The sequence below is a fragment of the Symphalangus syndactylus genome, chromosome 2 (assembly GCF_028878055.3).
Source record: "Symphalangus syndactylus isolate Jambi chromosome 2, NHGRI_mSymSyn1-v2.1_pri, whole genome shotgun sequence".
Lineage (NCBI taxonomy): Eukaryota > Metazoa > Chordata > Mammalia > Primates > Hylobatidae > Symphalangus > Symphalangus syndactylus.
In genome coordinates, this window is record NC_072424.2 from 66,388,864 (window position 1) to 66,965,579 (window position 576,716).

At 38.8% G+C, this 576,716-nt stretch overlaps 6 protein-coding genes, 1 non-coding gene and 2 pseudogenes across 12 annotated transcripts; 6 read left to right on the plus strand and 3 right to left on the minus strand.

Annotated features, from left to right (window-relative positions):
* Nucleotides 1-2,996: 2,996 nt before the first annotated feature.
* RNGTT (RNA guanylyltransferase and 5'-phosphatase) lies at nucleotides 2,997-372,796 on the minus strand. Of its 2 annotated transcripts, XM_055258453.2 has the most exons (16): nucleotides 372,375-372,796; nucleotides 351,955-352,064; nucleotides 340,439-340,542; nucleotides 340,260-340,348; nucleotides 315,849-315,924; nucleotides 314,186-314,426; nucleotides 300,568-300,677; nucleotides 299,249-299,350; nucleotides 260,101-260,236; nucleotides 256,206-256,277; nucleotides 250,842-251,006; nucleotides 202,013-202,081; nucleotides 171,076-171,176; nucleotides 79,723-79,789; nucleotides 6,993-7,116; nucleotides 2,997-5,603 (listed from the first exon to the last, which is right to left on the minus strand). In XM_055258453.2, the coding sequence occupies exons 1-16, from the start codon at nucleotides 372,436-372,438 to the stop codon at nucleotides 5,440-5,442; spliced, it is 1,794 nt and encodes a 597-aa protein (XP_055114428.1). In that variant the 5' UTR covers nucleotides 372,439-372,796; the 3' UTR covers nucleotides 2,997-5,439. The 2 variants fall into 2 exon arrangements, with proteins under 2 accessions (XP_055114428.1, XP_055114439.1); XM_055258464.2 differs by lacking the exon at nucleotides 202,013-202,081 and having other exon boundaries at nucleotides 372,375-372,679.
* A 26-nt stretch (nucleotides 372,797-372,822) lies between these two features.
* Nucleotides 372,823-412,113, plus strand: LOC129470581 (ubiquitin carboxyl-terminal hydrolase 19-like). Its single transcript, XM_063624364.1, has 5 exons — nucleotides 372,823-373,168; nucleotides 389,371-389,501; nucleotides 410,841-410,890; nucleotides 411,078-411,124; nucleotides 412,034-412,113. The coding sequence occupies exons 1-5, from the start codon at nucleotides 373,150-373,152 to the stop codon at nucleotides 412,111-412,113; spliced, it is 327 nt and encodes a 108-aa protein (XP_063480434.1). The 5' UTR covers nucleotides 372,823-373,149.
* On the plus strand, nucleotides 410,350-410,487 carry LOC129470592 (small EDRK-rich factor 2-like; annotated as a pseudogene).
* A 56,383-nt stretch (nucleotides 412,114-468,496) lies between the features above and the next one.
* On the plus strand, nucleotides 468,497-469,246 carry LOC129462894 (AP-4 complex subunit sigma-1-like; annotated as a pseudogene).
* A 3,469-nt stretch (nucleotides 469,247-472,715) lies between these two features.
* On the minus strand, nucleotides 472,716-472,906 carry LOC129478212 (U2 spliceosomal RNA). Its single transcript, XR_008656356.1, has one exon. It is a non-coding gene; the product is annotated as a U2 spliceosomal RNA (small nuclear RNA).
* A 10,825-nt stretch (nucleotides 472,907-483,731) lies between these two features.
* Nucleotides 483,732-488,085, plus strand: PNRC1 (proline rich nuclear receptor coactivator 1). The gene is made up of 2 exons (XM_055258539.2): nucleotides 483,732-484,703; nucleotides 487,008-488,085. Exons 1-2 carry the CDS (start codon nucleotides 484,164-484,166, stop codon nucleotides 487,449-487,451), a joined length of 984 nt encoding a protein of 327 aa, XP_055114514.2. The 5' UTR covers nucleotides 483,732-484,163; the 3' UTR covers nucleotides 487,452-488,085.
* Nucleotides 488,086-499,912: 11,827 nt separating this feature from the next.
* On the minus strand, nucleotides 499,913-521,951 carry SRSF12 (serine and arginine rich splicing factor 12). Of its 5 annotated transcripts, none has more exons than XM_055258616.2 (6): nucleotides 521,716-521,946; nucleotides 510,575-510,921; nucleotides 509,771-509,836; nucleotides 509,310-509,421; nucleotides 509,002-509,143; nucleotides 499,913-502,901 (listed from the first exon to the last, which is right to left on the minus strand). In XM_055258616.2, the coding sequence occupies exons 5-6, from the start codon at nucleotides 509,130-509,132 to the stop codon at nucleotides 502,532-502,534; spliced, it is 501 nt and encodes a 166-aa protein (XP_055114591.1). In that variant the 5' UTR covers nucleotides 509,133-509,143; nucleotides 509,310-509,421; nucleotides 509,771-509,836; nucleotides 510,575-510,921; nucleotides 521,716-521,946; the 3' UTR covers nucleotides 499,913-502,531. The 5 variants fall into 5 exon arrangements, with proteins under 5 accessions (XP_055114591.1, XP_055114600.1, XP_055114540.1 ...); XM_055258625.2 differs by having other exon boundaries at nucleotides 509,310-509,433; XM_055258565.2 differs by lacking the exons at nucleotides 509,771-509,836; nucleotides 510,575-510,921 and adding an exon at nucleotides 511,031-511,152 and having other exon boundaries at nucleotides 509,310-509,417; nucleotides 521,716-521,951.
* Nucleotides 521,952-528,551: 6,600 nt separating this feature from the next.
* Nucleotides 528,552-529,075, plus strand: LOC129470638 (small ribosomal subunit protein uS10-like). The gene has a single exon (XM_055258649.2). The coding sequence runs from the start codon at nucleotides 528,685-528,687 to the stop codon at nucleotides 529,042-529,044; it is 360 nt and encodes a 119-aa protein (XP_055114624.1). The 5' UTR covers nucleotides 528,552-528,684; the 3' UTR covers nucleotides 529,045-529,075.
* A 22,651-nt stretch (nucleotides 529,076-551,726) lies between these two features.
* On the plus strand, nucleotides 551,727-571,087 carry PM20D2 (peptidase M20 domain containing 2). Its single transcript, XM_055258554.2, has 7 exons — nucleotides 551,727-552,330; nucleotides 555,001-555,149; nucleotides 558,774-558,916; nucleotides 560,484-560,638; nucleotides 564,084-564,219; nucleotides 567,848-567,955; nucleotides 568,175-571,087. Exons 1-7 carry the CDS (start codon nucleotides 551,866-551,868, stop codon nucleotides 568,327-568,329), a joined length of 1,311 nt encoding a protein of 436 aa, XP_055114529.2. The 5' UTR covers nucleotides 551,727-551,865; the 3' UTR covers nucleotides 568,330-571,087.
* Nucleotides 571,088-576,716: the final 5,629 nt, after the last annotated feature.

Genomic DNA, 576,716 nt, shown 5'->3' on the forward strand with positions numbered 1-576,716 from the left:
CTAAGGGATCATGGACTGAAATTTGTCTTTAAAAGTAACTGAAAAGTCTCAGCAGTTACCAAAAGATTTCTCTTCTCTTTGGATACCTCAGAAATTAGGTGAGAATGAGTAGGTAGGGAGACGGAGCCTTCTAGTTTAAGATACTGGCAAGTTCAGTGAAACCACTAGAAAAATAAGACATGATTAAAAACACTCTTCCCCTCACACCTCCCTCAGAGGGTATCACAGCAAGGAGACCAGGGCACTTTTGAAAAGATCTTTCCTGATGAGAAGGTTCTGTCAGAAGCACTCATTGTCAGCGCAAAGGGCAAGAACAGAAAAGATACTTCTAATCAGGATGAAATACAAGGTATGTCAGAAATGGACTCTGGGAGAAATTCTTAAACAAAAAATGTTAGCAGTCCTTCTGTTACGGTGAGAAGGCTGGAGTGACAGGAAATTATGTTCATACATGGCTAAACTGAGGAGGACAATTGCGTGAAAGAGCATTAGCACCTCCTGCCCTAATTACTACCAAGTGCCCACTACTGCCAAGCTCTGTGCTATGGGTCTGAGATGACACAGTCCCCGCGCTATGTCTACAGCTCCTTGTCTTGAGAGGACACCAAGGGAGGCTGCCATAACAGTGTGAGATTTAGGAGGCCATCTATAAGAAAAAGCTTCCTTGATCCTGAGATGACAGGAGGTTGGGGTTTCGGGCAGAAGCAGCAGCAGCCTGTGCAAATGTTCCTGGGCTTAGGGGGCACGGAGTTCTGAGAAAAACAGTCACACCTCTGTCCCATAAGGCAGAACAACCCTGGACAGACAGGCTGAGGCCAGGTCACAAAGGGCCTTTTCTGTCATGTGCCAGGCAGCTCTTCATGGGGGATGACAGGAGCAGGTTTGAGTTTTGAAAGATCACTCTGGTGGCAGCCATCTAAAGGAAAAATAGACTGTGCAGCAAGGTCGAAGTTGTGGAAACCGGTGACTTCGTTGGTCTGATTTGTTGTCAAAGCCAAATGCTGATTTTCTGTGTTGTATTTTGCTTTGCTTATTTCTGCACCTCAAGCAAGTGAAGGTTTCATTCTATTCGGGTATGTATATGCATTCGGATAACTGCATTTTTCATCTGTACACCTTATATCACAAGGACAGAATGTAATCAACCCCTAGAATCAACCACCGTGAAATAACTTACTACGGACAGCTCTGGTTATGCAAATGATCTTTAGTTTTGAAACCAAGAGCTGCTGCTACTTTCCACGTCCCCTTCCCACTTAAAGCCCCAACTGAATTCTATCTCTGCAGCAATTCCCAACACCAGTTCATGAAAAAGTTTTCATCAGCTTGGGAGGAAATGTACAAGCAAAGGACAATGGAGTGAATCTTTCATAAAACAAAATTTCTTCTATATAAAGGCCTGTCTCCTGAAATATGTCCTACTTCCTTTTTGTGTGTTAAGAGTTCCTTAGTTTTACTAAATAATGGCAAGATAATTTGTTTTTTTAATGCCCTGACATGGCAAAATATTTGGCAACCCTGGATCCATGCCCTGGTTTTTGGAAATGTGAAATCTGGAGACCAGTGGCCCCTGCTCAGAGTCCGTTCCACTACCTCGCTCCTGATACTGCAGAGTGGTCACCTGACATCAGTCAGGTGAGGGAAGGGGCCATCTGCATTAACCAAGGCTGACAATGACCTGCCAAAGCAGCAGAGTTGACAGCTAACTATGCGACAATCAGGAAAATGTTAGCCCAGTGTGTAATTTAATCACTTATTTCTTCCTAATTACCTCTTTAGAATTTAGCGTCTTAATAAGAACATTAAACTTCCCCTTCATGGCTGCTTAATCACTCACATTTAAGTATTGTTAAATAAACAGTTAAATAAGGCCCTAAAGTGTATTTACTTCTGTGCTCCCAACTTCACCTTATTAGAAAGAAGTGCTTAAAGCCTATTACCCCGTTAGCACCCCAAAAATGTCTTAGTTTGTGACCCTCTGGCATGAAATCAGTCTTCCACAAAGGGACTGTATGTAACTAAGCCTTTGGGAGAGGACTGTGCAAAAATGTAGGTGCTGGAGTAAAAACACGTATGTCTGGATCTCAGCTCACAACTTAGTCTCAGGTCCCTCATCTAAAAGTGGGGTTGGTAACAGTACCTACCTGCATAGAGTAGTTATGTTTAGGACAGTCTTGGTAGTTGGTGAATATTCAGTAATGGTAATGCTGCTATTATGGTGAATATGGGAGATTTTCAAAGTACTGTCTTTAACACAGGAATCATGGTTAGACCTGGAAAGGCTTTTAAATAATCTAGCCCAGTGTGACAGATGGGATTTGCCACTTTATAGATGGAACAAAATGGCAGGGGTGGATGGGGGTGTGTGTGTGGGAGGATCTAGACAGAACAGAGCCAACAGGAGGCAGAGCCTGGACTTGCGGGAGTCTAGTCCAGAGTTTTCTCCACCACATGTGTCCTCCCACTTGGGAGTATTTGCTTCTTAGCTTCCAAGGTTTTTTTTGGCCAGGAAAAACTATATGCAGAGTTCAAAATGGTGGTATTATTTAAACATTTAAAGATGGCAAATTCCATACTATAAAAATGCAATGCAAAAAAAAATTTGGTAGTTCATGACTTCATCATTTCAGAATATTTATTGCTATTGCTGAGTATTCTAAAAAATTTAAATGCATTAAAAATAATGTAACAGAATATCTACTCATACGGTAGACTGCTAAGATTAGATGAAGAGAAATAATATAAACATCATATAAAGATGTGCTTTCTCCCATTCCTCTCCACTTCAAAAATAAAAGGTTCAAACTACACCCCGCTGTGTCAATCAAATTTCTCAGTTTCTCAGAAAGAAAAATAGAGGCTTTCCAACTCTTTATGCTAATCTCTACAAAGCCAGATGGATTACACTGGGTGTGGCTGACAGCAGTAGGATGTGATGCCAGCAATAGAAGGGACACAAGAGTATCACCAGTAAAACAAAGTAGATACAATTATGCTAATTTAAATCAGTAGTTTTATTACAATACGCACTGACACGCAATTGGAAAAGGAATGTCCTGACATTTTCTGAGCATTTCACGGAAAGCAAATGTAACCATCCACGCAGTAGTCATCCACACCTTTTCCTAACAAAAAGCAAAAGCTTTCACGTGATAACTGAAGAAAGCAAAGTGTTCTTATTCTTGTCTAAAAAACTTCAGTCTCAGAAAATAGTTATTGAAGTGAGCTGAGAGGGAGCACATTTCCTTCACAATGTCCAAAATCCTGCCTCTAGATTATCCCCCAGACCTTCTAAATGACTTTTATAATACTGCAGATGGTATTATGTTCAGGGGCTAAATGGGATCTACTTATAAGGCCAACTACTCTATGTCACTATAATTGAAAGGAGAGAATAAATTAAGAAAATTAAGTCCTGCTAAAATGCGCAAAGACATGAAGAAAATATCTGGGTGTATTAAAAGTGAGATGCTCTTTTCACGTAACTCATTTGAAAGGTTACAATTACCATAAACATTTTAACTCCATTAAAGATCATTGGCAAAAGCTTGCTTTCGTATCTGCAAAAGGGCTCTGCCTTTCCACAGGCTCGGAGGAAAGCAGCACACCGTGGAAGAGTCACTCGTCCTGGGGAAGCAGGCATCAGACTATTTGGAGTTGCATAGGCATTTTTTTTAAATCCATTTTGTAGAAGATACTATGGAACCTTGAGAATTTTCCCTCCTTCAATAGTCGTTGTGGCATCAGTTGTTTTAATCCCTTTAGCGCCCAAATGTGCAAAAGCACTCTAGTAAAAAACGTTACAATGGCGTTTTGGGTAAATTCACTATACATTACATGACTTGGGAACAACGAAGAAAAAAGCCCAAGCTTGACTCAACTATTTCATATAGAAAAGCACTGCCGGAGAAAACTTTGTTTAAAAACATTAAAACTCAGGTGAATATAAATACATTTTTGGTTCCTCTGTGCTATGTCCATATAGAAATCCTGTCAGATATTCAGTCTACCAGGTAATTCAGTTGGATTTCGTGTCTGACTGAATCAGTAGAAGAATATACACTTGCATATACTTACACAGATATGCATATACATATACAATTCAGATCATGAAAATTTGTTTTAAATACATTTACTTAAAACATGTACCTCTAAAAATAAATACATTAGCCTCCATTTAGCTAATTCTCAGAGTTCTTTCACAAACCAATTAGAACAGTTTATCAACAATGGCAGACAATCAATTAGCTGCCCTTTAAATCCATTATCTATCAGTAAACATTTTAAAATTCAGATGTATAACAGAAATAACATCCGCAGAATAGAATGTAGATAGAATTCTCGCTTTGAAAATAAATGTCTTGATTTCCTTGATATTTAGTTCCTACAGATGTCTACACTTTGCCTCTGCATTTATCTAGCAGTGGGAGAGCATTTTCTAGTGACAGCATTCTATTCCATGACATTACCTTCTAATCAAAGAAGTTAGCTGGCATTCCCTTTGCTGTTTTGTTCGAAAGAAGTAACACAACATCGTTTGTATTTGATATCACTCCCATAGATCACAGTGAGTTGTGTGTTTTAATGGAATTTACAATGTGCTGATACCACTGAGGTAAAGCAGAAGTAGCCCTGGCATTTAAGAAAAGAAAAGTCTCCCAGGAGAACAACACATAAAGGACCTGGTGGTGTATGTCCAAGTTCCATGAAGTAACTCAAAACCACTGCCAGAATGGACACACTGGATATCTGATATCATAGTCGAAACAATACAAACAGATGAAAATACTCAAAATACTTCCTTTAGAAACAATGCAATTCACAAAAATGGAGCTTTACTTTTTTCTTTTACATTTCCAAAAAACTTGTTAAAATGATATAAACCAGACCAAGTTGTTTAATATAGTACAACTTAACAACCTTGTCATTTGTTTTTGAATACAGGGATCTCAGACATGTAGGAAATCCATGGTAAATGATAGCAAGAATGTTTAATGCCATTGCCTGAATTTTTTAAAAGGAAAATTTGCTACAGTTGTAACACAACTTCTAAAAAATACTGTTTTATGGGTTCACAGTTTCCAGATTGTTAACCTCATAAATTAAATGTGAAGTTACCCATATATAAACAAGGCCTCTTTTTCATTGATTTCCATCTTGTTTAAACCTTTGGATATTTCAATCTTCAGATTCCACAAGGTAAGGCTGAGTTTATCAGATAAATAAAATGTTTAAGTCCATGATGTATTGCAGCACTGAGGAAATGAATGCATCAAGTATTTACAGGCTGGCTACAATACCTTTCTTTTTTAAAAAAAAATTCAAATACGTATCAACATCAAGCCACAGTCGTTTTTCAATTTCTCTGGCTACAAAAATGGGCAACAGCATTTTTTCCTCATTCCTCTTTCTTCTTAACCCTGAAGTCACAGGCAGGTCTTAGGTTAAAGGGCGTGGTCTTTTGGGAGGTGGTGGTGGCATGAGCTCCGTGTCAGGGTCCAGATGATGCTTTCGCTTCTGTCCTTGAGAAGCTGCAGTACATCTGTCAATGAACTCAAACAGCATCTCCTTGGTGACAGGGTTTGAGATGCTATTGCACACAGCTGTGGACAAAGGGAGAGACATAGGTCTCACGTGAGGGTTAATTAAGGCAGCTGACTCATCACAGGCTTATGAGAAAGGTTTTCATCCCAATATACTCAATACTTCCATTTTACCCATTTGAGTGACGTGCTTCACATTGAACTATCTCCTCCCTACCCTACACCCAAAATATGTGCTTGTCTAATGGCTACTCTTTACTGCAGTATTAATTTTAAACCAAAACTTTAAATATTTGGGCTATAAGCATGTCTTCCCCATGGTTTTCTATCCCTCCCAAACCAGTTTTTATGGGATTTTAATCTAACACAATGCATTGCACCATAGTCTGTATTCAACTAAAACTTCTACAGAAAACGTGCACTATAGTCCTTCAATCTTTCTCTCAGAAAGAAGTCTACTCTACGAAACATAAAACATGGCACCAGCTACCATTCCTATTGAATGGGTGGTTTCATTGTAGCTAGCAGACCATATTATCTTCTCTTATCAAAATTTAGTGCCAGTCCTTTTCATTTTATTTACCTATTTGGTCTTGGAAGAAAAGACATTGGCTTAATCATCCTGACTTTTGAAATTAACTCATCTTGTCTGAACATGGATGCTAGTTCCAATGAGAACTCCTAAATGTACAATAGTAACTTTTAAACTGCAAAGCTGAAACTGGCAATTTCAATATTTTCTCATTAGCTTATCATATCATCATTATCCTCCTCATCAACTGCACATTCTAAAAGTAAAGTTTGATTAACCTGTTATCTTGGTTTTTACCTTTTTTCAACTCCACTAAAAATGCAATCCACAGCAACAACTGCTACTGGTAGTGGTATACCTTATAAACTTCAATTAATTTGTGTTGTTCCCCATGAAAGAAACTTACTATTCTGAATTCCCAAAGCATTCATATTGTACCCAAAGAACACTCTGAAGAATAGCATAGCAGATTTTGTCTTTTTAAATGGTTTTCGTTTACTTTGTTCTCCATTGTTTATAAAGCTATTTTAAGAGCTGGAAATTACATTTTCCCCTGCTAATTTTGTCTTTTACCATCTGGCAAACAATGGTTTTTATAGTTCTGAATAGATCTGAAATTATCATGGTTTCTGTTGTTGTTGTTGTTCAATAAATTCAACTTGTATACAGCTCAGTATCCTGCCCTTTAAACTTCTCTTTTGGGTGCATGGGCACAAGACCACCAGTTTAGAGAGGAGAACCTACAAGCCAACTGGAGCCAAACAGAATACAGACTTGACGTATCTTTCCCATCAAACAAGGATGAAGTCCAAATGACTATGCCCCATTAAGCAAAACAACAAAGGCAGCACACTTTGGGTCTAACATCTTAATTTTTTTTTTAAATATAATAAGCACTGGTAAGTTGTCATACTCACCCATGGCAGTGTTGTAGGCATTAGGAAAACTTTTGTCTGTTCTCTGTCTCATGAAGACCCAGCTGTTGTTCTCAAATTTGCATTCTATAATTTTGTTGTCATACTGTTTCAGCTCTTTTGTCACCTGTTTTAAAAGAGAATTGAGGAAAATATTTAAATAACTTGAAAGGCTTTTTGCTTCTACTATGTGACAGGCACATTAGGAAATGATAAAAATACCTCAGTAACTCTTCATGCAGAGCTGTTTGTCATCTGAAGTATCTAATCAAGCTTAAGGTATGGTGTACACTCCCTTGTACACATGCTAACTTATCTGACATTTTATAAATAATTGTGAAAACGGCTGTCAATATATAGCAATTAAAAGAAGCTAGGCAGAAACCAGCTATGCTGGGCCAAATGCAAATATGTTACCATGGGGACCAATGCCTTCAATATTGTCTGTGTCTCTACGGCTTTCAGAAATTGAGTGTACTGCCTAGGTTTCATCAACTTTCAGAAAGGTCTAACCATCTAAATTCCTATGTTAAAATCTAAGAAATGCCCTGTACTAGTTAAATGAAAAAGTTACATATCAATAGTGAATACTAGGATCAAATTCAGGCAATGTATATCCTAAATATTTTGCTTTCCAAGCAGTGACAATTAAACAACAATCTAATCTTCAGGAAACTTACCCTTTCCATCCCCAAACTAGTACAAATTTACAGATGAAGCTATTTGTGACATTAGTTGATGGGTTTTTTGGTGTCTTCACCTCAGATGACTGAATATGGATACTCTATCAAAGCTAACAAGTATCCATGGTAACTCTGAACCTTTTAAAAGATATTTCACTGAGCTGTGAGAATGGTTTTCATAAATAGGAATCTAAGCTTATCTTTGTAGTTTTCAAATCAAATGCCAGTCATGGTAATATTTTAATTCTGTCCTGATCTTTCACGGCTAACAACTTTTCCTCACAATATGGTAGATTGCAATCATTTAACTTCATTAGCATTATCTGAAACATTCTCATTTTTCTACCCACATATTCACTACCACCTAGGAATATGACGAGAAGTAAGTTTTGAAAAGATGCTTTCAATTCGCAGATTAGGCAGTACATGTCTTCATAAAAACTTTCAAACCATACTCCTTTCCCTTTACATTTGATTGTACCATCTGCATTTTCAACAAATCCAACAGGTGCAATACATTCAGTGGTTTTGGAACTAGACATGCCCAAAAAAGTGATATTACAAGTAGCAAACTTGCTAAATTTATCCTCAAATATTCACTATTTTAGTCTCAATTCTCTTGCCTTGCTTTCTAGGGACCCATTCTTTTATTTTGGAAACACTGTGTATATGCAAGTATTGGACAACTCATTCAGTTAGGTAAACACAGTTTTGCTATACCACATGTTGGGTCTAACAGAAATAAGTTTCTAAACCTTTCGGTGTCTATTTCCTAATTTCTAAAATGGGGAACAAGTTCCTAATTTACTGGGTCACTGAAAGAATAATACCTGAAAGTGCCTGGGACATAGCAGACAATCAGTAAAATTGTTAACCAAATATAAAATTAGGCAATGAAACATTGCTTTTTAAAATCTGCGGTAAAAAAACATTAAATTTTCTATCTTAACCATTTTTAAGTGTACAGTTCAGCAGTGCTAAGTGTATTCACATATTTTCCAACAGATGTCTAGAACTTTTCCATCTTGCAACAATGAAATGCTATACTCCCTAAACACTAATTTCCCCCGTTCCCCTCTGCCTAGACCTTGATAACTGACTTTCTACTTTCTGTTTCTATGATTTTGACTACTTTAGATACTTCATATGAGTATTAACAGAATCACACACTATTTGTCCTTTTATGACTGGCTTGTTTCACTTAGCATAATGTCCTTGAGGTTTATTCATGTTGTAGCATGTGACAGAAATTCTTTCTTTTTAAAGGTAGAATAATATTCCACTGTATGTATACACCACATTTTCTTTAGCCATTCATCTGTCAATGGACACGTGGGCTGCTTCTACCTCTTGGCTATTTTGGATAATGTTGCAATGAACGTGGGTGTGAAAATATCTCTTCGAGATACGGTTTTAAATTATTTTGGATATACACCCAGAGGCAGTATCACTGGATCATAATTTTATTTTTAATCTTTTGAGGACCCCTTTTGTTTTCCATAATGGCTGCATCAATTTACATTCTCACTAACAGTATGCAAGGGTTCCAATGTCACATCCTTAACACTTGTTAGTTTTTGTTTTTTTTTTTTTTTAAATTGATGCCCATTGTTTACTGTGCTGTAATTTAAACTTTTTGTTCTTTCATAGTGGCCATCCTGATGGTGTCAGGTGCTATCTCATTGTGGTTTTGATTTGCATTTCCCTAATGACTGAGAATCTTTCCATGTGCTTATTGGTTCTATACTTTCTTCAGTATACAAGAACCTTTGCCCATTTTTTAATTGGGTTGTTTATTGTTGTTGAGATGTAGGAGTTCCTTCTATATTCTGGACATTAATGTCTTATCAGATGTATGATTTGCAATTATTTTCTCCCATTCTGTAGGCTGCCTTTTCACACTGCTGATTGATTCCTTTGATGTACATAAGTTTTTAACTTTGATGTAGTCCTCTTTGTCTATTTTTTATTTTGTTGCCTATGATTTTGGTGTTGCACACAAGATATCGTTGCCTAATCCAGTGTCTTAAAGATTTGTCCTGGCTGGGCACGGTGGCTCACGCCTGTAATCTCAGCACTTTGGGAGGCTGAGATGGGTGGATCATGAGGTCAGGAGATCGAGACCATCTTGGCTAACACAGTGAAACCCCGTCTCTACTAAAAATACAAAAAGATTAGCCGGGCGTGGTGGTGGGTGCCTATAGTCCCAGCTACTCGGGAGGCTGAGGCAGGAGAATGGCGTGAACCTGGGAGGCGGAGCTTGCAGTGAGCTGAGATGGCGTGAACCTGGGAGGCGGAGCTTGCAGTGAGCTGAGATCGCACCACTGCACTCCAGCCTGGGCGACAGAGGGAGACTCTGTCTCAAAAAAAAAAAAAAAAAAAAAAGATTTCTCCTGTGTTATCTTCTACAAGTTTAATAGTTTAAGGTCTTTATGTTTTGGTCTTTATTTTTGTGTTAATTTTTGTATATGGTGTAAGGTAGGGGTTCAACTTCATTCTTTTGCATGTGGATATTGCTTTCCCAACACTATTAGCTGAAGATATTGATTGTCCCTTCCCATCGTGTAGTATTGGTACCCTTGTGGCAAATCATTTGGCCATATATGCAATGATTCATTTCTGGGCTCTCTATTCTGCTCCATTGGTTTGTATCTTTATCTTTATGCCAGTAATTAAGTATGCCATCTAAATTAGATGCTTTGAAGTATGTTTTGAAATCAGGAATTGTGAGGCCTCCAACTTTGTTCTTTCTCAAGATTGTTTTGGCCTTTTGGGGTCTATTGAGATTCTGTATGAATTTTAAGATAGTTTTTTAATTTCTGCAAAAAATACCATTGGGATTTTGATAGGGACAGAATGCATTTTAGTAGTATAGATATTTTAATAATATTAAGTCTTCCAATCCACAAGCACAAATGTCTTTCTATTTATTTGTACCTTCTTTGATTTCTTTCAGCAAGAAACACTGCTTAATTAAAAAAAAACACCTTACAAGTAAATTTACTAAAGGAACCATGATGACATAGGAAGGTTCACTTTGAAAACAGCTGTCAAGAAAATTTTATCATATGCACTTTACAAGAATGGCTTGCTAGTCAACAATGTGTAGTCTGTACTTTTGCTGACTAGCAATTGTGGTCTTTATCATATAGCTTATCATTCTTGTGTTCTCAGTTTCAGAATTGCTATAAATTATGTGTTACTCGGGGTGGAGCCAAGATGGCCGAATAGGAACAGCTCCGGTCTCCAGCTCCCAGCCCCAGCGACACAGAAGACGGATGATTTCTGCATTTCTGCTTGAGGTACCGGTTTCATCTCACTAGGGAGTGCCTAACAGTGGGTGCAGGACAGTCGGTGAAGCGCACTGTGCGCGAGCCGAAGCAGGGCGAGGCATTGCCTCACTCGGGAAGCGCAAGGGGTCAGGGAGTTCCCTTTCCTAGTCAAAGAAAGGGGAAACAGACGGCACCTGGAATATCGGGTCAGTCCCATCCTAATACTGCGCTTTTCCAACGGGCCTGGAAAACGGCAAACTAGGAGATTGTGTCCCGCACCTGGCTCGGAGGGTCCTATGCCCACGGAGTCTTGCTGATTGCTAGCACAGCAGTCTGAGATCAAGCTGCAAGGAGGCAGCGAGGCTGGGGGAGGGGCGCCCGCCATTGCCCAGGCTTGCTTAGGTAAACAAAGCAGCCAGGAAGCTCGAACTGGGTGGAGCCCACCACAGCTCAAGGAGGCCTGCCTGCCTCTGTAGGCTCCACCTCTGGGGGCAGGGCACAGACAAACAAAAACTCAGCAAGAACCTCCACAGACTTAAATGTCCCTGTCTGACTGACAGCTTTGAAGAGAGTAGCCCAGCACGCAGCTGGAGATCTGAGAACGGACAGACTGCCTCCTAAAGTGGGTCCCTCACCCCTGAGCAGCCTAACTGGGAGGCACCCCCCAGTAGGGACAGACTGACACCTCATTCAGCCGGGTACTCCTCTGAGACAAAACTTTCAGAGGAACTATCAGACAGCTGAATTTGTGGTCTCACGAAAATCCGCTGTTCTGCAGCCACCGCTGCTGACACCCAGCCAAACAGGGTCTGGAGTGGACCTCTAGTAAACTCCAACAGACCTGCAGCTGAGGGTCCTGTCTGGTAGAAGGAAAACTAACAAACAGAAAGGACATCCACACCAAAAACCCATCTGTACATCACCATCATCAAAGACAAAAAGTAGATAAAACCACAAAGATGGGGAAAAAACAGAGCACAAAAACTGGAAACTCTAAAAAACAGAGCACCTCTCCTCCTCCAAAGGAACGCAGTTCCTCACCAGCAACGGAACAAAGCTGGATGGAGGATGGCGTTGACGAGTTGAGAGAAGAAGGCTTCAGACGATCAAACTACTCTGAGCTACGGGAGGAAATTCAAAACAATAGCAAAGAAGTTAAAAACTTTGAAAAAAAATTAGAAGAATGGATAACTAGAATAACCAATGGAGAGAAGGGCTTAAAGGAGATGATGGAGCTGAAAGCCAAGTTTCGAGAACTACGCGAAGATTGCAGAAGCCTCAGTAGCAGATGCGATCAACTGGAAGAAAGGGTATCGCTGATGGAAGATGAAATGAATGAAATGAAGAGAGAAGGGAAGTTTAGAGAAAAAAGAATAAAAAGAAATGAACAAAGCCTCCAACAAATTTGGGACTATGTGAAAAGACCAAACCTACGTCTGATTGGTGTACCTGAAAATGATGGGGAGAATGGAACCAAGTTGGAAAACACTCTGCAAGATATTATCCAGGAGAACTTCCCCAATCTAGCAAAGCAGGCCAGCATTCAGATTCAGGAAATACAGAGAACGCCACAAAGATACTCCTCGGGAAGAGCAACTCCAAGACACATAATTGTCAGATTCACCAAAGTTGAAATGAAGGAAAAAATGTTAAGGGCAGCCAGAGAGAAAGGTCGGGTTACCCACAAAGGGAAGCCCATCAGACTAACAGCTGACCTCTCAGCAGAAACTCTACAAGCCAGAAGAGAGTGGGGGCCGATATTCAACATTCTTAAAGAAAAGAATTTTCAACCCAGAATTTCCTATCCCGCCAAACTAAGCTTCATAAGTGAAGGAGAAATAAAATACTTTACAGACAAGCAAACGCTGAGTGATTTTGTCACCACCAGGCCTGCCCTAAAAGAGCTCCTGAAGGAAGCACTAAACATGGAAAGGATCAACCGGTACCAGCCACTGCAAAAACACGCCAAATTGTAAAGACCATCGAGGCTAGGAAGAAACTATAGCAACTAACGAGCAAAATAACCAACTAACATCATAATGACAGGATCAGATTCACACATAACAATATTAACGTTAAATGTAAATGGGCTAAATGCTCCAATCAAAAGACACAGACTGGCAAACTGGATAAGGAGTCAGGACCCGTCAGTGTGCTGTATTCAGGAAACCCATCTCACGTGCAGAGACACACATAGACTCAAAATAAAGGGATGGAGGAAGATCTATCAAGCAGCTGGAAAACAAAAAAAGGCAGGGGTTGCAACCCTAGTCTCTGATAAAATAGACTTTCAACCAACAAAGATCAAAAGAGACAAAGAAGGCCATTACATAATGGTAAAGGGATCAATTCAACAAGAAGAGCTAACTATCCTAAATATATATGCACCCAACACAGGAGCACCCAGATTCATAAAGCAAGTCCTCAGTGACCTACAAAGGGACTTAAACTCCCACACAATAATAATGGGAGATTTTAACACCCCACTGTCAACATTAGACAGATCAACGAGACGGAAAGTTAACAACAATATCCAGGAATTGAACTCAGCTCTACATAAAGTGGACCTAATAGACATCTACAGAACTCTCCACCCAAAGTCAACAGAATATACATTTTTTTCAGCACCACACCACACCTATTCCAAAATTGACCACATAGTTGGAAGTAAAGCTCTCCTCAGCAAATGTAAAAGAACAGAAATCATAACAAACTGTCTCTCAGACCACAGTGCAATCAAACTAGAACTCAGGATTAAGAAACTCACTCAAAACCGCTCAACTACATGGAAACTGAACAACCTGCTCCTGAATGACTATTGGGTACATAATGAAATGAAGGCAGAAATAAAGATGTTCTTTGAAACCAACGAGAACAAAGACACAACATACCAGAATCTCTGGGACACATTCAAAGCAGTGTGTAGAGGGAAATGTATAGCACTAAATGCCCACAAGAGAAAGCAGGAAAGATCCAAAATTGACACCCTAACATCACAATTAAAAGAACTAGAAAAGCAAGAGCAAACACATTCAAAAGCTAGCAGAAGGCTAGAAATAACTAAAATCAGAGCAGAACTGAAGGAAATAGAGACACAAAAAACCCTTCAAAAAATTAATGAATCCAGGAGCTGGTTTTTTGAAAAGATCAACAAAATTGATGGACCGCTAGCAAGACTAATAAAGAAGAAAAGAGAGAAGAATCAAATAGATGCAATAAAAAACGAAAAAGGGGATATCACCACTGATCCCACAGAAATACAATCTACCATCGGAGAATACTACAAACACCTCTATGCAAATAAACTAGAAAATCTAGAAGAAATGGATAAATTCCTCGACAAATACACTCTCCCAAGACTAAACCAGGAAGAAGTTGAATCTCTGAATAGACCAATAACAGGTTCTGAAATTGTGGCAACAATCAATAGCTTACCAACCAAAAAGAGTCCAGGACCTGACGGATTGACAGCTGAATTCTACCAGAGGTACAAGGAGGAACTGGTACCATTCCTTCTGAAACTATTCCAATCGATAGAAAAAGAGGGAATCCTCCCTAACACATTTTACGAAGCCAGCATCGTCCTGATACCAAAGCCTGGCAGAGACATAACCAAAAAAGAGAATTTCAGACCAATATCCTTGATGAACATTGATGCAAAAATCCTCAATAAAATACTGGCAAACTGAATCCAGCAGCACATCAAAAAGCTTATCCACCATAATCAAGTGGGCTTCATCCCTGGGATGCAAGGCTGGTTCAACATACGCAAATCAATAAATGTAATCCAGCATATAAACAGAACCAAAGACAAAAACCACATGATTATCTCAATAGATGCAGAAAAAGCCTTTGACAAAATTCAACAGCCCTTCATGCTAAAAACTCTCAATAAATTAGGTATTGATGGGACATATCTCAAAATAATAAGAGCTATCTACGACAAACCCACAGCCAATATCATACTGAATGGGCAAAAACTGGAAGCATTCCCTTTGAAAACTGGCACAAGACAGGGATGCCCTCTCTCACTGCTCCTATTCAACATAGTGCTGGAAGTTCTGGCCGGAGCAATCAGGCAAGAGAAGGAAATAAAGGGTATTCAATTAGGAAAAGAGGAAGTCAAATTGTCCCTGTTTGCAGATGACATCATTGTATATCTAGAAAACCCCATTGTCGCAGCCCAAAACCTCCTTAAGCTGATTAGCAACTTCAGCAAAGTCTCAGGATACAAAATTAATGTACAAAAATCACAAGCATTCTTGTACACCAATAACAGACAAACAGAGAGCCAAATCATGAGTGAACTCCCATTCACAATTGCTTCAAAGAGAATAAAATACCTAGGAATCCAACTTACAAGGGATGTGAAGGACCTCTTCAAGGAGAACTACAAACCACTACTCAATGAAATAAAAGAGGATACAAACAAATGGAAGAACATTCCATGCTCATGGGTTGGAAGAATCAATATCGTGAAAATGGCCATACTGCCCAAGGTAATTTATAGATTCAATGCCATCCCCATCAAGCTACCAATGACTTTCTTCACAGAATTGGAAAAAACTACTTTAAAGTTCATATGGAACCAAAAAAGAGCCCGCATCGCCAAGTCAATCCTAAGCCAAAAGAACAAAGCTGGAGGCATCACGCTACCTGACTTTAAACTATACTACAAGGCTACAGTAACCAAAACAGCATGGTACTGGTATCACAACAGAGACATAGATCAATGGAACAGAACAGAGCCCTCAGAAATGATGCCGCATATCTACAACTATCTGATCTTTGACAAACCTGACAAAAACAAGAAATGGGAAAAGGATTCCCTATTTAATAAATGGTGCTGGGAAAACTGGCTAGCCATATGTAGAAAGCTGAAACTGGATCCCTTCCTTACACCTTATACAAAAATTAATTCAAGATGGATTAAAGACTTATATGTTAGACCTGAAACCATTAAAATCCTACAAGAAAACCTAGGCAATACCATTCAGGACATAGGCGTGGGCAAGGACTTCATGTCTAAAACACCAAAAGCAATGGCAACAAAAGCCAAAATTGACAAACAGGATCTAATTAAACTAAAGAGCTTCCGCACAGCAAAAGAAACTACCATCAGAGTGAACAGGCAACCTACAGAAAATTTTTGCAATCTACTCATCTGACAAAGGGCTAATATCCAGAATCTACAATGAACTCAAACAAATCTACAAGAAAAAAACAAACAACCCCATCAAAAAGTGGGCAAACGACATGAACAGACACTTCTCAAAAGAAGACATTTATGCAGCCAAAAAACACATGAAGAAATGCTCCTCATCACTGGCCATCAGAGAAATGCAAATCAAGACCACAATGAGATACCATCTCACACCAGTTAGAATGGCCATCATTAAAAAGTCAGGAAACAACAGGTGCTGGAGAGGATGTGGAGAAATTGGAACACTTTTACACTGTTGGTGGGACTGTAAACTAGTTCAACCATTGTGGAAGTCAGTGTGGCGATTCCTCAGGGATCTCGAACTAGAAATACCATTTGACCCAGCCATCCCATTACTGGGTATATACCCAAAGGACTATAAATCATGCTGCTATAAAGACACATGCACACGTATGTTTATTGCAGCACTATTCACAATAGCAAAGAGTTGGAACCAACCCAAATGTCCAACAACAATAGACTGGATTAAGAAAATGTGGCACATATACACCATGGAATACTATGCAGCCATAAAAAATGATGAGTTCGTGTCCTTTGTAGGGACATGGATGAAACTGGACAACATCATTCTCAGTAAACTATCGCAAGGACAAAAAACCAAACACTGCATGTTCTCACTCATAGGTGGGAATTGAACAATGAGAACTCATGGACACAGGAAGGGGAACATCACACTCTGGGGGGACTGTTGTGGGGTGGGGGGAGGGGGGAGGGACAGCATTAGGAGATACACCTAATGCTAAATGACGAGTTAATGGGTGCAGGAAATCAACATGGCACATGGATACATATGTAACAAACCTGCACATTGTGCACATGTACCCTAAAACCCTAAAGTATAAAAAAAAAAAAAAAAATTATGTGTTACTCAATCTGACTATAAAAATTAAGCAGTACTATTAACTATCTGTGTATCTCTTTGGCCACTAAAAATTTGGTAAACAGAGCTTTCCAGAAAATGCACACACTTGCCACTACTAACCTAAACGTATTTCCATATTTAAGAACAATACATCATTCTTCATTGATCCCACCAGTTATAGTCCCAAGATAGACACACCACAAGTTACTCATTTGGTTAGGTGGTAAAATATATTTAACTAATAAAAATAATATCTCCCACATGTATACAAACTAAAAACAGTTTCCACTAATGGTCAGATCAAAAGAATGACCGGTATACAGGAGAGGAGTTTAATTTTAGATCTAATTTGTTACTATGACAATAATCATCCTCAGTCAATTACATATTATTATTTACTAAAACAGGACCCCATCAGGTCTTCTAATCAACTATTATCCTAGTTTGAGTTAACGAGACCTTGAAAGTAAAAAGAATAAAATATTTATAAAACAAGATTTCACATCTGTACCCCAAATTACATTGAATTGATGAGGTTTTACTGTTTCTGAAAAAAACAGAGCAACACATCGTATATTTTATGTTGAAAAAAATTTGTTGCCTGTATCCATCTGATTGCATACCACACTTTTATACTATTTGAATCTATCAATAATCTGGGGTTAAGAAACTATCAGATGAAACTGGATCTAGTACTTCTGAAGATTTCAAATTAGCAGCTCAAAGAAAAGTTTCACTTATTAATTTTGGCATTCATCTGTAACTCTTGGCTGAGCAATTATTCCTGCGGTGTTCTAATGGGATTTTCTGTATCCTCCATTCCCTCTACATCTATTATCTAGAGTTCTTCTGTAAGAAATATTTGTCCCTTCTCCCCTATTTATTCATTTAATTGCTTATCTGTATTGGTATGGACTCATGGATATTTATTTTATTATTTGGTTCTTAATAAAATACTCATCACTTATTTCACTGCTCAAATTGTTCTAGTTTTGGCCACTGAAATCTCTCAGGTTGGCTTCCATGTCTTTTTATCTTGCTTCTACCTTTTCTCCATGGGGCCCCCTACCACAGATTTTTCTTTTTTTTTTCTGAGACAAGGTCTCAGTCTGTCACCCAGGCTATAGTGCAGTGGTGCAATCACAGCTCACTGCAGCCTCAACTTCCTCGGCTCAAGTCATCCTCCTGCCTCAGCCTCCCAAGTAGTTGAGACCACAGTTGTGCACTACCACACCTGGCTAATATTGCAATTTTTTTTGTAGAGATGGGGTATCCCTATGTTGTTCAGGATGGTCTCAAACTCCTGGGCTCAAGCAATCCTCTGGCCCTGGCCTCCCAAAGTGCTGGGATTACATGGGTGAGCCACTGCACCCAGCCTATTGGGGATTTTTTTAAAGAACAGAATTACTCTTCAACAGTCCAGGTTATGCTAAGAAAGTACTGCCACGACTTATTTTGGTCAGAATTAAAAATTATTATTAAGAAGAAGGACAGAAGGAGAAAGAAGGAAAGAAGAACGGGGGTGTGGAATGAATATATGAGACTATAAATAAATTTTTGTACATAGAGTTAAACTAAATTGACCATTTTTTTCTTTTCTGAAGTTATAATTCTACCTTTTGATAATTCAAAATCTACTTCTATGGTGTGACAGAAGGTGGATTTTTTAAACATATTTCAAATAAATGAACTCAAACAAAAATCTTGTTTTCATGTAAATAACTTCGGTTTTTAGTCCTTATGAAGGCAGAGAAAATAAAACCTATACATCAGAAATAAGATGGAATTATAAAAGTTTTCCACGTGGTGTCATAGCAATATGAATAGCTTTAGTCTGAATTATTAGATAAACAGTCTTCTAGAGCTACTACCTTATATCAGGGCCATGACGTATTACTACTTTAAGAAAGTGTGTCCACCTACTAAAAGAAGTAAAATACGTATCACGTTACCTTTTTAAAACACGTTAGACTAGTACTTCAGAAAAAGTTCCTCTGCTGAAATCTATTGGTGTTTGTGCCTCTATAATGAGGAACCACTGTGTAAATGGCACACCTTGCATTTGCTAGGTTAGAAACCCAACAGCAGGAAGTTTCTCCTTCATGAATGGTGGTGTCTTCATGCCCTTCAGTCAGATACGCAACTAATGAAAGCAGTTACTTAGGAAAGAAGCAGCTATAACTCTACCTTATTTACTTATCCCAAGTCATTATAGACAAGTCACAACTAAAGGGTATGAAATTCACACTAAACTACATATTTCTACTATCCAATAAAATCAGTTAGTCATAGTTATCGTTTCATAGAAAATAACTGGACAGATAAACAAAAATATGTTAGTAGTGGTTATTGGTGGATGGTGGAATTAGAAGTGACTTTTATCTTCTTCCCCATGTTTTGCTGTATTTTCCAAACTTTCAACATTATGTATGTTTAACTATCATACTTTTTTTGAAACAAAAAATCCTAAAATAAACTACGTTTCACCAATGATGGTAAATATCAGGTTGGTTTTTAATGTAGAGGTACAAAACATAAGAAATAAATATTTAAATGGAAAACAAAAAGTCTTGGAATAATGCTCTGAGTCCACAGCTCGCAAACTGCAATGAGGCACCCCAGAGAGCTACAGCAAATTCACAAGAGCATTGTGGAATATTTTACATTTTTAGGGAAAGACAGTGACAGGAGTTGGACACCATGAAAATTACTAGTTGAAGCGAGTTCACAGTTTTAATACAGAATTCCTTTAGACGACATTATGTCTTTGTAAAGCTGGGTCTGGGGCAGTTATTTTGATTAAAACCACATATTGTGCAAAACAATCAACGTGGAACAGGATATGTAGTTGTGGTGTCCAATCTGATTCCAAGGTTTGAGAAGTTGTATGCTCTTTAACACATGCTAAGTTGTTTGGACATAAACACTTAGTTGTTTGAATCTATCTGCTTAATAAATGGAATTGTTAGGTATTTCTTTTGGCTTAGAGGTGCTGTGTATGAGGCAACATGAACCAAGCACATTTACTAGCCTCTGGCCTAAGTCCTTTTCATTCATCCTTTCTGATCCTATCTCTAGAACCTACACACAGATTTATGTCTAGCACTTAGTGGAAATCAACCAGAGTATGAAGAACTTTGCTGGAGGTGCAGAAACCAGATCATGGTACAAAATAGAATTCCTGTGAAGTTAATTTCATTAACTCTGATCTAGATCAATAAAATATGTGCTCTTCATTGGTTGTACCAGTTTAGAGTAGAGGAGATCCTCACAAAAGACATTTCCTTAAATTCCAGAATCATGTGCCTCAGCTTATCAACCAGCTTGTACTGTTGATAGCTGGTTAAGTAAAGGAGGCTAGTATTATCTCTAAGCTTTTCTCTGCCTCCCTTTCTCCTTCCTACTCCTTCCCCACCTCCCCAAAAACAAAACAAAAGGTTTTAAGACTTAACTATCCTCCCTTTGACACAAGAATGAATATCATGCATTTGCACTCTATTTCTGAGTGACTAAGATGGCATCTATTCTTATTTCTCGGTGCCTAAGGTGGCATCTATTCCAGCACTACAATCTGTTAAATAAAAAGTATGCGAGGCCATTAGTTTGGACTAAGCTCCTACACTAAGCCCCAACAGACCAGATTAAAAACCAAAATGGAGTCACTTATACTGAAGCCCCACAGCACCAAACTGAAACTTAGCTGTTACCTGACCAGAGAAATCAGAGGGAGATAATAGCCAAAATTCTGAAACAGGCCAGTTTCAGTTGGCATGATAAAAAAGTTCCCTCTGCTTTAATCCTTATCCCAAAAAAGTAACCTGAAATAACCTGATGTTAACCAGTTATTTTTCTGTTGTTGTGTTTCCCTGTTCCCACCTCACAAGGACAGTAACTTTAAATGACCAATCTACTTTTTGTCATTTGTTTCTGCTTTCTTCAGCCTTTTCTGTATATAAAACCAGCCTCCCTTGCTCAGCTCCTCAGAACACTTATTCTATTTTATGGAATACAGTGTTGCCCGATTCTAGAATTGCAAATTAAAGCCAATTAAGATCTTTAAATTTGTTGTAATTTTGTCTTTTGACAAATCAAAATGAAAGTAAATGTTTCAGTTAAACACCAAGTTTATAAAATATACTCAATTATTAAACACCTATATAGGCATATGAGTGTTAGCTGATATACAGAGCTAACCCAAAAGATAGTTTTGATGGATGGCAAATATTTTGTGGATACTCATAGACAAAATTTACAGTAAATATCCATCTAGTTTGTATTTACTATGATGACTATCATTCTTTCATCTACTCCCATGTGGCTTCTACTTTTTCCACTCCAGCAAAACTCTGGCTGGGTTCATCAATGACCTCTGTTGCTAAATCAAATGGACTCATCTTATTTGACCCCTCAGCATTGTCTTACACATTTAAATTCTGCCGTTTAAAAACATTTCTCTTTTCTAGGCTTCCAGGAAACAAAATGTGGTTTTCCTCGTCTATCCTTTGCTATTCCTTCTCAGGCTTCTTTGCTAACTACTTCTCTTTTAAAGTTGACAAGTCCCTAGGGGCTGGTACTGGATTCTTTTCTTTCTCTAGCAATCTTATTTACCTCCATAGTTTTAAATACCATCTATATGTGAATAACTCCCAAATCTTCTTTCTTGCCATAGTTCCTGAGCTCTAGAACCATCATTCCTCCCACCTGACAAATACTGATCAACCATGTGCCCGGTAAGGTGTTGTGGACTGGTGACATAATGGTAAACAAGGTAGACACAGTCTCTGATCTTTGGAATGTAGTCTAGTGTGAAAGGCAGACAACAAACAAGAAAACAACTACAAAATGTTTACAAAATGATAATGCCTATGGAGAAAATATTGTGTAACAGAGACTAATGCAGAGAGAAAAATATCTGGCTTTAGGTGGGTTCTGAGGAGATGATATTTAAGCTAAGACCTATAGGATGATAAGACCCCAGCCTAAAGAAGGAAAGAAAGGAGGGAGGGAAGGCAGTAGAAAGGAAGCAAAAGTAAGTGGGAGTGCCAAGGGGAGGGGAGACACACACACTTAAGACAGTGATTAACAACGTGTCCAAAGGCCTGAGGTAAAAAAAGATCTTATGATCTTCGATGCTGAAGCTACAAAGGCAATGCAATGGAAATAATGTCTCTACAAGCCTTTGAATGGGGTCCCACATAGATCTAACTCATTTCCAAGCTCTTCTTCTTATATCCTATAATTAACTATATCGGTAAATATATATGTTTTTTCAAAACTCAACTTTTCACCTGCTTCCAAATCTGTTTGTTCTCTTGTCTTCTCCAATGCAATAAATGGCAACTCCATCCACCCAATTCCTTGTGACAGAGATCTTGGTGTCCTCCTGATCCCTTGCTCTTCTGTCCCCTAATATTCAATTCATTACTCAGGCCTATTAATTCTACAACCAAAATATAATCTGAGTATATTTGTTTCTTCTCTTACTGTCATCATCATAGTCCAACCTATCAGTGTCTCAGATTCTTGTGACAGCTTCCAAACTGGTCTCTTTTATATTTTCCCAACCTATCAATTCCTTATACTGAAGCCACATTTATTTCTGAAAAATGTTAATCCAATCAAGTCATTCTCTTGCTTAAAAGAAAAACAAATAAAAGACCTACAGGTTGAAAAGGAAGAAACAGGACTGTCTTTATTCACAGACAACGTGATTACTTACATAGAAGGATCTACAAAGAGGCTCCTAGAACCAGTAAGTTTAACAAGGCTACAGAATCCAAGGATGTTAAATACATACATAAACGGATGCAGACTATAAGAATACTAAAACCAATTGAATTTCTATATACCAACAATGAACAGTTGGAAATTTAAAATTTTAAAATATAATTTATAATAACACAACTAAAAAACATGAAATAGGTATAAATCTAAAAATACTATGTCAGGATCTGCATGTTGACAACTACAAAATACTGATCAAAGAAAGAAATCAAAGAGAACCTAAATAAAAAGAGATATACACCATGTTCATGCATTGAAAGACTCAATATTGTTAAGATGTCAGTTCTTCCCAGAGTGATCTATAGATTTAACATAATCACAAGCAAAATCCCCAAAGGATATTTTAACGGATATCAACAACCTGATTTATGTGGAAAGCCAAAGAAACTAGAACAATTTTGAAAAAGAACAAATTTGAAAAAGTGATACTGATATCAAAACTTAGTATAAAGCTATAGTTATCAAGACAGTGTGGTATTATTGGTAAGCAGAGAGACACATAGATCAGCAAAACAGAATAGAAAGCTCATAAATAAATCCACAAATATAAGGTCAATTGATATTTGACCAAGGCACAAAGGCAATGCAATGAAGAAATGACAGTCTTTTCAATAAATAGTACTGGAAAAATTGGATATTCATACATAAAATACGCATCTCAATCTACATCATTCACATTACACAAAAATTAAACTGTAAAGTACACCTAAATAAATATAGAACTGAAAATTATAAAACTTCTAAAAGAAAACATAAAAGAAAATCTTTGTGACCTAGGGTTAGGCAAAATTTCTTAGAAATGACACCAAAAACATGATTTGTAAAATAAAAAACTGATAAACTGCATCAAATTTTAAAACTTATGCTCTCTAAATAGATTGTTAAAAGAATGAAAAGACAATGCATAGATTACAATAAAATATTTGCAAATCACATATCTGACAAAGAATTTGTACCAGAACACATGAAAAAAATCTTAAAACTCAGTAAGAAAAAAAAACTAAATTAAAAAATGGGCAAAAGATTTTAACAGACACTTTACCAAAGAAGCTATATAGATGACAAATAAGCAAATAAAAATACTGTATTTGAGTTCAAAATCATTTTAGTCATTAGCAAAATGCAAATTAAAATCACACTGAGATACTATATATGCCTATTAGAATGTCTAAAATAAAATATGTTGACAATATCAAAGTGTTGACAACAATGCAAGGCAACTGAACTCTCATATATTGCTAGTGGAAATGTAAAATTGTATAACCATGTTGGAAAACAGTTTGGCAGTTTCTTTATAAAGTCAAACATACACTTACCATAAGAGCTGGCAATTTTACTCCTAGATATTTTACCCAAGATAAATGAAAACATTTGTTCACACAGAAACTTGAATAAAAATGTTTACAGTATATTTATTTGTGACTATCCAAAACTGGAAACAACTTAAATGCCCTTCAAATGGTGAATAAACACATTGCAGTATGGCCATGCAATGAAATACTACTCAGGAATAAGAACTATTAGTAAACTATTGGTAAATACAATAATATGGATGAATTTCAAATGCATTGAGCTGAACTGAAGAAGCTTGACTTTAAAAGCTATAGAGTATGTGATCCCATTTACATGACATACTGGAAAACGCAAAACTATATCAACAGAAAGCAGACCAGGATTTAGGAGTGGGGAAAGCAATTTATTACAAAGGGGTTGTCATGTGGGGCTCTTTTTTAATGGTGGTGGTGGGGGGTGGTGATGGAACTATTTTGTCTTGATTCCAGTAGTGGTTCTATGCCTATATGCACTTGTCCAAGCTCATACACCAAAAGGAGTGAATTACCGTATGTAGAAGGTGAATAAAAACAAAAATACAAAAAAACAAGAAATGGGTCAGTTAAAAAAAAAGCAATTCCAATCACGTCATCCTTGTCAGTGGCTTCCCATTACAAAGCACTAAATGACATAGCCCTGCTTATTTTTCTAGCTCTAATAATCTTAGTGCACCCTACATGTTTCATTTACATTATCTATCATTGTAAGTTATTTGTTGATTATTGATTTGTCAATCCAATGGTTAATAATTATGGAATACTAACTAGATGTAGAGTACTGTTCTAAGGGTTCTGCATTATTTATTTAATGCTCACAACAACCCTAGGAAGTAGGTATTAATATCCCCATTTCATAGAGGGAAACAGAGGCATAGAAGAGTTATATAATTTGATCAGGGGTTAATAGATAGTAAATGGTGAAGAAGCATATTGTATCCTCACTAAGTTCTCTAATACAGTATCTAATTTAATCTGTACAAGAGTCCAGTAAGATATCCAGATGTGGAAGCTGAAGCCAGAGAGTTTAAGTAATTTGCATGAGGATACAGAGCTTATTTGTTTTATTAACAAAATTTGAATTCTAGGTCTTCATGAATCAAAAATCTATGTCCTTCTTTTCCCTAAGAATCTAGGCTCTAGGTTGAGAAAATATTAAAGGAGGAAAAGGTAGACTACACTTACGGACAATTTTACTTCTTGAGTATTTAAGTATTTAAAACAGTAATTTATGTAATTATTTCCAAGGATTATATTTCACTTGGGAGAGTCTAAAGGTGGGAGATAAAGTGATATATGACTGATGAGGGCAGAAGGGCATAATACATTGGCTTGAACCAAGCACAGTATCTGCTAAAGTTTCTTTCTCTTTACTTCCCAAATGCACGTCATTCTGACTGCATCATCTCTGCTGTTTGCTATTCTAATTGCAGCACAAACCACAAATCACAGCAAATTGCAGAATTTCTCAATCATTAAGAATTTACAATAGGTTAATTTTTAAATGGGCTGCATTTCACAGCTGCAAAGCTTTTGTCTGATTTCTAGACTAAATGAGAAGCCATTATTGGGTTGAATGACCTTTCTATAGGCATAACTAGCAAAAATAAGAGGTCACATGGACAAAACAAGCAGCTCTGCCAGGTAAGGTGAGGTAGTGGTAATGACTTTAAACAGAGTGCCAAACTCTATGGCATAATATATTGGTTCTCTGTTTAGTACTAATACCAAGCATGATGAGAATTATAAGCAGATCATGGATTCAATACATGCTTGGGATAATAAAATCTATATACAAGCAAGGAAAGCTTTAACATCCACCATTAACAAGAGGAGGAGGCTAAAAATGCAATATGTATGTCCAACACTTTTTTTCTTTATAGTTATACATACAATGACTGGCTTATTTGATGTTGCTCATTTTTTAAGATGTCTGTTACACAACTAATGCAAATATTTCATAAAGTATATATTTCACATTGAATTTAATAAATGGTCTACCTACTTCTGGCAGTAACAAATAACTAAGTTTATTTTAATGATTATTAAATATCCATGTTTAACAAAGTTCACAATGTATTAGACCTAATAATATTTGAACTAGGCAATTCATTAAGATGTCAATGTATAGTTCACATTACTTCAAGGAGTCCTTACATTTACTTTCAAGGACTTGCTAACAATTTGGATCCAATAGTGTTCTCTTTTTTTTTTTTTTCGTTCTTTTAGCAATGTGTGGCTGGTTACATATAACTATCTCCTTTCTCGCCCATTTTAAACTCAACTATTCAACTATGCCTTTCTTACAGGACAGAGAGACCTCAAGAGAACTGTCCTCTGGATAGATCTAATGTGCTTATGTGGGAGTAAACCAAAATGCTTAAAAAATAAATAAAGATTCCCTTCTTATTCAGCCTGTCACTTAGAACACCCACAATAATGTTGAGGTTTTCTCCTTTTAATCTTCTAAACTCTTTCTTCTGCACAGCAAAAGAAACTACCATCAGAGTGAACAGGCAACCTACAGAATGGGAGAAAATTTTTGCAACCTACTCATCTGACAAAGGGCTAACATCCAGAATCTACAATGAACTCAAACAAATTTACAAGAAAAAAACAAACAACCCCATCAAAAAGTGGGCGAAGGACATGAACAGACACTTCTCAAAAGAAGACATTTATGCAGCCAAAAAACACACAAAAAAATGCTCATCATCACTGGCCATCAGAGAAATGCAAATCAAAACCACAGTGAGATATCATCTCACACCAGTTAGAATGGCCATCATTAAAAAGTCAGGAAACAACAGGTGCTGGAGAGGATGTGGAGAAATAGGAACACTTTTACACTGTTGGTGGGACTGTAAACTAGTTCAACCATTGTGGAAGTCAGTGTGGCGATTCCTCAGGGATCTAGAACTAGAAATACCATTTGACCCAGCCATCCCATTACTGGGTATATACCCAAAGGATTATAAATCATGCTGCTATAAAGACACATGCACATGTATGTTTATAGCGGCACTATTCACAATAGCAAAGACTTGGAACCAACCTAAATGTCCAAAAAACAATAGTCTGGATTAAGAAAATGTGGCACATATACACTACGGAATACTATGCAGCCATAAAAAATGATAAGTTCATGTCCTTTGTAGGGACATGGATGAAACTGGAAACCATCATTCTCAGCAAACTATAGCAAGAACAAAAAACCAAACACCTCATGTTCTCACTCATAGGTGGGAATTGAACAATGAGAACACGTGGACACAGGAAGGGGAACATCACACACTGGGGACTGTCGTGGGGTGGGGGGAGGGGGAGGGATAGCATGAGGAGATATACCTAATGCTAAATGACAAGTTAATGGGTGCAGCACACCAACATGGCACATGTATACATATGTAACAAACCTGCACGTTGTGCACATGTACCCTGAAACTTAAAGTATAATAATAATAAAATTAAAAAAAAAATACAATCACTCAATTTGCCTTAGTGGCACTTACAAGAACCGAAGACCACAGACTCACACAGCTTTGAACCATTAGACTAGAAACACAGAACTCTTTAGTGAAAAATGTTCTCGTGGTGATCTGGACTCACCTGAGCAAACAAACTTCTAGGATTCCTTTCTTACAAGTCTGTACCTCAAGTCAATGCAAAGTCTCACTGAGACCTTCTGACCAACTGTAACTTGCAGCTATAACCTGCCTTTGATATGTCCAATTGGGTATTTTACTGTTTGCCATGCACAGATCATTGCAATTTTATATATGCTTTCTCAACAACTATATTTCTTCTACTTTGAGAAAGAAATCTTGAACTTATTGACAAAGGCATTACATAAGTACAGAGTGATAATCACATTGCTCAGAGCCCTAGAGTTTCATTTTGTGTCTCTATGCACTCCTTGAAAAACATTCATGATGGATTTATTTAAATTTTCCTCATCAGCTCCAGGTATAGCGGCTATTTAAAAAGCCACTCAGAAAATGTTGAAAATCTGAAAATGAAAATGATTACAATAAATTATCTGCATCAAGTGTCACATTCCCTAAATATCTTCTCCCCTAACACCCAAAAACACCACAACAACTTCTCTCAGATAATCAAACATTTTAGAGCTGAAAACTCCAAGCAGAAAACTTTAAAATCATCAAATCAAACCCTTTTATTCTGAAATATTCAAGTACTAAAGTACCCTCCCCAATTATCTCTATTAATTGGTGTGTATGTGTGAACATTCACATATTGGGGTGTTATAAAACCAGAGGAAATAGCAAATTCATTACTTTGGTAACTTGTACTCAAAATTAATTTAAGGTTTATAGCCAATATATTTATATTCATCAGAGATATTTACTTTTTAAATTATTGATTGAGATTTTTTCCTTCATAGGGAAAGGAAGGGGAGAGACTAACATTTACTAACTACCTGTGATGTAGCTGAGCACTTTACATACACTGTTATCCTTTTTATAATAATGAGGAAATTAAGAATGAGAATATTTAAATAGTTTCTTCAAGACAGCATTTGGATCTAGAGCTCTACATCGCACTACCTCTTAGTACTAACTGGGAAATTCAACACACTAGAGGAAAAGGAAAATTTTATTATTGTTTACTCCAAATCAAGAAATGACTAACAGTTAAAGAGCTAAGGGAGTTCGGCTGATGGAGCATCCTTTGCAGTCACCATAAACTAAAGGAGAGACATGTGAACTCTCATAGGTCATGCTGAGTTTAATGTAATATAGTCTTCTAAAATAGAAATAAGAAACATAGGCTGCATGTGAAGAAAAAAAATCCCAAAACCATGAGCCTCAAGTGCCATGTGTTGGTCAATACTAGCCTGGAGAAAAGGGGTCTGGAAAGAAGATAGGACAAACAAAGTAGGAGAAATCTCAAAAGTGGGTAGGGAAAAGGTGTGGAGAAGAAGACAAAGAAAGTTCTAAGTGTCCTAAACTGGGTCTGTGAAATGGGGATTAAGTGCATTTCGGTTGAGTAATATACAAAAATTTTACTGATTTATCAGCACTATTTAAATTTTTAGCAGGCTCCAGTGATTAAAACAGTCTTTTCCATTCTGGCAACTGGTTTATCTGCTTTCACTTTCAAAGATGCAGGGGGGAAAAAGATGCAAACATAAAATTCAGCCTGCAGGTAAAATACATGCTATTATCTAAAGATTTCTACATTTAGAAGTAACTGATTGCCTGATCTTTGGGAGATCAGAATTTTCAAATTCACGGTTCTTAAAGATTACATTTGGAACCACATTACATTTCTCATTTTGTTCCCTCCTTCCCTAACCTCCTATATTTCCTTAGGTTTCTGTTCTACTGTTGTTCCAGTGAGGGTAAGGACAATGTGTCCTACTGGGAGTAAAGAAAAAAAACAAAACTACGCAGGCAAAGAAAAAAGTTGTACATTTTTGGACATTCACCACTCAACTGCTCTTAGCAAGTTTTCAGAGGAGCTATTCTAAATTAGGTAGCTGTGGTTACCATTATTTTCTGGAAAGTTGTTTTCTGGGTATATGAAATTAAGTCCGAAGATAATTAAGGTAGGTAGCTTTTCATCTTTTCTCTAGAAAGTAACTAGCACAATCTTGGTGCTTAATGAAATTATATATCAGGTAAATGATACGCTTGCCAGGAATGCTTTCAAGTGGTGAGTATTTTACAGGATATTCTCACACTAGCATGCCTCCTTCTAATCTTGATTAAGTCCGCTCAACTCCCTGACTATAAGAAATCACCATGTGAGTCTTTGAAGAATGCGCCTCCTACCAATGCCATGCTGTGCCTACGCTAACCTTTAAGCAAGTACGCCGGCAACCCTGAGTTCCTGTGGTTTCCACTGTGGTAGACTGTTGGGCCAGTAGCACACTTGCTATATGAGGGTCTGCTACAGTTAAACGACAATGCAGGAAGGATGTTTGTTTTGGGGGGTTATTCAAAATTGGAGAACATTACGGAACGGTGAAAAGTAACAAGCCAAAGACTCATCATTTGCTTTGTCTGCCAGCTGCCAGCTGCCAAAGACGACACAGTGGATCGCCTCCTGGTACTGTTCTATGCCCAGAGGCTCCAAATTAGCACTGTTTTAACTGTCATGCCACCACACTTCAGATGTTATCACTATCATTTCCATTTTTGCTTTTGGAATATTCCAGGGACCACAGTCCTTCAAATCCTACCATCTAATTGGTGCTAAATTTGCATATAGTCATGCTTCCTCCACTCTGGTGTAAAATGGATATTCTAGTCCTCTTCTGTAAGCTCCGTGTTTTAACTATCACACAGCCTGGAGTTTCACTAGTAGATAAATGTTGAGTAGGCCCACTGCAAAGCCTACTGATGGCAGAGCAAATAGCTGAATTTAACCTTAAATTAATCCTGATATATGAGCTCTGAGTTAAACAGGCCAAGCAATAGTTCAGCAAGTCAGCGGGGAGGGGGTGGCAGAATGAACATCTGAGACTTTTTTTTTAAATTTTAATCTGACATGATAAAAGGCAAAGTAACTCATTCTTACTTACATTTCCTTTTGTGAATTTTGTTTTTTAGTAACTTGTTTTTTTGCTTAAATATTTTTTTAGAAATCAAAACCCAACAATGAGAACAATTATGTTAATAATGCCAGGAAATTTGTTTGCTTTGTTAAATTGAGCTTCAAAAGCACTTCAGTTGAACATACATTTGTGATTGCAAGTAATGTCTATTCTTATATCCATTTAAAATGTTTACTTTATTACAGCTTATTATAAATGTGAAGTCTAAAATGTAGCACCATGGCTGCTCAATTTCCAGGCCACAATTTTATGACAATCATATGAAATGTATTCACGTGTCAACAGAACTGCCTAACAATGCCCCAAATGGAGTTGTTAGCAGCTCTGTCTTTCTGATGGCCACACAGTTCTGTGCCTCATAATATTAAGAAACTGCTACAAACGAAAAGTTCTTTGACAATTTTAACTTAGTTTGTAGCATGCACTATGTTGCTACATATGGCTCAGTTTAATTGCTACTATCTCAGAGATCCTACAGGAAAACTGACCTTAAACATATGAATGAGATAAATGGGCTGTTACTTTTTATATGGCTGGATTGTCTTTTTAGGTAGTCTTTACACCAAAGGGGTTGAGACTGCAGAATCCCTCTGGTATTTGATGTTCCCTACTGCATGCAGTGGTGAAAAGGTACCTGGAAGATGCCTTCTATCACCTTGACATCTCACAAAGGATTAAGGGAGCACTTATATGCAGATTCAATAAATGGAAATGAATAAAGGCTCTAGAGGTATCCCTCCCTCCCTGTCATGACTTCCTCGCTTTTCTGACAAGTAGCTCATATGATGGTGGCCAGTGCAGGAGCTGAGATCTTGAGCAACATTTTCTCAACTCTACATTTTTTTTTGAGGCCCTAGGATGCAGGTACCATGCCATATGTTTTTATGCCCCTTATTTCATTCAGAAGATCTGTTTGCCTGCAGTGGACCATATACTTTTGGATGGAGGTTGGGAGAAAAGCATCCGTCAGGAACCAGAATCATGTGATAGTAGGCTATATATATTTTTTGTTTCAAGTTGTTTTTTTTTTAACCTCCTAGAACCACTTCTCTGAGTTAGTAACAGAACTGTACAAATGTCCAATCAACTTTAAGACAACTGATTTTTTACAGCCAACTGCTTCTGAAAGAGTACCAAGTCCACCTAGGCCAACTCTTTATTTATTGAGACAAGGTCTTGCTCTGTCACCCAAGCTAGAGTGCTGTGGGGCGCTCACAGCTCACTGCAGCCTCAACCTCCCAGGTTCAAGTGATATTCCTACCTCAGCCTTGCTAGCAGCTGGAACTACAGGCGTGTGCCACCACACTTGGCTAATTTTTGTATTTTTTGTAGAGACGGGAGTTTCACCATGTTGCCCAGGCTTGTCTCAAACTCCCGGGCTCAAGCAACCCACCTGCCTTAGCCTCCCAAAGTGCTGTGATTACAGACATAAGCCACCATGCTCAGCCCCAACTCTCTTTTTAGATGGAAAACACTAAGGTTCACAGAAAGCCTGTAACTTATCCAAAGCATATGCCTCTTTGGGTGCAGAACTAGAACCAGGGTCCAGAATTGGGGCATCCCAGTCCAGCACACTGACTATGGAGTCATCTACAAGACAACCCTTCATAAACAAAAGGTATAACTTTGCAGGGCAAATGTTTACTTACAGTCATTTAAGTTTGATCCAGTTTATCTAATGCAAGAAAAACAGTTTCTATACCAACCATCTACAGACACACACACACACGTTTCATAAAGCAATTTATTTCTTTTGTGCTATTTGCTCTTCTACTTTATTTCATTAAAACAAAAACAAACAAACCTGATTGAGATCCACTTAATGGATTTCAAAACCAACCATCAAAGTCAGGGGAAAAAAAATCTCACAGAATATCAAACAGAATAATGGATTGATTTCAAGCAACTAGCATGGAAGTTAATTCTAGTCTAATATAATTCTAATCTTGAATTTTATAAACCATAGAGGTAGACAACTCTCAGGACAGGAGTCTTGGTACTCAGAATGCTAAATCAGACCCCGTCTCATGGCTTCTGCCACCTTCCTTTCCCACATATTGTCTCTATTCCCACAATGACTACACTGTAAAGAGGCTGTCTTGGCTGGGCAAGTGCTCTCACCCATCTCTTCTGTAGTCCTTCTGGTATAACATTGCTACCAAAGTATAGTTGATGCTTGGCTTTAATTTAAATTTCAGATGGCATTTTTCTCTAGAGAACTGAGTCTGTTTTGTCAAATTCTGAAATATCACGACATATTATTTCAGGGTATAATCCCTTCCTTTCATTTACATGCACCCCCATTAGATGGTAAGCTCCTTGAGTGAACAAAACAAGGGCAGTCATTTTGTTCACTGCCAGATCCCCCCACTGAATACATAAAAGGTGCTCAATAAGTATGTGTAGAAAAAAAAAGCTTGATGAACATTATACAAAGGAATTATAGAAATGACATCAGATTTTAAAACATTACATGGCTTTCATCCTTGGACCAGGGTCTCTTGCTCTAGGACTCTGTTCTTACTCTTCTCCCTGAATGGCATATGCATCCTCCCCTCTGGATAGCCGGTTCTTTCACCAGGACCACTTTCTCTGGAAAGCCCTTTCTGATTCCACAGGTTCTTTTGCTTCATTGATAAGAATATCTTATTCTTCCCACATCTTGGAAAGATGGTATGTTGAATTCTCTTTATCTCCAACATGACAATAAGCTCAATTGGGATGGAACTTTAATAAAGGGCCTGGCACAGTAAGTGCTCAACTAAAATTTTCTTGTGTTTTTTTTTTTTAACATTTAAAAAATACAGTCTTTTTCCAATTCTGCATATATATATTAATAAAAAGTTACACACTTTGGACTGAAAACCAAATCAAAACAGAATAAGCCCAACCTAATGGCCAAATCATAAGGATAATTAGTAGTTGGATCAACTGCACGTTTTTTTTTTTTTTTTAAGAAGTCCCTTAAAACCATGCTGCCTCATAAAATTAGGACATACAATATCATCTACTGGGGAGAGGGGAGCGGAGGAACAGAGAGAAGAAAGTAAGCAAGCAAACCATCTCACACGTATTTTTATGTCAGATGGGAAACAAACAACCAAAATAGCTAAGGCATCCTATTGCATCATATTCATTACATACCAATAATTTTCTGCTTCCTAAAATATGAAAGATAATGACTCATCCATCCAGCATTTATCAATAGTTTATGATAGAAAAAAAGATAAATGCATCATTCCCTTTTGTATCCAGTGCAGTGGATAATATATACTTTAAACATGCAAATTTTAAATAAGAAATGCATTTATACAACACAACTAATAGGAACTCAAAGGTTTTATAAACATTAACTCTTCACATTCTTATAAGCTAGCTTTACAAGATTCTTATTTTAAACAGAGGACCTAGGATACATGTAAATAAGGATGGATTTAAAGTAAGTTTCTGCCTCCCTGTCTGCCAGTCTAAAATGAGCCTACATTTCCTTCTTAAAATAATTTTCCATGTATTTCCCACAATAAAAATCTTAAGAAATATCTCCATTATAATTTTCCACCAAATCTACAGAGAGAAGGATCAGCAAATTGTCTCATGAAATATGACTTGCCAAATTACTTCAAATTGGCCTCAGTAATAATATTCACTGGGAATGCATAGAGCTAAAAGGCTACAGACAGAGGAAAGACATATGACAAGCCTCTGTGAGTCTGCCCTGAGTGTATAAAGGGTTGGCTTCGAGTCCCTTAAAATTCATCATTTTATTAATGATCCAATAGATGACTTAATGAATAGCCTACTGATAAGATCAAAATTCAAATTCGGAGGTTCTTTTGAACCTTCATTAGAATAAGTAATATAACGAAAGAATCTTAGAAGAGGTATTTTTGCAAAAAATAACTGCAGAAAATAAAATGTAACTTAAAAAATATAAAAGAGGAAGTACTGGTAAATAATATGTAAGTGAAAATGGAAATGTTGTAATCAATGTGGAGAGAAAAATGATAGAAAATCCGAACAAGGTTAAAATGAAGTATTATACATTATTGTTATTATTAATAGTTCTTTCTTTTTTAACAGAGAGAGTTATGTTACTCTAACGGTATACCGAATTTTGGAGGAAAGACTCTTGAGGGATGAAAAAATGTTCCTGACAGAGCTAGTAATTGTGGATGGAGAATTGAGGTTACATTTGAGCAGTGGTTTGCTAGGCTCACTCCTTTTTCCATCCCTTCTATTCACTCAGAAAACTATAAAATGCCTAGATAAAATAACGCGGCAAAAATAAACACAGAAGCAATCATTCCTTTGTACTGCTTTCTGTGTTTGGGCTGGGTGTGTGCTTATGTATGTATGCTTACAAGTATATGTATTATGTATATGATAAACATGTATATGCGATGTTTGTGTGTGTTCACACATATTTGAAAATACAAAATACAGAGATTTTAGAAAACATGTGGCTGATATTTGGTTACACAAACATTCTAAAATTTACACAGAGGAATAAATCAAGCCTTCCAATTGAAGAGTGGATAGGAACAGAAAACTCATCTTTCATCTTTTAACCTTCCAAGTCCTAGAAAGATGAACAAATCCCAGTCCCTCAATGCACATATATACAATTGCCCATACAGTCAAAATATGACAGATTCAGGAACAGAATCTGGCATTCTTGATTATTGTCCTGCAGTCTCTCCTCTATATCACACTGCCCAACACATACTTAATTTCATCATTTGTATGTATGTGATTATTCTTAATTTCCGGATATGTAGATTTACAATCGTGGTTTCTAATATTTACTCTGGTATATGAAAATGCTCATAGATTCACACATTTGTTGAGTACCTTGGAGTTGATGCAGTTCTTCTAGGGAAGCCAGTTTGGTTGTAGTCTCCTGTGAACTTAACTTGTTCTAAATTCTGTGGTATAAGGAAGGCTGTTTTAGAGTAATTCCAATTTATTTTTGCTAATTAATATATCACTCCTATGGTAAACTAGATCAAACTTGTAAAAATGAGCAGATATATGTTACCATGAGATCACAGATAGTGTTTGCTAGTCATGGAGGGTTCTCAGCCTTCTTTTCTTTGGTACAGAAATAGGGGCATGTCCTCCTTTTTAAGAGATATAGGTCATTTATACAACAAGTATTTCTTCAGCTCCTACTACTGTGCAGTCATATACTGATGAATCAACAGAACCTCCCTTACCACCACCTGGGAGTGCATTTATATCAGAAATAAACCAACTACAATTCTTCTACTATTAAGAATATCTCCAGCACCTCCCTGTTGAATGAGCAGGAAGGCCCACCCTTGGAACTTCATTTGAAAGCTCTCTCTGATACATACATTTGTTGAGTACCTTGGATTTGATGCAGTTCCTTTAGGAAAACCAGTTTGGTTATAGCCTCCTGCAGATTTAACTTATTCTGAATTCTGTGGTATAAGGAAGGCTGTTTTAGAGTAATTCCCATTTATTTTTGCTAATATATCACCCCTGTGGTAAACTAGATCAAACCTATAAAAATGAGCAGATATATATTACCAGGAGGTCACAGATAGTGTTTGTATAACTCAGGCAGCTAGTCATGGAAGATTTCAAACTTACTTCCTCTTACTCCAAAGCTTATTCCAAAGCTCTTATCCATATAATCTGAATAGTATTCTCAAAGCAATAATTTTATTTGGCTTTAAATATTTTCACCTTTCTTTTATAATCTTTAAGGTCAAATAATCATTAATGATGGTATTATGGTTTTGGTTTAAGGGGAAAAAAAAACTAGAAAGGATCCTGGACATGATTTAATGAAAAAACACATTATTAATTATAAAAAACAAAAACACAACTTTTTTTTTTAAGACAAAGACAAGAATCCCAAATCTCACACCCAATCCTGAGTTCCTTTCAATATACCACATTGCTTCCCTTTTGCTTCTTCACAGGTAACTATATAGCAGGCAGTTTAAGGACAATTCTATCTAGTATCTTCCTCATCTTGCTATATTACTGAGAAAATTTAGGAAAGAATACTACAAGAGAATATAAAGAACTTGGAAAAAGGTGGAACTAGATTAAAATCTTGAATCAGATGCTTAGGACAATTCTATCTAGTATCTTCCTCATCTTGCTACATTACTGAGAAAATTTAGGAAAGAATACCACAAGAGAATATAAAGAACTTTGAAAAAGGTGAAACTAGATTAAAATCTTGAATCAGATGCTTTTGATAAATGTGCATTGGGCTCCATACTTCACAATCCTTATGTTATTCAATTTTTAAGCAATGTAACCTGAAGCATAGTGCTCAGAATCTGCCAGATGGTGGCTGCTGGGACTGAATGAGTTAACACATACAAACCATATGGTAGACATGGGGGGTCTCAACTCGGTTAGTTTGCTTTCCTGTTATTTCCTGGAGTTATTCTGCACTGAATTTATGTAGAAAAGTATGATAATATATCACATAAACAGAAGAATTTTCTTCCATTCCCTCTCCTTCAACTAAACAACAAGAAAACAGAACTAAACTGAAGAAATAAATGCCATTTGGTTCACTCTTATTCAATATATGCTTTAGAATAAAACTATTAATGGCAGTAAATGAAGAAAAATAATTAACTATTTGGTTTATTTTCATTCTGTTGTTCCAGTTCAGACTGAATTGGAAAAGCTTGGCTTTTCCATGAGGTTACTTATGAACTAAAACCAAAGTAAAACATGGCTTTGAAACAGAACGCTTGGAGCTCAAAATGTCTCAAGTTAGATATCTATGTCACAGATATAACTCCTGAGCAGTGCCCCATGCAACCTACGCTTTCTGGAAATGTATACCAAATTCCAGAGAGCCAGAGTCCCTGAAACAAATATTCAAAGGAACACCCTATGGTTTTAGTTATTTGCTTGCTTGGTTTCTCGTGTCATGTCATAATTTCTCATGTGAAAGAAACACATAAAAAGAAGGTGCATCTGAGAATCCTAATGATCTGGATCCCAAGATGATAAAATAAGGCCCCATCTGCAATGGCCTGTAACTGCTTTAGGGGAGAGGGATGATTGTGGTGAAGAAATACTATTTTTAAAAATGACTTTTATGAGCCTGGTATTGTGCTAGGTGCTTTGTCCACACAACTCCATACAATTCATAAAGTAATTCTAAGAAGTGCATATTGCCATTCCCATTACGAACAAAAAGCCAAGGCATACCCACTGCTACTGAGTTGAATGAGAACCCCACCAGGTTTTTCTAGTTCTAAAGTCTGTCCTAAGGATTAGACTGCTTTTCAATTTGATAACAAATCACCCTTGTGCATTTTAATAGATTCATTAAAAAATTTCCATGAAGATTTTGGACATACACCTGTGTCAAACCAGCCTGCCACCTCTCTCACAATGGAATCTAAGCAAAAAAGCACAAGAGCCAAAACAAACTAAAAAAACTGAAGGGTTCTATTCTTTCAGATAACATATACTTTTTCTCTAATCTGCCAAATTTCTCTATTGGTTAGATAGTATGAGCAATTTTCTCACAGGAAATCTCTTGTATTTATAGCAAGCTAATTACTTTTTAGACGTGATTGTCATATGTATGTGGATGGTTTTAGAATTCAATTCCGTCAAAAGCTGGAAAATTAATTCATGCCTCATCCCATGCAAGCCTCATGTTTTAAGAGATTAAAAGCCACTGCAAAGACCTATTACCATGGCATTTCTGAAGTCTACTCTTAACTAAGAAATCCATTAATTAGCTTTTATGGATGATCTATTATCTCTAAGACAGAAGGTATCTTTGTTGTGATAAGTTCAATGTTCTATCTAATTGTAAGGAAAAGTTAGAAAGAATAGTTTTATGCTTTAAAGTTTAGACCAAAACAAAGCTGGCATCTTAATCATGAATGTAACGCATTAACACATAAAACAAAAGATTCTAGAAAATAAAATATTCATTATTTTTATTTTCTTTTAGTAAATCAGAGCTAGAATATTATCGGCTACAAAAAGTGAGACGTTAACTCTGATCTCTTACCAGTTAAACAGAGGTACTTTACTATCTTTACAGATGTTTTTAATATACACTTTCCTCAAAAACTGCAGTATGTTATTTGCCACACAATAACTGTTTTCTCTCAAGAGGGAAATGTAAGCAACATTTGAAAACTTCAATTTGTTGAAACATGTAACTATCTGCTAAGCCTCATATTTTGTATCAGCCAAACTGAATTATACCACTTTTGGTAATGTTAAACAAAATTTAAAATTATTACCAATTTTGACTCTTACTCTATTTTTTTCAGTTAAATATGGTAATACATTTCAAAAATGATGTCAAAGATGTCACTTTACTACAGCAAATATTAGAACAGACATTTGGTAGAATCAAGAGATGATGCATCCATGAATAACTTTTTTTATTTTAGAGGAGGTAATGTCTATTTCTTCATCTACATTGAGTCCCTCTAAAGCATGTGACACTATTGTAATAAAGGCCTTAAGCAGTTACAAGGCTTTTAAAATAAGTAACCCAAAAGGGTTACTTATTTTACCATTAAATGGTACTGGGTTACTATTAAAAGTTTAATAGGCTTTTAAGACTACTCATCAGCATAGAGAGCACCTACTATTCATATACCTCAGTCTGTGAGACATATACTTCCTCACTTCAACATGAAAAATTTCAGTGGCAAGTGAAGATATACACAGGCAAAATCTCAAAAAGTAAGTAAGAATACAAGAAAAAAGAAGATTTCACACGCAGTTTACAAGCACTTGCCAAGTAAGTGGCACAAATCATACACCACTCCCAAATAAAAAGGAATGCTCCTGCCCAGAAATTGGCTCATACTTCCCTTATAGTTCTTGCCGTATTACTCTCTGCTTTGTAGCTATTTGTATACATATCTCCTGGAAGGACATATTTTTATGATTTTCATTTCTGAATCCCACCACAATACTGAAAAATGCCTAGTACTTTGTAAGTGCTCAATATATGTTTATTTGAAAACTTGAATGAATGATTAATGATGACGATACGGATGATGAAGACAGCAGCCACAGTCAGAGCCAGGTACTGTTCTAAGTACCTTCACATGCATTAAGGAATTTATTCTTTGTTTTCTCTTTTTATCTCTACAAATGAGGAAACTAAGGCATAGAGAGAAAAAAATAGTTTGCCCCCACTCATCTAACTCCTTCACACCCTTCAATTTGTGGCTTAAAAATGACTTCCATCAGGGAGGCCTTCTGTGACACATTAGACAGGGCTAGCTACCCTTGCTCTCCATCTGAAGAGTCCGTTTATTTTCCTTATCATTGTATTAGTCAATCCTGAAGTATTTATTCAATTAGCAGCCCTGTGCTGTAGACAGTAAACTCCATAAAGGCAGGGACCATTTTCAGTCTTATTCACCACTTGAATCCCAGTGCCTATCAAAGTACTTGGCACATAAAGGTGCTTAATGAATGTCAGTTTAATGAGTGAATGATGCATAACATGTGGTAGGTATTAATCAAATGTCACTTATCGAGCAATAAAGGCCAGTGCAGTGGCTCATGCCTGTAATCCCAGCACTTTGGGAGGCCAAGGTGGGAGGATAACTTCAGCTCAGGAGCTTGAGACCAACATAGGCAGCATAGCGAGACCCTGTCTCTACAAAGAAAAAAAAAAAAAAATCCAGGCATGGTGGCATGTGCCTGTAGTCCCAGCTACTCGAGAGGCTAAGGTAGGAAGATCTCTTGAGCCTGGGAGATAGTGCAGTGAACTATGATCACACCACTGCACTCCAGCCTGGGTGACAGAGTGAGACCTTGTCTCAAAAAAGAAAAAAAAAGAGCAACAAAAATAACTGGTGATATTGAAATTGTCAATTTAACTGCCCAGTAGGCAGCTGAAGATTCAAAACTGAGGTTTTAGAAAAGAATGAAGATTGAGGATTAGAGGTGAAGAATTAAGAGTCATCTGCATATTATTATTCCAGTTATAAACGGCCATGACAAAGCTGTGACATTACAGTTCACCTATTTCTGAATATGTATTACATGTATATTCAGGAGAACTTAACACTATATATTTACGTTGTAAGCTCCCAAAATAAAAATTTGGATAAGGTCCCTATTAATGGAAAAACGTAGACGAAACTATTCTTTAAGAGATTCCTCTGCATAGTATAATAAGCTGCTTGGATTATTTTCATACCTAATAATATATTGCTTCTATGAGAGTCCCTAGAATCTGCCATTAGAATGTTTCCAGTTGGATAAAAAGCTCCTAGTTCATATTAATACTGCTGTGTTTTTTAAGATGACCAGCCAGGTGCGGTGGTTAACGCCTGTAATCCCAGCACTTTGGGAGGCCGAGGCGGGTGGATCACGAGGTCAGGAGTCTGAGACCAGAGTGGCCAAGATAGCGAAACTCTGTCTCTACTAAAAATACAAAAATTAGCCAGGCACGGTGGCAGGCGCCTGTAATCCCAGCTACTCAGGAAGCTGAGGCAGGAGAATCACTTGAACCCGTGAGGCGGAGGATACAGTGAGCTGAGATGGCGCCACTGCACTCTAGCTTGGGCGACAGAGCGAGACTCTGTCTAAAAAAATAATAATAATAAATAACCATGGTGAAGCTGAAATATACTGTAAGCATGATTATATACCATAAACACTCAGGTACCACAGATGAGCTCCACGCTGTAGAGACAAGCAAAGGATCTAAATCTGCAGAATGACTTAATAGAGGGATGTGGATTATAAATCACACTACACTATTACTGCTAAGACAAAAGTGAAAATCCCAGTAAAGCACTGACCGACAAAATAGAAAGCACAACTGATTCAGTCATTTGGGTGGTGAGACTTGAATTTACAATGAGTACAAGCTAAGTTGGAAAGAGAAGTATTTTAAGTTTCAAGCCTGTTTTTCATCACTTGGTATGGCTGTGAGTGGCAGTAACAAAGACTCCAGCTGCTGCCACAGTGAAGAAAAGGAGATTTTTGAGTAAAGGCAGCAGATTCATTGAAGAAAAGAAACCACCGTAAATGAAACAACAGTCTTTCTGAGCATAACTGCAGCTGCTTTTTGTCTTCTTGGCTGTATTCACACATACACAGCCAGTAGACAGTAGCATCACATTCAAATATTTACGATCACAGGAGAAGTATATGTATTTAAAAGAAATAAAAAGTAAGTCTGTAGGTCCTTTAAACATACAAACACTGGCACTACTAGTGTGTAATAGTGCCTTAAGGAACACACAGAAGAATTAGCTAACTTGTCATCTGAGAGAGAGAGAGAGAGAAAATAGGAATGTAATGTCAGTGAATCAAAGTACTATATCTTTCTCCAGGAGGGTGCAGAGATACCTTTAGGCTCACAGGTCAAAGCTTATGGATGTATATAATAGGATGCAAGGAACTGCCAGAATTTGACCTTGAGAAATGACAGCTGACAGCAAATCACTAACTATAAAAATACACCAATCATGGGCCACTTTTCAAGGCAGTAACTGACTTAAGGACATTTAACAAATCCTGAGGCCACTGCCTTATTAAAGCACAGGGCAACAGCCTAAGATGATACCCCAAATAAATGTTATATAAATTACAGAACACTTTAAGAAGGTAGGGATACTTCTCATATATCAAAGGGAAAATTTTACATACATGCTTGCTTTAAAAAGCTACAGGGAAAATACTTCATTAAATGATGATGTTGGTTAACTGAAGTAAGTATATACAGTCTGACATTTCTATAGAAGTTCTTCTTTAAAATGCACTCTTGTATGTGCTGGCCCCCGTGAAATACCTGACATTCTCAAATTTAAGTCAGCAATATTTATACAAGAACAGTGTCATAAGAACAAAAAGGGTGGAGTTGGAAAGCCAGAAAAACCTGAGTTCTAATCTCAATTCCATCATTTGAGATTTTATGACCATGGGCAAGTTATTTAACCTCTCTGAGTTTCCACTTTCTCATGTGCAAATAAAAGCAATATTTAATTAATAAGACTGCTATAAATACTAGAAGGTATAATATGTCTTAGGCACATAATATGTGCTCAATAAAAATGATTTCTTTTGCCTATTTACAAAAATACTTTTTCTTCTATACCTAGTACAATTAAAGTCATGTAATTCTGTTTATGCCAGAGCTAAGTTTGAAAAAATTATCTTTGATCTCGACACAAACACCTAACCTTGAAAATAATGTCAAAGATTATTATTTCCAAAAGGCAAGTACAAATGCACCTTGACTTACAATAGTGTTACATCCTGCTTAGCCCACTGTAAGCTGAAAATATCATTAAGTCAAAAATGCATTTAATATACCTAACCTACCTAAAATCACAGCTTAGTATAGTCTACCTTAAGTGTGCTTAAGACACTTAGATTAGCTTACATTTGGGAAAAAAAATCATCTAACATAAACCCTACTTTATACTTCCTGTTGATCAGATCTGAAAAAAAAAGGACACACACGAAAGAGAGCATAAATCCTATTTTATAACGAAGTGTTGAATGTCTCATATAGTTTACTGAATATAGTACTGAAAGGGAAAGAACAATAGTATGGGCACTGAAAGCACGGTTTCTACTGAATGTGTATTACTTTCACACCATCACAAATTGAAAAATCTCCACACAATAATAATGGGATACTTTAACACCCCACTGTCAACACTGGACAGATCAACGAGACAGAAAGTTAACAAGGATATCCAGGAATTGAATTCAGCTATGCACCAAGCAGACCTAATAGACATCTACAGAACTCTCCACCCCAAATCAACAGAATATACATTCTTCTCAGCACCGCACCGCACCTATTCCAAAATTGGCCACATAGTTGGAAGTAAAGCACTCCTCAGCAAATGTAAAATAACACAAATTATAACAAACTGTCTCTCAGACCACAGTGCAATCAAACTAGAACTCAGGATTAAGAAACTCACTCAAAACTGCTCAACTACATGGAAACTGAACAACCTGCTCCTGAATGACTACTGGGTACATAACGAAATGAAGGCAGAAATAAAGATGTTCTTTGAAACCAACGAGAACAAAGACACAACATACCAGAATCTCTGGGACACATTTAAAGCAGTGTGTAGAGGGAAATGTATAGCACTAAATGCCCACAAGAGAAAGCAGGAAAGATCTAAAATTGACACCCTAACATCACAATTAAAAGAACTAGAGAAGCAAGACCAAACACATTCAAAAGCTAGCAGAAGGCAAGAAATAACTAAGATCAGAGCAGAACTGAAGGAAATAGAGATACAAGAAACCCTTCAAAAAATCAATGAATCCAGGAACTGATTTTTTGAAAAGATCAACAAAATTGATAGACCACTTGGAAGACTAATAAAGAAGAAAAGAGAGAAGAATCAAATAGACACAATAAAAAATGATAAAGGGGATATCACCACTGATCCTGCAGAAATACAAACTACCATCAGATAATACTATAAACATCTCTAACGCAAATAAACTAGAAAACCTAGAAGAAATAGATAAATTGCTTGACACATACACCCTCCCAAGACTAAACCAGGAAGAAGTTGATCTCTTAATAGACCAATAACAGGCTCTGAAATTGAGGCAATAATTAATAGCTTACAACCAAAAAAAGTCCAGGACCAGATGGATTCACAGTCGAATTCTACCAGAGGTACAAGGAGGAGCTGGTACCATTCCTTCTGAAACTATTCCAATCAATAGAAAAAGAGGGAATCCTCCCTAACTCATTTTATGAGGCCAGCATCATCCTGATACCAAAGCCTGGCAGAGACACAACAACAAAAAAAAGAGAATTTTAGATCAATATCCCTGATGAACATCGATGCAAAACTCCTCAATAAAATACTGGCAAACCAAATCCAGCAGCACATCAAAAAGCTTATCCACCATGATCACGTGGGCTTCATCCCTGGGATGCAAGGCTGGTTCAACATACGCAAATCAATAAACATAACCCAGCATATAAATAGAACCAAAGACAAAAACCACATGATTATCTCAATAGATGCAGAAAAGGCCTTGACAAAATTCAACAGCCCTTCATGCTAAAAACTCTCAATAAATTAGGTATTGATGGGACGTATCTCAAAATAATAAGAGCTATCTATGACAAACCCATAGCCAATATCATACTGAATGGGCAAAAACTGGAAGCATTCCCTTTGAAAACTGGCACAAGACAGGGATGCCCTCTCTCACCACTCCTATTCAACATAGTGTTGGAAGTTCTGGCCAGGGCAATCAGGCAGGAGAAAAAAATAAAGGGTATTCAATTAGGAAAAGAGGAAGTCAAATCGTCCCTGTTTGCAGATGACTGTATATCTAGAAAACCCCACTGTCTCAGCCCAAAATCTCCTTAAGCTGATAGGCAACTTCAGCAAAGTCTCAAGATACAAAATCAATGTGCAAAAAATCACAAGCATTCTTATACACCAATAACAGACAAACAGAGAGCCAAATCATGAGTGAACTCCCATTCACAATTGCTTCAAAGAGAATAAAATACCTAGGAATCCAACTTACAAGGGACATGAAGGACCTCTTCAAGGAGAACTACAAACCACTGCTCAATGAAATAAAAGAGGATACAAACAAATGGAAGAACACTGCATGCTCATGGATAGGAAGAATCAGTATCATGAAAATGGCCACATTGCCCAAAGTAATTTATAGATTCAATGCCATCCCCATCAAGCTACCAATGACTTTCTTTACAGAATTGGAAAAAAACTACTTTAAAGTTCATATGAAACCAAAAAAGAGCCCACATTGCCAAGACAATCCTAAGTCAAAAGAACAAAGCTGGAGGCATCACTCTACCTGACTTCATACTATACTACAAGGCTACAGTAACCAAAACAGCATGGTACTGGTACCAAAACAGACATATAGACCAATGGAACAGAACAGAGCCCTCAGAAATAATACCACACATCTACAGCCATCTGATCTTTGACAAATCTGACAAGAACAAGAAATGAGGAAAGGATTCCCTATTTAACAAATGGTGCTGGGAAAACTGGCTAGCCATATGTAGAAAGCTGAAACTGGATCCCTTTCTTACACCTTATACAAAAATTAATTCAAGATGGATTAAAGATTTAAATGTTAGACCTAAAACCATAAAAACCCTAGAAGAAAACCTAGGCAATACCATTCAGGACATAGGCATGGGCAAGGACTTCATATCTAAAACACCAAAAGCAATGGCAACAAAAGCCAAAATTGACAAACAGGATCTAATTAAACTAAAGAGCTTCCGCACAGCAAAAGAAACTACCATCAGAGTGAACAGGCAACCTACAGAAAATTTTTGCAATCTACTCATCTGACAAAGGGCTAATATCCAGAATCTACAATGAACTCAAACAAATTTACAAGAAAAAAACAAACAACCCCATCAAAAAGTGGGTGAAGGACATGAACAGACACTTCTCAAAAGAAGACATTTATGCAGCCAAAAAACACATGAAAAAATACTCCTCATCACTGGCCATCAGAGAAATGCAAATCAAAACCACAGTGAGATACCAACTCACACCAGTTAGAATGGCCATCATTAAAAAGTCAGGAAACAACAGGTGCTGGAAAGGATGTGGAGAAATAGGAACACTTTTACACTGTTGGTGGGACTATAAACTAGTTCAACCATTGTGGAAGTCACTGTGGCGATTCCTCAGGGATCTAGAACTAGAAATACCATTTGATCCAGCCATCCCATTACTGGGTATATACCCAAAGGACTATAAATCATGCTGCTATAAAGACACATGCACACGTATGTTTATTGTGGCACTATTCACAATAGCAAAGACTTGGAACCAACCCAAATGTCCATCAAGGATAGACTGGATTAAGAAAATGTGGCACATATACACCATGGAATACTATGCAGCCATAAAAAATGATGAGTTCATGCCCTTTGTAGGGACATGGTTGAAGCTGGAAACCATCATTCTCAGCAAACTATCTTAAGGACAAAAAACCAAACACCGCATGTTCTCACTCATAGGTGGAAACTGAACAATGAGAACACTTGGACACAGGAAGGGGAACATCACACACCAGGGCCTGTTGTGGGGTGGGGGAAGCGGGGAGGGATAGCATTAGGAGATATACCTAATGTAAATGATGAGTTAATGGGTGCAGCACACCAACATGGCACACGTATACATATGTAACTAACCTGCACATTGTGCACATGTACCCTAGAACTTAAGTATAATAAAAAAATATATATAGAAATAAAAATAAATAAATAAATAAATCGTAAGTTGAACCATTGAGTTTGGGGACCATGAGTATTATATACTGAACCAGAAATATTATTATATATTGAATATATATATTATATATTATTTATTGAATATATATTATTATATATTCAGTATTATATATTGAACCAGAAATAAATTCTATTATAGGGCACCTAACACCAGAGTACAGGTTTCTTCTTCCAGATTAACATGGAGACACACTGAAAGAAACGTTTAATGGTAATAGTACAACTACAGAAGCTAGATTTTTAGATTTATATGTTACTTATAGTTTATAAATAATAATTAGTTATTTTTAACACAAACTCTTGATGCCATGTTTTCGAAATTGTGAAGATAACTTTCTGAAGAAGCTGTGAATGTAATAACAAAGGGTAATTATCATCTTCAATGGGGAAAAGGGTGCAATGATCTGATTTCTCTTTCACAATGAAAATATGTACTGAACAAGATGGGTACACTGGCTGATGTCTGTAATGCCGGCACTTTGGGAGGCCAAGACAGGTGACACTTGAAGCCAGGAATTTCAGACCAGCCTGGGCAACATAGGGAGGTCCTGTCTCTACAAAAAATTAGCTGGGCATGGTGGCATGCACCTGTAGTCCCAGCTACTCAGGAGGCTGAGGTAGGAGGATCACTTGAGCCTAGAAGTTTGAGGCTGCAGTGATTGTACCTGCACTCCAGCCTGGGTGATAGAACCAACACCCTGTAAAAAAAAAAAAAAAAAGAAGAAGAAGAAGAAGAAGAAGAAAAGAAGGAAGGGAGGAGGGGAGGGGAGGTGGAGAGGGAACGAAAAATATGCCCTGAACAAACTTAAACAATCAATCTGTTCTATTTTTCCTGAATCAAATTCTCTTATGAAAAGTATGTCTAACAGACTTAGGCTTGATTTTAAACTCTTAAGACACAAAACAACGATGAAAATAACTGAAATAACAACTACGGAAAAGAAGAATCTTCCATGGCTTCAACTGTCAGATTCAAAGATATAATCAGCCACATTAAGAAAGGATCTCTACGTTTGCATTCACTTCCTGTCACAAATAATAGCTCAACTTGAGCAGTAACAGAACATCAGAAACAACAAATAGAAACACTAACTTCAACTATTTTTATATTAGTTCCATTTCTTTCTCTTAGAAACCATTACTTCGAATAATGTGAAGAAGATATAAAAATATTTTACTACCTGACAGGTAGTAAGACTGTAAGACTTAGGAATCCAGGTCCCTTTTGTTATCATCAATGGCAATGACCATTTATTACTAGTTTTTTAAGCTGGGGCCTAAAGAAGCCATCTGAATTATTGGTATGAATTACCAAGAAAATATCAGTACCCCCAGTATTAATTTAGAAATTCTTATGGTAGTCTGTATTGGTGTCAACATATGTAATTTAAAAAAAAATTCTAGCACCAATTTACCTCTTCATATCCTATTATCTCCCTATACAAACCTTTGCACCTACCCAACTACACCTCTTGTACCCCAGGCGAACAAAGCTCCACACTTTGCTTTCTATTTCCCTAAATTATCTGTCCATCCTTTTATCTCTACAGAGGCAGAGAAAGATAAAAACACACATGCATGCATTCACTCACAACCTACCATTCTCCTAATTGGTAGCGCAAAACAGTTCTTGCTTCCTTTGTGAATCCTACCTCAACTGCCCCAGTCCACAGGTTTTCCTCAGCTTTTGACATTTATAACCAATTCTAGGCATCTGACACATCACATCCAACTTTGTGTTATTAATTACCTTTTACAGAGAGATTTCTTTGTAAATCAGCTATGAGTAAGTTGAAGGCAGATAAAATATGTCACTAATCTTTATATGCCCAGTCTCCACCAAAGTGTCTTGTACATATGCAGTAAGTCCTAACTTACCATCAATAGGTTCTTGGAAACTGACACCTTAAGCAAAGCAATGTACAGCAGGTCCTTGAATAACATCATTTTGTTATAACGTGGGCAAGGAAAAAAACTTGGCTTTGTTATATGTCATTTCTCTTAAAGTCACAGTTTCCAAGAACCTATCATTGATGTTAAGTGAGGACTTACTGTATATTTAATGTTTGTATGTTTGTTTTTGACTAGCAGGTAAATTTTGAGACATGAAACAGACAAGAAAATAGTATGTATAGTCACAGAAAGAGGGATTGTAAACACATTTCATGCATTAGACAGAAGTGGGTGTTAGGTAAAATAAGGGTATCATGGGAGGGGAAAACATGATGGAAGGAATTTATGTTTGCTACAGTGGGCAACAGTTCATTTTAATGTAAAAGTGGCCAAAATCAAATTAATGCAGCACAAAAAGGTTCTAAAAGCCATAAATAGGAGAATGAATTTGTGCTAGAGTATCAAGATACCTAAAATAAAGACTATAGAGTGTAAGGTTTTGAGGAGGAAAGTGATGTGGACCTAGCCCAGGGCATTCAGAAGAGGTGGATGTTAACTGTCCTGGCCAACGGTGCTGACTGAAGGAGAGATCAGGCCTCAAGGAGAGTGGACCAAGTAAGGGTATTCCTAGGACTCTAACACGAATGAATAGAATTCAAATGAACAGAATTGTCTTTACTTTTTTTCTCCCAAACTATAATTTTTCATGATTTTACTGATTTATTAAATCATTCAAACCAGTAAAAGCACCTGAAAATCACTGTCAGACTTTGCTTAAGATTTTTACTTATTATGGATAAGAATGACTCCTAAAAGGGTCTGGGAGCCTGCAAGGAATAGCATGGAAGAGTTCATCACTAATAGTAACTTTTCCTCACTAATACAATTTCTACTTTTTCCTTGTGTGGCTATTCCTCTCTGGATATCTCCACTTAGTGACATCTAATGACCTATATTACGTGCATGTTACTTTATTTCATTCATTCTTTTGCTAAACTATAACCACCCTGGGAACCTTTTCTTGATTATTCCCACAGTCACTGTCTTTTACATCACCCAATTAACCATGTGCTATGCAACCAACCTACTCATTCCGAAACTTAAAAACATCTGTTCCTTCTCCCTGCAATTCTGCTATAATTCTTTTTGCAGCTGAAATCAGCCCTGAGTCATCAAAATGCCTCCAAGAAAGACTGATCTTGAAAAACATTAGAATGTTTTAATTCCAGCTATGCTCACACAAGGCATACTCAACTTTGGGCAAAAAAATGAGAAACTGTTTTCACTGAATCTAGCGTGATGGCAAAACCTACTTGAAAAAAAATCTTGCAAATGAGATATTATCTTTATCTTTCTGAGCTAATCAGGGCACTCAAAATGCATAGGTGATTTGTTTACATAAGTGATCTCCTACCAGCTAGTTCTTAAAGAAATAAAATAGACTTCTAGAGACTATTTCAAATTAATAACCATATAATACTGTTACCCAAATCTTGTGGACATGAAGAAGTAATCAACTAAAAGTAAAAGAAAAACAACAAGTAGGGTTGACCCTTCTAAAAAATGACAGGTAGGAGAAATACATGACATAGTAAACTTCCAAATAGGATGCTCTGGGAACAGAAAATACTTCATAATGATATCAGAAAATATTATAATAAGAAGCCCTTTAATATCTCAGAGATTCACAATTATTCCCAATGCAAGAATTCTCAGCTTTTGCTATTAACAACTAAGGAAGATAAACACTCAACATGACTAAATCAGTAGCAGAGGTGAGATTATAACTTTGAGCTCTCTTTATACTCCCATCTCTTTTTATGTTTAAAAAAAAAAAAAAAAAACAAAAAAAACGGCTGGGCGCGGTGGCTCACGCTTGTAATCCCAGCACTTTGGGAGGCCGAGGCAGGCAGATCATGAGGTCAGGAGATCGAGACCGCAGTGAAACCCCATTTCTACTAAAAAATACAAAAAATTAGCCGGGCGTGGTGGCGGGCGCCTGTAGTCCCAGCTACTCGGAGAGGTTGAGGCAGGAGAATGGTGTGAACCCGGGAGGCAGAGCTTGCAGTGAGCCGAGATTGTGCCACTGCACTCCAGCCTGGGCGACAGAGCGAGACTTTGTCTCAAAAAAAAAAAAAAAAAAAAAAAAAAAAAAAAAAACCACAATGATTCTCTATTTTGGTCTTTGTTGTTAAAACCACATCCCTTTGGTCAAGTCACTTAGTCCAGTCAGTGGACTGGGGTAATTTTGGCATACAAGCAGAACTCAGAAAGGGTTCAAGAACTATAATAATATACTATATATGACAATAATGCAATAGTAACTAATTACTTCAAAATAGTATACAGAAAAATAACTCTGCATACAAGGCAATATAATGTAACTATATTGTCCTCTTCCCCATCTGTAAAACTGGAATGTTTAAAGTACCTACACTTTTACAGGTTGTTAGAGAATTAATTAGAATAGTGCCTGTTGGGCATATAGTGCTCAACAACGTTGGCTATTTTTCTATTTGATAAAAGCACTAACTTTAAAAGTTAAAAACATAATTATTCATGTTTTTGGTTTTAAACAAATTATCCTGTTTTTCTTTTTCATATTAAAGTTATAAAATACTGACAAAAAAAGGATGAGATTTCCAAAAATATATCAATATGGTTGTAACATTTCACAATAAGATGTAAAAATTGCTATATATAAAGAATACATTAAATTTAAATATCCTTTTATATTACTCATTTCCCTATGTCTCAGCCTTCTTGCCCCCCCAAATTTTTATTTTAAACAGAATTTCCACTAGATAATTGCTTTTACTGGCAACAACACGTAGAAAGCAAATCTGCTGTAAAATACTACAATCTATGAAGAAGAAATTATGGATCGTCAAACAACCTAAAATGTCATTTTATGTCTGTGCACATAGGCTGTGGATAGATTAATGTATATGTACATGTAAATAAAATGTGTGTTCATTGTTAATATTTTGCAAGTTACCAAACTTAAATCTCAGCAAAAAACTTAAATACCTTATAATTTTTCACTATTATTAACTGAGTCAACTAATCAGAAGCAACATATTATTTCAGCAGATGAATGATCACTTGTGAAGCTATTTCCTGAGTATCGGAAATGCTCTGATCTTGTGACACTGTAAAAAGAATTTAAATATATAGTTAAATATTTAACATATTTTAGTAAAACGGTCATTATCCAAATGGTAACTTAATGCTGACTTCTATTTTCAATGTTACAAATTTACAAATTTCTCCAAATCTTGTACTTCATTGCATTTAGTATAGTTTGCAAATCTTCTGAACTGCAAACTTGTCATTTTATTTATAGGCAATTAATTCTGTAGATAATAAAATTTGAGGACATGGAGAAGACAAATATTTAGTTCACAATTTAGAAAAAAACTATTTTAAGAGATTATTAGATTTACTTGAATACATCTCTTTATTCCTGTTTTAGAAAATTAAAGATCCCTCCAATCCACACACCACAACATTAATGACAAGATGTCACTTACAGCAGCAATCTCAAACTTCTGAAGGTGCTCACATACCAAGTTAATACTTCCTATTACAAATTTGGGGAACGTGTGGATTTCTATGATCTAGACTTGGAGTTTGTTAGTGCTCTTTGGGGTGGAGGTGAAGAGAGAATTATCAGGAAGATGGGTCTTGTTTTGCTTGGGGTTGTTCACAATGTGCATGTTGTCGGAAGAGTCAACCAAAACAAGCACAGGTCTGGAGCTTTCCTAAATGCATGAATTACAGCCACACACCACTTGAAATGGGTCTTTACTGTTGTGCCTGCATTTAGGTAAGGATGGAGGGAGAGTTATTTTGTTTTTTGAGACTTTATTAGGCAAGAGGACAAGAGAACACTCTTTTATGATGGATTAGTATTTGCTGAAGGAATGATTTTTCTCCTTTCTGTAATAAGTAAAATGCATAACTTCTAGACATTTAATATGAATCTAGATCAGAAACTGTGGCATTATTTATCAGACATGACTTCAGCAATAGGCATTTTTACATAATCTTTTATATTTACATGGTTACTAGTGTCTCTGAAATTCAAGTAAGAGAACTACTTCTTTTTAGAAGCAAAATACTGGTTAAAGAAAACAACAGGATAAGAAGTACCATGTTAGTTCCTTTCACCAAAATAGGAGGTCCACTGACTGCACTGTAAATACCTAAGTAGGTAAAGTATTTCATTTCCTTTTTTGGAAAACTTTTCAATGATACAAAAGAAAATTGTTTATTCTTTGTTCAAGCCATGTTTAACAAGAACTCACCTTGATATAGTAGTATAATGTTTTAAAGAACACTAGAATATGCCAAAATATTTCCAACGGTTTTCTACAAAATGTCTAGCTCAAAAGTCATTGAAATTTCCAGCTAAGAAAAATGCTAAATTTCTTAATCAAAAAACAATTTCAGGGCTATATTTAAAGTGTTCTCAGAATAATGTATTCACAAAATCTACATTCCAAATAAAGTTGCTGATATTAATAATAATTTACAATTTTAAATTAGAAAATAAAATTAATTTATATTGCCACAAAGACATACTAAGCCCAAGATGTAATAGAGATTAGAAATTAAAATTTTCAATGCAGTAAATATGTATGTAATTAGAACCAGAGCTTTAAAATAGTTTGATGAACTTCATGGTATATACCTAATGTTAAAAACAACAGAAAACAAAAAACAAAGCCCACTTGGCTTTCCAGTCATTCTTCAATTAAAACGTTAAGAAGTATTTATTAGTGCTTTCATATACCAGCAACTGGGCTAAATGCTGAGGATACAGAAGTGGACAAGAAACAGCTCAGCCCCATAGGGCTTACAGTCTTTTGATAAGTTATCTAAGGACATAAAGATAATACTGAGATTGAAACGTGTGTATTTTAGGACGTATGTGGCATTCTGTTCTGTCAATAATGCTACCAAAAGCACCTGGGTAGAAGAACAACCATTATAGACTATCTTTTAGAACTTTTATCTACAACTACTGTATGACTTGTTAGTAATCACTGCATGATTTTTAACATCCAGAAAGTTACAGTGTAGGGTAGCTCGACACTCAGCAGTGATCCCAAAACGCTCTGTTAGCAACTGTGGAGAATAAGAAGTGGTCAGCGACTTAATAGCTATTGCATGGAAGTAGGGAGAATTTAGTATCCATAAGGTTTTCCTTTAACCTTCGTTTACTTTTTGAATCTATTTTCAACAAAGGGATAAACACTTCATCCTTTATTACTGTAATATGAGATGCTGAAAATTTTCCTCATCATTAAGAGTATTACAGAAAATTTAGCCATTATTTAACGACTATGTCACATAGATCTAGAAGACCTGATTTCATTCCTTTGTCTCAAGTTTTCACCTACCTCCTTTTCTTTCTAATTTCTTCATCTAAGGAAGATCTTACCTTTATTTCTTTCTCTATCCTCAAAAAACATGAAATCACTTGGGAGACACAGTAGATGTGCAAGGCTCCCCTCTGTTCTTGAGAATTAGTACTTTTGAAACAGAAAATAGCTTTACTTGGCTCCATAAAACATTTTAATTCATTTCTCATTCATCTTTTCCTTCCTCCCTCTTCCCAGTAACTATGAGATCTCATCTTTTTCTTCCCCTTCAAAGACATTCTGAGGGTAATCATGAGTTCAGGGACAGGTAAGCCTCCTCCCTATCATCTGTATCACAAAATGTGGCACTTTCCTTCCAGAAGTATATGGCAGCATTAGCTGGACAAGTCCTACCCTGAAGCAGTGTTTGCCAAACTGTGAGTCGTGACCCATTTTCCAACAAAGAAATTAATTTAGTGGGTTAAGACCAGCATCTAAAAACTAAATCAAAAGAAAAAGAAACAAAACAAAATGGCATCACACATATTTTGAAACTTCAGTTCACATTACATGTATATAAATACATGTATGTGTGCATATACTAGAACCTGAAGGAAATATATTTTGTGCAGCCCTGCAGGTTATGAACAAAAGTTTGGAAGTCATTGAACTAGAACATTCAGTTATTCTTCAGATATTTTAGAGGTTTAAAATATGAATGTTAGTTTCTTTTAGTAAAAATAGTGTTGATCTAATAAGCCAGATATTTTCTAAAAGATCATCAGTCAGCAAACAAACCAAATCATTACTAATAGGTTTCCTAGCATATTTCAGTCTTATAATAGAAATATTCCAAATAAATACTTTACTTTTAAATTTAATTTAGGCTAAATATTAAAATTTACTTGCTAATAATCTCAAAAATATTTTTAACATATCAAATAACAATCTGGGCTTGAAATACCTTAAAGGAAAAATATGCTACTTAAAAAAAAATAGAAATGACGTCCAAGTGGATGGTTTGATAGATTTGCAATTTTGACTTCAAAAATGAAGAGATAAGTCTTTCTTTGCATCTACTGCATATGCACACGAATACAAACATCACTCTTACGTTTCCTTGGCTGTAGAGATTTTTCAAAATTCAAGCTCAGAAAGCTTAGAGTATCTGACTGTGACTAATGGCACCCAGTTACTCAGCAGGGACAGAACCAGACTGAGGCAAGGAATAACGTTGCTGTACTGACTGAAAAATAACTGCCTCAAAAAAATAATCCCAAATAATGGTTATAGTCCCTACTTTCCACATATGGTTGCTGCAAAAAATTCCTACTTAAAATATAGAAGACTTTTTTCAAGGCTTTCTGCAGTGTCAAAGTGGAAACTTGGGTCTGACTCAGCCTTACAGCCACTCACAATTCTTGGACTGTCAGAACTGGAAAAGACAACTAATATCAAGAGATGGCCCTATAGCCTTGCATCTCTCCATAACAACCCTTTGGTTGATTAAATGTGATGTTGAGAGGTTTCAATCCTTCTTGGTTTTTATGGATTCTGGCTGGTAAGTGAAGCTTTCATAATGAGAAACCTACAAGAATTAGCATTAAGATTTTTACTAGTATTTTATTGAGGATTTTTGCATCAATGTTCATCAAGGATATTGGTCTGAAATTCTCTTGTTTGGTTATGTCTCTGCCAGGTTTTGGTATCAGGACGATGCTGGCTTCGTAAAATGTGTTAGGGAGGATTCCCTCTTTTTCTATCGATTGGAACAGTTTCAGAAGGAACGGTACCAGTTCCTCCTTGTACCTCTGGTAGAATTCAGCTGTGAATCCATCAGGTCCTGGACTCTTTTTGGTTGGTAAGCTATTGATTATTGCCACAATTTCAGAACCTGTTATTGGTCTATTCAGAGATTCAACTTCTTCCTGGTTTAGTCTTGGGAGGGTGTATTTGTCGAGGAATTTATCCATTTCTTCTAGATTTTCTAGTTTATTTGCATAGAGGTGTTTGTAGTATTCTCTGATGGTAGATTGTATTTCTGTGGGATCGGTGGTGATATCCCCTTTTTCGTTTTTTATTGCATCTATTTGATTCTTCTCTCTTTTCTTCTTTATTAGTCTTGCTAGTGGTCCATCAATTTTGTTGATCTTTTCAAAAAACCAGCTCCTGGATTCATTAATTTTTTGAAGGGTTTTTTGTGTCTCTATTTCCTTCAGTTCTGCTCTGATTTTAGTTATTTCTAGCCTTCTGCTAGCTTTTGAATGTGTTTGCTCTTGCTTTTCTAGTTCTTTTAATTGTTTATTGCGGCACTATTCACAATAGCAAAGAGTTGGAACCAACCCAAATGTCCAACAACGATAGACTGGATTAAGAAAATGTGGCACATATACACCATGGAATACTATGCAGCCATAAAAAATGATGAGTTCATGTCCTTTGTAGGGACATGGATGAAACTGGAAAACATCATTCTCAGTAAACTATCGCAAGGACAAAAAACCAAACACCGCATGTTCTCACTCATAGGTGGGAATTGAACAATGAGAACTCATGGACACAGGAAGGGGAACATCACGCTCCGGGGACTGTTGTGGGGTGGGGGGAGGGGGGAGGGACAGCATTAGGAGATACACCTAATGCTAAATGACGAGTTAATGGGTGCAGGAAATCAACATGGCACATGGATACATATGTAACAAACCTGCACATTGTGCACATGTACCCTAAAACCCTAAAGTATAATAAAAAAAATAAAAATAAAAATAAATAAATAAATAAATAAATAAATAAAAAAGATTTTTACTAGACTTTGACATGCTCTAGAAAACAACACAGAGTAACTGGTGTAAAATGTAAAGTATAAAACTAGAACACATCTACAAAAATAAGATGTGAAAAATAGAATATATACATATATACATTAAGATAAAGGTACTATGAAAAGATATATAGAAATACCCAGTGCCCAATCCTCACATAAAGGACTTCTGAAAAACTTCCCTTTTTAATTTCAAAGACTGCAATATAAAGGTATAATGAACTACATCGCTTACTTAATAAAATCCTAAGTGGCATACATCTCAGTACATTTAGAAATTTAATCTCAATGAAGTCAAAGGAGTTACAGTCTTGGATGAGGATGAAATCTGCTTCATTTATAGTATAAAACTATAGTTGTGGATATGTTAAGCATGTCCTTTCTTACTCCATGTTACCACTCATTATAAAATGATTGGTGTTTTATTTAGCTTATTATATTTTAGGATAAAGCAAGAGGATAATCAAGCATATTTAAAATCAAGTTCAAATAAAAAATCTTCTCTGAAAACTTAATTTTTTATGAATCCAGTATCTCTCTAGTTAATAGAAAACTTGGGAGAACATTTTATTCACTTATTATGGTTCACAATTTGGGGTCCTTGAATGCACTCCAGTGGGGTTCATAAAACCTCTGCAATTATAAGCAAAAGTATGTGTATGTATGTAAACTTCTCTAGGGAGAGGGTTCATGGTTTTCACAGGATTTTGAAAGGGGTCAGTGATCTGGGAGTAGAGTCTCTACCTTGGGTGGAAGTTGAGGACTGAGCTTCTTTGAAAAAGAACCTTCCCCATGACTTACTGAAGATGTTAAGAGATTAAAAAACAAACAAACAAAAAAATTAAGTTGAGGAAGGCCAGGCACAGTGGCTCACATCTGTAATCCCAACACTTTGGGAGGCTGAGGCAAGAGACTTGCTTGAGCCGAGGAGTTCCAGACCAGCCTGGGCAACAATGTGAGACCTCATCTCTATAAAAAATTTAAAAATTAGCTGAACATGGTGGCAACACTCCTGTTGTCCCAGCTACTCGAGACGCTGAGCTGCAGAAAATGGTGGATAGGATAGGAGACAGGACTAACGTGTATCTCCCGCTTGGATGAACAGAACAGTGTGTGAAGACTCACATTGTGAACTTTTGCTCCAAGAACCACCACAGAAACATACCAGGAAAACCAAAAGAAGTCACAAAGCCTTTGAAAGAAGTGCCTTGCTGCTGCAAACTCCATGAGACAGCCAAAAAACTGTGAGTTCCCAAAGTGTGACAGGGAAAAAGTCTGCTTCTGAACATATATCCCCACTGGAAAACCTGAAAATCCAGATCATGGGAGAAGGATTTAACCTCACTTAGAGCTGAAATGGATTTAGAGAGCTGAGGAAAATACTAAAGTAGAAGAAGCAGCAGGAAGAGCCCTGTAGGCACTCCTGGTCTCCAGCTTGAGCCCAGGGAAGCCATTCTTGGCCTTATCTGAGAGAGGTCCTCGGGGAAGGCAGCCAGCAGAATTGGGAAGGAGCCACAGAGTGAAAGAAGCTCCTAGATGAACTCTGTAATAATTTCAAATGAGCACAAGTTTTCCTAAACAGAATCAGGGGGTTGGGAGGCAAATGGAAAATACAGATATGAGCACAGAAACTGCAGCTGACAGTGCAGGCAGGTGGGGAGGGGCAAGGCCTGAGAGCCCTGCTTACTTTCTCAGTGGAGAGACTTGTAGCTTGGATCAAGATCTCAGTCCTGCTTCCCGCTCCATGAATATAAACTTGGTGCTGTCAGTGGGGCACAGTGGGAGGAAGACTGGCATTGCTAGCTGCATGGGAACTGGGTAAAGCCTGTCACTACCAGCTTTCCCCACTTGCCTGGTGACCTGTATGATGCAGCAGAGGCAGCTATAATCCCCCCTGGAACATAAGTCATTGGCCTAAGAACCACCTGCTATGTCCCACAGTGTCTGCATTAAGCCCTTCTCAAGGAGAGTCTGAGCTCAGATCTGCCCAATCCTGCCCCACCTGATGGTTTTTCTCTACCCGCCCTGGTAGGCGAAGACAAAAGACATAAACTCTTGGGACCTCTATGACCCCACGATCACCTGAGAAACCCAAGTACTTATCCTGGCCCATGTAGGGCAAGATTATATTCCTCTCCTACTACCACAGCTGGTATTCTCTTGAAAGTGCCACCTCCTGTCTGGAGGCCAGCCAACTCAAGCCATTACAGCAACTCATAGCAGAACAATCCTGTACCGAGGAAGGAGAAAACAACAGCTAATTCCACCACCTGCAACACCTTGGCCAACCAGAAGTCCAGAGTCTGTCCACGTGACGTCACCACTAGCATAACCACATTCAAGAAAACCAGCACACTAAACAAAACAACAACCAATGATTCCTACAGAGTCCACTTCAGTCTCCTGTCACCTTCACCAGGGCAGGTGCTGGTATCCACAGCTGGAAGATCTGAAGATGGTTCACATCACAGGACTCTTTGTAGGCACTCCCCGACACTAGCCAGGAGCCGGGTAGCCCCACTGGGTGGCTAGACCTAGAAGGGCCAATAGTAATCATTGCAGTCTGGCTCTCAAGAAGCCCAATCCCTAGGGGATGATGGTGTGATGGTTAATACTGAGTGTCAACTTGATTGGATTGAAGGATGCAAAGTATTGTTCCTGGGTGTATCTGTGAGGGTGTTGCCAAAGGACATTAACATTTGAGTCTGTGGAATGGGAAAGGCAGACCTACCCTCAATTTAGGTGGGCACAATCTAATCAGCTGCCAGCACAGCCCGAATAAAAGCAGGCAGAACACGGAAAGACTAGACAGGCTAAGTCTTCTGGCCTCCATGTTTCTCCTGTGCTGGATACTTCCGCCCTCGAACATCAGACTCCCAGATTCTTCAGCTTTTGGACTCTTGGACTTACACCAGTGATTTGCCAGGGGCTTTCGGGCCTTCAGCCACAGACTGAAGGCTGCACTGTCAGCTTCCCTACTTTTGAGGTTTTAGAACTCAGATTGGCTTCCTAGTTCCTCAGCTTGCAGATGGCCTATTGTGGGACTTCATTGTGATCGTGTGAATCAATCCTCCTAATAAACTCCCCTTCATATATACATCTATCCTATGAGTTCTGTCCATCCAGAGAACCCCGACATACAGGGGGAGAGCAACACATCAAGGGATTACTCTGTGGGATAAAGAATCTGAACAGCAGCCCTTGAAGTCCAGATCTATCAACTGAAACAGTCTACTCAAATGAGAAGGAACCAAAAAAGTGATTCTGGTATGATGAAACAAGGTTCTTATAACACCCACAAAAGATCACACTAGCTCCCCAGCAAAGGATCCAAGCCAAGAAGAAATCTGAATTGTCTGATAAAGAATTTAGAAGGTTAATTATTAAGCTACTCAAGGAGGTACCAGAGAAAGGTAAAAATCAACTTAAAGAAATTTTTTAAAAATACAGGATATGGGTGAAAAAGTCTCCACAGAAATAGGTACCACAAAGAAAAGACAATTACAACTTCTGGAAGTAAAAGACACACTTAGAGAAATGCAAAATACACTGGAAAGTTTCAACAATAGACTAGAACAAGTAGAAGAAAGAATTTCAGAGCTTGAAGACAGGCTTTTGAATTAACCCAATCAGACAAAGACAAAGAGAAAAAGAATTAAAAAAAAAAAATGAACAAAGCCTCCAAGAAATTTGGGATTAAGTTAAAACGACCAAACATAAGAATAACTGGTGTTCCTGAGGAAGAAGAGAAATCTAGAAATTTAGAAAACTTATTTGGGGAATAGTCAATAAAAACTTCCCTGGTCTTGCTAGAGATCTAGATATCCAAATACAGTAAGCTCAAAGAACACCGAGAAGTTCATCACAAAAAGATGATTGCCTAGGCACATGGTCATCAGGTTATCTAAAGTCAGATAAAGGAAATAATCTTAACAGCTATGAGACAAAAGCATCAGGTAACCTATAAAGGGAAACCTATCAGATTGACAGCTCATTTCTAGCAGAAACCTTACAAACCAGCAGGCATTGGGGTCCTATCTTTACTCTCCTGAAACAAAATAACTGTCAGGAAAAAAGTTTGTATCCAGCAAAATTAAGCTTCATAGATGAAGGAGACATAGTCTGTTTTAGACAAACAAATGCTAAGATAATTTGCCACTACTAAGCCAGCACTACAAGAAATGCTAAAAAAGTTCTAAATCTTAAAACAAAACCTCGAAATGCACCAAAATAGACCCTCCTTAAAGCATAAATCTCACAGGGCCTATAAAACAACACAATGAAAACAAAACAAAACCCCAAGGTATTCAGGCAACAACTAGCATGATGAATAGAACAGTACCTCACATCTCAGTACCAACATTGAATGTAAATGGCCAAAATGTTCCACTTAAAAGATACAGAATAGCAGAATAGATAAAAATCCACCAACCAAGTATCCTATCTGTTGTCTTCAAGAGACTCAACTAACACATAAGGACTCAAATAAACTCCAGGTAAAGAGGTGAAAAAAGGGCCGGGCGCGGTGGCTCACGCTTGTAATCCCAGCACTTTGGGAGGCCGAGGCGGGCGGATCACGAGGTCAGGAGATCGAGACCACGGTGAAACCCCGTCTCTACTAAAAATACAAAAAAAAATTAGCCGGGCATGGTGGCGGGCGCCTGTAGTCCCAGCTACTCGGAGAGGCTGAGGCAGGAGAATGGCGTGAACCCGGGAGGCGGAGCTTGCAGTGAGCCGAGATTGCGCCACTGCACTCCAGCCTGGGCGACAGAGCGAGACTCCGTCTCAAAAAAAAAAAAAAAAAAAAAGAAGTGAAAAAAGATATTCCATGCAAATGAACACCAAAAGTGAGCAGGAGTAGCTATTCTTATATCAGACAAAACAGACTTTAAAGCAACAATGGTAAAAAAAAAAAAGAAAGAAAGAAAAGGAGGGACATTATACAATGATAAAAGGATTAGTCTCCAACAGGAAAATATCACAATCCTAAATACATGCACCTAGCACTGGAGCTCCCAAATTTACAAAACAATTACTACTAGACCTAAGAAATGAGATAGACGGCAACACCATAATAGTGGGGGACTTCAATACTCCATTGACAGCACTGGACAGGTCATCAAGACAGAAAGTCAACAAAGAAACAATGGACTTAAACTATACCCTAGAACAAATGGACTTAACAGATATTTACACAACATTCTACCCAACAACTGCAGAATATACATTCTTTTCATCAGCACATGTAACATTCTCCAAGACAGATCATATGATAGGTCACAAAACAAGTCTCAATAAATTTAAGATAAATGAAATTATATCAAGTACCTTCCCAGATCACAGTGGAATAAAATTGAAAATTAACTCCAAAAGGAACCCTCAAAACCATACAAATACATAGAAATTAAATTTTCTACTCCTGAATGATCTTTGGGTCAACAATAAAATCAAGATGGAAATTAAAAAGTTCTTTGAATTGAATGATAATAGTGACAAAACCTATCAAAACCTCTGGGATACAGCAAAAGCGGTACTAAGAGGAAAGTTCACAGCATTAAATGCCTACATCAAGAAGTCTGAAAGAGCACAAACAGACAATCTAAACTCATAACCCAAGAAACTAGAGAAACAAGAACAAACCAAACCCAAACCCTGCAGAAAAGAAATAACAAACATCAGAGCAGAACTAAACGAAATTGAAACAAACAAAAAGCAATACAAAAGATAAATAAAATGAAATGCTGGTTCCTTGAAAAGGTTAAAAAAAAATTGACAGACCATTAGTGAGGTTAACCAAAAAAGAAGCGAGAAAGAGAGAAGAATCAAATAAGCTCAAGTAGAAATGAAATGGGAGATACTACAACTGATACCCACAGAAATACAAAAAAATCATTCAACGCTACTATGAATACCTTCAGGCACACAAACTAGAAAACCTAGAGGAGAGGGATGAATTCCTGGAAATATACAACCCTCCTAGATTAAACCAGGAAGAAATGGAAACTCTGAACAGACCAATAACAAGCAGTGAGATTGATACAGTAATAAAAAAAAAATTGCCAACAAAAAAAGTCCAGGACCAGATGGATTCACAGCTAAATTCTATCACACATTCAAAGAAGAGTTGGTACCAATCCTACTGAAACTATTCCAAAAGATAAAGAGGGAATCCTCCCTAAATCATTCCATGAAGCCATTATTGCCCTAATAGTAAAACCAGGGAAGGACATAACAAAAAAGAAAACTATAGACCAATATCTCTGATGAACATAGATGCAAAAAATCCTCAACAAAATACTGTGTAGCTGAATCCAACAGCATATTAAAAAGGTAATACATCACTTTCAAGTGGCTTTCATACCAGAGATGCAGGGTTGGTTTAAAATATGCAAGTTAATAAATGTGATACACCACATAAACAGAATTAAAAACAAAAACTGTATCAATGGATCCAGAAAAAGGATTTGACAAAATCTGGCATTCCTTGTGATTACAACCCTAGGCAAAAGTGGCATAGAGGAAACACACCTTTAAGGAAGGAGACCACCTCTCCCATTGTCTCCTATTTCATGAGAAAGCAAAAAGTTAAAAAAAGAAGAAGTGAGATCAATAGCCAGATGGCTTGCTGCCAAGAACCGTGGCTGGTAGTTAAACATCAACTCCTGACCTAACCGCTTGTGGATTCCAAACATTGTATGAGGAAGATTTGTGAAACTTTCTGTTCTGCTCTGCTAGCCCCCATCACTGATGCATGTAGCTCTCAGTCACGTAGCCCCCACTTGCACAATGTATCATGACCCTTTCACGTGGACCCCTCAGAGTTGTAAGCCCTTAAAAGGGACAGGAATCTTTACTTTGGGGAGCTCAGATCTTGAGATGTGAGTCTACCAATGTTCCCAGCTGATTAAAGCCTCTTCCTTCATAAAACCAGTGTCTGAGAGGTTTTGTCTGCAACCATTCCTGCTACATTTCTTGGTTCCCTGACCTGGAAGCGAGGTGATTAGTGGATGGTTGAGGCAGCCTCTTAGGTGGCTTAGGCCTGCCCTGTGGAGCATCCCTGGGGAGGACTCCGGCAAGCTTAAGCAAAGCGGATCCTGAGAGCACTCTCACGTAGGCAATTGCCCTGGTCGAATGCCTTGCCAGAGCAGTGTGCGGCAGACCCCCATGGAGGATTAACACAGCGGTTGAACACCGGGAAGGAATCAGCGCTTGGAGTCTGGACATCTGGAACACGGTAAGACTGGTCTTGGAACTTGCCCACTCCATCTGAGTGGAAGTGTGGCCTGATCACCCACAGTATGCCTTTCTCGGCACTTTGGTTTTGGTTTTGATTTTGAGTAGATTTGAACTGTTTTGGTTTAGATTTCGGTATTGACTTTTGGATTTGAACTCTTCTGGCTATGATTTCGGCTCTGATTTGGCTCAAACTGCTTGATGAACGAGTAACTCCTTATCCATACTTTGGTTTTAGTGTGAATTGCTTGGTGAGTGAGTGACCTTTTGCCCCTTTTTCCCTTCCCCCTTTGTGATAAGAGTGTTGTTTTGTCTCCTGAGAGAGGAAAATGTGTAAAATACAAAGTAAGCCTACCCTGTTAGGAACTATGTTAAAGAATTTCAAGAAAGGATTCAACGGGGACTATGGAATTGCTATGACACCTGGAAAGCTTAAGGCTTTATGAGATAGACTGGCTGGCATCAGAGGTGAGATGGCCATCAGAGTGAAGCCTAGACAGGTCCCTAGTTTCAAAGGTATGGCACAAAGTAACTGGTAAATCAGGACACCCAGACCAGTTACCATACATAGATACTTGGTTGCAGCTAGTTTTAGACCCCCTACAGTGGCTAAGAGGACAGGCAGCAGCAGTACTAGTAGCAAAGGGACAGATAGCCAAGGAAAAGTCTTGCTCCACCCGCCGAGGGAAGTCAGCTCCTTCGGTTCTGTCCGACCCCACATCAGAGGATGTATGGCAGGAAATGGCACCAATGGTGCCCCTCCTTACCAAGAAGAGAGGCTCCCCACATCGAAGCCCACAGCCCCTAAGCCTCTGCAAGGTGCGCACATCCCAAGCCCACCTAAAATAGACAAAAGAGGATATGAAGCTTGGGAGAAACTCCTCTCTTGGCAGCTTGCTTGCAACCTAAAACCGGGACACAAATGCCCCTAAGACAGCAACTGTATACTGGGGTAAATGAGGAGGGGCATATGGTAGGCGTGCCTTTGTGTACCAACCTTTTACCTCTGTTGATCTCCTCAGTTGGAAAAATAACGCCCCATCCTATACAGAAAAGCCGCAAGCTCTGATTGACTTGCTCCAAACTATTAACCAAACTCATAACCCCACTTGGGCTGATTGCCACCAGTTGCTCATGTACCTCTTTAACACGGATGAGAGGCGGAGAGTGCTCGAGGTAGCAACTAAGTGGCTGGAAGAGCATGTTCCAGCTGATTATCAGAACACCCAAGAGTATGTGAGGATCCAGCTACCAGGAACTGACCCTTAATAGGATCCAAACGAGACAGAGGGTATGCAAAGGCTAATTCGGTATAGGGAAGCACTCTTAGAAGAGTTGAGGAGTCCAAAAGGCCACAAACGTAAACAAGCTCACTGAGGTTATCCAAGGAAAGCAAGAAAGTCCAGTGCAATTTTATGAAAGACTGTGTGAGGCCTATCGCATGTACACTCCCTTTGACCCAGACAGCCCCTGAAAATCAGCGCATGATTAACATGGCCTTAGTTAGTCAAAGCGCAGAGGATATTAGGAGAAAGCAGAAGAAACGGGCTGGGTTTGCAGGTATGAATACGTCGCAATTACTGGAAATAGCCAACCAAGTGTTTGTAAATAGGGATGCAATGAGCCACAGAGAGAGCTGCAAAGAAGGTGAATGCCAAGCCTGGTGAAATGCTGACCTACTACCTGCAGCTATTAGAGGGGTCCCCCTGAAAGGACAAGGGAATGGGGGCTTCGGGAAAAATACCCAGTCTGACCGTCCACGCTTGCAACGTAACCAGTGCGCCTATTGTAAAGAGATAGGACATTGGAAAGATAAGTGCCCTCAGCTGAAATGAAAAGCAAGGTGGTTCAGAGCAAAAGACCCCAGACAAGGATGAAGGAGCCTTGTTCAATCTGGCTGAAGGGTTATTGGACTGAAGGGGACCAGGCTCAAGTGCCCCCAAGGAGCCCATGGTCAGAATGACAGTTGGGGGCAAGGACATTAAGTTTCTGGTCAATACTGGTGCTGAACATTCAGTAGTGACCACCCTGGTCGCCCCCTTGTCCAAGACTATTGATATAATTGGAGCTACAGGAGTTTTGACAAAGCAGGCTTTCTGTTTGCCCCGGACCTGCTTGGTGGCGGGACATGAAGTGATTCACCAGATTCTGTACATCCCTGACTGCCCCTTGCGTTTGTTAGGAAGGGACATGCTTAGCAAGCTGAGAGCTATCTCCTTTACCAAGCAAGGCTCTTTACAACTGAATTTGCCCGGAACAGGAGTTATCATGGCCCTGACAGTTCCCCGAGAGGAAGAGTAGGGACTCTTCCTAACCAAACCAGGCAAAGAGATAGGGCCAGCTCTGGCCCAGCAGTGGCCAAAAATATGGGCAGAAGACAACCCTCCCGGATTGGCAGTCAATCAAGCTCCTGTACTCATAGAAGTTAAGCCAGAGGCCCAGCCAGTCAGGCAAAACCAGTATCCAGTCCCCAGAGAAGCCCTGGAAGGTATCTAGGTTCATCTTAAGCACCTGATGACTTCTGGAATTATAGTGCCTTGTCAGTCTCCATGAACACCCACCTCCTACCTGTTCCCAAGCCAGGGACCAAGGACTACAGGCCAGTAAAGGACTTGCAATTGGTCAATCAAGCCACAGTGACTTTACATCCAACAGTACCTAACCCGTACACATTGTTGGGGTTATTGCCAGCTAAGGACAGCTGGTTCACCTGCCTAGACCTGAAGGATGCCTTCTTTAGCATCCGATTAGCTCTGGAGAGCCAGAAACTGTTTGCCTTTCAGTGGGACGATCTGGGGTCAGGTGTCACCACTCACTACACTTGCACCCGGCTTCCCCAAGGGTTCAAGAACTCCCCCACCATCTTTGGGGAGGCACTGGCTCGAGAACTCCAAAAGTTTCCTGCCAGAGACCTAGGCTGCGTGTTGTTCCAGTATGTCGGCAACCTCCTGCTGGGACACCCCACGGCAGTCGAGTGTGCCAAAGGAACAGACGCCCTGCTCCGGCACCTGGAGGACTGTGGGTATAAGGTGTCCAAGAAGAAAGCTCAGATCTGCAGACAGCAGGTACGCTACCTGGGATTTACTATCTGACAGGGGGAGTGCAGCCTAGGATCAGAAAGAAAGCAGGTCATTTGCAATCTACTGGGGCCTAAGACCAGAAGGCAGCTGAGAGAATTATTAGGAGCTGTGGGGTTCTGCAGGTTATGGATCCCAAATTTTGCAGTATTGGCCAAACCTCTGGTACCAAGTTACAAAGGGGGATGACATGGAACCATTTGAATGGGGGTCCCAACAGCAACAGGCTTTTCATGAGTTAAAAGAAAAACTCATGTCAGCCCCAGCCCTGGGTCCACCTGACCTGACAAAGCCATTTACATTGTATGTGTCAGAAAGAAAAAAAAATAGCAGTCGGAGTTTTAACCCAAGACGTAAGGCCCTGGCTGAGGCCAGTGGCCTACCTCTCTAAACAGCTATACAGAGTTTCTAAAGGTTGGCCCCCATGTTTGAGGGCCTTAGCACCAACTGCCCTGCTAACACAAGAAGTGGATAAACTAACTCTTAGGCATAAAGGCCCCTCATGCAGTGGTGACTTTAATGAATACCAAAGGACATCACTGGCTGACAAATGCCAGACTAACCAAGTACCAAAGCCTGCTCTGTGAAAATCCCCGTATAACCATTGAAGTTTGTAACACTTTGAACCCCGCCACCTTGCTTCTGGTATCAGAGAGCCCAGTTGAACATAACTGTGTAGAGGTGTTGTACTAAGTTTATTCTAGCAGACCCGACCTCCGGGACAAACCTTGGACGTCTGTAGACTGGGAGCTGTATGTGGACGGAAGCAGCTTCATTAAGCCACAGGGAGAGATGTGCGCTGGATATGCAGTGGTAACCTTGGACACTGTTATTGAAGCCAAATCGCTGCCTCAGGGAACTTCAGCCCAGAAGGCTGAACTCATTGCTTTAACTCAGGCCTTAGAGCTAAGTGAAGGTAAGACTGTAAACATTTATACTGACTCTCGGTATGCCTTTTTAACCCTCCAAGTGCATAGGGCATTATACAAAGAAAAAGGCCTACTGAACTCAGGGGGAAAGGACATTTAGTATCAACAAGAAATTTTACAGTTATTAGAAGCAGTATGGAAGCCTCGGAGGGTGGCAGTAATGCATTGTAAAGGACATCAGTGAGTCACCACTTCTGTTGCCTTAGGGAATTCTCGAGCAGACTCTGAAGCTCGCAGAGCAGCATCCGCCCCCTACCAAGCATCAGTCACAGCCCCTCTGCTCTCTCAGGCACCGGATCTAGTGCCTACTTATTCTAAAGAGGAAAGAGACTTTTTCCAGGTAGAAGGGGGGCAAGTGATAAAGGAAGGATGGATCTGGTTACCAGACAGAAGAGTAGCCGTGCCACAGCTACTAGGGGCCGCAGTTGTGCTGGCTATTTATGAGACCACCCATCTAGGCCAAGAGTCACTTGAAAAGTTGTTAGGCTGGTACTTCTACATTTCATGTCTGTCAGCCCTTGCCAAAACAGTAACAGCAATGTGTCACCTGCCAGCAGCACAATGCTAGGCAGGGTCCAACCATGCTGCCCAGCATACAAGCTTATGGAGCAGCCCCCTTTGAAGATCTCCAAGTAGACTTCACTGAGATGCCCAAATGTGGAGGTAACAAGTATCTGCTGGTTCTAGTGTGTACATACTCTGGGTGGGTAGAGGCTTGTCCAACACGAACTGAGAAAGCTTGTGAAGTAACCCGTGTGCTTCTTTGAAATCTCATCCCTAGGTTTGGACTGCCCTTACAGATCGGCTCGGACAACGGGCCGGCATTTGTGGCTGACTTGGTACAGAAGACAGCAAAAGTATTGGGGATCACATGGAAACTGCATGCCACCTACCAACCTTGGAGTTCCAGAAAGGTGGAGTGAATGAATCGGACTATAAAAAATAGCTTAGGGAAACTGTGTCAAGAAACGGGATTAAAGTGGGTACAGGCTCTCCCCACGGTATTGTTTAAAATCAGGTGTACTCCTTCTAAAAGAACAGGATATTCCCCTTATGAGATATTGTATCATAGACCCCCTCCCATATTATGAGGACTTCCAGGCACTCCTCAGGAGCTAGGAGAAATTGAGCTGCAATGACAGCTACAGGCTTTGGGAAAAGTTACACAAACAATTTCAGCCTGGGTAAATGGGAGATGCCCCATTAGCTTATTCTCCCCAGTTTACGCTTTCTCCCCAGGTGATCGAGTGTGGATCAAAGACTGGAACACAGCCCCTTTGTGGCCACGGTGGAAAGGACCCCAGACCGTCATCCTGACCACTCCCACCACCATGAAGGTAGAAGGAATTCCGACATGGATCCACCACACCCACGTGAAACCCACAGCACCTGAGACCTGGGAGGTGAGACCAAGCCCGGACAATCCCTACAAAGTGACTCTGAAAAAGACAACAAGCCCTGCTCCAGTCACACCCGGAAGCTGACTGGTCTATGCACAGCCGAAGCATAAGGAAACTCATCGTGGGACTCATTTTTCTCAAAATTTGGACTTGTTCAATAAGAACTTCAGCTGATTTTCCCCACATGGAGGACTGTGCCCAGTGTATTCATCAGGTTACAGGGGTAGGGCAACAAGTTAAAATAACCTTTCTGTTTTATAGTTATTATGAATGTCTAGGAATTTTGAAAGGGACCTGCTTATATAATGCCACTCAGTATAATGGGTGTAGCCCAGGGAATGACCAACCTGATGTGTGTCACAACCCGTCTGAGCCTCCTATGACCACAGTTTTTGAAATAAGATTAAGAACTGAGGACTGGTGGGGACTCATGAAAGATACAAGTAATAACCAGAACAGAAGAAAAAGGAGTTCCCAAACAAGTCACCTTAAGATTTGATGCCTGTGCAGTCATTAATAGTAACAAGCTAGGGATGGGATGTGGTTCTCTCAGTCGGGAAAAAAAAAAAAAAGCTATATATGGCAGAAAATAAGTACATTTGTCATGAATTAGGACTATATGGTATTATTGAATGTAGTTATTGGTCCTATGTCATTCAGGCCACATGGAAAAGGATGAAAAAGACCCTGTTTGCCTACAAAAAGGAAAAAGTAATTCATCTTGCACCTCCGGTAACTGTAACCCATTAGAATTAATAATTACTAACCCCCAGGATCCCCACTGGAAGACAGGGGAAAATGTAAACCTAGGAACTGATGGAACTGGGCTTGACCCCCAAGTCAACCTTTTAATCCAAGGAAAGATCCACAAGCGCTCCCCCAACCAGTGTTCCAGACCTTTTATGATGAACTAAATGTGCCAATACCAGAACTCCCAGGGAAGACAAAAAATTTGTTCCTGCAGTTAGCAGAAAATATAGCCCATTCCCTCAACGTTACTTCCTGTTATGTATGCAGGGGAACTACTATGGGAGACCAATGGCTTTGGGAGGCCTGAGAATTAGTGCCCATGGATCCAGTTCCTAATATAATTCCAGTCCAGAAGGCCCACACTGGTAACTTTTGGGTCTTAAAAACCTCAATTATTGGGCAATACTGCCTAGCTAGAGAAGGAAGAGACTTCACCATCCCCGTAGGAAGCTCAATTGCCTAGGGCAAAAGCTGTATAACGGCACAACAAGACCAGTCTAAACTATATTGAGAAGAACCCATTTAGTAAGTTTACTAAGTTGCAAACCGTTTGGGCCCATCCAGAGTCTCACTGGGACTGGATGGCTCCAGCTAGACTATACTGGATATGTGGACATAGAGCCTATGCCAAGCTACCTGACCAATGGGCAGGCAGTTGTGTCACTGACACCATTAAGCCATCCTTTTTCCTGCTGCCCATAAAAACAGGTGATGAGCTCCTAGGCTTCCCTGTCTATGCTTCCTGAGAAAACAGAAGCATAGCGATAGGCAATTGGAAAGATGATGAGTGGTCCCGTGAAAGAATCATATAGTACTATGGGCCTGCCACATGGGCACAAGATGGTTCGTGGGGATACCGAACCTCCATTTACATGCTCAACCGGATTATATGGTTACAAGCTGTCTTAAAAATAATCACTAATGAAACTGGCAGAGCTTTGACTGTTCTAGCCTGGCAAGAAACCCAGATGAGAAATGCTATTTATCAAAATAGATTGGCCCTAGACTACTTGCTAGCAGCAGAAGGAGGGGTCTGTGGAAAATTCAACCTGACCAATTGCTGTCTGCATATAGATGACCAAAGGCAAGTACTCGAAAACATCGTCAAAGACATGACAAAGCTAGCACATATGCCTGTACAGGTTTGGCATGGATTTGATCCTGGGTCTGTATTTGGAAAATGGTTCCCAGCATTAGGAGGATTTAAAACTCTTATAATAGGAGTAATAACAGTAATAGGAACCTGCTTGTTGCTCCCCTGCTTGCTGCCTTTGCTCCTTCAAATAATGAGAAGCTTTGTCACTACTTTAATTCACCAAAATAGTTCAGCACAAGTGTACTACATGAATCACTATCGGTCTGTCTCGCAAAAAGACCTAGATAGTGAGGATGAATGTGAAAATTCCCACTAATAAGCGAGATTCTAAAAGGGGGGAATAAGGAAGGAGACCACCTCTCCCACTGTCTCCTATTTTACGAGAAAGCAAAAAGTTAAAAAAAGAAGCAGAAGTGAGATCAATGGCCAGATGGCTAAGTGCCAAGAACCAGGCCTGGTAGTTAAAGATCAACTCCTGACCTAACCGCTTGTGTTATCCATAGATTCCAGACATTGTATGAGGAAGACTTGTGAAACTTTCTGTTCTGTTCTGCTAGCCCCCATCACTGATGCATGTAGCTCTCAGTCACGTAGCCCCCACTTGTACAATGTATCATGACCCTTTCATGTGGACCCCTCAGAGTTGTAAGCTCTTAAAAGGGACAAGAATCTTTACTTTGGGGAGCTCAGATCTTGAGATGCGAGTCTACCAATGCTCCCAGCTGATTAAAGCCTCTTCCTTCATAAAACCGGTGTCTGAGAGGTTTTGTCTGCGACTGTTCCTGCTACACCTTAAGGTACTAAAAGCCACCAATGACAAACCCACAGCCAACATTATACTGAACAGGGAAAAGTTGAAAACATTCCCCCTGAGAACTGGAATAAGACAATGATGCCCACTCTCACCACTTCTATTCATCACAGTAATGGAAGTCCTAGCCAGGGCAATCAGACATGGGAAATAAATAAAGGGCATCCAAATCAGTAAAGAGGAAGTCAAACTGTCACTTTTTGCTGATGATATGATTGTATACCTAGAAAACCCTAAAGACTTATCCAAAAAGCTCCTAGATCTGATAAATGAATTCAGTAAAGTTTCAGGATACAAAATTAATGTACACAAATCAGTAGCACTGCTATACACCAACAGCGACCAAGCTGAGAATCAAATAAAGAAGTCAACCCTTTTAAAACAGCTGCAAATAAAATAAAATACTTAGGAATAAACCTAACAAAGGAGGTGAAAGACCTCTACAAGGAAAACTAAAAAACATCGCTGAAAGAAATCACAGATGACAAAAACAAATGGAAACACATCCCATGATCATAGATGAGTAGAATCAATACTGTGAAAATGACCATACCACCAAAAGCAATCTATAAATTCAATGCAATTCCCATAAAAATACCATCATCATTCTTCACAGAACTAGAAAAACCAATCCTAAAAGTCATATGGAATAAAAAAAAAAGAGCCTGCAAAGCCAAAGCAAGCCTAAGCAAAAAGAACAAATCTGGAGGCATCACATTACCCAAAGGCAAGCTATACTACAAGGATATAGTTGCCAAAACAGCATGGTACTGGTAGAAAAACAGGCAGGTTGACCAATGGAACAGACCAGAGAACCTGTAACAGCCAACTGATATTTGACAAAGCAAATGAAAACAAAGTGGGAAAAAGTGCTGAGATTCACCTATTTCAACAAACGGTGCTGGGATAATTGGCAAGCCACATGTAGAAAAATGAAACTGGATCCTCATCTCTCACCTTATAAAAAAATCAACTCAAGACAGATTAAAGACTTAAATTTAAGACCTGAAACCATAAAAATTCTAAAAAATAACACTGGAAAAACTCTTCTAGACATTGGTTTAGGTAGAGTTCATGACCAGGAACCCAAAAGCAAATGCAACAAAAACAAAAATAAATAGATGGAACTTAATTAAACTAAAAAGTTTCCATACAACAAAAGAAATAACAGAGTTAACAGACAACCCACAGAGTAGGAGAAAATCTGTATATATATATACACACACACACACACACACACACACACACATATATACACATATATATGGGTATATATAGATATAAATGTAATGCTCCATATATATATGTATATGATGAAATACTACTCAGCTATAAAAAGGAACAAAATAATGGCATTTGCAGCAACCTGGATGAAGTTGGAGACCATTACTCTAAGTGAAGTAACTCAGGAATGGAAAACCAAACACTGTATGTTCTCACTCATAAGTAGGAGCTAAGCTATGAGAATGTAAAGCCATAAGAATGATATAATGGACTCTGGGGACTCAGGGGGAAGTGTGGGATGGGGTTGAGGGATAAAAGACTACACATTGGGTACAGTGTACACTGCTCTGGTGATGGGGTCCACCAAAATCTCAGAAATCACCACTAAAGAACTTATCTATGTAAGCAAACACCACCTGTTTCCCAAAACCTATTGAATTAATAATAATTTTTCAAAACAAAGTTGAAATAACTTCCCCTAACCACAATGAAATCTGAAACTAGCATGAAGATGCACCAGTCTAAGACTATGCTGAAGTCCCAAGTTTACACATATTTATGTCTTTATGTAGGGCTTAGATAGAAAACTAAAACTAAAAGATAGTAAATAATGGAAGAGTGTGTGTGTGTTCAGCTACAGGAATAATTGTAACGCTCCATTTTATATATTTAATATTAATAGTACAGATGTACAGATACTTATTGGCATGCTATAGCAAATTTCTGAATTCATTTAACATGTGGCCAAATATCTATTATTTTTTTGTGTTCTTTCTTTTCTCTTTCTGACCTTTATAAAATGGAGCTCGTTTTTAGAAATATAGTTGTAAAATATCTCTAGCAAACACTGCCTCCAACACCAAGCCACCCACACTGAGGAACTTAAGTCCTGTGATGTTAATGAATGAGAATGTCTTTTCCTCCAAGATCAAGTGAATAATTTCGTATCCTGATTTAATTTTAAAAATCAACAACCAATATGTTCTTAAGAAAAGCAAAGCAGTCTCCATTTTTAAAAGGTTATATCTCATATTTATGACATACCATATTATCATTACATTAGCTTAATGGGAAAAAAGTGAACATAACAAATACTGGTATTTCATATTCACAAGTCAGGTACAAGCCAACATAGGGAATGAACCTTACTTTTATAATCTAATGTCAAACATTTGAACTATGATTTTTAAATTGTTATCCAATTAACTTACATTCTAATTAATATGCATGTAATTTGGTGGAGCCATAGGAATTATGAAAGAACTTCAACAATTAATAAGGATAAGAATCTTTTCACAGTGAATGAAAGAAACCTTTCCCACAACAACATCAAAGGAAAAGGACACCCTAAAATCATGAACTTTTTTCTACAGGGCTGATTATCCAGGGATAAAGGATTGACAAAAGATTGACTTTTGTCACTGAGCTTGTTAGAAAATGTGCAGATAAAGAAAATGTTATGTTAATAAATCAGGTGAGTGGTAGGGCAACTACCACTCCGATACACATAACTCTGAGACTGTGCTTTTGAGACACCACGTAACTCACACCACACACACAAAAAATTCTCTCCTTACTGAAATATATCAGATAAGCCTCTCTCTTTTTAGTTACTTCAGCTCTAATAAAGAGAAACAGGATTTTCCAAATCATTGGACAGAAAAATATTGAGCTGTCAGAAATGTTCCTGCTGAAACGTATTAGGATTCCTGGCTATACTGCTGAATTCGGTGAATGGGATAGTGAGGGGGGTTTATGAAGAGAATCTTGCCAATTCCCCTCATGTTATAGGGATACTAAAAATGGAAGACAAAAATGTACTTGAATACTTGTCATTATTTAAGGAACTAGAAAAGTCAGGAGGTTCCATAATTTAAGATCCCAATGATGAACTTTAGAGAATGTTTACATTTAAGTTAAATTAATGGAGTTATTTAAAGAGGTGCTAATGCTAAGGTAACTAAGAAGATTTTTCATTTAAAAATGTTGATATTGTGGTGGCCAGGCATAGTGGCTCACACCTGTAATCCCGGCACTTTTGGAGGCTGAGATGGGTGGATCACTTGAGTCCAAGAGTTTGAGACCAGCCTGGACAACACAGTGAAACCCCATCTCCACAAAAAATTAGCCAGGCATGTAGCATGCACCTGTAGTTCCAGCTACTTGGGAGACTCAGGTGAGAGGATCACCTGAGCCTGAGAGGCCAACGCTGCAGTGAGCTACAGTGAGTTATGATTGTGCCACTGCACTCCAGCCTGGGTAACAGAGTGAGACTGTCTCAAAAAAAGATGTTGATATTATGACTGAACATCTTCAGTATTAAGTATCTTGCATATTCCACTTAACCTTAGTCTACTCTGAAAAATCCTTATTTTACAAAACATAAAAATATGTTATATAAGCAGATGGAAAGGAGTTTTAACTCAAAACTCTCAAATAGATAGAAGAAAAATAACACATGGAGCCAAGAAACAAATGTGAAAAAAAAATCAGAAAACTATGTAACAACAACAAAAAAATCACAAAACAAATGTATTGGCTTCTGGCCAGGTGCGGTGGCTCATGCCTGTAATCCCAGTACTTTGGGAGGCTGAAGTGGGCGGACTGCCTGAGGTCAGGAGTTCAAGACCAGCCTGGCCAACATGGCAAAACCACAGGTCTACTAAAAATACAAAAAATTAGCCAGGCGTGGTGGTGCGAGCCTGTAATCTCAGCTACTCGGGAGGCTGAGGCAGGAGAATCACTTGAACTCGGGAGGCAGAGGTTGCAGTGAGCCGAGATTGTGCCACTGCACTCCAGCCTGGGTGACAGAGTGAGACTCTGTCTCAGAAGAAAAAAAAAAAAAATTATAGGTTTCTCAGAAAACATTAACAGAAAGTTACAAAAACAAAACTGAGTGTCTCAACTCTTCCCTTTTTATAAATTGCCTTGAATGGTAATATTTTTTCATTTCTTATAACAAAGCTTAATGGAATCAGTTAACCAACCCTCAACTAATATTACTATAAAAACAACTTTTGATAAAAGGTTAAATAAGGCATTCCCACTAAGATAAGAAGCAAGACAAGTATGTCTGTTCTTGCCATTTCTATTCAACTCTGTATTGTAGGATTTAGTAAGTGCAATAAAGAAAAAGCAGGCCAGGGGTGGTGGCTCATGCCTGTAATCCTACTACTTTGGGAGGCCAAGGTGGGAGGATTGCTTGAGGCCAGGGGTTCAAGACCAACCTGGCCAACAGAGCAAGATCCTGTCTCTATAAAAAAGAAAATTTAAAAAAAGGAAAAGCAATAAAAGGCATCAAGATCAGAAAGGAGAGCTGTCCTTATTAGTAGAGAACAATCATTTATGTAGATAATCCTATGAAATCTGCATAAAAGCTACCGAACTAATAATCGAGTGTAAGATTGTAGAGTTTAAAGCCAATACATGAAAAGAAAAAAAAAATCAATCAGCTTTTTACAGACTAGCAACTACCATTAAACAATCAGAAATTAAAATCAAATCCTGCCCAAATGTCAGGGTGAGTAAAAAAAAATTTAAAAGAAAACTTTTATAATAGCATAAAAAATACAAAATAGATAAATTTTCTTGAAAAATGTCTAAGACCGATATACAGAAAGCAACGAAATATTGCTGAGAGACCTAAATAACTAGAGAGCGATGTGGCCTTAATGAATTGGAATATTCGATACTGTTAAAATTTCAGTTCTCTGCAAACTGATCTATACATTCAACACAATCCCAATCACAATCTGAACAGGAATTTTTATAGAAACTGACAAGATGATTATAAAAATTCATATGGAAATGAAAGGAACCTAGATTAGCCAAACAACATAGAAAAAGGATTTATAGTACTTGACTTCATGATTTGTTATAAAGCTACAGTAATCAATATAGTGTGGTTATTGGTAGAAGAATAAACACATAGGTCAATGGAATGGAAGAGTCCAGAAATAGATTCACACATATACGGATCAACTGATTTTCAACAAAGCTGTAAGGTCTTTATTCTTCTTGAAAGTGGTTTTGGAACATCTATATATCCACATGTCTGGAAAAAAAATATATTTGAGAGTAACATTCTGGAAAAAAAAAAGATGAAAAAGAAAAAGAACATCAATCCATACTTGATCCTTCCATAAAAATTACCTCAAATGGACAATAAACCTAAATGTAAAACTTAAAAGTATAAAACTTCTAGCAGAATACATAGGAGAAAAATCTTTGTGACTTTGGGTTAGGAAAATATTTCTTAGATACAACAACAAAAGCATGAGCCATGAAAGAAAAATCAACTGAACTTCATCAATACTAGGAACTGCTCTTTGAGGACGCTGTTAAGAGATGAAAAGACAACCTACAGCTGGGAGAAAATAACTGCAAATCACAAATCTGATAAAGGACTTATATCCAGAAGATATAAAAAATGTTCAAAACTCAGTAAGAAAACAAAAAACCCAATTTTAAAATAACAAGATTTGAAGAAATACTTCACTAGACAAGATTTGAACATCCATTTCACTAGATTCAGATGGGGAAAAAGTACATGAAAATAATCTCAGTCATTACGGAAATGTAATACAACTACCACGTGACCCAGCCATTCCCCTCCTAGATATTTACCCAAGAGAAAGAAAAGCGTAAGTCTATGCAAAACTCGTACACAAATGCTCACAGCAGCTTTATTTATAATAAATAATAAGCTATTACTTATAATAAGTAATAGCCCAAAACTAGAAACAACACAAATGCCCATCAGCAGGTGAAAGGATAATCAAACTGTGCTATAGCCATAGAATGGAAACTACTAATGGCAAAAAAACACAATTACTTTTACACCAACCTGATACTTGGCAATAAAAAATAATAAACTAGTGATAAGTGCAATAATGTGGACGAATCTCAAAATAATTATGCTGAGTGAACGAAGGCAAAAAAGAGAGAAAGTGAATATACACTATATGATTTCACTTATATAAAGCTCTAGAAAATGCAAATTAATCTATAATAACAAAAATTAGATTAGTGGTTGCCTGGAGACCAGGAAAAAAAAAAGGAAGGGCAGGAGAAGGAAATTTCAAAGGGGCACAGGGAAACTTTTTGAAGTGATGAATGTTAATTATCTTGATTGCAGTGATGGTTTCACAACTACAAGCATGTCATAATTTATCAAATTGTACAGTTTATCGTTTTTCAATTAGATCTCAATAAAGCTGTTAAAAACATTTTTGTTTTTCAAGGCAGAGTCTCACTCTGTCGCCCAGGCTGGAGTGCAGCGGTGTGATCATGGCTCATTGCAACCTTGACCTCCCAGGTTCAGGCGATCCTCTTGCCTCAGCCTTCCAAGAAGCTGGGACAACTGCCATGCCCAGCGAAATTTTTTTTTTACTATTTTGTAGAGATGAGGTTTCACTATGTTGCCCAGGCTCGTCTCGAACTTCTGGGCTCAAGCAATCTTCCAGCCCTGACCCTCCCACCTAGGCCTCACAAAGCACTGGGAGTGCAGGCATGAGCCACCGTACCTGACTTGTAAACATTTTTTTAATGGCAAAAGGGATGATCTCAAAGATTAATCTCTAAATGTACTCTTCTAAATGAAGCACTGAACTGTTTCGGTCAAAGTCAATTTTACTATGGCAAGAATATTAAAATAATCAATTCCTTTGAAAAGCTGAGAGATTTCTTCAGCAGAAATATGCGAAAGCTAACAAAATTATCACTTCACATTCACTTTTTTTTTTTTGAGACAGGGTCTCACTCTGTCGCCCGGGCTGGAGTACAGTGGTGTGATCACGGCTCACTGCAGCCTCAAACTCCTGGGCTCAAGTGATCTTCCCACCTCAGCCTCCAGAGGAGCTGGGACTATAGGCACATGCCACTGAACTTGGCTAATTACAAAAAAATTTTTTTTTTGTAGAGACAGGGTTCCCAGCATGGTCTCAACCTCCTGGGCTCAAGCGATCCACATGTCTTGGCCTCCCAAAGTGCTGGGACAAAATATTTTTATATGTTGATTATTATTAGCAAGTTTTTGATGGATTCTAGATAAGACAACATCCAGGAAAGGTACACTGAAAATGAACAAACATACCTTGATTTGTGCAAAGGGTCTTTCATAACCTCCAACATACAGAAGGCCAACATTTTGAGGAAGTAACCTACAAAGAAAAAAAAGCATTATTTATAAAATACTCCTTCTTATGAGTAAGGTTGTATAATTATCAAAATTTGAATAATAGATATAATACAGATACACTATAAAATATATTAGATGGATGCTGTGAGAAAAGTAATAACTCTGTAATTATTCTTGTCTTTCACACTATGAGATAGTAACCAGAAAATACATAATTTTATATTTCAGAAAATAATGGAAGCCAAGTGTGGTTGTGTGTGCCTATAGTCCTAGTTACTCGACAGACTGAAGCAGGAGGATTGCTTGACTCCAGGAGTCCAAGGTTGTAGTGTGCTATGACTGCACCTGTGAATAGCCACTCCCTTTAGTATGGGCAATATAACGAGACCCCGTCTCAAATAATAATAATAATCAGTAAAATGTTGAGAATGAAAACTTAAATGTAGAACACTCTAATATATTAGTAATTCTAACAAAATTACAGAGGGCCCTTGAATAACACAAGTTTGAACAGCATGAGTCCACTTATACAGGGATAGTTTTTCAATAAAAGTTACACTGAGTGTGCCTGCCTCTCCTGCCTCCCCTTCCACCTCTTCTGCCTCTGCCACCACCAAGACAGCAAGACTAACCCCTCTTCCTCCTCCTTCTCAGCCTACTCAATGTGAAGATAACAAGGATGAAGACCTGTATGATGATGCACCACCACTATGCACTGTACAGGAGATAATATAAACCTAAATATATCAGTACCAAAATCTAACAGGAAAACCTGACAAATACCTGTAACCTTAACAAAAGGTACCCTCCAATAAGAGGTATAACAGAGAAACTCACCATTGGAAAGCAGTGGAATAAAGGTATTTGCTATGAAGGGATCTGGAAAAGTTTGAATAGATGGGATTTGGGATTAACCTCAAAGCGTGGGTAACACAAAGGGAGAAACTTAAACAATGTCCTGAGAAAAAGATTTGAGATAAAGAGGGTACAAGTATGGACGGAGTAAGGAATAATTTAGTTGGAGATGAGAACTCAAAAGAAGTTTCGAATTAATCATGAAGAATTTCAAATGGCATATATTTTATTTTGTAAGCAATATGGAGTCATATTAAAAGATGTGCTTACTTCTTATAAAACAATAAACATGAAAATAAAAATCAAACCAAATAGAGGTCTAATATAAAAAAAACGGTAATGGTTATGGTCTCTGCATTATCCCTTCCTTCTTACTCCCACAGTTCTAATATGCCCATCACTCTTAAATGCAATGAAACATTGTGAATGAAGAAATACTATCATTATAACTGTGCTTGTGGAGTATGTAGGGAACTGGTAGTGGCACAGGGTATAGGAAGGACATAATTAAATATTCTTTTTTTTTTTTTTTTTTTTTTTGAGACGGAGTCTCGCTCTGTCGCCCAGGCTGGAGTGCAGTGGCGCGATCTCGGCTCACTGCAAGCTCTGCCTCCTGGGTTCACACCATTCTCCTGCCTCAGCCTCCCGAGTAGCTGGGACTACAGGTGCATGCCACCACGCCTGGCTAATTTTTTGTATTTTTTAGTAGAGGCGGGGTTTCACCATGTTAGCCAGGATGGTCTCGATCTCCTGACCTTGTGATCCACCTGCCTCAGCTTCCCAAAGTGCTGGGATTACAGGTGTGAGCCACCGTGCCGGCCCATAATTAAATATTCTTGTGTTTAACCGACCTAAATGTAGATATATCTCATCTTTCTTTTATCACAAATCTTTACATAATGGACATTGTGAATAAATGGATACAACTCCATTCTGAACATGATTACACATAAAGAAGAAAAAAACTGCCCATATTCCTTGCCCAGAGGAACTATGCAACATCACTTCTCAGAGTCTCAACATTAAAAGTTAATGGCCTTTTAACATAATAGAATTCTAATGATCTCTAGGATGGCTATAAATTCTATTGCATGAATCTGAGAATGGAACGCTGTGTGGTATCTAGAGTCAAAACAAAAAAACTAAACAACAACTGCAAACTCAAAACAATCAAAAAGTTCTCGGCATGCCGTATTGATATAATCATAGAAAATTAGAACACAAGATTATTGTAACCATCTCTTTTAAATTCTGTTAGTGATTTCAAAACCCTACTTCAACAATTCCAGGATATACATTTATTTATAATTTAACTTCTCTGAAATTGAAATGTCTGTGATGCTAGGTGGTATAATAATAATAACCAGGTGATTGTTGTGAGGTAGTTGTGTGATTACCCTTCACTGACGTGGTCTACTAAGACCATGAAAGCAGTCTCAAAGCAATTTAGATTCTATGAAATAAGGTAGATATTTAGCTCCTGGGAATATCCCCTGTCCCCTATGTTCTACAAGAGCCTATAGGCCAGGCGTCGTGGCTCACACCTGTAATCCCAGCACTTTGGGAAGCCAAGGAGGGGGGATCACCTGAGGTAGGGAGTTTGAGACCAGCCTGACCAACGTGGAGAAACCCCGTCTCTACTAAAAATACAAAAATTAGCCGGGCATGGTGGCGCATGCTTATAATCCCAACTACTCAGGAGGCTTAGGCAGAAGAATCACTTGAACTCAGGAGGCAGAGGCTGCAGTGAGCCGAGATCACGCCATTGCACTCCAGCCTGGGCAACAAGAGCGAAACTCTATCTCAAAAAAAAAAAAAAAAAAAAAAAAGCCTACGAAGTATTAAACGGTCACTAAGAGAATATTAATAGCTGCTAAATACAATTCTGAATTAAGCCAACTTAGCAAAAAGTTTTTCTTACATTTGGAATGTTAGTGATGACATCATAATTTGAAACATATTGTTGATGGTTACAAACACGACTAAAGGCATTTGTTTAGTAGATTCAAATAGGAAACATAGGAAATGTCCCCTAATCTAAGACATGGAGAATTTCTTAGCCCATCATTTGACAAATAAGAAATTAACCAACAAAACTTTAAATCGCTCCCAAATCATTGCTGGTATCATAAATTGAATGTTAGTTATATATAGCAGTAGTTTAATTTATTTCCTATATAACAAATGTTCACAGAAAGCTTGATAAAATCTCCTTTAGCAGCAGGAACAGCCACTGTTCATACAAATAGATGCTAGAAAAGGGAAAGAATAAAAGCTGCCTGACATTTAAAAATCAATATGCCTCTAAATTACTATGCATATGCATTTCAGGAAGTTTGCCAATATACTATTTAGTGTGTCCCTCCCTCCAATTTGCCTAATAACTACCTTTCCCTAAATAAGAAATTTCCTAAATATATCAGTTGGCACATATATATGTATGTATATTTCACTTTTAAAAAACACTGTTCTTCCTTATTCATATACTTCTTTCTTATTCATTATCCCTTACCATATATTATATTACCACCTTCGTTTGAGTGGATTTTAACATGTGTCATAATTTAACGGCCTGCTATGTATAAGATAATACTTTGAGAACACAAATTCTCACTTTTAAAATGGATTTCTTTAAATATTTTTACCTTTCAAAAATTATTTTAACAAATTGTATACATAATTATTGTCAAGTAATATGTACCATTTCATCATGTACGGTGCTTATATACAATATAACAATCACACATTTTAAATCCCCAGAGTAAAGCATTAATTCAGCACTAATAAACACATTTATATGTATATTTTAAAATAGAAACCCTGACTCACTTGGTACCAGGTCATTGTTTTGCCCTTAAGTTAGGCGAACATTACCATAACCTTTATAAAAATGCTAACAACTCTAAGATATTTGCTTGCAACTAAATACTTCTATACTGTGGCTACCAAAGAGGATGTTTTGGGAAGTAGCAATAAGGAGGTACTGTTGGACAAAAACAATCTATTACAGCTTTAGAAGTTAAGAATAGGCAAGACTAATATCCATTTTGCTTTCAATTTTCCAAACACAAACATTAACCAATATCTATTCTGAAAAGAAAGCCCCAGAATTGTTTCCAGAAAAGTTTCTCATAAAAGAAAGTAAAACTTGTCAGGTAATAGAATAAACATTTAAAAGAACTTCATTCACCCAATACTGATGATACATCAAACACAGAAAAACTGCTTTAAAAGTAAATTGAGTCTGTAATTATTTCAAATTAAAAGTTTAAAAGGAGCAAGGGATTCTTTCTAAAAATAAGCTAAATAACTCAAAATTAACTGTTCTATCTACAAGCCATAACTATAGTACCCGTTATTAGATACATATTTTAAACTGCAACAAAATACCTTGAAACAACTTATAAGCACCTTGAATACTGACTTACATAAAATTCCACTGCTTAGCAACTTATCCAAAGACCAGACTACATCCAATACATCTACTATTAGAAAACAAATAACCAAACAAATAGAAAGCAAATACACTGAATATAGGATCAGTAGTGCCGTCTTGAACTTAAGAAAATGCACATCATTGATAAGATCTACATTACTCTTTGAATCTTCTAGTGGGATGTAAATTTAAAAAGTGTATTCCATAAAGCAAATTTTTTTTTCCTTTTTTAAAATTTCCAACTTATATTTTAAGTTCAGGGGTATGTGTGCAGGATGTGCAAGTTTGTTACATCAGTACACATGTGCCATGATGGTGTGCTGCAAAGATCATCCCATCACCCAGGTATTAAGCCCAGCATCCACTAGCTATTCTTCCTGATCCTCTCCTTCCTCCCACGTAAAGCAAATTTTGAACAAATAAAATAATGCAGATCATAGCCTCAGAACATAACTCAGCTAGAAATCAATAACATATAAGTAACCAGAAAAATCCCCATGTCTGTAAAGACAGAAGTATACTTATAAATAACCCATAGGTCGGAGGTAAAATCATAATTGAAATTATGAAATGTCTTCAACTGAATAGCAAAATAACAATATATCAAAACTTGTAGGTTGCAGTTAAATCCAACTTATAAAGAAATTTACAATCCGAAATATATATATGAAAAAGAAGAAATGCTTTATAGAAATTGATGAGTTAAGTATCCACCTCAAGAAATTAGAAAAATAACAGTAAATGAAATCCAACAAAAATATAAGCAAAGAAGTAACAATTAGCAGAAATTCATGAAATGGAAAACACACTGGAAAGGATCAAAAACACTAAAAACGATTCCTTCTAAGATAATAATTGAATTGATTCTGAATGAGGCTGACAGAGAAAACACACAAATAGTAGTACAAAGAAAAAAGAAAACAGCCTAAATGTAGTAATAAATAATAAGAGGATATTATAAATACTTTTATCCCAACAAGTTTCAAAAGTCAGAATAGAGAAGCTCCTAGAAAAATATAATGCACTAAAACTGACACAAGAAAAAAATAGAAAATCTTAGATGTCTCCCACAAACAATTTTAAATTACTCCACAAAGCAAGCAAAAGGTCTGGCAAATTCACCAGCAAATTCTATCAAAATTAATTCTAATTACATACAAATTTTTCCAGAAAATAGAAAAGAATATTTCCCAATTCATTTTATAAAGTTAGCATAACTTTGACATGGACACAAAATGCAATGTGGATTCAGAGAGAATAAGAAAACAAGCCACAGATTGGGAAAAAAATATTTTCAAACGACATAGTGAAACATAAGTTTCATCCAAAATATAAAACAAACTATTAAAACTTAACAGTAAGAAAATAAACAAGTTTGCTTGGCACAGTTGCTCATGCCTGTAATCCCAGCACTCTGGGAGGACAAGATTGGAGGGTCACTTGAGGCCAAGAGTTCCAGACCAGCCTGGGCAACATAGCAAGACTTCATCTCTACAAAAACTATAAAAATTAGCTGGGCACGGTGGCATGTGTCTGTAGTCCCAGCTACTCAGGAAGCTGATGCAGGAGGATCTCATGAGTCCATGAGTTAAAGGTTACAGTGAGTCATGAACGCACCACTGTACTCCAGCCTGAGTGACAGCAAGAACCCGTCTCTAAAAACAAAACTTTAGAAAAAGAAAAAAAAAAATCTGATTTAAAAATGAGCAAAAGACTGGAACAGACACCTCACAAAAGAAGATATGCAGATAGCAAGTGGTTATATGAAAAGATGCTCAAGTCTCATATGTCATTAGGGAAATACAAACTGAAGTAACAGTAAGATACTACAACACACCTATGAGAATGGCCAAAATCCAGAACACTGACACCACCAATGCCGGCAAGGATGTGGAGCAACAGGAACTCGCAAGCATTGCTGGTGGGAATGCAAAATAGTATAGCCCCTTTGGAAGACAGTTTAGTGGTTTCTTACAAAACTGAATATACCCTTACCACATGACCAGTAATCATATTCCTTGGTATTTACTCAAATAAACTGAAAATTTATGTCCATACAAAAAACCTGCACATGGGTGTTTATAGCAGCTTTATTCATTGTTGCCAAAACTTGGAAGCAACCAAGATGTCCTTAAATAGGTGAAAATAAATGATGGTACGTACAGGCAATGCAATATCATTCAATGCCAGAAATAAATGAGCTATCAAGCCATGAAAAGACACGGAGGAAAGTAAAAGTATAAGAAGTCAATCTTAAAAGCCTAAATATTGTATGATCCAACTATATGATATTCTGAGAAAGGCAAAAGGATTTTTTTAAGGCAGTGAAACCACTCTGTATGATACTATAATGCTAGATATATGTCATTATACATTTGTAAAAACACCACCAAGAGTAAACCTTAATGCAAAATACAGACTTTAGTGATAATTACATGTCAACATAGGTTCATCAACTCTAATAAATGTAGCACTCTGATGCAGAGCACTGATAGTAGGGGAGGGCAATGCATGTGTGGGGCAGGTAGTATATGAGAACTGTCTGTACTTTCTGCTTAAGTTTTGCTATGAACCTAAAACTGCTCTAAAAGATAAAGTCTATTTAAAGAAAGAAATGAAGTATGAAGCTACAGAAAGACAGGGAAGAAATCTAAATGAATATCACTAAGTGAATGAAGCCAATCTAAAAAGACTGCATACTATATGATTCTAGCTATATGACATTCGGAAGAGGCAAAACTATAGCGGCAAGATCAGTGATTGCCAGGAGATCGGAGGAGGAAAAAAGGAACAAATAGGTGTTGCACAGGAAATTTTCAGAGCAGAAAACAAGTCTGTATGATACTGTAATGGTTGATATCATCTGTACATTATGAATCTGTCTAAATCCATAGCACTATAAAACACAGCTAAACCCAATGGAAACTATGGACTTTAGTTAATAATATAACCAATTTGTTCATCAATTGTAACAAATGTACCATACTAGTGCAACATGATAAGAGAAACTGTATGCCGAAAGAGAAAGGGTATCTAGGAAATCTCTGCACTTCAATTTTCCATAAATGTGGAAAAAGACCTATGAAAATGTCACTAATTTTTTTACAAAATGCAATGTTGACAGTATAAGAAAGGAAACATATAATATGGGCCAACTGCAGAGAGGAGAGGGGAGAAGTGGGGAGGATGAGGAGGGAAAAGGAGGAAAGAGGGAAGGGAAGGGGAAAGGGAAGAAAAAAGCAAAGAAAACCATCAAATTGGGTTTATTCTAAAAATCATTTAATATTAAATAATTCACCATTGTAATTACCTGAGAAACAGGATGGGGGGAAAGACTACATTGTTATAATGGCAGAAAAGGTATTTGAAAAAACTAAACACCCTTGTATAAGTACTCTCAGCAAACAAGGAAGAGAAGCTAACTTTTTCAATTTTATCTAAATGATCTAAGTAAATAAATAAATCAAACCCTACAGGAAACACACTTAATGGGGAAATTTTTAAATTTTAGATGGAGAAGAATGCAAAAATACCTTCTATCACCATTTTTGTTTAACAATGTACTAGAGGTCCTAGCCAGTGTATTAAGGCAAGGAAAAACATGATCTAAGGTTTAGAGGCAAAAAAGCTCACATTATTCATAAACATAATATATATACATATGTATTCCCCCTAAAATGCAGAAAAATTATTAGGATTAATCAGTGAATTTATAATAAGATTCCTGGATACTAGATCAATTAGAGAAAAATAGCAGTTGTATTACCAGCAACATGCAGTTAAAAAATGAAACTATGGATGATCCAATTCAAAATGAAATGACAAAAAATATTTTTAATCTAGGAATAAAACTAACAAAAGAAGTGAAAGGCCTTAATTAATAAAAGTATCAAACATTATTGCAAGAAATTTAAGAAAACCTAAGTAAATGAAAGAATACAACATGTTCATAGGTAGGAAATCACAACACTGTTACCACATAAAATGTTCACAACCTGATTTATATATGAAATGCAATCTAAAAACTCCTGACAGAATTTGTATGAGAAACTTCATAAGCTCATTTGAAAATATATGAGGAAAAGCAAAACAAGAAAAATATTAAAAATTATCCTAAAGAAGAACATAGTAGGAGGACTTGCTTACTAGATATCAAGACTTCTTCTCATGAAGCTTTAGCAGTAACGAAAATGTGACTGACGTAAGGACAAACAAGTACGTTGGTAGAATAGAACAGAGAACCTAGAAACAGACCTATAGATAGGCACTGAATTTGTAACAAAGGTGGCACTGCAGAGCAGAAGTGAAAGGATAATCTTTCTAATAAATAGTGCAGGGATAACTGGCTATCCACACAGATGAAAATATGCCATATAGGAAAATACTGGTATATCTGTCTACATTAAAATTAATAATTTATGTTTATCAAGAGATAGACTAAGATCCAAACTCTGCACAAGTCACAAGAATAAACTCCAAATGGATTGGGAATCTAAGTACAAAAAAAGGAGAAACCTTACAAGTATTAAAAGAAAACCTGAGTAAATTCCTCTTCAATCTTGATATGACAAGGAAATAGAGAAAATGTTGGTAAATCATACTATGTAAATTGTTTTTAAATGGCATGGCAAAAAAACACCATAAACAAAGTCAAAAGATAACTGACAAACTGGGAGAAAATATGTGTAACATATACCACAGAAAAGGGACTACTAACTTTAATATATAAAGAACTCTTAAACATTGAGGAGAAATGGGAAAAACACATTAAAAAGATAATTCAAAAATATAAAACATGGACATTAAGCATATGTAAAAATATTCAAACTCACTTGTAACTAGAAAAATGCAAATTAAAACAACACTGAGATACAATTCCCACTTACCAGATCGGCAAAATTAAAATGTATGGACAACACATTCTGCTGGCCAGGCTGTGGAAAACAGACACTCTCATATACTACTATTGGAAATGCAAACTAGTATAACCCGTCTGGAGAGAAATTTGGCAAAACTACACATGCACTTAGCTTTTGACCCAGTAATCCTCCTTCTGACAATGTCCTTGAAGATGTACCTCCAAAAACTAAAACATACATATGCACAAGGCTATTTACTGCAGCACTGTTGGCAGTTGCAAAATGTTAAGGACAACCCAAACGCTCAGACATAGCAGAGTGGTTAAATAAGTTATGGTTAAATCCACACAGTGGAATAATACGCAGTGGTAAAAAATGAGGACAATCTCTACTTACCAATAGGAAATGATTTCCAGGATATATTTACTGTGTTAAGTGAAAAAAAGAAGGCACAAGAGAGGATATATAGTATGCTATCCTTTGGTAAAGAAAAAGTATAAAACATTCATGTATCTGTTCCTTTGTACAAAGGAATTATAGGAAGGCTCAAACAGAAACTAAAGAGACTGGTTCCCCATGAGGGATAGGTGCAAACAGGTAGAAATCACGGGGGAATAAAAATAGGGCAGCAGGATGAGTGAAGGGTGACATATCTATGAGAGTATCTTTTTATATAGTTAGGACTTAGAACCATTACAATGTTTCATATACCAAACGATCAATTAATCATATACTAAACGACCAATTTCATATACTAAACGATCAATCAGTATGTTGAGAGAACCTAAAAAGGAATGAAAATAATTATATTTACAAATGAATAATACACATGAAGGGGGATGGGGATGAAAAGGAGCTAATTTAAGTAACTTCAGAAAATAGTATTTTGACTATATTCTCTAAGGCTACAGACAAAAAGAACTGTAGACAAACACTGTACTTGAGTCAATGAATGTTTCTCATATGGATACTGGTTAGTAATTATGAAAATAACTACTAGGATTTAACAAACAAATATATCATGGATAAAGAGATGCAGGTTTCTCACTGTACAAAGAGTTACAAATAAGAAAAGGAGAAAGGACAGAATTAACATTTTGATGTTGGATAAGGACCGTCAGTAAGGTCTCATGCCTTTTAATATACTGACAGATGGAAGAAGAAATAAATATAAATATACACGTAGGTGCTTGTTAGTATATGATACATTCCTAGCTCTGTCAACAGAGAGGGCTTAGAATGACACCCAGAAGCAATGACCACACCTAGGATTAGATTTTTATTTCTAACTATCATTCACCAATAAAAGAAACCAGGGCTCCTTAGAGAAACACCTAATTCCTGGGTCGAGAAAGAAAATAGAAGATTCTGTAACATCTTATGGTACTAGAAAGTAAGGAAGTACTGAAAAGCAATGGAAAGCGTGTCAAAGACACAGAAGCCAACTTGAAAGAGTTCCCAATGGTCAAAATGAAAACAATAAAATAAAATTATAGTATTGGATTGTAACCCATAAAATAAAATACAGCTCTGACCCTTGGATAACATGGGTTTGAACCACGTAGGTCCGCTTATACACAGATTTCTTCCACCTCTGTCCTCACTGAAACAGCAAGAACAACCCCTCCTCTTCCTCAGCCTTCACAATGATGACAAGGATGAAGACTTTTAGGATGATCCACTCAAGTCTAATGAATAGCATATTTATTTTCTCTTCCTTATTATTTTCTTAATATTTATTTTTCTCTAGCTTTATTATAAGAATATAGTGTATAACACATGTAACTACAAAATACATGTTAATTGACTGTGTATGTCATTGGTACGGCTTCCAGTCAACAGTAAGCTATTAGTAGTTAGGTTTGGGGGGGAGTCAAAAATTATATGAAGACTTTCTACTGCAAGGAGGTCAGTGCCCTTGCATTGTTCCTGGGTCAACTCTATTCTTAAGCCCACACCAATAGGCCAGGTGTGGTGGCTCACACCTATAATCCCAGCACTTTGGGAAGCCAAGGCAGGAGGACTGCTTGAGGCCAGGAGTTCAAGACCAGCCTAGTCAACATAGTGAGAACTTGTCTTTATAAAAAATAAACAGGCATATTTTTGTAAAAGTCTGTATCAGGCCAAGCATGGAGGCTCACGCCTATAATCCCAGCACTTTGGGAGGTGGGCAGATCACCTATGGTCTGCAGTTCGAGACCAGCCTGACCAACGTGGCGAAACCCCGTCTCTACTAAAAATACAAAAATTAGCCAGGCATGGTGGTAGGCACCTGTAATCCCAGTTACTCAGGAAGTTGAAGGAGGAGAATCACTTGAACACAGGAGGTGGAGGTTGCAGTGAGCCGAGATCGCGCCATTGCACTCCAGCCTGGCACAACAGAGCGAGTCTCTGTCTCAAAAAAAAAAAAAAAAGTCTATACCAATATAAATAAATTTATGAGGACAGTTCTTGTTTACAGTAAAATTCCTCTTTTTTTTTTTTTTTTGGATGTAATTTGGATGTAATTTCTTTTTTTTTATTCTTTTATTTTATTTTTTATTATTATACTTTAAGTTTTAGGGTACATGTGCACAATGTGCAGGTTTGTTACATATGTATCCATGTGCCATGTTGGTGTGCTGCACCCAGTAACTCGTCATTTAGCATTAGGTATATCTCCTAATGCTGTCCCTCCCCACTTCCCCCACCCCACAACAGTCCCCAGAGTGTGATGTTCCCCTTCCTGTGTCCACGTGTTCTCATTGTTCAATTCCCACCTATGAGTGAGAACATGGGGTGTTTGGTTTTTTGTCCTTGCGATAGTTTACTAAGAATGATGGTTTCCAGCTTCATCCATGTCCCTACAAAGGACATGAACTCATCATTTTTTATGGCTGCATAGTATTCCATGGTGTATATGTGCCATATTTTCTTAATTCAGTCTATTGTTGTTGGACATTTGGGTTGGTTCCAAGTCTTTGCTATTGTGAATAGTGCTGCAAGAAACATATGTGTGCATGTGTCTTTATAGCAGCATGATTTATAGTCCTTTGGGTATATACCCAGTAATGGGATGGCTGGGTCAAATGGTATTTCTTGTTCTAGATCCCCGAGGAATCACCACACTGACTTCCACAATGGTTGAACTAGTTTACAATCCCACCAACAGTGTAAAAGTGTTCCTATTTCTCCACATCCTCTCCAGCACCTGTTGTTCCCTGACTTTTTAATGATCGCCATTCTAACTGGTGTGAGATGGTATCTCATTGTGGTTTTGATTTGCATTTCTCTGATGGCCAGGGATGATGAGCATTTCTTCATGTGTTTTTTGGCTGTATAAATGTCTTCTTTTGAGAAGTGTCTGTTCATATCCTTTGCCCACTTTTTGATGGGGTTGTTTGTTTTTTTCTTGTAAAATTGTTTGAGTTCATTGTAGATTCTGGATATTAGCCCTTTGTCAGATGAGTAGGTTGCAAAAATGTTCTCCCATTTTGCAGGTTGCCTGTTCACTCTGATGGTAGTTTCTTTTGCTGTGCAGAAGCTCTTTAGTTTAATTAGATCCCACTTGTCAATTTTGGCTTTTGTTGCCATTGCTTTTGGTGTTTTAGACATGAAGTCCTTGCCCATGCCTATGTCCTGAATGGTAATGCCTAGGTTTTCTTCTAGGGTTTTTATGGTTTTAGGTCTAACATGTAAGTCTTTAATCCATCTTGAATTAATTTTTGTATAAGGTGTAAGGAAGGGATCCAGTTTCAGCTTTCTACATATGGCTAGCCAGTTTTCCCAGCACCATTTATTAAATAGGGAATCCTTTCCCCATTGCTTGTTTTTGTCAGGTTTGTCAAAGATCAGATAGTTGAGGATATGTGGCATTATTTCTGAGGGCTCTGTTCTGTTCCACTGATCTATGTCTCTGTTTTGGTACCAGTACCATGCTGTTTTGGTTACTGTAGCCTTGTAGCATAGTTTGAAGTCAGGTAGCGTGATGCCTCCAGCTTTGTTCTTTTGGCTTAGGATTGACTTGGCAATGCGGGCTCTTTTTTGGTTCCATATGAACTTTAAAGTAGTTTTTTCCAATTCTGTGAAGAAAGTCATTGGTAGCTTGATGGGGATGGCATTGAATCTATAAATTACTTTGGGCAATGTGGCCATTTTCACGATATTGATTCTTCCTACCCATGAGCATGGAATGTTCTTCCATTTGTTTGTATCCTCTTTTATTTCATTGAGCAGTGGTTTGTAGTTCTCCTTGAAGAGGTCCTTCATGTCTCTTGCAAGTTGGATTCCTAGGTATTTTATTCTCTTTGAAGAAATTGTGAATGGGAGTTCACTCATGATTTGGCTCTCTGTCTGTTATTGGTGTCCAAGAATGCTTGTGATTTTTGTACATTGATTTTGTATCCTGAGACTTTGCTGAAGTTGCTTATCAGCTTTGGGAGATTTTGGGCTGAGGCAATGGGGTTTTCTAGATATACAATGATGTCATCTGCAAACAGGGACAATTTGACTTCCTCTTTTCCTAATTGAATACCCTTTATTTCCTTCTCCTGCCTGATTGCCCTGGCCGGAACTGCCAACACTATGTTGAATAGGAGTGGTGAGAGAGGACATCCCTGTCTTGTGCCAGTTTTCAAAGGGAATGCTTCCAGTTTTTGCCCATTCAGTATGATATTGGCTGTGAGTTTGTCATAGATAGCTCTTATTTTGAGATACGTCCCATCAATACCTAATTTATTGAGAGTTTTTAGCATGAAGGGCTGTTGAATTTTGTCAAAGGCCTTTTCTGCATCTATTGAGATAATCATATGGCTTTTGTCTTTGGTTCTGTTTACATGCTGGATTACATTTATTGATTTGCGTATGTTGAACCAGCCTTGCATCCCAGGGATGAAGCCCACTTGATCATGGTGGATAAGCTTTTTGATGTGCTGCTGGATTCGGTGTGCCAGTATTTTATTGAGGATTTTTGCATCAATGTTCATCAAGGATATTGGTCTGAAATTCTCTTTTTTGGTTATGTCTCTGCCAGGCTTTGTTATCAGGATGATGCTGGCCTCATAAAATGTGTAAGGGAGGATTCCCTCTTTTTCTGTTGATTGGAATAGTTTCAGAAGGAATGGTACCAGTTCCTCCTTGTACCTCTGGTAGAATTCAGCTGTGAATCCATCAGGTCCTGGACTCATTTTGGTTGGTAAGCTATTGATTGTCGCCACAGTTTCAGAGCCTGTTATTGGTCTATTCAGAGATTCAACTTCTTCCTGGTTTAGTATTGGGAGGGTGTATTTGTCTAGGAATTTATCCATTTCTTCTAGATTTTCTAATTTATTTGCGTAGAGGTGTTTATAGTATTCTCTGATGGTAGACTGTATTTCTGTGGGATCGGTGGTGATATCCCCTTTATCATTTTTTATTGCGTCTATTTGATTCTTCTCTCTTTTATTCTTTATTAGTCTTGCTAGCGGTCTATCAATTTTGTTGATCTTTTCAAAAAACCAGCTCCTGGATTCATTAATTTTTTGAAGGGTTTTTTGTGTCTCTATTTCCTTCAGTTCTGCTCTGATTTTAGTTATTTCTTGCCTTCTGTTAGCTTTTGAATGTGTTTACTCTTGCTTAAAAGTCCTCTTAATACATAAAAAAAGAATGAGAAAAATTTAAATTCACCAATATTTAAAATATTTACCAAACTGAAATTTAAAACCACCACAGTAATAATTTTGCAAGCAAAAAACATCAAAAGGTATTAAAATTAGAAAAGGAAAGTTTAATGAGAAACATTATATTGCATAGTCTCAAAGTTTCTCCCCAGAAAAACATGTAACAATTACAAAGAAAAAAAAAATAGCAACTTTAGGGAAACACTGCAAATAACCTTAACCAATTATGGTTAACTATCATCAGTATTAAAGCTTATCAACACACCCCCTTCACTACCAACATATAATGCACTGAGAAAAGCATTATTTTCATAAGTTCGTGCCAAAAAATGCAAAAGAAAGACCCAACTGACAGTCTACAAAATAACTGACCAGTATTCTTTTAAAAGTATCAAGGTCATGAAAAACAAGAAGAAAGTATTATCACAGATTAGATGAAAGAGCCATGACAACGAAATGTAATATAGGATCTTGGAGTGGATCCTAGATGAGAAAAAGTATATTATTGGGGAAACTGGCAAAATTAGAACAATAAATGTATGTAAGTTGATAGCATTGTACCAGTGTTTATTTTCAGATTTTAATAAATGTCCTATGGTTATGTAAGATATTAAAAATTGGGGAAACAACGTGAAAGATATACAGGAATACTCTGAAATATTTTTGCAACTTTTCTGTAAGTCTAGAATTATTTTAAAATTTAAAAAAAATTGGTCGAGGGCAGTGGCTCACACCTATAATCCTAGCACTTGAGGAGACCAAGGTGGGCGGATCACTTGAAGCCAGGAGCTCAAGACTGGCCTGGGCAATGTAGCAAGACCTTACATCTAAAATAAATTTTTTTTTTAAAGTTAGTCAGGTATGGTGGCACGCACCTGTAGTCTCAGCTACCTGAGGCTGAGGTGACAGGAGTGCTTGATCCCAGGAATTTGAGACTGCAGTTAGCTATGATCACACTACTGCAGTCCAGCCTGGGTGACAGAGTGAGACACTCCATCTCAAAAATAAATAACATTTTAAAAAGTTAAAATGAGATCATTTAGAGACTGGAAGAAGCCAATGAGTAGATGAAATTTATAACACACATTATCTCCTAGGTTGAACATATGACTACTCTAGGATCTGGCAATTCCAATTTTGTGTGAATACATGTGTCCTAAAGCACATGTGCAGTATGTTTGACTTATTACTGGTAAGCATCTCAAACTGCTATCCACCAAGTGCCTATATATAATATTAGTGCCAATGAAAAGGAATGAATTCCATACAACATCATGAATGAATTTCAAAATCCTAATACTGAACAAAAGAAGCTAAACGTAAAAAAGCAAAGTGTGGTTTGGATTTGTGTCCCCGCCCAAATCTCATGTCAAATTGTAATCCCCAGTGTTGGAGGAGGGGCCTGGTGGGAGGTGACCAGCTCATGGGAATGGATTTCCCCCTTGCTGTTCTCATGATAGTGAATGAGTTCTCATGAGACATGGTTGTTTAAAAGTGTGTAGCACCTCCCCCTTTGCTCTCTCTTCCTCCTGCTCTGGCCATGTAAGATGTGCCTCCTTCCTGTTTGCCTTCCACCATGATTGTAAGTTTTCTGAGGCCTCCTTAGGCATGCTTCCTGTACAGTCTGCACAACTGTGAGTCAATTACACCTCTTTCCCTTATAAATTACCCAGTCTTAGGTACTTCTTTATAGCAATGCAAGAACGAACTAATACAGTTAAGTGCAAGAACAAACTAGTACAGTTATATTTATATAAGGATCAAAACCAGGCAACAGCAAACACCAATTTTACAGATGACTACCTAAGTGGTAAAAGTGTAAAGAAGAGCAAAGAAGTAAAAACCACAGAGGCTGGGATACTGGCTATCTTTGGGTGGGAGAAAGCTGTGATTGAAAAAAGGCATGTTAGGGCCTCTAGAATGCTGGCAATATTACTTTTCTTGCCCTAAGTAGTGATTAAATGGGTGTTAGTTACGTAAAATTTCATTAAGCTGTATATTTATGTTTTATGAACTTCCTATATGGGTATTGTATTTCATAATATAAAAGGTTGTAATACATAATACAAAAAGCACAAAGAAAAAACCAACATAAGCAATCAGTAAGAGAGACAGATTGACTCCTAAACAAGGGGTATAATATTAATTGATTTAGTAACATATTTTAATAGTGATAGATGAATATTTTAAGAGATGAGCTTCCAGGAAACCCAGAAGTCATTCATCCCCTTCTTAGTATAGAACTGCATAAATATAATATAAAAACAAAAATCTCACATCATCTTGGCATAATGATTTTAAATACAAATGCATTAAACTTTTAAAAAGAAACATAACTACATTAAAATGTATAGACTCAGCCAAGATAGAGTTACAAGACCACAAACACAACGAAACGATGGTTTTCAGAAACTGAACAACAGGCAGAGCAAGCCAGTGGTAACTGAAAGAGAGGAGGCAAATGAAGTGCAGCCCATGACTACTCTGGCTTACTACCTGGAGCTTTCAGACCACAGTGCAAGAAGGAAGAATGCAAGCCTATACACCCTAAAATATTTGCTATCTGGTTATTTGCCAGCCTCTGCCCTAAATAAATGAAATTGTATGTCCACAAAGAGGCTGTACCCAAGTTTCAGAGCAATTTATTCATAATAGCCAAAAATTAGAAATATCTCAAATGTCCATCAACTAGTAAATGGATAAGTAAATGGTGATATAGTCATACAACAAAACAATACTCAGCAAAAAAAAAGGGCTGTTGATAAATGTGACAACATGGATGAATCTAATGTTGAAAGAAGCCAGACACACTCCCTCAATAAAACACATATTGTATGTTTCCACTAATATAAATTTATAGAAAATGAATACTAAACAGCAGATGATTGCCAGAGAAGGGAGTGAGGATATGGAAAAAGGGAAGAAGGAAAAGAGGGAAGGATTAGAAAAAGACAGAAGGAATATTTTGGGGGTGATGGACATGTTTATCATCTTATCCTGGGAACAGTGATTTCATACGTAAAAACTGATTAACTTGCAAACTTTAAATATGTGCAGTTTATTATAAATCAATTATTCCTCAAAGCTGTAAACAATGCAGACTTCATCTCTCAAATTTTGTTTAAAATATATATACATAAAAGAAAATCTATAGCTGTTCACAGACTTACAGCGAAATAAGCCCGCAAATAATTCTAAATAAAAAGGGCAATCAAAAAATTACCTTGAGACAAACAAAAAGCAACACACCAAAACTGATGAGATGCAGCAAAAGCAGTTCTAAGAGGGAAATTTATACGAATAAACACAATAAACACCTAGAGCAAAAAAGAAGATCTCAAACAACCTAATATTACATCTTAAGGAAACAGAAAAAGAAAAAGCCCAAAGTTAGCAGAAAGAAGGAAACAATAAAGATCAAAGCAGAAATTTAAAAATTAGTGACTAGAAAATAGAAAAATAAATCAATGAAACTAAGAATTGATTTTTTGAAAAGATAAACAAAATTGGCAAACCCTAACCTAGACTGAGAAAAAAAGATTCAAATAAATGAAATCAGAAATGAAAGAAGAGATATGACAACGGATACCTTAGAAATACAAAGGATCATAAGCAATTATTATGAACAACTATATGCCAATAAATTAGATAATAGAAGAAACGGGTAAATTCCTGGACATATATAACCTATCAGAACTGAATCATAACGAAATGGAAAATTAGAACAAACCAATTACAAGTAAAGAGATTGAATCTGTAATAAAAAGTCTCTCATTAAAGAAAATCCCAGAACCTGACGGCTTCAGGCTGATTTTTACCAAACATTTAAAGAACTAATAATACTACCAAACTCTTCCCAAAAATCCAAGAGGAGAAAATACTTCCAAACTCTTTAAACAAAGCCAGCATTACCGTGATACCAATGCCAGACAGAACATTACAAGAAAACTATGCACCAATATCCTTGATGAACATAAATGCAAAGATCCTCAATGAAATACTAGCAAATCAAATTCAATAGCACATTAAAAGGATCATACACCACAATCAGTAGGATTTATACCCGGAATGAAAGAACAGTTAAATATACACAAGTCTATAAATGTGATAAGCCACATTAACAAAATGAGGAGCAAAACTCATATGATCATCTCATTAGCTATGGCAAAAGAATTTGACAAAATTCAACATCCTTTCATGATAAAAAAAATTCTCAAATAAGTACGAATGAAATGTACCTAAACATACTAAAGACCAAATATGACAAGCCAACAGATAACATTATATTCAACAATAAAAAGTTGAAACCTTCTCTTCTAAGATCAGGAACAAAGCAAAGACCACTACTCTCACCACTTCTCTTCAACATAGTACTGGAAGTCCTTGCTGGAGCAAGTAGGCAAGAGAAAGAAAGAAAAGGCATCCAAATAGGAAAGGAAGTAGTGAAATTGTCGATATTTGCTGGTCTTATACAGAGAGAGCTGTAAAGATTCTAACAAACAAAACAAAACAAAAAAAACCTATTAGAACTAATAAACAAATAGTCAAGTTGCAGAATATAAAATCAACACACAAAAATCAGTAGCATTTCTATATCCTAACAACAAACTATCCAAAAATGAAATCAACAATCCCATTTATAATAGTTAAAAAATGAATAAAATGCTTAGAAATAAATTTAGAAGGTGAAAGGCCTACACACAAAAATTTATAAAACACTGATGAAAGAAACAGAAGACACAAGTAAATGGAAAGATACTTCTTGTTCATGGATTAGAAGAATCAATATTGTTAAAAAGTCCACACTACCCAGTGATTACAGATTCAATACAATCCCTATCAAAATTACAATGACATTTTTCACAGAAATATAAAAAAAAATTCTAAAATTCCTATGGGACTACAAAAAACCCTGAATAGCCAAGGCAATTTTGAGCAAAAAGAATAAAGTGGGAGGTATCACACTACCACTAATTTCAAACTGTATTACAAAGCTATAGTAATTATAACAGCACGGTACTGCCATAAAAATAGATATGCTGACCAATAGAAGAGAACAGACAGCTCAGAAATGAACCCACATATTTATGGTCAATTGATTTTTGACAGAGGTTCTCTCCCTCTCTCTCCTCCCTTCCACCTTCCACCACAGCATGGCCCAGCACAAAGGCCCTAATCACATACTAACCCCTTGATTAACATACCAGCCCCCTGCTCTGGACTTCTCAGCCTCCGCAACTCTGAGAAATACATTTCTGTTCATTATAAATTGCCCAGTCTGTGGTATTTTGTTATAGCAGCACAAACAAACTAAGACAAAGACTTAAATGTAAGACCTGAAACTGTAAAACTACTGGAAAAAAAATAGATCAAAAACTATACAACATTGGTCTGGGCAATGATTTTTTGAATTTGACCCTAAAACTTCAGGCAACAAAAGTAAAAATAGACAAATGGATTTACATCAAACTAAAAACCTTCTGCACAGCAAAAAAACAACAAAGTGAAGAGAAAACCTACAGATTTGGAGAAAATATCTGTAATCCAGACATTTGATAAGGGATTAATATCCAAAATATATAAGGAACTCAAAAAAACTCAAAAGCAAGAAAACAATCTGATTTAAAAATGGGCAAAGAACCTGAATAGACATTTCTCAAAAGACAACATACAAATGGCCAACAGATATACGAAAAATTGTTCAATATCACTAAGCATTAGGGAAATGTAAATTAGAATCACAATGAGATACCACCTCATACCACCACATTTTCAAAACGACAAAAGATAACCAGTTTTTGCAAGGAAAAAAGAAACCTTCGTATACTATTGGTGGGAATGTAAGTTAGTACATCCATATGGAAAACTATATAGAGGTTCCTCCAAAAACTAAAAGTAGAATTATTATATGATCCAGCAATCCCACTTCTGGGTATATATCTAAAGGATTTGAAATCAGTATATCAAAGAGGTATCTGCACTCTTGTGTTTACTGCAGCACTATTCACAATAGCCAAGTTATGGAATCAACCTAAATGTCCATTGACAGATGAATGGATAAAGAAAATGTGGTATACATAAACAAATGGAATATTATTTAGCCTTTAAAGAAAGATATTCTGTCATTTGTGACAACACGGAAGAATCCTGAGGATGTTATGCTAAGTGAAATAAGGCAGGCACAGGAAGACAAATACTGCATGATGTTCTCACTTACATGTGAAATTGAAAAGAATCTAACTTATAGAAGAGAGTTGAATGGTTGGTGACCAAAGGTTAGGGGATGGGGGAAACTGGGAGATGTTGATCAAAGTGTACAGCTTCAATTAGACAGGAAGAAAAAGGTTTTTGGGATATACTGAACAGCATAATGACTACAGTTAATAACAGTGTATTCTACACTTCAAAATTGCTAAGACAGCAAATTTCAAATGTGCTCACCACAAAAAAGTGTAATTATGTGAAGTGAAGAATGTCAATTAGCTTGGTTTAATAATTCTACTTTGTATACATATAACATCACTTTGCACTTCATAAATATTATAATCGTAATGACAATTTGTCAATTTACAATAAAAAAATCTCTAAATTGATCCTTCCTGATCATTCTAAATGGATAGTTGATTATTTGAATACTTAAGTAAATAGTTGAAAAGTGAATTTTAACAGGGAAATCATTAAATACATAATAGTTCCCCACCTAACTTGTTATCTAATGATCCTACAAACTATTCTATGACTTACTTTTACCTACAAAAGATGAGAGGGGAGAATGATTTATGTGGGAATTAGTCTCAAATCTGAAATCATCTGAATCATCATATTCATAAATTCTCATCTCCTTGACATTGACTTCAGGATGAACAGAAATCCTGAAGTACACACACACACACACACACACACAGACACACACACACAATGTGTAAAGTGCATTTGTTAAAAGGTTAAATGGAATAAATCTTTCATTTCCTATATTGGGAAATTCCGAATCTTACTTTGTTTTTCCCTCTATTTTTGTGTAAAGAGTTTCTTTTTTATACTTCAAACAAGTAAGAAAATTGAATATGCAGTTTTCCTCTTCCCCTGGGAAAATGTAAGAACATTATGTTAAGAAGCCATTTCTGCAGAAAAAGAAGTACAAAAGATGCTCTGGAGACTAGAAACAGAGAAATTTAAGCTGAGTGGATATAATTCACAAATCAATTTTTTCAGTCTAAATTATAGTACTATGTCACATGTTACCAGCTGTTCCGATAATAGCTATGATCAATCAAAAAGAAAAATGTTGTTGTTTTTGAAATTACAGATCCCAGAAAGACTAAGATTGTTATATTCCACATTAAAAAGAATTATGGCAATTCTAAATTTCAAGGATGAGTTCAGCTTCATAGAACTCTCTACAAAATGCTGACAGAAATATGAACTATAACCAAAATACAAAGAATCACCTCAGTGTCTCACTTATAGAATATAAGTTAAATTGGTCTTTACTATACTGATTATTAATTTTAACTTGAATAATCCGTTAGTAAATATTAGATATGCATCCCTTTTATCAAAATATGAATTTTGCACCTGTAATCCCAGTACTTTGGGAGGCCGAGGTGGGCGGATCACGAGGTCAGGAGATTGAGTCCATCCTAGCTAACACGGTGAAACCCTGTCTCTACTAAAAATACAAAAAATTAGCTGGGTGTGGTGGCAGGCGCCTACAGTCCCAGCTGCTCAGGAGGCTGAGGCAGGAGAATGGCATGAACCCGGGAGGCGGAGCTTGTAGTGAGCAGAGATTATGCCACTGCACTCCAGCCTGGGCGACAGAGCGAGACTCTGTCTCAAAAAAAATAAATAAATAAAAATAAATATGAATTTTGGGCTGGGTGCCATGGCTCACACCTGTAATCCCAGCACTTTGGAGGCCGAAGTCAGCAGATTGAGCTCAGGAGTTTGACATCAGCCTGGGCATCATGATGAGACACTGTCTCTACTAAAAATACAAAAAACAAAACAAAACAGGCCAGGTGTGGGGGTGCATGCCTGTGCATACCGTCCCACCTGCGACATTCTTTTTTCTTTCTTTTCTCAAGGATCTGTAATCTCTTATTTTCTTTCATTATGCCAGTTAATAAGGGGGGGGGGCAGTTACAAGGTCAGGAAAGGTTATTACGAAGTTGAGTCAAGTAAAAACCACTACAAAATGAACATATTTATAGAAGTAATCCATCCTAAGAGAGATGATTCATAAACGGGGATTTCTAAGAGCTTTCTGTTCAGGTTGTGGTGAAGCTGTGGAAAGGTGGGCATGAAATCATGGAGTACATAGGATTCCTAACTGTGGTGCTTATTAACTATGTAACTTCAGGCAACTCATTTAACTCCTCTTTAGCCTTAGTATTTTTGTTGGATGAATGGATATGACTTATTTCACAAAGATGTTTTGAAGATTAAATGAAATAATATACATGCTTACTTGATGTTTAAATTAGTTGCATGCATTAAAAAACCATGGTATACATATTTGGAAAATACATGATATTAAAAAGGGAAGAAAAAATTAATTGCCTTGCATGAAATACTGAAGTTCATGGTTAATGACAAACAAGAGTTCAAAAATATAAATCTGTCAGAGTTCATATGGTATATGCACGAAAGGAAAATGTATGTATGAATGTTATGTATGGAAGAAGAAGAAGGAGGAGGAGGAGGAGGGGGAGGAGGGGGAGGAGGGGGAGGAGGGGGAGGAGGGGGAGGGGGAGGAGGAGAAGGAGAAGGAGGAGAAGGAGGAGAAGGAGGAGGAGTAGAAGGAGAAGGAGAAGAAGAAGCAGAAGCAGAAGCAGAAGAAGCAGAAGCAGAAGCAGAAGAAGCAGAAGCAGAAGAAGCAGCAGAAGCAGCAGCAGCAGCAGCAGCAAGTAGATGGATAGAGGGGAAGGCAGAGACTCACTGATACCGTCCTCAAAAGCAACTGCAACAAAAACAAAAATTGACAAGTGGGACCTAATTAAAGAGCTTCTGCAAAGCAAAAGAAATTATCAACAGAGTAAACAACCTATAGAATAGAAGAATATATTGCAAACTATGCATCCAACAAGGGTCTAATATCCAAAATCTATCAGTAACTTAAACAACTGAACAAGGAAAAAACAAATCATCCCATTAAGAAATAGGCAAAAGATATGAGCAGAGATCTCTCAAAACTCGACATATAAACAGCCAACAAACATATGAAAAAATGCTCCACATCACTAATCTTCAGGGAAATGCAAATCAAAACCACAATGAAATACCACCTCACACCAGTAAGAATAACTATTATCTAAAAAGTCAAAAAACAACAGATACTGGCAAGGCTATGGAGAAAAGGAAATGCTTCTACACTTGGGAGGAATGTAAAATAGCTCAGCCACTGTAGGAAGCAGTTTGGCAATTTCTTAAAGAATGTAAAACAGAACTACCATTTGATCCAGCAATCCCATTACTGGGGATACATCCAAAGAAAACAAATCATTCTACCAAAAAGACATACATACTTGCATGTTCACTGTGACACTATTCACAATACCAAAGACATGGAATCAACCTATGTGTCCATCAGTGGTGGACTAGATAAAGAAAATGTGGTACACATATACCATGGAATACTACACAGCCATAAAAAAGGACAAAATCATGTCCTTTGTAGCAATATGGATATAGCTGGAGGCCACTGTCCTATGAGAATTAACGCAGGGACAGAAAACGCAGGTTCTCATAAGTGAGAGCTAAACACTGGGTACTCACAGACATAAAGATGGCAACAACAGACAATGGGGACTACTAAAGGAAGGAGGAAAGGAGGCAGACAAGTGTTGAAAAACTGTTGGGTACTATGCTCAGTACCTGGGTGATGGGATTGTCCATATCTCAAACCTCAGCATCATACAATATACCCAGGTAATAAACCTACACATGTACATCCTTAATCTAAAATAAAAAAAGTTTGAAAAATAAAATATAAATAAATAAATAAGTAAATAAGCTTGAGTAATGCCACAATTCTTTCCAGGGGAAGCTGATGAACCACTTTATCTGGAAAGAATCACTGATGTGGTTATCTCTCAGTTTAGCTAATGTAGATTATTAGGTACCTTGTTTTGAGGAAGGATATACCAGGACCCACCTTAAGCTTGGCAAGCTTTGGCCTCTTTCTAATATATCTAATATTGTGTTGTACATAGGCAAACTTGCATAGAGGCCAATGTGACTGCTTATATTAAAAGAGACAGACTTCAGGCTGGGTGCGGTGGCTCACGCCTGTAATCTCAGCACTTTGGGAGGCTGAGGCGGGCAGATCACGAGGTCAGGAGATCAAGACCACGCTGGCTAATGTGGTGAAACCCCGACTCTACTAAAAATACAAAAAAATTAGCCAGGCGTGGTGGTGGGCACCTGTAATCCCACCTACTTGGAAGGCTGAGGCAGGAGAATGGCGTGAACTCAGGAGGTGGAGCTTGCAGTGAGCTGAGATAGCACCACTGCACTTTAGCCTGGGTGACAGAGCGAGACTCTGTCTCAAAAAAAAAAAAAAAAAAAAAAGAGAGAGACAGACTTCAATCCTTTGTTTTGTTGCTGTGATTTGTTTAAATTTTATGTATTTTATTGATTTTGTTTAATTACCTGCCCATAACAAGCCAAACAATAAAAAGTATGTCATGCAACTGTTAATAATCTTCTCTTCTTCCTTCCTATGATATTCAATATGATCAAGATGGGAGTGAATCATTTCACTCTCCTTTATGATCAAAGAGACATGAAACTTTTATCTAAGTGTGTGTTAACCTAATGGGAAGATACGAAATGTTTTATTTAGCATCTTAATTTTTTTTCCACTTACTAAATCATGGATACTCCCCAAATTCATTAAAAAATAATAATTAAGAAGTTTGGTTAAGGATAATCTCCCAGAACATAATCAAATCTAAGTGATAAAATCAGTTTGGGCCTGAAAAGCTCTATCCAACCTCTTCAGAGGGTATCTTCAATCAACATGGTCTGCTTCTCAAAAAGGGAAATAGAGAAAAAAAGAGAAAGACAACAACAGGGGAGGAAAACTAGGCCAAACTTCTATTCATCTTGGCTCTTTCCCATCTTCTCCCTCTTCAAAGAATTTGAGTCATCCATGAATCAATCATATTATATATTACTTATAGTATATGTCAGACTCTGGACCAGGTAGAGCTCCCCACTCTTGGGAGCTCATCATCTTAAAGGGCAGCAAGTTTGAAGAAACCTAAAGAAAAAAAACTGGTAAATTTGATTACAGGCTCACATGAATCATGTAGTACCGTAGTCTTCTCATTACATTACTAAAGACTTCTCAACCCTAACACTAAAATGCTGGTTTTATGGAATTCCTTTAGATGCACTATGACTCAACACTGAAACCATGGATAAAAGTTTCATATTTTAAGAGTCTCTTATCAAAAGCTGTCAAGTGTCATCATAAGACATTTTCTATCATAATCCCAAGCCTCTAAGCATAGTGCATGACACATGGCAGGTGATCAATGGTTGCTTGATAAATAAGAAAAAGCAACACAAACAAAAAATAACACATATCTCCTTGTAGAAAAACTAACCAGTGGTATAATGTCAGTCTAAAATGTACTTGAGAAATGTAATACAGATTTTTTAGTGAAAGAACATGGAGCAAACTTATACGTAGATTACTTTTCCCTAAAATATTTTGATATGCAAAACCAAAACTGACAGCTAAAGTTCTGACATGATCTGAACAAGATAAAGATTACCTGGTCTTAGGGAATTTTAAGGAAGGATTCCTATAAATGAGATGACAGATGAAGCATCAATAGAAATATGTAATGAAGAAGCTTAACAGCTTCCTAAAATTCTTCCTTAATTTAGTTTTAGAAAAAGAAACCAGAGGTATTCATGCAAAATTTTTAAATGCTGTGGTATTACATCCTTAGCTGGTACTAACACATCTGAATTCACCTGTGGTATAAGAGTCAAGAAACATCACTTTGCAAATGTTCTGACTATGGGCAGCAGAGACAAAGTGAATTTATTGCTGTGATGAAACTGAAATTTTCCACTTCATTTTCTGAAGTTTGGTTGTTATTATTACGGAACTCACAAACTCAGAGCCTCCTTTCACTTTCTAGCAGGTGATACTCAAAATGGGGTTGATATGTAAAAGAGCCTCTCTAAGACTAACACTTCTGTTTCAGGAGTCTAATGTGATTATATGTGAATTATTTGGAAGGGAGTAGGAAGAATGGAGAGTAGAGAAGGAAAGAGAAATGAGTAGAATACCATAAGAGATCCCAACAATAAAGAGACTTCAGTTAAGAAGCCAAGCAAAGACTGAATCTGCCAATATTCCTTGAGTCCAAAAACACAAAAGTTGTTCTCGTGACTTTAAGAAAAAAATAAGATGAGCAAATCAGCAGCAGCAAGCAAGCATCATGAGACAAGTCTTAGAATGAATATGCATCAATGGGATAAGTATGTCATTAATGCATTGAAGTGCTTTTTTTTTGGTAGAAAAGAAATAACTCTGTATTTGGTGGTAAAATGAGGTAAAGCAAGCTGTTGTCTCTGAGACCAGATAAATTTTACAAGAAAATAGAGGTGCCTCTGTATTTTATTTTTCAAGGTATAATCTTTACTATTAGATAAAACACATGACTAGTGAGAAGAAAAAAAAGACACTAAATTTATCTATTTTATATAAATAACTTAGGGATACAAAGAACTGGCACTATAAATGAGAAACAGCACTATTAGATTCCTTGTCAGATATCAGGTAACACAGGCACATTAATATGATTCTGTAATTTAAAGGGTTCCAAGCAGCAATCTGAAAGTTAGAAAAAAATCTCTTTCGACTAGTACTTTTTCAAAATAGAACTCTACTATAATACCTGAAAATGGCATGCTTGTTTCCAACTATTTTACAAGGTAAAAATGTAACTTAAGCAAATATCAAGGAAGCTTAAAATAAAGTGAAACAACTTTCTATGTCTAAAAGACACAAATAATTTTTTATAACTTCTTTAACTTAGCTTGACACAGTTTTTGGAATTAAATTACCTATATATAAATTCACTCATAAATGGTTTTAGATACACACTTTAAAAACCGGCAAGAACCTATCACATGAATCATTACTTTAAGACTAAATAATACCAAACTGGTATATATTTAGGTCTGCCAATCCTTCTTCAAACGACGAAGACATTAAAATACCTGTTGTTAATATGACTACACAAACAGAAGTCAATTCCTTTAAAGAGGAAGAAGGTGATGAATTAAGCTTAACAATGATGAATTAAGCTTAGCATTGATTATTTGAGAAATTTTAGCAAATGTTTTAGATAGTAGGCAAAAATTAGTCAAGCAATTTATAAGCAAAACACTAATAATCATTTACATTTTATTGTATCAGTCAATAAGATGAGTAAATTGTAAGTCCAATTTTAAATATAACAACTAACTGAAAAGATGACATCAGAAATCCAGAGCCTGCCTTACTGACCCTCTAGAAACAAGAAATCCAAAAGATTCCACTGTGTGAAGAAAAAAAAAGTACACTCTTTAAAATGGGAGCTATTAACTCAGGGCCCATGGAGAAGCTTTAGAGGATCTTCAAACCACCTAAAATCACATGCAATTTGGAGTATGCTTTTATTCTTTTGGGGGTGGAGGGGTGGGGCAGGGGAGGGAGTATACAGGTCTTGAGCCTTCACCTGAAAGGAATATGCTATCTAGAAAAGATGTGAACACTATTACACTTGGTTCTTTGTGCTTTCAATGTATGACAAGTCTCCTAAGTAAAAAGGCAGAAAAAATTGAACAGGTAACTACCCATTTAATGCTTCAAAGTAACAAACTGTCTAGGATCCTTAATGTCAGTGCCTGTTTCCCTACCTGAAAACTCAGGGGTGAATGCCACACACTATGCATAAAGTAGCCTTGAGTAGGTGAATTTGGCAATAATAAGTATACTTCATAGCTTCCCTAACATTTAAAAAAAAAAAGGCAATCTGTAAAAAATCCACCATTCTGAGGCCACTTTTTCCTAATCTAGAGAGACTGATGGCAATCCTTTTCCAATCATGATAAATTTTATTACCCAAAGCATTCACACGATCTCTAAAGTACAAAAGGCCTTCTAGGATGTAGATACTACATTTTATGCTGGAACAATAGATTCTACTCTTCAAAATATTATATTTTAATAAAAGAAACCAAAAAAATCCAGATCTAAGTAGACAAGCAGAAGCACTAGTGCACTCAGTTTCGAGGAGTGGACCAGAGAAGAATTCATCTGCCAGTATGCTTCTTTCTCATGTGTTTTGCTTCTGTTTTAATAGTATGTTTGAACTGATGCCATATGAATACACTTTGTAACTTACGGTTACAAAGTTGGCTGAAAAGATTAGATTTTCCTGGACCAGGTAGGAGGTTCCAGAGAGGGAAGGGCTGGGGAAAGAAGGGATAAAGGCAGCCTTTTCCAATCTTCAAGGGCTCTCTTTTCCATGCCACTATCTTTTTCAAATTAGTTTTTTGCATCACTAGGTCCAGGAGGGCTTCTGCAGCCAGCTTAGCTCCCCCGGGTTGCCTAGTTAGCTCACTGACCATTGTCCCAAGAGTAACAGCCCTACTCTCCAAGATGACCCCTGAACTTCAGAAAATGTATTTCTGTTTGCTGGCTGAGGTCTGATCCTACTAGATACTTTCCCACACCTTCTGTTTCTCTCTCCTCCTTCCCCTGACTAAGTGGCTATTGCCTAATGCCAGATCTCAGCTTTGACCATGGTGGCTCCAGCTCCAGCCTCTGGTCTTTAGGGCTGGTGCCAGGCCTTTAGGTAGTCCCTTAGTGCTGGTGCTTTCTGAAATCTGTCACCACGCTGGCCTCTCAGCTCCCTGCCCCGCAGTGCTGTTTCACCCATGGCTCTGCTGGGTTTCAATCACTTTAAGCAGCACTTTGGGGTTTGTAGACTTTTTTCTGCCTTCTAAAAATGGCATTTATGCTATTTTTTTTATTTTCCCTGTTGTTGTATATGTTTTCCAGTAAGAAAAGGGGTTTTTGAATCTGAACTATAAGTTAACAGATTGTGACAATACAACTATGCAGGCAAAAGCCTTCCTCTGAGAGAAAAGGGGAATCTGAAAGGTAGCTAGACCACAGATTTCACTTCTTCGAAACACATAGTATTATTCATATTCACTTAGGGTATGACTTTCCAATGTCTGTGACCTCTAGAGGAAGGAAGATGAAATCATCTTAAAATATTATGAGGATTGGTCAGGTGCAGTGGCTCACACCTGTAATCCCAGCACTTTGGGAGGCTGTGGCGGAGGGATCACAAGGTCAGGAGTTCGAGACCAGTCTGACCCATATGGTGAAATCCTGTCTCTAAAAATACAAAAAGTAGCCAGGCGTGCTGGCACGTGCCTGTAATCTCAACTACTGAGGAGGCTGAGGCAGGAGAATCGCTTGAACCCGGGAGGAGAAGGTTGCAGTGAGCCAAGATTGCGCCACTGCATTCCAGCCTGGGTGACAGAGTGAGATTCAGTCTTTAAAAAAAAAAAAAAAAAAAAGGAGGATTAAGAAGAGAATCTTATGCTGGAACACTAACAGCTTTCAAACTGGACTGAGGCTGAGAGAGAGAAGAATAAAAACAAGGAAAATGAGGCCAAAACAGGTACAACATCTGAACTCCTTTTAGAACGCAAGCTAAAGCTGCAGTTATCCAATATATAATTGTATTGTAATGTTTAAGATCATACAGATCAGTGCCGTTTAATAGTGCTATCTAGAAATGCAAGCACATATATAATTTTAAATTTCCTAGTAGTCATATTAAAAAAAGATGAATTTTAATACATTTTATTTAACTGTATGTTCTAAAACATTATTTCAACACAGCAATACATATCAGTTATTAGTGAGATATTTTACATTCTTTCTTTTTGCATAAAGTCTTCAAAATGTGGTGTGTTATTTTATACTTACAGCACATCTCACTGCAGTCTAGCCACATTTCAAGTGCTCAACAGCTACACATCATTAGTGGCTACCATATTGGAAAGTACAAAGATAATTAAGAAACGATTTTAACTATATCTTTCAGTCAGCTTGCTATTTCTCTATTATATGTTTCCCTCATTCAGCCTTGTACTGTTACAAAAATGAGCATATACAAAAAAGTTATGCTAGAAACTGTAAATAGTGTATTCTTTGTATATAAACAAATGCAATTGAAATTGCTTAATGATTCTTTGAAAGATTTTGTTTTTCTCTTAGCAAGGCTAAACATATTTTTTGAAATGTATGTATAATTATTGATTTGTTAAGCAAGTTGCTCCAGAAAGTCAATATAGAGGTGAACTTTGGAGCTGGGTGCAGTAGAGTGCACCTATAGTCCCAGCTACTCCAGAAGCTGAGGCTGGAGGATCCCTGGGCAACACAGCAAGTCCCTGTCTCTCAAACAAACAAACAAAAAAGTGAATTTCTACTCAACCAGTGTGCAGACCACATTTGGACTTCCAAAAGGGTCTGATCTAAAATTGTAAGGTTTTATCATACATATGTATTTAAATACACTATATGTTGTCTAGCAGTTAAGACAATTGCCTTTATCTGCCTAAAATCCTAAGCAGTTCTTAAAAGAAATCATGACTAATGGACTTATTATACTAAAGAAAGGGAATAAAATATAACAATTTAAAAATGATATCTGCATTAAAATGGTTATTTATTAGACATTAGATTTTAATTGTCCTTCAGATCTTTTCCAAGCATGATATTTAAAACTCTTCTCTTTTTAAAATGCTGCCTTGCAACCACATCAACCTAACAGTGAAGCACAACCTGTTCATAACTACTGGTAAATAGAGCTCTAGAAAGCAAATGATCCCTGAAAGGTCACATTTCCACTGAATAACAAGACCACAGTACTCTGTACTATCCTATTGTTTTTTTTTTTTTTTTTTTTTTTTTTTGAGACGGAGTCTCGCTCTGTCGCCCAGGCTGGAGTGCAGTGGCGCGATCTCGGCTCACTGCAAGCTCCGCCTCCCGGGTTCACGCCATTCTCCTGCCTCAGCCTCTCCGAGTAGCTGGGACTACAGGCGCCCGCCACCGCGCCCGGCTAATTTTTTGTATTTTTAGTAGAGACGGGGTTTCACCGTGGTCTCGATCTCCTGACCTCATGATCCGCCCGCCTCGGCCTCCCAAAGTGCTGGGATTACAAGCGTGAGCCACCGCGCCCGGCCCTGTACTATCCTATTGTACAAATGTAAGGAGCATAACAAAATGACATCAGTGAAAATAAAATTTTATAGAAAAATGATAAATGCTCTCTTTTTGTACGAGGTAAGAAAAAAATTATATAGCTTTCCAAACACTCAAAATTGTAAACCAAGAAACATATTTCACAGTCACTTTTTTAAAGTTAGACTATCCTTAGTAAATTATTCTTGGCTTAAAATTAAAAGGCCAGATATTACTAATGGACTTAAATGTTTTCTTGAGTGGAACTGGAAATCCTTTCCAATTCACAATACGTTTTCAACTATAAACCATTTTACTTGTTTCCTTCATTTCTAATTTCAAATGAACAGAAAATCTAGTCTTGTTCTTAAATAATCTCTAGAGACAAGTTTAAGCTTTCAAAATCCAGTCTTTGAATATTTTGTACAAATAAATCCAAACTACTAATATTTCATTCAAAATAAAAAGCTTCACTTTTAAATTGTAATGCTGACATCTAGAAATTTGCTTTTCAATAATGATCTGTCAACAGTACATACTTAGTTATTATTCATTTATAACTTTTCTCATAATTACATCCTCCAATTATTTAGGAACACCTAAAGACACCTTACCAAGAATTAGATACTCCTGAAGAGCTTAGTTCCAATCTTGACAATTTATACAATCCAGTCTATTTGCTCAAATGTACATTGCATATTCTAAGAAATGTAGTTACTGTTCAGTAATATTATATAACATGCATTATTAGTTCCATATTAATAAAAGTGTTCTTAACCAAACTAACCTTGGTGTAGTACTTTACAGTTATATAGACTCCCTTTACAAACACACATTATAGCTCATTTAATCTATATAACAATTCCATGCAATTCTGCTTAGTGGGTCTTAGACTATCAATCTACTTTGGATAATATTAACTTGCTACATCTTAAATTAATAGGTTTGAGGTAGCATGTTCACGCCCACTTGCAGAGTGTCAGCCTTTACCACTGAAGAGTTTAAGAATTTTTAGCAACTGCAAATACATGAACATAGCAACCATACTGATAAATACCTACACGGATAAACTATTAAATGGACAGGCGGTAAGGAGCATTCGTTAGTTCACTCATTCATCCATTTATTCATTTTTTTGAGCACTTACTGTGTGGTAGGCACTGTTACAGTTGGACTGGATATCTAAATGGCATTCATTAGAATGGAATTTATATTTAGAAGTAATTGAGAAATGATAATCTATTTTTACCGTGAGAAATTAAAAGACTACTGGGAAAACAATCTAACTAGGTGAAGTACACTATTAATAGAAAGTAAAACTAAAAATGAATCTATAATGTGATAGTCTAAAGAGAAGTAAGCTGGAATAAAAACAAAATCAACCTATCCACACCAAAGGACCAGATGTCAGAAAGGGGTCACATGTTGATCTTTCCTTTAGGGGGATAAATTTAATCTAAAACATATACTTGAGAATAGGCAAAGTGTAAAACACTTTATTACACACTGTGAGGATCAAGTAAACAGCTCATATAAGGCAAAATAAAATAAATGCTAATAATCAAATACTATGGGACTTCAAACATAGGAAGAATTAATTTGGACTTGGGAAATAAAATGTATAATAAATAGGTTGTATTGTTTTTTAAAAATAGACTCCTACTCTGTCATCCAGTGGTGTGATCATGGCTCACTGGAGCTTTGAATTCCTGGACTCCAGCAATCCTCCCACCTCAGCCTTCCAAGTAGCTACGACTACAGGCACATATCACCATGCCCAGCTAATTTTCTGGTTATTTTTTGTAGAGATAGGGTCTCACCACATTGCCCACCAGGCTGGCCTCAAATTCCTGTTCTCATGTGATCCTCCTACCTTGGCCTCCCAAAATGCTAGGATTGTAAGCGCAAGGCGGTGTGCCTGATACTACTTTAGTTTTATTATAGGCATGGCTAATCTTAGATAACTGAGCTATGGTCTCTAATTTTAAACTTCTTTAGTATCACCTCAAACTGAGTCATTTTAAAGAAAATACTCAATGTGAAAAACAGAAGTCGCTGACTGAAAAAGCAATACATTATGACCCAGCTTTATCTGATGTTGACTTGAATTTTAATAGAGTGCAAAAAGAGAATCTCAGGAATAGGAGAAAGCGTGAAAAAGAAAAAGCGCAAAAGAAATCTCCATGATGTTACAATACAAATGAATTGCTACATCAGGATGCTAACTCTCAAAGACAATCCTGCAAATGTGCTTCCATAATCAACATATTTAGCAGAATGAGAGATGAATCTAGAATTCAGGCCCTTAATTTTCAGTGGTAACTTTTTCCCAACATATAACAAACTACTCTAAAAAGAAACTATATCTATATGTTATGGGCTGCATGTCTGTGTTCCCCCAAGTCATGTGTTGAAACCCTAACCCTCAAAGAGATGGTATGAGGTGGTGGGGCCTTTGGGATGCAATTAAGTCATGAGGGTAGAATCCTCATGATGGGATTAATGCCTTTATAGGAGACTCAATAACACTTGCTTCCTTTCTCTCTGCCATATGAGGATACAACAAGAAGGCTGCCATATGGAAACCAGGAGGAGGGCCTCACTAGAACCTGACCATGCTGACACCCTAATTTTGGACTTCCCATCCTCTAAAACTATGAAAAGTAGATACCTGCTGTTTAAGTTACCCAGTCTATGGTATTCTTATTATAGCAGCCCAATCTGACACTGTATTTAGATAAATATTTAAATACATTTAAACTAAGGGGGAAGGCAAAGATGAAATAAAAATTAAATATGCCTGTTCCCAAATTCCAATTATTTCACACAACAGTATTCTTTCACACAGTAGCATCGATAGTTTATAAACCTATCCCAAATTTTCAGTGTCTTATACTGTGTACGTATAATATATAAAGTGCAGATATAGAATATATCTAATGACAAGTATATGTACTATATGTTTGTTATATACATATCACATTTTTCTTTACATTATAAAAAATTAAATGGAATTGTTTATTTTCAAATAACTACCATATTTCTTAACAAGAAAATATTTTTTTAAAATTATTGTCTTGTATTATGGGCTTTTTATTATGCTACATACAAAACAGGAGATATGATAATGATTTAACATTCTTGATGCATCAGACTGAAAAATTAGATATTTACAGACCATGTCTATAACAAAATTCTAATTGGATAAACTTTTTTCCCCCTTGCTCTCATGGTGAAAGATATATACATTTATTTATTTCTTTATTTATTATTATTATTATACTTTTAAGTTTTAGGGTACATGTGCACAATGTGCAGGTTAGTTACATATGTATCCATGTGCCATGTTGGTGTGCTGCACCCATTCTTTTCCTAATTGAATACCCAAATAAAGGGACATTCAATTAGGAAAAGAAGAAGTCAAATTGTCCCTGTGTGCAGATGATATGATTGTATATCTAGAAAACCCCATTGTCTCAGCCCAAAATCTCCTTAAGCTGATTAGCAACTTCAGCAAAGTCTCAGGATACAAAATCAATGTACAAAAATCACAAGCATTCTTATACACCAGTAACAGACAGAGAGCCAAATCATGAGTGAACTCCCATTCACAATTGCTTCAAAGAGAATAAAATACCTAGGAATCCAACTTACAAGGGACGTGAAGGACCTCTTCAAGGAGAACTACAAACCACTGCTCAATGAAATAAAAGAGGATACAAACAAATGGAAGAACATTCCATGCTCATGGGTAGGATGAATCAATATCGTGAAAATGGCCATACTGCCCAAGGTAATTTATAGATTCAATGCCATCCCCATCAAGCTACCAATGACTTTCTTCACAGAATTGGATAAAACTACTTTAAAGTCCATATGGAACCAAAAAAGAGCCCACATCGTCAAGTCAATCCTAAGCCAAAAGAACAAAGCTGGAGGCATCATGCTACTTGACTTCAAACTATGCTACAAGGCTACAGTAACCAAAACAGCATGGTACTGGTACCAAAAACAGAGATATAGACCAGTGGAACAGAACAGAGCCCTCAGAAATAATGCTGCATATCTGCAACCATCTGATCTTTGACAAACCTGACAAAAACAACAAATGGGGAAAGGATTCCCTATTTAATAAATGGTGCTGGGAAAACTGGCTAGCCATATGTAGAAAGCTGAAACTGGATCCCTTCCTTACACCTTATACAAAAATTAATTCAAGATGGATTAAAGACTTAAATGTTAGACCTGAAACCATGAAAACCCTAGAAGAAAACCTAGGCAATACCATTCAGGACATAGGCATGGGCAAGGACTTCATGTCTAAAACACCAAAAGCAATGGCAACAGAAGCCAAAATTGACAAATGGGATCTAATTAAACTAAAGAGCTTCTGCACAGCAAAAGAAACTACCATCAGAGTGAACAGGCAACCTACAGAATGGGAGAACATTTTTGCAACCTACTCATCTGACAAAGGGCTAATATCCAGAATCTACAATGAACTCAAACAATTTTACAAGAAAAAAACAAACAACCCCATCAAAACGTAGGCAAAGGATATGAACAGACACTTCTCAAAAGAAGACATTTATGCAGCCAAAAGACACATGAAAAAATGCTCATCATCACTGGCCATCAGAGAAAAGCAAATCAAAACCACAATGAGATACCATTTCACACCAGTTAGAATGGCGATCATTAAAAAGTCAGGAAACAACAGGTGCTGGAGAGGATGTGGAGAAATAGGAACACTTTTACACTGTTGGTGGGACTGTAAACTACTTCAACCATTGTGGAAGTCAGTGTGGTGATTCCTCAGGGATCTAGAACTAGAAATACCATTTGACCCAGCCATCCCATTACTGGGTATATACCCAAAGGATTATCAATCATGCTGCTATAAAGACACATGAACGTGTATGTTTATTGCGGCACTATTCACAATAGCAAAGAACCAACCCAAATGTCCAACAACGATAGACTGGATTAAGAAAATGTGGCACATATACACCATGGAATACTATGCAGCCATGAAAAATGATGAGTTCATGTCCTTTGTAGGGACATGGATGAAGCTGGAAACCATCATTCTCAGCAAACTATCACAAGGACAAGAAACCAAACACTGCATGTTCTCACTCAAAGGTGAGAATTGAACAATGAGAACACATGGACACAGGAAGGGGAACATCATACACCCGGGCCTGTTGTGGGGTGGGGGGAGTGGGGAGGGATAGCATTAGGAGATATACCTAATGTTAAATGACGAGTTACTGGGTGCAGCACACCAACATGGCACACTATACATATGTAACTAACCTGCACATTGTGCACATGTACCCTAAAGCTTAAAGTATAATAAAAAAAAATGTAAACTGAACACTCCAATTGCATTTGTGAAAAGATCACCTGACTCATTTGAAACTTTATCTTTCAGGGTGTGGGGCAGCCTCCAAATAAGTTGGAACTTATGATTTAGAATAGAAGGCCTCCACTGGCTCCACAAAGGAGCTATAGTTTAATAATACAACACCAGGCTCATTTAATCTACAGCACTAGAAGAATTAAAAGATAAACGATCATCCAAAATGAATTTCATGTAACAATCCTAAAAGACTGAGGTTATTGTTCAATATAATACTTTTTATCTTTCCTCCTCTACATTATAAATTGTTTACTAAAGGTGTAGAAATTATTGATTTGAAAATTAATTTGGTAGAACTGCTTTAGGTGTTTATTTTATTCACCTCTTCCTTTCTCAAATCACAAAGATCTTAGATGGATACAAACATCTCAAGAAATATGCACCTATTTTTGATTTCAATTCAACAAGTAATTAGTGAGCAACTACAGTGTCAACTCTTCTTAGGTTATGCATAACATAAGTTTTGTAAATTAAATTATATGTTCCTGCAAAACTTGTTTTCAGAAGATGGAGAGAAGGTGGCAGTTTGACAAGGGAGCTCAGGATCCAAGGAACAAAATGATGATCAATCCTTTGAGTTTTCTTTTTGTCTCATGTATTTCAGACTGGGTACTGGAGACACCAACAACCCAAAAACTCCAATGGGAGGAGACCCAGAAAAGAAAAGCCCCAAGAAAAGCATGCCCTCTCTATCCAGGAAGCGGGCAGCCTAGCAAGACAGATGCTTTTCGACAATAACTACTCCACTCTAGCTAACCACCACAGAAAAAATCAGCAGCCCACCCCCAACCCTGCCAGCAAAGGCCAAGTGGTGAAGCTAGACGTCCATCCTCTGTAGGCTGTAAAAAGAAGTCCCAATCTTCTGCTGGGGTGAGAACAGAGAAGGCTGAGTGGGGGAGCCACCCACAAAGATATCAGTGAAGACCAAGAGGAGATCATTCAACTTCACTCCTAGGTTAATTCTCTTCAATAGTAGCTGCTACTGAATTAATCTGGCCAGGAGGCAAAGAGTAGGGCAAGAATAGAGTGTATTACAGAAATTCACAAGAAAGTGCTAACTTGCCATTTAAGTACTGTTTATAGCTAGGTGTGGTGGCTCATGCCTGTAATCTTAGCACTTTGGGAGGCAGGCGGATTACTTGAGGCCAGGAGTTCGAGACCAGCCTAGCCAACATGGGGAAACCTCATCTCTACTAAAAACACAAAAATCAGCTGGGTGTAGTGGCACACGCCTGTAATCTTAGCTCCTTAGGAGGCTGAGGCACGAGAATCACTTGAACCCAGGAGGTGGAGGTTATATTGAGCCAAGATTGTGCCACTGCACTCCGGCCTAGGCAACAGAGTGAGACTGTCTCTCAAAAAAAAAAAAAAAAAAAAAAAAAGAAAGGAAAAAAAAGTACTGTTTATAGAGCGCCTATTGTTATAAGGCACTAGGCTGGAGAAATGGAAGGAAAGATATGTTAATAGATGGGGGTTGACAAAAATTAAGAAAAATAAAGTGGTGTCTACTGATCTTTTAATTCAAGCCTATGATTTGCCCTAATGACAAGACTATATCATAAAAATGAGTTCATATAAGAAAAAAATGAGTTATAACAAAAGAAAAATACTTTAAAGAGGTTTGGAGCCCCTTATTTTCTAATTTATTTTATTTCTTATTTGTATTATTTTATTATTATTCCTAATCAGACTGAAGTTGCAATATTTCTGTATGTGCTTAAAGTCACATAGAAATGTATGCTGCCAACTGTTTGTGCTATCTTCCAATTAGGAAAAAACTAAATGAACCACAGTAAAGAAGTAGATTATATGAGGAAAACCTTTAAAAATTAGAAGAGAGGATAGAGTATGCCCAAAACCAGATGTTTAGTTGATATATTTCTTTTAAAATATACGTTCAGAAATCTTATTGCAGCAGAAGGCTATCCCTTTTCATAGTATAAAAATGGTTAAAAGCAATGATATATATTTAGTTATAGAAAATAAACATCTAAGTAAAGCAGTTTCAAGCCTAATGTACAAGTTATTTGGATAAGAAAATGGGCATTAAGAAAATAGCAGACTTGAGATTTAGGCTCACTAGGACCACTTAGTGCAAGTGTATTACTGGCAAATTCAATAGCCTTAGAGAGGTCATCATGGTTGGCCTTCTTCAATCCCTCTGCCTAGAATACTGTAAGGTATCAATAAATGCTTACCTAATGAAGGAATGCCACATTTGACATTTAGCTTTCCCTTCATTTAGCTTCCATGAAACTTTTCTGACTGCCTCGAAAATCACAGGCTATCACTTGGAATTCAGTTATCTGCTATTCTTAAACAAATGTGGACTTTTTTATTCATTCTGTAGTTCAATTCAGACACTAAAACTTTGAGCTGAAATAAATGATTCATTCTCTAGTCAAAATGTATTCAACTGGTTACTGACAAAATTTCAGATTTATATGGCTTCTTCCAACTTGATTACAGTACTTTAATACCTGCATTCCAAATGTTAAACTACCTCTAATCCTTTACATTTGTAATAAAAACAAATACTTTACATATTTATTATTGCAACTTCCAGTGTTTACTCTGTGAAACTTATGAAGAGATTGCATTTTTACCTTGTACATTTATTCAGCTTGGCTAAAGAACTCAATTTAAATTTTATCTATGTTAAAAAGCCTCTGACATACAAGGACACTTGCTTTTCAATTTGCATTTAAAAGATGTGTATTTAACAAAATGTTTCATTTCTTTCAAAAGAATTTAATTTGAAGTTCTCAGGGTACTTGTACCAAAGTACATATTATCATAAAAATAGGTAAGAAATTCAAAGATGACCTAACAGAACTCCTTGTCATCTTTCTTACTTTACATATGAAGAAACAAAAAGCCATTCGTGTTTAATGGTTCATCTGTCAGTCCATCTACTCATTTCATCGTCCAAGAAGTGTTGAGCATCTCCACGCTGGCATTTGGTGGACAGTAAAGAATAAAAAGACATCCCTACTCTGTGGCTAGTGGTTTAGAGGAGAACTAAAACCTTGGTTGAGCTCAACTCCTAATCTAACGTTTCCATTGCATTGGTTATAGTCAGAATTCAATTACAAAGCATTCATTCTCCAATGGTGCATGCTACTAATATTTAATGGTGCCATTAATTAGATAGAATATCCTAAACAAAAAAGTTAAGCTTTTCCACCACCTATTAAAGACTTTGGGCATTATCAATATGTTACAGTTCCTATGAGATAAAATTATTATTAAATCTATACTTTTCAGATTTCAAGACCTTCGCATATTTTTTCTGCCCTACCTAAACTTTACAATGATAACAAATTTCTATAGTCTTCAGCCTTTTATCATTTTCTAGCCACAATCCCTTTACCCTCACCTAAACACACACCACAATACACACGTCAGCCTCTAATTTTTCATACAAGTTATACCATCTCTCTGGGAACATTCTCCTGAGTCTAGTGTTCTCATCCAAACCCTGGACTTAACTAGAAAGAATGACAAAAAACTTATCCTCCCAATCATCCTTAATTACCTAGTACTTATTATTGTTTCATTAAGTTTGATCCCTAAAGCTCCAGAGATGTTAATTGCCCAGGTTGTGAATATGGTATTTGCTATGTCATTAATGAAACTATAATTTCAAAAAAAGAATTTTTCTGATCACTTTTAAAGAAAAATACCATCGAACAGATAGTATTAGGAATCTGGTCTACCACTTATGCAAATACAAAAGTACTATTTATAAGGAAAAAAATGTAAATCTGAGTATATGATGAGTATTTAACATTCATTAAGGGTTAAGGCACATTCTAGCTGAGAAAAGCTTCTGCAGTAGTAAAAACTGTTGGATAAAAAAATTGCAAACGTTAAGGAAATCATCACACAAATAATGAAGTCAAACCATGTTTTTTATGTTAGTTCAAACTTTGGATGGTATTTTAAAAAACTACTTCTCTACTTCTTTCCTCTCTTGTGGTCCCAAGACACATTCTCTTCTGAACCTCCTTCTCTCTTTGGAAGTTTCCATTCAATATATGCATTTTATTGGCTGCTCTTCTCCTAAACACCCCTTAAATATAGGTGTTACCCAGAGTTTTATCCAGAAAGGATAAATTTTATCCAGAGTTTTATCCAGAGTTTTATCCAGAAAGGATAATTTTATATATTTATCCTAAGCAATTTAATTCACTGGTATGGTTTTAACACATATGAATTGATCACTTCCAAATCTCTACCTTAAATCTAAACTACACTCTCAATTCCAGATTAATATATTCCACCACTTGGTGGGCAATTGTACTGACATATTCCTCTCAAAAATCAAATTAGTAATCTACTCTTATAACATTTATTACATTTTGGTTGATGATCCCAGCCTCTCTAAAGAAGGAAGTTGGGGTTCCTCCTTGCCTTCACAACTAATCACTAAATCTAATTTTTTGTTGTTTTTGGTCTTCCAAATTCATCCTCTCTTTTTTAATATATAGTAACATTTTTTCCAAGTTCTCATCATCTCTTCTCTGTCCTTTGCTTTATCATGCTTTCAGCCCACACTCTACCATGTCCTTAGCTTGACTGTACACAAATCTGACTGCTTTCCTTACCTGCTCAAATCTTTCATTGAATCCCCTAAATCTAAAAGATAATGGCTAAACTCTTCAGAATGATCTGGCCTCTACCTACTGTTTATATCTCATTATAAGAACCTTCCTTACAGTCTAAGGTCCAAAAACAACAAGCTGCCTACATCTTCAAATTACTCCATGTTGTTTCAAGTCTCCATTGCCTTTACATATTCTAGTCTGCCTGGAAATACCTTTCTACCAAGTCTGTCTGATAAATTCCTATTTATCCTTCAAAATTCAGCACTCATGTAAATATTCTCTAATGCTTCCTTCTCCACACTAAAGTGGAGTTCTCTATCATTATCATTTCTACAATGCTACCTTTTTAAATCTTGTTTTCTCTCTATTAGACTTAGGAACAACTAAGACATTGGCTATATCTAAGCCACCTTGTATCCTAAGCACCTAGCACAAAGGTTGGCATACACATACCTCAAAAATATTTATTAAATTATATACTTAAAATGGATTCACAAGAATTCCATCACCTAGTATCTATCATAATAGATTATACCAAAGAAAAAACAATTCTAAGACTGCTTTTAAATAGGCCAATGTCATTAGCAAAATGTTTATAGTAAATTCAAGTTATCTTAAAACTCAGATCTACTATCTAGTCACTTGTATTTTTTCATTAAGCAATTAAAGAGGTGATCATTAGGAAATACAGAACAAATATATACAAATTTTAAGAACACAGACTTTGGTTTTCAGCTACAACATGTAATAGAGCGTGCAAGTCATCATTCCCACCCTAAAACAAGAAAAAAAGCTAAACGAACCAAAAATATATGACTTTTCTAAGACTCATCAGAGAATTCAGATCACAGGGCACACTGTCACCCTAAAATCTAAAGACACAGGAGAAGAGAAAGAATCATAGCCAAGCACAGCACAGATCAGCATATCTTGAACAAAAGCTGCTGGAGTCATAATAAATGGTAAGAACACTTACATGATAACTTTGACAAATTACTGGAAGTGAGTATGGATTACTTGGTAGTAAAAAGCTGCTGGTGACCTAGTCTTAGGGCAACCTTAATACTTTGACGGGTTTTATTTCCAGGCTTTTGACAAGGTTTTCACATTAAAGATCCAAGAAAAATCCCCTCACATACCGGAAAGTGGGAGAAGAAAAGTAACTATAGTCATGAGCCTCATAACAATGTTTGGAACAATGATATACGGTTATCAAAGGTGGTACCATAAGATTATAATGAAGCTGAAAAATTCCTATCGTCTAGCGACATCATAACATCACAGTGCAATGCATTATTCACATGTTTGTGGTAATGCTGGTGTCAACAAACCTACTGTGCTGCCAGTTGTATAAAAGTACAGCATATATAATTATGTACAGTACATAACACTTGATAGTAATGAAAATGTTACTAGCTTATGTATTTACAATAGTGTATTTTTATTGTTATTTTAGAGTGTATTCCTTCTACTTATTTAACAGCAACAACAAAAAGTTAACTTAGAGATTAACTCAGGCAGGTCCTTCAGGAGCTATTCCAGAACATGGCATTGTTATCACAGATTTCAGTTCCATGCATGTTACTGGCCCTGAAGACCTCCAAACCAAACACGACGTGGAGGTGAAAAACAGTGAAACTGATTATCCTGATCCTATACAGCCTAGGCTAATGTGTGTGTTTGTGTCTTATGTGGAGTTCTGATAAATAAGCAACTATGAGGAAGGAGCCCCAGGTAGGAAAGAACAATGAACAATTCTTCTGACAGATGGCTTATCACAAACAACCTGAGAACTCAACGACCCATGTAGCCCCCTCAGTACAACCCTATAAAACTTCCCTACAGCCCCTGCCTCTTTGCAGACAGCCCCTTCTCTGCTGTGCTGCCCATTGGTACTTTGCAAAATTATTTTCATACTTTCTCTAATAAATCTACCTTTCTTTACCTACAGTTGTCTTGATAAATTCCTTTACCACTTGTGTCACCGGCCCCAGATAGTCACTACTTGCAACATCTTAGTTTTTAACAAAAAAGTAAAATTTAAAAATTAAAAAACATTAAAAATTAAAATTTTTGAAAATATAAAAAAGCTTATAGAATAAGGATATCAAGAAAGAAAATATTTTTATACAGTTGTACAATGAGTTTTGGTTTTTTGTTTTTTGAGACAGAGTCTCGCTCTGTCACCAGGCTGGAGTGCAGTGATGCAATGTGGGCTCATTGCAACCTCCGCCTCCCAGGTTCAAGCGAGTCTCCTGCCTCAGCCTCCCCAGTAGCTGGGATTACAGGCACGCCCCACCATGCCTGGCTAATTTTTGTATTTTTAGTAGAGACGGGATTTCACCATGTTGGCCAGGCTGGTCTCAAGCTCCTGGCCTCAGGTGATCCGCCTGCCTCAGCCTCCCAAAGTGATGAGAATACAGGCGTGAGCCACCACGCTCTGCCATGTTTGGGTTTTAACCTCTTTTTACAAAAGAGTCAAAAGGTTTAAAAAAAATCCTAAAAGTTTGTAAAGTAAAAAAGTTATAGTGAGCTAAGGTTAATTTATTGTTAAAGAAAACTTTTATATAAATTTAGTGTAGCTGAAGTGTGCAGTGTTTATAAAATCTACAGGAGTACGCAGTAATGTCATAAGCCTTCACACTCACTCGCCACTCACTCACTTACCCAGAGCAACTTCCTGTCCCGCAAGTTCTATTAGGTGCCTGATACAGGTGTAGCATTTTAAAAAATCTTTTGTACCTTATTTTTACTGTACGATTTCTTGTTTAGGTATGTTATAATATGTAAATACAATTGTGTTACAATTGCCTAAAATATTTAGTATAGTAACATGCTGTACACATTTGTAGCCTAGAAGCAATCAGCTATGCCATATAGCCTAGGTGTGTGGTAGGTTATACCATCTAGGACAGTGATCCCCAACCTTTTTGGCACCAGGCACTGGTTTCATGGAAGAAAATTTTTCCACAGACAGGGGAAGGGGGAGATGGTTTCGGGATGAAACTCTTCCACCTCAGATCATAAGGAGCACGTGATCTAGATCCCTCACATGTACAGTTCATAATAGAGTTCGTGCTCTTTTGAGAATTGTTAGACATGAGTTCTAAATTTCTTTTCAGAGAATCAATGTCAATATGTTCAATTCCTTGTCTTCTACTTTTAAACTTAACTTCCTCGTAAAGCAACCTTTTTCGATTACCTGCTCCACCCTAACTCACTCCGATTACCTGCTTCACCCTGGCTCATTCCCATTACCTGCTCTGTCATAACCATTTTTCCCACCAAACCACTCACCCTGTCACTCTCTTTAAATTAGCCAATCGGAATTACTTTAGCCTGTGCCGTCTAACCCTAACCAATAGGGGAAGGACACAGCAGCAGGGGCCACATGGTAAGGGATAAGAACCCCTTCCCCTCCCTTGCCCAAGTGTGCACTCACCATTGCTCCATGTGTAAGGGCACATCCTTCTATAGAAGTACCTTGTCTTGCTGAGAATTAAAAAGAAAATTTTATATTCTAGTGCTATTTCTTTTGTGGCACCAAAGCTTCACTTATAACAATTCCGGGGCTGGCCCAGGATTACATTCCCTTCCCGGGGCGGTCTCTGGTTCTCTCTCGTGAGGAGGCGTGGCCCGACCCTCGTGGCAGCCTCAGGGGTGAGAAATCAGGACCCACCCAGTGTGAGGAATAACCCAAGCCCTCAGCAACGTGGAAACTGGCCAGAAACCTAGCTTAAAGGATCCTCATATACTGCCGCGACGATTCTGTGTACAGACCAAGGAAGGATAAGCCGCTGGAGATGGTGAAGTATTTCCTTGGTGGTTGGGACTAAGGAAGAAGCTGCAGGGTGGTAAAGCATTCCTTGGTTAGGACATACCAAGGAGAGAGAAACCGCAGGGGCGGTAAAGCATTCCTTAGTCGGGACTAGGGAAAGAAAGCCACGTGGGGGGGGGTGGGGGGGGGTGAAGTATTCCTCAGTTGGGATGTCTTGGAGATTAAAAAGAGGTGAGAGATCTCCATTCAGGAGGGGGTTGAACCTCAGAAAGAGGTGAGAAATCCCCATGGGGGGAGTGTTGAACCTCAAAAAGAGGTGAGAAATCCCCATGACGGGGAGGTGAACCTCAAAAAGAGGTGAGAAATCCCCATGAGCGGGGGCTGGACCTCACACAAACCTCCCATAGTAAGAAAAATATTCAGAACCCCCCTTTCCTTTCTTCTCAGGGGAAGAAAGAGTAGCTCCACTCCAGCCGGTCCCTCCCTTAGGGGAAGGGGAAGGAGAGGAGAGAACAGCAGCATAAGAGGCAGGCAGAGGCAGGGAAAGACCAGCAAAGAGGAAAGAGAAACTGGGAGAGGAAGTCAGAGAGAAAGAGACAGAGTCAGAGGGAGAGAGAGAGAGAGAGAGAGAGAGAGAGAGAGAGACAGGTGGAGAGATAAAGACAGACAAAGAGGAAATCAGAGAGAGAAAGACAGAGAGAGAAACAGCTAGAAGTAGTAAAGAGAAAAGAGTGTATCCTATTCCTTTAAAAGCCAGGGTAAATTTAAAACCTATAATTGATAATTGAAGGTCTTCTCTGTGACCTTGTAACACTCCAATACCACCTTGTTGTCAGTGTAAATAAGGGCGTAGCCCGACAGCACTGAGGCCACTGACAATCCATAGCCTTCCTATCAAAAATCCTTAACCCAGTAACCCTTGGATGGCCTAAATGTATTCAATCTGTACCGGCAACTGCTCTGCTAACAGAAGAAAGTAGAAAAACAACTTTTAGAGGAAACCTCATTGTGAGCACACCTCATCAGGTCAGAACTATCCTAAGTCCAAAAAAAAAGCAAAAAGGTAGCTTACTTCCTTAACAACTTTTAAGTATAAAGCTATTCTGTTAGAAAAAGATGATTTAACATTAACCACTGAAAATTCCCTTAACCCAGCAGGTTTCCTAACATGGGATCTAAATCTTAATTACCATACAAAGGTCCGACCAGAGCTAGGAGGAACTCCCTTCAGGACAGGAGGATAGATGGTTCCTTCCGGGTGATTGAGGGAAAAAGACACAACGGGTATTCAGTAAGTGATAAGGAAACTCTTGTAGAAGCAGAGTTAGGAAAAGGGCCTAATAATTGGTCTGCTCAAATGTGTGGCCTATTTGCACTCAGCCAAGCCTTAAAGTACTACAGAATCAGGAAAGACCCATCTATACCAATTCTAAGTTAATATGGACTGAACAAGGTCTTATTAATAGCAAAGAGTAATTGAAATCCCAAACTTACAAGGTTTTCAACAAAAGTAAAGTTTGCTGAAAGTTAACAGTGTAACATGCATTATCCTAACTTCTAATCTTGTGGCCTTAGACAGTCTAGTCCACAGACATGAAGGAAGTTCACTTTGGAAAAGAATGGTTATCATCTTTGGGGAAAAAAAAGGGGGGGCGGAGGGGAGAATTTATGTAAAAAGGAATGTTATACGGTAAATTCTTGTCCTAAAATAACTGGTTGTTTAAAGAAAGGGATGTTTGCAACAAGTCAGAAAGTTGAGGCATGTCAAAGACTTGTAAAAGTCGTGAAAAAATAAGTTATAAAAGGGAATTTATGCAAGAAATGTCGTGTAATTTAAAAGTAATTAGGCCTCCTGAATGTAAAATTATTGAAGAAACAGTGAATGTGCAAGGTGTATAAGGAAAATAAAATATATCTTTGGTAAAAGGATTACAAGTAGGCATAAGAATGTGGATTTTTACATACATTAAAAGGTTAAAAAAAGTTTTGTTTTAACGGTTTAAGCAAGTTTTGAAATGTTAATTGTAAAGGCAATTCTGTGTGTAAACATATTGGCTAAAGTTAAAGTTGTATCATCCAGTTTTTCTGTGAAATGGACATTAAAAACACAACAGGTTTTTCTTAAAGCACTAATCTCTTTAACAAAAATAATAAAAGGTTAAAAAGAGTCTATAAAAATCTTACTTTATGGTCAGACATTAAAATTGGATAAATAGGTCTACAAGGATTTATTAAAATTGAGTTTAATATTAATAACACACTTATATAAAGGTGAAATTTGGCTTATCTGGTATAAAAATCATACAGGAAGCACTGTCAAATATAAAATGGTGTTTGGCTTTTTTTGGTCTAAAAACTAATAAAAATAGGTGCTAAAGGAAATTTCTCAGTAAGAAGGCACCAAGGACTATAAAGTCCACTGCTGATGTCCCCACATTTAAAACAAAAGGTCAATTTCTTAGAAATTATATACTTGGTTTATCTGCCACTTTGCCTTTACCTCAAAAATAAAAATCTTTTAGCAGAGGTACCACCCCTAGAATTTCCAGTAAACTAGCACCAGCCTGAGGATCACGTTCTCATCAAAGGGTGGAAAGAAGGAAAACTCGAGCCAGCCTGGGAAGGAAGCCTACCTTGTGCTGCTAACCACCGACAATGCTGTTCCTATAGCAGAAAGGGGATGGACTCATTGCACCCGAGTCAAGAAAGTGCCGTCCCCTCCAGAGTCATGGGCCACAGTCCCAAGGGAAAACACTACCAAACTAAAGCTAAGAAAAATTTAACTCTCTTTCTTCTATTCTATTACTCTTTCTTCTTTCCTCACTCTATTGCTGACCACCTAGTTATTAACATAACCAAGTCAATTTTGCTTCAAACTATTGCATTTAACGCTTGCCTTGTTATACCCTGTGGGGACTTGCCAAGTCAAAGACAGCTCTCTACTTCAGAAAAGTACCTCTGTCCCTCCTGACTCTCCTCAGACTGGGCATTAGTGAATTGGGACCATTTAATCCGGGGGGATTTTGATAAAGACCCCAGTGTCAACCAAGAGTCTTGTCCCACCAATGTAGAGCTTTTATGCTGCAGCTGGTCCAAAGTTCTGTGGACCACTAAAGAGCAAGAATAGACTGCCCCAACTGGTTTTTGTAATTTCCTAAAACCATACATTCATTTTACTAGAGGGACAGGTGCCCCCCAACTGTAAGCTAAACCAGTGTAATCCTATACAGGTTATCATCTTAAACCCTCAAAGTTCTTCCCCTTTTCTAAGCTGGTTCCCTTCTTTAAGCCAGTTTTATGGTATGGGGGCTGAGGTTTCAGGGACAGACCCTATTAGATTCTTTGAAATGTGTTTCTTTAATCCCCCGCTGCCTGCATCTTCCTCTAAGCCTTCTTCCAAAACCTTTCACAACGGAACAATTTCTCCTCCTCCAACTAACGACAAGACCAAAATAGCTATTGTAGAAGTTAAAGACTTAAAACAAACTTTGGCAATTAAGACAATACCAAGATGCAAATGCCTGGTTGAAATAGATCAAATATTCCCTCTGCACATTAAACAAAAGCAATTGTTATGTTTGTGTGCATGGCAGGCCAGAGGCCCAGATTGTCCCCTTTCCACTAGGGTGGTCCTCCAGTCGACCGGGCGTGGGCTGCGTGGTAGCTCTTTCCAGGATTCTACCGCCTGGAGTAACAAATCATGCCAAGCTCTCTCTCTGCTATATGTCAAAGTCCGACACCCTGCAGGTCAGCCCTGGAGGGCCATCCAGCTTCCATCTCCCAACACTAAGTTCACTTCGTGTCTCTCACGACAGGGAGGAAACTTAGTGTTCCTTGGAGACCTGAAGGCATTCAGTGAGCTTAAAAATTTTCAAAAGCTTACCAATCAGTCCTTATTCATCCCTGAGTGGATGTGTAGTGGTATTATGGTGGATCTTTACTGGACACTCTGTCAAGTAACTAAAGTGGCACTTACACTTTAGTCCAATTGGCTATCCCTTTTTTTTACCCTGGCATTTCATCAACCAGAAAAAGAAAAAAAAAAAAAAATCGTAAAGCAAAAGAAGCCCCTTATGGGTCTTTCGACTCTCACATCTATTTAGACACAATTACAGTCCCATGGGGAATACCAGATCAATTTAAAGCCCGAAATCAAATAGCTGCAGGATTTGAGTCAATATTTTGGTGGGTGACAATTAATAAAAATGTAGATTGGATAAACTACATCTATTATAACCAACAGCGATTTACTAACTACACTAGAGATGTTGTTAAAGAATAGCTGAGCAATTAGGGGATACCAGCCAGATGGCTTGGGAAAATAGGATAGGCTTAGACATGATATTAGCAAAAAGAGGAGTTTGCGTCATGATTAAAACTCAATGTTATACCGTCATCCCAAACAACATCGCCCCTGATGGGAGTATAACAAAGGCATTGCAAGGTCTGACTGCTCTGTCCAATGAGTTATCCAACAACTCAGGGGTAAATGACCCCTTTACATTATGGCTAGAAAAGTGGTTTGGTAAATGGAAAAGAATAATATCCTCAATTCTTACCTCCCTCGCAGCCGTAATGGGTGTACTTATTCTTGTCAGGTGCTGTGTCACACCATGCATCCGTGGGTTGGTGCAGAGGCTCATAAAAATGGCACTTACTAAAACCTTCCTTAACCATCCTCCACCTTATCCAGAGAAGCTTCTTTTGGAAAATCAAGCAGAACAACTGAGCCAAGACATGTTAAAAAGTTTGTTAGGAAATGCAAGAAGAGGGGTTGTTAGATATGAGTTCCAAATTTCTTTTCAAATAATCAGTATGTCAATATGTTAAATTCTTTGCCTTCTACTTTTAAACTTAACTTCCTCAAAAAGCACTCTTTTTTGGATTACCTGCTCCACCGTGACTCATTCCAATTACCCGCTCCACCCTGACTCATTCCCATTACCTGCTCTGTAATAACCATTTTTCCCACCAAACCACTCACCCTGTTACTCTCTTTGAATGAGCCAGTCGGAATTAGTTTAGTCTGTGCCATCTAACCCTAGCCAATAGGTGAATGACACAGCAGAAGGGGCCACGTGCGTCAGGGATAAGAACCCCTTCCCATCCCTTGTCCAACTGTGTGCTCACCATTGCTCCATCTGTAAGGGCGCACCCTTCTATAGAAGTACCTTGCCTTGCTCAGAATTAAAAAGAAAATTTTATATTTGAGTGTTATTTCTTTTGCGGCACCGAAACTTTACTTACAACAAGAATCCAAGGCTGCCACTGATCTGACAGAAGGCGGAGCTCAGGTGGTAATGCTCACCTCCTGCTGTGCAGCCCAGTTCCTAACAGGCCATGGACTGGTACGGGTCTGTGGCCTGGGAGTTGGGGATCCCTCACCTAGGACACTCTATAATGTTCATACAGGGAGAAATCTCCTAAGGACATCCCACCAGCATGACTATTTAGAAATGTGCCCAGATCATTCAACATAACAAAGGCCTGCCCTCAAGGGAAACTAATATAACAATGGCTTATCTGATCTGAGGGAAGGGAAAGTAACCACCTCCAGCCCTATCTAGTCTTCTGTCTCACCTAAGAGGCCAAAACAAACAAACAAAAAAGCTAAGAAACACTAAGGTCACAGCCCAGGAATGCAAGCCTCCTAAAAGACTGACATTTTGTCATAGGATTGTAAAACACTTCCCCTCCCCTCCCTGACACCTTACCACTACACCAAAAGGCCTCCAGAAGAATTAAAACAGATTACAAATGAAAGAGCTACAACACACAGACTCTGTTTAAGAAAAAGTTCTTAACCCAAAAACAACAAAGGAAAGAATAAAAGCCCCCCCAAAAAAACATAAAAACAAGGACAAAACTAGAAACAAAAAGCTGATGGCATCTATATGTGCAGCAAAACAGTAAACACAGCCCACAGGTCTTAGCCAGATTAAAAGAAACCTCAAACTAAAGGCCAATCTACTTCACTTCCTATTATCCAATGTATTATACACTATGTCCAGCATTCAACAAAATAATCACAATGTACGCTAACAGGCAGGAAAAACCGCAGTCTGAAGAGACAAAGCAAACACCTGAACCAGACTCAGATATAACATAAACTATGGAATGAGATAGTGATTTTAAAGTAACAACAATTAATATGTCAAGAACTCTAACGGATAGATAGTATGCAAGAACAAATCATTAATGGAAATTCTAAGAATGAATGAAAAGAAAATATACAACAATAAAAAATAAACAAACTGGACTTCACAGAAAAATTTTAAGATGTATTCATCAAAAGATACCATCGACAGGGCAAAAGGCAACCTACAGATGGAAAAAAAATTGCAAATCATATATCCAATGAAGGTTTAACACCAAGAATACAGCTGACCTTTGAACAATGTTAGGGGCACTGACCTCCCATGCAGTTGAAAATCCATATGTAACTTTTGATTCCCCCACAACTTAACTACTAATAGCCTGCTGTTGACCAGAAGCCTTACCAATAACATAATCAATTAACATATATTTTGTATATGTATTATATACTATATTCTTAAAGTAAGCTAAAGGAAAGAAAATGTTATAAAAATCATAAGGAAGAGAACATATATATATTTACTATTCACTAAGTGGAAGTGAGTCATCATAAAGGTCTTCATCCTCATCATCTTCATGTCGAGTAGGCTGAGGAGGTGGAAGAAGAGGGTTGGTCTTGCTATCTCAGGGGTGGCAGAGGCAGGAGAAAATCCAAGTTAAGTAGACTCACACAGTTCAAACCTGTGTTGCTCAAGGATCAACTGTATAGATTTAAAACTCAACAACAAAAACAACAACAAAAAAAACCTGATCCAAAAATGGACAAAGGATGTGAATAAACATTTCTCCAAAAAAGACACACAAATTGCCAAGAAGCACATGAAAAGTGTTCAAAATCACTAACCATTATGGAAATGCAAAATCCAAACTACAATAAGATCCCAGTTTACACCCATTAGGATGGCTATTATCAAAAGAACAGAAAACAATGTTGGCAAGGATGTGGGCACTGCTGCTAGGAATGTACAATGGTACAGCCACTGTAAAAAACAGTATGGCAGTTCCTTAAAAAATTAAAAATAGAATTGGCTTATGATCCAGATTCCACTTCTGGGTATTTACCCAAAATAACTAAAAACTATGTGTTAAAGACATATTTGTAAACCCATGTTCATAATAGCATTATTCACCATAGCTAAAATGTGGAAGCAGCCTGAGTGTGCACTGACAAATCAATAAGTAAAATGTGGTATATACATATAATGGAATATTATTTGGCCTTAAAAAGGAAGGAAATTCTGACATATACCACATCATGAATGAACCTTGAGGACATTATGCTAAATGAAATAAGCCAATTCAAAATCATAGATGGAAAGTAGAAAGCCAGGGGCTGGAGGAGGAAGCAATGGGAAGTCAATGTTTAATGGGTTACAGAGTTTCAGTTTCACAAGATAAAAAAAGTTCTAGAGATGGATGGTTGTGATGGTTGCATAATATTATGAATGTATTTATACTACTACTGAATTGTACTCTTAAAAATGATTAAGATATTAAATTTTATGGCTTTTATATTTTACCACACTAACAAAAAGAAAGGAAATACAGTAAGTCAAATTCACTGCAAGAGAAATGACGAATGCCTATGACAGGCTCATCAGTAGGTTGAAAACAGAACTTGGCAGGGTGCAGCAGTTCACACCTGTAATCCCAGCACTTTGGAAGGCCAAGCTGGGTGTATGGCTTGACCTCAGGAGTTTGAGATCAGCCTGGGCAACATGGCAAAACCCCATCTCTACAAAAAATATGAAAATCAGCCAGGTGTTGTGGCGCATGCCTGTAGTCCCAGCTACTTGGAAGGCTGAGGTGGAAGGATTGCTTGGGCCCAGGAGATTGAGGCTGCAGTGAACCGAATCTGTGCCACCGCAGCCTGAGCAATAGAGAGAGACTCTGTCTTCACCCCCCACCCCCCAAGAAAAAAGAAATGTTCCAAATGCAAAGAGCAAAAAAAAAAAGAATAGCATATTCTAAGAACTGTGGGATGATTTTAAAAGGTTTAAAAATGTAACTGGAATACCAAAAGGAGAAGAAAAATGACTGAAGCAAATAAATATAAGTAATAATGGCCAAGAATTTTCCAAAATTAATGATAAATCTCAAACTACAGATCCAGGAAGCTAAAAAAGAAAAAAAAATCACCAAGCAGGATAAAAACTGAAAAAAAATCTACACGTAGGCACATTATATTTAAACTACAGAAAATCAAAGACAAAGAGAAAACCTTAAAGCAAACCAGAGGAAAAACTCCTCTCACCTACAGAGGGTAAGAGTACATAACAAGAATCACATCAGACTTCTCAGAAATCATGCAAACAAGAAGACAGTGTCTTAAAATTTAAAGTGTTGAAGGGAAAAAAAAAACCCAACACCTTGAATTCTGTATCCAGCAAAATTAACCTTCAAAAGGACAAAAATTTTCTCAGACAAAAACTGAAGGAATTCCTTACCAGAAGACCTGTCCTGAAAAAAGTATTAAAAAGAAGTTCTTAACAGAGAGAGAAAAAAAAGATACAGGTCAGAAACTCAAATCTACATAATGAAACAGAATGTTAAAGAAGGAATAAATGACGGTAATATAAAATATTTTGCTTTTCTTATTCTTAGTCAGAAACAAATAACTGTCTATTCAAAGTAATCACAGTGATAATGTATGGGGCAATTACAGCATATAGTTCAGTGAAATAAATGACAATAATGTTATAAGGGATGAAAGGGAGGAACTGAGATACTCTGTTACAAGGCACAAGCACTACCCACAAAGCACTGTAGTGTTATTAGAAAGCAGGTATAGGTTACTTGTAAATATATATTGCAAACCCCAGGACAACCACTTAAAAAAAAAAAGCTGAAGAGAAGTATAATTTACATATTAAGAGAAGAGAGAAAATGGAATAATATAAAATGTTCAATTTCAACCAGAGATGTCAGAAAAAGAGAAGATTTTAAAAATGAAAAGAACAAGTACAACAAATAAAAAACAGATACAAACATGGTTGATATTAGTCCAACGATATCAAAATTCACTTCAACTGTTAAGGACCTAAATAATTAAAAAACAGACTGTCAGAGAAGATTTTTTTTTAAAAGACCCAACTAATATTTTCTATAAGAAACCCATTTTAGACATAAAGATGCAGGTAAGTGAAAAGAGATAGAGAAATACGTACCAAGTTAAAACTAACCAAAAGAAGGTTGGAGTACAGATGGTTCCTGACTTAACGATAGTTGAAATGACAATTTTTCAACTTTATGGTGACATAAAAGCAATATGCTCTCAGCAGAAAGTATACTTTGAGTACCTATACAACCATTCTGTGTTTCACTTTCACTACAGTATTCAATAAATTACACGAAATAGTCAACACATTATAAAACAGGCTTTTGTGTTAGATGATTTTGACCATAAGCTAATGCAAGTGCTCTGAACACACTTAAGGCAGGCTAGGCTAAGCTGTGGTGGTTACACAGGTTAGGTGTATTAAATGCATTTTTGACTTAACAATATTTTCAACTTGCAATAAGCACATTGGGAAGTAACCCCACCAGAAGCTGAGGAGCATCTGTATTTATTAATTTCAAATGAAATAGACTTCAGAATAGGAAATAACCAGGGATAAAGTAGAGTATTACATAATGATAAGGGGGTCAATTCTCCAAGAAGACGTAACAATCCTTAACATGCATGTGCCTAAAACAGAACATCAAAATATATGAGGCAAAAACTAATGGAATTAAAAGAGAAGCAAATCCACTATTACGTAGCTAGAAACCTCAACATCCCCTTTTTAGTAACTGATAGATCTAACAGGCAGGAAAGCAGTAAAAATGTTGTTGAGTTGATGAGCAACATTAATCGACTGAATTTAGCTGACATTTATAGAATAATTCATCCAACAATAGCAGAATAAATATTTTTCTCAAACTCACATGGAACATTCTAAAAGAGAGACACATTCTGGGCCACAAAATACATCATAACAAATTTAAGGTTTTTTTCAGATAATAATGGAATTCAACTAGAAATCAATAACAGAAAGACGCTGGAAAATCCCAGAATATATGGAGATTAAACAACTTACCTCAGAATAACACGAGTGTAAAAAAAAAAAAAAAAAAAAAAAAGAAAGAAAAGAAAGAAAAAGCAGTCCAGAGAAATGTTAAAATATTTTGAACTAAATCAAAATGAAAATACAAACTTGCCAAAATTTGTGGGATGCAGTGAAAGCAGTGATTTCAGGGAAATTTACAGCATTGAAGGCATTTATTTGAAAAGATCTAAAACCAGAAACCAGTTTCTATTTTTGAAAATTCTAGAGAATGAGCAATTTAACCTTAAAGCACTCAGAAAAAAAGAAATAATAAAAATTAGAGCAGAAACCAATGAACTTGAAAACAGGAACAACAGAGAATATCAATAAAACCAAAGCCTTGGTTATTTGAAAAGATTTTTATAAATTGATCAATCTCTAGGCAGACTAATCAAGAAGAAAAAAAAAAGAAGGCATACATTTACCAATACCATACCATACCAATACCAATACCATAAGTGAAAGAAGGGACATCACTATTAATCACATGGATATGAAAAGGATAATAAAAGAACACTAAGAACACTCTATGCTCACTAATTTGATAATTTAGATAAAGTGTATCAATTCTTTGAAAGGCACAAGCTACCAAAAGTCATAGAAAGAGAAAGATAATCTAACAAGGCCAATATTTATTTTAAAAATTGAACCTACAATTATTAACCTTTCCAAAAATAAAGCACTAGGTCCAGATGTTTTCACTGGGTGCATTATACAAACATTTAAGAAATGACATCAATTTTCTATAATCTGTTTCAGAAAATAGAAGCAGAGAGGATACTTCCTAACTCATTCTATGAGAACATTACCTTAATACCAAAAATCAGATAAACATGATAAAGCAAAACTACAGATGAGTGTCTCTCAAGAACATTGTCATAAACTGAATGTGTGCAATGTAGAACTTGTAGTCAATGAAATTGGATATTCACTAAGGAGAATAATACCTAACTTCTCTAATGCTTTGTTTAGGTGTCTCCATCATTTAGGAGGAGATACCTAAACAAAGTATTAAAAGAGAAGCTTGGTTACTCCTTATGGCTTATAGTAAAATGCAAGAGAAAGAGAAATAAAGCTATTGTTAGGCAAAAAAAGAACCAGAACTTAAAGATGTGGCAAATTCTCAGTCTGTTCATATTTCAAAAGATGAGGGCTTTCTGAGGAGGACACCAAGGTTGTGCCTGTACTATCACTCAGTAAACAGACTATGAAATTATCTGAGCAGATACACTGCCAGTGTGAACTGTAAAGGACTGAATGAAGGAAGGTAGACTTCATGGATTCTACAAGATGGAAACATACAACCATCAGGCTGTGAACATGCATTATCCTTCAAGGAAAAGTAACAACACCAAATGTGATTTAGAGATCATCAGAGAGCTGCCATTCTCACCACAGTCTTAAAGGGCAAGGATGATTTCCTTCATGGTTTCAACAAGCTAGGTTATTGCTACCTGGGAGCCTTGGGGACAAATCACCCTACAGAGCCTTGGAGGCAGGAGTCTGTGGAGGTGGGGCTGCCATCCCAGTGGATCCAGAAGGCAAAGCCAGTTGTTCTGAAAGGCAGAGCATGAAATCAAAGAGATTATTTTCAAACCTTAAGATCTAATGGAATTTCCTCGATAGGTTTTGGACTTGTTTGGGACATAACACCCCTTTCTTCCTTATGATTTCTCCTTCTTAGACGAGATCAGGCACTTCCGGGTGGTATGGCCATAGACTGATTTCTCCTTCTTAGAATGGGAATGTTTATCTTATGCCTGTCCCACCACCATATTTTAGTAGTACTTGGTAGTTTCACAGATTCACAACTAGAGAGAATTTTGCATCAGGACGAATCATATCTCGAGTCTTACCCCTTTCCACTTTAGATGATATTTAGATGAGACTTTGAACTTTAGGGTTGATGCTGGAATGAATTAAGACTCGGGATAAAATGAATGTATTTTTCATGTGAGAAGGATATAAATTGGGGGAAAGGTGGCAGGGCTGAATGTCTGTCCCCCCTCCCCAAATTCATATGTTGAAGCCCTAATGCCCATAGCTATATTTGAAAATACGGCCTCTTAGGAAGTAATTAAGAGTAAATGAGGTCACAAGGGTGAGGTCCTGATACAATAGGATTAGAAGTCTTATAAGAAAAGACAGCAGAGAGTGTTTTCCTCTTCCCCTTGTGCCATGTGAATACACAGTAAGAAGAGAGCATCTGCAACTCAAGGGGCAGAACCCTTGCCAAACATCAACCCTGCTGTAATCTTGAAATTTCAGTCTCTAGAACTATAAGAAAATATATTTCTGTTGTTTAAGGAACCCAGTCTATGGTATTTTGTTACGGTAGCTCAAGGAGACTAAGACAGACATAAATGCAAATATCCTCAACAAATTATTACCAATGATAAATCCAACAATGTATAAAAAGAACTGTACAGTACCCTAAGAAGGGGAGAGTGTAACTTTGCAGTGTTTAAGTGTAGGCTTCACATAGTGATTTCCTTCCAAAGAGTACAGTATGAAAAGGAGGAAGAAATGGGTTATCTTTAAAATGGAGAAAACTCACAAACCCTACTTTAGCCAGGTGGTCAAGGTCAACATCAAAAATCATAAATTCATGTTCATAATATGTACTCTTGATACAGTGTGACAGAAATCGCACTTCACCTGTGATCTTCTTTCCCTAAACCCATAACCCAAGTCTGATTATGAGAAAAATGAGACAAATTCTAAATGAGGAGCATCCTATAATACATTTGAGCAGTGCTTCTCGCAACTAGCAATGTCATTAAAAACACGGAAAGTATGAGAAAATGTCACAGACAAGAGTACCCTAAGGAGATATGACAACTAAATGTAATGTAGTATTCTAGATGGGATCCTGGAAAAGAAAAAGGACATCAAGTACAAACTAAGGAAATCTGAATAAACTACGGACCTTAGTTAATAATAACATATCAAATCTGGCAAACATGTGAAACCCTGTCTCTACCAAAAAATACAAAAATTAGTTGGGCATGGTGGCACATGCCTGTAAATCCTAGCAACTCAGAAGGCTGAGGCAAGAGAATCTCTTGAACCTGGCAGGCAGAGGTTGCAGTGAGCCAAGATGGCACCACTGTACTCCAGCCTGGGTGACAAAGTGAGATCCTGTCTCGGAAAATAAATAAATAAATAATAACATACCAATATTGGTTCATTAATTGTAATAAATGTGCCATGTTAATAATAGGGTACACTGTTTGTGGGGGGCCCAAGAGGTATATATGGGAACTTTTTTTTTTTTTTTTTTTTTTTTTTGAGACGGAGTCTTGCTCTGTCGCCCAGGCTGGAGTGCAGTGGCACGATCTCGGCTCACTGCAAGCTCTGCCTCCCGGGTTCACTCCATTCTCCTGCCTCAGCCTCCCGCTTAGCTGGGACAACAGGCGCCCGCCATCACGCCTGGCTAATTTTTTGTATTTTTAGTAGAGACGGGGTTTCACCATGTTAGCCAGGATGGTCTCGATCTCCTGACCTTGTGATCCGCCCGCCTCGGCCTCCCAAAGTGCTGGGATTACAGGCTTGAGCCACCACGCCCGGCGGGAACTTTCTGTTCTATTAATATCTACTCAATTTTTCTGTAAATTTAAAACTGTCTGGAAACTAAAGTCTATAAATAAAACATACACACACACACCCCTTCCAAAACAGGAAGAAATAATGCATTCACATAAAGAAAATTTTAAAATGAATGATCTATAAATAATTATTAAATTTAAATTCTTAATGTAAAATAATTATATCTTAAAATTATTCCTTACTTTAGAAAACGGACACCAATTTATACTTTATGTTATTAATGTATGTGATGGAATTATATAAAGAAGATAGAAAAACTTTCTCAAATTTTCATTGTAGCCAACAGAAATCATTAAAAAGCCTGATTAAACGAGATAATGTATATAAACTACATACAAGGGAAATCAAGCCATATTAGAAGCATTAAACACACAAATGATGCTATTCTTAACAAGCTGGTAAGACAAAAGGTGAAGCAAATTTATGGAACCAAGAACTCTTCTAACAAGCTTATTAAATTAGAGGATTCTTTATGTTGGGCCAATACCCAACAATTCACAGTTTAAACACTTCCAGCTGGTAAGTGTTTTTTTGAGGTAAGCAAGGGAAATGAAGAAGAAAGGGAGAAAGCAAAACTAAGAGAAAACAGCTTTCCTGTAACAGTAAAGACATTCAAAAGCATCATTACAGAAACACAGAAAAACATCACTGGAATAATAGAGTAGAAAAATTTTAAGTAAGCTTATGTTTATGTATGAAAACAAGAAAGTAATTAGAGAGCTTTTGCTTTTAGGAACTATTTCTAACATGTGACAAAGACAGGCTCAAAAAATATCTCATCACGTATAGAACAGATTGAAAATACTTTAAAATGTTAAAAATGTTTATAATTCTGTCAGTTCAAATTTCACACTCTGGAATTAGGATATATTTCTCCTGTGTAACTGGTGTGAAAAAAATTATATATATATATATATATATATATATGCTAACACATGCTCCATTTATCTAAACTAACATTGTTTAATTTTATTATACCAAGCAAATAGAAAATTTGAATTGCTGTATGAAGCTCCCATGAGGATTTATCCTTTAGACATAATTTATGGAATAGCAGAATTAATTTTTTAAAGTAATACATAAAATATGTCTACTAATTAATACCATCTTAGAGGAATCAATAAAATTCATTTATCAGTTATCTCCCATTCTGCTGACACCAAAGATATCATCCTACTCTTCTTCCAGGGAACCAAATTTTTCCTAAAATCACAATGTTTCTTTTTCAGAAGCAGGAAGAGAAAATTCTAAGAGAAGAAAGTAAAGGAATTCTGTGAAACAAGTAGGAAAGAATACTCAGGAGAAAGCAAGAGGGCTACTCTAGAGTTTACACCTGCTCAGAAATGGAACAGCAGAATTAAAAGCGATCAAAAAATGAAAAGGTGGTCAGGCGTCACATGGCTCATGCCTTTAATCCCAGCACTTTGGGAGGCCGAGGCAGGAGAATTGCTTGAGCCCAAGAATTTGAGACCAGCATGGACAACATAGTGAGACCTCGTCTCTACAAAACATTAAAAAATTAGCCAAGCATAGTAGCACACACCTGTGGTCCCAGCTACTCGAGAGGCTGAGGTAAGAGGATCACTTGCGCCTGGGAGGTCAAGGCTGCAGTGAGCTGTGATCAGATCACTGCACTCCAGCCTGGGTAACAGACACCCTGTCTCAAAAAAAAAAAAAAAAAAAAAAAAGGAAAGAAAGAAAGAGAAAAAAGAAAAGAATAAGAATAAGATGCAACCATAAAAATGAATGAGATCATGTCCTTTGCAGGGTCATGGATGAAGCTGCAAGCCATCATCCTCAGCAAACTAACACAGGAACAGAAAACCAAATACTGCATGTTCTCACTCATAAGTGGAAGGTGAACAATGAGAACACATGGACACAAGGAGGGGAACAACACACACCAAGGCCTGTTGAGGGGTGGGGGACGAGGGGAGGGAACTTAGGCGAGGATGGGTCAATAGGTGCTGCAAACCACCATGGCACACATATACCTATGTAACAAACCTGCACGTTCTGCACATGCATCCCGGAACTTAAAGTAAAATTTTTTAAAAAAATGAAATGACTTTTTAGTAATAGCCATTCTGACTGGTATGAGATGCTGGTGAGGCTGCAGAGAAAATGGAACACTTGTACACTGTTGATGAGAACGTCATCAACAAACGTAATGGTCAAATGTAAATTAGTTTGACCATCATGGAAAATAGTTTGGAGATTTCTAAAAGAACTTAAAACAGAATTATCATGTGACCCAGCAATCCCCTTACTGGGTATATATCTAAAGAAAAGAAATTGTTTTACCAAAAAGGCACATGCACTCACTTGTTCATCGTGGCACTATTCACAATAACAATGACATGGAATCGACATAGGTGCCCATCAACGGTGGATTCGATAAAGAAAATGTGGTACAAAAACACCATGGAATACTACGCAGCCATAAAAAAGAAGGAAATCATGTCCTTTGCAGCGACACGGATATTGCTGAAGGCCATTATTCTAAATGTGGGAACAGAAAACCGAATACCACGTGTTCTCACTTGTAAGTGGGAGCTAAACACTGTGTACTCATGGACATAAAGATGGCAACCATAGACAATGGGGGACTCAAGGGGAGGGAGAAAGACGGGAAAGGGATGTAAAATTGTTGAGTACAATGCTCAGTACCTGGGTGACAAGATCAATTATACCCCAAACCTCAGCATCACACAATATACCCCATGTTACAAACCTGCACAAATACCTCCTGAATGTAAAATAAAAGTTAAAATTATTTTCAAAAATTTTTAAATTTAAAATAAATGAAATGAAAAACTGCTCCATATAACAAAGCTGAAAGATGATGTGGCATCCAATCCAACATCCAGCAATGAAGTCTTCGAAACCACATTTTCAAGAGATTTAATGATGAGTAATTAGATACAAAAAATTATTAATAGTGGTTATATGTGGGTAATGGGTAGGGGGCAGACTTTTCCTTTTCATGGCTCTGAACTTTTGTTTTCTTCCTCTATCTCCTCATAAATATACACTAGCTTTATAATTGAAAATAACCCCAAATAATTATTGACTGGTAAGATGACCTGATCTTTCCGTTGCTATTAGTACGATCGTGTGTTCTTTTCATAAGGATCTAGATCATAAAAATAACCTAAATCTAAAACATTACAAGAAAAAAGCTGAAACATACATACTTCATTAACTGATGTTAAAAAACATTTATTAAATGCATTTTCTTTTATAGCATGATGACAGTGCACTGTAAAAACAAGAGGTCCTGAATTCTATGGGCATATGGTGTAAAGTGAAAATGCTGATTCAGACAAATATGACATATACACAGCAAAGCCAAAACAAACAATACTTTTATCATGTATCGGATAAAGGTAGAAAGTTGAGCATTTACCTTCCAAAAAGGAGGGAAGGTCAATAACCCAAAGAGAGAAATCACTGACAACTGAGAGGAAATGACTTTTTGTTTAAAAGCTAATCAGTTCTGTTCAAATATATTTAAAATATTCAATGGAAAGGCATTTCTTTTAAGAATGTTTTTAAAAGACCTAAAACAACTAGCTCATATCATATCTGTTTCAAAAATTATTTGAAGTTTACACATATAGTTACATGACAAGTTAACATATCATGATAGCTGTTTAAATCACTGCCATCAATAATCTGTTCTTCTTTCATCTTTCCCTTTTGTAATCTCAAAGGAAAAGTTGCGAGACTACATTGAGGGAAAGAAAGGCTTGTTAGAAGTCACAGTATGCTCTGATTGTGACAAAGAGTGCTGTGGCTAAGTGACCCAGATCTGACAAGGCTTGGAGGAGTTAGTCCCAGGTAGGAGAAAAAAATTCACCAGTAAGCACTAAATGAATTCCAATATTAGATTACATTACAATAGCTAACTGTTGAAGTTTGGCAGCATTCACTTAAAGTGTAAAGGTGATTTTAAAAACTTTTCAAAGGGTGCTTATGAGTAGCAATTAGAGAGAAGTTTTCTAGAATTATCGTTCGGAAGAAAAATAGAATGTTACCCCTATTATTTATATTTACATGCAAGGCAAATGCTTAGGTAGCTTGCTAAGTCACAGTTTAAGACATCACCTTTCATTTGGAGAAAAAGATATGGATTACAGAAGCAATGTCTCAGAAGAAATAGGCATTACAGGGCTAGTCCTTCAATTTCCAAATGTGAAGATACGCTGTATTTCCCAAAGCTAGATCTGAACTAGTAACATAAGAAGTAAACATTAATTTTTGTATTAAAAATGCACAAAAGGGCAGTGAAGACTCTTCACTCAAATAAAATACTGTATTGTTCATGGAGCAGTTTGAAAACCATGACTATGATAGAAAAGGAGTAAGTTTTGGAGTATAACAAGGATTTGTTTGAATACTAATTCCTATACTTAAGACTTACATGATTTTAGACAAGTTCCTGAACCACTTTAAAGAAGTTTACTTATTTTTTTCTCCAATATTTTTTTATTAAGGTAAAATATACAGAACAAAATGTAGCATCTTAACCATTTTTAAGTGTACAGTTCAGTGGTATTAAATACATTCATAATGTCATATAACCATCACCACCATTCATCTCCATAAGTTTTGTTTTGTTTTGTTTTGTTTTGTAGAACTGAAACTCTACACCTATGAAAAATGACTTCCCATTCCCCACTCCCTCCAGCCCCTGGTGACCACCATTCTACTTCCTGTCTCTAGGCATCTCATATAAATGGAATCACACAGTACTTGTCTTTTTGTATCTGGCTTATTTCATTTTGCATCATGTCCTGAAGGTTCATTCACAATGTAGCATATGTCAGAATTTCCTATCTTTTTAAGGTTGAATAATATTCTATTGTATGTATATACCACATTTTGCTTAACCATTCATCTACAGACACTATATCCCTTCCACATTTTAGCTATTGTGAATAATGTTGCTATAAACATGGGGGTACAAATCTCTTTGAAACCCCATTTTCAGAAGCAGAATTGCTGGATCATATGATAATTCTATTTTTAATTTTTTGAAGAATCACCATACTGTTTTCCACAGCAGCCGTGCCAATAGTTAACTTATTTTTAATGAAGATAGCAACAACATCTACTTTATAGGTTTAGTATGATGAATTGAAATGATAAATATAAACGGCTTAGTATAAAGCCTAAAAACATTTTGTTGGTACTCTTCACCTTTTTTCCCCCCAAAGAAATAAAAATACCATATTTAAGCTACATTTTAATATTGAATTTATACTTGCATTTGCCACTATACAATAAATTTCATTATCAAACAAGCTTTCATAAGTTCATCATCTCCTAACTATATGATGTAACATGAGGAAATAAAACAGCTTTGTCAAGAACTAGTAATCATTCTAAAATAGTTGGTAAGAATAGGATTGTTCTTATTACTCCTTTTTTTCTTTTATTTATTTATTTATTTATTTATTTTTTTTTTTGAGACAGAGTTTTGCTCTTGTCATCCAGGCTGGAGTGCAGTGGCTTGATCTTGGCTCAATGCAACCTCCGCCTCCCGGGTTTAAGTGATTCTCCCGTCTCAGCCTCCAGAGTAGCTGAGACTACAGGTGCGCACCACCACGCCCGGCTAATTTTTGTATTTTTAGTAGAGATGAGGTTTCACCATGTTGGCCAAGATATTCTCGATCTCCTGACCTTGTGATCTACCCACCTCAACCTCTCAAAGTGCTGGTATAACAGGCGTGAGCCACCATGCCCGGCCTGTTCTTACTACTCTTTATAAATACAGAAGACAATAGAAGAAGAGAAAACTAATTGTTACACTGGCTCTTTTCCTCTAGAAAACCTGATTTCTGTTATTACATATGAATAGTTTTTTGTGCTATGATGCGAGGTTGATTCTTAATAAGACAAAGAATTTCAATGCATTGTTATTAAAACACATACTAAACAAGATGAGTAATTTAGGAGAAAGTAGCTTAAAATCTCAGGATTATAATCATCTGCTATCATGACAATTAAAATGAGATAAATTTCAAGTATTTGGGAAGTTAATGAAACATTACAAATATGATGCTTAATATAAATAACAAGCTAAGGAAATTCATCAAATTATGAATATTTTTGGTTACAAATAAAACCAACTTACTGTTTCTAAGTATATATAGTTCTAATCAGTTTAGAGGTTAAAACAAAGTATTTTTCCTAGAAATAAAAAATTACCATAAGGAACACTGCAGTGATAATTTTTGCAGGCAGGATCTACTAATAGAAGCTACAACTAGTAGGAGAAAGTTTGAGGAGAAACAGAGTATTTGCATGGATTCTCTAAGAACCTATTAACTAGAAAAAGGAAAGCAGCAACTTTAAAGAAGAGAAACTCTGCATATACCACCTTTAACAGTGATGAAGGTTAACATTACCAGTAATAAGACATATCTATATCATCTACTCTGATATGACACACTGAAAACAGCACATCATTTCTGTGGTATTCTTGCAAAAGGTGCATAACCCCAATCTAATTATGAGAAAGTACCAGACAAAGCCAAATTGAGGTATTGGGAATCAAGTTCGAGGATTCCCTAGAAGAACTCAAAGGACTCAGATGTTGTATTCACAGTTACAAGTTATTACAACAAAAGGATGCACAGAAAATCAGCAAAGGGAAAAGACACATGGGGTGATACATATTACACTGATGTTGAAATGACAACATTTTAGATATATTGAGTTAAATAAAATATGTTATTGGAATTAATTTCATCTGTTTCTACTTTTTATTATGGTTACTAGAAAAATTTAATTACATGTGTGACTCACATATTTCTATAGAAGAGTGCTGGTCTAAATACATTAGAAGTTACAAAATGGTGATAGTCTTATTCCTTCTTCATTACACAGCTGGAAAACTTTCATAAAAAGAAACTTACCATTTGACTATCTGAAGTATGTGTCGTATAAAAAAAAAGCAGAAGAAAGAAAGGCTGGATTCTTGCCCTTTATCAGCTTTCAAAATAATAACTTGGCCCCCTTATATACTTCAAATATAACTGTACCAGTTATCAATTTTAATTGTGGCACTTATCAATTTACTGCCTCTTATTTCCAAAGCTACCCTCTTGCCCTGCTTTGTGATACAAGATCAGGACCCTGTAACCCTGCTCCTTTGCTAGCAGGTACAAATGTCGGGCTTTGTGAGTACAGAGCAGTGAAGGGACACTACAAGGGCATAGCCTGGGTTCCGGTTTGGATGTTTTTTCTATGATGCAGTTGTCAGCTAAATATTGTGTGGGAAGCCTGGTGGCACTCACCCCCAAGGCTCTAGCAGACCAGCTCTAGCCTACCGGTATTCTCTGGCAAATTTCCCCACCACCAAAGAGTGGCTTCTAGCAGACCAACTCTGATTTTCCAACATTTTCCAGCAAGTTTCTTCACACCAACTGGCTGCTTCCTGTGGTCCACCTGTGGCCTGCCGCTCCCCTCTTACCCAGTTTTCAGATATAAGTCAGTCCCAACACCCAAAGGCCCTTGATGCAAGGGGAGGCCAGGTCCCCTTGCAGAAAGACCCTGTAGTTTTGCCACAAGTATATGCTTTAAATTATGTACCAAATCATCCCCAGAAGGGCCTATTGCTATCTACTAGAGCAGCAGTCCTCAACCTTTTTGGCACCAGGAACCAGTTTTGTGTAAGACAATTTTTCCACAAATGTGGGTGGGGGAATGCTTTGGGGAAGAAACTGTTTCATGTCAAATCATCAGGCATTAGTTAGATTCTCATAAGGAGCACGCAACTTAGATTCCTTGCATGAGCAGTTCACGATGGGGTTTGTGCTCCTATGAGAATCTAATATCGCCACTTATCTGACAGGAGGTAGAGCTCAGGTGTTTTTTTTTTTTTTTTTTTTGAGACGGAGTCTTGCTCTGTCGCCCAGGCTAGAGTGCAGTGGCACAATCTCGGCTCACTGCAAGCTCCGCCTCTCGGGTTCACGCCATTCTCCTGCCTCAGCCTCTCCGAGTAGCTGGGACTACAGGCGCCCGCCACCACGCCCGGCTATTTTTTTTGTATTTTTAGTAGAGACAGGGTTTCACCGTGGTCTCGATCTCCTGACCTCGTGATCCGCCCGCCTCGGCCTCCCAAAGTGCTGGGATTACAAGCGTGAGCCACCGCGCCCGGCCCGAGCTCAGGTGTTAATGCTTGCTCCTCTGCCACTTACCTCCTGCTGTTGCAGCTTGGTGCTAACAGGCCACAGACCTATACTGGTCTGGCCTGGGAGTTGGGAACCCCTGTACTAGAATGATTATGTCATGGAGAAAAATTAATATCTAGACCTTTCAGAAACACTCTATACTGATTCCAGGGAAGTGATGCCAACTCTTGGGGCACAACACACTACTATGACACAACACATCAAAGTGAAGACTTAAAGAAGTCAGGTGATGGGTGAAGTCTTACCACAAGTTTGACCCATAGCAGACCTAGTCAGTCCACAGACTCACCCTGTGGTACTTTCTCCTGTTCCTGAATGTATAATTGGAATAGACATAGTTAGTAACTGGCAGAATCCCCACAGGTACTCTCTTACACATGGGTTAAGGGTCATTATAGTAGAAAAAGATAAAGAAAAGTTCTAGGAACTTCCTTTGCCTGGCAAAATAGTAATCCAAAAGCAATATTGTGTTGGGGCGGGGGGTGGGCATCAAAATTTGAAAGAAGCAGGAATGGTGATATCTATCACATTCCCATTTAATTATCAGTCTGTCCTACACATACATCATATAAATCTCAAATGGCTGTGAACAATTATAAACCTCAACCTTTTTCCCAAACCACTCATTCCACATTCTTCCCGATGGAATTAATCACGGCTCCTCTCTCTCAAATCTGTCAGCTCAATATACCACTTATGCTTTAATCTAGGAAGCAGAACCATCACTGGTTCTGGAGTTTACTATAAGAGTTAGACCTTATACTATTGTGGTAGAAGCGAGGGAGTAAAGATCCTGAAGGAGATAGTTGGAGGATCAGAAAAATACTTCTAACCAGAGACCATTAATGGGAGCTTGTGAAGAAGTCTATAAAAGCCTGTATCCCCGTGTTTGATGGTGAGCCTAAAGTCTATGACAGCAGGGCAGACAATTGGGAAGAAAGCCTGGACATAAACTAGGACAAATTGCAACGCCTCAGAACAAACTGGAACTGATGGAGACAAACTGGAACCCACGTCTGTTTTCAATCTTATCTAAACCTGATGCTGTAGACGACCTGCAGAAGAATGTTTCCCTTTCCTACGGAGCTATACATTTCAGCTATGTAATTGGGCCCATGACTCAGAGAAGCTAACAGGTAAGCCAACAGAGCAATGATTATGTATACATCTGAATGTAATGACTGCTGTTTTACTTTTGCCTTCCAAGTATCACACATTTCTCAAGGCTAGCTATAATCTAGTACCACACACGGAAGAGAATTCTAGAAAATGCAATTTTAATTTAACTAAACTAACACAGTAAAGAAAATCACCACACTACACCTTCAAAAGATCTGACTGTTTCTCACCATTACTAATGTTACCATCCTAGTCACAAGAACTCTTGCCTGGATTCCTACAATGAACTCTTTCCTGACCCTTTCCTATCCGAGAGGGATTCTCAAAGGGAAATAAAAAAAAAAAAAAAGTCAAATCGAATGTCAGTTATCATCCTGAAACCCAGCAATGCCTCCTACTTCCCTCAGAGTATAAGCTGAAGCCCTAACAGTAGCCATAAGAAGAGAAAATACAAGGCCCCATCTCTTCTACTTCTCTCTCCCTCCTTCACTTAGTCATCTCTTGCCACACAGGCTCCAGGGCCTGTACAGGATCTTTTGCCCCAGCTATTTCTTCCATCTGGTGCTTCTCCCTCATATCTACTATCTGCTTGACTCACTCCCTCACCTTCTTCAACTATTTGCTCAAATCTTACTTTATCAATGGGACTTAAAATATTTTAATTTGTCGCTCCTCCCCTTCAACCTGGAACACCCAACCCCTTATTATACTTAATTGTTTTGCAAATACTGATTTAGCTTTTGACATATTATCTAATTTACTTATTTGTTATGTTTATTGTCTGTCTCTCTTAAATAAAATGTAAGTTCCATGAATCAGGGATCTGATTTTGCACGAATATATCGCAAGCTCCTAAAATAGTAACTGCAAATACTGAAAATATTTATTTGTTTAACCAATTAATCAAGTGAAATTCTGGAAGCAAAGAAGAAAAAAAATGGGGCAAAGTAATATTTGAAGAAATAGTAGCAGAAAAAGCTCAGAAATGATGAAAAACAATGTAATGCATTTTCCACAAGCCTAATAAGTTCCAGTTGGGGAAAAAAAAAATCCATACCGAGGCTCATCATAGTAAATCTACAGTACATCAAATACAAAGATTGAATCTTAAAAACAAGAACAAAGAAAAGAAAGGTTACCTTTCTTTTGGGGTAAGAAGACAACTATACGAACAGCTGATTTGTCGACAGCAACAAGGAAAGTCAGAAGATACTGGAATAAAACTGTCTATATGCTGAAGAAAAAATAACAGTTTACTTAGAATTCAATATCCAATAAATAGGATAGAATAAAGACTGTCACTAAAACAACTGAACTTGCTACCAGCAGAGCCAAAAGAAATGTTAAAGAATGTTAACTACTGGCAGAAAGTCTGAAGTAATAGAAGGAACACACAGCAAAAGAAGTTGTAAATATGTAGGAAAAGCAATCAAATATTGATTGTATGTAACAAAAATAATAAGGTATTGTGGGCTATAATAAAAGAGATACAAATGTAACTTGGAAAGGAGTGATTAGAATTACATTTCTTGGAAAAGTATAAATGTTAACTTTAAAGAGTTAGATGTGCATGCTAAAATTTCTAGGGTAACCACCAAGAAAACCCCAACATTTCAAAGTATGACTTTAAATTGAGCAGGGAAAAAAAAAACAATAAGGAAAAAAATCAAAATAAAAGGCAAGAAAGAGGGAAAAGTATAGAAAAAGTAGGACAAATGACACAAAATAAGATGGCAAAAATTCATTACTTATGATTAATTAAGTGTAAATGGATGAAATGCTCCATTTATGAAGATTGTCAATGAGTAACAACAATAAAAAATAAATCCAGATAAATGCTGTTCACGAGAGATCTAAACATAAGGAGAGAAATACTGAAAGCTAAAAAATAAAACAATGTATACCAAGAGTATTAGTTTACCAAAACTTTCACAGCAAATGACAACAAAGTGGATGGCTTAAAACAACAAAAATTTATTATGTCACAGTTCTGGAGGCTAGATGTTTGATAGTCAAGATGCAGACAGGACCATGTTCCCTCCAACACCTGTAGGGAAGAATGCTTTCTTGCCTCTTCCTAATTACTGGTGGTTCACTGGCAATCCTTTGTGTTCCTTGACGTGCAGCTATAGCACTTCAGTCTCTGCCTCCATAGTCACAAGACATTCTCCCCTCATGTATAATCTCTCTGTGTCTTCCTTCTTGATAAGGACATGAGTCATTGGATTAAAGGCCCATCCTACTCCAGTATGAGCTCATCTTAACTTACATCTTAATTACACCAGCAACAAACCTATTTCCAAATAGGGTCACATTCACAGGTACCAGGGGTTAGGATTTCAACATACCTTTCTGAGAGACAAAATTCAACCCACTACACCAGGCAAATACTAAATATTAATGAAAAAGAAGGGGGATGGGGTGGGAGATAGCAGCGTTCTAGTAATGTCAAACAATGTACTAAGTGAGAGCAAGGGTAATACGGTAAGACCAGTTAGAGGCTACCACATTAGTCCAGGCAATATAATGCTAGTTTGAATAACAATCATGTCTACAGAACAGGGGCAAGTCAATAGATTTAAGCAGTATCTAGGAAGCAAAACTGACAGTACCTCATTGGATAGTCAGGTGAGGGAGGCAAAGATGGTCCACAGGTTTCTGGATTATGAAACTGGTTGGAATACGTTGACAGTCTCTATCTCCTAGCCAGTTCCTTCTAAAATACAGATAATATCAATTCCACTTACTACTGTTCACTACCTCTCCAGGGTAAGTCCTAATTCCTTACTCTGGCTTTCCTGATCTATCACAGTGTGGTCCTGGCCTGATTTATTTACTTCCATTAACTCTAGTTACTAGATAAACATTCCCGAGTTCCACGCCTTCTTTCAGGCTATGCTTTGTGTCTTGAATGTCATTCCTACATATTTATAAAGTTTTATTGAAGTGAACCATCTTCTCTGGAACCTTCTTTGTCATATTACTAACAATGAAAATGTTTTCATATTTTACCTTACATTTTTTCTGTTTTATATGTGGAATATATAAAATTGTCTAGGCTCCTTCACTAACCTTATTTACTCTAATAGTATAGCATTTGGCACAATGATAGTTAGTTATATCTGCCATCCTAGTCAGGTTTTCACACCTCCAGGATAGGGCTTATCCATCGTTTTATTCACAGCACCTAACAATGTGGTTTTCACATAGACGGTTTTCAATAAATGCTTACTGTTTAGTGATGAATCAGTTATAACTAGCACTGCTACTTAGAACAATGAAAGTTTAAAAGTAAATTGAAGACAAGTAAGCCAGTCCATTTTTTTCTTTTCCATAAAATAGATTCTGAAAAAGATGAATAAAGGTCTTTATTCCTTAGTAATGAATTCACGTAATTTATAGTTAATTTATTCTACACTCCCTTGAGACCATGTGATATGTTCTACGCCTTCTACAATGAACCCACTTAAATGCTCATGCAATTTTTAAATCTAAATACTACATATTCCAGCTCGACTTATAAATATTAGAACACTACCAAAAAGAAGTAAATTTGATGAATATTTAAATAACTCATGTAACTGCACAGTGGTCAGTAAAAACATTCTTGATACTAACATATTAACTATAGTAATTTAGAGTATCAATTTCAAATAATTAAATGAAAATACAGTGTACTGTTCAAAAGGCCACATAACCTGGACTTCATTTGATGACTGAAAACATGTTTCTGAAACCTGTAGTGGCTTCCGTTTATCAATATGAACATAAAGCATCTTTGAGCTGTAAATACTGAAACCCTCTTTCACTGACAGAGGTTTCTATTAAAAGAATACATGGTAATAATTTAATATAAATACAACTGTTAAATCTGTAGTGTTTATATTAGGCAATGCTGGTATGTTATGTGGGCATTTAAAAAATCTACAGCTTAAATTGTTATTATACAGTAAAAAGCATTTCCTACAATTAAGGTTAATTTTTTTAAACAAAGGTCATAGATAATAGGTGCCAATATAATAAAATTAAAATCAACCACTAGCTCCACCACTAGCTCTGCAAAAATCTTTTGTCATAATTATTCCTATAATCCCATCATTCAAAACTTGGAAGTCTAGTTTGCTAAGACAGTTTTCTGATGTACACAAAGAACAGAGTAACCTCTTCCATACCCTCCCCCCACATTCTCTCCCTTGAGAGTCAAAGCTTAATATGAGTTCCATTTTCCAGAGATAAAAGGACTGCATTAACAATGATGTGCCCTAGCTTTCTTCATTTTATAATAAATTACCATATTTATATTTTGAAGCTGTCATATGCTAGAGGATATTAAATGTCCTCTCATCATAATTAACTCTTTAAACCAAATTAAATGACTTGGTTCAAAACAGACTGTGCAAGTTAAATAAATATAATTCTATTACTAATTATTTTACAATTATTTTAATAATCAGAGCTATTTAATTTATTCCTCACTGGTTTTAATTAAGAAATGTACAGTGGCTAAAAAGCTCAAATCTTTCCTTCTTTATCCTGAGGATATAAACAAGTATTTGAACTTGGAGTGTCTAGCAATAAAAATATAGGAATTTCATAAATACTTTAGGCTAAATCTTAATAGAGCAAACTATAACAAATTGCTAATTTAAAAAATTCCACCTATAATTATATCAAATATAAGCCACCAGACTACAATATAACTGCTTCATTTTACCAAGGCTTAGTAATATTTTTACTATAAACAATTGTTCTTGTAGTAGACTAAAGCAATGTCATGAAAAATATTCTATCTTTTTGAATATATATACAATACAAACAGGAAAAGAAATACGTTTTTAGAAGTGGGAATTCTCCACATTTCAAGATTTCACCATCTAAACTTAATTGTACATTTTAAAATAACTTAAAGAATGTAACTGGATTATCTGTAAACCAAAGGAATGCTTGAGGGGATGGATACCCCATTCTCCATGATGTACTTATTTCATATTGCATGCCTGTATCAAAACATCTCATGTACCTCATAAATATATACACCTACTATGTACCCACAAAAATTTTAAAAAATAAAAAAAAATTTCATAATCTAAACATTTCTGATGATCCTACAGATATTATCAAGATTCTAAAAGCAAAAAATGTCTTTATATACTCTTTGGAGAAAAAGCTTCTTGTAAATATAAATATAAATAGAATTAATATTTCAAATTAACTTTAAAAAAAACAAATCAGTGAAAGCTGCTGTAATGTTATCTTTTATTTCCCCCTAAAATTAAGGTAGTTATATATTTTTGCAAATTAGATCATAAGAGAAACATTCCTGGTTAGGAAGAAATAATGGTTATGAAGAAATAATAAACACAATCCTTACCAACACAATCAAAGGCCAGGCACAGTGGCTCACACCTAGCACTTTGGGAGGTTGAGGCAGGAGGAATGCTTGAGCCTAGGAGTTGAGACCAGCCTAGGCAACACAGTGAGACCCTATCTCTACAAAAATTTAAAAATTAGCCATGTGTGGTGGCATGAGCCTGTAGTCCCAGCTACTCAAGAGCCCAAAGGCAGGAGGACTGCTGGAGCCTGGGAGGTTGAGGCTGCAGTGAGCTGTGTTCACACCACTGCACTCTAGCTTAGGCAACAGAGTGAGACCCCCGTCTCAAAAAAAAATAAATTATATAAAACTACTTGAACTGATAGAAAAGTTCTGAAAAAGGAATAAGCCGGGTATGAAATGACTGTCAATACCAATTCCAGTTAAAATAGAGAAAAGTTTAAATAATTGTTAAATATTAATCCACCCAAAATGGAACCATTTAAATAGCAATGAGTTTAAATAATTGTTAAAAATAGAATTATATAATTAAAATATAAATGCAAGAAAACTTTTTGAAAGAAAATAAAAGCACAATATACATGATTTTATCTAAAATCATAGATGATACTGACAAAGAGCAGCAGAAGCAGAGAAGTAGCTGGACAGTCTGAGCATCTTGTCTTACTAGGGACAGGGTTTCACTCTAGATTCAGATATTTAGAAAGCAAGGGTTAAAAAGGCCTTTGACAAATGTAAGGATGATTACAAATACAAGTTAAAATAGAACATATGGCATTAGACCATAAAGAAAATCTTTATTCTGCCCATCTCCTCCCTAGAAGGGAATTGTTCAGAACATTCTTGCCATAATTTATAAAATAATAAAAGAAATAATAAAGTCAAAAAAGAGAAGACAAAGACTACTTGGAAATTAAAAATAAACTACTAAGGATCCTAGGAAGATGATAAATCTAAACATGTCTGACTTCTCCTCATGCCCAACTACAAAATATCAGCCTGTGAATCCAAGTGTCTACTGAGTAAAGTGAGGTATGAAATTTGAGGGCTTCCTAGCAGGTGAAATGATTGAGAAGAGCCTCAAGACAAAGATTGGAAAATTAGCAAATCCTAAGAAGAGTACAGGCCACTGAAATCTAAAAACCCTAGAGATCAGGTCAACACTGGCCCCAGGTCATGTGGCTGACCTTCCTATGGGCTGAACATATTTGAGGCCTAAGATGAAACACTTTACAGAGTAGAGGATGTAGGGAACATTTCTGCAGTTATAATCCACCAAGATAAAGAACACACATTTTTCCTTCTTGTGTAGACTGCCACCACTTAGAGCACTCCAAAAACCAGATTTGAGCCCCAGTGAGCCAATAAGGAAAAATGGGAATAAAGTAACTTGTTGGGAACAGGCACCCAAATCTGGCCATAAACTGGCCCCAAAACTGGCCATAAACAAAATCTCTGCAGCACTGTGACATGTTCGTGATGGCCATGATGCCCACGCTGAAGGCTGTGGGTTTACCAGAATGAGGTCAAGGAATACCTGGCCTACCCAGAGAGGAAAACCGCTTAAAGGTGTTCTTAAACCACAAACAATAGCATGAGTGATCTGTGCCTTAAGGACATGTTCCTGCTGCAGATAACTAGCCAAACCCATCCCTTTATTTCGGCCCATCCCTTTGTTTCCCATAAGGAATACTTTTAGTTAATCTATAATCTATAGAAACAATGTTCATCACTGGCTTGCTGTCAATAAATATATGGGTAAATCTCTGTTCGAGGCTCTCAGCTCTGAAGGCTATGAGACCTCTGATTTCCCCACTCCACACTCTATATTTCTGTGTGTGTCTTTAATTTCTCTAGCGCCACTGGGTTAGGGTCTCCACAACTGAGCTGGTCTTGGCAGAAACCCATAAAGGAGCCAAAAGGCAATTAGAAGGAGAAAAGAACTGCACCCCAAGAATTCTATATCCAGGTAACACATGATTTACCTGTCTGGAAAAAGAAAGATGTTAGCAGTTAGGCAAAAAATTCAGATTAAAAATCTATATATTCCTATCTGAGAAAATTACTCCAAAGAACAAATGAATGTGAACAAGAAAGAGAAAATGAAGAAAAGGAAAAAGTGGTAGGCGACAAATCTTGCAGTATATAAATGCCATTAAATTTAAACTGGATACCGGCAGACTGACCAGAAATTGTACAACACAAGATCCAAACAGAAAAATTCTTGAAATAAGTGACATTCATGGCTGTAAGTGAAATTCATAAAACAAACAAACAAACAACAACAATAAAAAACAGCCTAGAAACAAAACTACTAAGTTTTTTCAGTAATACCTGTAGGGATTGGGTTGGGGAAAATGTTCCAGTAAAATTTTCCAATAAATGCTAGGGGGAATGGGTGGTGAGAATAAAAGCACACCAAAGACTTCTAAAGTAAGAAGAAAGGTAAGGTATTAGAAAGTATTCTAAAATTTCTGCATGATGAGGGGAGGATGAAAAGAACATCTTGAGGCTGGGCATGGTGGATCACGCCTGTAATCCCAGCACTTCGGGAGGCCAAGGCAGGTGCATCACGAGGTCAGGAGTTCAAGACCAGCCTGAACAAGATGGTGAAACCCCATCTCTACTAAAAATGCAAAAATTAGCCAGGCATGGTGGCGGTCGCCTGTAATCCCAGCTACTTGGGAGGCTGAGGCAGAGAAATGCTTGAACCTGGGAGGCAGAGGGTGCAGTAAGCCAAGATCACACCACTGCACTCCAGCCTGGCCAACAGAGTGAGACTCCGTCTCAAAAAAAAAAAAAAAGAACATCTTAGTGGGGGAGAGTTGGTACCTTATTTTCAAGTAATAACAGAGAAATATATCTGATTATGAATATAAGGAAAGGAAAGGTAACCAATAATATAATGAAAAGTTAATATAGAGTTCTGGTTAACAAAGAGGAAAATGCAATTAATAGCAATTATCACACAGAAACAATTTTTTAAAAAGGAAAGTTAAAGAGGTAAAATTAGGCCGGGCTTGGTGGCTCATGTCTGTAATCCCAGCACTTTGGGAGGCTGAGGCAGGGGGATCACGAGATCAGGAGTTCAAGACCAGCCTGGCCAACATGGTGAAACCCCATCTCTACTAAAAATACAAAAATTAGCCAGGCGTGGCGGTGCGCACCTGTAATCCCAGCTACTCGGGAGACCGAGGCAGGAGAATCACTTGAACCATGGAGGCGGAGGTTGCAGTGAGCCAAGATCACGCCACTGCATTCCGGCCTGGGTAACAGAGTGAGACTCCCTCTCAAGCAAACAAAAAAGAGGTAAATTTAATAAACAAAGTAGAAGGAATAAAGCGACATACTTTAACATACAAATGTTGAATGGACTAAATTCTCGTGTTAAAAATATGAAGTTACAGACTGAGTTAAATAAAACCAACTATATTTTCAAGTACACACTTAAAGAATTTTTCCAATGAAGGATTGAGTTTGATGCTTGAAAATAATGACTATATTGACTACATACAAATTATGTTTTATTACATTCTTAATAGATAACCTCCAGGTTTTAATAAGACAGCATCAAATCAGGAAAACTCAAAAAACATGGCTTTGGGGTTTACTCTAGTTTGTTCACTTGGAGCTAAGTGCTAGCAACGTGGGGGAAACTGTCCAGAGTGAAGGTCAAGGAAAACGCTGGATGGACAGGTTGGGAGAGTGAAGGTTATTAGCTTTTTATGACTCTTGTATCCTCAGACTAAAACCCTAAAAAAATTACAAAATTTTATCATAAAAAAACAAATTGTCTTTAATGAGCCACTTTTCAGTTTTAACAACTAACATCCACTATGCCACAGTGCTACATTACCAACTAATTTCATAAAAGAACTAGTCATCAAACATGTAACTATACACTGATACACTATAAATGTGTATCAGTTACTGGTCCCTGAGGATATGTGATCATGTATTTGCTATGTCCGAAAACCAGAGGATCTCAGCATGACTGTTTTGGCAGTGATCTACCACAGTGAAACAAAAAGGCTGGAGATACATGAATGGGAGAAAAGATCCACAACAAATTCAAGGAAAAGCAAGCAGGACAGGCAGTATTAGTATCAAGCTAGGAAGAATTTAGGATTAAAAGCAATAAAAGGAAAGAATTACATGATTTAATAACAAAAAGCATGATTTGGGGGGCAGAAATATCAACTGTATATCTGGAGGAATCAAACCTAGTATCTAAATACAAAGGCATTAAATATGCAAAGCGAACTTAATTATAATGTAAAGCTTCAAGTATCTCTTATATGGGGTAGAACTAGTAAAGACAGTAAAGAAATTTACTAATATAAACTTTAATACTTAATTTCATAATCAAAGAGAAAATGTTGTATTCTTTAAATAGTAAAAATAATTTCACTGTTGTTATGTCTAAGAAACATCCAGAAAAGTTAACATATGATATTATAGACAAGATTAACAAAATGTTTTCAAAATATTTTACAGACTAAATTTTCTGATTAAATTCAACGAAAGTAGGAACAAATAACAAAACATAACAAAATACATTTGGTTGAAAAGACAAAGACATATTTTGAAGTCACACTGTAAGATTTGAAGTCACACTATAAGTTTTGACAGGCCAACCATATAGCTAAATTTTTCGAAAGTTAATCCTAAACTCTTTGAAATTTTCCAACCTCAGATTCCAAAAAGCAACTTTTACTCCTATTGTTACATGTTTAAGTAACAGTCTTAGGCAATCTTCATCTGTCATATAAGCATTATCTTAAGTTTTAGTATACCATACATCAGACACATGGTTATTTAAGTGATTTAAAAGATTTCAAAACTATTTTTAAATGATTTCATATCTATTTTTTCTTACTATACTTCAAATTCAGTGATCTCAGATTGTTTTCACTTATTTGATAGTCTTTGTCTCTATATTGCTTCATTTTAAAAGGTCGATGCTCCCTCCTCATAAGGGAGAGAAAAACAAAAAGCCCTTAAGTGATTAACGTTTGACAAAAGTGTTTGTGAATTGTTCCTTAATAATTACAAGCCTGTTTGATAAGAAATTACCAAAATTAATTTTATAACTGCTGTGATAATTGTAATTCAGAAATTCAATTTAGAAAATAATCACTGAATACACTCCAGTGCCCGGTACACAGAAAGGAATAAATGAACTAATGCTCAACTAAGAAGGGGATAGTCAAGTACACAAGGCAAGCCTCAGAGCTATTACACTTTTGTGGAAAGGTGTCTATTGCTCCAGGTAGTTTTTCACGATCTGAAATTATGTATATTTTAAGTAAAAATTCCTCAGATTTTGTTTGATGAAACTGACATATTTGAATAACACAGAGACCCTTTAAAAAACACAGAATGTTCCACATTTGGGATTTGTGTAATGCTTCCTCATTATCAGATTAGAGCTAGACACCCATAGTCAGAATGCTAGGTATAGCACTGACCTAGTACATAACGTTCATTTTATCCTCACTGCTGATGTTAACTCTGATAAGCTAGTAAGGGGTTGTCCAATTTCTCAACTCTCTAGTCTATTATTTTGCCTTGCAAGTTATAAGCAATCCACAGAAAGACATTTACAACCATGAAAATATCTTGCTTCTTATAAAAATTTCCCTCCCAGACTTAGCATCCATTGATTATTCTTTTTTATTTATTTATTTTTGCTGTATTTTATTTATTTTTTATTATACTTTAAGTTCTGGGGTACATGTGCACAACGTGCAGGTTTGTTACATATGTATACATGTGCCATGTTGGTGTGCTTCACCCATTAACTCCATTGATTATTCTTACTTGAGCTGAACTTTACTATGGTGGTGGCAAAATAATTTTCCGAATCCAGGACTCTTAGAACATTTACCAATCAGCATTCTGCTAAAAGCTAAACCACCTCTTCTGCTCATTTATTACCAGTATGGCAGTATGGACTCATAGATTCCTATTTTTAGCAAAGTTCATAATTCATTACTGTCCTTCTGGCATCCACACTATATCCCAGATCTGGCCAGTGGGAGCACCTTCAAGTTGGCTCCTGTATCCTTTTGACATACATTGTTTTTGTTGGGTTGGGGATGTACTTTCTTACTTTCTGGCATAAGAAGGTATTCTACACCTATCCTGCATCCTCCCTACCCAACTCTAGAATAAGCCATTTCTCTGAAGATCTCTGGTTCTTTTTGGTGAGGAATGGTGTTAGACACCAAAATCTTCGTGCTGGATATGCTTATTATTACCAGGGTGCCTCTGCTTATAGGTCCTGTCAGTGGACAGAGCTAGGAAATGAGTTTATGTGTATCACATATTACATACACAAACACAATCATGTATATATATTCATATACATGCATATACATGTGAACGTATATATTCAAATATTTTAAAAATTCTAATCCATCTCACAGAGTTCTTCACTGCCTTCCTCCATTTTGTATTTGTATCTTTCTCCTTCCTCACTGAGAACCCTGATTCCCAACATCAGTACTCATTTGCTCAATCCTACAACACTTGTAAAGTAGTTTGGAGTTTCACAACCATAATTACAGCAAAAAACAAACCCAATAAAAAAGGAGTTCAAGATTTGTTTGCAGTTCTTCCCATCTCATCTCTCATGAGGGTCTGCAGTCAAACCCTATGTTACTAAGTTACTTCTTTTTCCCCCTACCACCTTCAATGTGATTCAAAGTAGGAATTTAACTAATATTTAATCTATATAATATCCACCAGGTAACAAGCTTTTTATAACATAAAAGGTAACTTAGAGAAATTGCAATTAAGGAAAACATACATTGAGAAAAATCACATAAGCAAAAAGTTCTAATGTAAAGAATAGTGTTAAAATGAATATGAAAATTAAATTCCAAAGAACCAAATTATAAAACAAAGGTGACAGACACTTCTATTTAGTAAATTAACAAGTAAAAATAAGTAATTTGACTCCAGTGAGGTCATAAGTAGATGTTTTAAAGCCACATGCTCCTTTTCTCCTACTAGTTACTTGCAGGCACTTTGATTATGATGTTGGTTTTTGGTAAGCGGCCTGGGAAAGATTTTCTGCTGAATGCAGGAAGGATGAAATAACAGAAGAAACAAGAGTTACTAATACCCAAGAGATAACCAGGCAAAGGAACTGAAAAGAGTTCAGTCACAGCTCCTCCTTGCCTCTCCTAGGCACACTGGAAGTAAAACATAATCAAGAATGTTGAGTGTACTAACCATTCAAAGACTGAAAGCCAACGAAGCATTTGTCTTAAAATATGTTTGGGTGATGAGAATATTTTCAAATAAGAAAGCAGTTACTATGGGTCATTTGCTAAATAATAAAAATAGCTATATTATACATAAAAAAATACAACCAGCTATATGCCAAACAGCTTAGTCATTAAGCATACTATAATAATAGCGATTACATTAGTGTTTTTATCTATTTCTTTAAAATAATTTTAAAATAAAATATAAATGAAAGAATTAAACACTTCATTTTGAGAAAGAGGCAGAGGGTAGAAAACAGAAAAATGCTGCTCAGCAAAGTATTAAGACTTTTTCCCCTATACTTAATCCTTCCTTATATAAGAACAGTTTTTCAACATTCAGAAAAATACTTTACCACCATAATTTCCTTCTCAAAAAGAGTAACACTAATTCAAATAAGCATGAGAAAACAAATTTTTTTTTTCCCCAGAGATGAGATCTTGCTGTATTGTGCAGGCTGGATTCAAACTCCTAGGGCTCAAGCAATCCTCCTGCCTCAGCTTCCAAACCCAGCTCATTCTATTTTTTTTTTTTAATGAATTTAAGCAAAAGAAACACACACACACACACACACACACACATACATTCTAGTCAGCAGAGTAAAAAGACTTTTCTGATAGGAAGTAAAGGAGACCATGTAGTCAATTCTATATATTCCATTGTGCTTGCTAGGAAGCTAGCATTTCTCAATTTTAAATGTGCAGACCTTAGCTGGTTAACAAACCAGAACCTTCTGGCCAGGCATGCTGACTCACACCTGTAATCCCAGCACTTTGGGAAGCCGAGGCAGGTGGACCACTTGAGGTCAGGAGTTTGCGACCAGCCTGGCCAACATTGTGAAACCCCATCTCTACTAAAATTACAAAAAATTAGCCCAGCATGGTGGCAGGCACCTGTAATCCCAGCTACTCTGGAGGCTGAAGCAGGAGAATCGCTTGAACCCGGGAGGTGGAGGGTACAGTGAGCTGAGATTGCACCACTGCACTCCAGCCTGGGCAACAGAGTAAGACTCCGTCTCAAAACAAACAACAACAAAAATACCTAAGCCTCCCAATACAAGTGGGAGGCCAGATCCCCTTAAAGAAGGCATTGCAATACTACTACAACCATGTACAGTACTGTAAATCCACAGTTGGCAAACTATAGTCTACAGGCCACATCTGGCCTCACACCTGTTTTTGTAAATAGAGTTTCACTGTGACACAGTCATGCTCACTCATACACATATTGTCTAGGTTTGATTTAGCACCACAATGGTAGACTTGAGTAGTTGTGATATATAGGCAACAAACCCTAAAATATTTACTATCTGGCCTTTCATAGAAAAAATGTGCTAAGCCTTGCTGTAAATCTTCCAACTGTTTTTCAAAGGATGAGCTGCATTTGCTAAAGTGATTGTTCTGGTAATCCCCTACGGGTAATCCCCTAGTGGTCGTGTCTGTTTAAAGTTAAGTGTCTGGTAATCCCCTAGTGGTCCGGGTGTTCTTTCTTTCAAAAGAAAAAAATCTAACAAAAAAATTCTAATCCAGAAGAAAGAACACCCAGACCACTAGGGGATTATCAGACACTTACTTTAAACAGACACGAATTGCCAGGAACCCAAAATGCCACTGCAGTCCGTAAGTTAAATGAAGAGCTTAGGGTAATCAGGTGATAAATGGATTACTGGCTCAAGTTTAAATCTAAGTGGGACGGTATGTCCACAAATACAACCTGAGGTTATTTTCCAGTTACTGGATGTATAACTGGAAGAGAAATACTTGGAAAGTGAATTTCCACATTGGCTGTCTGACCCATGGAATAAGGGTCATTATGCTAGGAAAGGCCAAATAAAAGCCCCTTCAACCAGCCCTCCCTACCAGGGAAATAAACCAAAAGCAATAACGTATCTCCAAGGGAAATGCAAAAATTAGTACCACCAACAAAGATTTAGAATGATTTTTGATTATCATAAATTTAATCATGTTGTTAAACCAAGTGCAGCTGCCATTTCAGATGTGCTGTCTTTAACGAAACAAATCAACATAGCCTCTAAAATCTTATACACAACAAGTTGGCAAATACTTTTTTCTCTGTACCAATCTGTGGTACTATCAGAAGACATCTGCCCTTGCCTAGAATGACCAGTAATAGTATATCTTGCAGCCATAGCATACTGCTTTTCTGCTCTCTGCCACAGTAGAATCCACAGAGACAGTGGTCTTTTAACACCATGGAATACTATGCAGCCATAAAAAATGATGAGTTCATGTCCTTTGTAGGGACATGGATGAAACTGGAAACCATCATTCTCAGTAAACTATCGCAAGGACAAAAAACCAAACACCACGTGTTCTCACTCATAGGTGGGAACTGAACAATGAGAACTCAGGGACACAGGAAGGGGAACATCACACTGCAGGGACTGTTGTGGGGTGGGGGGAGGGGGGAGGGACAGCATTAGGAGATATACCTAGTGCTAAATGACGAGTTAATGGGTGCAGCAAAACAACATGGCACATGGATACATATGTAACAAACCTGCACATTGTGCACATGTACCCTAAAACCTAAAGTATAATAATAAAAAAAAACAAAAAAAAACACAAAAAAATAGTAAATATATATTTAGTACTTATTATGTAACATGCAGTAGTTTAAAGGACTTACATGTATTATGTTATTAAAGTCCCACGCAAGGTAGGCACTATTATCCACATAATGAAGTTACAGAAACACAAGCAACAGAGAGATAACTTGAGTAAAGAGTGGCAGAGCTGGAATTGAAATTTAGTTGGCATAATATCCAGAGTCTCTTTGCTTAAGAGGATCCACTACAGTCGTCTAAATGAAAGGTATTTTCTTTTTTTTTTTTTTTAAGAAAAGGTCTCACTCTGTCACTCAGGCTGGAGTGCAGTGGCCCTACCACTGCTCACTGTAGCCCCAACCTCCCCAGGCTCAGGTGTTCCTCCCACCTTAGCCTCCCAGTAGCTGGGACTACAGGCATGTGCCACCATGGCCAGCTTTTTTTGTTTTGTTTTTGTTTGTTTGTTTGTTTTTTGTATTTCTTGTTAGAGACGGCGTTTCACCAGGTTGCCCAAGCTGGTCTCAAACTCCTGGACTCAAGCAATACGCCCACCTCAGACATCTCAAAGTGTTGGGACTACAGGAGTGAGGCACTGTGCCTGGTGGAAGAGTTATTTTGTTTTCATATTTATTCATGTGTCAGTTGATAAATATTTGGGTTGTTTCCACCCTTTGGCTATTATGAATAATGCTGATAAGAAAATTTACGTACAAGTTTTGTGTGGGCATATGTTTTCACTTCTCTTGGGTATATACTTGAGAGTGGAATTGCTGAGTCATATGGTAAGTCTATCTTAAACATTTTGAGGAACTATGTAACTGTTTGCCACAGTGGCTGCACCAACTTACAATCTCAACATCTATGTGTAAGGACTCCAATTTCTCACTATCACTTGTTATCATCTTTCTTTTTAATTTTTTTCAGAGACAGTGGTCACTCTGACACTACACAGAACAAATCACTGATCAACAATGCTGATGATTTTGTACTTATTAAGAGTGATAAGGAGGAAGTATAAAGTTCTTTAGACATCTTACTAAGACACGTGTAAGACAGAAGACATAAAGCCCACAAAAATTAAGAGTCCATTGCCTAAGTAAGATTTCTAGGGGTCCAATGGTTGGAAGCCTATCAGGATAGCTTCTCCAAGGTGTCAGAGACAAGTTACTGTACTTGCACTATCAGTGGATACTAAAAAGGACGTTACAAAGATTAAAAATCACTGTGGATTTTGAAGCAGTACTCCAACTCATTGACCAAGGAACCTGTTAGGCTACCATTTTTAAGTTGAAATCAGAGCAAAAGATGGCTCTGCAGCAAGTTCAGGCTGTATGTAAGTTGCTCTGCCACTTGGGCCTTATAACGCAGTATATCAACTGTCTAGAGCCTCTGAATCCTTCCTCCAAGATCTTGTGGCAAGAATGACAGCTGGGCAGCAACTGGCTTCTTATGAACCCTATAAGGCCTTCTCCAATCTTCTAAATTTCAATAATCTACCCTCATTTCTTTGTTACCCCAGTTCGCTGCATGGTAGACGCTTCCTGCAGTGCTTGCTTCCTCTGCAAGACTTTTCCATCTCTTCAGTTCTTTTGTAACAGACAATTCTTCACACTAAATTCATTCTGTTAAAATATTTGCTGTGTTTCTGTTTTTAACTAAATCCAAACTGGTATGTCTATTAACATCACACAACTATGTGTGAATGTAAAATCAAACAACAAATGTAGATGCTAGGTCTGAGTTCAACCTCAAAGCTCTAGGAAATCTTGTATCTCAACAGACTAGACCAATTTCTAAAAGATACTATTAGAGATTTTTAGAATACTATTAGCATCTTTCCTGGAAACACATACAGGAAGACACATGTATACAACTATATTTTACAAAAGACTTTTACAGTGAAAAAGACATTGAGTATTTCCAGTTTCTCACTATTATAATGATGCTTCAATAAAATTATTATACACATACTTTTACATATTCTTATTTGTTTGTATATACATTCCATCACTGAATATTTCTGGAGTGCCTATTATAAACAAGTCACCATGCTATGTACTAAGAATACAACTATGTAGAAGACAAACAACATCTCTCCTTTCACAAAATTGGAGCATATTTTCTCAGGACATATACTACCTTATTGCCCATTGAAAGAGTTGTACCAACTTCTGTTCCTACCAAACAGTTTAGGAGAGTACCTATTTGCTCACATTCTAACCAAAAGGGACAATGTTATTATTTCCGATGTGATAGGTAAAAAATTACATTTTGGGCCAGGTGCGGTGGCTCACGCCTGTAATCCCAGCACTTTGGGAGGCCAAGGCGGGCGGATCATCAGGTCAGGAGATCAAGCCCATCCTGGCTAACACGGTGAAACCCCGTCTCTACTAAAAATACAAAAAATTAGCCAGGCGTGGTGGCAGGCACCTGTAGTCAAAGCTACTCGGGAGGCTGAGGCAGGAGAATGGCGTGAACCCAGGAGTCGGAGCTTGCAGTGAGCTGAGATCTCACCACTGCACTCCAGCCTGGGAGACAGAGTGAGACTCTATCTCAAAAAAAAAAAAAAAAAAAAAAAAATACATTTCATTCTTGTTTTAGAATGTATATTTCTTATTAGAAGGACAAAAATTCTTATATTTTCACAGCAAAGTGAGGCTTCTTCATTCAGGGCACTTTTTTTTTCCACTTGATAATAGAGTATGTTTTTAATCCATGACTTAACCATATATTCTGCTGAGGTTCAATTAATAACTATAACCATTTTTTAAAGCAGACATTTATTTATTGAGTTTTATGCTGAATTTACATGCATCATTTATTTACTCCCCACAAAACCTGATAAAGCAGTATTATTTTTTCATCTTAGCCCATTAGCTTGTAAATTCTATAAAGGCAGACATATTTACTTTGTTTACCCATGCAATTAAATATTGAGTATAAATAAATCTTCAGCACAACAAATCTACAAAATAAACATTATTCCTGTGGACATTTTACAGATGAGGAAGGTTAGGTAGGTTAAGTAACAAGACCACACAGCAAATAAGTAGTGGAACTTGGATTTGGTTCTGGGCAAACTTGGCCAATAACCTATGTTCTTAACCACTATATGCTATATATACCAGTATATATACTGTCAAGGTTATTTTAAGAGACTTGTTACAAAAACTTCTATAATGAAAAGTTACTGACTTTGCTGTGCTCTTGCTCTCCAGGTGTTTAACAGTTATGATAAATTACACAAATAAGCTAAAGATATATGCATTTTAAAAGGGAAAATTAACAGAGGTTGGAATCAAATAGGAAATGATTCACACAGAAAGTTGGACTTAGTGCAGCAAGTAACAGATAGTATTGCAGAAGCAGCAAGAAGGGAAGACACACTTTTAAATTTGTTTTGATTAAAACAATAAAAATAATGGCAAACATTTAAACGTTTACCATGTACCAGGTTCTGTTCTAAACATTTTACAAACATTAGCTTATTTAATCCTTACAAAAGTCTTATGAGGCCAACTCATTTTATTGATGAAGAACTTGACACACAGAAAAAAGTAATGTGCTCAATCACACAGACAGTAAGGAGATAAACTAGGCAGTCCAGCTTTAAAACCTGTACTCTAAAATACTATTCTATACAAATAATAAGTTTATACCAATCACTATATATCACTGACATTGTACTCAAGAGTTTGCAATTTCCAGAGTACAGACTACTTTTGTAATTCTAGCTTTTGACAATGACCATGGTTTTAGGTCATAAGTTAGTTAATATAAAGCCATCATATTTTTAAAACAATGAATAGCTCTCAGATGAAAATCTATATTGTGTATAAAACTCAACACAATATAAATTGCTAAGATATACAAAAGTTATATTAGGCCATGATAAATCAATGTTAAGTTAATATATCTCAAATTTTCAGAAATGATAACAGGAGATGAAAAGAGCAAAGTATAGATTTTAATTGCCATCAACAGGGCACTCAACACATAGAACAGATTTTTCTATTTGTACGAAATTTCAATCTAACAGAAAACTATACTATTAGCACCTCATTAAAGTCAAACTCAAAAACATACCTAGAATGCCTAAGTCTTCATTTCTTAGAAAACTACTGTAGTCATTTTCAAAGACGACTATTTATATTACACCTTCAAGATATTCTATTCCATTTTAGGCTTTGTAGAAATATTTGGAAGTACAATCAAAGAAATGAGCTTCTCTCATGGTGTTTTAATAGCTTAGTCCCACTTCACTAGTGCCTGCTTAATGATTCAGAGACATAGCTACTCCCCTTTCAAACTATTATAAGCATATTTCTTACAATGTTCTCTAAAATACTGAGTTAATGCTAAGCATTAGATATAAACTCATTTATTCAGTAAAGACTGCTATAATGCACAACATTCTTTACATTTAGAAAAAGCATATTACTCTGGCTAACTGAATATGTTTTATGTAATAGTTACCATGTTATATTTCATACTGAATATTCAATTTTTGAAAACTGACTCCCATTACACAAATAATGTACGTACACTGATGTAAATTGCATATTCCTATCTGAAAATCACCTTAGAGTAACATTTGGATGAGTTTTAAAGATGCACTAGACTCAAAAGTAATTCCATTTTTTAGGAAGAAGACATTAAACAGGTAAAATTTTAAAAGAATAAAATATATTTAAAATGTACTATGAATAAAGGCAAAACTAGGATGACAAACTACTAAACTGAATTACATCATGCTATGTTTAATTACAATAGGAAACTGCCAGAAAAAATAACATTTTTTTACTACTAGAGAAATGAGTATTCTATGTTTAGCCTCATGAAGCCTTTAAGTGCCACTAAGAACTGACTGTAAAAGGCAAAAGTAAGCTATTTTTAAAAAACCCAATGAAACAATCCAAGAGTCTATACTCTTTAACCAAATATAAATACAGCATTAAGAAAAATAGAAGATTTAGTAATGAAGCAGTTTAACAAATTTTACTTCATCTTTGAAGTCTTATTTTTCAAAGAACTGTATTCACTTGTGTCAAAAAAAAAAAAACAAAACAGTGTAGCCCCACTAGAATTAGTTTCTTAGCCTCAATTTTTCTAATAGTGAGATGGTCTTCTATAAGGCACTTCCAGAAGAACATATCAAACCTACACCCAACTTGCATGATTAGTGATAAACAATCCCACATTTGACTGGCAACTGAGAAAATCTGTACACTGGGCACTTTGTCAGGAAGACTAATCTTGAATGTTCAACATATCAATATTTATCCAATGTTTAGATAAGAGAAAGATATTTTTGAAACTATCCTGAAAGTCATTCATGTGTGTGTATCCCACCTATTCCTATAGCCTCAAATTTATCTATCCTTGGATTATAATCAGACTTATATAGAGCTCAATATACTCTTGGGGTTCCAGATAATTGTTCTAACAACTTTTTGCCGTTAAGTCCCAATTGTAAATTAAGCCACAAACATTTAGGGATAGTGTGTGTGTGTGTTTCTTTTTTCTTTTTCTTTTTTTTTTTTTTGAGATAGAGTCTTGCTCTGGGCTCAAGCAATCCTGCCACCTCAGCCTCCCAAGTAGCTGGAACCACAGGCATGCACTACCATACCCGGTTAATTTTTGTTTGTTTTAGAAACAGGGTCTCCTTATTTTGCCCAGGCTGGTCTCAAATTCCTGGCCTCAAGTGATCCTCCCACCTTGGCCTCCCAAAGTGCTGGAATTACACGCATGAGCCACTGCACCCAGCCTCAAATAAAATGTTAAATACCCTGTTGTTTGAAAACGAATACCCACATGCTTTATTAAACCCATCTTTTCACTTAAGATTCACCACAATGCACAGTTTCTTTTCTTTGACAATGCATAGTTTCTTAATATATTTTAATCTTTTGGAGTCTGGACTCCATATATCCCCTGTTCCATCAGCTAGCAAAAATTCTATCTGTGCTTTACCTTTGATAAGTAAAAATTTCACAGGATGCACTGGTAAGCTTTAATCTCTCTGCTAGTATTATCTTATTTACTTTCTCTTCCTGATTTCCTTGATTAAAGATTGCTTATTTTGTTGTAATGTATTTACTTAGCCAAGATACTTAAAAATTTATAGAACAAAAGTGAAATAAAAACAAGGCTTTGGAAAAATGTTGAAAATATTCATGCTAAAGCATCTTTTATTCTAAGATAGCAACCAAAAAAGTCATAAAAGATTAACCAATAAATTAAAAAATTAACACTTAATAAACATTATGAAAAATCTTAATGAAAGTCAACAGTTAAGAACTTACCCTACAAAAGTATAGAAAATATTTGCTCTGCAAATGCAAACATGAAGTAATTTCCTTCAAAGTAAAAAAGACTTATTTCGATATGCTTAATTATAATTCCAATGATCATATCTTATATCTAGATCTATAATTCATATAAGAGAATTATTTTTCAGTAAAATCTCAAAATTTAGTAGAATTTTCACTTTACAATTTAACAAAGTTCTTTTTTTTGGAGGGGGGGTGCGGGGGGGGAAGTGGTCTCACTCTGTCACCGAGGCTGGAGTGCAGCAGGGTGCAATCTCAGCTCACTGCAACCTCTGCCTCCCAGGCTCAAACGATCCTCCCACCTCAGCCTCCCGAGTAGCTGGGACCACAGGTATGTGCCACCAAGCCCAGCTAATTTTTGTATTTTTGGTAGAGAGGGGGTTTCATCATGTTGCCCAGGCTACTCTTGAACTCCTGAGCTCAAGCAATCTGCCTATCTTGGCCTCCCAAAGTGCTAGGATTACAGGCGTGAGCCACCACACCCAGCCAAAGTTCATTTTTTAATATTATTATTAACTTTTATATTGTTATTATTAATATAATAATACATTATTATATTAATGAAAATGATTTTAAAACAAAGATCAGTAAAGTTTAAAGGAAACTGCTAAATGTTAGCTTACACAGGTCAAAGGAGTAATCTCTGAAAATGAAATTGATGTATAAGTATATATGTAAAATATTTTGTAAAATAAAGTATTTGTTTCTTTCTTTAAAATATTATAAAGTATACATGAAATACCCTGTAAAAGGTGAAGCCTTACACAAACAGTATTATTTCATGCAAAAAGTACAAAAGTGCATACTTACCCTTCTCCTCCCATTCTTGTTATTTTTAGACGAAAATCCACAGAATTCAGACTGGGAGGCTTCCATTTCAAAATATCATCACATCGACCAGGTTTATATTTCTAAAGCCAATTAAAATGATGACAGTTGTTACTAAGAAGCTAAAAATTAAACATTCAATGTATGAAACCTAATGTAACTTTTTATTAAGCAAAATTACTTCTTTTCTAAACATAATTTTAATCTTCAACCAACAAGTGAGGCTAGATATCTACCTTCTTTATTGATGACCTTTCTTCTTTTCCTACCAAAGACATGTAGACCCTTGTTTGTGAAAGTCCAGAAAAAGAATAAAACCAGTGATTCTATCCAACCTTCCTATGACTTAAAAGAATCTTCATTTTTAAAAATGCTTTTTTTCTTGTTCAGCTTTATGGAGGGATAATTTATAATGAATAAAATTAACCAACAAACCTTGACAAATATATACAGTTATGTAACCATGACCAAAATCATGATATTGAACATTTCAAGGACCTGAAAAAGTTTCCTGCTACCATTTGCAGTCAGTTCCCTCCGTCGGCATTCTGGCAACAGTGATCTGCTTTCTACGACTATGGTTGTACCTTTTCTAGCTACGTAAGAAATACTTTAAAAATAAAAAATAAAGAAATACTTTACATAAGATTTTTGAGATGAATCTATCCTGGTGCGTATATTAGTAGTATGTTCCTTTTCATTGCTGACTAGGATTCCACTGTATGTATATACCACAAATTGTTTACACATTTACAAGGTGATCGATATCTGGGTTGTTTCCAGTTTTTGGCTATCATGAATGATGCTGCTCTGAACATTTGTATCAACATGTTTTCCTAACTCTTGGGTAAATAACTAGGAGAGTGGAATGACTGTATCACATGGCAAATGCATGTTTAGCTTTGTAAGAACTGTCAAACTGTAACATTTTCTATTCCTACCAGAAATGAATGAGAAGTCCATTCGCTCCATATCTGCCTTGGACTAGGCATTGTCAGTCTTCTTAATTTAGCCTGTCTAAAGTGTGTGCCTCATCATTTTAATTGGCATTTCTCTAATGACACAAAGATGGTGATGATCTTTTCTTTTGTTTATTGCTATCTGTATACCTTCTTTGGTGAAGTGTCTGTTCAAATCTTTTACTCTTGTTTGCACTGAGCTGTTTGACTCATTACTGCCTTGTAAGAAGTTACTTACATATTCTAAATAAATAGTCTTGGTTGGATATATGTATTACAAATATTTTCTACAACTCTTTGGCTTTTTCATTTTCTAAACAATTTCTTTTGAAGACCAAAGTTCTTTATTTTAGTAATGTGAAAATTATCCATTTAAAACTTATATAATTTGTGCTTTTTGTGACCTATTTAAGGAATATTTTCCTAAAGTCATTACAATTTTCTACTATGTTTTCTTAGATAAGTTTTATGGTTTCAGCTCTTATTTTTAGGTATAGAAACCACTTCAGCTTTATTAATTTCTATGGTATGAAGCACAGGACTGTATATATATGTGTATATATATATATATATATATATATATATATATATATATATACACACACACACACACACAATTTCTTTTCTCACTAATCTGTTGCATTGACTTATATGTCTTTCTTCCTGCTAATAGAATAGTCTCAATTACTATAACTTTATACATTTTGAAAACAGGCTGTGTAAGTCCTCAGACTTTATTCTTCTTTTTCAAAACACTTTTAGCTATGTAGCATTTACATTTCCACATAAATTTTAAAATCAGCTTGCCAATTTCTATGAAAAATACGCTTGCTGAGATTTTAATGAGGATTACACTGAATCAATCAATAGGTTAGGGAAGAAATGATATCTTAACCAAATTGAATCTTCTGATTCATAAACACTGTCAGTCTCTCCATTTATTCATCCTTAAATGAATCTTAACAATGTTCTGTAGTATTCAGTATGGAGATCTTACATGGCTTTTGTTAAATGTATTCCTAATAATTTACTATTTTTGGTGAAATTATCAACATAAAAATTCAGTTTTGCTTCTATACACCAGCAATAAAAATTAAAAGAAAAAAAAGAAAAGGACATTTTTAAAAACTTACAATAGGGTTAGGCACAGTGGCTCAAGCCTGTAATTCCAGCACTTTGAGAGGTAGAGGCGTGAGGATAGCTTGAGCCCAGGAGTTCGAGATCAGCCTGGGCAAGAAAGCAAGACCTTATCTCTACAAAAAAATTTAATAATTAGCCAAATATAGTGGCACATGCCTGTAGTCCCAGCTCCTTAGGAGGCTGAGGTGGGAGGATTGCTTGAGCCTGGGAGGTCAAGGCTATAGGGAGCCATGAACATACCACTGCACTCCAGCCTGAAAAACAGAGTGAAACTCTGTCTCAAAAAAAAAAAAAAAAAATGTGCAATAGCATCTAGAGGAACAAAATATGTAGGAATTAATTTAACCAAGGTGAATCATCTGTAAACTGAACATTGTTTTCTTTAAATAAAAAAAAAAGAAAGAATCATATGTTCATGGATAGGAAGACTCAATGTGTTAAGATACCAATACTCCCAGAACAATCTACCAATTCAATGCAATCTCTATGAAAATTCCAACAGCGTTTTCCACAGAAATGAAAATGTGCTCTTCAAAATCAAGTGAAATTTCAACAGGCCTAAAGAGTCAAAACAATCTTGAAAAAAGAAAAAAATTGGAAGAGTCACACTTTTTACTTTTCAAAACTTACTACAAAGCTACAGTAATCAAAACAGTTGGTACTGGCATAAAGATAGACACAAAGACCAACAGAATAGAATTAAGAGTACATAAATAAAGTCATACATCTATAGCAAATTGATTTCTTTTCCACAAGGATGCCAAGCCCATTCAATGAGGGAAAGAATACTCTCTTTAAGAAAGAGAGGTGGGACAGCTGGTTTTCCACATGCAAAACTATGAAATCGAATGTCTACCTCATACCATATACAAAGATTAACAAAAAATGAATAAACAACCTGTAACATGTAAAACCATAGAAGTCTTAGAAGAAAACATAAGGCTTTGCAATCTTAGATTTAGCAGCAGATTTTTAGTTTTGACACCAAAAGCATAAGCAACAAAAGAAAAACTGTATAGTTTGGACTTAATCAAAATTAAAAACCTTTGTGCATGACAGAACATTATCAAGAAAGTGAAAAGACAACCTATAGAATGGGAGAAAATGTTTGCAAATTATACATCTGATATAAATCTGGATATATATCTATTTATGTCCAGAATATATTGTTAAAATGGATACAACTTAACAACAACAAAAAAACCCAAATTTAAAAGTCAAAAGACTTGAATAAACATTTCTCCAAGGAAGATATACAAATGGCCAATAAGCACATGAAAAGATGTTCACTATCGTTAATCATTAAACAAATGCAATCAAAATCAAATGGAGATACCACTTCATACTAACTAGGGTGACTACAATTTAAAAAAAAAAAACAGAAAATAACAAGTGTTGGTGAGAATGTGGATAAATCAAAACATGCACATTGCTGTTAGAAATGTAAAATGGTGCAGCCACTATAGATAAAAGGTTAACAGTACCTCAAAAAGCCAAACACAGAATTACCACATGACCCAGAAGTTCCATTTCTAGGTACACACTCCAAAAACCTGAAAACAGCTACTCAAACAGACACTTGTATGTCAATGTTCATTGAAGCATTCTTCACAAAAATTAAAATGTAAAGACAATACAAGTTTCCATCAACAGGTGAGTAGATAAACAAAAGGTTGTATATACATACATTATCCAAATATAAAAAGGAATGAAGTTTTGATACATGCTACCAAATGGATGAACCTCAAAAGCATTATGCTAAGTGAAATAAGCCAGACACAAAAGGAAAATATTGTATGATTCCACTTACATGAAATATTTAAAACAGAAAAAAACCATGGTGACCGAAAGTGGATTAGAGGTCACCCAGGGTTACAATGTGGAAGAAAATGGAAGTTACTGCTTAGTGGTTAAATGATTTCTGTTTGGGATGATGAAAAGGTTTTGGAAATAGACAGTGGAGGTGGTTGTACAACACTGTCCATGTAATTAGAGATTATAAAAATTATTTTAATAAACAAAAGCTTTGTAAATAATTTATTTACAAATAATTACAAGATAATTATTTGTAAATAATTGTGTTCTTAAGCATTATAACTTCCTAATGTATATAATATGTAAATATAAATAAATCATACTAATCAATATATTTGTATATTCACTTTATAGGTATCCTAATTGGAATGCATTTACTCAACAGAATGAAAAATTAATTGAAATTTTTTGATATGTAAAGTATATAACATTATAACACACTGTTTGATATACATAGTGAAATGATTACCATGGTAAAGCAAATTAACATTATCCATCTCCTCACAGTTACCTTGTACGTGTGTACATGTGTGTCAAGAACATCTGAAATCTACTCTCTTAGCAAACTTCCAGTATATAAAACAATATTATTAAGTACAATCATTGTGCTGTACATTAGACCTCCAGAGTTATTCAGCCTACGTAACTGCAAATTTGTGCTCTTTAACCTACATCTCCCCAACTCCCCCATCCCCAGCAGTGGTAACCTTCTTCCTAGTCCTGAACAGTAGCTTCTAGTTTCAACAAAACAAATCCCTTTGAATACCCACAATTGAGAGGGAGGACAAAAAGCATGCTCTCCCTCTGACCTGAGCTTGCTAATTTTTTCATATTTCTAACCACAGAAGACTGTACAGTTAGAACAGACACAGTAATTTATATCTGTTTCAATTATAATAAGGAGGTACAGAATTAGTTTATCACCTATAATCAAAAGTTGTTATTAATGAGTTACCAACTGAGTTTGTTTCTCCCCCCATTTAAAAGAGCTTATTAACCAAGTAGCTTCATAATAGGTGTTTTTTGCATTCCGTTTCTGCGTACTCAACTTTTTGAGATTCCACATGTAAGTGAAATCACACACCATTTCTCTTTCTGTGTCTGGCTGATCTTGCTTAGTACAACGCCCTCCAGCTCCATCCATGTGGTTATAAATGATAGGATCTTTTTTTCTAAGCCTGAATAACATTTGTTGCCTAAATACACCATAATTTCTTAATTCATTGACCCACTGAAGGACATTTAGGTGGTTTCCATATGCAGGCTGTTGGAAATAATGCTGTAATGAACATGGAAGCATACATATCTCTATGAGGTACTAATTTCATTTCTTTTGGTATATACTTAGAGGAACTGCTGAGTCATATAATAGTTCTGTTTTTAATCTTTTGAGGAGCCTCCATACTGTTTTCCATAATGGTTGTACCAATTTACATTCCTACCAACAGTGGGACACCCTCACTCTCCACACCTTCACCAACTATTTTGTATGTTATCTTGTATTTTCAATAATAGCCATCTTAACATGCATAAGGTAATATCTCAATGACGTTTTAATTTTCATTTCTCTGTGACTGGTGATGTTGAGCACCTTTTCATACATCTGTTAACCTTTTTTTTTTTTTTTTTTTTTGAGACGGAGTTTCCCTCTCGTTGCCCAGGCTGGAGTGCAATGGCACAATCTCAGCTCACCACAACCTCTGCCTCCCAGGTTCAAGTGATTCTCCTGCCTCAGCCTCCCAAGTAGCTGAGATTACAGGCATGTGCCAGCATGCCCAGCTAATTTTGTATTTTTTTTCTTCTTTTTTTTAGTAGAGACGGGGTTTCTCCATGTTGTTCAGGCTGGTCTCAAACTCCTGACCTCAGGTGATCCACCCGCCTTGGCCTCCCAAAGTGTTGGGATTACAGGCATGAGCCACCATGCCCGGCCACCTGTTGACCACTTTCATGGCTTCTTTGGAAAAAAAAAAAAAAAAAAAAGTCTATTCAAGTCCTTGGATTATTTGTTTTTGTTTTGTTTTTTGCTACTAAGTTGTGAATTCCTTTAATATTATAGATATCCCCTTATCAGATATGTGTTTTGCAAATATTTTCTCCCAATCTGCCTTTTCATTTTGTTAATTGTTTCCTGTTGTGCAGAAGCTTTTTAGTTTCATGTAGTCTCAGTTGTCTATTATTGCTGTTGTTGCCTGAGATTTTGATGTAACATCAAAAAGATCATTGCCAAGACCAACACCAAGGAGCTTTTCCACTATGTTTTCTTCTAGGAGTTTTACAGTTTCAAGTCTTACAGTCAGGTATTTGATCTATTTTAAGTGGATTTTTGTGTATGGTATAAGGGTCCAATTTCATTCTTTTATATGTGGATATTCAAGTTTCCCCAACATCATTTACTGAAAAGATTATCTTCTCCCCATTGTGTATTCTTGGTGCCTATGTCAAAAATTTGAACATACATGCTTGGGTTTATTTCTGGGCCCTCTATTCTGGTCCACTGGTCTATGTGTATGTTTCTATGTCAGTACTACACGATTTTAATTACTAGAGCTTAGTAATATAACTTGAAACCAGGAAGTGTGATGCTTCCAACTTTGTTCTTCTTTCTCAAAATTGCTTTGGCTCTTTCAGGGTTTTTAGTCCCCTACAAATTTTAGAATTGTTTTTCTCTAGTTCTGTAAAAAATGTCATTGGTATTTGGATAGGGATTGCACCAAATCTGTATATCGCTTTGGGTAGTATGGACATCTTAACAATGTAAATCTTCCAACTCATTAACATGGAATATCTTTCCATTTATTTTTATCATCTTCGATTTCTTCCATCCTGGTTAAATTTATTCCTAGGTATTTTATTATTTTTGATGCTATTGTAAATGAGATTGTTTTCTTCATTTTCTTTTCAGATAGGCTGTTATTGATTGGTGTAAAGAAATGTAACTGATTTCTGTATGTTGACTTTGCATCTCACAACTTTATTGAATTAACAGGTTTTTTTAATATAACAGTCTTTTTCTACATATAGGATCATGTCATCTGCAAACAGAGATAATTCTACTACTTGTTTTCCATTTTAGATGCCTTTTATTTCTTTTTCTTGTCTGATTGCTCTTGCTAGTAGCTCCAGTATTATGTTGAATAGAAGCACCAAGAAGGGGAATCCTTGCCTTGTACCAGATTTTACAGGAAAAGCTTTTAGTTCTTCCCCATTAATTGTGATCCTAGCTGTGGCCTTTTCATAAATGGCCTTTGTGTTGAGAAAATTTTCTTCTATACCTATTTTACTGGAAGTTTTTGTCATAAAAGATGTTGAACTTTGCCAAATGCTTTGTATGAATCTGTGGAGATGATCATGTGGTTTTAGCTTTTATTCTGTTAACGTGGTATATCATATTGATTGATCTGCATATGTTTATACCAACCTTGTAACCCAGGGATAAATCTCGCTTGGGGATTTTAAATGTATTCTGAGTACACGGTAAAAAAAGAAAAGGTATTACCTGAGTGTCTTAAAATTGATTACAGAGGAATGAACATTGTAAGCCTTGAAGGATGGGTAATATTCACTCATGCAGATTTGCAACATGAAGTAAATATGAGCAAAAACACAGAAGTAGAAAAATATAAGATGTGCTAAAGGAGAGGCAAGTCTCCCAATTCAGTGTGTGCATTATGGAGGGTGGGGCCATATTATAAGAAAAATACTTAGGAAAAATTGCTAAGTGTCTCAATATTAGTATTTTTTAATTATCCAAGTCAAATTGCATTCTAACAAATTTTTAATTTAATTTTTAAAATTAGATATGGAGTCTTGCTATCTTGCCCAAGCTGGAATGCCGTGGCTATTCACAGGTGCAGTCATAGCACTGCAGCCTTAAACTCCTGAGTTCAAGCAATTCTCCCACCACAGCCTCCTGAGTAGCTGAGATGAAGGGTACAATCCACTGCACCCAGCTCAAACAGATTTTTATAAATTATTTAAAACTGCAAAAATCATAATCACAGGATTGCTTATTTCAAACGGAAGTCCATACAATGACGATTCAATATAACTTAAGTTTTGCTAAGAAAGAAAAAATCATTGGAATTGATAGGAAACACCTTTTAACTGTGCCACGTGTAAGAAAATAATGCACATTATTTTCCCTCAAGTTTTGTATTGAAGCATGAGTAAGTATAAAATCAAATATATAATTTTTCAGTGGAAATTTTCTTCCATATATTTGCCCTGAGAGATTTATTTAGGTAACATACATGCTTCAGGATAATCACAAATAAATCTCTTTAGACTGGCTTTCGATATAAGTTTTTTTGGAATGTTGAAACTGCAACATTTTCCCATTGTCAACCCATTAATGAACAGAATCTGATAAAATATAGTCATTTTCCTAGTAAAGCTTATTTGACTGAAAAGTCACAGGTCTTTAAGTAACAGTGGCTCATCACAGTAGTAAAGGGTCAAAAAAAATAAGGGGAGAAAGGAGTGTCAGCAAGACAGAATAGGCTCAAGAAAAAGAGTAAGTTTGTGTAGCTTGAAACACACTATGCACATCCCACCGCATTTGCAACCTCTGCCAAGGAACTTTCATACTTACAGACAAATCATCATTTAGTTCAGCTTCCTACTTGTTTATAATAATTGACTACAAGACCACTTAGAAACCAGTATCAATCCAAGTTATTAAATCTAGAAAAGTTGAATGATGGTATAGTTTTAAAATATCTCCTAATAGGTACCTAATGATAAATTCTAAAAATCTTTAATATGTAATTTTATTTGTATAATAGATATTAAATATCATTCACATTCTCTTGCCTGGAAATCAAGACTCAATTTTGCCTAATAAGAAAACAACATGTATCAACTCTTCTGTTTTTACACAGCAATAATTCAGAAACTTAAGTAACTCCTCATCTCATTGCACACCAAATCATTCATATTAATTTGGAATACTAGACTTGATATTATTAGGAATTTCAAAGCACCTTTACGAAAATTAATGATTACAAAATTTTAGAAAATGGGGCCAGGTGCAGTGGTTCACGTCTGTAATCCCAGCACTTTGAGAAGCCAAGGCAGGCGGATCACCTGAGATCAGGAGTTCAAGACCAGCCTGGCCAACATGATGAAACACCATCTCTAATAAAATACAGAAATTAGCTAGGCATGGTGGCGCATGTCTGTAGTCCCAGCCACCTGGGGGGCCAAGGCAGGAAAATTGCTTGAACCTGAAAGGCAGAGGTTGCAGTGAGTTGAGATCACACTACTGCACGCCAGCCTGGGCAACAGGGTGAGACTCTGTCTCAAATAAATAATTAATTAATTTAGAAAGTGGTATTTTAAAAATACTGTAGTTCCCAGTTACTGAATGTAGATTCAACAATGACACAGATTCTATGAGTAAAATATATTGAAATACCCATTAGAATGTAATTCTACTTCAGAAAAAAATCACATCAATTTTGTGCCTATAAAACACCTAGTAAAATGCTCAAATACTTTAATAAAATAATTTAAAATACAGAATTTCAAAACTTACTACAAAAATATGTCTCAGGTATACTTAATTTAAAAATGAAATATCTGAGATTATGAAATAAGCTAACAATATTTATGAAAGATTATATACATAAATCACTACCAAATAATCCCTTTTTCATGATCCCCAAAATAATAAGAGCAAATATATTACAAATACAGAAACTGAAAAAGCCTTTTAGAAATAAATATTTATGATTTATCAAACTTGAAATACAGAATCTTGCTGAACTATAAAGAAGGATATAAAAACACAATTCTACATGTTCTCGTGTATAGTCAGAGTAATATAATTCAATTTACCAGCATGTATCTAGGTTAAAATAATTATCAGAGCTATAGTTAACTGATAAATACAATACTTAGTTTATAGAAATAAATCTGATTATATGAGGTAAGCTGTCAAAAAAAAAAACTGGGGATATATTAGGTGTAAACGTAATTACCAATATAACCCCAAGATATCCATTGCCATCTTAAAGTCAAAAACATAATAAATGTAAACGTCAGGCAGCAAAATAAGATGCTTAAGAAAGTGCTGACCAGATGAGGACAGACCTGGCTTAGAGGTAGAAGATGGCCATATGCCAAAGAGAAGTCTGTAAAACTAAGGTGGAGAGGAAGCTAACTGGAGGTATACGTGATATATATTTGTGGTGTAAAGCACTGGTTCTCAACCAGGGGAGATTTTGCCTCCAAGGGATATTTGGCAATGCGTGGAGACATTTTTGGTTGAACAAGAGGTGGGGAGGGGGTACTACTGCCATCTAGTGGTTAAAAGCTAGATATGCTACTAAACATCCTACAAAGCACAGGGCAGCTGCCCACAACAAAGAATTATCTAGCCCAAAATGTCAACGGTGCCAAGGCTGAGAAACCCTGATGTAAATGAAGCTAGCATTAGTAACGGCAAAGGAGCAACATATTTAGTCCCTCTTTGCCTCTACCAACGTAATTATTTTAAGCAAGTTCAAAGTGGGCTTTATCTATCTCATTTGTAAAAATGCAATAGCATTTTGCTTGCCTAAAACAGGATATCTAGACCAGAGATATCTAAAAACACTTTGCAGGCTTATGTTATTCTATTATTTCCACTAGTAAAATGTGCGTAGTTATCACCAGGTTCTACAGTAAAACTTAAGACATAATGCCTTCTTCACAAAGATCACATCTGAAGCTAAGAAAGATCCCTGTCCTCACTATATTAGTTTTATTACAGCATTTATTTTTAAAGAAAACTTCAGAAATCCTAGGCAGTAATGCTACTAGAGACAGTAAAACAATGGAATCAATTACGAACGCACATTCTTCAAGAATCTATTATTTGCCTTTTCACTGTTACACATTATACAGCATCCACTCCTCTAAAACTCCAAATATACTTACAATGAAAATTACTCCTAAATCTTCATCTTTCGTCCTAACTTTCTCCCAAATAAAAGTATGTCAGGCACTGGCTTATTCATTAGTATCCTAAAGGCAGCCTAAAGTTTTAAATCTAAAACTGAATCATTTATATTCTTAAACAAAAAACTAGTTCATCTCCATTCTGATTTCCATTTCTGATTAACATAATGCTCCTAACCAGAAAGGTTCAAAACTCTCAAATCATCTTTGATGCAGTCTCTACCAGTTCCATATTCCACCAATTATCTCTATTACTTTTTCACCCAGGCTATTGTGATCAACCTAACTGTTATCCCTATTAACAACCGGCCCTATCAAATACAACTGATCCTGAATCCACCTGGTTAGATGGTTTACTGAAAATAATACAAGCTTCTCAACCTAACAACAAAAGACCACCTCCCCCCACCCGCTTATCTAGCCTTATTCATCCTCTCTAGTCTTATCCCCTACTATGCCCTTTACACAGAATAATAAAGGCAGTAATAACTTCTAAGGGCTAACATCGACTGAGTTTTCACTTTTCACCAGTTACTGCTTTGAGTTCTCTTAAATCACTTTATTCTCAAAATAGCTCCATGAGGTAGGTCAATCTAACATAGTACCCTTTTCTCATGGATCACAAAACAGAGTCATAAAGAAATTGGTAGAAAAGATATTTGAACCCAAGTATTTTATTCCAGACTCCAAAATATATACTAACTACCACATTGTACGGGGTGAATGGAAAGACAAAAAGGTGCACACCATATACAAAAATCAACTCAAATGGATTAAACATTTAAACACAAAAATGGAAGCTGTAAAACTCCTAGAAGAAAGCAAAGAAAAACTTCTTGACACTGGTCTTGGCAACTATTTTCTGGATATAACATCAAAAGCACAGGCAACAGAAGCAAAAACAGACAAGTGGGACTACATCAAACTAAAAACCTTCTGCACAGCAAAAGAAACAATGAATAAGGTGAAAGGTCAACTATGAAATGAGAAAAAATAATCTGCAAACTATACATCCACAGGGGTTAATATTCAACATATAAAGTCATACAACTCAATATTAAAAACACAAATAACCTGTTAAAAATGGGTAAGGGCCCTGAATAGACACTTCTCAAAACAAGAAATGTAGATGGCCAACAGACCTATGGAAAAGCTGCTCAGCATTTCTAATCAGCAGGGAAATGCAAATCAAAACCTCAATAAGACAGCACTTCACATTTACGAGGATGCCTATTATCAAAAAGGCAAGAAATAACAAGTGTTGTCAAGGATATGGAGAAAAGTGAACCCTTGTATACTGCTGGTGAGAATGTAAATTGGTACAGCCCATTAGTGAAAACAGTATTGAGGTTCCTCAAAAAATTAAAGACAGAACCACCCTATGATTCAGCAATCCCACCTCTGAGTATGTATCTGGAAGTATTGAAAACAGGATCATGAAGAGATATCTGCTCTCTCCCATTCACTGCAGCTTTATGCACAATAGCGAAGATATGGAAGCAACTTAAATGTCCTGCGATAGATGAACGGTTAAAGAAAACGTAGTGTATATATAACGGAATATTATTCAGCCTTACCCCAGAAAAGTAATTTCTGCCATTTGTGGTAACGTGGATGGAGCTGGAGAGCATTGTACTAAGCAAAAATAAGCCAGAAAGAGGAATACTGCATGATCTCACTTATACATGGAATCTCAATCAGTCAAACTCATAGAAACAGAGATTAGGATGGTGGCTGCCTGGAAATGGAAGGAACTAGAAATGGGATGATGCTGGCCAAAGGGTACAAAAATGGCAGGTAGACAGAGATATCAGATGTTAATTAGCTGGAATGTGGTGATTATTTCACAATGTATATCAAAACATCAGGCTGTATGCCCTAAATATATACAATTTCTATACGTCAAAAAAGTTAAATTGTCACAAAATATAGAATTTAAAGAAAAAAGACAAAATGGTTATCTGTTCAAGTATATTCAAAAGCCCTATAAATTTATAAATCTATAAATCTAAGAAAATATGGAGAAAGCAAAAAAGAAATCCACAGTCTAAAGCAGGGTCCTTTGACAGCAATACTACTGACATTGGGGCAGTTGACTCTTTGTTGTGGGGGCTGTTCCGTGCAATGTAGGAGGTTTAACAGCATCTCTGGCCTCTATGGGCCAATCAAAATAATAAAAAATGTCCCCACATACTGTCAAATGTTATTTGGGAAGTAAAATCATGCCAGTTGAGAACCACTGATCTAAAGTATGCATTCATTCTTTTTTTTTAAACCAATATCTATTGATCAACTGCTAAGCCTGTGTCAACCTCTGTGCTAGAGGCCAGTAAGATAAAGATAATGGGGGTTTCAGATAAATAATAAGCAGTTACAAAAAACTGTGATGAATTTAATGAAATATGAAGTTCAGAGTGCTATAATAGCTAAGAAAATGAAATGTAACACAGTCAAAAAGATAAAAAGAAGCTTCCCAGGGGAAGTAAAATTTAAGCTGAGAATTATATAGGCAATAAGGATGAGTTAAGTAGCTACAAGAGAAAGTACAGTGAATCTGAGGAACTAAGACATTCAGATTGCCTACATGTACAACACAGTACTTAATATTCGCCCTACTATTATAAGCACTAAAAATATCACTGTGAATGAGACAGAGATGGTCTCTGTCTTCATGGTACTTACAATCTAGTAAGAGAAATGGTAATTTTTAAAATAACTAAAAATTAATACATGTTAAGTGCTTTGAGGCCAGTGGGAATACTGTGGGGGCACAGGGGAGAGTCATGCTCACCTAGACAACCAGGCTTCCTCAAGGAAGCATATCTAACTTGATAGTTGAAGGATAAATGGGAGTAATACAGAAAAGAAAATAGTTTCAGGCAGAAGAAATAGCATGTATAAATACATATTCTTTAGAGACTATTTCAGTTTGTAGCTCTTACAAAATGAATTGGTCTATCAGTAGAAAGAGCCACTAAAGTTATCACTGAACTTTGACAACAAAAGGAAAATCAATTTTCTGACCCTACACAGACAAAATGTGTGCTTTTAAATATTTCCTTCTAAAATGTGGAATTGCTATAAGCATAAGGGATAAGAAATATCAATTAATAAACCCTATCTTTTTGCTATGATTCCAATATATCTCCCTAGATGCCTAAATCAGAGCGCTAACAAGATAGACATTAAAAATATACCTGGACAAATTCTGAAAAGCAAAGTGTAAAATAATATGCTACCTTTTTGAAAAAGTGGAATGAAAATAAGAATGTATTCACACATTTGTATTTGCTTCTATATATATAAAGAAACTAGGGAAGAAGTATGAGAGGGAGATTTTCTTCTATGTATTTTTTAAATACATGTTAAAATTTCTGAACCACGTGATTATATTATCTAGTTTAAAAATTAAAATTATACCACTGTAAAATGACAATTTTAAAAATCTACCATTAATGTTTCAACATTAAACATTAAGTTATTAATAAAAAGAACTATCTCTAATTCATTACGTGTTTAATATGTATCATTTATATGAGAACTGATCTGGTATTCTGCATATTTACCCTCTGGGAATTCACCACTTCTTTCATTTTTGTGAAGTCCTTATTTATATTTATTTCCCCTTTTTCTGCTACCAATATATCATCATTAGCAATTCCTTTTAGTTGTACAGATATATCTATATCTAGCTGAGACTGATTACAAATTATGCATCTGTAGCTGTTTATTTTGCCAACAAACTTCAAAAAAAAGTAAATATTTATTTTAAAAACTTGAAAATGATGTTTTCCTTTTTCTTCCTTACACAAAGCAGGCTAAGAATATTTTGCTGTGCTCTAAAAGCTGAACAAGGAAAAAAAAATAAAATAAGGTATATTTTCTTTCTTGGCACTTTGCCATTACAATTCCTTGGAAAATTATATTTTTCAATAAAAGTAACACATTTTGAGAAAAGATAGAATGACACTTTTGCAGCCTGCCAGAAAACAGAGCCCTTCTTCAATTGAAGACCTATCAAAATATGCAAGCAAATGTCATGGAAACAGAAGCTCTCACCATGGTAACATCCTTGCTACAGAGGAAAACCATTCTAATTTGTCATGTACTTCAAGACAAGGCATTAGGCTAATTCCAATTTTCATTTTACAATCTATCCATAACATTCAATATACCTGGCAGTAGTAAAGATTTAATAAAAATATTAATATTTCAAAAGAATGCAATATTAAAATCAAAGCTAACTCTAAATTTCTGTGCAAACTGATGAATACCAGATACATAAAATCAAGCTGACCCACCTTATAGGAAAATCAAAATAGTGATGAAAACATTAAAAAACAATTATATCTCTACTACTTGAAAGTAAATAACTCTAGACTCAATAGAAACAATTATGTTTTACTAACCATAGTAGAGTTAGTGGGTACAACAAGAAAAGCCATTTTTCTAAATATAAAACAAAAATACTTTCAAGATTTTTATTCTTACTTCAATTATACAATCCACTATTCTGTTTTTATTTCATAGTGATAGATTAATGGCATACAATTCTTGTCTAGAAACATAGTTTCTCCAAATGATAAAAGTAAAATCAAAGCTGATTTTTCAAAAGGTTAAAAATTAATGTTATTTCCACATGTAAAACTGTAATATGCTACATAAATCCACACTAAAATCGACTTATAAAAGCTAGTAAACAAGTTAAGATTTCATTTTACTACCAACTTTGTAAATTAAACAATCTAATAGCTATCATGTAAAAGATCAAATACCTGCACGTTAAAATACCAAATCATCATGTTAAAATATTCATTTTTAAGTGACGAATGGCCAAAAATTAGCAATTCAAAATGGAAATGTAATCGCAGAACTGAAAACCATATAGATAGGAGTCTAATAAAACATAGTTTATTATAGAAGCTGATAATGAGATGGAAAATTCAATTTGATAGTGGTTCTTTTTAAAAATGATCATTTCTGTTTGATGAAAGCTTGAACCTTAAACCTTAGAAAGAAAATAGGTTTATATTGAAAACAGATAATTTTTTCCTTTTGAAGAAAATACCAAAGTTTTTCTCAAATATTTAAGTATTTTTGTCAAGTATAGGTTACATTTCAAATTTTTTTAAAACACTGTGCTACAGACTGATGTTTGTGTCCCTTCCAAAACTCCTGTGTTTAAATCTTAACCCCCTAATGTGATGGTATTAGGAGGTGGGGCCTTTGGGAGGTGATTAAGTCAAGAGGACTCTGCCTTCATGAATGAGACTCCTACCCTTAGAAAAGAGACCCAGGAAAGCTCCCTTGCCCCTTCTGCCATGTGGGACACAACATGAGCCAACACAACACAACAGGCCTTCACCACACACTGAATCTGCCAACACCTTGATCTTGGACTTTCCAGCTTCTAGAACTGTGAGAAATAAAACTCTGTTGTTTATAAGCCACTCGGTTTATGGTATTTTGTTAACAGCATCCCAAACTGACTAATTGACTGTTTATATTATTGTTTATATCACTGTTTGTGAATAATATAATTAAGCCACCTTTAAACAAAAAACATTAAAGTTATTTTTGAATCAACAGCAAAACACAAAGGGAAACCAAAAGGCAAAATATGATAAAGAAAAAAGCAAACTGGCTCCAAATCTAATTTTGGTCTTTAACCTGAGAACAAGGAGAAAGCACTAGAGATTAAGGAAGATCACTCAATACGGAAAGAAGAAAAGACTGGGCCGGGCGTGGTGGCTCATGCCTGTAATCCCAGCACTTCGGGAGGCTGAGGCGGGCGGATCACAAGGTTAAGAGATCCAGACCATCCTGGCCAACATGGTGAAACTCCGTCTCTATTAAAAGTACAAAAATTAGCTGGGTGTGGTGGTGTGGGCCTGCAGTCCCAGCTACTCAGGAGGCTGAGGCTGGAGAATTGCTTGAACCCGGGAGGCAGAGGTTGCAGTGAGCCCAGATCGTGTCACTGCACTCCAGCCTGGGCAACAAGAGTGAAACTCCATTTCAAAAACAAACAAAAAAAGGAATGAAGAAAAGATTGGAGGGAGGCAAGAATGGATGCTGTAAGACTGGTTAGGATGCCACTGTAGTGGTTCCAGCAAGAGGCAATGAATGACAAACTGGATTAGAGTAGTAGCAGTGACAATGGAGAAAAAAGGGAATAATTTAAGAGATACTTAAAAGATAAAGAAAGACTTGGAGATGAAGGAAGGGGACGGTGCCAAAGATGACCACTAGATTTCTGATTTAAGTAACTGCATTTAGTAACTGAGGTGGAAATGCTGGAAAAGAACCAGTTTGTATGTCTGCTTATTTGATCATTTCAGGAATAGAGATAGAGTTTGTCTTTGATATGCAGATGCTTCTCAACTTACAATGGCATTACTATCCACAGAAAAATCATAAGTCAAACCATCATAAGCTGGGAACTGTCTGTATTGTGTTTCTGATGTTTTTGAGAAATTCAAAAGGCAGTATCAGAGTGGGCAATAAGATAACCAAATTTGGGGCTTACATAGAAATCTGAAGTCTGAGTAACATGCTGATAAAAAACAACTAAAGTCATAGGTATGGATGAAATTACTAGAAAAAGAGTAGGGCATGAGAAAGAATGAAATCTGGCGTGCTGAGCCCCGAGAAACACCAAACTTCAATGGCTAGTAGAAGACGAAGAGCTCAAAAGGGATCGCAAAGAATGGCAAAAGACTAGGAGGAATCAGAAGCATGTGGTATCACAGAAGCCATAAAAGAAAGTATTTCAAGAAAGAGTGAACAGAATATAGACTAACACTAAATGATCCAGTAAAAAAGAGTGAAAATTATCTTGATTTTTCAATGAAAGGAGATGACTGACGATCTTTCAAAAAAGCAGTTGATTCAAACATCATTTACTTAGCAGCTTAAGCCCTTTACAAAACATAATCTCATCTACAAGCACAATATATAAAAGTAATATTAGTAAATTAGCAGCACTGCAATGGAAACAGAATGCTGACCTAGTAACTTATCCCTCCATGCAGTCACCTGAGGCATTTCACAGAAATCTAGAACATTGGAGTTTATATTTTTGAAACCATTGAGTGAACTAGATAACCTCTGATGTTCTATAATTCTGTAAATGCAATGTAATCTACTTTGTTTGAATCCAGGCTTTCATGATGATTAATGACTGCTCTGTGTCTTAGTCAAAATAAGATATTAGTGTACTTCTTTATAAACACAAATATCCTAAGCTTTATTTCCTTGATTAAACCACTGATTAACTTTTCCTTCTTATAAAAGTAATAAGTAAACTATGTTCAATTATGAATGTGTTACATGGTTGTGTCTCTGAAAGTAGAATACTAAATCAAAAGCTAAACGATAAAACTTTCTCCTAAGCTGGTTTTTGGGAGTTTGTTCTCAATAGAATCATCATCTTAATATAGTATTTTTTATCACGATTCTTCAATACTTTGCTAGGATTCAAAGTATCTTCTTTTTTGGCCGGGCACGGGGGCTCACACTTGTAATCCCAGCACTTTAGGAGGCCAAGATGGGTGGATCACCTGAGGCCAGGAGTTCGAGACCAGCCTAGCCAACATGGGGAAACTCCGTCACTGCTAAAAATACAAAAAATTAGGCCGGGTGTGTTAATTACACTCACACCTGTAATCCCAGCATTTTGGGAGGCCAAGGCTGGTGGATAACGAGGTCAGGAGATGGAGACTATCCTGGCCAACATGGTGAAACCCGTATCTACTAAAAATACAAAAATTAGCTGGGCATGGTGGGGTGTGCCTGTAGTCCCAGCTACTCAGGAGGCTGAGGCAGGAGAATCATTTGAACCCGGGAGGTGGAGGTTGCAGTGAGCCGAGATTGCGCCACTGCACTACAGCCTGGGCGACAGAGCGAGACTCCATTTCAAAAATAAATAAATAAATAAAATTAGCCAGGCATGGTGGGGCAAGCCTGTAGTCCCAACTACTCAGGAGGCTGAGGCAGGAGAATCGCTTGAACCCAGCAGACGGAGATTGCAGTGAGCCAAGGTCATGCCACTGCATTCCAGCCTGGGCGACAAAGCAAGACTCTGTCTCAAATATGCAGATTTCTATAGATATATCTTCTTTTTTCAACAGTACTAACATCTTCTACCCTTTATTCAACCTCAATTCACTCATTATAATTAATGTAACAGAGCAGAATAAACTTCTTGCTAAGTTTTAAGTAACTAGCACCAAACATAGTTGGGCCAAGGAGTTTTTTCACAAGTAGATCCACTAGTAATCCTCATCATCTTTTGCCATTCATTTGCCTTTGGAATATTTCTGTGGTACCAGAGGATAGATAACAGGCTTTGCCTGCGCTTCATCAGGACTTGTTCTCCACTTTATATACACTCACCTTTTCAGATCACTAGGCTGATCACTCAACTATCCCTTTCTTGATTTACTTGAATTGCTGGCTAATAGGAACCAATAGATGCAACACCACACTATAAAAAGTTTCAAAGATTTTAGGATAAATGGTAGACTAAACATGTATTTATGCCCACTTTGATATAAAACCTCACTGAAGTTGAGAGTTACAGAAAAAAAAGAGGTATCAACAGAAAGGGAAAACAAAAATAGGAGACTGACAATAGCAGAAAAGAAACCATAGCAATGTAATTTTGAAAGATAGAAAGTACAGAAGTTAACACAGCATAGAGCAAAGAAAACCAAATACTAAGTACATGCAGAGAAGGACGCCAATGCAAGTCATTCCTGGTGCAGTGCCCCAGAAAGGACTGAGTCATATAAATAACAGGTAACCTAGAAGGCTGCCAGGGGATAAGGGTAAGGCATAGGACATAAAACAAGGAGACCAGGGAAAGTCTATAGAAGGACCACTAAACCTCTAGCTTCTCTCCTCCACTGCGGGCAAAAGGCAGGAGATATTTTTATTCTGTGAAAAAGTTGAAGGCAGAGCTATGGTGGAGAAGATTCAAAACAGAAGAGAAAAACTGAAACTGCAAGGTTAAGTGAAAGTTTACCCAAGAGTGGACCCTAGCTCCTTTACCTTCTCTACTCCAAGAATAGTAACAGCAGGCAAGAGACTGAAGGATTGACCTCCAGACAGGTAAAAGATTTTCAGGGAAAATAACTACACGTTATAAAATTTGTATATCCTCCAATTTAAAAATAAAAGAAAAATTTATACACATTTTGACATTATTTTTAAAATGCAGATTACCTCTAATATACTATATTACTTTTCTCATAACAATGTATTACTTGCCCTGTGCTTAATTATTAAAGCTGAGTTCATCAAAAAGTTTTAGACTTCTCCAGAAGAAAAATTTTGAAATGTTGGCAAATTTTACTTAAAAAGTTCTTGGCCTGATTAAGGGTCCTAAACTTCTCGTTTAGAACTTGCTCTTAATAGGAAGTCTAAGAAAGGTAATTTACAAATCTTACAAAGACAGAATCAGAAATTACACTGGGTATTAAGGTCTACAGCCATCTGTCGGAAACGTCTTATTAAGCTATAACTTTGGTGGGCTGAAAAATGGCCACCTAGAGATATCAGGAATGTGTTACATTATATGGCAAAAGAGACTTTGGTGGTATGATTAAATTAAGGCCATTCAAGGGCAGGGGCGATTACTCTGAATTACCCAGATGAACTCTAAATGCAATCACAAGTACCTTTTTTTTTTTTTTTCCAATTTTTTTAAAAAACAATTGTCATCAAGGCCTGAGTGCGGTGCCACGATCACAGTTCATTACAGCCTTGACCTTCCAGGCTCAAGCAATCCTCCTACCTCAGCCTCCCAAATACTACAGGTGTGTGCCACCATGCCTGGCTAATTTTTTTCATTCTTTATAATAGAGATGGGGTCTCACTGTGTTGCCCAGGCTTATCTCAGACTCCTGGGCTCAAGTGATCCGCCCACCTCGGCCTCCCAAAGTGCTGGGACCTCCAGATCTGTAAGGGAATAAATGTATGTTGTTTTAAGCCATCAAGTGTGTGGTAATGTGTTAAAGTAGCCATAGGAAACTAATACAGTAACTAGCTAGTACCATCACGTTTTCTAAATTTTATTTATTTATTTATTTTGAGACAGAGTCTCGCTCTGATGCCCAGGCTGGAGTGCAGTGGCACAATCTCGACTCACTGCAAGTTCCGCCTCCTTGGTTCACACCATTCTCCTGCCTTAGCCTCCTGAGTAGCTGGGACCACAGGCATCCACCACCACGCCCGGCTAATTTTTTGTATTTTTAGTAGAGACGGGTTTCACCACGTTAGCCAGGATGGTCTTGAGTTCCTGACCTTGTGATCCGCCCGCCTTGGCCTCCCAAAGTGCTGGGATTACAGGCATGAGCCACCATGCTCGGCCCAGGATTTCTGTCACATCAAAATACCACCACTATTATTATATTTTTCTTTAAATTAGTTCACTCTAAAATCTAAAAAATATATATCTTAAATGGAAACTTTATAACAAATGGTATACTTATACTATACTAGAAAATGGTATTGCTTACCCTAACCAGTATTCCTAAAATTAGAAAAGATAGAAATTAATCAATGATACTAAATTCTAGTAGATATGTTGCCTATTGAATAGTCTAAAAGTGGGCCCACACTCTTGTTGAAAAGGAAAGATCAGCAAGTTTTAGATATTAAAAACTAGAAATAGACTTTCTCCTTATAATCTGAAAGACTGAATAAAAACAAAATGGGACTACATTTCTCATTGTATGATGCAGTGTCATCTGATGCCCTGTCCCTGGACCACCTAAAATCACGTCTCCTCTCACCACTGGAAGCCACATCTGTCTATAATCAACTCTCTTCTTACTTCCTTACAAATAAGACCTAGTGCAGATGAAAAGGAAAATTAAGGTGGTTCCTTTGAATATACAAACAGCAATCAGAAAAAGGCTATTCCACCTGGTGAAAAGGAAATTGATGACAATGTATAAGCATAAAAGAAGTGAGAAAAATCTTAAGTATTCTTTCTTTTAAAGTCATAAGGAGAATTTATGAGTAAGAATTATTAGAAAAATGTGTCTTAAACTCTGCTTTCTTTAGCAGAATATCATATAGTGTCTGATAATGTCATTCAACTTTATTTTAATAGAAACATATTTCCATTTTTTTAAAGAGGTAGAAAAGTCATAAATCTCTGCGTAAGAGCTAAGTACAGGTTTAATCTGGGGCTTTGGCAAATCAAAAGTCTGAAGTGGAATACATAAGACCACTCTTGTGATGGTGGCCTAAACTGAGGATAAACTAAAAATAGGAAAAAATCAGCCTTTGCAGGAGAATCTGAGGTTGAAATTGCAAAACCAAAATAAGGAAAAAATAACAAAGGCTACACAATTCAATATAATGAAATTTTGCATTTGAGAGAGAAAATTGCCTCCTGCTACCCGAATGGATTTATGCGAAACTGGAGCCTATTCTGGATGGCACAGTTAATATATATTTATACTTAGAATACCCTTTAGAATATTTACCAAAAATATAGTAGGAATGTAAAATAACCACTGAATTAACTATGATGCGTAGACATGTGATTATGTACCACATCCTTCTTACAGCCAGATGCTGTTTTAGAAATTAACCATCCAATTAAAGAGCACACCAAAAATATGATGAAAGGTGTATATTAGTGATAAAAACTAACAGAATTAAAGTTGGTAACATGTGCTTTTAAGAAATAAAAAACTAGACAGAAAATGATCATGAGAAATTACAATCAGAAATAAAACATTAAGAAACAAAGACTGAAATCATTAAAATTTCATGGAAAATGAAAATGATGAACTAGATACTTTTAACTAGTATAGTATAGTGCTATGCCATCAATTAAACTGTTACCAAAATAGGTAGCTGTGAAACATGTTTTCTGAAATAAGTTATAAATGTAAACTAATCTAGAATCTGTTATAAATAAATCTGTTCTAATAAAAATAAATTAATACTCTTGGAAGAAGCTGCCCATGTCCACTGATGAACAAAATGTGACCCTTTCAGAGACATTCCATATATTTTATAATCTTAACAACTTAGGAGATAAAAGATATAAAAGTGAAAAGTCTATTGAAATGATGGCAGGATGGCCAGGTGTGGTGGCTCATGCCTGTAATCCCAGCACTTTGGGAGGCCGAGATGAGCAAATCACTTGAGGCCAGGAGTTCAAGACTAGCCTGGCCAAGAAGGTAAAATGCCATTTCTACTAAAGAATCGCTTGAACCTGGGAACCATGGGTTGCAGTGAGCCGAGATTGCGCCACTGCATTCCAGCCTGGGCAACAGAGAAAGACTCTGTCTCCCCCGCCAAAAAAAGGAATGATGGCAGGAGAAAAAAATCAATAGGAATACAGTCATGTAATACTCATACTATCAAACTTCATAAGAAGTCTAGTTTATTTTAATTGTCTAACTTGCCATTTAAAACAAATTATTTTTAGGAAACTAAAATAAAAGAGTTTATTCTTTTATTAAAAATTCGTTACTTAGTAGATTTTCACCAGGTTATTGGCAGAAAGAAGGAATTTTCAAGTACTGATTTATATCATTTGCATTGATCATCATATGACCATAAGAGAATTTCAAAGCTAAGCTCTTATACATTTTACAAATGAAAAACTGGAGAATCAAAAAGATATTCAGTGGTGTCTGTTTGTTTGTTTGTTTAACCAGAGACCACTCCTAACCCACTGGGAAGTTTCTGAAGAGAATATGCAGAGGACAAAACTCATGTTATTGTTTTAGGGAAGAATGGTGTTTGGATTCTGGACTTTGCAAAGAAAAGTGGGAATTTAAAGAAAGCCACTGATAAGTTTCTTGAAAGGAAAAAAGATAACAGCATAAATTAGATTATACATATTCCTACGCAGCAAGGAAGATAAAATAGCTATAAATTTAAAAGGTATTTACCTACATTGTTAACATATAAAACTAGTTAAATCTGAAAGACTGGGGAGAACACAAAGATGCATTTTCATTCCTTTAACAAACAGTTTCTAAGACATACTGGGCTAAACACTATCCTAGACAATGGAGGTTTAAAAAGAAGTAAGGAAGGAAAGGACTAATAACCTTAGATTATTTTGTGAGGCAAAAATATAACCACAGCCCATAGATTTTGTGAGGCAAAAATATAACCACTGCCCATAGATTTTGTGAGGCAAAAATATAACCAAAAAATAGCTTGTGAGGGGTAGCTAGAAACAGCAAGGCAACTTTAAAGAGAATCATTTTTGCTTTGAGAATAATCACTTAAGCAATCGGTTTTAGTTCTGAAGCAATTTAGCAATTAGTAACAATTTTTCAAGAGAAAAGATAGAAAAAGATACTGCTTTCACCTTCATGAAAGCAAACCAATCTCCCACAAATCCTATGGAATGGAGAGCAATGAAGACACAGAGTGTGCACAGGAATCTAAGATCTGATCTCTCTTAGACCGGTGGCCTCAGGATGAGATCAGTTGCTACCAGAGAACTGAAAAATCTCCATATCAGAGAAGTAGAAGGTACAGGTTGATGATCAGGACCTAGACTGTCATGGAAGGAAAGATCTAATTCTTGACAAAGGTGTGTCACTTCTGACCAAGCTGCTATAAAAGTGATGATAGAGGAATAGTTATTTAATGCAAATATGTATGTGTCAATTTTGTTTAAAGAGGTTTAAGATTAAATATTCATGACTAAGGTGATATGAAAGAAACCTAGCAACTACCTTTTCAACTCTTTATACCCTAAAATACTACCATCAGACTAACAGGTGTGGCTTAAAAACACCCCTCTTCAACACTATCAACATAGAGGGCTGAAGGCAGTAAATGCACAAAAAAATGGTTTCCATCTACAAACTGAGTAGCATTTCGCCGTTCCAGAAACTGGAGTCTGGAATCAAGACCCCTTGAATAGAACACGTTTAATAACTCGAAGCACATAACACAGGAACAGAAAACCAAACACCACATTTCTCACTCATAAGTGGGAGCTGAACAATGAGAACACATGGACACAGGGAGGGAACATCATACACTGGGGAATGTTGCGGGGGTGGGAGGCTAGGGGAGGGATAGCATTAAGAGAAACACTGAATGTAGATGACAGGTTGATGGGTGCAGGAAACCACCATGGCATGTGTATACCTATGTAACAAACCTGCATGTTGTGCACATGAATCCCAGAACTTAAAAGTATAATTTTTTTTTAAAAAAAAGCAAACAAACAAAAAAGAAACAACTCAAAGCACAATTTTAAAAGGGAAGAACATAGAAATAAAAAAAGGGACCCTTGCAATACTGCAATGCACTATGATTTGGAAGGGGAAGGAGTGTAGGAGCCTGCCTATTGCATTTGAATAAAGAAATGTAACCTTATTTTGTTCTGCAAGCTGGAGAAGAAAAATCTATCATTACACAGAGAATTACAATTCAACTGAAGATCACAAATGAATCATGTACAAATGCCATGAGCACATACAAGAAATGGGAAACAATAAATCAATATATCTATATCTGCACTGTCTACTACACACATGGCCACTGAGCACTTGAACAGTGGCAAGTCCAAGACATGCTGCAAGTGTAAAATTCCCACTGGATTTCAAATACTTAGTACAAAAATAATAATTGTTTTTATATTGAGTAAATGTTGAAATGATAATACTTTTGATGTAGTGGTTTAAGTAAAATATATTATTAAAATTAATTTTACCACTTTCTTTTTTTTCTTAATGTGGCAACTAGAAACATTTAAAGTATATATGTGGATCATATCTGTGTTACACATTATATTTCTATCAGTCAGTACTGGTCTCCCCCATATTAAGGTTTCTTCCATAATATAATTTTACTAGGTCAAAAAACAGGGATAGACTGGAAAGATAATACAGATACAAACAGCAGTTAAGAAGCTACTGAAATAGGTTGAGTATAAAACAATTTGAGCCAAATCTGACATGATATTTTTTAAATAAGGAATAAATAGCAAGGACAACCCAAAAAGACAAAGTGATGAGCCACTTAACAGACTTCAGTGATTCTTTGAAGATTGGTTGTCCCTAGTAGAAATGTATAATATGAATGAAGAAATAGAGTACTAGAAGCAAAACAAAAGGCATGGGTTAAAGGCTGATTTAAGCAAAACAGCTATACCCATAAAAAATACACTTTTCTCTATGAAGAGAAGGAAAGGGGGACAGAACTACCTTAGAAGACAAGCATAAAGACAGCCATCCAAAAGGTGGAAGAGGACGAGAAAGCCAGTGTCTTAGGAAGCTTATTACAAATAGAGAATTTGAGTACAATTACTCTCTTCTTTTTAGTTCTATTGTCTAATATTGCTATCAGTTATAACTTACGAGATAAAGTTTTTAAAAATACAAAATTGAATATGTAAACTAAGAGTAGATCTAAAACTTCTGGAAATTTCTGACATTTAGACAAGTAGTCCTGAGCTACAGTTTATTGTACCTTTTTCCTAATTCTCTAGTATATATAAGAAGATGATTTAACATTGCAAACACATTAATTTTCTCCAAATTAATCTAAATTCAAAGCCATTCCAATTAAACTCCTAATAAAAATTGCTGGGTAACATGACATACAGATTCTGAAACTTACATGTTAAACAAAACGTCTGCAAATATTTAAGAACGTCCTAGCAAACAGGGAGGCTTGATTTATTACGAGATAATCAAGATTATACCAAGTTGCACAGAACTACACAAACACAATAAAAAATTTGGGGTTAAGTCAGAGCCATAAAATTGTAGAACAGATTAGAGACCACTGAGAATAACATGTTCAGTTTACAGCGGAAACAAAAGCTCCATGAGCATAAGGACCAGTTTGTACAGCATTAGGTTTTCAAGATCACTCAAATCAAAAAAGCAGAAAAGATAAAGTCAAAAAAGTAGGGAAATCTATCAGAGAAGAAAGGTAAAAGGGATTTCCTGGATGAAATACTGAAAAGAAACTCTAAGAAGAAAAGGCTATGCAGCAGGACTAAAGAATGGAAGGCTTCAGAAAGAATGCCTTCAAATGAAAAATGGACCTTATATATTTGACTGCATTGAAAAAAATTAAACGTTCTTTTGGAGAGTTTAAAGAAAGAAATATTAATAATTATAATAACCAAAAATATTCCTAATGCTAGGTGACAAGACTTTTCTAAAAAGAAAATATAATTGTATACTATTTGACTCAGATAGGAACAATATTTATGTCACCATAAAAACTGAATATTAATTTGACCAAATATGTGATATAATTACAATAGGATGACAGAAGGAGAAAGGGGTGTGGAGGGGGTTAGTGGAATTAAAGGGCTCAATCCTATTCTTCCATAGTACAAAGTAAGCAGATCATATATAAAATACAAAACCAAAAAAGAACAGCATAGACTGTGTAGAACTGTAGAAGTAAAAGCCAAAAAAAAAAAAAAAGAGGAAAATAATTGCCTCTTAGGAGTAGTACTTAGGGTGCAGAAAAAGGTAAGAGACTGTTTGGTAAGAGACTGTTCTATTTTTCAGTACAAATCACTCATTTAATTGATTTTTAAAAATCATGGATAGGCATTACCATGGATTATGTGTAACTTACATAATTTTTTCAACAATAAAAAATACTACCTTCATTATTCTGAATATACAAAAAAAAGAAAAATTGGCCGGGTACAGTGGCTCATACCTGTAATCCCAGCACTTTGGGAGGCTGAGGCAGGCAGATTGCTTGAACTCAGGAGCTTTAGACCAGCCTTGGCAACAAGGTAAAACCCCGTAACTACGAAAAATACAAAAATTAGCAAGGCGTGGTGGTGCGCGCCTATAGTCCCAGCTACGTGGGGACCTGAAGTGTGAGGACTGCTTGAACCCAGGAGGTCAAGGCTGCAGTAAGCCAAGTTTGTGCCACTGCACACCAGCCTGGGCAACAAAGTGAGACCCTGTCTCAAAAAAAAAAAAGAGAGAGAGAGAAATGAACTGTAAGAAATAAGGTGGCAGAAATCCTCAAGAAGCAATTATACCTAGATCCAAAAGTATGCTTAAAAAATTATATATATCATGATCAAGTAGCATTTATCCCAGGAATGCAAGGAAGGGTCAACATGAGAAAAATCAGTGTCATTTACTACATAAATGGTGTAAAAAAGAAAATGACATGATAACCTTAATAGATACTGAAGAGGCATTACTGCCTTAAAATTAATGCCTTAAAAGGTGTTAAAGCCCAAACCCTATTTATGATTTTAAAAATAATTATTGGAAGAACAGACTCAGAAATTTCTTAACACAATAAAGGATATCTAACAGAAAGCTACCACAAACATACTTAATGGAGAAAATTTAGTTACATTCCCTTTGAGGTTGAGAAGAAGGTATAAATGTCTTCTCCCTCATCTAACTAGAACTAATACTTAATTAAATACTAGAGGTCCTGGTCAATGTGTAAAATTAGACAATGATGAGAACTAACAGATTTCAACAGGATTGTTGAATCAATAAAATAAATCAATAATGTGGCAGTGTACTAGAAGTAGCAATAAAAAAAAACAAGACATGATTCACCAAAAAAGCAGAAAATGACAAATATTTAGAAGTTACCATAACAATAATAAAAAACTTAAACTCAATTACAGAACAGAAAAAGACCTGAAAAAAAAAGCCATAGCATTCATTGAGAAAGTGATTTAACATTGCAAACACATCAATTTTCTCCCCATTAATCTAAATTCAAAGATGTTCCAATTAAACTCCTAACAAAAATTTCTGGGTAACATGACAAATTGATTCTGAAACTTTCATGTTAAACCAATTGTCTACAAATATTTAAGGTAATGCTGGCAAACAGGGAGACTTGACTTAATACCAGATACCAATTACAAAGTCATTGTAATAAAAAGTGTGGTTACGGCCCGGCGCCGTGGCTCACACCTGTAATCCCAGCACTTTGGGAGGCCAAGGCAGGCGGATCACCTGAGATCAGGAGTTCAAGAGCAGCCTGGCTAACGTGGTGAAACCCCATTTCTACTAAAAATACAAAAAATTAGCCGGGCATGGTGGTGCGCACCTGCAATCCCAGCTACTCAGGAGGCTGAGGCAGGAGAATCCCTTGAGCCCAGAAGGCGGAGGTTGCAGTGAGCCAACATTGCGCCATTGCACTTCAGCTTGGGCAACAAGAGCAAAACTCCATCTCAAAAAAAAAAAAAAAAAAAAAGTATGGTTACTAGAAAGGGAACAGACTGACAAATCAACTGCCTATACTAGACATCCAAGAAAGACTCACTTATTTGTCAGGCCATTTTTCCTACATATGCCATATATGTACAGATCTGAACCATGAGTTTCACACACTGAAATTTTCTGAATTTATTGTTATATTTAGACTTTGCTTCTTTCAGTCTAGGAAGACTGGAATATATTAGAACTAAAAGATTCAACTTTAATTTTCCTAAAATAGTATTTTCTTCCATTTCTGTCCCTAACCTCTAGTGCTCCTCCATCTCCTCCTCCCTCAACCACAGAAGATAAGGTTTTTCTGTTATCTTTTTGGCAAGGGGGGCTGGAAGACAGACAGATGCCAATCACATATCACATTGTCTCTAAACTTGCATTTTAGCAGAGATTTATTATACACGTAAAGATATAATGCTTTACATGCATAGGTTGAATATGCCTTCTCTGAAATGCTTGGGACCAGAAGTGGTTTGGATTCTGATTTTTTTCAGATTGGGGAATATCTGCATTATATATACTTAACAGTTGAGCATCCCTAATACAAAAATCCAAAATGCTCCAACGAGCATTTCCTTTGAGCATCATGCTGGTGCTCAAAACATTATAAATTTTATAGCATACCAGTCTTTGGATTAGAGGTATTCAACCTGTACAGTATTTAATACACTGTGTTCAAATTATTAGTTCCCTTTCTTTCACCCCAGGCACCCAGTCTGATGTCTCCATATATAAATTCTCAACTAGCTTATCCTCTATTTACTAAAAGAAGAGTTGGTGAAGAAAAAAAGCAGCATATGATGAGGTGGTTGCACATGAAATAAACTCTTTCCTATAGAGTAAGTAGCTCTCATACTTGAACATGCATTAGAATCACTTGGAGAACTTGTCAAAACACAAACTGCTAAACTCCACCCCCAGAGTTTCTACTCAATAGGTATGGGGCTGAGCTGCATCTGTGAAACTTCCTGGGTGGTGCAAATCCTCCTCTACAGGCCACATTTTGAAAAACACTGCGCTACAGAACATGGGTTATCAAGTAGGGGCAATTATGTTCTCTGAGCAAACTGGGCAATGTCAGACTATATTTTTGGTTGTCACAAATGGGAATAGGGAGCGTGCTCCTGGCATCTATACTCCTGGCATCTAGTAAGTAGAGACCACAGATGCTGCTAAACACCCTACCATGCACAAGACAGCTCTCACAGCAAAGAATTATCTGGCCCAACACATCAGTGGTTGAGGATGAGAAAACCTGCTATAGAGTAAAATACAATTTACTTCAAATATATGATTTGACCATTAAGTTGGTAAAAGTTCTTCAGTGCATTTTAAAAATTTAACACGGAAAAAATATTCAAAAGTTTTATTTTTTGTCAAGTAGTGACAAAGTTTGAATTTTACTCTACAGTAAACTACAGCAAAATGAAGTTTTAGAGAGATTAATACATAAAAGTATACCAAGTTACAAAAGGAAATAAACATTTATGTAATGTTATTGGTAGAGAATTATTTTTTAATAACTAATTATATTAAAAGACTGGTTTCTTTGAAATGTAATGACCAACAATGCTTATTTCTTAAGCTGAGTGAAAAGCAGATAGGTGCTCATTTTAGTATTACATGTATTTAGATATAAATAAAATCTTTCATAATGAGCAATTTGTTTTTAAGGAAAAGTAGCAATCACAGCAGTAATCAATCCCAAGTAAATAAGTTTGATGCATATATGTGTATGTGTATGTATATGTATATGTATATGTATATCTGTGTACACACACACACAAACACACAGACAAATGAACACACACACACACAGACAAATGAACTTACTCCAGTAGGCTGAAAAATAAGTCCATCCATTTCATGGCTCACTTCTTTGGCAAAATTTCCTTCAAGTAGCTATAAAATAAATACACATGTATTCTTTAAAAATATAATAATCACTTCAAAAGTATTTAAACTTCTTGCTAAGCTTTATAAAAACTTCTTAATATATAAGTTATAAGAACTGAAATACAAAATAAGAGAAAGGGATAGGTCTAAAGAAATCTAAGTTAATACATTGTAACATTTGAATACACACACACACACACACACACACACACACATTTCCATTCCTTGGCAGGCTAGATATTCTAAACAATAGTCCTAACTACAACAACCAAAATAATGAATAAAGCACTGAAAACATATTTTTAAATGTATTCCTAAGCCAGCACAAAAGGAAGAAAGACATAGAAGCAAAAACAAAGTGAAAGCAGAAACCCTGGAAAGTAATAGATAAAAGGAATAAAAAATAAACACACACAAAAAAAGGAGAAGCAAAGCAATGCTTGGGGACAAGAATTTGTAACTACAAACTAGCTCAAACATGAAGATTATAGTCCAAAGCTACAAACAAACTTGCTTGGGGTCAAGAATTTGTAATTGCAAACCAGCTCAAACATGGAGATTATAATCCAAAAATACATTGTGTTTTCCAAGAACCCTTAGAGAATGTTTTTAATCTTACTTTGGCGTTTTTTTGTGTCTTTTTTATATTTTTCCAAGCAGAGAATTTCATTGCAAAGAATACACAGTAAAAAATACAACTAACAGTTTTTCAACGCCATATCAACAGAGTTATAGACCCTATACCCTCTAATTAATTCTGACTGATTACGTAGTTTTAATGTATATCTTTCACAGATTTTTATTATTTTGAAGAACTCAACATGTATATCACTGATGGAGGCCTGAAACATGAATTTCTGCATTTTGGGGAAGAGAACAAAACATACTTTCACAGAGCCAGGTGTATTAGTTCATTTTCACACTTGCTAATATAGACATACCCGAGACTGGGTAATTTATAAAGAAAAAGAAGTTTAATGGACTTGCTGTTCCACATGGCTGGGGTGGCCTCATAGTCATGGCAGAAGGTGAAGGAGGAGCAAAGGCATGGTCTTACATGGCAGCAGGCAAGAGAATGAGTGTCAAGCAAAGGGGGATGCCCCTTATAAAAGCATCAGATCTCATGAGAACTATCATTAGAACAGTATGAGGGGAAATAGCCCCCACGAATCAATTACTTCCCACCAGGTCCCTCCCACAACACCAGGTTATCTAGACGCTGGCCGATTAACAGAAAATTCAGAATAGTTCTAGGATTCAAATATGTCTTCTAAATTTTTGGATATGCTGTGTGTTATACATCCCTTTTATCACAGTCACACACTCTTGAAAGCACTACCCTTAAGCTTACAAGATCTGCTTTCCAAAAGCAACAACCAAAACTTCAAGTACGTATTTCACTTGCAACAAAAATCTGTGACTCTCTTCCCAAACTGTGACTTCATCTTCTCTGCCATTTCATCCTTCAAAATCTATAATTTCTCTAAACTGAGGGCAGTTCAAATTTGAGTTTAAAAATCTATATTTCCTTAAAATTTTAATGTTCCTTTCTGACACTGAGACAGAAATTAAGATTAGTAATTGCCAGAGGCTTGGAGGGTAGTCTTTAATGAGTTTCAGTTTTGAAAGATGAAAAAGTTAGCTGGGCATGGTGGCTCACACCTGTAATCCCAGCACTCTGGGAGGCCAAGGCGGGCAGATCACGAGGTCAGGAGTTCGAGACCAGCCTGTCCAATATGGCGAAACATCATCTCTACTAAAAAATACAAAAATTAGCCAGTGTGGTGGCGCGCGCCTGTAGTCCCAGCTACTACTCACAAGCCCGAGGCAGGAGAATCACCTGAACCCGGGAGGTGGAGGTTGCAGTGAGCCAAGATTGTGCCACTGCACTCCAGCCTGGGCAACAGAGTGAGACTCCATCTCAAAAAAAAAAAAAAAAAAAAAAAAAAAAAAAACTAAACTAAATTCATAGCATTTCTGCTGAGCAGTGATGCAATAAAAACCAAATACCACAATAATCTCTTTTTTCAAAAAAAAAAAAAAAGTTTAAAAAAATGTAACCTTTAATCTTTCATTTGCTCTACTTGTATTGTAGGTACATCATTTATGGCAAGTTAACATGGTAGTTTCCATTCTTCAACCAAACTTCTCAAATTCATGTAATGGACCATGCCTGTATATAAAGCATAAAGTAACAATAAAAAATAGCCAGTTAGCAAGACTCTACATAACATGATGCTACCTGCTGCAGAAATGAAAGTAATTTCATTTTTTATTCTACTCTTTTTATAAATCAGAGTATTTAAAGGACTGAAAATTCATGGGTCAAAATAAGAGCTCCTCTGCATTACTCTAGACAATATTTTTTTCTTTACTGGACACATAATATTTATGATATCACCTATCATGTATCAAAGACCTACAATGCAGTGCTGTGCTTGGTACTTAACATATCATTCAAAATACATAACTCCTCATGAGATGTGTATTCTCAAGTTTTGAATTATTATTCAATTTTCCAGAAAAGGAAACAGAGGTCATCAGATATAAGCAACTAGCTTTAATTCAGAGAGTAAAGTAAAATCACTCAAAACAGATTACATCAAACTTTAACTAAAAATAAAGAGATAACTAAATAAAGTCTTATGACTCTCTGAAACAAATGCCCCAAAGATTTCTGCAAGTTCCTAAAGATACAGGTCCTCCAATAGCCACTTAAATTTTATAGACTTGGCCAGACACAGTGACTCACATCTGTAATTCTGGCACTGGGGAGGCTGAGGCAGGGGATTGCTTGAGGCCAGGAGTTCAAGACCAACCTGGCCAACACAGCAAGACCCCATTTGTGGATTTAACAAAAATTTTATAGACTTTAAATGCATTATAGAATATACTACATGAATAAAGTGAATATGAAGGGAGATAAAATTCTTGAAGCAAAAAAGGTTTTCTAAGAATAGAGATGAAATCTAAAAATGTTATTAATATTGTATACTTTATATTAACTGATTTATATATTCATATGAGATCATATATGTAATGTGTTTATTAAATTAGAAATATTACCTTTTGTCTATTTACAATTCTTAAAAAAAAAAAGTATCCAAACTTGTTACGGCCATCTTCCATGTATCAGTATCTTCATCATTAGAGCCAACTTTTAAGTCATTTAGCCAGTTTCCATTATTTTTCCTGCTGCTGTCTCTGATTTACAGCATACTTCAAATTATACATGAGACTATGACTGCAGATGTTATCCCAAGCTACAAGTACTGATTGACTAATGTTAGGAAAACGCTTTTTCCCCTCATTCATTCCATAGACCTATGTTCATAATCTTAGAAGTGCTTTGCTCTTTGGAGATACCTTTAAAAGCTTGGCTTAAGAAAAATTTCCTCATTCACTTACAATGTGAAAAATAGTAAGAGAATGCTGCTTCTACACTGATGATAATAAAAAAGTAGATAATCTTTCAAATAATAACTTTTGTTATGGCCATCAGAAAGCTGACATCTGCAGGCAACCAAATAAACTGAATCCCAGCCCCTCCAAAGGAGGATGAAGTATATGAACTCATGTCTTCTTTGGTAGAGAAAAGGAAGAGGAAGTGGCAGCCATAAGTGAATACAAAGAAAACAACATCTGACCAATTCTTAAAAACTAAGTCTGGGAGAGTGGAACAGTTTAGAATCCCTGGAAGCCCAAAACACAAGAGATATAAACTTTTTCTCAGGCTTCTATCAGGCTTCACAAGAAAGATCACAGGCAAGGCAGGAAACATGAGAATGCCCCCACCTTGGTTGGGCACAGAGGTTAAAACCCTCCTGCTTTCCAAACCCTTCTTGATATGATGCAAAAGTTACCTGGGAATAAATTCATATGCAGCTATACAAGAAGCTGGAGACAGACTTGGACCAATGATATTATACTGATAAAAAGCAGAAAGACTTGGTCCTGACAAAGTATCCCTACGCAAGGCAAAACTTCACTGGCAAGAGGGAGAGGGAAGACCCCCTGAGGAAAACCCCATGCCTGCGATTCAGGTGCTCAGGTTATGCTTAATACTAAGGCTGGAGAAGAAAAACTAAGAAAACTCCACAGCCTTCACAAGTCTGGCACTGAGCGGCAAGAAACAGTTGTTTACATATGGGGAAAAGTACTAGAAGTATGAAAATAGAACACTCTGTGGTACAGGGGAGCAGAGCCTACTGAAAGCTAAACGTGAAACAGAAACACCAGGTGAAAACCCTTTTATACTCTAGGCATTACAATAAATACAAGTAACAGCAGCCAACTGCTGAGAAAATATAAATTCTTTGGAGCACTGAAGATATATAGCAACACATAGAACAGGCTGATTCAACCACTACCCCTCCCCACCCACAAATGAAGCCTATTAACAAACTAAAAGAAGTATGCTGTTACCAAGCATAAAGATACTTACCTCAGTCTCTTTTGTTCATATAGGAAAGAAAAATCCACGAAAGACATCTAATTTAAAAATTCTCTCTCACACACACACATACACAAAGGAAAAATAAATGGCCTATATTCAAAGAGAAGGCAGTCAACAGAAGCAGACAAAGAGAGGGCCTATATTTTGGAATTATCAAAGACTTTAAAAATAACATTTACAAAAAGAACAAATGCTGGTGACATTGTCGAGAAAAAGGAATACGCTTTTTTTTTTTTTTTTTTGAGATGGAGTCTCACTCTGTCGCCCAGGCTGGAGTGCAGTGGCACGATCTCGGCTCACTGCAACCTCTGCTTCCCGGGTTCAAGAGGTTCTCCTGCCTCGGCCTCCTGAGTAGCTAGATTACAGGCATGCACCACCACACCTGGCTAATTTTTGTCTTTTTAGTAGAGAGGGGGTTTCACCACGTTAGCCAGGATGGTCTCCATCTCCTGACCTCGTGATCCGCCTGCCTCGGCCTCCTAAAGTGCTGGGATTACAGGTGTGGGCCACTGCACCCGGCCTGAGAAAGGAACACTGTTACACTGTGAGTGGGAGTGTAAATTAGTTCAACCACTGTGGAAGACAGTGTAGTGATTCCTCAGAGACCTAAAGGGAGAAGTATCATTTGACCCAGCAATCCCGTTACTGGGTATATACCCAAAGGAATATAAATCATTCTATTATAAAGATATATGCATGTGTAAATTCATTGCAGCACTATTTATAATAGCAAAGTAATGGAATCAACCTAAATGCCCATCAATGATAGACTGATAAAGAAAATATGATACATATATATAATGGAATACTATGCAGTCATAAAAAGGAACAAGATTATATCCTTCAGGGACATGGATGGAGCTGGAAGCCATTATCCTCAGCAAACTAATCTAGGAACGAAAAAACAAAACACTGAATGTCCTCACTTATAAGTGGGAGTTGACTGGTGAGAACACATGGACACATGGGGGTGAACAACACACACCAGGCACCTGTGGGGGACATGGGGAGAGGGAGAGCATTAGGAAGAATAGCTAATGGATGCCGGCTTAATACCTGGGTGATGGCATGATCTGTGCAGGAAACCACCATGGCATACGTTTACTTATGTAACAAACCTGCACATCCTGCACATGTACCCTGAACTTAAAAGTTGATAAAACAAATAAATAAATAAAAATAACATTTTAAATCATCTAGACAAAAAAGTGGAAAACATGCATAAACGGATATGGAGTTTCAGCAGAGATGGAAACAATAAAAATGAAACAATTGAAAATGTAGAAATAAAAACACACAACATCAGAGAAAAAAAATGTTAATCAGTGGGAATGATAATCAATGAGATTATCCAGACTGGACACAGAAGAGAAACGTCACTAAACTTGAAGAAGAAATGTATGTGGCACTTTTTCCAACTGAAATACAAAAAGGAAAAAGAGAGAAAAAAGAAACAGCGCTGAGAATCAAAGAGCTGGGAGACTACAGCCAAAGATAGAACACTTGTACAGCTGGAATGTGAAAACAAAAAGAAAGATATAAGGAAGCAAAGAAACCAACTGAGGGAAATAATGCCTCCAATTACTACAAAATTAATTAAACACATAAACACAAACACACACCCCAATGGACTCCAAGAGGACAGGAAGAAAGATTTAAGAAAAAATAAAAAATGTAGGTTTATCATAGTCAAAACCCAGCAAGAAGGGGGAAAAGATTACAGGCAGAGGAACAAAAATAAGACTGACAGCAGACTCCTTATCTGAAATTACACCAGCCATGAGACAATGAAACCTCACCTTTAACATACTAATATTAATAGAAGCAATGTTAATCCAAAAATCTTTAGCAAATGAAAATATCTTTCAATAATGAAGGCACAGTAGAGTTCTTTTTCAGACAGACAATAGCTGATAAAACATATTTCTACCAAGCTAGAACATAAGAAATTTTAAAAGAAAATTTTCAGGTAGAAGGACTATGATACAAGAATAAAATCTGTATCTAAACTGAAATAATGAAGGGCATTGGAATGGTTAAAAACTAGAATAAATATAGGAAATCTGTGTTCCTCTTTCTTTTCTTACAATATAATTGACTAATTAAAGTAAAAATATTAACAATGTATTGTAGGATTTATAACATATGTAAAAACAAATTGTATAAAAGGAAATGAGGTAAGAACCCCAACTAGGAAGTGGCATACTATTATTTAAAAGTAAATTGTGAAAATAGATACTATAAACCTTAGAACAACTGCTAAAATATACACAAAGATATATATCTAATAGGCCCAAAAAGTGGAGATATAATGGAATAAGAACATTCTCAAGTAATCTAAATGATGGCAAGACAAAAGGAAAAATGAAAATGAGAAAACATGGGGCAAGCCATGTAGTAAATCAAGTAGTAAGATAGTAGATTTAAACCAGACTTTTTTTTCATTCTAATGATATTTCTTCTAGAAACCACAACATTACAAAATCAACAAGCAGAGACTGTCATTATTAACAAATTTTTTTAAGAAATCAAGAACCAGCTGGATGTAGTGGCTCATGTCTGTAATGCCAGCACTTTGAGGGGCAGAGGCAGGCAGATAGCTTGAGCCCAGGAGTTCGAGACCAGCCTGGGCAATGTGACAAAACCCCATCTCTACAGAAAATATTTTTTAAAATGTAGGTTTATCATAGTCAAAACCAAAGTCAAAACCATAGTCAAAGCCAGGCCATGGCGGCGTGCACCTATAGTCCCAGCTGCTCGGGAAGTTGCAGTGGGAGGATGACTTGAGCCTGGGAAGCGCCAAGTTGCAGTGAGACAAGATCATGCCACTGAATTCCAGTCTGAGTGACAGAGTGAGATCCCTCTTAAAAAAAAAAAAAAAAAAAAAAAAGGAACCAACTATATATACAGTGATATACAGTGTCTACAACAGCCCACTTTGTACATAAAAGAGTCCATTAGGTAAAAAGTACACGGATGGAAAAAGATGTCAAATCCAGTGCTAACGGAAAAAAGCTGAAGCAGCTAGGCTATGTTAATATAAGACAATGAGAACTTCAGAACAAGAAATTACTAGAGATGAAAACAATACATACTGACAAAGGGGGTCACTTCATCAAGAGTCTATAACGTTAAATGTATACACGCCTTAAAAAAAGCTTCAAGGGGTGGAGCCAAGATGGCCGAATAGGAACAGCTCCGGTCTCCAGCTCCCAGCCCCAGCGACACAGAAGACGGGTGATTTCTGCATTTCTGCTTGAGGTACCGGTTTCATCTCACTAGGGAGTGCCTAACAGTGGGTTCAGGACAGTCGGTGAAGCGCACTGTGCGCGAGCCGAAGCAGGGCGAGGCATTGCCTCACTCGGGAAGCGCAAGGGGTCAGGGAGTTCCCTTTCCTAGTCAAAGAAAGGGAAAACAGACGGCACCTGGAATATCGGGTCAGTCCCGTCCTAATACTGCGCTTTTCCAACGGGCCTGGAAAACGGCACACTAGGAGATTGTGTCCCGCACCTGGCTCGGAGGGTCCTATGCCCACGGAGTCTTGCTGATTGCTAGCACAGCAGTCTGAGATCACGCTGCAAGGCGGCAACGAGGCTGGGGGAGGGGCGCCCGCCATTGCCCAGGCTTGCTTAGGTAAACAAAGCAGCCAGGAAGCTCGAACTGGGTGGAGCCCACCACAGCTCAAGGAGGCCTGCCTGCCTCTGTAGGCTCCACCTCTGGGGGCAGGGCACAGACAACCAAAAACTCAGCGAGAACCTCCACAGCCTTAAATGTCCCTGTCTGACTGACAGCTTTGAAGAGAGTAGTGGTTCTCCCAGCACGCAGCTGGAGATCTGAGAACTGACAGACTGCCTCCTAAAGTGGGTCCCTCACCCCTGAGCAGCCTAACTGGGAGGCACCCCCCCAGTGGGACAGACTGACACCTCATTCAACCGGGTACTCCTCTGAGACAAAACTTTCAGAGGAACTATCAGACAGCTGAATTTGTGGTCTCATGAAAATCCGCTGTTCTGCAGCCACCGGTGCTGACACCCAGCCAAACAGGGTCTGGAGTGGACCTCTAGTAAACTCCAACAGACCTGCAGCTGAGGGTCTTGTCTGGTAGAAGGAAAATTAACAAACAGAAAGGACATCCACACCAAAAACCCATCTGTACATCACCATCATCGAAGAGAAAAAGTAGACAAAACCACAAAGATGGGGAAAAAACAGACCAAAAAAACTGGAAACTCTAAAAAACAGAGCACCTCTCCTCCTCCAAAGGAACGCAGTTCCTCACCAGCAACGGAACAAAGCTGGATGGAGGATGACTTTGATGAGTTGAGAGAAGAAGGCTTCAGACGATCAAACTACTCTGAGCTACGAGAGGAAATTCAAAACAATAGCAAAGAAGTTAAAAACTTTGAAAAAAAATTAGAAGAATGGATAACTAGAATAACCAATGGAGAGAAGGGCTTAAAGGAGATGATGGAGCTGAAAGCCAAGTTTCGAGAACTACGCGAAGAATGCAGAAGCCTCAGTAGCAGATGCGATCAACTGGAAGAAAGGGTATCGCTGATAGAAGATGAAATGAATGAAATGAAGAGAGAAGGGAAGTTTAGAGAAAAAAGAATAAAAAGAAATGAACAAAGCCTCCAAGAAATTTGGGACTATGTGAAAAGACCAAACCTACGTCTGATTGGTGTACCTGAAAATGATGGGGAGAATGGAACCAAGTTGGAAAACACTCTGCAAGATATTATCCAGGAGAACTTCCCCAATCTAGCAAGGCAGGCAAGCATTCAGATTCAGGAAATTCAGAGAACGCCACAAAGATACTCCTCGAGAAGGGCAACTCCAAGACACATAATTGTCAGATTCACCAAAGTGGAAATGAAGGAAAAAATGTTAAGGGCAGCCAGAGAGAAAGGTCGGGTTACCCACAAAGGGAAGCCCATCAGACTAACAGCTGATCTCTCAGCAGAAACTCTACAAGCCAGAAGACAGTGGGGGCCGATATTCAACATTCTTAAAGAAAAGAATTTTCAACCCAGAATTTCCTATCCCGCCAAACTAAGCTTCATAAGTGAAGGAGAAATAAAATACTTTACAGACAAGCAAACGCTGAGTGATTTTGTCACCACCAGGCCTGCCCTAAAAGAGCTCCTGAAGGAAGCACTAAACATGGAAAGGAACAACCGGTACCAGCCCCTGCAAAAACATGCCAAATTGTAAAGACCATCGAGGCTAGGAAGAAACTATAGCAACTAACGAGCAAAATAACCAACTAACATCATAATGACAGGATCAGATTCACACATAACAATATTCACGTTAAATGTAAATGGGCTAAATGCTCCAATCAAAAGACACAGACTGGCAAACTGGATAAGGAGTCAGGACCCATCAGTGTGCTGTATTCAGGAAACCCATCTCACGTGCACAGACACACATAGACTCAAAATAAAGGGATGGAGGAAGATCTATCAAGCAACTGGAAAACAAAAAAAGGCAGGGGTTGCAATCCTAGTCTCTGATAAAATAGACTTTAAACCAACAAAGATCAAAAGAGACAAAGAAGGCCATTACATAATGGTAAAGGGATCAATTCAACAAGAAGAGCTAACTATCCTAAATATATATGCACCCAACACAGGAGCACCCAGATTCATAAAGCAAGTCCTCAGTGACCTACAAAGGGACTTAAACTCCCACACAATAATAATGGGAGATTTTAACACCCCACTGTCAGCATTAGACAGATCAACGAGACAGAAAGTTAACAAGGATATCCAGGAATTGAACTCAGCTCTGCACCAAGCGGACCTAATAGACATCTACAGAACTCTCCACCCCAAATCAACAGAATATACATTTTATTCAGCACCACACCACACCTATTCCAAAATTGACCACATAGTTGGAAGTAAAGCTCTTCTCAGCAAATGTAAAAGAACAGAGATTATAACAAACTGTCTCTCAGACCACAGTGCAATCAAACTAGAACTCAGGATGAAGAAACTCAGTCAAAACCGCTCAACTACATGGAAACTGAACAACCTGCTCCTGAATGACTATTGGGTACATAATGAAATGAAGGCAGAAATAAAGATGTTCTTTGAAACCAACGAGAACAAAGACACAACATACCAGAATCTCTGGGACACGTTCAAAGCAGTGTGTAGAGGGAAATTTATAGCACTAAATGCCCACAAGAGAAAGCAGGAAAGATCCAAAATTGACACCCTAACATCACAATTAAAAGAACTAGAAAAGCAAGAGCAAACACATTCAAAAGCTAGCAGAAGGCTAGAAATAACTAAAATCAGAGAAGAACTGAAGGAAATAGAGACACAAAAAACCCTTCAAAAAATTAATGAATCCAGGAGCTGGTTTTTTGAAAAGATCAACAAAATTGATGGACCGCTAGCAAGACTAATAAAGAAGAAAAGACAGAAGAATCAAATAGATGCAATAAAAAATGAAAAAGGGGATATCACCACCGATCCCACAGAAATACAATCTACCATCAGAGAATACTACAAACACCTCTATGCAAATAAACTAGAAAATCTGGAAGAAATGGATAAATTCCTCGACAAATACACCCTCCGAAGACTAAACCAGGAAGAAGTTGAATCTCTGAATAGACCAATAACAGGTTCTGAAATTGTGGCAATAATCAATAGCTTACCAACCAAAAAGAGTCCAGGACCTGATGGATTCACAGCTGAATTCTACCAGAGGTACAAGGAGGAACTGGTACCATTCCTTCTGAAACTATTCCAATCGATAGAAAAAGAGGGAATCCTCCCTAACACATTTTACGAAGCCAGCATCGTCCTGATACCAAAACCTGGCAGAGACATAACCAAAAAAGAGAATTTCAGACCAATATCCTTGATGAACATTGATGCAAAAATCCTCAATAAAATACTGGCAAACCGAATCCAGCAGCACATCAAAAAGCTTATCCACCATGATCAAGTGGGCTTCATCCCTGGGATGCAAGGCTGGTTCAACATACGCAAATCAATAAATGCAATCCAGCATATAAACAGAACCAAAGACAAAAACCACATGATTATCTCAATAGATGCAGAAAAGGCCTTTGACAAAATTCAACAACCCTTCATGCTAAAAACTCTCAATAAATTAAGTATTGATGGGACGTATCTCAAAATAATAAGAGCTATCTACAACAAACCCACAGCCAATATCATACTGAATGGGCAAAAACTGGAAGCATTCCCTCTGAAAACTGGCACAAGACAGGGATGCCCTCTCTCACCGCTACTATTCAACATAGTGCTGGAAGTTCTGGCCAGAGCAATCAGGCAGGAGAAGGAAATAAAGGGTATTCAATTAGGAAAAGAGGAAGTCAAATTGTCCCTGTTTGCAGATGACATGATTGTATATCTAGAAAACCCCATTGTCTCAGCCCAAAATCTCCTTAAACTGATTAGCAACTTCAGCAAAGTCTCAGGATACAAAATTAATGTACAAAAATCACAAGCATTCTTGTACACCAATAACAGACAAACAGAGAGCCAAATCATGAGTGAACTCCCATTCACAATTGCTTCAAAGAGAATAAAATACCTAGGAATCCAACTTACGAGGGATGTGAAGGACCTCTTCAAGGAGAACTACAAACCATTGCTCAATGAAATAAAAGAGGATACAAACAAATGGAAGAACATTCCATGCTCATGGGTTGGAAGAATCAATATCGTGAAAATGGCCATACTGCCCAAGGTAATTTATAGATTCAATGCCATCCCCATCAAGCTACCAATGACTTTCTTCACAGAATTGGAAAAAACTACTTTAAAGTTCATATGCAACCAAAAGAGCCCGCATCGCCAAGTCAATCCTAAGCCAAAAGAACAAAGCTGGAGGCATCACGCTACCTGACTTTAAACTATACTACAAGGCTACAGTAACCAAAACAGCATGGTACTGGTACCACAACAGAGACATAGATCAATGGAACAGAACAGAGCCCTCAGAAATGATGCCGCATAGCTACAACTATCTGATCTTTGACAAACCTGACAAAAACAAGAAATGGGGAAAGGATTCCCTATTTAATAAATGGTGCTGGGAAAACTGGCTAGCCATATGTAGAAAGCTGCAACTGGATCCCTTCCTTACACCTTATACAAAAATTAATTCAAGATGGATTAAAGACTTATATGTTAGACCTAAAACCATTAAAATCCTACAAGAAAACCTAGGCAATACCATTCAGGACATAGGCGTGGGCAAGGACTTCATGTCTAAAACACCAAAAGCAATGGCAACAAAAGCCAAAATCGACAAATGGGATCTCATTAAACTAAAGAGCTTCTGCACAGCAAAAGAAACTATCATCAGAGTGAACAGGCAACCTACACAATGGGAGAAAATTTTTGCAACCTACTCATCTGACAAAGGGCTAATATCCAGAATCTACAATGAACTCAAACAAATTTACAAGAAAAAAACAAACAACCCCATCAAAAAGTGGGCAGAGGACATGAACAGACACTTCTCAAAAGAAGACATTTATGCAGCCAAAAAACACATGAAGAAATGCTCCTCATCACTGGCCATCAGAGAAATGCAAATCAAAACCACAGTGAGATACCATCTCACACCAGTTAGAATGGCCATCATTAAAAAATCAGGAAACAACAGGTGCTGGAGAGGATGTGGAGAAATAGGAACACTTTTACACTGTTGGTGGGACTGTAAACTAGTTCAACCATTGTGGAAGTCAGTGTGGCGATTCCTCAGGGATCTCGAACTAGAAATACCATTTGACCCAGCCATCCCATTACTGGGTATATACCCAAAGGACTATAAATCATGCTGCTATAAAGACACATGCACACGTATGTTTATTGCGGCACTATTCACAATAGCAAAGAGTTGGAACCAACCCAAATGTCCAACAACGATAGACTGGATTAAGAAAATGTGGCACATATACACCATGGAATACTATGCAGCCATAAAAAATGATGAGTTCGTGTCCTTTGTAGGGACATGGATGAAACTGGAAAACATCATTCTCAGTAAACTGTCGCAAGGACAAAAAACCAAACACCGCATGTTCTCACTCATAGGTGGGAATTGAACAATGAGAACTCATGGACACAGGAAGGGGAACATCACGCTCCGGGGACTGTTGTGGGGTGGGGGGAGGGGGGAGGGACAGCATTAGGAGATACACCTAATGCTAAATGACGAATTAATGGGTGCAGGAAATCAACATGGCACATGGATACATATGTAACAAACCTGCACATTGTGCACATGTACCCTAAAACCCTAAAGTATAATAAAAAAAAAAAAAAGAAAAAAAAAAAAAAAGCTTCAAAATAAAACTGACAAAATAGATAAGAAAAATAGTGACGAAATCCTCAATTATACATAGAGAATGTAACACTCTTCTCTGAGCAAACGACTGGACAAATAGAAAAAAAAAATCACTAGTAGTAAAGATACCTTGAAAAGACTTACAGAACACAAGCAGACAGAAAGCCAGTGAGGATATGGAAGAGTAGATCACTATAAAACAACCTGACCTAATTGACATTTATAAAATACTCCACCCAAACCAGGAAAAAATGCCTTTTTTTTTCCTAAATGTATACAACACATTTCAAAGTATATTCTCTGATCATAATGAATTAAATTAGATGTCAATATTTGAAAAGTCATCCAATATTTGAAAATTAAACAACACGCTTCTAAATAACCCATGAATAAAAGAAGAAATTAAAAGGGAAGTTTTAAAGTATTTTAAACAGAATGAAAACAAAAACAGAGTAGATTAATATTTGAGAGATGCAGCTAAAGCATATTTACAGAAAATTTTGCTACATGAAATACCTAATTAAAAAGACGGTCAATGACCAGGCACAATGGCTCATACCTGTAATCCTAGCACTTTGGGAGGCTGAGGTGGGAGGATCACTTAAGGCCAGGAGATTGAGACCAGCCTGGACAACATAGCGAGATCCTGTCTCTACAAAAAATTTAAAAAGTAGCCAGGCATGGTGGCATGCACCTAAGTTGCAGCTACACAGGAGGCTGAGGCAGAAGGATCATTTGAGCCCCAGAGGTTGCAGCTGCAATGAGTCCTGATTGCACCACTGCACTCCAACCTGGGCAACAGAATTAGATATCACCTAAGAAAAGCAAAAAAATTTTTTTACCCATTTTTATAATAAAAAAAAATTTAAGCAAAAAGGTTACAAATCAATGACCTCAACTTCCACTTTAAGAAAGTAAGGAGAACTGTAAAGAATTTCATAATCTCAGATATAAAAAATAGCCACTTAGGCTGAGATAATGTATACAAGAAAAGCAACTTCTCCCCTCCTAAGGCTAAGACCGGACCTCACTGAAGACAGAGCAACCATAGCTCACTGGATGGTGAAGCTGATGAAATGTCCCAGCTGCTTTTAAAGATGGAAGTTGTTTCAAAGGATTATGCCCAAATTTGAAACTTTAGGATACTGAGTAATAGGTAGGAATGAATTTCCAAATTTCAAAATTAAGTCGCTGGGATGAAAATTTCAACGAAATTGAGAGGCCAAGGTTGTAAGTCAAAGCAAACATTGGGAAATATTCAGCAACGATGATGGGCAGCCTTTGAGACAAGAGTCTGTCAGGCACAGTCTCCATGAAAAAAGGAGTTACCAAAAAGCCAAAAAGAGAGTCTCAATGTGCTTAAAATAGCACGACTTGAAAGGTCAGGTTTTATGTAATAATTTAAATATCAGATATAATTTTAAACTCACTTTGATATTCTTTTGTGTCTGATATTATATTCAAAAAAATAAGCTACTTTTTCTTTTTCTCCTTTTCTATATATAAAGTAAAACTTAGTCATGAGTTGCACTGGTATCCTAATGTAAGAAGTACTAAGCTAAGTTTTTCATAGATAATTTACTGGTTGATTAACATCCCAATAAAAATACAATTGCATGCAGTGTTCATGAGATAGATATTTCCTGACTGCCTTCCAATGCTAGAAACCAAGCCAGCATTACGACATGCTAATGGGATGTGAGGGTATGAGGACCCAATAACAACATAAGTCTTGGCCAACGTACCTAAATAATACCTTAATTTCAATTTGACAGTAAACACATTTAAATGCGATGACATAATTACAATTTCTCCCTGTCAATCTTTCTTCAGAAACGTAGTTCTATTTAAATTACCCTAGATGTTTTTAAAACACTTCTAACAAATAAAAGAATCTTAATTTAGAAATGTTTAATTGAAAAATCTTGGAGAAATTTAAAGTGGAATATGTGGTCAATCACCCTAAACTACAATCCTTTTCAGAATTACAATTTCCTTGATAATTTTCCCTCCAGACAAAATTCTAAGATAACTGGATGAAAAGTAAAACAGTAGACATTATATATCAATTTTTAATAAAGCATGATAGTTTTCATAAGGTTTTTCCTATAAAACTTAAATTTGCTTACTTATGAACATAATCTTATCTTTGAATACCATCTGAAATATCCTACAGAGGGCATGTAGCATGGACCAAAGATTGGAGGAACTGACAAAGGTTGCCATATGATTGACTCTGAGTTGATATTTTATGTCTATGAATCATGATGTAACCGAAAACCAAGTTGTTATAAATGCATAAGCAGAGAAAGATAATGCAAAAGGCTTGACATTAGAAACATGAGAAACAAAATGGAAGCTGCAAAGTTACAAAGCATAGAAAGGAGCCTTTTAAAAATAAGCAAAATGACAGCTTAAAACTACAGTGAAGAAGAAACTGAACCTCCAATGTTATTAGAAATACGAATTGGCAATATCGATTCATTACAGTATGGAAAAATATACCAATGGAATACTTAAAAAAGAATAAACTACCTCCACCTTTCAGTTCTGGTCTATTCTACTCAGACATTTTCTGAGCAGATATTCCCACAAAGCCTCAACTCATTGCCTGAGAATACTCAATATAGTAACTTCTATCTCTTGACTCTTTCATGTGCTTTCATAACTCCCCACAAATCCAAGGTTTAGTTTTAAAACCCCCCAAAAAATGGAAATTTGCACTCCCCTGGATACTAATCTTTATTGGTTTTCAATCCCAAAGTCTAACTTCTAGTTCAGGTTAGAATTATTCAATGCTTCTGTACTCGGAATGTCCTTCTAATCAGTAAATAATAATCCTACAAATCATCCTTCTTGCTCATCACAAAGCCAACATCATTGTCTTCTTTTAAAAAAGAATGACTTGATTGCCACTACTTACCAATAGTGCCTAAACAACTATGTCATTCAAGTTAGCTAATCAAAATATAAATCGCTTTTGCAATACTATTGTTGGCTCTTTCATTAACCCATATTATTGCAATTAAAAAGAGGCATAATAATTCTGGTGAATCCTATTTGATAAGTTAGAAAATCTCAAAACAAAATTTCTCTAGAAAATATAACCTCTTAATTTTGGTTGCCGTTAGTCTTATTTTTACCAAAATCCCTTCACAGATCCACAAAGAAGTAGTCAACTACATCCTCATGGAACAATAAAAGTTCTTTTCGTCAGATTTCTAATTATTCTTTTTAATTTCATAATTTAGGCATCATTCCCTCATTCAACAAACATTCACTTAGTACCAATAAGTGACAACCACTGTGTTAAGTGTTTGAGATGTAAAAGAGTTTACTCCATGTCTATCTTGGAAGAGTGCGTGGCAGGGTCTAGTGTGGAGACCCCAAACTCAAATGTCTATACATGCCAGACCATAACCTGAACTGGACAGGGTATATGGTAAGACGGACGTGTGAGACCAACTGGAGAGGACATCCTCATCTACAAGCAGTCAAATTCAACATTGTTTACGTATCATATGAGATTACACTTTATGAAGCTCACGAATTAATGAGTTAATATGGACCTAAATACACATAAAATAGTTATTTTACCTTAAATGCTTTCAATAGAGATGCTTAAAGACTTCTAAGGGAACAAAACAGCAATTATATTTTCATCTATCATTCAAGGATTTATTCAAATATTTACTGAGTACTAATTACATATTCATTTTTAGAAAATGATGAGAAGAGCAAGAGACATACAAAGCTATTAATATATGCCAGGTACTGTTCCAACACTTTACATATTTTAACTTATTTTTAAACTATGCCCTAAAGAGTTAAAGAAACCAGTGACTGGCAGAAATTATTGAGCCTGCAGGGTGGTAAATTAAAAAAAGAAACAAATTGCTGAAACGCTGAAACTCCCTCCACTTATGAGATTTAAAACCTGGCTAAAATCAATTGGAACCGATATGGCCTACTGGCGTTTGCACAGAATGAACTTGCTGGTGTCACAGATCAAATTTCCACTGCAGGCTGCATACTAACTCCCCCTGAAACTTGCACATGAGATCCATGAGGTAGTATGAATAAATAGCTGTGCATGCCTGAGGACTTTCCAGACCTCCCCTCTCCTTCCACCAATCACCTACCAATCCCTGAACACACTCCCTAAACCTTTTCTAATGAAATTACTGCCTTAAAGTCAGCACAGAGAGACAGATTTGAGCTGGACTCCTTTCTTCTTGTTAGTCGACTTGCAATAAAAAGCTTTTCTTTTCCCAGAAACTCAAGTGTCATAGTATTGGCTTCTAGCGCATCAGGCAGCAAGCCCTTTTGCTCGGTAACATTTTTAGCCTCATAATTACCAAATACAGTAGGGATTATTGTGATTCCCATTTTAAAGATGAAGTTAAGAACTTGCCTAAGGTTACACAGCAAGAAACTGAGAATCCAAATGCCTTCTGGCTCCAGAGTCCATATTTTTAACTGCTATTCTAAACTAGAGTGTCAGAGTCCCAAAAATCTTCTCCTAATCTCTAGTCTAGTCTAGCTTATATGCTCCTTCAATAAACTATCAAAGTGTCCTATGCTTCCCTCCATCACAGGCTTTTCCCATCTGTCTGACTACTAAATTGATATGTATGCTTTTTGAGGTCAGGAATCACATCTTATATTCATTGTATTTTCAACATCTATTACAATAATCTGGTGCACAGTAAGCTCTCACTTAACAAATGTGTGTTAAATAAATACAAAATGAATAACACAGTGCAAGGATCTATAAAAATAAGCTGGTAAGGCTAGGTTATAACCATAGGTTATAGGTTAGGTAGAAAAATATATAGGCTGTTTTATCACAAGAGGTTTTATAAAGTGAAAACATAAAAAATTATTAGAGAAGTTTAAAAGTTGATTAGACTTGTATACGTATTATGAAAGGGGTAAGATTTAAAAAAAAAAGCTAAAGTCATCTCTCATAAGTTAATAACTTCCTCACAAATCATCCTTTATTACCTATATATATCTCCAGTGAAGACAACAGTAATAATGTCCTAACTGGGCATACAGAGTTGCTTCTAGGTGAATTTCCTTCCATCAAACTATTTCTACTCACTAATGCTACTCATTGACTTTCTAAAACAAAAAATTTGTTGTGTGTCACAGTCATATCTAAAAATATTTGAATGCCCTTCACTGTCTATAGTCCAAGTTGTCTTAGCATGGTTTTTAAAGCCCTTTTTTTCCTGGGAAAACTCTCCTGAATATGTCTATAATCAAACCACAATGAAATGCTCACCTTTTCTAAAATGTTTATATACTCTGATATCATTAAACCTTTGTTCATGCTATACTCTGTATCCAGATTGCAGCTAATAAGAAATATAAGTGAATATTTGTTTTGTGGGTAGAAAAGCATGACCTATCAGTTTAGAAGAATAGTAAGTACTTTTGAAATGAATATATGAATACAATGGATATTTGGCCATAAATATATAATGCAGTAAAAATACAACTAAACTGCATAAATGACTGGTCTGGATGTCATGAGGGAGAAAAAGTAGAGAGATTTTTTAAAAAAGGAAAAGGCTAAATAGTTCTGATTTGAACATAAAGGGAAAATCATTTATTTGTAAAATAAAATTTAAGATTTTCAAATAAAGAATAATATGAGAAATTGCAAAAATACACCCTCTGTTTAAATAGGTGTGTTGAGGAATTCACTTTACCAAAGAGAGGTCCTGGCCTTTGCCCTCAGCTACTGGGAGATGATCTCTAGGCCCCGGGGATATCCTCCTTGATAAGAGTACCTGGAGTCACTGGAGAGTCTAACAATGTGACTCATGATGGGAGCTTCCTGGAATACCCTGTCAGCTCTGATCTCCAAAGGAACTAGAAACTAAATGTATTAGCCTGAACTTTTGGGAGGAAATAAAGACTAAAGGTCAGACACAGAGGCAGTATGTGAACAAATTCCAGTATAAACTGTGGACACCAAAAGCTTGCATAAACTTCCCTGGACTGTCATACATCATAGCTAGGAAGAGGTAACACCATCCATGACCCCACCAGGAAAGGACAACCAGAAGCTTTGCTTTTGAGCCCCTCCCAGATTCTGCCCACGTGTCTCTCCTTTGGCTGGTTTTAGTATGTATCCTTTCATTATAATAAAACTATAATTCTAAGTATAGTCCTCTGAGTTTTGTGGGTCATACCAGTGAATTATCAAATCTGAGGGAGTCAGTGGGGACCTCAGTATCTAAAGCCAGCAAGTCTGAAGTAAAGGAGGCCCTAGGGACCCCCAAACTTGAGGCTGGTATCTGAAGCAAGGACCATGCAGTTGGCCTAAACGTATTCCAATAGGTTTTTGTCACTGTATTTCTCTAGTTGATACCATTTCAGCTTCCTCAAAGTCACACCCATCAGCAGGAAAGCTTATGACTTCCCCTGTGAGGCATTATTGCCAAGAAGCTGTTCAGGAAGTGGCAGACTGTAGAATGATGTGATAGTTGCCTTCTCTGTTGATGAGTAAAGTGACCCAGTTAGCCATCACAGATGAGAGACCTTTAGCTTCACTTTAATAGACACTGATATCTCCGGATGAGGACAACCCACACTGGGATACCAAATGGCATTTTAGCTGTAAACTAAACATGTTCTGCAGCCTAATAAAGTGTAACAGGAAAATGGAAGTGAGACTTTCAGAAATAAACTTTACCTTCCACAATATAAAAAAGTATAACATTTCCCTATTCTTTGTATCAATTTTAAGCTAGGACAGAAAGAGAAAGCTCAAAATCATATAAAAATAAGACCTAAGATTTCTATCTAGAATGTTGCATGAAATATATTGTGAACAAAATAGCAAAATATGTATACCTCTGTTACAGTGATTTTATTTCCTGTACTTAAAATTAAGCATTTATCAACAATTTAATGCAGCAAAGTAATTACATGGTTCAAGGATTTGACACAACACCTTTAAAGAATACTGACTTTCATTCATTTTATTGTTATTAGGCTCCAATGTCAAAATTAAAGTTCTATTAGTTATCTTCCATGCATCTATATGTACATTATCTCCCAGAAAGGTTCCATCCTACCTCAGTCTAGTGAGTTACAATCTTCTCATCAGGTGCACATATGTGTATACAGTATACGTGGACATATATGTGCACTTACAGTCCCTAGGCTAAGACTAAGAATTCTAAGAACATGCAAAAAGAAGGGCAAAGTATACAAAAGGGGGAAGAAATGAAAATCTTCTTTAATGAGAAAAAAGAATGAACAGAATCAGTGGGACAAAACTCATAGCACATAATGGGGTATTTGACATAAAATACTAAGTATCAGAGGTAAGACTAAGCAAAGTATATTTTAGGTATTGGAAAAGCAATGTACTTAAACCAATAACAACAATTTAAATTTATTACTCTTTCGTTCTCAAGTATATGAAACTATGAGTCATTCAAGCTTCCATTTGAAAATAACATTCAAAAACATCTTTGCGAGCACCCCAGAATCAGTAATAAAACCTATTCTAATTATATCTAGTGAAAGCATTGATTTACAATACACCAAAACTTAGAAAAGGTGACCCAGATATATGAGTACTTAAAATTTCAATGTCATTGTTTCCTGGAAGTAATCACAGTCTAAGGAGGAAAGGCGGACATAGGGGGCACACAGGCTGGGGTAGAGATTCTCATTATTTCCAAACAATAATATGGAGACCTAAAACTATTCACATACAAATCATCACTGGAACTTTGAACTCAATCCTTAAAGTCTGGCCAGTGAATACAGTTTAGACCTGAAGCACCAAAAGATAAGTTTTAGCTCGTTGCAAGCTCTAGAGACACACTGAAGAACAACGGTGGCACCCTGTACACTCTAGAGCAAAAACCACTCTGGTCTAGCGTATGTAAAAGGAATCCTAAACATATACATGCCTTTCATTTAAACCCTTTCCTTCTCAGACAGCAAAAAGGAATATGCAAAGTATTCAGAACCTCTTCATACCATATATCTGGACTAAGTAGGTACAGTTATCTCACTTCAGACATATCACACAGATGGAATTTAAAAGGTACATTTTTTGGATCTTTTACAGCTTGATTTTTCCGGTCATCCCACCCAAAATGTGGGCCAGGCACAGTGGCTCACACCTGTAATCCAAACACTTTGGGAGGCCATGGTGTGAGGATCGCTTGAAGCCAGGAATTTAAGACCAGCCTGGGCAACAAAGCCAGATCCTGTCTCTACAAAAAAATAAGTAAAAAAAAAAAAAAAAAAAAAAAAGTGGGGGGAGGCGTAGATATAAATACACTAAATACACACACAACACATACGTGTACACACATACATGCCTATTCTCCAACTATCAGAAAATTAATAAACCACTCTGAACTATATCACGTCTCCTCAAACTAATCAGCAACCTTAACCCTATTCCTTCAGGTACTTTGCCAACCTCTGAACCTAAATGATAACTAACCTATCCCATGCCTTCACCATCCAAGTCTGTTCACATCATTTTAAAATCATTCTTCTATACAGATGTAAGATGAGTCAACATCTAACAGTTTATTTTCTTTTATCCATCTGTAATTTCCATCAGGTTGAGCATCATGTGCAATTGTTCCTGAGTATTCTTAAACACCTAAAAATACAGCCAAATATACTATCATTTTTTGAAAGTCAGCATATTAGAAACATAAGCTCAAGACATTGGGTTAACCAGGAGCATAATTTAAGTTTATTTTGGGCTGGGCGCGGTGGCTCACGCCTATAATCCCAGCACTTTGGGAGGCTGAAGCAGGTGGATCACCCGAGGTCGGGAGTTCAAGACCAGCCTGGCCAACATGGTGAAACCCCATCTCTACTAAAAATACAAAAATTAGCTGGGCATAGTGGTACATGTCTGTAATCCCAGCTACTCAGGAGAGGAGAATCGCTTGAACCCAGGAGGCAGAGGTTGCAGTGAGCCGAGATCCTGCCATTGCACTCCAGCCTGGGCAGCCAGAGTGAAATTACGACTCAAAGAAAAAAAGAAAAAAGTTTATTTCGTCCATCAGGAACCAAATCAAGTCAGGCTAAAGATGAATGCACAGTTACTGATAAAATAAGGCTATGAAATTAACTACCAATTCACTACGAGTATGATAAACCCAGTTTAAAATGTTTTGTAATTGTGCTGCAAAAGCCATAATCAACAAGAGAAAAATAAATTTGTGATACACATTGAGAACAGTTTTAATAAAATTAACTTCTCTTAAAATCAGCAATAAATGAGTTTGCAAAATTTAATCATTATGTTTTTTCTACACAGAGCTATATTTAGTTAGCCAAAACCATTTATGTGACCATACATTTATGTCATAATAAATAAAAAGACTTCTGTTAAAAATAAATAAAAAGACTTCTGTTAAACATATTTGTTTGCGGATAGGTAAAATTATATCCACATCACAGTTTCAATAAAGATAATAATACTAGTCCTTTAATATCTTCAGCCTACTTTCTTTCAGTTCATAATTTGATAAACAGCAAATTATTAGAAAATTTAATTTTGAAATATACAGTTGCTATAACATCTATGAGACCTAGAAAAAATTATTTAATGTCAAGAATAGTATTCTTCATAACATTAAGTATTCCCCAAAATTATATAAAATTTAAAAATATTTTCTGGTAGATAAAAGATAAAGTCATTTTTCCTGAAATGATGTCTTAGCACCTAACTGAACTATAGAAAAGAAAAGGTCACTAAGAGGAAGGTTTCAAGTAGAAATAGTCTGTTACACTCACAGATACAGTAACAGGAAAGGCAAGGTGGGGCTCATGAATTAAACAGCCCCAAGAAAAAAAGAACGAAAAAGGGCAGATTCTGAAAGGGGTGCTGAAAGAGCTCATGCAGCTAATAAACACATGTGCCACAAAACAACCATCCACACAGTAGGATCTGCATTCTCCTAGAAATTTAATGTTATTTCCAAGACACTACATGACTTTTGAGTAAAAAGTCCTAATCCTTTGGCATCATAACCACTAGCTACTCTAATCTTAACCCTAACTTTTCCATGTAATTCATCAAACTACCAACAAGGACTTTAGTACTTGAATCATCCTTGTCTTCCTCATGTATGCTACCATACATGTGGAGAATCTACTCAGCACCCTAGTGTCCAAGATCCTAAATATTTTCAACTCTACTGACATTCTCTTCCACTCTACCTCATTAATCTCTACCAACAGACAGCTGCTAAATCATTATTTCAAAGTACTCCACATCAAACATATTTTCTAATAGATCACTCTCTTACAATATATGTCTCCCATCCAACAATGAAAGGGGCATTTCTATCTACCTGCTACAGCTGCAGGTCTTTATTTTACCTTTCAAAAATTATTTCACCTACTAGGTAGGACTTGATAGAAACATTTCACGAACATTCTCAAAACCCTATCTCCACAAATGCCTCTCTGGGACTACAATTCTCAGCACTGCAATATGACTAGATATGGGATTGTACAGAATCATATGTGGAACGGTGTTTTAGACTTGGAAAACCAAGCAAAGAGTATTAAGAATTTAAGCTTAATGAAATGCCATACGAGTGGTGCTTTCTGAGGACTGAACTTACCACAAGAAAATCTATAGACTCCTACCAATTATCCAGTGAAAAAGTCTAATTTTAACAATATATTACTGATGATGATGATGATGATGATGATATGATGATGATGATGGATGACTTATCTGAGGCTAGCAGTTCCACACTATTAAATAAAGAAAGCAAAATTTTAAAACATTGACCAGTTCCCCTGCCATCCATGTTTGGCTAATATGAGAGGGAGAATCAAAAAACAATCGAATATTTTCTCATTAATGTCAGGAACAAGACAAAGATATTCTCTGTCAGCACTCCTTTCAGAATCATACTGAAGTTCTAGCTAATAAAGTAAGACAAGTAAAAGGTATAAATATTGGGAAGGAAGAAATAAAATTGTCTTTTTTCACAAATGACATGATTGGCTATGCAGAAAATACGAAAAGAATAAACAAAAACTCCTGGAACTAATAAGCAATTATAGCCAGGTTTCAGGACACAAATATACAAAATTCAATCACTTTCCTATATACCAGCAATGGTATATAGAAAAAATATCAATCACCTTCCTATATACCAGGTGAAATTCAAAATTTAAAATACAATAACATTTACATTAGCACCCTCCAAAAATGAAATACTTAGGGATAACGTAACAACTACATATAAAAATCTGTATTAGAAAAACTACAGAATTCCAACAAAAGAAACCAAAGAAGAACTAAATAAATGGAGAGACAGTACATGTTCATGGATAGGAAGACTCAATATTGTCAAGATGTCAGTCTTCCCAATTTGATCTACAGATTCAACACAATCCCAACCAAAATCCCAGAAAGTTATGTTCTAAATATTGTCAAACTGATTTTAAAGGTTGTATGGAGAGGCAAACAATCTAAAATAGCCAGCACAATATTGGAGGAGAAGAATAAGAGCAACAGCTGACATTACCAGACTCAAAATTTACTATAAAGCTACAGTAATCAAGACAGTATAATATCGGCAAAAGAACAGACAAATGGATCAGTGGAACAGAATAGAACCCAGAAATAGATCCACATAAATACAGTCAAGTGATCTTTGACAAAAGAGCAAAAGCAATGAAATGAAAATAGTCTTTTCAACAAATGGTGATAGAACAACCGGACCTTAACATGCAAAAAAATAAATAAATAAATTCTGAAGTTGCAAACTTATGATTTGTGTATGTTTCAGTGTGTGTTATACATCCCCAAGCAAAAGTCTGCTTAGAAACACTAAAGAAAAAAAATGTGCTAATTAAATTTTAGAAAGTATATGCTTTACATTCTCAAATTTCTGAAAAATATGCTATGCTAAAAATCGGATGTGTGAAATATAGGGCATTTTGAGGAACTATCCAATAATACAAAAAAGAAGAACAAAGAAAAGGAAAGTATAAAAGATAAAACATATAGAAGCACATGTTAAGCAAAATTTTTAAGGAAAACTAAATATTATGCAAACCTATATTAATATTTCTAAGCAAAATATTAAGCAAAATTCAAAGTAAACAAAGCAAAATAAAAGAAATTAATATTTCTGTGTAAAATATGGCTAAGCAAACTGAAAGAAAAAATGATGTCAGCTGATTTTGATAATAAAATTCATAATGAAGAAATGAGTGATAAATATTTATGTGCTAAAATTTTAATATATTAGAAAAAAGACAAAATGTAATAGCACTGAAACATTTTAATATTCCTCTGTTACCTATGACAAAAGTAGAACATAAAAACATTCACGGAAATGTTTATAATAACTGATGATATATTAGGCCACTAAAAAAAAAAAAAACAGCAAATTCCTAGAAATTATACCAACTACATTCCCTAGTCATCAAACAAACAACAACAACAGCAACAAAATTAGAACTAAGAAAAATAAATAAGTTGAAAACAAAGGGGAAAAGTTGATAAACTTCAAATTTTAAAACATTCTGTTAAGCGCTGCACAGTCAGGGGAAGGGCCAAAAAGTGAACTGAATTTATACAGCCAGTTTTTCTCTAGGGGCATTTCCCAATTCTAAACATATGACAAAACTTAGAAAATCCATATTTTTTCCCTAGGCAAAAGGCCACTGCCAAGGGAAAAGGAAACAAGTAGAGATTTTAGTGGGCTCAGGGAATTAGAGAGACACATTTGGGAAGGGATTCAAACATACACCTGGATTTCCCCTCGAGATGATAGCACAATGCTAAAGTTACACAGATACATAGAAAACAAAATTTAAAAGAAAATATATGTCCAACACCAATATAATACATTTGAACATTTTAATGACATTGATAATTTTCTAAAAATGACATATTAACAAAGGTGACGCTTAAAAACGTTAAAACTTGCTAACTATGTTTTTCAAAGACTTTCCTCCTTAAACATATCCTAAAAGTTATTTTAGAACTGAGTTCATTCAAGCTTTCACAGAACAATTCACTACAGTGTAAATAAACTATTTTCTGTCATAGAAAAATAGGTGTAAATCCCGATTCATTTTACACAATAAAAACAGACAACTACAAAATCATTCTCCATCTACTGTCAACTACAGACCAATCTCTATCATCCATTCCATCATTCCAGGCATTTGCAATAGTGGCAAATCTATGACATTATTTTATCAGAAAGTGTGTCTGTATCACATAAAAAGACTGAACATTGATAGGATGGCAATTAAAAACAGGTGATCAGCCAACAAATACATCAACATTTATAATACAGTGATTTAATTTTTGACAAAGGTGTCCAGCAAAAGAAGTCTTTTCAACAAATGGTGCTAGAATAACGATGGGGACGGTGATATGAATCTCAATTCCTACTACACACTACTAACAGAAACATTAATTTGAGATGGATAATATACCCAAACGTAAAAGCTAAGCCACAGGCTCTCAGAATAAAACATAGGAGAACGTATTTCTGACCTTGGGTTAGGCAAGCAAAGGTTTCTTACGTAAGACACAAGAAAGCACTATCCATAAAAGAAAAATAATTCATAAATCAAACGAGTGAATTAGTAACGTCTGCTATCAAAGGCCTCTGTTAAGAAAATTGGCCGGGCATGGTGCCTCACGCCTGTAATCTCAGCACTTTGGGAGGCCGAGGCAGGTAGATAACCTGAGGTCAGGAGTTCGAGACCAGCCTGACTGACCAACATGGTGAAACTCTGTCTCTACTAAAAATACAAAAAATTAGCTGGGCATGGTGCCATGCACCTGTAATCCCAGCTACTTGGGAGGCTGAAACAGGAGAATCGCTTAAACTCAGGAGGCTGAGGTTGCAGTGAGTCAAGATCGCACCATTGCACTCCAGCCTGAGCAACAAGAGCAAAACGCCGTCCAAGGGAAAAAAAAAAAAAGCCTCTGTTAAGAAAATAAAACAGCAAATTACAAAGTGGGAGAATATATCAGAAAAACATATCTGACAAAAGACCAATATCCAAGTATGTAAAGAACTTCTCCAACAAAATAAAGAGATAAACCCAGTAAAAAATAAAACTGAAAATAAACGGAAGTCTACAATTTACTCTGAAATTCACCCCCCAAAAATAGACTAATGGATGGAGAAATAGATGAATTAATATGTGCTAGAGCTGGTACAGGAAAATATAGACTCTAGGCCTTCATGAGTGTTCACAATAAAATTCTTTCAACTTTTCTGTATATTTAAATTTTTTCTAAACAAAATGTTGGAAAAAAAATCAGAGATGAGGCTAACAAAAGAGTTGAGATCTAGCTGAGAACTAGAAAGAGGCAGCCATAAAAGCTAAGCACAGTTCCAGAGTGCAAATGTCTTAACATCAACTACAAAATATCATTATGTGGGAATACAAGAAATAAAAACACTAGTGAACGGTAACTGTAAAAGAAAATCATAAAAAATTAGCAGCAAGGTGGGCAGGAACTAGATCATACAGGTATACATCAAGGTAAGTTTTATTTTGCTTTAAATGTAAAAAGAATCTATGATATAGGCACAAAAATCCTACATACCAGCAAATTAAATTTAAAAATATAGTTATGCATCATTTAACAACAGGAGTGTCTTCTGAAAAAAATGCATTGTTGGGTGATTCTGTCATTGTACAAACATCACTGAGTATTCTCACACAAACCTAGATGGTACAGCCACTATACACTAGGCTATATAATATATAGCCTATTGCTCCTAGGCTACAAACCTGTACAGCATGTAACTATACTCTGTACTGAATACCGTAGGCAACTGTAACACACTGGTAAGTATTTATGTATAAAAGATAAAAAATGGTACACCTGTATAGGGCAACTTTGTTATAACCTTATGGGACCACCATTATATATGCAGTCCAAAGTTGACCAAAACATTGTTAAGTGGCACACAACTATATATTAAAACTGTGCTATTCAATGGCCACATGTGGCTACTAAAATTTAAATTAAATGACATTAAAAATCTAGTTCCCTCAGCTGCACTAGCCACAATTCAAGCACTACTCAATAACCATGTTTGGCTAGGAGGCACTGTAGTACACAGCAAAGATTATAGAACATTTTCATCTTACAGAAAGTTCAGTTGGACAGGTCTGCTTTGAAAGAAAACACACATAAACAAGACGCCAACAAAAAGGACCCTGCAATAAATTGAAAACACTTTTTTTTTCTTTTGGAGACCATGTCTTACTTTGTCATTCAGGCTGGAATGCAGTGGTGCGATCTCGGCTCACTGCAACCTGGGTCCAAGAGATTCTCCTACCTCTGCCTCTGGAGTAGCTGGGATTATAGGCATCCACCACCACGCCCAGCTAATTTTTGTATTTTTAGTAAAGACGGGGTTTCACCACGTTGGCCAGGCTGGTCTCAAACTCCTGACCTCAAGTGATCCACCCGCCTCTGCCTCCCAAAGAGCTGGGATTACAGGTGTGAGCCACTGTGCCCAGCCTTCTGCCTGTTTTCTAAAAAACATATAAGTAAAAATGAAAGGAAAAGAATAATCAAAATTTATTTACAAAACGCCAAAATTCTTAAATGAAAATGCTTAAAGGAAGTCTGTCAGTTATCATACAGCATACATTGAAGGGTACACTGAGAAGTAAGAATATAAATTAATAATTGACACAATATCCCATCACATTTGCCATCTGTTGGTTAGAAGCAAGCTACAGATCCCACCCACACTGAAGAGGAGGGGGTTACACAACAGGTATTGGGGTTCACCTTAGAATTCTGCCTACCACATGGGTGGAGGTACACAGTAGCACAAACTTTCAAGAACATTTGGTGGCATAGATAACAGCCTAAGATTCCATTTTTAGAATTTATCCTAAGGAAATAACTCATGAACTTTCACTAAGTTATCTAAAGAGATATTCATCAAAACATTAGTAACAAAGTTTTGGTAGCAATCTAAACATCCAATCAGAGATACTAACTTGAAAATCATTATTTTTAAATAAATACAGCCTATTTTCCAAATCAGTGTGTATATGTTTGACATACATATATATATATTTTTAAATGTTTATTTGAATACAGGTAAACCTTGCCTTTGTTTTGTGTCTACAACCAAACTTTGTTTTACAGTGGTACGGTTTCTTCCACTGCAAAGCACAGTGTGTTCTATTGGTCTTCTACTGAAATAGTTCACTATTAGAGCTTTTCAGCTACCACTAATATACAAAATTGCTCTGATTATGACCATTGTTTTTAAATGTTGCCTCTGCACATGACACTTACAGTTGCCATATTCCTTATGTTCACATAAATTGTTTGCATTTTCCACTATCCTTCTCCTCACTCCGCACCCATGTCCAACAAAGTAAGGCAAGACTGATGGGACAATGGTAGAATAGAAACAAATTGATGCTGATCTCTTTCTAATCTATTCAAATGCCTGGTTCATTCAAACCAATTTTACAATTAGCATAGAAAATATAGAGTTCTTCCCTCTTTTGGGAAATATATACTTCCCTATTTCACAGCCCACATGTTCACATGTCTGAAAACAGCACTTACCTTACAATGACAAATCACAGTTGATTTCAGGTACCACTGGGTAAGAGATTTCCAAAGGTATGAAAAGAAAAAGGTGGGCAGGAGGCATGGTTTACAACCGATAGCATCTTATTTGGTAAACAAGGTACAGAAAATCTGGTTCCATATAAACAACAGAGTTGTCTGACACCCTTCTTCAACATCATCACCAATTGTGTACTAGAATCCTATCTGTGATTTACAGTTTGTTTTCATGCATTTGTCTTCACACTCATGCCTTAGAGAAGTTAGAGAACTAACTTAAACCTACGAGTTTAAGGGCTTCACTGAAGTAATTTCTGAAAGTATTTTAAAATTTTATTGCAATCATTCAATAATAACACACAAGTTTTCTACATTTTACTTTTAGTAAGACTGGCTCTGCTTGAAGTATAAAAATCATCGGCTGGGCACGGTGGCTCACACCTGTAATCCCAGCACTTTGGGAGGCCAAGGCAGGCAGATCACCTGAGGCCAGGAGTTCAAGACCAGCCTGGCCAACACGGAGAAATTCCATCTCTAATAAAAATACAAAATTAGCCAGGCATGGTGGCACATGCCTGTAATCTCAGCTACTTGGGAGGCTGAGGAAGGAGAATCATTTGAACCTGGGAGGCAGAGGTTGCGACGAGCCAGTATCACACCATTCCACTCCAGCCTGGGCAACAAGAGCGAAACTCTGTCTCAAAAGAAAAAAACATATATATATATAATATACTATAAAAATTACTTTAAAATTAATGTGCTGGAACTAAATACCTCCATCATTTCAACAATGACCAACAGAAGCTTCTATGCAAGTGGAAAGGGCAGACGCTATTATTTAACTGCCATATTTCACTTTAAAATTCTAAAAAACCTACTAAGTCAGACAATGCCAAAGTAGTGGCTCACATTGTTGAGTTACACACTGTAAAAAAAAAAGTATTCAGAGGGCTGGCAAGATGGCCGAATAGGAACAGCTCCAGTCTGCAGCTCCCAGCAAGATCAATGCAGAAGGCGGTGATTTCTGCATTTCTAACTGAAGTACCTGGCTCATCTCACTGGGACTGGTTAGACAGTGGGTGCAGCCCATAGAGGGCAAGCTGAAGCAGGGTGGGGCATCACCTCACCTGGGAAGCACAAGGGGTTTGGGAACTCTCTCCCCTGGCCAAGGGAAGCCGTGAGGGACTGTGCCATGAGGGACTGTGCCATGAGGGACTGTGCCATGAGGGACAGTGCACTCAGGCCCAGATACTACGCTCTTCCCACGGTCTTTGCAACCTGCAGACCAGTAGATTCCCTCGGGTGCCTATGCCACCAGGGCCCTGGGTTTCAAGCACAAAACTAGGTAACCGTTTGGGCAGACACTGAGCTAGCTGGAGGAGTTATATTTTCACACTCTAGAGGCACCTGGAACACCAGTGAGACAGAACTGTTCACTCCCCTGGAAAGGAGGCTGAAGCCAGGGAGCCAAGTGGTCTAGATCAGCAAATCCCACCCCCATGGAGCCCAGCAAACTAAGATCCACTGGCTTGAAATTCTCGCTGCCAGCACAGCAGTCTGAAGTCAACCTGGGATGCTGGAGCTTGGTCGGGGGAGGGGCGTCTGCCATTACCAAGGCGTGAGTAGGTGGTTTTATCCTCCCAGGGTAAATAAGGCCTCCAGGAAGTTCCAACTGGGCAGACCCCACCTCATCTCCACAAACTACTGTAGCCAGACTGCCTCTCTAGATTCCTCCTCTCTGGGCAGGGTGTCTGAAAGAAAGGCAGCAGCCCCAGTCATGAGCTTATAGATAAAACTCCCATCTCCCTGGGACAGAGTACCTGGGGGAAGGGGCAGCTATAGGCACAACTTCAGCAGACTTAAACATTCCTGCCTACTACTGGCTCTGAAGAGAGCAGCGGATCTCCAGCACAGCACTCCAGCTCTGCTAAGGGACAGATGGCCTCCTCAATTGGGTCCCTGACCCCAGTGCTTACTGACTGGGAGAGACCTCCTAGCAGGGGTCAACAGACACCTCATACAGGGGAGCTCTGGCTGGCATCTGGCGGGTGCCCCTCTAGGACGAAGCTTCCAGAGGAAGAACAGGCAGAAATCTTTGCTGTTCTGCAGCCTCTGCTGGTGATACCCAGGCAAACAGAGTCTGGACTGGACCTCCAGCAAACTCCAGCAGAGCTGCAGAAGAGAGGCCTGACTGTTAGAAGGAAAACTAACAAACAGAAAGGAATAGCATCAACATCAACAAAAAGGACATCCACTCAGAAACCCCATCCAAAGGTCACTAACATCAAAGACCAAAGGTAGATAAATGCACAATGAGGAAAAACCAGCCCAAAAAGGCTGAAAATTCCAAAAGCCAGAATGCCTCTTCTCCTCCAAAGGATCACAACTCCTCACCAGCAAGGGAACAAAACTGAATGGAGAATGAGTTTGAGGAATTGACAGAAGTAGGCTTCAGAAGATGGGTAATAACAAACTCCACCGAGCTAAAGAAGCATGTTCTAACCCAATGCGAAGCTACGAACTTCGAAAAAAGGGTAGAGGAATTGCTAACTAGAATAACCAGTTTAGAGAACATACATGACCTGATAAAGCTGAAAAACACAGCATGAGAACTTCATGAAGCATACACAAGTATCAATAGCCGAATCTATCAAGCAGAAGAAAGGATATCAGAGATTGAAGATCAACTTAATGAAATGAAGCCTGAAGACAAGATTAGAGAAAAAAGAATGAAAAGGAACTAACAAAGCCTCCAAGAAATATGGGACTATTTGAAAAGACCAAACCTATGTTTGATTGGTTTGGTGACGGGGAGAATGGAACCAAGATGGAAACACTCTTCAAGATATTATCCAGGAGGACTTCCCCAGCCTAGCAAGATAGGCCAACAATCAAATTCAGGAATTACAGAGAACATCACAAAGATACTCCTCGAGAAGAGCAACCCCAAGACATATAATCATCAGATTCACCAAGGTTGAAATGAAGAAAAAAATGTTAAGGGCAGCCAGAGGGAAAGGTCAGATTACCCACAAAGGGAAGCCCATCAGACTAACAGCAGATCTCTTGGCAGAAACCCTCCAAGCCAGAGGAGAGATTCAACATTCTTAAGGAAAAGAATTTTCAACCCAGAATTTCATATCCAGCCAACTAAGCTTCATAAGCGAAGGAGAAATAAAATCCTTTACAGACAAGCAAATGCTGAGAGATTTTGTCACCACCAGGGCTGCCTTACGAGAGCTCCTGAAGGAAGCCCTAAATATAGAAAGAAAAAACCAGTATCAACCACTGCAAAAACATACCAAATTGTAAAGACCATCAACACTATGAAGAAACTGCATCAACTAATGGGCAAAATAACTAGCTGGCATCATAATGACAGAATCAAATTCATACACAACAATATTAACCTTAAATGTAAATGGGCCAAATGCCCCAAATAAAAGACACAGACCAGCAAATTGGATAAAGAGTCAAGACCCATCAGTGTGCTGTATTCAGGAGACCCAGCTCCTATGTATGTGCAAAGACACACACAGGCTCAAAATAAAGGGATGGAGGAAGATTTACCAAGCAAATGGAAAGCAAAAAAAAAAAAAACAAAAAAAAACCAAGGGTTGCAATCCAATCCAAACAGACTTTAAACCAACAAAGATCAAAAGAGACAACGAAGGGCACATTACATAATGGTAAAGGGATCAATACAACAAGAGGAGCTAACTATCTTAAATATATATGCACCCAATACAGGAGCACCCAGATTCATAAAGCAAGTTCTTAGAGGCCTACGAAGAGACTTAGACTCCCACACAATAATAGTGGGAGACTTTTAACACCCCACTGTCAATATTAGACAGATCAACATGACAGGAAATTGACAAGGATATTCAGGACTTGAACTCAACTGTGGACCAAGCAGGCCAAATAGACATCTACAGAACTCTCCAAGCAAAATCAACAGAATGTACATTCTTCTCAGCACCACATCACACTTATTCTAAAATTGAGCACATAATTGGAAGTAAAACACTCCTCGGCAAATGCAAAAGGACGGAAATCATAACAGTCTCTCAGACCACAGTGCAATCAAATTAGAACTCAGGATTAAGAAACTCACTCAAAACCACACAACTACATGGAAACTGAACAACCTGCTCCTGATTGACTACCGGGCAGAAATAAAGAAGTTAATTAAGGAAGAAATAAATAATGAAATAATGAAATTAAGGCAGAAATAAAGAAGTTATTTGAAACCAATGAGAACAAAGACACAACGTACCAGAATTTTTGGGACACAGCTACAGCAGTGTTTAGAGGGAAATTTATAGCACTAAATGCCCACAGGAGAAAGTGGGAAAGATCTTAAATCAACACCCTAACATCACAATTAAAAGAAACACAGAAGTAAGAGCAAACAAATTCAAAAGCTAGCAGAAGACAAGAAGTAACTAAGATCAGAGCAGAACTGAACGAGACAGAGACACAAAAAAAACCCTTCGAAAAACGTCAATGAATCCAGGAGGTGGTTTTTTGAAAAGATTAACAAAATAGATAGACCACTAGCCAGACTAATAAAGAAGAAAAGTGAGAAGAATCAAATAGACACAATAAAAAAATGAAAAAGGAGATATCACCACTGATCCCACAGAAATACAAACTACGATCAGAGAATACTATAAACACCTCTATGCAAACAAACTAGAAAATCTAGAAGAAATGGATAAATTCCTGGACACATACCCCCTCCCAAGACTAAACCAGGAAGAAGTCAAATCCCTGAATAGACCAATAATAAGTTCTGAAATTGAGGCAGTAACTAACAGCCTACCAACCAAAAATAGCCCAGGACCAGACAGATTCACAGCTGAATTCTATCAAAGGTACAAAGAGGAGCTGTTACCATTCCTTCTGAAACTATTCCAAACAACAGAAAAAGAGGGGCTCCAACCTAACTCATTTTATGAGGCCAGCATCATCCTGATACCAAAAACTAGCAGAGACACAACAAAAAAAGAGAATTTCAGGGCCAACATCCCTGATGAACACAGATGCAAAAATCCCCAATAAAATACTGGCAAACCAAATCCAGCAGCACATCAAAAAACTTATCCACCATGATCAAGTCGGATTAGTCCCTGGGATGCAAGGCTGGTTCAACATATGCAAATCAATAAATGTAATCTATCACATAAACAGAACCAATGACAAAAACCACATGATTATCTCAATAAATGCAGAAAAGCCCTTCAATAAAATTCAACACCCCTTCATGCTAAAACCTCTCAATAGACTAGGTACTGATGGAACTTATCTCAAAATAATAAGAGCTATTTATGACAAATCCACAGCCAATATCATACTACATGGGCAAAAGCTGGAAGCATTCCCTTTGAAAACCAGCACAAAGCAAGGATGCCCTCTCTTACCACTCCTATTCAACATAGTATTGAAGTTCTGGACAGGGCAATCAGGCAAGAGAAAGAAAGTGTATTCAAATAAGAAGACTGGAAGTCAAATTGCTTCTGTCTGCAGACGACATGATTGTATATTTAGAAAACCCCATCGTCTCAGCCCCAAATCAACTTAAGCTGATAAGCAACTTCAGCAAAGTCTCAGCATACAAAATCGATGCACAAAAATCACAAGCATTCTCATACACCAACAACAGACAAACAGAGAGCCAAATCATGAGTGAATTTCCATTCACAGTTGCTACAAAGAGAATAAAATACCTAGGAATACAACTTACAAGGGATGTGAATGACCTCTTCAAGGAGAACTACAAACCACTGCTCAAGGAAATAAGAGAAGACACAAACAAATGGGAAAACATTCCATGCTCATGGATAGGAAGAATCAGTATCGTGAAAATGGACACATAGCCCAACGTAATTTATAGATTCAATGCTATCCCCATCAAACTACCATTGACTTTCTTCACAGAATTAGAAAAAACTACTTTACATTTCATATGGAACCAAAAATGAGCCCGTATAGTCAAGACAATCCTAAGCAAAAAGAACAAAGCTGGAGGCATCATGCTACCTGACTTCAAAACTATACTACAAGGCTACAGTAACCAAAACAGCATGGTACTGGTACCAAAACAGATATATAGACCAATGGAACAGAACAGAGGCCTCAGAAGTAAAGCCACACATCTACAACCATCTGATGTTTGACAAACCTGACAAAAACAAGAAATGGGTAAAGGATTCCCTATTTAACAAATGGTGTTGGGAAAAATGGCTAGCAATATGCAGAAAACTGAAACTGGACCCCTTCCTTATACAAAAATTAACTCAAGATGAATTAAAGACTTAAACCTAAGACCTAAACCCATAAAAACCCTGTAAGAAAACCTAGGTAATACCATTCAGGACATAGGAATAGGCAAAGACTTCATGACTAAAACACCAAAAGCAATGGCAATAAAAGCCAAAATTGACAAGTGGGATCTAATTAAACTAAAGAGTTGGGCACAGTAAAAGAAAATATCATCAGAATGAACAGGAAATCTAGAGAATGGAGAAAATTTTTGCAATCTATCCATCTGACAAAGGGCTAATACCCAGAATCTACAAGGAACTTAAATTTACAAGAAAGAACAAACCCATCAAAAAGTGGGCAAAGGATATGAACAGACACTTCCCAAAAGAAGACATGTATGCAGCCAAGAAACACATGAAAAAATGCTCATGATCACTGGTCATTAGAGAAATGTAAATCAAAACCACAATGAGATACCATCTCACGCCAGTTACAATGGCGACCATTAAAAAGTCAGGAAACAACAGATGCTGGAGAGAATGTGGAGAAATAGGAACAATTTTACACTGTTGGTGGGAGTGTAAATTAGTTCAATCATTGTGGAAGACAGTGTGTCGATTCCTCAAGGATCTAGAACCATAAATACCATTTGACCCAGCAATCCCATTCCTGGGTATATAACCAAAGGAGTATAAATCATTCTACTAAAAAGACACATGCACACGTATGTTTATTGCAGCACTATTCACAATAGCAAAGACTTGGAACCAACCCGAATGCCCATCAATGATAGACTGGATAAAGAAAATGTGGCACATATACACCATGGAATACTATGCAGCCATAAAAAAGGATGAGTTCATGTCCTTTGCAGGGACATGGATGAAGCTGGAAACCATCATTCTCAGCAAGCTAGCACAGAAACAGAAAACCAAACACTGCATCTTCGACTCATAAGTGGGAGTTGAACAATGAGAACACATGGACACAGGGAGGGGAACATCACACACGGGGGCCTGTCGGGGGTGGGGGGCTATGGGAGGGATAGCATTAGGAGAAATATCTAATGTAGATGACGGGTTGATGGGTGCAACAAACCACCATGGCACATGTACGTAACACATCTATGTAACAAACCTGCATGTTCTGCACATGTATCCCAGAACTTAAAGTATAATTTTTTAAAAAGTATTCAGTTGAATGTGAATTACAGTCATGTGATCTATGTCAATCCTATGCCTTTGTTAACCTGCAGCAAATTCACAATCACAGAACAATTAATTGATCAGATTTAGCCAAAGTAACTGCCTCTTAATTATTTTGGAGGCAATAACATCTTTTGACAGAGCATGGTGGCTCATATGTGTAATCCCAGCACTTTGGGAGGCCGAGGCAGGCGGATCATGCGGTCAGGAGTTTGAGACCAGCCTGGCCAATATGGTGAAACCCCATCTCTACTAAAAAGACAAAAATTAGCCGGGTGTGGTGGCACACACCCGTTATCTAGCTATTCAGGAGGCTGAGGCAGGAGAATCGCTTGAACCCAGGAGGCAGAAGTTGCAGTGAGCCAAGATAGCACCAGTGCACTCTGGCCTAGGTGACAGAGTGAGACTTCATCTCAAAAAAAAGAATAAAAAATAAAATAAAATAATAATCATCGTTTTCCTCTGAATCTACAAATAGGTATTTTTTGAATGTTAATTATAAAAAAAATTAGCTCTCATATTTAGCAAACATAGAAAATTCTCCATGTTACAATTATAAATCTTTCATAGAAATATTTCAAATATATATGGCATGAGATACAATTATTTCTTCATGTGTCAATGAATAAGATTTACTACTCCAAAAGAAGTTATCTGGGACAATAAATCTTTAGGTTCACCGTATGAAAGTATGAATTCTCTTTAGTATGCATTATATGATTTTCTTAAATTTCCCTCTGAAATGACATATGAATGAGATTGAAAGGATCCATCAGGCCATATTCAATAATCAATAATGAATGACATATTAATAGACTGGATAATGCAAAACTGAACACCGCAAACATGATAAGGAATGGTCATCCTCATTTTATCTTGCATCTGCTTTCAAATCAAAATGCAGTTGCACCATTATATCTGTAATTTCATTAAAAATTAGGCATAATCACTGAAAATCTCCATGTGTGAACAATAGATCTTCATGTTTATGTAAAAATTCTTTCTTCTCTTCAACCACAGTTGCCATAACAAACTCTCAAAGGTTCTGTTTCTTTTACTATGATACAAACAACACTGATACAGTCATAGAACAGTGATATAAAAATAACAAGCCTTATGGTTTTATGAACTACTAGTCTTGAACAAACACTTAAGAACTAATAAATTTATATTTAGTGATAAATAAGAAAATAAAGAAAAAAGCAATACCTAGAAAATAAATCTGAATGCCAAATGAAACACATAAACATAAAATTTAAATTCCTACCTAACAAAGCATGCAAATAACTAATATTAATAAAATTATTTTAAAAGTAGATGTGTCCTTGAAAAATTAAATGTAGTAAAGGAATAACCTTTGTAATTGTCTATTTAATTCTCTCAACAGTTATTAGAAAGGAGATCTTAACATTTACTACTCTTTCATCCTACAAAGCAAACATTTTACTTTTGAAACAGCAATAAGTAAATTATTTAAAAATATTTTCCACATAAAATTTTTCTAGTCTAACTAGACAGTAGAAAGTAAAATGACTCCAAGCAGAGAAAAGCTTTGCCACTACAAACCTCAAGAGATTATCTGTTCTTTTGTTTTCTTTTTTAATTCTAGCTTTTGAAATGGGGGGAATGGGACAAGGACTTGCTTATTTTTTTTAATCAAGCACAATTTCCTAAAATCACTCAAGAGTGATTCTTTGCATGTTCTTTCACTAGATCCTAACTATACACAACTGACTCCCTCTAAGGGAAATGTACAGAGTTCCAGACACAGACAAGCAGAAAATAAAGAAAGACAACATACTATTTCAACAGGTAAAGTAAACATGAGAAATTTGCCAAAGAAGAGAATACATTATTATTTTTGCCAATTGGGCAGAAAAATAGGCAATTAGACAAGAATATATCAGGAAATGTTATCACTCCACAAATGAGCAATTCTAGAGTGGTCTTTTCCATCTACTTAAATACACGGATAAACTATTCCCTGAAAATAAGGGGAAAATAGTTATGAAATGTAAAAAGCAGCTTCTCAGACTAAGCAAGTAATAATAGAGCTTTCTAGTTTAAAATATTGTCTGTCTAGCAGATCTGGTACAAACTTTCCAAAACATCTACTAAAATGCCTATGAAAAACATCGTATAAAAACATTAAACCTCAGAGCAGGACAAAAAGTCAGTAACTACCAGAATTTTAAGGCGATAGATCTGTACCAGAAAGTTTTAGAAAGTATTATAATGAGCCAAGCACAGTGGTATATGCCTGCAGCTCAGCTACTTGGGACACTGAGGTGAAAGAATTGCTTGAGCCCATGAGTTTGAGACCAGCCTGGGCAATACAGCAAGACTCCGTCTCTATTAAAAACACACATATATATAAGATTTACTACTCCAAAAGAAGTTATCTGGGACAATCAATCTTTAGGTTCACCATATGAAAGTATGAATTCTCTTTAGTATGCATTATAGGATTTTCTTAAATTTCCCTCTGAAATGACATGAGATTTATATATATATATATATATATATATATATAATATATAAAATTGATGACACCTTATAATAAATTCTAAAAAGTAGAAAAAGTACAGAAAATATTCTCTGATGTCACTATAATAAAAATTTTAAAATTAAGAATAAACTCAGAAAATAAAGACTCTTCCACTAGAAATTTTAAAACTCTCACAATCCTGGGAAAGAAGAAAAAATAAACCAAAACCGCAAAACCCTTACTAACATGACAAATTATCAGATATTTGCCAGCTGTGGTGGCTCACGCTTGTAATCCCAACACTTTGGGAGGTCGAGGTGGGCAGACTGCTTGAGCTCGGGAGTTCAAAACCAGCCTGGGGAATACAAAAATTAGCCGGGCGTGATAACACATGCTTGTAGTCCTAGCTACTCAGGAGGCTAAGGCAGGATGATTGCTGGAGCCAAGGAAGTCAAGGCTGCAGTGAGTTGTCATCACACCACTCCACTCCACTAGGTGACAGAACAAGATCCTATCTCTAAAATAAAATAAAAACAGAACTAGGCTTGGCTTAGGAAAAGAGCAGAAATAAAAAATTAATCTAAAAGTTCATGGGAGGAGAAAAAAATTAAATAGCTATCACATTTTCAAAAATCAGTTCTCAGATCAAGTGCAAAAAAATACCCACAAAAAAAAAAAAAAGAAAGAAGAAACCTCAGGTATTTTAATAAATGGATATTGCACTCAAAGGGAGAGAAAAATTTAAATGTACCAATTTTCACATAGGAAGTGAAAAAGATATTAACCCAAACCCAAAGCACTACAATCCAAATAACTCCGTGGGGGAATTCCTCAAAAACCTAAAAAAGCAGGTAATTCCAATGTTTTTATTAAAACTGCTCTGGCCAGGCACAGTGGCTCACCCTGTAATCCCAACACTTTGGGAAGCCAAGAACAGAGGACTGCTTGAGCCTAAGAGTTCAAGACCAGCCTGGTCAAACATACTGAGAGGCATTATCTCCACAAAAAATTTTAAAATTAGCTGAGTGTGGTGGCACGTGCCTGTAGTCCCAGCTACTCGGGAGGCTGAGGCGGGAGGTTCACTTGAGCCCAGGAGTTCAAGGCTGTAGTGAGCTATAATTGTGTCACTGCACTCCAGCCTGGATAACAGAGCAAGACCCTGTCTTAAAACAACAACAACAACAACAAAAAGCTCTAGAACATATTTTTTTAAACCAAGTTTCTTTATAACACTGATGAAAACAGAGTATAACAGAGTGTACCACTGATGAAAAAGTTTCCAAAGATTTACAACATATCGAGATTATTTATAAACATCAATGCAAAAATCCTTTTAAAAAGTTAGAAAAAAAAACTGGGCAGTACAATTTTTAAAATAATATATTAAGGCAAAGTAGGGCTTATCCCAGGAATGAGAGAATGATTCGACATCAGGAAATATTTTCATATAATTCATGAGATAAACAGATCGAAACAGGAAAAAAAAATAGTATTCGATCTATAGTAGATGAAAAGCCATTTGACCAAACTAAACTGAACACACATTCTTGGTTAAAAATAAAATCACTTAGTGAAATAGAACCAAACGCATACTTGTTTCACCTGATAAAACAGATCTCAGAATTAAGGGCAGCATATCATACTCTGAAGAAACACCAGAAGCATTCCCACTCAAATCAGAAAACAAGAATCCCCATAACTACTGCCACAATTTAAAACTGTATTTATGTATAATCAAATTGGACAAAAGTTAATGTATGAAAAATCCAGTAAGTAAAAATATCACTATTTACACTTAATATGAATACCTAAAAAAAGAATTGCAAATTATAAGCAATAACAAAAGTAAGAGAGTTCGATAAATAAGATTGTACGCCAAAATCATCAGCTTTCAGGTTTAAAACCTAACCATGTATAAAAGGCATCTATCCTAGAGTCCTATAGCTAACATCATATTTAATAGTTAAAAACAAAATTTTCCTTCCCCATAGATGAGGAAGAAGAGAAGGCTGTTCATTCTCACTGCTTCCATACAACATTAAACAATACATTCTAGTCAGTGCAGTAAGGCAGGAGAATAAAATTAAAAGCATCCAAGTTGGAAAGGGAAAGTAGCACCTTTTTCACTTATATAATTGTCTATGTAATAATTTTGATGAAATTCACAAAAAATTATTAGTATAATAATTGAGTTTAGCAAGACTGTAAGATAAAACATCAAAATACAAAAATCAACGTACTCCTTTGGGGAAAAAAGTATATTTCTATATACTACCAATAGTCAGAAACAGAAATTTTTCAAAGACTTTTAGGACAATATCAAAAAGTATGAAATAAATCTGAAAAAAGATGAGCAAAATCTCATGCTTAAAACTACAAAAATTGCTGAGAGACAATAAAGAAGACCTATATAAAAGAAAATATATGCCAGGTTAATGAACTAGAAAACTTGGCATTGTTATGATGTTAGTTCTCCCCCAAAATTGACCTATATATTCATTACAATTCCAACCAAAATCCCAGTAGGCTTTTTTGTAGAAATTGACAGCTAATTATAAAATTCACATGAAAATGCAAAGGCCTAGAATAGCCAAAACAACTTAGAAGAGAACAACAAAGTTAGAACATTAATACTATCTGATTTCAGGATTTACAGCAACCAAAAATAATCAAGACAGTATGGTGCTTGAGTAAAGACAGACAAACAGATCAAGAGAACTGAACAGACAGTCTAGAAACAGAACCAGACATACACAACAAACTTCGTTTTTTATAAAGGTGCAAAAGTAATTCAATGAGAAAAGGACAGTCTCTTCAATTGGCATAGAAACAACTGAATATCTATACGCAAAAAAAAAAAAAAAAACCATGTCAACAGACTAAAAATAACCTAAATGTCTATGACTATGATGTTAGCTAAGTTATGGTATACTGATACAATGAAAATCTGTGCAACTGTTAAAGAAAAATGAAGATGATCTAATCTCTGTGTACCAATACTGGGGTGAAGAGAAGAGATACTGTGAAGTTTTTTTTAAAGAAAAAAAGAAAACGACACAACAGTGTATTAAAAAATCACCATGCTGATCATGGTGTCTCATACCTGTAATCTCAACACTTTGGGAGGCCGAGGCAGACAGATCATTTGAGCCTAGGAATTTGAGACCAGCCTGGTCAATACAGCAAAATCCCATCACTACAAAAAATTTAAAAATTAGCTAGGAATGGTGGTTCCGGTCTATAGTTCCAGCTACTTGGGAGGCTGAGTTGGGAGGATTGAGTCTGGGAGGTCAAGGATGCAGTGAGCCATGATCGCACCACTGCACTCCAGCCTGGATGACAGAGCAAGAGTCTGTTTCGAAAAAAAGAAAAAAAAAATCATCACTTTATGGAGATAGTAAGAATATAAATAAATGCGTTTATTTATTAAGAAATTCTGGATGGATACACTAAAAGCTAACAGCAATGGTTACTGAGAAGGTGATAAATGGATGGGGAGCTTTCAGAGAAACTTTTTACTGCATGTTTTTAAAGTTTTGTTAGTCATATGTAGTCTATTCAAATAATTCTTTTTGAATTGACCTTCAAACTGGAAATGTAAATAGAATCGCAATTTGAAAAACAGCTTGTTATTACTATTTTGGATGTTGTATTCTGACTGTATATTAGCTAAAAATTGAACAATTATCCCTTCATTGTGTTTAACACATCAAATTAAACAAAACAAAGAGTTATAGAGCTATATTAATAAATTCCTAAAATCAGAATCATCTTTGAGATTTTAAAGATACACAGATATGAAATTCTATTATTTTTCTACAAAATTAGTATGCATGTTTTATAGCTGTAAATTTTGTTTAAAACTTCATAAAAGCTACCATTCTTAAAATAAATGATCTATACTTCCCTGAAAATGCTGTAAGGTTCATAATATCACTATTTTACCATCCCATTAGCAAAGATAAAAATCTCCACAGCAATAACCTGTCAATTGTAGTTATTATCCTATAACTCATGTTACTAAGGTCTTACATGTTATACCAATTCTGCTATAAAATGTGTTTTCCTTTTGTATTCTACAACCAAAAATACTTCAGTAAGAGACATTAAGGACAAAAAACAATAATAAGAACTGAAAGTGAGGAGAGGAGAATAAAATCCTAAAAATTAGAATTGCTTTTATTATTTATTTATTTATTTTGAGACACAGTGTCCCACTCTGCCACCCAGGCTGAAGTACAGTGGCACAATCTTGGCTCACTGTAGCCTCAACCTCCCAGGCTCAAGCAATCATTCCACCTCCACCTCCTGTAGGCATGTGCCACCAGGCCTGGCTAATTTTTTTGTATTTTTTGTAGAAACAGGGTTTTGCCATGTTGCCCAGGCTGGTCTCGAACTCTTGGGCACAAGCGATCCAAGTGCCTTGGCCTTCCAAAGTGCCGGGATTACAGGCATGAGCCACCATGCCTAGCTAGAATTGCTTTTAAAAAAGAAATATCCTATGATTTTAAGGAATTACATAAGCTAAGTATAAAGAAAAGCATAGTAAGAACACTGTCTTTCTTTTGAAAAACTACATAAAAAGTTGTTCCACATAATTGCTTCAAATCCCTAAAAAATAGTTCTGATATTACACATTAGCAAATATTTCTAAGCAGTACTGATATGACTAATAAAATTATACTATCTAAACACATTTTCTTAAATGCTGAACTCTGAATTATGACAGCACAACCTGTCAAATTCATTTTTTAAAAATGAACACAAACCAAAGGATTTGCCCAACTTTTATACTGTATTTACAATTTAGAAAATGTTCTCATAAGAGAACACAGTTCCAGTTAATAGATTTCCACCGTGGACACAGCAGATGTTAAATATTAACTTTATCTTTACCCAACCTACTGGACAGGGCACAGTAGTACACAGGCTCTTGTAGGTACCCCCTTAATATCACTGCTGCCAAAACAGACACAAAAGGCAAGCAGTGAACAGTCGAAAGATCATAGCAGCAGAGGTCAACCAAAATTCCCATGCCAAGCAGGTGTTACAGAAAATCATAATAAAAGTAAGATGATTACTCTGTATTTGTTGAATGAAAAAGATAGCCACTCAATAGTGCTAGGATTACTTACAGCTAATATCATATCCAAAGGCTAACACCAAATTAAGCAGACTAGAGTAGGAGCAGGTGAAGAGTTTAAAACATGATTGCATATGTTGCTATATATTTGTACAATTCTATCATAACCACCCTCCTCCCAAAAAATATAAATTATTTGGGCCGGGCGCAGTGGCTCACGCTTGTAATCCCAGCACTTTGGGAGGCCGAGGCGGGCGGATCACGAGGTCAGGAGATCGAGACCACAGTGAAACCCCGTCTCTACTAAAAGTACAAAAAAATTAGCCGGGCGTGGTGGCGGGCGCCTGTAGTCCCAGCTACTCGGAGAGGCTGAGGCAGGAGAATGGTGTGAACCCGGGAGGCAGAGCTTGCAGCGAGCCGAGATCGCGCCACTGCACTCCAGCCTGGGTGAGAGAGCGAGACTCCGTCTCAAAAAAAAAAAAAAATTATTTGGGTACTATTCCCTGGGTTGAATGTAAACAGACCATGGTTCTTCGTGGCCACCAATTTTTCAAATGCCCTAAACCAGGCATATAAAACACTGATTTAGAAAATAAAATCCCACCACAATGCAACTTCTTGGATGCCACATGCAATTTTAATGTAAAGTACTCATAACCCAGTATCAAAGCTGAACTATAAATTCAACTCGCAATAGAGAAATATAAAAAAGGCAAATGCCTCCCAAAATTTCTGAATCTGTGAAGCTACAAGCCTGATTCTGGAATATGACAAATTTCACAAAAGGTGTAACATTCCTTCAGGCTTCTTAGGAAATAGCTGGCTGGCTTTCTTCTGAATGCCAAATGTGCCCCCTTATCCTTTCTAAAACTTCTAAAATATTTCAAATGTTTATCAGTATACAATCAAGCATGGGACCATGTGGTATGCAGGCTCAAAATACATTTACATTCTGATAAGGAGAGCAGAGCTTTATGACTGCCAACTAACGTATCTATGAATTAGAACCACCAATCAGGTTTGCTAAGAAAGTTAACCACTACCAAAAGCAAGAATGTCTTACGAATATTCAAAACTGCAGACAAATTATAAAACAAGGAAGAAAGGAAAACGGAAAGTCAGAGAAGAAAAACAAATTAAAAGGTGGGTTCAATAAATCAGACATTCTAACACATAACAGGTACACAGAACACACTATGTATAATTTATACACAAAGAAATAAGAATCTCACCAAAAGCACAAATGAGAAATGGAGAAAAGTCTTAGGAAATAGTCAATATGCAATTTATATGTCATAGCTTTAAAAAACCAGAAATACCAAGGTACAATTGCTTTTAAACACCAGATCTGGTAAATATCCCACTGAAAACAAACTATGCGGCAACAATAACAGTAGTACCAGTAATAATAGTAGTCATATGAGTAATACTAAAAATAATAAGAGAACAAAGAAAAAAAAGAGAATGAAAAGGAAAATGGAGAAGATGAGGCATAAACAGAATTAGTATGTTCATGTGAGAACACAGGGCATGAAGAAGAGACAGTGAATAGAAGAAACTGGATGCTAAATAGACTATGCAAACAGAAGACAATTCCCTGAAGGAATGGAAGAGTAAAAATAGAGCATATAAATGTAATCATCAGACAAAATCATAGCAATATTAGAACATAATATAAAAACATTTTAGAGATGAAGGGCTTCTTAAGCAAGACAGAAAACCAGAAGATGCAAGAAATATTCTGCCAAATTTAACTACATAAAAATGAACTTTTCGGCCAGGCATGGTGGCTCACACCTGTAATCCCAGCACTTTAGGAGGCTAAGGCAGGCTGATCACTTGAGCCCAGGAGTTCGAGACCAGCCTGGGCAACACAGGGAAATCTCATCTCTAGAAAAAAATACAAAAAAATTAGCTGGACATGGTAGTATGCGCCTGTAGTCCCAGCTACTCCGTAGGCTGAGGTGGGAGGATCACTTGACCCCAGGAGGTCAAGGCTGTGGTGAGCCGAGATGGCACCATTGCACTCCAGGCTGAGCAAGAGTGAGACCCTGCCTCAAAAAAAAAAACTCATACTCACCTTCCCATTACAATACACTGCCTTGCCTACAGATCAAAAAAAAAAAAAAAAGAGTGCTGGCAATGGGAAAATGAGCTCTCTCATCTGCTGGAGACAAAATTGCTTTATTTGGAAAGGAATTTGGCAGTAGTTACTAACATTACTCATAATCTTTAAACCAAAAATTCTACTTACCCTGAAGAAATATCCACCCATATAAACAAAAATGCTCACTGAAACAGTGTTGGTAATAGCAAAGGACTAGAAGCAATCTAAAAACCTATCAATTACAACATAATGTATAGTACATCTTTACTATCACTACCATGCAGCACTTAACAAATAACATGGCAAATCTCTATGCACTGACATGGAAATATCTCCAAGCCATACTGTTAAGTGAAAAAACAAAACAAAACAAAAAGAACCAACATCTTGGAATATTTAGTATGATTCTTTTTTTTTTTTTTTTTTTTTTTTTGAGACAGAGTCTTGCTCTGTCACCCAAGCTGGAGTGCAGTGGCGCAATCTCGGCTCACTGCAACCTCCACCTTCTGAGTTCAAGCAATTCTCCTGCCTCAGCCTCCCGAGTAGCTGGGACTACAGACACATGCCACCACACCTGGCTAATTTTTGTATTTTCAGTAGAGACAGGTTTCACCATATTGGCCAGGCTGGTCTTGAGTTCCTGACCTTGTGATCTGCCCGCCTCGGCCTCCCAAAGTGCTGGGATTACAGGCATGAGCCACTGCACCTGGCCTTAGTTTATGATTCATTTTAAGTGGAAACAACAAAAATACTAAAAGAAAACCTTCAATGTATGTGTGTGTATATGTATCTATACACACACACACACACATATATATAAATGTATCTTTTTAATAAGAGTACGTACCAAACACTTTACCTTCAGGATGTGTAGGAGCAGGCCTAATGATCTTCATTCAATACAGTTCTATGTTGTTTATAGCTTTTTAAAAAACGTAGTATGACCAATGACCATGAAACAAAAACTATTATGAGAAGAAGGGAAACAACTAGTTTCAGGTGCCACCACTGAGAATCTTACTCAAGAGAAAAAGCCTAGGAGTCGTACCATGTTTGGCCAAAACAGCACTATACCCAATTCAAGTATTTTCTGACAACGTCAAGACAACTGGGCAGCAAAATGTCATTCATATTCCTCTTGTAAGCTGAATTATGAGACATTATTAGCACTAATTCAAAAAAATTAAACTTTACCTTTCTTGAAGTACAGATGTCAAAAAATGGCTTATTTCTGACACTAAATGGTTCCTGTGTTTTGTCAATGAGCCCAGTCTTCATTTTTTCATGTCGAGGACTTATAATTTCTCGTTCTATACACTGCAGACGAACATTAAAATCACAATCTCCAACGGGCTGTGACTGAATTAAATAAAGAATTAGTTAAATTTTAACACTACTATTTTATCAGCATAATTATAAAGGCTGCCACAATATACCTAATAGTCTGTGTAAACAGTATCCTCTGGAGTTATTCAGTGCACAGCCTGCACAAACATATATACCAACCCTAATAATTAGTTTGACTAACAACAGAACTATCTAAACACACAAAGAGACTTATTTTAAAATACAACTGTATAAAACAGTATGAGAAAGTGGCACAATTCTACTGTAAGTTGATCGAAATATTTCACATCTAGGCCGGGTGTGGTGGCTCACACCTGTAGTCCCAGCACTTTGGAAGGCTGAGGCAGGAGGATCACGTGAGCCCAGGAGTTTGAGGCTAGCCTGGGCAACAGAGCAAGACCACTACCCCCAAATTTTAAAAAATAAAAAATAAACAATTTCACATCTGAATTAAAGTATTAATATACTATTTATAGGTATAGAATCATTTTAAAATAGAAAAAATATATACTCACTGGTCTTTATTATGTATATAAATTAGTTGAAACCCTTTAACAGTACCCTATTACAGTATAAAAACTAAAATCCACAGAATTCAGAAAAGTACAAGCGAGTAACACACCAAAATAGGTAGCACAGTTACCTACAATGTTTTTTGTTGTTTAAAGTGCTAATGTTATAGATATCAGCAAGCAGAAGATATGTATCAAATACACCCTCAAATCTGGAAGCTAACACAGAAGTTTACATAATACGTTCAAAGTTATACAGTTATAAAGAAATAGTTCTCTCCCTCAAATACACTTTCCCTTTAGTGTTCTTAAAGCATATATGGTTTGAACTGTGAAATTAAAAGTACATGAACACTTTTGTATGAATTGAGGGTAAGTCTCGTCCTATCCATGTGGCATATACAAACACAGTTATATTATCTGGTTGACAGTAATCATCCAGATTAGTAATTATCGCTTCAATGGCACATAAGCTACTCTTCTTTTTTACTTTGCAACTGGACACACCTTACGTGCATTTTTCCCCCATCTTTTCTTTTTCCTCTTCTCCAACGTATATTCTCCAACCTAACATTTACTCAACCTAATGTTTACATAGGGGTGGCAGCACTTGCTTAAGGAGTACCTTGGGGATGTCTTTTTCTCAACTTTAGAAGGATGACAACTTTGATATTCAGCAAAGAATAAGGAGTGAGACAAAGTGAGTGAGAGGTATGAGGTAGCACACGTTCTCTTTACATAAAGGCGTACAACCATCTGTAAAGGATATTTATTGGGGAAATGCTAGTAAATAACCATACAGTCCATGTGTCTTCTTTTCTATGCAATCAACATCGTCAACAAGGTTGAAAAATCTAAAATGTTAGGCTGGTTTATTAGAGTTATTAAAAGAATTCAGACACTTATAAAATTAAAGTAGAATAAGCAAGCCCTCTTGTATGTTCTAAAAAAAAAAAAAAAAGTCTAACAACTGTTAAAACATATGTAAATGTCTAAATTCCCTCCTAGAAGCTTTCTACCTTTATACATAAATTCACCAAACTTCAAGAATAGACTGAAAGCAAGTTCACCTTCAAATCCACGATGCCTATGGGCAAAGTTAAGCTCTCAACAGATAGGTGTTGAATCACTGAGACTACAGGAAACACTCAATAATTATTCACTAGCTTGTCCCCTGTTTTCAGTTCTTACTCCCTTCAAAACCCTATCCATACTGCCACTAGTTATCTTTCGAAATAGTAAAAGTATGTTCATATCATTACTATAATGAAAACCCTTTAACAATGCCTTATTACATAAAGAACTAAGTTAAAATGCCTTATTCAAGTAATCTGGCCCTCTACTTAACAATCCATTCTCATTTTTTGCTATGTCCCACACCTTACCATCCGTCAAGTATACTAACAGGCCGGGTGCAGTTGGCTCACACCTGTAATCCCAGCACTTTGGGAGGCTGAAGTGGGCAGATTGCTTGAGGCCAGAAGTTCGTGACCAGCGTAGCCATCATGGCAAAACCTCATGTATTTGTATTTTTGTGCTAAAAATACAAAAATTAGCTGGGCATAGGGGCTCACGCCTGTGGTCCCAGCTACTCAGGAGGCTGAGGCACAAGAATTGCTTGAACACAGGAGGCAGAGGTTGCTGTGAGCTGAGATCGTGCCACTGCACTCCAGCCTGGGTGACAGAGGAAGATAGTCTCAAAAAAAAAAAAAAAAAAAGTATGCTAACAAACCATCTAATGCTCCTGACCTCCATGACTCAATCCTTCAAAACTAATTTGTGTCACTTTCTCAGTCTGCAATTCCATGGTTCAGTGACTCAACTATACCCAGGGAAGTTGGAATACTCTCACCTCTCTAATACCACTATATCTTTTACATACCTTTGTTATGTTTATGATTTTAAAAGTATAATTTCTTTACATTTATATTTCATCCATAATAGTCTCCAAATTTGCTTTAATTTTATATCCAATCTAAACACATATCCTAACAAATACATTAAAAAATGCTTATTTTTTAAAAATGTGTATACATATACAACTGTGAAATATTATAAAATGTTATGTTTTTAATGTAAAATGTTATAAAACAGACAAAATAATGTATTAATTTTTTTTTAAGTTCTCCTGTGTTCTTCCCAAATTCCAATGAAACGCTGTGCAAATGGCCTTCTTTGGAAGCCAGTACACTAGCGTGTGAATTCTTTAAAGGCAACAAATTATGTCTCATTCATCTTTGTATACCCAGTACATATGGACTTGACATATAAAAGATGATTGATGCTGAGAGTCAGAGGGTGAAAAAAAAAGATAATTGATGAAATTCTTTCTGGATAAGCTAATAAACTAACGGACTGAAAAGATTTTAAATATTATTTCAAAAAAATTCTTTTTCTAACAGTGGCCCTGATTTGGTGATACAAAATAAATAACGTTGTTAATCATCCATAAAGGCTCCATAGTAAATTAAAGAATTAAATATACGATACTTTCAATTATAAATGCATCCCAATATCAGAAATGTAAAAATATATGTGGCTTAAAATCATGAAATATAGTAATAGGCACACAATAAATATGTATTGAATAAACAATTATTGACCTAAAGACAAAAAGCATAACAATCATTTTTAGAATAAAATATAGATTAATTTCTTAAACAAAACAAAAAGTACAATATTTGGGAAGGTCTGATGAGACTGATTTCATTAAAATTTAAAGCTTCTGTGCATTAATAAACACTGATTTGGAAAACATATTACCACACATATAACCAGCAAAGGACTAGAATCTAGAAAAGGTAATTGACTCCTACATATTAAGAAGAAAAAAAAAGACAGAAAACCAAATAGAACAAACTTGCAATTAAGTTACAGAAGAAAAATACAAACAGATAAAAATAAACCTCAGAAATATGTCCAACTTCATTGGTAATCAGGGAAAAAAATAGACAACCAAATAGAAAAAATAGAAGATTGTATTATAAGATTATACAAACTTGCAATTAAATCATACAAATTCCAAACAAGTAAAAAAAAATTACAAATATGTTAAACCTTGTTAGTAATCAAGGAGAAGCAAATTAAAACAGGATGATACCATTTCACACACATCAAATTGGCAGTAATATAAATGTCTGATAAAACCAACTTTGGCAAACTGAAACAACTATTTCTGAGAGAAATTTAGCAATGCAGATAATACAGCTGAAGCTGCTGATTTAATCACAATCTCCATGACATACTAATGACAGAATAGAGTTTTTAAAAACACTTCCCAGGTAATTACATTCCAAGAATGGGAACAACTGTCCTAGCGAAATTTTCACGTGTGCACAAGAAAAAAACATAAAATTGTTCAATACAGTAGTAATATAAAAGCAAAAAATGGAAACCTTAATGTTCATCAAAAGGAAAAAGGATAAATTCTGTATATTTATACAATTTAATACTCAATGGTAATTAAAGTGAATGAACTAAATCTAGACGTATTAGTACAAATAAATCTCAACATTATCTTGTTGAGCAAAGGTCAGCAAAGGTATAGTACAATAACATTTATATAACACCAGAAACCTTGCAAAAGAATATCATATATATTTTATGGATACACACATAGATAGTAAAAGTATCTGAAACATTCATGGGAACAATAAACACACCAAATTCAGGGTAGAGGCTGATTCTGGGCAAGAGATTTGAGAATAGGAGAGAGGTGTAACTAAGAAACTTCTATTGGATTCGTACTGAATCATGTCTTATTAAAAAGAAAGTGGACCAAAAGTATGAAGTTTTAACAAATCTAGGTGGTCAGTACATGAGTATTCCTTATATTATTTTTTAGACTCTTCTATATGGTGAAATTTTTCATATTTTTAAAAAGTATTAGAAAACTGCTATCTAAGACAGAGTACTCAGCTAAGAAATGAGAGTAAGCCCAGACTGAACATGTATTAAAGCAGAGCTCAGTGTCAAGAAGTAAAGGAGACAGAACTTACCTACTCACAAAGAAACAAAGCCACCCCGCCACCCCTTATGTCTAGTTATAGGCCAATGAATGCTATTCCAAGATCTGTGATAAGATTAAGCCAATTCTGGAAAGCATTACTTTTGAGGAATACAGTCAAACAGAACAAAATAAAACTTGATGTTTTCTGGCCCTGAGGCTCTTAAATTTGAAGCTCTTTGTTTTAAACACAGAAATTCAATCAAAAAATTAGATGTGTGCATTAAAAATGTCCAGGAAAAAAATGCCTTTTAATAACCTGGATTAATGCAATCCTGAATTAATACTGCAATTTATTACCCATTCAACAGCTCATAATCAGTTTCTCTTTTGTTTTGTTGCTGTTTTGGTGACAGAAATAAACTCATGAGATTTAAAAGAAAAAAATCAAGTACAGGATAATTAAAATCAGAAATTTTCATTTTATGAAATGCTGTCTTATTTTATCAGAGTTAAGCCATTATTCTTTACTCACTTGCAAGTTAAAGAAACCTAAAACAAAGAAATGTGTGAAAATTAACAATAAGAGAAAGAAAAGGAGATATAAAAGGATTAACAAAAAGATACCCAGTGAGTAACCTGAGTCACAAATTTTCTTTCCTACTATCTCTAAGGCAGCACCAAAGACTATTTGTCAAAAATACATTCATTATTTCAGTAATAACTTGTATTTTATAAATTATAGGTACTTACATTGAATTTAATTATGTCATATATCAAATATCTAGGAACAGCCTGTCCATTTACTCTGTCAATAATCATCTCCTTGAAAGAGAAAAGAAGGTAAGTTTCTTCATACTTTAATTACAACTTTTTTAATTTAGCTGAAATATGGCATACACACAGTAAGCACATAAACCATAAATATATAACCTGATGAAATTTCACAGTGAACACACTTGTACCCAGATCATATCAATAAACTGTTAGCCCCCCATCCCCATCATGCATTTATTCTATACTGAAATAGAATCACCTGACAATATCTCATCATATTTTTTATATTTGAATTTCCATGCTACATTTTGCTTTATGCTTGAATTACTAAGCGACAATTATGGGTAGGAGACTACAAATTTTAAATTCTAAAAGTCAGGATCTTTTTTAAAAATATTTTTGTTTAATCATTAATGCTTTAAATTTTGTTATACATCAATTACTTTAATCATAAAATCTATGACAATAAATAGCACCCTCATTATAGATTTAATTCCCATGTGAGCCATGTGGCCTTTCTTGGTTTCATACCACTTTACTAGGCTTTGATCAAAGGGAACGGGGCAAGAGAGTATGAACAGATCACTGCAAATCTACCATAGCCATTAAAAAGTAAAAAAAAATCTGCAGTCTGACAGAACAAGATAATGACATTAAAGGATGACTACAGGTATAAAATGCAGTATTACATAAAATTTTAATTATTAATACGTTTTTGACCTAAAATTATGTTTCTTTCCTCATATTCTTACTTGGAAACCAGATAGGTTTTCTTGCTTCTAATTTTATAACAGAAATTCCATGTACAACCATCTAAAATTACAAAAAAATACATGATTTAGGAAAAATGTATTTTGTTTTTATAAGAAAGCATTACCTAAGCCTAAGTACAAGGAGTGTAGTTATTTCTACTTGAAGAATAAGAGAAAGTTTGGTAATAAGGTACATGACCATTAGCTGCATCCTGAAAGATGCAGAGTATATTTTCCAACAGGATCCTGGATAGGCCAAATGGTATAACAAAGGCATGAAAAAAGATGGCTTGGGGTAAATTGTCCAAAGCTGAGTATTTGTGATTAGCAATCACAATCAAAGATGAGACTGAAGACACAGGCATGCTTCAGATATAAAGAATATTATACTGAATAGTTTGGCTTTTGTGCTATGAGGAACAGGGAACCACTGAAGGGTTTTCAAAACCTGTGGGCCTTCAAGGCTCATCTCTGTAACTCATTCCTTGAAATCTTTCATATAAGGCTCCCTTGGTTCTAATCATCACAGTCCATATAGGTGATGAAATGTTCTGGAATTAGATAGTGGTCTTGATTTTATGACCTTGTGGAAAAGACTAAAAACCACTGGATTGAACATCTTAAAATAGTGAATTTCACAGTATGTAAATTGTATCTCAATTTTTTTTAAAAAAGAACTAAATTAAAAAAAAAAAGAAATCCTAAAAGCAGTTCTTCAGATTGAAGAGGAATAACAGAACCCCAGATACACAACATATATTAAATGTCAGCTATATACATATTGGTTATACATGTTATATAATTATTAGCACAACGAAGTTACTAAAAGGATATTTCCTTTTAACATCAAAATACAAAATGTCATCTCTTCTTGATTGTTAATTTTCTCTACTTTAAGTTTACAGACTTTCTAAAATTTCAACAATAAGCATGCAGTGTTTTATTAAAAATTAATAGTTGAAAAAGACATGGAATTTTTCCAAAATTCTTGCTATTAACTTTAATGATTAACTGCTATATTCTTATCTTAGTCTCAATATTAATTTGATTAAATTTCACTGATGTGTTTCAGGTGAATTAATGCAATATTTCTAAATTCCTATTTTCCACATTTTATAGGTCAAAGAACATAGTTAAGCAAAGCAAAACAAAAGCTTCAATGCTCACATCTGACAGACAATTAGGTGGTTTGAATTATTCTTGGATTTGGAATTTTACAAAAACAATTTGCACATGAAAATGTAGAAGAAACAGGAAACTACAGAGGACTGTTTTAATTAACTAACCAAAAAAAACAGATATGGCAACTATAATTCTAGCCCAAGTAAATTGACATCATGAATCATATTGCTATTTTTAAAACTTCACAAAAATCTATTATGCTGCTCTCAGTTATCCAAGTTTGAGGTGAAATAAATAGTATTGCTAAGTTAAATCTGCAGATGGTTAAATATCTAATTTTTAAGCATTATTTCCTACCTAGAATGCCCTTAGCCCACGTCCATCAAAAATCTTTCTATAGAAATCTTTCTGTTTCTAATGCCAACTCCTACATAAAACATATTTAGTTCCTGACTAACTAGATGTGATTTATTTCTCCTCTAAACTACCTCAGGACTTAAATACCTCTCTTTGGGTTACTGTTTTATTCAAAGGTCTCTTCCATCATTAGCATTCATTCTCCACCCTACTCAATTAAGTAAAATGTTTCAAGGGTGAGGCCTTCTCCTCAACCCTCTAAGCAATACCCGTACTCTTGGTATAGCAACTCATAATAGGCACTCAACAAACATTAGTTCAATTATAAACTAGACTAAACTTTGACAAATGCTATTACTTGAGTCTTTTCCTTTCTTATATTTTATTAATTATAATGCTAAAAAAAGTACCTTAAATAAAGATAACAAAAACTAAAATGTTCCTGCTGTTCCCATGAACCAACTACCAGAGCTGCCACAAATGACTATGACTTTTATGTACTATATAACTCCAAGGGTGCCAGTCACATTAACTATAATATGACAGTTAAATCTATATACAGAGATACATATACATGTACATATGTATATATATCATTTTTATTAGAAAGTGGTATTTTGTTACACATGCTGTCATAGGAATGAAAATTTACTAGATACAGGAAAAAATACAAAAATCAAAATGTCCAACAAAAGGGAACTGGTTAAATAAATTGCAGAACTGTTTCTCAAACTTGCCTAATTATAATCACTTGGTCACCTGTATGGACATGTAGGCCCCTGGGAGATTCCAATTCATATGGTCTAGGATATGCTATTGGCAAGGGTCATATTTTAAACAAGCAATTTTTTAACCCTACAATTTTCACAATCAAGATAGTTTGGAAACCCCAATTTATGGTCTCTATATATACAATGGTAAACCATTCAGACATTTATGTGAAAAACATGTCCAAAACACATTGCTAAGTGTGGGAAAAAAGACAAATTACTAATCACATGTAACATTTGTTTCTCTTCATGCAAAATTATATAACTATCCATATGTATACATATTGACCAGGGCACTCATTTAACACACTTTACATATCTTTAACAAATTTCTCCACTAAAGAAAATATCTCGAAGTCTTACTTATGTTCAAAGATTCAGTTGGCAGATCCCTCTTTAAAAGGACCTTAATTCAATGTAAGTACACATAAGAAATAAATGACACTTAACATCCTAATAAAAGTTAGATTTGGCCGGGCGCAGTGGCTCATGCCTGTAATCCCAGCACTTTGGGAGGCCGAGGTGGGTGGATCACAAGGTCAGGAGTTCGAGACCAGCCTGACCAACATGTGAAACCCCTTCTCTACTAAAAATGCAAAAATTAGCTGGGCGTGGTGGCGCATGCCTGTAATCCCAGCTACTGGGGAGGCTAAGGCAGGAGAATAACTTGAACCCAGGAGGCAAAGGTTGCAGTGAGCCGAGCTCATGCCATTGGACTCCAGCCTGGGTGACAGAGACAGACTCTGTCTCAAAAAAAAAAAAAAGTTAGATTTCATTTGAAATTTCTTAACCAACAGAAATACACATTTACTTACAAGGAAAATAAAAATGGCAATGTTTAGTTTTATAGTATACATAAATATGACTTACGCCATCCAAGAGAGTATTTGATAAATGCATACGAAGATCTTTACGAAATGGAAATTCCAGATTTGAAACATGAAATACTGAATTGTCTCTATCAATCATAAAAACTTCATTTGTGCCATCAATCAACATCATGTACCTGCAAATGAAACATTAAAAGCTAACATTTAAAGTATAATATCAAGAACAGCGTCATGAGAAATAACAAACTGGTTTCCACAGACCTTAAACATCTGTAGACTAATGTTCACTAGAGTCTCTCTATCATGTAGATTAAAGTATCACAAATAATAATTTTCTTTTTTTTTTTTTTGGGAGACAGAGTCTTGCTCTGTTGCCCAGGCTGGATGGAGTACAGTGGCACAATCTTGGCTCACTGCAACCTCCACCTCCCAGGTTCAAGCAATTCTTGTGCCTCAGCCTCCAGAGTAGCTGGAATCACAGGTGTGTGCCACCATGCACAGCTAATTTGTTTGTTTGTTTGTTTTTCTTTTTTTTAGTAAAGATGGGGTTTCACTATGTTGGTCGCAAACTCCTGGCCTCAAGTGATCTGCCCACCTCAGCCTCCCAAAGTACTGGGATTACAGGGACGAGCCACCACGCCTAGTCCACAAATAATAATTTTTTTAACTTTTTTCATTTCCTATAGAAAACACAGAGTATAGGGAAATCTAAGTTTTTTATGGAGATAATGTGATGTTCAGGAGTAACCTTATGAATCCATCCTAACAGAGAATGGTTCTCTAATTTTTATGAGATCTGAAACATTGAAGCCTTACAAAGTTTACAAAACACACATATAGACATATGTAAATGTATTTTATTAGTTCAATAACTATATGGATTAGGTATTCTCTCCACTTCAAAACAGAAAAAAGCAGTGAAAAACATTAAGTGATTTGCCATTTGCCAGACTTTAAATTATCCAGTGCTCTTTCTACCATACCTGTTAGCAAAACAGCTAATCCCTCTCTTTGAATCACTATCATGATATAGCCAGGTACCACAATATCAGGTATAACTTTTCTTCTCATTTATGACTATAAAATTAAAATATTTTTAAACAGCCATAAGATTTTCAATTAGCTCTTATCTTCTTAAACTCAATCAATATATGGGGGAATTCATACACTTAACCTGTCATTCTTCAAATGGTCAGGTTATCATCACTGATTTCTCATCAGCAAATCAAGAATGGAGTTCTATTTCACACCACATATAAAGTCAAGATGGATTGAAGTTGAGGACATTACAATCTGGGAAGCTAAACTACCAAATGGATAATAAGACAACTTGGGGTGAAAATGAAGATCATATCCAGGAACCAAAGTCTTCAAAGAATGAGAAAAAATTTATAGTGAAAAAGATTAGAAAGTTAAAAGGCATAAGACTCAAAGAAACAGAATCATTTTGCTAGGCTGTTTTTGTTTGGTGTTTGGTGTTAAATGAAAGACTGGAAGAACAGTAGTCTGGAGGTACCAGAGAACACTGACCAGACTGTGCAACCTCCTACCCACAAAGTACCTGAGGTATGTCCAAAAAAAAGGGCAGCAACGACTGAAAGATGCAGCTGAATCAAGTTAAGATTAGGGGACAGAAGAAATATTAAATGAAGAGATGCAAGCTAACAGAGTATATGGAAGCTAATATAATAGTGGATAACTGGCTAACCACAAACCAATGTTCTGAAGAGCAAAGTACACATGTTTAGGATAGGTGAGGAGAAATAGGAGAGCTGATGAAGGGAAAACAAGCGTACAAACAAAATGGAAAAGAGCAGCATGGAAGACCAAAGGGGCTTATGTTTTTGAATTAGACTGTGAAGTATGTTGTTCTTTGCTGTTTCCAAAATAATCAGTTCCAAAAAAAAAAAGTGAAAAAAGAAAAAGGAAAGGAAAAAAGGCAACATAACAGAAAAAAAATTTTTTTTTTCAAATTTTCTTTTTTTATTTTATTTTTTTTTAATTATTATTATACTTTGTAAGTTTTAGGGTACATGTGCACAATGTGCAGGTTTGTTACATATGTATCCATGTGCAATGTTGTTGTGCTACACCCAGTAACTCGTCATTTAGCATTAGGTATATCTCCTAATGCTGTCCCTCCCCTCTCCCCCCACCCCACAACAGTCCCCACAGTGTGATGTTCCCCTTCCTGTGTCCATGTGTTCTCATTGTTCAATTCCCACCTATGAGTGAGAACATGCGGTGTTTGGTTTTTTGTCCTTGCGATAGTTTACTGAGAATGATGGTTTCCAGCTTCATCCATGTCCCTACAAAGGACATGAACTCATCATTTTTTATGGCTGCACAGTATTCCATAGTGTGTATGTGCCACATTTTCTTAATCCAGTCTATCGTTGTTGGACATTTGGGTTGGTTCCAAGTCTTTGCTATTGTGAATAGTGCCACGAAAAAAATTTTTTAAAAGTTTTAATAATAATGATAATTAGTTCCAGCAGGTGTCTGGGGAGCAGATGGAGAGCTCAGGCCCTTGCTATAATAGCTGCAGCCCTAGTAGATGGGGAGTGTGGGGACTCAGGTTTCACTAGGAAAAATAAATTCAGCCTCAGTCTGGACTGACTGTGTACCTGAAAGACTCCTAGACCAAATGCCAGGCCAGCCAGCACACAGACAACAGGAATACTTAGTTCGCAAGGCCCTCTGGCACATGCTTTTCAAAAGCAGCAATTTCGGGTGGATAGACAGAATCTAAGCTACTTGGAAGAAGTAAGCTTTGCCTTGGATTATGTTTCAAAAGGAATTTAAATCAACAAAAGGGAAGATCAAATAAAAAGCAATGATGACATCGTCTGCAAAAATGGCATGGAAGACACACAACCCATCATGTTGTTAAGGACTTAGGCTGGCATTTTGCAAAGTTGATATTCACCAAAAGGGTATTTCAAGGCAAACAAGTTAGGAAACCATTGTATCTTTCTCTTAGAAAGTCAAGATATATATTAGGATATTTAAAGTTATGATAAAATATATAAATAAATCTGTTCATCTTATTTAGTCCATTGTTTCCTAAACTTAATCCTGATATCTGTTAAAATTTGACAGAATTGGTGTTCTATACTTACAATTTGAGAAAAGCTGACTTAAGCTAATAAATGTTAGAATTCAGAAAAAAGAAACGATTTACTCTTATGATCATGTAATAATGATAACTGAAATTATATTTCCCCTTTCACTGACTGCCCAGAAATTGAGAATTTTAAATTTAATGTTTAAATAGAATAGGTATTATCCCAGGGTGAAGATATATTTATTTTACACACACACACACACGTTAGTATCAGACCTTTTCTTTTTTTTTTTTTTTTTTTTTTGAGACGGAGTCTCGCTCTGTCGCCCAGGCTGGAGTGCAGTGGCGCGATCTCAGCTCACTGCAAGCTCCGCCTCCCGGGTTCACGCCATTCTCCTGCCTCAGCCTCTCCAAGTAGCTGGGACTACAGGCGCCCGCCACCACGCCCGGCTCATTTTTTGTATTTTTAGTAGAGACGGGGTTTCACCGTGGTCTCGATCTCCTGACCTCGTGATCCGCCCACCTCGGCCTCCCAAAGTGCTGGGATTACAAGCGTGAGCCACCGCGCCCGGCCAAGCAGCCAGATTCTTTAAAAAGAGGCAACTACCTCACAAACTGTCAGATGCTGCCTTAGTATATAACTATGGTGCAATATAATTTCCTATTAATTAGGAAATTATCTCAACTGCAAATTTAATATTCAGAATTATCAATAGGTATTTGTATTATATTCATTCCCATTAAAAGGCAAAATTTAATTCAGTATACGTTTCCCAGATAGAAAATGCTAAAGTATATATACCAAAGGTATATGGATTACAGAAAAGCCAGATTTATAGACTACTTTACTGTAAATGCAGGTTTTCTACCAAAACTGGAAATAATCTTTCAGAGCAGTCACTGAGATGTGAGATATATAATTAAGTAAAACAACCAAATATATATTAATAAAATTAGGAAGTACATAATTAAAGAGAAGGAAAACTGACGGAAAACAATGGTAACTAATACCACCTTAGAGTCCTAATTCACATTCCTCCTAGTAGTCTGAGAGTAAAATGGTCCTTAAACTCCTTGTAATGTACAGTTATCACCAATTTAGACCCAACTCTGATCATCAATTTAGGAATTTATCTCATACTCTATGAAGGCAGAAATCCTATCCATTTTGTTCTTTCTCACAGCTTACGTATCTTGCACAGTCTATCTGAATAAACACTAAAGGAAGGCATTCAATATTTGTTAAGCAAGGCTGTATGTATAACAAAGTTCATCATAATATTTTGTAACAGTGAAAGGGTAAAAACTCAAATGTCCATCATTCAGCAAATAGGTAAAATAAATATTGCATATTCATGTAAAAGCATACTAGTCAAGCATTTTTTAAACAATGATAAAAATATTAATTAATATGGAAAGAAATTTACAATATATTTAGTGGGAAAAAAGCAAGTTTAAAACCAGAATATATTAAATAATTACAGAGGACAGGAGGACAAAACTGTATGTATATCATAAATATAGAGAGTAAAGCCTATACCAAAATAGTAAGAGCTGCCCCATCTCTATGTAATAGAATTATCAATGATATTTGCTTTCCTCATTATGCTTTTCTGTATTTTTAAAATTTTTAGAAATAAACACAAATTGCTTTTAGACACAGGGGGCAAAATTAAAGCTACAAGGGGGGAAAAAGCCACCAAGCCGGAAATGTAGTCTATAATCAGACCCAGAGAAACATTTTCCCTTTGCAAAGTGGCAATGAATTAAGACAGGATTCTAACCCTTGTTCTTTGTACTACAGTGGCTTCAAAACAACAGATATTCCTCTTCTTCTATCATACAGCCTCCATACTAGAGCCTTTTGATGGGCAATAAAAACAGAAAAGCTGATCATTTACATTGATTTATTTCGCCACCATCTCTCTGTCTATCCATTTTTCCTAGCCCCTATCAAACTTATTATGGCTTTTCTCTTAAACTTTTTAATCAATTAATTTTTAAAATATAAGTTAAAGGGCCGACCTGGAGCTAGTCGAGATGCTAGGCAGTACTAGATGCTAGGGTTACAACAGCAAATGGCACAGACTCTCTTCTCAACTTCATATCATTTACACTCTTAACAAGAAAACAAGATATTAAATAATTCCAACCATAATACGTATTAGAACAGTGAAGTAGAAGCTATTACAGGAGCCTACAAAGGTAGAGCCTGTCAGAGTTTGGAGATCATGGAAGGCATTCCAGAGGAATTCATGCATAGCTGATAATAACAACAGGTTACACTTACTGAGCAATTACTACGTTCTGAAGAAAAGAGCACTTTTATTAACTCATTTAATCCTTACAACAACCTTACCAGGTCAGTAAAATTATTATCCCCATTTTCCAGATGAGGAAATTGAGACACACATAAGTAACTTGCCCAATGTCATAACGCTGACACAACAGCAATGCTGATACTAAAACTTAGACAATAGTTTATTTGTACACCCTCTACAGTGTACTACCGCTCACATTCAATATGTAGGAGTCAACCCAGCATGGGTTGTAATGTGAGAGAGGAAGAGAAATGAGGCACGGGAGGGTTGGAGTACCCAGACTAGTAGGTGCAATGTCCTTCAGACAAGATAGAATGCAGCAATGTTCTGGTAACTAAAAAAGGTTCAGAATACTCAAGTTTAAAGAGAAAGCAGAAAAATGGTATGGTATGAGACTAAAGAAGTAACAGAGAAATAGGAATTATGTAAACTTTTTTTTTTTTTCTGAGACAGGATCTCACTCTGTCACCCAGGCTGGAGTGCAGTGGTGTGAACATAGCTCATTGCAGCCTCAAACTCCTGGGCTCAAGCAATCCTCCCACCTCAGCCTCCAAAAGTGCTGGGATTACAGGCATGAGTCACCGTACTCAGTCTGAAAATTTTTTTAATCCCCCCACCCCCAGCTACCAGTTATTTTAACTTTTTTTTTTAACTTTATCTTAGAAAACAAAAAAACTACTTGTATGAGACAAACAGAAACCATAATGCAGAATTCAAACCCAGGAGATATAATACAGCACATTGCTTACAAAGATACTGGAAAGCTGAGAACATAGAACAGGAAGGCTGAAATAACTCAGATTAATAGTTGCAGGAAGCACTATGACCTGCAGGACTAGGGAAACAAAATGAAAGAGGTCTGTTATTGAAAAGCTAGGAGCTTGGAAGAAAAGCATTATAGGGCTATGCCCGGAAGAAGGTGAAAGAGGTCCATGTGGCAGGATGCTCTAACCTCTAAGGAGGTGGCCACAAATGGCCCTGTAGCTTAAGTTTGAATCTCTATGAACAGGTGTCCAATAGAGGATGGTCAAACCACTAATGGAACAAAGTCCAGCAGGTTAGGAAGTGATACAAGTGGCACTCTATCTACCTAGGATGCCCTGCCCAGAAGCTGGCATCTCTGAGAGGGAACAGCAAGACTGGTGCAGATAGTGACAAAAGAAGTTGGAGAATGGAGTAATAGTTGTCCTTTGCTGTTGGAGGTGTCCTTACAGAAACTGGAAATAAGAGTAGTCCCTTCTCTCACCTTCCAAATTCCTGCCTGTGCTCCCAGTGGTAAAACTCAACAGGAAGCAAGCTGGCAAGGGAGTCTCGGAAATGTAGGTTGCAAAATCCCAGCCGCTAATACAAAATAAAAGGGTGGACTCGAACTGAGAGATGGGAGGTAAATAGATGCAGACCACTAAAATGTTTTAAGCAAACTAATGACATAATCTCATCTGCATTTTTAAAAGTTCATCACCACATAATGTACAGCCCAACAGAATAGGGGCCAATCTGTAGACAAGGGAAATTATAAGGCCTCTGTAATAGACCATGTGAGAAATCACAGTGACTAGGACAGTAGTAACAATAATTTTAGAGATAAATAGATAAACTCAAGATATTCAAGTTGTAGACTGACAGTAATTCAATATGCTATTTACTGGATATGTGACTGAGAAAATGAGAGAAGTTCCAAGTTCTGGCTTCAGGAACTGGATATATTTACTGAGCCACGGGGCATTTAAGAAGGAAGCAGTAATTGTCCCATTTTGTTTGGAAGAAATGATGGACACCATAAGTTTAGATGGAACCCAAAGGCCCAGATTTTCCCTACCCCTAGCAGGCTGGAAATAGGCTCAGGATCTAGACCAGACTATACATGTCCCTTTCCCAAAACTTTTAACTTGAGTGACAAAGAGGCACAAGAATAGTTGCAGAATTATTTATAGCAACAGCAAAGACATTGTCAGCAAGTGCTAATGGTGGCTTCCTAATCAAAGTGTTCCTGTGCCCTGACCGTGGCTCTGGTCCTTGCTGCTGGCTTCCCTTGATTCCTATCCATTTTCCAAAAGTGGTTCTCCTTATTTATTCCTTTGCATAAATTAGCCAAAGTTGATTTCTATTGCTTACAGTCAAGAAGGCTAAAAAGGCTAGGCATAGTGACACACGTCTGTAATCCTAGCACTCTGGGAGGCCAAATTGGAGAATCACTTGAGGCCAGGAGTTCAAGACTAGCCTGGCCAAGACAGCGAGACCACATCTCTATTTTTTTTAACTTTAAAAAAAAAAAAAAAGGATGTTAATGGGTTTTTTGTTGTTGTTGTTTTTGCCTCAATATATACAGCTAAATGTAAGGAGGTTTAATGTGCCTATGATGAAATCCCACTGTAATGTCCCTAACATATCCTTAATACCAAGGGTTACATAATACTAGCCCTTTACCTGGTAACTTCATGCCAAGAGACACACGATCTATTTACCATCCTTCAACATAGACAAGTGTATAATGCTAATTCTAGAGTTTACTTTGTACATCTTTTCTCTCATAAGAATTCACTACCAAACCTCTGCTATTTCTATACAAGCTACATTTCTTCTCATTTTTATTCCCAATAGAATTGGCACACAAGTCCCTGAAAGCTAATTCTCAATGTTGTATTAGTATACAGAAATAAATTCAAGCATACTAAAATTTCTTATAAAGAAAATTCAGACCACTTTCCCAGATATTATATATAAACCTTCCTCACAGAAGAGCAGTTGGTCAGACCATGCCCCCTACTCACCAACACCTGTCATGTGTTCAAAAAACAATACAAGAACAACTGACTTGCCAAACTCCAACTTTCTTCCTTCCCCATGGGGCTCATGCACACTTTGCCTGTCTTGAGGCAAATATACCCATGTCTTCTTTAACCCATTTTTTTCCTGTTTCTTTCAACTCTTTTTTTTTTAAATAAGAAGTCTTAAGTATATTTTACCGCAACCTTTTAAAAAGAAAAAGAAAAAACGTATTTCTCTTTCTCACCTCCTTTAACTTAGTTCCATTCATGAACCAACAAAAACTCTGATCAAAGCTAGTGACACTTCGGTATAAAGCAAAATTTAGAGTAGTAAGTTGTTTAATCCATCTAGACAATAAAGAATCAGTGTCAAAACCCCCTTCACAATCTCCTTATATAATAGTCTCTATCTCCTTATCTTATAAAATCCAGTTTTCCCCAAAGTTTTTAAATTATTCAAAATAGTTTTCATAAACTTCTTATGTTACAATGGCAGTTTGCTTAATTACCAGTGTTGAAACAGTACATTTTGTCATTTTTCATAGTATATATACATAATAAGTAATTTAGCTACCTTAGGAGTAAGCTTTAGAGGCTAGTTGAGGCACCTAATTATGATTTATACTATAATTCCATAGAAATACAATCTAAACTTAATGAATCTCAGAAAAAGACCAGATAATTTAAACATCCTTTGTTTGCATTTGTGATATTATGAAATATATATATTTGTTCTTCAACCGTTTCCTGGTATACAAATCCTGAAATCCTCAGAAACACCAAAATGATGCTTTCTTGTATATTAATGAGTTGACTGATGGTTGGCAGCTCCTAGGTAGCTTCAGGATGGGGACTAGGAAAGAACATGGCAAGATTAGTGTTGGGACTTTCAGCACCACCCCACATCTTCTAGGAAGGACAAAGGGCTGAAGATTAAGTTGATCACCAATGGTCAATGGTTTACTCCCTCACACCTACATAATGAAGCCTCCATAAAAGACCAAGGACAGGGTTTGGGGAGCTTCCAGACAGCAGAACACGTGGAGGTTACTGGAGGGTGGCACATCCAGGGAGGACATGAAAGCTCTGCACTCTTTTCCCCATGCTTCATCCTATGCATCTCTTCATCCATATTCTTTGTAATATCCTTTATAATAAACCAGTAAACATAAGTTTCCCTGAGTTCTGTGAGTTGCTTTAGCAAATTAATTGAATCCAAAGAGGGGGTTGTGAGAACCCCAAATTGAAGCTAGCTGGTCAGAAGTTCTGGAGGCCCAGACTTGAAACTGTGTCTGAAGAGGGGGCAGTCTTGAGGACTTTACCTCATGTCATCTTCCTGGAAATTCAACGGACTCATATTAAGATCCTCAGTTTCACATTAACAAATTTAAAAGAACACACACATACAGTAACACTGTCTAACCATCTTTTGACTTTTTACTGCTGCTAACAGTCAGTGAAATAACAACATAGCTCTAACATAATCTCTTTACCAAAAACTATCAAAATTTTCATTCGGCAATATAAAAGATTCTAACCCTACAGGTATTTTTGTTTTGACTTATTGATTCTATAAGCACAGCAGGCCTCTTCAAAGGATGAGCTCTTCTTTCACACTCATACCATATCAATTTAAAGTCATGAAACAGATGTGACTGATTATGGCTTTATGGTCTTAAATTCACTTTAAGCCCACAGCTCCCTTCTATTATGTGATCACTTACATGAACACAACAGTAATTAAGCAGACAACATGTATTATTTAATTTTAAATTGCAAAGCCTATTCACTTCTCCACCAATTTAATTGTCAAATTAATCTAACTAGTCTTTGATCTTAGAATGTTAACTGTATATTAAATGGCAGGCCAGCAGCATGCCACTGAAGATTTGGACAATTTGCCAACATTTAAATGGCTTCTACATAAGCCATCTTTATTTTATATGTGGCTTCTACCACAAATTTTTTACTATGTCCTGTTTATCTAAACAGTTTAATCTTAATAAACAGTACTGGGTAAATTATGTCTATAGGAAAGTCAACAGTCAAAAGACTGTAACTTTCATTTTAATTTCAGTTAATTCATCACAAGTAAATTTTGAAGACGTAGAGATACCTACCATAAAGAATCACAAAATCTCAAGCCTTATCAAAGTACCGTGTGTGCTTATTTCTATTAACAGATTATTAATCGTCTTCAAAATCTGTTTCAGGAAAGTCCCTTCAACCATCAAGATTTAGAGTCTTGTGCAAATCTGTCAATTTAAAAAGCAACACTATGACAGAGTTTGGCAGGGTATGGGGCCCAGTGTCAATTTCTAGATTCCTCTCTCTTATTCCACAAAATTAATGACATATTAAATACCAAGTGTAAGGAAGGAGCAAATTTTTTCCAAACTACTCGACAATTTTAAAAAATTAATTTGCAAACTGTCAATGGTATGACTGCTATAATTATGGGCTCTGACGAAAAATCCAAGTTCCAGAGCCTGTAATTCCAGACTCAATAGTGCTTGCTATCTAGCTCTCTAAAAATCAAGCAGGCAGACTGGAACCAAACATCTCATCCAATATTATGAAGGTCCAACTCCTAACTATATGCTTTAACTTCACAATTGCAACTTCCTTATTCTCTTCTCATTTTGCCATCCTCCACTGCTCAGGAATTTGTATATGTCTGTTTCTAAGCCCATGTAGCGATACTACTACACCATCGTGTCTCAAAATACATATCTTCAGATTCCTATTCAAAACTCCCATGAAATCTCCCATACTCCAATTAACAGGTCCTAGTCAAAGCACTCTATCACTCCAACTTGTCCAGGAATTATATAGCTACTACATATAACAAATGATCACATCATGGTGAAAGAGAAGCATACAGGGAGCAAGTAGGAGTGTTAAAATCCAGCTTAGGGAGTTTCAATTTCATTTCGTAATTGGGTTGAAGTATAGTTAAAATGCAACAAACACTAATAAATAAAATGAACTGTTCATTTGCCAACATTAGCATTAAAAGTATTTGTACTACATACCATTAATTACATGTTAACATATAGCAAAGAGGGGTGAAGATATCTATAGGCAAAAGAGAAGGTACCAGCACAGAAAATTATATGGGACTCTACTATAGTGGTTAAGAACCATTCATCCCATACCAGCTCTTACTAATTGTGTAACTTTGCACAAGTTACTTGACTAAGTGTCTGTTTCCTCACCAGAAGTCTTCACCTCCTAAGATAGTTTTAAGAATTAAATGAGTTAGTGCATTCATGTCCACAGCACCTTTATTCACGATAGCTAAACCACTGAAGCAATCCAAGTATCCACGGAGGGATGAATAAGCAAAATGCAGCATATACATAAAATGGAAAGATATTCAGCCTTTAAAAGGAAGGAAATTGTGATATATGCTACAGCATATGAACCTTGAGGGCATTATGCTAAGTGAAATTAGCCAGTCACAACTAGACAAACACTTTATCATTCCCTATGAAGTACCTAGAGTAATCAAAATCAGAGACAGAATGGAGAACAGTGGTTGCCAGGGGAATGGGGAGAATAGGAAGTTACTGTTTAATGAGTATAGAATTTCAGTTATACAAAATCAAAGAGTTCTGAAGATAGATGTTGGTGACAGTTGCACACAATATGAATGTACTTAATACCACTGAACTGCATATTTTTAAATGGTTAAAATGTAAATTTTATGTGTAATTTACCACAATTTTAAAAATTAAAAGAATTAAATGAGTTAATATATAAAGGATACCAGAACAGTGATTAATACACAGGAATATAGTATCAGCTATTGTTATTATGTCCAAGGCACAGAGTACTTAATTAAGTACTTAATTAAAGCTAGATATCATTAGTACTACGACTACAACTACTACCACTATAACTACAGCTGCTACTAGTACTACTTTACACAATCCAAAGAAGAGTTAAGAGTTGGAGTTAATGATAAAACAAAACCCTGAATAAAACAGAAAGGATTAGTTTCAGAAACCTATAAACAGGAAAGAGGAAGCCATCCCTTTTGAACACAGAAGAGAAAGAGATAAGTGAACACAGAAATTTTGAAACATAGAGAAATGAATCACAGGTAACTCTTGGTAAAGGTTACCCACAGACCACACACCCAAACATATAAACATATTTACACAAAGGCAGTCAACAACTATAGTAAAATAGTTCCTTAATTCATTTTTCTATGAATAGGTATAATCAAAGTAAATTTTGTAAAATCAGACGCTGCACTGAATGAGTGATAACTCAAAACAGAGAATTCATATTTTTAAAACTTGAATCAGGTGGGTCTCAATCTAAGAGCTTGTTTTCTGAACATTAGAATAAAAACAAGCCCAGAGCCTGAAATATCCCAATATACGGAATTTCTTAAGATTTACTAACAATGCTGGTACATACACAATAAACCCGAAAGCTATAATACACAATGGAAAATGATCATTGACCATGTTCTGGTCCCACAATCTATCTCATTAAAATAAAGATTAGTAAAATGATAACTTAAATAAAATTATAATTAAATCTACCTGGGTTCATGTTTCCTTTATCTACCAAAAAGAAATATAGTAACTCTCATAACAATAAAAATTGACTGATAAAGTCTCCACCCTCTACAAATTTACAAAATCAACTAACAGTTTGGGGAAGTGCAACAAGCAAATTATCAAAGCATATCTTTCACTTTTTGAAAAGAATTGTCAAGTTAGGACTAAATTCATTTGCTAAGGGCAACATGTATCTCATTAACTGCCACTTCTGTGGGCTAGACTATGCTTCCTCCTGCATTTCACCAATCTTCAAAGAATTAGAGAATTATGGAATTATCAAGGGTTGAAAGGGTTCTTATGTAGTCTCATATCCCCCAAGTAGCATGCACTTACACATGTTTATACCCCACCTCCAGTGCTGCAACAATCCTAAAAGTTCTTAAGGCACACGAAAAACCAGACTAGATTCACAGACAAGAGCAAAAAGTATTCATACATGCACTACCAAAGACACAAAAAACTAGTTACATTACCTCCTCCAGTTTGTAAATGTCTGAAAACAAAGTGTACATTAACAGTCACTTTAAATAAAAACATGATTTACTCTACCATAGCAAGAAGCTTCTACCTCAAATACTAGGTTCGAATATAATATATTTTACTACCTCCTAAGGTCACTTAAACCTGTTTCCTGATCATCCAAAGTCCAAAAAGTAAGGACTCTAATAACTGGATACAGACACATTCAAATATATCAATGTATCCATTTATTTATTTTTCTTCAAATCTTCAAAAGCAATAAGGATGGAAGAGAAAATCTTAAGACACATCTTAAAGATTCAAACTGAATAAAGTTGGCTTAACAAATGAGCTGCCATCTAATTAGGGGAAGAGGAAGATTTCTCTTCGTTTTTAAGTATTTCCTTATGCTGAAAAATACGACTTTATCGAATTAAAAATTAAAAGTCTACCCTTACTAACTAGGTATGGGACCTTGTAAAAACCACTTGGTCTCTCTAGCTTTGATATCCTCATCTATAACCTGAAAAAAATGGAGTCAATTCTTGCTACTTACAATGCGGTCCCTGGACCAATAGCATTAGCATCTCCTGGAAACTTCTCAAAAATGCACAATCTTGGGCCCCAGCCTAGACTTTCTGAATCAGAATTAGCATTTTAACAAGATTTCCAGGTGATTCACATGCACATAGAATTCTGAGAAGCACTAGACTAAATAACCTCAGGCCACCCTTAACACTCAAATTGCAAAAGAAATAGAAAAGCCAGGGCCAGGCACGGTGGCTCATGCCTGTAATCCCAGCACTTTGGGAGGCCAACAGAGGCAGATTACCTGAGGTCAGGAGTCTGAGACCAGCCTGGCCAACATGGTGAATCCCCATCTCTACTAAAAATAACAAAAATTAGCTAGGTGTGGTGGCACACACCTGTAGTCTCAGCTACTTGGGAGGCCGAGGCACAAGAATCGCTTGAACCTGGGAGGCAGAAGTTGCAGTGAGCCAAGATTATGGCACTGCACTCCAACCTGGGCGACAGAGAAAGACTCCATCTCAAAAAACAAAAACAGAGAGAGAGAGAGAGTGAAAATGGAAAGCCTGACAGCAGATGTCCAAAAAAAGCAAAAGAATTTTAAAAATTCTTTTAATCTGAAAAAAAAAAAGTTTTCACTGAAGAATCTGTCCAAAAGTTATATTCAATAGATTTTCTCTTAACTATAGAAATGTGCTTGTTTTGATCCTAACTAGGATTAAAAAGAGCAAAGAGTACTAGAAGAAGAAGAAAAGAAAAACTAAGTATGATCACAAGTTAGTTCTAATCAGTCTTCTAATTTTCACATTTTATATTATGCAACCTTTGAAATTCACTATTGGCTAGACTCATTGAATGAATGCTAAATGTAAGCTACTTTGAGTAAAATTTTCACTAAGTCCCAAAAAAGGTTCACCCAACAGTCTTTTAATTATAACTGAAAATAGGAAATAAAGTGTTGGGAAGGATGACTGGGAAAGAATTACTATAGGGTTTTCCTGTGCCTCCGGCTGGGAAAGCCCCTTAGGCTTAGCTTTCTGTGCCATCACAACCTTTTTCTTCCTCCAGTCACATAAGTAGGTGAAGTGCTTCCTATTCCACTGCCACAGCAACTATTCCTCAGAGTATTCATTTCCCTGCCTTCTGTATCACTATGGAAAATAGTCTCTTACCACACTCTTTACCTGATTTCCAAAACAAAACAAAACAAAACAAAACAAAAAAAAAAAACAGCTCTTTTAAGGCCTCAAAGGCTATGGGGCTAACCAACTGACTCAGCAAATCAGGTTGTCCTAAACTTCAAGAAGACTGAGATAAAGGATTTCCCATTTTAATAGCCTCCTAAGAACAATTCAAGGAGTGGGAGTTGACATTATAGTCAAAGTTTAAATCAGAAGCTTATGGCTTAGCAATCATTAAAATTCTGACATGCTTCAAAATATAAACAAAGGGTTTATGCAGCCACCAGTGTAACAATTTTCTCATAAGCACCTAACTGCCTTAACTGTAAGAGCTTACAAAGATTGTGGATTTATATCAATTATTAACCAGGTCGGTCCAGCTCAGGCTGTTTCTACCTCAAGACTTTCTTCACGTTGCTCCCCTCACCCCTGTTACTCATCCTTCACTCATCATCCTCCTAAGAACTCCTATATTCTTAGAGTCTATGTCATGTTATTTATACGCAATTATACTTCATATTGTTCATTAGATTTTGACCTATTTTAGGGCATGAACCACATCTTCAATTTTCTTTTCTTAAATACACACAAACTCTTTTCCCTTTTAAAACTTTACTGCCATTGAAATTGACCACATATCAAAATATTGTATTTGGCAGCTCTGAGTGTGTAGTCAAAACAGCAGCCATTTAAAACTTGTCAGAAATTAGGAATTTCCTTTAAAGCAAGCACCATCTTTTTCATACTCTCATGTTATTTCTATAGAAAAATGAACATTTTCAGAAAAAAATTTTACTGAAAGGGATTTTAATAAACTACAAGAAACTTGAAATAAATTTACTTTTAACACAGGCATTATACTTTACCATAAATATTTTACTATAAAGATCACCCATTATTTTAAATTTAGAAATGTGCTAATAACACAACTAAGGTATTTTTAAGAAAGAGAATTAAAAACACATGTAGAAGATGTACAACATGATGATGCTTGATTTTATTTCATATTGCTTCATGCACAAAGGAAAAATCTAAGTAACAAAACCGTATCTAAGTGCACCAAATGTTTTAAGAGAGTTGTAATTTCTCCATTTACTGGTATCAAACATAAAATTAGATCAAGTTAGGAAAAATTTTAAAGCTCACTGTCATGCAAAAAGTATAGATTGAGATCCGAAACTTCAAGTCATAAGAAGCTTCCTCACAGGAGTTACAGCAGTTTATAAAGGAGAAAGTATTTTGACCTTTTTCGTGACTTGCCATTAGACACTAACATTATTCTAATGCAAGTGGAGCTGTTTAAACTGATTTGTCTATAGCTGATTGGTTTAATTTCACTGAATCATGCTGGCAAAGATGTAAACCTCATGCTTTGTGGTTCTTTTATAAGTAGAGATAGTGTTTCAGGGAAATCAGAATGACTTGAGTTTGGGTTACAGGGTTATAGGCAGTTGGCCTTGGGATATATCTAAACTGTGACCTCCATTTTTATTTTCCTTTTAACACTAGTAAGTAATTCTTAATGAATCGAGCTATTAGAAATTAACTGGTTGCTACTAGTCTTTGTTCAAGTTCACATAAAAGTACCAGGAGAAATCCTAGAAGCACCAATTTCAACAGCTAAATACTGAGACTATAAAAATAAATATATTATGGACTCATAACATTAAGCCAACTACCAAGGCCACATCACAGAGCAGTCTCAATGTGCAGCTGCTTAAAGGTTGTAATTTATGCAGCAATTTGATTTGTTCTAGTCATATATTATATCCTGTAACTCTAGCCAGTAGTTTACATTCTATCAGGCTAACATAAGATGTAAAAGACCTAAATGCCATTCCAGATAATTCATAGGGAGACAAAATTTAGTTCTCTGCCCATGCAAAAGTATTTTAAAAATTAAATTTTCTAAATTCCAAAATGTTACTAAAATAAATGTATCCAAGGAAGCTCACCTCCCAGCAAAAATAGCAGCAACATTAAATCTGGGCTGAAAGCCAGAGAGATACTATACTAAGATGGGCCACCTATATAATCTTCAAATCAGACTTCACAATTTAAAAGCACTGTCAGAATTGCTCGTTTTCTGATTTCTTTACCTAGTTCACGTTACTGCCTTTTGAGAACCAAATTACCATCGAACATGCAAAAACCAAATATAGTTCCTCCAGAAAATAAAAATCCTATATATGATTTTAAAACATATGGTTATAGAATTTTTTCCCCAAAATATATCATTAGGACACATATATAAAAATTACTGTTCCTCATATACCACATACAAGTCAAATAACTTTTCTATCCTACGAACATAAATTTCACTGCCTATAAATAAAAGAGCTACATTCCAACATCATGTTTTTCTGTTAGACTCCTTTGCTCCCAACACAATTAAGAGCAAAAAAAAAAAAAAAAAAAATCCAAATGGGATAAAAGAGAATCTTCATATCATTCTTTTCCTTCTGAGATTTCAACTTAAGAATGTCTCAGTTTCCTGACGCAGAAAAAACACTTCTAGGGACTTTAATATGGCTACATTGTTTTTACCAAAAAAGGTCCAAAATGGCACTTTAAGGTTATTTGCAAATATAATAACTCAGATGCAATGCACAAAAGAACATACCAAAATTGTCAAAATGGCTATGCTTTCAGTAATGTCGTATACATGATCCTACTAATCCTTACTAAATTCTTAATAATCCCCAGCTAATATTCTGAGTTGTATTATAAAATAGATGTCCAATGCACTGGATACCATTAGAATTCTACTGCTTCACAAAAGCAGTCTGAATTAAACCTGGTCCTCTGCTGCCATCTAGCGAAGTCATAAGATCCCAAAACGAAATCAAAAGTGACCATTGTTCAGTGATGAATCTATTCAATAAATCATTAAAATACATTAATTATTTCAGAACATGCTGTTTGTAGTTTTTACTACAAAAACTGCTACAATAATAAATATACTGGAGAATTTTGCTCTAAAGAAAATGTATGTGTATTTCCATAAATGTATTCTAGAGTATACAGACCATAGCAATAAACTACTATAATAAGCTATCAGATGAATAATTACTCATTTAAAAGTTATTTAGAATAATATTATCATAGTATTCTTATAAAAGCAAAACTTTCAAAACAAGCTAAATTTACGACCACACAGAAATTGTCAAAGTATGATGCACTTATACAATGGAACGTTCCATACAATAGAATGATTCTTCCCAAGACACTACTGAAATAATAGCAGAGTTTTTTTTTTTAAGTATAAAGCTATATATGGTCCTGAAAAATATGTCCTGAAAGTCCACAAAATTATTTGACACTCTTAACCTCAAGAGATGGAGCTTAATTCCCCTCCTTTAAGTCTGGGCTAGACTTATATGTTACAACAAATAGAATATGGCAGAAGTGGATTGTATGTCACTTCTGGGGCTAGATTAGATTAGATTATAAACAGGCTACTACTTTTATCTTGGGTGTTCTCTTGGATCATTTGCTGTAAGTAAAGCTGGCTGCCATATGGTGAGGACACTCAGGCAGCTGTGAGAACCCACTTGGAACCCCAGAGCTGGTATGAAGATTATTTTAACCAGAAGACATTTGAGAGTCAACAAATGCAGAAAGGTGGCTTCTCAGAGCTTTCCTTATCTGACTAAAAGCAGCAACTTCGGGAATGAAGCTGCCATAAATCCTTTCTTCTAGGTGGCTTCACTCCGAGAAAGAAGACTGAGAGTAAAATTATCATAAATCCCCTCTCCAGGAGTTTATGGCCACGAAGAAGATGGAAAAGACCATTCCTCCCATAAAAACAAACATTTCTTACCTCCTATTTGTTCCTCTTAAAATCCACTTATCCTTCCTAAAGAATTCCATTTTTTTCTTACACTGAAGCCTATTCTCCACCTTCCCTGTCCCCCATTAAATTAGACATACGAACTTGAGGCATTAAGTTAGGAATACAAACTTTAGGCATAGTCCCATTAAGTTAGGAATACTAACTTCAACCATCCTGTAAGCCACTTCTTTTATGTACTTCCATACATATATAAACTAACTTTGTTTTTTCTCTTGCTAATCTATGTTTTGTCAGTTTAATTTGTAGGCCCCTAACTATTGAACCTAAGTGGGTACAGGGAAGTTTTTCCTCCCCACTGGTAAGAAATGGAGGTCTCATGCCAACAGCTAGCTGAGGAACTAAGGCCTGCCGTCAACCATACCAATGAGCTTGGAAGTGGACCCTTGAAATGACAACAGCCCTGGCCAACAGCTTGACTGCAATCTGATAGACGACACTGAACCAGAATCACCCAGCTTAATAGGTACAAAAAAAAAGAATAAATGAATAAGACCCTATTTGATAGCACAATAGTAGATAGCTACTATTTGATAGCACAATAGGGTGACTATAGTCAACAATAACTTAACTGTACTTTTCAAAATAACTTAGAGTATCATTGGATTGCTTGTAACAAGGGATAAACGCTTGAGGCTATGGATTTAAGAAAAACAAAAAAGACTCACCCAACTACACTGCTCCCAAGAAACTATGAGACAGTAAATATTTGAATTTTAAACTGTTACATTTTGGGGTAATTTTAGGGTAATTTATTAGAAATGGCTATAACAATGAAGATAATGAAGAGAAGGAGAAAAGAGCATCAGCAGATGCACTATTTCAATAAATTTCTGGTTGACAAGAAATAGACGGAGAAGTACTGAAAAGTGCTGAGAAGCATGCACAGAGGTAGCAGGATACACAGATGGAGGTGCCTATTTTACAAAACCCCGAAGAAGATCCAGACCCAGAAACATCAAGTGCACAGGATGACTACAGTGACATATGGACTGAAAAGGAGGGATTGGTTATTTTTAGCTATGTACAACAATTAAATTTTCACAACTCATACACACAACACACAGGTTACTCCTCAAGCAAAAGAAAAAGAAAAAATCAGAGAGCTCTTCTCTAAAGAAACTGAAACAGGGTGGGAGGGTGAACAGAAAAAAGAAAGAAAGAAAGAAAGAAAGAAAAAGAAACTGAACCAAATGGGTAGTGAGGGAAGAGCAACTAGGCACAACTACTTATCATAAAGCAAAGGTCAGAAGTTGACAAACCCAGCCCACATTCATGGAGCTTCCAAGCAGCTTCTCTGCCTCATTTCAAATGCACAGCCAACCAGGGATCACCACACATTTGAAGAAACTAGAAACTAGAAACATAAAGAAGAAAGATGATTCAAGGAAGAGAAAAATAACTTTAAATATGCTTTTAACTAGTATTTTCATAGAGATTCAAGAAGCTATCACTTGGTTTATCCATAAACCAAGAACACGTTGTCATGAAAAGGTACAGGCAGAGAACAAGAATGTATGTACTATTGACAAAAGCATAATTACCAGAATAAGTAATTAACAAAAAGAAAGGAAGAAAATGAGAACCTCCTAGAAAGTTGAAAAAGAGACGACGTAAAAATTATGAGAGAAAAGATTAGACATGGAAAAGAATCTAGGAAGTCTAATAACCAATAGTTCTAAGAAGAAAGGGAAAATTTAAAAAAAAAAAAAAACAGAGGAAATAAAGTATCAGAGATGAGATCAAATTTCCCTTAATGGAAGAACTCAGGTTTTCAGATCCAAAGAGATCACCATCACAAGTGACCATCACAGTCAACTGAGGGAGCGGGGTGAGGGGGAAAGAATAACAACAAATAATTATACACATCCACTGGGAAATTTTAGGACAAGAATAAAAAATAATTCTAAAAGTTTCCAATGGCAAGAGTAGACCACTTATCAATAACTAGAAACTGTAAAAAAAAAAAAAAAAACACAAAAAAACAAAAAAAAAAAACTGGCTTTTTATCAGTAACAGAGGTTACTAGAAGATAAAGAAACAAGATTTTTAATATTCTGAGGGAAAATCATTTCCATCTAAAATTTTGTATACAGCCAAACTATTCAATATAGGGCCAGAGCAATAGTGTTTTCATAAACCAGGCGTGTATATGGTTTACTTCCTGCATATTCTTAGGAACTGACTTAGATATCCTTACAAAGTGAAAAAATAAACCAAAAGAAATAAAGGAGAAGGAAGGAAAGAAAAGTTAGATGGAATCCAGAATGCTAGATCCAACCAGGAAAACAGTTGGAAGCACAGTTTATATAGAGTCAGGAAATCACAGGAGGCTCTAAGAAAGAAAAGTCTTTGGGATAACAAAAAGATAACTGAAATAAATAAATGACTAAAACCTTGAAAACACTTGATAATAGGGTATTTGTAAAGATATATAAAAGTATTTAAATTCCAACAATAGGAACACTTTACCTGCAGTGGCAGAGGGGTCACGACATTGAACCTTGGGCAAGTTAGCCGCCCCTTGGTGGTCATTCCCATTACTGCACTTGTGTGCTCTCTGGTGTAACCTGGTTTGAGAAGCAAGCAAACTACACTTCCCAGACTTCCTTGCCAGCTCACTGGCAGGAGACAGGAAAAAAGGAGAGAGAAACGTATTTCTTGGTTCTTGGACTAAGAGGAAGGAAGGGTGGGCACAGAGACTTTGATAAGCTACATCTGCAGGAACTCACATAAAGGTGATTAATAGACTGTGATATAAATAAATAATTTACAGATTTGGGGGTACTTACAAGAGTTGAAAATAAAAATAATTAAAAGTGGTTGCCTTGAGGGAGCAAGACTGAGAGGAGGAAGGGATGAGAACAGGTTCTAGCTTTCCTCCATTGTAAGTTTTCCAGTATTATTTGATTTAACATTTTTTTAATTGCTTTATAATAAAAGGTGATAAAAACAAGATTGAGCTAAAAGACAAGGTAATCAGAAGACAGAAAATGAACACAATATCTAAAGAACCAGATAAGACTGTGAGAGACCAGGTCAATACAAGCTGGTAATTACATTAAAATTGACACAATATATCTGCTTTTCTCATAAGCTAACATTTTACATGACTGATATTCTGTGAGTAAAGTCAGGAGTTCTTTTATTTGTTCTTACATATATATACATATATATATATATATAAAAAAATCTTTATTATTAAAGTTATAGGGTACATGTGCACACCATGCAGGTTTGTTACATATGTATACACGTGTATTATCTTAACCAGGTAATAATTTTATGTTTAATCAGCTAATAGAAAAATACTTAATGAAGTAGAAAAATATTTAGGATATATTAAGCCAAAATAGTATGTTACTAAACTATAAGTAAAATATACTAAACAGTTTGTACATAAAACATATTTCACCTAATGAAAGTTCCATTATAGCAGAGATGACTGTAATTTGCAACATCTAGAATGGTACTTGGCACATAACAGACACTTAAAAAATTGTGGAATGAATATGTTTTTCATTTAGTCAATGAAACAAAAATATATATAGACAGAGGGAAAAGTCTAAAAGCATACACACCAAAATGTAAGCAGCAACCATCTCTAACTGGTGAAATTACAGATGTTTTTCAGGTTTGTCCTGTTCCTTATTTTCATTTTCTAACTTTTCTACAACGAATACAAATTACTTTTATAATGGGGAAACATATGTTTAAGACATTATCATTTTTTCATTATAAGACCAGAATCACAAGGCAAAAAAGAAATGTTTACTAAAATGCTTATCAAGTCCAAGTTAGAAAAAGTTTCAACTACTACTATTAATAATAAGATAGGTTTAGTAAGATATAGACATACTCGTTGATCTTGACCTAATTAAGAGAACTTGAAAAGCTTGCAAAATAACAGGACAATGCGAACTTATTATTCATAGCACAGATCAGGTAACTGGTTCCAATACTAGTAAATAAATCTCATGAATCCACCAGTTCGGTATATAAGAAGCCTCTCTTGATTATTTTAATTAGTTACTTTCAGATTAAGTAGCTCTCATAATGAGAATGTGCAGTGTCTTCACTGGACTTCAAAGTGTAAAATCAAATGACATACTTATTTGCATTAATTACCATTTATGTAACAGGTTGTGCTTTTCAGAACTCTGTAGCAATACAAGTTAAATATGTAAAATATAGCATTCTTTTAAGTGATCTTCCATCAGGGTATGCTACATTTATTGCTCTAAAGATTTACCTTGATATGGAATAAAATTTAAAAGCCACTTAATGTATTCTGGGCAGCACTACATATCACAGAGGCATGTAAACAACGTTTTAATTTTTATAAAGTAATCCATCTTCATGAAAAGAAAAGGTCAAAAGAATTTTCCCAAAAGTTTTGTTTTATTTTACATTTGTCCCTGACTGGCTGATTACTTTCAGTTTTCTTTTGTATAAAGCATGCATTCTAGAAAAATCAACTATAATTATTTCAAACAACTTTTCACTGATTCACAAAGAGGATAAAGTTTTTTCCCCTTTTTTATCCAAGCCAGCATTTGCCACTTCCATAATCACACATAATGAATAAGAGTATGTGAGCAAATAATGAGTTAAGAAAGTATTACAGAATCGTAAAAAAAAAAAAACATGAAAATCCAGTTAACACCTCATCTAACAGATAAGCTCTACTGCTGAGATGGGTGGAAGCAAATGTTCTTCCATCTGGTCAGCAGCACTACTCAATACTAAATATCAATATTCAATACTAAATATGTCTTACTTATTTCCTATATAAAATTTAAAAATCCATCGATGAACACCCAATATCACATTCTTAAAATCAAAACGGGGCTCATAGAGTATCAAGTAATGCTCTTTATTAGCTCTTTAGTATCTCTTACTTAGTTGTCTGGTACTATACATAGTTTTGTTGTATCTCTTACTACATCTTAAATTATACTTCATTTTCCTGCTGAGAGTAGGAATTGTACTTTTATTTTCCTCTAGTGTCTTGTACTGTGTTTGAGACCTTCTAAAGCTTACAGTAGCTTAATAGTTATCTATTAAAGCAGTAAATATTCTTTCTGCAAATATATTTATTATCCCATTAAGTGAAAGGAGCAATGCAATTTGAATTACCATCACAAAGCAATTTGAAAAAAATTGAGAGTTTTTTCTATTATTTATTTATAAGAGAACAGCCTATATCATATCCCGTTATATGGAGGATCAGAAAGTACGGAAAGAAAACAGCAGGTAAGAAGATGAAGGTATAATGTCTCAAGAAACCAAACATCCAACTCTTAATATTGATTATCCCAAGGGGTGGGATAAAAGTTCCCACAGGGAGAACTTTTTAATTTCTTTTTAATGTTTTATGAGGAAGACATTATCAGAAAAAAATATATTTTAAGACAGAAAAATTCATCTATTAGCATAAAACAGTAAAAATAACTATCAAAATGTTGAAAAAATAATGAGGACACGACCTGGCAAAAAGGATTCTGGGCTCTGGGGCCAGATCACTTGCATTCAAATTCCAGTCCTGCTACTTACAATAACTGTGTGTGTGGCCTTGAAAAAGCTACTTATTCACAATGCTATTTTATAGCGTTGTGAGTAATAAATGAGATAAATGTTCTATGTAAAGTACTCAGAACAATGCCTAATACACATTAAGTGTTCAACAAGTATTACTTGTTATAACTGTTGCTATAGCCAAAATACAGAATGAACTTGTGCAACCACACTAGTATTCAAAAAATGCTAATCGAAGCAATTTTAAAATTCATTTTCCTTTAATTTTTACATCAATAAAATCTTTTAAGAAAAAAATTCATTTTCCAATTGTCAACTTGGCTACAGTACTTATATTAAGTGAAACTACCCCAAATTGCCAAGGATGTACACTCGAGCACTGCTGTTGGGAGCGTATCACTACAACCTCTAGCAAGGTATATCAAGGACTTCAAAGGTTTCCGTACTATATCTAAGTAATAGTATTTTTGTCAAAATTTACGCAGATGGGTATAAGAAGATCAGTACAGTTATTTATAGCAACAAAAAAACTGGAGTCTAAATGCCCCATAATCGAGGGTAAACTATTTTTTCTTGGCAGCAATTAAGTCCTTTTAAAAATACATGTTATAACAATGAAATATACTCATGTTAAGATAAAAAGCAGCATACAAAAATAATCATGCCTGAGTATTGTGGCTCAGGCCTGTAATCCCAACACTTTGGGAGGCCAAGGCAGGCACATCACTTTAGCCCAGGAGTTTGAGACGAGCCTGGGCAACACGGGGAAACCCTATCTCAACAACAACAAAAAAAATACAAAAATTATTTGGGTGTGGCGGCACGCGCCTATAGTCCCAGCTACTTGGGAGGCTGAGGTGGGAGGTCGAGGCTGCAGTGAGGCGTTTGAGTGTGCCACTCCACTCCAGCCTAGGCAACACAGTGAGACCCTGTCTCAAAAACAATCATCATCATCATCATGATGTAGTTTAGTTCTAATTACCTTCTAAGCCTACCACAGCTAGCACAATCTCTGGCATATGGTAAATGTTCAATAAATATTTGTTAACTACATGAATGAACAAAGAGACAAATTCAATCTCTTTATCCTATATTCCTTGTTTCTCATTTGTTTGGGTCCAGTAGCCCAGCTCTATATAGGGGAAAAAATGTTTGAAAATATTAACGAAAAATTAATTTGCTTTAATCTTTCAAAGCTTCACGTTTGCTGCGCCCAGAACCTGGCCAACTGAAAATTCTGAGTTAGGGTTGCAACCTATGTTTGCAACCAAAGTTTTATCTATATCTGCTCAGCTCTAAGAGTTCTCTAGCCAGATTTTGGTAGTAGGTAATAAATTTGATTGGTTTTTATTTTTAAATACCATTTCAAAGACAGTATCTCTATTAACTAGTAGTAACTCTCATACTTAGGATTTGATTAAAGAAACTACTATTTAAGGGACCTTTTTACCCTTTAGTAAATCCTAAAGATGTGACTACTAGTCAACGGGTATTTCAAAGATTTGGTTTTAAAATGTTAGATTGTTTTGCCTTTACTTAATTTTCTTCTTGTACAATAACTATACCACACCTTAAAAGAATTCTGAGTGAACTCTGGGAAATCAATGTTGGTTCCCATGTAATAACGGTTTTCAAAACAGTCTTCAGTTATAACAACAATAACTAATACACATTGAGTGCTGAGCATTTTATGTGGGTCTCCACCAACTAATGGAGAAATTCTCAGGTATGTTCTTAACTCAATGGCTGGCTAAATACTACTTTGAATTAGGTCAATGATTTTTAAATTTTGTTCCATGAGGCACTACAGATAGCGGCTCCCAAATCAGGTTAAAAATCACAAATAATTGGGGTGCTTTTCAAAAATGCATCTTCTCAGAACCAATCCAGGCTTAATGAATTTGAATCTCTGAATTTTTTTTTTAATAAAAGTTTCCTATGATGGTAGTGCAACTGGAAATGCTGCCCTAAAAAGTTCCATGGTAACCTCAGACGCCACGCCAGAATGCAATCCCATATGCTTTCCTCAATTTGCAGCAACCAAAGCATTACTGCTTTTATCTATTTCATATAGGGGGACTCAAAGAAAGATTTAGGCTTGGGGAGGCAGTCAAAGAGTCCTTCTTTTTAAACCAATTCACCACAAGATACCATCAAACATAGCTTCAGATTAATAAACAGTGTTTCTGAGTTGACCTCTAAATATTCTCTGGTAGTCTCACTTCCCCATGATAAAAAAGAAACACAGGAGCTTCATTGTGTCCCACCCAGTTGCAAGGAAACTGGCCTGGATCCCTAACTATAGTTCTGATGAAACTACTATTAAAAACAGGGTTGGGGTCTTTAAATGATGAGATCTGGCCTACAATCTCTCTGAAGAGTTTTGGTTATCACCAGAGGTATGACACTAAACATTGCGTCCTAAAATTAGTATAGTTAGTATAATTTCCATTATTATGAGGAAAAACTACCTTAAACCTAATGTTTTTTATTTATTTATTTATTTTTTTTTTTTGAGACAGGGTCTTGCTCTGTAGCCCAGGCTGAAGTGTAGTGGTACAATCTTGGCTCACTGCAACCTCCGCCTCCCGGGTCCAAACGTTTCTCGTGTCTCAGCCTCCCAAGTAGCTAGGATTACAGGTGCAAGCCACCATGCCCAGCTGATTTTTCTATTTTTTAGTAGAGACGGGTTTTTGCCATGTTGGCCAGGCTGGTCTCAAACTCCTGACCTGAAGGGATCCACCCACCTCGGCCTCCCAAAGTGCTGGGATTATAGGCATGAGCCACCACGCCCAGCCTAAACCTAATTATAAAATCCCAAGTACTAGAATACAGAATGATGCTGATTTTGCCACTATCTACTTACATGATTTGAAACAAATATTTTACTTTTCTGGAGTCTGGTCCCTCAGACACCTCCACAAAAACTCAAGTTTCCCCAGAACAATTAAAAAAGTAAAAGTCCTTCCCGGACATAACTGTATTTACTGCTGAATTCCTAAATACCAGATATGATGTCATGGCTATAACTGATATTTGTTTGTAAATAGTAAGATAGGAGATAAATTCTTATTTAATTCCAATATTCATTTCATCTCTAGTTCTTACATTACATATCAGGAGCTATTTGCTTTGCTTTCAGAAGAAAACTAGAGCCAAAAAGAAATTTATAAAGAGCTAAGTGAACAAATCTAAATGAAAGCAGTATACACAATACCTAATTGATCATAATTTGACTCACTCTGCTCCTAAATAAGATATACTTTTTTGTTTGTAGTTCACTGAAAACTATTCCAGAGACATCTGAAACCTGTTTAATATTCTTCTCAGTATGTAAAACTTTTCTAGTCTAGCATCTCATTACTTTATGCACACTATACCTGTCTGAACATTCGGCTCGTCATTAGAATAAACATACGCTACAAACATTATTAATGAGATACATATCGAGGGCCCCAAGCAAGCTACTAACCACCTGGGGTAATTGCATGGTTCTGTATAAAAACATTTAGAGGCCAGGCACAGTGGCTCATGCCTGTAATCCCAGCACTTTGAGAGGCTGAGGCGGGTAGATCACAAGGTCAGGAGTTTGAGACCAGCCTGGCAACACAGTGAAACCCTGTCTCTACTAAAAATACAAAAAATAGACAGGTGTGGTGGCATGTGCCTGTAGTCCCAGCTACTCAGGAGGCTGAGGCAGGAGAATCGCTTGAACCCGGGAGGCAGAGGTTGCAGTGAGCTGAGACCACGCCATTGCACTCCAGCCTGGGTGTCAGAGTGAGACTCCGTCTCTAAATAAATAAATAAATAAATACTGTTACAGCAGCAAATAGAGAAGCTACCTGAACATACTGCAGTTTATCCACACAACAACTATTTCTACAACATGCTATTCACAAGTCACGAAGTGTATTTGTCAGGGTACATACAGTATGACCATACACTGAGCATCCTGCTCTAACAAAGGCATAGGACATGATTTTCATGAGAAAAAAAAAATTGTCTTTCAAATGTATACATTTAGTAAATTACATAAAAAATCTTGTCAAAGTACCAATGGCTTAGCATGAACTTACAATTAATGGGAAGAAATCTTACTTCAAAACTTAAAAAAAGTAAATTTAAAAAAACTTATATTAAATATGTTTCCCTACCTTAAGCTCACTTTTTACACTTTCTTACAAAGAAAGAACATTTAAGATGTAAAGACTGTATTTTAAGGAGAATGTATTCAATGATGGGTTGTCAAACTATGGTCCAAAAGCCAAATGTGACCTGCTAATTTGTAAATAAAATTTTATTGAAATACACCCACCAGCCGGGCGCGGTGGCTCACGCTTGTAATCCCAGCACTTTGGGAGGCCGAGGCGGGCGGATCATGAGGTCAGGAGATCGAGACCACGGTGAAACCCTGTCTCTACTAAAAATACAAAAAATTAGCCGGGCGTGGTGGCGGGCGCCTGTAGTCCCAGCTACTCGGAGAGGCTGAGGCAGGAGAATGGCGTGAACCCGGGAGGCGGAGCTTGCAGTGAGCCGAGATCGCGCCACTGCACTCCAGCCTGGGTGAGAGAGCGAGACTCCGTCTCAAAAATAAATAAATAAATTCAATATAATTTCTGAATGAATGAAAGGAAGAAGGGAAGGAAGGGAGGGAGGGAGGAAATTCCCAGACCAGGATCCAGGAAAATAAACCCATCTATAATTTCCTTCAAGAAGTATTACACAAATGTACCTCACCTACTTAAACAGATGTGTTATAAAAAGCTGAATATAAATTACATTTCCATAAATGCCTAAGTGGCTTTTTTTATTCCCTGCAATAATTTTCCTTATAAAGCAAGTCCCAAATTTACGTTTTATATTCAGTTTTTCTTGAAGCAGGGTATGCTTGTGTATGTGTGTGTATTATATAAATATGTAAGTCAAAAGACATAAATACAGATACAGATACATATGTAAAAATTGCAACCATAGCACCAGCCCTTTTGTTGGTCTATTACATTATTCCCATAGCCTTACATTTTTCTTGTGTCAAGCATAATATGAGTTATTATCTTTTACTTTACTATTTGCTTTACAACAGTAGTTATTAAAAACATTTGGTTTTTACCTACTGATTCAATAACAGTTGAAATTAAATTTATAGTACTCAAACTCCCAGCAGAAAGAATTAAAATAAAATGCGTGAAAATTAATTCTAAAATTTTTATATAGTTCTAAGTCTTCATCACTTTCAATTGATGTTGAATTATTTTGAAGACAATTTATTTAATTGCATTACAAAATCTGCTAATAAACTAAGTACACAGATAAATCCTATTATAAAATTATATCTTTTGCCAGAATATCTGTGAAAACGCAGATTTCACAATTACAAGACAGTTCAATTCCAACTGTAACTGTAGTAACATTATATCATTCCTCCTGGTATTGCATTTACACTCAAGTAGAACTGACTCCCCCCTCCTGGGGAAAGCCATGAAAATAATGAAATAAGAGTACTCAAGACAAAATAAATATTAAGAAAAAAGTTAAATGTATTTTAGGAAATGTCAGAATTTCAACGAGTTCCTTTAAAATACACTTTGATTATTTGGCAGCTTTCAACAAAATTGAAGGACAATCTAATCAAGGAGGCATAAAGACACAGTAAAGCGACTATCAAGTGTAACTGCAAGTCTTTCATTGAGAATCATTTTGTTTAACTCTGAAAGTGGGGGGAAGGGGCAGAGGGAGTGTTATATTTCAATACACCTTCACCAATATTATGGTTAAATAAAATGATTTTATTTTATCAAATGCTTGAAGTCTATTTTCATCAAAATCCCAAAACTGCAGTTTTGGCTGATTTAATCTACACAAAAATGCTTGCTGTGTAAAACTCATTTGACCAACTCTCACTATCAAAACCTCAGCCAAATCAAAAGTCTATCTGATAGGAAAAGTCCAACTTCATTTTTATTCCAAATACACAAGTTAATGAACAATTTTTGCCAATTATCTCACATTTGAATTTCAATGTGAGACAGACAGGCAGGCAGGCAGGCAGACACTGACAGATAAAAAGCCCTGCCATAACTGTCTCTTGGATGAAATAAGGTACTTTCACTAACTCTTAATAATGTTCTCTTTGCTATCTTGGAATCTCCCTCAGGAGAGACATTTGTTAACAACAGCCAAAGGAAGAAAGAGAGGAAATGTTTAAAGGAAAAATGTCATCACTTTCAACTTACTCCCACTGCCCGACTCTATACTATACAAAAACTGAGAACATCCCAACCCAATCCAAAATATCTTGTTGCTAAATTCAACAGACACTTTTCACTCCTTAGCTTACTAATTCTCTATAAGATTTAACCTTTCTTTGGAGACATACTCACTTTCCCTCAGCTTGAATGACAGATATTTCTCCTGGTTTTCTCCCACCTCCCCTACTCTCAGTCACCATTGCTTCCTCTACTCAATAGCCTGTCCACATCCCTGTCTTTACTATCACACACTATTGTCTCCTAAATCTGTACTTTCAATCCATATCCTTCTCCTAAACCCAGGATCCAACTACCTAAATATCCAAAGAATGCTAAGGAAACATGTGCCAGAGGTATACCTAACCTAATTTATTCTGCTATCTTGTTTTCTCAGAAAATAAATTTTATTTACACTTATTTAATCAACTGAGAATTTATCTGGCTATGAGATATGTGCTGAAGCTCTAAATTGAATTTGTGCCAAGCTGTTAATCAATTATCCCCAAATAATTTATTATTAGTTAAATAATTATCTGCAAGTTCTATGAGATAGGGACAGTGTCCACACTGCTCACTGCTGTTTCCCCAGAATCTAGCACAGTACCTGACACAGAGGAATCCAAGAAACAGAAACTATAATTTAGTGTATTACTAAAGTCTTAGTGGTGGGGAATGTAACAAGAAATAATTTTCAAAGCTCAGGAAAAAGTTACATAAAATTTAAACATTCAAAAATTCAACAAGTTAAAATATAACCAAGTGCTACGGTTTGAAAATTCATGGTGAAACTTAATCTCCAGTGCAACGGTACTGACAGATGGAACCTTTAGGAGGTGATTAGGCCACGAGGGCTCTGCCCTCCTGCATGGGATTAGTGATCTTACAAAAGGGCTGGTGGCAACTAGCCAGGCCCTTTTGCTCTTCCACCATTTGAGCACATAGCATTCGCCCCTTCAGCCATGGGAAGATGCAGCAACAAGGCATCATTTTGGAAGCAAAGAGCAACCTTCACCAAACACTGAACCTGCTAGCACCTTGATTCTGAACTTCCTAGCCTCCAGAACTGTGAAAAATAAATTTCTGTTCTTTATAAATTACCCAATCTGAGGTATTCTGCTATAGCAGCACAAATGAACTAAGATACTAAGTGTGATTAAATGCCTGGAAACTTTTTCTAAAGAAGCTCTCTAATCTTCCCAAAACATTCTTAAGATTTCAGCTCTAGAAGACTGTGTTTTCCTCCATAGAAAAGCAATGTAAGAATAGCTAGTACCACTCAGGTACAGGCTGAGTTGTAGAGAGAAGAACAGGAAGGAGCCCAGATGCTTTATGAAAAAAAAAAAAATCAAAATGCATTTGGGAAGTAGGTGCACAGCACACACTATATAAAACAGTTGTAAATCCACGTCTTACTTTGCAAAGTTAAGTTAGAACCCTGTGGATCAGAATTAGAGATACTAGGCCTTCCTTTTGACCTCAACTCCTACCAAAACCATACATTTCTCATCTCAAAAGCCTTCCATTGTTATAAAAGATACTGCAAAGAAATAAAACACACTGCTGAATAGTAAATTTAAAATAACCCTTCTGTATATTAACACCCAGTACACAGGCAAGGTGGTCACTATCAGGATGACATACTTCCAAGTGGATCATCATGACTCAGTTCCAACCTTAGAAGATAGCCTTCACTCAAAATGAATTTATGTATTAATTCTTCACAGCAAAATAATAACAATGACAGTAAAAGGAGTTTTTAAATATGTAGAAATGCTAGATTGCCTATAATTTAAAAAGTCTTCCAGATTAAAAAAATCAAACCATACAAATATTAGAAGAAATATGAGAGAATTAATTCTTCTTTAATCTCAGTATAAGGAAAGGCTCTCTATAAATCAAAATCAAGAGGCAATAAAAATTAATAAACTTGACTTCATAAAAATAATAAAATTTTGTATGGCAAAAAAACATGAACAAAGTCAAAAGACAACAGAAAAGAAACAAGGACAGATAATTCACAAAAAAGATAAGTATAGCCCTTAAACATATGAGAAGATGTTTGACTCCATTCATAATTAAAACTAGAATGAAATACCATTTCTCACTAACCAGATTGGGGAAAAAATTTGCCAACACATTCTGTTAGCAAGGCTGTGAGGCATTCTCACAAACTGCCTGTGGGAATACAATCTGGCACTACCCTTTTGGAGCAAAAACTCGTGGTATCTAACTAAACTTCATATACACCTAGCCTTCAACTCAGCAATCCTTCTTTCTAGAAATTGACCCCAAGGTTAGACTTTCAACAATATGGGGGAAAGTCAGCTCAAAGTTATTCATCACAGCATCATTTGTAATTACAAAATACTGGAAATAATCTAAATATCTCCATATAGGAGAGTCGTTGAATAAACTAAGTACTCACACAATGGGTACAACACAGCTGTAAAAAAAGAATGAGGATGATATCTGTGAAGTGAAATGCAGTGGTTTCTAGAACATACTGTTAAATGGAAAAAGCAAGGTGAAAAGATTATCTAATTCTAAAGTGTATGGTATCTTTCCTATAACAAAGGGGAAAAAGAAAAGTGCATCTGCTCATCTGTACAAAAAGAAATGCAAGAAGGGTAAATCAGAAAATGATGAGGCTGATTATTTAGGGGGTGGGTAGGAACAGAATGAAAAGATAAGAGAAAGGGAAAGAGTTAAAAGGGATAGGAGAAAGTAACATTTCTCAGAGCATACTCTGAATCACAGTAGTGTTTCCACACATTCAGAAAAATGAAAAATTAAAATCAACGAAGGATGAGGGCAAACTCAGCATATAAGCAGAAACAAATGAAACTAATTGTATTACAAATGAAAACTATCTACACTAAAGTGGTTGGCAGGAAGAGAGAAAATAATTAAGTAACTTTGGAACACAGTACACTTTATATGCCCTAAGGCTAAAGTCAGACCAACTGTTCACAAATATTACACTCTATTCAAATGGATTTCTCACAGTGGCTTGGGATAGCAATTCCAAAACTACTTTATGTGTATTATAGTAAATATTATGGATAATGAAAACCAAGTGTCTCCCTATCAGAGAGAGAAGTTACAAATAGAAAATGAGAAAAAATTCAATAAATCCTATGGTAGTGCATTAGAATTGGAAGTATCAGTACAAACTCGTGATTTTGAAAAAAAAATGTATGCATACACATATAGACAGAGACAGATACTAAAATAGATACAGGTGTATATTTATGTATACACACACACACACACACATTTCCTAGCTCTATCTTCTGAGAGGGCCTAGAAGAAATGACATCCTGGTACCAATGAGCCCAACTTGTGCGCAGAAATTGGTTTCTAAATACCACTCCTTAGAGAAACAGTTGATTCCAGGGCTGGGGTAGGAAAAGTACAGGGTAGGTCTGCAACATCTAGGGGTGCCAGAAACAAGAAAGTACTCAAAAAATGAGGGAGAGATATCAAAAGACAGGAGTCACTTGATGGGGCTCTCAATGGTCAAATGAGACATTTGGAGCAATAAAATAATTACTAAGACAGATTATAACCCACAGAATATAATATGTGTCTATGAGTCCACACTGATAGGAATAAAAAGAGAAAGAAAATAAAGAAATGAGAAAGAAGGGAAAGTTCTTCCTAAGAGCTGAATTCCACTATTCTACTTAGCAAACATAACAGTGGTAACTGTTTCAGGTAAGAATCATTAATGAATGTTAAAAATAATGGGGAAAAGTATAAAAAATAGGATATTAAATGATCTCAGAGTATCTCCCTCATAGCTTCTTAAGTACAAAGGAAAAATAATAACTTTATCATGGTAGGCATGCCCTTATCAATAAATAAAGTACAAAACAAAAATAAAATAATAAACAGAAATAACTTTATCAATCTGGCACACACAAACTAAATCAAGAGATCAAAGTTAACATCATCACTGATAGGACAACTCAACATTATGTGCCTCCTGAAATGACATGCAGAATATTACTACTATGATGTTCTTGCAAGCATGCCCAACTTGAATCATGAGGAAACATCAAACAAACCCAATCTGAGACAAGCTGCAAGATAACTGGCCAATGCTATTCAAAAGTGTCAAAGTTATGAGAGAAAGCCTAAAGAATTATTGCAGAGGCCAGGCGCAGTGGCTCACGCCTGTAATCCCAGCACTTTAGGAGGCCGAGGCGGGCAGATCACGAGGTCAGGAGATCAAGACCATCCTGGTTAACACGGTGAAACCCCGTCTCTACTAAAAATACAAAAAAATTAGCCGGGCATGGTGGTGGGCGCCTGAGGCAGGAGAATGGCATGAACCTGGCAGGCGGAGCCTGCAGTGAGCAGAGATCACGCCACTGCACTCCAGCCTGGGTGACAGCGAGATTCCGTCTCAAAAAAAAAAAGAATTATTGCAGAAAAAAGAAGAGACATGATGGCAACCTAATGAAACACATGATCCTGGATTGGATCCTGGACCAGAAACAGGACATAATATTGACACTTTTGGTGAAATCTGAATAACGTCAATAATCAATACATCAATGTTAATGTCTTGATTTTGGCCATTGTACTATAATAATATAAGATGTTAACATTTGGGGAATCTGGTTAAGGGCACATGGAAATTCTTTGTACTATTTTTGGAAGACTTACTAAGTCTGACATAATTCCAAATTAGAAGATTTTTTAAATGTTTAATTATTAGAGATCAAAAACTGCAACCAAAAGTACTCAGAACTATAAAAACTAAAGACATCTCATTTTTAAAAGTATGAGTTTATTGAAATACATGAAACAAAATTAATTCTTCCATCAAACAAACTTTCATTTCATCTGTTTCTGAGACTACAGTGGCTTAGTCTCAATTAATTCACCTATTACAACTAACAAATTTCTCACCGTTTCATTTTCAATAACTTTTATATTTGTTTATATTACCTGGCTTTACATTTCAGAAATATTCCCTATTTTGCAATGTTTTCGAATCCATTAAAGTTTCCTGTCAAAACCACTCCAGGCAGGGTTCAATGGCTCACACCTGTAATCCCAGTACTTCAAGAGGCCAACAGGGGAGAATCACTTGAGGCCAGGAGTTTGAGACCATCCTGAGCAACACAGCAAAACACAGTTTCTTGAAAAAAAAAAAAAAAAAAAAAAAAAAAAAAAAAAAAAAAAAAGCCACTCTACTTACTGTTATCTCCAGGCCCTCAGGCCTTGGTCAGGCTAATGCAAAATTCTTACACAATACCTTTTACTGTTAACTATATCCAGGTTTCCTATTACACTCAATTTCAGAGATCCTTGGTTTAAATATTGTTACTAGATATAACAAATTGCCATTAAATTATGAAATAAGGATAATAAAAAGAAATCCTACACTGTATCCTGACATAGCTTTAATGACGATGGAGTCCAGGACTCATAGCTATTAATCAGCCATTCTGATTTCATAGCCTCTAAGACCATTCTACAGCCTCCTTAGGCTCTTTTCACCTTATTCAGTCACAGAAAGTCCCTCTTCCATGCTATTGGACTTAAATCCTAGTGTGCGAAAGATAGGTTTTACACTGATCCAGAAACACCTTGCAAAATTTTTTCTCTCCCAGAAAAAACTATCCTAAAACAGAGTAGGTATTCAATAAATACTCAGGGGTTTTCCTTTTGTTTTTGGTGAAGCCTGGTTCTAGGAGAAATTAGATATTTCCATTAGCAATCAAAAACATCTTAACCAATTACTTCATAAAAAATTACTTTAGCGAATCATCTAGGGGTCTAACAATACCAAGACACAGAGAAAAGGGTACACAACTACAGAGGAGGAACAAAATCAACACAAGTTGGATGGCAGAAACAAGAGACAAATTTTGCAGGCTTTATTATTTTGCCCAAAGCTTACCATGATACTGTAAAGAAAGCAATGCAGAAAGTAAAGAGTATCTAAGGTCAGGTGTGGTGGCTCATGCCTGTAATCCTAACACTTAGGAAGCCAAGGTGGGAGGATCACTACAGCCCAGGAGCTCAAGACCAGCCTGGGCAACATGGCAAGATTACATCTCTACAGAAAATTTTAAAAATTAGCTGGCCATAGTGGTGCATGTCTGTAATCCCAGCGACTCTGGAGGCTGTGGTGGGAGGATGACTTGAGCCCAGGAGGTCAAGGTTGCAGTGAGCAATCATTGTGCCACTGCATTCTAGCCTAGGCAACACAGTGAGGACCCTGTCTCAAAAAAATAAAATAATAAAATAAATTTTAACAGAAAAAAAAAAAGAGTACCTAAAATATGAAACTCCTAAGAGGTTAAATTTATGCCTCAATCCCAAATCCCCAGTTCATTTCGTAGTGTAAAGCCTAGAGATAGACACCTTGACCTCACATTTTCCACTCTTTCTCCACCCAAAGAAGTAGGTAATAAACCCATTTGTTAAGACATTTTTATGTATCTATTAAAATGTATGTCTCAACAACATCCTTAACATCCTTACTACCAATTTAATAGATTCTGAACATAATCTAACCCAACATATTAAATAAATATAATTTTAATATTCTGAAAATAAGCAGAAAGGCTACTTTTCATTTATCCATCAAAAACACATATCCACAGGGAAGGATGCAGAATGGGTAAATGATCCAAATTATCTGTATATGGATCTATATCTGTCTTTGTATAACTGCTGCAAGCACACAAGGCACATTTTTTCATTTCTACACTGTTTCAATTTTGCATTATGCATTATTATTAACTTTTAAGGCTAGCTCATTAAGGAAGTTCAAAATAATACGAACAAATAAACATAAATATCAAATACTTGTTATTTAACTGCTTGAATTAGTACACAAAGCATTAATAATAAAAACCATAGGCCAGGCACGGTGGCTCACACCTGTAATCCCAGCACTTTGGGAGACCAAGGCAGGCAGATCACCTGAGATAGGGAGTTCCAGACCAGCCTGACCAACATGGAGAACCCTGTCTCTACTAAAAACACAAAATAAGCCGGGTGTGGTGGCACATGCCTGTAAACCCAGCTACTTGGGAGGCTGAGGCAACAGAATCGCTTGAACCTGGGAGGCGGAGGTTGTGATGAGCCAAGATCACACCATTGCACTTCAGTCTGGGCAACAAGAGTGAAACCCCGTCTCAAAACATAATAATAATAATAATAATAACCATACCTGCCATATAACCCAGAGAAAAAGGTCAATACCATAAGGGCGGTAGCGATAATCTCTAGGTGGTAAAATTTCTTCTTTATTTTCTTCTTTTTTTAATGTTATTTTCTGAATTTTGTCAAATGAACCTGTCTTACCTATAAAATACCCTAAAAAAGCTAAAAAATGCTAAACTGAGGGGAAAAGTTGTTTCCAACAGAGGCAGACAATTAAAATGAATGAAAATATTTTTAAATATTCCCAATAAAAATCAAATATAATAAAATACTTAAACATTCTAGAAAGCATATAATGTTAAATATCATTATAGTCACCTAATACTGAAAATAAGTTGTATCTGCTCCACTTCTTGTCCCCATATGTATCTTTTAAGGTAACTACATGTTAAATGTAGATGGAGATGGCATGATACAAAGAGTGTAACTGCCACTTAAGACTTTCCAAAACTCATAAAAATTAAATAGAATCTGTCATCTTCAAAATAACACTTAAAAGCTAATATATAGGTACTTCCAGTTATTCTAAAACATTTTATTATGAAATAGTTAATGACTTCTATGTTAATATCTGTTAAAATAATTATTTCAACTATTTATAACATTTGCTAAATGAATACATACATATAGCAAAACTGTCATAGATACAAAAAATATGGATTACAAAAGAAAAAAATAAAATGTGCTGAGGAAGAATAAAATTTCTACTAATATCTTGACCAGCCTGGGCAACATAAGGAGACTTCATCCTTACAAAAATTTAAAAAATAGCCAGGCAGGGTGTCACATTCCCATAATCCCAGCTACTCGGGAGGCTGAGCTACTGTTCAGGAGACTGAGGTGGGAGGATTGCTTGAGCCCAGGAGTTCAAGGCTGCAGTGAGCCTTGATCATGCTACTGCACTGAAGCCTGGGTGACAGAGCAAGATCCTGTCTCAAATTTTAAAAATCTTAAAACTTAGAAATATAAAATTTGAAATTAAGCTTTGTTGTAATAATGCAACAACCTTATGAGTATATAAAGAGAATAAGGCAAATTATTCAAAGTAGTAAAATACAGAATGAATCAGAGAGAGCTCATCATTTTTAGATTACAAACTGGCAATTTATCTATTAACCTTAACATGTCCAATATCATTAAAACACAAGGTAGTGGGCAGCCGACATACCAAAAACCATATCATTAAGAGAAAAACACTTTCAAACTTAACATCTAGTTATAGATTTATGTTAAACTAGCTAAGCTCTGAAATCAAAAATTTAGCAGAATGAGAGATAACTGTACTATACAGCTTAGAATACTAGCAAAACAAAAAATATGTAATTTTTGAAACATTTATTTTGCTGTTCACATCATAAATTCACACTCTCAAGAGTGTAAACTTTTCTAACAACAAAACAATATTCTTCAAGCATTAGGGTTATTTGTATAATTTTTTTAGAATTCTAACTTACCGAGTACCATCTGCTTTCCAGCTTACTTTGTATGGCTTCAGGTCTAAAAGTTTAATATTTTGCTTGTCCATGGAAACAGGCTGTGCTCCAGGGAATCCAGACCTTAAAGAAGAACACAGTATTACTATCGTGGCTGGTATCCATACAAAGCAATACATGTCTTAAACCAATCTCAAATGAATCACACATTTATCACAATGTTCTCCCTATGATGAGATTAATGTCAACTGGAATAACATCCGCTTTCACAAAAATACTAATAAAAGATTATCATTTTCTTGACATTTTAGAATGCAAGTTAACAGAGTTCTAAATTACCACTGCTACAGTATAATCACTGAGCTAATTTTAAAATATTAGTATATATGATCTAAATAGTAAAGCAGGTATGTTTACAAGTCTTGTACTTCAGGAAGAAGTTTAAATCTTGGCTTAATTACCTTACATGATATTCTAGACCCCATATTTCTCCAACGTGAGACTGCCAACTTGACATAACTGCAAGGTTGGCAACTTTCTCCTCAAAAGATACCCAGAAGTGACAAAACAGGAGAAATATGGGTCAACATTAAGGCTTAACACAACATTAAAACTAAGGGTGTAGGTCAAGATTAAGGTTTAACACAACATTAAAACCGATCTTATTTCTTCATTATTTTCACATTTTAGTTAAAACTACTTCTAGATTATTTATCTAGTATTTATGTAACAGTAATAAGAGTTCTTTTCATTAGGAATTTATATTAGGAATTTTCAACAATAATCCTTTTTCCTTACATTCAACTGTATTACAGTTCTCTGCCACAGATACCAATGATCAGCAGAAATGACCACAGACCAAGACCTGAGAGCAACAGATAAGAGCAATGTATGCTCTCCTGAATCCACTATGAAATGTCTGAAAGATATTTTCAAGTCATGGCATTCACTGCTTATATTTAAAGCTGATTTTCCTAGACTTCTGATTACAGAAAAACTGGAAAATGAGGCAGATCCAAATTTCACCTCTTCCCTGTTAACAAATTGAGAGACTAGCTCAAACATTAATCAGTAGCAGTAAAGTCAAAGACATGAAACAAATACTAGACAGTGAAAACAAGAATTTTCTATTACTTTAGGAAAATATGCGAGCCATCTAATTTTGACTCAACTGTCTGGTTATTGCATTGATTGTCTTAAACGAAATCTGACACCTTTAAAGTATTCTATTGCAAACATACTAACTTCAAGGAGCCAAGAAGATATGTCAATGCTTGTATTAATTTTAAGTGTTGTAAAATAAGAGTAAATTGTATTTAAAATTTTAAAATATTTATTACCCTTCCCAGCCACAGAATTGATGACACTTCTGCTGTACCTCTCCTAACTTTGGTTGTGTTGTTACTTGAGTTACACCTTTAACAGTAACACCTTCCAAGAAAATAGCGCCCTTTAAAAAAAAGAAAAAGAAAAATAAGAGAAAGAAAAATATTTTATTAGAGTTCAAATTCATTTACAAAGAAGAGACTGAGAGATAAATTAGTTTGTTTTCACAAATCTTAGCAAGTCAATATATCTAACAGAAATGGTCTGCTGTATAAAGTCCCCTAAGATTGTACACTAGTTTTCCTAAATCCAGCATATGGTTTTCTTCAATATACGTATGTACTCTACAGGCACTTCTCAAATCATGACAGTAATAATAATTTATCTACCATTTACTGAGATCTAAGTAGAATGTCTGGCATCTTGTAAACATTCTCTCTAATTCTTACAACACTGAAAAAATAGATTTTATTATATTTATTTCACAGATGAGTAAATAAAGCATAAAGATTTTAAGTAAATCAAGTGGTAAAAGTCAGAATTTGAACAGGCCTACACTACACCAATCACCAATGGAGAGAAGGGGAAAGGAGTTGTGTTACCATGAGTGAAGTATGGACTTTAAGGGGATAAACACCAAAACTTCTACCTTTGTAAACCAGAGTAAGAGTGTAGGCAAAGTGGCTAAGCCACAGTCATTGGATATATTAATAGAACAAAATATTACTCATCATGGAATTTTTAATCTAAATTTTTTAACTCAGAACTACATATTTTGCAATATCACAGCGAAGTAAAGCAGATGGAGAATATCAAACAAATAAAGAACACTTCTGGAAATTTTAAAACCTAAAAAAAATAGTGTAGATGTATGCTACAGTTCTTTTAAGGTCCATAAAGGAACTGGCATCAGTCTTAAATCTATAAAACAATTCTAGCTGTTAATGTAATTAGGGAATAAAAAACTTAGTCTACAAGCTACAACATTCAACCTTCTGGCAAAGAGTTGGCAACCTGAGCCACTTGAGAAAAGAAAAAAAGAACACTTAATACTTCATCCACGTACATTCTTGTCAAATCTAGAAGAATTCTGAGTCCTTCCAGCAGACACTAGTCCTACTTTTTGTCCCTAATTTTGAATCACTTTTTGTACTTATCTGTCTTCTACTTTGCTTTCCTTAAATAACCATAATTTAGGAATTTCATAAGCCCAAGGATCAAAGAGTACCATCCCTCTACTATTATACCATTACTTCTCTGTACTAGCCAATAGCATTTCTATTTAAAACCATTTCTATCATTAAGTACAACAGCTAAAGGAAAAAAAGGAGTATTTTCAAAAGAAAGCTCAACCAGATTGACGAGGTTTGTAACATATTTACTTATTGAGTGCTCAGATAATTTCAATATCCTTATAAAATAGTATCTTATGCTAATTAAAAAAGCACTTCTTTTTAGAGAGTTCAGTATTAAGCATCTTAATTCTGATGGTATTAACAGCATGAGATGTTCTTTTTAAGTTTTACACAAAGAAAGTCTCTAGCTTTTATCAACATGGATTTCCTATGCAAAGTTAAGAAATTTACATTAACTTCTGAAATGAGCAAAATAAAAGCGAAGGCCAAATTAACCTAAGTTACTACTAAAAACACAAACACTATTTATATTTTTACCAAATAATAAAAAGGACTAATACATAGAAAATATGATCACATTCAACCAAGCACTTTCCCACAATATTACCACAGAAATATTTTAATAACATTTCTATAGAGTTGAATAAGCTGAATATTTTTAATTTAACAGAGCCAATAAATACTGAGCATCAGTACAGATCTAACAACTACTGAGTCTGGTTATAAAAGTTAACCCCAATCATCCAGTAAATGTCTGTCATCCATTTATTGTTCTTCTTCCTTAATCTTTCCTACCATGCATCAACTTCTTTTTTAACTTCCTCTATTTTCTTCCACAACAAATAAGTAAAAAGAAAGGTAGAAGTCCAATAAAAAAAAGTATGATACACTTCATACACAAATCATCCTTGGTAACTTTAGGCTAACATAATTTGCTATTTAATGTTACTACAATAGTTCTGACAAAATAACATTTTTATATTATTCAAAATTATGTAATAACTCCAAGAAAGATCACTAATTTTTTTATTTATTTCTAGATGCAGTTTCTTTAATGTAAGCCAATTCTGGTTATTTCTACCTAGAGCTGAAAGCAACCTGAAAATAGCCATCTTCGTTTTCATGTTAGAGATCTAGAAACTGTTTCAAGATTCTAAATGTACAAAAGGTCTAAGAAGGGAGAAAATAAAATCTTTCAAACAAGATTTGCACATGCTGATACTGCTCATTATTTCATTGTATCAGCCCTTCCAAATCTTGAATCTGCATTTTTAACCAGTGTTAGAAAATCCTGTATTTCCCTCCTTGGGAAATATGGGAAGCATGAGCCATGACATATTCCTAAAGCTAAATCTCAGGGCATCACCTCTCAGAGACAAGAGATCAAGATGCTTTTCATATTTTATTTAAAAAATCCACAATGGATAAAAGAGAACAATCATCCAGGATGTAGGTGCCAGACACAGGGCAGAAGGTAGCTAGAAAAGTATGCCTTAGGGAAGATAAGGGCCTAGCCTCATCCCTACCTTGTTTTAATAGCTGTACCTAACATAAATAGCTTAGTTTTCCATTGTTGTAGCTTCCTCTGCCCCATTTACAAACACGGCACAGCCGGCATGCCTTGCAAGGCCTGAGTTGAAGGACTGCATGTACACACAGACCAGTACAGCAGTACTAGGCTAACTAGAAGGATATCATCCCCATACGTGATCTCATTCCAAGTCTATAGCTGACTACCTTCATTGTTATGTATGAGATGGTTTCACTCCTTGAAAATATGGCCACTTCAGCATAAAATAGTTAAATCTTTATAATGGAAAGATCACTAATTCTAAACAGTGGCCAGATGTGGTGACTCATGCCAGTAATCCCAGCACTTTGGGAGGCTGAGTCAGGAGGACTGCTTGAGCCCCGGAGTTCAAGACCAGCTTGGGCAACATAGTGAGACCAATCTCTATTTATAAAAATAAAAAATAAATAATTAATTTTAAAAATAAATTTTAAATAGCAATGTCTTAGGTCTGGAATTATTGTGAACATACTATAATTGAGTATTAAAGTCACTGACATTTATTTTCACTTTTCAACAAATTATTTCTGTTTGTGAAAATAAAGAAAAATCAAAAGTTAAAAAAAGTATGTTTATAGAAATATATTTCATAAACAGAGTCAGCTAGCCTTAAAATTAAAATCTGCATGGCTATCACAACAGAAATGAGTGATCCTTTAGACAGAAATTTAGTAAATATTACAGAAGATGGAGGCAATTATGTGAGAGAGAGTTCTGTGTGTGTGTGTGTGTGTGTGTGTGTGTGTAAAGAGAAAATGTATACAAGAATATATGTACAACAAGCATATTTTCATAATGAGGAAAATACATTCATCGTTGTATTCAAAGAAATGATCTCAGACATCAGTTCAAGGAGCAAGCAACATACTTGTAAGTCATACTCTTCCAACTTAGTAACACATGTACTCAAAAGATGAATAAAGAAGGTGTCTTAGGAATGTAAGGGGCCAAGCACAGGATAGGACATGTGCCACAGTTATAAACCCAAAGAGAACTATCAGAATTAACTACAAGGAGTCCATTACTTGAATACATAGTTACATCAGTATAAGAATCAGAAAAGACTGTACTTAACAAAAATAAAATCTCAAACCAAAAATACCTTCATTATGTCAAGAGATGTGATCTACAAAATAATTAGTCACTCTTAGATTGCCTCTGTTAACTATCTTCAATCTCAGATGGAAATAAAAGAAAAACGAAAGCTTTTCCAACCATAAATGTAATAAGTAATTATATCTGTGCTTCTCATCCCTGTCAACCACAGGTCAGCTACTGTTGACACCATCTACAGTTCAACTCTCCAGTCCCCTTTCTTCTCTGATGGTTTTGTACTCACTGCTTTAAAGCCCCTTTTCCTTGGTTCACCTTATCAATAATCACCTTCCCAAAGAGTTCCAATGTAAACCCTGGAATTCCTTTTTCATAAATAACCTTCCCCTATCACCTCAACCATTTTCTTGAACATCCCATACCCTGTGTCTCAACTAAAAGCTAGCTCTCCCCAGACAGACCATGTCATCTTAGAGCTACTTATTCTCCCACTGCCCAAGATCCATGGCAGTAATTTAAACTACTATTCTATACCTCCTCACTGCTTTCCTAATCTCTTTCAAAAGCCCCTCTTGCGTTTACACTAATTCCTTTCAGCTATACCACTCAGCTGTAGTAAAGCAGAAACCCACTGTGGGTACCGGCAAAACAACTCTCTTTAAGGGCTGCCCTCCCAGCCCACAAAGATGGGGCCTAATAGCCATTTTACATGGCATTACAAGACAACATCCTACTCCAGCCAAAGTTGATGGGAGCACAAATAACCCCTAACTCAATCTGAAGCCATCAGATTCTCTCTCCTGGTAATTTGGAATTGGGATCCCGAGACAAGCAGTTAGTCTCTGCATGTGGCTAAAATTATAACAGGTTACCTTAGAAGCTTTGAGACAGTTAATAATCTCCCAGGAAAATCAGGAATCAGGAAGAGCCAATCTTGAGAGACAGAGACAACGAGAAGACTGATACAAACAAAGGGACAAAAGCAGAGATGCGATATTAAGAAGAAAGAGCAGAAACTAGGTTCTAAGTAACTTTCCAGGTCCAGGTTCCAATATTGCCCTAAAATCTGGCACATTCCAGTGCCTGAGTTCCACCAATTTACTCATGAATAAGTACCCTTAATATTTAAGCCAGTTTAAGTTATTTTCTGCTATTTACAGCCAGAGAGTATAAACTAGTAAAATCCTCTATCCTTTGTGTATTGAAAGCTATTGCCCTACATTCATCAAAAAAAAGTTGGTCTTTCTGACTATTCTAACCTCTATCATTATATTGGTAACATCAACATCCATTGAAATAACTCGACCTATTGTACAACCTTTACAGTTCAGTCATCTCATTTTCAATGACCCTCATCTTTGTCCAACTGGAACATCCTGCTCCATGGCCATACCACAATCATTTCAAACCACTCTACCTTTTAATTCAACTCAACTCACATTGACTGAGTGCCGACAGCATTCTAAAACCAACACGTCACTCCAACTTTTATAAACTCTTTTACTGTCACTATGCTCACTTTTCAATTTCACCAAGACTAACAGTCCCTTCATTTCTCCTTTACACATTCTAACGGTACCCTCATCCTGACCTTACTTCCTCTTCGGCCTAGAACCTATGGCTGATTACTTCAATTATTTTTCCTCTGATAGCCTCAGTGGCCTTTACCCTCTTGTTCTTCATCACACCCAAACTAAATATCTCCAACCTTGAGTCAACCTACTGTTAGTCTTTTCCACTCCCACACATAGGCAGCTGAAACTTACTGAGGAAAAAATCACAATCTCAATTACATCTCCAGTACTAAGATATTTCCCTCCTATTGCTGAAGACCTATTACTCCAAAAACTGCATTTGACCTCCATTCCCTTGCACCTCCTCAGAGGTTTCTCTGTCATTATTCCCCAAATCTTTACTTTCAACTTCATTGACTTCACTAGCTCCTTATCCACACTAATAAATATGCTTGAATTTATGCCATACTAAAAAGCCTTTTCTGACTATGTCTGCATTAATTACCCTTCTTCTCTTTTTTTTTTTAATCATAACCAAGCCACTTGAATGATAGTTTATAGTAGTGTGCAGAAAAGGGTTAACCTAACACTAGTGCTTGCAAAGTTGGCTCCTGAATGGCACCTGAGAACTTGACTTTGGAGTGTTCTCAGTCAACCGATAAGGATGGCTGACCAAACCTAGATTACTTGTGCCAAAAATACAGTTTGTGCTGAATAAATTTTTTTCCTCCTGGGATCCTGGAATTTTGGTACATGCTAAGCAGAGAGTGCCTACATGACCAGCCATCAATAAAAATCTTGAGCAGTGAGAGTGTAATGAGCTTCCACGGACAGAAACATCACAAATACATTGCTGGAGGAAGAATGAGCTCAGGATGACCCCTCATGAGAAAGAGAGAGCATAAGAAAACCTGCACATTAACTCCCCACAGACTCTACTTGTCTTTGTCTCTTATGATCGAGCTGTATATCCTTAGTACATTGCTGCATAAATCTGAGTTATGAATACAACCATATGCTGAGTCCTGAGTTATTCTAGTAAATCTCCAAAAGTGAGGGTGGTACAGGGAACCCCTAACACAACTCTGTCTCCACCTTCTCGCCCTCCATTAGCTTCTTAAAATTACCAGTCTGACCCAGCCCTACTGCACCACAGAAAATAATCCTCAGATAAATACTTTCTGTCCTTATTGAATTTTGTCCTCTCCATGAAATCATACTGTTAAATTGCTCCCTTTATGTTAATTCTACACTATTTCTCATATTTTACATTTCTTTTGTCTTTTCATGCTGCATGCTGCAAGGATTTCTTAGCTAGATCCTCTAGCTTGATAATTTCATTCTGCTACTCATCCCACATATTAAGTGGTTTTATAATCTTACCATTTCCAAGATCTCTAACTTGTTCCTCTTCTTAGTAGCCTGCTATTATTTTATGGATTGATAGCCTCTCTTGTCTTCTAAAGAAAGGTTCTATTTGCTTTCTCAAATAGGAAAATTTTAAATTTTTCCTTTCTTAGTATATCTAGTATTACTTTTACATAGGATTTAATTTTTATAATATATAATTTTTAGTATATATACTGTGTGTGTGTATATATATCATATATATTATATATATCATATATATTATATATATCATATATATTATATATATCATATATATTATATATATCATATATATTATATATATCATATATATTATATATATCATATATATTATATATGATGTATATATTATATATATCATATATATTATATATATCATATATATTATATATGATGTATATATTATATATATCATATATATTATATATATCATATATATTATATATGATGTGTATATATTATATACATCATATATATTATATATGATGTATATATTATATATACATCATATATATTATATATATGATATATATTATATATACATCATATATATAATATATATGGTATATATATATAAGAAGAATATATACTGGGGAGATATATATATATATATCTCCCCAGTATATATTCTTCTACACTAAGTTATTCTTCCATACTAAGTTTTCTGTGCATATGCACAGAAATAATCAAAAAGTAGACAGCAACTGGCTTGGGAATGAAGAAATATTTTGCCTTTTAACTCTATATACTCCTAGATGTTTGCATTTATATTTTACAAAAAAAAAAACTAACCTTTAAGTCATCTGTGTATGTTTTAAAGCTAAATAAATAAGTAAATAAGGAAAAATTATTCTAAAAAGACAACAGTACCAGTGGTAGTATGAAAGTTGAAGGATTATAAGTTGTTTCTTTAATAACTAAAGATTAATGTTCTTTAATCTTTAATATATTACTTATATGAGTAAAATATTTAATAATTTTAGGATTTACTAATTATGGTTTGAAAAAAGAAAAAACTACTAAAATGCATAAGGTTTTAGAATTTTTTTTTTCCTAATTCGGCCTTTGGAGGTATAAGCACAACTATTCTCAAAAATCACCATCTCATAACAGAAATCAAGCCTAATTGCTTTCTCCAAAAAGAGAGAAAGAAGGTTTCAGCTTTTTTTTTTTTTTTTGAGACAGCCTATCTCTCTGTCACCTAGGTTGAAGTGCAGGTGAATGCAGTGGCATGATCACAGCTCATTGACTGCAGCCTCAACCTCCCAGACTCAAGCAATCCGCCCACCTCAGCCTCATAAGTAGCTAAGACTGCAAGCGCACACCACCACACCTGGCTAATTTTTTAATTTTCTGTAGATACGAGGTCTCACTACGTTGCCCAGGCTAGTCTCAAACTCCTGAGCTCAAGCAATCCTTCCACCTCGGCCTCCCAAAGTGCTGAGATTACAGGTGTGAGAAACTGCACCCGGCCTAATTAGACTAATTTTGTAGCCACAAAAAAAAAAGCTGGACAATGTTAAAGAATTCATTTGAAGACCTCAGAGAATTAGAAAGGCAATAAGGACTTGAAGGGCCAAAAACTCAAGAAGGAAGGGAGCCCAGAGAGGTGAGCTAGACATCTTCTACAGCTTTTCCTTTCTAGTACTCTCCTCTAGAGGCACTGTTTCAAAAATGGTAGCTAAGACACTAAGAAGCTGAACAGAAATTTCAGCAATATCACAGGAATGGGAAGTAAAAGCTGGAGTTACAGGTCTTCAAGTGAGAGGAGTCCAATTCAATTCCCACACTTTCAGTGAAGATCCTCAAAGGCTATAGGAATAAGAGCAGAGCAAAAATAGACCAGTGCCCCAAAACTAAAGTCTAGTTTCTAACAGCTCAATCCTTAATTAAGATATTCTGCTCCTAATTCTCTGTGGGAGCAAAAGTAAATCCTCTCTAAAGAAAGATAACATGACCAGAGCCTCAAATTATTTCCATAATTTTTCATAAACAATGTCTAGTATTCAATCAAAAATACTCAAGTATGCAAAAAAAACTATAATTGACTAGAAGATATCAAAAGGACACAAGAAGAAAAACTTAAAAAGAGATCCACAGGAGACCCACATATTAGTTTTTTTATTTGACTTTTTAAAAACTGGTTTTAATATTTTCAAAAACTGAAATGACAAGATGAAGAATTCCAGCAGAGAACTGAAAATCATTTTTTAAAAAATCAAATGGAAATTCTAGGAGTGAAAGTAAAATAACTAAAATTAAGTAGTCAATGGATGAGTTTAACACAGCTTAGACAAAGCTTAATGATGACATTAGTAAATGCCAAGATAGGTCAGAAGAAAATGGCCAGGCGCGGTGGCTCATGCTTGTAATCCCAGCACTTTGGGAGGCCGAGGCGGGAGGATCACGAGGTCAAGAGATCGAGACCACGGTGAAACCCCGTCTCTACTAAAAATACAAAAAAAATTAACCGGGCATGGTGGCGGGCGCCTGTAGTCCCAGCTACTCGGAGAGGCTGAGGCAGGAGAATGGCATGAACCCGGGAGGCGGAGCTTGCAGTGAGCCGAGATTGCGCCACTGCACTCCAGCCTGGGCGACAGAGCAAGACTCCGTCTCAAAAAAAAAAAAGAGAAAAGAAAAGAAAATATCCAAAGTAGGCTGACGCCTGTAATCCCAGCACTTTGGGAGGTTGAGGCGGGTGGGTCACCTGAGGTCAGGAGATCCACACAAGCCTGGCCAACATGGTAAAACCCCATCTCTACTAAAAATACAAAAATTGGCCAGGTGTAGTGGCGTGTGCCAGTAGTCCCAGCTACTCAGGAGGCTGAGGTAGGAGAATCGCCTGAACCTAGGAGGCAGAGGTTGCAATGAGCTGAGATTGCACCACTGCATTCCAGCTTGGGCCACAGAGAGAGACTGTCTCAAAATAAATAAATAAAAAGAAAAAAAAAAAAAAAAAAAAAACAGGAAAATATCCAAACAAAAAAATAAACAAAAAGATAAAGAATATAAAAAAGAACACAGGAGATAGTTTTTTTGTTGTTGTTTTTTGTTTTTAATTTTTTTTAGGCCGGGCACGATGGCTCACGCCTATAATCCTAGCTCTCTGGGAGGCAGAGGCGGGTGGATCACCTGAGGTCAGGAGTTTGAGACCAGCTTGGCCAACATGGTGAAACCCTGTCTCTACTAAAAATACAAAAATTAGCTGGGTGTGGTGGTACACACCTGTAATCCTAGCTACTTGGGAGGCTGAGGCAGGAGAATCGCTTGAACCCAGGAGGCAGAGTTTGCAGTGAGCCAAGATCGCAACACTGCACTCCAGCCTGGGTGACAGAGCTAGACTCTGTCTCCAGAAAAGAAAAAAGAAAAAAAAAATTTTAAAGGCCTACTGGTATTAGGTTGAGCTCCAGAAGAAAGAACGAATGGATCTGAAACAATACTTAAAAAGATAACAGCCAAAAATTGTCTAAAACAAATTAGGAAAACAACTCCAACCATATATTTAAGAATCCCTACATACACTATGCAGGATAAATACAAAGAAAACCACAAGTAGAAATATCATGGTAAAACTGCTGAAAATCAAAAACAATAAGAAATTACCTTCAAAGAAGCAACAAGGTAGCTAACTTCTCAACAGAAATAAATTCTGGAATGAAAAGTGCTAGAAAAAAAATAACTGTCAAGCACCCTGAATTTTTTTTTTTTTTTTTTTTTTTTTTGAGATGGAGTCTCACTCTGTCGCCCGGGCTGGAGTGCAACGGCGCGATCTCAGCTCACTGCAACCTCCGCCTCCCGGGTTCAAGCAATTCTCCTGCCTCAGCCTCCCAAGTAGCTGGGATTACAGGCGCCTGCCACTACGCCCAGCTAATTTTTTTGTATTTTTAGTAGAGACGGGGTTTCACCATGTTGTCCAGGCTGGTCTCGAACTCCTGACCTCGTGATTCACCCACCTCAGTGCTGGGATTTCAGGCATGAGCCACTGCGCCTGGCTAACCACCCTGATTTTTATACGCAGAAGAAACATTCTTCAAAATGATGTCAAAAAAGACAATTTCACACAAATACTAAAAGAATGTGCAACAGCATACCCACATGGAAGGAAATACTACAGGAAGCTCTTCAGTTAGAAGGAAAACTATCCAAAATGGAACCACAAAAATACATAAAAGAAAGAGCAGTAGAAAGGGTAAATATGTGGGTATATCTAACCAATAATAACTGTATAAAAATGTCATGGCCGGGCATGGTGGCACACACCTGTAGTCACAGCTACTCAGGAGGCTGCAATGAGAGGATAGCTTGAGCCCAGAAGTTCAAAGTACAGTGAGCTACAATCACACCACTGCACTCCAGCCTGGATGACAGAGTAAGATCCCATCTCTTTAAAAAACATAAAATAAAAATAAAAATAAAAGGTCTCATCATGGGGTTTAAGATATACATAGAATTAAAATACACAATACCAAAAAAGATAGGAAGAAGTAAATGGAATAAAAGACTGTAAAATTCTTGGCCAAGCGCAGTGGCTCAGCTCACACCTATAATCCTACTACTTTAGGAGGCTAAGGCAGGAAGATTACTTTAGGCCAGGAGTTGAAGACTATCCTGCCAAAATAGCAAGACATTGTCTCTACAAAAAAAAAATAAAATTAGCAGGGTATGGTGGCACAGACCTGTAATCACAGGTACTTGGGAGGCTTAGGTGGGAGGATCCCTTGACCCTAGGGATCTAAAGCTGCAATGAGCTATGAACAAGCCACTGTACTCAAGCCTGACTGATAGAGTAAGACCCTGTCTCAAAAAATAAATAAATAAGATTTTTGCATTGTCTAAAAAGTGACAAAAGTACTAATACATACCAGCCTTTAAAAAGTCAAAGATGTATAGTGAAATCTTTTTTTTTTTTTTTTTTTTTTTGAGACAGAGTCTCGCTCTGTCGCCCAGGCTGGAGTGCAGTGGCACAATCTCAGCTCACTGCAACCTCTGCCTCCGGGGTTTACACCATTCTCCTGCCTCAGCCTCCCAAGTAGCTGGGACTACAGGCACCCACCAGCACATCTGGCTAATTTTTTGTATTTTTAGTAGAGACGGGGTTTCACGTGTTAGCCAGGATGGTCTTGATCTCCTGATCTCATGATCCACCCACCTCGGCCTCCCAAAGTGCTGGGATTACAGGTGTGAGCCACCACACCTGGCCATGAAATCTTGAGTAACTAATACAAGAACAGTAAAGGAATGTATGGTCAACAAGCAATGGGTTGGGGTGATAGAAGAATAAAAGCAACCATAAAGAGGGCAAGAAAGGAACATACCACTAGTGGCACAAATAAACAGTAAGACAATTTGAATCTAATCTTTACATGAAATGTACATGGACTAAACAATAAGGCAAAAACTGTTGTCTGAATAAATGAAACCCAGCAACATGGTGCTTGTAAGAGATACACTGTAGTAGTCCCAGCAACTCACGAGGTTGAGGTAGAAGGATCACTGAACCCAGGGAGGTCAAGGCTGAACTGCCACTAGTGAGCCATAATCATGCCACCACACTCCTGCCTGGGCAACAGAGTTGAGACCCTGTCTCCAAAAACAAACAAACAAAACCTATATTTTATGCTATGCTGCTTACTGAAGTTTCCTTAGAATGTGATTGTTATTTCTCTAGGTATGTGACTCAGTAATTTCAGATATCTAAATCCAGGAAATAATAAATCAAACTAAAAGAATAAATTACTTTTGAAATAATTTCTAGGTTTCGAAGCAATTTACACTTTTCAGTGTGTAATTTCAAATGTGTAAATGCAATTAAAACATTGTTTTACAAACAAAAAAAAAATTTTTAAGCCAAAAATAACTTACATGGTTTACATAAACTAACACAGCATTTACTTCCTTGCCTGTGAACCATGCCTACTAATAAATGAGTCGTCGTATATATCACTCAACCATAATATATCAGGAACCTTAATTAATAATTTCATTAACACAATTACCTCCATAATTTCCCTAACTGTTCCCTTTGGCCTATATCATATACTTGTATGCGTACAAGTACAACCAATACTTTTCCTCTCAACAGTTCCCCTATCCTCCAGTAAAAGAAGATAACTCCTCATATTTATGGTTAGCTCTTTTATTTCTAGAAGATTATTAAAGGTTGGCTAGAGAAGTGAGAGTCTTCTTGATTTAATTTTATGGAAACCATGAAAGCATCACCCATGGAGGGGGATGCAGAATTCATATGTAAAGTTATTTTAATTATGTGACAATTTTGTAAAGCATTAGTAAAAATATTCACTAGGTATTTAGTTGAAATCTCACAATACTTTGTAAAGAAACAGTAAGTTCTCAATCTAGTATCTAAAAGTTCTTTTAGATACTATCTAATATCTAAAAGTTCTTTTAGATACTATCTAATATCTAAAAGTTCTTTTAGATATTATCTAATATCTAAAGATACAAGAAACAAAAACAGGAAAAATTTACGTAACTGCAATTTTTCTCTTTGAAAAGACAGACTCGTGGCTATTAAGAACCTTTAAAGGCCAAGCACAGTGGCTAATGCCAGTAATCCCAACATTTTGGGAGGCCAAGGTAGGAGGATCGCTTGAGCCCAGGAGTTCAAACCCAGACTGGTCAACAAAGTGAGACCCTTCTCTATAGAAAATGTAAAAATTAAAAATTAGCCAGTCGTGTTGGCACACGTCTACAGTCTCAGCTACTCAGGAGGCTGACGTGGGAGGATCACTTGAGCCCAGGAGGTCAAGGCTGCCACTGCACTCCAGGCTGGGCAACAGAGCAAAATCTTGTCTCCGAAAAAAAAAAAAAATTTTTTTTTTTAGAAAGGGCTAGGATGAATCATCTGACAAACCTAGCTAAAGAAACATGGCCAATATTCCATTTTTATAAATCTCAATAAGCTTGCAGAAGAAGAAAAAAAACCTATTATAATATTTTTAAACATTACCAGTTTTAAGCGTTCTTTTCTCCTTTTGCCAAAAGAAGCACTTGACCCAGGTTCTGATTCCTTCTTTCCATCCTCATCCTCATCTTCGTCTTCATCATCCTCAAAACACCAATCTGGCAATAAAGGTGGGGGTGGTGCTTCCTCTATGTCACCATACCGACGAAAAAGTTCCTTCAAATAATCACCCTTGTAGATTCCTGGTGGTCTGGCTTGGGCAAAAGTAGCAACTGCTGCTTCAATACTATGGGAAACAAACACCAGGCAATTTCCTCGCTATCCTCTATTTATGCAGGCTTATCAAAAACTCACTTACTATATTCAAGGCTCCACATAAAGTACAATAGAAGTTTATAAAATGGGCAAATCACAATCTTCACCCTCAAGTCATTCAGTCTATTAAGGGACAAATTCATTCTGAAAAGGTTTTAATATAAGGTATTCGGAAAATTCTGAAATTCTAAAAATAAACTGCTATGAGTATATACTAGAGGGCTAGATAGGGTCTGTGAAGAATTTAAAGTCTTGAAGGTTGAGGTCTGACTCTGCAGGAAAACATCAGTCAAAAAAACAACAATGTGAGCAAAAGTAAAAGCATATTGATTTTACAGGAACTTTCAACAGATCCAGGCACTAAGAGTCTAGATCATCAAAGAGAGGATAAGCATAGGCTAAATCTGACATAGGAAACTGAGATCATTGTGGAGAGCATCTGAATGGTCAGAGCTAGAAAGTACATGCAGTACAGAACCACCAACAATGCATACTGCAAAATTCAAAATCATATGTGTACTTCATCTGATTATATTCAAAAAAGGACCTACTATGTGAAAGTCTTTGTAAACATAAATAATGACGCTCCCTCAGTCAACAAGAAAATTCAGTTAGCAATATATTCTCTTAAGAATATTGGGTACTAAAGTCATAATCTCTCAGGATCTAAAAACACACTTCAAAAATAACAGATGCTCAATAAAGACATGCTGATTGGCTTAAATGGAGTAACACTCTCCCAAAAATACTAAAATACAAAATATTGGAAGAATCTGTCTCTGATAATTCTGTAAGAGGTGAAAAAAAATCTGAAAAAGTAAATGTACAGTTTATGAAATTCATAAGCACTCAAAGTGTTTTGCTGTTTAATACAAAACACTTGGCTGGGTGTCGTGGCTCATGCCTGTAATCCCAATATTTGGTGAAAGATCACTTGAGCCCAGGAATTCAAGATCAGCCTGGGTAACATAAGGAGAACTCCTCACTAGACAAAAAAAAAAAGAAAGAAAGAAAAAAAGAAAAAATTAGCCAGGCATGGGTGGCACACACTTGTGGTCCCAGCTACTTGAGAGGCTGAGGTGGGAGGATTGCTTGATCCCAAGAGGTGAAGGATGCAATGAGCCATGATCACACCACTACACTCCAGCCTGCATGACAGAGGAAACCTTGTCTCAAAGAACAAAACAAAACATACATATACACACATACACACATACCCACACACACCAAGTAATGGTAGTATAAAGACTAACCATATCTAAAATGAAAAGCAGCTCAAATTACATTAATCATAAGTTCACCAAAAACTTGACAATACAAAATTCTGCAATTGAAATATCAATAAAATTTTTTATTACAAAATACATCTTCCATTATAACAAGATACAAATACCTCCAATCCATTTTCTCCACCAAAAAGGCACATATGAGGAAACCAGTGCGATTGAAGCCATGAGTACAATGAACACCTAGAAAATAAAGTAGCTTTGGTTAAAATTAATAAATCACTGCAGAGGCCACATTTACTTTAAAATTCCAACCTGCAATCAAAACATTTCAGCTACTTTATAAAATAATTACATTTTTTAATTTTTTAACTTGAAATGCCCTTATAACTTGATAACTTGTCAGTTTAAATTGCTTAGAATCTAATTCATAGCTAGGTAGAGGTTTAAGTGTAATATATAGGTTTATTGATATAAAACTGTCTCTACTGTTTAACAAGTTCTCCTAAAGCTAGAAGATTCCAAGCATTTTAAATAAGGAGGTATTTTCATCAAACACACAACTCAGAAGGACACATAAAACACATACACACAAGATCCTTCTGACCCTCAAACTTTAAATTTCTCTAGGAGAAAAAAAACGGTCCTCTTCATGATCAATGGCATATATTTGCAAAATAGTCAAATCCTATTTTCTAAAATCCAGAAACTAGAACAGAGCAAATAAACTAATAGAAATATAAATTCATATGGGGCCTGATACTAATTAAATATAATCAACAAAAGTGACTAGCTACAGAAAATAATTAACTGATAGCTACATAGTACAATAAAAATTAAGTTACCTTGAAGCTCTCTAGAAACAGACTAACTGTATTTTCAAGTTAGGTTATAATCTTTCTAAACAAATTTTTAGAAGAAAGAAACCAGCTAGGAAAGGAAATTTATTTTCTTAAACTCTTTTTCAGAACATATTCAAGATCATTTTAACTACTGATATGGTTTGGCTCTGTGTCCCCACCCAAATCTCATCTCAATTTGTAATCCCCACAATCCCCATGAGGGAGGGATCTGGTGGGAGGTGACTGAATCATGGAGGTGGTTTCCCCCATGCTGTTCTTGTGATAGTGAGTTCTCATGAGATCTGATGGTTTTGTAAGTGTTTAACAGTTCCTCCTTCACATGCCCTCTCTCTCTCTTCTCACCACTAAGATTGTGTCTGACAGTTCCTCCTTCACATGCCCTCTCTCTCTTCTCACCACATAAGACGTGCCTGTTTCCCCTTCCACCATGATTGTAAGTTTTCTGAGGCCTCCCCAGGCATGCAGAACTGTGAGTCCATTAAATTTCCTTCCTTCATAAATCACCCAGTCTCGAGTAGTACCTTTATAACAGTGTGAGAACAGATGAATATAACTAGTTTGAAAATAGTAATTAAAACATGACAATATTGCTGACTCTCCTACAGTCTTCAAAATGAAGCTTTTCCTGTTATTTCTATTTAATTAAAGGATATCCTAATATTTAAGCTGTATCCTTTTTTTTTTTTTTTTTTTTTTTTTAAAGACAGGATCTCATTCTGTCAACCAGGCTGGAGTTCAGTGGCATGATCAGGTTCCACAGCCTTGACCTCCTGGGTTCAAGTGATCCTCCCACCTCAACCTCCAGAGTAGCTGGAACTACAGGCTCACACCACCATCCCCAGCTAATTTTTTTTTTATGGTAAAGACAGGGTCTCACTATGTTGCCCAGGCTGGTCTCAAACTCATGGGATCAAGCAATCCTCTCACCTCAGCCTCCCAAAGTCTGGGATTACAGGCATGAGCCACAATGTCCAGCCTGTATCTTTCTAATATTACCTTCTACAAATTATTCTTCTCTGTATATATAGATCATACTGATACAGTGCAACTAAGATCAAATATAGAAATAAACTAGCTAGATATACAAAACTTCTAGGAGAAAATACAGGAGTAAATCTTTGCAAGCTTAGAGTAGAAAAGGTTTCTCAGATAAAACCCAAAAAGCATAAAATGAAGAAAAATATTGATAAATCAGACTATTTCAAAATAGTAAGGGTTTGCTCTTTGAAAGACATCATTAAGAAAATAAAAAAGGAGTTCTAGGCAAGACGGCCAACTACCTACAGCTAAAAAACGTCTCTACCATGAAAAGGAACCAAAATATCAAGTAAGCTACCACACTTTGAACCACCAAAACTTGACAATACAAAATCCTGCAACTTTGAACAGATCTTTTGAGAGAAAACACTGAAAGCCAATAGACAGGCAATGCAGACACTGTTTGAAGAGGGAAGAAGCGAGGCAGACTGCTTGGAGTAACTAGGCACCAGGACTGGCCCCCAGTTCCAGTCTGGACCTAAGGGAGGGCTGAGTAAAGGAACCCTGGGGCACCACACTCCCACCGTGGTCCTCTGGGATCCTAGCTACAAGATTTTAGCCATGAGCCCCACAGACCACGGTGCAGCTGCAGCAAAACACCACCATAGGGCCCATCTTCCAAGGCTCTCCAGCTTGTACTGAGTGGCTGCAGGTCCTGCTGTCTGCAGGGCAAAGAGAGTAAGACTGCCACTGCCATAGGACCGGAGTGTATCTGATCCACATGCCCCTTTGCCTGCCAACTCTTCAAAGACTGCCTGCCTGGCTGCTCCTGCAAGACAGTGCCCAGAGAACAGCCTCCACTTCCCTGTCTGAGTGTTCTGCTGGCAGTCTGCTGGCTGATCCCAAGGGGCCAGAGGACAAATGTGCAGGCCTGGTCCCACCTCCCCAGGATGCAAGCACACTGCCCAGGAGTATTGAGCTAAGCTCTGTGGCCTGAGCTTGGGCAGGAAAGGAGCCCTCACTCTCAGAATACAGAGAAGAGTGTGGCATGGAAACTAGGCATCCTCTCTTTGGAAGACCAGTCCAGGATGGGCATGGCCTGATAGCCAGCCAAGGTTTCTTCCCCAGGAAGCTCCGTGGCTTGGAGCATCTGAAATGGCTCAACAAACTGGGCACGCAGGGCTTTTGAGACAAGCCTGGCCAGTCCGGTTGCGCCTGCTCCTGGGACAGACATCAGACAGAGACCAACCAGATCGGGGGAGTGCAAGTTGTGAGGGCCACACAGCCATCTGCTGGGCTGCAAACCCCGGGCCATGGTCACTATACCGGCTATACACACACATACACGGTGCCACTTCCCTGCCTGAGGATCTACCACCCTTGCTTGACCAACTGCATTACCAGACCACCTGCAGACATACCCCACAACCCACTCTTACTGACAAGTACAGGGGACTGGTAGGTCCCTAAGGAGTTTCAGGTCTCCTGGCGGCCTAACCCTTGGCTTGAATCATATCTAAGGGAACAGGAAGAGAAGCCCACCAAAGCCCCACACAGAGCAAGGAAACGTGAGACAGTGCCAGTAGCTGAGGGGGATACCACCAAGGCTTAAGAACAGACTTGGAGAGAAAGTCATCGCTTATCCCCTGCCTCCTCTCTCCAGAGCACTGCTGAGGACACAATGAAATACAAAGGGGGCATGCACAGCTGTGGAAGAGCCTATCTGCCCTTACATTTAAGCACCAACTGCAGCTTGAATTACACCGCAAAACAAAATACACTGCTTCAACATGCAAAGCCTGTGAAACCCTCATAGAAACCTATCTACAACCCACGAACCCATACAGAGCCTTGGCCCTCTGAAAGCACCCAGAAATGAAGCCAACTGACTATACACAACATATACCACCGACAAACTCTCAAGGGAAAAAAGAATATTAAAAAAAAAAAAAAAAACCCATTCAATCAACAGCAAATTCAAAAAAAAAGAAGCACCAGTTCCCCCAGATGAGAAGTAATCAGTGCAAGAACTCTGGCAATTCAAAAAGTTAGAGTGTTTTGTTATTTCCAAAGGCTTGCATATACTCCCTAGCAATGAATCCCAACCAGAATGAAATGTCTGAAATTATAGACACAGAACTCAGAATATGGATGGCAAGGAAGCTCAACAAGACCCAAGAGAAGGTTGAAATCCAATCCAAGGAAGTCAGAAAAACAATCCAAGATTTGGAATATAACATAGCTATACTAAGGAAGAACCAATCTGAAATTCAATTCACCATAGAAATTTCAAAATACAATTAAAAACCTTAACAACCGGCCTTAGGAGATATACCTAATGCTAAATTACAAGTTAATGGGTGCAGGAAATCAACATGGCACATGGATACATATGTAACAAACCTGCACATTGTGCACATGTACCCTAAAACCTAAAGTATAATAAAAAAAATAAAAAACAAAAAATTAAAAATTAAAAAAAAAAGAGATGCTTAACAACAGACTAAACCAAGCAGAGGAAAGAATCTCAGAGCTTGAAGACCAATCCTTTGAAGCAACTGAGTCAGACAAAAATAAAGAAAAAGAGTCTTCAACAAATGAACAAAGCCTCTGAGAAATAATAGGATTACAAAAAGTGACCAAACCTACAACCCACGGTATTCCTGAGAAGAAAGAGTAAGCACCATGAAAGACATATGTGAGGATATAATCCACAAAAATGTCTCCAAAGTTGCTAGACAGGTCAACATGCTAATATAAGAAACTCAGAAAACCCCTGTAAGGTACTATACAAAACGACCATCATCAAGGCAGAGTCATCAGACTTTCCAATGTCAATGTAAAAGAAAAAATCTTAAAGACAACTAGAAAAAGAGTCATATCACCTATAAAGGGAACCTCATCAGGCTAATAGCAGACTTCTCAGTAGAAATCTTATAAGCCAGAAGAGACTGGGGGCCTATATTTAGCATCCTAGGAGAAATTCCAGCCAAGAATTCCATATCCCACCAAATTCAGCTTCATAAGCAAAGAAGAAATAAAATCTTTGCAGGATTAGCAATTGCTAAGGGAATCTGTTACCACTAGACTGGCCTTACAAGAGATGCTTATGGGAGTTCTAAACATGGAAACAAAAACAGTATCTGCTACCACAAAAATACACATAAGTACACAGCCCATGGACCCTATAAAACAACTACACAATCAAGGCTACAAAGCAACCAGCCAACAGCACCACCACAGGAAAAAAATCTCACATATCATTAACCTTGAATGTAAACAGTCTAAACACTCCACTTAAAAGACACAGGGTGGCAAATTGAATTTAAAAATAAAATTAAAAAAAAAGACCCAACTTTCTGCTATCTTCAAGAAACCAACTCACACCCCCAGCCTCAAAGTAAAGGGATGGAGAAAGATCTATCATGCAAATGAAAAACAAAAAAGAGCAGGTGTTGCTATTCTTGTTTCAGATAAATAAACTTTAAACCAACAGCAATAAAAAAGGACAAAGAAGATCATCACATGATAAAAAGTTCAATTCAACAAGAAGACTTAACTATCCTAAATGTATATACACCCAATATTGTAGCACGCAGATTCATAAAACAAGAACTTCCAGATGGGTATTAAGCAAGTCTCAATAAATTTTTTTTTAAATCTTAATCATGCCAAGTATGTGCTTGGACCACAGTGAAATAAAAATAGAAATCAACACCAAGATAAACTCTCAAAACCACACAATTACATGGAAAAGAAACAACTTCCTCCTGAATGACTTTCGGGCAAATAATGAAATTAAGAAAGAAAACAAAAAATTCTTTGAAACAAATGAAAGCAGAGATAAAACACACCAAAATCTCCGACATGCAGCAAAATTAGTGTTAAAAGGAAAATTCACAGCACTAAATGCCTACATCAAGAAGATAGAAATGGCTGGAGGCAGTGGCTCATGCCTGTACTTCTTGCCCTCTGGGAGGCCAAGCAGATGGCTTGAGGTCTAGAGTTCGAAACCAGCCTGGGCAACATAGCAAGACTCCTGTCTCTACAAAAAATTTCAAAAAATAAAATAAATAAATAAATAGCTGTAGTCCCAGCTACTTGGGGAGTGCTGAGGTGGGAGCATTGCTTGAACCCAGGAGGTCAAGGTTGCAGTGAGCCGAGATTGTGCCTCTGAACTCCATCCTGGGTGATAAAGTAAGACCCTACTTCAAAAAATAAAAAGAAGAAGAAGAAGACGACAGAAAGGCCTGGGCATGGTGGCTCATACTTGTAATCCCAGAATTTTGGGAGGCCAAGACAGCAGGATCACCTGAGCCCAAGAGTTCAAGACCAGCCTGGGCAATAAAGCAAGACCCCATCTCTACAAAAAAAAAAAAAAAAGAAGCTGAAAATCAGCCAAGCATGATGGCATGCACCTGTAATCCTAGCTACTCAGGCTAGGGCAGGAAGACTGTTTAAGCCCTGGAGCTTGAGGCTGCTGTGAGCTATGATCGTGCTACTGACCTCTAGCCTGGCTGACAGAGGGAGACCTTGCCACCAAAAATAAAAAGAAATGAAGATCTCAAACTATCTAATATCGCATCTAAAGGAACTAGAAAAACAAAAACAAACAAATCCCAAAATTAGCAGGAGAAAAGAAATAACTAAAATCAGAGCGGAGCAAAAAGAAGTTGAGACCCAAAAAGCCATACAAAGTAAAGAAAACCATATAGCAAAATGAAAAGTTGTGTCTTGGAAAGGATAAACAAGATCGACAGGCCACTGGCTGGATTAACAAAGAAAAAAAAAGGAGGGAAGATTCAAATAAGCACAATCTGAAATGACGAAGGTGACATTACAACCAACCTCACAGAAATACAAAAGATCCTCAGAGACTATTCTGAATACCTCTATGCACACAAACTAGAAAACCTAGAGAAAATGAATAAATTCTTGGAAACACACAACTTCACAACTGAAGAAGGAAGAAACTGAAACCCTGGACAAGCTAATAATGAACTCCGAAATTGAACCAGTTATAAAAAAACCTACCAACCCCAAAAAAGCCCTCCCTGGTCAGGCACAGTGGCTCACACCTATAATCCCAACACTTTGGGAGGCTGAGGCAGGCAGATCACTGAGGCCAGGAATTCAAGATCAGCCAGGCCAACATGCCAAAACCCGATCTCTATTCAAAATACAAAAATTAGCCAGGCATGGTGGCACATGCCTTTAATCCCAGCTAATCAGGAGGCTGAGGCATCAGAATTGCTTGAACACAGGAGGCAGAGGTTGCAGTGGGCTAAGATTGCAGCAATGCACTCCAGCCTGGCCAATAGAGTGAAGCTGTCTCAAAAAAAAAAGCCCTAGACCAGATGGATTCCCAGCCCAATTCTACCAGACATACAAAGAAGAGCTGGTACCAATCCTACCGAAACAATCTCCCAAAATTGAAGAGAAGGGACCCCTTCCTAACTCATTCTACAAAACCAGCATATTGTGATACCAAAATCTGGCAAAAACACAACAAAAAAATAATACTATAGGCCAATATCCCTGATAAACAGACACAAAAATCCTCAAAAAAATACTAGCAAACCAAATCCAGCACCATATCAAAAAGTTAATTCACTGCTTCAAGCAAACTTTGTTCCTGGGTTGCAATGTTGGTTCAACATATGAAAATCAATAAGTGTGATTTAACACATAAACAGAATTCAAAACAAAAACCACATGATCATCTCAATGGCTGCAAAACAAGCATTTGAAAAAATCCAACATTCCTGCATGATAAAAATCCTAAACAAACTACGCACTGAAGAACATACCTCAAAATAAGAGCCATCTATGCTAAACCCACAGCCAACATAATACTGAACAGACAAAAGCTGGAACCATTCCCCTTAAGAAAAGGAACCAGACAAAGATGGCCACTCTCGCCACTCCTATCCAGCACAGTACTAGAAGTCCTAGCAAGAGCAATCAGGTAAAAGAAAGAAATAAAAGGCATCCAAATAGGAAGAGAGGACATCAAATGTTCTCTATTTCAGTAAATTTTCAGAATACAAAATCAGCATACAAAAATCAAGAGCATTTCTATAAACCAATGACGTTCAAGCTGAGAGCCAAATAAAAACATGATTCCATTTACAACAGCCACCCAAAAAAATAAAATACCTAGGAATACACCCAACCAAGGAGGTGAAAAGATCTGTACTAGAACTACAAAACACTGCTGAAACAAATCACGGACAACACAAACAAAACAAATTCCGTGCTCATGGATTGAAAGAATCAATATCGCTAAAATGTCCATATTGTCCAAAGCAATCTATAGATTCAATCCCATTCCTGTCAAACTACCAACAGCATTTTTCTTTCACAGAACAAAAAAAAAACTATTATAAAATATGGAACCAAAAAAAGAACCCAAATAGACACAGCAATCCTAAGCAAAAGGGACAAAGCCGAAGGCATCATATTACAACCAACCGCAAACTATACTAATAAGGCTACAGTAACCAAAAGAGCATGGTGCTCCTACAAAAATAGACACATAGACAAATGGAATAGAATAGAGAACCCAGAAATAAAGCCACATACCTACAACTAACCGATCTTCAACAAAGTCAACAAAAATAAGCAATGGGAAAAGGGCTCCCTATTCGATAAAGTGTGCTACTAAAACTGGCTAACCGTAGGCAGAAGAATTAAACTGGACCCCTACTTATCACCGTATACAAAAAAAAAAAAAGCTCAAGATGGGTTAAAGACTTAAATGTAAGACTGCAAACTATAAAAATCCTGAAAGAAAACCTAGGAAATATCCTTGTGGACAGCAGCCTAGGCAAAGAATTTATGTCTAAGTCCTCAAAAACAAAAATTGACAAGTGGGACATAATTAAGCTAAAGAGCTTCTGCACAGCAAAATAAACTATCAACAGAGTAAACAGACAACCTACAGAATGGGAGAAAATATTCACAGACTATGTATCTGAAAAAGGACTAATATCCAGAATCTATAAGGAACTTAATTCAACAAGCAAAAAACAATCCCATTAAAAAGTGGGAAAAGGACATGAACAGTTACCAAAAGAGGACACAGAAGTGGCCCAACAAGAATGAAAAAATGCTCACCATCACTTACCAGGGACATGCAAATAAAAATCACAATGAGATACCATCTCATACCAGTCAGAATGGTTATTACTAAAAAGTCAAAGAATAACAGATGCTGGAGACACTGCAGAGAAAAGGGAATGCTTATACACTGTTGGGGGGAATGTAAGTTAGTTTAGTCACTGTGGAAAGTAATTTGGAGATTTCACAAAGAACTAAAAATAGAACTACCATTTGACCCACAATCCCATTATTGGAAATATACCCAAAGGAAAACAAATCATTCTACCAAAAAGATACCCGCACTTGTATGTTTACCATAGCACTATTTACAATAGCAAAGACATGGAATTAACCTAGGTGTCCATCAATGGTGGACTGGGTAAATAAAATGCAGTACATATATACCATAGAATACTATGCAGCCATAAAAAAGAATGAACTCACATCCCTCGCAGTAACATGGATGCAGCTGGAGGCCATTATCCCAAGTGAATTAATGCAGAAACAGAAAACCACCTATCACATGTTCTCACTTATAAGCTGGAGCTAAATTTTGGGTACACACAGACATAAAGACAAGAACCACAGACACTGGGGACTACAATAGGAGGAAGAGAGGAACAAGGGCAAGGGCTGAAAAAGTCCTATTGGGTTCTATGTTCACTATCTGGGTAATAAAACCAACAGAAGCCCAAACTCCTGCCTCACACAATATACCCTTATAACAACCTGCTCATGTTACCCACTGAATCTAAAATTTAAATTTAAATTAAAAAAGCAAAAGGCCACCCACAGAAAATATTTGCAACACATATATCTGGCAAAGGACTTATATCTGGAATATATAAAGAACTATTTTTTCAAGCAATATTTGCTGATACAAAAAAAAATTTTTTTTAAAAACTGTTACAGTTCAATAAGATAACTCAATTTTTTTTAAACCTGGGCAAAAGATCTGAACTTTATAAAACAAAGCATGTAAGACCACGAAGCACGTAAGTTGCTTAACATCATCAATTATCAGGAAAATGCGAGTTAAAACCACAATGAGATCCTAGTATACATTCATTAAAATAGCTAAAATTGAAAAGAGTGACCATATCAAGTGTTCCTGAGGATGTAGAGGAACTGGAACCCTCATACTGTGGTTTTACCAGTATCTACATCTACCAAACCTCAGATTCTTCCAGGCGAGTGGCTCACGCCTGTGATCCCTGCACTTGGAGGCCAAGGCAGGTAGATCACTTGAGCCCAGAAGTTCAGGACCAGCCTGGGCAACATGGTGAAACCCTGTCTCTAGAAAAAATACAAAAATGCGCCATGCATGGTGGTGTGTGCCTGTGGTCCCAGCTACTAAGGAGGCTGAGAGGAGAGGATCGCCTGAGTCCAGGAGGTGGAGGGTGCTGTGAGCTGTGATGGCATCACTACATTCCTGCCTAGGTGAGAGTGAGACACTGTCTCAAAAATTAAAATAAATCATCAGACTGTACAATTTAAATGAATGCTGTTTTATATAAAATTATATCTCAATATGTTGTTTTTTTAGCTAGATGCTAAAGTGAGATGCTGGTATAAGTCTGTAGTTTGTATTAATAACATAATCCAAATGTTTGTATTCATCAATATGGCCTTGTTCTCAGCAATGAACTTTATCAAAAACCCAGGTTATACATTTGATACATTTAAAAATATATGCCAAAAAAATCACTTTAATCTCATTTGTATATTATGGTAGGAGTTCTTTCCAAAAAAATTTTTTACTATGTGGGGGCCAAAGCGACTCCATCTTGGATGCTAATCTGCCCATGTTGACTTCTGATTAACCCCAGTTCTGGGAAGGCCCCTAAGATTTCTAGTTTATCTACTGTTCTTTGTATAAGAGCATGCCCTAACTATAAATCCTGCCCATAGGTAAAAACAACCTTGATGTGATTGTACTTACTTGTTCTACTTATCCCTTCTGAATCACCTGTTTCCTGTGGTATATAAGCCCTGGCCTTGGGAGTAATGGTGGGGATCCACCATCTTATCTCACTGCCACCTGAGACACAGGATTGGTTTCTTTTTAAGTCCCTATTAAATATATCTTTCTAAGAAACCGGATTTGTCAGTCTCTTTCTTTGGTTTCTTTGCTTCCTTGGACTTTGGGAATAGGTTTGCATAGGCCTGCCCACCACAAAACATGCTACTTTTAAAAATTTTTTGAAAACAACTATCAATTGAGCCAAATCACCAATTTCTACATTCCTGGTATAATAAAATGACCATTAATATTTAGAATAAAAACCTTAGTCATTGAACAACCCTCAATAAAAAAGGATATTTATACAATGGAACTGCAGACAGTAGGAACAATCTGTGCAAATGTAAATATATTAATCAAAAAAGCACATATGGCAAACTATAAATAAATCAGAATGGCTAGAATATAAGGTGGGGTAAGAAATGCCAAATGCAGTTGGAGAGAATGAAAGGGTCAAAATCCTGAAAAAACATGTGAAACATACTAAAGATTATAAAGGCAATGGAGATATAGTAAAGAATTTTAAGCATGGCAATAAAATTATCAGGGTTTGGAAAAACCACTCCCATGGCTGATTATAGCTCTGGCCTGTAATCCCAGCACTTTGGGAGGCTGAGGGTGGCAGATCACTTGAGGCCAGGAGTTCAAAATCAGCCTGGCCAACATGGAGAAACCCCATCTCTACTAAAAATAGAAAAATTAACTGGGGTTGGTGGCGGTTGCCTGTAATCCCAGCTACTCGGGAGGCTGAGGCAGGAGAATCGCGTGAGCCCAGGAGGCAGAGATTGCAGTGAGCTGAGATCATGTCACTGCACTCTAGCCTGGGCAACAGAGCGAGACACCATCTCAAAAAAAACTGAGAATGAACCATGATGGGCTTCAAAGAACAAAAACACAGGGTCATGTACGCCAAGTAAAGGAACTTTTCTAAGATATGAGTGTTTAAATGTCACATAATGATTAGAATGGAAAATCACTATTTGATTAAGAGTGCTAGCCAGGTGCAGTGGCTCATGCCTGTAATCCCTGCACTTTAGGAGGCCGAGGCGGGAATATCACTTGAAGCCAGGAGTTCAAGACCAGCCTGGACAACAGAGTATACCCCTGTCTCTACAAAAAATAAAATTTAAAAAATAGCCAGGCATGGTGGCAAGTGACTGTAGTCCCAGCTACTCAGGAGGTTGAGGTGGGAGGATTGCTTGAGACCAGGAAGTCAAGGATGCAGTGAGCTATGATCGCACCACTGCACTCCAGCCTCGATGACTGAGTGAGACATAGTCTTAAAAAGCAAACAAACAAAAAACAGTGCTGAGGGAGGACTCCAGACTGCAACAAAGTGGATAGGAATAAATGGATTCAAGTACAGATTCTTTTAAAAAGTCAACTGAGAAAGGGAAGAGGGAATGCAAAACAGAAAGAAGGGTACGGGGTTTTTTCAGTGGGAGGGGATTATTTAACAAGTTTAGATATGTTTACAGGCTCAGGACAAGAACCTAGTTAAACCACAAAGCTTGAAAATAATAGAAACGATATAAGTGAAATTAAGTTTCCGAAGGAAGAAAATAAAAAACAAAGAGATCAGCCTTGAACTGAAAGACATCACTTAGAAATAAATAGCTATGACCAAGAAAATCTATAAATTCCATTATCTCCATTGCTTTGTAAGAAAAAGTGCTTCAAAAAAGCCACACAAAGATGTGCGCTGTAAACGCATTTTTGTATTCATGTATCTTAACCCAACTTGTAAACTTCCTTACTATCTTCTATTTCAGACCAATTCAAGCAACAAATATTTCAACTTCTGATGTTTCTCACCTAAGCTACTGTTTTTGTATCCAATTTTTACTCTTGCAAGATTAAATATTTTTATGAATAGGAAATGTAATAATAATTGCCAATTAGCTAATATGTCATGTGAAGATATGTAATCTTCCTAGAATAAAAGGAAAGTACCATTTTCCTTTTAATATTCTTTATATGCAAATACAAAAAGTCTTAGTCTAATGGTTCAGTCATACATCAAAACATTTATAGATAGGGTTATAAAGTTACAAAATCATCAAAACAAACCTCTATAGAAAAATGTGGGAGATTATGTATTTGATATAAAAAAAATCCATTAATTAGGTATACTACAAGCTTAGATATGTCTTCAGTTTTTGTTTAAAGCAATTTTCAGTTTTCTTCATCATGAGAATGGGTCCATCTAGTGGTAAGTAAGCCACAGTTTTTAACTAAATATTAGCTCACAATTAACTATTTCAAGGCAACTTCTATTCAGATTTTTCTAGGCAAGCCAATATAATGAAATAAATGTATATGGCATTTACAATCAAACTAGGAAAAGAAACTCCCCAATAAATAGACAGAGAGATTAGCTATAGCTGTACATGCTAGGGGCAGTTTATAAAGAGCTGGTGACAATGCATCTTTTTAAATAAAGCCTGATCTCAACATATACTATTTTTTTTTGGCGGGGGTTGGGGGGGGTGGTACAGACAGGGTCTATGTTGCCAAGGCTGGTCTTGAACTCCTGGGCTCAAGAGATCCTTGGCCTTGGTCTTCTGGGATTGCAGGCATGAGCCACCACACCTGGCCCACAATTTTATTTCTATCTCACTAGCTAAATTTTTTAATGCTAAAAATCCTAATTATCTGATCAGTCTAATTAGGTCAGTAGTTCTTTTTTTTTTTTTTTTTTGAGATGGAGTTTTGTTCTTTTTGACCAGGCTGGAGTGCAATGGAGCAATCTCGGCTCACTACAACCTCTACCACAGCCTCCTGAGTACCTGGGATTACAGGCATGCGCCACCACGCCTGGCTAATTTTGTATTTTTAGTAGAGACAAGGTTTCACCATGTTGGTCAGGCTGGTCTCAAACTCTGACCTCAGGTGATCTACCCGCCTCGGCCTCCCAAAGTGCTGGGATTACAGGCGTGAGCCACTGCACTGAGGATTCAGTAGTTCTTAACTGGGGAAGATTTTGCCCCCCAGGGGACATTTTGCAATGTCTAGAGACAATTTTAATTGTTACAATTTGTGGGATGAAGTTGAGCCTGAACAACATAGCGAGACCTGGTCTCTAAAAAATTATTTAATATAATATAATATATATTATAAGATATATTTAATATAATATATATTATAAGATATATTTAATATAATATATATTATAAGATATATTTAATATAATATATATTATAAGATATATTTAATATAATATAAATTATATTATATTTATAAATATATATTTAATATTATATATTATAATATATATCAGTCCTATATATATTAAATAATATATTTAATATATTATATTAAATATATTGTTTAATATAATATAATATATATTATATTATAATATATATATCAGTCCAGCCTGAACAACATAGCGAGACCTGGTCTCTAAAAAATTATTTAATATAATATAATAAAGGCAAAAAAAATTAATGCAGTTGTTCCTCAGACTCCTCAGGGGATTGGTTCTAGGATCCCCCTCAGATACCAAAATCCTCTGATGCTCAATGCTCAGGTGCCTTGTATAAAATGGCATAGTATTTGCATATGACCTATGAACATCCTGCCGTTTTCTTTGAATCACCTCTAGGTATTACTTATAATACCTAATGCAACGTAAGTGCTATGTGAACAGTTACTATACTGTATTTTTTGTTTTGAAAAAGCAGGTTATTTATATGGTACAGTATGCAGCTATTATTTAACAGAACAATATTATGGATATACATGAAATATATTAAGGATGTGTGTATATATATTCATACATTTACATGAATATATATAACAGTCACACATATATACACATATATTGAGGTGTATGACTAGAACCTACACAGCTTAAGGTAATACTGAAGCCTTTATCTGAATAATTAAAAACAACTCACAACAGTGTTTTCTCATTTGAGAGAAGCCATTATAGGGGTAAACGCTAAATATGCTTAATGAATTCAAAGAAGGGCAGTCAAGCAATTTTAACCCCTGGCATTAGATGTCATGATTTTAGAAAGATTCATACTCCAGGTTTAGGAAAACAAATTCATCCTTGTTATAAACTGTGCAGTTGTATTCTTAGAAGAACTGATAAGAAAAAATTCTAATTGTTTTGAGTGTTTACAGGTTATGAAACGTATAGAACCTAGTGATATATATATTATTTGTTTTATACTCCCGGCAGTGATTCTGTTCATGTGGATTGAAGTGGAAACATTTGCTTTGGGCCTGCCAAATTTTGGAGCACAGGATGTATTGCCAGTTATTTCTTATAGTATTACTGTAGAGGCAATAACAGAAACTAGTCTCAGAACTGATTGCTGGTAACACCTTTTTAAATAAAAAGCACTAAAGAATCAAGCTTAAGTATTCTTAGGATCTGAAAATACTGTCCTGCTTTTATAGTACTTTCATTTATTTTTAGTTTCAGAGAAGGAACTTTTATCAGCCTTGCACAAACTCTTGCTGATCAATATTTGTGACCAGTAGTAAACATTTGTGATGTGGCAAAGGTTAGACTCAGGTTTCTTTTCAAAGCTGTCTTGGTTTTAAAAAAAATCCCAGCCTGGGTGACATAGTGAGACCTGGTCTTTAAAAAAAAAAAAAGTAATCTTTGAATTTGCTGATATAATTGTTAACTTATCAATTACAGTTGACAATTGATTCAGTTATCAGTTGATAATTGGTGAGGCTATGGGCTAATGCTGTAGGCTTGGTGGAAATATAAAGTTCTTGAAACGTGCCACATTTTCTTAATCCAGTCTATCGTTCTTGGACATTTGGGTTGGTTCCAACTCTTTGCTATTGTGAATAGTGCCGCAATAAACATACGTGTGCATGTGTCTTTATAGCAGCATGATTTATAGTCCTTTGGGTATATACCCAGTAATGGGATGGCTGGGTCAAATGGTATTTCTAGTTCTAGATCCCTGAGGAATCGCCACACTGACTTCCACAATGGTTGAACTAGTTTACAGTCCCACCAACAGTGTAAAAGTGTTCCTATTTCTCCACATCCTCTCCAGCACCTGTTGTTTCCTGGTTTTTTAATGATGGCCATTCTGACTGGTGTGAGATGGTATCTCATTGTGGTTTTGATTTGCATTTCTCTGATGGCCAGTGATGATGAGCATTTCTTCATGTGTTTTTTGGCTGCATAAATGTCTTCTTTTGAGAAGTGTCTGTTCATGTCCTTTGCCCACTTTTTGATGGGGTTGTTTGTTTTTTTCTTGTAAATTTGTTTGAGTTCATTGTAGATTCTGGATATTAGCCCTTTGTCAGATGAGTAGGTTGCAAAAATTTTCTCCCATTCTGTAGGTTGCCTGTTCACTCTGATGGTAGTTTCTTTTGCTGTGCAGAAGCTCTTTAGTTTAATTAGATCCCATTTGTCAATTTTGGCTTTTGTTGCCATTGCTTTTGGTGTTTTAGACATGAAGTCCTTGCCCACGCCTATGTCCTGAATGGTATTGCCTAGGCTTTCTTGTAGGATTTTAATGGTTTTAGGTCTAACATTTAAGTCTTTAATCCATCTTGAATTAATTTTTGTATAAGGTGTAAGGAAGAGATCCAGTTTCAGCTTTCTACATATGGCTAGCCAGTTTTCCCAGCACCATTTATTAAATAGGGAATCCTTTCCCCATTTCTTGTTTTTGTCAGGTTTGGCACATATACACCATGGAATACTATGCAGCCATAAAAAATGATGAGTTCATGTCCTTTGTAGGGACATGGATGAAACTGGAAACCATCATTCTCAGTAAACTATCGCAAGGACAAAAAACCAAACACCGCATGTTCTCACTCATAGGTGGGAATTGAACAATGAGAACTCATGGACACAGGAAGGGGAACATCACACTCCGGGGACTGTTGTGGGGTTGGGGGAGCGGGGAGGGATAGCATTAGGAGATATACCTAATGCTAAATGACAAGTTAATGGGTGCAGGAAATCAACATGGCACATGGATACATATGTAACAAACCTGCACATTGTGCACATGTACCCTAAAACCTAAAGTATAATAATAAAAACAAAAAAATAAAATAAAAAAATAAAAAAAATAAAGTTCTTGAAACAAACAGAAGCTTGAAACCTTTTCTAATCCTTAGCAGTAACTACAGCTTCATAGTCCCTTATCTGAAACCCTTAGAACCAGATGTTTTCAATTTTTACCATACTGTTAGCTTCTCTGGGGCAGTACTCTCAAATTTTTTTTTATTATGGAAATTTGCAGACATACCCAAAATAGTGCGAATAGAAAAATGAAACCCCATGTATCCATCATCCAGCTTTGGTAATTATCGTTTTGCTGATTTTTTTTCATCCTCCACCCTTAATAATATTTTTGGAGTAAATTGGCCTTCCTATGTCTGTATTAAAAATATTTGGGAAAAAACTCAATAAAAAATACAGTAAAAAATAATACAAATTTAAAAATACAATATAGTAACTGTTCACATAGCACTTACATTGTATTAGGTATTATAAGTAATACCTAGAGGTGATTCAAAGAAAACGGCAGGATGTTCATAGGTCATATGCAAATACTATGCCATTTTATACAAGGCACTTGAGCACTGAGCATCAGAGGATCCTGGTATCTCAGGGGGATCCTAGAACCAATCCCCTGAGGAGTCTGAGGAACAACTGCATTAATTTTTTTTTGCCTTTATTATTATTATATTAAATAACTTTTTAGATACCAGGTCTCACTATGTTGTCCAGGCTGGACTTCAACTCCCAGGCTCAAGCACTCTTTCCACCTTAGCTCCCAAGTAGCTGGGACTAGAGGCATGTGCCACTGGGCCCAGCTATTACTATTATTTTTAATTGATACATAATAACTGTATTATAAATACCTAAATATATATTTATGGGGTAGAGTGTGATATTTCAATACCTGTCTACAATGTATAATGATCAAATCAGAGTAATTAGCATTTTAATGACCTTAAACTGTATTTTAGAGCAAGTCACAGATATGTCATGTCACTAAAAATGTTTCAATACACATCTCTAATAAGGACTCTGGGTTTCATATGATTACCATGCAATAATTATACCAAAAGAAGAGTTATAAATTCCTTAATGTCATCTAGAATCTAGTTTGTTTTTAGATTTCCTCAATTACCTTAAAAAATTATTTTTTTTTTTTTTTTTGAGATGGAGTCTCGCTCTGTCGCCCAGCCTAGAGTGCAGTGGTGCGATCTCGGCTCACTGCAAGCTCCACTTCTCGGTTTCATGCTACTCTCCTGCCTCAGCCTCCTGAGTAGCTGGGACTACAGGCGCCCACCATCACGCCCAGCTAATTTTTTGTATTTTTTTAGTAGAGACGGAGTTTCACCATGTTAGGCAGGATGGTCTTGATCTCCTGACCTCGTGATCCACCTGCCTCGGCCTCCCAAAGTACTGGGATAAAGTTAGTTTTTCAAACCAGGATCCAACAATATCCACAAATTGCATTTTTTGTTAGGTCTCTCAAGTGTCCCTGATTCCCTCTTTTAAATGCAATCAATATGATGGAAAAGCCTAACCATTGTTCTATGAAATGTTCCACATTCTAAATTTATCTGATTGCATCTTCATGGTTTCAATCAGCTTGTTCTCTTATCTCCTGTATGTCTTGTAAATTGATAGTTAAATCCAGAGACATAATTAGATTCACTTTTAAGACTTTAGGTAAGAATATTTTATAGACAGTACTGTGTATTTTCTTTCATACCACATCAGGAAGCACATAATGTTTGGTTGTCCCACTTTTAGTGGTACTAAGATGAGTAAGTGGGTTCAAGTGGTGGCTGCTCATTTCTTCTGTTATAAAGTTTTCCATTTTGTATTTTACTTAATGATTTTACTGACCATTGATGACTGTTGTTTCCAGGTTGTTTTTTTGTTACCAAGGGAAGTTGTGATGAAATTCCTTTCACATAACTCTTTATGTCCATCTCTGACTACTTCCTTAAAATAAGTTCGTAGTCTTCAAGAGTCAAGAGAAACACTTTTAAGGATCTTGAGAAATACCATGTTTTCTCTCCACAGAGCCCTCTGTAGAGACTATATAAATTAACACTCAAAAATGTATGAATGCACCCATTTTATCCAATCCTTGACACTAACAGACATTATAATTTTCTTTTTCCAAGAAGGAAAAGTTTATTGAGTCAGCCACAGAGGAACAGAGAAACAGATGCAGGGAGGTTCTCTGTGCAGCAGGGTATGCAACAAACATTTACCTGACAAAGAGAACAAAACCCAAAGGCTCTGTGTAGAAACAGACACAAACACAAGGCCACTTTTACCCACCTAATGTCATGTGCAACATTACTCTTCCTTACAATCCCTTTTCCTCATAAAACATAGCATTATGTGTTTAACAAACATATCGTAGCTAAATCAGCAAGAGCTATTATAGTGCTCCAACTTAACAAGTTGATTTAAAAAAACAAGTGTCCTATGGCCAGTTCACAATTAAACAAAATAGTTTTGTTCCGAGATTCCTTTCTCTGGCAACAAGGCATTTCCAACAAACAGGTCATTCTGTCACCAGGAGCTGGTCTCAGTCCATGGCACAGAACGACGTGCCCCTGGCAGCTGGGGGAGGGGAAGGGGAAGCCACTGGGAGGGGTATTCAGTTATCCTGGAGGCCCTGAGGAGGGGTGGCCAAGGGCCACCTCAATGCTGGGGGGCTCCACCCAGGATAGTGCTGGCTGGCTTCGCATGAGGAGGTGACAAGAACTTTAGGCTGGTCCCCCAACATGCCATGTGCAAGGGCCTTGTTCAACCCAGAACTGAGCTGACATCACTCCCAGGTAGTGCAGGGCAAAGTCCCCCAGGAGCTCTCAGAAACATAATTTTTTCAATCTTTGCCAATTTGATGTGGAGTGCAGCTACCAGCATGTACTTTAATTTGTATCTTATTAGCAAGTGAGAAAAATTTTTTTCATGTTTCTTGGTTTCTTGTATTTCATATTCAATAAATTGCTTTCATTTTTTTCCATAATTTTCTATTAAAGAATGCCTCTTTCACTTACTGGTATATATCTTCATAAATAAGATTATTAACTTTTTATGTTACATATGCTTCAGATATTTTTCCAAATTTGTCAAAATCTTTTTTTGAGACAGAATTCTTGCTATGTTGCCCAGAGCAGTGTCAAACTCCTGGGCTCAAGCAATCCTCCTGCCTCAGCCTCTCAAGTAGCTGGGATTACAGGCATGTGCCACCAAGCCAGACCCCAATTTGTCCAACATCTTTTTGCCTTCCTTCTGTTGTGTCTTTTGTTGTTGTTGTTTTATGTTTTATTTTTTTCTTTGCCCTCAAACATTCTCCTCTCCAATTTTATTTTTTAGAGACAGATTTTCACTCTATTGCCCAAGCTGGAGTGCAGGTGTGACCATACCTCACTACAGCCTCAAACTCCTGGGCTCAAGCAGTCCTCCCACCTCAGCCTCTTAAGTAGCTGGGACTACAGGAGTACACTGCTACACTTGGCTTATTTTTTTATTTACAGAGGGTCTCACTTTGTTACCCAGGATGGTCTCAAACCCCTGGCTTCAAGTGATTCTGCCATCTTGGCCTCCCAAAGTGCTGAGATAACAACAGTGAGCCACTACACCCACCTGCTGTGTTTTTTTTTAACACAAAAATTTTTCACTTTTATGTGGCCAACTAGAAACTAGCACAGCAACTAATTACAGATCTCAACTTTAAAGCCAGAAACTGGATTAAAAACCTGGCTTATCCTTGTTAGTATAGCAGTGACAAGAAAAAAAAAGAAAAAACCTGGCTCAACTACTTATTAGATGCATGACCATGGGCAAAGTACTTAACTTCTCTGAGACTCAATTTCCTTATCTATAGTTTCCCAAGTCCACTGAACAAATAATAAGCATTTATTAATACTAGTTTATTAATAAATAAGTGTTCACACCTGTAATCCCAGCACTTTGGGAGGCCAAGGTGGGTAGATCACTTGAACCCAGGAGCTCAAGACCAGCCTAGGCAACATGGTGAAACAGTGTCTCTACAAAAAATACAAAAATTAGCAGGGTGTGGTGGTGCGTACGCCTACGGTCCCAGCTACTCGGGAGGCTGAGGTGGGAGGATCACTTGAGCCCTGCAGACAGAGGTTGCAGTGAGAAGAAGTCACACCACTGCACTCTAGCCTGGGCAATACAGCAAGGCCCTACCTCAAAAAAAAAAAAAAAAAAAAAAACTAGCTGTTACTATCATCATTAATAGCCACCATACTTTAAATTCTGACAGCAGTTCTCAAATTTAAGTCTGCATAAAAGCCACCTAATACTTTTCTTTCGAAAATCTAGATTCCTGGCAAAAGTGCAGTGGTGCATGTAGTCCTAGCAACTCAAGAGGCTAAGGCAGGAGGATCAACTGAGGACAGGAGTTCGAGGCTGTAGTGTGATATAATTCTGCCTATAAATAGCCACTGCACTCCAAGTGGGCAACATAGCAAGACCCTGTCTCTTAAAAAAAAAAAATCTGGATTCCTAACATTCATCCCTAGACATTTTGATTACGTAGGTCCAGGATAGGCCCTAAAACATACATTTCTAACAAGTATCTTCAAGTGGTTCTGATGCAGGCAGTCCAGGAGCACTCCTAAAAGAAAAATACTCATTTATGGATTCTGTCTTTGGTGATATACATGGAATATCCTTCTTTATTTACTCCAGAATTAAATAAATATTTACTATTTTCTCCTATATTCTTTTTGGTCCTTTTAAAAATATTTAATACACCTAAAACTCACTTATTATGTGAACACCATTTGGTGACAAATCACACCTTTCCTCTCTAATTTAAAAACATCTCCTTTACCACCAGGAACTAGTGCTATCAGTTCCACTGCTTTACCATATGATTTAATGACTGTAAAGAAAAATCTACTCATTACTCTTGTTTTTCAAATTTTTCTTGCTCATAATCTTGCGTGTCTGATTTGCCAAACTATTTTTTTCTGTGCTCGGTAATATTCAGTGACTTAACAGAGGTGGGAGATTTTACAAATTAATTTCAAAGTAATTCTGCCTAACTTTCATTGGGATTTTGGTTGGAATAACATTAAAACTTTGAAATTAATGTGGAAACAAGTAATGCCTCTCCATTTCTTTTATTTTAATATTTAAATATATTTTCTTCATAAAGACCATCTGCATTTATTAATAACAATTCCTTGGTGTTTTGTACTTCTGTTATAGAAGAAAGAGGTAGTTTCAAGCGTGAACGTGCAACTCAGATTGCTTAGGATATAATCCAGGCTCTAGCCCTTACTAGCTGTGTGAGTGACCCTTCAGCAGTCTTAACTTTTCCAAGTCTCAGTTTAAGGGCATAACAATACTATCCACCTAACATAATCGCTATGAAAAGAAAATGAGACAATGTGTGTGACAAGGTTTACACAAAGACTAGCAGAGAGGAAATGTTCAATATGTGATAGCCAATATTATTAAGATTAATGAGACTATTTTCTAATTATATTTTCTAACTAATTATTGCTTGTTTCCAGGAAAGTTGCTGATGTTTTCTTTTTTATCTTATGTTCTCAATATATCCCCAAACTTTCTTACTGTTTTTCCGTTAATTATCTAAATAAGGAAAAACATTAGCTACTTAAAATCAAACAAGACACAAAAAAATTTGATGAAAAAAAGTTTTAAAATATTACCAAAAAATTAAAATGAGATGAATAGGAAATATTTTTAAACAGTAGGTATATGAATTTACATCATCTAGCCCTAAGAAGAGAAAGAACTACTCAATAAACTGTGCTGAAACAAATGGTTGGTTATGTAGAAAACATTTAATTGGGCAGGCATGGTGGTTCACGCCTGTAATCCCAGCACTTTGGGAGGCCGAGGCAGACAGGCAGATCACCCGAGGCCAGGAGTCCAAGACCAGCCCAGCCAATGTGGTGAAACCCCATCTCTACTAAAAATACAAAAATTAAGCCCGGCACGGTGGCTCACACCTGTAATCCCAGCACTTTGGGAGGCCGAGGTGGGCAGATCACCTGAGGTTGGGAGTTCAAGACCATCCTGACCAACATGGAGAAACTCTGTCTCTACTAAAAGTACATAATTAGCCGGACGTGGTGGCACATGCCTGTAATCCCAGCTACTCAGGAGGCTGAGGCAGGAGAATTGCTTGAACCCAGGAGGCAGAGTTTGCAGTGAGCTGACAGCGTGCCATTGCACTCCAGCCAGGGGAACAAGAGCAAAATTCCATCTCAAAAAAAAAAAAAAAAAAATACAAAAATTAGCAGGGTGTGGTAGTGCATGCCTGTAATCCCAGCTACTCAGGGGGCTGAGGTGGGAGAATCGCTTGAACCTGGGAGACAGAGGTTGCAGTGAGCCAAGATCACTCCACTGCACTCCAGCCTGGGCAATAGAGTGGGATTCCATCTCAAAAAAAAAAAAAAAAAAAAAAAAAGAAAAGGAAACTTTACATTACATCCTCAATTTAAACCATATACCAACAGAAATAACAGAAAAGCAAAGTTGGCCAGGCACAGTGGCTCATGCCTGTAATCTCAGCACTTTGAGAGGCCATGGCAAGAGGATCACTTGACACCAGGAGTTCAAACCAAGCCTGGGAAACATAGTGAGACCCTGTCTCTACAAAAAATAAAAATAAAAATAAACAGCTGGGGGTAGTGGTGTGTGCCTGTAATCCCAGCTACTCAGGAAGCTGAGAAGAGAGGATCACTTGAGCCCAGGAGTTCAAGGCCTCCTTGGGGTAGGCCTCCAAGATCGCAGCACTGCACTCCGGCCTGGGCGATACAGCAAGACTTTGTCTCAAAAAATAATTTTTCTTTCATTAAAAAAAAATTAAATTTAAAACCAAACCTTAAAAATTCTAGAAGACCACTCCCAGCAGCATTGTTTATAAAAGCAAAACAAAACAAAAAGAAAACCTTAAAATAACTCAAATGTCATTTTCAGTAACTGCCATTTTATGAAAATTTACTTATTAAATTTGTTATTGCCTGCCCTCCTTCCCTCAGCCTCCAGCCCACACTAGAATATGAGCTCTGTAAGAGCAGGATGTTTTTTTCTGTTTTCTTCACTGATGTGTTCCACGAGCCTGTGCCTGGTATAGATAGAGTAGCAATCAATAAAAATCTGATGAAGGAATTGTGCATCAACAAGAATATAAACTGTGGTGTATCTGTATAATGGAATACTATATAGAAGCAAAAATGAACTACAATTACATTACCATATATTGCTCTCAGAAATACTGAATTAAAAAATGAAGTTTCAGAATAATACATATAGTATAAAATGTAAAATTATAAAATGTAGAAGTATAAAAAATAAATATGTAGTGTTTAGGATAGACTTTCCCAACAGGACACCTGAAGAGGGGAAATCAGGGCTTTATCTTGTAAAATGTAAAAATTATGAAAATACATTAATTATATAATTCACAAGAGTCAATCTCTTATTTTAATAAATACTACTTGGTCATTATTTAAAACAGAAAAAAAAAACTTTCATATCAACTTACTTGCAAACAAGAAAACAGAAAACTAACTGCAAAATAAAATATTCAACAGTGGCAAAGTAAAGCCAAACATACCTATAAGTTCAGGTGGATTTCTTTCATTAAACCGCTCACACAGACGAATAAAGGTCTCAGTATTCTCAGTGGTAGGGCACTCACCATGTCTAGTAATATAGAAGAAGTTTTTTTGAAAAAAGAGATTACAAATTGTGATGAAAGGTTTCAATATTAAAGAATCTTAATATATAACTTACCCTTTACACTGAAGTTTTATATATTTGATTCCTTCTTTTTCTATGTCATTTCTGTCATAGAACCTTGAAGTATTTGTCAGGTCCACCAACAAGCCCATTTTAACCTAAAAAAAAAAAAAAAAGAAAGGGCAGATTTACTAGTAACTTAATTTGTTCCCAAATATGTTGACTAAATGGCAATACTACAGTTCATTCATCTACATTGAGGGAGATTTTGTATGTACTTTGCCCCTGAACAATTGATAATAAAAGTATCACTTATCAAAGTCTTATTCAAGACACTAAAACTAAGCAGGCACTTGATAATATAAATTAACTCCCAAACTAAGGAAATAACAGGAATATAAGCAAAACAAATTCTACTGCCAACATCACAAAAGTCTATGCAAAAGAGAAAATGCTAAAGTTTTCTCTAGTGTTTGCTGCATATACCTCTGCACTTGTGATTTATTAGACAAGAGGCTAGAGCAAGAATGGCATCTATCTGAAGTATACCACAACTCAAGCTCTGGGCACAAATCACCCACTCCAGCCTTCCAAGCAGCCACCACCAATAACTCTGTTAATATCTATTGACTACACCATTTTATATCCCAGGCTTAAAAGATGAGACAATCCATTTATATCATATATATGATGTGTATATACATATGTATACGTATGCATATATACATATGTATACGTATGCATATATACATATGTATACGTATGCATATACACATACATATACGTATATACATATACATATATATACATATAAAACACATATCTTATATATATTTTATATATATGTCCCTTTCTTTGTTATTAACAACTCTTCTATTTTCTGAAAATATACTGAAGCCTCAAGTTACATTTTTTGAAAAGAAACAAGGTTAAAAATAGAGACAATCTTATTAAGAAGATGGTAGTATGGGAGAGAAATTTGGCCAGACACAGTGGCTCATGCCTGTAATCTTGGCACTTTGAGAGGCCACGGCAAGAGGATCACTTGAAAAACCATGTGTTTGAGGGGAAAAAGATTAAAAAATTAAATAAGAAATGTTCCTCTCCTATTCTTTGAGTATCATATAAAAACAAGGTAAATTGTTTAAAAAAAAAGTTTCATTTTCTGTAAAACAAGGGCATATAAAATCCACACACTCATAAAAAATGTCTAAGTTCTGCCAAAAAATTAAGAACACTGCAGAAGCTATATGGAAAGGAAGAAAAGAGAAGCAGACCCAGGAGCAGCAGATTTTAGGAAAACGCCAATAAAAATACATTTCTGGTAAGAAAGAGCTCACCATAAAGTGGTAGACCTATCTCTCATCTACACAAGAGCTAAGGAGTCTGGAGAAGATGGGGCAGATTACAGGGAAGCAGAAGCAATGCAAGGGGGAAAATGCAATGAAGACACACAAAAGCAGTAAAAATGACCCCATGCTGGTAAATTTCAGAAAATGTCAGCACACATTTTCCAGTTCCATAAAGAAACCATCCAAGTAAAGTAGTAAGAAGACTCCCTAAACTGAAATGCTTGGGACTTGAAGTGTTCAAGATTTCAGATTTTTCAATATTTGCATTATACTAACAGGTTGAGCAATCCTAATATGAAAATCCAAAATCTGTAATGTCCCAATAAGCATTTCCTTTGGGCATCATGTAGGTGCTAAAAAAATTCAGATTTTATATTTTTGGATGAGGGATGCTCAACCTATACATACTTTAATGTAATACCATAAAGCTGTAAAGAAAAAAAAAAGAACAAGAAGTTCTATGTGCTAATATATGAAGATCTTCAGAGTATACTATTAAGTTGGAAATGCAAGGTTCAGACCAGCATATATAATGTACTACCTTGAGTGTGCAGGGGAGAACACAGCAATCTATATTTTCTGTTGCTTACATACACATAAAGAAATTTTGAAAGGATGTATTAAAAAATCTAAAAACAGTGGAACCTGTGTGGTATGTGGTGAGGGACTAGGCAGATAGAGAGCAAAAGTGAGAGGGAGACTTCATGATACCAACCTTTTTTTGTGGATTTTTGACCTAACTGAACGTATTGTCTATTTCTTAAAAGACAAAAATCATTATCATGATTTTTAGGTACCATGTGATGCCTAAGAATCACATCTTGGGCAGTTAAATTCTAACACATAGGGTAAAAAAGTACGTACAGTCAAAATTCTCTCATAAATGCCTTAAATAACCAATGAAGAACAGTATACATGGCCATATGCATATTACTAGAAGATTAATCCCATCTCAATAAGTCAATCATTGTTGTGGGAAATCAGGGACTCTGAACAGAGGGACCAGCTGAAGCCATGGCAGAAGAACATAAATTGTAAAATTCCTATGCCTGTCTTTAATCTCTTAATCCCGTCATCTTCATAAGCTGAGGATGTATGTGGCCTCAGGACCCTGTGATGATTGCATTAACTGCACAAATTGTTCATGAAGCATGTGTGTTTGAGCTCTTGAAAAAAGAACAGGATAACAGCAATGTTCAGGGAACAAGGGAGATAACCATTCGGTCTGACTGCCTGGGAGCCAGGCAGGACAGAGCCATATTTCCCTTATTGCTGAAAACAGGTAAGAGAAATATCGCTGAATTCTTTCCCCAGTAAGGAATATTAATAATTAACAGCCCTGGGAAAATAATGCATTCCCAGGGGTAGGCCTCTAAAATGGCCGCTCTAGGAGGGTTCGCCTTATGCAGTTGAAGATAAGGGATGAAACACGCCCTAGTCTCCTGCAGCACCCCCAGGCTTGCTAGGATTAGGAAATTTCAGCCTGGCGAATTCTAGTCAGACCGGTTCTCTGTTCTTGAACCCTGTTAAGATGTTTATCAGTGAAAATGTGTGCACAGTGGGACACAGAACTTCATTAGTAATTCTAGTTTTGCCCTGAGCTTGTGATCTCGCCCTGACCTTCTGCCTTGTGATCTTTTATTGCCCTATGAAACATGTGATCTCTGTGACCCACGCCCTATTCATACACTCCCTCCCCTTTGAAAATCGCTAATAAAAACTTGCTGGTTTTGTGGCTCAGGGGGCATCATGGAACCTGCCGACATGTGTCTCCCCTGGACATCCAGCTTTAAAATTTCTCTCTTTTGTACTCTCCTTTTATTTCTCAGACCGGCCGACATTTAGGGAAAATAGAAAAGAACCTACATTGAAATATTGGGGGCTGGTTCCCCCAACAGATTATAGCCAATTTTTCTTTCTGGATTGGAACAAAAATCATTATTTCTTCTGTTGAGCACTAGCTGAAGAAGTTGATTTGCATTCAGGGGCCTTAAGTATGAAAAATCTTTAAAACCTAGAATCACAATCAGCCAGCAAGATAGTCTCACTTAGAAACGCACACCTAAACTGAGGCTAAAAAAAAGTAATAGTAAATTCATACATCTTCCACCTCATTTGGAAGCATATACTCTAATATAAAAAAGAAGACAATTTATACCACATAGGTTGATGGTTATTTCAATCCCCAAATTTTCCTGCTTGGTATTCATCTTTATTTTCTCTCCTATCAGCACCCCAACTTTCCTCCAAAAGCCACCCTTTCTCCACTTTAATCCTTGAGTTTCTGCTCCTTCCCTCTTTCCCCCTTGGGTCTCCACAGGAAAAAAAAGGCAAAAGAAACAATCTGCACTTTCTTTAATTGATATGCTATATTTTATGTATTTATGGGGTATATGTGATATTTTGTTACATGCATGTAATGTGTAATGATGAAATCAGGGTATCTGGAGTATCCATCACCTTGAATATTTATCATTTCTATGTGTTAAGAGTATTTCAAATTCTCTCTTCTAGCTACTTGGAAATACACAATACATCATTGCTAACAACAGTCACCTTACCCTGCTACCAAAAATAAGAATTTATACATTATATCTAACTATATGTTTGCACTAACCAACCTCCCTTCACCATGCTCCTCCTGCCCACACACGCTTCCCACCCTCTGGTATCTATCGTCTATCATTCTACTCTTTATTTCCATGAGACCAATTTTTTTTTTAAGAGATAGAGTCTCACTCTGTTGCCCAGGCTGGAATGTAGTAGCACAATCATAGCTCACTGTAACCTCAAACTCCTGGGTTCAAGTGATCCTTTCATCTCAGCCTCCCAAGTTATAGGACTACAGATATGAGATCAACTTTTTTGGCTCCCACAGGAGTGAAAATGTGGAATTTGTCTTTCTGTGTCTGGCTTATTTCGTTTAACATAATGAACTCAAGTTCCACCCATGTGCTGCAAATGACGATTTCATTTTTCTCCATGGCTGCATAGTATTCCATTGTGTATATTGTGTATATATGCCACATTTTCTTTATCCATTCATCCACCCTTTGATAAAACTATTTCTGTTCCCTTGGATAAATACTCAGTAGTGAAACTGCTAGATCGTATAGCAGTTCTACTTTTAGTTTTCTAAGAAATTTCCATACTGTTTTCCATGGTGGCTGTACTAACTTACATTCCAACCAACAGCATATAAGAAGTCTCTTTTCTCCACATCCTTGCCAGCATCTATTGGTTTTTGTCTTTATAATAGTTTTGTTTTGTTTTTTTGAGAGAGAGACAGGGTTTTGCTCTGCCACCCAGGCTGGAGTGCAGTAGCACAATCATAGCTCACCACTGTAACTTCAATCTTCTGGGGTTAAGGGATCCCTTCACTTCAGTCTCCTGAGTAGGTAAGATGGCAGGCATGTACCTCATGCCTGGCTAATTTTTGAATTTTTTTAAAGATGGTGTCTCGTTATGTTATCAAGGCTGGTCTCAAACTCCTGGCCTCAAGTAACCCTCCCATCCATCTCAGCTTCCCACAGTGCTAGGATTACAGACATGAGCCACTGTACCTGGTCATAAATAGCCATTCTAACTGGTGCAAGATGATATTTCATTGTGGTTTGGATTTGCATCTTCCTGATGATTATTAATGTTGAGCTTTTTTTCAGCATTTTTTCATATATCTGTTGGCCATTTGTAGGTCCTCTTTTGAGAAATGTCTATTCACATCTTTGCCCACTTTTTAATGGGATTTTTTTCCTGTTGTTTCCAGTTCTTTGTATATTCTGGATACTAATCCCTCAGAAGAATAGTTTGCAAATATATTCTCCTATTCAATAGGTTGTTATTTCACTCTGTTGTTTCCTTTGCTGTGCAGAAGCTTTTTTATTTTATTTTTTGAAACAGAGTCTCACTCGTTGCCCAGGCTGGAGTACAGTGGTGTGAATATGAATCACTGCAGCCTTGACCTACTGGACTCAAGCAGTCATCCTGCCTCAGCCTCCCAAGTAACTGGGACCACAGGTATGTGCCACCAACAAATAAGGTCTCACTCTGTTGCACAGGCTGTTCTCCAGTTCCTGGCCTTAAGCAATCCTCCCACCTTGGCCTCCCAAAGTGCTGGGATTACAGGTGTGAGCCACTGCACCCAGCCCAGAAGCTTTCTGGTTTCATATCATCCCATTTGTCTATTGTTGTTTGAGTTGTGTTTTTGAGGTCTTAGCCATAAAACTGTTACTAAACCAATGTCCTACGGTGTTTTCCCTATGTTTTCATCTCAGAACTACTGTTTTATGCTTTCAGGTCTTACATTTAAAGTCTTTAATCCATCTTGATTTGATTTTGTATATGGTGAGAGATAAAGGTCCAGTTTTACTCTTCTGTATATGGATATCCAATTTTCCCAGCACCATTTATTAAAGAGTGTCCTGTCCCCAGTGTATGTTCCTGGTGCCTTTGTCTAAATCAGTTGGCTGTAAATGCATGCATTTATTTCTGGATTCTCTATTCTGTTCCATTAGTCTGTTTTTATATCAATGCCATGCTGTTTTGGTTACTATAGCCTTGTAATATACTGTAGTGTGATGCCCACAGCTTTGTTCCTTTTGCTCAAGATTGCTTTGGTTATTCAGGCTCATTTCAGGTTCCATATAAATGTTAGGATTCAGGTGGGGTGCAGTGTCTCATGCATGTAATCCTAGCACTTTGGGAGACCAAGGTGGGAGAACTGCTTGAGCCCAGGAGTTCAAGACCAGCCTAGGCAACACAGTGAAACCCCATCTTTAAAAAAAGTTTTTTTTAATAAAATTTAAAAGTTAGGAGTTTCTTCTATTTCTATAAAAAATGTCGTTGGTATTCTTATAGGGATTGCACTGAATATGCAGATTGCTTTGGAAAGTATGGTCATTTTAACGACATTAATTATTCCAATCCATGGGCATGGAGGTCTTTCTATTTGTTTGTGTTCCATTCAATTTCTTTCATCACTGTTCTAGTTTTCCTTGTAGAGATCTTTCACTTCCTTGGTTAAATTTATTCCTGAGTATTTTACTCTTTTTGTAGCTATTATAAATGGGATTGCCTTCTTGATTTCTTTCTCAGCTAGTTCAGTATCAGCATACAGAAACACTACTGATTTTTGTATGTTGATTTCTTTTTTTGTGTGTTTCTTTCAAAGACAGGGTCTCACTCCTTTGCGCAAGTTGAAGTGCAGTGGCTCAACCATGGCTTACCACTGCCTGGAACACCTAGGCTCAAGTGATCCTCCCACTTCAGCCTCCTGTGTAGCTGGAACTAGAAGAACACACCATTGTGCCTGGATAACTTTTACGTTTCTAAAAAATATTTTGTAGAGATGGGGGTCTCACTTTGGGGTCCAGTCTGTTCTTGAACTCTCAGCCTAAAGCAATCCTCCCACCTTAGCCTCCCAAAGCACTCTAGGGTCAAAGGTGTGACCCACTGTCCAGACTGTATGTTGATTCTGTATCCTGCAACTTTACTGAATTTCTCATCAGCTCTCAGAGTTTTCTGGTGGAGTCATTAAGTTTTTCTAGATTTAAGATTATATCATCAGCAAGGAGGGACAGTTTGACTTTTTTTCCAATTTGGATGCCTTTTATTTCTTTCTCTTGCCTGGCTGCTCTAGACAGTACTTCCAATACCATGATGAATAAGTGGACATCCTTGTCTTGTTCTAATTCTCAGGGCAAGAGCTGAAAGCTTTTCCCTAATTAGTATGACGTTAGCTGTGGGCTTGTCACATATGGTCTTTATTATGTTGAGGTATGTTCCCCCATGCCTAGTTTGTTGAGAGTTTTTATCATGAAGGGATGTTGATTCTTATCAAATGCTTTGTCTGACTCTATTGAGATGATCACACGGTGTTTGTCCTTCAATCTATTGATGTAATGTATCATATTTATTGATTTGCATATGCTGAACCATCATTGCATCAGAGATACTGGCCTGTTTTCTCTTTTTGTTGTGGTTTTGGTATAAACATAATGCTAGCTTTACAGGATGAGTTAGAATTCCCTCCTCTTCAATTTTTTGAGGATTATTTGAGGATTGGTGTTAGTTCTTCCTTAAAAGTTTGGTAGAATTTGGTGGTGAAGGCATCCGGTTGTAGACTTTTTGTTGACAAACGTTTTATTACTGATTAAATCTCCCTACCTGTTATTGGTCTGCTCAGCTTTTCTATTTCTTCCTGATTCAATCTTCGTAGGTTGTATATACCTACGAACTTATCCACCTCTGCCAGGTTTTCCAGTTAGTGTATACTTGTTCATAATAGTCTTTGATGGGCCAGGCGCGGTGGCTCACGCTTGTAATCCCAACACTTTAGGAGGCCGAGGCGGGCAGATCACCTGAGGTCGGGAGTTCGAGACCAGTCTGACCACCATGAAGAAACCCCATCTCAACTAAAAAATACAAAAAGTTAGCCAGGCGCAGTGGCACATGCCTGTAATCCCAGCTACTCAGGAGGCTGAGGTAGGAGAATCACTTGAACCTGGGAGCGGAGGTTACGGTGAACCGAGATCCCATCATTGCACTCCAGCCTAGGCAACAAGAGCAAAACTCCATCTCAAAAAAAAAAAAAAAAAAATAGTCTCTGATGATCTTTTGTATTTCTGTGGTATCAACTGTAATATTCTCTTTCTCATTTCTGATTTAGTTTACTTGGGTCTTCTCTCATTTTTCTTGGTTGGTCTAGCAATGGATTTATTGATTTGGTTTATCTTTTCAAAAATACCAACTTTTCATTTTGTTGATTCTTTGTACTTTTTTTTAGTGTCTATTTTGTTTAGTTCTGCTCTGATCTTTATTATTTCTTTCCTTCTACAAATTTTTGGTTTGTTCTTGCTTTTCTAGTTCCTTGTGGTGCATAACTATTTATCTGAATCCTTCTACATTTTTGATGTAGGCACTTATTGCTATAAACTTCCTTCTTAGCACTGCTTTTGCTATACTTCTTAGGTTTTGGGATGTTGTGTTTCAATTTTCATGTGTTTCAAGAGGTTTATTTCCACCTTAATTTCTTCCTTGACCAAATGGTCACTCAGGAGCATGTTTAATTTCCATGTATTTGTACAATTTCCAAAGTCCCTTATTATTGACTTCTAGCTTTTCTACCATTGTGGTCTAAGAAGGTATGTGATATGATTTTGACTTTTTTATTTGTTAAGGCTTGTTTTGTGTCCCAACATATGGTCTATCCTAGAGAATGTTGCATTTCCTCATGAGAAAAATGTGTATTCTGTAGCTACTGGATGAAATGTTCTGTAAATGTCTGTTAGGTCCATTTAGTCTAATGTGCACTTTAAATCCAATGTTTGTTAATTTTCTGTCTTGACGATCTGTCTAATGATGACAGTGGGGTGTTGAAGTCTCCAACTACTATTGTACGGGAGACTATATCTCCATTTAGATCTAATAATATTTGTTTTATATATCTGGGTACTCTGATGTTGAGTGCATATATGTTTAGAATTGTTATATCCTCTTGCCAAACTGATCCTTTTATCATTATATAATGACCTTCTTTATCTCCTTTTACTGTTTTTGACTTAAAGTCTGTTTTATCTGATATAAGTTTAGCTACTCCTGCTCACCTTTGGTTTCCATTTGCATGGAACACTTTTTCCATCCCTTTACTTTCAGTTTATGTGTGTCTTTACAGTTGAGATGAGTTTCTTGTAGGCAGCATATGGATAGGTCGTGTTTCTATATGCATTTGGCCAGTTTACATCTTTTAAATGGAAAGTGTAATCTACTTATATTCAAGGTTATTATTAATATGTGAAGGCTTATTCCTGTCATTTTATTAATTTATTTCTGGTTGTTTTGTATATTCTTTGTCCTTTCTTTCTTATTGTTTCATCTTTGTGGTTTGGTGGTATTGTGTAGTGGTAACATTTGAGTTTTTCCCCTTCATTGTTGACGTGTTTGCTCTGTCAGTGGTTTTTATTTATATTTTTGTGTTTTCATGATGATAGTTACTAGTCTTTCAATTTCGGGTACAGGATGCTCTAAAGCATTTCTTACAGGACCAGTACAGTGGTGGTGAATTCCCTCAGCTTTTGCTTGTCTGGGAAAGACTTTATTTCTCCTTCATTTATGAAGAAAGAATAATTTTGCTGGGTATGGTATCCTTGGGTGGTAGGCATTTTCTTTCAGAACTTTGAATATATTCTCTACTCTCTCTTGGCCTATAAGGTTTTTGCTGTGAAGTCCACCATTAGCCTAATAGGAGCTCTCTTATAAATGACCAGACACTCTTAATGTTTTTTGAATTTTCTCTTTGACTTTTAACAGTTTGACTATAATGTGCTGTGGAGAAGACCTTTTTAGATATTACCTTTTGGGGGATCTTCGATCCTCCTGGAAGTCTAAACCTCTTGTTAAACTTAGAAAGTTTTCATCTATTATTTCATTAAATAGGTTTTCTAACCCTTTTGTTTACTCTTCATCTTCTGGAACACCAAAAATTTGAATATTTGGTCATTTTCTGGTGTCCTATATCTCAAGAAGGCTTTGCTCATTCTTTTTTAGCCTTTTATCTTTATTTTTGTCTTACTGGGTTATTTCCAAACACCTGTCTTCATTTCCTGAATTTGTTTGAATTTCTGATACCTATCTCTGGTAAACTTCTTATTCATACCCTGAATTGTTTTTCTGATTTGTATTGCTTTTCAGTATTCTGTATTGTTTCTCAGTATTCTCTTCTTTCTTACACAGAGCTTCCTTAGTATCAAAATTTTGAATTATCTGTCCACCATTTCATGAATTTTTTTTATTATGCTGCTGAAGGATTATGAATTTTTCATCTGCTGCTGAAGGATTACTGTGTTCCTTTGGAGGTGGCATATTTCTTGCTCCTTCATGTTTGCCATGTCCTTACATCGATATCTGCACATCTGGTGTAACACTCACTTCTCCTTTTTTTTGAGACATGGTCGCACTATCACCCAGGCCGCAGTGGGTAATCATGGCTCACTACAGCCTCAACCTCCTGGGTTCAAGTGATCCTCCCACCTCAGCCTCCCAAGTAGCTGGGACTACAGGCACACACTACTATGCCCGGCTAATTATTTTTTTTTTAATTTTTTGTAGACAGGGTCTCCCTATGCTGCCCACACTGGTCTCAAACTCCTGGCCTCAAGCGATCCTCCTGCCTCAGTCTCCCAAAGTGCTGGGATTACAGGCATGAGCCACCACTCCAGCCCCAGTTTTTCTTTTTTTTTTGAGACAGAGTCTTGCTCTGTTGCCCGGGTTGGAGTGCACTGGTATGTGATCTTGGCTCACTGCAACCTCCGCTTCCCAGGTTCAAGCGATTCTTGTGCCTCAGCCTCCTGAGTATGCTGGAATTACAAGCACATACCACAATGCCTGGCTAATTTTTGTATTTTCAGGAGAGACAGGTTTTTGCCATGTTGGCCAGGCTGGTCTTAAACACTTATCCTCAAGTGATCCACCATTTGATTTAGCATCCCAAAGTGTTGGGATTACAGGCATGAGCCACGGCGCCCAGCCCCAGTCCCAATTTTTGAAATTAGCTTTGGGAGGGAAGGACTTTTTCCTGAAGCTATATCTGTGGTGTTGGTTGGGTAAAGGACTTTGGTTATGATTCTGGATGCATGCAGTAGTGTAGTCTCCATATGGTTTCTTCAGCTGTAAACAGTCAGTCTCCTTGGTAGCTTAGGGTGTGGTTGTTAGTGGAGGCTATAGTAAGTTTTGCTGGGGGCTGGGACGTCAGGTGGGCATTCTCTTAAATGGAAAAACTACACATGGAGAACAGATTAGCAGCTGCCAGAGTAGAGGGACAGGGGTGAGGAGAGAGTCTGACTATAAAGAGGGAGCATGAGGGAATTCCTCTGTGGAGATGCAGCAGTTCTATAATCACTACCATGAATTTACACATGAGATCAAACTGTACAGAACACACACACACACAAATGCATATAAAAAGTAAATAAGATCTGCAATCAGTTAACAGTACTGTATCAATGTCAATTTCCTGCTTGTGATATTGTATTACAATTATATAAAATGACACCATTGTGAGAAGCTGGGAGAAGGGTTCACAGAATTCTGTGTACAATTACTGCAACTTCCCTTGAGTCTATTAATTATTTTAAAATAATAAGATTTTTTTAAAAGTCACCTGAAGAACAAGAGTGAACAAAGTATATTAAATCAGTGACAAAAATAAGTTTTGTTTCTTACCTTTAGGCTCTTTAGGTAATTTGAGAGCATGCTGGGATGGAACCGATTTTCTTCAGCAACTTGACTATCATATCTTGGTCCTAACATTGTCTTCAGAGGTAAGAATCTTCCTAAACAACAAAGATAGGTAATAATTTCCATAAAAGGAAATGTTTCAGATTAAAATTCTATAACAATTCTCAAATATCGTCTTCTTAAGATTTTTTTTTTTTTTTTTTTTTGAGACCAAGTGTCACTCTGTCCCCCAGGATAGAGTGCAGTGGTGCAATCTCGGCTCACTGAAACCTCTGCCTCCCGAGTTCAAGCAATTATCTTGCCTCAGTCTCCCAAGTAGCTAGGATTACACGTGTGTACCACCAAGCCCAGCTATTTTTTGTGTTTTTAGTAGAGACAGGGTTTCACCATGTTGCCCAGGCTGGTCTCAAACTCCTGGGCTCAAGCAATCCACCCACCTCCGCCTCCCAAAGTGCTGGAATTACAGGCGTGAGCCACCACACCCGGCCTCTTAAAACATTTTAAGTGGAAAAGCAATCTAAAAATGCAAGTGTTCATAAACTACTCTCAATTTAAACTATACTTTTAAAAGATACTACCCTACATCTTTTTTTTTTTTTTTTTTTTTGAGACGGAGTCTTGCTCTGTAGCCCAGGCTGAAGTGCAGTGGCGTGATCTCGGCTCACTGCAAGCTCCACCTCCCAGGTTCACGCCATTCTCCTGCCTCAGCCAAGGACAGAAAAAAATTATTAAAAATTGACAATCAAATATAACAGCAAAAGAAAAATTACCAGAGAATAGAACTTCCATTATTTAAGTTCTACACCACTACATTAAAAAAGTTATTAATTTAAAACTCTTAAAAACATAAGCAGACTTCCTGCCTAAGCCTCCCAAGTAGCTGGGACTGCAGGTGCACACCACCATACCCAGCTAATTTTTTTGCTGCGGGGAGCACGTTGACAGGGTCTCACTATGTTGTCCAGGCTAGTCTCAAACTCCTGGGCTCCAGCGATCCACCCGCCTCAGCCTCCCAAAGTGCTGGGATTATATGCCCTATACGGTTTTTATTATCAGGTTAGAACTTTCTCAAACCTGATACTAAAAGGTTGTAGACTTTATTCTATATCTCAGGATAAAGACCATGCTAGAATATGACATCATTCTGAGAGGATGCTAACCAAAATCATTCTTCAAACAACTATCAGTGGTTATTTCAGCTAGAAAGACTGACTTTTTTTGACCTTTTTTTCTGAATGACAGTATAGCATAGAGAAAGTCACCTCTAACCAATTTTTTTAAAACCTATTTTAATTGATATATGTATATGTATTATTTTTGAGACAGGGTGTCACTCTGTTGCCCAGGCTGGAGTGCAGTGGCGTGATGTCAGCACCTGCAGCCTCAACCTCCTGGGCTCAAGCAATCCTTCCACCTCAGCCCCCCAGTAGCTGGGACTACAGGTGCACACCACCACACTCAGCTAATTTTTTGTATTTTTTGTAGAGATGAGGTTTCGCCATGTTGCCCAGGCTGGTCTCGAACTCCTAAGCTCAAGCAATTCGCCCACCTCGACCTCCCAAAATGCTGGGATTATAGGCATGAGCCACTGAGTCTGGCCTTACATTTTCAAACACAATAAAAACAATATTATCTACCTAAGTGAAGTCTTAACATCTGTCCGAAGGCTTTAAGCTAAATTTCATGAAAAAACAATTTTTTAAGATTTTGTTTTCTATAAAATCAAAGTCACCCATAACCTCCACATTGCTAAATCAAATGGTCAACTATCAGTTCTCACCTTAAGCTCTCAGCAACATAAGAAACAAATGGTCACTTTTTGACAAAAGAGGGAACTCCTGAACCACTTCTTTCACGTGACTTCCAGAATACTATTATATCCTCCTGGTTTTCCTTCTAGCTCTCTGGCCTCTCTTTCTCAGTCTACTTCAGTGGCTCCCCCTCTCACCCTGACTCCTCTATGTTTTGTCTCAGGACTCAATCCTTGGACCTCTTTTATATTTTCATTCACTCCCTTGGTGTCTCATCTAGTCTCATGGCTTTAAATGCCATCAATGTGCTAATGACTTACAAATTTATATTTCCAGTTCAAATCGCTCCCTTAACTCTAGATGGATATCAACTGTCTACTGAGCCTCTACTTATGTCTAACAGATGTCTCAGATTTGATATCCAAATCTCATCTCTTAATATTCAAGCTCTAAAACCTGCTCCCTTCATGGTCATCCCTATCTCAGCAAATAGTAACATCATTCTTTTAGCAGCTCAAGACCAAAACCTTTTAGGTTATCCTCGACTATTCTCCTTTTCTCACACCCAACATCCAATCCATCAGCAAATCCTGTAGCTCCACCTTCAAAATACATCCAGAATCTGACCACTTCTCACCACCTCCACCATCATCTGATTTAGGTTTCTTTTACTTCATTTAGTTTAACAGATATATAGTGGGTATCTACTATGTACCAGGCGTTGTTCTAGGCGCATGGATTACATTAGTGAAAAGGAAAAAAACAAACAAACAAACAAAAAACAGAAAAGCCCTGCCCTCATAGTGTTTATATTCTATTAGGAAAATATAAACCATAAGCAATAAACATAATAAATAAATAAGAAGATTCATCCCATCAGACTTTCTCTCCCTCTTACTACTGTCTCAGAAGTCCAATCCTATTTCCATCAGCTCTTTCAGGGTTCCCTTTCCTTCTTATCCAACATCAGAGCCCACAGTGGATCAACATAATTAGTCCCCTGTAAATACCCTTAACCTCCTTCCTCTGCCCCCATTACCCAGTCACACTCACCTGAGAAAAATCCAGACCTCAATGAACCTAACCACCTGACTTCTTTGTGCCTACAAATACGTAGCTGAGGCCTCCTAGAGCAAATCTCACAGCACAAAAGATGGGTGACAATATACTTCATAATCACCAATATCAAAGGCAATCCTACCACACACCACTAGCTCTCCTTTATGATAAATATTTTACATCTTTTCCTCATTCCTAAAACATCCCCTTTTCAACTGACAACTTTAAGTTAGACTTCACTGAAAAGAAAAAAAAAAGAAGCCATGATAATTAAAGCTAATTGTGTATGTTTGCCACATGCCAGACACTGTTTAAAATATTGCACATAATTCATTCATTTACTCCTAACAATAAGTATTGTTATTATTCCTCATTTTACAGATGAGGAGAACAAAGCAAGAGCGATTAAGTAACTTGCCGCATGTCACACCACTAATAAATGGTAAAAACAGTGATTTAAATGAAGACTACGGATGCAGAGTCCATGAATGAAACTGCTATTCAACAATGCCTCTCCACCATTAGGGAGAAACTTGCCTTGCCTTTGCAGTTAATCTATAAACCTTTCTGTATCTGAGTCCATACTCCTCCTCCCATTAAAAATCCTCCCTTCTGCTCGGGATTTCCTTACCATCCTGCCTTTCAAGGGCCACCAATCAATCCTTTCTTCCTCTCCCAACTCCCACTCCCAACATCTTCAGCATCTCAGACATCTGCTGGCTCATTCCCATCAGCATTTAAACAAGCCCTAAACTCTCCCTTATTCCCCAACTTATGCTTCATTTTTACTCCTCTTCATAACCAAACTTTTTAAAAAGTTTAATACACAGCCGGGCACGGTGGCTCACGCTTGTAATCCCAGCACTTTGGGAGGCCGAGGTGGGCAGATCACGAGGTCAGGAGATCGAGACCATGGTGAAACCCCGTCTCTACTAAAAATACAAAAAAATTAGCCAGACGTGGTGGCGGGTGCCTGTAGTCCCAGCTACTCGGAGAGGCTGACGCAGGAGAATGGCGTGAACTCAGGAGGCGGAGCTTGCAGTGAGCCGAGATTGCGCCACTGCACTCCAGCCTGGGCGACAGAGCGAGACTCCGTCTCAAGAAAAAAAAAAAAAAGTTTAATACACATACTCCTATCTTTACTTCATTACCTCCAATTCATTTATGTATACATGTGTGAGCAAGAGTGTAGACTTTACTTCTCTATAACTGTGCATAATTTAGCTTTTGAGCTCCCATTCAAGATAGTGCCCAGTCAAATCAGGATTCTCCTCCTGAATGGGACCACATTCCTCAAAGGTAGAGACCCTGGCATTGGGGGAAAGGGGGGCAACTGCTATTTTGTACACCATCTTTTTCCTCTCTTGCTTCCAGTAAACTGAACTGTATTGCATCTGGTCTTTGGGCATTGTTAGTTTCCATCCCAGCAGCATCTACTGATATGACTAAGGTCCATCCATGGCCTTGGTAGACGGGTTGATAAAGATAGTCCTACATCTTCCATGTTCCAACCCCTGCCTCCTCCTCAAGTCAGCTGGCCATTCTCAAGTCACTTCTGATCATTCCTTTTGGCCACTCTATCCCCACTCTTTTGGCCACTCTATCCGAAAGGTAGGAAAGGTAGCAATTAGCCTCTTAGACAGGTCTCAGAGCCATCTACACATACTCCTCAGCAATCCACTACGACTCTCTAAGAGACTTGCAACCAAGTAGGTCATTAATCCACTCCGACCTGGCTTCTGATTCCACATTCCCACTGAAAATATTTGTCACAGTCACCAACAGATTTTACCAACTTTTCTGGTATCTTAACATTTCAGCAGCATTACACGTATCTGACAACTTCTTCCATCTTGAAAAACTCTCCTGCCTTCCATGACACCCAAACTCCTGTTAGTTTCAATCACCCACCTAACACCTCCATCAATTTCTAGCTATTCATCCTCAACTCCTTTGTACCCTTTTTTTTCTTTAACCAACTACTAAATGTCAGGTTTCTATGGGCTCCACGTGGACCTTCCCTACTCTTTCTACAGTCTCTGCCTGGGAGAATTTTTATCTATTGCCATGGTAGAAATGACACTATCTGTTCATCACATTCAATTTACTTTCTTCTTCCAGGACACAATGAAAGACTAGCTTTCTCAGTTTCTCTTGTAGTTGAATGAGGGACATGTATCTGGATTCTGGCCAATGGGATACGGGCCAAAGTTAGCTATATGACTACCAAGCCTGGCCATAAAACCCCCTGAGAGATCACCCATGCCTGCTCCTCCCCTTTCATGGCAACTTTAGAAGTCTCATGTTTAAGATGACAGCATCAAAGATGGAAAGAGTCTAGCAAGTTGCTAATCAGAGAAGAGTAGCCTGGGAAAGTTGCCTGATACAATACATTCTGATATGAGCAAGAAATATAGTTTGATTGGAACTCCTGAGTTTTGGGCAGTTGTTTATGAGAGAAACTAGTATTACAGGCATACTTTGCTTTACTGCACTTCACAGATACTGCATTTTTTAATAAATTGAAGGTCTGTGGCAACCTTTTGTCTATCAAGTCTATCAGCGTAATTTATCCAACAGTATGTGCTCGTTTTGTGTCTGTGCCACATTTTGGTAATTTTCACAATAGTTCAAGCTTTGTTATTATCATTATATTTGTTACAGTGATCTATGATCAGTGATTTTTGATGTTACAGCTGTTAATTGTTTTGGAGTGCCATGAACACCACCCATAAGATGGCAAACTTAATTAATAAATGCTGCATGTGTTCTCACTGCTCCACTGAGCAGCCATTCCTCCGTCTCCCTCCCTCTCCTGGAGCCTCCCTATTTCCTGAGACACAATAATGTTGAAATTAGGCCAATTAATAACCCTACAATGGCCTCTAAGTGTTCAAGTGAAATGAAGAATCATATGTCTCTCATTTAAATCAAAAACTAGAAATGATTAAGTTCAGTGAAGAACGTATATTGAAAGCCCAGATATGCCAAAAGCTAGGCTTCTTGCACCAGTTAGCCAAGTTGTGAATGAAAATGAAAAGCTCTTGGAGGACGTTACAAGTGCTACTGCAGTGAACACACAAATGATAAGAAAGCGAAATAAGGCCGGGCGCGGTGGCTCACGCCTGTAATCCCAGCACTTTGGGAGGCCGAGGTGGGCGGATCATGAGGTCAGGAGATCGAGACCATCCTGGCTAACACGGTGAAACCCCGTCTCTACTAAAAATACAAAAAATTAACCGGGCGCGGTGGCAGGCGCCTGAAGTCCCAGCTACGCGGAAGGCTGAGGCAGGAGAATGGTGTGAACCCCGGGGGGCAGAGCCTGCAGTGAGCCGAGATCGCGCCACTGCACTCCAGCCTGGGTGAAAGAGCGAGACTCCGTCTCAAAAAAAAAAAGAAAGCGAAATAATCAGTCTTTTTTTTTTTTTTTTTTTTTTTTTTTTTTTTTTTGAGACGGAGTCTCGCTCTGTCACCCAGGCTGGAGTCAGTTAGCGCAACCTCGGCTCACTACAACTTCTGTCCACCTCCCAGGTTCAAGCGATTCTCCTGCCTCAGCCCCTCGAGTAGCTGGGACTACGGGTGAGTGCCACCACACCCGGCTAATTTTTTTGTATTTTTAGTAGAGACGGGGTTTCACCATATTGGCCAGGCTGGTCTCAAACTCCTGACCTCGTGATCCACCTGCCTCGGCCTCCCAAAATGCTGGGATTACAGACGTGAGCCACCATGCCTGGCCAAAAGCAAAATAGCCTTATTGTTGATATGGAGAAAATTTCAGTGGTCTGAATAGATCAAACCAGCCACATTTTCATTTAAGCCAAAGCCCAATCTTGACCAAAGCAACAACTCCCTTCAATTCTATGAAGGCTGAGAGAAGTAAGGAAGCTGCAGAAGAAAAATCTGAAGCTAGCAGAGGTTGATTCATAAGGTTTAAGGAAAGAAGCCACCTCTCTAACATAAAGGTACAAGGTAAAGTGCTGTTATGGAAGCTGCAGCAAATTATCCAGAAGATATAGCTAAGATAATTGATGACCACGGCTCCACTAAACAACAGGATTTCAGTGTAGACAAAACAGCCTTCTATTAGAAGAAAATGCTATCTAGGACTTTCATAGCTAGAGAGAAATCAATGCCTAGATTCAAAGCTTCCAAGGACAGGCTGACTTTCTTGTTAGGAGCTGATAACTTTAAGTTGAAGCCAGTGCTCGTTTACCATTCTGAAAATACTAGGGCCCTTAAGAATTATGCTAAATCTACTCTATCTGTGCTCTATCAATGACCAACAAAAGCCTGGATGACATCCCATCTGTTTACAGAATGTTTTGCTGAATTTTTTGAAGCCCACTGTTGAGACTTACTGCTCAGAAAAAAAGATTCCTTCCAAAATATTACTGCTCACTGACTATGCACCTAGGCACCCAAGAGCTCTGATGGAAATGTACAGGAAGATTAATGTTGGTTCCATGCCTACTAACACAGCAGCCCATGGATCAAGGGATAGTTTCAATTTTCAAGTCCTATATTATTTTTGTTTCTCTTTACAGAGTGGGTTCCCTAAAAAAGGTCTTATTATTTAAGAAATACATTTCATAAGGTTATAACTGCCATATACAGCAATTCCTCTGATGGATCTGGGCAAAATAAATCAAAAACTTTCTGGAAAGGATTCACCATTCTAGAAGCCATTAAGAATATTCGTGATTCATAGGAGAAAGTCAAAATATCAACAACAGAATTTGAAATGTTTATTATAACCCTCATGGATGACTTTGAGGAGTTCAAGACTTCAATGGAATAAGTAACTGCAGATGTAGTGGAAATAGCAAAAGAACTAGAATTAGACGTGGAGCCTGAAAGTTAGCCAGGCATAGTAGCACACACCTGCAGTCCCAGCTACTCAGGAGGTGGAGATGGGAGAATCGCTTGAACCTAGGAGTTCGAGGCTGCAGTGAGCCATGATCATGCCATTGCATTCCAGCCTGGAGGACACAGTGAGATGCTGTCTCAAAAAAATATAAATAAATAACTGTTTTTGGTTTTTTTTTTGAGACGGAGTCTTACTCTGTCACCCAGGCTGAAATACAGTGGCGTGACCTCGGCTCACTGCAATCTCCATGTCCCAGGTTCAAGTGATTCTCCTACCTCAGCCTCATGAGTAGCTGGGTTTACAGGTGCCTGCCACCATGCCGAGCTAATTTTTATACTTTTAGTAGAGACGCAGTTTCACCATGTTGGCCAGGCTGGTTTTGAACTCCTGACCTCAGGTGATGCGCCTGTCTCGGCCTCCCAAAGTGCTAGGATTACAGGTGTGAGCCACCACACCTGGCCAATACAAACATTTTTTAAAGTGGAGCCTGAAGATGTGACCAAATTGCTGCAATCTCATGATAAAACTTTAACAGATGAGGAGTTGCTTCTTACAAATGAGCAAAGTGGTTTCCTGATATGGAATCTGGCCCCAGTGAAGATGTGAATATTGCTGAAGTGACAACAAAGCATTTAGAATATTACATAAACTTAATTGATAAAGCAGCAGCAGGGTTGGGGAGAATTGACTCCAACCCTGAAGAAAGTTCTACTATGGCTAAAGAAAGTTCTACCATGGCTAAAATCCTACAGAGAAATCTTTCATGAAGGGAAGAGTCAATCTATGCAGCAAACTTCATTGCTGTCTGATTTCAAGAACTTGCCACAGCCAAACAGAACCGTTGAAAGAGGCCACACAGCACTGCAAATTCCATGAGACAGGTGAAAAACCATGAGCTCCCAAAGTGTGAGAGGGGGGAAAAAACCTGCCTCTGAACACACATTCCCCATTGGGGAATCTGAAAATCCAGATCACAGGAGAAGGATTTAACCTTACCTACAGCTGAAATGGATTTAGAGAGCCAACTGAAATATAAAAGTAGAAGCAGCAGCAGGAAGAGCCTTGTAGGCACTCCCAGTCTCCAGCTCAAGCCCAGGGAAGCCATTCCTGACTACATCTCACCTTGGGGAAAGCAGACAGAATTACGGAGGGTCATGGGGGAAAAAAGCTTCCAAATGAAACTCATAATAATTTTGACTGGGCATGAATTTTCTTAAGCAGAATCCAGGGAATGAATGGGAACTGCTGCAGATACGAGCACGAAAGCTGCCCAGTAGGCAGACAGGGAGGCAGACAGGGAGGGGCAGGGCCTGAAAGCCATGCTCACTTTCTCAGTGGGGAAACTTACATTCAGGGGCAAGGTCTGAGGAGTGAGGGGGTGCACCACAGAAGTAAGACCAGCCTCACCAACTGCATGGGAGCTGGGTGAAGCCTTTCATTACCAGCTATCCCCCACTTCCCTGGCGAACTATATGACACAGCAGAGGCAGCCATAATCCTCTCTGGAACATAACCCTATTGGCCCAAGAACCACCCCCCATCCCCTACAGTGGCTGCAGCAAGCCCCACCCAAGGAGAATCTGAGCCCATATCCACCTAACCCTTCCCCTTCCTGATGGTATTTCTCTACCTGCCCTGGTTGCTGAACACAAAAGACAGAAATTCTTGGGAGCTTTATGCCCCACCCATTGCCTGAGAAACCAGAATACTTACCCTGGCCAACTTAAGACCAACCTAGATCCCCCAACTAGCACCACAGCTAGTGCTCTCTTGAAAGCACCACCTCCTGGCTGAAAGCCAACTAACTCAGGCCATTACAGCAACTCATGACAAAATAATCCTGCTCCCAGGAAAGATAAAATAACAGCTTATATACCACTGCCTGCAACATCCTGGCTAACCAGAGGTCCTGAGTCTGTCCACATGACAACTTCACTACTAGCATAACCAGCATTAGAGAAAGCCAGCACATTAAATATATCTACAACCAAGGACTCTCACAGAGTCTACTTACTGCCCTGCCACCCCTACCAGAGCAGGGGCTGGTATCAGTGGCTGGGACACCTGAAGATGGATTACATCACAGGACTCTGCAGACATTCTTCAGCACCAGCCCTAGGGCCTGGTAGCTCCACCGTGTGACTAGAACCAGAAGAGCAATAACAATCACACCAATCCAGCTCTCAGGAAGCCCCAAGCCCCATCTCTAGAGGAAGGGAGAGAGTACAACATCAAGGGATCAGCCTGTGGGACAAAAGAATCTGAACAGAGGCCTTGAGCTTCAGACCTTTCCACTGAAACAGACTACTCAAATGAGAAGGAACCAGAAAAGTGATTCTGGTAATATGACAAAACGGGGTTCTATAAAACCCCCCAAAAATCATACTAGCTGTATGTCTATGTACATACTAGCTGTATGTATACCAGCAATGGATCCAAACCAGGAAGAAATTTCTGAATTGCCAGATAAAGAATTCAGAAGGTTGATTATTCAGCTATTCAAGGAGATACCAGAAAAAGGTGAAAATCAACTTAAAGAAATTTAAAAAAATACAAGATATGGATGAAAAATTCTCCAGAGAGAAATAGATATCATAAAGAAAAAACATTCACAAATTCTGGAAATGAAAGACACACTTAGAGAAATACAAAATGCACTGGAAAATTTTAATAATAGACTAGAACAAGTAGAAGAAAGTACTTCAGAGCTCGAAGACAAAGCTTTCAAATTAACCCAATCAGACAAAAACAAAGAAAAAAATTTTTTTAAATGAACAAAGCCTCCAAGAAATGTGGGATTATGTTAAACAGCCAACCCTAAGAATAATTGGTTTTCCTGAGGAAGAAGAGAAACATAAAAGTTTGAAAAACTTATTTGAGGAAATAATTGAGGAAAACTTCCCTGGCCTTGCTAGAGATCTAGACACCCAAATATAAGAAGTTCAAAGAACACCTAGGAAATTCATCACAAAAAGATCATTATCTAGGCACACAGTTATCAGGTTATCTAAAGTCAAGATGAAGGACAGAAACTTAAGAGCTGTGAGACAATAGCCTCAGATAACCTATAAGGGAAAACCTAACAGATTAACAGCTGATTTCTCAGCAGAAACCTTACAAGCCAGAAAGGAATGGGGTCCTCTCTTTAGTTTCCTGAAACAAAATAACTGTCAGCCAAGAATTTTGTATTCAGCAAAACTAGGCTTCATAAACGAAGGAGAGATAGTCTTTTTCAGATAAACAAATGCTGAGAGAATTGGCCACTAAAAGAAATGAGAGACATACTACAAGAAATGCTAAAAGGAGTTCTAAACCTTGAAACAAAACCTCAAAATACACCAAAATAGAACCTCCTTAAAGCATAAATTTCACAGGGCCTATAAAACAGTAACAGAATTTTTTTTTTTTAAAAAAAAAAGGTATTTAGGCAACAACTAGCATTATGAATAGAACAGTACCTTACATCTCAATACTGTATTAACATTGAATATAAATGGCCCAAATGCTCCTTTTAAAAGACACAGAATGGCAGAATGGGTAACAACCCACAAACCAAGTATCTGCTGCCTTTAAGAGACTCACCTAATGCTTAAGGACTCACATAAACTTAAGGTAAAGGGGTAGAAAAAGATATTCTATGCAAATGGAAATCAAAAGCGGGCAGGAATAGCTATTCTTATATCAGATAAAACAAACTTTAAAGGAGTAACAGTTCAAAAAGACAGAGAAGGACATTATATAATGAAAAAAGGATTCGTCCAACAGGAAAATATCACAATCCTATATATGCGCCTAACCCTGGAGCTCCAAAATTTGTAAAACAGTTACTACTAGAGACCTAAGAAATGAAATACACAGCAACACAACAGTAGTGGGGGACTTCAATACTCCACTGACAGTACTAGACAGGTCATCAAGACAGAAAGTCAACAAAAAAAGAATAGACTTAAATATACCCTAGAACAAATGGACTTAACAGATATTTAGTCTCAATAAATTTAAGATAATTGAAATTCTATCTAGTATCCTCTCATACCACAGTGGAATAAAACTGAAAATTAACTCCAAAGGAACCCTCAAAACTATACAAATACAGGACCAGGCGTGGTGGCTCATGCCTGTAATCCAACACTTTAGGAAGCCGAGGCAGGTGGATCACCTGAGGTCAGGAGTTCGAGACCAGCCTGGCCAACATGATAAAACCATGCCTCTACTAAAAATACAAAAATTAGCCAGGCATGGTGGCACGTGCCTGTAATCCCAGCTACTAGGAAGGCTGAGGCAGGAGAATTGTTTGAACCTGGGAGGCAGAGGTTGCAATGAGCTGAGATCGTGCCATTGCATTCCAGCCTGGGCAACAGAGCAAGACTCCATCTCAGAAAAAATAAATAAATAAAATAAATAAAAATTAAAACTATACAAATACATGGAAATTAAAATTTCTGCTCTTGAATAATCTTTGGGTCAACAATGAAATAAAGATGGAAATTTAAAAAGTTTTTGAACTGAATGATAACAGTGACACAACCTATCAAAACCTCTGAGACACAGCAAAAGCAATGCTAAGAGGAAAATTCATAGCATTAAATACCTACATCGCCAGGCGCAGTGGCTCATGCCTGTAATCCTAGCACTTTGGGAAGCTAAGGCGGGCAAATCACAAGGTCAGGAGTTCGAGACTAGCCTGGCCAACATGGTGAAATCCTGTCTCTACTAAAAATACAAAAAATTAGCCAGGTATGGTGACGGGCACCTGTAATCCTAGCTGCTCAGGAGGCTGAGGCAGCAGAATCGCTTGAACCGAAGAGGCAGAGGTTGCAGTGAGCTGAGATCATACATACCACAGCACTCCAGCACGGGCAACAGAGTGAGACTCGTCTCAAAAAAAAAAAAAAAAAACCTACACCAAAACATCTGAAGGAGCACAAACAGAAAATCTAAGGTCACACTTCAAGGAACTAGAGAAACAAGAATAAACTGAACCCAAACCCAGCAGAAGAAAAGAAGTAACAAACATCAGAGCAGAACTAAACTGTAACAAACAAAAAATACCAAATATACAAAAAAGATTAATGAAACAAAACACTGGTTCTGCGTGTGGTGCAGTGGCTCACGTCTGTAATCCCAGCACTTTGGAAGGCCAAGGCAGGCAGATCATTTGAGGTCAGGAGTTTGAGCCTGACCAACATGGTGAAATCCCATCTCTACTAAAAATACAAAAGAATTAGCCAGGTGTGGTGGTGGGCCACCTGTAGTCCCAGCTACTTGGGAGGCTGAGGCAGGAGAATCACTCGAACCTAGGAGGCAGAGGTTGCAGTGAGCCAAGATGGCATCACTGCACTCTAGCCTGGGTGACAAAGCGAGACTCTGTCTCAAAAAAAAAGAAAAAAAAAATCTGGTTCTTTAAAAATATAAACACAATTGATAGAGCATTAGCAATCTTAACCAAGAAAAGAAGAAAATTCAAGTAAATTCAATTAGAAACAAAATAGGAGATATTATAACTGATACCACAAAAATATAAAAGATCATTCAGTAGTACTATGAACACTTTATATGCACAAACTAGAAAATCTAGAGGAGATGGATAAATTCCTGGAAATATACAACCCTCCTAGATTAAATCAGGAAGAAATAGAAACTCTGAACAGACTAATAACAAGTAGTGAGACTGAAACAGTAAGAAAAAAAATCGCCAAGAAAAATGTCCAAGAAAACAAAAATAAATTAATTAAATTAAAATTTAAAAATTTTAAGTCCAGGACCAGATGGATTCACAGCTGAATTCTACCACAGTCAAAGAAGAATTGCTATAAATCTTACTGAAACTATTCCAAGACAGAGAAAGGGAATCCTCCCTAAATCATTCTATGAAGCCAGTATCACCCTAATACCAAAACCAGGAAAGGATATAAAAATAAAGAAAACTAGAGACCAATATCCCTGATGAACATAGATGCAAAAATCCTCAACAAAATGCCAGCTAACTGAATCCAAATGCATATCACAAAGGTAATACACCATGATCAAGTGAGTTTCTTACCAAAGATGCAGAGATGGTTTACCATACACAAGTCAATAAATGTTGGCCGGGCATGGTGGCTCATGCCTGTAATCCCAGCACTTCAGGAGGCCAAGGTGGGTGAATCATTTGAGGTCAGGAGTTCAAGACCAGCCCAGCCAACATGGTGAAACCCCGCTTCTATTAAAAATACAAAAATTAGCCAGACGTGGTGGCAGGTAGTCCCAGCTACTCAGGAGGCTGAGGCAAGAGAATCGCTTAAACCCAGGAGGCGGAGGTTGCAATGAGCTGAGATGGTGCCACTGCACTCCAGACTGGGTGACAGAGCAAGACTCTGTCTCAAAAATAACTAAATAAAATAAAAATAAATGTGATATGTCCCATAAACAGAATTAAAAACAAAAATCACATGATCATCTCAATAGATACAGAAAAAGTATTTGACAAAATCCAGTATCCCTTCATGATTAAAACCTTTGGCAAAACTGGCACAGAAGGGACGTACCTCAAGGTAATAGAGCCATACCTCAACGTAATAAAAGGCATCTATGACAAACACATGACCAACACTATACTGAATGGGGAAAAGTTGAAAGCTCTCCCCCTGGGAACTGGAACAAGACAAGGATGCTACTTTCACCACTTCTATTTAACATAGTACTAGAAGTCCTCACCAGAGCAATCAGGCAAGAGAAAGAAAGAAAGGGCATCCAAATTGGTAAAGAGGAAGTCACACTGTCACTGTTCACCGATGATATGACTGTATACATAGGAAACCCTAAAGATCATCCAAAATGCTCCCAAATCTGACAAATGAATTCTTTAAAGTTTCAGGATACAAAATCAATGTACACAAATCTGTAGCACTGCTATGCACCAACAATGGCCAAGCTGAGAATCAAATCAAGAACTCAATCCCTTTTACAACAGCTGCATAAAAAAAAATAATAATAATAGAATACTTAGGAATATACCTAACCAAGGAGGTGAAAGATCTCTACAACAAAAACTACCAAACACTACTGAAAGAAATCACAGATGACACAAACGAATGGAAACACATCCCATGCTCATGGATGGGTATAATCAATACCATGAAAATGATCATACTGCCAAAAGCAATCTATAGATTCAATGCAATTCCCATCAAAGTACCATCATCATTCTTCACAGAACCAGAAAAAGCAATCCTAAAATTCACATTGAACCAAAAAAGAGCCCAAATAGCCAAAGTAAGCAAACAAAAAAGAACAAATGTAGAGGCATCACATTACCCAACTTCAAATTATACTACAAGACTATAGTAACCAAAACAGCATAGTACTGGTATAAAAATAGGCACACAGACCCATGGAACAGAATAGAGAACCCAGAAAGAAAGCCAAATACTTACAGCCAACTGATCTTCGACAAAGCAAACAAAAACATAAAGTGGGGAAAGGACACCCTATTCAACAAATGGTCCTGGGATAACTAACAAGCTACGTGTAGAAGAATGAAACTGGATCCTCATCTCTCACCTTATGCAAAGTCAACTGGAGATGAATCAACTCAAACCTAAGTAAAATCGGAAACCATAAAAATTCTAGAAGATAACATCGGAAAAAACTCTTCTAGACATTGACTTAGGCAGAGTTCGTGACCAAGAACCCAAAAGCAAATGCAACAAAACAAAAATAAATAGATGGGACCTAATTAAACTAAAAAGCTTCTGCACAGCAAAAGAAATAATCAGCAGAGTAAACAGACAACCCACAGAGTGGGAGAAAATCTTCGCAAACTATGCATCTGACAAAGAACTAATATCCAGAATCTACAAGGAACTCAAACAAATGAGCAAGAAAATAACAAATAATCCCATCAAAAAGTGGACAAAGGACATGAACAGACAAAAGAGGATATACAGTTGGCCAAGAAGCATATGAAAAATGTTCAACATCACTATCAAGGAAATGCAAATTAAAACTACAATGAGATACCACCTTACTCCTGCGAGAATGGCCATAATTAAAATATCAAAAAATAATAGATGTTGGATGAATGTGGGGAAAAGGTAACACTTTTACACTGCTGGTGGGCATGTAAATTAGTGCAACCACTATGGAAAACAGTATGGTGATTCCTTGAAGAACTAGAACTACCATTTGATCCAGCAATTCCAGTACTGGATATCTACCCAGAGGAAAACAAGTCATTATCTGAAAAAGCCACTTGCACAGGCATGTTTACAGCAGCACAATTTGCAATTGCAAAAATGTGGAACCAGCCTAAATGCCCAACAACCAATGAGTGGATAAAGAAAATGTGACGTGTAAATATACCATGGAATACTACTCAGCCATAAAAAGGAATGAAATAATGGCATTCATGGCAACCTAGATGGAGTTGGACCCCATCATTCTAAGTGAAGTAACTCAGGAATGGAAACCCAAATATCCTGTGTTCTCACTTGTAAGTGGGAGCTAAGCTATGAGGATGCAAAGACACAACGATGATATAATGGACTTTGGGTGCTCAGGGGGAAGTGTGGGAGGGGGGTGAGGGATAAAAGACTACTACAGTGTACACTCCTTGAGTGACAGGTGCACCAAAATCTCCGAAATCACCACTGAAGTACTTATCCATGTAACCAAAAACCACCTGTTCCCCAAAAACTACTGAAATAAAATAAAAATGTTTTTAAAAAAGATCTTTACTAAAGATCTCTATTTGAGCAATCAGGATCTTAATATCTCCTCCAACCTGCTTCTCTCTCAATAAGCCCTAATAATATCAACTGTCTCATGTGCATAAGCCAGACATTTCAGACTAAATTTTGACCTTCTTTCCCTCATTCTAAATACAACTTCAAGTTCTGTCCATTTTCCCTTCTTAATATCTCTCAAATTAGCCTTCTACTCTTCATCTCTCACTTTTAAACCATCGCTATTGTCTTTCACTTGGACTACAAGTTCCTAATTAGTCTCTCCATTTCCACTCTTTTCTCCATCAATTCATTAAACACAGAAAAGTCAAAGTAAGCTTTTAACCTGGATTTAAATAATCTCATCTCGATGCTGAAAAAAACAAAAACTGCAATTGTATGCCAGTGAAAATTTAAAGCATGTAAATATTAAGATACCTTATCACACCCTACTTGCCTGTATGATCAGGCTATTCTCCAACCTCTTAACCTCACTTACATCTTCCAGAACGAAGACACTTTTTCAGTCTATTATCTCCCCCATCATCATCCTATCCTAACAGAAACTTTCCAATAACACCCCCTGCGAACTATTTATCTAGAAAACTTCTATTTACTGAAGATAATTCATGTACGACCTCCTCTGGGAAGTCTCACCTGATCTCCTTCTTCCTTCCCATTTCTTCTTCCTCAACCTCAAAGAATTAGGTTTATTACCTCTGATTCCCATCACATACCACAATAGGGTCATTGCTACATTTTTTACAACAGAACTGTGCTTAAAATGGATGGTTTGCTACTCCCATGAGACTGTGCTTTTTAAGTGTAATATATCCTAGCACCCAGGACTAGCACAAAGTAGACATTTAAATATTTGCTAAATAAAATGACTTCAAAATCACCATCACTATCACCATCACACTATCCTGAGTACCTGGGACCACAAGTATGTGCCATTGCACCTGGCTGTGTCTCATATTTACATTCCCACAGTTCCTAGTAAGCTCTTTACATAGCAGGTATGAAATAATTTTATGTTGAATGATATACCTTTAAGAAACTAGGGAGGGCTGGGTGCGGTAGCTCACACCTGTAATGCCAACACTTTGGGAGGCCAAGGCAGGCGGATCACCTGAGGTCAGCAGTTGGAGACCAGCCTGGCCAACATGGTGAAACCCTGTCTCTACTAAAAATACAAAAAAAAAAAGAAAAGAAAAGAAAAAAAGGAAAAAGGAAAAGAAATTATAAGTTTGTTTTCATCCAAGTATTCACCTGAAATCTACTAACTCAGAGGGAGGAAAAAACAGTTCTTCAGAAAATAAAGCTTGGCCCTGTCTCCAAGAGCTCTCTCTCATTGCAAGTCTGGTTTCATTAGAGAAGGTGACTTCACGGGGAAACAGATTATATGTAGTTAGTACCATTTTCTTTCTGATTCAGGAAAATTATGAACTTCTAGTACTAGTAAAGTGAATCCTAATATTTACAACATGTAAGTTTGAGCAGCCATAACATTTTCCTCAATATGCAAAATATCAAAGAAATTACTGTGATGGTTAATACTGAGTGTCAACTTGATTGGATTGAAGGATGCAAAGTATTGATCCTGGGTGTAGAGGGTGTTGCAAAGGAGATTAACATTTGAATCAGTCGGCTGGGAAAGGCAAACCCACCCTTAATCTGGTGGGCACCATCTAATCAGCTGTCAGCATGGCTGGAATATAAAGCAGGCAAAAAAATGTGAAAAGACTTGACTGGCCTAGCCTCCCAGCCTACATCTTTGTCCTGTGCTGGATGCTTCCTGCCCTAAAACACTGGATTCCAAGTTCTTCCATTTTGGGACTCAGACTGGCTCTCCTTGCTCCTCAGTTTGCTGACAACCTATTGTGGGACCTTGTGATCGCGTGAGTTAAGTTAATAAACTCCCCTTTACGTGTGTATGTGTGTGTGTGTGTATGTGTGTGTATATATATATAGACACACATATATACACACACACACATATATATATACACACACACACACATATATATATATACACATATATTTCCTATTAGTTCTGTCCCTCTAGAGAACCCTTACTAATAAATTACAGGATAAGTACAAATTACTTTTTTTTTTTTTGAGATGGAGTCTCACTCTGTTGCCCATTCTAGAGTGCAGTGGTGCAATCTCAGCTCACTGCAACCTCCGCCTCCTGGGTTCAAGTGATTCCTCTGTCTCGGCCTCCCAAGTAGCTGGGATTACAGGCACATACCACCATGCCATCATAGCTTTTTGGCTATTCATATATCTTATTTTGTAAAGTGTCCAAATTTTTTGCTAGTTTTTAAGTCCTTTGAATTTCTTCTGTATAATACATTGATGGTGGGACTATCAAGTGTTACCACTTTGGAAAAGAGGTTGACAGTTTCTTAAAATTCTTAAAACACACCAAGCATATGATGCAGCCATTCCTCTCCTAGAGACTTATACAAGAGAAATGAAAGTATATGTCCACACAAAGAATTGTACATGAATGTTCACAGCAGGTTTATTTGTAATAGCTAAAAACTGGAAATAACCCAAATGACCATCAATAGATGAACAGGTAAACAAATTGTGGTATACCCAGAACAATGAACTACTACTCTGCAATAAAAAGGAATAAACTATTGATACATGCATAATCTGGATGAGTATCAAAATAATTATGCTGAGTGAAAAAAGCCACACATACTTCCTTCCACCCCAAGACGAGTACTCACTATATGTTTCCATTTATTTAAAAATTTCTAGAAAATGCAAACTAATCTACAATTACAGAAAGCAGATCAGCGGCTGCCAGGCGAAGGAGTGATTTAAAAAGGGGCAGGAGGAAACTTTGAGGGGTTTCATGGTTGTTTCCTAGGAAAGAGATGCATTTGTGTATATATAGTCAAAATTTATCAAACTGTACACTTTAAAGCTTATTGTATTCAAGCTCAATAAAGATGAAAAAAATCTACCAGAAAAATAATTTAAAAAAACAAAAACCCGGCCAAGCGGGGTGGCTCTCGCCTATAACCCCAATACTTTGGGAGGCCGAAGTGGGAGCATTGCTTGAGTCCACGAGTTCAAGACCAGCCTGGGCAACATAGTGAAACCCCCGTCTCCACAAAAAATAAACAAAAAAATTATGGCCGGGCACGGTGGCTCACGGCTGTAATCCCAAAACTTTGGGAGGCCGAGGCGGGCGGATCACTTGAGGCCAGGAGTTGGAGACCGGCCTGGTCAACATGGTGAAACCCCGTCTCTACCAAAAACACAAAAATTAGCCGGGTGTGGTGGCACGCGCCTGTAATCCCAGCTACTTGGGAGGCTGAGGCAGTGAGCCGAGATCACGCCACTGCACTCCAGCCTGGGCGACAGAGAGAGACTATGTCTCAAATATATATATATTATAAATATATATATATTTTAATAAATAAACAAAAAAATTAGCCGGGTGCGGTGGCAGGAGCATGTAGTCCCAGCTACTTGGGAGGCTGAGGTGGGAGGATCGCCAGCCTGAGCAAGAGACCCTGTCTCACAAAAAAATAAAAATAAAAAACTAACAAAAACACTCTCCAGATTCCCAGTCTCAGTGTGACCCCATTTCACCACTGGGAACCGCCCCTTCCCTCCTTAACCCTCCTCCATCTCAAGACTGACACTCATCCCTTCTTTCGAGGGGAAAGTTGAACCCTAATAGGTTCGCAAACTACTAAGACTCAAAGTACGCCCACTGTATTCCTGGATCCTCACCTCCTGCCACCAACCTCCCGTCTACCTTCACATTCGCACAGTTAGCCTTGCAGGAATAGTGACAAGTGCCCCCCATCCACCGACCATCCCCTCCCGTTCATGTTCCCAAACATTCATTCACGAAGCGTAATCCGACGGAGCATATCCCGCTCCTGAAATACCACTAACGGGCACAGAACCACCAAAAACTGAGCTCCTCAGTCGGCCCACCCCCGGGCACGTTGGAGTGTGGGGATTCGAACACCCCCCAATCCAGGTTACCTGCCACCGGCTGGCCGCGCCGGGGACAGTTCAGCCACCGCGGCGGGATCTTGTTGTGAGCCATGTCTTGGGGCTGTGCAGAGCTGCCCTCCCTCACCAACGTTCGCCGCGCCTTTGGAGCCGCCTCCCCGTGGTCCGGTGCACACCGGGGTCCGAGACACCCGAATCGCAGCCGAAATCTGAATTCCAGCCGCTCCAATCCGGGTAACGTCAGGAGTGGCGCGCCACTTTCATTCAGGATCAACTCCACAGCTCCAGGAGAACCCACAATGCACCGCAACTTCCGCCCCCGAAGGCCCCGCCCCCTTTCCGAGGTCAGAGGGAAAGAAGAGGAGGCTCAGCGGAAGGATAACAAAGAGTTAAGGCAGCGACGAATCGGAGGAGCGGGCCTTCTCTCGCCCCGCTCGGCGCCTCCCCGCCCCGCCCCGCCCCGTCCCGTCCCGCTCCACGGGCTTGCCAGTGCGCTGCTGGTTCGCCTTTGCGCATGTGCAATTGCCCTTGTACCGAACTCCGCAGAATGAAGCGTGTATTTGTTTTCCATCCTGACAACCTAGAGAAACCCAAAGAAGAGGGAAGCCAAGCGCCTTTCCGTGCGTAGATTGCCCGCCACTTCCATTAAGGCATCGGTTTTGCTGATGAAAGAGGCCTTCCGAGCGTTACCACAGCTCAAGCTTGGCGTCCCAGCCGGATCTAGGTTTGATTTGAAATTAGGGAAAGTTGTTCAACGGAACAAGTCTTAGGAGAATTATAAGGGCGGGAGATTGGAGTACCAGAAATGGGGAATTTTTCGTTTGGTGAGTACTTACGAGGATCTATGAAGCGTCTGAAATTAATTCCAGAACACTTAGAGTTTTGTTTGTACATGTCTGGATCAAAGTTTCAAAGCATACTGGAGAATTTGAGAGGATCCATGTCTCCAAAAAAAAGTTACTAATTAATGTGGTATAATTGACAAAGGCAGGAATTGCGCAGTGGAGAACCTCTTCGTGGCGGTGTTCTCCTTGGCCTACCAAATAAACAGTGCCTTTTACTTTCCCTTCGAGTTAAGCAGAGGTGCTTGGAAGCATTTTATAAATGCCGTCCTTAAACGAGCCTTTCCTTTGTTACCAGATTAAAGTGTTAAATATAAAGCTGGATGATGGCAAATCAATTATAATGTAGTTTGGCTTTAAACACCAATGCTATGTTGGAACTGCAAGAACGTAAGGCTGCAGGGAATACGTTTTTAAAGCGTCGGTGGAGAACTTTCTGGGAAGCTCAGTCCCTTGAATGCCTGGACCCCCTCAGTAACAGTCCCAATTAATAGAGACCGTCCAACCGCAATCTCTGAGGCAGCCTGAGTTAGGTCACACTTCTGGTCTGTCATGCTGTTGCATCTGCTCAGAACTGTTAGTGAAGGTGTAAACTCCTCCTCTGACAGAACAAGATAATACCCAGTTTCCTTTAAGGCCATCAGTCTACCCAAATAATCTCCGATTAATTCCCTTTTCTGCTGATAGAGTGTGTACCATGCCCAAAGTGGTAAAAACCTTCCATCCCCAGACCCTCTCCAAGGATGGGAAAGGTGAGCCTGATCCCGGAAGAGTATCTTACCTTCCCCTTCTGGGGATGACTCCCCTTGGAGACTCCCCTTCCCACACACACTATACCCAGTAGCTCAGTCCTGGGCACACAGAAGCTTCATACCACTGGTGAGCAACTGTTATCGGCTGTAAGGTAGCAATGTGCACTGGATTTTTATTCTGCTATCCAGTTATGCCCTCTCCATACTCATTGCCATAGAATTGAGAAGACCCTGTGGCTACCTTTTGCCCACAATACAGAGTAGAGTAGGAGAGTGGCATCCTGATGAGTAGGCAGTTTCTCTTTGCCTGTCAGGAATGCCTTGCCTGATGTGTGTTTCTGCCTATATTGCTCCTAGTCCCAAGTCTCTACTACTCTATGAGAAGAAAAACAGATGCCCACAGATAGACCAACATGATTCCTCCCCCGCTTCCTGGAACCCCTGACTCACCCTCCCAGATATGTCTTGATCTCCTCTTTATCAGATGTAGATTTTCTTCATTGGTGACTCTTTCATCAAACACCCATTCTGCCCATAAGGAAGAGTGTGTATATGTAAAAAATAAGATTGAACGTTCTCTTTTGGCAAAAGAGAGCTTATCTGTCTTCCCTTTTCCTAGGACATTTCCTTGAGAAAAACCTATATTTATTAATCCTTCCTCTTCACTTTGATATGTAGATAAATCTTTTGTTTTTGCAGACAGGGTCTCACTTTCTCACCCAGGCTAGAGTGCAGTGGGCATGATCAGGGCAGCCTTACTGCAGCCTCAACCTCCAAGCTCAAGCAATCCTCTCACCTCAACCCCCAAGGAGCTGGGACTACAGGAGCAGGCCACCACACCCCACTAACTTTTTTATACTTTTTTCATCTCGAACTCCTGGGCTCAAGCAGTCCTCCCACCTCAGCTTCCCAAAGTGCTGGTAAGACAGCCAAGTGGGAAGGATTCCCCTGGCAGAATCTCCTGCTGACCTGAGCACTGGGAGGAATGCGCACTGGGGTGGAGCCTTGGGAAATTTGCGCCATTTGCAGTGGGGAGGAGCCTGGCCCCTCCTTTTCCTAGGTGGAACCTGGGATTCAGTCTACCAGGCAGGAAGCACTCTGGCTTTGGGGAGAATCTCTGTTTCCCTTATTTTCTTTTTGCCCAATAAATTCCATTCTCACCCTTCAAGGTATCTGTGAGCCTAATATTTCATGGCCGTGTGACAAGGACCCAGCTCTTAGCTGAACTAAGGAGAAAGTCCTACAACAGCTTTGGCACCTAATGTGGGGCTTGAGAAGCAGTGAGTGACACGGGGACTCAAAACTTCTCACTGTCATTTCTAAGCCTTTTCATGCGTGGACTTGTGAGGGTAAGGAAACCGTGTCCCCACTCCCATCGTTCCCCGGAGTCAGGGGCCTTTCCATGGCCTTTGCCTTCGTTTTTCGGGAAGGATAGGCAAGCCACAGCTCCTCACTCCCTCTCCCCTCAGAGCTGGGGCTGGGGAACGCCACATGTCCACAGCGTCTTCCCCTTCCCTGGCCAAGGCTCAACTCCATGGGATAAGCTTCTCTCCCTGGTAGAGGAACCATTTGCCTAAGAATAAAAGGTTCTTCCCCCAGGCATCCTTTTTTCTTCACCCCGTCAGCAGTTAACTTTTAAACCAGATTTTTTTTTTCTTTTTCACTAGGCTAAGAATAATAAGGATCCCTGTTTATATTCTCCATAAAGTTTGGTTGTGAAAAAGGATCTTGTGGGGACTGGTTTTCTTCTGCCTGTCTCTGTAGCTATATATATGTTGTGTACATGATGTCTATAAAAGGAGCTCAAAGGCCAGGCATGGTGGCTCACACCTGTAATCCCAGCACATTGGGAGGCTGAGGCAGGCAGATCACCTGAGGTCGCGAGTTCAAGACCAGCCTGACCAACATGGAGAAACCCCATCTCTACTAAAAACACAGTTAGTCAGGCATGGTGGCACATGCCTATAATCCCAGCTACTCAGGAGGCTGAGGCGGGAGAATCACTTAAACCCAGGAGGTGGAGATTGCACTCCAGCCTGGGCAGCAAGAGCAAAACTCCATCTCAAAAAAAAAAAAGAGCTCTAAGGCTAGGTATGGTGGCTCATGCCTGTAATCCCAGCACTTTGGGAGGCCAAGGCAGGCAGATCATTTGAGAGTCAAGAGATTGAGACCAGCTTGGGCCAACATGGTGAAACCCCATCTCTACTAAAAATACAAAAATTAGCCAGGTGTGGTGGCGCGCCTGTAGTCCCAGCTATTCCGGAGGCTGAGGCAGGAGAATCCCTTGAACCCAGGAGGCAGAGGTTGCATTGAGCTGAGATTGCGCCACTGCACTCCAGCCTAGCCAACAGAACAAGACTCTGTCTCAAAAAAAAAAAAAAAAAAAAAACTCTAATTAATTGGCCTAAAGGAAGACAAGTGCTTAGATCAAATATTTTTTAAAGGGAAGGTAAAAGATGTGGTACCTTTCAGTTCATGTGACTTTAATCTTTGAGAAATAAAAACAGCCCTAAAGATTATTGGTAAAACACAGATGTCATCAAAATGTAAATAGGTGGACTAAATTATGCAGGTTAGGTACTAGTTGCTAAATATTTTAATGTTATAAACTGCTTGTTGAGTTTTGAGAACTATCTGACTTGCCAGCTTCACAACTGATAAGGCCTGGGGACATATGGAACTAACCATGTCATTAATTATGCTGGAAGGATTCAAAACTTCACTGCACCTGGCACACAATTAAAACAACTTACGAGGTTTTACATTAAAGTTAAAATTGCTAGGAGTTACCATTAGAATGTATAATTGAAACTACTGAAAATAGATTTACATGCAAGGTGTGTAAGAACAGTAAAATGTATTTTTTAGTAAAAGGTAATGGAAGGCATGGAAATGTAAATTTTTGCCTAGGGTTAGAGAATTGTTTTAAATTAGATAAGATAAAGCTAAAGGTTTAAACAAGTTCTGGAAGGTTAAAATTAATCTTGCAAAAGAAATGCCGTGTGTGAACATTGGCTAAATTCAAAAGTGAATTGAGCATTGAAATAAAAGTACAACAAAGTTTTCTTAAGGCACTAATCTGCACTTTAGCAAAATTTGTAAAGGGTTATAAAAAGTTTTTGCTTCTTTAAAATTTCTGAGTCATTTTGGCAAAATAAATAATTTATGGAAATCTGGAATTCTGGCGCCCGGCTAATTTTTTTTTTGTATTTTTAGTAGAGACGTGGTTTCACCATGGTCTCGATCTCCTGACCTTGTGATCCGCCCGCCTCGGCCTCCCAAAGTGCTGGGACTACAAGCGTGAGCCACCGTGCCTGGCCTGTTGTCTTGTTTTAATCCTTTTCAAAAGATGGTTTATAATGAGTTATAGAACTTTAACAGGTGCTCTCAAATACTGGTTTCTGATGACTTTGGAGATTGTAACAAAAGGAAAAATGTACAGGACTCACAAAGAGCTGAAATGTTCATGAATATCAAGCAAATCAAGAACTAAATTGACTGAACTCAAAAAGCTGAAGCAATCTTTTTGACTGACCATTATTTTTCAGAGTCAAGGAAACTTACTTTGAACTATTTACAGCCTTTAATAATTGAGTAAGGTATACTCCTGTGAACAAAATTTGGAGTATCGGGAACCCGCCCCCAGTATTTCAATGAAGGTGCTTTCTATTTTCCCTAAGTGTCAGCCGGTCTGAGAAATAAAGAGAAAGAGTACAAAGAGAGGAATTTTACAGCTGGGCTGCCAGGAGTGACATCACATACCGGTAGGTCTGTGATGCCCACCTGAGCTGCAAAACCAGCAGGTTTTTATTAAGGACTTCAAAAGGGGAGGGGGTGTACGAACAGGGAGTAGGTCACAAAGATCACATGCTTCAAAGGGCAAAAAGGAGAACAAAGGTCACATGCTTCTGAGGCCAATAAAGATCACGAGGCAAAGGGGAAAGCAAAGATCACAAGGCAAAAAAGGGCAAAATCAAAAACTCTGATAAGGGTCTATGTTCAGCTGTGCACATATTGTCTTGATAAACATCTTAAACAACAGAAAACAGGATTCAAGAGCAGAGAACCAGTCTGACCTCAAATTTACCAGGGCAGGGTTTCCCAATCCTAGTAAGCCTGAGGGTACTGCAGGAGACCAGGGCATATTTCAGTCCTTATCTCAACTGCATAAGACAGACACTCCCAGAGCAGCTGTTTATAGACTTCCCCGACCAGGAATGCATTCCTTTCCCAGGGTCTTAATTATTAATATTCCTTGCTAGGAAAAGAATTCAGCGATGTCTTCCCTACTTGCATGTCCGTTTATAGGCTCTCTGCAAGAAGAAAAATATGGCCCTATTCTGCCGGACCCCGCAGGCAGTCAGACCTTATGGTTGTCTTCCCTTGTTCCCTGAAAATCGCTGTTATTCTGTTCTTTTTCAAGGTGTACTGATTTCATGTTGTTCAAACACACATGTTTTACAATCAGTTTGTACAGTTTGACACAATAGTGGTCTTGAGGTGATGTACATTCTCAGCTTATGAAGATAACAGGATTAAGAGACTAAAGTAAGACAGGCATAAGACATTGTAAGAGTATTATTAGGGAAGTGATAAATGTCCATATTAAAATGAAATCTTCACAATTTATGTTCAGAGATTGAAGTAAAGACAGGCATAAGAAATTATAAAAGTATTAATTTTGAGAACCAATATATGTCCATATTAAAATGAAATCTTCACAATTTATGTTCAGAGATTGAAGTAAAGACAGGCATAAGAAATTATAAAAGTATTAATTTTGAGAACCAATATATGTCCATATTAAAATGAAATCTTCACAATTTATGTTCCTCTGCTGCGGCTCCAGCCAGTCCCTCTGTTCAGGGTCCCTGACTTCCTACAACATTGGAGCATATTTGTCTCTCTGCCTGGCTTCTCCAGAATTTAGAAACTGTGAGTATTCTTAACTTATGGCAATATAGTTGTTTGCATCAGTGCAGTAAGAATCCATTTTTCTTTTGCAACAGGACACAATTGGAGAACTGGTTGTTCTACCAAGGCCTTGACTAAAGGGTATGCTTCTCTTTAAGGAGTCAGTCTCAACTTGCAGAGCCGATAAAAGCCCCTTGGGGAAAAAAAATGGCCTCATATCCTTGTCTGTGCAGTCCCTGTACAGGGTTCCTGACCTGTGGTCAGTAAAGAATGTCACTTTCTAACAGGCCTAGGAGCTCAAAGTTTATCTTAGGACTTTAAAAGGAGAGGATCGCTCAACTCACAGGTATTTAAGGATACAAACCTAAGGCTGGGCTCAGCTTTAGAGGGCCTTCTCTGAGATTCCTTGTGAAACAGATTTCCATCAAAGCCAATCCAAAAGGCCTGTATAGGAATAATTATTCTTGCTGCACTTTATGCAGGCCAAGTATAAGACTAAAGTCTATTTTGCAAACAACTCAGTCCTACCATAATTTTTTTTTAATAAAAATGAGGACTGGAGAGAGAGAAATTATGCTTCAAAACTTATCATACATTTGTCATTAAATTATAAACTCATTAGTTGTTTTTAAGTTTTTGCCTACATTTTAGACTAACCCTGCTTTTTCCTGTGAACCAACCAGCAATCTCTGGCTGTAGCCCAGAAAGAACAAGAGGGATGGGTAATGTAAAAATCTAGACCAGTATTCTAGTTCTGACCAATTATCCTGCAAATCCTGCCAGGTGATGGGAATAAATAGGATGCCCATCACTCAGAGGTTTCCTTTTTGGGAAAGTAAGACCAAGGGAGCTAACCAAAGTCAAGCACAATGTACCCAAATCCTAAGCAAGCATAACTATAGCCACCAGTTATCTGGGTGTGTCACAAGACATCCCTTTCTCTCCCTTGTTGGAGGAGGACTGAGTTCCACAGTTTCACCTTAGCATTTGGCTTATGAGAAGGAGTTTGTGCAGTCCCCACCCTAGACACATTTTTGTCCCAAACTCAATTCCAAGCTTTGAGTTAAAGCCCTAGGAAAGAAAACTGGATCTGAGGGATGCAGAGGCAGACGATAACAGAAGTTTAAAGGCACAGCACAGGTGAGCATGGCTGATTCCTGCCAATTAAGCCAAGCCTCCTGTTTCATGGATAAAGATCATGCTAGTATCCATGGCATAAATAAGGTCTAGGGAACTCCAGACTACTGACAGTAAGTGGGACAGAAACAGTGGTGAGATCAGATAATTCCTATTTTCTAGGCCCTCCTTGCTTCATGGGTGCAAGCCACTTTGGCACCCATGGCAGCACCTGACAAGGTGACCGGGACGCAGGGATGCAAAGACGGAAGAGGGAGAGAGAATGTTCTTCCCTCTCTCCCTCACATACCTGGGGTATCTGCTAGGAAGAGGAACAAGAGACTCCTTCTCCCCTCCTTTTAGATGAGTAGCCATTCATCTTCAGTCTGTACCTTTTTCAAATGCATCCTGAACCCCTGAGACTCCTTTAAAAAGCTCCTTCTTTTTTCCTGTCTCCTCCTCTGTCCTCTCTTCACAGATAGGTAATTGCGTCTCCGTACTACAGGACACTCCCCTCAGATGCATCCTCCAAACTGGAAAGGTTAATTTCCCAAACCTTAAACTGGTTGGTTTAGGACTGGGCTCAGGGGAAGGGAACGCAGAAGCCCAACATGCTGGCAAAAGGGTCAAGTTTACTACCAGTAGGGCTTGTGGCCTCCCTCTCCCCATGCAAACTGGTAAAAGGCCTTGGGATTTTTGAGCTGCCCTTACTCCTCCCCTTGTTTCATTTTAACACATTTTCTAATAACCCGATTTGTCTCTTCTTGCCTTCAGGCCATGAAACTCCAAACAATCAGAGCCTCTGATGATGGCCCCTTCTGCTAGGAACCCTTAAATAGGCCTCTGAGGCAGCTCTAACTGTTGTTTCCCGAAACAGCACCCCCCATCAGCAGGAAGCAGTTAAGATTGGTCATCATGCTTATCCTTATCCTAATGGCAGTTAGATGGCCTTCTTTAGAGCACAGACCCCTAAACACCTGCTAAATGGCAGCTCCCACCCACTCATTCTGGAGTGTCACCTCCAGAGGCTGCTCAGCTTCTTTCTAGGGGGTACGGATACTCTTCCTGGGCAGGCAGGTGTTCCCTGGTCCCCATTCCTCACCCCAGCCCAAGAAAGGGGACCAGGGAACACCTGCCCATTCTCAGAGCACAGGTAGCTCCTCCCTGGCAATGTACAGCCAAGTATAAAGGGGTCCCTGGAGAAACTCCAGCCGGCCTGTGCACTGGGAGAAGTGTACACCGGGGTGGAGCCTCGGGAAGTTTGCACCATTTGCAGGGGGGAAGAGCCTGGCCCCTCCTCTTCCTGAGTGGAACCTGGGATTCAATCTGTGAGCCAGGAAGCACACTTGCAGGACTCTGGCTTTGCAGAGAGTCCCCATTTCCCTTTTTTTCCTTTTTGCCCAATAAATTTCATTATTCTCACCCTTCCAAGTGTCTGCGAGCCTAATATTTCATAGCCATGTGGCAAGGACCCAGCTCTTAGCTGAACCAAGAAGAAAGTTGTTCAACACTGGGATTACAGGTGTGAGCCACAGCACCCAGCTGATGTGCCGATAAATCTTTTCAAAAGCAAAATGAGCCTCTTGCCTGCCCTACAGCCCTTACAACAAGACGTGTTTTTCTTAGGGTCTGGGAAGTATGTCTTGGTTTTTTTATTTTATTTTACTTTACAAAGGGCATCTCACTATGCCAGACTGGTCTTGAACTCCTGAGCTCAAGAGATCCTCGCACCTCCACTATCTCTTTGAAATGTAAACATCAAGTAAGATAGTGCCCCTATCTTCCTGTCACCCTAGCCTAAGGCTCTTTGTTCTCAATAACTACCCGTTTGTGTTAGGAGTGAGTTTTTTCTTTCAGATAACAGCAGTTAACTAACACAGGTGGTCACTGCCAATAACCAAGTGAACCTAGGATGAACCATGAGTATATAACAAATGATACTACCAAGTCCTCCTCTATAAGGACAAGTTATTGTTTATCTTGAGAACATGTATGTAAAGGATTGTATGTACTTGGATATATAAAAGAGTGAGATTTCTTTCTGCCTCTGCAATCTCATTAATGGATAGCCTGTGATGCACATCTCAGTCTGGTTTAATGCCTACTCAATAATACAACTCTTTTTTTTTTTTCCCTACATTTATGAAGAGAATTTTCTGGGTTGACAGGAGGTTTTTTTGCTAACTTTTTCCCCAACAGGTGTTTATGCCTTACTGAACTATTAAAGGCTATTACAGAAATGTACCCCCTCTGAGACTGAACAGTGGTGCTTTTTTGATCGATCCTCATCTTCTCTACCAGGCAGGGACTGAGCTGGTGCCCTATGTGTCTAGCTCCCATCTCATACTGATGACCCACCACCTCCACCTCCTACCTGTACTGTACCAGCTTCAGTGGATGGGAGAAGTTCAGAAGGAGATCAAATTGGGTTAAGTTTAGAGCTGAGGAAGAACGCTAGAGTCCCATCTCACATAGAGGTCAGGTTCTAAACTCAGGGTTTTGGACAAAAGAAAAACTCAAAATTACCCTCCATTGTTTTTTTCATTTGAACACCACTTGAAGTCATTAGCATTTAGGGCCCTGTCATATAAAACTTTTCACAGCCTGATGCTCCTCTCCAAACTCAGTTCACATCTTACTCCAGGGTACAGGTCCAGGGAGCAAAACAACAAGCAGCCTCTCTCTCTTGTATGCCCACACTTGTACAGGTAAATTCATAGGAATTAAATATGGATGTGATATTACTTCATTGTTGTCAAATGATACTTGCCAACAGAAGATACCAGAAAACTTACTATGAGGCTTCTTACTTGCATAAGCTCCTCCCAAGGCCAAATTAGGTATTTGTAATTTTGTATCATTGAAAAGGATATTTTTAAAGGGATATGCTCCCACCTTACCTCCCCCCACACACCAAGTTGTTTAAGTTCAAAACTGTTACGTGTTGAATTGTCCATCACTAAAAATATGTTGAAGTCCTTGGCTGGGTGCAGTGGCTCATACCTGTAATCCCAGCACTTTGGGAGGCAGAGGTGGGCAGATCACTTGAACTCAGGAGTTTCAGACCAGCCTGGGCAACATGGCCAAATCCTGCCTCTACAAAAAAAATAATAATAATAATAACAAAAATTAGCTGGGTGTAGTGGTACATGCCTGTAGTGCCAGCTACTCAGAAGGCTGAAGCAGAATTGCTTGAACCTAGGAGGCAGAGGTTGCAATGACCAGAGATTGCACCACCACACTCCCAGCCTGGGCGACAGAGCAAGACCCTGTCTCAAAATCAAAAAAAGAAAAAAAAGATATATTGAAGTCCTAACCCCTAGTACCTCAGAATATGACCACCTTTGGAAATAGGGTCTGTATAGAGGTTAGCAGATGCAAATGAGTTCGTTAGGTTGGGCCCTAGTTCAGTATGGCTGGTATCTCATAAGAGGGGGACATTTGGACATAAAGACTGACAGGGAGGATGACATGAAGACACACAGAGGAAAGATGGCTGTGTGACACATCTACAAGTCAAGGAATGCCAAGGATTGCTGGCAGACACCAGAAGCCAGAAGCAGCAAGTGAGGTTTCTCCCCTAGAGCTGTCAGAGGGAGCACAGCCCTGCCAACACATTGGTTTCAGACCGCTAGCCTCCAAAACTGTGAGACAATAAACATCTGTTGTTTTAAGCCACTCAGTGTTTGGTACTCTTTTACAATAGCCCTAGGAAACTAATACAAAGCCACACAAAACCTGGACCTGCCCCTGTTCTAACTGATGCTTTCTGGTTCTAAAGCTCCTGGAGCCAGTGTTCTCTGAAACAAAGTCTCTAACCTTGGTACAAATTCAGCAAACTTTTCCCAAGTTATTTTAAAGAGAATTTACCTGGTAAACTCTTGAGCTTTTAATGCCCAAAAAGAATGTTCTAAAGAACTCAGACATTCAGCCACAAATACTAAATCACTGTTTGCTTTAAGAGCACTGAGGTCTTCAAAGGCGGCAACCATGAAGTATCCCTTTGGAGGTGGCAAGCATTAACTTACATACCTGCCAGTGTCTCCATAGTCCTCACTCACCAGGGGTCCACCCCAGAAAATGCCCTCAGACTCTAGAGGCTCACCTCCCATTAGAGGGTGCCCATCAGTTTCCTGGAGCTGCTGTAACAAAAGGCCACAAGCTGGGTGGCTTAAAACAAAAAGAATGTATTCTCTCACGGTTCTGGAGGCTAGACATATGCAAGGTGTTGGCAGGGCCATGTTCTCTTCAATGCCTCTAAGGGAGGATCCTTCCTTGCCTCTTCCAGTTTCTGGTTGCCCCAGGAATTTGGTTGCTGTATGTCTTCCTTCTGAGAACTGTGAAAGTTGTCAGAATCAAAATGGAGTCACTTCTGTTTTTTAAAAACCACCGCCACCAAAAAAAAACCAAAACAACAGAAAAAACCCTGACAAACAGAGCCAGGTAAAGGGTATGAAAAGAGGGCCCTCATGTGTGTGTGCCTGATAACAGAAACCATCACAAAAGACTGCAAAAACCACAACCTTGCACAAAGGCCATCACAACCTTATGCAAAAAATACTTACGCAGGCCTGGCACGGTGGCTCACCCCTGTAACCCAGCACTTTGGGAGGCTGAGGCAGGCATATCACATGAGGCCAGTAGTTTGAGACCAGCCTGGCCAACATGGTGAAACCCCATCTCTACTAAAAATACAAAAATTAGCAGAGCATGGTGGTGCACACCTGTAATCCCAGCTACTCGGGAGGCAGAGGCAGGAGAATTGCTTGAACCCAGAAGGCGGAGGTTGGAGTGAGCCAAGATCACACCACTGCACTCCAGCCTGGGCAACAGAGGGAGACATCTTTCCAGTAATGCCTATCCAGCCTCAATCACCCCTGTTATTGAACTCTGTAGGCAAGGATAATTATTTCAAAACAACTATGTAATCTTTCTCATTTTTTCCTTAAGCACCTTTGTCTTGCTTTACCTCCCTGAACATGCACATAGTTTACTATGGTACACAAAATCCCAATGCAATGCTCTATTCCCAAATAAACATCATTTTCTTTTAGAGAGTCTCTCTCTGTTTGTTATTTAGGTTGAAAGAATCATGAAGCTTTTTAGAAAGTCAGAGACTGAGATAGATGCTTTAAAAATTACCTTCCATATCCTTCCCTTTCTTTCAACACTGCTAGGGACTGCAAAGAAGGAAGTATGAGCAAAGTTAACTTCACCCCTGAGGAGAGCAAAATCACCTGGTGACCACTGAACAGGCCCCAGAGACAAAAACTTCTTAACTGAGGCATTTAGAAGGGAGCAAAGACCACCTGGTGACTATCAAACAGGCCATCTGAGGCCTGTCAAACCCTCTTTATCTGAGGAAATTAAAAGTAATTAGACTTCCTTAGTATCTAAAGCAAGCATCTGGTTCCAGATTTCTTTCCCCAAGAAAGTTTATAAGTAACTAGAATCTATTCTAGACATCTCCAGAATGTCATGCTGAAACTCACTGTGCTACCCTTGCTGACATTAAGGCACCAAAATGTCTACAAATGTAATTATTTATCATGACCTGCGTAGCTAATGTAGTCCAAATTACCCTTAAGCTCCCGCCTTAAGTTCCATAAATGCTCCTAAGGAAAAATCTACCGTGGCATGCTCAGTCCTCTCACTGAGGCACCTGCTGCACTCTTCTGCAGCTTTCTTTTCCTTTTTCAGAACTATAATGTTGTCAGTAAATTTTTTTTTTTTTTTTTTGGGACAGTCTCACTGTCACCCAGGCTAGAGTGCAGTGGCATGATCTCGGCTCACTGCAGCCTCTTCCTCCTGGGTTCAAGCAATTCTATCTCGGCTTCCCCAGTAGCTGGATTACAGGCATGCACCACCACGCCCGGCTAATTTTTCTATTTTTAGTAGAGATGGGGGTTTTGCCATATTGGCCAGGCTGGTCTCGAACTCCTAATCTCAAGTGATCACCTGCCTCGGCCTCCCAAAGGTAAATTCTTTTTACCAACCCATGAGTTGACCACTTCCTGATGCTGGGGCTCTGACAGCTTGCCTGGCACACCCTGCCTTCCCTCTGCCAACACAACAACTCTCAACCAGCAGTGTTCCTCCTGAACAAGGAGTTTATTTTATGTGGTTATGGTTATTTTTATTAACATAGATCATAATAGAGAACCCAAAAGTAGACCCCAAAATATTTGGGAATTACATTCCAAATTAGTGGAGAAAGAAGAGTTGATTATTCCATACATGTTACTACAACATCTGGCTTGCCATTTAGGTTTAAAAGGAAGCTGGATTTCGCCAGGCGTGGTGGCTCACGCCTGTAATCCTAGCACTTTGGGGGGCTGAGGCGGGTGGATCACCTGAGGTCGGGAGTTCGAGACCAGCCTGACCAACACAGAGAAACCCTATCTCTACTTAAAATACAAAAAATTAGCCAGGCGTGGTGGCACATGCCTGTAATCCCAGCTATTCAGGAGGCTGAGGCAGGAGAATCACTTGAACCTGGGAGGCAGAGGTTGTGGTGAGCCGAGATCGCAACACTGCACTCCAGCCTAAGCAAAAGAGCGAAACTCCATCTCAAAAAAAAAAAAAGAAGCTGGATTTCTATTTGACTCTTCATCCCCAAATAAATTACAGACGAATTAAAGATCTAAACCTAAAATAAATAAAACTTTACATTCTAGGATAAAATATGGGCACTTCATATATATAAATATATAGAGAGAGTTTATTTCAATAGCTTTTGGAGTTCGGGTGGCTTTTGGTTACACGCACGAATTGTTCAGTGGTGAAGTCTGAGATTTTAGTGTACCCATCACCTGAATGGTGTACATTGTACCCGATATGTAGTTTTTCATCCCTCGCTGCCCTCCCACCGTCCCCCCTTCTGAGTCTCCAATGCCCATTATACCACACTGTATGCCTTTGTGTCCCCATAGATTAGCTCCCACTTATAAATGAGAATATACAGTATTTAGTTTTCCATTCCTGAGTTCCTTCACTTAGAATAATGGCCTCCACTGGGCATGGTGCCTCACACCTCTAACCCCAGCACTTTGGGAGGCCGAGGTGGGTGGATCACTTGGGCCCAGGGGTTTCAGACCAGCCTGGGCAACATGACAAAACTCCATCTCTATTTTAAAAAATAAAAAAAAATTAAATAAGTAATAAAAAATAAAATTTAAAAAAATAATGGCCTCCAGTTCCATCCAAGTAGTTGCAAAAGGTATTATTTTGTTCTTGTTTATGGCTGAGTAGTATTCCATGGTGTATATATATATTTCCTTTATCTATTCATCACCTGGTGGGCACTTAGGTTAATGACACATCTTTGAAATTGTGAATTGTGCTACAGTAAACATATACATGCAGGTGTCTTTTTTTATGTAATGACTTCTTTTCCTTTGGGTAGATATCCAGTAGTCTAATTGCTGAATCGAATGGTAGGTATACTTTTAGTTCTCCGAGAAATCACCATACTCCATACTTGAGAAATTTTTCATAGAGATTATGCTAATTTACATTCCCACCTGCAGTGTATAAGTGTTCCCTTTTCACCACATTCACACCAACATGTATTGTTTTTTGACTTTTTAATAATGGCCATTCTGGCTGGGTAAGGTGGTAGATATCTCATTGTGGTTTTAATATGCATTTAGCTGATGATTAGTGATGCTGAGCATTTTTTCATATATTTGTTGGCCATTTGTATATCTTCTTCTGAGAAGTGTCTGTTCATGTAATTTGCCCACCCCCTCTTCTTTTTGAGATAAGGTCTTGCTCTGTCACCCAGCTGGAGTGCAGTGGCGCAATCATAGCTCACTGTAACCTTGAACTCCTGAGCTCAAGCAATCCTCCTGCCTCAGCCTCCTGAGTAGCTGGGACTACAGGCATAAGGCACCACGTTGGCTAATTTTTTCTTTTTTGTAGAGACAGGGTCTCACTATGTTGACCAGGCTGGACTCCAACTCCTGGGCTCAAGCAATTCTCCTGCCTCAGCCTCTCTAAGTGCTGGGATTACAGATGTGAGCCACTGAACCCAGCCATTTGCCCACTTTTTAATAGGATTATTTGTTTTTATTTTTGTTTTCTTGCTGATTTGTTTGAGTTCCTTATAGATTCTGGATATTAGTCCTTTGTCAGATGCGTTGTTTGCAAACATTTTTTCCCATTCTGTGGGTTGTCTGTTTATTCTGATGTTTATTTACTTTGCCGTGCAGAAACATTTTAAATTTAATTAGATCCCATTTATTTTTGTTTTTATTACATTTGCTTTGGGGTCTTAGTCATAAATTCTTAACCTAGGCCAATGTCCAGAAGAGTTTTTCCTAGATTTTCTTCTAGAATTTTTATGGTTACAGGTCTTAGATTTAAGCCTTTAATCCAATCCATCTTGAGTTGATTTTATATGGGGTGAGAGACAGGGATCCCATTTCATTCTTCTTCATGTAGCTATCCAGCTTTCCCAGAACCATTTATTGAATAGGGTGCCCTTTCCCCAATATATGTTTTTGTATGCTTTGTCAAAGATCAGTTGGTTGTATTTGGCTTTATTTCTGGGATCTCTATTCTGTTTCATTGGTCTGTGTATCTACTTTATGCCATTACTGTGCTATTTTGGTTACTGTAGTCTTACAGTATAATTTGAAGTCAGGTAATGTGATGCCTCCAGATTTGTTCTTTTTGCTTAGGGTTGCTTTGGCTATTTGGGCTCTTTTTTGATTCCATATGAATTTTAGGATTGTTTTTTCGAATTCTGTGAAAACTCATGTTGATTTTTTGATAGGAGTTACATTGAATCTATAGATTGCTTTGGGAAGAATGGTCTTTTTCACAATATTGATTCTTTCAATCCATGAGCATGGGATGTATTTCCATTTGTTTGTGTCATCTATTATTTCTTTCAGGAATGTTTTGTAGTTGTTGTAGAGATCTTTCACCTCCTGGGTTAAGTATATTCCTATTTTATTATTACTTTTTTGCAGCTATTATAAAAGGGATTGAGTTTTTTATTTGATTTTCAGCTTGGTCCTTGTTGGTGTATAACAGTGCTACTGATTAGTGTACATTGATTTTGTAACCTGAGGCTCTACTGAATCAATTTCCTAAATCTAAAAGTCTTTTGGAGGAGTCATTAGAGTTTTCTGTATCATTAGCAAACAGAGATAGTTCAGCTTTCGTTTTTCCAATTTGGATGCCCTTTATTTCTTTGTCTTGCCTGATTGCTCTGGCTAGGGCTTTCAGTACTATGTTGAATAGAAGTGATGAAAGTGAGCATTCTTGTCTTGTTCCAGTTCTTAGAGGGGATGTTTTCAACTTTTCCTCATTCAGTATAATGTTGGCTGTGGGTTTTTCATATATGGCTTTTATATTTTTTAAATTTATTTAATTTCTTATTTATTGTTGTAGAGACAAGGTCTCAGTTTGTTGCCCAGGCTGGTCTGGAACTCCTGGCTTCAAGCGATCCTTCTGCCTTGGCCTCCCAAAGTGCTGGAATTACAAGCATGAGCCACTGTGCCCAGGCTTTCATTATTTTTGAGGTAGGTTCCTTCTACGCCTAATTTGTTGACAGTTTGTATTATAAAGTAATGCTGGATTTTATCTAATGCTTTTTCTGCGTCTATTGAGATGATCATATTGTTTTTGTTTTTAATTCTGTTTATGTGGTGCATTATATTTATTGACTTCCATATGTTGAACAATCTCTGCATCCCTGGGATGAAACCCCTTGATCATGGTTAATTACCTCTTTGATGTGTTGTCGGATTTGGTTTGCTAGTATGTTGTATGTTGTTGAAGTGCCAAGGAATTTAAAGTTTTCCATAGCATGCTTTCAAATCTTGTTAACTCAGAGTCTGCAGGCATTCCCTCACTTATCAGTGACTTCTAAAGACCCAAATTCATGTCTGCACATCAATTCCTTAACAAGGTCTCAATATGAAATAACTCCAGTTCCAGGGCTGCAAAGTACAGCCAACAGTGAACAGGTTCCTAATGCAGAGCTCTGATTCTCCAGCCACAAACCTGTGTGCAAAAATATTATATCTCTTTATTTTATTTTATTTATTTATTTATTTTTTTTTTCAGGCGGAGTCTTGCTCTGTCGCCAGGCTGGAGTGCAGTGGCATGATCTCGGCTCACTGCAACCTCTGCCTCCTGGGTTCAAGCAATTCTCCTTCCTCAGCCTCCCAAGTAGCTGGGACTACAGGCACGTGCCACCACGCCCACCTAATTTTTGTATTTTTAGTAGAGACGGGGTTTCACCATGTTGGCCAGGATGGACATCTCTTTATTTTCTATAAATCAACTTAATCTTGATTCTGAGTCCCCTTCTTGCTAAACAGGGAGGAAATTTCAGTTCTGGCATTTTTTTAAAATTTTTTGAGACGGTCTTACTCTGTTGCCCAGGTTGGAGTACAGTGGCATGATCTTGGCTCACTGCGACCTCTGCCTCCCGGGTTCAAGGAATTCTCATGCCTCAGCCTCCTGAGTGGCTGGGATTACAGGTGCACACCACCACACCCAGCTAATTTTTGTATTTTTAATAGAGATGGGGTTTTGCCATGTTGGCCAGGCTGGACTCAAACTCCTGACCTCAGGTGATCCTCCCACCTCAGCCTCCCAAAGTGCTGGGATTACAGATGTGAGCCACCGCGCCCAGCCCTCAGTTCTGGCTTCCTGCCCTACCCTATCCCTAGAGTTATATATTGGTTCTGAGGGCTCAAACAACACATTTCCAAGAAGCAGGTAAAGGGAAAGGTTGCCTATTATCACTGACCATCTGGTCATATAGCTTGCGCTGATCCTTTATGTGGCTCCCTTAGGTCCAGAAGCTCTCTTCTGCTTCTCAACCAACCACACTGTGGGAAAAGGCAAGTTTTGTAGGGCTGGAAACCCTGTTGCTCAAGCCTTCTCTGTCCAGATACACCTCTAATCATTCTTCTCCAAGGCTCTGCAAAGGAGCAGGGCCTGGAATCCCAAACTCTAGGGTAATGTCCAATACATTCCTTCACTACGCAGACAATCCCAAAGGAAGCGTTAAATTAGTACATGTGGCTGGATAATGTTTTGATAAATTAATTTTTTTAGAGCTTGATGACAGAATGGACATACCAAATAAGGGAAGAATCAAAGATGACTCCAATCTTTTCTGTTCTAAATAGGAAGTCCTCTTTCTGATCATCTCCAAGAACTCTAAGCCTATTATTTTATGCAAAACAAAAAATCAAAAATGTGTATATGGGATCATTTCCCCTGAATAGTGAGAAGTTGAATGTATTTTCGTTTAAACATAAAACTAGAATGCTCCGTAATTTTACAACTGAAAACTGAGCCATATATATGGTCACTAGGTGGAGCTAAAAACCAGATAATCCAAACTCTCATTGCTTTGGTAACCAAGAAAGTGGGTCAGTGAGCCAGGTTCTTCTATTACACATGTGTGTGCCTATTCCAAATGTTGGGTTTGGCCCCGCTTCACCAAACTCATAATAATAGAGGTCAGCCTAACCTACCATGTAATTAAATAACAGTGACTAGCAGGGTACCTCTGCCTATCCAGCTTTTATATGTTTCTTTACTGGAAAATATTAAAGATTGAAAGGAAAACAACTGCTTTCTGAATGCTACTGTCAAGGCACAAAGGTTTTCAGAGATAATAACTCTGTTTCTGTGTGCAATAAAAATTTAATTAAAAAATTAACTCTACTGTTTGAATTATGTGGAACACTATCTTTTCACTTAATAATACAATTTTATGTGTGTATTGTGCCTTACATATATACATATATATATACACACACATATCTTTATTTTGAGACCAACTCTCACTCATCCAGGCTGGAGTGCAGTGGCATGATCTCTGCTCACTGAAACCTCTGCCTCCTGGGGGTTCAAGCGATTTTCATGCCTCCCTAGTAGCTGGGACTACAGGCGCCTGCCACCACGCCTGGCTAATTTTTGTGTTTTTGGTAGAGACAGGGTTTCACCATGTTAGCCAGGCTGGTGTTGAACTCCTGACTTCAAGTGATCTGCCCACCTTCGCCTCCCAAAGCTCTGGGATTACAGGCGTGAGCCACCACGCCCAGCCTAATCCTCACAGTTGTATGAGGTAGACATTGCTATCATCTCCATTTTATAGATGAGGAAACCAGCTCAGTGATAGGTTTAATAACTTGCCCCAAGCCTCCCAACCAGTAAGCCAAAGAACCAGGCTGCGAGAGGGTGTGCAATGCTGGAACTTGCCAGCAGAGGCAGGAAATCTTTGTTCTAATCCAAACTGGGATTTAAGTGTGTCAGACCTTAAGGGGAAAAAAAAATCACCCTTCAAGGCTTGAGTTTTCATTTTTCTCATTTGAAAAATGAATAGCTGGTCCCTATGGTGGGGCACTTTAAACTTAAATGCAGTCAATCACCTGGAGATTACATTGAAATGCAGATTCTAATTAAATAGGTCTGGCATGAACCCAAGATACTGCATTTCTAACAAGCTCTGGGGCCATGACGATGCTGTTGTTTGGAGGACCACACTGAGTACTCTTCCTTTTATGGGAGGCTAATAACTAACTTCTGCAAAGGGAAAATATCTCCCCAAACTAAGAAAAGGGCAAACCATATATCTGCATCGATGTCGGCAATTTGAGATATTCACTGGTAGCTATCTATTTGAAAGCAGAACTTTGTTGCTTGGTACAGATCTGTATTTGACATCATTCCATGCTTCTAAATTAATTGGAGTCTATGAGATCCTTTGGGAGAATGAAGCTTTGTTATTCCAGTCATCAGCCACCAGTATATCCTTATCATTTTTGTTTTAGGCCAGTTGTTTTTTATTCTTGATTGATAGCACACTTGGCATCTCAGGCAGAATCACCCCAGATTTCCTATGTAGCATCCGATATGAAGCTAATGCTTTAAGTCTTTGCAACATGAAACCATCATTTTTACCTAATTACAGGCATCCTGTTTCCCAGGCAAATATCCTCTCTCTATACTGGATCACTCTTACTTCTTTGCAGGTATCACTTGCTTGCTAGGGAGTTACTAAGTAAATGATAGCATGTGCTGAAGATCAATTTGTTTGAGAAATTTGCATTTACTCTATGTAGTACTTGACAATTTACAAAAGCATTTTCACCTATGTTAACTCATTTCATCTTTAAAAACATAGTGAATTGGATAGGGAAGATATTATCTTTCTTATTGCAGATGAAAAGACCAGAAAGTTGTGACATACAGGAACACAACCAGTGTCTCCTGACTTTAAGTTTCAAGCACTTCTTACTGCACCACATTGCTTTCCCACTCATGGTTCAATGAGCGTATCATTTTGTGAGCAAAGAGTATGCCCAAGCTGTACATTAAAAATAGGGTGGCTAGGCCTGGTGGCTCATGCCTGTAATCCCAGCACTTTGGGAGGCCAAGGTGGGTAGACTGCCTGAGTCCAGGAGTTAGAGACCAGCCTGGGCAACATGGCGAAACCCATCTCGACAAAAAATACAAAAATTAGCTGGGCATGGTGGCGCACACCAAGATTACGCCATTGTACTCTAGCCTGGGTGACAGAGTGAGAACCTGTCTCAAAAAGAAAAGCCAGGTTGGGGGAAGAAGGAAGTGGAACAAGCTTGGGATCACCTTAGAAAAAAACAAGGAAATAAGAGTAATAAATCAAGGCAAATTAATGGCCAGGGAAAATCTTAACTTTCTGGTGACATATTTCAATACTCCAGGTTTTGGTTCTATAGAATCATAATCTCAAATATCATTGACTCACTTCTAGAATGGATATCTTAAATTGGGCCCTAGTTTTAGGCTCATGTAAAGTACATTCAAGTCTAGTCCATTCAATCTATTCAAACGTCTACTAAACTTTCTCTGTGTGAGGAATTTCAGGAGATACAAAGATTAAGGCACATTCTTGAACCATAAAAAGCCTATTATTAGTAGGGAGGGCTTACTTTAATTACTCATGTATTGGTTCACTTAAAAATATGGTTTAGCACCTTGCTATGTGCCAAACACTATCCCAGTTAGACAAGAACAACAATGAACAAGACAAGGGCCCTGAACTCAAGGACTTTACTTGGCCAGTATAGAATACAGGAAAAATAGTGGGGCCGCTGCCCAAGTTACCAAAGAATCACAGTGAAGGGTATCTATCCCAATCCTGAAGAGTCAAAACACGGTTCCCAGGAGGAAGAGACATTTAAGCTGGGCCAAGTTAGGGTAGGGGAAGGGCCATAAATGCAAAGGCCTAGGGGCTATGGTGAGCTGGTAAATGTTTAATAACTGTCTCTCTAGAGAGAAGCAAGAATGCCCTAATTTGTAGATTTTGCCAGTTTCCTTGATTTACTCCCACCATGACCTCACTGAACATGGAACTGGGAAGAGATGTGCACCATACGCTCTCACACGCCCATACAAATCAACTCTAGAATACCACTGCTTACAGGTGAAAGTATGGTACTTCTGGGCAATGTCAAGCCCATCTATAGAATGGGAACTGTGTGTGTGTGTGTGTGTGTGTGTGTGTTTGGGGCAGTGGGCAGGGGAGGGAGTGGAGGTAGAAAAGGGAATGGTGGGAGGGAAGGCTAGAACATGTCCACATGCCATTTTAAAGAGTTTGGACTTTATCTGGAGCTGTGCAACTTCATCAAGTAAATATGAGTCAGAGGTAAATATGGAGTCATTGAATGGTTTTAAGGAAGGGGGCGACCTTGTTAAGAGTGATACCTATTGTTGACAGCAATAGCCTATTTTTCCCTTCTAGAGAAAGAGGATTTTGTCTGTTTTCATCCCAGCCATGTCTCCAGTCCTTAGAACACAGCCTGCCATCACGTGGCCTCTCCACAAGAAACAAGAGACTGCTTCCAGTGCTCTGGAGTATGAATGAGAAGTCATGAAGTCAACCTAGAGAGTGGAGACAGTGAGTCAAAGGCAGCAAGGAACTAAAGCAGCCACTGTCAGCTAACTTGAAGTTAAAGGGTTGATTCAGGGATTTTTTAATATAAAAGAAATGTGGCCGGGCATGGTGTCTCATGCCCGTAATTTCAGCACTTTGGGAGGCTGAGGCAGGAGGATTGCTTGCGCTCAGCAGTTCTAGACCAGCCTGAGCAACATGGCGAGATTCTGTCTCTATTAAAAAAGAAAAATAAATAAAGAAATAAGCGGGGTGCAGTGGCTCACGCCTGTAATCCCAGCACTTTGGGAGGCCGAGGTGGGCGGATCACCTGAGGTTGGGAGTTCACAACCAGCCTGACCAACATGGAGAAACCCCGTCTCTACTAAAAATACAAAATTAGCCGGGCATGGTGGCACACGCCTGTAATCCCAGCTACTCGGGAGGCTGAGGCAGGAGAATCGCCTGAACCCGGGAGACGGAGGTTGTGGTGAGCCAAGATCATGCCATTGCACTCCAGCCTGGGCAACAAGAGCGAAACTCCACCTCAAAAAAAAAAAGAAAAGAAATAAATATAAAAGAAATTTTATTACATTTAAGTGACTATGACAAAAAGGCAGTGGAGAGAAGAGGGAATAACTGATCAAACACACTTTACTAATGCTTTAAAAATAATATTAAATGCATTTAAATAACTATATACCACACAACTTAATTAAAAAATAAATTAATAAAAATTTAAAGTACAATTTAATTAATATAAACAAATTTAATAAGATTAAACACATTTTATTAAGGCTAGAAAGCCAAAGAATTGCTTTGAGAGCAAGACCTTTGTCTGTTTTACTCACTGCTATATCCCCAGTACCTAGAACAATACCTAGAACATGGCAGATGCTCAACAAATATTTGCTGACTGAATGAATGTATGACTGGATAAAAGTAACCATTCATTGGGCACTTACTTTGTGCCAGGATCAAATGATTTTCATGCATATTGTCCTCAATTCTCACAACAACCTTAGGAGGTAAACGATTATTTTCATTTACTAATGAGGAAAGAGAACTTTAGTGAGATTTAGAAACTTGCTCATAATCACACAGCTACTGAGTGACAGACATGGAACTTATTCCATGTCAAAGCTATGCTTTTAAGAGCAACTGTGATTTTAAGTGTCTGGAATTTTTTTTTTTCTGAGACAGGGTCTTGCCTGTTGCCCAGGCTGGAGCACCGTGGCTCATTCACAACTCACTGCAGCCTCGACCTCCTGGGCTTAAGTGATCCTCCCACCTCAGCTTCCCCAGTAGCTGGGACTACAGGTGCATGCCACTGCACCCAGCTAGCTTTTTAAATTTTTTGTAGAGACAAGGTCTCACTATGTTTCCCAGGCTGGCTTCAAACTCCTGAGCTCAAGCCGTCCTCCCACCTGGGCCTCCCAAAGTGCTAGGAGTACAGACAAGAACCACCACACCTGGCCCTAGCGTTCAAATAGTTAAATATTTGAAGCAAAAACTGAAAATATTTGAGAAAGGAAAAGGAAAACTTTTGGTTCCTTGTGTCACCAGAATACATAGAATAGAGGAGCTAATTATAGAAAGAATAGCATAGCAGTTAAGCGTGTAGCCTGTGGAACCACATGCCTGGGTTCAAATCCTAGCTCTAATGCTCAGCAGCTGTGCAACTTCATCAAGCTTCTTAACCTTTCTATGCACTGGTTCTCTCACCTATAAAATGGAGATAATGATAGCACCTGCTTCATGGGATTGTTAGGAGAACTAAATGAGTTTATACACGTAAAGCACATGGAACGAAAACCATTTTGTGTTTGCTGTGATTGTTATAGCCTATTTTTCCCTTCTAGAGAAAGCGGATTTTGTCTGTTTTCATCACAGCCGTATCTCCAGTCCTTATAACACAGCCTGCCACAATGGGGCTTCTCCACAAATGTTTATTTATTTTTAATGAGATAATTAGTAAAATAAGTGTCCAGCGTATGTGTGTGTGCTGCTCAGAAGATTCATTGAATCTGAAGATAAAAACATTAATTTTGCTCACAAATCATGTTATATCATACTTTTTAAAAAAATGTGGTTAGCCACTATAAAATCAACTAAAAATCTCTCTCTGTCTTTTTTTTTTTTTTTTTTTTTTTTGAGATGGAGTCTCGCTCTGTCACCCAGGCTGGAGTGTAGTGGTGCGATCTTGTCACACTGCAACCTCCGCTTCCCGAGTTCAAGCGATTCTCATGCCTCAGCCACCCAAGAAGCTGGAATTACAGACACGTGCCACCACACCTGGCTAATTTTCATATTTTTAGTAGAGATAGGGTTTCACCATGTTGGCCAAGCTGGCCTCAAACTCCTGGCCTCAAGTAATTCTCCCACCTTAGCCTCCCAAAGCACTGGGATTATAGGTGTGAGCCACCGCACCTGGCACTGAAAGTACTTTTAAACATATGGTTGACAGTTAAGCCTTAAATTTATGTGTATCATTGTCCAAATAATATTGACCTTAGGTTAGAAGAAAGCTACGTGAAAATAAAAATTGTTAAGTATTAAGATTATAGGATTGCAGTGATTTTACCCTTTTATTGGTTTTCTTCATGTATTATTATACCATCATTGTTTACATCATTCTTTCTCTTCTGATATTAAACTGAGAACAGCTTCATCTACTCTTGAGAAGGGGAAAGAAAAGACTGGAAATAGTCTAACAGTTGAACTGCATGAAATAGTTTAAAGTTGCTCTTTTAACAGCTATAAATTTTTCATAGAATAGCTCCAGCCACTCCTTGACTTGTGGAAAAATCATTTAGAAAGCTTCTGCATTATAAGCAATGCATAACCCTTAGGGAAGATGGATCAAAGAAATGTACAGTGTGCCTATGAGTCATCCTTAAAATACTGGTATTTTCTTCAGTAAGCTTCTGTACTGGGAAAAATTATAATTCCGCACAAGCCTTGGAGACCTGTTATCACTTTGTAAATTGAGTAACCCTTGGAGACAAGGCAATCTACTGGCTAGGCAGCCTGGAAACAGCTTCTGGACCAATCAACCACCTAGAAACAGTTCTTGGACTAGTCACCTAGAAACAGTACCTGGACCAATCAGCTCTTTTCTAAGAACTATTTTTTTCTAAAATCTGCCGCTGCTGCCTTGCAAACCAAAACCAGAGAAATAAAAATGCACCTGAATTATTTCAATACCAGCCTCACATGTCCTAGCCCATCTTTGGCCTATTCGACAAGTACCTCAAACTCTGTGCTCCTCAGTGGAATTCATTCTGTACCCAATACTTTTTTAGCCACATCATATCCTTTGTGGAAGGAGGTAAGGAATGTCAACCTAAATAACAGAGAGAGACTCTCTAAAAGAAAATGATGTTTATGTGGGAATAGAGCATTGCAATGGCAATATGCATGCCATAGGAAACTATGTGTGTGTTCAGGGAGGTAAAGAAAGACAAAGGTTTTTTAAAGGAAAAAAAATGAGGAGGTTATATAATTGTTTTGAAATAATTATCCTTGGCTACAAAGATCAATAACAAGGGAGATGCCAGTCTGGGCTAGACAGGCAGTTACTGGGTAGATGTCCTTGCAAAAGTTTTTTTTTTATGTAACATTATGATGAACTTTGTGCAATGTTGTATTATTTGCAGAATCTTTTATGATAGTTTTATCAGGTATACATGCATGAGAATCCTCTCTTCATAGCCTTCTCTGGCTCTATTTGTGCAGGTTGTTTTATTGTTTGTTTTGTTTTGTCTTGTTTTTTTTAACATGAATGACTCAATTTCGATTCTGATAACCTTCACAGAAATAAATATATTTCAAAATATACCATTTTGTACATTGTAGTTGCTATAATGTTTTTTCATTTGAGGATATTCTTTCTACCATCTTCTTTCTACCTTCCCCCTGGTTCTCAGCCTTGGTTGCACATTAGAATACCTGGGACGTTTTAAAAAGTCCTGTTGCCCAGTCTTCATAACCCAGACCAATTAAATCAGAATTTCTGTCATCAGCATTTATTAAAGTTCCACAGATAGGCCAGGCACAATGGCTCACACCTGTAATACCAACACTTTGGTAGGTCAAGGCAGGAGGACACTTGAGCCCAAGAGTTTAAGGTTACAGTGAGCTATGAACATGCTACTGCACTCCAGCCCAGATGACAGAGCAAAACCCTGTCTCCAAAATGAAAAAAAGAAAAAAAAAAGTTTCACAGATGATTCTAGTATGTATCTTAAATTGAAAACCACTGCTTGGCCGGGCGTGGTGGCCCACATCAGTAATCCTAGCACTTTGGGAGGCCGAGGCGGGTGGATCACCTGAGGTCGAGAGTTCGAGACCAGCCTGACCAACATGGAGAAACCCTCTCTCTACTAAAAATACAAAAATTAGCTGGGTGTGGTGTTGCATGCCTGTAATCCCAGCTACTCGGGAGGCTGAGGCAGGAGAATCATTTGAACCCAGGAGGCGGAGGTTGTGGTGAGCTGAGATCGTGCCATTGCACTCCAGCCTGGGCAACAAGAGTGAAACTCCGTCTCAAAAAAGGAAAGAAAAGAAAAGAAAACCACAGCTTGGCTGGGCATAGTGGTTTACACCTATAATCTCAGCACTTTGGAAGACTCAGGCAGGAGGCTCACTTGAGGTCAGGAGTTCGAGACCAGCTTGGGCAACATAATGAGACCCACTGCTTGACTAAATCTTAACAAGATCAAACTCTCCCCAAAGGCAAAGCAGTTTCTTGCCTTTTGCGTTATCTCATCCTATGCTGCCTAGTATTTTCTGCCTAGATTAGGTGACCAAGTGATAGAAAATACAAAGAGAGTAACAAAAAAGATACGTAGGATTGGGGATAAAGTCAGGATTGTCACCCTCTGAGCTCAGATCGTCTTTTCTTTTCTCTTTTTTTTTTTCTTGTTTGTTTTTTTAAGGCCTTTCTCCATTGTGGAATTTTGATGCTGAAAGAGGTTGGTGACACCTTCAGATGAAGGCTTTCAACATTCACTGTATTCATAAGGGCTTTTTCCAGTGTGGCAGATCTGCTTTTGAGATCCAGCTCTATCATCACCTAACTCTCTGACCCAAAGTAAGTTAATTGTAAAATGGAGAAGTAAAAGTATCTATTTGAGAGTGTGTCATGGGGATTACATTAGAAAAATGTGGATAAAGCACTTAGCTTGGCCCTTGGTACATGCTCCATAAAATAGCAAATTAAGAATCAACACAAAATGGTTGAGATGACCCACTTGCAAATGTTATCCTTCCTGAGAGATCATTTGTAACAAGTAGTAGGAGGCCTTAGAAAGTAACCTGCAGGCTGGGCACAGTAGCTCACACCTGTAATCCCAGCACTTTCAGAGGCTGAAGCGGGCGAATCACTTGAGATCAGGAGTTCCAGACCAGGCTGGCCAACATGGTGAAACCATGTCTCTACTAAAAAAAAAAAAAAAAAATACAAATTTAGCTGGGCGTGGTGGCACATGCCTGTAGCCCCAGCTACTCAGGAGGCTGAGGCATGAAAATCGCTTGAACCTGGGAGGCGGAGATTGAAGTGAGCGGAGATCATGCCACTGTATGTCAGCCTGGGTGACAGAGCAAGACTCGGTTTCAAAACAAGAAAGAAAGAAAGAAAGAAGAGAGAGAGAGAGAGGGAGGGAGAGGGAGGGAGGAAGGGAAGGAAGGAAGAAAGGAAGGGAGGGAGGGAAAGGAGGGAGGGAGGAAGGGAGGGAGGAAGGAAGGAAAGAGAAAGAAAAAAGGAAAGAAAAAGAAAGGAAAGAAAGAAAAAGAAAGGAAAGAGAAAGAAAAGAAAGAAAGAAAAAGAAAGGAAAGAGAAAGAAAAGAAAGAAAGAAAGAAAAAGAAAGAATGAAAGAAAGAAAGAAAAGAGAAAGCAAGCAAGCTGTAGTGACAGCATTAGTGTTAAAAGTGTGTATCCTCAGGCCTGTTATTTAATTACAGTTATCTGTTCCTACCTGTGGGTTCTGTATCTTCAGATTCAACCAACTGGGAATTGAATATATTTGGGAAAAGAAAAATGCAACAATAAAAAGTAATACAAATTTTAAAATACAGTATAACAAGTATTTACCTAATATTGATATTATATTGGGTATTATAAGTAATCCGAAGATGATGTAAAGTATACAAGAGGATGTGCATAGGTTATATGCAAATACTACCCCATTTTCTCTCATTCTCTTTCTCTTTTTTTTTTTTTTTCTGAGACAGAGTCTCACTATTGTTGCCCAGGCTGGTCTCAAACTTCTGGGCTCAAGCAGTCCTCCTGCCTCAGCCTCCTGAGTAAGTGGGATTACAGGTATGCACCACCACACCCAGCTACTATGCCATTTTATACAAGGGACTTGGGCATCCATGGATTTTGCTATCCAAGGGGGCTCCTAGAATCAATCACTAACAGATACTGAAGGGCAACTATAAAGAGAATGTAATCTAATCACTCCTCCAGTAACTTGAACGTGTCAAGTAATATTATAGTAATGGAAGTGTCATTGACTACATAGACCAGAGCAGGAAAAACACTGCAGAAATAGGGTGGCAGGAAAGAGAGAGAGAGAGAGAGTTTATGGTGTATCTCTAACACTATATGGATGAGAAAACACATCTTTCATGGTGGGAGCTTTTGTCCCAGCATTGGGAGACTTTCCTGGATCGTTGGAATGATAAGAAAGAAACTGTGCTGCTACTCCAGCTGCAACTTTACCCTCTGGTATCAATAGGCCCTTTTGAAGACAGGAACTCCTTGGGGAATACCAAGCTTGGCCCAATTACAAAGGCCCCTTGATCTGGGAGTCAGAATCATATAGCAGCCTGATCTTTTCTCCTCAACAAACCACTCTCAAAACACAATCTGTGTTAGAAAAGGTTTTCAAAACTAAATTACATTTGCATTTTAGTTTGTTAGAGCAGGAACTTCCTTTTCGATTAACCTTCATTAGTCACTGAATATTGTGAAATATATATTTGGTCTTCCACTTCCTGGCATACAACTCCTAAAATCCTTGGACTCTCTGAAGTGATAAGCATACTTTTGCATGCTAATTAGTTGACTGATGGCTGGCAACTCCTATGTAGCTTTAGGATGGGGGCTAGTCATCCCAAAAATCAAGGCAGGATTAGAGGATTGGAACTTTCAGCCCCACCCCCAACCTCCTGGAAGAGATCAGGAGAAAGATGCTTTAGAAATAAACTACAGTAGATCTATTAATTCTTTCAATCAATTTAGCTATTTGTTTGTGAAATTTCATTTTGTGCAAGGAGGTAACACCTGCATTTCCATCACCTGCTAGCAGTCTCACAAATATGTATTATTGGTCATAAATGGAATTAGAAACTTCTATCATGAATGTAAGTGGAGGAACTAAAAACAGAAGGCCATTTGTATTATATCATCCAGAATACAAAGCATTATTTAATAAATTCAAACTGTTTTCTAAATGATACCCTGGTGTCCACAATGTTACTGCAGCCCCTTAACAAAGCTTACTTAATAAATAATACTCCTGTGGCTTGAGAGAACTGTATAGGAGTAACAGATATGTAATTTATTTCTCAGAATATGGATAACATAGGCTTAAAATTGTAATTTGTCATAAATGTACACTACAAATGTAATATAAAATTACAAATTACAATTTTTCCAGATATCTAGTTGTTCTAGTCATATTTGTTGGCCTATCAATTTCCCCATTGATTTTCCCTGGCACCTTTGTAAAAAGACAATTCACTATATATGTGTGGGTCTATTTCTGGATTCCATTGATCTGCTTACAATAGTATCACACAGTTTTGATGACTGTAGCCTTTTAGTAATTTTTTTTTTTTTTTTTTTTTTGAGATCAGGGTCTTGGTCTGTCACCCAGGCTGGTGTGCAAAGTGGTGTGATCAGGGCTTACTCCTGGGCTCAAGAAATCCTCCAACCTTAGCTTCCTGAGTAGCTGGGACCACAGGTGTGTGCCACCATGCCTGGCTAATTTTTTATTTTTTGTAGAGACAGGGTCTCACTATGTTGTGCAGGCTGGTCTTGAACTCCTGGGCTCAAGGAATCCTCCTGCCTCAGACTCCCAAAGTGCTTTTAATAATTTTTGAAATCAAGTGTTGAAGTCTCCCAACTTTGTCCTTCTCAAGATTATTTTAGCTATTCTAGATTCTCTGCAACTTCATATAAGCTTTACAATCAACTTGCTCATTTCTGTTTAAATAATTCTGCTAGGATTTTGGTTGGGATGGCTTTGGCTCTATGAGCCAGTATCAAGAGAGTTGACATCTTAATAAGATGGATGCTTCCAATCCATGAACACAGTTTACCACTCCATTTATTTAGGTCTTTTTTTTTTTTTTTTTTTTTGAGACGGAGTCTTGCTCTGTCGCCCAGGCTGGAGCGCAGTGACGCAATCTCGGCTCACTGCAAGCTCCGCCTCCCGGGTTCACGCCATTCTCCTGCCTCAGCCTCTCCTAGTAGCTGGGACTAGAGGCGCCCACCACCACACCCGGCTAATTTTCTTTTTTGTGTTTTTAGTAGAGACAGGGTTTCACCGTGGTCTCGATCTCCTGACCTCGTGATCCGCCTGCCTCGGCCTCCCAAAGTGCTGGGATTTCAAGCGTGAGCCACCACGCCCGGCCTTATTTAGGTCTTTAATTTCTCACTGTAATATTTAATGTTCTTCAGTGTGCAGGTTTTGCACATTGTTGATTAAATTTTTTATTCCTAGGTATTTTATATTTTTATGCTTTTGTAAATATTATTTTTAAATTGCATATATAATGCAGCAGCATAAAGTATATCTTGATGAATGGAAAGAACTTATAAAGAATGTATACTCTGAAATTATTAGATTATCTATAAACATGTAAATCAAGTCAAAATGGTGAGAGTGTTATCCAAATCTTTTTTCTTTTTTTTTTTTTTGAGATGGAGTTTCTTACTGCCCAGGCTGGAGTGCAATGGCACTATCTCAGCTCACTGCAACCTCCGCCTCTTGGGTTCAAGCGACTCTCCTGCCTCAGCCTCCTGAGTAGCTGGGATTACAGGCATGTGCCATCACTCCTGGCTAATTTTTTATTTTTAGTAGAGACGGGGTTTCTCCATGTTGGTTGGGCTGGTCTCGAACTCCTGACCTCAGGTGATCCGCCCACCTCGGCCTCCCAAAGTGCTGGAATTACAGGCATAAGCCACCGCGCCCGGTCTATCCAAATCTTCTATGACCTTATTGATATTTTGTCTTCTTACCCCATCACACACTGAAGGAGAAGCATTAAAACCTCCAAGTATGCCTGAAGATCTATTTCTCTTTTATCAACTTTTTGCTTTCATACACCCTGAAGCTATTAAGAGGTGCACATGCACTTAGAATTGTTATGTCTTCTTGGCTGGGCACGGTGGCTCACACCTGTAATCCCAGCACTTTGGGAGGCCGAGGCAGGTGGGTTTCTTGAGCCCAGGAGTTTGAGACCAGGCTGGGAAACATAGTGAGACCCCATATGTAGAAAAAAAAATTAAAAATTAGCTAGGCATGGTGGCACATGCCTGTAGTCCCAGCTTCTTGGGAGGATGAGGTGGGAGGATAGCTTGAGCCTAGGAGGTGGAGTTTGCAGTGAGCTGAGATCATGCCACTGTACTTCGCCTGGGTGACAGAGAGAGACCCTGTCTCAAAATAAATAAATAAATAAAATTAATTATTGTGTCTTCTTGTTTAAATGACCTTTTTATCATTGCAAAATGATCTTCTTTATCTTTAGAAATACTCCTTGTCTTTAAATCTACTTTGACTGATATATAGGGATATGGTCAGACAGAAATGTGAGTTGTACCCCATTTGTGTCTAATGAAACTTTCGTTTCTTGGAGCTATCTTTGGGGTGGTTCTGAATCTTGTGAGGACTGATTTGCACCTCTTTGGAGATGCCTCATACATGCTTGGTTAAGTCATAATCTTGGTTAAGGCATTTTGGTTTTGGTGAGTCTCTTGGAAGATATCTTTGGTAAAAAGTTCAAAAGCCAGGCATATTGGCTGTTTGTCCTGGATAAAATCTGATAGTAAGAGATTTGTAAATTTTTTTTTAATCTTTATGGTCATTCAGAAGTCAGCTTAATCAAAAGCTGATATTTAGACTATAATGTTTTTGATTTTTGTTTTTTCTTTTTTCTTTTTTTTTTTTTGAAAAACGAAAACTGGCCAGGTGCAGTGGCTCACACCTATAATCCCAGCACTTTAGGAGGCTGAGTCAAGAGAATCACTTGAGGCTAGTAGCTCAAGATCAGCCTAGGCAACATAGTGAAATCCCATTTCCACAAAAAGAAAAAAAATGAGCCTGGTGTGTGACACATACCTGTGGTCCCAGCTACTTGAAAGGCTGAGGTGAGAGGATCACTTAAGCCTGGAAGGTTGAGGCTGCAGTAAGCTGTGATTGTGCCACTGCACTCCAGACGCAGTGACAACAGAGGGAGACCCTGTCTCAAAAAAAAAAAAAAAAAAAAAAAGCTTTCTCTTTTGGATCCTGTTTCTGGGAATTTTTTCCAGCCGACTGAATTTCATTTCTAATTATATGTTTGGTTCTTCTATTTGCTTCCTTTTTTATTGGCATGATTTTTGCTGAGAAAAATACAAAATTTCACTGGCCTTTCAAGAAAGCTTAAAATCTCCAAATTGGCTCCTCTAAGATTTGTTTTTCCATTTCTTTCCACTTCTATTTCCTTTTTGCCTTTTTTTCTTTTCTTTTGTTTCCTTTTCTTTTCTTTTCTTTCTTTCTTTTTTTTTTTTTTTTTTTGAAACAAGGTTTCACTCTGTTGCCCAGGCTGGAGTCCAGTGGCACAATCACGGCTCACTGCGGCCTTGACTTCCCAAGGGATCCTCCCACTTCAGCCTCCCAAATAGCTAGGACCTCAGGTGTATACTACCAGGCCTGGCTAATGTTTTCATTTTTTGTAGCAATGGGGTCCCACTATGTTGCCCAGACTGGTCTCAAACTCTTGGGCTCAAGCAATTCTCCTGCCTTAGCCTCCCAAAGTGCTGGGATTACAGACATGAGCCACTGTACCCAGGCTTTTTTGCCACTTTCATTTCCACATACAGCGGTCTACAGGGGACATCTAATGGCCCTCAGACCCCCTGAGGAACACATAAAAATGTGCCATACATCCCCTTTTTAGGGTCTTCTCTTTTCCTCCTGGAGCCTAAAGAGTCATGGGCAGATTACTCTCATGTCTAAAGTTCTACTCTCTTTTGCGCTGAGTTTCCTGATCTCTCTGGCTTTGGGGGGTACGAGGGATTACTTTGTACTGTGAGAGAAACCTGACCTTTCTGTGTGTGAAGACTGGTGGGCCACTGGCAAGGGCCGCAGTTTTGGAGGTGGCTGACAGTGATTATCACGAACGGTTATTATTACAGGAAGCTACTTATTTCTTCATGCGTTTAGATAAAGAGAGGTGTCGTTTGGACACCTGGAGGCTGTAGGAACACTCACCACCAAGTGATAAGACTCCCATGGGGGATGGTTTGATCACCGAGTAGGCAAACTGATGTTGAGTCACCACCAGCCTTGGGGGAATATCCTTGCAACAAGGTGCAGTGTGGAAACATTGCACAACCTGATCCCATAGTGTTTCCTTTTTTTGTTTGTTTGTTTGTTTGTTTGTGATGGAGTTTTGCTCTTGTTGCTTAGGCTAGAGTGCAATGGCGCGATCGCGGCTCACCGCAACTTCTGCCTCCCAGGTTCAAGCGAATCACCTGCCTCAGCCTCCCTAGTAGCTGGGATTACAGGTGCCCACCACCACGCCCCGCTAACTTCTTGCATTTTTAGTAGAGACGGGGTTTCACTGTGTTGGCCAGGCTGGTCTCAAACTCCTGACCTCAGGCGATCCATCCGCCTTAGCCTCCCAAAGTGCTGGGATTACAGGCATGAGCCACCGTGCCCGGCTTAGTGTTTCCCTCTTTTTAAAGACCTTTGATTCAGTGTAAAAATGGGATCCTGGATTTCTGGGGTTCTAGATGCTCTCCCTTCAGCTGCACCTGCTCTTCACATATACTAGTATTAGGTGCTAGAAACTGCAAATGCTTTGTTGGCCCTATTTTTTAATGGGGTCCACCCTGGGCTCAGTGATCCAGTTAAGAAACAGAAACTAAATTTTAAAACCACTTATCTAACAAGACTGGTCTCCAAAATATGGCTTTCTAGCATTCAGTTGATTATTTGGAAAAGGTTTCTGAATTTTCTCTAGGCTTATCTGTATGTTTCCTTGTAAAATCTATAGTAAATTCCTATGACTTTGACTTTGGCATCCATGTTTAATCTTCCTCTAACACAACCAAACTCCTTCTTGAAAACCCTTACGTTCTTTCTCTTTACATTGAGATGTAAATTTGCTATCCTGATTCCTCTAAAACTAGGGAAAGGCTTTGGCCATGTAAGACAGATAAACTTTAACTTGTTCCATTTACAGAGGCATGACTTACTTTAATTGTCCTTTTGTTAACTAGTGGGTTTTAAGCTGGGCACAGTGGCATGTGCCTTTGGTCCCAGCTACCTGGAGGCTGAGGCAGAAGGGTTGCTTGAGCTCAGAAGTTTAAGGTTAGCATGCTCAACATAGTAAAACCACATCTCAAATAAAAAAATAAAATAAAATATTGAGTTTTAAATATCTAATTGCTAAAATTTTAAAAATTGAAGCTGTTAAGTCTGTATGTTTGTCTGTTTTTTTTTAAATTTATTAATTTTTGGCTTTTTTTTTTGAGACAGAGTCTCACTCTGTTGCCCAAGCTGGAGTGCAGTGGCGTGATCTCAGCTCACTGCAACCTCCACCACTTGGGCTTAAGCGATTCTTATGCCTCAGCCTCCAGAGTAGCTGGAACTACAGGCATGCACCACCAGGCCCAGCTAATTTTTGTATTTTCGTAGAGATGGGGTTTCACCATGTTGGCCAGGCTGGTCTCAAACTCCAGTCCTCAAATGATCCACCTGCCTCGGCCTCCCAAAGTGCTGGGATTACAGGCATGAGCCAACACACCCAGCAACTTATTAATTTTTGAGACAATGTCTCACTTTGTCACCCAGGCTGGAGTGCAGTGGTGTGATTATAGCTCACTGAAGCCTTGACTACCTGGGCACAAGTGATCCTCCTGCCTCAGCTTCCTGAGTAGCTAGGACCACAGGCACACACCACCACACCTGGCTAATATTTTTTGTATAAATGGGATCTTGCTATGGTGCTCAGGCTAGTCTTGAACTCCTGGACTCAAGTGATCCTCCTGCCTCAGCCTCCCAAAGGGCTGAGATTACAAGGCATGAGCCACCACACCTGGGTGTCTGTATTTTAAGTAAAAATTTTTTTTATTTTTAACTTTTCTTAAAGACAAAGTCATACTATATTGCCCAGGCTGAACTGCCACCTCAGCCTCTTAAGTAGCTGGGACCACAGGGACACACCACCACACCTGGCTGTTTGTCTGTATTTTTATGTATACATGTATAAACATGCTGTTTGCATATTGTCTACAGGGTACCAAATTGACCTACAAATAAATGAGCACTTATAAAGTAAATAACTAGCCCAAATGCTTTTCAAATTCACGTGACTTTAGTCATCTCTATTAAATAAAGCCAGGTTTTAAATTGCTGGTAAAATAAAATAGAAATATCTTCAGAATTTTAGACATTTTTGCTTGAGTATACTGGTCAGACAAATGTACGCTGTCTCTGCTAGATGTTTTAAGGTAATAAAACTGTGGCTTCTGTGATACTTTTGATATTGTCTTGATTTATCTATGAGCTTACATCTTTGGTTTTGAGTTGTTAGATTCTGTGGCCTAGACAGGTGGCCATGATGAGGCCTGAAGACATATGCATATCCACAGCACTTAGGCCACCAACCACAGGGTAGAGCCAAGCCCAGTATGTCCTCCCTGACCCAGCTGTATCTCCTGGCCATGCTAGAAAGAGTCAAATCCTCCAGACATTGTCTTGACTGCTCTATCCTCTGTGCCAGGCTCTGCACCTGATACCAAACAATCAAAATCGCTTGGCCAACTGCAGTGGCTCACACCTGTAATGCCAATACTTTGGAAAGCCAAGGTGGGCAAATCACTTGAGGCCAGGAGTTCAAGACCAGCCTAGCCAACATGGTGAAATCTCGTCTCTACTGAAAATACAAAAATTAATCAGGCATAGTGACGCACATCTGTAATCCCAGCTACTCAGGTGGCCCAGGCACAAGAATCACTTGAACCCAGGAGGCGGAGGTTGCAGTGAGCCGAGATCGTGCCACTGCACTCCAGCCTGGGCAACAGAATGATCTGTCTCAAAAAAGAAAATGTTTACTTACTAGGTTTTTCACTGGAAATTAGCATTACTAAGAAAGTTGTAGTTAATATATGTAATTAAAACTACTAGATATAAGAGAAATAATTCTGTATACAAAGTACATAAGAAAAGTAGCAAGTGTTTTTGGTAAGGAAAGTTATTTTAAAAACATGAGGATGTGTTTTTTTGTTCAAGGAAAAGTAATTTTGTGTAGTTTAGCAGTTATTTAAAGGTTCTTTTAAATTAAAGAAATAAAAACAGATTAGTGAAAAAATAAGGGAAGGGTGAATGGATACAGAAAGTTGGGGAAAAAAGAGTGAAAAAAAATTTGTAAGAGGTTATAAAAGGTTTATGGGACCAGGTGTGCCGGCTCACACCTGTAATCTTAGCACTTTGAGAGGCCAAGGCAAGAAGATTGCTTGAGGCCAGGAGTTCGAGACCACCCTGATCAACACAGCAAGACCTAGTCTCTATTTAAAAATAAATAAATAAATAAAAGGCTATGGAAATCTTGTGTGGTCAAAGCTGATAAAGATTGGATTAATCTGTTTATAAGGTTTTATCCAAATTATCCTTTAGCATTAGTAATACATTGAGACAAAGATAGAATTTGGTTTTCTCTTTTTTCTTTTTGTCCTCAGGAATTCTTGTTCTGAAGTTTTCTTATGAATAATATTTTCCTGTAGTGTTAACAAGAAATAGTAAAAGAGTTGTTCACCTTTTGAGTAAATTGTTAAAAAAAAAAAAAGAGAGGGATTTGCATCATAATGTCTTTACTAGTTTTCAGATTGTTTGAAAAACTGAGTCTCGTCTCTATCAAAGAGCAGATTTTTTTAATCTTTTAATTATCATTTCTTATTTATTCATTTATTAAGAGACAGGCTCTTGCTCCTTCTCCCAGGCTGAAGTGTAATGGCACAATCACAGCTCACTGTAACCTCAAACCCCTGGGCTCAATCCTCCCATCTCAGTCTCCTGAGTAGCTAGGACCATGAGCATGCGCCACCATGCCCAACTAATTTTTTTTACTTTTGTTAAAGGCAGGGTCTCACCATGTTGCCCAGGTTGGTCTCAAACTTGTAGACTCAAGTGATTCTCCCACCTTGGCCTCCCAGGGTGTCGGTCAATGCCATGACACATGGTGACCAGTGTGAGCTCACCCAACAGAAAATATGGAAAAGCAGAGCAACTCATTTAAGAGAAAGCACCAAGATGGCCAGCTTTCTGATGCCACCTGCAAGTAGAGGGACTCAGAGATCATGCAGCAAAAGCAGAAAAGGGCAAATGAGAAGAAGGAGAAACCCAAGTAGCTTTGTGGCTTTATGCGCAACCCTCCTGCCGTTCACCAGTGTCCCTGCATCTGCAGCAGGTCCCTTTGGTGCTTCCTTCCCCTCAAGTAGCCTCTCTGCCCCGGGCCATGGGAGTCACAGAGTTGCCCCTTCCCAGTGTTTTTTATTCCTGTGGGGGCTCACCCCAAAGTATTAAAAGTAGCTTTGTAATTCTTTGGGGAAAAAAAGAATGAAATGATGCTTAACTTTGAGTTATATTTGTATAAATGTGTTAACGTGTTCAAAAATTGCATGAGATTCCTAAAAATCTGGTATATCTTGGCAAATTGCATGATTCTAATGCTTTTTCTCTACATTCTCTTTGTAAATCCTAGAGTGTTGTGTCTTCAAGAAGATTGATGGAAAAAAATGAAGACTCTCACAGGTACTGTGAAATACACACCTCTGCTGATAATTTTGAGATCACACAATTGGACTGCATAAGAATTTCAAAAACTTCAGTGAAGAAAGGGGACTCATAAAATTGCTAACCAATGTCAAGCAGAGCAAGAATTAATTACATGAGACTAAAGTAATAAAGGACTGAAATTGTTGTTATTTCTGTTTTTTAGACAGAGTATCACTCTGTCTCCCAGGCTGGAGTACAGTGGCATGATCAGCTCACTGCAGCTTCGACCTCCTGGGCTCAAGTGATCCTCCCACCTCAGCTTCTTGAGCAGCTGGGACCACAGGCATGTACCACCATGACTAGCTAATTTTTTATTTTTAGTACAGGCAACATCTCGCTATGTTGCCCAGGCTGGTCTCAAACTCCTGGGCTCAAGCGATCCTCCTGCCTCAGCCTCCTAAAGTGCTGTGATTATAGGCATGAGCCACTGCACCCAGCTGAAATAATTTTCCTATAACTTTTCTGCTTGAAATATTGCTGGTTCTTTCATTTATTTATTTATGTGAGACATGATCTCACTCTGTCACCCAGGCTGGAGTACAGTGGTGTGAACACAGCTCACTGCAGCCTCTAACTCTTGGGCTCAAGCAATTCTCCCACCGCAGCCTCTCACAGGCATGCACCACCATGGCCAGCTATATTTTATTGTTTTTTATAGAGATAAGGCCCCACTATGCTCCCCAGGCTGGTCTTGATCTCCTGGGCTTACGCAGTTCTCCTGTCTCAGCCTCCCAAAGTGCTGGGATTACAGGTTTGCCTCCCTTTTCCATGGTGTTGCACTGGGCACACTTCTGAACAAAAATCTTGCCTTTCTAAACATCACCCATATTTAATTCTATTTTTTTTCACTGGTGCCACAAAGGTTTCTACTCAGAAGTTGGATGTCCCACTCAAGCATTGCTGATTCTTATGTTTTGTTTTCCATCGTCAGTAAACTTTTTTTTTATCTTAAGTTGTTTGTAGCTTACAGCAATTAGGTAAAGTATACTTTTGTGAGCAAAATTAAAACATTTACCTTTTTCTGTACCTGATTTCATCAGAATTCAAAAACTATTCATACAAGTTGACAATGTAATTATTTACATAAGTTTAATAAGAATTTGTTTTCTTCTGTGACAGGACACAATCGGAGACACTGGTTATTTTACCAAGGCTTTGACTGGAATGTTGCATTTTCAGATGTGACCAGACTGCTTTGAGGAATCAAGGTTGATGTTAAAGCCAGTCGATTTGGGAAAAGATTGGTCTGATGCCTTGTCTACACTGTTCCCTTGCAGAGTTCCTGATTTTGTAGTAAGTAAAGAGTGTTACTTTCTGACAGGCCCAAGAAACTCAAGATATTTGGGGAACCTCAAGAAGAGAGAAATTCACTGAATTCATATAGGTATTATGGGCACACTTTAGTGGCCGATCTTTAGCTTGGCTTCCCAGCCTTTAAAAGTCTAATCTGAGATTCTTTATTAAAAACTTCCAGCAGGCTGGGCAAGGTGGCTGATACAGTTTGGATTTGTGTCCTCCCTTCCCTAAATCTCATGTCAAATTGTAATCCCCAATATTGAAGGTGGGGACTGGTGGGAGGTGATTGGATCATGAGTGCAGATTTCTCCATTGCTGCTGTTCTCGTGATAGTGAGTGAGTTCTCATGACATCTGGTTGTTTAAAAGTGTGTGGCACCTCCCCCATCTCTCTCTTCCTCCTGCGTCAGCCATGTGTAGTACGGGCTCCTCCTTCACCTTCCGTCATGATTGTAAGTTTCCTGAGGCCTCCCCAGAAACAGATGTGCCATGCTTCCTTACAGCCAGTAGAATTGTGAGCCAATTAAACCTCTTTTCTTATAAATTACTCACTCTTGAATATTTCTTTATAGCAATGTGACAATGAACTAATACAGTGGCTCATGCCTGTAATCCCAGCACTTTGGGAGGCCAAGGCAGGAGGAATTGCTTGAGCACAGGAGTTTGAGACCATCCTGGGCAACAAAGGGGAGACTCGGTCTCTACAAATTTTTTTTTTTAATTAGCCATGTGTGGTGGTGCACACCTGTAGTTTCAGCTACTTGTGAGGCTGAGTTGGGAAGATTGCTTGAGCCCAGGAGGTTGAGACTGCCATGAACTATTATCTTGCCACTGCACTCCAGCCTGGGCAACAAAGTGAGACCTTGTCTCAAAAAAAAAAAAATTCCAGCAAAATGTAAACCAAATATTTAATTCTAAGCCCCTCAACTAACTGAATGAACCTCCTCTTGGCCAAGGGCATTCCAAAGTTAACCTGAAAAACTAGTTCAGGCCAGGCACAGTGGCTCACATTTGTAATCTCAGCACTTTGGGAGGACGTGGTGGGCAGATCACTTGAGGCCAGGAATTCAAGACCAGCCTAGCCAAAATGGTGAAACCCTGTCTCTAGTAAAAAATACAAAAATTAGCCCGGTGTGGTGGTGCGTACCTGTAATCCCAGCTACTCAGGAGGCTGAACCATGAGAATCACTTGAACTCAGGAGATAGAGGTGGCAGTGAGCTGAGATCACACCACTGTACTCCAGCCTGGGTGACAGAGCGAAACACTGTCTCAAAAAAATAAATAAATAAATAAATAAATAAATAAATAAATAAAACAGAAACCTTAAGACTGACAGAACAGATATTTTTTTTGAAACAGAGTCTTGCTCTGTTGCCCAGGCTGGAGTGCAGTGGTGCGATTTCAGCTCACTGCAACCTCTGCCTCCTGGGTTCAAGTGATTCTTCTACCTCAGCCTCCAGAGTAGCTGGGACTACAGGTGTGCATCACCATGCCTGGCTAAGTTTTGTATTTTTTTTTTTTTAGCAGAGACAGGGTTTTGCCATGTTGGCCAGGCTGGTCTCAAACTCCTGACCTCAGGTATCTGCCTATCTTGGCCTCCCAAAGTGACACAGATTACATGTGTGAGCCACTACACTAAGCCAAAACACTCTTTATAACAATAAGATACCAACATGAGATGGTAGGCTCTGAAAGAAATTGAAGTATTTTACCCTAAAATATATTTCTTTGACATATCTTGAAATGGCCCTGCAAAGATCTCTTGTGAGGAAAATCTAAATTCTATAGAGAATCCCCTTCCCTTTCCATGTCTTTTTCCTTAGCCAGTAGAGAATTCACTGAAGAGTCTGGCATCTTTTTACATCTAATAAAAAAACCTTTGCAATCTATTAAACTTAGTCTCCACAACCCCTTGTCTTTACCCAGAAACTCCCTTCTATTGATTTTAGGTTTTTAGATAAACTCTTTTTGTTTTTTGTGGTTTTTTTTGTTTGTTTGGTTTGTTGTGTTTTTTTTTGAGATGGAATCTTGCTCTGTCACCAGGCTGGAGTGCAGTGGCACGATCTCGGCTCACTGCAATCTCCGCCTCCTGGTTGCAAGTGATTCTCCTGCCTCAACCTCCTATCTGGGATTACAGGCGCATGCCACCACACCCAGCTAATTTTTGTATTTTTAGTAGAGATGGGGTTTCACCGTGTTGACCAGGATGGTCTCAATCTCCTGACTTCATGATCTGCCCAGCACCTGGCTGATAAACTTTTTTTGAATCTACCTATGACCTGGAAGTCCCCGCTTTGAGTTGTCCCATATTTCTGGACCGAACCAATGTACAGCTTAGATGTACTGATTGGTGTTTTATGTCTCCCTAAAATGTATAAAACCAGGCCAGACACGGTGGCTCACACCTGTAATCCCAGCACTTTGGGAGGCTGAAATGGGTGGATCACCTGAATTTGGGAGTTTGAGACCAGCCTGACCAACATGGAGAAACCCCATCTCTACTAAAAATACAAAATTAGCTGGGTGTGGTGGCGCATGCCTGTAATCTCAGCTACTCGGGAGGCTGAGGCAGAATTGCTTGAACCCAGGAGGCAGAGGTTGCAGTGAGCCGAGATTGTGCCCTTGCACTCCAGCCTGGGTAACAAGAGTGAAACTCTGTCTAAAAAAAAAAATGTATACAACCAAGCTGTAGCCTGACTACCTTAGACACATGCTTTCAGGATCTCCTGGGGCAATGTCATGAGCCATAGTCACTAATATTTGGCTCGGAATAAATCTCTTCAAATATTTTACAAATATTTCATCAACAAAAGCCAACTTTAAAAGAGCCTATATAGCCAATCACTATTCTTACTGCATTTTGTGCAAATAATCAGGCCAAGTATAATAGGAGTAAAAGTTATTTTGCAAGTAAATTGGTCTTACTATAATTTATCTTTGGTAGAAAGAAAGACTGGAGAGAAAAAAAGTTATGTTTCAGAAGAAAATTATAGTACACCTGCTATTAGATTCTAGTCCTAGGCTGGGCACAGTGGTTCATGCCTGTAATTCCAGCACTTTGGGAGGCCGAGGCAGGTGGATCAGTTAAACCCAGGAGTTCAAGACCAGCCTGGGCAACATGGTGAAACCCCATCTCTACAAAAATATATATATTTTTTTAATTAGCCAGGTGTGGCAGCATGTATCTGTAATCCCAGCTACTTGACAGACTGAAGTGGGAGGATCACCTGAGCCCCAGGAGGTGGAGGCTGCAGTGAGCCATGACTATTCCACTGCACTCCAGCCTGGGCAACAGAGTGGGACCCTGTCTCAAAAAAAAAAAAAAGAGAGAGAGATTCTAGCCCTACCATTGTTTTTGAGATTTTATTATTTGTCTACAATTTGGACAAGTTCTGAATTCTTTCCTGGCTACAAGTCTCCAAACTAACATTTCCAAATTTTTCCTTCATTTTTCTGACTTAAATTCACTAAAATTGTAACTACCTTTTCCCTGATGCCCTGCAAGCTGAAGCTTGCGTAAACAACCTTGTGACATGCAAACAACGGAAAAATCTGTCCGATTGCCACTGCCTACTTCCACTTTAACCGAAGATGCTTTGACTTTAACATCTAGACACCTCAACTGACTGCCCTCTAGACTCTAAAAAAACTGGTATATAGACTGTTCCCAACATTAACCTTTTTTTTTTCCAGGCATTTTCAATAAACCAAACATTATCCTTTGTTTTTCTTCTGTTTGAGAGCCTGTCTGCAATGCCATCTCCTAAAATTGTTACTGGAAAGGGGTCCCAATTCAGGCATCAAGAGAGAGTTCTTGGACCTCGTGCAAGAAAGAATTCAGGTTGAGTCTGTTACTGTAGGCAGCTAGTCAAACACGAGCAGAGCAGGGGAGGGCCCCTGCAACCAGGAATGTCAGGCGACCATCAGGTGATGGTCAAGCAGTTGTTAACTCTCTCCCTCTAAAATAATTACTCACAGCTGGTGCCAGAAAAAGGCAGTCTCCCAACAGATTAAAAAAACCTGAAGCTGGTGATCAGCAGCTCCCCAGTAAGATCTCAGGAGTTGGTCAAGTGGGCTCAAGCATGCGCACTAAAAGGCAAAATGGCAGTGTTTTAACTGGTATATGACCTAGGAGCATTTGGTAAGGGAAGAATGCCTCAAGTGAGCATGCGTACAACTCCAGTATACACACTGAGCATGCGGCCTCTCCCAAGTGCTAGCAGGCCGCTATGCATGAAGACAGCCCACCCCAAGGGAAGAACCAGGGAAGACGGCAAGAACCCTGAAGCATGCCAACTTATAAAACCCCAAGTCAAAATGTTAAACCAGGCACTTGATTTCTCAAGTCACTCTCTTGGCCCCCTTCCAAGTGTACTTTACTTCCTTTCATTCCTGCTCTAAAGTTTTATTTATGTTTTCTTTTTCGAGACGGAGTCTCACTCTGTCACCCAGGCTGCAGTGCAGTGGCGTGATCTCAGCTCACTGCAGTCTCCACCTCCTGGGTTTAAGCAATGCTCCTGCCTCAGCCTCCTGAACAGCTGGGACTACAGGTGCACAATTGGCTAATTTTTGTATTTTTAGTAGAGTCAGGGTTTCGTCTATCTATTGGCTTCAGGTTTTTTCTATCTATTGAGAGACTGCCTTTCGCTGGCACTGGCTGTGACCAATGTTGGGCAGGCTGGTCTTGAACTCCTGACCTCAAGTGATCAGCCCACCTCGGCCTCCCAAAGTGCTGCGATTACAGGCACTTTCAGAGGCATGAGCCACTGTGCCCAGCCTTCTGCTCTAAAGCTTTTTAATAAACTTTCACTCCTGCTCTAAAACTTGCCTCAGTCCCTCCTTCTGCCTTTATGCCCCTCAGTCAAATTCTTTCCTCTGAGGAGGCAAGAATTGAGGTTGCTACAGACCCATAAGGATTCGCCACCGATAACAAGTCCATAGAGGAAAGTGAAAGCAAGTTTATTAGAGAAGTAAATTTAAAAAGAATGGGCTGCTCCAAAGGCAGAGCAGCCCCAAGGGCTGCTGGTTGGCTATTTTTATGGTTATTTCTTGATTATATGCTAAACAAAGGGTTGATTATTCATGAGTTTTCTGAAAAAGGAGCAGGCAATTCCCAGAACTGAGGGTTCCTCCCCTTTTTAGACATATAGGGTAACTTCTGGATGTTGCCATGGCATTTGTTAACAGTCGAGGTGCTGGTGGGAGTGTCTTTTAGCATGCTAATGCATCATAGTTAGCATATAACAAGCAGTGAGGATGACCAGGGGTCACCTTCCTCACCATCTTGTATTTGGTGGGTTTTGGCCAGCTGCTTTACCACATCAGCAGGGTCTTCATGACCTGTATCTCGTTATACCAGTCCTTCTGACCTATTTCATCCTGTGGCTAAGAATACCTAACCTCCTGGGAATGTGGCCCAGCAGGTATATCAGCCTTATTTTACCCAGCACATACTCAAGATGGAGTCACTCTGGTTCAAATATCTCTGACAAAATGAGACACACCTGTTTAATTGGACTGGCCTATTCCCAGAAATGAGAGACTGGTTTAATAGGATCCTTTGCCACTCCGCTATTCACTCAATTTTTCTCTCCACAGCCACCAACTCAGCTTTTGGTGTGTGAAACGACTAGGGATGTTTCAGAGAGGGAAATGTGGGGTTGCAAGAAATGATTCCCCAAAATATGACATTTTGGCATTTTGAGCGCTTTTGAAAATTGAAAGGCCTGAAAAAGAAGCCTTAGAATCAAGGTCTCACTAACTTGTTTTGTTCCTCCCCCTCCCAAGAGCAGCTAGAGACTCTCCGGAATTTCCTCATTGACCAAGAAACTTTCTTTCCAAAAGAAACTCAATCGCCTTTTATTTTTCCCCTGAAATATCATTATCTTGTTCAGAAAAGAAAGTGAGGAATGCAACCACACCAACATGGACTTTATCACAAGGTAATGCCTGCCTGCCTCTCAGGCTCATTCAAATTCCAAAGAGAATCATCTATAAGTTAATTTCTATCTCCCTGATCCATTTATTCTCTCTAATGATCACTGCCTGCACCTCAAAAGAATTGTCTACATCCCCCATCTTTTCCCTCACCTATGAAAAAGGTTATACAAGCTTCTGTACCCTGTTGGGGTACGGGGTAATGATGATACAAGAGTTAAGAAGAAATCACTTAGGCAGATAGTAAGGGTATGGGAGTCTTCGGTAAGGCTTTTCTTTTCAATGAAAAGCAGCCCCAAATCATTTTCTAACAAAGAGCAGCCTGTAAGGTTGAGCTGGGAGCTTGCACAGGTGAATACTGGCAGAAACTAGGGACCAGACATGTTCAAGATGGCAACTCCATCTTCCCTTCTCTTTCTCGGCCACGTGTACTGTAAGGAGCAGATAAGATGGTGCCGGTCAACTGGAAAGCCCATTTGCATAATAAGATTAGGATGGGGCAACAAGCCTTCCCTATGCGATATGTAAACGTCATACCTGATGGAACCAATCTGTGAGTCCTATGTAAATCAGACACCGCCTCCTCAAACTGGACTATAAAATCTGGCACATTCACCACCAGCTGGTCCTTTGCACTAGGGGATCCCTTTCTCTATAGAGAGAGCTGTTTCTCTTTCTCTTCTCTTCGGCCTATTAAACCTCTGCTCCTAAACTCCTCAGGTGTGTCCATGTCCTAAATTTTCCTGGCACACAACATCGAAACCCGGGGTATATGCCCCAGACAACGTAGCAGCTTCAGTGATGCTCTGGTTCCCACACACATACACACACACACACATTAATAAATTTGCCTTTTCTCCTATTAATCTGCCTTTTGTCTGTTGATTTTCAGCAAACTTTCAAAGAGCAAAGGGGAAGTTTCCCTTTTGCCCACACAGTTTTGGTACTGTGAGCAGGATACTTCTCTGCTCTTTTGGAAACTGCAGTCAGGGGAATCCAAGACCTAACAAGTCTGAAAAAAAGAGATTCTATCACAATAAGAAGTCTCCTCTGCTCTAACCCTTAACAATAAGTAACCCGTCAGCTTGGGCAACAGGGCAAAACCCCATCTCTACAAAATATACAAACATTACCCAGGCATGATGGTATGCACCTATAGTCCCAGCAACTGTGGGGGCTGAGGTGGGAGGATTGCTTGAGCCCAGGAGGTGGAGGTTGCAGTTAGCTGAGATCATGCTGCTGCACTCCAGCCTGGGTGACATAGAAAGACCCTGTCTTAAAGAGAGATTTGAGCCCAAAGAAGTCCATTTACAACGGTGAGAGCATAATGTCAATGCCTAAAGTTTTTGTCAATCTCTCAAAAATTAAGAAATTAGCCTAAAGGGGGAGAATAGTTAAATTTTTAAATTGTTAAAGTTTTGCCTAAAGCTGCCTCCTTATGTATTTTGAGTATAGCCTAAAGGTTTCTCCATAGATAGTGAACTGTAACCTAACTGGATATGTAAACAGATTGTAACCTACTCTTTTAACAAGTAGCCTAGTCTCAGCCAATCACAGGCAACTAACTGTTGTTCAAAGTGTGTTCAAATTAAGTCACATGTCAAGCTGTAACCAATCCAGCTATTTCTGTACCTCACTTCTGTTTTCTATACGTCACTTTCCTTTTTCTGTCCATAAATGTTATTTGACCATGTGGCTGCCCTAGTGTTGTTGTTACTCTGAACCTATTCTGGTTCTGGGGGCTGCCAGATTCATGAAACGTTCTCTGTGTAATTAAACTCTGTTAAGTTTAATTTGTCTAAAGTTTTTCTTTTAACAACTTGTACCATCTATATTTCTCATTGCTGCCAGACTATCCAGGATGTTAAGATCATGATATTACAACATTTAGATATAGTTAATCAGATGTGTGTCTCTCCCAATATACAGCTAATCACCATAGACTAATGCAGGCCTCCTTATTTATGACAGCTCCTTTGTTACTCAAATTTGGCCAATCTCTGAAGTCTTGGATGCACACTGACTTTCAACAACCCCCCTCCATGGGACATAACACTTTAGAAACAGATGCTTCCAGCTCTGAGGGAAACAGATAATAGCTCTGTGGCTGACCACCAATCATTGATCAGTGATGCTTCCTCATCCCCTATCTGGATCAATAGGGCAGAAATGTGAAATGTGATATACAAAATGGCATCACTCTGGTTCAGAGCTATAAAATGGCGTCAGGAAGCCATTTTAAGAAGGACTTCCTGCATAACCTGCAACCCAGCAACAAAAAAAAAAAAGGCAGAAACTTGCTTCAAACCTTTGAATTAGCCCAAATTGTAATGATCATGAATGTAAATATCCTGGAAAACAGCTTAACTTCACCAGCGCAGCAACTCCTGAACAGCAACAACCAATGAATTATAGACACACATACTAAGCCAGCCACCTCCACCAATGAGAATTCTTTCAAAATAACTTGGGTAATCATCCCCAGCTTCCTTTAAAAAACCGTACTCCCTTCCCTCTCTTCAGAACAGTTTGGCTTGGAGCTGAATCTGTGTCTCTCGAATTGCAATTCCGAAGACCCCAACAAATGCCTGGCTTTACTGCTTTGCAGTCTGGTCTTTCACCTCTTCTTGGTTGACAAGACCAAACCAAAACGGAGTCACTCATGCTGAAGTTCCACTCTACCAAGCTAGAACTAAGCTGTTTATTGGACCTTCTGAGAAATCAGGAGAGTGATCATAGCCAAATCCTCCAACAAGCCAGTTTTGGTGGGTTTTGCTGTGGTTATTGTTGTTGTTGTTTTTTTCAGACAGGATCTCGCTCTGTCACCCCGGCTGGGGTGCAATAATACAATCTCAGCTCACTGCATCCTCAACTTTCTGGGTTCAAGTGATCCTCCTGCTTCAGCCTCCTGAGTAGCTGGGACTACAGGTACACACTCCCATGCCTGGCTGATTCTTTCAATTTTTTTAGACATGGGGTCTCACTATGTTGCCCGGCCTGGTTGCCAACTCCTGGACTCAAGTGATCCTCCCATCTCAGCTTTCCAAAGTGCTGGGGTTGCAAGTGTGAGTTGTCTCTCCTAACAAGCCAGTTTTAAATTGCATGATAAGGAAGTCCCCTCTGCTTTAACTTTTACAAGAAAAGCAACTTGGAAACAACCAATATGCTTTTCATTTTCTGTTTCTGCTTTCTTCAGTTCTTTTCTGTCTATAAAACCAACCTCCTCTGCTCAGCTCATTGGAACATTCATTCTATTTTATGGAATGAGGTGTTGCCTGATTCTAGATATAATCACAAATCAAAGCCATTTAAGATCTTTAAACTAAATTCATTGTAATTTTGTCTTTTGGCAACATGAATATTAAATTTTAATATATTTCATAGCATTAATTATGTAATGAGATATTAAGAGCAGAAAAAAAATTATGCACAAAAACTCTGTCCTGGCTACGACCTCAAAGCTCTATTTCAGTGGCATCTTGACTTTCTTACTTCAAGACCTGGCCTGAATTCTAAATTCATAACACTGTCTAAAGGCTATACAGGCTGGGCGTGATGCCTCACACCTGTAATCCCAGCACTTTGGGAGGCCGAGGCAGGTAGATCACTTGAGGCCAGGAATTCACGACCAGCCTGGCTAGCATAGCAAAACCCTGTCTCTACTAAAAATACAAAAAATAGCTGGGTGTGGTGGTGTGCACCTGTAGTCCCAGCTACTTGGGAGGCTGAGGCACAAGAATCGCTTCAACCCTGGAGGCAGGGGTTGAAGTGAGCCAAAATTGCGCCACTCCACTCCAGCCTGGGGGACAGAGTGAGACTCTATCTCACTCTTGCCTCCATTTCCAGCATCATCTAGCACTCATCTCCTCTTCATTCTCTGCACATTTCTCTGCACATGAATGAGACCTTGGAAGTCCCCAGACTGAGGCTTGTCTGAGGCCTCAAGTCCTCCACTTACGCTGTTTCCTTGCCTGGAATGCTGCCCTCCCTAGGCCTCCCCTTCTTTTCCATATGTCATACTCATCATTTAGGTTTCAACTGAAATATCACTTCCTCAGTGAAGCAATCCCTCACTTCCCAAAGTAGGTCAGGTTCTATCCCAGAGGAACTATAGGAAAGCACCTCACAGGATCTGAAATTCCCTGAAGCCGGCAGGGAACCATGGACTTTCCTTCTCAAAGAAAGCTGATGTTATTAATAGGCTGTAACCTTCATAAATTGTTCTTAAGAAAGACACGCCCCTATTCAAAGATAAGAAGGAACATGTGTAACATTTAAAAATCCCCATTATTAGCCGGGCACAGTGGCTCATGCCTGTAATCCCAGCACTTTCGGAGGCTGAGGTCAGGAGTTCCAGACTAGCCTGGCCAACACGGTGAAACCCCATCTCTACTAAAAATACAAAAATTAGCTGAGCATCGTGGCGGGCGCCTGTAATCCCAGCTACTCAGGAGGCTGAGGCAGAAGAATCGCTTGAACCCAGGAGGTGGAGGTTGCAGTGGGCTGAGATTGTGCCATTGCACTCCAGCCTGGGGGACGAGCGAGATTCTATCTCATAAAAGAAAAAAAAAAGAAAACTCCCCATTATGTCTTCTTTTGAAAAGTGTCCAGAAAAAGAAGAAAAGCAGTACACGGTGGCATATGTCGGTAATCCCAGCACTTTGGGAGGCCAAGGTGGAAGGATTGCTTGAGCCCAGGAGTTTAACACCAACCTAAGCAATATTGCAAGACTCCATCTCTACAAATAATTTTTTTAAATTAGCTGGGATAGCCAGGTGCAGTGGCTCACACCTGTAATCCCAGCACTTTGGGAGGCTAAGGCAGGCAAGTCACTTGAGGACAGGAGTTTGACACCAGCCTGGCCAACATGGTGAAACCCTGTCTCTACTAAAAACACAAAAATTAGCTGGGTGTGATGGCGTGCACCTGTGGTCCCAGCTACTGAGGAGACTGAGGCATGAGAATGGTTTGAACTCAGGAGGCAGAGGTTGCAGTAAGCTGAGATTGTGCCACTGCACTCCAGCCTGGGTGACAGAGCAATACTCTGTCTCTAAATAAATACATTAATAAAATAAAAAAAATTAGCTGGGTGTAGTGTTGTGCACCTTTGGTCCCAGCTACTCAGGAGACTGAGGCAGGAGGATCGCCTGAGCCCAGGCAGTCAACGCTGCCATGAACCATGATCACATCACCATACTCCAGCCTGAATGAAAGACTGACACCCCCATCTCAAAAAAAAAAAAAAAAAAAAAAAGAGAAAGAGAGAGAAAGGTGTCTGTTTGTGTCGTTTTGTACTTTGTCCACTTTTTAATGAGGTTGTTTGTTTTTTGCTTGTAAATTTAAGTTCCTTATAGATTCTGGATATTAGACCTTTGTGAGAGTCCTAGTTTGTGAATATTTTCTCTCATTCCATAGGTGATCTGTTTACTCTATTGATAGTTTCTTTTGCTGTGCAGAAGCTTTTTGGTTTAATTAGGCCCCATTGTCAATTTCTGGTTTTGTTGCAGTTGCTTTTGGTGTCTTCATCATGAAATCTTTGCCAGGCCGTATGTCCAGAATGGTATTTCCTGGGTTATCTTCCAGGGTTTTTATAGTTTTAGTATTTTTTGTTTTGTTTTGTTTTGTTTTTTGTTTTTCTGTTTTTGAGACTCCAGCCTGGGCAATAGTCTTGCTCTGCCGCCTAGACTAGAGTGCAGTGCTGCAATCTCGGCTCACTGAAAACTCCACCTCCGGGGTTCAAGAATTCTTGTGCCTCAGCCACCAGAGTAGCTGGGATTATAGGTGTGCACCACCATGCTTGGCTAATTTTTGTATTTTTAGTAGAGACGGGGTTTCACCATGTTGGCCAGGCTGGTCTCAAACTCCTGGCCTCAAGTGATCAACCCACCTCGGCCTCCCAAAGTGCTGGGATTACAGGCGTGAGCCACCACTCCTGGCCTTAGTTTTAGATTTTACATTTAAGTCTTTAATCCATTTTGAACCGATTTTTGTATGTGGAATGAAGGGGTCTAATTTCAGTCTTCTGCATATGGCTAGCCAGTTATCCTAGCACTGTTTATTGACTAAGGAGTCTTTTCCCCATTGCTTGCTTTTGTTAGCTTTGCTGAACATCAGACAGTTGTTGTGTGACATTATTTCTGGGCTCTCTATTCTGTTCCATTGGTCTGTGTGTCTGTTTTTCTACCAGTATCATGCCGTTTTGATTACTATAGCCTCGTAATATAGTTTGAAGTCAGGTAACATGATGCCTCCAGCTTTATTCTTTTTTGCTTAGAATTGCCTTGGCTAGTTAGGCTCTTTATACATGTGGCCAACAAGCATATGAAACAATGCTCAACATCACTAATCATTAGAGAAATGCAAATCAAAACCACAATGACATACCATCTCACAACAGTCAGAATGGCTATTATTAAAAAAAAAAGTAAAAAAATAACACATGCTGGCAAGGTTGCAGAGTAAAGGGAATGCTTATACACTGCTGGTGGGATTATAAATTTGTTCAGCCATTGTGGAAAGCAGTTCAGTGATTCCTCAAAGAACTTGAAACAGAATTACCATTCGGCCCAGCAATTTCATTTGTTATTGGTTATATGCCCAAAAGAATATTTATCACTCTGCCATAAAGACACATACACATGTATGTTCACAATAACAAAGACATGGAATCAACCTAAATGCCCATGAATGGTAGCCTGGATAAAGAAAATGTGGTATGTATAAACATGGAATACTATGCAGTCATGAAAAAGAATGAGATCATGTACTCTGCAGCAACATGGATGGAGCTGGAGGCCATTGGCCTAAGCAAATGAATGCAGGAACAGAAAACAAAATATCACACGTTCTCACTTTTAAGTGGGAGCTAGACCACCAAAACACATGAAAACAAAGAGGGGAATAATAGACACTGAGGCCTACTTGAGGGTTTGAGGGTTGAAGGTGGAAGGAACGAGAATCGCTTGAACCCAGGAGGCGGAGGTTGCAGTGAGCCGAGATCGTGCCATTGCACTCCAGCCTGGGCAACAAAAGCAAAACTCTGTCTCAAAAAAAAAAAAAAAAGAAAAGGTAAAAGAAAGTAGACCCCTACCTCTCATCATTTACAAAAATCAAATCAAAATGGATTAAAGACTTAAATCTAAGTAATGAAACTACTACAAGAAAACATTGGGGAAACTCTCCAGGGCACTGGTCTGGGAAAAAAATTTCTTGAGTAAATACCTCACAGGCACAGGTGACCAAAGCAAAAATGGAGAAATGAGATCACATCAACTTACAAAGATTCTACACAGCAATAGATACAATCAACAAAGTGAAGAAGACAACCCACAGAATGGGAGAAAATATTTGCATACTATCCATCTGACAAGAGATTAATAACCAGAATATGTAAGAAGCTCAAACAACTCTATAGAAAAAATCTAATAATCTGATTAAAAACTGGGTAAAAGATCTGAATAGACATTTCTCAAAAGAAGGTATACAAATGGCAAGCAGGCATATGAAAAGGTGCTCAACATCATTGATCGTCAGAGAAATACAAATCAAAACTACAATGAGATATCATCTCACCCCAGTTAAAATGGCTTTTGTCCAAAAGACAGGCAATAACAAATGCTGGCGAGATTGTGGAGAAAAGGGAACCTTCCTGCACCGTTGGTGGGATTGAAAATTAGTACAACCACTACAGAGAACAGTTTGGAGGTTCTTCAAAAAACAAAAATACAATGCAGCAATCCCACTGCAGGGTATATATCCAAAAGAAGGAATTCAGTATGTTGAAGAGATATCTGCACTCCATGTTTGTTGCAGCACTGTTCACATAGCCAAAATTTGGAAGCAACTTAAATGTCCATCAATAGATGAGTGGATATAGAAAGTGTTGTACTTACACACAATGGAGTACTGAGTACTCAGCCATAAAAAAGAATAAGGGGATGTTGTTGTCATTAGCAACAACACGGATGGAACTGGAGATCATTATGCTAAGTGAAATAAGCCAGACACAGAAAGACAAACATTGCAGGTTCTTACTTATTTGTGGGATCTGAAAACCAAAGCAATTGAGTTCATGAAAATAGAGAATAGAAGGATGTTTACCAGTAGCTGGGAAAAATAGTGGGAGGGTGTTGGGGGATGGTCAGGATGGTTAATGGGTAAAAAAAAATAGTTAAAAACAATGAATAATACTAGTATTTGCTAGCACAACAAGGTAACTATAGTCAATAATAACTGTATATTTTTAAATAACTAAAAATGTATTATTGGATTATCTGTAACACAAAGGATATTATTGGATTATTTGTAACACAAAGGATAAAGGCTTGAGGATACCCCATTCTCCATGTTGCGATTATTATGCATTGCATGCCTGTATCAAAACATCTTATGTACTCCATAAATATGTACCTACTATGTACCCACAAAATTACAAAAAAAAATTTAAAAACAAAGAGAAAATACTTATTGCTTACTATGCTTATTATGTGGGTGATGAAATAATCTGTACACCAAACCCCTGTGGCATGCCATTTACCTACATAACAAACCTGCACATGTACCCTTGAACCTAAAATAAAAGTTACAGTAAAACAACGAAAAGAAAAATTCCCATTAAAAGCCTGTTTTGGTTTAGAAATCATGCTTGCTTGCCTTTTATATTACATAATAATAGGAGGAATATTGCCCCTCAGTATCCCAAACAAGGCAACAGAGTTGTCATTGGACATTTCCATGGATCTACAACTGCTGCTGCAGGAAGCAATAAAACAGGCCAGAACAACAATGCGCGTGCACGCGCGCACACACACACACACACACACCAGAATAGGAGTCAGGTAGTTGGTGCAGTAGCTCATCAGCCGACTGGGGACAAGACTCCTTTGCTGCCTGCCTCTAATATCCACAATCGGCCCCCAGTGTGTCAGCACCTGCAGGACCATCTCAGCCAGAGCAGAGACCCACAAGCAGTGCCATTTACAACTAAATACTGATAAACTAGATTAACAGGGAGCCAAGTGCAGGTAAAAACTTTGGCTTAGTCTCTGTCTTTGGGTGCCCTGAGTTGTCTGTCTTCATTGTAAGCACAAGATTTAGAGTAAGATCTGATTCTGACCAAGAGAAAGGAAGCAGCTTCAAGGTTAGAGCCTAGAACAGCCCTCAGCTACACATGTCCATAACTCCCTGCACTACTGTTTGTAGAACTCATAGTCATTTCTTTAATGTTTATTCTCCCTATCAGAATGTAAGCTCCATAAAGGCAGAAATAAATCTGTCTTGTTCCCTGTAGTATTTTCATCAGGTCATGCATATTATGACCTCAATAAATATTTGTTTGAAAAAAAAAAAATCTGGCCGGGCGCAGTGGCTCACGCTTGTAATCCCAGCACTTTGGGAGGCCGAGGCGGGCGGATCACGAGGTCAGGAGATCGAGACCACGGTGAAACCCCGTCTCTACTAAAAATACAAAAAAATTAGCCGGGCGTGGTGGCGGGCGCCTGTAGTCCCAGCTACTCGGAGAGGCTGAGGCAGGAGAATGGCATGAACCCGGGAGGCAGAGCTTGCAGTGAGCCCAGACTGTGCCACTGCACTCCAGCCTGGGCGACAGAGTGAGACTCTGTCTTAAAAAAAAAAAAAAAGAAAAAAAAAGCCAGGCACAGTGGCTCATGCCTTTAATCCCAGCACTTTGGGAAGCTGAGGTGGATGGATCACTTGAGCCCAGGAGTTTGAGACCAGCCTGGCCAACATGGCAAAACCCTTTCTCTACTAAAAATACAAAAAACTTAGCCGGGCGTGGTGGTGCACGCCTGTAGTCCCAGCTACTTGGAACACTGAGGCATGAGAATCATTTGAACCCAGGAGGTGAAGGTTGCAGTGAGCCGAGATTGCACCACTGCACTCTAGCCTGGACGACAGAGTGAGACTCTGTCTCAAAAAAATAAAAAAAAAACTCTGTCTTTTCTTCATTATACTATCATTTGCAAGTTTCATGAGGACCATCCTAAAAGCCATCTTCTTGTGTCTTATCGTGTGTATTCTTCACTGTATCCATTCATTTATTCTTTCATTTAATCACTTATTTAACTAACATTTATACAATAACATTGAGGTAGCAAGTATTACTATTAAAAATGTATTTATTTATTTGAGACAGGGTCTCACTTTGTTGCCCAGGCTCGAGTGCAGTGCACAGTAATGATTCACTGCAGCCTCAACCTCCTGGGCTCCAGCCATCCTCCCACCTCAGCCTCCTGAGTAGTTGGGACTACAGGCACATACCACCATACCTGGCTAATTTTTGTATTCTTTGTAGGGATGAGGTTTTGCCATGTTGCCCAGGCTAATCTGGAACTCCTGGGCTCAAGCAATCCTCCAGCCTCGGCCTCCCCAAGTGCTAGGATTATAGAAGTGAGCCACTGTGCCCAGCCAAAAAATCTCCTACCATTAAGAAGCTCATGATCTGTAAGAGGCCCACAGGTTAGTAAATCACAATATGATATAGAAGTGCCACAATAGAGTATAAAAGGGATACTATAGACATAGTAGTTAAAATAGCAATGAAGAGCTTTTTCCCTACTAAAATTAACAAGCATAAAAATAAAATAGTAGTAGTCAATCCCACCGTGTTCCATCCTAACAGACTCCCAGTTTGCATGCCTCATCCATGCAATCAGGTGACTCAAGAGAGGCTGACTTCATTCTCAATTCCAAAAGCTGTTTCCACACAAACCAAAGGTCATAATCTCATCCAGTGGGATTGCCAGTGATTGGTTCAAGAATACAAGTTTAAACCAAGGGTTGGCTGGGCAGGGTGGCTCACACCTGTAATCCCAACACTTTGGGAGGCCGAGGTGAGAGGATCCCTTGAAACCAGAAGTTCAAGACCAGCTTGGGCAACATGGCAAGACCTCTGGAGGTTGAGGCTGCAGTAAACTGTGTTAGTGTCACTTCACTCCAGCCTGGGTGACAGAGTGAGACCCTGTCTCAAAATAAAATAAAATTAAGCCAAGGGTTAAGTTTAAAGTGAGTCACATTGTCCCAAGGACTATTCTATGTCCAGGAAGAAGCACGTGACCTAAAAATGGCCCAATCAGATTTAAAATGGAACTTTATTCCACCATTAGGGTAGCATTCTGCCCCTCTTGTGTTTAAAATGGAACTTTATTCCATCGTTAGGGTAGCATTCTGCCCCTCTTGTGTTTAAAATGGAACTTTATTCCATCATTAGGGTAGCATTCTCCCCTTCTTGTGCAGAACGCAAACAAGGAAGTAGGCTGCCCCAGCTTGTGATCCAAGGGATCCCTGAGGACAATGACAGATGGTCAAAAGCGGGGAGGGAGATGTGAGATAACTGCAGTAAAATATGGTTAGAACCCAAATTATAGCATGTCTGGGCCCCGCCCTACTTCTGAGATTTTTTTAAAGCAGCAATTACCATACATTCCTTATTGTTTAAGACAATGTGAATTAACAGTTATTTGTTACTTGCACCCAAAAGTATCCTAACAGAGCAAATAAAGGTATTGTAAAACTGTGTAACAAGATAGGGAAATGTTAATGCTTATACTACTAGTCCCTAAAAAATGGAATACAAAATAATATACACATAATAGTAATAGCAACATTAAAAAGTCAGAATAGTTACAAAAATGCTAACAATAATTGCATTTGGATAGATATACTCTTGAGGACTGTTTTTCTGAGTCTCCCAATTTTCTGGAATAAATATTATCTTACTACTAAAATAAAAAATCATTTGGAGATGTTTTGGAAACCGAGGCATGAATGCCTAACTCTATCTAGAGAAGTTAGAGTGGACCTTATGAGGAAGTGATGTGAGCTGACACTGTAACAAGCGGCATTTCCCAGAGGAGAAAGAAAAGGGTAATTCTAGGTCATGTTTACTTCCTTTGTTAGGTTTGGGCACATTAACTGCCATTAGCCTTAGTTTCCCCATTTGTAAATTGGGGGTATTACCTACCTCACAGAGTTTTAATTGGAATTTTAAGTTATTATTATCATTATCCTTTATGTTATTGTTATGTCAAAGGCAAAGGGTCGTCAAAGTGCATGTCTGGCTCAGGGAGTTTTGAATTTTTTTTTTTTTTTGAGATGAAGCTTCACTCTTATTTCCCAGGCTGGAGTGCGGTGGCACAATCTCGGCTCACTGCAACCTCCACCTCTTGGGTTCAAGAGATTCTCCTGCCTCAGCCCCCCGAGTAGCTGGGATTACATGCACATGCTGCCACGTCCAGCTAATTTTGTATTTTTAGTAGAGACAGGGTTTCTCCATGTTGGTCAGGCTGGTCTCAAATTCTTGACCTCAGGTGATCCACCCACCTCAGCCTCCCAAAGTGCTGGGATTACAGGCATGAGCCACCACGCCTGGCTGAGTTTTGAATATTCTGTGTGTCTGAAGCATGGGACTCATGGGAAGGATGGGGCTGGAAATCTAGGCAGTAAGTAGCAAGGTCATGAAGGACCCTGGATGTTGTGTGAGAGATGGAGCTTCAATAAGCTTGAAGCCCACCCTGTTTGGGAAAGCCAGATTCAGAGGTCACCTGGAACTGTTCTTGGATTCCACCTCGGCCCGCTGTGATCCCTTAGAAATGTGCTTGGACTGATTCACACTGTCTCCAGTACCAAGCTGAAAAGAGGCAAGAAGGTAAATATCTCCTCCCCTGAGAAAGTTGATTCGTAGTTTGCACCAGCAGGCTGTCATGGAGACAGGACAGCTACGCACTTCTCAAAACAACTGGGAGAGGCCATTCTGAATACTGCCAAGTCCTGTGTTTTGTTCTGCAGGGTGAAGGAACTGGTACCTTTTGCCCGTGGCGTTTGCAGCCTCTTTTCACCTCCACCCTTTTGATAATCGTGTGACATGCCAAGGAACTGGTTTTTTCACCTATACACCAGTGGTTCTTCCCTCTTTTTGAGACACAGGCCTTTTTGAGAGTGTAATGAAAACTACAGGCCCTCTCCTGAGAAATAGATATATTCATGTCATTCGTCTACACTACTTTAGAGAGTTCCTTTGTCCATGTGTCTGCTAAATATCTGTGGACCATAGGTTAAGGACCTCTCTTGCAGAAACGATGCATCATTGAAGGGTTTTAAGAAAGGAAGTAGCCAGTCACTGCAGTAGTGTGGTAGAAGATGGATTTGGAAGCCGAGATTAAAGGCAAGAATACCATCCAAGAGAACACAGCAAAAGTCTGAAGGTCAAATTGACAAGAGCCTGAACTAAAGCAGCGTACGTGGAAAAGGAGAGAAGGTGACGACTAGAGAGAAAGCTTATATAGGTCTTTGTGATGGAGTGTGTGGAGGGTGGGAGAAGACAGCCTGAGGGAGAAGATGGGGTTCAGGAATCCTCCTTCGTCTTCACTCACCATGGCTGAAGCTGTGGACTGCCAGTAGAGTAAGCTCTAAGCTACATAACGTTTAGGTCTCTACCATGCCATCTCCCCACAAGTACAGCAACCACAAATTTCTAATCTGGTGAATGTGCGTGATCAATAATGTTAAACAATGAAAATAACCACAGAATAAATTTATTAAAAGTTCTGGTCCTCTGGAAGTACCCTCTGTAATAAATCTCCTGTGTCAACTTTTTTTTAAAAAAAGCAAGACTAGGAACAATTTCTCAGAAAGTATCATTTTGTATTACAACAGAAATCTATTCTTTTCATAATGTTAGTTGAAGTAGCCACCTAGAAACAATCAATTTTAGCAGAACATAGAGTACTTCTACAAAGATTTATCACCAATATAGATTTCCTTTTTTAACTTAATGACTCACCAGCAAAAACCTTTAAAATTGGAAGGCTCTGTGCTTTGTGAGATTGCCAAAGTTAGTCACTGATTTATTCCCCTAAGTGTAATTTGAAAGAACCTGCTGTGTAAATCTGAATACTGTAAACCATGCACCATGAATCTTTTAAAATCTAGTTTTCCTATTAATGGTGCCTAAATGCTTAAGAATAGAATCACAAATTAGGAGGGGGAAGGGAGCCCTCTGGGACCTTTTCTGTGCGAAACTTTTGTGCCACAATTTCTACCGAACCTGCATTCGGAGGATCAGCAGCAGATTCAGCAGGAATGCAAGCAGAGAACTGGGTCCTTCGGCAGACAGACCTAACTTTCCAACCACAATAAAGACTGATGTCTTTAGGTTGGATAAATACTCCTGAAATTGTTGAGTTTATCACAGAAAAAGGACCCTGAAAAGAAAAGTCATTCTTGAATTAAAGCTACAAACAACTATGAGTTGTAATAAGTGTTCTAAGGGAAATGTGCACGGTACTATGATCATGTCTTTTTTCCTGTGAAAATGTCTACAATGGGATTGACTTGGTCTAGAAGTATTAGAGGAGTTTCCTTTTTTTTTTTTTCCAGGCAGGGTCTGGCTCTAGCACCCAGGCTGGAGTGCAGTGGTGTGATTTCGGCTCACTGGAGCCTCCAACTCCGGAGCTCAATCGATCCTCCCACCTCAGCCTCCTCAGTAGCTGGGATTACCAGTGCATGCCACCATGCCCAGCTAGTTTTATATGTTTTGTAGAGACGGGGTCTTGCCATGTTGCCCAGGCTGGTCTTGAACTCCTGGACTCGAGATCCTCCCAAAGTGCTGGGATTACACGTGTGAGCCACTGTGCCCGGCCAGAGGAATTTTCTTGAAGTGACTCTTTCCCTTATCTAATATTGCACAACAAACTACCCCAAAACATAATAGCACAAAGTAACAAGCTTAAAGAAGACAAAAGATATATAGAGAGGAACCACTTTATTTGCACACAATTTTGTAATTCGGGCTGGGCTCACATGGTCAGTTTCTCTGGTCTTGTCAGTGGTCACTCATGAGGCTGCATCCAGCTGGCACTTAGGCTAGGCCACAGCTGGGATTCTCACATGTAATCTTTCCATTTGATCTCTCCAGCAGGATAATCAGACCTTTTATATGTTGGCTCAAGCCTTCCAAGAGCACAAAAACAGAAGCTGCCAGCCTTTCCTAAGGCTTAGGCTTGGAACTGGCACAGCATCGTATCTGCTGAATTCCACTGGTTAAAGCAGTCCACCCAGAGTCCAGGAGAGGGGACTGTCACACAAGGGCATGAATACTGGAAGATGGAATTCTTCAGGGGCCACCTTGTAACAAGCTATTAGAGTGACCTTAGGCAACAAGCTGGAAGATGAGTAAGAGTTAACTGGGCAAAGAGGGAGGAAGAATGTTCCAGGCAGGGCAGTAGTATAGGCAAAGCAGTTATGGCAGAGGAGCCCCAGGCGTTTCTAAGTGACTGAAAGAAAGCCAAGTTTGCTGGAGCACAGAGATCAAGAGAACAGTGGGTACAGGCAGGAAGGGGCCAGACCATGTGGTGCCACTGCATTCTTTAGGAAACTTCCAGATGCAAGTGGTAGAATCCCAATGCAAACCGACTCAAGCAAAAATATATAAACAAACCAAAAAAAGATAAACAAAAATAAAGGGAGAAAGATAATTTATACACTTATGTTCCTGGAAAGTCCAGGGCCCAGTGGGTTGACTTCAAGTACGGCTGTATCCAGGGCTTCAAATGACATCACCAGGAATTTGTCTCCCTCCGTCTCTCTCCCTCTCTTTTATTTTTAGATGGAGTCTCATTCTGTCACCAGGCTGGAGCTCAGTGGTAGCACGATCTCAGCTCACTGCAACCTCTGCCTCCCAAGTTCAAGAGATTCTCCTGCCTCAGCCTCCCGAGTAGCTGGGATTACAAGACCCCACCACCATGCCCAGCTAATTTTTTTTTTTTTTTTTAAACAGAGTCTTGCTCTGTTGCCAGGCTGGAGTGCAGTGGCGTGATCTCAGCTCACTGCAATCTCTGCCTCCTGGGTTCAAGCAATTCTCGTGCCTCAGCCTCCTGAGTAGCTGTGACTATACAGGCACCGGCTACCACACCCAGCTAATTTTTGTATTTTTAGTAGAGACGGGGTTTCACCATGTTGGCCAGGATGGTCTCAATCTCCTGACCTCGTGATCTGCCCGCCTGGGCCTCCCAAAGTGCTGGGATTACAGGCATGAGCCACCGTGCCCAGCTAATTTTTCTATTTTTTAGTAGAAACAGGGTTTTGCCATGTTGGCCAGGCTAGTCTCGAACTCCTGACCTCAGGTGATCCACCCGCCTCGGCCTCCCAAAGTGCTGGGATTACAGGTGTGAGCCACCGCACCCAGCCTCTTTTATATTTTGAATTTTTTTTTTTTTTTTGAGACAGGGTCTCATTCTGCTGCCCAGGCTAGAGTAGAGTGGCAAGATCACTGCAGCCTCTAACTCCTAGGCTCAGATTATCCACCTCAGCCTCTCCAATAATTGGGACTACAGGTGCATGCCTCCATACCAGACTACTATTTTATTTTTTGTAGAGGCAGGGTCTCGTATGCTGCTGAGGCTGGTTTCAATTCCTGAGCTCAAACAGTCCTGCCACTTTGGCCTCCCAAAGTGCTGGGATTACAGACATTGAACTACCACACCCGGCAGTCTCACCTTTCTAAAATCCTTTAGTGATTCCCCGCTGTCTACAGGAACCCTTCTTCTCCCATGGAGTCCATCGCCATCCAGCCCTTGTCTCCCTTCCCACCTTTGTCTTCCCCCCTTCTTCCCCTCACTTCCTCACCCCAGTTACACCTCAAAGGCTTCGTGCTCTTTCCAGTTTCTAGGCCTTTTAATATACTGCTTCCTTGTCCTGGCATGCCCTTCTCCTTCAGTTTTCCTTTTATCAGTACAGCATAGTAATTGGGTTACACCTTCATTCAAATCCTGACTCCTCTGTTTGCAGCCAGGATGTTGGGCAAGTTACTTAACCTCTTGAGCTTTATTTTCCTCTCCTGGAAAATGGAGATAATAACAACCACAACCTCTGAGACCTAGTGTAAAGATTGTTTTGTTTTTGAGACAGGGTCTCACTCTGTTGCCCGGGCTGGAGTGCAGTGGCACCATTTGCAGCTCACTGCAGCCTCAGTCTCCCCAGGCTCAGATGATCCTCCCACCTCAGCCTCCCGAGTAGCTGGGACTACAGGCATGCACCACCACACCTGGCTAATTTTTGTACTTTCTTTTTAGAGACTGACTTTCGCCGTGTTGCCCAGGGTGGTCTTGAACTCCTAGGCTCAAGGGATCCTCCTGTCTTGGCCTCCCAAAGTGCTGGGATCCAGGCATGAGCCACCACGCCCAGCCTAGTGTAAAGATTGAATGAGAAAGCAAATGTAAAGCCCTTAGTGAAATGCCTGGCACAGAGGAAAGGCCCACTTAATGCCAGCTATTGCTGCACTCAAAATTCAAGTGTCATGTTAAGTCATTGCTCTCTTGACTTCTACTGTTGGCTGAATGATGGCTCCCCAAAGAGGTTCACATCCTGATCCCTGGAGCCTGTTTATATGTTATTTTACATGGTAAAAGGACTTTGCAGATGTGATTAAGTTATCTTAAGATAGGCGAGTACCCTGGATTATCGAGGTGGGTCTGATGTAATCATAAGGGATCCTTGTAAAAGGAAGGCAGCAGGTGAAAGAGAGGAGGAGGTGATGTGAGGATGGAAGCAGAGGTGGGAGTGATGCAGCCACGTGCCAAAGAATGCCAGCCACTTCTAGAAGCTGGGAGGAAGGTTTCTCCCCTGGAGTCTTCAGAAGGAACTGGCTCTGTCAGTGCCTTGATTTTAGCCCTTAAGACTCATTTCTAACTTCTGACTTCCAGAACTGTAAGAGAATAAATTTGTGTTGAATGAAGCCACAAAATTTGTGGTAATTTTTTACAGCAATAATAGAAATGAATATAACTTCCTAGAGATGGGTTGAACCCATAGCATTTACATGCAAATAGATAATTTTTCATTCATTTTTCTCACCCGTTAGGTGTGTGTGTGTGTTTAATTTTTAATTTATTTATTATCTTCTTTTTTAGTACAGAATCATCTGCTCTAAAATTTTTTTAATTTTTTTTAAATTTTTTTTTTTTTTTTTGAGACAGAATCTCTCTCTGTCTCCCAGGCTGGAGTGCAGTGGTGCAATCACAGCTCACTGCACCCGGTGAACTGCCAAGAACTGCTGCTTCTTATTAATATTTGAAACCACCTTGACCTCTTGGGTTCAAGGGATCTTTCTGCCTCAGCCTCCTGAGCAGCTGGGACTACAGGCATATGCCACCACGCCTGGCTAATTTTTGTATTTTTTGTAGAAACAGGGTCTAGCCATGTTGCTCAGACTGGCCTCGGACTCCAGGGCTCAAATGGTCCTCCCACCTCGGCCTCCCACAGTTCAGGGATTACAGATGTGAGTTACCATGCCCAGCCAGGCTGTGTGTTAAGAGCTGCTGCTCTTTTTTGTTTTTTTTAACTCTCCTCCTTTTTTTTTTTTTTTTTTTGACAAGATCTCCTTCTAGACCCCAGGCTGGAGTGCAGTGGCATGATCTCGGCTCACTGCAACCCCTGCCTGCCAGGTTCAAGCAATCCTCCTGTCTCAGCCTCCTGAATAGCTGGCACTACAGGCACGTGCCACCATGCCTGGCTAATTTTTGTAATTTTTTGTAGAGACAGGGTCTCACTATGGTACCCAGGCTGGTCTTGAATTCCTGAGCTCAATCGATCCCCCCACCTTGACCTCTCAAAGCTCTGGGATTACAGGTGTGAGCTACCATGCCCCACCCACCAAGAGCTGTTGCTTTTTATTAATATTTGAAACCACCTCCTATTTCCACCTCCACATACCTAGCACAATGCCTGGCATCTTCTCAAACTCCAATAAATATTTAATGAAGGTAAGTTTATGATCTCAAGTGTGATTTCTGTTTGGATTCGGTTCATGTAAAAATGGAGGAACCAGCCGTGAATTCTCAAATAAGTTTCAGTCTGTGGCAAGCACAGGTCTGGGAGATGCATCAAGGGAAACAACTGAAAACATGTCTGGAGATTATTGTAAAAAAAAAAAAAAGAGAGAGAGAAGTGACTATAACTGAAAGAGTACCTGGCCCTGGAATCTTTTATATGATGAAAATTTTATGAGGTTCTAGTCTCTGCTTCTTGAAGATACAGTGGAGCTAGAAAAGATCAAGAGGACACCAAAATGATTAAGAGCAGAAGGAATCATGTACACTGGTAAAAATAAAAAAGATGCCATTGCAAAAAAGTTCATTTAAACCCACAAAGAATGGCGTAATTTTCTCAAATCCTGAAAAAAATCAAAATAGGCAACATTCCTTGAAGCCTGACTGTCCTTCCAACAAAAATAAAAGAAGTAGCTCTATGTATAGCATGTGCTAAAATATAGAATCCATTACTCCAAGAGGCGGTGGCTACAGAAAGTAACCACTACAAGACAGGGCTGGGTTCAGGGTCAAGTCAGCCAGGCAGTTGCCCCAGGTGCCTCACATAGGCACAAATCATTTGCAAATAAATTATAATGTGGTGTTTGTTAACTCACATTTCCACATACAGCTTCTTACAGTTGACATCAGGAAAATTTCCCTGGTACTGTTGAAACAAACGGTGCCTGTGAGTAGAATTTAAAGAAAAGAGGCCAGGTGCGGTGGTTCATGCCTGTAATCTCGGCACTTTGGGAGGCCGAGGTGGGCGGATCACCTGAGGTCAGGAGTTCGAGACCAGCCTGGCCAACATGGTGAAACCCAGTCTCTACTAAAAATACAAAAATTAGCCAGGTGTAGTGGTGGGCACCTATAATCCCAGCTATTCAGGAGGCTGAGACAGGAGAATTGCTTGAACCTGGGAGGCAAAGCTGAGATCGCGCCATTGTACTCCAGCCTGGGTGGCAAGAGCAAAACTCTGTCTCAAAAAACAACAATGAGAAAAAGAATTTAAAGAAAAGAAAAACAAAAATCTCATCATGTGAATTCATCTGCTTTGGAGTATTTTTGAATTGTACATATAAGCAGCCTCATCAACTAAACCTCTGGATTCAACAGTGAATGGATGGCCTTGGTTCTGTTTACCAGAAGAAGCGAGTGATTTATTTTCTTAACTGCATTTTAATCTCTTTAACACACCTTACAAGAAGTTATCTTGTTCCAAACAAAATCACAAAAGGAAACTAGAAAGAGAACAAGAACCACAGAGAAATGGGAATTATTGTGCAAGTTTTTTTTTCAGATCATTAAACTTTACATTGGCTAGTGGAAGTAAGGGAGCAAATTAATCTTAAGTAAATAATTGTATGGATAATATGTAATTTAATACACTTTGCATTTAGAAATATTGAACAACTACTTAAGATTCCTTAAATATTATTATTTTGAGGGGCTCCCATTCTGGGGAGCTGAGTTTCTCCATTATATCTTGATTGCTTAGGAAAGAGTTGTGAAAGTCCATACCAAATTATAAATGGCAATTTAGACTTTAGTTTTAAGATAGCTTGGGATAATAATCCTTGAGCAAACCAACCCACCAGGTTATGAATAAAGGAGCTAGAGGGTATGAAATTTCTTTAAAACTCGTCATTGCTGCACTAATATACTATAGGCCCCTGCCCGCTCCAGCCCTCCTGCCCCTGTTGTGTTGATTATGATATTGCTTGGCTGTCCAGGTCTAGAAACAGAAAAACTGTCCTGCCCTATTAAAATGACCCTTCCCATTGGCCAGTTGGGAAATGGTCCCTAGAGCTGGCATGCCTGGTGTGTGAGCCACCCAGCTCCCATCATGCCTGATTCTCCAGAAGGGCACATCTCTCATGCCAGGTGTTCTGCAGCCCTGAGATGCAAGGACTAGAGCCTAGCCTTGAATTCTGGTTGACAGGCTGTCAAAATCAGCTCTGCCAACCCTTGCACTGGGTTCTGACTCTCAGCAGACCCCTTCCTCTGAAACTGACCCTATTTCTAATCATGTCTCTTACGCATTAGGTCCTCCTATTTCAATACCTTGGGAAGCCCCAAAGAAAGCAGAGAAACAGGATTCCTGGCTCCAAGTTGTCTCCTTCATCCTCCAAATGTAGAAGCTCGCATTATTGACTTGAGTCATCCTGCTAGTCTTTTCAGATTGCTCCACCCAGTGCCTGCCAGACCCTTGCTCTTACCTACCTCTCCCCTCCCCAGCCCGTGGGGATTTCCAACATAGTACTTACCCAGGGTTTTGCTTTTTACTATAAATTCTATAGTATATATAAACAGTATATATATGTACATACTACTTTGAGTATATTTTAAATATATTACCATACACACATGTATCTGTAACCTCAAAAATTGCACTATGGGTTATATTATGAATACGGGTTAAACTACTTTTTGATGTAGTTTAAATGAAACAGCAATTGCCTCTCATACATTAACCCATAGTGCAATTTTCAAAAGACAAAGCATGTGGTGGGAATGTGAAATGGTTCAGTCACTTGGGAAAACAGTTTGGTAATTCTTCACGATGTTAAACATAGCGTTAACGTGACCAAGCAATTTCATTCCTAGGTATATGCTCAAAAGAAACAAGAACATACGTCCACACAAAAACTTGTACACAAATGTTCACAGCAGCATTATTCATAATAGCCAAAAATGGAAATATCCCAAATGTTCATTAATTGATCAATGGACAAAATATGGTATATTCCTACAATGGAATGTTATATCCATACAATATAATGTATAGCCATCCAGTGGAATCCATACATCCATACAGTGGAATGTTATATAAAAAAGAATAAAGTGCTGATACATGCTAAACCATCATTGAACCTTGAAAACATTATGCTAAGTGAACAAAACCAGCCACAAAAAAACACCTATTAGCTGGGCACAGTGGCTGTGCACCTGTAATCCCTGCAACTTGGAAGGCCAAGGCAGAAAGATCCCTTGAGTCCAGGAGTTTGAGTCCAGCCTGGGCAACATAGGGAAACCTGCATCTCTAAAACAAACAAATAAACTTTTAAAACAATGCATACTGTATGATTCTATTTATATGAAATTTCCAGGAAAAAAATCTATAGAAACAGAGTTTCATCATTGTCTGAGGGGTGGGAGTGATGGATGAGAAGTGACTTTCTTTTGGGGGTGATGAAAATGTTCTAAAATTAGATTGTGGGGATGGTTGCACACCTCTGTGAATATACTAAAAACATCTGAGTTGCACAGTTTAAATGAATAAGTTATATAGTATGTGAATTATATCTCAACAAAGCTGTTTAATAAAAAGATGTTTTGTTTATGTCTAACAAAAATTGTGTTTATGTTTTGCTTATACACGGCATTTAAAGAAGATATTTTTTGAAAGTTTGGGCCAGGTGAGGTGGCTTATGCCTGTAATCCCAGCACTTTGGGAGGGTGAGGCGAGTGGATTGCCTGAGGTCAGGAGTTCGAGACCAGCCTGGCCAACATGGTAAAACTCTGTCTCTACTAAAAGAAAAAAAAAAAAAAAAAATAGCCAGGCCCAGTGGTGCCTGCCTGTAATCCCAGTTACTAGGAAGGCTGGGCCTGGAGAATCACTTGAACCCAGGAGGCAGAGGTTGCAGTGAGCCAAGATCGGGCCACCTTACTCCAGCCTGGGTGACAGAGTGAGACTCTGTCTCAAAAAAAAAAAAAACAAAACAAAAATTTGATTATATAAGAAATAATTCATTCTCATTATTTAAAAAAATCAAATGTTACATATAAAGTTAAATTCTCCTTTGATAAGCAAGTCTAATCCTTTACCCTCCTCCCAAAATGAATAGCTCTTCATTCTTCCAGGCTGTCTCCTTATAGAAATATATATTTTTTGTTTTTATGTATGGATTTTATTTGTGTCTTTTATTTTTATTTTATCATACTGTATTTTATTTCATATCTTGCTTTTTTCACACTTGAGAGCTTTCCATGCCAGTCCATATAGGTATGTCTTATTCTTTTTTTTCTTTTTTCTTTTGAGACAGAGTCTCGCTCTGTCACCCAGGCTGGAATACAGTGGCGTGATCTCAGCTCACTGCAACCTCCGCTTCCCAGGTTCAAGCAATTCTCCTGCCTCAGCCTCCTGAGTAGCTGGGACTACAGGCATGCACCACCACTCCTAGCTAGTTTTTGTATTTTTAGTAGAGACGGGGTTTCACCATGTTGGCCAGGCTGGTCTTGAACTCCTGACCTCGTGATTCACCCACCTCAGCCTCCCAAAGTGTTGGGATTACAGCGTGAACCACCGTGCCCGGCCAGGTATGCCTTATTCTTTTAAATTGTAGTAGAGTATTCCATAGCATGGATAGACTCTAGTTTACTTAGCATTCTCTTATTGATGGGTATTTAGGTTGCTTCCACTTTCTCATTTTGCAACCAATGCAGTGACAAATATTCTTGTACATGTCTCTTTGGGCATAAGTCTGAACATTTCTCCATACTAAAGAAGTAGGATAGCTGGGTCATATCCTAGATCTATTTTAATTTTACAAGTACTGCCAAGTTGCTGTAGAAGTGCCTGTAACAGTTTATTCTCCCTCTGGCAGTGAATGAGGCTACCCATTTCCTGTACCTTGACATGTGTGTGGATATATGTATATCTATGGATTCTTATTTGCATAATTGCTAATAAAATTGAACATCTTTTTTTTTTTTTTGAAACAGAGTCTTGCTCTGTCACCCAGGCTGGAGTGCAGCAGTATGATCTCAGCTCACTGCAACCTCCGCCTCCCAGGTTCAAGCAATTCTCCTGCCTCAGCCTCCTGAGTAGCTGGAATTACAGGCACATGCCACCATGCCCAGCTAATTTTTGTATTTTTAAGAGAGACAGGGTTTCACCATGTTAGCCAGGCTGGTCTCAAACTCCTGACCACAGGTGATCTGCTTGCCTTAGCCTCCCAAAGTGATGGGATTACAGGCATGAGCCACTGAACCTGGCCTGGACATCTATTTATAGAATTACATTTTCATATTGTTTGTCCCTTTATTTTCTATGTAGTGTTTGCCTTTTTTCATCTTTAGTAGTCTTTCTACGTATTTTATGTGATAAATATCTACGTAAATATCTATATCCACATATACCTACATATAAAATATTTCCTTCCTACTCATTACTTTATGGTTTTTCCTTTTCGTGTTTTATTTAAGGCTTTCTCTAACTCCAAGATCACAAACATACGATTTTAGTGTGAGGTAGGAATTTTATTTTATTTTATTTTCCAAATGACTAGACAATTATCTTGATGCTATTCATTGAATACTTCATCTTTTCTCTACCGTTTTGGAATAGTTTTTTAAAACAGTAAATTCCCATATAAATGGCAAATCTTAAACTTACATAGAAGTAGATCTGAAACCAAGAGGAGGAAGTCCATGAAGAGAGAATTGGAATTGGTTCCCTGAACTGTCTACCCGTGGGAATTTCCAGCACATGAAAGCAGGGGACTTTCTAAAGCATCAGACAAATAAACTGGCAGCTAAATACTCCATGCCCTAATAACGTTAAATAATTGAACAACTGTTTATGTCATTTGCCTTTTTCTTTCCAAAACCTGTAAAACAACGTTACCCGCTTTGGCACAGCAAATTAAGGTGAAATTATATAAAGTGAGAATCACCTATGTGTCAAGTATAGGCCTGTACTAAGGAAGCAGGGCTGCTACAAATGTAATTGTAAGATCCTAGACTCGCCGGGTGCGGTGGCTCATGCCTGTAATCCCAGCACTTCAGGAGGCCGAGGCGGGTGGATCACCAGGTCAAGAAATGGAGACAATCCTAGCCAACATGGTGAAACCCCACCTTTACTAAAAATACAAAAATTAGCCGGGCGTGGTGGCGGGTGCCTGTAGTCCCAGCTACTCGGGAGGCTGAGGCAGGAGAACCGCTTGAACCAGGGAGGTGGAGGGTGCAGTGAGCTGAGATCACGCCACTGCACTCCAGCCTGGGTGACAGAGCAAGACTCTTGTTTCAAAAAAAAAAAATCCTAGAATTTAATTTTCCCTCTTCAATTTATTTCCCGTATTGTAGTCAGAATGATTTTTTTGTCAACATGCCAATCTGGCCAGGTGCGGTGGCTCACACCTGTAATCCCAGTACTTGAATCGCTTGCACCTGGGAGGCAGAGTTTGTGGTGAGCCCAGAATGTGCCACTGCACTCCAGCGTGGACAACAGAAAAAGACTGCCTCAAAAAAAAAAAAAACATATATATATATATATATATGAGTGGCATGATCAGACTGTTGTTTAAGAAAGATAATGGCAGCAGAATTTTGGAGGTAAATGACAGGGAAGTAAATTGAACGACAGGGAGACCTGCTGTGAGGTTATTATAAAGATGCTGATAAGACATGATGGAAGCCGGAACTAAAGCCTCTGGGAGGGCACAGAGAGGAGGGCCAGACTGCAGAGATACAGAGAGGTTGAGTCTGCTGGATCTTGCTGACACTCTCAGCTTGGGCAATGAGGGAAGTCAAGAGGGAAGCGTTAAGAATGACTCAAGTTTCTGGCAAGGGCAACTGGGTGCCTGTAATGAAAACCAGAAATAGACATTTCATGTATTAGGCTGTAAGAGAAGCCCTCTGTTTTGACTGATGATGCACCTGAGGGCGTTCCACTTTCTGAAAAACTGAACTCTTCTGATGCAATGAGACAACCCCCACATCATAGCCAGCCATGGTCCCTCGGGTTCAACAACTCAGTCCCAATGCCCTGACACCCTCGTCACCTGATCTGATCCTATTGCCCCAACCTAATGGAACAGAAAACAGTGGTGTCAACAAACTAAACTACCTACCAACTGTGACATATTCAAAGCCTGCATAAGCTTGCTCTGTGAATGGAGAAGACATTCTAAGAGGATCCCAAAAGAAAATAAAGCCTTTTCTGTCTTCCCAGGGAGGTTTCAGGCTAAGGAAACAAAATAAACACCACACGAAATAGTGGGCCAAGGTACAAGAGAGTTTAAGGTTAAATGCTAAATTATGAAGCAAATTCCAATCAGAGGAAAGTGATGGTATTGTTACTCTAGAACAGCCAGGAAAGAGAATCATCTGTGTTGACCATCTACTGCCAAACCACCATCCATAAGTCACACAGTTGGTAAGTGGCAGAGCCAGTGCGTGAAGTTGGGAGAGACTGTCTCAGATCTTCAGGAAGGCATAATGTGAGCTGAGACAGGAAGGTGCCCAGTGTCCAGCCTGGATGGGCTGGGAGTGCACATGGGAGCTTGGAGCATCCTGGGAGGAGAAGCAGAGCGCCAGGTCTGGCACGTGATGTTAATCATCCCGGAATGGAGGCCTTCGTACCGGAGACTCACAGTGTACCTACCACCGCTGGGTGTTTTCAGCATTTCGGTTTGGCAATAAACATAAAAAGTCTAGTAACACAAGCGCAAGCCTGGAATGTTCAGTGACTGGTCACTGTCAGGAATAATTATTACAAAAGAGCAGCTGCGAAGACATGACTCAGCATGCCCCAACTCAGAACACTCTGGTCCCACCTCAGGGCTTTCCAAAGTCCGCAGGAACCAGGCCAGCTGAGTATTCACATAGCCGCTCTGTTCAAGTCACACTCCGTAGTGTTATTGGTGAGAACGATGACTAACTAGCAGGATGATTTACATGCATGCGAGTTCCAACTTGGCCTTTTTCCTGTCAGCAAAATTTACTACTATCTTCTAGCTGTCTTCCTACGTCAGGACTAAAAATGGTTACACTCCTAGCAGTAGAGCATATCCAGCCAACTGACAAGCAAAGAAAGATTAAGGACAAGTACATAGACAACATGGGGTGGACTTTATCAGAAAGGACAAGGCAGATACAGTGCTGGCCAAGGAGTGTTGCAATTAAGGAATTTCCTGGAGCCTTATGCAAACTCCAGTAATCCCGGGCAATGATGCAGTTTCACTTCTGTTTCACATTAACGAGTATTAGAAACACATAATGAGTGACCTAGTTCTTTTCCAGTGGATTTTCCTTTTATTAGAACTATGCTCTGGTAGGTTACTTAATTATTTAAAAACATCAACACTGAGCACTACTTTAAGTTAGACCTTGACTTTAAATTTCAAATACATCATTATAATATTTAATAAATATAAATTCAGTTTTTTAAAGTTTTTGTGGTTTTTTACATTCCATGAAATTTACCCATTTGAAGTGCACAATCAATAACTTTAAGCACATTTACAGAGTTGCACAATCACCACAATAAGAATTCATTTTTGAGCTTTTTATTTCAGTTTTTCAATAGATGATAATCTCAAGAGGAAATGATAGGCCACAAAAAGTCTGTAACTGGGGAGTAAGCAAGATGGCAGAATAAAAGTCCCCACCACTTATCCCCTGCTGCAGCAACACCAAATTTAACAACTATCTGCATGAAAAAGCACCATCATTGGCTGGGCACAGTGGCTTCTGCCTGTAATCCCAGTACTTTGGGAGGCCAAGGCAGGCAGATCACGAGGTCAGGAGATCGAGATCATCCTGGCTAACATGGGGAAACCCTGTTTCTACTAAAAAATACAAAAAATTAGCCGGGCGTGGTGGTGGGCGCCTGTAGCCCCAGCTACTTGGGAGGCTGAGGCAGGAGAATGGCGTGAACCCGAGAGGTGGAGCTTACAGTGAGTTGAGATCGTGCCACTGCACTCCGGCCTGGGCAACAGAGCGAGACTCTGTCTCAAAAAACAAAAAACACCGTCATAACCAAAAATCAGGTGAGCACTCACAGTACCTGGCTTTAACTTCATCTCACTGAAAGAGGCACTGAAGAGGGTATAAAAGACAGTCCTGAATTGCCAACACCACCCACCCCTCATCCCCTCCTGCACCCCCACAGCAGCTGTTGCGTGGCACAGAGAAATGTGTGCTTGGGAGACGGAAAGCCCAGCACTGTGAGATTTTGCACTGAACTCAGTGCTGCCCTGTCACAACAGAAAGAAAAACCAGACTGAATTCAGCTGATACTCACCCACAGAGGGAGCATTCAGACCAGCCCTAGCCAGAGGGGAAATCGCCCATCCCAGTGGTTGGAACTTGAGTTCTGGCGAGCCTCACACTACAGGCTGAAGTGCTCTGGAGCCCTAAATCAACTTGAATGGCAGTATAGGCTGCAAGGACTTCAAGCCCTAGTGCCGTGCTGTGCTCGGAACCAGTGGACTTGGAGAGCATATGCCCCAGTGAGACATCAGCCAGGGCAGCTAAAGGAGTGCTTATGCCACCCCTCCCCCAACCCCAGGCAGTGCAGCTCACAGCTCTAGAAGAGAACTTTTCCTTCTGCTTGACAAGAGGAGAGGGAAGAAAAAGGATGACTTTGTCTTTCATCTTGAATACCAGCTCAGCCACAGTAGGCTAGGGCACTGGTCAGAGTCATGAGGCCCCATTTCAAGCCCTAGTTCCCAGACAACATGTCTAGACACACTCTGGGACTGAAGGGAAACTACTGCCTTGAAGGGAAAGACCCAGTCCTGGCAGGATCCATCACCCACTGACTAAAGAGCCCTTGGGCCCTGGTTAGAAATTTCTTCTACCAGACACACTAAATCATCTTTCTCAAGTTCAAAGTACTACAGATCTCTAGGGCAGGGGCAAAATGCCAGCAGTCTCTTTGCTAAAGCATAACAAGAGTCACCTTTGCTCCAGTACCCAACAAGTTTCTCATCTCCATCTGAGACCACCTCAGCCTGGACTTTATTGTCCATGCCACTATCAGCATTTTGGTCAAAACCATTCAACAAATCTCTAGGAAGTTCCAAACTTTCCTACATTTTTCTACCTTCTTCCGAGACCTCCAAACTGTTCCAACCTCTGCCTGTTACCCAGTTCCAAAGCTGCTTCCACATTTTTAGGTATCTTTAGAGCAGCACCCCACTCCTGGTACCAATTTACTGTATTAGTCTGTTCTCATGCAGCTAATAAAGACATACTCAAGACTGGGTAATTTATGAAGAAAAAGAGGTTTAATGGACTAACAGTTCCACAGGGCTAGGGAGGCCTCAGGAAAATTACAATCATGGCAGAAGGGGAGGCAAACATGTCCTTCTTCACATGGTGGCAGCAAGGAGAAGTACAGAGCAAAGGGGGAGAAAAGCCGCTTATAAAACATCAGATCTTATGAGAACTCACTCACTATCATGAGAACAACATGAAGGTCCCCATAATTACCTCCCACCAGGTCCCTCCCACAACGTGGGGATTATGGGGACTACAGCCAAACCATATGGGTGGGGACACAGTCAAACCATATCACACCTGCTCCTCTTTAAACATGGCTGGAGGAAAACAATTAACCTATGAAGTGGCTCATGTTAAATTATGACCACTATCCTTAGGTGTGCCCTTAGGGCTGCCTGACAGTCCTGCATTTCCCTAAATCGTTCACTTTTTTGCACCTTCTCTTCTCACCTTAAATCTTACACAGTTGATGACCCTACCTCGCATTTCCCTAAGAAGAGGATGCAACCAGAAAAATAGTCTTCTACATGCTCCCTTTACCACATTTACCGTTTTCTCTGCCTTCCCATGAGTGTTGTCATGGATAAACTAAGCTCCTGTCCAAGGTCATTGTCTCCACTTGTGTACTAAATCCAATATTCTCTCGCCTACTTAAAGATAATTACTCAGAAATTATCCCTCTGTTCTGCACAGTCAAATTTTACTCTCTACTAAATCATTTCAATCAGCCTATCAACATACTCTAAAATACCCTCATCTTTTTTTTTTTTTTTTTTGAGACGGAGTCTTGCTCTGTCATCCAGACTGGAGGGCAGTGGTGCAATCTCGGCTCACTGCAAGCTCCACCTCCCAAAAGACACCTTCATCTTAACATATGACGTTGTCTATCTCTCAACCCCATGTGTCCCTTCTGCCTGCCACCTTATCTGCCTCTCTTTACATAAAACTTGAAAGCATTGTCTATATGTGCTGTCTCCAATTCTTTTTCTCCGATTCTCTGTTGAACCTACTCCAATCATATATTTAGATTCCTGAGTGATATCACCAATGTATATTTATTAGGCATGTTAAATGTAGATGTCTAAAAGAAAACGCCTGATTCCCCAGCCCCTAAATCTGTGCCTCCTTTTTCTATGAAAGGGCCATATATGCAAAGCAGCCTCAAATGCCTAAGGAGCCAAGAAACCCAAAAACAAGGCAGATGTAGGTCAGTATAGGGTGTTTAACTGGAATAACTTACAAATAGAGGCATGGTCTTGGGAGGCCACAAGACAGGTAGATCTCTGCATTGTTACTCCCCAGACCCAGGGCTTATGTACCATAGGGTAAGGGTGTACATGCTCCCTCCACCAGGACAATGAAAGGCAATCCTCCAGAACAGACAGGAATGCTATATGCATCATAGCCTCTAATGTGTGCGATAACATCAAGGTTGCTTTGTTTTTACACTTGGGACAGTAAATAAAGTAGAAACCAGGAGGCATTCACAGGACTGGGGCTAATCAGAAGTCAACATGGCAGATTAACCTCCAAGATGGAGTCACTTTTGTCTCCACACTCCTGTATTCTTCCTCATCTTAGTAAATGGCAACTGCATCTTACCAGTTCCCCAGCCAAAAACTGGTTTTATCCTTGACTCCTCCCTTTCTCTCATTTTTTATATTCAATCCATTGATAAAGTCTGTTAGCTCAATACAGAATACATCTTGAATTTCACCACTTCTTGCCATCATTATCATTACCACTGGGGATCACGATTTCATCACCTTCTGCCTGCATTACTGCATCAGCCTCCCAACTGGTCTCTTTGCTCCCACCCTTGCCCCTCTATAATCTCATTTTAACATGGCAACCAGAGTGGTCCTTTGTATTTATTTATTTATTTAATGTTTTTCCAGAGGTACAGTCTCAGTCTGTCACCTAGGCTGGAGTGCAGTGGTATAATTACAAATCACTGCAGCCTTGAACTCCTGGGCTCAAGCGATCCTCCCACCACAGCCTCCTCAGTAGGTATAATAAAGGGGTGCATGCCACCATACCTGGCTTTCTCTTTTTTTTTTTTTTTTTGAGACTGACAAGGTCTCCCTATGTTGCCCAGGCTAGTCTCGAACTCCTGGCCTCAAGCAATCCTCCTGTCTCAGCCTCCCAAAGCTCTGGAATTACAGACATGAACCACCATGACTAGCCAGAATAGTCCTTTTTAAATGCAAGCATATCGTGCCCCTCCTCTGCTTAAAACACTCCAACACTCCAATAGTTTCCTATCTCAAAGAAAAACTTTGCAACAAAGTCATTATATAAACTACAGGCCCTACACTCTCGCCCCTTCTTACCTCTGTGTCACCATCTTCTTTTATTTTTTTTCTTTTTTGAGATGAAGTCTGGCTCTACCCAGGCTGGAGCACAGTGGAGCAATCTCAGCTCACTGCAACCTCCACCTCCCAGGTTCAAGCGATTTTCCTGCCTCAGCCTTCCCAGTAGCTGGGATTACAGGCACGTGCCACCACACCCGGGCAATTTTTGTATTTTTAGTAGAGATGAGGTTTCGCCATGTTGGCCAGGCTAGTCTTGGACTCCCGACCTCAGGTGATCCACCCACTTCGGCCTCCTAATGTGCTGAGATTACAGGTGTGAGCCACTGTGCCTGGCCTTGGGTCACCATCTTCTGATTCTCCCTCTTAAATATTCTGTTCAACCACACTGGTTTCCTTGCTGCTCTTCCAACAAGCCATACGCATTCCTGCCTTAAGTTCTTTGTACTCGCCCTTCCTTTTGTTTGAACCATTCTTTCCCCCAGATATTGTTACGACTTTCTCCCTCATTTTGTTGAGGTCTCAACTCAAACCTTGCCTTATGAGTGAGAATTTACTTGACCACTGTATTCAAAAGAGCAAAATCCGAAACCTCTGTCTTCGCACTCCCAATCCCCCCTGCCCTGCTTTATTTTTCTCTATAGAACTTATCACCATCAGGGCCTGGCACGTTGGCTCATGCCTGTAATCCCAGCACTTTGGAAGGCCAGGGCGGGTGGATCACCTGAGCTCAGGAGTTTGAGACTAGCCTGGGCAACATGGCAAAACCCAGTCTCTACGAAAAGTACAAAAAATTTGCCGGGTGTGGTGGCACGTGCCTGTAGTCCCAGCTACTTGGGAGGCTGAGGCAGGAGGATTACCTGAGCCCAGGGAGGCTACAGTGAGCCATCCATGATCACGCCACTGCACTCCAGCCTGAGCGACAGAGTGAGGCCCTGTCTCAACAAAAAAAAGAAAGAAAAAAGAGCTTACCACCATCAGGTGTGCTACATGTTTGTTTATTTTTGTGGCATCTCATGAAACATAAACTCTATCAAGGCAGGAACTTTGTTTTATTCATTGCCATATTTCCAGAGCCTAGAACAGTGCCTGGCATACTATATGTCCTGTTTTGTAATAAACACTGATGATACAGCAGTGAACAAAAAAGACAAGCAGTGATAAGAGCTACGAAGAAAATAAGTCATATCATTGTAAAGGAATAGAGAGGGGTGGGAGTGTCATTTCAGAGGATATGTGAGGCAACCTTTGACAGGATCCTTGACTTTAGTGTAGGAGTGAGCCCTGCTGAGTTCTGGGGAGTGCGTTTCAGACAGACTCCAGCAAGAGAGGCCCTTAGACCAGGCCAGCTTGGCATGACCAAGGAAAGCAAGGCTAGTGCGTACAGAGGGGAAGAGAGGGAGTGAGAGCGATCAGAGAGGTGGTCAGGGGTCATGGTAAGCACTTGGGATTTTTCTCTACAAGATAGAAAGCTGTTGGAAGCTTCTGAGCAGACCAGTGACAGGATCTGATTCTCACTTTAAAAAATCACTTTGCAAACACCTCATGTTCTCACTCATAGGTGGGAACTGAACAATGAGAACATTTGGACACAGGAAAGGGAACATCACACACCGGGGACTGTTGTGGGGTGGCGGGTTGGGGGAGGGATAGCATTAGGAGATATACCTAATGTAAATGACAAGTTAATGGGTGCAGCAAACCAACATGGCACATGTATACATATGTAACAAACCTGCACGTCGTGCACATGTACCCTAGAACTTAAAGTATAATTAAAAAAAAAAACTTTGGTGCCATGTGGGCAACTAAATGTAGAGGGGCAAGGCAGGGCAAAGGGAAGCCAGTTAGGTGGCTTCTGCAGTGTTACCTGGGAGTTGAACTTGGTAGTAGCAATGAAGGCAGGGAGAAATGGTTATATTTGAGATTTTATATATATAATAATCTCAGATATATTTTATATAGATATATATATATATAAACACACATATATATCTCATAGGATTTACTGATGGATTAGGTGTGAAATGGAAGAGAAAAACATTAAAGGATTACCTTAAGGTTTAGCCCTGAGCCACTGGAGTGGAGAACATTCAAGAAGGAATAAGTTTGGAGGTGGGGAGTGGGTGTTTAAATCAAGAGCATCCAAGGAATGGATATGGACAGAGATATCCAAGGACTGAACCCTGAGATGCTCAGGACAATGGGAAGAATTAGTCAAAGGAGACTTGGAGAGATACAGGAGAGGAAGGACAGGGTGGAGTGCTGGAAACCAAATAGAGTAAAAAAAGGTTTTAAGAAACAGGAAGTGATCAATTGTGTCAAATGCTGCTGATAGGTGGAGTAAGACAGGACTGAAAATTGTTAATAGGATTTGGCAATGGAGAAGTCACTGAAAAAGTGGTTTTGGTGGAGTGGTCGGCGGGGCAGAAAGCCTGATCATAGTGGGTTAAAATGGATCTGATAGATTTGGGATCATGTAGTACTAATTATTGGCCTTGGGAAAATCGTTTAACCTCTCTGCCTTTTTGTTTTCTCATCTGCCAGAAGGGATTTATAACTGTAATCACCCAATGGGTTCTTCCTATCCACTGCACAGATAAAATCAGTTCATAGTGTTGAACCAATGGATGCCGAAGTGGCAAGATCACTTGAGGCCAAGACTTCGAGATCAGCCTGGGCAATATTGTGAGACCCTGGCTCTGCAAAACATAAAAAATCAGCCAGGTGTGTTGGCTCATGTGTAATCCTAGCTACTTCAGAGGCTGAAGTGGGAGGATTGCTTGAGCCCAGGAATTTGAGGCTGCAGTGAGCTATGATCACACCAGTGTACTCCAGCCTCAGAAAAAAAAAAAAAGGCTATGTAAGACAAGCACTTTGCATATTTGATCTTATTTAATTTTGTCTCATCCAAATGTAAACACACTAGAGCGTTGTTACTTTTTTTTTTTTTTTTTTGAGGCAGGATCTCACTCTGTCACCCAGGCTAGAGTTCTGTGGCTCCCTGCAGCCTCAAATACCCAGCTAAGGCAATCCTCCCACCTCAGCCTCTTGAGTAGCTGAGACTACAGGCACACCATGCCTGGATAATTTTTTAATATTTTTGTAGCAATGGGGGTCTCTCTATGTTGCCCAGACTGGTCTCAAACTCGTGTTCAAGCAATCCTCCTGCCTCGGCCTCCCAAAGTGGAAGGATTATAGGCATGAGCCATCGTGTCTAGCCTACTTTTACTTTAAAAAGACAAAACAGCTGGGCATGGTGGCTCATGCCTCTAATCTCAGCATTTTGGGAGGCGGGTGGATCAACTGAGGTCGGGAGTTCAAGACCAGCCTGACCAACATGGAGAAACCCCATCTCTACTAAAAATACAAAATTAGCCGGGTGTGGTGGCACATCCCTGTAATCCCAGCTACTCGGGAGGCTAAGGCAGGAGAATCCCGGGAGGCAGAGGTTGTGGTGAGCTGAGATGGCGCCATTACACTCTAGCCTGGGCAACAAGAGCAAAACTCCATCTCAAAAAAAAAAAAAAAAAAAAAAATACAAAACTCAATATGAAAAGATCAAATAGAAGTAATAAAGGAAGCATCTAATTTTTTTCTTTTCTTTTCTTTTCTTTTTTTTTCTTTTGAGACGGAGTCTTGCTCTGTCACTCAGCCTAGAGTGAAGTGGCACAATCTCGGCTCACTGCAACCTCCACCTCCCAGATTCAAGCAATTCTCCCTGTCTCACCCTCCAGAGTAGCTGGGATTAAAGGTACCCACTACTATGCCCCACTAATTTTTGCATTTTTAGTAGAGATGGAGTTTCACCATGTTGGCCAGTCTGGTCTCAAACTCCTGACCTCAAGTGATCCACCCACCTTGGCCTCCCAAAGTGCTGGGATTCCAGGCATGAGCCACCGCATCCGGCTTCCATTTTTCTTTTTGATCCTGAATATTTCATGTTTTTTTGTTTGTTTGTTTTGGTTTTTTTTTTTGAGATAAGATTTCACTAGTTGCTCAGGCTGGTCTTGAATTTCTGGCCTCAGGTAATTCTCCTGCCTCAGCCTCCTGAACAAAAAACACAAACAAGCCAGGGTTTCCTTCAAAGACATATTCACCAATGTAGCTATGTCTGCCTTCCACCTGGTATTAATCTGCACACCCTGTGTACTTGTTTCTGTGTTCCTGCAGGTGTTCACTTGGTGACTGTAACACTGTTTTCCTATAAAAGTCCTTGAAGGCTGTCTTCTTCCTCAGTCCTCAGGCCTTCTCCCCCACCCTGCTTCTTCTGAGAGGGAGTGGCCCACCAGCCTGAAGCCGACCTATTTTTCAAAACCACCCTTTTCCTTACTCATAGTTGAGAGGCTATGCTGTGATTTATTTTTAAAGAACAGCCTTCTCTTGCACAGACCTGGGAGGTAAGCTACTCCAAATTATGAAGAGGGCTTCCACCAACAAGACAGATCTAAGAACCATTGTTTTAGGTCTGCATGCTTTTAAGCACAAAGAGTAAACCTTCCTGCAGCTTCTGAATATCTCTCTTCCTCTTTCAAAGCCCTTTCACAGCTTGGCCTTGCTTCCTTTTTAGAGCCACCCTCTCAGATAAGGGTGGTTTTAGAAGTAGGAAGCCAGATTTGGACGCAGGACAGAATGCTCTGAGCTCAGCCTGGCATGGTTGCACAGTGTGGTGGGAAGCAGACTAGCCTGGCTGGGTGCAGTGGCTCAGCCTGTAATCCCAGTACTTTGGGAGACCCAGGAGGGTGGATCACTTGAGGTCAGGAGTTCGAGACCAGCCTGGCCAACATGGTGAAACCCTGTCTCTACTAAAAATTCAAAAATTAGCCAGGTATGATGGCTCATGCCTGTAATCCCAGCTACTCAGGAGGCTGAGGCAGGAGAATCACTTGAACCCAGGAGGCGGAGGTTGCAGTGAGCTAAGATCACACCACTGCATTCCAGCCTGAGTGACAGAGCAAGACTCTATCTCAAAAAAAAAAAGGGGGGGTTGGGGGAGTGTATTGGCCTCTAATCCCAGCTCCAGCAATTACAGCTTCTTCCTAGGCTTTTGTGTCCCTGTGTGAGAAACATGGACCAGAAGTGCCATCAAGTTCTCGCTGTCCCTGTTCTTCAAATGAGGACATGAAGCCATGGAGATGGAAAAGTATAATGATGGTGGGTTCCTCTGAGGCTGTGTCAGAGGAGACAAGAGTGGATACTGAGGATGATTCATTAATCTTTCTTGACAAAGAAAATTTTATGTGATGACTAGAAATTTGTTTACTCATACACAAATTTCTACTGAGTCGAGGGGAGAGAAATAGCACGTTGGTACAAATGAGTTTTTTCTTTCCGTAAATCCAAATAATCAACATTTCAGACATTTCTTAGAAAGTCTAGTAAATAGATTTCTTTTCTTTCCTTTTTTTTTTTTTTTTGACAGAATCTCGCTCTGTCACCCAGGCTGGAGTGCAGTGGTGCGATATCAGCTCACTGCAACCTCTGCCTCCCAGGTTCAAGCGATTCTCCTGCCTCAGCCTCCTGAGTAGCTGGGATTACAGGCACCTGCCACCACGCCCGGCTAATTTTTGTATTTTTAGTAGAGACAGGGTTTTGCCACATTGGCCAGGCTGGTTTCGAACCCCTGACCTCAAGTGATCAGCCCACCTTGGCCTCCCAAAGTGCTGGGATAACAGGCATGAGCCACCACGCCCGGCCAGATTTCTTGAAAGTTGTTTTAAAAGTGGTTATATTTCTTAGGCCTAGGATTAAGGGGTAGTTTTTATTGTTTAATCTTTTTATGTCTGCTCTGCATCTTTCACCAATAATTAACAGAGAATCAATAAGTATTAATTCTTTAATCACGTTTTTTTAAACAAAATAAATGGCTTTAATTGTTCAAAAGGAAGACAACAGAGGGAAAGAAACTTAAAAACTAATAATGGTGAAAACTGGCATTAGGCTGGGCACGGCAGCTCATGCCTGTAGTCTCAGCTATTCGAGAGGCTGAGGTGGGAGGATCACTAAAGCCCAGGAGGTCGAGGTTGTAGTCAGCCGTGATCATGCCACTGCACTCCAACCTGGGCTACAGAGCAAGACCCTGTCTCAAAAAAAAAAAAAGAAAGAAAGAAAGAAAGAAATATTTTAATTTTTTTGTAAATTTTTTTTAATAGAAACAGGGTCTCAGTATGTTGCCCAGGCTGGTCTTGAATTCCTGGTCTCAAGTGATCCACCCACCTTGGCCTCCCAAAGTGCTGGGATTATAGCCACCATGCTTGGCCTGAAAAAAATTAATAAATAAAAAATAAACTGGACATTTACTGAGTTTCACTTATTTCCTACTGAGTAGTACTGACTCATTGATTCCCCTCTCAACTCTGGAAAAGAAGCTGTTTATTATCCCCATTTTATATATAAGAAAAAGCAGAGAAAATTTCAATGCTTCTGCCAAGGTCACAGAGCTAATAAATGCAGTCACTGGGGCTTCAACTAGACGGTGAAGTTCAAGGCCCCTGCTATTTATTATTGTGCTCTATTTTCTCCTAGATGATCTAAAAATTAAGCATACTTGGTTTGGAAAACATTATGTAATTTTAGAGAACAGATTTATCATGCAAACTACATTTAAGTTAATATTACCTGAACTTACATTAATAGAAGGCTGAAGGAAAGTAGTTTGAAACTGTGGTAGGTTTGGGATTTAAATTTTGCTAAGGATAAACCAGAGTAGATAAATGAACTCTGTGCTAGGGTTAATTGTATAGACAACATTGGTTTATGTCAACAATTAGATTGCTTTGTATAGTACCTCAAAAAAAGTTGAAAGGTGATTAGAATTGCTCAGGAAAAGGTTGGAAAGATTACAAACTGCCAATCAGCTTCAAAAAATGAATTTTAAAAAAAAGCACAATCTATCCGTGGAACAAGATTCCATCAGCATAGAAAACGATCAGGGAGAAACGGAGTATGTGCACACACTCTCCCCCACCCCCAAGAAAAGCTTCACTGACACCATCTCATTTTGTGTAAACAACACAGTTCCTGTCCTACCCTCAGTGAGGAACCTCAGCTACTTTAGGGCTTTTAAATGTTGGTCTTTGTCCTCTCATCCTCTACTTCCTCACTTTTCAATCAGTTCTCCACCTATGGCTGGATCCATTTAGCTGCTTATCACATTTCAGGAAATTCAATTAATCATAGAAGTGATTTCATGAGGCCGGGCGTGGTGGCTCACGCTTGTAATCCCAGCACTTTGGGAGGCCGAGGCGAGCGGATCACGACGTCAGGAGATCGAGACCACGGTGAAACCCCGTCTCTACTAAAAATACAAAAAAAATTAGCCGGGCATGGTGGCGGGCGCCTGTAGTCCCAGCTACTCGGAGAGGCTGAGGCAGGAGAATGGCGTGAACCCGAGAGGCGGAGCTTGCAGTGAGCCGAGATTGCGCCACTGCACTCCAGCCTGGGCGACAGAGCGAGACTCCGTCTCAAAAAAAAAAAAAAAAAAAAAAAAACCAGAAGTGATTTCATGACCCAGAACTGAAGACAGACCTCACCCCTCACACTCAATAAATATTTGCTGGATGGATGAATAATTGCTACAGCCATGGTTCTTCTAGACAAGGAATTTCACCTTATATCCCAAGGTAGGAAAAGACACAAGACTGCAAGATGCAAGAAAGATTGCCTCCACTAAATAAAACAGGTTCTGGGCTGGGCCAGGTGGCTCACGCCTGTAATCGTTAATACTTTGGGAGGTTGAGGTGGGCAGATTGCTGGAGCTCAGGAGTTCAAGACCAGCCTGGGCAACAAGGCGAGACCCCATCTCCACAAAAAATAAAAAAATTAGCCGGGTGTGGTGGCATGTACCTGTAGTCTCAGCTACCTAAGAGGCTAAAGTGAGAGGATCGCTTGAGCCTGGGAGTTCGAGGCTGCAGTGAGTTGTGATCCCACCACTGCACTCCAGCCTAAGTGACAGAGTGAGACTCTGTCTCAAAAAAACCAAACAGGTTCTTATGGGGAATGGGAGTGGGGAAGCTTGGGGTTTGGAAGAACTGGCTATACGTCGCAACAAGTCAAATCTGAGTTCAAAACCTGGCTCTGCTCCTAGAGTATGACTTCATTTTCTCTACCTTGAGTCTCAGTTTCTCCATTTAAAATGCCTTTTAGGGATGCTGTGAGTTTGGGTATGATGGGACAGGCGTTCATCCAGTTTCCTCCTTGACCCTTATCTTCATTCCCACTCCAAGAAGGAGGCCCTAATCTGATGAGTCATTCCAGGGACACTGATTGGGCCACATGAGAGGGGTTGTCTTTCTTCATCTTCTCGGAAGGCCAGATTTTTCTGGCACTCTCAGAAAAAGACCCGCCCTTTATTTCCCTCTCTAGCCCTGTCTTCTTTCTTGAATGCAGGCTGCATGTGATCAGTGACCAGTTCTTCACTCTTCTGCTTTTCCCTTCCAGGTAGCCTAAGTGGCAAAGAGGATGGGAACTGTTTCCTTCAGGAGAAAAAGACCTGCATCCTGTTTTCATTGCCTCCTGGGGTCTTCTTTTCAGTCTCCTTTCTCCCATGTGACCATCTGGGTGGTAACACTTGGGTTTAGATTGAATGAGAAGGAAGAGTCTAATAGAGCCATTTTTGCCTGAGTTCCTGCCTCAAGGCTTCAGACAGTCCAGCAACAATAAAAAGTTAATGCAGCCAGATTGAAATTTTATCACACTACATCCTGAGATGTAAATAAAATGTTTGAAATGGAACTTAAAATTACCAATAGAAGTATCTCATTCTTCGTACTTAAGGTCTCATTCCAGCTAATAACTCCCCGTTAGAGCTGTTTCTCTCCCTTTTTCTTTTCCTCCTTTAAGATGGTGCTTGAAGGATGGTGCTTAGGTGACTCCATGGTGGCTCATAGCCCATGCTTTTCTCCTCTGGATGGTTGCCAACCTGTGCTGCAAAGATGCTTGTGTGCTCTTGTCCCTGAGCTGCCAATCCTAAGGTCTGCTCTCCTTGCCCTCTTCCTTGCCCCACCTCCATGGCTGGAACTTGTCTTACATCATATCTGCCTCCTTACCAAGATGAAATTTGTAAACACCACTTCCCAGGAGGGCTACTAGCAGAATGGCTATTGGGGAATAATTTATGGAAGAAAGAAAGAAAATACAGGCATATACACACAAATTCACACATACATACAGTTCTTGTCACATTACTTTGATTTCTTTTTTTTTTTCCTAAATTTTTTGTAGACTCTGTTGCCCAGGATAGTGTGATACTCCTGGCCCCAAGCAATCCTCCCATCTCAGCCTCCCAAAATGCTAAGAATACAGGCACGAGCCACCGAACCGGACCCCGTTATACTGTTTTATCATCTCTCAGTATACCCCAGTAGGATGTTCAGGGATTTTATGTTTTGTAAGCCCAATGTTTAGAAGAGTGTATGGCACAGAGTAGGTGCTCAATAAATATTTGTTGAATGCATGAATGGTGGGTCATATCTGCTGTGTATGGATTTATCCAGTTCAATTCTCAGGTCAATCTTATTTCCCTTATCCCCAGGTGCTTGCAGAACAGCACAGAGAAGCTTATGTACTGCCCACAACAATCACCAACTTGGATGTGCTAGTTGAAGCAATGAGTCTTATGAGGTCCCTCAAGACGAGTGGGAAGAACAAAGTGGGGCCAAGAGTAGCTTAGCTGAGTAGCAGTTCTCAAACTTTCAATCTCAGAACCCCCTTACAACCTTTAGAAATTGTTGGGGATTCCAAGGCATTTTCTTTACACGGATTGTGTCAATATTTATTGTATTAAAAGTAAAACAAAAACTTTAATTTTTTGCAAATCTCTTGATAGAAGAGAGCTGGATTCTCATACCTACATCTGCATTCAATCTATCGAGATGTGTTTTGGTTGGAATGCTTTGGTTGAAATCTGACCTCATACAGATAGGTGATTGGAAAAGGGAGCACCTCAGAGACCCCAGGGTTTCTCTGACCACATTCTGAAACTGCTGTCCTAGAGCAACAGTTGCTGCAACAATGACAACAATCTTCTCTGCGACACAGCCCCCAGCCCTCCGGGAACCCCAGACTCTAATATTGGCACAGAATCCCAGCCTCCAGCCTCTTTGCTTAGAATTGCACAATTTTCCAGTAATGTATGAAACAGCTGGCAGCCTTGCGCAGGAAAACTGGATAGAGGTGAGTCCCTGAGGGAGTATGTTTGTCCTGGGTAAAAGCAAGTGGACGAGACATCCGAGAAAAGGATTGACGCCTGAAATCCTAGCATTTTGGGAGACCAAGAAGGGAGGATGGCTTGAGCCCAGGAGTTTGAGACTGGCCTGGGCAACATGGCAACACCCTGTTTCTAAAAACAAACAAACCAAAACCCGAAGAAAGTGGCGTGTTGAGGAAAAGAAAACACATCATGCATTCTCAGGAAGGAGAGCCAACAGCTTAAGAAGCTCAGGTACATTAATGAACAAACATGTCTCAGTGCCCAGGCTGAAGAAGAAACCATGAAGCTCAGCCTGCTGGGTGTGTGTGGAAGGAGCTGGCTCTCAGAAGGGGAAAAGTTGGTGACATAATTATACATCTACCTCTGTAACTTCCTGAGTCTAGCTGGCAGAACCACAGCTTTGCCCCCATTCGTTGAGGAACTGGTGGAAATATAGCAGACTCTTGCCAGGTACAGCTGTAAGATGAGCAAATCCTCAGTATGCTGGAGTGGCCTTGTAACCATGGGTAGAAAGGCCTTAGGTAACACCTTCTGGTTGGTAAGCCCTTCCAGTCATAGGCCAGCACCACCAAGGACATCTTTACTGTGTATTTTGCTTGCCTGCTTTACAGAGAAAAGATACAGTCGGCCAGCTGTCAGTAGCCCTAGCCAGGCCCCAAATACCGTTCACCTTCCTTCCATGACAAGTAGTCCAGCTCTGCACTGAAACAATGAGTGTATGTGACTGCTGCTGCAACCTGCAAGAGTCACATTTTAGTAAGCAGATAACAAGTCCAACCTTTGTGCTTAGAATTTTCCAAAGCTTTTTCTAAGAAATAAACTATCTCTATTGCCCTTCGTCCTATACTAACTTCTGATACCTTTTGCATTAAAGCCTACATTGCTATTTAGGAGGCCTAAACATGATCCTTGTTTAACACAACAATTCCCAAGTCTAACACAGTGTTTGGTACACAGAAGGCACTTAAGTTTTTAGTGAAATAAAGTTAAATAAATGAATTCTGATGATCTCTCTCTTTTTTTTGAGACAGAGTCTGACTCTGTTGCCCAGGCTGGAGTGCAATGGCACAATCTCTACTCACTGCAACCTCTGCCTCCCGGGTTCAAGCAATTCTCATGCCTCAGCCTCCCAAGTAGCTGAGATTACAGGCATGGGCCACTTCACCTGGCTAATTTTGTATTTTTGGTAGAGACAGATGTTATTAGTCCATTTTCATACTGCTATAAAGAACTGCCCAAGACTGGGTAATTTAGGGAAAGAAAGAGGTTTAATTGACTCACAGCTCTTCATGGCTGGGGAGGCCTCAGGGAACTTACAATTATGGCAGAAGGCTAATGGGAAGCAAGACACCTTCTTCATGGGGTGGCAGGAGGGAGAAGTGCCAAGTGAAGCGGGGAAGAGCCCCTCAAAACCCATCAGATCTTGCGAGAACTCACTATCACGAGAACAGGATGAGGGAAACCGCCTATGATTCAATTACCTTCACCTGGCCTCTCCCTTGACACGTAGGGATTACAATTAAAGATGAGATTTGGGTGGAAACACAAAGCCTAACCATATAATGGGCTTTCACCATGTTGGCCAGGCTGGTCTCAAACTCCTGACCTCAAGTGATCCACCCACCTCAGCCTCCCAAAGTGCTAGGATTTTAGACGTGAACCACCGCACCCAGCCTGACGGTCTTATTTAATGTGAACCAAAAGCATGTGCTTTTCGTACATTATCCCATTTAATTACATTGTTCATGGAAAGCTTGCCTCCTTAAGAAGGTATAAGTTCTTTGAAAGCAAGAAAAGCACAATATATTTGAGGCTTATTAAAGACTTTATACACATCATCCTATACCCACCTATCTTATGGCAGTGCCCCTCAAATCCTTCTCAAAGATACTTTTTTCTTCTTCTTTTATAGTACTAAAAGCTATATTTATTTATCGTTTTGCTACAGGGCAAGACTTGCTTATTTTGGTAAGTCCCACTAATGATTTTAGGGTGGAGAAAGTTATTTATTTATGGTCTAATGTACTGTTTCCTCTTATTCAGAAACAGTCCCAGCTAAAATGGTTTACTTAAATATGTATTATGTAATCAAATAGGACTGCATATTAAAACATATTAAAGCATATAATAGGCCAGGCTCGGTGGCTCACGCCTGTAATCTCAACACTTTAGGTGCCCAGGCAGGAAGATTGCTCGAGGCCAGGAGTTCAAGACCAGCCTGGGCCAATATGGCAAAACCTCATCTCTACTAAAAATACAAAAATTAGCCGGATGTGGTGGTGCAGGCCTGTAGTCCCAGCTATTCAGGAGGCTGAGGCACAAAGATCGCTTGAACCTGGGAGGTGGAGGTTGCAGTGAGTGGAGATCGTGCCACTGCACTCCAGCCTGGGCAACAAAGCAAGACTCCGTTTCAAAAAAAAATTAAAAATTAAATAAAAATAAAAATAAAACATATGATGAACATGCCAGGTCCCCTATATCATTTATAATCAAAGAAGTTCTGTTTTTGTCTGTTTAAAATTCAAAAGCTTCCACAAATTTTTATTTAAATCTGTACAGCAGTGCCCTGGGAAGGAAGATGTGATATATCAATAAAAAACTTGACAGACATTAAAGAGATGAATTAATTAACGGAGAGGCTAGATAGAGGAATTTCCCACTTAGAAAGAATATTTCTGTGTCTAAGAATTCACTTTACTCTGAGCTCAACTGGTAAATTTAAAAAGCACTGAGTTGAAGTCGGGCATGGTGGCTCACGCCTGTAATCCCAGCACTTTGCAGGGCCCAGGCGGGAAGATTGCTTGAGGCCAGGAGTTCGAGACCAGCCTGGCCAACATGGTGAAACCCCATCTCTACTAAAAATATAAAAATTAGCCAGGTATGGTGGTGCATGCCTGTAATCCCAGCTTCTCGGAAGGCTGAGGCAGAAGAATCGCTTGAACCTGGGAGGTGGAGTTTGCAGTGAGCCAAGATGATGCCACTGCTCTCCAGCCTGAGACTCTGTCTCAAAAAAAAAAAGGGCTGAGTTTTTGTTTTTTAATATAACAGCTTTACTGAGATATTTTTCTTTTTTTTCTTTTTTTTTTTTTTCTTTTTGAGATGGAGTCTTGCTCTTGTCGCCATCTTTGTCACTCCATCTTTGAGATGGAGAGCAGTGGCAACATCTTGGCTCACTGCAACCTTCACCTCCCAGGTTCAAGTGATTCTCCTGCCTCAGCCTCCCTAGTAGCTGGGATTACAGGCACTTGCCACCAGGCCTGGCTAATTTTTTTGTGTTTTTAGTAGAGATGGGGTTTCACCATGTTGGCCAAGCTGATCTTGAACTCCTGACCTCAGGTGATCCACCTGCCTCGGCCTCCCAAAGTGCTGGGATTACAGGCGTGAGCCACCACGTCCAGCTGATATATTTCATATAGCATAAAATTTACCCTTTTAAAGTTTACAATTCAGTGGATTCTGGTATATTCACAGAATTGTGTAATCATCACCACTATCTTATTTTAGAACCTTTTTTTCAACCCAAAAGAAACTCCATACTTATTTGCAGTCACTCCCCATTGTCTCCCTTCCCCCAGCCCTTGGAAGCCACTAATTTACTTTATGTCTCTATGGTTTTTCTCCTTTCTGGACACTTCATATAAATAGAATCCATGCAAAATTGGCCTTTTGTGTCTGGCTTCTTTCACTGAGCACAATATTCCCATGATTCATCCATGTTGCTGCATGTATCAGTATTTCATTCCTTTTAATGGCCAAATAATATTTCATGTTATGGATATATCTCATCTTGCTTATCCTTTCATTAGTTGATGGACATTTGGATTGTTTCCACTTTTTGGCTATTATGAATAATGCTGATATAAACATTTATGTACACGTTTGTGTGTGCACACATGTTTACAATGATCATGGCTATATACCAAAGAGTAGAATTGCTGAGTCATAAATAACTCTGTTCAACATTTTGAGGAATTGACAAACTATTTCCAAAACAATTGCATCATTTTACAATCCCACCAACATGTATAAGGATTCTAATTTTGCCATATCTTCACCAACACCTATTATTTTCTGTCTTTTTAAATTCTAACCATACTAGTGGATGTGAAGTAGTATCTCATTTCAGCTTTTGATTTGCATTTCCCTAATAACTACAGTAACGATGTTGAACATCTCTTCATGTGCTTATCTGCTATTTATATATCTGCCTTGGAGAAATGTTCATTCAAACCCTTTGCCTTTTTAAAAATTGGTTTGTCTTTTTATTATTAAGTTGTAAGAGTTCTATATATATTCTAGATACAAGTCCCTTATCAGATATATGATTAGCAAATAATTTCTCCCATTTTGTGTGCTTTTTTTTTTTTTTTTCTTTTTCAGAGATAGTCTCGCTCTGTTATCCAGGCTGGAGTGTGGTAGTGTGATCTTGGCTCACTGCAACCTCTGCCTCCTGTGTTCAAGTGATTCTCATGCTTCAGCCTCCTGAGTAGCTGGGAGTAGAGGCGCACGCCACCACCCCTGGCTAATTTTTGTATTTTTAGTAGAGCCAGGGTTTCACCATGTTGGCCAGGCTGGTCTCAAACTCCTGAGCTCAAGTGATCCGCCCACCTCGGCCTCCCAAAGTGCTGGGATTATAGACGTGAGCCACAGCACTCAGCCCCTGCGTGCTGAGTTCTATCCATCCATCCTTCCTTCCTTCCTTTCTTTCTCTTTTTTTTTTTTTTTGAGATAGACTGTCACTCTGTTGCCCAGGCTAGAGTGCAGTGGCACGATCTCAGCTCACTGCAAACTCTGCCTCCTGGGTTCAAGCGATTCTCCTGTCTTAGCTTCCTGAGTAGCTAGGATTACAGGTGTGTGCCATCAAACCTGGCTTATTTTTGTATTTTTAGTAGAGATGGGTTTTCACCATGTTGGCCAGGCTGGTCTCGAACTACTGACCTCAGGTGATCCACCTGCCTCGGCCTCCCAAAGTGCTGGAATTACAGGCCTGAGCCACCATGCCCGGCCGCTACCCTTAATTCTAAATTATTTCCCTTTCCTTGTCTGGAAAATAAGTGGGTTCTAAAGACCCCCAGAGTGACAAAATAGGGTGCATATACACTGATCAGTGACCAGGGAGTATGAGAAGCCAAGGGATTCATGCGATCCATCTTCTAAAATACTGGTACCACTCAAAGATTGTAAAGTAAGTGGAATCTTGCTTTTTCACATATGAAAATCTGGAAAAGAAAGAAACCGTATGCACTGAGCAAATAGAAAATTTGGCACTTTTTAGAACCTGGTGGCAATGGTGTTGCTGTTGTATCAAAGTAATAAGGGTGAGTGAATTTTGAGAGATAAATTATGCCTGACCATTGGAACCAGTGAGCAGCCGAGCATGTGACAGCAGTAAGCCTCCAAAACCTAATTTTTTGGAAAAACAAGCCAGTCAGCTTACAACCAGTGTTTATGATTTTTAATTTTCTTTTTCAAGAGACAGGGTCACCTTCTGTCACCTAGGCTGGAATGCAGTGGGGCAACGATAAATATTAATAGCACCTGTAGCAGAAACTACTGTATCAAAAAGAAGTATAGGATATTCTTAGATGTTCATCTAAAATATGGATTTTAACCTGTGGTAAATGTGCTCAAACCAAAACCTTCTCTTGAGAATATCCTGACCAAAAAATGGCCAGAGATTTTGTTCCTGCAGCCAGAGAAATTACTCACATATGCCAGATGAGGGTGTAGTATATAGACTATATAAAGAACACTTACAACTCAATGACAAAAAGACAACCCGATTGAAAAATGGGCAAAGGATTTGCCTTAGTCTATTTGGGCTGCCATAACAAAATATCATAGACTGTGGCTTATAAATAACAGAAATGTATTTCTTACAGTTCTGGAGGCTGGAAGTCCAAGATCAAGGCACTGGTAGATTCATTGTCTGGTGAGGCCTCACTCCCCCATAGACTATCATCTTTTTATTATTAACTCACACAGTGGAAGGGGGCAAGGGATCTCTCCAGGTTCTCTCTTATACAGGCACTAACCCATTCATGAGGGTTCTGTCCTCATAACCTAATCTCCTCCCAAATGCCCTTCCTCCTAATATCACCACCTTGTGGATTAGAATTTCAACATATGAATTTGGGGAATAGATATTTAAGGACTTAAATTTAAGGATGTTCAAGGACTTAAATAGACATGCTCACTTCGGCATCACATACACTTGTTTGTTCATTTTATATATTTTTTATTTTTATTTTCATCTTGAGACTGGGTCAGGAGGCTGAGGTAGGAGGATCACTTGGACCTGGGAAGTGGAGGCTGCAGTAAGCTGTGATTGTGCCACTGCACTCCAGCCTGAGTGACAGAGTGAGACCCTGTCTTAAAAAGGAAAAAAAAAACAACCATGTTGTTGTTTGAAGTAAAGTAAGTACTACCAGGTCTAAAACAATCCCAGAGGTCTCCTGGACTCCCTCTAACCACCCTTGCTTCCTGTCTGCTCCCTCCTCCCCCAGACAACCTTTCAATCCTTCTTCTTCCTTCAGTGTATACCTTCATATTTTAAAATAAAATGCATATAGTTTTATACACACACACACACACACACACACACACATATATATATATATATATTTTTAGACAGAGTCTCGCTCTGTTGCCCAGGCTGGAGTGCAATGGTGCAATCTCAGCTCACTGCAACCTCTGCCTCCCAGGTTCAAGCGATTCTCCTGCCTCAGCCTTCTGAGTAGCTGGGATTACAGGCATGCACCACCATGCCCGGCTAATTTTGTATTTTAATAGAGACAGGGTTTCACCATGTTGGTTAGGCTGGTCTCAAGTGATCCACCCACCTCGGCCTCCCAAAGTGCTGGCATTATAGGCGTGAGCTGCCGTGTCTGGCCGTGTCTGGCTAATTTTTTTGTATTTTTAGAAGAGATGGGGTTTCGCCATGTTGGCCACGCTGGTCTGGAACTCCTGACCTCAGGTAATCTGCCCACCTCAGCCTCCCAAAGTGCTGGGATTACAGGCATGAGCCACTGTGCCTGGCCCATAGAGTGCTATAATTTTTATACCTTGGTTTTAGATATAAACTGATGACTTCTACTATGAAGATGAGGTTTTTAGCTCTAGTATTACCCAGAATGTCATCTAAAGACATTTAAATATATACATACATTCTCCTTCCCCATCCTCCTAATACAATTATGTCATAAGTTTGAATTCTATTGATATTTATGTTTACATGTATAACGAATTGTGCTATAGAGACTATTTCTTGTACTTTTTCTTTTTTTGCAATTAATAAGTGCTTACACTTGCTTCAAGAAGTGAATGATATGCCTTCCCAAAATATACCAAATTGGTATTTTGATTATTTTGAGTTGAAAGCATTGGAGATGTTGTAGTTTCGGAAAGAGCAAGCTGACCATCTTCTCCCGCATGCAGCAAGCCATCAACATTCCTCTGGGAGGGGCACTCTCCCGCACAAGGCTCAAAAAAGAGCCATTATCCCAGAGTGGGATTGCAACGTACCTGACAAATATACTTACGGAAATCACCCTTATCTTCCATATATCTCCTAGTGACACCCCTGGAAATGTATTGCTCCCACTCAGGTCCCCTTTGTCCTGTGTTTTCTTCTCAGATTCATCATTCTTTGTCCCAAAAGTATAAAAAAAAACTGTCTTGCTTTGTCCATTTCTTTGGACTTGACGCTCTTGTGAAGATCCCATGTATGTGTAATACTAATGAATTTGGGCCAGGTGCGGTGGCTCACGCCTATAATCCCAGCACTTTGAGAGGCCAAGGCAGGCGGGTCTCTTGAGGTCAGGAGTTCGATACTAGTCTGGCCAAACATGGTGAAACCTCATCTCTACTAAAAAAAATTAGCCGAGTGTGGTGGCACATGCCTGTAATCCCAGCTACTCGGGAGGCTGAGGCAGGAGAATCACTTGAACCTGGGAGGTGGAGGTTGCAGTAAGCTGAGATACTACCACTGCACTCCAGCCTGGGTGATAGAGGGAGACCGTCTCAAAACAAAACTAATGAATTTGTATGCTTTTCTCTTGTTAATCTGCATGGTGTCGATTTGGTTTCTAGAACCAGCTGAAGAACCCACCTAAGACCAACAGGGGGACTAGAAGTGATCTCTGGCTCTCCTACACTCTTTTCTTTAACCTCATTTTTTATTTACCCAGCATTTATTCATCCCCAAGGTCTCTGCCGGAAGTGTACATCTCTTCTTAAGTTCTCCAAACATACTGAGAATTCCAGCAATTTCATCTTCTTCTTTGAAACCTTTCCCTTGCCCCAGGACTCATCTGTCCTGCTGCAGGCTGGGCTAGTCGGCTCTCTCGCCCTCTTGTACAGATGCCATATGGAGACTGCCTCTTACCCTCCCGCCAGAAATTCCTCTCACTCTTCTCCGGAGTGAGCTCTCATGCGTCCTAGATTCCATGTCTTACTGTTTCTTGGTTTACTCTCTTCAGTGAAGCACTTCTTCCGGTAGCTTCCTGGAAAAGATTGCATCGGGAATAAATATCTTGAGGTGTTATGTGTTTGGAAGATTTTTATTCTACTCTTATGTCTGATTGACAGTTTGGTAGGAAACAGACTTCTAAGTTGGAATTAATTTACCCTTGAAATTTTGAAGTCATTGTTCATTGTCCTGTAGCTTCAAACTGAGATTTCAGATACTATTCCAATTCTGATGCTTTCTGTGTGACCTGTTTTTCTCTTAGAAAGACTGGGCTGAGAGTGGGGCTCACGCCTGTAATCTCAGCACTTTGGGAGGCTGCCGTGGGAGTGTCACTTGAGTGCAGTTGTTTGAGACCAGCCGGGGCAACACAAGGAGATTCTATCAATACAAATATATATATTTTTTAATTAGCCGGTCATGGCAGACGCCATACTAAAAGCCAAAATGGCTGCCGTGAGGAGGCCCGCACTGCGTAGCTAGTGAAGGTTGGGGAGCAAGATTCTGCGGGAAAGAGAGAGGGGGGTCTCCAGGAAAAGCCGTTGAGAGGACCATCACACCCCAAGCGGCACAGGTTCCAGTTACAGCCATCCCTTGTCATAAGTCATAACTTTTGAACTATATTTGGAAAAATACTGTCCAGGAAAGAAAAATGATAAAATTTTTCCTCATGGTGAATAAACAAGGGCAGACTCGACTTTTTAAGTACTATGAACATGTGGATATTAATAAGCATACACTTCTGGAAACAGAAGTCATAAAGAGCTGTCTCTCCTCGATCCAATGAACAACACTCTTTCATTGAATATAAGGATTTTAAGCTGATAGATCGGCAGTATGCAGCTCTCTTCATTGTGGTTGGAGTTAATGACACTGAGAACAAGATGGCTATTTATGAATTCATTCATAACTTTGTGGAAGTTTTAGATGAGTATTTCAGCTGAGTAAGTGAATTAGATATAATGTTTAATTTGGATAAAGTACACATCATTTTGGATGAGATGGTGTTAAATGGCTGCATTGTGGAAACTAACAGGGCAAGAATTTTTGCCCCTCTACTAATTCTTTTTTTTTTTTTTTTTTTTTGAGAAGGAGTCTTGCTCGTTCACCCAGGCTGGAGTGCAGTGGCCCGATCTCGGCTCACTGCAGGCTCCGCCCCCCAGGGTTCACGCCATTCTCCTGCCTCAGCCTCCTGCGTAGCTGGGACTACAGGCGCCCGCCATCTCGCCTGGCTAATTTTTTTTTTTTGTAATTCTTGATAAGATGTCAGAAAGCTGAAAGGAAGTCTCTTCCAGACAACATGGATGTATCAGAAATGCGAATACCATGGAATACATCTCAACATCTGTAACCCAGAAGAATCTGGAAGACCACAATTACAAAATGGGGTATCCTTCCAAAGACATTATAAATAGGCATTTTGCACAGTTCCTAAAAAGAAAACAAAACTGTACTTTAAAACATGTACAAAGAAAAAAATTTTTTTAAACTGAGAGCAAAGTTTTACTTTCTAATTGTGAACATATCTTTCCTACTTCTTTAAATTCTGTTGAGCACCTAAGGAACCCTTCTTGGTCTATGCTTCTTTTTGCAAATTGAATTCAGGAATAGCAGGATGGTAGTGGGAAGAAAGTATGGCAGTTTTCTGTCAGCCAATAAAGTTTTAAAATTTAAACACAAGGCATTTTGAGTAACGTTGTTTTCTGAAGGCGTCTTTTGTTTGAGACAGAGTCTAGCTCTGTCACCTGGCGCATTCTCGGCTCGCTGCAGCCTCTGCTTACTGGGTTCGAGCGATTCTCCTGCCTCAGCCTCCCAAGTAGCTGGAACTGCAGGCATGCGCCACCACACCTGGCTAATTTTTGTGTTTTTAGTGGAGATGGGGTTTCACTGTGTTGGCCAGGCTGTTCTTGAACTCCTGGCCTCTGGTGTTCTGCCCGCCTTGGCCTCCCAAAGTGCTGGGATTACAGGCATGAGCCACCACGCCCAGCCAAGAGGTGTTTTGTTTTTGTTTTTTGTTTTTTTTAAGAGAAGCAGGTCTTGCTGTGTTGTCCAGGCTGGACTGCAGTGGCTATTCACAAGCATGATCATGTTGTTCTACAACCTTGAACCTTCTGGGCCTAGCTTTAAAAGCTTTGTAATGTGGGGCTGGTGCAGTGGCTCACACCTGTAGCCCCTGCACTTTGGGAGGCTGAAAAGGGAGGATCGCTTGAGGCCAGAAATTCGAGACCAGGCTGAGCAACATAGACCTCGTCTCTACAAAAAGTGCAGGGGTTAGCCAGGTGTGGTGGCGCATGCCTGTGGTCTCGACTGCTTGGGAGTCTGAGGCAGAAGGATTGCTTGAGCCCAGGAGTTCAAGTCTGCAGTGAGCTATGATCGTGTCACTGCACTCCAGCCTGGGTGACAGAGTAAAACCTTGTCTCAAAAATAAAAAAGTCCGAGGATGGTGGCTCAGGCCTGTAATCCCAACACTTTGGGGGGCCACGGCAGGTGGACTGCTTGAGCCCATTAGTTCAAGACCAGCGTGGGCAACACAGCAAGACCATATCTCTACAAAAAATAAATAATTAGCCAGGTGCGGTGGCTCATGCCTGTAGTCCTAGCACTTTGGGAGGCTGAGGTGGGCAGATCACTTGAGGTCAGGAGTTTGAGACCAGCCTGGCCAACATGGTAAAACCTTGTCTCTACTAAAAATACAAAAAAATTAGCCAGGCATGGTGGCAGGTGCCTCTAATCCCAGCTGCTCAGGAGGCTGAGGCAGTAGAATTGCTTGAACCCGGGAGGCGGAGGTTGCAGTGAGCCAAGATCATGCCACCGCACTCCAGCCTGGGCGACAGAGCGAGACTCTGTCTCTAAAAATAAATAAATAACTAATTAAACAGTTAGCCAGTTGTGGTGGTGAGCACCTGTACTCCTAACTACTCAAGAGGCTGGGTGGGAGGATTGATCAAGTCCAGGAGTTTGAGGCTGCAGTGAACTATGATCACAACATTGCACTCCAACCTGGGTAATGGAGTGAGGCCCTGCCTCAAAAAAACCAAAGCAAAACAAAAAAACTTTTATAACATGTATCTAATAAAGATTGCAGAGTTAAATTTTATTTGCCAGTTTGTAAAAGCCTTTGATATTCATTTTAAGGGCACTTAGTAATTACAATGCCATTATGTAATTAACTCTATAGAGAACATTACTTTCAAATAATGGATGGTCAGACATTAAGAGAGCCCCAGAGAGCCCCTACAGCTATCCTTTATGCCCCCTTTTTTGTTTGTTTTTTGGAGACAGCATCTCCCTCTGTCTCCCAGGCCAGAGTGCAGTGGTGTGATCACGCCTCACTGCAGCCTGTGCCTCCTGGGCTGGGGTGGTCCTCCCGCCTCAGCCTCCCAAGTAACTGGGACCACAGGCGCGCACCCTCTCCACCCAGCTAATTTTTGTATTTTGTTGTAGAGATAGGGTTTTGCCATGTTGTCCAGACTGGTCTCGAATTCCGGCGGTCCACATGATCCACCTGCCTTTGCCTCAGGCCTGAGCCACTGTGCCCAGTCTTTTTATGCCACATTTTAAAGGGTTTGCTTATTACTAAGCTTACTGTTAATGAAATTTAGTTCAAAGTTTAAAAGTAGAATGTAGCCAGGCACAGTGGCTTATGCCTGTGATCCCAGCACTTTAGGAGGCCGAGGCAGGTGGATCATTTGAGGTCAGGAGTTCAGGACCAGCTTGGCCAACATGGTGAGACCCTGTTTCTACTAAAGGTGCAAAAAGGTTAGCTGGGCATGGTGGTACACGCCTGTGATCCCAGCTGCTTGGGAAGCTGCGGTGGGAGGATCGCTTGGGCCCGGGGGTCGGAGGTTGCAGTGAGCTGAGATTAAGATCATACCACTGCACTCCAGCCTGAGCAACAGAGCAAGACTCTGTTTCAAAAAAAAAAAAAGAAAGAAAGAAAAGAAAAAAAAAAGTAACTGTCTCCCATCTCAAAAAACAAAAAAGAAAAAAAAAGTAACTGTCTCCCATCTCAAAAAAAGAAGTAGAATGCAAGAAAATCTCTCTGTACAGGTAGGCACGAAATGAATCCTTCTCTTCCTTCCTCTTACTCCTTTAACCCCTTCTCCTGCAATGTCTTGAAGTAAATTACTGTCATTACAGAAGAGCAACACACTGCATCCCCCTAAAACCTTTCTATATGCTTTTGCTACCCAGTTAACAGAAGAATATACAGAACTGTCTTAGGCGAAAATATGTACAGTAGTCCCTCCCTTATCCACCGTTTCGCATTCTGTGGTTTGTGTTACTCATGGTCAACTAAGGTCCCAAAATATTGAAAGAAAATTCCAGAAATAAACAATGCATAAGTTTTAAACTGCAAAAATAAATAAATAAATAAATAAATAATAAGATTTTAATTTTTTGTCTTCCTTCCTTCCTTTCTTTTCTTTCTTTTGAGATGAAGCCTCATTCTGTCACCCAAGCTGGAGTGCAGTGGCACGATCTCAGCTCACTGCAATCTCCGCCTCCCAAGTTCAAACTATTCTCCTGCCTCAACCTCCTTGAGTAGCTGGGATTACAGGGGCATGCCATCACACCCAGCTAATTTTTATATTTTAACTAGAGACTGGGTTTCTCCATGTTGGTCAGGCTGGTCTCAAACTCCTGACCTCAAATGATCAACCCGCCTCAGCCTCCCAGAGTGCTGGGATTACAAGCATGAGCCACCGCGCCCAGCCTCTTTTTTTTAGTTTATAGCAATGTGGGGTGAGGGAGCACGGATCCTGGAGGTACTGCAATACCAGGTCTATGCGTGGAGTGGATGGAGCACGCTCCTATTCCATCTCCCTGCTCCAAAAATCCATTTAATATATTGTCCTCAGACAGACGACGTATCAGATGTTAAACTGATAAGAAGAGACACTGTACTTGATCTTAGACAAAAAGCCAAGAAGCGATTTTAAAAAGATGTTAATGATCATCTCTTTTTATTATTACGTTTCTTGATGTAGGACTCATTTCACACATTGTGCTGAGCACTCAGTGAGCTACTTCGACCTGCAGACTCATGTTTTTCAGTTCTGGTGTATTTGCATAATTTTTTTTTTGTTAATTTCCTCTCTTCATTTACTCGGTTTTCTCTGTCTGGAATTCCTATTTGAAATATTGGGCCTCCAATATTTCAAAAGAGATCTTCTTTCTCTTTTCCTTCTTTTCAAATTCATCCTTAAATTTTACTTTCTGGAGATTGTCTTAAATTTGCTTATATTTTTCAATTTCAAATTTTTATTTCTGTCACAATAAATATTTTAAATGTTCCTTCCCTCCTACCTTCCTTCCTCTTTCCTTCTTTCCTTCCCTCTCTCCCTTCTTCCCTCCCTCTTCTTTCTCTTTCTTTCCTTTTCTTTCTTTCTTTCCTTCCTTTCTTTCTTCTTTCTTCCTTTTTTCTGTCTTTATCTCTCTTTCTTTCTTTCTTCCTTTTTTTTTTTGACAGGGTCTTGCTCTGTCATCCAGGCTGGACTGCAGTGATATGACCATGGCTCACTCTAGCCTTGACCTCTTTGGCTCAAGCGATCCTCCCACCTAAGCCTCCTGGGAAGCTGGGACTACAGGTGCATGCCATCACACCTAGCTAATTTTTTATTTTTTGTAGAGACAGGGGTCTCCCTATGTTGCCCAGGCTGGTCTTAAACTCCTGGGCTCAAGTGATCCTTCTATCTCAGCCTCCCAAAATGCTGAGATCACAGGCGTGAGCCACCGTGTCCAGCCAGGAGTTTTCTTTTTTTTTATTATTATTATACTTTAAGTTCTAGGGTACACGTGCACAATGTGCAGGTTTGTTACATATGTATACATGTGCCATGTTGGTGTGCTGCACCCATTAACTCGTCATTTACGTTAGGTATTTCTCCTAATGCTATCCCTCCCCCCCCCCCCACCTCACAACAGGCCCCAGTGTGTGATGTTCCCCTAACTGTGTCCAAGTGTTCTCATTGTTCAATTCCCACCTATGAGTGAGAACATGTGGTGTTTGGTTTTCTGTCTTTGCAACAGTTTGCTCAGAATGATGGTTTCCACCTTCATCTATGTCCCTACAAAGGACATGAACTCATCCTTTTTTATGGCTGCATAGTATTCCATGGTGTATACGTGCCACATTTTCTTAATTTGGTCTATCATTGATGGACATTTGGGTTGGTTCCAAGTCTTTGCTATTGTGAATAGTGCCACAATAAATATACGTGTGCATGTATCTTTATGGCAGCATGATTTATAATCCTTTGGGTATATGCCCAGTAATGGGATGGCTGGGTCAAATGGTATTTCTAGTTCTAGATCCTTAGTTTTCTTGAAGTGACTTTCTCTTATCTATTACTGCACAACAAACTACCCCAAAACATAATAGCTCAGAATAACCTTGAAGAAGACAAAAGGGATATAGAGAGGAACCACTTTATTTGCTCACAATTTTATAACTTGGGCTAGGCTCTGCTGGTCAGATTCTCAGCTGGGTGTGGTGGCCCATGCCTGTGATCCCACCAAGTTTTAAAATTTTTTTTTATTGCATCTTGTTTTTGTTTCATGTATGTACTATATTCCTAACACACTGAGGCTATTAATTAGAGGGGCTTTAAACATTTTTTCTTCTGCTGTATTTATGTCCTACAGGTTCCTTTTATTCCTATTTAATTGTATGTGTGATTTGATCCTCAAAAATTAAGTCACCCTTGCCTGACTGCTTACACTTTAGGATATTGCAGTAAGAGGCCGATTGTATGCTCTGAGTTTGTTGGGACTCAGAAACCAGTATCCCAAAATATAGTGCTTTGATATGCTGAATAGAAGAAGCTTCAAGTTTTCTCTGACCACACTCTCCACCATCTCTCCCAAAGCACGGGATCAAGCTGAAGTTCCTTCATCTGCCTAAGATCCAGATCCACCAAAAGGAACAATTTTTTTCTTCCTCTTCCTGTAAGACCACATCTGAAGAGACTCTTTCAGGAGATAATGTATAAATTAAGCTCTGTTCCCCTATCATTCATTCTCTTTACTAATCCCCTAAACAGAATGCTGCTGCTTCTTCCTCCCACAGCCTTTTTGTCTGGATGATATAGAAGCTTCTAAACTCCCCTGTGGAGTAAGTAATCACTCTGTGATTCTCCCCAGGTAAAATTTCTATGCCTTTTCTCCAATTAATGTCTTTTGTGAGCTGATTTTTCAGCAAACCTTCAGAGGGCAAAAAGCAAGTTTTCCCTTGGCCCCTGCAGTTCACTGGCTTGTGGACTTCCCTATGGGATGATCTATCTATCTATCTGGCTGGGCTCTATGTTTTTTGTTTTTTTTTTGGGGGGGACAGGGTTTTAGTCTGTCACCCAGGCTGGAGTGCAGTGGCACAATCATGGTTCACTGCAGCCTCAACCTCCCAGGCTCAAGTGATCCTCCCACCTCAGCCTCCTGAATATCTGGGACTGCAGGCCCATACCTCTATGCCCAGCTAATTTTTTACTCTTTGCAGGGGTGGGGGGTCTCACCATGTCGCCCAGGCTGGTCTCCAACTCCTAGGCTCAAGTGATCCTCTGGCTGGACTGTATCTTAAAGAACATTAGAAATTAAAGAACATGAGTGTCAATATTTAAACTAATCACATTATATGCACTTGCATATGTTAAGAATAACTGTAATATGTTAATTTACTAGTTAGGCTAAAATATCACCCTTTTCTCTCCCCTGAAAGTCAAAAAGCTAATGCCATCATTTTAGATATAGCATTTATAGCAATGAGTCATATTTGGCTGTGAATCATAATCAATGTCTCAAATAAAACTTGGCAGAATATCAGCCGCACAGGTTCATCCTGAGCTTTCCCGTGAAGGTGGCTGTGCTTGTTCTTCAGCTCTGAAATCCAAACACACTTCTGGTCTTTCTCTGTGTGTTCAGGAATTTAAAAAATTACATAACTTAGGGAATGTCAGTTTTGTCTTCTTGTACAAACCTTAAATTTTTAAGGATGAAATAAAAACATTATAAAGATAACTCGCTGGGCGTGATGGTTCACGCCTGTAATCCCAGGACTTTGGAAGGCTAAGATGGGCAGATCACTTGAGGCCAGGATTTCGAGATCAGCCTGGCCAACAGGGTGAAACCCCGTCTCTACTAAAAATACAAAAATTAGCTGGGTGTGGTGGTGCGCGCCTGTAGTCCCAACTTCTTGGAGGCTGGGGTGAGAGAATCACTGGAACCCGGGAGGCAGAGGTTGCAGCGAACCAAGATCACACCACTGCACTCCAGCCTGGATGACAGAGTGAGACCCTGTCTCAAAAAAAAAAAAAAGATAACTCAGGCAATGTCAATTTGATTGTTTTGCACAAATCCTAAATTTTTCTGGATATTATAAGGACATGAAAATGTTCTTAGTACGAATTGCCAGAAAATCATTAATCAAATCTCATTTTTCTTCTTATGTTCCAGTGTTACAACTAAAGAAAAAACTCTCTATACAGTCTCATTCAGGTTAAAAAATTACAAGCATTTATTCAAAACAAGTGTTCATTTTGTAACCTTTTACTATCACATAGTTGAAAGAGCTCTACAGCTTGAAATTTTATTCTGTCATATCATTTTAAATTCAAATACTGTAAAAATTGGGGCACTGCAGTATTTTGTAAAAATGAAATATGCTATTTCCCTTATGGAATTGTTGCTGACTAGAAGGACAAGAATGAACTGACTGTCCTGAGGCCTGAAAAGTAAATGAGATTTGGCAGGGTATGTTTCAATCCACTTTCCTTAATTTATTTTAAACTTCTTGAAAATAATTTTACTCCCATTCTGGAGATGTCAGATGAAATAACCAAGGATAACTAGAATGATTAAATAGATTTCCATATTTTGCACAAGAGTAGGAACACTTTTTGTATAAATAGTTCACAGGCAACTAAAAAGCAACTTAGTTATTTGAGGATTCTTTTGTTTTTAAGAGAGAAAACATAAAAATTTCAATTCATTAGAATTTTTTTTTCTTTCTTGGGGGAACAGAGTCACTCTGTTGCCCAGGCTGGAGTGAAGTGATACAATCATGGCTTACTGCAGCCTCAGCCTCCCAGGCTGAAACAATCCTCTCCCCTCAGCCTCCTGAGTAGCTGGGACTATAATTGTGTGCCATCACGCTCAGCTAATTTTTTACATTTTTTGTAGAGACAAGGTGTTGCTATGTTGCCCAGGCTGGACTCAAACTCCTAGCCTCAAGTGATTCTCCTCCTGCCTCAGCCTCCCAAAGTGTTGAGATTACAAGTGTGAAACCACTGTACCCAGCTTCATCAGGCTTGAAAGTGAAGAACATGAAAAATAAAACCTGGCTGGGCACGGTGGCTTATACCTGTAATCCCAGCACTTTGGGAGGATGTGGTGGGAAGATCACTTGAGCCCAGGAGTTCAAGAGCTGCCTGAGCAACATAGCCAGACCTTGTGTCTACAAAAAAAAAATAAAAAATTACCCTGGCTTGGTGGCGTGAGCCTCTAGTCCCAGCTACCCAGAGACTGAGGTGGCAGGATTGCTCGAGCCAGGGAGGTCAAGGCTGCAGTGAGCCATGATCGCACCACTGCACTCCAGCCTGGGTGACACAGTGAGACCTTGTTTCAAAAGAAAAAAGGAAGAAAGGAAGGAAGGAACGAAGGAGGAAGGGAGGGAGGGAGGGAGGGGGAGAGGGAGGAAGGAAGGAAGGAAGGAAGGAAAAGAGAGAGAGAAACAGAGACAGAAAGAGAGAGAAAACCTTATTAAACCAGGATAATCAGATGGGCACGGTGACTCAAGTGCTGTAATCCCAACACTTTGGGAGACTGAGGCAGGTGGATCACTTGAGGTCAGGAGTTCGAGACCAGCTGAGTCAACATAGTGAAACCTCGTCTCTACTAAAAATACAAAAATTAGCCAGGCATGGCAGCAAGCTTCTGTAGTCCCAGCTACTCAGGAGGCTGAGGCAGGAGAATCGCTGGAACCAGGGAGGTGAAGGCTCCAGTGAGCTGAAACTGTGCCACTGCACTCCAGCCTGGGTGACAGAGTGAGACTCTGCCTCAAAAAAACAAAAAATCACGGCTGGTTGCCGTGGCTCACACCTGTAATCCCAGCACTTTGGGAGGCCAAGGCAGGCAGATCACTTGAGGTCAGGAATTCAAGACCAGCCTGGCCAACTTAGTGAAACCCCGTCTCCACTAAAAATACAAAAAAATCAGCCAGGTGTAGTGGTGGGCGCCTGCAATCCCAGCTACTCTGGAGGCTGAGACAGGAGAATTGCTTGAACCCAGGAGGCGGAGGTTGCAGTGAGCTGAGATCGCAACACTGCACTCCAGCCTGGGTGACAAAGTAAGAATCTGTCTCAAAAAATAAAAATAAAAATAAATAAAGATAGTCATATTTTCTTTCCGAATTGTCCTGTTGGTTTTCATATCCCTGTCAAAGCTATCGTTCCTCTCTAAGTCAACTAGATTTGGAAATCCAGGAGCCAATCTTTTACTCTTCTTTCTTCTCGCCTCTCCTGACCCTCATATTTCCTACCCTGTCTGGTCCCCCAGCTTGACCAATGTCACCAGTTGGGAGGGAGGGGAGGGAGGGAGGGAAGGAAGGAAAGAAGGAAGGAAGGAAGGGAGGGAGGGAGAGAGGAAGGAAGGAAGGAATTCAATTTTCCAAGAGAAGTCAGAAATTCCTAGAGTTGCCCTAGGATTCTTACTTCCTGAAGTTGCCCTGGATTTCTTACTTTCATTCCTAAAAAAACTCCACCTCATAAAACTACTACATTGGCCTGGCCAATCCTCTCAATGCTTGTCTGTCCACAGTTTCTGAAATGGACCTAAGTGGTTCCTTATAGACAGGTGCCTCACCATCCTGGCCAGAAACCATCCCTCACAGGTCTAGTAAGAGAGTTCTGTTGAATGTAGATGATATTGACTAATCATCCAATTATCCTGTCTGGACCAATCCATATTGAACCAATCAGCTTCCCTCTCTCTGGAATTTGAACTTTAGGTAAACAGCGAGCTAGGTGGTGGTGATAGTAGAAGTAGAAATACAGAAAAAGAACAAACAGAAAGAGTGGTTGAGTCTTTTAGAGTAAGGCTCAACAAACATCTGCTAAGAAGTAACAAATAACCTAGTAGTTAAGGCTATATTGGATCTTGAATCAATTTTGAGTCTCCAAATGTCATTTCAAGTCGGTCAGGTACTACATCATAATTCTTGTTCCTTCCATGAGTTCTGGGTATGAAGGTTTTCCTGGTATCTTATGAGGCCTGGTATGTGGTCAGTCTTCTTGTCTTATGTCTATGTGTGCATATCCTTAAAACAAACCATTACTTTAGGTAACCTGAGTTAATTCTTGCAATGAACAAAAAATAATATAAACAATAATCTCTCTCTCTCCCTCTCTCGCTCTCCTTTTTTTTTTTTTTTTTTGAGATGGAGTCTCACTCTATCACCCAGGCTGGAGTGCAGTGGCATGATCTCAGCTCACTGCAACCTCTGCCTCCTGAGTTCAAGCAATTCTCCTGCCTCAGGCTCCTGAGTAGCTGGGATTACAGGTGTCCGCCACCATGCCTGGCTAATTTTTGTATTTTTAGTAGAGCCAGGGTTTCACCATGTTGGCCAGGCTGGTCTAGAACTCCTGATCTCAAGTGATCCACCCACCTCAGCTGCCCAAAGTGCTGGGATTAGAGGCATGAGCCACCATGCCTGGACTCCTGTATCCTATATATACTTTATAATAAACCAGTAAATGTATGTGTTTCCTTGCGTTCTGTGATCTGTTTTAGCAAATTAATCTAACTCAAAAAGAGGGTAGAGGGAAGCCTGGCACAGTGGCTCATGCCTGTAATCCCAGCACTTTGGGAGACCAAGAAGGTTACTTGAGCCTATGAGTTGGAGACCATCCTGAGAACAAAGTGAGACCTCACCTCCACAAAAAAATTTTAAAAATTAGCCTGGAGTAGTGGCATACGCCTATAATCCCAGCTACTCAGAAGGCTGAGGTAGGAGGATTACTTGGGTCCAGGAAGTCAAGACTGCAGTGAGCTATGATAGCACCACTACACTCCTGCCTGGGTGAAAGAGCAAGACCCTGTCTCAACAAACAAACAAACAAAAAGTATAGGTGACAACCTACTACTTGTCATTGGTGTCTGAAGTGGTGGCAGTCTTGTGGGACTGAGCCCTTAACCTGTGGGATCTGACTCTAACTCCAGGTAGACATGTCAGAACTAAATTGAATGATAGACATAGGACACACAGTTCTTGTCCCCTAAAGTGCTTGGTGTGTGAGGGAAAACTCCATGCATCAGGTTACAGAAGTGTGCTGTGTTGATTGTTGTGAGTGTGTGAGTGGAGAGTAGGAAAAACAGTTTGGTTTTTCCTATCTCAAGTCTCATGAGGAACAATCCCATGTTGATCCCTGATGCCTAGATTTTGCTGCTTTTTCTTCATTTAAAGAAATGAAGATTCCTTTTTTTTTTTTTTTTTTTGAGACAGAGTCTCGCTCTGTCGCCCAGGCTGGAGTGCAGTGGTTCGATCTTGGCTCACTGCAAGCTCCGCCTCCCGGGTTCACGCCATTCTCCTGCCACAGCCTCTCCGAGTAGCTGGGACTACAGGTGCCCGCCACCACGCCCGGCTAATTTTTTTGTATTTTTAAGTAGAGACGGGGTTTCACCATGGTCTCGATCTCCTGACCTCGTGATCCGCCCGCCTCGGCCTCCCAAAGTGCTGGGATTACAAGTGTGAGCCACTGCGCCCAGCCTGAAGATTTCTTACAGAATAGAATAGCTCACTCCATGTCTTGGGTCAGAGAAAGGCTGAGATAAGTATGGAACATCTTGTTATGGATATAAAGCAAAAATGTTTTTAAAAATATTTGGGAGAAGTGCTAAAGAGATAATAGTGAGGGAGGAGAAAAGGAAAAATTTAGCAGACAGCTAAAGCTAGTCTTTGGTAAAATTCTTTTAAACAGAAAGACAGCCTGAGAAATCAAGCTAAAGGCACAAATAGAGCAGCCTAGGGAAAAACTCAGGTTGCAGCTGCACAGAAAAGAAAGCAAGGCCCAATATAGAAGCTTTTGTTCTTGGTGTAATCAGACGGCTCCCAGGAAAAAGTTTCCTCCCCTTTTCAGGCATGTACACGGTGGGCTCCAGGGGAACTTGTACAGAGAGTGGGGGTGCTTACCCAAAACATATCCACAGTTGCACAAACAAGAGAAGCTGTGCTTTGTGTTTGCCTGAAGACATGTCTGCAGCCGCACAGATAAGGGGAGTTACACAGACAGCTTCACATATAAGGGAAGTTACACAAACAGCTACAGAGAAGAGGGGAGTGTCTTATAAAAGCTTTGTATTCAACTGTAAAGACGGCAACCCACTCAGGCTCCCTCTCTGCTGTGGAGAACATTCCTCTTTTGCTTATTAAACTTTTGCTCCCACCTCACTCTTGGTGTCCACGTTCCTTAATTTTCTTGGTTGTGAGACAAGGGTCTCAGGTAATACTTCAGGCAACAAGACTGCTACAATCTTGGCTTTCCCAAGGTTTGAGCAAAAAAAGGGAAATGATTATAGATAATTGAAACTATTTGAATCTATTAAAGTCCATAATGATTCTCCAAAGGAAAAATTTAGTAATAAACAGTTTGACTATAAAAGATAGTGAATGTGATAATATAGATGTTAATTTTTTTTAAATTGCAGAATAAAGTTATACGTATGGATGATTTTTTAAAAATCTAAAGCATATATTAGTTTATAAAGCACAGACATGACTTTCCTTGTGAAAGAAGGGAGAGAAGAATAGTGGGAACTGAGAATCAGTCAAGCAGTCCTGGGAAAAAAATTAACCATACCAAGAACAGAAAGAACGGCTCCACAGCATCTGTCACACCTACCAGCCAGGCAGAAGGAAGATCCAATAGTCAGTCAGCACCAGAGTCACACAGGACCATGTAGAAACAGAATTCAATAATGTGTTTCAAAATGAAGATTTGCCTAATCAAATGCCCTGAAGAAGACAGCTAACTGTGCACATTCTATCCCTGCCTCGTGCATGATGAACCCTTTCAATGACTCTATTAATTATAACAAGTTAATGAGGCAAAATCAGTCTACAAAAATGGTTAACAGGCCAGGTCAATACATAATGATAAGAAATTAGGTTCTGCAAGGCTAGCCAACTGAGACTTGAAAAAATACACTGTATTTCAGGGAGAGGCATCAATTAACTAGAAATTAAAAGTTCTGCAGGGCCAGGGGCATTGGCTTATGCCAGCGCTTTGGGAGGCACTGGTGGGAGAACTGCTTGAGGCCAGAAGCTCAAGACCAGCCTGGGCAACAAGTAAGACCCCGTCTCTATAAAAAATTTAAAAATTAGCTAAGTGTGGTGGCACTTGCCTGTAGTCCCAGCTACTAGGGAGGCTGAGGCAGGAGAATCCCTTGAACCAGGGTGCCGGAGGTTGCAGTAAGCCGAGATGGCGCCACTGCACTGCAGCCTGGCCACAGCCCGACAAGCCGTCTCAAAAAAAAAAAGAAAAAAAAATTAAAACTTTTGTCTTGCAGTACCTGGACTGGAGATCAAATTCTGATGTTAACTTACCGTTTGATCTTTGACAAGTCCTTTAGCCTTTCTAAGCCTGTTTCCCCAGCTGTAAAATGGGGATAAAATACAGTACTGTCCCTCTAAAAAGAAGCTGAGGCAAAATTAGGCCAAGCTTAAAGACTGCAACCCAGGACCATAGATTCAAGATGCCCTGAATATACGCTCGGATTAGCAACAGTTACAAGCAGGTTTTTAAAGGAAAAGAAGCAGCTCCTAAATTGTTCACCAATTTACATTAAAATATCATGGGCTCTTGACTAGCTGCACGTTGTTCTTTGTATCTTAAATTTCAGAAACATAAAGATAATGCGTAGGCAGCTAATCAGGAACAAAATGCCTTTAAACAATTGCCCCAGGCATTAGTAGTGAAAGGAAGAGAGTGACAGCCTGCGGACTTCGCAGAGCTGAGGTCTGACTTATTTTTCTTAGTACCTATTCATAAGGGCTGTTGTGAGGTTAAAGCGAGACAATTTAGGTAAAGAACAGTTCCTGGAACATAAATGCTTGATAAATTATGGCCACAATTCTTTTTTGTGGTTGAGCAGTGCGGGGAGATCACGAAAAATTTCTATTTACGCGCAGCTAACAAAATACTCTCTGTACGTTGCAGAGCTGTTTCACTTTCTCCCTTTGAGATGCAAGCCGGCTTGCCGCCTCCTCAAGGAACCAGGCAGAATGTTGCGATCCCAAAGTCTCACAATCCTTCAAGTATAAAATCAGTAAAAACTCCAACTTCCGTTTATGAATTTACGGAGAACTTTTTATACATTGAGGGGCTAATTCAATCAGTAAGTCACTTTGATTTTTACTCTGATCACCGGGACTAATAAGCAGCGATGCTGAACCAAATGAAAGAATCGTGAGCCACACTTCAGTAGATATAATTTAAATGTAGACTGATTTTCTTCACGATTGCTAGGGAAGAAATCCTTACAGCGTACTTAGAAATCTTTGTTTTAAAATGATAACGCTGTTATGTCGGGCTGAAAATAAAACGTATACTTCCCCAAGGTCAGCAGCGGAGGAGGCAACCGTGGCCTTGCCAGAGTCGTCCCCCCTCCCCCGCCCCCGTTCTTCCTGCCGCCCTCCCCCTGCCCCCTCCCTTACCCACCCCCAACAACAAACTCCGCCGGGACATTTCAGTCCCACCACTCCCCAGCCGGGAGAAGCGCGGGGGCGTGCTGGGGAGGGGTAAGGAGGGTGGAGTGGAAACCCAATTTCATTGTTCGCGGGACCGACTCTTCCCGAAAGAGCTCGCTGGCAGCGCCTGCGCAGTGCGCGCTCTTTGTGCCAGGCTGCAGCAAGCTGGTTGTTTGTGTGTGTCTACCCGAAGCGGCGGAGGCGGAGCGAGGGGGTGTGGCCTGCCTTGCCGCACTCTAATTGGGCTTTCGCAGGGAAGTGGGCGGGCGCGGGGCGGAGCTTCCGAAAACAACACTCGGAGCTGGGGCTGTGGCTGTTTGTTGCTGCGCTGCCACCGCCCGAGTCATGTTCCGCGATCTTCTCTGGCTCGCCTAGCAGCATCCATAGCCGCCACCCTATCTTCCCTGGCTTCACCTTCTCCTTCTCGCCTCGTTGCTGAGCGACAAGCTTCCTAGCGCTATGACCGTCGTCTCCGTCCCGCAGCGGGAGCCGCTCGTCCTGGGTGGCCGCCTTGCGCCGCTTGGCTTTTCCTCCCGAGGTTACTTCGGGGCCCTCCCGATGGTGACCACGGCTCCGCCTCCTTTACCCCGGATCCCGGACCCCCGGGCACTGCCCCCGACCCTCTTCCTCCCTCACTTCCTAGGGGGAGATGGCCCGTGTCTGACCCCCCAGCCTCGCGCTCCAGCAGCTCTGCCCAACCGCAGCCTCGCCGTGGCGGGAGGCACCCCTCGGGCAGCGCCAAAGAAGCGGCGAAAGAAGAAGGTGCGGGCCAGCCCCGCAGGGCAGCTGCCCAGCCGCTTCCACCAGTACCAGCAGCACCGGCCGAGTCTGGAGGGCGGCCGGAGCCCCGCGACCGGCCCGAGCGGAGTGCAGGAGGTCCCGGGCCCGGCCGCCGCCTTGGCCCCGAGTCCTGCAGCCGCGACCCGCACGGAGGGAGCCAGCCCCGACCTTGCCCCGCTGCGGCCCGCGGCTCCCGGCCAAATCCCGCTCAGAAAAGAGGTGAGGCCGCCAGGGCGCCGTTGGGGAGTCGGGCCCTTAGACGGTCGCGGCCGAGCTCTGGGGCTGCAGGCCCTGCACCCGGGGGGTCGGGCGGGGTGGGGGCGGCTGTTTACTCGGGAGGGAAGTTTCCGTGACGCCCGCTCCATTCTTGCTTTGGGGGAAGAAGGGGGAAGGGGAGGCATGCGCTGGCGCTTCTGATTGGCTCCCAGGAGTCGGCCAATGAGAAGCGCCGCTGCGCCCCAGCAACAGCCCCGATTTAGAAGACTGGCGGCCTTCCAGGGGGTTTCGGCGTTCCGGGCGCGCGGCGGGGTGGGGGCAGGGACGGGGCCCGCGGGAGGGCTGACGTCAGCGCGCGCTACGTGCCCGGCGCTCCGGCGCCCATGAAGGAGGCGAGGCCGGGTGGGGGCAGCCGGGGAAGGACTGGGCCCCGCTTTCGGCCTCCCGGCTGTCGGGAGCCCCAGTCCTAGTCGGTGAAACGCGGAGACGGTCTCTAAAGTCCCGCCGTGGGGGGTGGAGTGGGCTCCGAGCGGCTCGGTTTCGTTTGGTTGGAGTTGTGCCAAAATGTGAGGTTCCCCGTGTGGGACGCGCAGTCTAGCTGGGGCTCTGCCCGCTGCGGGCCTGACCTACTTAGTGGTTCCTTCTAAGTTAAGAGTTGGCAGGAGCCTCACAAAACTGATTTTATTACCGTTGCCACTGTGTACTTCGTGTTAGTGTGTCCAGAATAAGTTTTCAGAAGAGTTAGCAATTGCATTGACTTAGCCGGTTTGATTGCAGTGCTATTGGATTAGGATAAAATGGATAGAAATTTAAATGGGATTAAGTCTACGAAATGATTTCAAAGTCTTGTCAGAATAACGTTTGATGGACTTAAGTTCCATGACTTACTACTCTTCATAATAATGAGATGAAAAAGTTCTCGTTATTTAGTGAAGAATATTGCATTAAATTAGAGATTTGCAGTTTATCTGTGCCCTTGGGAAAAAATTACTAAATTTGCCCACCGTGTTTCTTTAAATTATCTTCTCAATGTCTCCCACCTTTTAAAATTCCACGACTTTTGAAATATCCGTGATTACCTAAAAGCTTTTGTGCTTGTTTCCTGGCCTGTTTTCTAGAACAGGTACTAAACAGGGAGCTCTGGCAGTGAACCTTATTGACGTGGAAAGTTGTGCTCTTTCGTGTCGTGTCTTGCTTACTACCGCGTTACAAGCGGTGGTAGTGCAGTGATCTAGTGGATTACCTTATGCTTTTCCATCTGTTCAAGACTTCCTATAAGGCCCACTTAAGTTAGGAAAGATTAAGATTAGTGAAGCAGCGTTCTTGAAGCAGACTAAACTAGAAAGTAGGAGGTACACCGCAAAGATTGTTTCTGGCACTCGGAAGAGAGCTCATTAGTCTTCCTTACAGTTGTAGAAAGGTGGACTTGGGTTATTTCAGACTTTTTTTAGTTTTGACATTTTAGAACTGCTTTACGTTGCATACTGGTAACTAGCAGTGGTGATTAACTGCATTTTTAGTGGCGAACAAGAGTGAACTTTAAAGGGAAATTTGTTTTTTTGTTTTTTTTTCTTGAGACAGGGTCTGTCTCTATCGCGCTCCAGGCTGGAATGCAGTGGCACGATCGATCTCTGCTCACTGCAGCCTCCCCCTTCCAGGTTCAAGGGATCCCGCCTCAGCCTCCCAAGGCGCGTGCTACCACGCTGGGTTGATTTTTATATTTGTAGTAGACATGGGGTTTCGCTATGTTGCCCAGGCTGGTCTCGAACTCCTTGAGCTCGAGCGATCTGCTTGCCTTGACCTCCCAAAGTGCTGGGATTACAGGTGTGAGCCACCATGCCCAATTAAAGTTTTTGTAATTTCAGCTTTTATTTTAGATCCAGGAGGTACTTGTGCAGGTTTGCTACATGGGTATATTTCGTGATGCTGCGGTTTGGAGGATGAATGATCCCATTCCAGGTAGTGAGCATAGTACCCAGTAGGTCCCCCCCTCTCTCTCTCAACCCCCCTTCTAGTAGTGCCTAGTGTCTGTTGTTGTTCCCCACTTTATATCCATGTTGTATCCAATGTTTAGCTCCCAAATTCACTTATAAGTGGGAACTTGTGATATTTGGTTTTCTGTTTCTGCATTAATTCGTCTAGGGTAATGGCCCCCAGCTACATATGTGTTGTTACAAAGAACATAATTTTGTTCTTTTCTATGGCTGTGGGCAAACTTAAACACAACAAAATTAGATATGTGATATGAGGTTCATAACTGATTTTTATCTAGAAACTATATTTACTTTTGTGTTCTTGTCTTTGTAGGTTTTAAAATCAAAGATGGGAAAATCGGAGAAAATTGCCCTTCCCCATGGCCAGCTTGTTCATGGTATACACTTGTATGAGCAACCAAAGATAAACAGACAGAAAAGCAAATATAACTTGCCACTAACCAAGATCACCTCTGCAAAAAGAAATGAAAACAACTTTTGGCAGGATTCTGTTTCATCTGACAGAATTCAGAAGCAGGAAAAAAAGCCTTTTAAAAATACCGAGAACATTAAAAATTCGCATTTGAAGAAATCAGCATTTCTAACTGAAGTGAGCCAAAAGGAAAATTATGCTGGGGCAAAGTTTAGTGATCCACCTTCTCCTAGTGTTCTTCCAAAGCCTCCTAGTCACTGGATGGGAAGCACTGTTGAAAATTCCAACCAAAACAGGGAGCTGATGGCAGTACACTTAAAAACGCTCCTGAAAGTTCAAACTTAGATTTCAGTATGTGTGTAAAACATAATTTTTCCCATATCCCTGGACTCTTGAGAAAATTGGTACAGAAATGGAAATTTGCCTTGTTGCAACATACAATTGCAAAAGATGAGTTTAAAAAATTACATACAAACAGCTTGTATTATATTTTATATTTTGTAAATACTGTATACCATGTATTATGTGTATATTGTTCATACTTGAGAGGTATATTATAGTTTTGTTATGAAAGTATGTATTTTGCCCTGCCCACATGCAGGTGTTTTGTATATATACAATGGATAAATTTTAAGTGTGTGCTAAGGCACATGGAAGACCGATTTTATTTGCACAAGGTACTGAGATTTTTTTCAAGAAACAGCTGTCAAATCTCAAGGTGAAGATCTAAATGTGAACAGTTTACTAATGCACTACTGAAGTTTAAATCTGTGGCACAATCAATGTAAGCATGGGGTTTGTTTCTCTAAATTGATTTCTAATCTGAAATTACTGAACAACTCCTATTCCCATTTTTGCTAAACTCAATTTCTGGTTTTGGTATATATCCATTCCAGCTTAATGCCTCTAATTTTAATGCCAACAAAATTGGTTGTAATCAAATTTTAAAATAATAATAATTTGGCCCCCCCTTTTAAAATAGTCTTGACTCTTTGTGTGTGACTGTTTCTCATGTTTGAATGTGTAACTAGGAGATGATTTTGTGTGGTTGGATTTTTTTGACTTCTACTTTACTGGCTGAATGTGAGCCGCCATGCCTGGCCATAATCTACATTTTCTTACCAGGAGCAGCATTGAGGTTTTTGAGCATAGTACTTGACTACTCTAGAGGCTGAGACAGGAGGATATCTTGAGCCTGAGAGGTGGAGATTGCAATGAGCTAGGATCAGGCCACTGCACTCCAGCCTGGGTAACAGACCGTGTCTCACAAAAAAAAAAAAAAAGGACAAGAGGAAGTAAGGGAGACAGATTTTGAGTGGGAATGTTAAGCAATCAGGTCAAGTAAAGAAGATGGAAGATACAAGGAACTTCTGTTTGATGTTTTGTGTGAGTCACCATTCCTTCTTTACAAATGCAGATACACCTTCCTCACAAATGGAAGGGAAGCTCATTTAGAAGTTTAGTTTGAAGATGCCTCCAATTTTTAGTCACCAATTTTAGCTTTTGTTAGTAATGTGTTGTAAATATTAATACTAATGACTGACTACAATGAGTTCTGACATCTCTCCCACATCAGTTTGTGATTCTAGAAAGGGACACATTCACAGGTTTTAACAACACATTTTTGCACGTGGTTATAAAAATTCAACACAATGTAATGCAAGTCCTACTGCCTCAACCACCCTTCTTTCCTTGTCCAACATTTCTCAGCTCTTGTCATTTTGAGCAGTATGTCTGCAATTTAATGTGTGAGGGCTTATGTGTAATGTATGTTCAGGAAATAGAAGGATAAATGGCAGAGCTGAAAGTTTAGGTGGGATGGGAGAAAAGACAAATAGAACTAAAATATAAGCTGTATTCCCCACTCTACAAAACAAATGCCTGAAGAGAGAAAAAGGTAAAGTCTCTTAGAGTGAAGGGACTAATTTTGGTGAGAAAATTTTCTCTTTGGGAATCGGACACCTTAGTAACACAGAGTTGAGCTGGGCATGGTCGCTCACGTGGCCTGTAATCCCAGCACTTACGGAGGCTGAGGCGGGTGGATCACGAGGTCAGGAGTTCAAGACCAGCCTGGCCAAGATGGTGAAACCTCGTCTCTACTAAAAATATAAAAAAATTAGTCGGGCTTGGTGGCAGGCACCTGTAATCCCAGCTACTCAGGAGGCTGAGGCAGAAAATTGCTTGAACCCGGGAGGCGGAGGTTACAGTAAGTCGAGATCGTGCCACTGCATTCCAGCCTGGGTGACAGAGCAGGACTCCATCTCAAAAAAAAAAAAGTAACAGTGATTTGAGCCTTAAAAGATAAGGATTTGACCCACAAAAGAAGGAAAATAATTGTGAGAGGTAAAAGTTTGAGCAGATGGTGGTGTAAAAAGATGCACAACGCTGAATCCCAGCACTTTGGGAGGCTGAGGCTGGCGGATCACCTGAGGTCAGGAGTTCGAGACCAGCCTGCCCAACATGGCGAAACCCTGTCTCTACTAAAAATACAAAAAATTAGCTGGGTGTGGTCGTGGGTGCCTGTAATTCCAGCTACTCGGGAGGCTGAGGCAGGAGAATTGCTTGAACCCAGGAGGCGGAGGTTGCAGTGAGCCAAGATTGCACCACTGCGCTCCAGCCTGAGCGATGAGCGATACTCCATGTCAAAAAAAAAAAAAAAAAAAAAAAAAAAAGTGTACAATGTCCAGTAGCTTAAGAGAAATGCAAGAAAGGAAGGAAAGTTTTTAAAAGGTATATTGGGGTAAGAACACGAAGGGCCTTCAGTGTCATGCGGAAGAGCTTCAACTTTATTCTGTAAGCATGGCAGTCCTCAAAGGTTTATGAGTAAGGGAATGGAATTCTTGCTTCAAAAAGAAAACAGAGAAATACAGAGGACAGCTTGATAAGGGAAAGCTTGAAACAGATTACTTAGGTGAGGATATTTCAGTAGCTCAAAAGAGAAAAGGGCCTAGAGGGCATTATCAGAGGTATGGGCTTATTTGGGGGAATGTTTTAGAGCTAGAATTGGGGATTGAGCATCTGAATAGAGGGTAAGGAAAAGACTTGAAACTGAGCAACTTGAAGGATAAAACTACCAATTAGGGGATTGCAGGGGGATCAGAATTATAAAGGAAGGTCATTTTGATTATAAAGGAAGGTCATTTTGATTTGGCATGTTGAACTTTGGGGTGCGTCTAGGACATCCATGTGGAAAGGCATAGCAAGTAGATAGAAAATAGGTCAGATCCAGAGGTATGGCTTTGGTAAATAGTGCACAAAGCAGTAATGACAACAGGGAAATGGGAGTGGAATATTTTGTCTCTATCCTCTCCTTTTTCTCCCATAAGATTTAATGCTTTTAGGCCAGGCACAGTGGCTCACGCCTGTAATCCCAGCACTTTGGGAGGCTTAGGGGGGCAGATCACTTGAGTCCAGGAGTTGCGGACCAGCCTGGGTGACATAGGGAACCCCGTCTTCACTAAAAATGCAAACATTAGCCGGGTGTGGTGGCACATGCCTGTGTTCCGAGCTACTTGGGAGGCTGAGGCAGGAGGACCTCTTGAGCCCGGGAGGCAGAGGTTGCAGTGAGCCGAGGTAACGCCACTGCACTCCAGCCTGGGCAACAGAGTGAGACTCCCTGTCTAAAAATAATAATGCTTTACCAGTAGTCTTGACCTCATCCTCTCTGCCTCCTATGGACTGTCAACTTCACTGTGATAGTAGTTGAATTAGAATTTCCTCATGAAACTTACATAGAGGTTGGTTTTTTTCCGTACCTGTAAAAGTCTGTGTTAGCAGACAGTTCTAATTTAAATTCTGAATTCTGATAGCAGAGGCCCAGTTGGTGCAAAGGGGGAATAAAGTTTCCTTCCCTTTTCTACAATTTGAAATTGGGTGAAACTGATCTTTTATAACTCTCTATCTCTTCTTGCAGCTCTCTCATCTCCTAACAACCCTCCTCATCTTATTGCTGGATAAACTATCCTTTGTTTTCGTGGGTGGAAGGCAATTTATATGCAATCAATATCTGCTTCAGGTTGAAGGAATCAAGTATATGTATCCTTGGGTATGAAAGGCTGATAGTCCCATCATACTCCTATATTTAAATTTTTGAAGGACATTGCTAAACTAAATACATTTTAAAATCACAGAATTGCCTTGCTGAGTCTGATCCCTGAGCTAACTCCTCCAAGTTGTTTTCTCATTGTTGTACTTCTTTCCTTCTGAATCTAGAAATCTTCCAGAAACTGTTCCGTAAGTTTTCAAATGGGGAAGGAAAGTATGCCTGTGTTGTGAGATGAGATGTTGTAGGAGACAGAATTGTATAAACACAAATCATGTAATTCAGGAACCACTTGTTAACTTGAATTATAAAAATACCAAATTCAATAACAATTTAAGATTTATAAAAGGTGTTGCATTTAGTGAGGGTCCACTGTTGAGATTTTAGAATTCATTTTCTAGAGCAGGGTTTATAATAATGTGGGCTTAGTGTAGAACTGGCTACACAAATTTTAAATTCCCTCGTTAAAGGAATAGCTTATCATAGATTATGTGGCATTAATCATAGTTTCTGAATTTAGTCATGGTAAAAAGGGACAAAGTGGAACAATTGATAGAAGCATCCTACAAAATTTATGAAAGTCAGATGCACATTTATCAAAGGAGTCTGCATGTTCTATTCAAGCTGCATTTAATTAGAAGAGGTCAGATAATCTTGAACATTTAACAATACTTTAAAAGACAAAATGACATTAAACAATGATAAAAATACCTCATTTCTCTAGTTATTCACACAATATTTTTATGAATGTGGAAAAAAAGATTCAGGAAAGTTAAGTAATTTTTCCTAGTCTAATACAATTAGCATTCAGAAAAATATGTGTTATGTCTGGTTGTAAAGACACTAGATAATAATCACACTCCCCCAAAGCTGGTTATATATACATGGCTGCTCTTACTAAATTATTACAGATAGTTCTCTTATTCCAAGATTAGAGTTCGTTAATCTGACGTTGTCAAATGCAAATTACAAATGTGTTCTTGGCATCTTGGCATTTTAGGATCTTGGGCAAGGGATGGCAAGTAGAAATGTTTTCTTTTTTCTTTTCTTTTTTTGGAGACAGAGTCTCGCTCTGTCACCCAAGCTGGAGTGCAATGGCGCCATCTTGGCTCACTGCAACCTCCACTTCCTGGATTCAAGTGATTCTGCCTCAGCTTCCCAAGTAGCTGGGACTACAGGTGCGTGCCACCCTGTTTGGCTAACTTTTATAGTTTTAGTAAACACACGGTTTTGCCATGTTGGCCAGGCTGGTCTCGAACTCCTGGCCTCAAGTGATCTGCCTGCCTCAGCCTCCCAAGGTGCTGGGATTACAGGCATAAGCCACCCCACTGGGCCTTTTCTATTTGAGACAGGGTTTTGCTCTGTCATGCAGGTTGGAGTGCAATGAGTGGCGGGATCACAGTTCATTTCAACCTCTGCCTCCTGGTCTCAAGTGATGTTCCCACCTCAGCCTCCTGAGTAGCTGGGACTACAGGGACGCGGACATGTGGTTTCACTGTGTTGTCCAGGCTGGTCTCAAACTCCTGAGCTCAAGTGAGCCACTGGCCTCGGCCTCCCAAAGTGTTGGTATTACAGGAGTGAGCCACCACGCCCAGCCGAAAACGTTTTCCCTTTTTGTTTTCAGGATTCTTAAGTGATTTCTTCCTTTTTGTAGCCATTTTGATGACTTTTGGTTATTTCCAATTGCAAATGTTTGATTTAAATTGAACTCACAATTGCCTACTAACACTAAGATTTTTAAACACAAGATCTTTATTATTTCACTTTACTTGACAACATGGAATTAGAGGGCTTTTTGGTCTCATCAAAACTTTGGATAAGTTACAATTTGAGGGGATTTTCTAACTATAAAACAAGGGCTTTCAACAATCCCTTCCAAAGTGGAGCAAAATTAACCTTACTCTTCAAATGACTAGGCATTTAATGCTCTCAAATTTTAGAAACGATTACTATCAAAGACTGGAAATGTCCCTTTTCTACCAGACTTTCAAGGCTCTTAGAGTCACTGTGCATTCAGTCCAGTCTCCTAACCATCCAGGTCTATTTCTTAAGTTCCTGTAATCGTGTGATGCCTGAGACCAGATCCTGAATTTCAAAAATAAGAAAACAGAATTGTTTATGAAAGCTATTCAACCAAGGTTTACTGGGTATACTTTAGCTAATTAGAATACCCCATGTACGAATATTCCAATTTTTTTTTTAAATACTTTGTTAAATTCAAAATACTTGGGGGATAGATGGAAATATATCTGGCAAAGCAGGTGTAATTAACTGCTAACTGTAGAATCTAGGTAGTGGGTATATGGATGTTCCACTTTAAAATTCAGCTACATTTAACATTCTTTTTATACTGAAGATTTTTATAATAAAGTGTTAAAGAAAATGGAGTTGGGGAAAATTAAGGCTGCTTTACTGGTTCACTCCAACATTTTACATATAATTTGAATATTTGCTTTTTTTTTTACTAATAATTCTAAAAGCTCACTTATGTGTAACATACAGCACAAATAAGTTGATCTTACGAGGTTGTAAACTTTGAATCTTCTGAATGTTTTCCTCTGCATTTTCAAGTAAGTTGGTTAGTTGGTTATAACATCTAAAAATACAGAACTCTAGTTAATGACAGAAACACCAAGGCCATTGTAAATAAGAGCTGAAAGATTAGAGAAACAATAACATATTTAAGCACTGGCTTATTTAGGAAATGTGACAGATAACATTTAATGTTAATGTTAACATAAATGTTAATACTTGAAGAATAATTAGAGAAGGATAAAGAGGTAAGTTGGGATTATAAAGATTCTGAAAAGGGCTTGGTTTGGTGGCTCATGCCTGTAATCCCAGCACTTCGGGAGGCCAAGGCAGTAGGATCACTTGAGGCCAGGCATTCGAGACCTGGCAACGTAGTGAGACTATTTCTACAAAGATTCTGAAAGGGATTTATAACTGTCCATGGTTTGAGAAGAGAGTTAAAGAAATGAAAGTGGAATAACAAACTGCAAGCAGTGAAAGGAAATGTGTTCATGACGCAGGTCGCCAGGCACGGTGGTGTGTGCCTGTAGTCCCAACTACTTGGGAAGCTGCAGCCGGAGGATGGCTTGAGTCCAAGAGTTCTGGGCTGTACTGTGCTATGCCAGTTGGGGGTCCACACCAAGTTCAGCATCAATATGGTGACCTCCCGGGAAGGGGGACCACCAGGTTTAGTAATGAGGGGTGAACTGGCCCAGATTGGAAACAAGCAGGTCAAAACTCCCGCGCTGATCAGTAGTGGGATCATGCCTGCGAATAGCCACTGCACTCCAGTCTGGGCAATATAACAAGACCCTGTCTCTTACAAAAGAAAAAAAAAAAGATGCATGTCCCCAGAAAAGAAGAGCTGACTGAGGGCTACTTAGCACTGAAGTGACTAGGGAGTAGAGTGTAAGGCAGTGTGCAACTCTTAACATTTCACTGGTTCCTGCCTTTTAAAGCCTTTAATGCTGAATTAACACCAGTGGAGTAAATGAGATGCTAAAAGCATTGTTTGAAATTATTCCTTAAGTGATGTAGTTCCACTTTCTATGATAGACACTGAAACTACAATCTTTTGGTCAAAATAAAAGGTGGACAAGGTGTGGTCACAAAAGCCCAAATGAGTATCAGTTATATTTGACCACTGACAGGCAGCTCAGAGCTTTGTATAAAGGACTATTTGTACTTTAGAATACAAAATTTTTATCCATGTTTTTAAGTGGCATTTAAAAAAATCCCACTTAATAGTATATATAATACGAGTAAGAAATTATAAAGTGTAAAACAATATCAAAAATTACTAGAATTTATATAGTCATGCGCTGCATAACAACATTCAGGTCAACAATGGGCCACATATATGATGGTGGTCCCATAAGATTATAATGGAGCATATATAGAAACCTGATACATGGCATTTAATGTGGCACTGCAGATCAAGTCGCAGAAACATCGCCATTACTGGTATTCAGTAATGGTGCTGGGACATTTGAATTTCTGTATGAAAAAATATACGTAAATAAAAATATACATGCCATTCTAGATTTGTGTAAGTACACTCTATGTTTGCACAACAGAATTGCCTAACAAGGTGTTTCTCAGAATGTATCCTGTCATTAAGTGATCTATGACTATATCCATTAAAAACTGTAATGGGCCGGGCACGGTGGCTCACACCTGTAATCCCAGCACCTTGGGAGGCCGAGGCGGGCGGATCACGAGGTCAGGAGATCGAGACCATCCTAGCTAACACGGTGAAACCCCGTCTCTACTAAAAATAGAAAAAATTAGCCGGGCGTGGTGGCAGGCGCCTGTAGTCCCAGCTACTCAGGAGGCTGAGGCAGGAGAATGGCGTGAACCTGGGAGGCGGAGCTTGCAGTGAGCCGGATCGTGCCACTGCACTCCAGCCTGGGCAACAGAGCAAGACTCCGTCTCAAAAACAAACAAACAAAAAAAACTGTAATGAACATTCTAATTAGAATATTAGTATTTTAAATTCAGCTACATTTAACACTTTAAGGGCAAAATTTTAAGGTTTACTGACAACAATGAATGTTTAAAGATGTTTTTCCTAATAGTCTTATGAAATTATATAAATACTGGCCAGGTGTGGTGGCTCACGCCTGTAATCCCAACACTTTGGGACGCTGAGGTGGGCGGATCATGAGGTCGAGAGATCGAGACCATCCTGGCCAACATGGTGAAACCTCGTCTCTACTAAAAATACAAAAATTAGCTGGGCGTGTGGCACACGCCTGTAGTCCCAGCTACTCGGGAGGCTGAGGCAGGAGAATAGCTTGAACCTGGGAGGCGGAGGTTGCAGTGAGCCGAGATTGCGCTACTGCACTCCAACCTGGCGACAGAGTGAAACTTGATCTAAAAAAAAAAAAAATTATATAAGTACTTCACAGTGTTAAGATAAATTTGAGTAACACTTTTTTTTTTGAGTCAAGGTCTCGCTCTGTCACCTAGGCTGGAGTGCAGTCGTGCAAACACTGCTCACTGCAACCTCGACCTCCTGGACTCAAGTGATCCTCCCACGTCAGCCTCCTGAGTAGGAGGTCTACAGGCCCGCGCCACCACACTCCGCTAATTTTTAACAATTTGTTGCAGAGACAGGGTCTTAACATGTTGCCCAGGCTAGTCTTGAACTCCTGGGCTCAAGTGATCCTGTGGCCTCAACCTCCCAAAGTGCTGGGATTACAGGTGTGAGCCACCATCCCTGGCCCCTTCTTATTTTAAAAATATAAGATTGCTTAGAAGAGTCTGACAAGTTAATAGCTTATATCAATTCCAAAAAGATATTTAACAGAGTAAAATTGTTACTATGAATCCGATACTGCCTCACAAGTGTAATTCCCCCAACCCACAAAAGTCCGTTGATGTTTTCTTATTATTAAAAGAAACAGGCCGGGCGCGGTGGCTCACGCCTGCAATCCCAGCACTTTGGGAGGCCGAGGCGGGTGGATCATGAGGTCAGGAGATCCAGACCATCCTGGCTAACACGGTGAAACCCCGTCTCTACTAAAAATACAAAAAAAAAAAAATTAGCCGGGCGAGGTGGCGTGTGCCTGTAGTCCCAGCTACGGGGGAGGCTGAGGCAGGAGAGTGGCATGAACCCAGGGGGGCGGAGCCTGCAGTGAGCTGAGATCGCGCCACTGCATTCCAGCCTGGGCGACAGCGAGACTCCGTCTCAAAAAAAAAAACAGGGTATCAGTTGGGGCTTAGAAGGCTATTTTATATTGAGATTTTTGTTGACATTAAAGTCAACTTAACAGCATTTTAAGTCCATACTATTAGGAGTAAGCTAAGAAAACTGGAATGTAGTTTTTTTTAAAAATTTATTATTATTATTTTTTTTAATAGAGATGAGGTCTATGTTGCCCAGGCTGGTCTCAAAACTCCTGAGTTCAAATGATCCTCCCACCTCAGCCTCCCAAAGTGCTAGGATTACAGGCCTAAGCTACCGTGCCTGGCTATAGTTGTTTCTTTAGATAACAGGTGATCAGTCTTATAAGCTACATTTCTGTAAAAACAAAACAGGTGGTCACAAGCAAATACTAAGAATTCTGGATCATGTAAACAAAACAGGTGGTCACAAGCAAATACTAAGAATTCTGGATCGTGTCCCTCCATCTACCTCTAAGAAGCAAATTTCTAAAAAGCATGTAGTACTTATGCATTTGGTTAATATAATTTTACTCCTAGAGTAGTAATTTTGCTTCTCGCTTCAATTACACATTTTCTGAGGAACTACTCACCTTACACAAGCTTTAGCACACACAAAACCAAACAGTAATGAACATGCAAGCAATGTAGTTATACGACTGAATATTAACTACTGGCTAGGCAGTCTCTCATGTGAAGAGACTGACCCTTTAATCTACCAACATTCTGAAAGAACCTGAAACCTGACACACAGTAAATTTTTTTTTTTTTTTTTTTTGAGATGGAGTCTCCCCCTGTTGCCTAGGCTGGAGTGCAGTTGAGTGATCTTGGCACACTGCAGCCTCTGCCTCACAGGTTCAAGTGACTCTCCTGCCTCAGCCTCCTGAGTGTCTGGGATTACAAGTGCCCACTACCACGCCTGGCTAATTTTTGTAATTTTAGTAGAGACAGGGTTTCACCATGTTGGCCATGCTGGTCTGGAACTCCTGACCTCAAGCGATCCGCTCGCCTCAGCCTCCCAAAGTGCTGCGATTACAGGCATCAGCCACCGCACTGGCCTCTTTTTTATTTTTATTTTTTGAGACGAGTCACTCTTGCCCAGGCTGGAGTGCAGCGGCACCATCTTGGTTCACTGCAACCTCTGTCTCCCAGTTTCAAGCAATTCTCCTGCCTCAGCCTTCTGAGTAGCTGGGATTACAAGGTGTGCCACCACACGCGGCTAATTTTTGTATTTTAAGTAGAAACGGGATTTCACTATGTTGGCCAGGCTGGTCTCGGACCCCTGGCCTCAAATGATCCACCCTACCCCGGAACCTCCCAAAGTGCTGGGATTACAGGCACAAGCCACTGCACCCAGCCTAGATATTTTAATTTGTAACCTATTTACTAGTTTATAAACAGATGTAGGTTGAGTATGGTGTTTTGAATTATGTGAACCAAACATATACCTAGGGTATCCTCAATACCCTATTTTCATCCAGGGAGTGATTTAAATGCTAAGGTGCATAATCCACATTTAGTACTAGGAAATGTTTTCTAAATATTTAAATAAGAAAAATGAAAGAAGAAATTGACATTTGAATGCCTACCAGGTACTTGGCATTCTGCTAAGCATCTTTTTTTTTAACCCTAACAACCCAATGGGGCAAATATATCCACATTTTACAGGTAAAGAAACTGAGGCTCATAGATGTTAGGTAACTTGTCCAACGTTGCATAGCTAGTAAATGTGTATAGAATTCAAACTGAATTGACTTCAAAATCTGTAAATGTCTCACTGAACCATTGGTCCTTAAACCCTTGGGAGTCATGGACTTGTTTCAAAATTGTGTAAAACTACATCACCTTTCTTTCAAGAAATGCACACACAGTAGTTTGGCATTTCGCTTTACAGGGCCTAGACCTGAAGCTCTGGGTCTATTATGACACGTGAAGATCCCCTGCACCAGACTGTACTGCATTAACATGTATCTATCTATACAAGTACCCTACATATTCTACTACCCTCTTTGTCTTTGGAAAACAAATTTTTTTTTTTTTTTTTTTTTTTTTTTTTTTTTTGAGACGGAGTCTCGCTCTGTCGCCCAGGCTGGAGTGCAGTGGCGCAATCTCGGCTCACTGCAAGCTCCGCCTCCCGGGTTCACGCCATTCTCCTGCCTCAGCCTCTCCGAGTAGCTGGGACTACAGGCGCCCGCCACCACGCCCGGCTAATTTTTTGTCTTTTTTAGTAGAGGCGGGGTTTCACTGTGGTCTCGATCTCCTGACCTCGTGATCTGCCCGCCTCGGCCTCCCAAAGTGCTGGGATTACAAGCGTGAGCCACCGCGCCCGGCCCGGAAAACAAATTTTTAAATCTAAGAAATTACAATTTTATTTTTTTTTGAGACAGAGTCTTACTCTGTAGCCCAGGCTTGAGTACAGTGGCACCATCTCGGCTCTCTGCAAACTCCACCTTCCGGGTTCAAGAGATTCTCGTGCCTCAGCCTCCCGAGTAGCATGCACCACCATGCCCGGCTAATTTTTTTTGGTATTTTTTAGTAGAGACCTGCTTTCACCATGTTGATCTGCCAACCTCAGCCTCCCAAAGTGCTGAGACTGCAGGTGTGAGCCACCACGGTCAGCCAGAAATTTAATGTAGTTTAGAAGGATTACAAAAGTATTCCTTTAAATTTTGACTAATTTTGCCTCTGGCAATGGGATCAAAATAAATGCAGCAATTCTTATTTGTAATGCAACAGCATGTCTTAGAATAGTTAGATCTCAAGTAAACTTTACAAATAAAGTACTGGAATTAACTTACATTTAAAAATAAATTAGCCCAGTGGCCTAAAATTAAATCCGAGGCTCCAAATAAAAATTTCAGCAAATTCCCCTATTATCTGTTAACACCAAAAAATATCAGCTGCTATAAATTATTTGTGCATTATTCCTGGGGAGAAAGCAAGCAAGGAGCTGTCATGGCAGCTGCTTTTCTTTGACCCTAACTTACCCTCTATGATCCTGAATAAATGGTAGGTAGTACCCCTGCACTAAACTTGGGAAGTACTTAAATAAATATAGTCTTTAAAAGAATTGATCACAGATGTCTAAAATTAAAACATTTGATTTATTAATAAACAACTTAAAGTATCTCTCTTAAATGGGCCAAGCAACAATTCTATGACAAAACTGAACCCTAGAATATAGATATTCCCAGAAGACCATTTTCCAGGATACCCAGCCAAACAATTTTCACCTAGTCACAAGTCATTTTCATCAAAGCCTACAGTCATTTTCTAATTTCTATTCTCTCATTTCTAAAGATGATTTTAATAAAGCATATACCTGTCAAAGACTTCTCTTTGCAAAAGACATGGGAACAGCAGTCAGGAAGAGGACTCTGAAGCCCAGTCACTCTACAGATCCAAAGTTTATGGCTGTGTGCCCTTGTAACTTAGCCTCTCTGCCATCTGTTTCCTTGTCTGCAGTGGTACTAGGTTGGTGCAAAAGTAATTGCGGGATATTTACCTCCTAAGAGTGTTGATGGTTAAATACATGAGTGAATAACTTAAAACATATAGAACAGTGCCAAGCATGTACTAAATGCTCAAAAGAGTTTGAGCTATTATCATTCCAGCTTTTTCATCAAACCAAATGGTATCCTCCTAAGCAGCCTAGGGATTACAATGACAAACCTAGTCAGAGGTAAATCAAAGGATTAAATATGTTCAGGAATATAGAGACCAATTTGTGAATACAGAGTAAAGATACTATAATCAATCCCTAGTTATTATTTTTCACAATGGTACCTAGTTATCATTATTTTTATAGATAAAGGGGTCTTGCTACGTTGCCCAGGCTGGTCTCAAACTCCTGGGCTCAAGCAATCCTCCTGTCTTGGCCTCCCAAACTGCTAAGATTACTGGTGTGAGCCACTGTGCCCAGCCCCTAGTTTTTAAAATGATTTCACTTATGTGTATGAACCCAAACATTTTGAAAATACTAAAAATTACTATCAATATCTGTCTTACTCATTCTTCAGATTATCCTTTAGATTTTCAGTAGTGCCACATCATTTTATAACTAAATTTTATTATAGCAGAATAGTTCAAACAGTTGTAGTTTTGAAATAAATTTTGCTATGATTAGAGAAAATCTATTCAGAAAGTACAATATACATTAATTTATGGCACTTGTCCAAATATTACCAGCATACAAATTATTGTGTAAGGTTGTTTCTTACATATGGGATCTAATATGCAAAGAAAACTGGAATTTGTATTCAAAACAAATAGAAGCAACACTGGCTCCTATATACTAAAAATATAAGACAGATTTTTTTCTTAAACACTCTGGATACAAATACTAACTGTATGGGTTGAGAACTTAGAAGTTTTCATAATATAAGTCACAAAGTATACAAGTAGAGCTCTATAAATATATCCCCTATAATAATCATATGCAAAACGATTCTATCACAAACACTACCAAAACCCTTTGAAAAACATAAACTACAACACATTTTCAAAGAAATTATTAGTTATAACAACTACAAAAGCAATAAATATCAATAAAGTTATTTGGCTGTCAGAAATGAAGGGCAGTATAATGTAAAATTCAAATACTGCAAAGTTGTTTTTTGAAGATGTAGTCTTGAGTTTCTTCTTCTTCTTTTTTTTAAATTTTAGAGACAGGGTTTCACCATGTTGCCCAGGCTGGTCTCAATCTCCTGGCCTCAAGCAACCCGCCCGCCTCGACCTCCCAAAGTGCTGGGATTACAAGAGTGAACCACCACGCTTGGCCAAGTTTCTTAATACAAGGTACTAAACACTCTTTCAAAAATAATAAGACTTATTCTATATAAAGTTGAGCAAGAACTCTAAAAAGAAAAAATTAAGCAACAGATGAAAAGTAGGTATGTGGAAATAATGGTATCAAATATGATTTTATACAAAATGTACCATTCTTCAAATGTGTAAATCTTAATATGAATATTTTTGGACTGTGAGTGTTGCTCAGCCTAATTTTTAAAGAATTAGTCTCAAACCATTCAAAATCCAGTATTTCTCAAAAGTTCTGATATTACTAATGTGGACATGGTGCAGGATGCAATTTCACGTTAACTTACCTATACTGTTCTACCCAATAAAAATATAACCTTTGAGCTTAGGAGAGAATGTATCTTTTGAATGTTTGATCTCTATATAAATTCTACTTTTTGGAACATCAGAATTTTGTAATATGAACTAACATCCACCAGGAATTGGCCCAAGTTTAAACAGAAGACACAAAAGAGACATAGGTGTCAAACAGCTTAAGTCTGCTCTATGCAATTATACAGTCATAGTTACTTTTTACATGAAAGTGCTTTAAAGTCAAAAATATTTGTGTAAAAGGTATTATTAATAGTACTAATACTATGCAAGTAGAATTTTAAAAATTAGTTCCAGTTTACTCATTTCCCTTGAAAAGTACCCTTCTACCACAATGTAAATAAAAAATGGTCCATAAAATGGTGACATCAGACAAATCATAATTTGTAGTGTGGGCCCTTTAAATGGAGACCAAATTTGTATTAATCCAAAGCTAGAGATTTTATTTGTTCCATATGCCCAAAGTAACTAATATCAACTCGCATTTTCTGTACGCCTTAAAGAATTTTTATTTAACATAATGAGAGTTTAATAACTTATATTAAAGACTGCGTAGTGCTCTTTCTGTTGCTGTTCACCAACTGTTTTTATGACGGTAACTTCGAGATCTGGAATGTGACCGAAAATGAGAATGCTTTGCTGTTTGTACTTTAGTTTCAGAATTGGTATACCCTTTGGGAGATTTACACGGGGATCTTGCTATTGAGTCAGAATGTCTTCCATGTGATCTTGATTTTGTTCCTGAGCTAGTCTGCTTTTGAGGTGAACTTGACTGTGATTTTCCGATTGACTTGGACCTCTTTTGTAAGGACTTGGACCTTGACCGTCCTCTAGAGCCAAAATTCCTTCTTGGAGTTCTTGACTGCCTTGCTGAGGTAGACCGCCTTGGTAATGATTTGGAACGAGATTTAGACTGGCTGTAAGAAAATCGCCTGTGTCGAGACCTGCAAACATCCATAATGTTAGAGCATGTATTTCACACAAAATAAGAGATCAGGAAACAACACTTTTAGGAACTTACATACTTTACATAACATTAGTTATATTTTTACTAGATAAGATGAAAAAAATTTCTCATTTTATTATGCATGCTTTTGGTTCAAACATAAGTAACAAGTTTGTAATATTTGTTATACTAGAATATATGGCCAAAAATTTTTACTTTGCTAGACATATAGGGATCAGTTCTGAAAAATGCACTGCATATTTAGTCTGGGTTACACAGCTCTTAAGAGGTACAAAAATCTGAAGAAAAAAGATTAAAAAAATCAATTATTTACAGTTCAAATAATGCTTATAAAAATAAAAATCTAGATGTAGGACTTTTGGGTCCTGCCATGACAGAACAGCTTGTATTAGACTAATCTTCCCATAGAAAACATCTCTCTCTCTCTCTCTCATATATATATATATATATATATATATATATATATATATATATATATATATACATATACACACACACATACATGTATTTTTTTTTTTTTTGAGACGGAGTTTCGCTCTTGTTGCCCAGGCTAGAGTGCAATGGCACGATCTCAGCTCACCGCAACCTCCGCCTCCCAGGTTTGAACAATTCTCCTCTCTCAGCCTCCAGAGTAGCTGGGATTACAGGCATGCGCCACCACGCCCAGCTAATTTTGTATTTTCAGTAGAGATGGGGTTTCTCCATGTTGGTCAGGCTGGTCTCAAACTCCCGACCTCAGGTTATCCCCCTGCCTCGGCCTCCTAAAGTGCTGGGATTACAGGCGTGAGCTACCGCGCCCAGTCGAAAACAACTATATTGAAAAGCTACACAACATTTATAAAACAACTGTTCGAAGGCACTGGAGGATAATCAACACAAGCAGGAAGAACCTGAGGGATTACAAGCCTTGGCTCTTTTACTAAGTAAGACCATTTTTCAAATGACAGCATGGAGGAGTTGAGCCCAGCCAGAAAATGGGTATTTGACTAAGCTGAAGAGAGAAAGTTAATTCAGGGCTACCAAAATGGGTGGGACATGAGAGGCAAAAACTCTAGAGAGGAGTGAATTAGAGACCAAAAAGTACCTCTAAAATTTGCCTACAAATTCTCCTTAAATCACTGGCCATCTTCTAAGTTGTGTGTGTATGGGAAGAGATTCCAAGGGACCAGCAAAAAACCGGAATTCAGAAATTCAAGAACTGCGCTGAAATTTTTATCAGACACACGGTGCTGAGAGAGAGATTAGAGTTCAAACTCCCAAAAGGTCAATGAGGAACATTAGGCAACAACCCAGAAGGGCTACATTCTAGAGGTAAGGGCCATGCCCTAGGAATAAATTCAAAGCCAAAACAAGCAGCTTTAACAACGCCCAAAACCAAGCCTTAAGATCAAAGTGATCTGCCAGTATTCTGTCTGCCAAAATAAAACAACTGTCTTTGGAGAGCCTCTATAATTTTTTTGTCCATGTCCAACATGCTATGTAAAAAAAAAAACAAACAGGCAAGAATAACTAAAAACTAAGGAAAATAAAAGGCAAAAGAATCATTCCCAAAGTGATTTGGATATTGGCATCATCAAACAGGAATTTAAAAAATTACTATGAGTAATATATTTAAGAAAATAAGAGGAAAAGACAAAACAGATAAAAAGATCGTTTCAGTGAAAACTAGAATCTATAAAAAGAAACAGACATTTAAAACTAAAAATATATGACATCTAAAATTAAAAAGTCATTAGATGGTCTTAACAGCAATCTGGATATAGCAGAAGAAATAATGAACTAGGCTGGGTGCAGTGGCTCACGCCTGTAATCCCACTTTGGGAGGCCAAGGCGAGTGGATCGCCTGAGGTCAGGATGTTCAAGACCAGCCTGACTGACACGGTGAAACCCCATCTCTACTAAAAGTACAAAAATTAGCCTGGCGTGGTGGCGCATGCCTGTAATCCCAGCTACTTAGGAGGCTGAGGCAGGAGAATCACTTGAACCTGGGAGGCAGAGGTTGCAGTGAGCCGAGATTGCGCCATTGCACCCTAACCTGGACAACAAGAGAAAACCTCCAAGACTAAAAAAAAAAAAAAAAAAAAAAAAAAGAAAACAGTTAACTAAAAGATCATTAGAACAACATCCTACTGAAATACAATGTGAGAAAAGGAATTTTAAGAAATCCATAAAAGAACACGACAGATGTATAGCATACAGTCACACAGGCCGGAGGAAAGAATGAATAACGCAGAAGCAATATTTGAAGAGATAATGGCATAGAATTTTACAAAACTAACAAAAAGCATTAACTCACAATTTCAAAAAGCTCAATAAACCCCACGTAGACAAAGAAAACTACACTGGGCACATCACAGTGAAACTGATGAAAACCAAAGTCAAAGAAAAAATCTGAAAACCGGCTGGGTGCGGTGGCTCATGCCTGTAATCCCAGCACTTTGGGAGGCTGAGGCGGGTGGATCACCTGAGGTCAGGAGCTCCAGACCAGCCTGGCCAACATGGAGAAACTCCACCTCTACTAAAAATACAAAAATTAGCTGGGTGTGGTGGCGGGAGGCTGAGGCAGGAGAATCGCTTGAATCTGGGAGGCGGAGGCTGCAGTGAGCCGAGATTGTGCCACTGCACTCCAGCCCGGGTGACAGAGTGAGACTCGTCTCAAAAAAAAAAAAAAAAAATCTGAAAAGAATGAAAGACAAATTACTTTCAAAGGAGCAATCATAAGACTGACAACTCACTATGGATATCAGAAAAACAATGGAATGACATTTTTAAAGAGAAAAATAAAATCACTGCCAATATAAAATTCTATCCTCAGCAAAAATATTTCTCACAAATGAATATTAAATAAAGATGTTTTCAGACAAAAGCTGAGACAATTCACTATCAGCAGATGTGTACTGTAAGAAATACTAAATATTCACTGCCCTGGTACTTCTTGGTGAGCTGAAAGAGGAAAAAAAGAAATACTAAATATTCTTTAGACTGAAGAAAAATGATACTAGATAGTAACATTGAACGAGATGAAGAAATTTAGAAAGCTTTCTTTGGAGAATGATAATACCACGTAAAGCGTTAATTTTTGGTTTTGTTTGTTTCTGAAACAGAGTCTTGCTCTGTCACTCAGGCTGGAGTGCAGTGGGGCGAGCTTGGCTCACTGCAACCTCTGTCTCCTGGGTTCAAGCGATTCTCCTGCCTCAACCTCCCAAGTAGCTGGGATTACAGGCACGTGCCACCATACCTGGCTAATTTTTGTATTTTTAGTAGAGATGGGGTTTCGCCATGTTGGCCAGGCTTGTCTGACCTCAAGTCACCTGCCTCAGCCTCCCAAAGTGCTGAGATGACAGGCATGAGCCACTGCACCTGGCCTCTCTTGAATTTTTTATTATATATTTATACTGAAAATATATTGATGTAGAATATATTCTGGAACAAATTCACAGTCTTTTAGAAATTATTAAATTTCATTCATTTTGTAGACAGCTGTAGGAAGCAAAATGAAGAAAATGTCCTTGAAAAAAAATCCTAACATAGTGAAAGAAGGACACTAAAATATATTTGGACTAAAGAAAAGGGAGTTGAGGAGCAATTTTAACACTGTTCAGGAACATTTAGAGTTCTAACATACACATTCCTCGATATAAAGTTAATAAAGATTTATGGAATACCTTTTTTTACATTTCAATTAATTAATTAATTAATTAACTAATTTATTGTGAGACAGAGTCTTCCTCTGTTGCCCAGGTTGGAGTGCGGTGGTGCAATCATGGCTCACTGCAGCCTTGACCTACTGGGCTCAAGGAGTCCTCACACCTCAGTCCACCCTCTCCCTCCCTCCCTCCCTCCCTCCCTTCCAGTAGCTGGAACAGGTGTGTGCCACCACACCTGGCTAATTTTTTTTAGTTTTTGTAAACGTGGGGGTCTCACTATGTTGCCCAGGCTGGTCTCTCGAATTCCTGGACTCAAGTGATCTCACCCTGGCCTCCCAGAGTGCTGGGATCACAGGTGTGAGCCACTGCACCTGGCCATAAGACAATTTTTAAAATGAGAAAAACTGGGGTCAGGGAGGGTAAGCAATGGTCTTATAACAAGTACAAAGCAGAATAGCATTGCCCTGAAAGATGTGGTCCTCTATCCCTGATACTCCAGGATGATTTGAGACAGTCAAGTATTATACTTTACTTCCACTAGAAAGCAGAAAATGATGTGAATATCCACCTTATTTAAATCAAGCAAGAGAAAAAAACTGGTTCACTAAGGCTGTAATGCATTTAGAAACAATCAATTTAAATTCTTTTTTTTTTTTTTTTTTGAGTCAGAGTCTCGCTTTGTCACCCAGGCTGGAGAGCAGTGGCGTGATCTCAGCTCACTGCAACCTCTGCCTCCCGGGTTCAAGCGATTCTCCTGCCTCAGCCTCCCAAGTAGCTGGGATTACAGGCGTGTGCCACCACACCCAGCTAATTTTTGTATTTTTAGTAGACACGGGGTTTTGCCATTTTGGCCAGACTGGTCTCAAACTCCTGACCTCAGGTGATTTGCCCCCACCTCGGCCTCCCAAAGTGCTGCAATTACAGGCATGAGCCACTGCGCCCGGCCTGAATTTTTAGTAGAGACAGGATTTCACCATATTGCTCAGGATGGTTTTGAACTCCTGACCTCAAGTAATCCACCCACCTCGGCCTCCAAAGTGCTGGGATTACAGGCTTGAGCCACCGCACCTGGTCCATATAATTAATTTGTTGTGATTCACTATTATTCTAATAGAAATAAACTCCTGGCTAGCAAAATAAATAACTTGAAAATATCTTTTCCCCTGCCCCCAAATTACTACTTAATATGTCTTCTTCAGTACTGCCATACTTGGAATTTATTCTTGATAACTTATCTTTTATAAGTAAATTGATTTACATTAACTTTAGTCAACCACTTTTCACAAGGGATTTTATTACATTTCTTTTTTTTTTTTTTTTTTTTTTTGGAGAGATGGGGTCTCACCATGTTGGCCAGGCTAGTCTCAAACTCCTGGCTTCAAGTGACGCTCCCACCTCAGCCTCCCAAAGTGCTGAGATTACTGCACCTGGATGTTTTATTGTAGGTCTTACGCATTTAACCATTTTTAAAGTTGAAGATTACAAACTGTTGGGCACATTTAGGAAAATTTTATTTATCTAAAACATCACCTTGTTTTTTTTTTTTTGCTTTTTGTTTTGAGATGGAGTCTCGCTCTGTCGCTCAGGCTAGAGTGCAATGGCATGATCTCGGCTCACTGCAACCTCTGCCTCCCAGGTTCAAGTGATTCTCCTGCCTCAGCCTCCTGAGTAGCTGGGATTACAGGAACGTGGCTACCACACCCAGCTAATTTTTGTATTTTTAGTAGAGACGGGGTTTCATCATGTTGGTCAGTTTGGTCTTGAACTCCTGACCTCGAGATCCGCCCGCCTCAGCCTCCCAAAGTGCTGGGATCACAAGTGTGAGCCACCGCACGTGGCTGAGTATGTATTTTTTTTTTACTTTTTGTTTTCTGCTCACTATATATTATCTTCTCATGTAAAAAGATAAAGTTAAGTCTGTAACTTTAACATAAGAATTAATCCCATAAACCCAAGTTAAATAACAATATATGATAAATAGAGAAGAGCATTATCTTTTAACAAAAATTGATTACGTTTGTACATTAAGCAAAATGACTCAGGTGGACTGTTTATAAAAACTTTAAAATATTTTCCAGGCTGGGTGCAGTGGCTCACACCTGTAATCCTAGCACTTTGGGAGGCTGAGGTGGGAGGAACACTTGAGCCCAGGAATTTAAGACGAGCCTGGGCAACATAGCGAGACCACCGATCTCTACAAAAAATAAAAAAATTAGCCCAGTGTGGTGGTGCACACCTGTAGTACCCGCTACTTGGGAGGCTGAGGTGAGAAAATTGCTTGAGTCTAGGAAGTCAAGGCTACAGTGGGCCATGATCGCGCACCACTGCACTCCAGCCTGGGAAACAGTGAGACCCTATCAAAAAAATATATGTGTATATCTATTTCCCAGAAAAAGTAGAAAATGAAGTTTTCAGTCCTCTTGTACTCACTCTTTAAGGCTGTCTGACCGCCTCCTATTTCTTCCCCATGAAGAACTTCTACTTCGAGTTCTTCTTTGGCTGGGGCTTCTTGATCTCCTGTGATCACTTGGAGAACAAGGATGACGTTCTTTTGATTTCATTTGGCCTGGTGCTGGAACATAAAGAACAAGACTTATGACGTAATTCGTTACCTGAACACCACAGTAACAACCACTCAACTAGTAATCATTTACTGAAAGAATTTTAAATTAAAAAATCGGTCATCACTGAAACTCATTCTGCTGAATAAATAAAATCTAGCATTCAGTCACACTTACTTTTGCGATCACCTTGCGCAAACTGTATTTCAATCTGACGGCCACATACCCACTTTCTATTGAGGTTATAAAGAGCATCTTCAGCATCTCGAACATCTTCAAATATGACTAGCTGTTAAGGACACTTTGAACATGAGATATCAAGTAAACATATTTTAAAAGCATTATTTACATGTGAAATGAAATTAATAGGAAAATCAAGTTCAAGTTATTAAGCTCACATCTTCAATATAATATGAATAATCAGAAAAAAACTTTCACTTTTTCTCATGAAAACAAATGACCCATTATGTTTAGAAGAGTGAGTCTAAAAATAAAAAGAACAAAAGAAACATGTAACTGTACTTTTAGTGTCTACAATAATGTGGCTGCAGTATGCATGTGTAATTTGAAAACAAGAAAAACAAAAAAAAAGTCCAAATTTGGCCAGCATTATAAAATTACAAACTGTTAGGACTCACTCCCTTCTTTCAGATAAAGGATCCATCAGGTTTTTCACTGAATATCAGCATGCAGAAGCCTTTATTCTGAAATTAAAATTACTCTTTCATTAAAAGGCTTAATTTTAAATTTGACATTTAAGAGACATTACTTATAAACAAAACTGCACATATACAAGTGAGTTAAAACAAAACCTGATTTAGTGCTTTAAAAATGGTATCTACTTTTGAACCTACCATTTTAAACGTTTATGGTTTTTTTTTGTTTTTGAGATGGAGTTTCCCTCTTGTCACCCAGGCTGGAGTGCAATGGCGTGATCTCAGCTCACTGCAACCTTCACCTCCCAGGTTCAAGAGATTCTCCCGCCTCAGCCTCCCAAGTAGCTGGGATTACAGGTGCCCGCCACCACACCCAGCTAATTTTTGTATTTTTAGTAGAGACGGAGTTTCACCATGTTGGGTTGGTCAGGCTGATCTCCAACTCCTGACCTGAGGTGATCCACCCGCCTCAGCCTCCCAAAGTTCTGGGATTACAGGCGTGAGCCACTGCACCCGGCCAAACATTTATGTTTTTACTACTTGGGATATAAATATAAAAGAAACATAAAAACAATCTGTAAATATCTGGAATTACATATACTGGTTTGTAATATCCCACTAAACTTCCTTATGTATATAAATTATATAATATTAAACCTAGCTATAATGGAAATTAGCTATATAAAAATGAGTAACTTTTTTTAGGAGGTTGTTCACTGGTTTATTAAAAAAATAACAAACAGAAAAAGCTCAAGATATACAATATAAAACGAGACTGGCAATTACCTCAATGTCACTTGATCTTGAACCTTGACCTTTACTCTTTAAGGCTTGCAAGATGGACTTTATAAGAGACGCAGAACCAACAAAATCAGACTTGGCTTTGACTCTGGAACTCTGAGTAAATGTAGGAAAGCCGAAGTCTCAACCTGGTGTTGGCTTTGTCTTTTGCTTGATAAAGACTTCCCCTCTTCCAGGTCTTTATATCTGTGTCCACCCTCCCTCTTTACTCCTTGATGCTTGAACTTTAGGTGCCTTTTGTCTCGCCTGCTGGGTTTATGCTTGGATTCTAGCTAACAGGTTGGTTCAAACTGGGGGGTGCTTGCCAGCTACTGTGGACTGCTTTAGATCTTCTGAGATAAAGAAATAAACACATTTAATTAGGCAATATTAATCTCATAACATATGCTACTGAATACATATACGTATAAGCACGCATATACAGTATATTCGCATGCACACAATAAAATAAAGGATATTGAACATAAGCAAATCCTCTTGGGCGGCGAGTGTAGAAGTCAAGTGGAATGTAAACGTCTACTATAGGGCCATATCGACCAAACTCACGGCGCAAGTCCTCAGGCCTGAAGTGTTTTAGAAATAAGGCAAAGAAATATGAATACCTGGATTAAAATATTTTGCCTACAGAAATCCACTTGAAACCTTCAAAAGAAAGAACATCATCTAGACCAGCATTATCTAAAATTGTTTTTTGTAAGAATCATGCAAGGTTTTGAAAGAAAGGGAAAAAAGAAAGGAAAAAAACATTCTCAGGCCAGGCATGGTGGCTCACGCCTGTAATCCCAGCACTTTGGGGGACCAAGGTATGTGGATCACTTGAAGCCAGGAGTTCAAGACCAGCCTGGGCAACATGGTGAAACCCCGTCTCTACAAAAAAATACAAAAATCAGCCAGGTGTGGTAGCGTGTGCCTGTAGTCCCAGCTACTCAGGAGGCTGAGGCAGGAGAATCACCTGAGCGTGGGGAGGTTGAGGCTACAGTGAGCCAAGATCATACCACTGCACTCCATCCAGCCTGGGTTGGACAGAGTGAGACCCTGTCTCAAAAAAAAAAAAAAGAAAAAGAAAAAAAGAAAACACAAAAAAAACCTCCCTAGGTTCTCAGACCTCTCTTGGAGGTTCTGATTCAGGAAGTATGGATTAGAGGCTGGAAACCTGTATCTTTACAAGCACTCCAGGTGGTTGTTATGCTTAATTTCCAGAAATACTGACCCAGCATATCCACCTCTGAAAGTTATTATAAGACCTAATAAGTAACTGTTTCACTAAGAACACATTCATTTTGCTTCACTTTAATTTCATGTTTATGTTAATCTTGTTTTCAGATAGCAAGAATTAGATTCTAAAGAAGTCCTAAAATTATTTATCAGGCTTTAAAGAAAAATTGATGTTTTAATATTAAACATAAAACAAAGTAACTACTGTATTCCCAAATCTGACAGGTATTCCGAGCCTGCTATGTGCCTTCTAGCGTGATTAGGTACTTCAGAAGGGGTACCAAAAAAAAAGAAATAGCATGATATTCATCTTCATGGAGCTACAATTTAACTGAAGAGACAAAATATTTAGCAATAATAGCTAACAGTTACAGTGCATTTATATGTTAGCCAGTGTTCACCTTACGACCACTTAATTCTTACAATTTCCCTGTGGTTATTTACAGATGATATAGACAGATTACGGGTGATACAGATTTTCAGGTTATTTACAGGTGATACAGGCAGATTACAGGTGATACAGACAGAGTAAACTATCTAAGGTCACTGAGCCAGCAAGTAACAAAGCTAGAAATCAAATTTTCAGTCTCATACTGGTCCATCTTAACCACTACACCCTACTGCTTCATGGTGCTATCATAGGGATTCAGCATCAAGCTATGATCATAAAATGTGGCTCAGGAGAAATAAAGATTCAAAGATGACTAAGAAGCTTCTAGCCTGGACAAATGGAAAAAAGATGGTGTCAGTGACAAAAATTAGAAGAGAGCTAGATCAAGGAGGAAGAGGCAAAAGAAGCAACTTTCAGGTTTAGAAATGCAGAATTTGAGGTGATGGTAGAACATTGATAAGAGTTCTATAAGCAACAGAAAATTGTGATTAGATGCATATTAATTAGTGTGTATTAATATAATTATTAGAAGCCAGTGACTAATTTAGAAATTATTACATGTAAGATTCAACAAAAATTGACTAAGCATCGACTATATGCCAGTAGCTCAGTCAACATTATGACATACTTTATTTCATTTAATACTCATAGAACATGTTTTACTATTAGTTTCTGAGGACAGTGACGATGTCTTTTTTCTTTTACTTATTCAGAATTAAGCAAATACTTATTGAGCACCCACTATGTGCCAGGCTCTAGGAATATAACGAGAAACAAGAAAAACACAATTCCTGCTCCCACAGACCATAGACTGGCATAAAGAGTCTCAACCTCTCCTGAGTACTGTAATCATCTGTGAAGGGATGTTACAGACAGAGGCACCCCAACCCGACGCATTAATTCTGGACCTAATTAGTGTTTTCCATAGTGAGGCCCAGTTATGTTTAATTTTTTCAAGATTTCACAGGCAATTCTGAGACTGAAGGTTGAGAATCACTGCTAAAGCAGGTGTCTTCACCAGCATATCTCTGTACCTAATGTAGCTGCTGGGCACACAGTAGGTACTCAATATATATTTGCCTATCAATGAAAAAAGAATACATTACTATTACCATTTAAGAGTTAAGGAGACTGAGGGTGAGAGAAGTTACCTTGCCCAGAGATCTACACAGCCAGTAGTAGAGCTAGGATTCAAATGAAGGTCTTCTGAGACAACCAATCCCATCAACCAAATGTAGTGGCTAAGAGGAAAGGGATCATAGATAATATAAAAGAGGAGCCTGCAGCACTGTGTGCCACAGAGGTCTGGAGTCCTCGAAGCCAAGGGTGATGGGAGTCAGATGAACAGGTCTTTTCAAAAGAGCCAATTCCCATTCACTGTCTCCACTCCCTCACCTGTTAGCTGTTGTTTTATTTTTGCACTTTTGGTATGATCTACTTCAACATTCAAAAAAGTACAGAGAATAATAAACACCCATGTATCTACCAACAAGATTTATTTTCTGGCTGGGCGCGGTGGCTCACGCCTGTAATCCCAGCACTTTGGGAGGCCAAGGCGGGCGGATTACGAGGTCAGGAGATGGAGACCATCCTGGCTAACACGGTGAAACCCCGTCTCTACTAAAAATACAAAAAATTAACTGGGCGTGGTGGCGGGCGCCTGTAGTCCCGGCTACTCGGGAGGCTGAGGTAGGAGAATGGCGTGAACCCGGGAGGCAGAGCTTGCAGTGAGCCGAGATCACACCACTGCACTCCAGCCTGGGCAACAGAGCAAGACTCTGTCTCAAAAAAAAAAATTATTTTCTCAGTATTTGACATACTTGCCATAATTTTCAGTATTTTTAAAGAAATATTATATCCTTCTGTTACCAATGGAGGGTCTTGCCTGTGAGTCCTCCAGGTTGTTGGCATTTTTAACAAAGAATTGGACAAAATGCACAAAGCAATGAAAAAATGAAGCAATGAAAGCACAGATTTATTGAAATGAAAAGATTCTCCACAGAGTGGGAGCAGGCTCAAGCAAGCTGCTCAAGTGCACTGGTTACAAAATTTTCTAGGGTTTAAATACCCTCTAAGGTTTCCCACTGGTTACTCAGTTACACCCTATGTAAATGAAGACTTGGCCCACCACCAGTCTGGTGGAGGGAGGCGACCAATTAGAGGCTGAAGCAAAGCTACAAAGTTACACATGAAGACTTGGCCTGGGACCAATCTGATTGGTTGCAGGAGGGGACCAGTCAGAGGTACTTTCCATTTTTTATCTGTAATAACGGTGCAAAGGGAGTAGCCCCTGATCCTTTTGTTACTTGGGTGTAGAGAGATGGAGTTCTCCATTTGATTCAGTTCTAGGAAGTCAGTGTGAATCGGCCTTAGGTTCCCTGCCTCCAGACCCTATTCTCCTGCTTCAGTATCACCAGCAAAGAAAAGAAATTGGTAGGCTGGAAGAGCATGCCTATCTCAGCTTCATAACATGTTCTTCAGAGTGGCCCAACCAACTTACATTTCCAAAAACATGTGTTAGAATTCCCACTGTTGCCCAGGCATGGTGGCTGATACCTGCAATACCAGCAGTTTGGGAGGCCAACGTGGGAGGACTGTTTGAGCCCAGGAGTTCAAGATCAGCCTGAACAACATAGTGAGACCCCCATCTCCACAAAAAAATAAAAGAAATTAGCTAGGCATAGTGGCTATAATCCCAGCTACTCAGGATGCTGAGGAAGAAGGATCACTTGAGCCCAGGAGTTTGAGACTGCATTGAGCTACGATCATGCTACTGCACTCCAGTCTGGGAGATAGGGTGAGACTTGTTTTTCTTTTTTGGAGATGGAGTCTTGCTTTGTCACCCAGGCTGGAGTACTGTGGCACAATCTCGGGTCACTGCAGCCTCCACCTCCCAAGTTCAAGCTATTCTCGTGCCTCAACCTCCCAAGTAGCTGGGATTACAGGCATGTGCCACCACACCTGGCTTATTCTTTCTATTATTAGTAGAGATGGGGTTTTGTTATGCTGGCTTTTAAAATTCCTTTTGAAAATATGTTGTAGTTTTTGGTGCAAAGGGTTCTGCATGTTTTTTGTTAACTGTTTTCCTAAGTAAGTATGCCTTTTGATGCTATGGTAAATGCAACTGTTTTTTTAAATTGTCATTGTTTTCAATTGTTTGCTGTTAAATATAAAGTTTTTGTAAATTTACCTTATATCCTCATAACTTACTAAACTTATTAGTTCTAGAAGTTTTTTTGTTCATTCCCTAGTATTTTCTATGTAAGCAAATATGTCACCTAAGAATGGTTACTTTTATCTTTCCAATTTTTGTATTTTATATCTTTTTTCTTGCCTTGTTGCACTGGTTAGGACCTGCAATAAAACGTTGGCGGTTGTGAGAGTGGCATTCTTTTCTTGTTCCTGATTTTACAAGGAAAGCATTGTCTTTCATCATTAAGTATGATGTTAGCTATGTTTTTTATAGCTGACATTTATTAGGTTAAGAAGTTCTCTTCCATTCCTAGTTTGCTTACACATTTTTTTGTTTGTTTGTTTGTTTTTGGAGACAGGGTCTCAGGTCTCACTCTGTCACCTAGACTGGAGTTCCATTAATACACTATATTTGACATTAAAACATTATTCCTTTATGCAGTACAAAAGCAAAGATATTATTTTTCTTAAGCCACATTTTGTTTCACCAGTGAAAAGAAACATAACACAAATTTTAAAACTTTATTTATTTTGAGACCGAGCCTCACTCTGTTGCCCAGGCTGGAGTGCAAGGGCGTGATATCGGCTCACTGCAACCTCCTCCTCCCCGGTTCAAGAGATTCTCGTGCCTCAGCCTGCCGAGTAGCTGGCATCCTCAGGTGAACTGCCCGCCTCGGCCTCCCAAAGTGCTGGAATTACAGGCATGAGCCACCTCTCCCGGCCTAAAACTTATTTTTAAAATTTCTTCAGTTCTTGTGTTCAATTTCATTTCTGTCAAATTTTACAGTAATTCACAAAGCCTTTTAGTGTCATCTGCTTTTAATTTTTTTAATTTGTTTTGTTTTAAAACATTCTTAGTAAATAAAATTTGAAAAATATTTGAAAAAAGGAAGAGGAAAAGTAAGTCCTACTGTTCAAAGTAATTTCTTTCTAGTCTCCTTTTCTTTTTTTTTTTTGGAGACAGGGTCTCACTCTGTTGCCCAGGCTGCAGTGCAGTGGTGCAATCAAAGCTCGCTCCAATCTTGAACTCCAGTACCTAGGACTACAGGCACGCATCACCATGCCCGGCTAACTTTTTTTTTTTTTTTTTTTTTAGAGATGAGGCCTTGCTATGTTGCCCAGTCTGGCCTTGAACTCCTGTCCTCAAGGGATCCTCCTGCCTTGGCCTCCCAAAGCACTGGGATTACAAGCATAAGCCACTGAGCCTGGCCCCAGTCTCATTTTCCATATATAGTTTTTTCCTTTTTTCATTTTTTAATATAGTTATGCACCACATAACAATGTTTCAGTCAATGATGAACCACATATATCATGGTGGCCCCATAATCTTATAACAAAGCTGTCCTAGACAGGTGTACCTTTTAAAAAATCTTTTACACCATATTTTTAGTGTCTTTTCTATGTTTAGATACATGTAGGTAAATGTCTTACAATTGCCTACAGTATTCAGTATTGTAACATGCTGTACAGGTATGTAGCCTAGAAGCAACAGGCCACACCACGTAGCCTAGGTGTGTAGCTGGCTTTACTATGTAGTAGGTTTGGGTTTGTACAACAACAAAATCACCAAATGGATTTGTCAGAACCTATCTCTGTCCTTAATTGATGCATGGCTGTAACTGAAATCACACTGCGTATATAATTTTACGTATGTTTTATTTAACATTTTATCCCAATGATTTATTTTTTTTTGAGACACAATTTCACTCTGTCATCCAGGCTGGAGTGCAGTGGCCAGTATTGGCTCACTGCAACCTCTGCCTCCCAAGTTCATGCGATTCTTCTGCCTCTGCCTACAGGCGAGTGCCACCACGCCCAGCTAATTTTTATATTTTTAGTAGACACAGGGTTTCACCATATTGGCCAAGCTGGTCTCGAACTCCTGACCTCGTGATCCGCCCACCTCGGCCTCCCAAAGTGTTGGGATTACAGGCGTGAGCCACCGCACCCGGCCCAGTTTTTTCTATTATTAGTAGAGATGGAGCTTCACTATGTTAGCCATGCTCGTCTCGAACTCCTGACCTCAAGTGATCCACGCGCCTTGGCCTCCCAAAGTGCTGGGATTATAGATGTGAGCCACCGTGCCAGGCCCCAAAGATTTTGTTTATAAGCATACTAAATGTTAAAGCCTATTTATTTATTTATTTTTGAGACAGAGTCTCACTCTCACCTCCGGAGTGCAGTGGTGCAATCTTGACTCACTGCAGCCTTGACCACCTGGACTCAGGCAATCCTCCCACGTCAGCCTCTCAAATAGCTGGACTACAGGTGCGCACTACCACGCCTGGCTAATTTTTGTATTTTTTGGTGAGACAGGGTTTTGCTATGTTTCCCTGGCTGGTTTCAAACTCCTGAGCTTAAGTGATCCACCTGCCTCAGCCTCCAAAACTGCTGGGATTACAGGCATGAGCCACTGTGCCCTACCTTTAAAGCTAATTTAAAAAGTGTCTACATGCCACATTGCTAGTTAACTTATACTGTATACTACTTTGTACTAAAAGGTTAATATAGATTACATGTGATGATTCTAATTTCATATCATCACTCACCTGCTATTCGATCTTAGGCAAAATGCTTAACCTAAACGTTGGTTTCTCATCTGTGAAATGGGGTTAATAAAGAACATACGGCCAGGCGCAGTGGCTCATGCCTGTAATCCCAGTGCTTTGGGAGGCCGAGGTGGGCGGATTACCTGACGTCAAGAGTTCGAGACCAGCCTGGCCAACATGATGAAACCCCGTCTCTACTAAAAATACAAAAATTAGCCAGGCATGGTGGCACATGTCTGTAATCCCAGCTACTCGGGAGGCTGAGAGGCAGGAGAATTGCTTGAGCCCAGGAGGCAGAGGTTGCAGTGAGCCGAGATCGTGCCACTGCACTCCAGCCTGGCTGACACAGCAAGACTGTGTCTCAAAAAAACAAAAAAAAAAAAACAAAAAAAAAACCCACCATACATTATAGGGTTACTGCGAAAATTTAATGTATGTAATGTTTTTAGTATGGCACCTAGTACACAGTGAGTATTCAACAAATGTTAGAGATTTCATTCATGTAATATAATCTTGTAGATTTTGATAGTCTGCCAGTGGCAGAGCTAAAAAAAAAAAAAAGTGAAAAAATGGAAAAGGAAATCAGTCAATCTCAACTATCAGTCTCAATCACTCATTGGTGAATGAAGTACATAGATCAGAGATCAGGTGTCACCTGCAGATGTGTTTTATTTGGCCTGAATGACGTTTAAACATTTTAAAAATGTGTATAAATATGAAATTGCCAATATTTTACTGCTTTTTTTTTTTTTTTTTAGTTTTTGAGACAGAGTCTCGCCCTGTCGCCCAGGCTGGAGTGCAGTGGTATGATCTCGGCTCACTGCAACCTCCACCTCCCGGGTTCAAGCAATTCTCCTGTCTCTGCCTCCTGAGTAGCTGGGATCATAGGCGCGCGCCACCACACCCGGTGAATTTTTTATATCTTTAGTAGAGACGGGGTTTTACCATGTTGGCCAGCTGGTCTTGAGCTCCTAACTTTGTGATCCACCCGCCTCGGCCTCCCAAAGTGCTGGGATTACAGGTGTGAGCCATCACGCCCGGCCACAGCTTTTATTTTTTTAGACTCTCTAAAGGTCTCTCTGTCACCCAGGCTGGAGTACAGTGGTGTGATCATAGTTCACTGTAACCTTGACCTCCTGGGCTCAAGTGATCCTCCTACCTCAGCTTTCCCAGTAATCGGGACTACAGGTGTATACACCAGGCTGTATTTTACAGCTTTCTTTTATTTATTTACTTTTTGAGACAGAGTCTCACTCTGTCGCCCAGGCTGGAGTGCAGTGGCCTGATCTCGGCTCACTGCCAACCTCCACCTCTGGGGTTCAAGCCATTCTCGTGCCTCAGTCTCCTGAGTAGCTGGGATTAGAGGCGCCAGCCACCACACCTGGCTAATTTTTGTGTTTTAGTAGAGACGGGGTTTCACCAGGTAGGCCAGGCTGGTCTCGAACCCCTGACCTCAAGTGATCCGCCCAACTCGGTCTCCTCAAGTGCTGGGATTACAGGCGTGAGCCACCATGCCCAGCCTTATATTTTACAGCTTTCAAATCTACCAATGGGGTTTTCTTTTTTCTTTTCTTTTTTTTTTTTTTTTTTTTTTGAGACGGAGTCCTGGCTCTGTCTCCCAGGCTGGAGTAGAGTGGCGCGATCTCGGCTCACTGCAAGCTCCGCCTCCCGGGTTCACACCGTTATCCTGCCTCAGCCTCCCGAGCAGCTGGGATTACAGGCACCCGCCACCACGCCCGTCTAATTTTTTGTATTTTTAGTAGAGATGGGGTTTCATCGTGCTAGCCAGGATGGTTTCCATCTCCTGACCTCGTGATCCGCCCGCCTTAGCCTCCGAAAGTGCTGGGATTACAGGCGTGAGCCACCGCACCCGGCCACGAATGGGATTTTCATATGATTCAACTTAATGCTAACATCTAAAGACTGAGATTACACATACGAAATCCAGATTTCTGATTTCTCTTTACAACTAGGAAGGTATGTCAATAATAAGTCCAGATGTCTACATGGCAGCTGTCAGCTGGAGCCTAGAGGCAGATGCTGCTCCTTTTAGATGGCACATTTCCTTTTCCATTTGCTATTCTATTTCTATTTGATAGTCCACACCATCCTACTGTGCCTTATAGGCTGGCAGCTTCACTCGTTTATATTAACTGGCTGGCCCCTGTGAACCATTAGAATTGGAAACCTCTGATTTTTCTACAGACACCCTGAAGAGGCTTGATGCTTATTCCATTTTCAAGTTGTCTGTTCAACTGCAAGGTTTTTTAATTCTGCCCAAATCATGAATTATGTTTGTGTTTTCTATGTAATATATTGATAAAAAGGCTGAGAGAAGAAATGTAAACAAGGCACCTTTTAGATGTTAACTAAGATATATTAACCACAGCATATAGTTGTGATACATGTACTTGGGGTGATCAAATAAAAAATACTTGGCCAGGCACGGTGGCTCATGCCTGTAATCTCAGCGCTTTGGGAGGCCGAGCTGGGCGATCACTTGAGGTCAGGAGTTCGAGATCAGCCTGGCCAACATGACGAAACCTCGTCTCTACTAAAAATACAAAAATTAGCCGGATGTGGTGGCACACCCCTGTAATCCCATCGACTTGGGAGGCTGAGGCAGGAGAATCGCTTGAACCCGGGAGGCAGAGGTTGCAGCGAACCAAGATCGGGCCATTGTACTCCAGCCTGGGGGACAAAAGCGAGACTTCGTCTACAAAAAATAAAAATAACTAAAAAATAAAAATTACTTAACGTTTATTTACTCCTCAAAGGTAAATTATAATACTCATCTCAGATGACTACGGAGTCAAGAGCTCCATATATCTGTACCTGTCTGGCCCCATGTAAATCATTAAAACTCTTAGTTTCCGCTCTCCCTTATGTACAATAAAACAGTACTGCATAGGTAGAAAGGTTGGGGGGGAAGTAAATGAAGTAAGCCCAGTGAAATGAGAATGTCTATTAACACCGTTCCCTCTCCCCCCGCCCCCAATTTCTCCAGCTCCATTAAGGGAGGAAGTGCTATATGAAGAAGTCATTCCTTAATATCTGTGTTCAGACACTCTGTAGACAGAATTCTCAACAGAGGGGTGGGGAATCAGAATCAACCAGGTGAGTCTATACTCACGCCCTTAAAAAGAGTGTTAATACTGGACTCAGAACTTTAAAGAAAAACGCACTGATCTCATTCATTGAAGTTATTTTTTGTATGCAGAATAAAATTGTGTGAATAAAATGCAAGCGGCACCGTCTCTAAGTAGACCAGAACTGGGGGAAAGAAACTGTAAGGCCCGAGTACGCATTATGGTACAGAACATTCTCACCAGCCCCAGTTCCTCTTCATCTAGGAGGATTGGACGCGCAATTTTATCGGGGCACGGCGACAAAGGGCCTGAAGCGCGGGCACTCGCTGGAGCGCAAACCCTCCTGGCTCGAGGCGGGGAGCGACCTGGGCTCCGGAAAGGGGCGCCCCGTGCCCCACGGCCCGCCGGCTGCAGTGCTGAGAAGCGGAAAGCGGCGCGGGCCCGGGACACGATGTGCGCGGCGCCGGGGCTGAAAGCTGGCCAGGAGGGCGGAGGCGCGAGTTCCGCCCAGGCCGCGGAGTAGTCCGAGGGCTCACACCTCCCCCAGCGGCGCAGCCTGGACCCGCGGGGAGGATCCGCGCGGAAGATCCGCGCAGTCCCGGGCCTCCGCCGGGCCTCGGCCCGGCTCCGCGGCGCGGCTGTTACCTCGCCCCTCCTCCGCGCCCCCAACCTGCAGCCGCGGCCGTTCACCTGGTGGCGTCCGCGACGTTCCTGATGAACAGGGAGGTGTTGGGGGGCCTCGTGTAGCGAGACATGACCGCTTCCTCCGTTCTCTCCGGGTCTGCCCGCGGCCTCTGGGCTCGCTCCGTCTCCCGCTACCGCTGCTACCGCCACAGGAGCTCCCCTGGCCCCCGGCGCGACCCCCACCCCTCGGCCTCAGCCCCGCCAGCGCGCAGCCGCAGAGGCCGGCGCAGAGGGGGCGCAGCGCGGCGCCAGCCTGGACGCACGGGCCGGGGGCGGGGGCGGGGACGGGGGCGGAGCCGGCGCGGCCCAGGGGCCGCGGGAATCCCGAAGACAGGAGCGAGGCCGTTCCGAGGCTCTATGGGATCCGGGTATGGGGGGTCCTGGAGTGCGACGGGATTTGGGGAGGGGGCGGCGAGGGCCAGTGTATGTCAGGAGGGCGGAGGCCAAAAGGGGGCTTGAGGCCGCGGCGGGGACGCCGGGGGTTAGAGGACCCAGAGTGGGTGTCGGGGCTGCGGCTGGGCGGAGGTGGGGGCAGTGGGAGCAGCGTTCAACCGCGCCCCCGCCCAGCCGCCGCGGCCCTCGGCTCATCGTCCTGAGCCCAGGACCTTGGCAGTTGGTAGGCCTCCTGCCCGTCTGGTCTTGAGCCTTCGGCTTTCCAACTGTGAGGTCTCGATTTTGTTCGGATTTGTTTTTTAATAGAGACGGGGTCTCGCTGTGTTGCCCAGGTGGTCTCAAACTCCTGGGCTCAAGCCTCTCCCGCCTCGGCCTCCCAAAGTGCTGGGATTACAGGTGTGAGCCGCCACGCCTGGCCTGTTGGATTTTTAAGTATTATATGATTCTTCATCCTTTATTCACTTGGGGCATAACACTCAGCTGTGAGTACATTCATTCAGATGTTTATTGAGCGTCTACTATGCACCAGGCACTTAAGTTTGGATATATCAATGAACAAACAGGCCAAGCCCCGCCCTCTCAGCTTACATTCTAGAAGGGGGACAAACGAATGTACAAATGAATCCACGATGTAGAAGACAACAGTTAAAATGCAGGGACAGTTAAGCAAAATTTAAATTACCGTCTCCCCATTCCCCCAAAATGTTGTAGCCCATCCCCTTCTAGTTAGACTCGTGTCTTCGCCTTGCTCCTGTGGCCAGTAGGCACAGCCTGTTATTCAGGGCTGGGACTGTAACCAGGCAGCTCCTAAGTGTGAAGAGTGCCCCTTTTCGCTCTCAGAAGTGGTAGGCTTTGAAGAATACATGTCGTGGTCACCCTTCTAGCTCACAGCCCTCTCAGAGGCTGTGGAGGTTCCTGGGTCTGCAGCTGTACTGGAACGGTGGCTATTCTTTCATTCAAAAGGGATTGCTCTGGCACTGCAGGCACAGGGCTAGTCTGGCACCGTGCCTATTCCCCTGGAGCTTAGAATTTGGTAGGGAGGCAGAAACTAACAATCACACTGGTAAAGATACAAACTATGATACAGGGCTATGAAAAGAACTATATGCTGCTGAGAGCAGGCATTGTGGGATGGTGAGCAAGGCTAGAGGGTCACTTATGTTCCCTGAACAAGTCTTGAAGAGATGGGTAAAGAATGGAGAAGAGTGATTAGTGCAGTGGAACAGCACGTGCAAAGGCTTTGAGGCAGTATAGTAAACGAGGTAAAACAGAAGCATGAAGCTGGAGAAGAGTTGGAAAATAAGGCTGGAGAGCAGGCTGGGTTCATAATACAAAAGCTTAGAATGCTTACTATGTGTTAGTTGGCTAGGGCTGCCATAACAAAGCACCACAAATTTGGTGGCCTGAAACAACAGAAATTTATTCTCTTGTAGTTCAGAGGCCAGAAGTCTGAAATCCAGGTGTCCGCAGGGCCATAGTGTATCTGAAGGCACTCTAGGGGAATCCTCTGTTTCTTCCAGTCTCTGGTGGCCCCACATTTTTGGCTGTGGATACATAGATCCAGTCTCCACCTCTGTCTTCACATGGCCTCCTCTCTTTCTCTGTCTCTTCCTCTGTCTCTCTCTTTTTATTTTAGATGGAGTCTATGTTGCCTAGGCTGATTTCAAACTCTTAGGCTCGAGTGATCCTCCTGCCTAGGCCTCCCAAAGTTGAGATTACAGGTGTGAGCCACTGTATTAGTCCGTTTTCACACTGCTGATAAAGACATACCCAAGACTGGGGAGGCCTCACAATCATGGTGTAGGGCAAAAGGCACATCTTACATGGCGGCAGACAGAGAATGAGAGCCAAGCGAAAGGGGTTTCTCCTTATAAAACCATCCGATCTCATGAGACTTATTCACTACCAGGAGAACAGTGTGGGGAACTGCCCCCACGATTCAGTTATCTCCCTCTAGGTCCCTCCCACAACACGTGGGAATTATGGGAGCTAACAATTGAAGATGAAATTTGGGTGGGGACAGAGCCAAATGATATCAGCCATCTATCCTATCCTGTTCTATCTCTTATAAGGACATTTGTCATTGGATTTAGGGCCCACTTGGTTAATTCAGAATGATCTCATCTTGAAGTCCTCACTTACACCTGCAAAGATTCTTTTTCCAGATAAGGATACATACCTGGAGATAGGACTTGGACATGTATTTTTGGGGGCCACCATTCAACCCACTACATTGACTTTGCAAATAAAAGAAACTTGACCAAAGAAAAGAAACTTGACCTGGTGGGTAGTCACAATTACTCATCCCTGACATACTGTTAAGTGGAGAAAAATCAATTCATGAGACATGTAAACGATTAACCTATTTAGTTAAAAATATATTGGCCAGGCATGGTGACTCATGCCTGTATCCTGGTGCTGTGGGAGGCCAAGGTGGGAAGATTGATTGAAGCTAGAAGTTCGTGACCAGCTGGGCAACATAAGAGAATCTCCCCATCTCTACAGAAAATTAAAAAAAAAAAATTAGCCAACCATGGTGGCACATGCTTGTAGTCCTAGCTGCTTAGGTGGCTGAGGCAGGAGGATTGCTTGAGCCCAGGAGTTGGAGGCTGCAGTGAACTACGTTTGTGCCAGTGCACTGCATTCTAGCATGAGTGACAGAGCAAGACCCTGTCTGTAGATAAATAAATTTATCTGTATGTTCATGTATAAATAGAATTTTTCCAGGTATAGGTATTATACTCTGATACTTGCTTTCTTCTTATCTTTTAGTATTGTCAGATTTTTTTTAATGCTTTTTATAAATATAGAAAAAAACCACAAAGCTCTTTACAGTTTGAAAAAAGCTTTTATAGGAGTATCCAAAAATACTTAGCAGGCATGTGTGGATAGGGGGTGTTTTTTCTGTTCCTTTTGATGGAGGTACCTGAGGAAAGGGTCTTCAACTGTGTAAGGAGTTTCTCTTAGCAACTTGAACTTAAAAGGTAGCTGGAATTGATATAAAATAAGTTGTGGAGCCATAATTATTTATATTACATAAAAACGTATGTTCTTTTTTCCAGATATGATTTGAGGCAGCTAGTGTAAAGTGTAAGAAAGCTGTTTTCTGGTTGGAAGGCCTAAGGAGAGAACATTGTCGGGCACGGCCAACTAAGGAATGTTACAGTCAGCTTGGCCAGTGTCTTGCCCTGGTCCTTAAACCAGTTGAGATGAGTAACTGATGAAGCTGTATTTTGTCTTCCCTTTGGCAGGTTAGGGTACTTGAAGAGGTAGGGAAAAGGCTTAGGTCAAGAGTAAACACCCTGCCTGTCCCTGGACTCACAGACATATTCATATTTACCCCATGTCCTAGAACTTAGGTGCCATTTAACAAAAGTATTGCTTTATTGAATCATTGCTTTAAGGCACCAAATGGTACCCTCCAGGCTTAGGAAAGTTAATGTTTTTCTTAAATTGCCAGAGGATTACCAAGGAGTATACCACTGGCAAATCTGACAACTGTTCCCATAACAAAAGCCTCATTTTTATATGAGAGTTTCACATATTGTTCTTCAAAGTAACTGTTACTTCCATTACTTTTTATTTAATACATTTAAAAAATTATGATCAATTTAATGCTTCTTAATTTTTCACCTGAGAGAGACTTTGATTTGAAAATATTTTAGGAAAACCTGTGTCATTTCTCATTTAGATATCATTACCTGACTTTTCAAAAGTAAATAAATTTTAAACTTTTTCATTGAAATCGCGGTTTCATAAAGAGTACTGCAAGAAAAATTCAGAATCTTTTTTCAATTTTACAAGTCTTTAAAATTAGTAGTCTATGTTGTGTTTAAAATAGAGCCACATGTGAATTTATTTATAATGTTTGGTTGTTTACTCCTGAATCCTGTCTGTGGGGAAATTGCTGATACAACAATAACTTACTGTCATTTAGAATCTAAACACTTAGGACTTTCCTCTTATCTCTACCTACCTGCACACAGTCTGAGCTGGCTATCTCTTACATTCTTTTTGTCTCTTAGAAGCATCTGTTCTAAATGGTACAGGAGAAGCACAAACCTCTCAATATCATCAGATTTGTGGGAGAAGAGTTTGAATGTAGAAAATTACAGTTTCTGGGTTATTAGTAAAGTTCACAATTCAAGGCTATCGCTATTTCTTCCTAATTACCATGGATAATCAAGAAGTTGAGGCAGGTTTACAATGTTGAGCAATACATATGATATTTGTTATTCTAAAGCAATCTGATAGAGTATGTGGTTGAATAAGCTTTTCTTCCATTTCTTAAATGGCTCAGAATGGGCTAATTATCAGGTCTAATCAAGGAGTCAAATAGTAAAAGACTGATTAATATTTTAACTGCATTAAACAATGCATCTGATTAATATCTTAATCAGATTAACTAGTTTTGTTTATTGTCATAGTAAATAACTAGAACTAATTGAAAATTAAATTGTATTTAAGCAGGTATTAGTGTCTTGAAATTTGTGTGATTAAAAAGTACCTTGAAGAAACAGTGTCAGGATTAATGAAGTCAACAGAGAATATCATTTTATGTTGTGAACTCACTCTCCAACAGATGGTGCTAGCTTTCCTCTAGTGACAGCTGCCATGACCTATCCTTTCTTAAAACAAACCATGAAGAGTGATGTGGGGATTTGTATAGAAAACATTGTAAACATATTTCTATTACCTAGGTACTTTGGTTTATAAGACATCATCATTCCACATAATCAGTTGGAGAATCTATGATTGTATCCTCTTATGAATTTGATCTCTTCTGCTATAGCCATAAGAAATCATGTTTTTAAAAAGGTCATTTGTATGATAATAATGTAACTAGGAGGGACCAACTAACTTTTTCAGAAAAGTCAACTTAGAAGAAGGCCTGTCACTTTTCCTGTATATTCCCTAAAATGATATTGGGTATTGAAAATCTTGGGGGGGTGTTTCTTCCTAATTAATTTGCCATATGTTTAGTGTTGATCTACTATATGTGAAGCACAGTGCTAGAAACTGGAGATGAAAATAGAAGTTATGCTCCTTAATTCTCAAGGACCTAGTCCATTGTTTCCCAAACTTAAGTCGTTTTCATCCATCCTTTGAGATTTTTGCCATAATGATGTACTTCTTTTTTTTTTTTTTTGAGACGGAGTCTCGCTCTGTCACCCAGGTTGGAGTGCAGTGGCACAATCTCGGCTCACTGCAAGCTCCACCTCCCGGGTTCACCCCATTCTCCTGCCTCAGCCTCTCCGAGTAGCTGGGACTACAGGCGCCCGCCACCACGCCCGGCTAATTTTTCGCATTTTTAGTAGAGATGGGGTTTCACCGTGGTCTCGATCTCCTGACCTCATGATCCGCCCGCCTCGGCCTCCCAAAGTGCTGGGATTACAAGCGTGAGCCACCGCGCCCGGCCAATGATGTACTTCTTTACCATAATATGTTTACTTTAAATTAGCTCACTTTTATTTAAAAAGAAAGCTCTATCACCAATATTAATTTTTAAAGTTTTATAGACAGAAGGAGAGCCAGGCACAGTTGCTCATGCCTGTAATCCCAGTGCTTTGGGAGGCCGAGACAGGAGGATTGCATAAGGGCAGGAGTTTGAGACTAGTCTGGGCAACATACGAAACCTCATCTCTAATAAAAATAAAAACAAATTAGCTGGGCATGGTGGTGTGTGCCTGTAGTCCCAGCTACTCAGGAGGCTGGAGCACAAGAATCTCGTGAACCCAAGAGGTGGAGCTTGCAGTGAGCTGAGATCGTGCCACTGCACTCCAGCCTAGGCAACAGAGCGAGACTGTCTCAAAAAAAAAAAAAAAAAGTTTTATAGACAGAAGGAGAACCAGGCACAGTGGCTCACGCCTGTAATCCCAATGCTTTGGGAGGCTGAGGCAGGATGATTGCTTGAGGCCAGGAGTTCAAAACTAGTCTGGGCAGCATATGATAACTCATCTCTAGTAAAAATAAAAACAAATTAGTTGGGCATGGTGGAGCGTGCCTGTAGTCCCAGCTACTCTGGAGGCTGAGGTGGGAGGATCACTTGAGTCCAGGAGGTTGAGACTGAAGTGAGCTGTGTTCGTGCCACTGCACTCTAGCCTGGGCAATAGAGCAAGATCGTGTCTCAAAATAATAATAACGAAAACAAAACCATGTCGGAAATTCCAGTCGATTACTTTTGTCTACATAGGCTCCAAGCCTGCTCTCTCTTATAAAAGGGAAGTTAATCACTCAATGTAAAGATGTTGAAGACACACTGGCACAAAACTAAAACTTTCTCCCTAATGTAAATATGAAAAGGGCCTAGTCTGGGCAACATACGAAACCTCATCTCTAATAAAAATAAAAACAAATTAGCTGGGCATGGTGGTGTGTTCCTGTAGTTTTAACTCTGACACTATGCAATTCCACATTTAAGGTCTCATCAGTGTAACATATAAAACTAAATAGTACCGCTTTTTTTTTGAGGAAGACGTGGTCGTAGGTGCTGAGGATATCTGCTCTGCACGCTCCTGCTCCTGACTCACCGCTGTTCGCTCTCGCCGAGGAACAAGTCGGTCAGGAAGCCGCGCAGCAGCCATGGCTTTTAAGGATACTGGAAAAACACCCGTGGAGCCGGAGGTGGCAATTCACCGAATTCGAATCACCCTAACAAGCCGCACCGTAAAATCCCTGGAAAAGGTGTGTGCTGACTTGATCAGAGGCGCAAAAGAAAAGAATCTCAAAGTGAAAGGACCAGTTCGAATGCCTACCAAGACTTCGAGAATCACTACAAGAAAAACTCCTTATGGTGAAGGTTCTAAAACGTGGGATCGTTTCCAGATGAGAATTCACAAGCGACTCATTGACTTGCACAGTCCTTCGGAGATTGTTAAGCAGATTACTTCCATCAGTATTGAGCCAGGAGTTGAGGTGGAAGTCACCATTGCAGATGCTTAAGTCAACTATTTTAATAAATTGATTACCAGTTGTTTAAAAAAAAAAAAAAACTAAATAGTAACATCACTGGTGAGTATCTTTAATTTTTGAGAGACGTTCTTGCTAGAGACAGACACGTATGTAAATAAGTCATTATAATATGGTTTCATTAGTGCCACATAAAGGTATTTCAGAGTAGTATGGAGGATATAATAGAAACAGATTAGTTCTCTGGGGGGGAGTACTAGGAGTTATTTTAGAGGACATCAATGTTTGAGCTATTTATTGAATTAAATTCACCCAGGAATAGAAAAAGCAAAGTGAACTCGATGAGCAAAGAGACATTTGTGGTGAGAGTAGTGTAGTGTTGCTGAACTAGGGGAGAGGGAAGGAAGAATGCTACAGAGATTGGAATGAAGATTTAGAGCCAAAGTTGTTTTTGTTGTTGTTGTTGTTGTTTTTTCAATTCGGGGTCTTGCTTTGTTGCCCAGGCTGGAGTGCAGTGGTGCAATCATGGCTCACTGCAGCCCCAACCTCGTAGGCTCAAGCAATCCTCCCACTTCAGCTTCCCAGTTGCTGGTACTACAAGTGTGTACCACCATGCCCTGCTAATTTTTAAATTTTTTGTAGAGGTAGGTCTTGCTATGTTTCCAGGCTGGTCTCACACTCCTGGCCTCAAGTGATCCTCCTGCCTCAGCCTTCCAAAATGCTGGGGTTACCGGTATGAGTCACTGTACCTGGCTCATACCTGTAACCCCAGCATTTTGGAAGATTTGTGTTTAATAAGGGTATTCTGACAAAAATGTGGAGGATGGCCGGGCGCGGTGGCTCACGCTTGTAATCCCAGCACTTTGGGAGGCCGAGGCGGGCAGATCACGAGGTCAGGAGATCGAGACCACGGTGAAACCCCGTCTCTACTAAAAATACAAAAAATTAGCCGGGCGTGGTGGCGGGCGCCTGTAGTCCCAGCTACTCGGAGAGGCTGAGGCAGGAGAATGGCGTGAACCCGGGAGGCGGAGCTTGCAGTGAGCCGAGATTGCTCCACTGCACTCCAGCCTGGGCAACAGAGCGAGACTCCGTCTCAAAAAAAAAAAAAAAAATGTGGAGGATGAATTGGAACAGTAGAGACTGGTACAAGCAGATCAGTTTTGTGTTTAATAAGGATATTCTGACAAAAATGTGGAGGATGAATTGGAACAGTAGAGACTGGTACAAGCAGATCAGTTAAAAGGGTCTTGTGTGTGATATATTTCCTCTTTTAAAAAGTATTTCTCGCCGGGCGCGGTAGCTCATGTCTGTAATCCCAGCACTTTGGGAGGCCGAGGCGGGCGGATCACGAGGTTAGGAGATCGAGACCATCCTGGCTAACATGGTGAAACCCCATCTCTACTAAAAATACAAAAAATTAGCCAGGCGTGGTGGCGGGTGCCTGTAGTCCCAGCTACTCGGGAGACTGAGGCAGGAGAATGGCATGAACCTGGGAGGCGGAGGTTGCAGTGAGCCAAGACCGCACTGCACTCCAGCCTGGGTGACAGAGCGAGACTCCGTCTCAAAAAAAAAAAAAGGCATTTTTCAGCTGGGTGCGGTGGCTCACGTCTGTAATCTCAGAACTTTGGGAGGCCAAGGCAGGTGGATTACCTGAGGTCAAGAGTTCAAGACCAGCCTGACCAAAATGGTGAAACCCCGTCTCTACTAAAAATACAAAAAATTAGCCGTGCGTGGTGGTGGGTGCTTGTAATCCCAGCTACTCGGGAGGCTGAGGCAGGACAATCCCTTGAGCCCGGTAGGCAGACGTTGCAGTGAGCCAAGGTCGCACCATTGCACTCTAGCCTGGGCAACAATAGCAAAACTCTGTCTCAAAAAATAAAAAAATAAAAAAAAATTCTCAGCCGGGCATGGTGGCTCATGCCTGTATTCCCAGCACTGTGGGAGGCCCAGACGGGCGGATCACTTGAGGTCAGGCATTCAAGACCAGCCTGGCCAACATGGCAAAACCCCATCTCTAGTAAAAATACAAAAATTAGTTGGGCATTGGGGTGGGTGCCTGTAGCCCCAGCTACTTGAGAGGCTGAGACAGGAGAATCACTTGAACCTGGGAGATGGAGGTTGCAGTGAGCTGAGATCACACCACTACAATGCAGCCTGGGCGACAGAGTGAAACTCTGTCTCAAAAAAAAAAAAAAAAAAGTAAAGTATTTCTTGGCTGGGCATGGTGTCTCATGCCTGTAGTATCAGCACTTTGGGAGGCCAACGCAGGAGGATGGCTTGAGCCCAGAAGTTGGAGACCAACCTGGGCAACAAAGTGAGACCCCGTCTCTACAAAAAATTAAAAAGTTAGCCAGGTGTGGTGACACGCATCTGTAGTCCCAGCTACTGGGGAGGCTGAGGTGGGAGGATCACTTGAGCCTGTGAAGTTAAGACTGCAGTGAGCCATGATTGCACCACGGCATTCCAAGCTGAGGGATATAGAAAGACCTGTCTTAAAAAAAAAAAAAAAAAAAAAAAAGGCCTGGCATGGTGGCTCACGCCTGTAATCCTAGCACTTTGGGAGACCGAGGCGGGTGGATCACGAGGTCAGGAGTTCAAGACCAGCCTGGCCAAGATGGTGAAACCCCATCTCTACTAAAAATACAAAAATTAGCTGGGCATGGTGGCAGGCACCTATAATCCCAGCTACTCGGGTGGCTGAGGCAGAGAATTGCTTGAACTTGGGAGGTGGAGGTTGCAGTGAGCTGAGATCACACCACTGCACTCCAGCCTGGGTGACAGAACGAGACTCTGTCTAAAAAAAAAAAAAAAAAAGTAGTTATTAGCATTGTCCACTGAAAAGGCTTAGAAACAATGACCAGCCCAGTACCATTTGGCACCTCTCAGGGCCCAGACCATACTCCCTAAATATAATTTTGTCTTAAAATAAACAATGACTTTTTGGAAGTGTGGCTGATTCCATGTTTGAGGGAAAAATGTACACGATGAGCCTAAAATATCTTGTTGTATCAGAAAAAAGTTATCAAAAGCTTCTGGGGTCATGTGAAAAGGATTCCAAAGACAATCCTGGGTAGAGATAAGACAATTTGAGTAGCAATAAGAACAATAACTGCAATGAATTAAAACATACCAAATATTTTTAAGTGCATGAGTTCATAATTATACTAAAAAACAACACTAACTGGTCACCTTTGGATCCTAACTTTCCTGTATAAATTTATTCCTCAGGGTAACCCAAATGGTTGATGAAGGAAGTTTTGTTTTTCTAAAAGTATTCCAGTCAATAAAATAAAGAGGAGATGATAGAATTATAATGTCATAATTTTGCAACCCCTAATGAAGTAATGGGTCCAGGCAATGGCCATAAATGACTGCTAAATTAATACAAAGAGAAACATCCATTATATGCTCTTCTGAAGGAAGTTCACATCAGTACCTGTGAAATGCTTTTTTTTTTTTTTTTTTTTTTTTTTTTTGGAGACGGAGTGTCACTCTCTTGCCCAGGCTGGAGTGCAGTGGTGTGATCTCAGCTTGCTGCAACCTCTGCCTCCCGGGTTCAAGCAGTTCTCCTGCCTCAGCCTCCCAAGTAGCTTGGATTACAGGCATGTGCCACCAAGCCTGGCTAATTTTGATTTTTGGTAGAGATGGAGTTTCACTATGTTGCCCAGGCTAGTCTCAAACTCATGACCTCAGGTGATCCACTCATCTCAGCCTCCCAAAGTGCTGGGATTACAGGCCTAAGCCACTGCACCTAGCCGAAATGCTCTTCCGAAAACACTGAGTCTAGCCTAGCTCAGCATTGGTTAATAGAACTTTCTGTGATAATGGAAGTGTTCTATATCTGCACTGTCCAATACTGTGGCCACTAAACACATGGGACTATTTAAATTTAAAATAAAATTTTAAATTCATTTAGTACTGTTGTGGGAAGTCAGGGACCTCCAAACGGAGGGACCGGCTGGAGCTGTGGCAGAGGAACATAAATTGTGAAGATTTCTTGGACATTTATCAATTCCCAAATAATACTTTTATAATTTTTTATGCCTGTCTTTAATCTCTTAATCCTGTCATCTTCGTAAGCTAAGGAGGTACGTCACCTCAGGACCAGTGTGATAATTGTGTTAACTGTACAAATTGATTGTAAAACGTGTGTTTGAACAATATGAAATCAGTGCACCTTGAAAAAGAACAGAATAACAGCAATTTTTAGGGAACAAGAGAAGACAACCATAAGGTCTGACTGCCTGCTGGGTCAGGCAAAAATGCCATATTTTTCTTCTTGCAGAGAGCCTATAAATGGACATGCAAGTAGGAGAGATATCACTAAATTCTTTTCCTAGCAAGGAATATTAATATTAATACCCTGGGAAAGGAATGCATTCCTGGGGGGAGGTCTATAAATGGCCGCTCTGGGAGTCTCTGTCTTATGCAGTTGAGATAAGGACTGAGATACGCCCTGGTCTCCTGCAGTACCCTCAGGCTTATTAGGGTGCGGAAAAACCCCACCCTGGTAAATTTGTGGTCAGATCAGTTCTCTGCTCTCGAACCCTGTTTTCTGTTGTCTAAGATGTTTATCAAGACAATATGTGCACTGCTGAACATTGACCCTTATCAGTAGTTCTGCTTTTGCCCTTTGCCTTGTGATCTTTGTTGGACCCTCATCAGTAGTTCTGCTTTTGCCCTTTGTCCTGTTCCCTCAGAAGCATGTGATCTTTGTTCTGCTTTTTGCCCTTTGAAGCATGTGATCTTTGTACCTAATCCCTGTTATTATACCTCCTCCCCTTTTGAAACCCTTAATAAAAAACTTGCTGGTTTGAGGCTCAGGTGGGCATCATGGTCCTACCGATATGTGATGCCACCCCTGGCGGCCCAGCTGTAAAATTCCTCTCTTTGTACTCTTTCTCTTTATTTCTCAGCCGACTGACGCTTATGGAAAATAGAAAGAACCTACGTTGAAATATTGGAGGCTGGTTCCCCCAATAAGTCCCCTGAGCCACTTTTCAAATGCTCAATATCCATATGTGGCTGGTGACAACTCTAGTTCTATCAGTTTTCAGGAAATACAGGGGCTAAAAAAACACATTAATAACACCAAAAGAAAGCAATCAACAATATCCACAATGTGGAAAACTACAGGGCAAGCTACAAAGTTTCTTCAGCAAATTGCAAGAAAAAAGAAAAAAGAGAGAAGCTGGTGTAGGCAAAGCTAGAGGGTGTAGTGGCCTCTCATTCTGTGGCCAAGAACCCCTTGACACTCATTGAGGGGTTCTTCCTGCAGAGTCAGGGGGCTGCCACCAAGATGTGAGGAGAGAAAAAAGGGAGGTAGGTACAGGCCGAAAGGCAGGACGGTGAGGAAGAATGGGGAGTAAAGGGGATGGGATCACGTCCAATCATGTATTTGTACAATAGCATTCTACTCAGAATGAAAAAAGGGGTGGACCAACACAGATGAATCCCGAGCACATTGTGTTGAGCAAAAGAAGCCAAATACTGCAATCCTAGCCCTTTGGGAGGCCAACGCAGGAGGATTGCTTCAGCCCAGGAGTTCGAGGCTGCAGTAAGCTATGATAGTGCCACTGCTCTCCAACCCAGCCTGGACAACAGAGTGAGATCCTGTCTCTAAATAAATAAATAGTTTTTAAATAAATTACTCAGTTTCAGGTATTATTTTAAAAGCCATAGAAAATGGACCAAGACACCCCTCTTCTCTCTGTTTCTAATTTTTTTTTTTTGAGAGAGGGTCCCACTCTGTTGCCCAGGCTGGAGTGCAGTGGCACAATGACAGCTCACTGTAGCCTCACCATCCTAGGCTCAAGCAGTCCTCCCACCTCAGCCTCCTGAGTAGCTGGGACTACATGCATGTCACTGTACCTGGCTAATTTGAAACAAATTTTTTGTAGAGACAGGATCTTGCTATGTTCACCAGGCTGGTCTCAAACTCTTGGCTTCAACGGATCCTCCCACATCAGCCTCCCAAACAGCTGGGGCTACAGGTGTGTGCCACCATGCCCAGCTAATATTAAAAATATATATTTCTTTGTAGAGATGGGGTCTCAATCTCCTGAGCTCAAGCAATCCTCTTGCCTTGGTCTCCCAGAGTGTTGAGATTACAGCCGTGAGCCACTGTGCCTGGCTCTTCTCTTCTAAATTAAAAAACAAAAAATTGGCTGGGCGCGGTGGCCCACGCTTATAATCCCAGCACTTTGGGAGGCCGAGGCGGGCGGATCACGAGGTCAGGAGATTGAGACCACTGTGAAACTCCGTCTCTACTAAAAATACAAAAAATTAGCCGGGCGTGGTGGCGGGCGCCTGTAGTCCCAGCTACTCGGAGAGGCTGAGGCAGGAGAATGGCGTGAACCCGGGAGGCGGAGCTTGCAGTGAGCCGTGATTGCGCCACTGCACTCCAGCCTGGGCGACAGAGCAAGACTCCGTCTCAAAAAAAAAAAAACAAAAAATTATACAACACTTTTTTTGTTTGTTTTGTCTTGTTTTATTTCTGGAGACAGGGTCTCGCTGTGTCACTCAGACTGGAATGCAGTAGCATCATCACAGTTCACTGCAGCCTTGACCTCCCAGGCTGAAACGATCCTCATACCCCAACCTCCTGAGTAGCTGGGACCACAGGCCTGCACCACCACGCGTGGCTATTTTATGTTATATTGTATTTTACTTTATTTTATTAGTAGAGATGAGGGCTCACTATATTGCCCAGGCTGGTCTCGAACTCCTGTGCTCAAGAGATCCTCCTGCCGTGGCCTCCCAAAGTGCTGGGGTTATAGGTGTAAGCCACTGTGCCTGGCCAAAACATTTTTATTTAAGGTAAAACATACATACTGTGAAATAATATAAGTGTATGATTTGATGACTTTTGACAAATATATACACTTGTGTAACCAACTCTCCAATCTAGATATAAAACACCTTCATCACTCAGAAAGTTCTCTCATTTCTCCTACCAGTCAGTCTTCACTTCTGAAGAGGAATGGCCACTTTGATTTCTATCCACATCGGTTAATTTGGACTCTCCTTGAACTTTTTTTTTTTAATAGACATGCAGTCTCACTACGTTGCCCAGGCTGGTCTCAAACTCCTGAGCTTAAGTGATCTTCCTGCGTCGGCCTCCCAAAGTGTTAGAATTACAGGCGTGAGCCACTACATCTGGCCTTGAACTTCTAATAAATGGAATCATACAGAATGTATTCTTTTGTATCTGGCTTCTTTTTTTTTTTGAGACTTGAGTTTTGTTCTGTTGCCCAGGCTGGGCTGGAGTGCAATGGCATGATCATAGCTCACTGCAGCCTCAAACTCCTGGGCTCAAGCAGTCTACTGGCCTTGGCCTCTCGGAGTGGTGGGATGACAGGTGTAAACCCCTATGCCTGGCCTATTTCTTACAGTTCTGGAAGCTGAAAAGTTCAAGGTCGAGGGGCTGCATCTGGTACAGGCCTTGCTGGTGGAACTCTCTGCAGAGTCCCAAGGTGGTATCACATGCCAAGGGAGCTGAGTGTGCTAATATGCTAGCTGAGGTCTCACTCTTCTTATAAAACCACTAATCCCACTCCCAAGATAAATTAATCCATTAACCCATGAACTCATTAATCCATGAATGGATTAATCCATTCAGAAGGTGGAGCCCTCATGACATAATCACATCTTAAAAGCCCCACCTCTCAATAGTGTCACATTGGGGATTAGATTTCAGCATAAATTTTAGAGGGGACAAATATTCAACCATATCAAGGAGTTACTGAACAGTAATGGCAATAAGGTTTTAAAAATTGAATCTATCTGGCTGAGTACGGTGGCTTACACCTGTAATCTCAGCACTTTGGGAGGCTGAGGTGGGAAGATAATTTGAGCTCAGGAGTACAAGACCAGCCTGGGCAACATAAGAAGACTGTGTCTCTCTTTTTTTTTTTTTATTAAAAAATAATTAATTGAACCTATCCTTTCTCTTGACCAGCTCTACTGATGGCCTACTTAGGTTGCTAATGTGGGATGTTTGCAGGCATAACTGGAGAGGCCTTAAAAGTTTGTTGTGGATTGGTGGAGGCATGGTTACTTGGTAGAACTCTGTGGTGGGTTTCCAGTGACATGGAAAGTCTTCACACCACTGAGGAGTTTGCTTCAGGCTGGTCCTTGGGAAACCACAAGAGATGGTGGTGGAACTGTGGCTGGATGACATGAGTCCAATTCCTGCCACAGCCTCTAGCCAGAGTCAGTAGTATGTGCACCTGTCACTGGCCCTTTAGTGGGTTTCATATTTGTTCAGACTTGTCCAGTTGGCCAGAAGCTGACTTTGTGTGAAATGGGAAATGCTGCTTTCACAAACGCTGGTTGCACTAATTCAACCTCTTGACAAGCTGGGCACTGTTCAAAAAGGAGAATGCAAAAGTTAGTCATCTTTGGAGGACATCAGCCTCCAAAGAAAAAGTAATCAAAAGTACTGAGCCTATTGGACACCTATGGAAAGCTGACGAGAACCAACTCAATCCTGGCCGGGCGCGGTGGCTCACGCTTGTAATCCCAGCACTTTGGGAGGCCGAGGCGGGCGGATCACGAGGTCAGGAGATCGAGACCACGGTGAAACCCTGTCTCTACTAAAAATACAAAAAATTAGCCAGGCGTGGTGGCGGGCGCCTGTAGTCCCAGCTACTCGGAGAGGCTGAGGCAGGAGAATGGCGTGAACCCGGGAGGTGGAGCTTGCAGTGAGCCGAGATCGCGCCACTTGCACGCCAGCCTGGGTGACAGAGCGAGACTCCGTCTCAAAAAAAAAAAAAAAAAAAAAAGAACCAACTCAATCCTGAAGGAGGAAGTAAGTTTCCCAATAAAAGAACCTAATGAAGACAGATCCAGACACTCAAGAAAAGAGGAGATGATGGTTGAAGTTACAAGGATGATGCTGTCACTGGCCTAGCAGTGACATAGAGAGCTTATGCAAACAACAGCTTCCTCATTGTCCTTCAGAAGGATGGGCCGTTCCCTTCCCTCTACTCAAACTTCCTGTGCTGCCAAGCCACATTCATTCACCTTCTCTCCAATAGGAGGTTCATTTTTGCCCTGGATCCAAGGAGGCAGCTCCTGCGGAGATCTCCTTTTCCTTCTCATTCTCTTTTGGGAAGCACTTACGGAGCCCTCTCAATGGGCAGGAGTTTTTCCTCCACCATCACATCCTAAAAATAGAAATGAGTTCTTTTGAAATTAATTCAAAGTTTGAATGAATGAATTATTGGAACCAAGATCAAGAAACTAAAGACTGGCTGGGTGCAGTGGCTCACACTTGTAATCCCAACACTTTGGGAGGCCGAGGTGGGCAGATCACTTGAGGTCAGGAGTTCGAGACCAGCCTGGCCAACATGGTGAAACCCTGTCTCTACTAAAAATACAAAAATTAGCTGGGCGTGGTGGCACACACCTGTAATCCCAGCTACTCGGGAGGCTGAGGGAGGAGAATACCTTGAACCCAGGAGGCAGAGGTTGCAGTGAGCTGAGATTGTGTCACTGCACTCCAGCCTGGGCGACATGGCGAGACTCCATCTCAAGAAAAAAATAAAGACTTTTACATCGTTTCTCTTCAAAAGGAATTTTAATCTTTTTTTTTTTTTTTTTTTTTTTTTTTTTTTTTTTTTTAGCATTTTAAAAACTGCTACTTAATGGCCAGATGCGGCGGCTCATACCTGTAGTCTCAGCACTTTGGGAGCCTGAGGCAGGAGGATACCTTGAGCCCAGGAGTTTGAGACCAGTTTAGGCAACATAGAGAGACCTCATTCTACCAAAGAAATTTTTTTTTTAATTAGCCAGGCATGGTGATGCATGCCTATGGTCCCAGCTACTTGAGAGGCTGAGGTGGGAGGAACACTTGATCCCAGGAGTTTGAGGTTGCAGTGAGCTATCATCATGCCACTGCACTCCAACCTGGGCAACAGAGTGAGATCCTGTCTCTAAAAAATAAAATAAAATAAGATAAAATATAAAAATTTAATAAAAGAACATACTTGTGTTCAAAATGACATTCGATAAAACTTTAGCTGTTTTATATTTTAATATAAATCTCATAATTATTTGTTTTCTCTATACATAAGTATAGATATTGTTTTATGTAATTATATGTTTATCAGTAGTATACAATTCCAAGTGGATTCTACAGAGTCTTCAGAAGCTCTCAGCAGGATTGGGCCCTGGCTGCATAGAGTGGCAGTCAGTTCACTAATGCAGATTGTATTGGCTCTTCTTGCTTGCATCACCCTCCTGCCTCCCTTATGCCTGCTACATTTCTCATCCTCCCTTGCCTGTAGATATGAATATGACCACATTCTGGCCAAAGACATGTAAAGGGAAATGTAATAAGAGATACCTGGAATGGCCCCTTAAGGGACTTTTTTTCAGCTGAGGGGATACACTCTTTGTCCTTCTCTTCTTCCTACTGCCTGAAATGTGGGCATGATAGCTGGAATGCCAGCAGTTATCTTGGACTCATGAAGAAACCTCGAGGAAGGAAGCCACACACTGGGTATAGCAGAACAGAAGTGTGACTACTTGGTCCTTGATGGCAGTGAAGTTGCCCTGGACTAACACCAGACATATTTTATATGGGAGGGAAATACAATTCTTATTAAATTACATGATATTTGGGCTTTAGAATAGATGCTGCTAAATCTAAATTTAGTGCATCTATCTTGCAGGGGTCTGTCCCGCAGACCTGGACCCAACGACGGATGAATAACATACACTGACACAGATATTTTGCCTGTCAGTCCAGCTGAGGGTCTGGGCCACTTACAGACACCAAGGAGGGTGCTGTAGAGCTGCAGCCTCGGCCCTGACTCGCTGGCCCTGCCGGCATTTATTCAGCACACATTAAATGACAAAGGCTTTGAGTCAACACCATTAGAGGGTAATTAACCTGGTTAATTAACCACCCAGAGCCATCCTGATCTCAATCATGATCAAAGGTTAGTTTTAGGACCACATGAGTAAACAAGTTATTTAGATAAACTCCTCTACATTCCTATGCATCTATGCCCTAAGCTTTTAAGAGAATTCAGCTGCCTTCAGCCAAACACTTCAGTGAAACTATGCAAACCCCCAGGCCTTCCAAGAGAGTTTGTGTTTATTTCCTATAGTTTTACAATTTCTCCCACCATCCTGACTGAACCCCCACACATCTTTTATCCTACCCCTTCAGCTCGGTCTTTCTTTGATGGTGACAAAAGGCAGGTAGGATATCATAGTAGTTACTAAAATAGTTAGCAACCCAAGCCTGTTCCTCAAACCACTTGAAGAATGGATTCCCCATTTTCTAGCTCAGTTTCCCCTGTGCAGTGATACCAAAAAGTAAGACCAGAAATAGATCCACAACTGGGGGAACTTGAAGCTTCTAAAATTTGGGGGCAACTATATAAGAACACAACATTACAAATACAAAATTAGATACTCTCTCAGGTGGGGTTCCTTAAAAGCAGAGCCTGAGATGGAGATTCTTGTGCAAGTGACTTATGAGTGGGCTTTCAGAAAATTGTAAGGGAGAGAGGGATGCAAGATAGGGCAGGGGTAATTAGGCAAAGGGATGGTTTCAGAAGAGATCTAGCCTCAGGCTGATTTCATGGGGAGCTCTGTAGTGTAAATTACCCTGCTGTGAGTCAAAAGCTTTTACATCGATCAGTCATTGGGGTGGTTCAAGCTCCCAGGCAAGGTGGCTCCCCCAGGCCTGGGCAGTCAGTAGGCTGCAGAAGGGGTACAGGTATGGGTCCTTGGTAGTGAACACCTGCAGCAGCTGGTAGATGGGTGCACTGGCTTGCTGAAGGGAATCAGGGAAGGAGACTAACAGCTGTTGCTACAGATAAGAGAAAATGGTGATTTAAAATCTTAAGAAATTGGTAAATATTGTAAATATCACAAAATTCAGAAAAATATACCATTTCTCCTATTTTTTTACTTCATAATTTTTGATCACCTCTTCATATGGCAATGGTTTTGTAATGTAGTTTTCTATAGAAAGTCTAGCATAATTGATTTAAATTTGTTTTTATTATTGATCATTTAGAAAAGTTTCTTTTAGCTTCATTATTTAGCTATAATCCGTTACATGTAATGCCATGTATATTTTTAGGATTATCGTCAAATTTGGTAAAGCCTCTATCAAATTTTTTTTGTATATTGGCTATAAGATTTAAAGGCATTTCAAGTTTTCTTGGACAATGATAAATCTTAAGTTCTCTTTGAATTGGCCATACTCATTAACCAGTTTGTCTTCAATGTCTTATTTCAATGGCATATAATGAGTTTATATTATCTTTATTGATAAATTTAAATTTTCTTTCAGTAAGTGACATGTCATCAGGCTTCATCAAGATCAGACAGACTGTGTGTAGTACTGCTAAGTTTGTACCCTATACGCAGTAATTCTGATAAACTCAATTTTGTACCATTTCCATTGAAAGAGAGGAGAAAACTGTGAAACAGTTGTAATTGTGTATATGGCATCATTGAGTATATTCTTCACAAGTAGAACTTCCTTTTTGACCAGGAAGATGAAAACAGACTTGTCCCTCCTTAACAATTTTACATATCTGGTGACTAGAAGCATTTCCAATAGCCTGACTTTTACCTCCATTCATTTCAAGCCTTGTTTCCCCTTCACTATCCATATACTTATGGTGTTGCCCATTGTAGGACAAGGTCATATTGCAATATGACCTCTGGCCCTGAACATTTACCTGTGCGGATGCCAGGTAAGTTGCCACGTGGGCAATAAGAATACTGCTGGATGCCATTTCTGCACCTAGACAGCTAGATGAGTTTTGCAGACGTGATTGCAATACACATAATTATATCCACTAAACCCAAACCAAATGTATGCCCAGTTCAACTTTCCCTTAGTTGGAACCCAGAATGCCTATGGCTACTTCAATGTCAACCTGTGAGGTCTCATCATCTTTGTTAGATCTGTGTTCTCAAGTATCTTACTGACCAAGAGACGTCCTTACCAAGAACATGAGTTAAATCATGTTCACTTAACTCTGCTAATTCAGTGTAATTTATTTCTAATGTGTTAATATGCAAAATATTTTCAAACATACACATCTTCATGATACTTAAATCTTTTAAAATTTCTAACCAGAGGCCAGGTGCAGTGGCTCACACCTGTAATCCTAGCACTTTGGGAGGCCGAGGCGGGCGGATCACGAGGTCAGGAGATCGAGACCATCCTGGCTAACACGGTGAAACCCCGTCTCCACTAAAAATACAAAAAAATTAGCCGGGCGTGGTGGCAGGCGCCTGTAGTCCCAGCTACTCGGGAGGCTGAGGTGGGAGAATGGCATGAATCTGGGAGGCGGAGCTTGCAGTGAGCCAAGATCGCGCCACTGCACTCCAGCCTGGGCGACAGAGCTAGACTCCATCTCAAAAAAATTTCTAACCAGATACACTATATATACCTTTATATTTGGAAAATTTCCACATTTCATGCCCTTATTAATCTTACAGATTCCCTCAGAATAAATTTCTCTTTTGATGAACTCTATACTTCATTGTAAAGTTACCCCAAAATGTGGTAGTATAGCAAAGGGATGTCAGACAATTTCTCTGGTACGAGTAGTGGAGGCTAAGGGTGGAAGCCATTACTACAGTGTTTTCATCTTACAGACATGTGGATATTTTGTATGAGATGTTTCCTCCAGATTACTGTGTCAGCTTTTAAGGTTTTTCAACTCCCACAGGCTTGCTGTCCTGTTAGAATCATGGATTGATTAAGGTGATTCTCTATAAAGTGTTCCAATTTCTCCTTTATACACGGTTCTCAATTCCACTGAAACTTTACTAACAATTGCTGCTTTGGATATTAAATCAACCAAAAACTAATAAACACTTACTGAGTTTCCACATTAATTTAAAAAATATACAGTGAAGCTAATAGAAAGTCCAAAATGGGACACAAGAAGCACTTTATAGAAAGAATTTCAGGCTGGATACAATGGCTCACACCTGGAATCTCACACTTTGGGAGGCTGAGGTGGGAGGATTCCTTGAGGCCAGAAGTTTGAGAGCAGCCTGGGCAACATAGTGAGATCCCATCTCTAAAAAGAGTTTCAGAGTTTGAAACTGGAATCTGAGCTCATGTATAGGGGATTTGTTTATTTCACAGCCTTAGGTATTTGAAGATCAAATTATTTTGGTTTAGCAACTACAGTGGATGATCCTATCATGCAACATAGAAGTTCGGGTTTAATATGATCTTGCATGAAAATTGTTTAGCCATTAATCGAAAGCAAACAAAGAGGCTGATAATAAATTAGCTATTTTGGCCTTTCCATTTATTTATTTAGCTTACCTTGTTTTCTTAAACTTCACCTTCATTGTGTAATGCCTGGGCTAAAAATGCATATTGTAATTTTTTATTTTATTATTTTATTGCAGACAATTTTAAAAATAGAAATATTTAGACCAGACTATAGCAATGTATAAAAATTTTACAGCTGCATACTGTTTCCTTATTTGCCCTCTTTTTTTCTCTCTCCTTCAGACATATTCATTGTTTCCTTTGATAGTTTCTCTATTACTCTAAAATTAATTTATGTGGTATAGGTCTCTTCTAATGGTAAATATAAACCATTGGACATTCCAGTTTAATAACTTTGATTTTTAGGCCTTTTATTCACATTTTCAATATAATTTTGGTTCACTTCCATTCAACAGCATACACTGTTCTACAATTAATTTTGTCTTGTACTAACCCTTGGTATTTAGTGCTATGGTCAAATCTGGGGTTTCAAGATTTCTTTTCTTTTTTTTTTAATTTTTGCATTTGTTGTAGAGACAAGGTCTCACTATATTTCCTATATTTCCCAGGCTGGGCTTAAACTCCTAAGCTCAAGCCATTCTCCTGCCTTGGCCTCCCTAAGTGTTGGGATTGCACCCAGCAACGAACTTTCAAAGCAACATGATAGATCCATATTATATGTCTTCATGGTTGCAGACCTCTGCATGGTCAAGCGTTCCTGGAGAAAGAAATTGAACCACTTGCCAACAACAACACTCGGGTACAATTATAAGCTAATTTTAGACAAGAAAAGAAATGAGAGCATCAACTGCTGCCACTTGGTATGAATTAGACAATGAAGAAAGTATTTACTTTTCTGAAATGGTAATAAAAATGGCATTCTAGGTTTTTGGAAATTTTCCAGGTGAGGTTTCTAAAAAACAAAAGATTTTAAAAAACGAAAAAAAAAATTGGCCAGCTATCACATTTGCCTGAAAAAAATTGAATTAAATATCTCTATCAGTCCTGGCATGGTGGCTTACTTTGGGAGGCCAAAGTGCTGATCACAAAGGCGGGCAGATCACTTGAGGTCAGAAGGTCGAGACCATCCTGGCCAACATGGTGAAACCCTGTCTCTACTAAAAATACAAAAATTAGCTGGGTGTAGTGGTGCACTCCTGTAGTCCCAACTACTTGGGAGGCTGAGGTGGGAGAGTTGCTTGAACTTGGGAGGCAAAGGTTGCAGTGAGCAGAGATGGCACCACTGCACTCCAGCCTGGGTGACAGAGTGAGACCGTGTCTTAGAAAAATAAATAAGTAAACAAATAAATAAATATCTCTACCATAGCATCTTGAACAAACTTTTCCCCTAAGCCAAATTAATTTATAACAAAGAAAGCTAGTTTTAGTGAAGTCGGGTAGCTTACAATAATAACAATGATGAAATTTTTGTTAGTTGACATAGAAAACTTAATATTAGAGCAAATAGGACTGTAAAATGAAGCTTTTGAGGAAACTTTTAATCCTTGTTTTTTTTTTAGAGACCAAGTCTCACTGTGTTGCCCAGGCTGGAGTGCAGTGGCACAATCATTGCTTACCAAACTCCTGGGCTCAGTTGATCCTCCCTAATAGGACTACAGGCACATGCCACCATGACCAGCTAGTTTTTAAATTTTTTGTGTGTGAGAAGATGGGGTCTTGCTGTGTTTCTCAGGCTGGTCTCAAACTCCTGGCCTCAGGCAATCTTCCTGCCTAGGCCTCCCAAAGCGCCGTGATTACAGTCCTGTGCCACCACACCCAGCTAATGTTTTGTATTCTTTTAGAGAGGTAAAGTCTCATGTTGGCCAGGCTGGTCTGTGCACAAACTCCTAGGCTCAAGCCATCCTCCTGCCTCTGCCTCTTAAAGTGCTGGGATTATAGGCGAGAGCCACCCTTATGACCTTATTTCACTTTAATTACCTCCCTAAAGTCCTGCTGCCAAATACAGTCAAATTGGAGGTTAGCACTTGGACCTGTAGTTCCAGCTACTCTGGGGGCTGAGGTGGGAGGATTGCTTGAGCCTGGGAGGTTCAGTCAGCAATGACCTGTGATCACGCCCCTGCACTCTGGCCAGCATGACAGAGCAAGACTCTGTCTCAAATAAATAAATAAGGTGATAAGGGTGGAGCCCCAGCTGGAGTGGCTGTTGGGTATATATAGACAGGAAAGGAGAGATGAGTCAGTTGCCAGAGCGGGAGAGGTTCTGGGGGAAAAGAGAAATGCTTAAAGCATTTTAAGGAAAGTTTACAGTGCAAGGTATGATGTAATGCTTTCTTTATCTCCCTTCAAAGCATTCAGTAAAATATATAATAACCATCAGTGGTCTGGATTTGAATTTAATGCCTCAAGTCTGGCCTAAAGATAAAAATGGAGCAAACGGAGAAGCTGCAAAAGGGCCCCAGCCATAAACAAATTACATTTGTTACACAAACGTGAGCATATGCACATGCAGAGACAGAGAGCTGGGACTACAGGCACATACCACACCCAGCTGATTTTTTTTGTTAACTTTTTTTGTAGAGATGGTGGGGGTGGTCTCAGCATGTTGCTCAGGCTGGTCTCGAACCCCTGAGCTCAAGCAGTCCTCTTGCCTTGGCCTCCTAATGTGCTAGGATTACAGGCATGAAGCACCAGTCCTGTCCTATTTACTAATTTTTAGAACACACATTTTTATTAATGACTTCTTATCACATTTTTAATAAAAATTTATTCCCACAGAACACCTTGAGAATTGTAACCCTGTGACCATCTATACCTGCCATCCATTCCTGCTAGCATCTTTGAAATATGTAGCAACAAAATGACCAGGAAGTTTGAGAAGTGAATCCTTAGTAAAGGTAATTATTAACCATGGTATGTACACGGTCGAGGCGAACACATTGCTTGAGGGATCAATGGAGGAATCTCTTCAAGGACTTTAAAAGCACTGCACCAGGCCCAAGCTCTAGATGTTGTATAGAGGACCAGGGGCAGTCAAAGTTCTCCACCCATTTTCCTAAGCCATAACGGTAGGAGAGAAATGTTCTTGTTAACCACAAGGTGGGTTACATCTTTGCAGTGTTGTTTTGTACACACTATGGGGAATCAGGGCAAAGGAAAAGCCTGTCCTCTCAGAACCTCCCTGTCCTCATTTCCAGGAATAGTGATGGAGAACAGAGCAGCTAATCTCACTGCCAAGAGAAGGGAAGCCAAAGGGAGCCTCAGGTCATCAGGTACCAGGACATTCAGGGCTTTAAAGTCACTGCCTTCACTTTATGGGCCATTTGAAGAAATCCGTACAGAACTTGAAAACGAGTTGTAATAGAATCTTGCCCAGCAGAAGCAAGGGTCTGCCAGGTATTTTTGCTCATTCCCTTTTTGTTTTTCAGGGTTGTTTCCTCAGCTTACATTTTTCCCTTTCAACTCACTCACTCCCTGGATGGTTTAATTCCCCTCTGGGTATACCATTACTCATACTAGCTATGTAGAGATGCACTTTCCTTGGTGCTCTGCTGGTCTCCTCCTGGACAACTGCATCCACCTCCTCTCCACGTGTCTAATGCACATCCATCAATTTGCCCCTCACTCTCTTATTTCCCCTATTTTGTTTCATGGCTTTACCATTCACTCAGCTGTTAACCCAAGAAACTTCAGTTCTCTTTCCCCCTTTCTCTGCAGCACCTTCTTCACCTAAACAGACATTCAGTGAGGCATTAAGTCTGGCCACTTGGGCCCATGGAATGTTTCTGGAATCCTTGGGCTTTGCAAGAGCCTTTTATTTATTTTTAATTTTTTAAATTATTTTTTAAAGACAGAGTCTCACTCTGTCACCCAGGCTGGAGTGCAGTGACACAATCTTGGCTCGCTGCAACCTCCAACTCCCAGGTTCAAGTGATTCTCCTGCCTTAGCCTCCTGAGTAGCTGGGATTACAGGCGCCCGCCCCCACACCCAGCTAATTGTTGTGTTTTAGTAGAGATGGGGTTTCACCATGTTGGGCAGGCTGGTCTCAAACTCCTGACCTCAAGTGATTTGCCCACCTGGGCCTCCCAAAGTGCTGGGATTACAAGCGTGAGCCACCGCGCCCGGCCTGCAAAAGCTTTTAACTTATCTCAGACCTAAGTCTGTTTCCAATTCATCTTCCACATAGTCATCAATTATTCTTGTAGAACAAATTTCTGATCTTGTCTCTCTCCTGCTTAATAACATCCAATAGTTTAGCCATTGTCTAGGTTTTATTTTATTTTACTTTGAGACAAAGTCTCACTCTGTTGCCCAGACTGGAATGCAGTGGTGGTGCAATCATGCTTACTGCAGGAGCATGAGGTCAAAGCTCCCGGGCTCAAGCGATCCTCAAACCTCAGCTTCCAGAGTAGCTGGGACCACAAGTGTGCGCCACCATGCTTGGCTTATTTACTTTATTATTTTATTTTATTTTATTTTTTGTAGAGTCAGGGTCTCCCTATGTTGTCCTGGCTGGTCTTGAACCCCTGGGCTCAAGCTATCCTCCCACCTCGGCCTCTCAAAGTGCTGGGATTACAGGCATGAGCCACCAAAACCAGCTAAAGTTGTAATTCCTTAGCAATGTGTTGTACACTTCCTCTATGTCCCTTCATCCCCAATCAAATTCACCTTTCTGCTCACCTACTCTCTTAGTTGTCTGCTTTCTGCCATATGACAACCAGCTCTTCCAACACCTTAGCCTGGATTGATTTTACATGTGCTATCTAGTGCGTGTTACGTGTTTGTTTCAGCTAGAGAAATTGGTTTCTGGAGTTAATCAAGTTTGCATGTGTGTCTGGGGATGCTTAGGAGAATGTTGTAAATGACCAATATACTAGAGTGACACTGTGATTTGCTGCTTCTCCATGCTGGCAGCAGCAGTCCCCCAATCGTGCAGTGGCCAGCATTTTGTTCAGGAGAAAATTGCTGTAGTTCCAAGTATCGTTAAACAGAAACGATGTAGGCTGGATTCACGTGCACATTTGGAAATATCGTATATTTTGAAGGTATTATAAATTTGATTTTTTTTGGTGAAATATCTGCACTCTGTCCATGGATCAAATCATTTTTGCACTTTTTATTCCTTTCCCCTACAATTATTATTATTTTTTTTTGAGATGGAGTCTCACTCTGTCACCCAGGCTGGAGTGCAGTGGCGCGATCTCGGCTCACTGCAAGCTCTGCCTCCCAGGTTCACGCCGTTCTCCTGCCTCAGCCTCCCAAGTAGCTGGGACTACAGGTGCGTGCCACCACGCCTGGCTAATTTTTTGTATTTTTTAGTAGAGACGGGGTTTCACCATGTTAGCCAGGATGGTCTCGATCTCCTGACCTCGTGATCCACCTGCCTTGGCCTCCCAAAGTGCTGGATTACAGGCGTGAGCCACTGCGCCCGGCCCCCCACAATTATTTTTGTTTGTTTGCTTTTCATTCCTGAAATCCTGCACTGAAGCTCTCTGGTACTTCTATTTACTTTTTCTCTACCTTTAATTTTCTTCATTTTATTTTTCATTCCATTCCTTTTTCTATGTTTTCAAAAACTTTTTTTTTCTCATTTAGCTCATGCTTTGCCATAAGCTCGTGCTTTGCTATGTTGGGGATTTTATTTTATTATTTCTATCTTAGTTCAAAGAATATAAACCATACAAAAGCCTGCTGCCTTGTCAAAGGAGTTCTGAATCTGAAGCCCAAAATAATATCCAGTGTAGTCTTGTACAATTTGCCTGTATTTTAGTTGCTTTTCCAGGGTAAAGGAAATTTTTGATCTACTCTTTCCACCACAGCACTCATTTGTCATGAATGTCCTGTTCTCAAAGTTATTGAGTCAGTTGTGATGACAGCTGGTTTTCTAAGCAGCCAGGAAAGAAGAGGAATCTTTATATATTTTTCCCCTTTTTTCTCATCAGGAGCTAAGAAAGAACATTTATATACTTTAAAACCAGTCAAGAGAGAACTATCTGTACTCCTCTCACCCCCCCAAAAAGGTTATACATCTTAATACTAAATTCTGGATATTGTGTTGTTTCCTCAGATCCAGCACCAGCTAAAGGAAGGGAGCTTGTATACATTTTTTTGTTTGTTTCTAATAAAAATATACAGGTTCCTTACCAGTAGCACATAGATAAGGTAGACAGTTGTATGAATATTATGGGTACAAATGAAAGTCATAGTAAGAATTTATAAGCTGACCAGATTCTAGAAGGCCACATGTCCAACTCCATCAGCTTCCAGAAGCAATTCTTCCTGCCCCCAGCTCCACATAAAGGACTGAGAAGGCTAGGAAGAAGCATAACAATGTCTATTGGTAGTCAGTGTCGTTTAGTGGTTAATTGCTGCCATTATTCAGTTAGTCTATTAGATTCAAGAAGAATAATCGGCCAACAAATATTTATTAACACAGAGGAAATGCTGACCATAAGATGTTAGGTGCTGGGGAATGCAGTGGGAAAACAAGAGTTTAAAGGCTGGAGGGGAAGATAAACGGTCAGCAAGTTATCACAGTTTATCAAATAAATGAATTCAAGGGTGCAAAATACCATGAGCAAGAAATACAAGGTGTCAACGGTAGAAACTGAATACACACATGCCTGTGGGCATGTATACCCACCCACCCACCCACATATATACACAAGGAACAGAGCTTGAAATGAATCTGTCTTTCCTCTACCTCAAGTGGCAGCTTTGTTAATTCCTGCAAAGCAATATAAATAGCAGCTTCTATATGAAATTATGCATCCCTTTTCTGTTGCTGTTTATTGATGCCTGAGGAGGGCAAACATGAGTTCTATTGATGTCAGCAGGCAGAGTTGCTGCAGTAAAATTTATTCAAAATGAGTGTTGTGGGTTCTGATTTGAATAGATAAGCTGTAGATGCACTTATGAATTTGCATGTCTGTTTACACAAGCAGTAGACCATGGTGGCTGAAAGTCAGCCACCGGAGGTTGACTCTGGCTTCTGTTCTACAGTGCGTCTACTACTTACTAGCTCTATAATCTTGGACATACATCTGTAAAGTGAAGATAAATAACCACATTAACCACCTCATAGTTTGCTCTGAGGATTAAATGAGTTAACACATGCTAAGCCCTTGGAACAGTGCCTAGCACAGAGTAATTGCTCTACAATTGTCACCTATTGCTTTTGCTTTCCAATCCTCCCTCCCTTTTTTTAGCCAACTAACTGAGCAGGATAATATTGAATCTCGTGAATATAGGGGAAATTTTCGTCAGCAGAATACCAGAGAAAGATTTATTAAGTATCGCCAAGGGGGCCCAGGAATTTAATAACACATTTGTTGTTTTTAGAGCTGAGTTTTTTTGGAGTGTTAACTGACAAAGTGTTTTCAGACGCGAATGGAATGTGACATTTACTCTGGTATTATTAGCATATAGAGTAGTAAAAACAGTAGTTGATAGTCTTCATGCATGTTAGCTTCCCTTAGACTTATTTTCAAAATACACATTTGGTTTATCACATTAATATATTGTGTCCCACTTAACATAGTTGAGACAAATTAAGGAAAGATGATAGGGTATGAAGAGCTGATAGAAGCTTTTAATATGTGGAAAACCTCAGAATATAAACATCTACAGTGTTATTAACAGGCATATCGTCAACAACAGTTTTTCAGACTTTGTGCTTCACTCTGGAGAAAAACAAGAGCATGACATCTTGAATTTCTTCATTGGGTAATTTAAAAACTCAGTTATAATGTAACACCAGCTGCACATATCATGTTAGTGGAGTTCGGCATCAATTAAAATTATAAACGAAACCTGTCATATGTTCCCTTTCAAAGCTGTTCAAGACAACTGTCCAAATCAACAAAACAGTATGAATATTTACTACCATAAATCTTTTAACTCTTTGGTTTTAACTCATTTCAAATTTTTAGTTCTACTCTATTCAAATAAATTATTATATAATAGCTAATATATACCAAGAGCTTACTGCATAATCTAGCTGCTGTTCCAGACATTAGTAACTAATGAGGAAACCGTAGGGAGTAGCTGCAGCTTTTAGTGATACAACCTCAAGGAGAAGAAAGTGGGGGCAGTACCGAAACTTACGTACAGTACCGTCGTTAGTACAGCATTGACACTGACGGCCTCTTTCAGGAAATACAAACCTTGGGAGGTTTTTAATTACTAATGCTACAGAGTGGCGTTTTTCCGAGGACTATGTTCCGCTTGATCTGTCTCTGATGGCTATTAACTGATAAAACCGTTCTCATTCTGCTGCTGTGGGAAATAAGCAACAACGGAAAAGTAATCGATAACCTTAGAACATAACTCAAAGGCCAGAGCAGCCAAGGAGGTGGAAGAGTCCCGAGCCCTGCCTTCTCCACAGCACCCCAAAACTCCACGGCGGGGCAGAGCGCCCAGTAGGGTGCGAGCGGCCGCCAGCGTTTCCCGCGGGGCGCCGGGGGCGGCCCCGGGACTGGGGGCGGCGCCCTGGGAGCTGTGTGGTTGGCGTGCGCGCTCCGCCGCGGTCCTGGAGGCCGCTGGGCGCGTGCGCGGGCGGTCGCTACCTGCGGCCGAGCCAGGGAGCGAGAGGGCGCCGAGAGCAGCGGGCTTGGGCAGCATGAGGCCCGGAGGGGAGCGGCCCGTGGAAGGGGGCGCATGCGATGGCCGCTCCGAGCTGGAGCTACTGAAGCTGCGCGCGGCGGAGTGCATCGACAAGGCGGCCGAGCGGCTGGGGGCCCTGAGCCGCGCTATCTGGAGCCAGCCCGAGCTGGCCTACGAGGAGCACCATGCCCACCGCGTGCTGACGCACTTCTTCGAGCGGGAGCCGCCCGCGGCCTCCTGGTCAGTACAGCCGCACTACCAGCTGCCCACGGCCTTCCGCGCCGAGTGGGAGCCGCCGGAGGCCCGGGCGTCGAGCGCCACGCCACGCCCGCTGCACCTGGGCTTCCTCTGCGAGTACGACGCGCTGCCCGGCATCGGCCACGCCTGCGGCCACAACCTCATCGCCGAGATCGGGGCGGCGGCCGCGCTGGGCGTGAGGGGGGCCTTAGAGGGCCTCCCCAGGCCGCCTCCGCCCGTGAAGGTGAGGTGGGGCCCGGGTGCGGGACCCTATCCGACTGCCCGGGTCGGGGGCGACCCGGCAAGGGCAGGACCGTCGTGCGTCCCGCGCGCCTCGGTGCCCTCCCGTCCGGGGCAGGTGTGTGCGGGACCGCGCTAAACCTGTGGGCCTCGCCTCGGCGCGGGAGCAGAGCTGAACCCCCAGTCAAAGTCAGTTCGCGTTGCCGACCTGGTGACATCTTGCAGATTATTGTTTCCTCTTCTCTAGTTATAAACAGCTCTGCTGAGTTGTTCCCTTAGGAAAGAACTTACACCCACGCCTGGTGTTTGTTACGGGTTATTTTTGGTAACTGAGAGGCAACAGCAATTTGCTGACAAGGTTGTGCCATCAATCTCAGGAGGAAATAACTTTTTGTAGGGAATCCTACGGCCCCTTTTTATTCGTCTCCAAATAAGTCTTTTGTTTGTGGCAGTCCTAGAAAATGTTGTGATTCAAGTCATTGGTATTTGGACAGGAATTTTCAGTCGCTAGAACCACCAAACCCCTAGAAGTATACAAATAAAGGGGAAGTGAATGAGCATTATACATAGATGAGTTCATCCTTAAGTCTTAATTTTTTTTGTTTTACGATTTTAAGAAATACCTCGACTCTTTAAACGGGGAAATGTCGTTTATGTTTGTCGTAGGACAAGTTTAATCCTGTGTTACTCTGCTTTTCCAGATGGCATGTTCTACACTATGAGCTAAGATTCAATCGTCATTCAGGTTAAGGGGAAAACCAATGTTTTATTTTCATACTCTTTAGCTCATTTCCCCCAGTGTCAGTAACCTTCCTCTTTTATCCTAACACTACATCTTTTGTGGCTTTTTCACTTTAGCTGCCTTCTTTTTTCTGTCTCTGGGGGCTCGTTTTTGCATTTGTTAGGTTTTTGTTTGGGTTGGGGGAAGCATGCTTTGCCATGTCACAAAACACTGGAGAGATTTCGCTTCAACCACGTTTTTGAAAGGTTCTGAGTAGTCAGCGAGAGACATATCGTATTTAATGAGTTAAGGGTTAAGAATGAAGAGCGGTGGGCGGATCAGTTGAGGTCTGGAGTTCGAGACCCTCCTGGCCAACATGGTGAAACCCCTGTCTCTACTAAAATACAAAAAAAAAAAAAAAAAATAGCTGAGCGTGGTGGCTCACGCCTGTAATCCCAGCTACTCGGGAGGCTGAGGCAGGAGAATCGCTTGAATCCAGGAGGCAGAGGTTGCAGTGAGCCGATATCGCGCCACTGCGCTCCATCCTGGGCAACAGAGCGAGACCCCCTCTTAAAAAAAAAAAAAAAAAAAGGAGCGGGAGCTTCATGTCAGAGTTTGAGAACTGTAGAACCGCCAAAAGAAGCTAAACTTTGAGAAATGTACACTCTTTTTCTTTTCTTTTCTTTTTTTTTTTTTTGTGACAGTCTCATTCTGTCGCCCAGGCCGAGTGCAGTGGTGCCTATCTCGGCTCACCGCAACCTCCGCCTCCCGGGTTCAAGCGATCCTCATGCCTCAGCTTCCTGAGCTGGGATTACAGGTGCGTGCCACCACGCCCAGCTAATTTTTGCACTTTTTAGTAGACACAGGATTTCGCCATGTTGGCCAGGCTGGTATTGAACTCCGGACCTCGGGTGATCCGCCCACCTCGGCCTCCCACAGTGCTAGGATTGCAGGCATGAGTCACCGCTCCCGGCCCACACTTCTAACTTCAAATGGTTGTTCTCAGTTTTAGCAAGGTTAAGTTATTAATTATCTGAAAATGGAATTTAAGTTGATTTCCTTTGCAAGCCAAGACTTTTCCAGCTTGTTTCATTGTGTTCTTATACATGATCTTGACAATATATTAGTTGTTTATTTTGATTTTTAAGATTGTTTGAAGAAGTTAAGCTTAAATATCAAAGTAAAATGTTTATTCTGTAAAGTTCTCTTTTGTTTAATTAGGTGTTTGGTGACCAATAAATCTGCCTGGTTGAACTGGTGGAATCGAATTAGTAAGTTTGTGTAATAGTTGGCTGTTTCTAACTGTGGCATTAAGACTTGTTTAATGTTCTTCATAAAGGATTAATGAGTTCAGACTTTTAAAGTAGGTAGCCCAGTAAGGAATCAGAGTTTAGGCCAGAAGATCAGGACATCTAATCCTAATTCTGCCTGAAGACTTGCTCTGTGACCTGGGGCAAGACACTTCACTCAATTCCTCAAAAACACCCCCTGTAAAATGATAGAGATCTCCCACCTACCTCACAGGGTTGTTGTGAGGATAAGTAGTAAGTTAACAGAAAATTCCTGACTCGTAAAGTACTTCATAGTTATATACATACACTGAAAGGCTTAGTCGAGAGGAAGCTTTTTGAAACAAATCCTAACAAATTTTGAGGAACTAAACTTGTAGTATTTTTTTTTTTATCTTTGCCATTAGTTTACTTGTAAAATTGGGAAAAGCTTTTTATAGTGTCTTTAGTACATACTTTGCACCAAGTTGGTATAACAATGTACACTTTGTGATTAATTTAGCACCATTTGTTGATGCCCACTGTGTAAGCGTCATAGAACAAAACCTCTCTTAATAGGTTAAGGACTTTAATGTAGATTGTGAATACATATGCAAGTGAACCTGTTTGATATATTCCTATGAGGATTTTGTTGTTTTTCCCTGACATGAGTATTTCCTTCTAGGTAACTGTCCTGGGAACCCCTGCAGAAGAAGATGGTGGTGGCAAAATTGATTTAATTGAAGCAGGGGCTTTTACAAATCTTGATGTTGTTTTTATGGCCCATCCATCACAAGAGAATGCTGCTTATCTACCAGATATGGCTGAACATGAGTGAGTAATCAAGTTGAAGATAAACTTCTTAGGGGAACACAGGCTATAGAATACTTTTATGTCTAAACCAGAGACGAAAACTCCACATTTGTACATTTAAGAAGTAAATTGGAAGACAATGACAAGATGTCTTAATCTATGGCATGACATTTGGCAAGCCTCTTCTAATTGAGATTCATTATGGTGTTCATAATTGGAGTATTAAAATAGTAGCACTTAGAAACCATAGGAATAACAAACATGTTGACAATTAAGTTCTCTTTTGAACTGTCAATAATCTGGTGTCTGGAAAACGTCTATCCTTTGATATAAGATTGTCTTTGCAACTGAATAGATTTGCAAGAGATCGTTCCATTAGATATGGGAAGAAAACACACTTATCCAATTTATTTGCTTTAATTTGAGTTCTTTGCAAAGAGGATAAATTGTGTCCTGAGAGAATATGGAACATGAGTAGCTATGATTTTTGTGGAACTTCTCATTCTGTGCTTTTCCGATTTGTCTGGTGCTGAAACCTTTTATTTGTCTTTCTTTACGTTGAAGAACTCACTTTTTAGTACCTAGGAGCACACATCATTGAAGTGGTTTGGATTTTTTATACCAGAAATTTCAACCACAGTAATAACCATAGTAGTTAATGGTCCAGACACAAGGAGCCAGTGCTCAGCTGCGTCAGCAAAACCGTGTGTTTTCCTCAGAAGTAGCTCGGTACCTAGGGAGTGATAGCAGAACCATCACAGCAGTGCTTCTAGATTGTACCCGGGTATCCCACCTCTTAGCACCTTACCAGGCCCTGTTTTCAAAGGGTGATCATTTTAACTATTAGAGTATCTTCCTTCTTATCACTGGGAATTGGTACTGTGACAGTAGGAGGAATCTTTAAACTTTGGTTTCAAGGGTGGTAGTAAACTAGTCCATCTCTAGAAAACACCGGGGATTAGGAATCTCTGCCGTTGCCTTTGACTAGAAGGGGCCTGCATATGCAGGCAGGCTCTGCAGCTCATTACCCTTCTGGGACTTAAGGTTAGGCTTCATGGTCTTGGTTCTGAAGTCAGCGCACTTGATCCCAGGACTTCTCTTAGTGTCTGCCTTCTTAGCTTTCTCATTGATCATCTCTTTTTTTTTTTTTTTTTTTGAGACTGAGTCTCACTCAGTTGCTTAGACTGGAGTGCATCACTGCAACCTCCACATCCCAGGTTCAAGTGATTCTCCTTCCTCAGCCTCCTGAGTAGCTGGGATTACAGGCATGCGCCACCATGCCCAGCTAATTTTCGTATTTTTAGTAGAGACGGGATTTCACCGTGTTGGTCAGACTGGTCTTGAACTCCTAACCTGAAGTGATTCACCCACCTCGGCCTCCCAAAGTGCTGGGGTTACAGGCATGAGCCATCACACCTGGCCTTCACTGGTCATCTTTTAAGATAGAAAAGAGAGGTCAGGCACAGTGGCTCACACCTGTAATCCCAGCACTTTGGGAGGCCAAGGCAGGTGGATCACCTGAGGTTAGGAGTTCGAGACCAGACTGGCCAACTTGGCAAAACCCCATCTCTACTAAAAATACAAAAATTAGCCGGGCGTGGTGGTGGGCACCTGTAATCCCAGCTACTCGGGAGGCTGAGCCAGGAGAATTGCTTGAACTTGGGAGGCGGAGGTTGCAGTGAGCTGAGATCGTGCCATTGCACCCCAGCCTGGCCGCCCGACAAGTGAAACTCCATCTCAAAAAATAAATAAATAAATAAAGAACAAGATCAAGAATTCATTTTTTTTTAAATTACTAACCCACTTTTCTTAAAAATTCTTTTTTTTTTTTTTTTTTGAGAGAGTCTTGCTTTGTCACCCAGGCTGGAGTACAGTGGCACAATCTCAGCTCACTGCAGCCTCCACCTCTGGGTTCAAGGGATTCTCCTGCCTCAGCCTCCCATGGACCTGGGATTACAGGCGAGCACCACCACACCCAGCTAATTTTTGTATTTTTAGTAGAGACAGGGTCACCATGTTGGCCAGGCTGGTCTTGAACTCCTGACCTCAGGTGATCCACCCACCTTGGCCTCCCAAAGTGCTGGAATTACAGGCATGAGCCACCAGGCCTTACCACAAATTTCTAATGAATAAGATAAAGCAATCCTGCTGACCACCTTTCCCAAATCCAGTCCTTTTTCTAGAGGTATCCTTTTCAGAGTGTTTTTGGTGTACTTGTGGGACATAAATAGAATCCTGTATAAATTAAATTGTGAAAGAAGGTTTTCCTCAAGTATTCCACTCAATATATTGTTCTGGCTTTTTAAAATTAAATAGTGTCTCTTGAAAATAATTCCATATAATCTTTTTCGTTTTTATAATATTTCTCACCAGTTGTGATAAAATTCCAGTTTTGCCGGGCCAGGTGGCTCACACCTGTAATCACAGCACTTAGGGACGTCAAGGCAGGAGAGTCTCTTGAGCCCAGGAGTTCATGACCAGTCTGGGCAACATGGTGAGACCCTGTCTCTACAAAAAAAATAAAAAATTAACTGGGCATGGAGCACTCCTGTAGTCTCAGCTATTCATCTGTGGGAGGCTGAGGCAGAGGAGGATTGCTTGACCTTGGGAGGTGGAGACTGCAGTGAGCTGTTATCACGCCACTGCACTCCAGCCAGGGTGACAGAGTGAGATGAGTATCAAAAAGAAAAAATTCACTTCAAGGTCATGGTGATAAGATATATATCAAGGAAATAACAATACAGTATCCTGAAATCTAATATATGTTTGATGTTTTTACTTGATTTTTGTCCTGCTAATAGAATGTCTGGAATCAGTTGAGAAGAAATATCATAAGCATCCTAAGGACTCCTGAATCTAACCCATTAAAATAAGTCCAGATTGGTTTTCTAATCACCTAAACGTGGGTACTATTAATCAGGCTTAAAAAGTGTTATCTAAGCACGTCAGTCACAGAGCTTTGTAAGTAACTATTCAACATGCAATCCTTTCTCTAATCTTTTTTTTTTAATTGTATTAGAGCAGTTAGACTGGTGTGAGAACTATTTGTAAGTGGAGTAACAATTTATAAAAATGTAAAATACTAGTGATGTAGGCATTTTGGAACATTAATAAAATATTGGATATTAGTCAGGAACAACTGCTTTAATACTAGGGTATCTTGTGATAACATTGAATATAATCTGATTTTCAGAGGTTGTCTTAACCACTTCAAATAGTAACTCCTTTCTGTCTTTCCTGACCTTCCACCTCTTAAGACAGAGTTTCTGATTTTTTGCAGACTTTTGATGTAGAATCATCACAATGCTGTGTAAAAACATACAGGATCCATTTTTTTTTTTTTGTGATTTCAGCACCTGATACCATATTGCATGTTTGTTTGCATTAGATTGTGTATACATTTAATCTGTTCTCTTTTTCTCTCTTTTTTGGGAATGCTTTCTTTGTGTCAAGCACTATGTTACCTAATAATAAACTATAACTAACATAAATAAATTACAGTGTTATTACTATAAATAATTTGCAAATCAAAAGTTCAGCAATGTGAATTAATTTTGAGTAGTAGTTGGGTAATTCTGACTACCTGGATTTTCTTACTTTAGGAATAATAAGAAAAGTAATTTCAAATGATTTTTTATTTCTTAGTGTGACTGTGAAATACTATGGAAAAGCATCTCATTCTGCTTCTTATCCCTGGGAAGGATTAAATGCATTAGATGCTGCCGTGCTGGCCTATAACAATCTGTCTGTGTTCAGACAGCAAATGAAACCAACCTGGAGAGTTCATGGTATGAATGTCAAATACCTTCTATAATAGATGATGCTTACTATAGTTCAGTGCAGTATAATTATTTAATATTCAATTTTTAAAAATTTGGAAATATTTTTGTACTTCATATAAATATTCTGATTTTTCAGCATATTTTCAGAAATTCATGTGACAGGATACTAAGATGTTTGTCTACATATGGGTAGAAAGACAGTTTTCATTATTGTACATAAATGGAATGTCATCTTTGAGTATCAAAGATAAAGGTTTTATGTAAGGAACTGTGTTCTTTCGGTGGGTGCTTGAAAATTGGATCTTGATTTTCCAGTTGTCCTCATTATTTCTTAATGATAACCAAATTTTGTCAATTAAAAAAAAGGTGTAATAACTGCTAGTTTTACTTAAGTGCTGTTAGTCCTGAGTAATATCTTTTTGTGTGTTTTTTTGTTTTTGAGACAGTCTTGCTCTATTGCCCAGGCTGGAGTGCAGTGGTGCAATCTCGGCTCACTGCAACTTCTGCTTCCTGGGTTCAAGTGATCCTCCTGCTTCAGCCTCCCGAATAGCTGGGATTACAGGCAGGTGAGCACCACCAAACCCAGCTAATATTTGTATTTTTTGGAGAGACGGGATCTTGCTGTGTTGGCCAGGCTGGTCTCAAACTCCTGGCCTCAAGTGATCTGCCCACCTCAGCCTCCCAAAGTGCTGGGATTACAGGTGTGAGCCACCAAGCCTGGTCCTGAATAGTGTCTTTTAAAATTATATGTATATATCACCATAATATAAATACAGTCATAAAATACTGTCTTGAAGGCACACATTTGTTTTTTAATTTATTTCCTTATGATTTAGGAAATTGTTATATTTTAATATCTATTCTTTACCTGATTTTGCTATAGCCTGAGGTCAATTTGTAATTGTACTTTTACCAGTTTTCCTGCTTTAGTTTCTTTAAAAGGAACAAACAGGAATGTGTAGAAATATTTTTTTAAAGTAGGTCATATGACATTGGATTTTTTGTATCTATTTTAGTTATTACTTCAAATGAATAAATCTTAATCTTTATAATTCCAAATAAATGCATTTGTTTTGACAGTTGATAGTACTTAGTGATCTTTGACCTGCGTTGGTTTTTTTCTTGACATGAAAATTATTTTTCCTAGAGCTAAATGCCATTTAAAATGTTCATGGGATTCCTGAGCTATGAGGGTAATTATAGAACCTCATACCATTGTTGAGGTATGGTAAAATCTTTTCCAGAAAGCTTAAGATGTTACTAACTTTTTTTGTGGTTATATAATTTCTAAGTTTCATTATAGTCTGGATCATAATTTCTTAACATCATATAAATTCCTTTGAATAAAGTGCATATGGATAATTATTTTTTCTTATCAGCCAAAAAATATTACCCTGTGTATAGAAATTTCAGTTTACAACATAACAAAATCTTTGATTGGTATATTGGTGGAGTTAGTAAGTTTAAATTATTTTTCTTTATGAACATAATTGGCTGAAAAACTTAATAGGTGTATTTAAGCTTAAAGAAATGGTCACCAAGCTTAATTCTAGTAATTTGGTTCTTTTTATAGGTATAATAAAAAATGGTGGTGTAAAACCCAATATCATTCCCTCTTATTCTGAATTAATCTATTACTTCCGTGCACCCTCAATGAAAGAACTTCAAGTTTTGACCAAAAAGGCAGAAGATTGCTTCAGAGCTGCAGCTTTGGCTTCAGGGTGCACAGTAAGAACTTTTAAAGTTAATCTAAGTTACAATCAGAGGTATATATGTGGGCTAGCACTGTTAGATTGAAACCTAACTTGACTCTTATTTGGTGACATGTTGAATATGCAAAATGAGTTGGCTGAATAGTTAATGTGAAAGTCTTTAATGTTTACACGTTTCATTCCTCAGTGCCTGCAATAGGGAAGATGACAGGTCATCTTACTTATATAGTAATTAAAATAATTCTTATGCTTCTATACTAGAATCTCTGCCTTTTTACAAGTTATATTCTTCCTTGTCGGCAGTTATACTTTTAGAATTGCTCTATGTAGTTTCTATAAAGGAAAGTTTATGGCAAAATCAGCAAAAACTTTTTTTTTTTTTTTTTTTTTTTTTTTGGTGGGGGGACAGGGTCTTGCTCTGTTGCCCAGGCTGGAGTGCAGTGGCACGATCTTGGCTCACTACAACCTCCGCCTTCCAGGCTGAAGCAATCCTCTCACCTCTGCCTCCCACCTCAGCCCGCTGAGTAGCTGGGACTACAGGCACACACCACCACACCCGGCTAATTTTTTGTATCTTTTTGTGGAGACAGGGTCTCGCCATGTTGCCCAGGCTGGTCTCAAACTCCTGAGCTCAAGTGATCCACCCACCTTTGCCTTCTAAAGTGCTGGGATTATAGACATGAACCACCTCGCCCAGCCAGTGAAAGCTGTTTTTGAAGTTAGGATGTGTATAGTAGTGATATAAATACTATGGCTTGCTGGAATGGAAGATAAAATAGACACAGAAGTTAGTTAAGAGGTTTTATTGATTTGTTTCTGTTTGTTTGTTTGTTCTTGAGACAGAGTCTTGCTCTGTTGCCCAGGCTGTAGCGCAGTGGTGCAATTTTGGCTCAACGCAACCTCCTCCGCCTCCTGGGTTCAAGCGATTCTCATGCCTCAGCTTTCCAAGTAGCTGGGACTACAGGCGCTTGCCACCACACCTGGCTAATTTTTTTTTTTTTTTTTGAGGCGGAGTCTTGCCCCGTCACCCAGGCTGGAGTGCGGTGGCGCGATCTCAGCTCACTGCAACCTCTGCCTCCCAGGTTCAAACAATTCTCCTGCCTCAGCCTCCTGAGTAGCTGGGATTACAGGCGCCTGCCTCCACACCCAGCTATTTTTTTGTATCTTTAGTAGAGACGAGGTTTCACCATGTTGGCCAGGCTGGTGTCGAACTCCTGACCTCGTGATCCACCCACGTCAGCCTCCCAAAGTGCTGGAATTAAGGTGTGAGCCACCACGCTGACTGGTTTTGTTGATTTGAACCATAAAATTAGCAGTATTTAAATACCAATCATGTACTGTGTAAAGTGGAGTGAGTTTTAGAATTATACAAGATAAGAATCTTGCCCTAGAGGGAGCCCATAGTCTAGTTGGAGAGACAAGATCTTGACCCATAACTCTCAGCCTAGCTAATTCTGTAACCTTTAGAAATGTTTAGTGTCTTTGGCCCTCCATTTTCTTGCTTGAAAAATGGAGATAATAACAATCTATCTTAGGATTCTTGTGAGAATTAAATGAGATAATGTTCTGAAGGGTTTAGAGCCCAGCCTTCATTTATATTACCTTATTTTTTTCTGTTCTTATTAGTCTAGAGATGAATGATTGATTCACGTAGTAGCAGTATCTCACAGTAGCAGTAATTCTCAGAAAGCATATGTTACATGTCCTGAGAGTAGTGTGGAATGTGTCGTGAGCATCAGAGGTGGGAAAGAGTGATCTGGGGCTGTTAACCTTGGAGGAAGGTTTTGTGGAAGACTGTAGACCTGAATTGAGCTTTGAAGGGTGATCATACTTTCAGATATGCATGGGAAAGACAGAGACTGACAGTTCTTAGGGAATATAGTCAGCAAAGATAAGAATATAGAAGCTCGTGTTGTGTTGTAGTTAATCGATAAACATATGGACAGATGTAGGTGCAAAGATGTATTCTCATATGCCACTAGAGAAGATGGGTATAGATTTAGTGAATGAAAACTATGAAGTGTCCATAGCTGAGGGCAGTAAAAACTAAATATTTATTCCCTTATTTATTTATAATTATAAATATTTATTTGTGAAATACATATGCATGTGAACTATTATCATTAGGCAATATCTCAAGGCGTATAGTATTCCTTTATGGTAAGGTTTGTTGTTATTGGATTTGAATCTATATTTAATTTAATTTATTTATTTTTAAAGTTTTTTGTAGAGATAGGATCTCCCTGTGTTGCCCAGGCTGGTCTCAAACTCCTGGGTTCAAGTGATCCTCCTGCTTTGGCCTCCCAAAGTTCTGGGATTGCAGGTGTGAGCCACCTTGCCTGGCCTAAATCTGTATTTTAAATAATCTTTTAGTAATTTCTTATATTTTGGCTGACTTGTAAGGTGTGATTTGGTTGTCATAATTTATACCGTAGATGTTGCTAAGAATAAAAGAAATGTCATCTCTGCCATTTTATGATTGGCTTTTGCTAATATTGGTATTATCTTTAGTTTGAGGGAATAGTGCCAATTTTTATTTAATCAAAACTGAATCTGTAAATCCACTTAACTGGGCACATAAAAGCTGCTTCCGTATCTTTATATACTGAAATTAATAAATGAGGACTGTTGTCAACCCTTCCTCATTGCAAATCTTCTACATTTCCCTCAGAGTGCTTTTCTACCTCTCACACCAGGCGGTGATGTCAGTGTCAGTTTGCATATTGAATATTAGTAAAGCTTAATTTCTGTTTTTTTGGAGACTGAATCCTAGAGCAGTGTTCCTCAGAGTGTGGTTTTTGGGTCACCTATGTCAGAATTACTTTGAGGTGCTGGTTAAAATAAAAATTAGGCTGGGTGCAGTGGCTCACGCCTGTAATCCCAGCCCTTTGGGAGGCTGAGGCGGGCGGATCACCTGAAGTCAGGAGTTCGAGACCAGCCTGGCCAACATGGCAAAACCCCATCTCTACTAAAATACAAAAACAATTAGCTGGGCTTGGTGGTGGGCGCCTGTAATCCCAGCTACTTGGGAGGCTAAGGCAGGAGAATCACTTGAACCTGGGAGGTGGAGGTTGTGGTGAGCTGAGATCGCACCACTGCATTCCAGCCTGGGCAACAGAGTGAGACTCCATCTCAAAAATAAAATAAAAATTTCCAGGCCCTTCTCATACTGTATCTAGGTACCTGGAGTTGACACTTGCTAGCTAGTATAGAGCTTGGTGACATTGTGGGGTTTAGCGTATATATAGCATAAAAGAGATAGAGTCCTAGGAACTCTTGTAGAAAATAAATCTTTTTTTTTTCTTTTTTAAGGCAAGAGATTTGAGAGTGTTTCTATCTGGAAGGGAAAACCTCTTCCTTCTCTTAAAACCTCTTCCTATTAGACAACAATCACTGGTTTGAAAATTAGATAGTGAATGTGAGTTTTTTATTTCAAAATTTGTTTTGCAATTTTTTATTAGGTGGAAATTAAAGGTGGAGCACATGATTATTACAATGTTCTTCCCAATAAGAGCCTATGGAAGGCCTATATGGAAAATGGAAGAAAGCTAGGAATAGAATTCATTTCAGAAGATACAATGTTGAATGGCCCTTCAGGTAATTAAGTGCTTTTTTAATATATTGAGCTGTTTGAGGAAGAGAAATACCGTCTTTGGTTAAATTGGTTTTATTTAATGTTTGGGAGGTAGGGAGGTACTACTGATGTTTTTAATATTTTCACAAACTTTATGGTTAGGGGAAAGAAACTAATGGACTCTTAAGTGAGTGTAGAATGTCAAAGGAGCAGACTTAGTTTTAGAAATAGTCAACCTACATTTTTTTCTGTATTCTAAATATTTTCTAGTGCTTAAGTTTCTTTAGTTTTAATTTTTAAGTAAGTTGCTAAGGTGGGATATAGAATTTTAATTCATTCTCAGTCATCATAATAAGCAGGTTACTAAATACTTAGTTATCTGGGGCATTTTCAGTTTCTGAGGAGCAACAGACAACTAGAATTGAAATAAGCATATTTGGGGTTATGTTAGTTTTTTTCCTTTTAAAAGCATATTATTACTAATACATTTGCAAGTTAGAGATGTATCTTCTGTTTTAAAAATAGATGTTGATGAAGTAGGCCCAAAAGGACTTGGTGGTGAAAATGGGGTGTCAAGTGTCATTCATTAAGATAAGGAGTTCTAGAGAAAAAGCAGGTTAGGGTAAGAGGGGATTGTTATAAGTTATTAGTATGTTAAACTTGAGGTGCTTATAGTATTTCTAAGTGGAGCTGTTCAGTACCTGTTAAATCTAGAACCCAGAAAGATGTCTAGTTTGGAGATTTAGGAGTTGTCCATATATGAAAGGTAATAGAAGACATAGATGTCAATGAGGTTGCCCAAATACATAGAGGAAGAAGATTCCCAGAGATCAGACATTGGCAGCCAACGGAGTGGTCAGAGAGAAAGCCAGACAATCAGGAGAGAGGAGAAGCCATGGAAGCCAAGGGAGAAGAAAACTTACAGAAGAGAAGGAGGCATAAATCATGTCAAGTGCTGTAGAGACTGAATAAGATGAATATGGTCTAGTGTCCGCTGGACTCTAGTAATTAGAAATTCATGAATTGTCTGGAAGAAAATAGTAGAAGACCAGTGGTACCAGATGCTGGGTCTCACTTCTCTACTCAGGGCATTGACTGCTGAGATAGTGGAAGTGGCAAATGAAGACTATTCTTTTTCAAGAGAGTTAGCTTTCAAGGAAAATAGAAAGAGTGGATACAAGCTTGAGGGAAATATGGAAAAGAAAATCGTTTTTAAGGGAAGATACTTGAGAAGTAGATGTAATGTTTAGGAAGGAGGTCAGGGAGTTCAGAGACTTTCGCTCCAGGAAGTAGCACACAGGGAGCATTGAGCTGGTAGGGCTGAGGGATTGAGAGAGAATTGCCACTGAGAGGAGTTGTCCAGGGACATCAGAGTTTCTTGTTTCCTTTTGTTTCTGGACAGCATGAGAGCTCAGCTCAGCATGGTTCTGTTCTTTTACCCTAGCAGGTTTCTGCAGTCTAGCTGAAGAAGGGAAGACACATGGCCTGCTCTACCCCGGGTTTGGGTTTTATATAATGGACAAAACAGTAGGATAAAGTGGCTGTGATTTTGGTACGATTTGTGGGCTCTAGGGTCTAGTTCCACAAGTAAGATCTTAAAATATGCAACAGGCTTTTTTTTCTCCATCCTTTTCTGTTTTGTTTTGTTTTTACACTCAGACTTTTTAGACTCTTTTTTTTTTTTTTTTTTGAGACGGAGTCTCGCTCTGTCGCCCAGGCTGGAGTGCAGTGGCGCAGTCTCGGCTCACTGCAAGCTCCGCCTCCCGGGTTCACGCCATTCTCCTGCCTCAGCCTCTCTGAGTAGCTGGGACTACAGGCGCCCGCCACCACGCCCGGCTAATTTTTTTTTTTGTATTTTTAGTAGAGATGGGGTTTCACCGTGGTCTCGATCTCCTGACCTCGTGATCTGCCCGCCTCGGCCTCCCAAAGTGCTGGGATACCAAGCGTGAGCCACCGCGCCCGGCCTCTTTAGACTCTTTAAACACTAGAGATGCTTTTTCCATCCTGTTCACTGATGTCCCATCACTGTGCATCCTCAGTGTCTGGAGCCGTTTCTGGCACAGTTAAGTGCTTAGTGAATATTATCTGAAGCAGTACTTCTATAGAGGCTACTGTGCCTCAAAGTCTGGCCTCAGTCTGCATTTACCACATAACTAGCAGCTGTGAGACTATCGGCATGTTATTTAATACCCATAAGCCTTGGTTTCTTCATGTTTAAAATGGAAACTGTTCTAAATGTTAATGAGAATACATACAAAGCACTTAGGATTGTGTTTGGAACGTAGTGTTCCAGATAAATGTTAGCTACTCTTTGTCACATATTCTTTTATTCTCTTACCACTCACTGTGTAGTCCCACTTTGCCTGCATGGTGTTTGACATGTAATAAACATTCAGTAAATATCCATTGAGTGAACATAAGGCTTTGTTTTTACTGTGATTTATTCAACAAGTGTCTGTGTGTCAATCCTGTGAGAAGCTAGATGCACAGTCATTTCAAATACTATTTCTTGCCTTATACAGCCTCATAATTTAGTTTCTGACATAAGCATGAACCAAATCATCCAATACCTGGAAAATTAAAAAGTACTGTAAAGGAGAGTAGTACATCTCTGTGAGAGCCTATGCTAGAGGAATTTGACTTTATGGGGAGGTGACGTAAGTAAGGCTTTGCTGAGGAAATGATGCTTAAGATGGAATTTGAAGGTTAAATAAGAGTTACAGGGATGATGCAGGGATAGCATGTGCAAGGGTCCTGTGACGCGGAGAGCGTGGTGAGTGTCTAGAGTGGCTAGGGCATCGAGAGTAGTGGGAACGTGGTATGAGATCAGGTTGGAAAGGTGAATGAAGATTGAAAAAAAAAAAAAAACGGCAAATAGAGTAGATGCAGCTAGACCAATTAGGAAACTTAGTTTGGGCAAGAGATAATGATAGCATAGACTGGGGACAGGTGTTGGTGATGGTGATGCAAAGAGCGTTAGGATTCTGAGATATTTGGCAGGTACTGTTGATAGGTGGAGTGGAGGTAGAAGAAGAGCAACATCATGAGTTGGACTTTAGATATGTTAAGTTTGATCTACCTTGAAGACATCCAAGAGAAGATACCAGGCTGGCAACTGAATGTGTGAGCATGGAACTTAGAAGAGACTGGGAAGAGATTTGAGTTGGTGGTGATTTGAAGCAATATATACGGACAAAATCTTGAGAAAGAATATGCAGTGAGAAGAGAAAGGGGCCTGGAATGGAGTCTCCCATGACTAATATTTCATCGTCAGGTAGAGGGGGCTCTATCCCCAAGAGAGACAGAAGAAGGGGCCATCAGAGAGGCAGAAGGGAAGCCATGCAAGTGCTGTGTCACAGAAGAGAAGAAAGGGAGTAGGTGGCAGTGTGGAGTGCTGGCCAAGAAGGCCAGTAAAAGCCGTGAGACAAGGTGAGGGCAGGTTTGCAGTGACCTTCATGAGAGATGTGACTGATACGGGGGAGTGGATGGTAGACTCAGTGGAAGGTGAGCCCGTGAAAGCATGAGCATATGGACAACTCTCCAAGAAGCTCACTTCTCTGGGTCTCTTCTAACAGGGACTGTGACTTCATAACTCAAGAATACTTAACCACATATACTTAAATAGACTCCTCTTACTTTGTGTGTTCCAAGGATCTACGGATTTTGGAAATGTTACTTTTGTGGTTCCTGGAATTCATCCATATTTTCACATTGGATCTAATGCCTTGAATCATACTGAACAGTACACTGAAGCTGCTGGTAAGTGTTGTTGGATGTGACTGTTTTGGCACGCACAGTCTTCTTCTGGTAGTAGCTGCCTTTCTGTTTAACCTACTATTTCACTACATAACATCACCTCAGTAAATACTGCACTGGGGTGGGCAGTTGGAGAGCCAGTTGAGATATGGATAGCTAACCTGTGAAATTAAATACAGCTTAAATAAGCAAGGAAGGTATTTTATTTTCTCTACCTTTTAGGGTCACAGGAAGCTCAGTTCTACACTTTGCGGACGGCCAAAGCTCTGGCAATGACGGCACTAGATGTTATTTTTAAACCAGAGTTACTGGAAAGAATCAGAGAGGACTTTAAACTGAAACTTCAAGAAGAACAGTTTGTAAATGCAGTAGAATAAAAGGAAGACTTAGGGGCCACTTATAAATCAAGAAGACGTGATGATTTTTTTCTTTTAATCTCTTTTAATGAAGGCATGCTTGTTTTTTAATCTTAAAGGAGTAAAATTCTTTTTACCTGATAAGTGAGGACAGGGTGTGGAGAAAACATATTACCTCATATCTAAAGTGAAAATTTTTGCAAATCCGTACTCGATGGGATTATGATATTACAGGAGCTGGTATGTGATGCCATTCTTTCTTTTTTTTACCCCCTGCAACCACTCACCTTCACAGTAGTGATACCATTTCTTAAACAACCTGGAGGATACATGGCATCATTTTTATAAAATATTTTAATGAACCTTTTTATAAGCCTTAAATGTTACGTTTATTTTTAAAAGCTTAAGAGATTTCAAACCTTATATTCAGAATTGACACCCATGAGAGTGTTTTGTGGTATGGGTGGTAAACTTGTTCTCTAATTGTATATTAATTCCTCTACCAGATTGTATATTTGAAGCCAGTGTCTTTTTTTTTTTTTTTTTTAAGACAGAGTCTCGCCCTGTTGCCCAGACTGAAGTGTAGTGGCACAATCTTGGCTCACTGCAACCTCTGCCTCCCAGGTTCAAGTGATTCTCCTGCCTTAGCCTCCCAAGTAGCTGGGATTACAGGTGTGTGGCACCATGCCCAGCTAATTTTTGTATTTTTAGTAGAGACGGCATGTCACCATGTTGGCCAGGCTGGTCTCGAACTCCTGACCTCAGGTGATGCACGCACCTCGGCCTCCTAAAGTGCTGGGATTACAGGCATGAGCCACCGCACCCGGCCTGCCAGTGTCTTTTAATACACGTGTGTGTTGGTATTTTTAAATTTGTTACATCAAAGTTTGTGGATGGACCATGATCCTAAGATGAGTTTTAATTTTGTGTTTATAGTCATCTCTTGTACAACCTGGAGAAGAAAAGATATACTTACTACTTTGCTTCAGGTACACATAAGAAAACCTCTTTTTTAAAACAATGTTTATTTTTTGGCCGGGCGCGGTGGCTCACGCTTGTAATCCCAGCACTTTGGGAGGCCGAGGCGGGCGGATCACGAGGTCAGGAGATCGAGACCACGGTGAAACCCCGTCTCTACTAAAAAATACAAAAAATTAGCCGGGCGCGGTGGCGGGCGCCTGTAGTCCCAGCTACTCGGAGGCTGAGGCAGGAGAATGGCGTGAACCCGGGAGGCGGAGCTTGCAGTGAGCCGAGATTGCGCCACTGCACTCCAGCCTGGGCGACAGAGCAAGACTCCGTCTCAAAAAAAAAAAAAAAAAAAAAAAAAAAACAATGTTTGTTTTTTTACATAATAGAGACAGGGGCTCACTGTATCTTCCAGGCTGGCCTTAAACTCCTGGGCTCAAGCAATCCTCCTTTCTTGGCCTCCCAAAGTGTTGGGATTTCAGGTATGAGACACCACACCTGCCCATTTTTGTTTGTTTTTTTAATGGGCAGGTTCTTGCTCTGTTTCCCAGGCTGGAGTGCAGTGGTGTAATCACAGTTCACTGAAGTCTGGAACTCCTGGACTCAAGCAGTCCTCCCACCTCAGCCTCCTAAAGCACTGGGATTACAGGCTTGAGGCACTGCACCTGGCCCTGACTGTTTTTTAAAAAGGTTAGACTGACTTAGTGCAAAGTTTAAAATTATATGATTCTTAAAATACTGAATTAGTTTCTAACCTAAACTAGAAGTATAGGTGGACCTGCTTGAGGTATCTTTGTTTTTATGGAACATTTTTATTACATGTCTTTATAATTTTTCATTGTTCACACCCTGTACTGAAACCTTTTTCTCAAATACCAACTCTTGTCTATGTTAAATTTATAGACTTTAAAAGATGTTATCTAAATTAATGGTTTAAATATACAAATTGAGAATATTTTCTTTTTAGTGGCAATTTTAAAAGCAGGCCTTAATATGGGACCTGCTTTTAAAGTAAAATATGTGGTCCTATGAATTACTAAATTGCTATATACCATGTAATAGTGAGTATAGCTAGTATTTAGTATGCCTTTTAAAAATTTTGGACTGCTTTTCAGTTTTAACAAATTCTCCACATTTGTGAACTACTCAAGAAATTTTCCGTTTTTAATTGCCTCTATAGCACTCATAAAAGCTAGGGCATTAGGATAAACTAGAATATTTTATGTTTATGAATACTTGTATAAACTTAAAAGTGTTTTGATTTCCCACAATTTCCCAAAGGAATGTTTATTTATTAAGAGTTGTGTTGATAATTTAAGTGTTACAATTTCAGCGGTTGAGTTCAGTGAACATTGGTTGAGGAGTGCCTATTTCTAAGCACTGGGTGTAAGAATAAAAGACACTGCAAAAGGAAGAGCTAAGATTAACATAATTTCTTTGGTTTTTCTATTGCTTGTTATTATGTAAAAACTGGGTGGCAGTTCAGAAGGAAGATTGTTGTAACAAGAATGACAACCAATAGTTTTTTGATCATTAAATCATATTTTGTGAACAGTGGCAGGAGCATGGACTTAAAACAAGGCTTACTTATTTGGTTTTGTCAAAATTTTACGAAAATATGTCATATATATTTATACTAAAACTGTATAATCCTTAGATTTAGAAAAGCAATCAGTTAATGTCTTTAGCACACTAAAGCAGTATTAAACACAGGTACAAGTTGGAAATGGTAGAAAACTGAAAGAAAACAAAAGACAAAATGTCTATGGTAGGGAATAAAAGAGTTTAAGAATAAAGAGTTTATGTAAAATTACGTGTATTTTCTTCTCTTTTCCATAAATCGTTTGTGAAGTGTGCTCAACTTTTTTACAAGAGTGATATTAATTTGGATTTATTTTTCAATATAATTTGGAGACCCTTTGTTATCCAAATAAAAATGATGAGTTTCTGTGCCTGTGAAAAAAAAAAAAAAGAAAGAAAGAAAAAAAAAGAAAAGACACTATGCATGACCAGAAAGCTTGTGGTGGGCAGTAAGTTCTCATGAGATTTATTTATCTGAGCAACACTGGGATTGAGGGAACATCTGAAAGCTACCATCTTGAAAATTTTTGAGGAAGTGTTTCTGAAATATTTAAAAATACTTAGTCATTTTGAACAGAAGAAATTGATGCAAAAAGTTTTTTTTCTTAAGGATGATTGTCTAATTTTGTAATACGTTGTTTTTTAAAAACCTGTCTGATGGTGTTTTATACATTTCTAACTTTTTACCTGAATTATCTCTTAACTCATTTGGAAAATATCCTACACAATACTAACCTTTAAAACTATCAAATTTTTGTTGTAAGATAAATGTTATCTTTGTACTAGATAGCAACCCTTTATAAGATTGTAAGGTATGATAAACTGCTTTATTTTTTTACATACTTTATAGCAAGCATTTTGCAGTCCAATTATATAGTTGAGGATGGTGTATTTTGATATGTATGAAGTTAATATTTTCAAGTAAGCAATCAGTCTACTACCATCAGATTATAAGCTTCTTTGTAATATTTTAATAGGTACATAAAATGTGTACGAAAAATCTATAATAAACATGTTTATCTGATAGCAATTGTCTTGCTTTTTTAATGACATGAAGATATATGTACGAAGATGAAGCACAATCATCCAAATCCATTGTGATATACTATACTTTTTCTTATGCATCAGTATCATAGATGTTGACTTGCTTTTCTAGTATGTGTCATATATTTTAAAAGAACAATTAAGTTCTTTTGTTCAAAAATGAATGTTTCACTAGTTTCAGAAGATAAAAAATTGCAGTGCAAATTGTACATGGCAGGAGGTAAATACATAGTTATAGTATTGAGTTTCCTTTTTTAAAAAATGTTTACACCTTTAATACAGAGTAATTCCATATAATAACACAAATGCAATGGAACAGGTTTTGGATCCTGGCTAAAGTATAAGTCCTCATATGAGAAAAGTCACAGATGTCCATGTTTCTTTGTTTAAACTGGTTTTTTATTTTTATTCTTATTTTTGGAGACAGGGTCTCACTGTCACCCAGGCTGGAGTACAGTCAGTGTTGTGATCATGGCTCACTGCAGCCTCATCTAGGCTCAAGCAATCCTCCTGCCTCAGCCTCCTGAGTAGCTGGGACTACAGGCATGTGCCTAGCTAATTTTTAAAGTTTTTGTAGAGATGGGGTCTCAAACTCCTGAGCTCAAGCGATCCTCCTGCCTTGGCCTCCCAAAAGACTAGGATTAGGGCATGAGCCACTGTGCCCAGCCTTAGACTGGCTTTCAAAATAGAGCCCAAATCTGTTCTTTTTAAAAGAGATTAATGTGTAAGATTAGCTTTTGTTAGTTCAATAGATCAAAGCACCTAAGCACCTTAAAAAGAAACCTCAGAAATACAAAATAGAGAAGATTATCAGGTCAGGGTCTTAAGTGGACAATAATCAACTTGTTGAGGTCAGAGAGAATAGACATTGCCTCCCTGGAGGAACAATCCCATTTGGGAGTTTGAATTTTTTTCCATTTGTTGTGTTGTTGGTCACTGACAACATATTTAGCTCAAGAGAATGGAAAAGAGTTAAAAACTTGCATCTTTTCCATTTGTGTTTATTTTAAGATGAACCAAAGCTTCTAATTTGACTCACTGTTATTGCCTGAAATGATAAGGATTCAAGATTAACAGTAGCCTCATGGCATGTCATCTGGTCTGGCACTTTCTTTGAAGAAAGATCATGTGTTAGAGTACGGAACCTTAAAGAGTTTGATTAGAAGCTGAGTAAAAATCCTTGAGTATAAATAGTTAAGAGTTTGCTCATTGGGCTGGGTGCAGTGGCTCATTCCTGTTATCCAGCACTTTGGGAGGCTGAGGTGGGTGGATCACCTGAGGTCAGGAGTTCGACACCAACCTGGCCAACATGGTGAAACCCTGTTTCTACTAAAAAAAATACAAAAATTAGCTGGACATGGTGGTGGGCATCTGTAATCTCAGCTACTCAGGAGGCTGAGGTAGGAGAATTTCTGGAATCCGGGTGGCAGAGGTTGCAATGAGCCAAGATTGCACCATTGCACCCCAGCCCGGGCCAACAACAGTGAGACTCTTGTCTCAATGAATGAATGAAGGAAGGAATGAATGAATGAATGAAAGTTTGCTCATTGCCTGAGAGCAGGATAGGATGCCAGGAAGAAGTGAACTCAGATGCAGTTGAAACCTAATGCTTTGAACTAATACCCAAGTCCCGTTATCTCTGAACGTTGTGTGGTGGTAAATGATTGTTGAGCCATGACGTTTCTTCAGATATGGAGCAGTTACTCACAGCAGCTATTTGGTGTGCTTGCCATAGTTTTTGAAGGCTTATAGGTGGGTTGTGTGTTCTTTAAGAAAAGGTCACTTGTAAAAATATATAAGAATAGTTTATAGTAGAAAATCCAGGCTGGGCGCGGTGGCTCACGCCTGTAATCCCTGAAATTTGGGAGGCCAAGGTGGGCGGATCACCTGAGGTCAGGAGTTTGAGACCAGCTTGGCCAACATGGTGAAACCCTGTCTCTACTAAAAATACAAAAATTAGCCGGGCGTGGTGGTGCAGTAGTCCCAGCTACTCAGGAGGCTGAGGCAGGAGAATCTCTTGAACCTGGGAGGCAGAGTTTGCAGTAAGCCGAGATTGTGCCAGTGCACTCCAGCCTGAGCAACAGAGCGAGACTCCATCTCAAAAAGAAAAAAGAAAATCCCACGCAGAAAGAGATTACAACCATGATTAAGCATTTTCTCCAAGCAGATTTGAGTCTATGTTTCCCAGCTTCTGATGTTGCCACTACCCCCCACCTACCCTCTGCTACTTTCCTTTTTTATAATGTTTCTTATTTTTTGTTTATTTTGAGAAAGGGTCTCACTAGGTCACCCGGGCTGGAGTGCTGTGGCGTAATCAGGGCTCAGTGCAGCTTCAACCTCCTGGGCTCAAGTGATCCTCTCACCTCAGCCTCTGGAGTAGCTGGAGCTCCAGGTGTGCACCACCACGCCTGGCTAATTTTTTAAAAAATTTTGTAGAGATGGGGATCTTACTATATTGCCCAGGCTGGTCTCGAACTCCTGGGCTGAAGCAGTCCTCCTGCCTCAGCCTCCCAAAGTGCTGGGATTTCAGATGTGAGCCACTGTTCCTGGCCCCCTCTGCACTTTCTAAATTCTCCTGGCCTAAAGTTCCACTGATGATGATGAGCCCTGGAATTTTGAGGTCATAATCCTGTAGCTGAATGTCAGAGAAGTCTAATTTTTTAACAGAATAATTTTAATAATATAATGACATCATTTAAATCAAGTAGCTGGTAATGTAATCACCCAATGGATTCTCCTTGCCCACTGCACAGATAGACCTGATTTATCAAGATGGGAGTTGCAATAGAGAAAGAGTTTAATTTACACAGAGCTAGGCTAAATGGGTGAACAGAGATTTAATACTCAAATTAGTCTCCCTGAAAATCTGGAGACTGGGGTTTTTTAAGGCTAATTTGGCAGGTTAGGGGGTCACGGTGGTGACTGCTGATTGGTCAGGTCGGAGATGCAATCACAGTGGGGCCCGAGTGGGTTCTTGCTGAATTCTGTTCCTGTGTGGGATCACAGAGCTGGTTGAGCCAGATTATGGGTCTGGGTGGCTCCGGCTGGTGCATCAGAATGGGGCTCTGAAGAATACCTCAAGCACTGATCTTAGGTTTTGCTATGGTGATGTTATCCCTAGGAACAATTAGGGAGGTTCAGGATCTTGTGGCCTCTGGTTACAATGACTCCTAAACCATAATTTCTAATCTTGTGGCTAATTTGTTAGTCTTAACAAAGGCAGCCTGGTCCTCAGGCAAGAAGGGGGTTTGTTTGGGAAAGGGTTGTTATCTTTGTTTCAAAGTTAAACTATAAGTTCCTCCCAAAGTTAGTCCGGCCTACACCCAGGAATGAACAAGGGCAGTTTGGAGGTTAGAAGCAAGATGGAGTCAGTTAGGTCAGATCTCTTTCACTGTCATAATTTTCTCACTTATAATTCTTGCAAACATGGTTTCAATAATACAATCCAGGGAAGTGGGACTTTTTTACATAGGCTTGTTACATGGGTATTACATGTAACATACATACATGTATACATGCAATGCATACTACCTACAATGTCCAATGGACATTGTATCCAATAGGTAATTTTTCAACTCTCACCCTCCTCCCTCCCCACCCCCCTTTTGGAGTTCCCAGAGTCTGTTGTCTCATCTTTATGTCCATGTGTACCTTTTGTTTAGCTTCTACTTATAAGTGAGAACATGAGATACTTATTTTCTGTTCATGTGTTCTGTTTCTGTGAGGATAATGGCCTCCAGCTCCATCCATGTTGCTATGAAGGACATGATTTCATTCTTTTTTATGGCTGTGAGAAGTCCAATCTTATGAATAAAGCAATAGTCCAGCAAGAAGTAAAGTACTATATTGCTTAGAAAGGGCAGCTGTCTGAAATCTTTCCAGTGAGCCCCAGCTGCACTTCATTTTATTTCCTGCCTGTGAGATTCCCCTGTATTCTATTTCTTTCTTAAGCTAGTTTGAGTGGGTTACTGTTCATGCAATCAAATCTCACTAAGGTATAGTTTAATATCTTTTCCTGATTTTTTTAAGTCTTAAAAAGCTAGGGACCTAGAGTTCTACTACCGTAATATAATAAAGAAAATTGATCTCAAATCAACCTCATTCTATATGCTCATTGTTAATATAAGGAAATAGTCTGTGATAGGAATATAAGGAGTATTCATCACAATATGATTATTTCTTTCAATACTAGGGGTAAGATTGAATTGTATATCCATAGTATGGAATTATTATAATGGCTGCAAAATGTGGAGAGTTTTTAGTAGAAAAATAATAATCCTGTGTTTTGGAAAAGAAAAAAATCTTTTCTGCCTTCTAAAACTTGGTGAACTTTACAGGTTACCCCACTGCCAAAAAAGGAAAAAAAAATCAACACTTAAATCCTAGGTAACTCAGATTCATACTCCATCAGGATTTAAAAAAAATTAACTGAGCTTTGTGGTAGAGGAATATTTTAAAGAAATATTCCTGAACAAACATTTCTTCCTATTTTGAAGAGGCAATTGCGTTCTTTGAAGCTGGGCTTCTCCCAGGCACAGTGGCTTATGCCTATAATCCCAGCACTTTGGGAGGCCAAGGCAGGCGGATCACCTGAGGTCAGGAGTTTGAGACCAGCCTGGCCAACATGGTGAAACTCTATCTATATTAAAAAATACAAAAATTAGCTGGGCATGGTGGTGTGCACCTGTAATCTCAGCTACTCAGGAGGCTGAGGCAGGAGAATCGTTTGAACTCGGGAGGTGGAGGTTGCAGTGAGCCAAGATGGCACCACTGCACTCCAGCCTGGGTGGCAGAACAAGACTGTCTCAAGAAAAATA

Excerpts from the sequence above, each read along its gene's own strand:
- RNGTT (XM_055258453.2), bottom strand. The coding sequence starts at position 372,438 with ATGGCTCACAACAAGATCCCGCCGCGGTGGCTGAACTGTCCCCGGCGC. Across the intron at positions 202,082-250,841 it reads ACATCTGTACTTCAAGAAAG|CTACTTGAAGGAAATTTTGC; the intron begins GTAAAGTTTAAT and ends TTTATTTTATAG. Across the intron at positions 5,604-6,992 it reads TGCCTACAACACTGCCATGG|CTGTGTGCAATAGCATCTCA; the intron begins GTGAGTATGACA and ends CTTTGTCCACAG.
- PNRC1 (XM_055258539.2), top strand. The coding sequence starts at position 484,164 with ATGACCGTCGTCTCCGTCCCGCAGCGGGAGCCGCTCGTCCTGGGTGGC. Across the intron at positions 484,704-487,007 it reads AAATCCCGCTCAGAAAAGAG|GTTTTAAAATCAAAGATGGG; the intron begins GTGAGGCCGCCA and ends TTGTCTTTGTAG.
- LOC129470638 (XM_055258649.2), top strand. The coding sequence starts at position 528,685 with ATGGCTTTTAAGGATACTGGAAAAACACCCGTGGAGCCGGAGGTGGCA.
- LOC129470581 (XM_063624364.1), top strand. Across the intron at positions 389,502-410,840 it reads AGGCTTTCATTATTTTTGAG|AGTGTTGTGTCTTCAAGAAG; the intron begins GTAGGTTCCTTC and ends TGTAAATCCTAG. Across the intron at positions 410,891-411,077 it reads AAAAATGAAGACTCTCACAG|ACAGAGTATCACTCTGTCTC; the intron begins GTACTGTGAAAT and ends TCTGTTTTTTAG.
- PM20D2 (XM_055258554.2), top strand. The coding sequence starts at position 551,866 with ATGAGGCCCGGAGGGGAGCGGCCCGTGGAAGGGGGCGCATGCGATGGC. Across the intron at positions 558,917-560,483 it reads ACCAACCTGGAGAGTTCATG|GTATAATAAAAAATGGTGGT; the intron begins GTATGAATGTCA and ends TTCTTTTTATAG. Across the intron at positions 564,220-567,847 it reads AATGTTGAATGGCCCTTCAG|GATCTACGGATTTTGGAAAT; the intron begins GTAATTAAGTGC and ends GTGTGTTCCAAG.
- SRSF12 (XM_055258565.2), bottom strand. The coding sequence starts at position 521,780 with ATGTCTCGCTACACGAGGCCCCCCAACACCTCCCTGTTCATCAGGAAC. Across the intron at positions 511,153-521,715 it reads AACGTCGCGGACGCCACCAG|GCCTGAGGACTTGCGCCGTG; the intron begins GTGAACGGCCGC and ends AAAACACTTCAG. Across the intron at positions 502,902-509,001 it reads CGGTCAGACAGCCTTAAAGA|GTCTCGACACAGGCGATTTT; the intron begins GTGAGTACAAGA and ends GGATGTTTGCAG.